The sequence below is a fragment of the Camelus ferus genome, chromosome X (assembly GCF_009834535.1).
Source record: "Camelus ferus isolate YT-003-E chromosome X, BCGSAC_Cfer_1.0, whole genome shotgun sequence".
Lineage (NCBI taxonomy): Eukaryota > Metazoa > Chordata > Mammalia > Artiodactyla > Camelidae > Camelus > Camelus ferus.
The window spans coordinates 87856257-88392409 of record NC_045732.1 but is presented as its reverse complement, the minus strand read 5'-3'; the positions used below and the strand labels follow the sequence as shown (position 1 = coordinate 88392409).

Genomic DNA, 536153 nt, shown 5'->3' with positions numbered 1-536153 from the left:
CCGCCCCCGCCGCCGCCGCCTGGCTGTGCTACTAGTCTGACCAAACCTTGAAGCGGGAGAAACAATTCCCCCCCTCCCGCCCTCCACCGCCAGGCGATGGTTCAAAGTCAGGGTTGACCTTGGAAACATTCTGGCTCAAGCCCTGCTGCACGGAAGGAAACTGAGGCCCAGAGAAGGGAAGTGACTTGCTAATAGCATGCAGTTTTGGGGGCGAGGGGTGGTTCCAGAACCCAGGACCTGACTCCCAGGTCGCAAGGAACAAAGGTAGCCCAGGACCCCTAGTTCCCCTCCCTCTTCAAGTCTCTTGAGAGACACACCTCTCTGGGACCCGGTCTCCCCTTAGCCCCCAAAAAACTGGGAATGGGTGAGTCTTCCCACCTTCTAAGCTTTGTCAGATTCCATTAATGAGTGTTTTTGAAGCTCCCTGGGCTCCTTTAATGAAGGGAACTGTGCAGATTGGGAACTTGTCATTACCGTTGTTATTGTTACAATCTGCTGTAACAGGTTAGGGTGAGAAGTGCCTCAGACACCTCGGGAGTGTGCTGGGAACTAGGCAGATAAAAAGGGCTGGAACTTATTATTTGGCTAGACTCTCAATTCCCATAAAATTACATAGGGTGAAGATATGAACCATCATTACAATTATCGCCCTCATAGGGTTTGCTGAGACTTCCTCCACTGTTGTTTGTAAACCCCGTTGACTTGGTTGGCTGTGAGGAGCTGTAGAAACTAGCTAACTGTTGTTTTGAAAGCCCACTGCAGACTCTTCTACATTTTATTAACTCTTGGAGATCATCAGTATAAACAGACAGATTGTGACCTGTCTCTAAGTGGGACTTACAGTTTCCCATTTCTGTGGCTTGGCAGAACATTTAACTCTGCAACTAGGAGAGGAGTCTTTCTAAATATGCAAACTCAACTGCAAATGAATTTCCTGCCATTTCGAGGGACTTTCAAATAGTCCAGGTTTTCCTCAAACTGATAACCATCAGATCCTCAAGGCATTGCTAGGGCTTAGTCCAGCACTTTTAACTTTAATGGACCGATGCATTTTACTTGAAGATGTTCTTTACCAAAGAGAATAGATGCAACTGACATTAATAACAAAATGAAACCCAGCCACCATAAGTGAGAAAAAGGTACTTCCAAACTCTGAAGCCCAAAATCAGGGAAAGCTTCCTTTCACACCAAGTTCAGGGGGGACTCATTCTTGGCCCCCCAGTTAACTCCGGCTCTTCCTGTTCATGGATGATTAACCAAAACTTGAGCCTTTTCCACCAGAAACAGTAACCTCTGGCTAGAAACAGATCAGGACAAGTCTGAACTTTACCACACAAGGCAGGAACCCCAAGCCCTGCTTTGAGGCGGCTCTCACTTCAAAGCCTCCTTTCATTTAAATACAAACAGGGTGAACAACTGGCAATCGACAAAACAAAAACCATCCAGCTTCCCTTTTCAGATGGCCCGAAGCTCCTCCTTCCCTCCCTCTGCGCTGGAAACACACCTACTCTGTAAGTTCTCTGAATGCCAAAAAATGGAGTGAGGGACCACGTGTAGAATGCAAGACTCAACAACTTCTCAGGATGATTAACCCTTATCTGGCCCTTTGGGGGGGACTTTTTTAACATTGTGATAAAATACATACATGGAAGTTTCCATTTAAACCATTTTAAAGTGTACAATTAAGTGGCATTTGGTACATTCACCATGGTGTACAACCACCGTCACTATCTAGTTCCAAAATATTTTCATCATCTCAAAAGGAAACGCATTAAGCAATCAAAGTCCATCGCCTTTTCCCCCAGCCCCTAGCAGCAGCCAATCGCCTTTCTGTCTCTACAGATTTGCCAATTCTAGCCATTTCATATAAAAAGAATCATGTCATATGTGGCCTTTTGCGTCTGGCTTCTTTCACTTAGCATCATGTTCTTAAGATCCCTCCAGGTGGTAGCACGTATCAGCACTTCCTTCCTTTCTGTGGCTAAATAGTATTCATTTTACCCATGGACTGCTTTTGGGCATATAGTACTTTAAGCGTTTGCAAAGGGCTTCCAGGTCCACTCTCATACTTTTAGAAAATTTTAGTGATTTTTAAAATAGATAAGCAAACTGAGGCTCACCGAAGTTATATGGCTGGGCTACAGCCACGGAGCTCTTGAAGTGGCTGAACCAAGACTGAAAAATATCAGGCCTCAGACTAAATCCCACGTGAGTGTCCCTATTTCAGATTGATAAATGTTCATCAAACACCTACTAGGTGTCAGATACTGCTCAGCCCTAGAGGAAGGGGGGATAGACAAGCCAGAAAGAGTTTAGGGTTTAGCGTACTGGGTAAGGCCCATGTGCAAAGGCTTGCTGAGATAGAATGTATTCACGGTATGCTTGGTTTTCCCAGGGGAAGCATTTCTCTTGATCCGGCCCTGGGGTACATTCGCTGGTGGGCAGAGGGAACAGAGGATGTACTTAGTGTCTTCCAAGCCAAGAACTAGTCGAGTCAGGTTCACTCTCTCAGCTTTGAGGGCCCTTCTCTCGGCCTCATGGGGAGCTACCTTGGTTGCCAAATGTGCCAATGAGGCTTCCTCCCTTAGCGTGGGTGGTTGTCTTGCAGCCCTCTAGTCTCTCCCCCTACCCAGCCCAGCCCTCCCGCAGCCATCAGAGTGAGCCTTTGACATCACCTGAACAATGTCCCTCCTCTGCTTGCTTAACCCTGCCCCTCTCCCCCTTGGTACCCCATTGCTTTCCAGATCAATTCCCAAGTCATCCCCCAGATCTGAATCTTGGCTCTTGGGCCAGAGTCTACATTACCAGCTTTCTTCCTGGCCCTTTCCAGCCCTGTATCTTGTGCTCTGCCCCACAAGAACATGTCATCATTCTCCATCATGCCCACACCCTTACCCTGCCCCTGCTAGGAACACCTTTTCAGTCCCCTCCATTCTTTGGACAGATCCTTCATACTCATCCATCAAGACTCAGCTGAGATATCACCTCTTCTGGAAAACCTTCATAGATTCCCCCAAGCAGAGCTAATGGCTCCTGCTTCTAGGCCTCCAGGGCAATATCTACGAAAGTGACTACTACACTTTCCCTTCAGCAGAAGTCATGCTTTCTCTGAGGAGTCATTGACCCCCAGCCTCCAAAAGGTCTTTTAGGCTTTACCTTTGTTTGAATGCTTATTGCCTGCAAGACTACAGATTCACCTGATGGGCAGTCTCCCAGGGGGGGAAAAAAGGCCTAGAATTATATCTGAAATCTCCTGATTTTTAAATGTTAGTGACTGCTTCCAAACTCTTAAAAGTTTGCTGGACAAACTCAGCCTGTCTTTCAGCCTAGACCTCACCGAGTAACTTTCCTTTCTTGCCCCGAGCCTCTCCTTTTAGAGCAATGGAGCAAGCAGTATCTTCTGACCACTTGCTAGGTGCAGAGATTGGTTCTGAGAAGACTCTAGAAACTTGTAAGACCAGACGCCTTTGAGGGGCTGGCACCCTGCTTGGGCAGGCAGGATCCATATCTACATGGAGAAAGACACTGGTGAAGATAACACCAAGTTGTGCACGTCCCTCCAGGCCCTCATCCCAATTTGCTCTTTGTTTCATGGTTGCCACTCTCCTCTTGGTCCCTCTGGAAATTTACAGAAGTACCAGTAATTGAAGGATCAGCCACTTTGAAGAAGTTGTATGTAGTCTGTTCCTGTCTCCTTATTCCATACCTCCCTTCAGTATTCTTTCTAGAATGCCTAAAGTTAGCCTTATTGTTCCTTCTCTCTCAAAGAGTTCATCTGTGTTTACAGCTTTCATCACCAGCTCCAGGTACCTAGCCACCATACTTTCCTGTTTGTGCCAGTGTTGTCCACTGTTTTCCCAGGACCATTGTCATCATACTCCCTCTCTCTTCATTAATAACCTGGACTGGGTTTTCCTTTCCACTTGACAGCCCTCAACCCTCGTCCAAGTTCCATTACCTCTTGTCTGGACTATAGAGCCAACGACTTTAAATCTTCTGGCCTCCAACCTCTCTCCATCCATCCACCCATGGACTGTCAAAAAATCAATCTTCCTATGGCATGGTGTCCAAGTGTCACACTCTTTGGTAAAAAAATCTGCCATGGGAAGACAGTCTCACAATAATAACATATTTGTTTAGTGCTGCTGAGTTTAGGAATTGCTTCCACATGTATTATCTGTGAAGTATGTATTATTTTTCATAATTTATGGGTGAGGAAACTGGTTCAGAGCCTTAAATTGAGGCCCTCTGAGTCCAAGTTCAATGACACAGTCACTTCTCACTATGCCCCAAGCCCTAAGTATGCCCAGGAAGACTTCGGAGACAGTGCAAGTTTGATGAGTAAAGGCGTGGAGAAGGTAGGACTGCCTGTGGGCCATGAAGGATGGAGAAGACTCACTAGGCAGAGAGGACTGGGGATGTATAAGGCCAGCAGAGGCCAGTGAAGACACACTTGACCAAGTACAGGTTCATCTGGGAGACTATCATGAAAAAAGGTGCAGGATAATGGGGGCACGTTACAGGGGAGGGCAGTGCCATCTTGATCCTATCAACACTGAAGATTTATAAGCAGAGAGTGAAAAGATGAAAGTAGCGCGTTAGAATGATGTGAGGAAGTGAGGAGGCATAACATGGACTGAAAAGAGGCAAAGTAGGCCACTGCAGTCTTCTCAACCAAGTGATGAAGTCCCAACATTTCTGCATCCACGGATTCTCTATGGAGAGCAGAAAAGAAATAAAAGACAGACAGACAGAAGAAAGGCAGTGTTTCCCAGTAAAAGACACGAGGCTCTAGGGAGTTGACTCCTGGTTCTGCTGTTTACAGTCTGTGTGCCCCTAGACAAATAACTTACCCTCTCTGAGCCTCATTTTTCTCATGCGTTATGTCTACACTGTGAAAATGTCCAGAGAAAATACATGACAAGCATTCCTCTTGGTCTGGAGCATGTCCAATTCCTTTTTTGTGCCCTCAGCACCAGGCATGGAGGAGAAAACACATATACATCGAAATAATCGGAAAGCACTTACCATACTGCCTGGTACAAATTTATTTATCCATCCACTCATTTCTTCATTCAATGAGTATTTTTTAAAGATCAACACTCTTTTAGGTTTAGGGAATAGATTTAGGAATAAAACAATGTCCCTTTCTTCATGGAGCCTAAAAGTTCGGTCTCAACATATATTAGCTAATACTTGTGTTATTATGGTTATTATAAATTCCATCTACTTCACAATTTGCTCAGACCCAGCCCTGCCAGCACTGCATGCTATTTAGCGTGATGGTAAATTGGTCTAATTATTGTGTATTGGGATACATGAATCACATTTGCATTGGTCCAGAATTAGCGTGGAATTAAACAAGTTGTAGAACAGAGAGGAATCTGTTACTTTCATACAGTATTGGCTCTCTCACTACAGAGACGGTGTTTGTGATTATCCCCACTTTCCTGATGTGATAACTGAGGCCCAAAGAGGAACATGGACATTTTTATGCAATAATTACATAGCTACTGGTGTTGATATTTTCTCATACTTTACAACATCAAAACTTTCATGAAGTCTGTAGCTTTTATGGGGGAGGGTATGGTTCATTGGTAGAGCATGTGCTTAGCATGCATGAGGTCCTGGGTTCAATCCCCAGTATCTCCAGTAAACAAATAAATAAATGTCTGTAGCTTTTGTAAAAATTACAACTCATGTCTCATGCTTTTAGGAGAACAAAAACCGAAGGTGGTATGGGAAGAGGGCTGGTTAGTCTTCTGTACACCTAAGCTCTTATTTATAGTCTGACTTAAAAGGGCATCTCTAATTACTGAAAAAAAAAAAAAACTTGACTTTTCAGCGAATACATTTCCATGTAATGGCAAAACGGTTGCCATAGATATTCATTACTCCAGCTTGTTGCACATGATTTGACCTACAGCTTTAGATATAAGATGTGTATTTCAATATAATTGGGAGAGAATTCCTTCTCTAATTTACTTACTGGACACGCATGGTTCATTCATGGAAAGAAAAGTGTTTCTTTATATCCTTTTGATTCAATAAAAACACTAATACTTTGTGTTGGGCACTTAGATTGCGAAGGCACTCCCGGAACGTACATTTTTCAAAATTGTTTATATGACTGTTCCATATCTTGCCTAGCTGATGAGAAAATCGCAGAGGCAAAGAGGCAGCATGGAGGCAGGAAACCCAGCATTGTCAGAGCAGAGGCTACTAGAATGTGAGATCTGGAAGGGACCTTGGCATTTGTCTAGTCAATCCACCTCAAACTTGACCTTTCGTTTTTTTGTTTGAAATTTCAAGCCGGTGAAAGACTGTCAGAGGCAAAACATAGGTTCCGACTGGAATAGTAGCCGTAGTGATGGCTGTTTTTCCAACCTTCCTGCTTATACTCAGGATTTCACCTGAGAACACAGGCTCCTGGTGTCAGGCATACTGTGACTCAAGATGGTGAAGGACACCTAGGGACATGGGGTACTGCCTAGTGCATTTCATATCCATTCTCTACCTTGTTTGGAAAAACAGACAAGCTATCTGGTGGCAGTTTCACTTTCGCAGGGCTCCAAGGAGCTGAAGGGCATCCTCCCCACTGCTGGCCCTGAGCATTATGAAACCTGCCCCTCCTCTATGAGGATCAGGGAAACTAAGCTACAAAACCAGGGCCCAGTTAGAAAGAGATAGAACCTTTCAAAGGGACATAAGGAAATTCTTTATGAAGTGCCAATTGAGCCCAACAGGTTTTTGGACTTGCACTTCAAACCTGAGAAGTCCGAATGAATTCCTTTTCTTCCTTTCTTCCTTTTTTTTTTTCTTTTTCCTGTCTCCTCTTCTTTTTCTTCTTTTTTTTCCCTAGCACCATCCTCCCTGCTTTCATGTGAAGAAACAATGTGCATTTTTAAGGAGACTCAGCAGGGAGTAGGCATTTTTATTCCGAAGAGATACCACAGATAAAAAGAGCTGAAGAGAGTCAGGGTCAGACATAGTTTGACATTTGTCACTTTCTAACCAGTGATGGGTAATGTCTACAGAACGGCTGCTGTTACTGCTGCTGCAACAATAACGCATTCAAATGAGCCAAGAAACGATTAAACCTGCACAGAGTCAGAGTATGCAGCTGAATTCAGGCTGCACACACAACACGTCCCTCACTGAAGTATACTTGCTTTCCTTACCCAGATTTTTGAGAATTCTAACGCCGTTTTCTTTCTTTTTTTCTTTCTTTTTTTTTTAAGTTCGTTTTTTTTTTTGAGGGGTGGGGAAGGAAGATAATTAAGTTTAATTTTTTTTTAATTTATTTTAAATGGAGGTACAGGGGATTGAACCCAGGACCTCGTGCATGCTGAGCATGCGCTCAACCGCTGAGTTCTACCCTCCCCTCTTAACCACCGTTTTCTTAATTCTCCGACCACGCAGTGCGGTATTCCGGCAGGCACGTGGTTTGCCGGGAAGGAGGACTATGCAGACACATTGGCAGGAATGAGAAAGGGGCTCTTCCCTGCTCCTCCATTTCCACCACCTCCAAGAACTTCTCAGGGTCAAGGTAAGGAGGCAGCTAAAAAAATGTATCAAAAAATACTTGTTTTCACAAGTCAAATCTCCGACTTTAAGTATTCTAGTTGGTGTGACTCCTCACTTTATTTCCTTTAAAGTATAGATTTGTGTCAGGTTGTCTGCCTTTAATAAATATGTACAAATAGTATGATTTCTTAAATTTGCTGGTGTTAGGCAATGGTTTAGTTTGTGTGAATAAAGGAATTTGAGAAAACCTTCTGGAGGTGCTAGAATGTTCTAGATCTGGATCCACATGGTGGTTCCATAAGTGTGTACATATGTAAAAATTCATCAAGCTATATATTTCAGATTTATGCACTTACTGTATGTATGTTATACAAAAAGGGGGATACAACAAACCTCAACTATAATTTTTTTCAGTGGAAGGGTTAGGGGTGTGTGTGTGTATATATATGTGTGTGTGTGTGTGTACACTTTGGAGATTTTTTTGTACTTTATGGTAAATACGTGTGGCTTTTACAGTCTCAAAAATAATAAACATATATTTTTAAAATGAGCATCACTGTCCTGGTGAAGAGAAGCTCTCATTTTTCTTTCTTGCTTTGTTATTTCCTCCCTAATGTTTCCTGCCTGTTACTTACATTATATCTCACCCCACTTAAACTAACATCTTCTTTCTTCTTGCATTATTCGCAAGCATTTACAAAGCAGCTACTTCTGAAATCTAGCACCTCAGGGCTCTCAGCTGGGTATGGCTGTGGGTGATGATTAGAACTCGGTGCTGAGTTATCCAGGCAAGGCCTGCCCAGGATGCTCAGAAGCTGGACAAGCTGGAAGAGTGAATGAACCAAGTCCTGGAGGGAGATGCGAGGATGAAGGATGAGAAATGACTGTATAGACACAAGCATCCCAGGGCCAAACTGGTGGCATTAACAACTACAGAGCTGGAAGTGGAAAACCAGGAAGAAACTACATAAGCTCAGAGCTTGGTTGTAAACTTTGGAGGAAAGTCAAGAATACAAGCTACAAATTCTGTTGAGGGGCTTGGCTCTGCTTTAACAGTCAGGAGAACCTGGATGCCTGACTGCCAAACTGCTTAAAGGTGATAGGATGTGACGGTCACCTCCTTTAAGTCAAGTACTGTAAGATGTTGCACTTTTAAGACTCAATATTCATTTGGCTCCTTTGTTGTTTCTTTCAGGCTGGTGGAAGAGGTTGTTACCTATCTCTAGATAACAGCTATTATCTATTGAGTTATTCTCATCTATACACCTTCCCTGAAAATATTATTTCCCACCTTTTGCGCACTCGCTATGTGTTACTTAATCTTTGTGGCAACCCCCAGGAGGTAGGTTCTGAATCCCCATTTCACAGATGAGGAAACTGAGGCCCAGGGTAATTAAATCACTTGCCCGATTTTTTATTTTTTATTTTTTACTGCAACAGCTGCTGCCGCTGCCAGTAATTTAGATATTTTGGGCACTGCTTGCTAAGTTGGGATATTACCCATAGGGACCAAGGGCGGCTGTGGAAACAGAAATGTTATAAAGGTTGAAGTGCTGAGCTGTCAGCTATGCCCAATTCTGGCTTCACGAAGCTAGTCCTTTACTAGAAATGAGGAGGACCAGCTGGTCACAGTCCTCCCCCAACCTGGGGAAGGCTGCTTCCCTGATCGGAAGGAAAAGCAGCAAAAACTCCAACTCTACCCCCGACCCCCGAGGAAACACTGCATTGCAGCCTCTCCACCCATTCCATGAAGGAACACAGCTCCAGCCTGCACCACGGCCTCTCCATTCATCGCTGTGTCCCTTCTTTGAATTCCGTTTTAAATGTTACTTGACAATTGGATAAAATCATATTTCAAAGAATGCACTGGACAACGTGTAGCAGGGACCCATTAAAACACCGCTTTGGTATATACAAAAATATACTCCTTTTCACAGATTTAAATACTTCTCAGCTCTCTCCAAAGGACTGCGTGACAGATGGTTTCAAAGAGAGTCACATTTACAAACAGCAGACAAAAATATTATTTAGCAGATTCTCCAAGAGTTCTGAGCCTTCCAGAACCAACCTTTTCCCATGGGTGCTTTTATTTCTAATTTGTGGAGGCGCAAGGAAAGAATCTCTCCACTTCCTAGCAACCTCCGTGTGTGTATTTCCTGGGCTTGCAGAATATAAGAGCTGAAAGAAATTCTAGAGCTCTGAAGCTGACTCTTGTGTTATTTTCAAAAATACTACCTCGGCCTGAAAAATATGAATTCTTTGCCCATGGCAAACATTAAGCCAAAAGCCAGGGTTGGGGGATGGGAGGGTCTACGTGAATAAGAGCAGAATGAACTGATAAAAGGAATTGTCACCAGAGTTATGAATCATATACACAGCCATTTGGTAAAGTAAATTATGCTTCGATTAAAGCCATCAAACAGGGACCACCTCCTGGACAACTGCTCTGCTTCTCAAGTTGTGAAAAAAGTCACGTATCAAGCACATATTATGGGATGGGGGGAATAGCTCAGCGGTAGCGTGCATTCTTAGCATGCACAAAGTCCTGGGTTCAATTTCCCAGTACCTCTTAAAATATAGATAGTTTTTTCAAAAGCACAAATTATGAAAAGGAAATAAGCCACAGCCCTGACCTGTCCCCCAGGAGCATCTACCCTTGGTGGGGACCGAAAAGTTAAGTCACAAAGTAGGCAGCCGGTATTAAATGTGTGTTATAGCCAGTGGTCCTCATCAGGGGAGGGGGGATGTGGCTTGGCTTTCTGGGGGTGGGTCCAGGCAAGGGGAGATATCCACACCAAAGAGACCTCAAAGGGATAGGGGGAGGGTGGAGGGCATGTCAGATAAGCAGAATGCCTTGAATAAATGGCTTAGAGGATGAGCATCTGGGGATGCCCAAACTGGCTGGGAGGAAAGGCTGCTTGGCCATGTCAGTGTGACCCATTAGAGTCTGTTCTCTTCCTGTACCAGTGAAGACTGCCGTCTTTCTCTCACTGTCAGCTTTGCCCTGAAAACCAACAGTATTTACACCATCTTTAACGGGTACCCACCAGAAGAAGAAGAAAAAATCTGAGCAAGGCAACAATATAGACCTCGCTTGCTTTCTGATGAACAGCACAATTGTGGGCTGTGGGAGCAAAGCCATCCTACAGAGAGTTGGTGCATTTTCATCTCTTACAGTGAAATTTTCGTGTTTATTCCTCCCACTCATGTTCTAGAATTTTATTTATAACACTTTCTGGCCTGCTCTTTAAAGTGTGCGTGCGTGCCTCTGTGTGTGAGAGACTGACTGGGAAGCTAAAGTACTCTATTGGGCTTTGAGCATCTGGAAAGCAGGCCCCACATCCATTCCAAGTATAATTATGATCCATTATGCAGGAGGAGCAGCGGTATAGACGGTGCCCCTCTGTTCTGGCTGCACCATCTTGCATAGCTGCCTCCTGGGCTCATAGCCATCCATTCCATCCCAGGAAGGCTGCCTTATTCCCCAGGGCCTGCTGCCAGGCAGGTTCTGGACCAGACCACCCAGACAGGTGGCTACAGGTGTCAAGAGAGAGGCCACCAGCCCAGCTGGGCACCTGGCATGGAGCTGACTCAGCCTGACAGGCAGGAAGTGCTTCCCAGATCCAATGGGGAGGAGTGGGCCTCCTTGCCCTGGTGTGTGGCTTAGAGGTAGTGGCTGCAGGCTGCAGAGGGACTGGATGGGGGCGGGGGGAGGGGGTGGTGCCTGGCCCACACTGAGGCCACAGTGAGCCCTGGTATCTTTCCTGGGACAGGGCTGCCTTTTCAGCCCCACCCAAGGCTGGACAACCAGTCACTTGCCTTTCACTGAGGTGAGGCTCAGAGATGGGCAATCCCTCCTGCTGCAGGTCAGGGCTGGGGGCTCCTCCTCAGGACGGACCCACAGGGAGAGAGAGCAGCTCGGCACTGCTGGGGGCTGAATTGATTCAACAGAGTTTTTCCTCTGCTGTCTTATGTCTGTGTTAACTCATTCATTGATTGGGGGCAACATAATGTAGAGTGGAGAATCCTAGATTTGGAATTAGATCAACTTGTGTTCGAATCCTTGCTCTGCCATTTCATTCCTATGCGATCTCAGGAAAGTTATTTAATCTTTCCAGGCTTCAGTTTCCTCATCTGGAAAATGGGAATAAAAATAGGGCATTCCGTGAAGGGTGGTTGTGAAGCTGGAAAGTATCTTGAACATAATATACAGATACCAAATATTAGCTTTGTTTTTTGCCTCAATGTGCCATACTGATTTTTAAAAAATCCATTTCAAAAACCATGAAGAGGGGGGAGGGTATAGCTGAGTGGTAGAGCGCGTGCTAGCATGCACAAGGTTCTGGGTTCAATACTCAGTACCTTAAAAAGAAAAAAAAACCAGATAAATAAATAAAAACCTAATTACCCCCCCCCAAAAAGAAAACCCATGAAGAATCTATGTCAATTTCTGTTGATCTAAATATTGCTTTAAATACATGGATCACTGCCTAGAATTTTAGCCAGCATCTTGCTATGGAGAGATGTGGCTGTGATGGTTTGTTTTATAGCAGGGTTTCATCTGGATATTCAAAACTTTTTATTCTTTGGTGTTTATTCTTGCTGTGTTGTCTTCAGATTTATTTTTCACCCTCCTGCAGAAGCCCTCCAGGTTGGACCCAGGTCTTCTTGTTTTTGCAGATTAATGTTTCTGAACAAATAAATACATTACATCAAAGGCCTATTCAGCCATCTCAGCAAGATATTGAAACACCCCCATCTGAAGTCAAGGAAGTCCCCAGAGTTGTCAGCTTGATCACTGAGCCTGAGACCAGAGAGAAAGGGGAAGCTGGCCAGCCTCAAGGTCTTTTTAATTGCTCCAAACAAAAGGTTAATGAGGAAGTGGAGAGGCCCTTCCTGGGGGGACACAAAGGCAGAGCCCTTCCCTCAAGGAACTTAGAATCTCCCCTTGGCTCACTGCCTTCCCGATTATACCCTCTTGACTGTTGTTTTGTAAGTGTCCTTAAGTCTTTTCTCAAGAGAGTCCCTTGAAGATGGCTAATTAGGCCTGTAAACCCATCGGAGACAAGGGCCTTGGCTTTTCTTTCTTTTGTTTCCCTCTCCCTCTCAAGGCGACTGGAACAGTCCTCGGCACATGGCCGAGCCTCAATAGAAGCTGCTGACTGTCTGACCTTGGGGACTTGGTCAACAGGCTAGTTAGAAGCCCCAGCTTAAGTTGTGTGAAGTGGCGTTCACGAGTGACTGTGGCTTGCAGGCTGGCTGGCTGGCTTGCTGGTTCAGACGGTGCAAAAGCCATCACAAAGTGCAGGCCTGCCAAGGGCAGTTCAGTCCGGAAAGCCAGCCTGGGAGCAGATGGGGGTGGGCGAGGTGGCAAAGGGGGGTGGCTCAGTCGTCTCCTTCAGTAGCTTGGATGTAATTACCTCTACAACGTGTGCCCAGGTTACCTACTATGGAATTGAGTCTTTGACAGCAAACTGTCTATTAAAAGTGATAAAAGCCAAAGGGAGTAGGGAAGGGGAAGTGGTGCGGGGGGTAGGGTTGGGGAGGCAGGACGGGAGTGTCTGTTTTGAAAAGCTTGACCTTTTAAGATATGTTTAATACTGTCAACATCGAGTATCTTTTAGTTGCTCCTATTACCCCCACAGTAAAGGGTTTTGTGTGATATTTGCTTCTGTTAGCTAAGGAGTCATTGAGCATATTAGCCAAAGCACAACATTCTGGGTGATAATGGAAATTCAGGGAAGCCTTTTTGTCCTGGGGGTGGGGGGTAGAGAAGAGCATACCTGGAGCCAGGAAGGATTCCTAGTGAAACCATTGAGAATTAGGGACTGTCATGTCTCCTATTAGGATCAATTTCCTTCCCTTGTAGAAGCATAATGATGGAAAGGCATCCATCTAACCAACTGAATATCACTATAGCCAATGACCAGTCAAATCTGAGAGTCAAGGAACAATGTTCCTAAGGCCTCTTGGGGGAAGAGAGCAGATTTAATCCATGTGGTTTCTGAAGGAGAAACTGGGAACAAAGGGTGGAAGTTACAAGGATGCAGATTTCAAAGCTATATAAGGAAGAGCTTTCTAAACCACTAGAGCTGTTAAAATCTAAATGGGTTGCCTGCTAAGGTAATGAGTTCTCCATGTGGGTAAGTGTTTAAGTTTCTGATTTAGTCCTCCTAACCACATATCCTGCTTCTCTGCCCAAATTTGCAAAACCAAAGGCCTAACCGCCCATGATTCAAAGTGACTAAATGTGAGATCCTGGCATCCTAGTCTCGGGGGCTGTTGGGTCCAGGGGCTGTTGGGTCCAGGGCCAGTTCCAGCTGGTATAATGGGGATTTCTTCCTGTAGAAATCAAAGTAGGGTCCTCCAGGCCTGGCTCCCTGGGGGGGGGGGGGGGCGTGGCTCCAGACCAAGTACTTCCTGGAGTGAGTTGAGATGCTCCTGCTTTGCCCCTCGGGGAGTTGGACACTCCAGGTGTTGGACCTTCCTTCTGTTATTGGGCTTTCTGGGTTCCAGGCGGGCCATCCGGCTGTAGCATCCCACCTATTCAGTCACTCTCTAAGGCAGGTCCATTCTTCTGCCCCAAGGAAGAGCTGCCACCAAGCAAGCTTGGCAAGTAAATACAAGACGTTTACAAACTCCAAACCATTTTTCACTAGTTTGCCAGTCCCCTAAAGGTACTCTAAAAGACATGAAATTAGCATTCTTGACCTTTGACCCTACACAAATCATCATTCTCTGAAAGAGTGGCTATTTGCAAAGCAGAATTCAGCCATTCAGGTCTGATAGACTCCACCTGGAGATGTGCACTTGGAGAGGCAGGTTTAGAGCCTCTACCTTCAGTTTCATCTCAGTTTTAAGTGTATTCAGCCCTTAAATGAATATTCATTTTAAAGAAAGCATTCAAGACTTTTGAGTGCTACTTTCAATGATAATATTTAACATGGGGTTGGGGAAATTTATCCATTTATAATTTATAAAGTGTTTTCAAGAACCTGGACTTAAAGGAGCAAAGACTCAGCACCCCTTCCCCGGAACATATATACTCAATAAATATTAAGATCTCAAATGAAAACTCGGATGCCACTGTCCCATTGGGGTGAAGGCAGATTTGGTATTGTCACCCACTCTCAGTTTACAGATGAGGAAATTGAGGCTTATAGATGTTCAGTGACTTGTCCCTCACCTCATCTGCCAATCTGGAGCTAAACAGGGAAAGCAGAAGCCATGAAAATGGATGGGCCCCTGTGCTGTTCTGGGGCAGGAAAATCTGCTGCAGGGCAAGTGAGTCTTTGCTGCAATCTCTTTGTATTGCTTTGTGCCCTGCCTCCTATCTAAGCTGCAGAGTTGTGGCTGTCCAGCAGGTTTGGGGTCTGAAATGTCTTCTACCACCTTCAAATCTCACCGGAGAGAAAAAAGAAAAGCTTTTCATTATTCTAGTAATTCAACCACCCAGCTATTTTCCTGAGTTTCTTTGCTGTTTTTGTTAGATTTGAGGAAGACTTTATTATTGTCAGATTCTCTTTGATTTTTAAAAGTTTTTAAGGTTAAAAAAATTTTTTCCCTTTTTTTTTTTTTTTTTAAGAGGGAAGAGTCTAAAACTGGTAATGTCCCAGCTTCTCTCACTCTCTTTTAAATAACTTGTAAAAAAATAAATAAACTTAAAAAAATTAGGCACCTTGATTGTTAACATCCTCTCTTGATGGCTCAGAGCCCACTTCAGTGCACTTTCATGAGTGGGTACAAAGACCCTGTGGGTCCCCTTTCCATCCACCATCACCTCCCTTATGGCCCTTGAGGACATCAGGAGCTTGCTTTCCATGAGCTCCTGTGAAGAGTAGTAAGGCTGAGCTGATCAGCAACTTGTACCATACTTGGGCCTGGAACTTGAGCTTCTGGAACATACCAAGACTGTGCCCTTTGGAGGAGAGCTGGGGGAGATGGAGCCAGGAAGGATTGTTACAACCACCTCTGCTCCGCCCCCACATTCTAATGGGCAAGGAGAGGGGAGGGTAGTGGGACAGAGGTCTCTGGGCATAGCTGGAAACAAAGACAAGAATCAGTGGGGAACCTGCTGAGGAAATTCTTGACAACGTGGGTGGCAGAGGCTGTCTGAGAGGAAGGCCTTACTATGTGTCAAGGGCCTGCTAGGTATTACTTATTCATTTCTAGGTGCTTTCTTATGTTATCTCATTTAATCTTCCTAACAACCTCAAGAAATGAATGCTAAGATCCCAGATTGTACGGATGAAGATACAGAGAGGCGCTGGCACCTGCCCAGGGTCACACCGCTGGCTGTCCTGTGAGGCTGGCTTCAGTGCTCCTGTTTCCTGCTTGGCTGCAGCAGGCCAGCAGCCCCAACACCATCTGACCGGGAAGAAGAAAGAGGAGATGGCAGGAGATGCTTTGCCTTCCTGGGTTTCTGCAGTTTCCAGGCCCGACACTGAACGGGGAGGGTCTGGAGCTGCTCTGCTCCTCTGCTTGGTGCCCACCGGCCTCCTCCTGTGTCGACCCCCCAGGTACCCCGGGAACACACAGTCTTTAGTGTGCTGCCCTCCCCCCTCCCTTCCCTCCACACCCCCTACAAACTGGAGCTCTTATCCTCAAATTCAACCCTCCCCGGAAGCAGGAATCTATGTGCTAATGTGTTAATCCTCCTATTCAAAAGGTCGCTACTTCCCTACTGTGGGGACCAGCCACAGCCTATAACCTGCCCCATACAGTATTTCTGTCCTGGGGTGAGCCTTGTTCCAGCCTAATTATAGCACAAAGGGGAGTTTAGACCCACTCAGGCAGTTGCTTAAATTTACTGGGAGCAAATGGGGCTAGGGGATTTGGAAGGTAGCAATAGGGTCCCGACTTCCAAGTTACTGGAGATCACGTGATGGCCAGGGCTCTGAGAGGAACTGAGAGGGCTAGAGAGGAGAGTCCTGAGTGTGTACCTGAGCTAGAGGGATTCCCCTCAAGAGGCAGGAGACTGACCTCTTGGAGGAATGCAGCCCTCCCTCCGGGGGCCATCAGGAGCCTGTAAAAAGGTGGCCTCCCCTGTAGGAACCTTTCCTTCCTGTGTGGGAGAGAACTGGGCTCAGGTTGCAACCAGACCATTCTGAGAAGGTCTGGAGAGAAGGGAATGGTGGGAACAGGCCCCCGGAGCCTTTCATAATGGTGGCAGGGAAGAGAGGCAATGGTGGCCTCACTGTCTGGCTGGGGCTTCCCAAAGGACAGAGGCCTGGGGGAGTTATGGGCACCTGCTCCTACTTTGCTGAGCAAATGAAACAGCAGGGAAGATATTCTGCCCCTCTCCTGCCTCTCCTTGGCCACTGTGGTATGGCAGTACCTGGAGGAGGAGGAGGAAGAGAATGAGGAAGATGAGGGCCTGGTCACTGGACATAGGAAGCTGCTGAAAGGACTGGTGTTTAAAGGGAAGGAGCACTGGACTGGGATTCAAGAGTCAGGGATCCAATCTTTTTCAGTCTCTGACCCTGTATCTTTCTTCATCTTCTCGCTAAGTAGGTTGGGCTAGCTCACTGATAGGGACCTTTCCAACTCCAGTATTCCAGAACTGACCTCCTGAGGAGAGTTTCTGGAAGTTAAAAGGTGGGACAGAACATGAGGCTGGAAGACACAGAAGACCTTTCCCCCTGGTGAGTCAAAACTGGGATGCCATGATGGGTGCCACTGCCACAGTCAACAGCCTCGGCCCCACCGCTCGCCCCTCCTGAAGCCCTCATGTGAGGCTACAGATAACCAGCCATGGCCGCCCCCTCTGGTCCCTGGGATTCACTGAAGAGCACAAGTCTGTATTTGCCCTGTAAAGACCTGACTGACAGAAGGCCCAAGATCCCAATGGGCAAACAGGGCAAAGTGTGAAAAAACATATTACAATCTCTTCTAACAATCTTGTGATTAGGGATAATGAATTTTCTCCCTTTTGCATGTTTTCCAACTTTTCGGGAAGGTGTTTATATTAATTTTTCTAAAATTCGTTTTCCTAAAAGGAAGTTTGCCAGGGACAAACTGATTTTGATGGCAAGGTCAGATTGATCAGCCCTTCACTGGGCTGAGATTTAATTTGGAATTATACTGTCTAATATGCTAACCACTAGCTATGCATAGCTATTCAAATATAAATTAATTAGGATTAAGAACAATTTTAAATTCACTTCATCCATTGCACTGGACACATTTCAAGTGCCTAGCCGCCACGTGTGCTAACGGCTACCATATTGGACAGTGCACATATAGAATATTTCCATCATCTCAGAAAGTTCTACTGGATAGTGCTGCTTTGGAACACATATGCAAATAGGTCTGAAAGTCAAAGTCATATCAAATGTGTGCTAATGGTACATTGGCCCTACTAAAGAGACCAAATATCTTTAAAGCACCTACTTGGAATCCTTTGCCCATAGTAATGTGATTGTTCCACTTTATTTCCTTACAGTCATTCAAAGAGGTGAACCCAACCTCCTTGGGCAACACTCTGTTACAGTTATTACATGATTGAAAGTAATAAAACCTTATTTCCTGAAAGTATGATCTTACCACTTTTAAAGTAGTAACTGACCTTTGGCTCATCTTTCTGGATCCCAGCTTCCTGCATCATTCTAGAAGACAGCCAGTCCATCTGAGAGGCTGCTGTTTTGCAAGATGGGTGAGGTCTGCCGGTAGATCCTGAGATGTCTGATAGAATTTTAAAGCCAGTTGTTACCCTGACACCTTATTCACAGAAGATCAGGCCTTATAGTGGGGAGTGGGGGTGTGGGGTAAAGTGGCAATAGAGTCGAGGGGTGGGGGGTGGGGCGAAGTCCAAGCAACAGGGACATTTGACTGTTACCCTGACGCTTCCTTCCAGGAAATGGGAAAAAAATCCTCCTTATAAGGAGGTTGTGAGACCCCAGAAATGCTAGTCTTTCCCTCTGATCCCTCCCCCAACTAAGAGAGCATACCCTTACCACACTTTTGCTGTGGTCCCACCCATTAACACTCCTCAGGGCAGTTTAGACATCGTTAAATGGGCCAATCTGCTCTGACCAGGCCCTATACTAGGCATCGTGAACTCAGAAACGAGCAAGATCCCATCCCTGCCCTCGAAAAGGATTATACTTTTGCAGGGGACACAGGCATCTAAGCAATGTATTTCAACTCAGTGTGGTAGGTGCTACGTACAGACGTGTGCTGTGCTGTGAGGGCACAGCAAAGGGAAAATGCTGTACTCTGAATGCAGACATAAGGGGAGATTCCTGGAGGAAATGACAGGAGAACTAAATAAAGGGTAAGTAGAAGTTCACTCACCAAGACTAGGTGAGAATTGGGTGTTCAAGGAAGAAGCATGGAGGCATCTAACAGCCTGGCCTTGGCTGGTGGGCGGTGGAGGAGCAAAGACTAAAAACAGTTTGCTGTGGCACCAGCACAGGGCAGAGGTGTGTAGGAGTTGGGGACACCTGGGTAATGGAGTTGGCATGGTAGGCCACACAGGACCCTATGAAGAGTTTGGACTTGATCTTGATGACAATGAGGACACCCTGGAAGGCATGCTGGTGAGAATGGACTATAGGGGAATTTGTCTGCATGGAAAAAATCAGCAGAGCATCAGAGATCCTGCTCCTATTCCCAACATATGTACTGGAATCACTCAATCAAGGTCACTGAGCTTCCAACCAAGTTCTATGTCTATAGTACATTCCATTGTCTCTGAGAATGCACCACAGGAAGAGCCTAGGAATGGGCCAATAGGCGCATTTCCATTCATTGAAACTGGTCGATATGAATGACGCAAGGTACAGTGCTAAGCACTCTGGGAAATGAAAAGAAAATTAAGGCATGGCCACTGCCCTCAACCCTCCTGCTTTTTGAAAAATCTAAAAATATATCAGAGGCTTGGCTGTAATTTAAATGGTAGCACATGTAATACTACTCTGGGACGTGTAACGATGTTTAGAATGATAACGACTTCTAATAATAACTTTGGTGATATAAAAGTTTTTTCTCAGGAAATGACAGGCGTTTAGGCAGAAATTTTTGCTACCAAGACTAAAATATGATATTGAGCTTTTCTGATTGACCCAGAGAAGTGAAAATGTGACCAGAATTCAAAGTTAGCTATTTCTTTCTATGGCTTTGGGTATATTCCTCCTCTGGACATCAGTTTGTTCTTCTAGAAAATGGACTATCCAGTCCCAAGAACTAATTCAATATATGCTTATATATGTGAGACATTTCCTTTTATGCTCTTTTGCTTTCTTTTTAAATTCCCGTTACTCTATTTCTCAGGAGGATTTGGTTCTCTTTCCCCCTATGATTTCCACGACGTTTCAAAGCTCTTCAAATGAAAATATGCGAGTCATGACTTGTGGGTAGCAAGTTAGGACTTGTGGGGACAGTTCGGGGGAGGGCAGACTCTGAGATCTTGCCAGCAACTGTTTTCCCCCTTGATTCGAACGAAGGAAAAGATCATGTTATTTATACAGCATAAGGTTCCAGATTTTCAGGAATGAAATCTGAGCCCAGCATGTCAACATATTGGTCTGGTCTGTCTTGGAATCTACAGTAGATGGATTTCTTTGTGCTGGGAAACATTAGGAAGGTCAATATTCTTTTCTGATTTTTTTTTCTTTTAAGAAAAGGGTTCATTCTCACACTCTAAAGTGGTGGTATTAGATATCATCCAGATAATACACTCAATGGTCCTGCTGACTTCGGTTTCAAACATAAAGCCCCAGGGCAAACAGCTTTTATGTATTCAGTTACATGTTCTTTCCTTCACAGATAATGTTTTTCCACACATACTCCCAGCCCTGGAGGAAATAAAGAAGTGAACAATCAAATGAAATAAAAATAATGGTGATACTAATGAAAGTAAGCCCCAAATTGCAAGGAACCCAGAGAGACATCAGCCTGGGCTTCTCAATCCATCAGGAGTTGCTCCAGAAAGGGGAACTTGATAGAAGCAGCAGGTTGGGCAGAAGCCTCCTGGCAGAGGTGAGCGGCAGCCCTGGTGGGTAGTGGAAAGAGTTCCGGGCTGGGGATCAGAGTCCTGCCCTCTTTTTGATGAGCTCTGCAGCAAGGTGGACTCACTTCCCCTCACTGGCTTTCAGGTTCCTCATCTTCAAAAGAAAGGGGTTGGCTTAGACCTACAGGAAAGGACACAGCGCTGGAGTCAGGCAGCTGGAGGTCTGCCTCCTGGCTCTGCCGCTGGCCGGTGTGTAACCTTGGACAGTTATTCTCTGAGCCTCAGTTCCCTCCCCTGTAAAATCAAGGACAATAATACCTTCCTGACCGAGCTATCCTGAGGATTAAAGGGATAATGTTTTTTAAAGTGTCAGGCACATCGGAGCCAGCACTCAGGAAACTTGAGTTCCTTTTCGACTTCCTCTTTAAGTCTCTCCCAGCCCTAAAACACTCTGTCTCCAATCCAGTTCCTTTGTCTCCACAATCCAGTCCGGGGCTTGGAAAAGTCCCTCGTTCCCAATCACTGCGGGAGCACACACACCTGAATTGTTTCTTTCAGTTTTCCAAATGGCCACTCAAACTTTCTTCCTGGGAAGTTTTGGCCCCAATTCACGGTCTCTTAAGAGTGTATAGTCCCAGTTTTTTCTTCCCTGACTCTACTTGGAATTCCCTTCCCCCAGGCGGTGGCGGGGAGGGTGGGGGGACGGGACGGCCCGAGGGCCCAGCTCCCCTCCTCCTCGCATTCCCATCCTCCAGGTGTTTCGTACAAGCCCAAGATTTAGCAAGTGTTCCCATGCGGGAAGGGCCCAGACCCGGCTCATCTTCCAGGCTCTGGCTTTGGGATTAGTGGATCCCAAAATAGGGTCCCTTAGGGGGTTGGTTTCTTGGTGGTTGAACTAACATGGCTGTGTGTGGTGGTCATTCTTTGGGGAGGGAACTTCTTGTTCTGATCTCCTTAATTCCAGGGAGGCTGCAGATATATATTTATAAAAGTAACATATATAATTTATATATATTTATAACAGTAAAAGAACCACATTACAGAACCTTTGAAAAGTAGAGAAAAAGAAAACTCCCTCCCTATTCATAATTACAACTCCTCAGCGCAGACACTGGTAGTATTTTAATTTTAAGTCTTTCCTTATTTATTCCTATATACAAACACACACTTTGTTTTACCTTGCTTTCTACACAGTCAACTCTTTTAGGTAGATACTTCATAGTTACTATTTTATAAGTAACTAATAAGTTACTAATAACTTCGGACTACACCTAGGGGGTTCGGTGTCACTCATTTTACAATTTTCTTGTTGGCTCTTTAGGTGGTTTCCAATATTTATTGTAACTAACATTACAATGAATATATATTAGCATAATGCTTTTCACCCAAATTTCTTACTATTTCCTTAAAGTCAGCTCCTAGAAATTGAAATATGGGGTTAATGAGCAGGAACATGTTTATGGCTCCATAAATCTTGCCCAAATGCTTTCCAAAGGGTTGAACCAATGTAGACGCTGACCTAAAGCAGGTGAGAGTGTTCCTTCATCAAACCCTTCCCAGCACAGGTTCTCATCTTTCCTTTTTTTTTAAAATGGAGGTACAGGGGATTGAACCCAGGACCTCGTGCATGCTACACGTGGGCTCTACCATTGAGCAATACCCTCCTCACAATCATCTTTCTTAGAAAGTTGATTGTGTTTTTCAGGGTAACTATGCTTTGATTTCCAGTGAGAGGAACAAACACTCCCCTCTACCCCCTTGAGTTTGATTACTTGTCTTTTCTGGGTTTGTTTTTTAAGCAAGCCTTTTGAAGTGAGTGTGATTCGAATGAAGAAAGATGACTTAGTGAATCAAAACTGGAAGGTTGGCCCAATAATGCTGTCAAAGGAGACAAGTGAAATGGAAGAAGTGAATGAATGTTCTCCAAGGAAAGGAAAGGCCAGGGGCAGTGGGGGATGAGCTGGGGAGGGGCTAAAAGGTGGAGCCAAGCCCCTTGCTGGGGTCCTAGTCACAGGTATGAGAAAGATGTACAATATTTTGAAGAAGCAGCGGTTTGGACCAATTGAAAGCAAAAGAGGCTGGACTCCAGACAGGAAATCAGCATCAAGGATTTGGCGAAGAGATGAAAGAGAAGTGAATTTTGGATTAAAGAAATGACAGTCTATCAGGTACGGGGCGGCGGAGGAGGGAACCCCCTACTCTGACTCTCATTGACTGAACATGTTCCCTGAGCCCAGACACTTTTTGGAGGCCATCTCGATGAGCCCTCACAATAACCCAAGGAGAGAAGTAACATCACTAGCCTTATTTGACACATCTTGAAACTGAGGACCCAAGGAGCTCAGTGCAGCAGCCAAAGCCTCATTCACATATGACAGAAATGAGAACTTGAGTCCATGACTTTCTATTTCAAAACTAACACCTTCAGGATCAAGAATAAGATGTAGACAAGGGAGGCTAGAGAAACAGCATTACTCCAGCATATGAAAGCCAGGGTGTCAGGCCCAGGCAGAAAAAGACCCCAGAGACCAGTGGCCCACAGCCCCAAATTCTTTTGGGAGTAGGGGCTCAGGCCTGCCAGCATCCCAGCCTGAATCTGAATAGGCTGTCCCTGGAGGCTGCTGAGCAGGGTCCAACAAGGATTCTGATTTCTAAATCCTCATCTATTTGGATGCCAGGTGCCTTAGAGCTTCGCCACTCGTTCAGGATGCCAGCGCCTCTTAGGACCAGCACAGTGAATGTGAGAACGCAAGGCTTTTTGTTTGCCTAACAGGCTTTCCTCTCCCCTAGATCAATGAAGGAATGTGTCTCCTGCTCAATTTCAAGTACCTCCTCTCTCTCTCCCAATTAAAGTGGAAACTCTGCTGGGCTTAGCGGGTTTGTGGTAGACAAAGCCAGAGCTAAATTTTCAAAGGCACTTGTCTCCTAGCCCCTTATTTCAACTCCTCGTTATTTCACTAAAAAAAATGGCTTTGGGTTTGAAACACAGATTGTTTGACTGGTCACCAATACAAATGCATTCTCATTTCATGACTTTCTATTCTGCACAGAGTCTTGGGAAGTATGGCTGGGCAGCGCACATCATTTGGAGATCTGAGTAACAGGGAAGCCATGGTTCTAGGGAACTGTCTTAGTTGGGCTGGTTTCAAGGTCTGGGTTTCCAGAATCCCCACACTCAGCGCTCAGCAAGGAAGGAAATCCCGCTGGCTCATTGTCTTCAGAGACCAACAAACCTTTGTGTGAAACAACAGTAATAACAGATCATTATCATGACCTTCGTATTCATTCTATCTCTATCTCTGTATCCGAAAGGAAATACTCCAAAATGTTAGCACCAACATGTTATGTTGCTGGGTGGTCTTATTATAGCAAAATTTTCAGTTTTTTGTTTTTTTTGTTTTTTTTTTTTTTTTTTTAGAAACAGAGGCGGGAGGGTATAGCTCAGTGGTAGAGCTTGTGCTTAGCATGTACAAGGTCCTGGGTTCAATCCCCAGTACTTCCGTTAAATAAATAAATAAACCTAATCCTCCCCCCTCCCCCCAAAAAGACACAGAAGCCAAGTGTTTTATTTGTTTCTTGACTTTGAAGCACTCCCCCTCGACGACATCCTTGGCCTGAGACCCTTTACCGTAGTCCTAAACTACCACACAACTGCAACCAACCGCTTCAGGGGGCTTGCCTCTCTGTCAGTTTGACAGAGGCCGATGCATTCCCCTAGTTTCTTGTGGTCACCAACCTTAATTAGGTTGCTTTGGGTTTCAGCACAAAGGGCCTCCACCAACTCCACAGACACAAGCTCATCCCTGTTGGATGCAAGCTCACAAAGACAGGCTTTGGCAGTTTCAGGAATTCCACATGCTAGGCCCTCCCGAATGGGATGGTCCTCAGCACCTCTTGTATCGCAATATTAACGTCCCCTACACCCCCAGTAGCAATGCCGTCCTGGGCCATGGCGGTGGGTTACCAGTGGAGCCAAATCTTGAACTCACCTGATCCCCAGCTTCCACGAGATTGGGGGCGGCAAGGAAGGAGCTAGACTTTTCATTAAGACTTTCCTGTGTTTTTCCCAGATTTCCATAACAAGGATGGCTTGCTTTGATATTTGGCAAAACAGTTAAGAAAACAGCAAGAGTTATTTAAAATGCATTTTATTCAGGACCATCCAGGTGATGCATCGCCTAGCATATTTTTATTTAGCATTTAAAACCTGCTGGCACTGGTGAGATTCAAAGCGAAAGGTGTGACTGTTTCAGGGAGGTTATTTATCAGGTACATTTTTGATGTTTACTCATTTCATTCTCCGGGTAGTTTTTCCACTAGTATTCATAGTGCAGGTGAGGAAACTGCGTCACGGAAAGTCACTGAAAGCCTCCGAAAGACCTCCAGCCCTGAACTGCAGGAAAGGGATTGCGCCCTGGCTAAAACCACACTGTAAATTAGTGGAGATTCTCAGCCCACAAGGCAGGTTTGCCTACTTTAGAGCTTGTGGTCATTAATTATATACCATTTTCTTCTATAATATATACACTCATACATATATGATTCTTGACATTTTAAACCTCGTAGTCTAGTTGAGAAAATATGATAAATACAAATAAATACAAAAACAGGCAGTCCCTAGTTTGTGGACCCTCCTCACAGACGAAGTCCCTGATGTATCTCAGCTGGAAACTCCCTCTCTGGCGCTTCGGAAGCCTGGGCTGGGCTACAGGGAATTGGACTCTTATCCACACCGGCCTTGTTGCAGAAGTTTTTCTGCTTTGGCCGTGGCTGGGATCCACCATTGCAGTCCCAAATCATCAAATTGCAAATCTTAGGTTTCATTCCATTCTGCCTTTAACAATTAAGGCAGTGCTTCTCAAACTTTCATGCGCATACGAATCACCAGGGGATCTTATTAAAATGCAGATTTTGAATGAGTACATGTAGGGGTGGGGGCTGAGAGTCTGCATTTCTAATAAGCTACCAGGTGATGTTGATAATGCTAGTTTCAGGACTGGGTAGAAGGCAGTAAGGAGTTAAATGAGCTAACCCAGACCCAAACGTTAGTCTCGCCCATCCGGCCCCCAGCAGGGTGCCGAGCTGCGCTCTCGGCCTCTCTGTGGGTCCGTTCAGAGGAGGAGCCCCCAGCCCTGACCTGCAGCAGGAGGGATTGCCCATCTCTGAGCCTCACCTCAGTGAAAGGCAAGTGACTGGTTGTCCAGCCTTGGGTGGGGCTGAAAAGGCAGCCCTGTCCCAGGAAAGATACCAGAGCTCACTGTGGCCTCAGTGTGGGCCAGGCACCACCCCCTCCCCCCGCCCCCATCCAGTCCCTCTGCAGCCTGCAGCCACTACCTCTAAGCCACACACCAGGGCAAGGAGGCCCACTCCTCCCCATTGGATCTGGGAAGCACTTCCTGCCTGTCAGGCTGAGTCAGCTCCATGCCAGGTGCCCAGCTGGGCTGGTGGCCTCTCTCTTGACACCTGTAGCCACCTGTCTGGGTGGTCTGGTCCAGGACCTGCCTGACAGCAGGCCCTGGGGAATAAGGCAGCCTTCCTGGGATGGAATGGATGGCTATGAGCCCAGGAGGCAGCTATGCAAGATGGTGCAGCCAGAACAGAGGGGCACCGTCTATACCGCTGCTCCTCCTGCATAATGGATCATAATTATACTTGGAATGGATGTGGGGCCTGCTTTCCAGATGCTCAAAGCCCAATAGAGTATAGAGCAAACTTTTTGCTAGTCTGACTACTATCCATAACGGTGTTTCTATGGGAAATGTTTTCCAGTTCCCAAACAGTGCCTGATGGCAGGCTGGGACTGGCTGCTCCGAGAGGAAGGGGAGCCGAGTAAGGTCCTCACTAAGAGTCAGAGGATCTGTTCCGAAAACGCATGTTGTAGGAGTTCTGAGGATGGAGGGAGGACCATGGGCTCCGTATTGACGGAGAAAACTTGCTGGTGGAGGGGAGCATCTGTGCCTTTCAGGAGGAAGAGGACTTTGGTAGGTGGGGCAAAAGGGTGCAAAGAACTGAGGCAGGAACGGGTTGCTCACTACACGTGCTGGGAAAATTGGATTAAGGCTTTCTGGTTGGAGTCGAGGGATGTCAGGCTGGCTGGAATTGGAAGAAGCATTGTCTGCAGATCTTTCATACTAGAGGAGAAGGAGGGAAGCGGGTGGGGAGGAAAAGAAAAACAATGTATTATTACTACTGTGGACCAGGCCCTTTACCTATGTTACCTTTATTCTTCATCGGACCCCAGAAAGATAGGAAGTATCCTCATTGCCTAGATGAGCAAATAGCTTCATAAAAATTGAGGTTCTTGAGTCCATTCAGGTGGTAAGTGCTAGAACCCTAGAACCAGGACTTGAATCACCGTCTACGTGGCTGTTTCTATGACACTGTGCTTTCTTCTGCATATGCCCCTGACTCGTACATGCTGGGCTTAAAAATACCCGGGGAAGTGAGGGGAGGGCATAGCTCAGCGGTAAAGTGCATGCCTAGCAGGCACGAGGTCCTGGGTTCATTCCCCAGTACCTCCATTAAAAAACAAACAAACCCATCTCCCCCCTCCCCCCATAAAAATAAAAAAATAAAAATCCTCAGGGAAGTCCATGTTTCTCAAAATGTTCCATAGGTCACCTGGCCCAGGTCCTCAAAAAGTCAGGGGCCATGGTGTCTGTCTTAGTTTCCTAGGGCTGCCATAAAAAATTCCCACAAGCACGATGGCTTAAAACACTGGAAATGTATTTTCTCACAGTTCCAGAGGCCAGAAGCCTGAAATCAAGGTGCCATCAAGGCCGTGCTCCTTCTGAAGCCTCTAGGGGAAGATCCGTATGTTTTAGTCAGGGTTCTCCAGAGAAACAGAACCAATAGGATCTATCAATCAATCAATCTATTGATCAATTAATTATAAGGAATATGGAGGCTGGCACGTTCAAAATCTGCAGCGTGGGCCAGCAAGCTGAAGCTGCATGAGAGCAAATGTTCCAGTCTGAGTCCTAAGACAATCTGCTATAGAGACAGGAAGAGCCAGGGTCTCAGATGAAGTCTGAAGGCCATCTTCTAGAGAATTCTCTCTTGCTCAGGAAAACCTGTTGTTTTTTTTTTTGTCGTTGTTGTTGTTCTGTATTCAGGCCTTCAATTGATTGGATGAAGCCCACCTAGATTATGGAGGGCAATCTGCTTTACTTGAAGTCCACTGATATAAATGTTAATCTCATCCAAAACACCCTCACAGAAACACCCAGAATGGTATTTGACCAAATATCTGAGTATCCTGTGGCCCAGCTAGGTTGACACAGGAAATTAACTATCACAACTTCCTTGCCTCTTCCAGCTTCTGGTGGCTTCAGGCATTCCTTATCTTGAGGCTGCATGGTTTCAATCTCTGCTTCCATCTTCACATGGCTATTTCCCTTAAGTGTCCCAAATCTCCCTCTGTCTTTCTCTTACAAGGCCACCTGTCATTGGCTTTAGGGCTTATCCTAAATATAGGATGAACTCATCTCAAGATCCTTAGCATCTTACTAAGCATCTTACATCTGCAAAGACCCTTTTTCCAAATAAAGTCACAGTCACAGTTTCTGGACGGTAGGGCATGGACATATATTTTGTGGGGGTGGCGGGCACCAGTCAGCCCACTAGCATGGAATTTGGCCATGGGGATTTGAGGAGTTCTAGTATGGCCACTTCCCAACTTCAGGTTAAAAAAAACAACAAACAAAATACCCTATAAAGACTTCAGACTATTAATAATAATCTCAGTGCAAAGAGGTAAGTCAGCGACCATCTGGGGTGGATATTTTAAGTGTGCTGTCATGGCAGCCAGGAGATGCTGTAGCCCACTCAGGAGAGCTGCCTGGCCCGTCCCTAAGGGAAGTAAGAAGGCGGTGGGGAGGGGGAGAGAATGTCCTGAGAGCCTTTTTTTATTTCCTTTAAAAATGTATTTTCTTTATTTTTACAACATATTTGTAGTTTGTTTCACATAAACCTTTCCCACAGTGGCTGAATATAGAAAATTGCATTTTCACATCTTCAGTTTTTTAAATTATAAAAACGTTTAAACATTTAACATTATAAGAAATTTGGAAGTACAAAGTTTGATGACCGCCAATCTCTCTGCCCTAATACAACAGATTTCTTTTTTTCATATTCCTCTCCGTTATTGTCTACATATGTCTTAGCCCCTTTGTGAAGTATTGCCTTACTTCTTCAGCAGGCTTACCGTTCCTTCCCCCTCCCAAAAGCGTTTTGTGAATTACAACATCTTTCAGTTTGTTTGTAAAATTTCCACTTAGACTGAACCTTAGGACTGAAAGCAGGGGACCGTGTCTTCTCACCTTCGTGTTTCCTAGACACAGCACTATACCTGGTACATAGTATGTGTTCAGTAAATTTTCTCAAATGGATTAATATGTGTACGTGCCTAGTTATGATCATGACAAATCCGTTATTTTATAATTTGCTTTTCTTACTGAGCATCAGAATGCACATTTTTACTTTATTATTCATTTTTCACCTAATATACTTCAATAGATTCCTAATATTCTATGCCATTAATGGATAGTCATTTGCTAATCATTCCCCTCTTAATGGGCATGATTGCTTTCAGCCTCACACTATTCACAATTAGACTGAATTGAATCCCTTCATACACAGGGCTTCTTGTTAGTTTTTGCAATGAATGAAATTTCTAAAAATGAGATGAACATAAATGGCCCTGAACAGAGAAGTTACCATCCCAGTACAGATCAGACATCACAGGAAGTGATCCATTCTGGACCAGCTCTGAGATAAAATCATCTTCACTGGTTAAACCTCCACTTATTTACAGTGAGGAAGAAGGGAGACTAACCATGTCTTCAACAGTAGGAAACTTCTTATGGCCTTACTGATATTCTGTGAGCCTCATATTTTCAATACATTCTTTTGATACCCTTTTTAAGCCCTTAAACCACTTTCAGTATTTTATATCTAGATATTTGAATAAATAAATACTTTTTGACTAGTGAGCTTATATTTGGATGCTATTGCTAATGTTCTTCACTCTTTCCTGAGTATCTGAGTTTCCCTCTGATGTTATTTCCTTTCTGTCTAAAGAACTTCTTTCTTAAGAGTACAGGTCTACTGACAATGAGTTCTCTTAGTTTTCTTTTATCTGCAAATGTCTTTGTTTCATCTTCACTCTTGAAGGATCCTTTCACTGGTTATAGAATTCTGGGTTGACAGTGTTTCTTTTAGCACTAAATTTAAGGATGTTGTTCCACTGTCTCCTGGCCATTGTGGTTTCTGACGAGTAGACCGTGGTTATTTGAATCATCATTCCCCCATGTATAATATTTTGTTTCTCTCTGGCTACAGGCAAGATTTACTTTTTATCCTTGGCTTTCATCCACTTGATTATGCTGTATTAGGCATGCTTTTCTTCATGCTTATCCTGTTTTGGGTTCACCAAACTTTGGAAGCTTTTGGCTGTTATCAAAAAATGTTGTTTCTTTTCTCTTCTCTCCTGGGACAATTATCTGTATGTTAGATCTTTTCATATTTTCCCCACAGCTCCCTGAGGCTCTGCTCATTCTGATCTTTGTTCTTTCTCTCCTTTAGATTGGAGAATTTGTACTGATTTATCTTCCCATTCACTGACCCTTCTCTGTTTTTTCCATTCTGCTGTTGAGTCCACTGAGGGTTTTTCTAGTTACTGTATCTTTCAATTTTAGAATTTCATTGATTTAAAAGAATAGTTTCTATTTCCTTTCTTGATTTCCTTCTTTTTCCCATTCATTACAAGCATATTTTCTTTAATGTCATTGACTATAGTTGTAATAGCTCCTTTAAAGTCCTTGGCTAATAATTTAAACATCTGGGTCATTTCTGTGTTGGACTCCACTGATTGCCTTTTCTCTTGAGAATGAGTGGGTCAGTTTCCTGGGTTTTTTTGTTTGTTTTTGTTTTTGTTTTTGTCTCTGTGTGTGTGTGTGTGTGTTGGATAATTTCAGATTAAATGCTGAACATTGTAATTAGGAGGTTGTGGAGACTCTGGATTGTAGTATATTCCCCCAAAAAGTGTTGATGATTTTTGTTTTAGTGAGCAGTTAACTTGGTTAGCCTCAAACTGCAAACTCTGTCTCACCTTAGAAGACGTCAGTTCAATTTTCAGTTCAAATCTTTTAGCCTCGCTGTAGTATGATTTGAGTCTGTCCCAGGCATGCATGCTTCAAGGGCCCAGGGGTCAGCCAGAGACCTTGGCTGAGTTTTGGCAGAGAATATGGGGCTTTCCTGTTCTCCTTCTCTCATTTCCAGGATTCTTCTGGCATTTGCAAGTGAACATAGTTACCCTGGGTTCTGACATCTGGTTCTTCAGGCCAGAGAGATAGCAGGTCTTCTGTTGGGGTTTCAGCTGTCTGGTGCCATGCCGTGGCAGTGCTCTGTGTTCAGGTCAAGTTCTAAAAATGGAGACATCCCATGCTCTACTCCTTTCTTCCCAGCTTCAGTTCCTATCCCAAATATGCTTTTTTTCCCCTCTCCAGAATCTCTAAACTTGTCTTTTTTTCTTTATAGTTGCTAACTTCAGGGAGGTTGTTCTCTGAACAACTTACTCCACCATAGTGGAAGTGGAAATTCTTTTCAATTTTTGAATAAAAAAGGACATTAGTTGGGCGGGAGGATATAGCTCAATGGTAGAGTGCATGCTTAGTATGCACAAGGTCCTGGGTTCGATCCTCAGTACCTCCATTAAAATAAATAAACCTAATTACCTCCCCCTCCAAAAAAAGTTTTTTTTTAAAAGGAACATTGGAGGATTTACCCCTAGTTAAAAAATTAATATATATATGCATTTTAAAATGATGTGACATAGAAAAACACAAGAAAATAAAAGTACACATAATCTCATTTCTAAAATATACTTACTGTTCACATTTTGGTCTATTTCCTTCCAGTTTTTTTCATGTGTATATACATCCAAATGTGCTTATATAAGCATAGAAATTTCTTATAACTAAAACAGGAACATACTATAGATATATTATAACCTACTTCTCCCCCCAACCCAATTTAGCAATATATAATAAACACTGAAAAAGAAGTATTCTGGGTCTAAGAATAAAGGGTTGGCAAGCTTACTGAAGACAGATTGAAAAATGAGAACTTTGATCTAAAAGGGAATGGTGCAGAGAGGTGGGACCTTGGAGGGTGAGGTCCGGGGAAGGGCCTCAAGACCCTGCCCTTGTTGGCATAATAGAGTAGAGGAAACAGTGTCTTTTTCTCAGCCCTAAATACCTGGGGAGGAGCTGAGGATTTGGGATTGGGCTGTGGTTTCTTCTGCTGACTCCTGGCTGTTAGAGACTCTGATGGGAGGAAGTCCCAGCCCTGGAGTTTGCGGTGGATTAGGAAGGCCACACAGATAGATCTACAGGACATTGGGAGTCACCACAGCTCCTGGGTGGCCCCTCCAGCTGCAGGTCCTGACCAGTGCTAGCTGCCCATGGAGGAGGTGAGGAGTGGGGCACTGACTTAGTGGAGCATAGCTAATATTTGCTGCATTGATTTGAGTTTTCAGGTGTTATCAACTATAGCTGTGGCTAACTTCCTTCAGGGTCAAATTATCTGATAAGAATTTATTCTTTGTTCTTGAAAATCAGTCCCCTTTTGTATAGGTTTGACCTGAGCTATTCACTATTCTTCACTACTTATCTATTCCCTCCCCAACTCCCCCCACTACTATGTTTAATCTTTGATTAGATCATTACAGCTCCGATCCATTTTGTTAGCCACTGACTTCAAACTCAGGTGAGAAGCTTGGGGGCCATCTTGGATGGTAGGTTCTAAACTGAGCTCATCATCCCCTTCCAGGGGTCACTCATCTTCTTGCCTTTCATATTTTTTTTTGTCCTGGACACCGCCCCTAGGTCACCTAGTTGCAAAGAATCTTCGCTGACAACTCTTTCTCTCAGACCTCCATCTTCCAATCAATTGCTACATCTTAAATGACTTTTCTTCCACCAAGTGGAGCCACTGAAGGATTTTGAGTAGAGAAGAGGATGAGATCAACTGTGGGCTTTAGAGAATGAACTGCATGTGGAGGGAAAGAAACAAGAGGAGGGGCAGAGAGTTCAGTTTGGAGAATAGCAATAGTCCTTGCAAGAGATGAGGACAGAAACTGTGAAATGGAGGAGAGAATTTCAAGAGGGAACTCAAAAATAGAATACAGAAAAATTTTCAAAAACAGAGGAACTCTTAAGTGTTGAAAAGATGGTTAATGTTCCTTGAGATATACTTTTTTTTTTCCTTTTTGTAGAGGGAGGTAATTAGGTTTACTTATTTGTTTATTTTTTGATGGAGGTACTGGGGATTGAACCCAGGACCTCGTGCATGCTAGGCATGCACTCTACCACTGAGCTATACCCTCCCCCTGAGATATACTTTTTTTAAGTAAACTTTTGAAGGAATTATACATAAAAAGTGCACTAATCACAAATGTCAGCTTGATGAACTTTCCCAATATGAACACTCAGATCAAGAAACAGGGCATTACCAGTATCCTAGAAGCCCCCTTAATGTCCCCTCCCAGTCCTTTATTCCCCTCCAAGATTAGTTATAAACCTGGTAACTAATGCCATAGATTAATTTTGCCTGTCTTTTAACTTAATATGAATGGAATTCTATAGTCAATATTCTTTTGTCTGGCTTCTTTCACTCAGCATTATTTTTTTGAGATTTATCTATTTTTTTTTAAATAGAAATAGTTTCCTTCTCAGTGCTGTATAGTATCCATTTTATTGTTTATAGTTATTTGTGTTGTTTCCAGTTGGAACTATTATGAATAGTGCCGTATAAATGTTTTTGTGTATGTCTTTTTGGTACACATGTGTATACATTTATTTTGGGAGTGTATCTAGGAGGAAATTCTGCTGTTTTCATAGGACATCTATCTACTGCCATATAGTTACCCAATGTGTTTGTATCAGTTTATACCCTGCCTAGCAATGTAAGAGAATTCCAGTTGTTCCAACGCTTGGTATTAATCTGCCTTTTTAAATTTGAGCCATTCTGGTAGTTACAGCCACAGTGTCTTTTGCTGTCCTATTAGGTACAACCCAACAGTATCACATGCATTCATTTACTCTGAATTAAAGGTGAATCAAATTAAAGAGTCTGCCTTCAAGCAGCTGTAAATCCAGTGGGAGACTCACTGACATGTAAACAGATGATTATGACATATAATATGTGCTATTATAAGTATTGGCTTATATCCATCCACGGATGACTAGACAAAGAAGATGTTGTGTATATATATGTACACACACAATGGAATATTACTCAGCCATAAAAAGAAATAATGCCATTTGTAGCAACATGGATGGACCTAGAGATGATCATACTAAGTGAAATATGTCAGACAGAGAAAGACAAATATCATATGATATGTGTTATATGTGGAATCTAAAAAAAATGATACAAAGGAACTTATTTACAAAACAGAAACAGACTCACAGTCATAGAAAACAAACTTATGGTTGCCAAAGGGGAAATGGGGAGAGGGATAAATTAGGAGTTTGGGATTAGCAGATACAAACTACTATATATAAAATAGATGAACAACAAGGTCCTACTGTACAGCACAGGGAACTATATTCAATACCTTGTAATAACCTATAATGAAAAAAATTTGAAAAAAAGAATAGATTTATATATATGTATGTATAATTGAATCACTTTGCTGTACACCTAAAACATTGTAAATCAACTATACTTCAATTAAAAAAAAGTATTGACTTCTAGTAGAGGGAAGATAATGTTCTTGGTTAGTCTAGAAGAAGGAGCAGTCGGCTCTGTTCACAGTATGGGGCACAGGCTGGAGGGGCCTAGAGGAAGTGAGGAGACCAGTCAGGTGACTATTAAAATAGCACAATTGGGAAGTGAATAAATAACAAAGCCACTAGAATTGTTAAGCAGGTAGGACTTCATGACATGACTAAATGATTACTGAAATGTCGAGAGAGGGAATGCAGTTAGCAGACAGTGATATTAAGGAAGTAGGATGGACAGGGAGACATCCACGTAAAGTAGAAAATCAGAGTTATCAGTGGTGACTCCTAGGTGTTGGATTCGGGTATCTGGGTGGATGCTGTTGTTATCCATTAAGAGAGGGAAAGCAGGTGAAGTGGGAGGTGGGAAAGATGTCTTCAATTTGGACATACCAACATTGAAAGGCCTGTGAGCTGTCTAGGTGGAACAATCATCAGTAGACACTTGGAAATATGAGCCTGGAACTCATAAGAAAATGAGGGCAGAGAGCTGTGGATTTTATTTGAGGGGTATTTGGTGTTTTGGAGGGATCTGGACATTGGGAGTATATGAAGTCAATAGGGAGATTGTGATCAAGTTTAGGACAGAACCTGGTGGACTCCCACATGTAAAGGACAAGCAGAAGGAGTTGACCTGCAAACTGAGACTTAAACATTCTTATAGGTTGGGGGGTGGGAAGCGTGCAGAGAGGGAAAGGCTGATGACATAGGAGGTAGACATGATGAGCCAGGTAGCAAGGACTCAGAAGTGGGGAGGGACTGAAATCCAGACACTGGCGATGAGGAGGGACACCACTTGCTGACACAGGGTGGAAATGAAGAAAGGATGAAATACCTATACATAGATGAGTTTGAAGACAGGGGAAGGAATAAAAAGTTCATACTTGATGGCACGGATCTCTGTGAGGACATCGGCAGGGCTTCCTGCTAAGAGTGAAGGGGGCAGAGCTGGGGCTGGGGCTGTGAAGGTGGTGAGGCTTGGGTTAGTCATTGTGGTGAGTGGGAGGCAACAGTAAGGTTGCTGAGTAGCCTTGAAGGTTTTACAAGATCAGCTCCCAAGGAAGTCAAGATTCCCCAAGGGAGGGAGAGCGATGGTAAAAACAAACCAGCAAATCCAGCAAGTCCCCTGGGGCTAACACCCTAGGAATCCACTTCCTGCTGAGCCTGGCCTTTTTGCTGAAGGGATGTCAGGGAGTGCGGCTTTAGGTGGGGGGTAAGGCGGACCGGGGGAATTCTCAATGTGTTATTGAGTGATGGAAGAGGAAATGAGGCCATGTCAGATGTGATGGCCTTCAGCTAGGTTTCTTATCTGTCCCCGCTCTGGTCAATTCTTTCTTCTTAAACCTGTGGCTGGTTCCCCTTACTTGGCTTTAGGTCTTGGGCTCTTGCTGTGTCTGATTTTGCCCAGGCTGCTGGCAGCAGGGGTGTAGTAGAACTCGCAATTTTCTTAGTTGACATCTGGGGAATTTTTGGCAGTCAAGTCCGAATGAATTCAGTCAGCCTTTCCCTCCACCTTCTGTTTGCTTTCTGTGCTGGCTGGAATCCTCATCCAGCCATGGGCACATTCTGTTCTTGCATTTTCAACCAGCTAGTGCAGAAGTGAAGGCAACTTACAGACCATAGATTACGCTTAAGAAACAGGCCTAAAAGCATCATCTTTCCAATTAGATGGGGGGAAAAAAAGGCAGGTCTTGATCCAATGGGACCTCCAATGAAAATCTCATTACTGTGTTCACTCCGTTTTGGATGTTAACCAAAAACTGTCCATCAACGTGCAACTCCAGCAATTATGACTTCCGCATGGGACTTTTTCTCTAGATGGGACTGCGTTTCACCCAGGGAGGGCTATCTGGGTGGCTCTTATTCAGGATGCAGGTGTGCTGGGTGACTTAAATAGTTAACAGTTGTGAAACACTTTGCGCTCTCTCAATGAAAGGTGTTTTGGGAAGAGTCTGTTATTGTTAACATCTCCTTTTTGAGACACTCCAGAAGTCAAAGTGCCAGTTTTCACACTGGTTTCAGGAAAGAGAGATATGGACTGTACCAAGCTCATCCATTTCTACAAAATGCCCAAGGAGCCAGCGTGCATTGGGAAGTGAGTGACGAAAGGAACCATGTGAAGATTCAAAGACCTCTCAGCACCAATTATGCCAAGAAATGCTAAGCAAATTAGCACTTGGCTAATTAAAAAATAAATACTCAAAGTAGTCAGTGAAAATGGCCCATCACCTTGATAAATAGTCAATCTGTTTGAGTGGCATTTCCAATGTTAATTGAGGTCTGTGTGACTCAGTGCCCTGATGGCCAAAAATCAGTCCTGAAAAAAAAAAAAAATAAAGAGAAAGTACGCAGAGGCCAGGCCACAGGGCCAATGGTTTCTCACATCTGCATGTAGCCCCCAGGCCAGCCCTTTAGAACGCCAGATGTGAGTGCTCCATCCACTTCCTGACCTCCCTTCCAAATGGCAGTTCTTGGAGTCCCACTGAAGGGCTTTGCAGGCTGTTTGTTATTTGTGTGGAGTGCTGTGGATTTGATTTTTGCCCGGAATGACTTCCTGACAGACTTGTTTCCCAAAATGACAATATTTCACCAGGAAACGTTTTGAAAACAAGGGCCACGATGTAGACGTGGACTCCAGTGTTCTCCGCAGGCCTGAGTGGCCTGGGGTAGGGAGAGAGGTTTCAATGAATCAAAGAAGAGCTTGAGTTTAAGGCGAGGTATTTTTTTACGAGTCCCAAGGGAGATGTGAGCCTGGGAGAACTCTGCCTTCCCCAGTGTGGAAACCATGCCAGGGGTTACAAGAGAAGTAAACAAAAATGTTGAGCCTGGCAGCATGAAAGACTGAGTAAACCCATAATTCAGTCATTTGCAAAGTGGCTGGAGAAATCACCCTCATGTTGGCAGAGCAGTCCCCATGTAGGCGATGACATGTCAGTAATAAAGTGCCTGTCACTCCCATTTGCATCAGCCCTTTGGTTCTGGATGCCACAGGGAAGAAGAGACTGCTTAGCTTAAGGACACAAACAGACCAAATCATTGAGGGAAAGGCCTGATCCAATGCTTTCAGCTCTCTGAATAGCCAGCTCTGAACTATTGTTGAGATGCCGGCATTGCTGTGGACAAAGTAGGGTTGGTTTCATGTTAGTCACATCCCTTCCTTTAAGCCCTCCTTGTTGGGGGAAACCTCATCAGCATGATACTTAACAGACTCAAGTCAAAACAGGCCAGAAACTACTGGCCACTTACTCTGGACCCTATATGGTGCCAGGCACCAGGGGAGAGGGGTACATTAGTTTGTGGTGGAGGGAAGAGAGACACACAGCACAACCAGAAAATGTTATGACAGGTGTGGACTCAAGCAATGGATTTTATGGTGGAAGAGGGTTCACATCTTTGTGGAGTTATCAGTGAAGGTTTGGGAAGGAGACGAAGAGGGTGGAAGGTGGTCCAGGTGGTGCAGGCGGAGGATTACAGCGTGAACAAAGGTGCTGAGGCAGGAATGAGCATGGCCAGTGACGGGTCGATGAGGATGAAGTGAGGGAAGGTAACAGTTGGAGAAAAGTTGGAGATAAAGTTGGGCACAGGGAGAGTTCAATGCCACCATGAGGACTTTGGAATGTGATTCCCAGGCAGTACAGGGGCCCTAGAAAGACACGGGCTTTCTAAAGAGAGAAGCGTGTGTGGAGATGCCTGTGGCTCTGTGTGCAGGAGTTGGAGTTATAGGGCAGAGGGTGGTAGAGCAATGCAGACGTACAGTGGTTGACGCTTGGGCTGGGGGCTGGGAAGATGGAGAGACAGCTGATGGCACAGGCAAGGGCTTTGGAGCCACACACCTGGGTTCAAATCCCCCTACTCACCACTCACAAACTGTGTAATCTTGAGCAAGAAACCTCGCCTCTTTGAGCCTCAGTTTTCTTCTCTGGGGCGAACCCTCTTCCTTGCCTCATAGAGAGGTGGTATAGACGCCAGGAAATGTGTCTAGCACATGGGCGGCCCCACTAAGCAGTGGCTTCTCATGTTCATACTCACTGAGAGAGACTTTGAGAAAGAATCGACAGCATTTGGTGACAGGTAGGACTAGACTTGCAGGAGATGGCGGGTCACCGGTGATTTCCACAGTTCAGGTTGGGAAGACCAGTGAACCTGAGGCCTGAGCCTGGGGAATGAGCTGGTCCTGGGTTGGGGGCTGCGACAAGCCAGGCTCTATTTTGGACAGTGATTGTGAGGGCCAGCAGAGCTGCCTCCTAGTCGTTTGTTTCACGTGTATATTCGTCTTCCTCTGTGCTCCAGGCTCCAAGAGGGGCCTTGTTTAGAGAAACACTGCAGCAGAGCAGGAGAAGGTATATTTTAAAGTGACAGGTCTAAAAATACTGCTGTCTCCTTGCCCTTTCACAGCTGCAGATTCCCAATCCTGATCCTCACTGGGAGAAATAATAAAATGCATATGTTTATAATAAAAATCATATTTCCCTCTTCCTGTGATGTCTCCCAGTTGTAGGTTCCCATCCGTTCGCTGTTTTACCTATCATTTAACAAATGTATTTTAAGAAAAGTAATCTTTTCCACTGACATGTCCTATAAACGTCATATCCTCAGCTTTGGGTCTCATTGAGGAACAGAGATGCATGTTTTGAATATTTCCAAAAATGCTTTTCACTCCATTCCCAGGCAAGGGATTTTTGAATCTTTGGTTGGAGACCAAATATATGGAGAATGCACTCCACAGTGATGTGGGTCCCTGGGGCTGGATTGTCAGAGGGCAAAATGAGAGTTTGGGTTCTGGGAAAATTAGCTACAATTGGTGGCTGAAGTCCAGGTCTCAAGTTCTTCTGTGGGTCCCCCCTGAGGGGTCCTCAGTGCAAGTCATCCTGGGAAATCGGAACCGGGGCCTTCCAATCAGTGGAGGGAGTTGGAAGCCGGGAGGTTCCTCATGAAGGCACTCGTGTGGGACTGGGGAAGGCAAGGCCAAGGTAGGACGGGGGCCAGCTCAACATTCAGTGTGCAAAGGGCAGAAAAACACCCCTTCCCTCGGTCTGAGGGAGGAGGCTCGAATTGAGGGCAGGAGGACGGTAGCTGGTTGGTTTGGAGACAGCTATCCATGTGTTGTCCTAGGGACTGAGTAGAGTGTGTATAATGCACTTCATATGGTGCACACGTATAATGCATGTAGTAGGCACTCAGGCAAGCAGGATATGAGGGCTGTTGTCAAGGCCCCTGCCAACTGTGCTGGAAGGCCAGGCAGGACTTGGATTGGGGACTGGGAATGGGGAGGAGATGTGGAAGAGTTGTGGCATGAGGCAGAACATAGACAGAAGGGCCTTGAGGGAGCCAAGCTAGGGACAACCAACAGGATGGGGGAGAAAAGTGTAGAAAGGGTTGTGATTAGGCAGGCAGGCAGGAAGCAAGTTCCTCCTGGTGTACTTGGTCATTTCACTGGTCCATTCATTCATTTTTTCATTTAGCTAACAAATATTTATTGAGCATCTACTATGTACTAAGCACTGATCTAGGTGCTACTGATGTAGCAGCAAACAAAACAGAAAGACCCTACGGCAATAGGCAACAAGGGGAATTCGGAGGTGGGCTGAGAGCTGGCCTCCACAAACTGTGGAAACCTCCCAGATGGAAGCCCAGAAGTTGTTCAGCTCAGTCCTCCCCAGCTGTGGTTTGCCCTGAATAGTGGGGCCAACCCCCATTCCGCCTCAAACTCCTTGACAGGGCTAGCTTTGCAAGGAGGCAGTCAGCACCTGACACTGAGGGCTATTTCTAGGGGGGAAAGGCAGTTTTCCCCATCCCTAGTTCCTATTTACTGTGAACAGAAATGCCTTCAGTAGAGAAGGAAGCCTACATTTTCCCATCTCAAGGGCCAAATACACTAGAGGAAATAAAAGTTCAACTAACTTGATGGTAAGTGATAATCACCATAGAGAAAAATCAAGCAGGGAAAAGGGAAAGGGAGTGTTGGGGAAAAGGCCCTAAATTTACATCAGGGAGTCAGGGAGTCACTTCAGTAGGTACCGTTCTGGTGGAGAACTGAAGGAGGAGAGGGGGCAAGCCATGTGGAGCTGGGGTCGGGGAGAGAACTCCAGAAAGAGGGAACATTCTGAGCGAAGGCTCTAAAGTAAGAGCATGCCTGGCATTTTCAAGGAACAATATTTTGTGGCTAGAGGAGAATGTATGAGGGGGAAGCAGTATACGGTGGCCTGCTGGGAGGCCAGATCACATGGGGCTTCGTGGACCATGGTCAGGACTTCGGCTTTGGCTCAGAATGAAATGGAGCCATGGCCATGGCAGGGCGCTGAGCAGGAGTGACACGATCTGAGCTGCAACTGAAATGGATCAGTCTGGCTGCTGTGTTTCTTTTCTTTTTTAATTGAAGTATAGTGGATTTATAACATTGTTAGTTTCAGGTGAACAGCAAACTGATTCAATTTTATATATATATACACACACACATATATATATTTCAAAATATTTTCCATTATAGGTTATTACAAGATATTGAATATAGCTCCCTGTGCTATAGGTAGATCCTTGTTGTTTATCTATTTTATGTATAGTAGTTTGTATCTTTTAATCCCAAACTCCTAATTTATCCTTCCCCCATCCCCTTTCCCCTTTGGTAACCATAAGTTTATTTTCTATGTGAGTCCATTTCTGTTTTGTAAATAAGTTCATTTGTATCATATTTTAGATTCCACATATAAGTGATATCATATGTGTTTGCCTTTCTCTGTCTGACTTACTTTGCTAAGAATGATAATCTCTAGGTCCATCCATGTTGCTGCAAATGGCAATACTTCATTCTTTTTAATGGCTGAGCAATATTCCACTCTGTGTGTGTGTGTGTGTGTGTGTGTGTGTGTGTGTGTGTGTGTATCTCACATCTTCTTAAACCAATCATCTGTTGATGGGCACTTAGGTTGCTTGCATGTTTAGCTATTGTAAATAGTGCTGCTATGAACACTGGGGTGCATGTATCTCTTCATATTACAGTTTCCATCTTCTCTAAATATATGCCTAGGAGTAGGGTGGCTGGATAATACGATAGCTCTATTTTCAGTTTTTAAAGAGACTCCATACTATTCTCCACAGTGGCTGCACTAATTTATATCCCCAGCAACAGTATGGGACGGTTCCCTTTTCTCCACAACCTCTCCAGCATTTATTATTTGTAGACTTGATGATTGGCTGCTGTGTTTAGAACAGAGTATGGGAGAATAAAGGTAGAAGTATGGAGGGGGCTATTGACATAATCCTAATTAGAGATGACAGTGGCTCAGGCCAGGATAGTAGAGGTGGAGGAGATGAGAAGTGGTCAGATTCTGGACACAGTCTGAAGGTGGAGCCAACAGAATTTGCTGATGGGTTGGATTTGGGATTGAAGAGGAAATGAGGAGTCAAAAATGAGGCCCCCGTCTTTGATCTATGCAACTGGAGGAATAGAGTTGCATTAAGAGAGATTGAGAAGGTTGTGGGTGGGTTTGGGGAAGGAGGTAGACAAAGATCAAGAATTGGGGGTTGGGCATATTAAATTTGAGGAACTTATCTGACATTGAGGTGGAAAAATAAAGTAGACAGTTGGATATATGAACTTAGAATTTATAGGAGAGGCCTGAGTTGACCTTTGATTGACCAGGGTAGGGGCCCAGGCAGCTCTCTGGAGGCAGGGCCCCAGCTTGGATCTCTCCTCCTTCACTCTGTTCTCAGGGCTGGAGCTGGCCCTGGGTACAGGATCCATCTTTAGTGGATGAAGCTGAGATTCCTCCTTCCTTTTGCTGTCCCCTTGGCCTGTCTTGGTCTGTCTGTCTTCCTTGGGTCCCAGGCTCCCTGTGCTACTTTGGCTGCTCAGGTTTCCCACCTCTAGGCCCCTCTCATGTGTTCTTTTCCTTTAGGAAGCCCTGGAAGGGAAGGAGCAGGCTAGACTCCAAAGCTGGGTGGAGGGTGGCTGGCTGCAGTCAGCCTAGAGCTCCCTCAGGGTCACTGGCTATTGGCTCCACTTTCAGAAACAACTTGTAAGAAGAAAGTGCTGGGAATACTGCAATTAGTATGTTCTTTGAACCTGTATATACAATTAACATCTTCTTAGGAGGTCACATTTCTCATATTTGCAGAAGGGATTTTTTTTCCTGTGATGCTGTAGCAACATGTAGAAATTAAGTAAAATAGTGTGTAAATACTGGAGTCTTTCTTGGACACTTGCCTGAGTCTTCCTTTCTGATTCTCCATTTTCTATCAGGGTTCTGTGAGGTCCCCAGAGGGTACTACCTGTTCTCATCTATTCCTGATGCAGAGGGTCACTTGGGTTTTCCACACCCAGAAACCTCCGGATGGCTTACCTCCATAACTGCTTAGCAGCCCAACTTGGTACCTATGGGTAGGAGAATGAGCTGCTGTTTCCCAGCCGTGTGGCGATACCACAAATGCTCTTGCCATGTGGCAAGCAGCAAATCACAAAGTCAAGTTTGTGTGCCCTGGTGCACATGGAGATGCTCTAGTTATTAACCAGAATGAATCCCCCTCTTTCCTTGATAACTAACACTATGCCTTAACCCTGCTCTTACGGAGTGCACATTGTGTACATGGATACATTTGCAGGAAGCATGGAATTATTTATTTTCTCATCAAGTTCTTCTGACATAATTGCATAGAAACCTTATGGAGCTTTAGAGATCTTCTGTTTATGAGTCACAAAAATTAACTTTCTTTTCATAAGAGCTTTTTATAAAAAGAAAAAAATAAAGCCAAATGCCTGTTCTTTGAACTTGAGTTGCCTTTCTGTGACTCGCTGAAACCTGAATCTGGATGTCTGTTAGTCTTAGCCTTGCTTTAGCTTTGAATTCCAATTATTCAGCTTCTGCACCCAGGAGAAGGCCTGAAACAAATGTCCTGACCTGGACCTCATCCATTTCTGAATGCAATTGTTTTTTCTCCCTCGTCCCCATTGCCTAGGTAGCCCCCAGAGGAACTATGGGGAATCCACAGGACTCTGTAAAAGTTTTATTAAAACCTCTGGAGACCCTAGGTATGGAGGAGATGATGAGGTCTCCTGATACGCAAATCAACTAAAAACAGTATTAAACTGAACATAAGTGTAAGGAAGCCCAACAAAGTTCTGGTTTTTCCATAATGACTATGTAATTCAATTCTATTGTTGAAATACCAAATCTCAAATGCTTTCAACTACTTTCTTGGAGTGCCTAGCTTCATAGGGGCCCTAAGCATGGGTTAGATTTGTCTACTGGGTAAACCATTGCTATGGCCAAGTCACAATATTTTGTGACCATGTTTAGCTCCAAAAGTAACTGGGGGTAAAATGTGTTCTTGGGATGTTTGTCATCACTGTGTAATTTTGGGCTTGCTGGAACAACCTGTAAGAGAACTATTTTCTATTTAAAAGGACTGACCTTACAGCTTGGTTTCGTTGCCATTAGGCATAAGAAGGTACATCCTTTCAGAGCTAGGACCATAAGCAACTGCTGATCATTGAAGCTGGGAGTCGAATTGGAGCTGGGGTTCTGAAGCAGGTGGGTGGACTAGAGCCAAGATGCCCAGGTAGTGTGCACACACAGGGCAGTGGGGCAAAGCAGAGAGCCCAGGTCAGGGTCTGCACAAGTCTGGTGGTGAGGGTAAGCAGTGAGACAGAGAAAGGGGGCATACATGAGTCCTTCCTGGAGCTGAAAAGGAAAAGGACGTGGGAAATGGTTCCACGGGGACCACAAGGTAGGACAAGGGAGAAAGTCAGGAACCCAGGAAAGCATTCAACACAGCAAATCTAAGACTCAAATTAGGAGGCCACCTCCCTACCAAAAAAAAGGAAGACCTAGAGAATGGAGACCAAATATTGCTTTTGTCCAAAAGTGCTTTATATTCCCTGGTATTATTGAAACTAGTCCCAGGATATGGACAGCTCCAAACAGGCATGTGTGAGTTGCTGAGTGGTGGAGGGTGGCCGTTAGTGAATCTGAGAGGGGCTGGGAAAGGAGCAGATACAGACTCTGATTCACTTGGTCTCATGAGGCCAATGGAAAGGTACATGTTTCATCTGAGATAGAGATGACAGTGAATACAGGAACTCTTGTTTGCCCGGGTCACCTTAGACCACGGGACAGTCCAGGGCCCGAGTGGTAACCAGGTGCCAACCACGTTTACAAAACCCCCACTGGCCATGGTGCCGGCAAATCCAGTACACAGAGCCCGTGCGTCGTTAGGGCCCATGGCATGTGGCTCCGAGTCCCAGCCAGTCTCACACTTGGATCTCTAACCTCTGGGCTTCTCATTGGTCTGTGGTCCTGAGTGGTTCGGATTCCTCTTTTGTGACTATGGAATTTGGTGTCCTCTGGAGTTCTGTTGTCTCACTATATTTCCTGCCATTGCTTTCTTATGCAGGTCCTGAGATCAGGGAAGAGTGGGGCCCCCAGATGATTACTGGTAGCTCTTGCCAGCGTTCACTGGTCTGGTCTGACCACCTGGTCTTGTCTGGGCTTCCTGGTAGCTTTAATTTTTAAGCTTTGCAGCGCCCCTCTGTCAAAAGAACTGAGGGCAAGGTCCCTGGAGACTGCACTGGGCGCACTTGAGGGACCCCATGCTGTGTTTGGTGTACTTGAAGTATTTCCTCCAGCCTGATGGTCAGCGGGGGTCCCAGACAAGCCATGAGGCTTCTGTTTTCTCCTTCTGCAGAATTCTTGTTTTCCTGATGTATACTCCTCATAATTAGGGTCACCTTCCTCTCCTTTCTTTGTTCGGAAATTCTTAATCCAATTGATCCAGAGACTTGCTTGTTAACTGCCTCCCCCATCCTCTTCACCATTATATTCAGTACACATGGGTTAAACATATTACTTCTTCTTTTTACTATTTTTTATTGTGATCAGAATAACATCACTTGTTGCTGTTTTAGCCATTTTAAGTGTACAATTCAGTAGCATTAATGAAATTCACAATATTGTACAGCTATCACCACTATCATTTCCAAAATATTTCCTCACTGCAAACAAAAACTCTGTACCCATTAAGCAATAACTCCCCATCCCTCACTCCCTCCAGTCCCTGGTAATCTCTAATCTACTCTCTGTTTTTATGAATTTATCTCTTCTAGATATTTTACATAAGGGGAATCATACAAATCTTTTACATCCGGCTTATATAATTTAGCATATGTTTTCAAAGTTCACCCAAAGTTGCAGCATGTATTAGGACTTCATTTCTTTTTAAGGCTGAACAATGTTCCATTGTATGGATTTTGTTTATTCATTCACCTTTTGATGGACACTTGGGTTGTTTCCACCTTTGGGCTATTGTGAATAATGCTGCTATGAATGTGGGTGTACATGTATCTGTTTGAGTCCCTGTTTTCAATTCTTTGGGATATATACCTGGCAGTAGAATTGTTGCATCATATGGTAATTCTATGTTTAATACTTGAGGAACAACCAAACTGTTTTCTGCAGAGGCTGCACCATTTTACATTCCCACCAGCAATGTGTGAGGATCCTAATTTCTCTGCATCCATGCCAACACTTATCATTTTCCCTTTTTTTTTTTTTTTATTGTAGCCATCCTACTGGGTATGATGTGGTATCTCCTGTGGTTTTGAATTGCATTTCCATGATGACTCAGGATGAGCATGTTTTCAGGTACTTACAAGCCATTTGTATATCTTCTTTGGAGAGATGTCTATTCCAGTCCTTTGTCCATTTTAGTAGGAATGTTTGTCTTTTCACTATTGAGTTATTTATTTATTTATTTTATGTATGTTATTGGATGGTATGTAGGAGATAATTAGGTTTATTTATTTATTTTTAATTTTTTTAAATGAAGGTACTGGGAATGGAACCCAGGGCGTTGTGCGTGCTAAGCACACACTCTACCACTGAGCTATACCCTCCCCCTTGTTACTGAGTTATAGAAGTTCCTTATGTCCTTCTGGATATCAAACCCTTATCAAATATATGATTTACAAATATTTCCTCCCATATGTGGGCTATTTTTTCAGTCTTTTGATAATATCCGTTGAGGCGCAAAAGTTTTAAATTTTGATCAAGTTAAATTTATCAATATTTTCTTTTGTTGCCTGTGATTTTGGTGACATTGTAAAGAATCCATGGCCAGATCCACGATAACGCAAATTTTTCTGTTTTCTTCTAACAGTTTTGTAGTTTAGCTCTTAAATTTTGGTATTTGATCTAAGTTAATTTTTTGTATATAATATAAGGTAAGGGTCCATTTCATTATTTTGCATGTAGATACCCAGTTTTCCCAGCATCATTTTTTTTTGAGGGGGGAGGTAGTTATTTTTTTAATTTACTTTTTATTTTAATGGCGGTACTGGGGATTGAACCCAGGACCTCATGCATGCTGCGCATGTGCTGTACCACTGAGCTATACCCTCCCCCCCAGCGCCATTTGTTGAATAGACTATTCTTTCTCCATTGAATGGTCTTGGCACCTTCATCAAAAATCACTTGCCTATAGATGTGAGGATTTATTTCTGGGCAAAGATGATACTTCTATAGAACAATCAGTAGAGAGAGAGCTAAACTAGAGGTATAGTTTAGTATTTTTTTCCCCATTAACAAAGACTTCTTCAGATGGCTTATCCTTTCTTTATTCCTCTCTAAACAGAAACCCTTTAACTCATACTCTTACCTATTTACTTTTGGATTAAAATCTCTAACTTGTTTGTAGTTTCCTCCTTCAGCAGCTTCATTTGGTTTGGAAGCCCTCTGAACCCTGCCTGTCTCTTTCTGCATCATTGATTTTGTACTCTCTTACAAGATCCCTTGGTACAACTAGTCCTAACTAACCCGAAGACTTATTTTGCACTCCAATTTATCATCTTACCCACATCTTAGGATCATCAAGTCTTAATGTACCAGAGTTGGGAAACCTTAGTGGCATCTAATCCAGAGGTTTTCAAACTGTTCCACAGTAACATGGAGATGCCTCAGGGGCTACAATGGGAGGGGCTTAGCAGGAAGGGAGTTGGGCTCTCACCCTTGTTCAACCAAAGCTACCCAGCTTTCATCTGTTTTACATTGGGGCTCAGCATCTGATCTTGCTTGGAGAAGGGGTTGATTACTTGTATCATTTAGGTACAAGCAATAGAGACTGTGGATAACAAGCAAAAGGAATGGGGGACAGAGTTTTTTAGAAGGAAAGAGGACTAGTTGAAGTCAAAGCTAAACTACCAGGTCTCAGAAAGAAAAGGAATGGGGCAGCTGTGGTGCTCGTAGTTGTGGGAACTCAGGGACAGCTTCATCAGGCTGCTTCTGCTGGGGTGCATCGGCTCCCACTTGTCTTCTCCCCTTTGTTACTTTACTTTGCTCAAAATCTCTAGTCTCTGGAGAGAGGCTGGCTTTAGCTTGGTTCATCTATCCACTCCTTAACCAGAGGAAGGCAAGGAATCTTCATTGACATTCCCACCCAGACAGAATGAAATGGAGGAGAGGGAGCTCCCGCAAAGAAAATCCAGATTTCCTTACCAGAGAAAGGGGTTCCTAGGAAAGACGTTCTCTACAATCAGCAAAAAATGTTTAAAAACTGTCTAGACTAGGACTCAGCAAACTACAGCCTGTGGGTCAGATCCTACAAGTAGCCTGTTTGTGTAAGGCCTGTGAGCTAAGAGTGGTTTTTACATTTTTAAAGATTTAAAAAAAAAAAGACAACTCAAAGAATAGGATAAAGTACTTCCAAGTCACTGTCTGAGAAAGGCTTTGTATCCAGATTATATAAAGGACACTTACAATTTAACAATAAAGACAGATAACCCAATTTAAAAATGGGCATAGGATGTGAATAGACACTTCTCCCGAGAAGGTATCTGAATGGCCAATAAGCACATGAAAAGATCTCTACATCGTGAGTCATTAGGAAAATACACATCAAAACCACAGTGAGATAGTACTTCACACCCACTAGGATGGCTATAATCAAAAAGACAATAACAAGTGTTGGTGAGAACATGGAGAAATTAGAATTCTCATACATTGCTAGCGGGATGCAAAAATGGTGCTGTCAGTTTGTTTTTTGTTATTTTTTATAGGCTTTTTAAAAATTAAAGTACAGTCTGTTTACAATGTTGTGTTAATTTCTGGTGTACAGCACAGTGATTCAGTTATATATATATATATTCCTTTTCATATTATTTTTCATTATAGGCTATTACAAGGTACTGAATATGGCTTGTACTATATATAGCTGTGCTATACAGTAAGACCTTGTTGTTTCTCTATTTTATATATAGTAGTTAATATCTGCAAATCCTGAATGATAGAGGGATACAGCACCGCCAATTTGTAAAACAGTCGGAAAGTTCCTCAAAAGATTAAACATGAGTGGGATTGCTGGATCATATGGTATCCCACTTGTGGGCATATATTCGGAGAAAACTCTAACTTTAAAGGATACATGCACCCAGTGTTCATAGCAGCACTATTTACGATAGCCAAGACATGGAAGCAACCTAAATGTCCATTGACAATATATATACAATGGAATACTACTCAGCATAAAAAGAATGAAATAATGCCATTTGCAGCAACATGGATGGACCTAGAGATTATTATACTAAGTGAAGTAAGTCAGAGAAAGACAAATATCATATGATATCACTTATATTTGGAATCCAAAAAATGACACAAATGAACTTATTTATAAAACAGAAATGGACTCACAGACATAGAAAACAAACTCATGGTTACCAAAGGGGACAGGTAGGGGGAGGGATAAATTAAGAGTTTGAGATTAACAGGTACACACTACTGTATATAAAATAGATAGACAACAAGGTCCTACTGTATAGCACAGGGAACTATATTTAATTTCTTATAGTAACATAATGAAAAAGGATCTGAAAAGAAAATATATATATGTATACATATAACTGAATCGCTTTGCTGTACACCTGAAACTAACATTGTAAATCAACTACATTTCAATAAAAAATAAAATTTAGAAAAGTGATTAAACATAAAGTTACCATATGGCCTAGGGATTTCACTCCTCAGTATATACTCAGAAGAATTGAACACAGAGGTCCACATAAAACTTGTAGAAGAATGTTCATTGTAGTATTATTCATAATAGCCCAAAGGTGGAAACAACCCAAATGTCCATCCATTGATGAAAGGAATTCAAGGTATGGAATAGCCATACAATAGAGTATTATTTGACCATAAAAAGAAATGAAGTACCAAGACATGCTCTCTGTGCGTGAACCTTGAAACACTATGTTAAGTGAAAGAAGCTATTTATGAAATATCACTTATTTCAGGATTTCATTTATGTGCAATGAACAGTATAGGCAAACATAGAGATAGAAAGTGGATTAGTGGTTGCCTAGAGCTGGGGACGATGTGGGGAATGGGAATGATTGCTAATGGGTACAGGTTTGTTTTATTTTGTAGTGATAAATTTTAAAAAATTGATCATGGCGATGGTTGTACAACACAGTGAATGCACAGAGAAACCACTAAATTATATAGTTTAAATGAGTGAATTGTATGATTTGCAAATGTTATCTCAAGAAAGCTGTTTAAAAAAATGAAAAGAAAGAAGCATATGCTAGGGACCACATGTGGTCCACAGCTCCTAAGTTACTTACTCTCTGGTCCCTCCCAGCTCTCTCAGCTCACATCTAAGGAGGCTGGGACCCAGAGAGTGCAGCATGCTGACTGTTCCTGCTTTCACTCTGCTTTATGAGTCCGCCGCTCACGCTCTAACCCATCCCTTGTGAACACACAGCAGAACCCCAAAGTGAGCCCAGTTGCTCAAGGTCTCCCAATCTGACGTCATAAACTCTTGGGGAGACTCGAAGGAAGTGGGAAGCGTTCCCTTCCCATCAGATGTGGCCAGCGATACCCACTTGCCCCATGCTACTTGGGATTTCCAAATGCCATTCATTTTCTTCGCTAAAGGCTATACTTCTGACACCCAGCGACATTTACAAATTGCTCCAGTAGAAGAAATCCTTTGAAAGTGCGCTAAGTAAGACTTTGTATCCCTTATCATAAAGCATTTAAAGTAAAATTTAAGCACGGATTTGGAGCAGAGATCGAAGGGCCGTTCATCTTGCTCCTTCAGGATTAAAGGTATGTGTGAGCCGCTTGCAATGAAAATGGCCCTGCGGTAACGCTGTGCTTTGCTGTGGGGAATGCTGGTGAGCGAGCCTTTGTGCCTGCCCTTCCATTTCCAGTCTGGTGTTGGATGCTTTGGGGGTTGTGCTCCCTCAAATGAAACTGTGATCTCTTTTTGGGGCCGGGAGTATAGACTTCAGTCCATAGAACATGTAATAACGTGTTGGTGATGTTATTGTCCCAAACAGGAACGCACCCCTCACGGCATCCTTTATCCACAGAGAGGGCTGGGGGCCTCGGCAGCAGAGCCTTGCCTTGAGGGGCCGATGTCTGTGGAGTCTCTCCAGCTTGGCTTCTCACACACCTCCTGGCCTTGACTCTGGCTTGCGCTGGGCGTCCAGCTCTACCCTCAATCCTGAGCCCACTGCTCTGTTTCCCATTCCATGTAGCCTACTCTGCGCTGGCCCGCAGGACCGGATCCTGGGTCAGCGCCTGGGTCCCTGATTCCTGGAGGACAGCTCCCACCGCTGTCTTCACTTCTTTCCCCTGCTGGCTCTAGGTTTCCTGTAATGAAACCAGAAAGCAGCCCAAGCTCTCCAAAGTAGGAAGTTTGCTCTTGCCACTTTTTATAACATTGGGGTCAAATCAATCTAACGGAGCACTGACTGTACTAGTCCCTCTCCTCTCCCTTCCCCTCTTTTCCTTGTGATGTTTCTGTTGAAAAATCGGTCCACCCCTAGTTGGAGTATTTGGGGTAGGTTTGGTGTTTGCTTGTGTCATTGCCATGGCAATGGAGATGACTGACTCCAGTGCATTCCTACACAACAATGGAGGCTGAGAGAGGAGGCGGGTCCTAGGTCCAGTTAGGGTGTCCTGGGACACCTGCCTGGCACTCATTTCACCTTGAAGGTCAGGGCAAGCTGTGTGTGACAAACAGTAGAAGGCTCAGATCCCGGATTTGAAATATTCATTTCCCAACCTTTCAGTCAGGTTTCCCGGTTCATTTCTGAGGCTGGAAACACAGAGACAGTTGAGCTATTTGTTTGGAGATTCTTCAGTGAGGTCGATGAGCCGCCCTCTTTCCAGGAGTGCTGGAAAATGCCAAGAAACTTCACGGATCGTTTCCCTGCTCTTGATTCCCTCCTGGGTCACGGTTGGCCTTCATCCCAGGCCTCTTCTGGTAGCCAACTCCCTCATTCCAGCAATCATTTCTTTGCAGGAGTTTGCTTCTAACCTTTCAGCGTGTGTCCCAAATATTTAGTGGTGGACTCAATCCAGTAGAATGATTGCTTTTCTTTAACTCATTTCAATTACTCAGGAAAAAGGAAAGCTGTGAGCTGAATAAACATTGCCGTGGTCTCAGCCCAGTCACTGCTGGCTGGAGCCTCCTTCCGTTCTGCCTCCCACCTTCCTGTCGATCCAAGGGCACTTGGGGTTTAAGGATCCAGTCCCAGGGCAGGGCTCCTTGGTCACGTGCCAACCACCACTGCTCCCTGCACAATCGAAGCCTGAGTTTTCTGTCTGCGGCTCTTTGATTCCTTCAGGTTTATTATGGGGCGTGACACCTGCTGCCGGTGACCTGACCCTGGAGCCGGGCTTGGCTGTCCGAGGAGGGAAAGAGTTGGCTTCCCTCTGGAGGGAGCAGTGCCGAGGGCTGGCATCGGGCAGGGCTACATCGGGCTCCCTGGCTCTGTTCACTCCTTGCTATTTTGAGACTTTCTTCCCATGGCTGCAATGCTAGAAAGACGTGTGAGGTGAGAGCCAGGTGAGGGGAACATTTCGGATGTGTTGACACATTATATTTACCTCCCAAGACTGTCTTCGGTGGTGTCTGCCCAGGCAAGCTGAAGAGACATGGGGGTCTGTGGAGATTAGAGTACCTGACTCCTTCAAGGCAAAAAAAAAAAAAAAAAAAAAAAAAAAAGGAAAGGGAAAGAAAAAGAAAAAGAAAGGAAAGAAAGGAAAGAAAACGAAAGAAGGAAAGACAGAATAAAGAGGAAAAAACCCCGCTCCGTCCCATTTCCCCCCAGCCCACAGGAACATGCATTTCACCTAAACTGGGTCTCCAGCCGCTTCCGCTCTCCTCAGCACTTGATCTGTGGGTGTGCGAACAGCCCCCATGAAGCCCTTTCTGCTTGGTGGTTCTTGCAGCCGAGGCTCTGGGAAAGCCGAGAACAGAGGCTCTTCTTGCCTCTAGGATCATAGTATGGTTTCCAAGAGGTCCATTCTCTTCCCAGAGCCCTGCCTGCTTGTAAAAGGGGAAACACACACCCGGGATTTGCAGACAAAAAAATCTATGCCAGCACTGGAGGAAGGCCAGGGAGTCACGGGCAAGAAGCAGCTCACCCCGAGTGCCCACGCCTGCCTCCAGGACCACGGGAAAGCACACTAAGGACAGGGAGAAGCCATTCAGGCCAGCTTTCCCATCTCTGGAGGATTTTCTTTAATCGCCCCTTTCAGCCCTCACCATCCGCAACACTCCCTGACCTCTCTCCTTGCACAGATCTAGGTGCCTCTGTCTGGAACCTGGGCCGTTCTCACGCGGGCTCCGTGGTCCTGCCTCTGATAAGCTATTCCATATGCTTGGGCCCTTTGTTCTCGCAGTGCTAGGTTTTACAACTTCCCAGTGACTTGGAGTTTCTTATTTTTGCAATGGGCTCTTCGGGGATTTGCACCCCTTCTAATACACGAATTATTTTCTCTGTTACATCATGTCCGCTCCTAATTTTGCAAACATTGTGTAAGGAGCTCTCCCATGTAAGCACCAGCCGGAGGAACACAGGAAGGAACCCACACAGAGTCTCCATTTTCCAGGCAAACCTCTTAGGCACCATCTTATCCAACCTACTCAGAAGGGTAAAACAAAACAAAACGCCAAGATTTTCATCCTGATGAGTCAAAGAAACACAGAAATGCCTAGGACCCACCTGTAGTCTGTAGATAGTCCAGGCCTGTCTTCTCGAACTAACTGTAGTCAGGGGGAAAAGACAAGGTTCAGAGAAATGAACTGCGGGAGCTTCAAGGGGTCAAGGTTAGAAGGGAGTTCAGGTGACTGCCCTCCCCTCCCCGATCAGAGAAGGGAGCTGTGGATTTAGTCGCTCCAGCACCATTCCTTTGATGTTAATGCCTTAAATAACTTCTGTCTTGCCTTTTGAAGCAACCAGTGCTAAAAATATACAGAGAGCCTAATAGTTGCATTCACCTCTACACCAGCCTAATATACCTAGGAAACAGCCTGGCATAATGCAGTGGTTTGACTGCTATATATTAGGATCACCTGGGGAGCCTTTAAAACCTACTCGTGCCCAGACCCCACCTCCAGGGACTCTGCTTTAATTGGCCTGGGGTGGGGCCTGGGTGTCGGGAGGGTTTAGAGCTCCCCAGCTGATTCTAATGTGCAGCCAAGGTTAAGAACCACGAGCAGAAATGAAAGGACATGGCCTTTGGAATGAGTCCAGAACTAGGTTCAAATCCTGCCTCTTCCCCTTAATAACAGGAGAATTTCTTGAACCTCAGTCTCCTTGTCGATAAACTTGGGGTAGCAATCCTATCTCGATTGAAGGGAACGAGCTCGTGTTTATAAAGCCCTTAACGATGCTTTGGCGCACAGTCGTCCCTGAATAAATGCCTCTCTCCCCAGCACACATATGCTATCTTTTAAACTATTAAGCTCCAGCAGTTGGTAGAAATGATCGCTATTTAAGTTTTGTATAGATCAAAATATGTTAGGTAGAAAAAAGCTAATGTTGGGGAAAAATGCTTAGCTTAGGGATCAACATTTAGACCGAGATTTTCTGGCCTAGAATTTGATGGCCTCTTCCTTCAGGGATCAGAACTTGAAAAGTGGGACACACACAAACTGCTGTGCCGAGTTACCCTTATACAAAGACAAGGCGAGGGAGACAAGGTTTAATAAGAGTTCATATAAAATAGACCTTGGGGGTCTGAATTACCACAAATTAACTGAGGGCAAACAGGGCCATATGATGGCCAAAAGGAACAACACAGTCTAAGAACATCCAGAGGAAGGAGCAAAGTAGGCCATTGTGCCCCTGCACTGGCCCAGGCAGTCCTCCTCACAGGGGGACAGCCATTTCTGGGTATCACTGTCAGAGGGACTCTGGATCCACAGGAGGGTGATGGAGATGGTGAGTGGAAGGGGTGTCACATGGAGAATGGTAGAAGGAACCAGGGATCTGCAGAGGCTACATTGACTGTCATCAAATCCTTAGCAAGTGGGAGGATTTGGTTTCTTTGTTGTTGTTGTTGAAGTCTAGCTGATTTACAATGTTGTGTTGATTTCTGGTGTACAGCATAGTGATTCAGTTATATGTATATATATTCCTTTTCATCTTCTTTTTCGTGATAGGTCATTATAAGGTATTGAATATAGTTCCCTGTGGATTTGGCTACTTCCGTGTTGTATCAGAGGGCAGGACTGAAACCAGTGGATGGTAATTCTCAGCACTTTCAGCGTATCATTGGGTGCTGAGGCCAAGGAGATCATGTTGGCAATTTTAAGAGACTCTGATTCTAGATGGGTCCTTTTTTAAAAAATTTTGTTATTTTTTGGTAGGGGAAGGTAATTAGATTTATTTATTTATTATGGAGGTACTGGGGATTGAATACATGCTAAGCATGTGTTCTACTGCTAGAGCTGTACCCTCCCCCAAGAAGAATCCTATTTTTAAAAAATTCCTCTTCCACATGCATCACCCACAACCTGTTGGAGGCTCTGTCAGTGAGCAGCTGTAGGATCCTGCATAAGTCACTTCATCTCTCTGAACTTTAGCAAAATGACATTGGGCTGATAGCAAAGAACACTGGCAGCAATATTTATGGAGCACCTACTATGTGTTAGTCGCTATTCTCAGCGATTGCTGCCACCTGGGACATTTGGGCACTGATTCACACCGTTTTCTCTTTGTCACATTCACCACAGCCTCCCCAGATCATCCCACTCAAAGGCCAGGTGCTGGGAGTGAACTAAAGGAGGACCCATAGGGTTTTTAGACCAGAACACTAGAAAACTGAGGCAACTCGCCTCTATGGTTTGATGAGGTTGAATGGGAATTAGATCCAGATTTATCCCTGAAGAAGATGAATGCTTTGTAGATGAGGGCTTTTAAAGAAATTTCACTGTAAGCAGCTTTTCTATATAAGATTTGTGGATCAAAAGCATTTTCTACACATGCGTATGGGTATATATGTAGCTGTATGGCAGACTTTGGGAACCTCTGGTTCCATGCTTAATTATATCCAGCCCTGGCAAAGTTCAGTCAAAAGTTTGGGAATCTGCAGGAGGCAGACAGGTTAGATTGGATTTGCTAGTGAAATGCTGAGTCCTCTGGGGCAACTAGGAAGTGCTTGCTGGAGCCATCAGGCTTGAGTGGCCCTAACAGAAAGATGAACCTGGAGTTGGCCTGGATCTCTCTCTCAGCCTGGAGTTGGCAGAGTGGACTGAGCCAGCCTGGCCCGGAGTGAGCCAAGGGCCAACTTGCGGTAGGAGAGACTTAACCCATCTTGCCTCCGATTTCCCAGGAGCCTCTGGCGTTTTCTGATTTCTCCCTCTGTGCTCGGAACTGGTGGTGGACATGTAGATGTGCTCTGAGGAGGAACAGCTCTCCAGCCCGTGGTCTGGTTCCCCCATGTAGCTAAGGGAATCCATCCATGGGCCACTTCAGTGGGCTGTGTCCACTTGCCTCAGTCAGCCTGGTGACTCCGGGAAGCCCGTTCTAGGCACCCCATCACTCCTCAGTACCTTGTGGACCCGAGACTTCCAGTTCTGCTAGTGCGGTGTCTCTCAGTTGCCTGGACTTGATCTGGTGAGATCTGAGGCTTTCTGCTTTCCTCCCTCGATTCCGATTCATCATGTAACTTCTTGCCTGAATAAATGATGTCTGGGCTCTCCCAGAAAGTCTGGTGTGCAGGCTCCTGACCTGGGAGTCTAGTGGCCAGAGTTCTAGCCTCAGTTCATGAATCAATCAGGAGCAAAACTTTGGCCAAATCGCTTCCCCTCTCTGCGTTCAGTTTTCCCCTCGATAAAATTAAGAAGCTGGCCTGGCTGATACTTTGCTTTTCTCCATTTCATTTTCTCTCCTTCTTTGTATCTTTCCATCCCTTGTCTGGACTATGCCCACTTACCTTTCTATCTGCCATTTTTTTTCTTTGTCTCAGTACCCTCCCACCCCTGCTGCCAACCCCTCTCTCTTCCTCTTTCATCTTTTTTTCAGTCACCATCTATCTCCCATTTCCCTCCCGACCATCTTCCTTCTGTCCTCCTATTACCATTCTCTCCCTCCTTTTCTTAAACAGCCACCAGAAGGGATGAAGCATGTTTGTGAATTAGAATGCATTGTCCAAACAAGTGTTCTGGTCCACGCTTATCATTATCTCGAGTGGGTTGCTTGAAGGTGAAAACAGAGCCCTAACTCCTTACCCTTCCTTCAGAAGCAGTCACCACAAACAGAAGTTGCTTTTGATAAATGTGTGTGACCTACCATCAACGTTTGTTTTGTGGGTCAGTAGCCACCGTGGAGGAAAGGTTTCCTGCCCTTGGCTGTGGTATCTGACCCGCTTGGTTAGCTCAGGCCACCAGTCAGGCATTGCTAAAGATAGTTGGCCTGGGTGGGGGCATCTTATGTATAGCTTGGGACTTGATGAGCCTGTGAGAAGAGAAGGGAGTGCCTTGCTGGCTATATAAAGCACTGACCTTAAACACGTCTCAGCATTCGGTTTTCTCTAAGACAGAACTCCTTCTGTAATGCCCAGCATCAGACTTTCCCCAATCACTGAAACCAGGAGTGAAGGGTACCTGGACTTTGTGGAAAATCTAAATTTCAGATATTTTTAAAAAGATGCTCATCAGCAAGAGCGTTATGTAAATAAGTGGTTAGATTTAGAGCAAGGAGCACATCCTGGTTAGGCAGCAGTGGGTAGCAAGGACTTCACAAAGTCCCCGGTGTCCCCAGGCTGGCGACCTGCCTTCTGGGGACCCTCCACACGTCTAGCCATTCTCTTCTGGCCCATCCCCGCTTTTCCCCTAGAGAGTCCAAAGGTCAGCCTTCACGCAGCCGATTGAAACAATTGCCATTCTAGATTTAGTGGGGTGGGAATGAAGCTTGACTCCGCACACTTAAATTTCAACCTGATTATTCCCAGACCCTCTTCTCAGCTCCCATTCCCCAGCCTCCGAGGTTTCCTGCAGCTGCGCATTCCTTTTTTTTTTTTACCCTAAAGGAAATTGTGCACTCGTTAGCATTTAGAATTCTGTTGTACTTAATAAAGCTCCCGAGTTCTTTCCACGCCAGTGTCTACATTTACCAATGTCACCTTAGCATCCACCAAAAATGTATTAGCTCCTCAGTCAGCTGACCTGAGAATACAGTCAACAGAGGAGTCTGCGAAGGGAAGCAGAAATAACTCCCGTTTTCCGTTACGGCAGGAGCTTGTGATATACAGGTGTATACTCATCAAAATAAAGCCCATCAAATGGCACGTTTAAGATCTGTGCATTTCCTGTGTGGAAATTCTATCTCAAAGAAAGAATAATGAGCACATTTTACACTCAAGTTAATGATATGAGTGCTAGGAATTTACGAGTCAAGTGTACTCGTGCCTGCAGCTTATTTCGAAATGAATCCAAAAAATAAGATGGATTGATGGCTGAATTGAGGGAGGGGTAAACGGGTAAAATGCGATATAAAACGAATATAGCAAAATGCTAACTGGAAACAAAGCTGTTGCCTGGGTGGGTTTAAGGCTCACATCCAAGGCACTGAGTTTTCTTCTCCTCATTGCTATTCCACTCAGGCACTGAGAGATGAGTTCCCCAAACCAAGTGGGAAGACATTGGTCCTCATACGCCCTTACCCAGCTGGCAGAGCATCTCTTTGCTTCCCAGAGTCTGCATCTGTCAAAGCCAGTGGTCCAGTGCGTTCGATATAATTTGAGAGACTCTTGGGCAAGATCAGGTGCATTTTCTCCTGGCCCAAAGCCGCATGTCAACCGCAGAAGCACTGGAGACCTGGCTCCCCTGGTCTGTCTCCCTGCCACCTGCCTGACCTCAGCACACTAATGGCTAGGAGTGAAATACACATGCTATTTCCCAAATCCTATTTCGTCACACTTTTCCAGAAATGTGCTCCACTCTAGCCTTGATCTGATTGTACCAGAACTGATTCCAACATGAGGCTGGTGAGAAAGTGACAGTGTTGACGTTCACTGAAAGTTTTTTGAGGGGACCTTCTACATCCGTTTCTTGATGCCTTCTTCTCTCTGCTGCCCTTTCCCTCAAACCTATTCTGTGTCCCATCCCAAAGGCTCTGAGATCCTTAATAGCGTCACTGAAGACCACCACTGACGTCATTGTCCCGTTAGTGCTTTGTTAGTCCTCTCTCATGGCTGTGGTCGCTTAACACCCATCCTCATTTCAGTGACTATGGTTCAAGTACTCAACAAACAGGTACTGGGCACCTTCTCTACACCAGGCAGTAAATAAGGTGTAGGGGGAGATGGAGAAACGCTGACTGAGCGAGCATCAATATCTGCCCTTGAGCTGCACTCAGCCTCACAGCTGAGCTACACCCAGACTGGGTGAGGGGTAAGACAGTGACAGCCCGCGGGGCCATCTATGCAATCAGCCTCCTTCCCAGCCTTACCTCCCACTGCTCCCAAGCCTTCTGCTACCGTTAAGTGTTGACATCTCCTGAACCCACATCACCACCTCACAACGTTTTTCGGAGCTCCAGACCCTTAGTGTTTCCAGCTGCCTACTCCATATCTCCTCCTGGATGCTCCACAGGTCCCTCAAATGTAACCTGTCCTAAGTCACACTCAGAATTTATCTCACTCCTTCTCCTTCTCACACTGAAGTCTCTTTTGAGACGCATCTCACATTTCGTCTCCTCCTGACCTCTCCAGGCAGGTGTACTGACTGCCTCCTAGGTGTTTCTGTTGCCCTTTATACAAACCCCTACCCACAGCATCTACCACCCTATCTTGTAATTTTTTTCTCTTTTTTTTCTTTTTTGAACACTGTAAAAAGTTAAACATTTTATCTTGCGATAGAGATACACATGCAATTGTAAGAAATAATACAGAGAGGTCCTGTGTACCCATTACCAGTTTCCCCCAAAAGGTGATGTTTTGCAAAACTACAGTACAGTGTCACAGGAAACTGGCATTGCTATGGTGAAGATACAGAGCATTTTCATCACTACCAGGATCCCTGATGCTGCCATTTTAGCTATACCCAAGTCGCTTCCACCTGCTGTCTCCTTAACCCCTGGCAACGATTAATCTGTCCTCAATTGTAAATTTTTTCTCTTTTGGGGGGAATGGGAGAGGGGAGGTAATTCGATTTATGTATGTATGTATGTATGTATGTATGTATGTATGTATGTATGTATGTATTTATTTAATGGAGGTACTGGGGATTGAACCCAGGACCTTGTGCATGCTAAGCACACGCTCCACCATTGAGCTATACCCTCCCCTCCGTAATTTTTTTCTTAACATGGCCCCCCCAACCATACTGTGAGCCCCTTTAGGGCAGGACTTGTCTACTGTATCATTTTTGTGTGCTGGGGCCTAACGTTGCATGGCAAGGGACAGGAGCTGAGTGTGCTGGCTGAACGAAATGTCCAGAATAGGCAAATCTGTAGACAGATAGCAGATTAATGTTTGCCAAGTGAGGGAAGTAGGGGCCACTGCAGTGGGACTACTACCAGGTACATACTTTCTTTTTGAATTAATGAAAATGTTCTGGAATTACATAATAATAACTATCACACAACTTGAGTGACATAGTAAAAACCACTGAACTGTATACTTTAAAAGGGTTAATTATATAGCAAATGAGTTCAATAAAGGTCTTTCTAAAGAAAGAATGATGCTTTGATTGGCTTGTGTGAGTTAAGTGGATAGGGTCCCATTTACTGGGCCAGAACAGATGATGGGGAAAGTAGAAAAAAAATATCCATTCAATGGGTCAAGTTTCAGGTGCCTGTTAGACCTAAGTGAAGATGTCCATGTGGGAAAAAGAGAAAAAAGTTTTTTTTTTTTTTTTTCTGAGGTGCTACAGAGGACATGGCTGGTTGGCACAGAACTGGGAGAAGAGCTGATTAGGCTGGTGTTAATTTGGAGCAGTTGGAATCAGAAACAGTTAGGAGGGGCATGGGGTTCTGTAGTAGGGGCTACCTTGTGATGGCACAGGGGCCGTGGGATGGGTCCTGTACTGGGTGTCTTGGACCAGAGTTCAGTGTCACATGGGTCCACATATGGGTTTGGTTCTCTGGTCACTCCACAGGCATTCAAAACGGTCTCTGGCTCTTTGCAGAGCACAGGCTAGGTCAGATGAAGAGGGCTGCAACTAGGATTTGTTGGTTTCCTCATTATCCATCTCCGGTAAGCCATGGCTTGCTCAGTAATGGATGTAGGGCCTTCCTTAACACAAGCACTATCACTCTTTGTAAATGGCCATCTTTCAGTTGATATCTGTAGACAGTATGTCTTCACCACAGCAGCCATCTCTCTTCCTTCTATGCAGCCTGGACTAGAGTCTATGACTCTGATGGCCAGATGCATAGCACTGAGAGGCAGTCAAGGCATTGAATAGTGTTCCCCCTAGCCTTTTCTGGGAGGACAGCAGCTGTGGCCCATGTCAGCAGGGCCTGTGACCTTAGGAAGAGCACTCCTCTGTGGGATGCATGTCTAGTTCCTTCGTGCAGGGCTGGGGCAAATAGAAAAAGAGCATTAAGCATATCAGTTGGTGTTAGAACCCAGTTTGGATGGGCCCAATGAGGTATCTGGTGTAACAGGAAACAGGGCTCACTCAAGGGAATTCAGGGGCCAGTACCAGAACAACAACATCTGCCTTGAATTCTACAGGGTGAGTGTGAGGTCTGAGTCAGGATAAGAGACAAGAGTTCCCGTTCATCAACAGATGACTGGATAAAGAATTCGTGGCATATATGTGCAACGGAATACTAATCAACCATAAAAAAGAATGAAATAATGCCATCTGCAGCAACACGGATGGACCTGGGGATCACCATAGTAAGTGAAGTAAGCCAGAAAGAGAAAAAAAAAAAGACACAAATAAACTTACTTACAAAACAGAGACAGACTAACAGACAGAAAACAAACTTACGCTTACCAGTGGGGTAGAAAGTGGGGGTGGGGGGATAAATTGGGAGTTCGGGGTTTGTAGATGCTAACTAGTATGTATAAAATAGATAAACAACAACAAGATCCTACTGTACAGCACAGGGAACCATATTCAATACCTTGTAATAGCCTATAATGAAAACAAATATGAAGAGGAAAATATATGTATAAATGAATCACTATGCTGTACACTAGAAATTAACACTGTAAATCGACAATACAATTGTAAAAGGTGGAGGCCGTTTGGGAATTGGAGCAGTGACAGGGTGAAGTGGTAGAGATCTAGGTGCAGGCCGAAGGCAGGGGCGGAGGGCCCAGGGCTCTCGCACCGGACACAGCTGTGTGGAGAAAGATCCGGTTGGCAGGCTGAAAAGTTCATGGCCAGGTGAGGCACGGAGCACCTTAGGGGCCTGAAAAGCATGAGGACACGTTAAGCCCATGTGCCTCTGGACATCCGGTGGGTGGTGCGGCCAAATGACGCTGTGAGAGAAAGTGTGAGGCCTAAGGAAGAGGCCAGAACCGGAGGTAGAGCGGGCAAGCACTGGCGTAGAGATGGGAACTGGAAACGGAAGCTGGAAGCCCTGGGCGTGGGTGAACTCACCTGGGAGAGAGGACAGAGGAGGTAAGCGTCCTGGTCCAAACCCTGGGAAGCGCTGGTGTTGAAGGGGCCGGCCATGAAGAGGGAGCATGACGGAGCATGCGCTGCAGGAGGAACAAGGTGGGAGTAGGCAGCAGTCCCTGTTTCAGGGTGAAACAGGAAGTCATCTGTGTTCTTAAGTCAGAGGGCAGAGAGGAATCAGCAGTGGGAACCTGCTTCCTCTCCTTGTTCAAGGCGAGTTGAAGATGCTGTAGCTCAGGGAACTCAGGGCACGTTCTTGCCAGGGCTTTGCTCACCTGGTGTGTCCTTCCTGTGATCCACTCTCATCCTCACAGTTGGCTTTAGGCACCGCTTCCCTGCCATCTTGGCCTTCAGCCCCTCCGCTTCATGGGGGTCTCTGTGTGATACTGGCTCCCAGACAGCCGGGTGCCACCTTTCTGCACAGCTAGCTGGACCAATCTGCAAATGGCTGCCTGCCTGGGTCTGCGCCTCCCTTTGACCTCAGGGCACTAGGTGTGGTGAGACTCCTTTCCGTTATTGGATTTTTTCCTCCCCTCATCCCCACCTCCCCAGGTCTGTCCCCTGCTGGTTTTCTTTCTTCCTTTCTCTCTCCCTCCCTTCCTTGCTAGAACAAATATGTATTCCTCTTTATTTATTGTCATCTTTTTATTATAAAATAAAACTCAGATACAGAAAATCACAGAAAACAAGTATATGGCTCAGTGAGTTACTACAATATTAGTAGCCTTGTAACCGCTGCCTAGGACATGAAATAGAACTGTGCCAGCCACCCCAGAAGTCCTTCCACAAGCCCCATGCCAATCACAGCCCCTCACTTGCCCAGATTGCAACCCCTGGAATCTTCCCTTGTCCACGGAGACAAAGTTCCCATTTATTGAGCACGTCCTTCCTGCTAGGGCTGTACTAAGCATGCTTCATGCAAGTTATCTCATTTCATGTGTATAACAACCCTATGAATCAGGGACTAGGATCTTCACTTTAGAGATGCAGAAGTTGAACCTCAGAAAGGTGTGGAAATGTATCCAAGGTCACATGATGCTGGGGCCAGGACTGTCACCCCAGTGTATCTAACTTCCAATCCTGCGCTTTCTTCCTCCTCCCTCCCCTGGGCTGTACCTCCCAGCTGAGCTCTGAACGGTGCCCTGTGCAGGAGGCTGCCTGCCGTGGTGAGCTTAGCAGTTGTCGCAGGACTAGTGAGGCTGGAGCAGCCAAGCCTCACTGGCAAAGAGGCTCTATGACGTTGATTCTTGCCCTGGGCCTGGGGCAAGCATTTCCTGGATCCCTTAGAGAGAAGGAAAGCCACAGCGCAGAGAGAGAGGAAGAGGGAGAGGGAGAGATCATCAACACATTTGCAACCGCTTGTATTCTCTCCTTGTCATCTGATGCTAACATCCTTCCATTACCCAATGGGAAAATAAACAGTGAATGGCCACACCAGTTAAACTGTTTAATTACGTAGGTTAGGAAGAATGACATTTGTGTACATTCCCCAAAGACATGGATTAAAGCAATGACCTTTCCCTTGGTGTGAAACTAATTTGTTGTGTTTTGAAACTCTGATCGCTTCAGTCAGGCCAGGCATTTTGTTGCCCTGATGTTTATGTCTAAGATTGGAGACGAGGCTGAATGGAGCTTCATGTTAGGCTGGACGGATTTGTATATTAGCATTTTCTAAAACATCCCCATCTGAGATGTATTTCCCGGGAAGTGTGTCTTCCTGTAGCCATCCTTGGTATTTTGTGGATTTGTTTGAATGTAAATGTATCTGAAAACATCAAAGGAATAAGAAAAATGACATTTACTATGAGTCACAGAGTGGGGGAAAATGCCCATGGATCAGCCATGACTATTAAAAAGACAGAAGAGCATCATTTATGAGGCCGGTGCTCTTTTTATAATTAAAAAACATCTGGAACCAGAAAAAAGAAATCATGGAACTAAATGTCAGGTGTCACATTGTGAGAGCTTTATTAATTGCTAATTAGTAAACTTCATTAATTTTTAATTAACGTCATTATAATGTTCCTCTCAGGTGGTGTTAGGACTCTATTAACACACAAACACATTCGGATTATACCCTTCCCCTTCAGGGTTATTTTGAAATGTATTTGTGATATTTCCATAGTTGTTGAAATGTTTGAAACATTTAAGAAATGTCTGGACCAACTCAACTTCTATTTATTTAGGCTCTGGGAACTTTGGGCTGATTTTTCTTTCATGGGTATGGAAAAATCAGTTAAAATTGGTTATGTCCATGAGGAAAGATTTACTGTTATGTGGACACCTTGGAATTTCAGAGGAAACATGTGGTGTGACAAGCTCCCCAAATCTCAAGTTTCAGGAGGAGAAATAATGGCGCTCAAGCATAATGTGTCTCTGAAACTCCAATGAGCCCCACCAGCCACCATGTGAAGGCTGTGACGTTCATTCAACGTGATGGGTTTGGGGCTGCAGTTTGGATTTTTTTAATGAAGTGCTTTTTTTTGGGTGGGGAAGGGATCAAAATCACCAAATAAAATTTGTTTGATGTGGCATTTAAAGAGAGTAAAACTCCAACAGATTCCCCATAGACAGCAAGAGGGGATTTCTCATGAAATAAGATCAGATGTTTATTTTCAAAAGGATCCAGCTCTGCACAGAATATCCTCTATTGGATGAAGAGAAGCTTTCTTGGACAACAAAATCACTAGCTGTATAAACATGCCAGGAGCTGTTCATCTCCTTCTAACAGGAGCCCCCTTACCTCAGCTGAGGGGAATGCCATTAAGTTGTAACCAAAAGATCTGACTGCTTCTCAGGCTCTGCCTGCTGCCATCCCCCCCGCCCCCATGCAGCTTCCCCCTGCCCCAAACCCCTGCAAGATCCCTTTCCCCATTCATCTCTCCCGGGACTCAGTGGTGGACCATGGCGGCTCCACTTGCTGTGTCTAGTCAGGAGCTGGACGGAGCCAGGCCAGGTCCTATTGCTTCTCTCCATCTTCGAAACCCTGATGCTCCCTCTTGGACAATGACTTCAGAGCAGATCCCTTGGCTTGCAACAAGCTCCCTGGGAGCGTCTGGAAACTCATCTTTCCTGATCTCTCTCTTCTCTCAAGTTGGGCTGGAGGGACACAGGGTCGTTTCATTTTCCCACGCATTCCTGGCTGAGCCCCCTTTCTCTCCGAGGACTGCTTCAGCTCCATTATTCTTGGCTGGATACAGAAAACTCAAATCCACCTTTTCATTATATTGGCTCCCAGCGGCTCTCCTGCATTTCTACTTTCCACAATAAAGCCAGCACCATTGGTACTGGGAACTAGGTAGCTATAAAAACATAAGGAAGGTGCAAATTTGGGCATGTTTTATTCAGATAGGTCTGCTGGAAGGCTCATTTTCCTCACCTCTGAAGCCTGATTGGTGTTTTTCAAGGTTACAGATTTCTCAGACACAGAACTCGGCTTTGAGTGTCAGTTACCTAATGGACAACATCCATGACTCAAGAAAGCCAAGAGCCAGGAAGAACTTTCCCTTCTAATATTTGAAGATTGTGGACCAATGACACTACTATGAGAGTGAACAGCGATTGAAGACTGCTGAGCAGAGTTTAGTGTTGATCCATCCTCACAACCCAAGCAAACTCCTGTGCCAGTTTTTGCATTTGGTTCCTTAGGGCATGATAAGCAAGCATAAAAGATAGTAAGCTCATGAAAATGGCAGTGACTAGACATATTTCTACACAGTCAACAGAGTTATTCTAGGAAGAAAACCCTAGAAGTAGAGGAGGAAGGAGAGTTTGTTGTCCTCAGTCTTTTTCTGCTGGAGGAGGTCAGTCATGGCTCTGACAACACCCTACACCAGCTTTGTATCAGGATAACTGAGTCCAGGGATGCCCTTGTCTGGTCTAGGGCTTGGACCATCTCAAACCAAGCAATTGGAAGTGTAGGGACACTTCCAATCCAAGGGGTCCAGAAGCTTTTCGATAGGTGCTTCTGGAATGCCCTTCAGAGAGAGAGGCTGTCCAGTCTGCAGGTCTTCTGGGCTATTCACGTAGACGTCATCAGAGGAGCCTCAGAAGAGATTTTTGTTCTCTTTAATTTTTGCCTCTCTTCCTGTCTAGGTTGGAGGTGAGATGTTGAAAGAGCCTTTTCCTTTGTCTTCCTCCATCCTGACCTCCCAGGGTGGCATCGTACAAAGAGGTGGCATCGGCAGAGGGTTATGATTCATGCAGCAGTCCTCAACCTTGGCTGCACATTGGTACCATCTGGAGAGTTTAAACAATATCAATACGTGGGTCCCATCCCTAGGTATTCTGATCTAACTGGTCTAGGTTATGGCTAGTGTGCTGGGATTTTTAAAAGCTCCCCAGGTGATACTAGGATGCAACTAAGGCCAAGAGGGAGAGTTTGTATTTAATTAATACATTTATGCACGAGTTTCAGGTTAACATTTTCTTAGCCATCTGTCAGGAAGATTTTGGAAGCATCAGAACCAAGTTCCGTGTGGTTCAAGCTTGCCTAGGAGTCTGCTTGGAGATCTCAGTCCTGTCACAAAACATTTCTCCACTCTCAAGTTCTCCGTACATTCTAAATTTGTGTGACTTGAGGTAAAGTAATCTACTTTCTTCCCTGGGCTTCCCCAGGATTCCTGGGCTGCAAAGTCTCACCCTAAGGAACCAAGGCTTGTGTAGGCCCTGTTGGTGGTCTCCCCTCTGGTTTGTCACAAAGGGAATAGGCTTCACCTTGGGGGCCAAGGGAAGTCCTCAACCAGGAAGGCGTCTTGCCTGAAGTTGAGCATCCTTCCTGTATTCGTTTCCTGTGTCTGCTGCAACAAACTAATATAAACTTGGTGGCTTAAAAACCACAGAAATTTCTCCTATCAAAGTTATGGAGGCCAGAAGTCCAAAATCAGTGTTATTTGTCTAAAATCAGGTATCAGCAGGGCTGCACTACCTCTGGAGGCTCTCAGGAAGAGTCCCTTCCTAGCCTCTTCTTGCTTCTGGTGGCTGCCAGCATTCTTTGGCTTGTGGCTGCATCACTCCAATCTCTTCCTCTGTGGTCAGTAACATTGCCTTCTCTTCTGTCTGTCAATCTCATTTATCTCCCTCTTTTAAGGACACTTGTAATTGCATTTAGAGTCCTCTCAGATAATCCAGGGTAATTTCCCTATTTTAAAACCCTAACTTTATTATTATTGTATTTTATTTTTATTGAAGTATAATTGATTTACAATACTGTGTTAGTTTCAGGTTTACAGCAAAGTGATTCAGATATATATATATATATATATTTCAGATTCTTTTCTATTATAGGTTATTATAAGATACGAAATATAGTTCCCTTTGCTATACAGTAAATCCTTGTCGCTTATCTGTAAAACCCTTAACCATACCTGCAAAATCCTCTTTCCTTATAAGGTAATATTCACAGGTTATGGAGACTAGGATGTGGATATCTTTCAAGGGGCCATATTTCATCCTACCATACCTCCTAAAGGCAAGAAAGGGTGGCATTGAGAGGGTGACCCGGTGCTGTCAGAGGGGCAGTTCCCAAAGAGGCTGTCAAAGCCTGGGTGAGGAGCGAGGGTACAGAGTTAATGGAGGTCCAAGGGGCAGAAGGTCAGGAGTGAGGACCAAGTTTGGTCCAGATAATTCTGTAAACAGTTGGAGATGCTATGTGAGGGGATAGCGGAAGAGGCAATGCCCACTGCAAAGTTGGTGTCTATTTCTAGTACATGCTTCCATAGGCTTCGGAGGAGGGACCCAAGAAGAATTACCCTCTCAGAAGCAGGCTTGATGCATCTATGTGAGTGTACAGAACCAGCAGGGAGAAACCCATGTCTCCCCTGTGTAGGTGGAAGGGCTCACTGCACATCTCTGTCTTGCCTTTGATCTTAGGAGGGGTTGACCATTCCTGACACTGAAAGGCCTGCTCAAGTGTTCTTTTCTGCCCCATGAGTGTTCCACTGCCCATTCTGCCTAATGCTACCATGGCCCCTGTCCCCACGCATGCCCAGTTCCTGGACTCAGCCTCTCCAAGGTCAGCCAATTGCAAAGAGGAAGGACAAACTTTGGGGATGAAAATTCAGAGCTCTCTTGGACTCCAACCCTTTAGTTTTTACTGGAAGGTCCCTTTCTTTGTAGCAAAGAAGATAGAATCAGTATCAAACATTCTGTGGAAACATTTTACATTTTTTGACTTTATAATTTCACTGACTGCTATAATGCACTGGGGAAATTGTTGGCCAAAATGATTTTTTTCTTTCATTTTGGCTTTCTTGTAGCCATGAATGTATGTTTTTAAAAGCCAAACATTAGCATCACATTTAAAATATTATCATTTCAAAACCACCAGAAGGACAAGATAGCACCTATTCCTTGGCTAAATCACATACCTCATGGTATCATCCAAGACATAAACCTAATAATTCAAAGAGCTACTTTTTTTTTTTCCCAAAGAGCTACTTTTACACATTCCTGGCTTTAGCCTACTCTCTGGAGAAAACCAAGAGTGTGTATTTCAGAATGCCACCATCTTTTAATTTTTTTTTTAAATTGAAGTATAGTTGATTTAAAATACTGTATTCGTTTCAGGTGTACAGCATATTGATTCAGTATTTTCCCAGATTATACACCACTTAAAACATTACAAAACAATAGCTATATTTCCCTGTGCTGTACAACGTATCCCTGTTGCTTATTTTTTAGGCATTTTATTATTTTTTTTAATGGAGGTACTGGGGATTAAACCAATGACCTCACGCATGCTAAGCATGTGCTCTACCACTGAGCTATACCCTCCCCCTTATTTATTTTATACCTAGTAGCTTATATCTCTTAATCCCATACCCCTATCTTGTTCCTTCCCCTTCTTTCTCCCCTCTGGTAACCACTAGTTTGTTTTCTATATCTGTGAGTCTGCTTATGTTTTGCTATATACATTCATTTGTTTAAGTTTTTAAGTTCCACAAATAAGTGATATCATACAGTATTTGTCTGACATATTTCATGAAGCGTAATATTCTCTACATCCATCCACGTTGTTGCAAATAAATTTCACTTTTTGTGGCTGAGTGATGTTTCATGGTGTGTGTATGTGTATACCACTTCTTTATCCATTTGTCTGTTGAGAAACACTTGTGTTGCTTTCATATCTTGCCTATTGTATATAATGCTTGCTATAAACATTGGGGTGCCTGTATCTTTTCAAATTAGTGTTTTCAGTTTTTTCAGATATATACCCAGGAGTGGAATTGCTGGATCATATGGTAGTTCTATTTTTAGTTTTTTAAGGAATCTCCATAGTGTTTTTCATAGTGGCTGCACCAATTTACATTCCCACCAGCAGTGTAGGAGGGTTCCCTTTTCTCCACACCCTCTCCAGCATTTATCACTTGTGGACATTTGAATGATGGCCATTCTGACTGGTGTGAGGTGAAACCTTATTGTGGATTTGATTTGCATTTCTCTAATAGTTAGCTGTGTTGAGCCTGTTGGCTGTCTGTATATCTTCTTGGAAAAAAATCTCTATTCAAGTCTTCTGCCCATTTTTTAATTGCGTTACTTTTTTAAAATATTGAATTGTATGAGGTATTTACATATTTTGAATGTTAACCCCTTATTGGTCATATTTGCAAATATCTTCTCCCATTCTATAGGTTGTCTTCCCATTTTTGTCAATGGTTTATTTTGCTGTGCAAAAGCTTTTAAGTTTAATTAGGTCCCATTTGTTTATTTTGCTTTTCTTGTTTTTGGCTTAGGAGACAGATCCAAAAATATATTGCTGTGATTTATGTCAGAGTGTTCGGCCTATGTTCTCTTCTAGGAGTTTTATGGTTTCAGGTCTTAGAGTTAGGTCTTTAATCCACTTCGAGTTTATTTTTGTGTATGATGTTAGAGAATGTTCTAATCGCATTCTTTTACATGGAGCTGTCCAGTTTTCCCACCATCTTACTGCACTGGCTGGGCCTTTGTAAAAGGCATTCAACCAAGGCCTCTTATTTTAAAAACCTGGGGTCACAGACACCACTGGCCGTACGTGGACTCACAGCTGACCCACATATTTACCCGACTGCCCAATCTGCTGAGGAAGAGCAGGAGGAAAAGCAATGCCTATCTTAGGAAGGAAAAGTCTGTTCCATATTCGGAAATTGCCTTTGCAGGCTAAGGGCAAGGGCCCACAGAGGCTGCTTTCCACGGTCTGATTTCCCACAGAGGTAGCACCAAGGGCAGCTAGAAAACCAGTGTTTGAACCCTGCACTCACTGAGGCAGACAGGACCTGGTCTGTGGCGGAGAGATTCAGAGAATATGAACACCAGAATGAACATCAGACAAGATCCAGTTCAGATTTGCAAACTGGTGGCCCCTCAGGTAGAATCACCATGCAAATGTTTTGTTTGCCCCAAATCAATTAAAAAAAAAACCACTTTGAATTATTTGCCAACATTTAAAATCCATATGTTTGGCTTCTTGTGAAAAATCAGGATCTGGCCACCACAGGCCCTTGTTACCTTGTGACAACAATGACCTGGAGCCAGTACCCACGTCTCCCTTTCAACGGGCCACCTATTCTCCCATTCACCACAGCTGGCCTCCTTCATGCATTGATGTTGTCTGCTGAGCCCCAGAGGGCATTTGAGTTTGCAACCATCACCATAGTTCAAACTGCCCACCTAGCAGAGCATGGGATGGAGACTCACACAGCACAGGGGATACTGACAAAGGCAACCTGTCTTTATTGGTGATGCTGGTTTCCTGGAGTAACATGGTAGGGTGGAACCACTATGAACCTGGAAATGGACGCCTTCTGTTAAAATCCTGTCTCTAACACTTCCCTAGTGGTGTGCCTTAGACCAACTTTACTCCCTCATATGTAGAATGGGTAGAACCAGAGTGCAGCTTAAATGAGACAAGTATGTGACAGTACTGGGCACAGGCACATAGCAGGTCCTTGGTACCTCTAATTGCCTTCATCCCTCCCTCTTTGTACTGCACCACGCAGCCTCTCCAGATGTCCCTGAGAAAGAGTGGAGGCAGTGTAGTATCACTGAGGTTATCCTAAACAGCCACTAGAGCTTATTTTTTTTATAGCTTTATTGAGATATATTTCACATACCATAAATTTTACCCATTTAAGGTATACAGTTCAGTAGTTTCTAGTATGTTTAGAGTTGTGCAACCATCACCACCATCTAATTTTATAAAATGTTCAACAACACTCCCAAAGAGAAATCTGTACACAGTAGCTGTCGCTCTCCATTCTCTGCACAGTCCTAGGTAAATACTAATTTACTTTCAGTCTCATCCAGATGGCCAACAGGCACATGAAAAGATGTTCCACATCACTAATTATCAGAGAAATGCAAATCAAAACTACAATGAGCTATCACCTCACACCTGTCAGAATGGCCATCATCAAAAAGTCTACAGGTAATAAGTGCTGGAGAGCATGTGGAGAAAAAGGAACCCTCCTGCACTGTCGGTGGGAATGTAATTTGGTGCAGCCACTATGGAAAACAGTATGGAGATTGCTTAAAGAACTAAAAATAGACTTACCATATGATCCAGCAATCCTACTCCTGGGCATATATCCAGAGAAAACTCTACTTTGAAAAGAACTATGTGCCCCAATGTCCATAGCAGCACTATTTGCAATAGCTAAGACATGGAAGCAACCTAAATGCCCATTGACAGATGAATGGATAAAGAAGATGTGGAATATATATATGTAATGGAATACTACTCATCCATGAAAAAGGATGAAATAATGCCATTTGCAGCAACATGGATGGACTTAGAGATTATCATACTAAGTAAAGGAAGTCAAAGAAAGACAAATATTATATATCACTTACATGTGAAACCTAAAAAAAAGATACAAATGAACTTATTTACAAAACAGAAAGAGACTCACAGACATAGAAAACAAACTTATGGTTACCAAAGGGGAAAGAGGACGGGGAAGGATAAGTTAGGAGTATGGGATTAATAGATACACACTGCTATATATAAAATAGATAAACAACAAGGATTTACTATGTAGCACATGGAACAATATTCAATATCTTATAATAACCTATAATGGAAGAGAATCTGAAGCTGTATACCTGAAACTAAGACAATATTGTAACTCAACTATAGTTTAATAAATAAAATTAAAATAAAAATGTAACAATTTACTTTCAGTTTCTATTGATTTCCCTTGGTCTGGGCATTTTATTAAAATGGAATCATATAATACATGACATTTGTGACTGGCTGCTGCTTTTACTCACCATAATGTTCTCAAAGTTCATCCAAGTTATAGCATGTCAGTGCTTCATTCCTTTTCATGAGTGAATAATATTCCATGTATGGTTATACCACATTTGTTTATCCATTTATCCATTGATGGGCATTTGGGTAATTTCCACCTTTTGACTATTATGAATAATGTTGCAATGAACATTTATGTCAAGTACCTGGTTGTGTCCTTACTTTTCATTCTTTTGAATATATATCTAGGAGTGGAATTGTTGGGTTGTATGGTACTTCTATGCTTGGCTTTTGAGAAACTGCCAAACCATGTACTAGTTATTATGTGGACATGTATTTTCAATTCTCTTAGGTATATACCTCATAGTCAAATTGTTCGATCACATGATAACTCTATGTTTAACATTTTGAGATTATTTTCCAAAATAGTTGCACAAGTTTACATTTCCATCAGCAATGTAGGGGAGTTCCAATTTCTCTGCATCCTTGCCATCACTTGTTCTTTTCCTTTTTGAAAAAACAAAAACAAAAAAACTGTAGTCATCCTTGTGGGTGTGAAGTGGTGTCTCATTGTGGTTTTGATTTGCATTTCCCTAATGACTAATGGTGGTGTTGGGCATCTTTTCAAGCATTTATTTACATCTTTGAAGAAATGTCTATTCTGATCCTTTGCCCATTAAAAAATGAATTATTTGCCTTTTTATTATTGGGTTATAAGAATTCTTTATATATTTTAGGTCCATGTCCCTTATGAGACATGTAATTTAAAAATATATTTTCCCATTCTGTGAGTTGTCTTTTCATTTTCTTGATGGTTTCCTTTGAAGCACAAACTTACATTTTGATGATGTCCAGTGTATTTTTGTTGTTACTTGTACTTCTGGTGTTATATCTAAGAATTGCCAAATCAAATGTCATAAAGATTTGTCCTTATGTTTTCTTCTAAGAAGTTTATAGTTTTAGGTCTCATGTTTAAATCTTTGATCCATTTTGAGTTAATTTTTTTATATGTGGTATGAGTTAGATGTCCAACTTCATTCTTGTGCATGTAGATATCTGGTTGTCCCAGCACCATTTGTTGAAAGAGACTATTTTTCCCCATTGAATGATCTTGGCACCCTTGTCAAAAATCAATGTATAGCTTTACTTCTGGACTCTCAATTCTGTTCCATCAATCTATATGGCAATCCAATTCCAGTACCTCACTGTCTTGATTTCTGTTGCCTTGTAGTAAGTTTTGAAGTGGGAAAGTGTGATTCATCCAACTTTATATTATTTTAGCTATTATGTGTCCTCTGCATTTCGATATGAATTTTAGCTTCAGCTTGTTAATTTCTGCCCCACCATCAAAAAAAAAAAAAAAAAACCACTAGCTGGGATTTTGATAAGAATTGTGTTAGATCTATAGATCAATTTAAAGAGTATTAGCATCTTTACCCCCTTGGGCTTTTTCAGTAGCAATGAGACCTGCTAGTTTCCCCATCAATGCCAGGCATTTAGGGTTGCAGGTGCTGAAATAGCCAGAGAAGCCAATATTTGTTCATTATTTGAATTTCATATTAGTCCTGGGTTGTGCTGTCCATTTATAGAAGCCACTGGCCACCTGTGGCTGTTGAGCCCTTGAAATGTTGCTAGTCCAGATGAGATGTGCTGTGCATTGAAAGATACACCTGATTTCAAAGATTTGTAACAGAAAAGAAAATATTTCATAAATAATGTTGATTACATGTTGAACTGATGATATTTTAGATATATTAGTTTAAATAAAATATGCTATTGAGATTATTTTCACCTTTTTTTTTTTTTTTACTTTTTTAATGTGGCTACTAAAAAATTTAAAATATCTGTGTGGCTTGTATTATAATTTCTGTTGGTCATCACTCGTCTAGGGGTTTTTTAACATGGAGTTAACTTAGAAGGGCCATGGTGTGAGATTTAGGATGTTCTGGAATCCCCTGAACATCTGTGCAAAATCTTGTGTGCATAGGTGGTTGTTAGTTATTTATTGCTGCATAAAAAATATCCCCCAAATTTAGCAGCTTAAAAAAACCAAGAATTTATTATCACATAGGTCTGTGTGTCAGGAACCAGGTGTGGCTTAGCTGGTGCCTCAGGCTTAGAGTCGTTTATAGGCTGCAGCCAAGTATTGTCCAGTGCTGCATTCTTCTCAGGGCTTGTCTGAGAGTGGATCTGCTTCTACACTTATATGGCTCTTGGCAAGTCTCAGTTCCTTGCTAGCTATTGTCCAGACACATTATTTTTTTTGCCATGTGAATCTCTCCACAGTGTACCTTACAATATGGCAGCTGACTTCTTCAGTGAGTGAGCAAGAGAGGTAGCAAGCAAGATGGAAGCCAGTCTTTTATTAGTATTATTAAGGGAAAACATACATAAGGAAGCCACAGTCTCTTTGTAACCTAATCCCATCACTTTGATCACATCCTATTCATTAGAAACAAGTCCCTAAATCCAGCCTCCACTCAAGGGGAAGGAATTACTCAAGAGTGTGAATACTGAGGGAATATTGGGAGCCATCAGAGAAGTTGCCCATCATTGTGTTTGTGCTATCTTTTTTCTAGAGAGACCTAAGTTTTATATGGTTCTCAAAGAAGTCTTGTACCATCCTCAGTGCCCCCCCCCCCCTTATCCCCAACAAGTTTAAGAACTAGTTTGGAAGGAACTAAAATAGAGGTTTTGACTGAGGAAGAGATTTTCTTCCACAATTTCAAGGCTAAATATTAGATCTAACCTCTTTGTCATGTTTAAAAAAATGTGAGGAAAGGGACCCATATAGGATAAAAACTCAAAATATACCTAAGGGAAATGATCACAAGGTCTGTTTTCTCACAATTTATATAGTTTTCCCGCAGGCCCGCTAGATTTTCTGAGCTGCTAGTATTCTGTGTTCCTACCATAGGGATTCACCGCTCAGAACGGCTTGGTAGGTAGTCCCATGGTTTTCTGTGACAATAGATTTGAGACGCAAATAGAGATCACTCTAGTCCAGATGGTTTTAGTGTCTGGAGCCTTCTCTGGAGGAGCTCAGTTTCTCCCTGCAGTCTCTCAGGCAGAGTCCTCTGCACTCCAGAGGCCACCAGACCTTCTGGAGGTCTACTGAGGCCCGAGTTGAGCTAAATCCTTGTGGCCCCATCACTTAGTGTTGCCAGAGTTTTTTTCCAATCGAATTAGTTCCTACTGTAGGGAGGGTATTGGTTTCTCCTTGTGTCTTTTAGGACTCGTGAGAAATGCCTATGCAAACAAGCCTCTGTCAGCCTCTCCCCTTGGTTCTAAGAACAAGTGTGTGAACCCCTCCTAGAGCTGAGATATCCAAAGGGCCTTGGCCAAGCCTCAGTGATGGGGGTAGATAAAAGGGAATGCCCAGCCTTCTTATCCTGCCAGCAAGTGGAAGTGAAAGCATTATGTTGGGCCAGATATGCTGTTATTCTTGGAAAATGGTTTCTGGAATCAGTGGTGAAATTCTCCCTCCCTATGATGAAGGGCTGAGCAGACGTAAAAGAGGCACGGCTCCAGGGGAAGAGGCGGGAGCCTGTGCTTGAGTCATGGCAGGAGAAAAAGACCATGCCATTTGAGCAAATGTGTTTTTTCTTCTGCACGGCCCTTGAAATGAATCTCCATCTGTTTCTCTAAGGAAAATTCATGTCTTTTAGGACTCGTGAGAAATGCCTATGCAAACAAGCCCTCTATCGACTGCTCTAGTACCTGTCTTCCAGTTTCTAGGCGATTTAAGGCTTCTACAAAGTATTTGTTGGTCTGATTTTTATCACAAGCACTGGTGACAGGAGGGGTTAGTGAGAAGAAGCCAAGAACGCTAAGATGGAGAAAGCTCTAGGTTCTAGCTTGGCAGATGCTGTTTGTTTTTTTTTAATTGAAGTATAGTCAGTTCCAATGTGTCAATTTCTGGTGTACAGCATAACATCCCAGTCGTACATATACACACGTATATTTATTTTCATATTCTTTTTCATGATAGGTTACTACAAGATATTGAATATAGTTCCCTCTGCTATACAGAAGAAATTTGTTTTCTAATCTATTTTACATATAGCAGTTAATATCTGCAAACCTCAAACTCCCAATTTATCCCTTCCCACCCCCTTCCCCCTGGTCCGACTCATGGGCTGGGACCAAGAGTAGGGAGCCAGGAGGCCCTTGGCTGTAGGACCATCCCAGTGTCCCTCAGTTACCCTGGGGCCTTACCTTCCCCCTCTGAGGGGACTGGGCTAGTTCATGTCAAAGGCCTGCTGACTCTGCTCCTGAATAGTTTATTTTCATCTCTTCCTGGAAGCAGCACACAGAGTGGGACCTGCTGAGAATGAGGAAACCCAACCTCTGGGCCTTGGGCCCTTGTTTGCAAAGCATAAGCTCAGCTACTCCCAGACCCTGGCCAGACTCTCACCAGATCATAGCCCTGGCAACCGCAGATCCCATACCTCCACCATCCAAAGCAGCTACCCCGATCAACAACTGAGAAGGCCGGTGGGGTCCCAGGTGGGAGATCAGCACTCCCTGAGAGCCCGAGCAGGGCCGGCCCATTCATTTCCCTTTGAAAGTCAGCACCTAAGCGTGAGTAGGCCCCTCAGCATCTCACTGCTCCTTTCCCCCACTCTTTCTCCCAAATCTCAGTTGTTACAAGAATGTTCAGTGGGTTTGGAATTATTACAAATAAAAATGCCAGAAGATTTTTGGATAAGAAATACTAAGCTGAGCAGCTTCCGGAGAAGTCTTAGGGAGGAAGAATGTGGAAGGCGCATGAAGCCAGTCCTGGCTGGCTGCCGGCTCTGAGGCCTCCGGTTTTGTCTGGACTCACAGGAATGGCACGGACGGCAGCGCTGAGGTGCTCAGCGACTCGGGACGGTGGGTTCAGCTGCTCTGCCGTGCCTTTTAAAGCTTAAGGCCAAAAAGCAAAAGGGGACCCTCAGAGGACCTTTGGCCCTGCCTACTGGCTCCATCCCACCTGGGAATGCAACTTCTGGAAAGACCTGGGCCAGACCGTGTGAGAAGGCCTGTGAGTCACTCCTTCAGAGCACATACCAGGTGGAAAGGTGTTTTCTGAAGCAACAGAAGCAGGGCCTGTGGTTTGCAGACCAGGAAAGGGAGCCGTGCATCAACACGGCAAGCCTGAAGGCAGGGAGAAGGGAATCAACTCAGAGCTTCGCTACGCAAGCTGCAGGCTCCTATGGGGGGTGTGTGTGTGTGAGAGAGAGAGATGTGGGTACATGAGCTGGTGAACTTCCCGCCTCATTGCTGGGAAAAGTCACTCTGTAGCCGAAGCTCTCATTAGGATTAACTGGGTGGACAGGCCTGGCAGGCTCTCGGAGAACACGAGAACCTTTCTCCTCGGGTCTGTGGCTGGCTCAGAGCACAGGCGTCAGCTGTTCTGGTCAACCCCTGGGCAGCCTGAGCATCTCTCACAGTTTGGTTCTATACACCTGATCCTTAGTGACCCCTCCTTCTGCTCCCCAAGTCCTGCTGGCTGTAACCTATGCATATCATTCAGTCAATGGCTTTATAATGAACACAAGCATTCTGGAAAGCCTAGATTATGACTAAGAGTTGCTTGGTGACTTCAGTTGGTTTGACTGTCTCCTGGAGGGTAACTGTAATGGGTGGGAACCGCACTGGGCCTTACCTCCTGCCCTAGCTAAGGGATAAAGCAAAAGGGACCCATAAGAGAGAGGTTGGAAGACCACTGAAAAGGAATCTTGAGCCCCTAAATGCAAACAGTGGGGGAGACTGGATTTCTACTGCATTGTCAGGCAGAATCAGAACACTGGTGAGGCTTTACAAATGCTATTTTGGGAGAAATAAAATAAGAGATGAGGCAAGGTAGATTAAGAACAGGTTTTTTTTTGCAGCGGTCAGGTGGGCTCGTAGCCTTGGCCATTTGTGAGTTTTCAATAATGTTCCCTTCCAAAGAAACATTGATTCTTGGCATCAGATGAAGCCAGAGTGTTCAATTCTTCGTGTCCATCTTATTCTCTTCTTTCTGAAGTTGACCTCCCAACTTCAAGTGGGAAATTCTTGGAAGAGGCTGAGGAGGGCGGAGGTTTGGAAGCTGTAAGTCTTTTCCCATGATGTCTCTACGAGATTCTTTTGATACGAGGACCACTGCCCGTTTGAGGCTGAGGAGAACCCTCCTCCTGACAGGCAGGGTCTGAGTAAGTCAGGTTGTGCCAGGCAGTTACAGAAGCTCCAGAGGGCTGAGGGCTTCTCACTCCCGTGGGGCAAACCATGGCGCTCTTCTCATGTTGAAAAATTTTTTTTTCTGGGTGGGGAGGAGGTAATTAGGTTTATTTATTTATTTTTAATGGTGATACTGGGGATTGAACCCAGGACCTCATGTGTGCTAAGTGCGCACTCTACCACTGAGCTATACCTTTCCCCGACGTTGAAAATTTGGTACTTGTTTTTTTGGAAATCTTTGATGGATATATCAAGCCATTCAAAACTCTTTCCTGTGATGAATATATATATGTGTGTGTGTGTGTGTGTGTGTGTGTGTGTGTAAACATACTCACATGTTACAAAAATTTTTTTTCCCTTATGATGAGAACTTTTAAAATCTACCAGAATGTTCTTATTGATACTTTGGCTGACCTGATGATAGACAGTGAGAGACTGCTGACTAAAACTTGTCCAGTTTTCTAAGATTTTCTCAAAACTCATGTGAAGGACCCATGCTGGGGAATCATAGATTTTTATATGATCAGGTGCCGTAGGACTAAGTGAGTGTCTGAAATCACAGGAAATTAGACCATCGACACTAGAAATAACCATTTTGATGGCAGAGAAAATACCAAAGTTTATCAGCAACTTAAAGAACTAAGGAGATGAAAACCTACCCCTGGAAAGGAGAGTTTATGGCCATCTATTTGGGACAGATTCTAATTCTTTGGGAGTCAAAACTGTGTTTTGAATATTCATGATAATAGACAACCTTTGACTAGGAGCTTCTGGATGGAAAAAAATTTGTATTGCGGCAAGCTCTTTATAATTCGGTAGATTTGGCAAAAAGAAATATGCCGATTTCCTTTTGTATATGTATATGCATAGCTTACTGATATTCCCAGAATTAAAATACAGCAAAATATACTGCACAAAAACGTATTGGGAAAGCATTGAACCTTTGATGACTGAGGACTCTGATTGCTCTCAATAAGGAGGACATTCATTTAGAAGTTTAGACAGTCTTGTGGCCATTGGGAAACAGCCCTATTTTTTTTTTAATTGAAGTATAATCAATTTACAGTGTTGTGCTAGTTTCTCAGGTACAGCATAGTGATTCAGTTATACATACATACATATATTCCTTTTCATATTCTTTGTCAATGTAGGTTGTTATAAGACATTGAATACAGTTCCCTGTTCTATACAGTAGGACTTTGTTGTTTATTTATATATAGTAGTTAGTATCTGTGAATCCCAAATTCCCAATTTATCGTTCCCCACCGCCTTTCCCTTTTGGTAACCATAAGTTTGTTTTCTATGTCTGTGAGTCTGTTTCTGTTTGGTAAATAAAAGTTCGTTTGTGTCATTTTTTTTTTTCAGATTCCACATATAAGTGGTATCATATGGTATTTTTTCTTTCTTTCTCTTTCTGGCTTATTTCACTTGGTATAATAATTTCTAGATCCACTCTTGTTGCTGCAAATGACAAAATTTCATTCTTTTTATGACTGAGTAGTATTCCATTGTATAAATACCCCACATCTTCTTTAGCCAGTCATCTGTCGATGGACATTTAGGTTGCTTCCATGTCTTGGCTACTGTAAATAGTGCTGCTATGAACACTGGGGTGCATGGATTTTTTTGATTTAGAGGAAATAGCCCATTTTTGCTTCTGCCCTGTTGTAGTTTTGCAACCGCAGCCATAAACAAGTTCTAGAAAATTGCGAGAGAACACAAGATGGTGTTATTCTAAGTTAAGCAGGCGCTAGGTTACTGACGAGCACTGCATCAGTAGTAGGTCAGACTCGAGGCTTACAGTCAGATTTCACATTTGGCTGGTGCTCGGTGGCTTTGCTGTATAGATGTGGGAATCTATGGTACTGGTTGTCTGAGGGAAAGTGAGAAGTTTCCACCCTATCTGCCAGAGCTCTGGCCACTCAAACTGACATTCATTCCACAAACGTCTTCTGTGGCGCCGCCGTGTGTAAGAGGTGGAGCTCAGTGCTGTGGGAGATCCCTGGCTGAATGGTTTCATTGACTGCAGGCCTAAGACACACTCTTATTTGGAATTCCCTATGCTCCAGAAGCTTCTCCCGTTGCCAGTGTGGTGTCGGGGGAGGAGATGGGGAAAGGATACACATTTTTAGAATTTCCAGAAGGGTAAAACATCTTTACTCTCTATTGACAATGTATCATAATGGCAAAAGCAATCAGTCATGTAAATTGTGAAACATATGTCACGCTTCTATTTGTTCTGTGATAGTACAAAATTTCAAAACAGTGTGCATCGAGAGAGCAGATAAAGCCACCTCTATTAAATCCGAGTCATCTGTGCCCTGCCCGCCCCCCACGTGGTTGTCTTGCTATGTATACCTTTGCTTGTTTACGGTAAAGGATAAACGACACATCGTCAATTGTGGAAGCGGGTAAGTAAGCCATCTGTCCGATCCATGCAAAACAAGACTTTTCATTTCCAGTGAGATAGCATTTAGTGCTCGGACTAAGACAAAAACATGGGCAGCAAATTCATCACAAGTCCAAAATGAGGGTTACTATGGGACGAGGAGTATTTTCAGAGACAGAACACTTGCTACCTCCTCCATCAGTGCATTCAGTCCATCCTGCGGTCGTCCACATGAACATTTTGGCCTGGGCGCTGCCTGAAGGGAGGCCGCCTCCCTTCCTTCCCTGAGAGAGCAGCACAAAGGGGGTGCCCAGTTGCGCTGTGGGAGTTCTATCTGCCTGCTGGATGGTTCGGTGTAGGCCCATGTCTAGACTGATTACAAAAGCACCAACCAAACAAAATAAATACCTAACATCTTACGGAAAAGGCACGTAACCAAACAGTAGGAGCGAGAACAATGCTGCTGTTGTGACAGGGAGGCTCCCCGAGGAAGGTGGAATTCCCGCACCCCGGGTTCCAATTTGTAAGGGCAACATTAAACGTCTCAAAGCAGGCCCCGGCTTGAACGCAGTAATTTGGAAAGGCAATGTGTTCAGTTAGATAAGGGATTTTTTTTTTTTAAACTGCCACTAGGATCAAAATGAAGATCAGTGTAAGTAATTCTGTCTGTATGCACACAGATTTCCAAAAACAGCCTGGACTCTAGCTCACCAATGTGACCATTTGTTAATTCTGCTCTTCCAAGGCGACAAGGTGTGTATAATGTGATGGAGGAGGCTCGGATCGAGTCAGTCCTGACTTTGCACTTATTTTGCTGTGTGACCTTCTGCGTGTCTCTTAGCCTCTCTAGGCTTCAGTTTCCACATCTGTAAAATGAGGGACTTGAAATTAATCATCTATCTGTATGAGTTCAAGACTCTAACCAAGAGGAATAAATATTACAGTTCCATTGCCTGAGGGTACTGGAAACTGGGGATTTTCACCCCAAAAGAAAGCCATCATTATCATTGGTCTGAAGGAGCTCTGAAATATGTGGTCTCAAACTGAGGCTTTGGCAAAGTGATGGGTCACTTGAGAATCACGTCCACAACTCTTGAGCTGATGTATAACTGGGTGGCAAATATGCCCCCTCATAGAAGGCACATTTGTTTAGCCAACAGTTTCAAGTGCCCTGAGGCAGAACAGGCTGACGGCTCATTTGCTCATCCTCGCAATATGTATTTATTGAGAACCTATGATACGCCGGGCCCTGGAGAGATGTTTCTCCTGAAATCGTAAGCCCTCCTCTTTTCTCCCTCTTCCCCTTCCTCTCTTCCTTCTTTGCGTTCGGCTTTGTTTGTGACCTCAGGTGTAAAGGGTTGAGTGGAAGATACTGCTCAGTTCGCTGTAGATGATCAGAGTTGATCCAGACAGGGCTCCTCTCTTGCTTTGTTTGCCTTACTCATTTATTCCTTTTTATCCCCAAAGGCCACTCCCATTCCCCTCCGTGCAAAGGCAACCATTGTAAGGTGCTCGATGTCCATCTTTCAGTGTGTGTGTTCTTTTGGTAAAAATGTGTACTGTCTTCTGTGAATATATCTTCATTCATTTCAAAGGTAAGATGCGATATAGCCCATTTGGTTTCTTGCCTTTTTGCCCCCACTATGATTTTAAGATATATCCATACTGCTGGGTGTAAACATTGTTCATTGCTCCTAACCACTACGTAATACTCCGTGCTGTCTCTGCATAACTCTCCGCTGTCCCGTGGATCGGCACCCTGATGTCCTGCAATGCCCCATGATGACAAATAATGCAACAGCCTTGTGCATGGTCCCCTAGGGACCTGTGTCATACTGTTCTGCCTAAGACACTCTTCCCTCTTTGTAATCTGGAGAATTTCTACACTTTCTTCAAAAACTGGACAATCTCCATCTTTTCTTTTATACTTTCTTCAAGAATTAGATCCCTGACCCATTGACCATAATATGTACCCCATTCTATGCTCTCCCTTGCACCCCAAGTACACTCCTATTAAGTGTTTACATTGTTTTGTAACTTCTTGTCTGTCTCCCCTAAGGGATGTGAAACCCCAGGAGAGCAGGAACTGTGTCTGTCTGATATACTGTATCTCTAGTACATGACACTGAGTCTGACAGAAAGCGTTGCTCAACAAATACTTGACTTGTGTAATAAATACTGGCTTCATCAAACACTGACTGCATGCCAGCCTTGTATTGTACTTTCATTTTTTTAATTGAAGTATAGTTGATTTACAGTATTATATTAGTCTCATGTGTACAATAGAGTGATTCAATTTTTTTATAGATTATACTCAATTTAAAATCATTATAAAATAATAGCTATATTTCCCTGTGCAGTACTGTATTTCCTTGTTGCTTATTTTATACCTAGTAGTTTGAATCTCTTAGTCCCCAACTCCTATCTTGCCCCTCCCCTCTCTCCACTGATAACCACTAGTTTGTTCTCTGTATCTGTGAGTCTATTTTGTTATATTCATTTATCTGTTTTATTTTCTAGATTCCACTTATAAGTGATAACATACAGTATTTGTCTTTCCCTGTCTGACTTATTTCTCTAAGGATAAACCCTCTAGGTCAATTTATGTTGCTGCAAGTGGCAGAATTTCATTATTTTTTATGGCTGAGTAGTATTCCATTATATATAATATACACACAACATCTTCTTCATCCATTCACCTGTTGATAGACACTTAGGTTGCATCCATATCTTGTCTATTTTCAATAATGCTGCTGTGAACATTGGGGTGCGTGTATTTTTTTGAATTAGTGTTTTTGTTTTCTTTGGGTATATATTCCCAGGAGTGGAATTGCTTGGTTATATGGTAATTCTATTTTTAAGGTTTTAAGGACCCTCCATACTATTTTCCATAGTGGCTACACCAATTTACATTCCCACCAACAGTGTAGGAGGGTTCCCTTTTTTCTGCATCAGCTCCAACATTCAGTATTTGTACACTTTTTGATGATAGCCATTTTGACAGGTGTGAGGTTATACCTCATTGTGGTTTTGATTTGCATTTCTCTAATAATTAGCAATATTGAGCATCTTCTCACATGCCTCTTAGCCATCTGTATGTTTTCTTTGGGAAAATGTCTATTCGGGTCTTCTGCTCATCTTTTCATTGGGTTGTTTGTTTGTTTGTTTTTCATGTTGAGTTGTATGAGCTGTTTGTATATTTTGGACATTAACCTCTTGTTGTTTACATCATTTGCAAATATTTTTTCCCATTCCATAGGTTGACTTTTCATGTTTGTCAATGGTTTCCTCTGCTGTACAAAACCTTTTATGTTTAATTAGGTCTCATTATATATTTTTGCTTTTATTTCTTTTGCCTTAGGAAACTGATCCAAGAAAATATTGCTGTGATTTATGTCAAAGAGAATTATGCCTATGTTCTCTTCTAGTTTTATGGTTTCCCTTCTTTAAACCATTTTGAGTTTATTTTTGTATATAGTGTGAGGAAATGTTCTAATCTCATTGTTTTACATGTGACTGTCCAGTTTTCCCAGTACCACTTGTTGAACAAAGTGTCTTTTCCCCATTGTATGTTCTTGCCTCCTTTGTCGTAGATTAATTGACTATAGGTGAGTGGATTTATTTTTGGGCTCTCCATTCTGTTTCATTGTGCCAACACCATGCTGTTTTGATTAATGTAGATTTGTCGTATAGTCTGAAGTCAGGGAACATGGTACCTCAGTTTTGTTTATTTTTTTCTAGATTGCTTTGGAAATTTGGAATATTTTGTAATTTCATATTTTTTTAGTTATTTTTTGTAATTCTGAAAAATGTCATGTGTTTTTTGAAAGGGATTGCATTAAATCTGTAGATTGCTTAGGATATTAGGGACATTTTAACAGTATTAATTCTTCCAGTCCAAGAACATGGGATATCTTTCCATTTCTTTGTATTGTCCTCAATTTCCTTCATTAGTATTTTATAGTTTCAGAGTATAGGTCTTCACCTCCTTGGTTAAGTTTATTCCTAGGATTTTTGTCCTTTCTCTTCCTGGTAGAGACTTTAAAGTTTCCTATATATAATATCACAAGTTTCCTATATATAATATCACATCATCTGCAAATAGTGAGTTTTATTTCTTCCCTTCCAGTTTAGATGCCCTTTATTTCCTTCTCTTGTCTGATTGCTGTGGCTAGGACTTGCAGTACTATGTTAAACACAAGTGATGAGAACATGCATCCTTGTCTTGTTCTTGATTTTAAAGGAAAAGTTTTTCAGCATCAGGTATGATGTTAGCTGTGAGTTTGTCATAAATGAACTTTATTACTTTATTGAGTTGAGCTATGTCCCCTCTATACTAACACTTTGATGAGAGTTTTTATCATGAATGGATGTTGAATTTTGTCAAGTGCTTTTCTGTGCCTGTTGAGATGATCATGTGATATTTATATTTCCTTTTGTTAATGTGGTGTATCACATTGCTTGATTTGTGGATATTGAATCATCCTTCCATCCTTGGAATAAATCCCAGTTAATCATAGTGTATGATCCTTTTTATATATTGTTTAAATTTGGTTTGCTAATATTTTGTTGAGGATTTTTGCCTCTATATTCATGAGAGACATTGGACTGTAATTTTCTTTTTGTGTGATATCTTTTTCTGGTTTTGGTATCAGGGTAATGGTGGCCTCACAGAATGAATATGGAAGTATTCCCTTCTCATCAATTTTTTGGAATAGTTTGAGAAGGACTGGTATTAGCTCTTCTTTGTTTGATATAATTCCCCTGTGAAGCTGTCTGAGCCTGGACTTTTGTTTGTTGGGAGGTTTTTTTTTCACAAATTCAATTTCACTACCAGTGGTCTGTCTGTTCACTTTGTCTGTTTATTCTTTATCAGTCTTGGGAGCGTGTATTTTTCTAGGACTTTGTCCATTTCTTCTAGGTTGTCCAGGTTGTTGGCTTATAACTGTAGTGTTCTCTTTTTCTGTATCTTTGTGATATCAGTTGTTGTTTCTCCTCTTTCATATCTCATTTTGTTCATTTGCATCCTACCTTTTTTTCTTGATGAGCTTGACTGAAGGTTTATCTGTTTTGTTTGTCTTTTCAAAAACCAGCTCTTGGTTTTGATGATCTTTTCTATTTTTTTTGGTCTCTATTTTATTAATTTCCTCTCTGATCGTTATTATTTCTTTCCTTCTGCTGACTTTGGGCTTTGTTTATTCCTTTTCTAATTCCTTTAGTTGGTAGGTTAGGTTGTTTATCTGAGATTCCTTGGTGTTTTTGATGTTATACTTCGCATTTTTGTGTTTATCACTTCACTGTTTACTGTAGTTAGAGTTTATTTTACAATTTTTTTTTTGTCTTTTAATCTTTGAACTAGCTTACTTAAGTGGTTGATCCTCTGCCTTTACTATCTATTTGCCTTTACTAGTTGAATTTTTTCTTTCCTGTAGATACTTCTTGATGTCACCTTTTCTTTTCCACTTAGAGAAAACCCTTTAATATTTCTTTTAGGGTAGGTTTAGTATTGATGAACTCTTTTAGTTTTTGCTTGTCTGAGAAGTTCTTTATTTGTCCTTCAGTTCTGAATGATAATCTTGTTGGGTAGAGAATCTTAGGTTGCAGGTTTTTCCCTGTCAGCACTTTAAATGTATTATTCATTTCAGTGCTGACTTGTTCTTTTTTATATTTTTTATAATATAAAGTTTTTTCTAGTCCCTCATTAAAATGCTCACTGTGTTCATCTATTCTTTTCTCTAATTCAGTTAGCATACTTATTACTAATGCTTTGAACTCTTTATTTTATTTATTTGGAAATAACTTATTTATTTTTGTTTCATTAGTTCTTTTTTCAGGGGTTTTCTCTTGTTCTTTGAATTGGAACAAATTTCTCTGCTTCTCATTTTGCTTAACTTTCTCTGTCTATGAAATTAGGTGAAACAGTTACCTGTTGTAGTCTTGAAGGTGTGTCCTTGTGTGTGAGCATCCCTATGTAGTCTATGTGTGCCCAGTGGCTTTGGTGGGAGAGCTGGATCTGACATGAGCACGAGTCATGCCTTTACCCGGGGTGTGCTCGCAACTATTACCTTGGTGGGAGGTAGGGCTGGAGATGGAGAGGCTAGAGCCACTGCCAGGTGTGATCTGGGACTTCTCTGCTCAGTGGCCGATACCACACTATGGGGGGTTGGGGTCCGAAGTTGCTGGAGCAGAAGCTCTGAAGTTTGGGTTCCAGCTGGCTCCATTCCCTCTAAGTGTTTGCTCTCCCCACTCCCAGCACCAGAACCCTCATCCCAGAGGGGAGCAGTGCTGGAGGAAGAGGGGCAGGTGTGGGTGCTTGTTGTGGGTCTTGGCGTGGGCATGGGCTGTGACTACGTGGCCAGAGTCTGGGACCGCTTCTGATGTGCTGCTTCTGTAAGCACCAGTAACCTCTGCCCCGCCCTGTTCAGATGCTGTTCCAGGTCCGGGATGGTACAGTCCCTCAGAGTCGCACACTCCCCTCAGCTGCCGCAGCCCCTGCCCTAGTGTAGAGCTGCACCGTGAAGCAGGTGGCCATAGCAGGCGCTCGCCGGAGTGGTCCAGGGAACCCAGCCAGAATCCCGTGCAGTTTCACTCTTTTTTTTTTGCCTTGTTTCGGGACTAAGCAAGTGTGTGCAACCTCTTCACTAGCAGAGTCTAGGTTTCTTACAGCCCTCCTGTTAGTCCCACTGCTTTTCTAACCAGCTGTGGGGACTCGTCTTCCTGGTGTCAGACCCCAGGGCTGGGGCACCTAATATGTGGTTTGAAGCTCTCACTCCCCAAGGAGGATCTCCGCCCTTGTAAACCTCCCTCTTTCTGTGTCCCCTCCCAGGGCACAGGTCCTGACTTATTGCTTCTCTTCCCTTCCTTCCCAATTCCGTGTGGATATTTCTTACAGCCTTGGTTGTGCAGGAGTCTTCCTGCCGGTCTCCAGTTAGTGTTCACTGAGAATTGCTCCACATGTAGATGTATTTTTGATGTGTTTGTAGGGGGGAGGTGAGTTCCGCATCCTCCTACTCCACCATCCTGCTCTCTTCCCTCTATTTTTAATGTGAAACTTTCAAAGTCAATATATTTATTTCTAAATATATAAAAGTGAATGAAAATCCAGGAGCTTATTTTGCTGGTTCCTTGGCAAACCTAGCAGACCTTCTATATCTAGACTAATGCTGTGTCCTTCCAAGATGTACAGTGTCCTCAAATATTGTAGAGCTTTTCTTTGGGGTAAAAAACCCTCCAAAGCCCATAGCACATTCTTTGGAATCTTCTCAGGGAGGCTTTTGTTTCTTGAAGGCAAATTTGATTTTTGGAAACAGCTAAAAGCTACTTGGCAGCAAATCTAGTGAATGAGATGGGTGATCAAGCTGAAGAACATTATTTTTGGTTCCAAGCAAGGTGTGACTATAAAGAAATGAGACCGATTTTCTTGTGTGGTACATAAACCGGCTCAACAGCAATTCCAAAAGAGGACTTCCAAAAATGTGTGGCCTTGGCAAGAAAAAAATTTCTTCATCCCAATTTCTCTCTCTCTTACACACACACACACAAACACACACACACACACACACACACATGCACACACACACACACACACACACAAACACACACACACGGAGTGTATAGTATTTGGTCCAGTATATAGACAAGTAAAATCAAAAGCCCTTGGAATTTAGTTTCAAAAAATCAATTACACAAGTATGAGATAGAGAAGACCTGGCTTGGCAGCCTTTCTTGCAAAAAACATCTGGGGGTTTCGGTTGGACACAAGCTCATCATTCTTGAAGAATGTGACGTGGCCTCTAACTGAGTGTCTGCGTTCTAGGAAGGCTCTCTGGTGGAGGTCTTGGGCGCAATGGGAACATAGAAACCCATGCTCCCTTCTGCTCGGGCTCCAGCCGCACCGTGGGCTCAGCTGCGGGCATGACTGATCCACTGGAGTGTGGAACAGCACTGAAGGAGCTGCAAAAAAGCAACTCAGAAGAGGCAAGGGTCAGGGATTGAAAATTATTGTTGAAGGACAGCTGTATGAAAAATGGTGTCACCTTAATCTCATGTTGGTCTTTATGGAAGAGCCGGGACCAATGGGTGGAAATTATAGGAAGGCAGATTAAGGATCAACCTAAGAAAGATTGAGTCATACTATAGAATTACACATTCAGTATAATATCACATGTGTGAATATACATACACACAGAAAAAAGACTGGAAGGGTATAAAAATCAAATATTTAATAGTGAATATCCATGGGGCATAGAACTATGAGATAAATGTCATTGAAACTTTATATAATGATGTATTGCTAGACTTTATTACTTGTATGTATTTCTTAAATTTTTTTTCCTAAAAATTAGAGGTGTTCAGCAACCAAATAGGCTGCTTTGTGACCTAGTGAGAGCCCTGCTTAGGGTGTGAATCAGATACCGATTGTGCAATGAGCTAGTGGGTCATTTTCAGCCTAGGGATTCGATATGTTGTTCTATGATTTAACTTTGTTCAAATACCAGCGTTAAGATGGTAGTTCACACATGTATCCAATGAGACAGAGGCCTGAAAACCCCCAACAAGATGGAGCAACTTTCTGGCTGCCAGGCCTGTTCCAAGGACAAAATAATCATCTTCATAAAATTCATGCAGGAAGTTTAAATCAAAGGGTAGAAAAAACTTCAAAGATGAAAAGCCACCAACTAGCTGTGAAACTGGAGTCTGAACCAGAAGAACTAAAAAATATAGAGGGATAGGAAAAGGCTAAAAGAGACAGGATATTGCGTAAAAGTCAGTGGCAACAGGAGACGGTGGATTTCCCATGTGTTGTACATGTGATTGGTTATCCATTTGAATCCCAGCCATTTAGCTGGAGCCAGCAGGCCTTGGATATTATAGAGTCTTTGCCCCTCGTCACTCAGCCTGGGTGGACCACAGCTGGCAAACAGTGTACTGAGATAGCGGAAATGCTGCTGGCTTGGGTCATGTTCGGGGTGCTGAAGTGTCTCAGGTATGACCTTAAGCTGGCAAAGCCCTGAGAGGCATGTGGGAACAGCGCAGGCATAACACCCGCGTTGTGCAGAGGGACTGGCACTTACTGCCTTTCGGGGCCACTGGTGCCACAGAATCAGAACAACAGAGAAGCTAGACATTTTGTCCTGATTCGCCGCTGTTTACAAGAGGGACACTGAGGTCTGGAGAGGGGACGTGAGTGAGAGGAGTGTGTAACAACTGACAATCCCCTCCATCTCCCGGAGAGGAGCCATGGACCCCTTCTGCTTGTGCGCATCAAACCTGATCTCAGAGTCGCCCATTATTTTTGCCACATTAAATAAAAACTTCCTGCAGAATGACAGCACAGTTATTAGGCACTAACTGGGCTCTAAAGCCTTCCTTTGGTCTGGTGGCAGTACCGTGTCACACTCCGAGTCCCAGGAACAAACCCCTGCGGGATGTAGATTTCATGACTCAAAGAACAAAGATTCTCACAAATCCCATTCAAATACAGAAATAATGATGGTTTAAAAGATAAAGGTAAGGCCCTCTCAAGTCTTACCAACCACCACAAATCATTGAAACATTAACAAATAAAACTGATTATAGTCTTGACTTTAACAAGACCAACCGAAGGATACGCTAAACCAAACATTTCCAGCTTGAGTTTGCAAAAATTTCTGCAAAAGATGGAGATGGCTTTTGGAAAACTGTGCTCTGTAGGAGACCCTGACGGAAGTGTATGGGTGACAGCGGGGAGGCAGGCGGGGGGTGGGGGGTGGCGTGGGGTGACAAGTTGTGAGAAATTCTACCTCCTGCTCCCTGCATGCTGACCTCCTGCCATTGGGCAGAAATCAGAGCTCCTAGCTGGGACCACCTCCTAGAATCAAAGGGGGCTCCCCAGTTCCTCCTTGACCTTTGCTCACACTCCCTCCCTGTGTTCTCTCCCCAACTCTTTTAGCTTCTCCTCTCCTTGTCCTCAAGTGGGAGTCGAGTTCTCACTCATTGGAAAGAATCAACAAGTTTTCTTTTGACTTGACCTGGCGAATGGGCAATAAGCCAGGCATCAGAAACAATGGCGAGTTGGTCATTTCCAAGGTTCTTTAGCAGCAGAACGTTCAAGTATCATCAGCATTAGCACCATTATTGTTCAGGATGTTGTATATGGAAGAAGCAGATTTAAGTAATAATACCGGGCCTGCAACTGACGAGCGCTGTGTTGGTATTAGGATTGGCGCAGACCTTCAGCTCCGTGAGAGCAGGGAGCAAATCTGGTCTCTTTTCTGTTGTCTCCAGCGGCTGGTGCAGTACCTGACACCCAGCAGGTCCGCAAATCCTACCTGTGGAATAAACGACCATTGAAGGACGCCACCGGAGGCCAAGGGCCAGCGCTGCTTCCTGCACATCCTGGGGTTCCCGGTGACCACCTCTGCAAACTGCCCCAGGTACCTGCTGGCCCCGCCGTGTGGCAGCCCCTGGAGAAGGGGGACAGAGAGCAAAGAAGCTTGGGGACTGACTTCTTTGCACTGTTTGGGCCCCCCTCTCCGGGCTGGGGGAAGGAAGACTATTGTGTACACAATCCACACAGAGGATTTCTGTTTGGGCAAAACCTGGTCAGCAAAGTGAAATGTGTAAAGAGAGGGCACTTTTCTCAGATGCCTTTAGCGTCACAGGAGAGACACTCTAACCCGAGGTTTGTCAATGGAGATGATGGTTGGGTGTGTGTTGGGAGGGAGTGGCTTTGACTCAGGATTTGAGGCCAAGATTGCTACCCACCCAAAGGTGGGCAGGGAAGGAGGGGGGTTAGCTTATGCTAAATATAAAGCAAGGTGAGAAAGAGGAAAAGCACTGCGTGGTCACCACACGCCGGGGCTTACAAAAAAGACCTGACACATTTTTATTTGAGCGTTTATTTATTTTTTTTTCCAAAGAAATCCATGCAAAGAGAAAGAGACAGAGAGAAAAACATGGCAACCATGTTCTAGCAGCCAAACATAGGAAAATAATTTGGCACAGTTTGATTTTTTTCTTTGCAAAAGGACAATCTATATACTACCACTAAAATTTACCTTCCTCCTAAAGATACCATTTGATTTTCGAAAACATAACGCATGGTTAGTCTTCTACTTCATGGCTGGAGGAGGTGTAGAAGATAAAAAAATAGAAAAAAAGAAGAAGGTGGTTCCCTTTATAGAGGGAGCCCAGAGGTGCTGGCGGGCGGCACGTGTGCGGGGCACGCGGCCGTCAGTGCACCAGGAAGAAGAAGCACGCCACGGAGACCGCCAAGCTGGTGAGGACCTTCAGGGGGGCAGGGCCGTTCCCGAGGTTGTGAGAGGCAGTGATCTCACTGTCCTTCTGATGATTCCCATGTTGCTTGCTTCCAGGAGCATCGTCCACGTCCAGATCATAAGCCAGTTCTGCCGAAAAGAAAAGAAGGACTTGAAATGCAGGCTCACGGACAGCGTCAGGCGTGCGCACTTCACGGCTCCAGCGCTAGTCTGGACGGCTGGGATGCCCCAGCTCGGATGCCTTCCTTTTGTCGAAAGGAAGGCCCCCAGGAGAGGGGAAGAAGACAGGTGTGTACATAGGGGGCCTGCCTGAGGAGGATGCCTAGCATCGCCCCATCCAGAGATGAGGCCAGCAGGGGGCGAGCTGACTGCTCCCCTCCTGCTTTCGGCTCCACCCACACCCCAAGGTGCATGCTGGCCTTTCCACATCTCCTGCCCAGCAAGGCTGTGCCTGAAGGTCACTGTCACCACATCTCACAGGTATCAAAACCTCAGGTGCCGTGCGGGTGACTCCATGTGGGTCCTTGTGTGTGTGTGTATGTGTGCATGTGTGGTTTAGCAGGGGAGGGCACATGGTGGACGCCAGTGTACTTTTCCTGGGCCCTGCACCCCAAACAGATTTCCCCTGGGAACTTGGCTTTAGAGTTGAGGATACAGTAGTTTGCTATTGGAGGTTGTTTTATTTTTCCCAACTATTTCTTCTTTTTTTAAAAATTTTATTTTATTTTTTGGGGCGGTAATTAGGTTTAGTTTGTTTGTTTGTTTGTTTTGAGTGGAGGTACTGGGGATTGAACCCGGGACCTTGTGCATGCCAAGCACACACAATACCACTGAGCTATACGCTCCCCCCCTCAACTATTTCTTCTTTTATCTATTTGGTCTTTCAGCCCCCCACCCCAACGCACACAGACACACACACAAAATTGATATAACACATAGGATTTAAACTGATATCAAGCAAATTAAGAGTAAGGAGAGGCTAATGGGTAAGGGTCTTCCTTCTTTGACCATATGAGCTATAGTCATGATTTTGAAAAGAAATTGGGGCATTGGGGTTGGCCCAATGAGAAAGTCTCCCAGAAGGCGAATCTAAGCAGACAGTGGTTTGTCAGAAATTCAAGATGGCTGGCCCAGACCCAGGGCTCAACTTCTTTTAGAGTTGCTTTTCCAGATTTAGAATTCAAATCTACTCCCTTGGCTTTTCTAGACTCAGTCACCAATGTTTCTATTTCAATAGCATGTGAAGGTGATGTGACACAAGCGACCTCAGCAGCCAACTGTCTTGTGGCCAACAGAGCTGGAAAGATCACTTGGGAACACTGAGATGCATAGCAACAGTCACAGAGGAAGTGACTGGGATTCTGCAGAAGGAAGGAAGGAAGGGGAAGGAAGAGCTCCTCTTACAGGGGATGAAACATGCAGTAAGTCACAGGAAGACGGTGTGAGGATTCAGCTGGTCCGGGACGGGTACAGAGCAGGTTCTGGACCGGGGCTGCCGTGAGGCTGGCATTGCTGAGAGCAGGCAGCAAGGTCAAGGTGAGCAAAGCCAGAGGGTCTGCTTACACAGACCACAATACTACTTTCCAAAGGGCTGCTGCAGCTTATAATACCACCAGCAGTGATGCGGGACCCAAAATTCCTGTGCCTCAATCCAAGGAGGATAGTGTAGTGAGTATAAGATGGTATTTCGAGGTTTCTTTAGTTTGTATGAATCTGATTATTAGTATAGATGAAGCTTTTCTATGCTTTAGTTTACTAATTATAGTTCTTAATGAATAAAAGTTCATATCCTGTGCCTTCTTCTCTAATGGGTATTGCTGTTTTGCCTATTTGAGAATATGTAGTTTATCAAATCCTTTGCCTGTCACATGCAATACAAATAATTATGTTTTCTATAATTTTCATTGTTGTACAAAGAAATGATGATGTCCTAGTTTTAATATGTATGAATCTGAACACACTTTGCCCTTCTAAAGCTGGGAAAGTTTTTCTTCTTGATATGCTGATAATAATGCATATCAAAATTTCCAGGGAACCCTCTTACTGGGGGGAAAAGTGATTCAGAGCACTGATCTCCATTCCCTCTTCCCCCTAAAAGAAATAGATACAAAGAAAATAAAAAGAGAAAAAGAACAAAGAGCAGTGCTCTACTTGGAAATCAGACCTCTTTCTCTGAAAGGTGAACTATGCCGAGCGCTCAGGGAAGGCCAAGGTCAGCTGTCAGTCGGCAAGGATAGCACAGGCTTAGCTCAGGATCAGGTTGCACCAAGGCTGAGAGCACACGTGGCTCTAGCTGTTGAAAGCCCAGCCTTGAGTCTCACGGCAATTTCTCAGCTTAAATGAAGAGGAGTATTTTTAGGGCTGATCTGAATGACAGCACTCTCAGCAGCGCTTCCACATTCCTTTCCCGGATGTCCCTGCCCAGCATCGGATGAAACAGCATCTATTAACGTGACCACTCAGCTCCCACCACTCCGCTCTTGATCTTGCTCTTCAAATAATCTGCGAGCACGACTCCATTTTGTGTACGGTCGCAGTTATGGTAAACCCAGTGGTTACGTTAAATCCGGTAGTTTCTGATCTTTTTGCCACCAAACGCCTCTTGCGTTATGTCCATCTCTTGGGCCCTATGTTTTGAAATTACAAAAGTGTCTACCAATTATGGAGTCCTCTCTGTGGGCCAGGCACTGTGCTAAGCTCTTTATATCCATTACCTCATTTCATTGAACTTTCTCAGCAACGTGATGAAGCAGGTATTGTAAGTCCCATTTTCCTGATGAGGAAGCTCAAGCTCAGGCTACTTTTTTTGCCAATATTTTCACAGCTGGGAAGCGGCAGAGGAACTATTCAGACGCAGAACTGACTCAAACCTTGTACAAAGCGCGATCATAAACAACCTGAAAAACAATCTATCCACCAAATAGACTGCGGTGATTAAGTAGTAGTGGATTCCTTCTTGGAAAATAGAACTCAGTCAGAGATACCCTGCCAGAGAGAACTAAGACGCATGCGAGCAGTCAGTGTTTCCACACACAGCTGATCACATACTTGGTTAGGTAGCTTATTAAGCTCTGCAAAATACTGAAAAGAGCTCTAGGTTTGGGGACCCAGAATGGAGTTATATCAGTTCTAGTTCCCTGAAGAAATCAGCAACAATCGCCAAGGCCATTAGACACCCCCCTGGCACAAAGTCATCTGCCTCCAAAGGGTCCCAAGGGAGTATTCAGAATAATCCCTTCCTGAGCCTCCTAAACTGGGGCTACAGGCTTCCGGACGGTTTCCACTCGGCAGCAGCAGAGCGCTCTCAGCCAAGCCTGTAGCTGGGCCCTTGTGGTTGATACTGATGGGAGGTCCAGCAAAGACACACACTCCAGACCTGCACCACCATCACAGAGATTAGAGCTGGAGGGGACAGCTTAGCCAGACCAGGGCACACCATGGGAGACAGAGGAAAGAAGGTTTTGAGTCCAGAGAAATATGGGCATTCCTGGACAGGGGAGAGCTAATCCAACTTAATTCAACAAACTCAATGGTAGCCTACTATGTTCCAAGTATTGAGCTAGAAGATCGGAGAAAGGCTGCCTTCAGGAATCCCACACTCTAGCAAGGAAAACAGCCCGACAGACAAAGCAACGGGACCCTTGGCAGAAAGTAGAAAGGGTTCAGATACGGGCACAAGCAAAACATCAGGGGGACAGGAGGGACAGAGGAAAATTCCAAAAAAGAGCTCCTGGGAAGACTTCTTGGACAATGGGGATATAATCTACACCATGAAGAATGGATGGAACTAGGGCAGGGCTAAATGAAATGGTTATTCACTTCAGGCAGGGGGCTCAGCTTGAGCAAATTCATCGGTATCAGACAGCGAAGATACAAGTAAGGCACCTCTGTGGAGGGTGGGAAGGTGTGTGTTGCGTGGTGGGAGATAAAACGTAAGGGAGGAAGGACAAGTAAGGGCTGAATCATGGGGGATTAGGAATGCTAAGACTTGGTTCTGTGGGCAATGGGAAGCCACTGAAGGTTGTTAAGTAAGGAATTCACACAATCTGATTTGTGTCTTTCAGAAAGATCGCTGTGGACAGTTTGGCGGCCAGCCCTAAGTGGGTGGGAGGAACTCATCAGATATCTTGTCTTGGAAAAAACAAGAAGCCTGTGGGAACAGTATCTGGGGATCAGCCAGTAGCAGATAATAAAAGAATTCTTTTAACCTACAAAGAAGCTAAATCTACACCAAACCAAAACCTCATTTTGCTATAAACCAGATGCATTATGGGAATCACCACAAAGCATACTTTTTAAAATCATATTTTTAGGTTTATCAGTGATTTTCCAGAATCTATCTTTGTTGTATTAGGTACATACTGTAAAATGCATATAAATTGTTTCTAGTCTTGCAGTTGAATGTCAGCGCAGAGACATTCTGCAGTGAGAACCTTTTGGGCCAGCAAGGAGATTTTCATGCTAAATCCAAAAATCTGTTTCTATTTGTGATCAGTTTAACTACATTCGGAGGGTAGACCCAACAGTCTGTACTAATTACACACTCAGCCCTGACTCTCATTTTGCTCTTGTGTCCTTTGTGTTGCAGATTAGATAATCCCTTTAAATGATCATTAGTCATTACGGTCTGTATTTGGTGTTGAAGAGTTTTCTGCATTGGGTGGAGCCCCCCACCCTCAGTGACGCAGAGCCTCCTAGTGGAATTCCTAAGGAAGCCAGTACCATCCTTGGAGTCTGGAGCCCTGGGTTCCAGGCCTGGCTCAGTCCATGATTTACTATTTCACCTTTGGCAAGTCATTTCCCTCTCCTCAGGGACTCAGTCACCGCATTTTGCTACGTCAGGGTGTTGGACTAGATGAAGTCTAAATTTCCTTCTAGTTTTATTTCTCTCTGATTCCGGCTCTTGAGGCCCAGTGAGGGACACAGCCTCCTGCAGGCGCCATCACTCCCCTATCCATAGCAGCCAAGGTGGCTCCCCTGACTCGAGCATCTATGGGCAAGCAGACGCAATCAATTCCTTCTCTTGGGATGTGAGTCTTTCTGGTGATGTTTACCAGCTACAAAATTCTGAATCCTCTCTCTACTTGAGCTGGTCTGATCTTGGATAAGAAACCCTGGCAATAAAATAAATCCACACTACAATGTTTTTGTTTTCTTTCAACTCAGGCATAATAACTTCTTCTAAAGCCAGTACACAAAGCTTTGGGGGAGAAGTTGCTGGGCCTGGGGTGCATCAAGCAGGCGTGCACAGGCAGCCAAGGAAGATCTGTCAGCCAGTGAGACAAATCTGTGGGCCCTCACAAGCCACTGGGGTCTTGAGCATATAATAGGATGCAAATGCTCACCCTCTGATGGCATGGCCATCAATGGGGGCAATGCGCTGCTCCAGGGGCCTCGCCCACACCAGCAGGCAGACTTTACAGGGCAGTTATCAAAACACCAGGGGAGTACACTCCACTATGGAAAACAGGGTGGTGATTCCTTAAAAAACTAAAAATAGGGTTACCATATGATCCAGCCATCCCACTCCTGGGCATATATCCAGAGGAAACTCTAATTTGAAAAGATACATGCACCCCAATGTTCATAGCAGCCCTATTTACAAGATATGGAAACAACCTAAATGTCCATCAACAGGTGACTGGATAAAGAAGATATAGTATATTTATACAATAGAATACTACTCAGTTATAAACAAAGAATGAAATGTTGCCATTTGCAGCAACATGGATGGGCCAGGAGATCATTATACTAAGTGAAGTAAGTCAGACAGAGAAGGACAAACATCATATCATACCACTTGTATGTGGAATCTAAAAAATAATACAAATGAACTTATTGATAAAACAGAAACAGACTCACAGACAGAAAATAAGCTTATGGTTACCAAAGGGGAAAGGTGGGGGCAGAATAAATTGGGAGTTTGGGATTAGCAGATACAAAGTACTAAATATGAAATAGATAAACAACAAGGTCCTACTCTATAGCACAGGGAACTATATTCAATAGCTTGTAATAACCTATAATGGAAAAAAATTTGAAAAAGAATATGTATGTGTGTGACTGAATCACTTTGCTGTACATCCGAAAGTAACATTGTCAATCAACTATACTTCAATAAAAGTTTAAAAAATATTTTAAAAACCCCACAAATGTATACAAACAAAACCCCACCCTGAAACTGCCACATACCAGGGGAGTGAATGCCGCTGCTGAGCTGAGCACGGGGGTGTCTACCTCGCTAAGCCTGCACCGGCTGGTGGCTTCAACCCGGCCCCAATACAGCAACAGAGCAATACCCCTCTCCCTGCGTTGTGTGTTTGCCGTGTGTGTATTTGCTGTGTGCCGTTGGCCTCCAGGACGTGAATATGCAAAACCTTCAGTACCTGCCTGGCAGGCCCCAGAGGCTGAAATTGGGGAAATCACTCCACACGGTGTTCATGGCACCACTGCTCGCTCTGCTGCCCCTTCGCACAGAAGCCTTTGAGCCCCGTCACTCGCTCCGGAATCCCCAATAGACCTTGGTTTCCTTGTCCACCCCTCAACACACCCTTCCTTCCTGCCACGTCAACTCCCCCTCCTCAACCTTGTGAACTTTCAGGTGTGAAATGACTGCTTAAGACTTGAAAGCAGAGGAAAGTGACTTTGCTAATGACCCAAAGGTCTCCAGGAGTCTAGATTTTCTTCTTCATAGATCAGACGAGGGGGAAATGGCACACTTGAGGCCTCTGGTGTTAGTTGGCCTAATGGGACTCCTTTTAGGGCCCATTTCACAATGTGCCCTAAATGTGTGTCACTTCTTGACAAGTAAGTGAGCTGCCACTTTTGCCAATTAAATGACTATAAATTCTGGGAACATTCCAATGGCCTCTCCTGGAAGAGGGCTGGGGCCATGAGATGCCCACTTCATTTCTTACAGCTAATTCCAGCCTCCAAACATCCTCAGTTGCAATGCAAGGCCGTTGAAGGGACACGTGGACTTTGGCATTAGTAAGGGCACGGCCTCTCGCTGCAGGCCCTTCGGTCTGGGGTTTGTGTGTCTTCAGGCTACGCTGCAGCGGCTGGGGGGTACGTGAAGCCATGGCAGGCTTCTTCCCAGGGGCTTTGCAGGAGAAGTACACTATTTTATACTGAAACATGCACGGCTGTATGATGGAGTAGAAATGCGCTATTTGCAAACTCATTTAAGACTTCATAACATATTTCATATTTACTAGGACCTTCAGGTTACATCCCAGAGCCTCAGGAAGAGGTGTTCCCTCTCACTCTTCACTGATGTATGGAATCCTTGGGTCGAAAGGTCTTAAAAGCACTGTTAGGACACCTGAGTTACCTGGACTCTGTAAACTCCCAAAGCTGGGCATTCTGACTCCCATATTCCTGGTCAATGATTTAAGGTAGCTTTTTCTATAACAACTTCCTTGTCAAGAGGGGAATGCCACAGTAATTGCCCTTAACTGGGGCTCGGACCACTTCGTGTCTAATACACAATGGTTTCCTGGGGATTCGGCCACTAACTATGCTCCCCTGTTGCCTTGAGCCATTGAGAAAGGAACAAACACAAATATCACTTAATCCCTTTGGAAGTCAGATCTTTTCACTGCAGCATCTTGTTATGACATGGGTACATCATGAGTCAGGTCACAGTCCCAGAAACAGAACAACTCCATCCTGGAAATTCTGACCGTGTGAAGGGGTGGTGTGGGCGCTGGCCCTCCTCCCCCAGCCCTGGAATTCCCGCCGCCTTCCACAGTGGTGTCACGACTATTATTCTCCTGTCTACAGAGCGTTGTCGCCTGAGGCTGCCTAACAGCTCCACAGGAATCGCAGCTCATCAAAGCCTTTCCTTCCCACAGGAGAGGTTATCTCGTTCCCATGGGAAGTCATGGGCCCAAGAGGCAGTGGAATATGAGAAGCCAGTGACAGAGACACTGTTCAGCTAGGGCCAGGGGAGAAGACGAAGAGAACGGGCCTCCAGAAGGCAAGGGAGGAGGAGGGTAGAGCTCAGGGGTAGAGTGTGCGCTTAGCATACACTGGGTCTGGGGTTCAGTCCCCAGTACCGCCGTTAAAATCAGTAAATAAGTAAATAAACCTAATTACCTGTCCCCAAAACAAAACAAAACAAAAAACACTAAAATGAAAGAAAAAAAAAAAGAAGGCAAGGGAAGAGAATGCTTTAAAGAGGGGAGGATTAGCATGGTGGCATGTTAGAGGTCAAGAAAAGTCAGGACTGACAAGATGCTACCGAATGTGTCCACTCGAAATGACGGGAGGTTTTTGAGAGAAGTTTCCGCAGGGTGGGTGGGTCAAAACCCAGGTGGCACTGAGTTGAGAAGAGTAGGGGCTGATGTGGGGTCACCAAGTACTGATGAGCCTTTGGAGGGTGTTGAGAGGGAGTGAAACGAAGCACTGTCATCCTGACTGTGCCTGAGGGATGTGGCGGTGCTATCAGTGTCACAACACCTGCACAACCAGCAGGAGGTGCCTGCAGATGGCCTTTGGAAATGATATATTCTCGTTATCTCTGATGCATGAACAAACAGTACTAGACACTCAGATACCCGTCTAACAATGGTGATAGCAGATTGTTCACAACACCCAAAAGGTGGAAGTGACTCGAGTGTCTGTCAATGGATGAATGGATAAACCAAAACGTGGTCCATCCATACATTGGAATATTTTTCAGCCATGAAAAGGAGTAAACTGACACATGCTACAAGGTGCATGAACCTCAAAAACATGATGCAAAGTGAAATAAGCCAGTCACCAAATACCACATAATGTATGATTCTATTTATATAAAATATAAATAGGCAGAAGAGGCAAATTTTGGCAATAGTGGTAATGGTTGCATAACATTGTGAATGTAATTAATGCCACTGAGTTGATATATAAGGGTTAAAATGAAAAATTTTTTGTTATATATATTTTACCAGGATTAAGAAAACTATAGAAACCAAAAGATAATGGCATCTGGGTGGCGTCCTAGTTCCTAAGGGGAGTGCGAGTGCACTATCCCTCTGGCATTTCACTCTGTAGACAGGTGAGTGTGTGTGAATGTACCTGAGCATCCACCCCAAATGGTACCCCTTCAGTGCTTTGAAAAGCAAGTCAAGTTGTCCAAAAGAGTTGAAATGAATAGATACTTAAGCACTGCTTTTGAATGGCAAATATGGCTTCTCAACTGGGAATGAAGGAAGAGGGCAATTTTTGTCAAGGATTTTAATCCGAGGTGAACTATTTTAAGAGAAACTTATATACCACCTCAGGAAACTTACATTTACTTTTGTGAGTCACGCAAAGGATGCTAAGCTGAAACTGCGCTTAAAAAAAAAAACAACTCAATGAAGGAATGAATACACTCTGTTCTCATTACTTTAAAAAAATTTTAATGGTTTAGACTCACAGAGCTCTGTTTATAATAGAAATTTCAGGCATGATGCAGCTACAAAGGTATGCATCTTGGGGCTTTGAGGATGTAGAAGGAAAACACAAAATGTCACTTTTTGTAGCCAAATCAAATTGCTAGCGGGGAGGGGATGTGTCAGGAAAGCGAGAGAGTGGCCTTTCAGTCCCTTGGAGCCCAGGCTGCAAGTTGCTCAGTGAAAAGCTCTTTGATAGTATTTGGAGCAGGGCTTTAGATATGCCTGAATAGGAAAGCCCAGTCTGGTAATCTTCCATTTTTAATCAGTCATGCTAGATCTTACCCCCAAAAAGTCCCTGAGAGCTAAAATGCTGGCAATGTCCTGGCAATGCCCAATGGCAAAGGAAAATTACTAGTACAATAGCCAACGGGTCAAAATGGCTCAAGTCCCCGCAAACACTCAGCCTGGGCATGGGAATGTCACAGGCCAGAAATCAGCAGCAGGCAGGTGTCCTCAGAAACGAAAGATGACTCAAGCCTCCCTAAGATGTTGCATCTGAATCTGTGCCCTAAAAACTCTCCAGTCATGAAATGCCTCCCTCATCATCAGTGAGGTTTGAGGAACTGAGGCTATTTTCCCCTCAATTTACTTGGAAGAGCACATTGTCATCCAGGCTCCAACCTCCTGCCTCTTCCCATCTTCGGATCTAGACTGTCAGTAAGTCGCCATTCTAACATTCACACAGGTACCATCTTCTCCATCTCTTTCCTTCAGCCTCTTTCTCCCCACACACTCCCCACCCCCATGGTCCTCAATGTCCCAGCTAGAGAAGAAACTCGGTCCTCTCCAATGGCCCCCTGCTGTCCAGGAAGAAAGAATGTTCTATTCTGTGACAGCAGGAATAAAATAATGCTCTTTTTCTTAATCACATGTTGAATCACACTTCTCCCTTCCTCAGAGTTCTATGATGACTCCCTACTGCCTGTGGGATAAAGTCCTCCTTCCTCAACATGGCATTCATATATTGGGAGGGAACTTTAATTCAAAAAGATACGTGTACCCCAATGTTCATAGCAGCACTATATAAAACGGCCAAGACATGGAAACAACCTTAATGTCCATCAATAGACGACTGGATAAAGAAGATGTGGTATATATTTATGCAATGGAATATTATTCAGCCATAAAAAAAGAATAAAATAATGCCATTTGCACAACATGGATGGCCCTGGAGATTGTCATTCTAAGTGAAGAAAGCCAGAAAGAGAAAGAAAAATACCATATGATATCACTTATGTGTGGAATCTAAAAAAAATAGACAAACGAACTTATTTACAAAATAGAAACAGACTCACAGACATAGAAAACAAACTTATGGTTACTAGGTGGGGGTGGGGAAGGGGCTTGGAAGGGATAAATTGGGAGTTCGAGATTTGTAGATACTGACTACTATATATAAAATAGACAAACAACAAGTTTCTACTGTATAGCACAGGGAACTATATTCAATATCTTGTAGTAAATTATGGTGAAAAAGAATAAGAAAACAAATATATGTATGTTCATGTATGACTGAAGCACTGTGCTGTACACCAGAAATTGACACAACATTGTAAATGGACTACACTTCAATAAAAAAAAAACCCAAAAGAACCCCCAATACATGGCATTCATGAGCTTCTCCATATCCTCTTGGGTTGCTTTCCAGTTTCAACTGCCCATATATTTCCTCCCAGTACCATGTAGTGTGGTCATACTACCCCATTTATCATTTGCCAAAAATGGCAAGTACTTTGAGGTTCCCATGTCTTTCTTCCTGCTGTTCCCTTAGCTGGGGATGGTATCTCTCTTTTCTTCTCTCTCTCAGTCTTCAATTCACACGATACTTCTTCCAGGAAGCCTTCCCTTCTCACCCCAGCCCACATGAATCACTTCCCTCTCTGATTATTAACTGGATGGTACTTCTATCATAGTACTAATTTCAACCTGCGGCACCATAGCATTAGTCACTCACGTAGACTAGGAGCCCCATCAAAGTAAGAAATGAGTCTTTCCCCTCTCTGTAGCTCCCACACGGTTCTTGGCTAGCACAGACACAGACAAAAAATGGAACGAATGCATGCATGCACGAATCACATATCCCCAGTCTGCTGAGAGCATGAAGAAGAGTGCCCTCCTTAGCAGAGACCCTTCCCAAGGAGTATCCCCTCATCAACTGATGGTTTCCTCAGGGGAAGAAGTCCCGCTGAGCGATACTGAAGACAAGACAAAGGCCGGGCCAGTGGTGGGCGTGGTTCAGGAAGCCAATGGCAGGGCTCAGACCCTGACCTCTAGACGCCAAAGCCCTTCTGACAATAGCCAGTTCTCCTTACCCACAGCGTCAGGTCACTGCACTCAGCGTGGATGGAGTCTACGAGATTATTTCCTTACACCTTTTTACTGCCTGGAACTCGATGCCGTACTGTGTTAGCAGGGGACACATGCCAGCATTCTGTGTGCCATGCTGGGCAGGAAACAGGCTTTCTGGTGAGCAGATTCCACTTATTTCTCACCTCGAACCGTCATGATTGGGTTCCTGTAACTTTGATCCATGCCTTTGCCTCACAGTCTACCCACCCTGGGCCACACCCTGCCCTTTCCATCACCACCCACCCCCAGTGCCTGGGCTGCCGGTGATGGGCGTTTCAGCCCCTGTCTCTGCAACAGCAAAGCATAGCTTCATTACTGAAGTCCCTTGCTTGGCTGTAATAGTACAGAGCGGTAAGGCTTCAAGTCCCACATGCCAGCACCCCTGCCCCTCGCAAAGGGCTGTGGGATGACTGCCAGGAAAATACAATTACATGCTGGCGCGGGAATAAATGCAATTCCTTAACCTAAAAGTTCTGTGTTTTCATTTCCCCTCCTTTCCATTTCTCTATTCACTTCTTTTTCTCTTTCCATTGCTCTTTAAACTCATTTCCATTGTCCGATTATTCCCTTCTCTTCTGTCTCGTTGTTGGGTTACCAAGCATTCTCTCCTGTCTCCACAGTGATCTTCTCCATATCCTTAGGCAAAGGGCAAGCTTGGAATCCTCTGATGCATTTTGAATGTTAAAGACGCTTTTCTGTTCCTCTGCACTTTGACTGAAACCCCTAACCTGGGTCCCATTTGTTCTAGAAGAGGTTCTAGTATCTCCTTCCTTAATCTTCCATCAGTGTTTCCATGGCCTTCCTGTTCGCCCCTCAGCACCATTCCTGCTTCTCAGCTCAGATTCCCCCATCTGCCCCCCAGCTCCCCTGACCCACTCCGGGGGCACTGCCTGCTCCCCTGGCCCCGCGCACACGCCCTTTGTTATGTCCCTTCTCTCGTCTTCATCTCAGATTCTCCTTGCTCTACAGCCATGCCACTTTAGTACTGCTGTTTCATAGCCTTGTCTTTCTCCTAAAAGGAAAATGATTTGGACCTAAAAGACATAAAGAACTCTCTAGTAATAAGTGGAATCTGACGATTGTGTAGGCTGCCCCTAGGCAGTGGGATCTATCTGTCTCTGGAGGTGGTCCACAAGAGTCTGGACAGCTGCTTGGTAGAGAAATTGGTGAATGGACTCAAACACAGAATGAGGAGGCGAAGGTAAATAACCCCTGATGACCCTTCCAACCCTGAGATTCTAGGATTTCGTTCAGGTCTTTAGAGGTCTCATGGCAGGATGAAGGGTGAAGGGACAGAGTTCAAGTGATCTTTGCATTCCTCCCTTTAACACAGACACTGTCTGGAGAGGAATCTAAAGAGACTGCTTTGGATTCTCTTGCAAAGAAAGGGATCGCTGTCTCTTGGAGACCATGACTAGCTTAGAGATGAGGGCTTTAAGTTTGCCAAAGAGTTATAAACCAAGACATAATTTTAAGGGAGTAACTACCGACTTGTCTAGGGTGGGGAGAAAGAACCACAAAATCTGTCCCACTTACTAAGGTAGGGGCTGAGTCTCAGAAATAATGTGACTTTATCAGGCAATATGAAATGTGCAGATATGGTATGGGACGGTAATAGGAGGACACTGACTGTAGACAAGACAGAACACCCAACTCAGGAAATGTTTCCATTGAATTTTTTTTCCTGCCAGTAGGAAACAGTAGCAGTAATTTGCAGGTGATAGACATCTTGCTCAGTGCAGCCACATAATGGTATCACTCAGGATCCAGAGGAAGAAAAGAAGACGCATCAGACAGAGAAAATTCATCTGGGAAACATGATTAAGACGTAAGCTGGAAGGACTCAAGGGGGAGGCAACTGAGAAGAAGCGGGATGATCCTCACACCACTAGCTCTGCAGCATTAGAACAAGAGCAGGCAAGCCCAGAGGGACGCTGGCAAAGGCGAAAAGATGCCAAGTGGCCCAAACCCACAGCTATAAAGATGTAAAGAGGGAAAAGGGGAATTTTACTACAAAGAGTGGCAACCAGATAACTAAGAAGGAGCATAAAAAGCAGCAGAAAGATATTGAGCCAAAATAAAAAGAAGATGAAGTTGGTAAGAAATAAATACTTTAATTAAATAGGAAGGGCAGCCTCAGTTCCTCAGAACTAGGAAGGGGCAGAAGTTTTCCATATTGTATTTACCTGTCTACAGAATATGGCAAATGTGCCTGTTAACTAAGACAATTACATCTCATTGGCCAAGTCAAATTAAGAAAGGAAATGGCTGAGAAGAACAAGGCATAAGGCCATTAGCATAATAGAGGTATCAGAAGATGAGTGATGAGACTTCAGAGTGACAAGGCCTTGCAGGGACAATAAAGAAGCCATGTTGAAACACACTAAACTGCAATCAACAACAATAACAGGTCAGAACTGGGGCCTTCTAGTCTGGCACCCTAAGCTTCGGGAAATATATGCTAAAAGTAATAAATACAGCAACTGTACTGCGATTATCCAAAGGAAGATGGGGAATAGGGTGGTAACATCTGTTGCTTGGTGAAAAGCGAATCAAACACATACAGTAGTTTTTGATATTGCAAGAGAGTGGGAGAGGATCAGGATGTGGCATCAGGAATGCACGCTTCCTTATTTCATGGGGCTTTCCCCAACTAATTAGGAAGAAGAGGATAGACTGGAAAGTTCTGCTTGGAATCAGAGCTTGCCCCAAACTAAATGCCAATAGATTCTTTTTTTTTTTTTTTTCATTTTTATTTTAAACAACTTTATGGAGTACCTACTACATCACCCATTTCAACTAAGTTGCAAGCGTACAAGTCAATGATTTTTAGTAAAGTTCTCGAGGTGTGCAGCCATCATAATTCAATATTAGAACATTTTTATCATGCTAGTTTACAGTTAATTCCTCAATGGCTTCGTTTTACTTTTTCATCTTGAGCTCTGTGCAGCATCCAACACTGTTGGCCACTCTGTCTTGAAAGTTAGTGTCCCCCCTACCTTCCGACACCACATCCTCCCGGGTCCCTCCTCTAATCGTTCGACTGCTCTGCCGGCTGGTTTTCTTAAGGATGTGTGCTCTGTCATTCCCCTGTGGCCCTCCACTCTTCTCACTTAACGAGTCTTCTTGAATGCTCTCATCTGTGGCCCTGGTTTTATCTCTCACCGAGGAGTCCCAAATCTCTCTCTTGCTCAGACATCTCTGGAGGTCTAACTGCTCCAGGCCCTTTCTACCTGGATGTCCCCTCAGATAACTCAGACTCAACACGCCACAAACAACATGCATTTCTATTCCCTGAGCTGCTCCCCTTCCTGTGGGTCGCTGCCGCCCCATCCCTACCCCGTTCAGTGAATGCCTCAACCAGGCATCCAGTCGCCCAGGCCAGAAACCTGCAAGTCACCCTAGATTCCTCCTCCTTTTTCATCCTCCAGGTCTAATTAATTATCACATCCTGTAAATTCTATTTCCTTAACATTCTGTGAATTCTTCCTCTTCCCGGTGTCATTGCTTACATGATGCTCTCAGGACCTCTCACCTGGACCACTGCAACAGCCTTCCTGTCATCCCTGACCTCATGCAAACCATCCTCCACACAGTTGATAGAGTCCTTTTATTTTGTTAATTTTAAACTACTCAACACATGAATACATTCTTGAAGCTAAAGATTCAAACAATATCTGAGTATACAGAGTGAAAAAGAGAAAGTCCCCTTCAACATGCCCACTTCCACAACTCCCCAGGGGTCGTTACTGGTAAATGTATTTTCTATGCATATGCATATGTTGAGGTCTTGGAAATCTTTGCATGCTAATACATGTGGACCACCTCATTCCTTTTAATCACTGCAAGAAATTCCACAGTCTGAATGGATATAATGACACTATTAGCCATTTTTCACACTGATAGGTATTTAGTTTGTTTCTAATTTCTCCCTGGTATAAACAATGCTGCATTGTACATCCTCAGACAGACACCTTTGAATTCATGGGGTATTTCTTTCAGGTATATTCCTCGAATAGCTCTGGCATGTCGGAATAGAGGCTGCATGGGAGATAAGTTGCAGGACAGAAGGTGGGAAAGCTTGGTTCGAGAAGATTTTGAGAACAAGGAGATTAATGGATTTTTTCTTAAAAAGATGATGTGGAGACTATCAAAGATATAGGATGCTATTAAGGCATTTTGGGCAAAAAAATCACCAACCTATTGCAACAGCTATCTTTTCTGAAAAACCAAACATTCATTTAAAACAAACTACACACTTCCAAGCTCTGACAAATACGGCTAGGCACAACTGCCATAGAAGACGATCTGGGAATCCCAGTCGCCCACTGCTGAATATGATTTGGCAATGAGTTTTTTCATCAATAAAACTAATATTACGCTAAACTACATAAACAGGATTGTGGAGCAAATCCCAGTACAGAAGCTGTCAGTATGGGCCTTGGCTGTAACTATTTTACTATTGTATTCCATTTTTATTTTCATAATGTTGGTGGGATAGAGAATACTTCTCAGAGAAGAAAATCCAGATCATTAAGGGGGTGGAAAATAGATCTTTTGAAGAAGTGCCAAAGGAAATCTAATTGTCTCATGACCTCTGATTCACTTCCAAAAGTGGTGACATTTTGGTCCTGAGACCCACTTGGCCAAGTTTTTAACGCCAGTAATAAGTTCATTGCTCAGCCTGCAAATCCACAATGGCTCTTAGCAGCGAGCAACACTGTAAAGGGAAAATCCAAATGAGCAAACTGTAATTAGGTATGCAGTGTCACCAGAGAAAGCAATTTACTAAACGGATTACCACGATTAAAGATGCATTCTCCTGAAATAGAGATTGTTTGCTTCCATTGATTTGTCCCCAGCAATTTTCCCCTGTGTCACGCAGAATTCTAGTCGAATAGCAATTTCTGTTGTCTTTTTAATTTCTCTGTCAAGAGATTAGAGGCGGTAAGTCGAGCTTCTCCAGTCACTATAATTTCCTCAGTCATGGAAGAAGTATTAACAGAGGGCCAGAGAGACAGATTACAGCTTAGGTCACCCAGGGGAGAAATCTGAAGCCCCCTTTAGACTAACAACAAGGTAAGTAATCCTCAAATCTTTTTTCCCTTAGTATTAAGCCTAAAACCAAGTTTAGGAGGCCTCCTTGTCAATTCGATTTTTTTTTTTTTTTTTTGGTGTCACCTTTCTCATGCCCTAGGGCAGGCAGGCAGGCAGCACTAGAGGGTGTGGGCCCTGAATACAGACATAGGCAGCATTCTCCACCCACCAGTCTCTCCAGCCTGTTTGGTTTACCTCACTACTTTTTTTCTCTTCCTCTAAAACCTCTTCTAACCCTTGCCATTTCCAGAGTACTGCTTTAAGGGGAAAATAGGGTGTCAAATGTATCAAATCCTGGGTCCTCTGTTCCCAGTACCTGAGTCCTTCTAAGACATTTCAGTTCCAATTCGGTATCACAAATAACCCCTTGAAGCAGATGAGTGATGGCTGTGCAGCCACAGGTGAACGGCAGGGCTTGTGTGACATGTGGTTGGTACCATGGAATTGATTAATTATATACTTGCTGAGTGCTAGGAACATTTATTGAGGGACTGAGAGCCAGGCAGGCCAGGCACTGCGGAGACAGGATGGGCGCTCTCCAGCTGGTGGGAGATGGACACATGGTCTAGGTACCTGGAGGGGCAGCAGTGAATATGAATTGGGCGCCTATCGTTTGCTAGATGCCATGCCAGATGCCGTGGTGGGTACAGAGATCAGGAAAACTCAGTTGTTGGCCTCAAGGAGCTGTCTCTCCTGTCAGGAAGACCATGAATACAAAAATAACTGTATCCACGTTAGAATGTGGTCAGTGCCACAAGAGAGGCAGGAACCAAGTGGTACAGGGATTCTGAGCAAGGGCAGAGCCAATCCACAGACCTCCACTGCTGCCTGGAAGGAGAGACTACTTTGTTAATTAGTCCCAGAGTCCTCCTACTTCTCAAGCGAGAGGGCAGATATAAACATGATTGCCCTACAAGCACGCTATTTTTTGTTATTTGAGAAAACTGTAAATATTAGACCTTTCTCTAGAGAAGCATTGCTCTGATACCTAAGTAAATTTCTCGTGCTTTCACATCACCCCCACCCATTCTATCTGTCTCCCTCCCTCCCCCTTGCTCTCTCTCTCTCTTATCCTGATTGTGTGATGATGCAGTGTTCAGGGAAGGTTCTTGTTCTGTGTTTTGATCTGAGTCACTGACGGACAGGCACCCCAGATCACTAACTCTGGGCCGGATGTGCAGAAGGCGTGGATGGTGGCCCTGCCCCTCACTCGCGGGCTCCCTGTCACTGCGCTCCACTCGGGGCGATTTCCAACGTGCCGCCCAGCTGGCATTCGGTGTGTCTGAGCACAGGCATGGTGGGGTGCAGCTGCTCTTCAAATGAAACACTAAACCCTTTCAAACACTCAGCAATCTTTCTACTTTCTCAGCTTGCAAGGCTCTGAAGATTTCCCTCTGTACATTTTTCCGGCGTGATGTGAGATGCCTGTTAGTCCAAAGAGATTCAGGAGAATGTCTTTTAAATGTAGTCACCTTTAAAAAGGAATTCCCTTTCCCCTGGAGTTCTGGCCATTAACTGTCAGTTTATTTGCACATTGCATGAACTGAAGAGCAATTGTATTCCCACTTCAAAACAAACACACACAACTTGGGTGGGTTACTTTGCCAGTCCTGATTATCAAAATGAAGACAATTAAAAGCCAGACAGAGATAATCAAAGAGGTGGGACACAATGAGATAAGGAAGGGACAAATCTTATATCTCATATTCTCAACTCCCGCTTAAAGAAAGAAAAGGAAATTTACTTCTACCGTGCAGGACAGGTCTTACTGAGGAATTAAAGACATGAACCACTTTCCAAAGGGTCTCTGGCTGAGAGGCACTACTGCGCTAGCCACGATCACCCCCCAACTTCCCTCATGGCCTTCCCCCATCGCCTATCTAAAAATACCAACTCACCTTGGGTGAGAGGCTGTAATTATGGGAAGGTTTCACAGAGTAGATTGGTAAACAGAGACTATCAGCTTGAATTACTGAAATTAGCAAGGCTAATGCAATGTGACTATTCAAAACAGTGCCAATTTGGAATTTCTTAATGGCCTCAGGAGAGGGAGTCTTTATACGTCCTACAATCTCTCTTCATTCTTACCTAAATTCCTTCTCATATATGTTATGAATGGCCTGTTTTGTAGCCAACACAAACTTTGTCCAGTAAAATAACGTAAGGAACTCAGAATGAAAAGAGATTAGCTGTTCCTGGCTCCTGTTATTTTAAAGCAGAAATAACTTTGGCTTCTCCTGATTCATAGACAAAGCTTGAAATGCAAAGCATGCTCAACTCTGGATTCAGCATGAAAAGGATCTTAAAATATGCCCAAGTGCAAGTAATGGACTTATTAAAGGGAAGAAAAGAGGCACTTTTCACACACTCCCAAGCTCTTTAGTCCTGTCATATCAGTAATCTTGCTTAAGAACTTCATTCTATTTACATTTCTTCTCCCTTTAAATATCCTCAGGACTCATATGGCATCAAGTATTGAAGCTTGTAAGACATTAATTTCTTTATGTTAATTACGGGGAAGGCATGTAAAGTGCACAAGTTATAGAACTTGGAGCACCTGCCACGATTTCAATAGGAATGAAAAATCAGTTCTGTAGTTTTAATTGAACACCTGATCATTTATCAACAGATATTTTGGGAAGCAAACGTCAAGTATCTTCTTTGGACCGTTTTTGGCATTGTTCCAGTCCAAGTGCATTTTCCATTAGGAAATTTAGTTTATATTTGATGACAAAAGCATGAACTGCAGCATTTGAGTGATTATGAAAACATTTATAAAATCATAATAACATGGGAGGCTTTCAAGTCACAGTACATAAAGCTCATAGTTCTAAAATACACACATGCACATACATTTAAGAGAACTCAAAAGAATGAAAATAGTGCCTGAGAAACTTCTGGGCATCCTAAAATATTTGTGTGAAATCGAAAAGGCGAAGGAGTCACGAGAACCTTTCCAAGCAGCATTAAAGTAAGGAGGCAGCCTGGTTCAGTAACCCCCAGACGTATTAGGTTCTAGTCTTGATTTTCCCCAAGATTAAGAATAAAGTAATTAACGTCTGTGGCTTAGTCTCCATCAGCAGTATTAGGTGACGTGGTAAAGCAGGACTCAGGAGGAATTTACACGGGCAGGTCCACTGTGAATAGATGTTGGTCTGCGTCCGCAGGATTAGTTAGAAGTGAGGGTCACTACCATGGAACCATCCCGAGAATGTTAGGATCTGGAAGGGCAGACTGAGTGATTGCGTAGCCCAGATTTCTAATCCTCTTTCTCCCAGGTCCCTCACCTCCTAACTATGTGACCACAGTCCTTTAGATCTGAGCCTTTGATGCTTAATCTGCAAAACGGACGTCATACTACTGCCTTCACAGGATTGTTGAGGGAATTAACTGAGATAATACATATGCCCCAGTTCGTGGACCAAAGAGAGGGGAATGGTCACGAACAGGGAGAAAGAAAAAGGATGACTGATGCTTCTGTCCCTGAACGGGATTAGGGGAGAATTATGCACAGCTGAGTTTGGGTGTATTTCAACTTTGCTTTGGAACCAACAAGTGAAGCTGGGCTGCAAGATTCCAAAACACCTGGGGGCAATAAAGGCAAGCTGGTTATCAAATGCTAAGGACACAAAGCAAAAGAGCTGTTTTGTTGAATTCAACTTTCTTTTTTAGAAAGTCAATCCAACTGACTGGTGTCTAGATAGTAGATTGAATTTGAATATGCAGTTAGTGGGACTTAGTGCTAAAAATATTAGAAATAACCTGATTTACAAATTCTGCTCAAATGAGAAAATAAAGAGATGGTCACAGATATTGATTAAAAACTAAAGCTATGAAGTGTTTTCTTACACAAAGTTCCAGCAACTATTTTGAAATGCCAGACCCTAGATTTTCAGATATAAATCAAGATGTCACTCCTCATAGCTTTATGACTCGTGAAAAACAACAAGCTAGCACGTCAAGCAGTTTTGAAATAACAAAGTTCAAATACTTGCTTTTTCTTTTCTAGATAGTTCAGTCTACTTGGCCTTTCATTTGCTGAGAAGGTTTCCCTAAATTTTATTCCTCCACACCCAGGATCCTGGGCCCAGGCCTCAGTGAGGAGTTTACTTAGTCAGGCTCAACCCTATTCCCCATGTCCAAGACCATTTCTAAAGATGGGGTGTTCCTCTGCCCTGGCCCTCTGAAAGGCAGGGGTGGGGCTCTGGCCAACCATTTCACCAAGCTACATTTCCCACTCCAAGGCTGCTTCTAGAAGTACTTTGGAGAAGAGTGTGCTGGAGAGGTTAGGACAACCCCAAAGTATGAATTCATAACCTAGTAGAGGAGTTAAGGAGCTTAATGGGATCCCAGAATCAAGTCTGGGATTCTGGCCCACCCTAGAGCATCCTGCCACTGTTAGTTTGGCTTGGGGCCATTTATCAACCTTTAACTCTGCTACCAGTCCACCAGCTTCTTAGAAGAGATGGAGCCACAGGGATCTGCACCCACCAAGAAATCTGATAGCCCAATCGTTGTTATGCTTCTACTTGTGACAAAATTGAGAAGAAAAGTGTGTAGTCGTGCAAAATAGATCAGGGAGGGAGGGAGGTAGGGTAGCATAGTGGTAGAAGTCCTGGGCTGGGAGCCAGACATAGCTGTCAATATTGGCTCTACAATATACCAACTCTGATTTTGGACAAGTTACATAATTTCTCTGAGCCACAGTTTCCTCACTGTAACACAGGGTTGCTGCGAGGTTATGTGAGAGCCTTGAGCGTGGTGCTGGCACATATGAGGTGCCCCCCAAATGGAAACATTCTATGAAAAGGTGAACGGGGATGGGAGATTCCTGACATCCTTCCACCCTGAAGATGTAAAAAGCCATTCAAAATCTTCAACCGTGCATGCCAATGGATCAAAGCTACAGGGAACTTGAATTCTTGAATACACTGAAATCTCTCTCAAGTAACAATTTACAAATTCTTTTTTCTCTCAAGGATTCTTTTGGCAGGACCAAGACAAATCTGCTAGTAACACAAACCACAAGAAGAATGGAAGATGAACAATCAATAGAACCACTACTAAAATATCAGGCAGCTGCTCTTCTTTTCAACTGGTTCAAAGTTGCTAAGTCTTCATGCTGGTGTCTCCTTTTTAAACAAATATGTTGCTGCAGATGGTTTGTATCCTTTCCATTCAGCTGCGGGATTCACATGTAGGGGAGGTGCTAGGCAAAGATGCAGAAACTGTCACATCTTTAATACCCCGGTAGAGTACAGTCAGGCTTTTCCAACGCCCACCGCCCCATGCTCCACTCCTGAGCTCCACTGTGGCCTTGCAGGAATGAATAGAAGCGTCCCTTGGGAGCAGGTGTCACATCTCTGCTCAAAAGTCACCAGTGCCTCATCACTGTTCACAGGATTCAATGAAAAGCCTTTGGTTCTTTTGTAAATTCCTTGCTCCTGGAGAGCAGGCATTACCATAGACAGCCTCTTCGTGCCTCCTCCTTGTGCCTAACACTGTGCTAGGCACAAACGGGTGTTCAGTAAAAATGCGCGAGTTGAGCTGAGCTAACGGGCTGAATTGAATTCTCTCTCTCTGAGCACCTTTTCTTCAGCCCTCGCACCATCCCAAGTTAATGGGGACACAACTTCCCAAGTTCCTATGCTGCCAGGAACCTTACACTACCTGCATACAACTAGCCAGAGATGAACTTGGGAAACTTTGAAGGTCGCCACTAAAAATCCTTCAATGGCCCATCCTCAAGAGACTTTTGTAACTATGGAGCCTTCAGCAGATTTACGCTTTTGGGTAGAACTGAGCTATGAAACAATTTGAAATAAAAAGGAGAAAGAATTCCTGGGATGCTGTGGAGCAGAATTGGGAGAGTCTGAGGAAGAGACAGGCCTGAGTGCAAATCCAGGCTCCACCCTCTGCCAGCAGTTAAGACTTTGAGCAAGTCACTTCCTTTCTTTTAGCCTGTTTGGTCATCTCTAAAGTGAGTGTAATATCGCCCCCACACAAGGCTGCTGAAAGCACTAAGTGAGAGCATTTATGTAAGTTTCCTCACAGAAGGCTTGGTGTTTAGTGGGATCTCAATAAATATTTGTTTATCAAAAGTGGAAGAATGACTAATTTTTCCAAACATGGCAGTCAGGTTCAGAACAGGACTGGCCACAATGCTTCCTTTTAAGTACAACTAACCTTCCCAGGTAGAGCTGGCCAGGATTCATCATGATACCCACCCCCAGCACGTACTGCTGGCTCACTGGATTCTGCTGAAGATTGCCATCTGTTTGGATGACGTGTCTTCTAGTACAATGGGTGGACCATTTGTCTAACATGCAGGCGCTTGGGGAGAGGGGGAGGGATTCAGATGTGTAGCTCGAGAACTATCATCCACCTCCAGACTCCAACAGGGTGGCCCTCCTCTGGAGAGGACATATGAGGCCTGACCTATATGCAGGCATTTCTGTTCATAACACTGGGCACAAAGGCTTATTTTGGCTTTTTGATTTTTAATTAAAAAAAAAAAAAAAACCTCTATCCAGATGGCAATGATATGGAAGTCAAAAATGCACTGGCACCACCACTACTTGTCTCTCATTCTTCCAAAATCTTTAGCTGTACTGCAGCTAAACCTGGGAAACCTATTAAGGCCACGTGGAGCATGAAATTGATTATAACATACAGTACAGCTGCTGGTGTCCTATGCAAATAAAATACCCAGCAACTGGTTTGTGCTGGGGCAGACGAGCAGACTCTAGGCTAAAACCTGGCCCCAGGCCTCTTCCTCCTACGGAGACGGCCTCATCCCCTCAGCTTCACCTCACCTCTCAGCAGCAGATATACAGAGCCCGAGGAGGCAATACCGCTGTGCCCTGTGCCCTAGCTCCAGCCTGACTTCTAGACCAGAGAAAGAGATTTGTTCAAAGTGATGAACAATTAACAAAACCAAAAACCTTAAATCTATTCAGATGAAAACAGCTCGCAAGCAGAGACAGGGAAGAGAGGATGAAGTTAAAAAGGGAATCTTCCCCTTTCCTTCTACCTTCTTCCGAACTTCAGTGACGCCTAAGCAGGAATTGTCTCAAGAGTCAGAAGGGCAGAGGAGACATCAGTATTTGCCCAACATTTCTCCTGCACTGAGGCCAGCAAGAGGCTTTAAGGAAGGCATTCTTGTCAGGCAAATATTTTTCATTTGTTCAAATACTGTTGAGTGCCTACTGTGTAGCAGGCCAGGAATTGAATACAGTTTCCCTTGGTAGATCCTGTCTCTTCCGCTTCCTAGGATGCTCAGAAGTGAGGAGGATGAGTATGTAACTGTGGCACAGTATTACATGTCCAGTGTGTCTCGCCACTAGACCCTTACCGTGGCACAAGAAAAGAGAAACAACACAGACTAAATGCCATGCTTTTCTTAAGGAAATATAGAAATACAGTTTAACTGAAAGTCAACTTGGACTTCAGCATACTCCATGTATCTGCCACAAAGGGACAGCAGAGAGGCTCAAATCCAACGAATGAAAACTAGAGCCCATTTACAACACACGTTTCTTTCTTTACCAGAGGGGTACTTTAAGAGAAACTAAAGCATTTCTCATTTATTTACACATAAAACATGATCTTTTGAATGTACCAAAAACTTTATGGAACCATTCAAAGAGATTTTGAGAGAAAAGGAAGTCATACTGGCCAACAGTAAACAAACTACAAAACCAGCTGAAATTGGTTTAAAACCTAACAATGCAAAATTCTGAATGAATTCAATCCTTAGCAAAGGTTAAGCCCCAGGCCCTATGTAGTAGAGAAAATCCTCAGGGAATAACCGGGGAGGCTAAAACAAAGCACCAAACACCCAATTTGCATTGCTCAACCCAGTCACCAGCTTAAGAAAAGAGAAAGCCACTGTAATTCACAAAGAGCAACTCCCTTTCACAGGCCAATGAGGAAGCCATTGGAGGGCAAGTGACAGGCACAGTAGATCACCTCCCAGATAAGGGGTGCCTTGTCACTCCACAGACATTCACATAGTTCCCACTCTGGGCTAGGCACAATGTTAAGTGTTAAGACTTCAGAGTTGAATAAGACATGGTCCCTGTCCTCAAGGCCAGCTACAATCGATAGAGCATCTAGTGTGTGGGTTCTTAGCATACATAATTTCATTTAATCCTTATAGGAACCCTATGAGGTAGGTATTACTACCTCCATTTTACAAATTTAGGGCCTGAGATTCAGAGAAGTATCTTGTCCAAAGTCACAAAACTTTTAAGTGGCTATGCTCTTATCTACTGTGTTAGACTGTCTCAACCAGGTGTTGAGAAACAGAAAAAGTTTAGAGGAGGGATTGATCACTTCCAGATTGGGTATGAGTATTTTAAGATCAGGGAAGAGTTTATGGAGGAAGAAGCATTTAAATGGGACCTGGATTCTAGCGGATGAAAGAAAATTGTTTTAGTTTTCTGTAAGTGCACGATTTATATTAAAGCTTATTTTTCTTTAAACCAATTAAAAAAATAAATGGAGGCTGGGAAGCATGGGTAAGTTTGGTTATGTGGAGACTAAGGGGAAGGAGGAAGTGGAAGGACAGATGTAAGTATTTCAGATGGAAGAAGAATGGTACATAGAGAGGCACAGAGGCATGGAAAAATGGAGACCACTCAGGAAATGTTTTGACTGTACTGTGTGAGAAGAAGCAAGGAATTAGAAAAGGCTGAGTAGGATGAAATTGTAGTGGGCCATGAAGAAAATGAGTAACAAATGAAGAAATGAATGAACAAATCTAAAGCAGTTTCCCAGTGCAGATGAGCTTTTAACCTTGGAGCTACAATCCTTTAAAAGCTGCTACAGCCAAACACTACAGCCAAACACTAGGAAGATTTTCAGACCAACCGTGGGTTGCTAGTGCGTGAGTGTGAGATTCAGAAACCATGATCCCAGTTCCTAGAATCTGGGGACAGAAGCTGCCTTTCCTCATAGGAGAGTACACTGCCGTGAACCTGGTTCCTTGTCATCACTGTTGACGGGAACTTTAATTGAAATAAAGACACGACTTCAATTCTAATAGCTTTGAAGCATAATTCCATATATTCTTCTCCAACCAGAAAGGTTTAATATTTTTCTGAGCAAAACTAACATTTTGGAATTAAATGTTGTATTTCAAATCTCTCTGTGCTGAATGGATGTTGGTATCCATTTTACGGTTAAATATGAGACACATGTGGCCATAAACACTTATCCATGTAGTGTCCCTATAGATACAGACAGTAAACTCCAAAGAGCCATCTCCAGATTGCATAATGAGTATTAGCAGATGGAAGTTATCTCTAGATTACATGAATTTTGGTTATGCTAGAACACCAGCTTTAACACATTTATATCAAAAAAGAACATTTTAAAGCAGAGGTATTAACGAATGTAATATGAAATGGGCACATCTGTGGATGACTCATTCTAAGTTGAACACAAGAATTCTCTTAGAGGCATCCATTCTCCAAGCTCCCTGTAGAATTAGGCCCTGTTGAGTGTGGACTTCCGTCTTTTCTCAGCGTGAGATTCACTGCCTTTACTAGATTGATTTACTGAAAGAGAATTAGATACACAGTCTAGGTCTGAGAATCTGGTCTTTGGCCCCATGACCAAATGCCTAAAGTAATTGACCATTCCAAGTTGGTATTTGGCCATCTTTCTATTGCTGCAGCTAGTGTGTACCCAATTTTATTACTTAGAGACAGGATATTTTGTGGTTGATTTTAAGAGCATTCATGTAAGAACTCAAAAAATCTCATAAGAAATGGTTCTCCGGTGTTTCAAACTTAAACTTACCTACTGTGAAAGTCTGTGATTTTATTATTGCATAACTATAAACTTATACATATGTGTATGGCATAAGTATCATGAGAAATTAGAATCATGAAAAGAGATCAGATTTTTTCTTTTTCTCTTGAAACCCACATCTTGGTTGATCATAATATTTTTATTTCTTTGATGTTTATTTGCATTACCTTATAAATCTACAAGTGAGAATGTTTCCCTGACAAAAGGCAATATTGAATATCACTTAAAATAGGAAATTAGTTCCAGAACTTATTTTTTGAGGTATAGCCAGCTTTAAAAAAATGGCACAAATGATACCAATAGACAATTTAACCATCACATTTGCCCTCATCCAGCCACTCATACTCAGCCATTGTGCTCTATGCATTTAGGTTGGCTATTTTTTTCAGGTGTCATGATAGCCATTTTCTATAGCTGATCAGATGTGGTCACCAAGGAGGCTGAGAATACTGGTCAAAAGGAGACTTCTTACTTGCTAGGTCCTTACGGCTTTAGCGACAGGTTCACAAACCACCATATTCAGATACTAAAAATCTCCTCTCTTCTGTCCTGGGAGGAGAGGCAAAAGGACTAAAAGTCTCAGATAAGCTATGAAATGGGAAATCTCCTTGTGGATAATTAAGTGCTGCCTCTATGGTTCTAAAGGGCAGAATTGAAATGGAAAAGAAAAGAATTCCTGTAGGTCGATTTTTAATCCTAAAATCAAATGGTAATTGTGAATCACATGCTCTCTTCTGAGGGACATGGAGGAAGGACTATTATTTTTTTAATATATATTTTTGTTGAAGTATAATCAGTTTACAATGTTGTGTTAATTTCTGGTGTACAGCATAATGCTTCAGTCATACATGAACATACCTGTATTCATTTTCACCATAAGTTACTATAAGATATTGAATATAGTTCCCTGTGCTATATAGTATGAACTTGTTGTTTATCTGTTTTATATATATTAGTTAGTATCTGCAAATCTCAAACTCCCAATTTATCCCTTCCCACCCCAGAGAAAGGAATATTGATTAACTCTTGTTTTGAAATATGAAGTTGAAGCTGAGAAAGTACTTCACATCTTCATTTCAACCTTGTAGATAACATGGACCAGTTCATAGTAGAATATACATTCTTTTCAAGTGTACATGGAACATTCTCCAGTATAGACTACAAACTAGGCCATAAAATAAGGCTTAGCAAATTTAAAAAGATGGAACTCATGCAAGAGATGTTCTCCAATCACAATGGAGTAAACTTAGAAATCAATAGCAGAAAGTCATTTGGGAAATTCACCAATCTGTAGAAATTACACAACACAACCCTAAATAAACTGGATCAAAGAAGAAATTACAAGGGAAATTAGAAAATACTTTGAGATAAATAAATGAAGATACAACATACCAAAACTTATGGGATTCAGGAAAAGCAGTGCTTAAGAGAAAAATTTACAGCCATGGCTTAGAGGGAAACTTATAGCTATAATCAAGAAAAAAATTTTCAAGTCAATAACCTAATCTTCCCCCTTAAGACATGGGAAAAAGAAGAGCAAATTAAACCCAAAGCGACTATGAGGAAGGAAATAATGACTATTAGAAGCAAAATTCATGAAATAGAGAATAGAAAAACAATAGCTAAAATCAACAAAGCCAAAAGTTGGTTCCTTGAAAGATCAAAAAAATTAACCAACGTTTAGCTAAACTGAATGACGAAAAGAGAGAGAAGAGCCAAACTACTAAAATCAGGAATGAAAAAGGGACATTACACCTGCCCTTACAGAAAAAAAATTATAAGGAAGTATTATGAACAACTGTAAACCAAAAAATTAGATACTCTAGATGAAATGGACAAATTCATAGAAATATATAAACTACCAAAACTGACTTAGGAAGAAATAGAAAATCTGAATAGACAAAGCCCAGGCCCAGATGGCTTCATTCTATCAAATGCTGAAGGAAGAATTAACAACAATCCTCCATAACATTTCCAAAAACCAGAAAAGGAAACACTTCTAACTTATTCTATGAGGCTGTGATACCAAAGCTTTGTAAAGATAACATGGAAAAAAAAACCAAAATGACAGACCAATATCCATGATAACTATAGCACAAAACTTATCAACAAAATATAAGCAAAGCAGATCCAGCAACATGTAAAAAGAACTAATATGCTATGACCAAGTGGGACTTATCCCAGGAATGGTTTAATATACAAAATGTAAATAATACACTATACCATAATACTAGAATAAAGAAAAAAGCCCATATGATTATTTCAATAAATGCAGAAAAAGCATTTGACAAAATTCAATATTCTTTCATGAGGAAAACACTTAATCTAAGAATAGAAGGGAACTTCCTCAAACTGATAAAGGGCATTCACAAAAAACCCACAGCTAACATCATCGTTAGGAGTGAATGTGTAAAAACTTTCTCCATGGGGTCAGGAACAAGAAGGATGTCAGTTCTTGCCTCTTCTATTCAATACTGTACTAGAAGTTATAATCAGCACAGTTGGGCCAGAAAAAGAAGTAAAAGAGGGGGGAGGGTATAGCTCAAGTGGTAGAGCACATGCTTAGCATCCACAAGGTCCTGGGTTTGATCCCCAGGACTTCCTCTAAAAATAATTAGGTAAACCTAATTACCTCCCCACTAAAAAATAAAAAAATTTTAAAAATATTAAAAAAAAAAGAAGTAAAAGATATCCAGACTGGAAAGGAAACAATGAAATTATCTTTATTTGCAGACACCATGATTCTGCATGTATAAAATTCTGAATCACTAAAAATATTAGAATAAATGAGTTCAGCAAGGTAGCAGAATACAAGATAAATATACAGAAATCAATTATATTTCTATACATGAGCAATGAGCCACCTGAAAGTTAAATTAGGAAGACAATTCCAGTTGCAATAATATCAAAATCAATAAAATATGTAGAAATACATTTAATAAGAGAAGTGTAAAACATATATTCTGAATACTACAAAATATTGTTGAAAACATTAAAGACCTAGATTAATGAAAACCCACTCCATGCTCATAGAGTGGAAGACTTAATATTGTTAAGATGTCAGCACCCTGAAACTGATATACAACTTGTGGAAATTGACAAGCTGATCCTAAAATTCATAAGGAAACTCAAAAGACCCTCAGTAGCCAAAACAATCTTGAAAAAGGAGAATAAAGTTGGAGGCTTCACATTCCCTGTTTAAAAACTTACTACACATATAATAATCAAGACAGTGTGGAACTGGCATAAGTATATATTAATAGAACAGAATTGAGAGTCTACACATGAGCTCTTACATTTGCAATAAATTGATTTTTGACAAGGGTATGAAGATCATTCAGTGGAGAAAGAATAGTCTTTTCAACACACGGTGCTGGGATAACTAGATATCCACATGAAGAGGAATGAATTTGGATCCCTACCTCACACCATATGCAAAAATTAAAATAGATCAAAGACCTAAATATAAGAACTAAAACTATGAAATTCCTAGAAGAAGTGTATATCTTTCTGACCTTGGGTTAGGCAATCATTTCTTAGACATGAAAAAGCACAAGTGACAAAAGAAAGAAATAGATAAATTGGACACTATCAAAATTAAAAAATTTTATCCTGCTTCAAAGGATCCCATCAAGAAAGTGAAAAAACAACTCAAGAATGGGAGAATACACTTGCAAGTCATATATTTGATAGGGGGATAGTGGCCTTGTATCTAGAATATATAAAAAACACTTTCAACTCAACAGTAAAAAGAAAATAATGAATAATAGACAAAAGATCTGAATAGATCCTTTCTCCAAAGAAGATATACAAATGGCTAATAAGCACGTGAAAAGATGCTCGACATCATTAGTTACCAGGGAAACGCAAATCCAAACCGCAAAGAGACACCACTTCACACCCACTAGGATACGATCTAAAAAGACAGGTAATAACAAATGTTGGAGAGGATGTGGAGAAATTGGAACACTCACATACAGCTGGTAATAATGTAAAATAATGTAGCCACTTTGATAAACAGACAGGCAGTTCTCTAAATAGTAAACACATAGTTACCAGGAGAACCTGCAATTCCACTCCTAGTTATATATCCAAGAACAACAAAAACATGTCCACACAAAATTTTCATCGCAGCATTATTGACAGTAGCCCAAAACTGGGAACAACCAAAACTTCCATCAGGTGATGAGTGGTTAGGCAAACTGATCTATTCATACAAAGAAATATTATTTGGCAATAAAAAGACATGAAGTACTGATACATGCTTCAACATGAATAAATCTTGAAAATATTATGCTGAATGAAAGAAGCCAGTCACAAAGGAACACATATAGTATGATTCCATTTATATGAAATTTCAAGAATAGACAAATCCATAGAGACAAAAAGTAGACTAGGACTTACCTAGGGTTGGGGGGATTGAGAAAGATGGGGAGTGATAACTAAGGGATATAGGCTTTCTTTGTTGGGTGATGAACATGTTCTAAAATTGTGGTGATGGTTGCACAACTCTGTCAATACACAAATAACCCACTGAATTCTATACCTAAAACAGCTGAATTGTATAAGTGTGTGAATTATATCTTAAAAAGGCTGTTACTAAAAAAAAAATGACCAGCTCATCTGCCCATATTTAAAATGAGATTCCACAGAGACCCATATTAATAAATGCAACATTCTTTATAAAGTGGAGATCATCAATTCTCATTGGCTACATCATATGAACCAAAGATAACTGCTGGTTCAAGTTATTTTAGACTTGCTGGTCATTTCTTACTTGACTTTTTTATGAACAAATGTATACTTTCCAGCTAAGGTTGTAGATTTTTTAACTCATCTCTTCGTCATGGAGCATCTTCAGTCTTTGACTTGCCAGAAGAGCTGACCATGATTTTGTGAGTATGTCTGGGCCCAAGGAAAAGAGGAGTTTTAGACTAGATTAGATTTGTTTATGTTTTTACAAAAGTCCAAGATGATCAAATTAATTTAGTCACATCACCCCATGCACTCCTTTTTTGTTGGGAGAACCAAGAGTGATGAGGCTCCAGGGTTGGCCAGTGGAGCACAGCATAGTGAACACGACCACTTCCAGGCCCTTAGTGCTGAATCTTGGTCATGACCTTTTTGTCAACCTCAACACTGGCTGAAGCAGTGCCTGTGGGTCTCACGGGCTGCCACCTGAAGGTTTATAAGGCGTGGACAAGTGTCCTATATAGCAGAAAGGGAGATGGCAGAGCAGAAGTTGGTATTAATAGTTTCATGGACTTTGGAGTCAAAAAGGCATGGGTTTGAATCTTGGTTCAACCATTTATTAGTTCTATGACCTTAATACATTTGCTTAGTCTCTCTGAGCTTCATTTTCCTCCTCTGTAAAATGGGGGTTATAATATTACCAAGCTTTCATAGGCTGTTGTAGAGATTAAATGTCATAATACTCAGACCAAAGGCAGCACAGAGAGACTAATCAGCGTTAAGTGTTGTTATGTTTCTATTATTATTGTTGTCATCGCTAGAACGAGATTCACTGCCACAATTCGTCATGAATCTCTATAGCGTGCAATTCTCTAATGTACAAAAGACCTACAAAAAGCCAGGCTCACTTATGAGTATGCAATTTAAAATTTAGAGTTGCACTGCAGGGATGGATAATGAATAATTCTAAATGTATTATTTTAGCTGGGGCACTGGGCCCAAGAATAGCACATGGGGCCTTTAGCCTGGCTGCCGTCTCAGTCTCCCAGAACCAAGATTATGCAGGTTTCCAAAGCTACCTTCAGGATAAGCTGTCTAAACCAACTGCTGCCCCAGCAAATGATAGCCTAGGATGTACTTAGGCCAGATGGCCACGGAGTACAAGAATGCGCTGTGGATCAATAATTATAGCTCTCAAGTGGAGCGGAGAGGAGCGAACCCAGATTTCCCCAGCACGCACAGTGAGTTACTTGAACACCATGTGCTCTTTTGTCCCTCCTTTTTGGGGCCAGGCTCAGGCACCAGAGGAACTGTGATTCATGGGAAAGATACTGGGACATAAAGAGAGAGAGAAAGGAGAAAATTCTTCTGGAATCCAGACTGGCCCAACACAGCTGGTCTGAGCACTGTGCTTTCTGTTCCTGCCTATACCACCCAGCCCCTAAAGGCTGAAGAGGTCCTGAACCACTCCTGCTGAGGCTGTTCTGATTCTGAGCATCAACTCCATGGAAAAAGTCAAGGACTATTTACTGGCACAAGAGGATTGCTGTCATCATCATCAACAACAAATATTTATCAGCTACATGTGCTTGGCCATGCAGTAAGGCAGTGATGGAGATGCGTTATGTCATCGAAAAGAGCTGGGCTCCAATTCTAGTTCTTACTATCCATTGACCTCGGGCAAGGAATCTCGCTCTCTGAGCCTCGGTTCTCTTCTGTACAAGGGCTAATAATAAAGCCTATCTTACAGGATTGTAAGGAGGATTTAATCAGATGATGAATTTGGAAGTTAGTTGTAAATCACAATCTGCTAGTGGATTGTTACATGCAGAATGGTGGATATAAGGGTTTTTTGGGGAAAAAAAAGAGATGTCATGGAAGGCAGAGGCCATGAAGAATGAGTTGTGTGGAGAAGGAGGGTCTGGAAGTACTGGGAAGTGTTAAGATGGGAGAACAGAGGGCATCACAAGCAGATGTGATGAATGGTCTGAGCAAAGGTAAATGGGTGGTAATGAGATGGGCATGTTCAGGCAAAAGGTGCACATTTATAGCTATAAACAGTTCTAGAGGACACTGGACTCATTAGCAAACCCATGGTCTCACGGTCTGAGCTCAGGGTTAACAGGCAACCTGGTCTGGGGATTAGGAGAACCAGGCAGCACAGTCCTCCTTGTGCCTTGACTCCTATGCTGAGCTGCATGCTTGGGTCCCCAGGCAGGGACAACCATTCCCTCCTGGCCAAGGTGCCTGTCTCCTGGGAGTGCTTGCAACTGTGCCACTGACACAGCCCAGATAGCCAGACATGAAGCTGAGATGAAAATAACCACACGTCTATTAGCCATTGAAATAGCCTGCTTCTTAAAGCAACTGGACTCCTGATTGGAACACTTAAACGGGGAATGAAAAGTGGTTTGGAAAGCAGGAAGTTACCAAACAAATGGGTCAAATATATACGTTTACATACACACAAATGCACATTGTATCATTATGGGAATAAGAAAAGGTTAATCATTGGAAAAAAGCAGCACAATTTAATGTGATGTATTCTCTTAAAATCCAATACCCTTCTAACCTCGCTCTTTTAATTTTACGAATGCTAGAGGTGTTTTGTGTTTGAAGGTTCATTTGGAAATCATTTAGGTTGTCATTTGGATAGGCTTGTTTTAATTCACTTTCCTACTGACGTCTGCCCCTGTGAGTAGAGCAGATGTGGTGAAGGCAGGATGGATTTATACACATGGCCATGGTCCTCTTCTAAGAATGTAAATGCTCTGGTTTCCAAAACATGAAAGATGAACTGATAAACCCCAGCACGGGTGCCTGGTGACCTCGCTAGCTCTATCCAGATTCATCCAAATGACTCAGGGGTATGTTTTCAGCTTTTCTTGCCCTAATGTTCTCCCTCAGTGCCACTGATTTGGTTAGCTTTTCAATATTTTACACCTTTCTGTGCAGTTTTTTCATCTGCAAAATGGAAATAATAATGGTATCCACCCCACAGGGTGTTGGGAGGAGAAAATGAATTGCTTCACTTAAAATGCTTAAAACAGTGCTCGGCATATAGTAAGTGCTCCAAAAAAAGTGAGCGATTAGTCTCATGCCAAATCTTTCACTGTCTCCTTCATGCTCTCTCTCTGCATGGTGCCGGCATCTGCCCGTTTGCCCAAGGTGGGAACAGTGGTCTGGTCCTTGACTACTCTTTCTTTCTCACCCCGCCACATCTAAACAATCAGTTTGTTGATTCTTCTTTTTAAATGTGCATGAAGATTTCCAAAATGCAAGTCTGACCATGTCAGAATCCTCCCATAACTTGCACTCTCTCACACTCCCAACCTCTACATCCATGCACATGCACAATCGTATACCAGCAAATCAGAGAGCCACCTCCAATCTCTTGGTGGTGTTCCCTGCAGCACTATGTTGAGAGGGATTATGAGGTCACATCTTGGCCCAGAGGAACGGGGTGCTGTGATTGATTATCAGTGTCTGCCAGGAGAGGGGCAGGAGGTTGGGGAGGCTGATGACCCGTATGTTGTGAATTTCTCGACCCTGCTACGGGATCAAGGCCGAGCTCCTTAACAAGGCACAGAAGGCTTTCATGCTCTGACCCCTAACTAATCTTTGAGCCTCACCTCTCACCTCTCTCTGCTGTAGCCACCCCAAGCTGCGTATTGTTCCCAGAACCACCATGCTCTTTCTCACCTCCATGTCTTTTCTCCTACGATCCTCCCAGCGTGCAACGCTCTCCCCTTTTCACCCAACTCCTACACACTGTTTTAAGACTCAGCTCAGTTTCTGACCACCCCAGTCTGGGTTTGAAGCTTTTCCTTTGTGTTTCCACAACCCCATGGGCATATTGCAATCAGCACTTTAACTACATTACGTTATAATTATCTAGTTATGTGTCTGTTCCCCCCTCCCCAACCTTCCTCCCACGGCTCCCAACTAGACTAGGAGCTTAGATGGGCAAGTCCTGTGCTTACTTATTGTTGTGTGGCCAGGGCCATGCAACAAAAGCTTATAAGCACCAGTTACGTGTCAGCCACCGCAAATTACCTGACCTCAAATTGATAAATGCTAGAATGGGTATTAACAAAGCACTCTGCCTAGGACAAGGATTCCCTGAGGAGGAAGGGACATCTGAGCTGAGTCTTAAAGGTAGAGAAGGGGAAACCTTTACGGGCTAAGGAACTAGCATGGGCAGAGGATTGACAGCCACTATTTATTACAACCTGCCAAGGGCGGGTTCTGCCGGCACAGAGTTAAGTGCTTTATGTAGATTGCAAATACAGGAATTTATAAAGGCCCAGACAGGCCTTAAAGAGCAGAACAGCAAGTTCAGGAACAGTGAGATTGAAGGCAGCTGGAGTATAGGGCGGGGTAGGGGTTAGGGGGCAGGCGATTAGAGAAGTAGGCTGGGGCCCGACTGAGAAAGGCGGGGCTGAGGGATTTGGCTTCATTCCTCCTCACTCCTGCCTGGAATCCAGGGACAGCAAGGAGAAGGCCCCTCTGACTCCCAGGTTGGCAAAGCTGGAAGACTACAACCTCTCCTTGAAGGAAGGCAGACTCATTTCCGTTCCTTAAGCTGAATCTGATTCTAAATTCCCTTGAGATGCTAAAATTCCTGTTTTAGGTGAAAGTATGACTTGTGTATTCAGGTTTACAAAGCCCCAGAACGGAAAATCCACAGATACTGCCCAAATCATTACCACTGCCAAGACCAAATCCATCTTCCCTGTTCCAACTACCATTCCATATGAAGTGGTGTGCAGGGAGAGGGAAAGCTAGAACAGGAAAAAAGACAAAAGAAAACAAAACCTAAACCTAAATGGAGACAGAAATTCATGGCTCGATGCTCCAACAAGCCTGACTCAGAAAGATATTAGTGCAGAAAAGTGCATCTCTGGATGGCGACTAAAGATGGTAAAGAACTTATGAACCCATAGGCATGAGATCCCTTGGTTCCTTTCCATCACTGACTGAGTCTTCTAGTGCTGTGTGCCCCAGACAGGTTCAGAAATCCGCAGAAGCAGAGTGCAGACGTTCTTACCGCACACACTGCTAAGTACTTGTACAGAAAACATCGTTCCCTGATCTGACCGCATTTTGGGAGAATCTCCTTCCTCAGTCCTCTAGCAATTGGTGCTGTTATGTGAATATGAGTAAAATGTTGCCTCCCTGCACAAACAAGAAAGAAATGTTAAAAAGGAGAGTGGGGGTGTGTTCCAAATTTAGCTTTCCTTCCAACCTCTGCCCATATGGTTGGTGGTTCAAAAAATTATTACCAAGCCAACAAGATGTAACCTGATATTAGGAGTTCCATTCTAACCCTGTAAAACCAGGGCTCATACCAGCACACGGTATTCATTTGTCCTAATGCCGTCTGATATAGGGAGACTGAACTCTAAAAGCAGTCCTGGCTCCGGTGCCCCGTGAGCTGGTCTATGAGACTCCCATCCAGGCCCGTGACAGGGCTGAAGGGATTTACACTGGTTAGCAGGGAGATTTCAGTGGGAGCCCATCAGCCTCAACAGGGAATAAGGGGTTCTGAGAAAAAAAAAGTTTATGGATCTGGTTAATGGTTTCCAAGTTAAGTTTCCAATTGGAATCCTAGATTTCAGAGTAACTGAAAATGAGGGGCAGCTCTTTCATTGGCCAGCCTAACTTTGGAAGACAGAAATTTTCTCCCACTTGTGATGGAAAGAGCTATTGATTTAAGCCTAGAAACTTTAAGCATGAAGGAAGGAAAATAAGTCTTTCAAAGTACCCCCTCGCCCCATGATGTGCTGGTAAATGTTTAACAACTGACTCTCAAAAAAAGCATGCATGTCGGCTTATTTTAAATTTTGCTGGAATAAAGGATGTGGAACATATAATTTACAAATAATAAAAACTATACATTCAATATCTTGTAGTAACTTCTGGTGAAAAAATATAAAAACAAATATATGTATGTTCATGTATGACTGAAGCATTATGCTGTACACCAGAAACTGACACAACATTGTAAACTTACTATTCTTCAATAAAAAATATATATACAAAAATAATAAAACTATACAACATTCTTTATTGTAAATTCCATATAGCCAATTGATTCTCATAGAATGTTTTCACTGATTTTTTTTGCAGACTCTTGCATATGTAGCCAAATCAGGGTTGCAACTGACAAGCAAGTGCAGTTCCTATAAGAATACTGCTTGATATATTAGTTTACATTAAGGCCCAAGACAAAAATGAAATAACAAAGATGTATGTGGGAGCGTCACTCCTTCATCCATGATGGGAATGACTCTCTTGCTAAACTGGATAATAGTTTTCAAATACTAGAAGAATACTTTCCCAGTGTTTTGCACTGTTCCCAATGTAAAGGCTACAGATTTTGAGTTTTATCTGCACTATTAACGTTTTTTTCACCACTTTCTTAAATCTGGATTCTAGACAATCAGCAAAAGAATAAGACCAGCCCAATGTATGGTTTTTGGTGATTTCTGTGGTGGAAATATTTCCATCGTGCTCAGTTTCAAAGCTCCCAAGGTGAAGACACCACATACAGAGTTGGGAAGGGTATACAGTACTCCCACCACAAAGGCACAGTTAGACAATTAGACAAATAACCTTAACCTCCAGAGCACAGATAATAGTGCATGTAATAAAATAATTAGGATGTGATGAATTTTCAGTACATTATCTTTGTTTTTTTGGGAGGGGGGAGGTAATGAGGTTTATTTATATATTTATTATTTTTTATTTAACAGAGGTACTGGGGATCAAACCCATGACCTCGTGCTTGCTAAGCATGCACTCTACCACTGAGCTATATCCTCCTTCCTTATCTTTGTTTCTAATAGAATATACTTAATTATAAATCTATAGGATTTAATTTTTAATAATGGCTATGTTTAACAACTGGCTCGTGAAAATTCTGAAATTAATGATTGGCTTTTGTGAGCTGGTGCAGGCCAGCGCCAGCACGCCACTGCCCACTGGGACCGCTGCTACTGAGTGTATGTCACCACTGGGTCCAAGGACATGGAGAGATAAGAGGCAGAGACACAGGGGGCAGCCAACTCTTCCCTACTCAGAGTGGTGTCTACTGCTCTATTTATTGCCAATCTGCCAGGAGATCAGCACAAAAGTTGAGAGAAAGTATTTAGAAATTTTTATAGCAATCTGACAGAGAGATTTCAAGTCTGTTGAGTTTCAGAATTAAAAATCGTGGCTTGTATTTTGTAGGCCCTTTAGTCATTTCCTTTTTGTCATAATTCATTTTTATTATATTTTACAGAAGTATTGGTTCATGACAGATTTGGGAGGAATAACAAAACAAACAAACCAAAAAAACAACAGCAAAAAAACCAGTCCTTCACCAGATAATTTGAGATGCACTGGTCGATTCTGTGAGGCCAGAGTCAGAAGGGAGAGAGTGGTGGAGGAGGTAAGGAAGGGACAACCTTGATACTGACCATCCAGCCGTTAGGGATAACCACACGGAGCTGGAAGAGGGGCTGTATCCCACTTTGCTTTTCTAACACAGGGGCAGGAAGGCCACAAGCCTGGAAATAATTGGGGAGAAATGAGAACTGGATTCTCATAGTAGTAAAACAAATCTAGAGGCTGTGAGTGACAGACAGGATGCTGAAAAGAACTGCTCGTTGAAAAAGTCTGCCATTCCTAAGGAAAATAATTGCAGAAAATCGTAACTGGTGACATGTGCTCAAATACAATCAGAGAATCTCTTCTCCACTCCTCTCTCCTCCCCAGAGCCCGACAAATTGCCTCATTGGTTTGCTCCACCATCTTGGTTCTCTTTTGCTCTACTTATGGGTTTGCATCATAAAACCACAGCATCTCAGAGCTATTCAGGACCATAGAAGTCAAGAGCCCATGATGTAGGTACCTCTCTACTTTCTGACACCCGACTCCACCAGCCCCCAACCAATCTTTCTGATATATGGTTACTTAATCTCTCGTCAAATACCTCCAAGAGTCAGGAAGCTGCTTGTTTCCTAGAGCAATCCATTCCACTGAGGAACAGCCTAAAGTGCTGGAAGGTTCATCCTTTTGTCAGCCAAGATATATCTCCTTGTAAGTTCCATGTATTGGCTCCAGATCTACCTTCATCTTCCATATGCAAGACCTCTAAATATCAGAAGACAACATTCACATCTCCCTAATTCTTCTAACAGACTGAGCATCGCTACTTTTCCCCAGTGTCCTTCCACTGACCCTGTTTGTAGAGTCTTCAGCATCCTGCTCACTCTCCTGAAGACGCGCATCTAGGCTACAGACACACAGAGTCTCGCACAGCGTGTCCTCCTCCACACAGGAGCCCCTACCCCTGTGTTGACTGCGATAGGGATCGCCTATCTCTGCGCACAATTTCAGCTGCTAGAGGGTGAAGGATACTTTGAGGAAGCTAATTAAAGAAGCAGTGAGGGTGAAACCTACCAAATAGGAGACACAGGGAAGCAAATGGTGACAAGTAAACACTGCACATGGATAGTGGAAGTATTTATCAAACATCTTCTAAGTGACAGTTGTGGGGCCGGGCAGGAGAAGGCAGCAGAGGTTGGTGACTGAGAGTTGCTAAGTGTACATATAAGATGACAAAGACTTGCTGTCTACCCTCTGAGGAGCTCATCATTAATCAAGGAAACTACTTTACTCTGAAAGCCATCCTGAAGGTGCTAATGAGACTGGCCCTGCTCTGACAGACTGCTCTCTCAGACACCAGAATTTGTAGAGGGGCCTCTAGTCCATTTTTATTTACTTGGTAATTATATTACTGCTGAAGTCCACCAACGAGCCACCAATTAAGAGACTCTGCACTGGCGCTCCTGTTCTCACCTTTAAAGGTTTATTTACCATCACCCATACCCATTAGGGTTGAAAAAAACAAAAATCAAAAGGCAGTTTTTAAGAATCAGTAAGTATATTTAGAAATGTTAAGAACCCTAAGCGCTAGGGATCATTTGCCTGGATCATTAACCATTTCTTAGCCAGGTGTGTACATAGGCAGGCTTTATAACAAGGTTTCCTTTCAAAAAGACTAACAAAACAAAAGCTTGCCAGTAACTTCATGCCTACCAAAGCAAATCGGAAATCCTGTGCTGGCCCAGGAAAATGAGGGGGAGAAAGAGGCAATGGCTGTCCCGCTATGCTTTTGCCATATTAACAAAGTTAAGGGGCAGCATTGTCTGAATTCGAATGAGAGACTTAATAACTTGAATGCACACGTGTGCGCGTGCGTGTTGTAGTTTCAGGGACCTTCTGGAAGGTCAGCGATTGCAAGGCATCCATCGGCTCCGAGTTCCACTTCCTCTCCGAGCAGGACCTCCGCCGGGCTTCATGTCTGAGCTCCACCTGCAGCCACGAGGACTGCGCATGCGTACCACACACTTTCAGCATCTCTCACTCGGCGGGCTCATGATTCCTTGTTACACTGGGCTCCTCTGATTTGGCTCCCTCGAGAGACCCTCGTTCATCAGGGGAACTTAGGGCCACCACAGAGGCTTAATTAGACGCTGCATCTTTCTCTCTTTCTGATACAACATTCTTGCGGGGAGCAACTCCCATTGGAGGGCACATGAGCTGGCTCTCCCAGATCCCAAGGAGACGTTATCCTGCAGAGACAGCTTCATTTCTGTCTGGCAGCCCAGCTAGTGGCTTTGGGCTTGCCACCTTCCTGCCGGTTACACCTCTCCTTCTCCATCCATGAGTGCTGAACCTCTCGTTCCCATTCCTTCCTATCCATGCTAGATTACCACGGTAACTGGCCGACGTGGCTTCATCCAGAGAAAAGTCCATTTAGCCACACTCGTACCGTCAACAGTTTCCTTTTAATTTGAAAACTGATTATAAACTATAATACAGTGGTCACAAGTCTCTCACACAGTCCTGAACACTCCCGCAATTCTTGGAGTTATGTGGAAGGCCCACCAACGAGTATAAAAGCCTCATAGCCTAATGGCTCAGAAGGGAAGTGTCACAGGGCCGTAGACAGAGAAAAGTGAACCCCAGAATATGTCCTCCCCAATAATACGAAACAAACTCCCTAAAGCATCTCAAGTGATGGTAACTTCAGAGAAAGTTTTTACCTTTCTTTCTTCTCATCCATCACCAACTTACCTGGAGTAATTCCCTAGCTGACACTAGGGCGCGGGGAAGGCCCTTTCTGGGTACCCTTCCTCCATCGGCAGGTCATAGCACTGTGAAAGCTTGCATATAAATCCCTCTTTGTGAGCCACGGGAGCTGCCCAAAGCTCTGGGGTGACGTGGGATTGGCTGTCTTGTCAATCTATTAGCAAGAACCACCTGGTCTGTATCTGGGAGAAAAGCGCTATTCTGGGGAGCTTTGCTTCCTTCAGCTTCCCTGTGGCATCTGATCTTTAAAAGAAAAGATCAAGACGTGAAAGCAGATTGCTCGGAGCTCAGAGTGAGACAGAATGGAAAGAATCAGGGGCCCTTTCTTGACCCTCCCCAATTCGTTGTCCACCCCTGCCCTCGCTGCCCCAATAAGACCAAAGAAAACAAAAGCTAACCAGCTAAGATGCTTTCAAGATGTACGTGACTGCGACTGTTGTGACTGGTTATTTGCACAACGCAGCAGACATATTTGTCATTGTTTAAATACCTTCTCACTGGACTGAAAACAAGTTAATGAATAACTGAAAATGCCACCTTGGGGATGAAAAAGTGGGAGCACATTATAATGAAATTTGTTTGTCCAGACCATTGAGGATTTAATTGCTAATTTTAGCTGCAGGCTTTTGGCGACTAAAATTAACTTATAACCCAATGGTACTAAACAATATTAATAATATTATTCTAAGTGGATAATTCCATTACAGTTTATAAAGTACTTTTATATCCACTAACACATGTGTTTCATTCAATAACATGTGAAGTGGGCAGGTCAGGAAATAGTTTATCATTATTTTTGCATATGAGAAATAAGGCTCAGAGGAGCTGAGTGACTTTGTTCACGGCCAACCCTGGAAATGGCAGACACAGAACTGAGGCTAATTTGCTTGACTATGTGGATGAAATGCCCTCCTTTACATCTCAGGCCTCAGCAGCCTAAGGGCAGGAAGGTACCCTATTCATCCATCAGATGGGATCTGCCTCCCAGTGTGAATGACATGGGGTCCCCTTACACTGAGGTCACATGTCTGAGGGACTGATAGCCCAAGAAAGAAGGTTGGAGAGAGTCAGTACAGGATCCTGCCAGAGAATCCCAGAGCTGGGTTACTTAGTAGTAACTAAGTGGCACGTAAGTGCCAAAGATCTGACTGGTGGGCTTCCAAAGAGTGCGAAGGAAGCAGGCTCGGGTTGTTCGACCTATGGAATACACTTTGGGAAAACTGCCCTAATCTCTTCCTGGGCTTGTTACCAGCAGGGCAGGCAGTATAAAGAGATATATTACTGTATCCACATGTATTTTGAGCTCTGAACAGGACTCCACAACTTTCCCATTAAAAAAAACCCAGGGCATTTCATTCCCCTACGAACTTTTTACTCATTCTTCAACAGGCAATAGGATTTGTTCTAAACATGAAAAATTTGCAGATATCACCCATGATAAAAGGCCCATCATAAAGTTCCTCCATTGGTTTTATCCTTTTCACCAAACCAACTGTTAATGAATTTATCAATGCATGCGACCATCAGCCCACGCTTGTGAAGGTTTGATTTGACAATTTACAAGAAAAGTTAAGCCACTAAAGCATCCTTCCCCTCTTCTATGGGCACAAATGTGTTAGGAGAAGGAATATAAGATTACATTTGATCTGCTAAAAAAGAAATAATTGGCTTAAAAATATTTCCTACTTTCTGGTTTTGGGAAGTCATTGTTCTTTTGCTTCCAGATTGTAAAGTAACTGGAGGGAGGGAATACTGGGTACAGCCTCATGGGGCCCACAGCTGTGAGGTCGTAATGGCTTCACTCCAGTATTGCTGGAAAGGGGTGATGGGCAGGGGAGACGCAGAGAGCTGCTTGCTCTCACAACACCTGGAGATGACAGAGAATGGCCAAAGGGACCTGCCTAGGCCTGGAATTCAACTTCACCCTCACTCCCAGACAGGGAACAGGTGACAAGTTTTCTCTTTTTAGTCCTCACACTGACATGGAGAGACTGAAAGGTTCTTGAGGGCAAACATTTCCACAAGACATATTTCTTTACTATGGCAAGAAATAACTATTTGGTTTTTGTTTGTTTGTTTGTTTGCTTTTTTGATTTCTTTTGGGGGGATAATTTGATTTATTTATTTATTCTTTCTTTCTTATTTATTTATTTATTTAATAGAGGTACCGGGGATTGAACCGAGGACCTCATGCATGCTAAGCACATTCTCTACCACTGAGCTATACCCTCCTTTCCCAAATTTTTTTGGGTCTAGATCTACTTTTATTTATTTATTTTTAATTGAAGTATGGTTGGTTTACATGTTGTGTCAATTTCTGGTGTACAGCATCATAGTTCAGTTATACATATACATACATATAGTTGTTTTCATATTCTTTCTCATTACAGGTTACTACAAGGTATTGAATATAGTTCCCTGTGCTCTACAGTAGGACCTTGTTGTTTATTTTATATACAGTAGTTGGGATCTGCAAATCCCAATTTATCCCTCCTCACCACTCTTTCCCCACCTGGTAACCATAAGTTTGTTTTCTGTCTGTGAGTCTGCTTCTGTTTTGTGAATAAGTTCATTTGTGTCTTCATTAATATTGGTTCAAGTCCTAAGCCCAAGACGTATTTCATGAACTGTCTTCCTCACCCTACTGCCAACCCAACCGCCGAAGCCCCTCTTACTCCCACGTACAACAAATGATGTAGCTGTCTTCTAGAGTTTGTTTCCGCTTTCCTCATCCAAAGAAATAGGTTTTCACAGTATCCATTGTTTGACCCAACTTGAGACAAGATTATCTTCGTTTTCTGACTCGCTGTTAAAAAGACATGAGGCTCACCAGCCTACTCTGCCTGTGCCCACAGAACAGCGCATGCTGGCACAGAAGCAGGTCCAAGGATGATAGAGGTGAGGGAGTGGTAACGCAGGTGTCTCTGAGATAGGTATTTCTTGCTGGGAGTTGTCCTGTGAGCGTATATTTCAATTGTTTCCGACAGCAGGTATGCACGTGTGCATGCGTGCATGTGTGTGCATGGGCGTGTGGGTGTGTTTCTGTTTGGATGAGACTTGGCAGAGAAGGGGCAGATGCTTCAGATGCTTAGTTATCACGCCTTGGCAGGGACACATGGGCAGAGCCCTCAAAGCTTCTCAGGGATCAACCCCAGTCAAATCACTGGAAGTAGCCAGCTTCCCAAACAGCTTACAATAAGAGCTTTGACCGGGCCAAAAACTAGGAACAATACTGATGGCAGCTTGACAAAAAGACAGTCATCTTATTGCACCAAGTCCCTCATGGATGATCTGTCTTTGAAAGGGAGTCTGAACATGGGTGTTCAGGGCAAGTGTTTTATAACTCATGGGTTAAATGCAACCTTCGCAGACCTACAGCTGCGGAGAAAGCCAAAGAGCTTCCAGAGATTTTGGAATAATAACAATAATCTTCTGGTTGTCATCAATATTTGCAGAGCTTCACAGGTTACAAAGCACTTTCTCGCTCATTACCGATCGCGTCTGACTTTCACAATAACTCCTTGAGGTATAGGCAAGGATGACTGGCCCCATTGTACACCTGGAGAAACAGGCTCAGAGCAGCTACATAACTTGCTCACAGTCTCAGTGTTAGTAAATATGCTAGGACTGGAACCCAAGTGCCCTAATTGATCACTGGGATGGCCGGGCCTTGGACCTCTTCTACACTTCCCAGAATACTTAGCTCACTGGGGGGGCAGTTTAGTGGCTTCTTCGATGCTTCAAGTATTAAGCCTCAGTGCCACGAGTGCTCAGTTAGAAGGTGCTAACGGCTGTCAGCAAATTAGCTAGGGGTCTTGTTACCGTGACCTTATGCTTCAGTAGGTCTCCAGGTGGGGCCGGAGAGTCTGCATCCCTAAGCAGCTAGCAGATGAAACAGACGCTGTTCCACTGACCCCACTTAGAGTGACAAGGGTTAAGGGGGTATTGCTGAATGTTGGTTGCTGGCTTTTAATTGTCTTTTCTAGATCTTAAACAAACAAGCAAGAAAACAAGGCAACTGATCCTAATCTGCGTCGGCAGGCTCTTTGAGTGCCCGCAGGTTGGCAGTGACAGCAACAGACCAGTTGCTTTAATGGTACATAACAATTGTGGAGTGCTTACGAGGTGCCAGGCACAAGGCCAACTGGTTTGCATGGATTATTTTGTTTAATTGCCACAACCCCACGAAACAGGCTGGAAGAAATGCAGTAACCCACCAAAAGGGACACACAATAGCCTTCTTCTGAGAAGTGAAAGGAACAGGTCAACCTGTGACTATGGGTAAGAAGACATCATGTAATAATCATCTCAGCAGCAATTAAATCCAACGATCAGAAAGAAGGGTCAGACCCTGTGAATTCTGTGTTAAATTTAGAAATAAGAATTATAGAAATATAGAGCACTTGGGGAATTTTGGAATGAAGACTTTGAAGAGTGAATATAGCCCAGAAGGCCTGGAAACTACCTAACACTTATTAGCATCCTGGTATACCAGCATGCCGAGGGCCAGGTGTGGGCAGCCCTTGGTAAGAAGTCTGGCTTGCCAGACTGGAGAAGTCAAAGGAGCTACAGTAGGGAAAGTGAGACCTTTTTAAAAGTGGAAACAGCTCAGCAGAAGAAAACAGAGAACCTGCAAGGTCAGAAGAAGATCTCCCCAAAAGACTCCAGTAAGCAACTTGCCAGGGGCTAAAGCCAAATAAATGAAAAATAATTACAGATTGCTGGCACTGGAATGGCCTGCGAGAATTGTCTGGCCATTCTCTTCATTTTACAAATGGAGAAAATGACTTCTAAAAAGAGAAAGGGGCTGGCCCTGGGACACATGGGAGTTAGAAGCAAAGCCAAGAATAGAAGCTAGGTTGTCCTGTACTTCATCAAAAGAAGGGAAGAAGTGAGCCGGGAAACCAGCCAGTAGGACCACTTGCTGGTTATGGTGCAAAACAACTGTTCACGGACAAAAGGGAGATAGAAGAGTCTGAACATACTCTGAGCTTTGTTTTTCATTTCCAAGTTGTCTTTCAGAGGGAGGAACCTGGAAGTACTAAACGAGATGGCGGTAAATGCACACAGTGTTCCAAGTCTAGTTGACTAAGTGGATGCTGATGAATCACCAGGACCAGATGGCATCCACCCAGATTTGGGGTAAAATTGTGTAACAGCTGACCAAAGTGTATAGCTTGTTATTCCAAATAGCTATTGTGCCACGAGCCTGGCAGGTTGCCAGCGAGTCTCCTCGCCACGAGAAGCATTTCAAAGGGGACCCAAGGAACTCCAGGCCGGTAGGATCACTGAACGTGTGAGGCAAGTGTAACCTATTGGGAGTAGGGCATCATTTTTCCTGTAATTTAAATTAACCACCGTTTGTGTAGTGTTTTACACTTTACAAAGCACTTAGGGTTAATCATGCCTAACTAATTGACTAGAATTCTTTAAGAGAATAAATGTGCATGTGGACAAAGGGAAACCAGTGGATGTAATCTATTTTGATTTTGAAAAGGCCCTTGACAAGGTCCCACAACAAACACTGTTTAAGAAAAAGTTAAGTCACCATGGAATTGTTGGATCATGTTTTGAAATGGAAAAGATGGACAGGCAAGTAGCTTATAGGCAGGAAGCGAGAGGAGAGACAGGCAGGACTTTGGGAGAAACCTGACCGGTGGTGTGTGCTAGGGATCAGTGCGGGGCCCGGTTACTAGTTTGGTGAATCATCTGAGCCAGCTTCAGATGACTCAAAGCTTTTTTGGGTAGCGAAATGCGAAGCAGATTTGTCCAAAGAGTGGCCTCGGATATCTAACTGCCTGGCTCCGAATTCTGACTCTGACCTTAGCGATGGCATGACCTGAGGCAAATTACTCCACCTCTTCCAGCATCAGTTTTCTCATCTGTAAAGTGGGAATAATAATAGTGGTGTTTTGAAAATGAAACGAGGCAATGTGTGCAAAGGTCTGGTCCAGTGCTTGGAGGTGTCCAATAAACATGAGCTTCTATTGTTTTTACTTATTATGTTTATCCCACATTCTTTTTATAGGATGCCAGGCTCTGAGTGATCATGTTATGCCAGGAATGGAACTTGGGAGCCACTGCAGACTATTTCCTGAAAGCATTGGCAGAACTTGTTTTAGTGATTCAGCGGTCGGAGATAACTGTAGACTGAGATGGTTGTGAAGGATTTCATTGAAGGAAACTAATAATTATGAAGCACCTAGGATATTCTAGATACTGGGCTAGACGCTTTACAAATTTCTCCCTTGATTTGATCCTGAAATAGTCCTATGAAGTTGGGGTAATGACTTAGATAGGAGGCTAAGAACTGACCAAGGTCATGCTAACTCATAAGGAATAGAGCCAGGATTCAAATACAAGTTTGCTTTATCCCTAAAACTATTTTTTTTTTCACTGCATGATACCTGAAATTCACTTAGAGGGATAAGTGTAATTTAAGAAAAAATAAAAGGGTGTATTTACACAGAAATAAGTGGCGGCAATGGTATAAAGACAGGGGCATGAGTATGGTTGTTCTTGCCAAAGTGGAGGGTCCTACGGGGCTAGTGGGGGGAAATGAAGCCAGAAGGGTACTTTAGGCCAGACCAGAAGGCCCTCAGAACTCTGCCGAAGAGTCTGAACACTAGCCTCCAGGCAGTGGGGACAGGATGAAGGCAGCCAAGCGAGGTAGGAGATGTTTTAGAAAGATTAACCTTGCAGCTATACAAGATGGTGGAATCTTCTGCCCGGTTCTCTGATTCTTTGTTCTCTAATCTGCTAGCCTAAGGCTCTCAATACTCTCATCTTAGCCTAGAAGCCTGGAGACCACTTAAGATGTGATTGAAATAATGTATGCAGGAGGGTGAAAGGGAGATAGAAAAAAAACAGGAAGAGAGGCAGAAAAAAATTGCAAATAATCTACAGTGATTTGGTGCCCAATTACATGAAGGGCAAGGGAGAAGAGTCAAAGATGACTTTAGTTTTAAGCCTCAGTGACGGGGAGAACGGTAGTCACATCAGGAAAAGAGAATTATTAAGGGAGGGCCAGTTTGGGATGGTCTGTTGGTAAGTTTGATTCATGACACATAGAGTTCAGGGTAACGGCGAGAAAGCCAAGTAGAAATGACTAGTAAGCAGCTGGAGATGGGGGATGATAGCTCAGGAGAGCAGTTTAGATTGGAGGTAATGATTTTATGAATTATCCCCATAGTGGTATAATAGTTAAAGAAGTTCACTGTAGCATTATCCACAACTGCCAAGAGGTAGAAACAACCTAAATGTCCATTGACAGATATATGGATAAAGAAATGGTGCTATATACACACAGTGGAACATTATTCAGCCTTGAAAAAGAAGGAAATCCTGTAGCCGTATGCTACAGCATGGATAAACCTTGAGGACATTATGCTAAGTGAAATAAGCCAGTCACAGAAGGGCAAATACCACATGATTCCATTATATGAGGTAGCTAAAGGGGCCAAACTCATGGAAGCAGAAAGTAAAACGGTGGTGCCAGGGGTTGAGGGAGAAAAAAGGGGACTTAGTGTTTAATGGGGACAGAGTTAAAGTCATATACGGTGAAAAAATTCTAGAGGTCTGCTGTACATTCCACATATAACTAACAGTATTGTACAATTAAAACTTTGTTAAGAGGGGCAGATTTTGTGTTAGATTTTTTATTCTTGCTAGAATAAAAAAAAAAAAGAACTTACCAAAATCATTAAAAAAAAAATGGAAAGAGCAAAAGTGGATAAGATCTGTGCTTTCTCTGAAGAGAGAAAAGATAGAGGCTTAAGAAGAGACCCAGTTTCAGGGGAGGATGAGAAAGAACTAGTGAAGGAAAGAGGCTGAAGGAGAAGGAGGAGCTTGTAGGGTCTCAGACGCCTTGGGCGATAGGATTTCAAGGACAAGGCTGGAGCCAAGTTCGAGTTCCAGCTCTTCCATTTAGATGAATCTCAGTTCTTCTCTGAGCCCCAGTTTGCTTATGTGTAAAATGGAAAGAAGGACACCTACCCATACAAAAGTATGTTGTAAATTGGGATAATCAAGACAAATGTGAATGTAAAGGAATATTTTTTGTGGTGGTTATTTTGCCTTCTTGACACCAGCGTCTGTTTGTTTGTTTTTTTCTGTGTTTTCATGTAGCTATGCAGTTCTGTGTCATAATCTGTTTGAGACTACTTGTGAAAAAAAACAAATATGACATTCTCAGAAGAGAGGGTCAGCTAATGCCTCTACCTTTGAAAGTTATCCCACCATTGGTTTTTACTAGACTCTCCAGATGCCATTTTTTTTTCCATCAAAAGAGATGAATGAACCCAGGAATTCTCCAGTAGGAAACAGAGCCAACTGATCAGACCAGTTCATTTTAGACAATGAAAAACAGGAAGCTACCTTTTTAATCTACCCAGGTCCAGAGATTTTTTTTAAAAGGCTACCTACCTGAAAACTTCATTTTTCTAGATTGTAGTCTTTCCTTAAAGAATTGATGGCATTGTGGCTTGCAGGGATTTTAGGGGAATTATAGAGAGCAGAGTCAATTGGTCTTTAATTCCCAAGCATCACCATTTTAGCTCAGATTTGCACCCGCGCTAATCAGTTACCTGCAAGGAAGCGGAGCTGATTCTTCACTTTCATCGTTCCGTCACCAGAGCCTCCAATACACTCATCTTCATCATCGCCGCAGTCTCCACTTTCAAGCCCTTCCTCATCAAGGTTTTTATCCAGAACTCGACCTTTGGGCACTGACATGGTTCTCAGGAGCTGAAAGAAAACAACCATGTAGGTCTGAAACAGTGTGTGATGAACAGGAGGCATTATAAAATGTTAAAAGAGTTACCAAGAAGCTTCAAAAAATCATTTTCAAATTTAAATAGATGTACACTGCTTGTACTCTTTAGAGTTTCCAACTTCTGGACCTTTCCATAGAATCCGACACGATTCTCTACAACTCGGGAGCCAGAGTGTATATTACATCAGATCTTTCCCAGGTCGTCAGTTCCTGACAGCCTCCATGGGACAACTCACTGCCAAGGAACTTACGACATGATAGGCAAAGCATATGTTTGACCCCCTTAATTTTTAATTTATTTTTTAAATTGAGGTATAGTCAGTTTACAATGTTGCATCAATTTTTGTGGTACAGCATGTTTCGTACATGTACATAGATACACTCCAGACACAAGTGAACTCATTTACAAAAAACCTACCAGACTCACAGATACAGAAAACAAACTCATGGTTACCAGAGGGGGGAAGGGGGTGGGAAGGGATAAATTGGGATTTCGAGATCTCCAGATACTAATTACTATATATAAAATAGATAAACAAAGCATATTTATAGGCTGAGAGAACACCAAGATCAGAAAAGATGCCTCTGGAAGCCCTCTATAACTATATTTACATTCACTAAATTAAAACAACAGATGCGTCCCACCAAATGAAGAGAAGAGCAGTGACATTTTATATACAGTTAAAGGAATACTTATAATTAATTGCCACATACTGTGCCCTGACCTCTAGAAAAACTTTTAAAATATCTCCCTCTTCCACAATCTCAATATGATGCTTTGAAATTCATTTTGCTTTACTGTAGATAATATGCCTAATACGAGGCATGTCTGTTTTGCTCTTCAGTGTCTCTGGCTGTTTGGTCGCACAGCCAACGCCTTTCTAATGTTATAGTGACTTCCACCTCCCAAAGTCTCTCCACTGATCCAGAAGCCCAGCTCACAACATGAGTGGTCTCTGCGGGCAATTCTCCAACTCCATTTTACTTTTCCTCACCATCTCTCTCCAAGGCTGTATTCCAGCGTCCTCTATCCCTGCTCTGTTCGGCCCCATCACCCACTTTTAGTCCTAAATCTCAGTCCTACCTCCTATTTTTAAATAAAGGACAACAAAAGATGCAGAGTATGCAGATGTGGCATACATGTACAGGGACATCTTGGTTTCTGTGGTTTCCATTGTCTGTGTTCATTGTCACTGCAAAATATACTTTTATATTCCCCACCTGTGATTTAGCTGCTACACCAAGATCTACTTGGAACAATCAACAAACCATACAGAAATGTTTCTCCTTTTAAGCAAAGAAAGAAAAGTCCACAACAAAAAGTTGGTTCTTTCCTAGCCAACAATCTCTAATGGTGTGGGACAAACGAACCCACTTACCATCTCCCAGTCCAGGACCACCTCTACCCTGCCGCTCTACCACTCCACCCACCCACCATTCTTCCTACACATCTGAATGTACAGTAGAGACATATAGGCTAGGATAAACTAGACCAGCGGTTCTCTAACTTTAAGATTTCAGGACTCCTTTATACTCTTATCAGGCAACCCAGGGAAACTTTGGATTATATAGTTATATCTATTGACAGTTACCATCTCAGAAATTGTAACTGAGAAATTAAAAAAATTAGTTAATAACTAATTTAAACATAACAAGAATAAGCCCATGATATATTAACATAAATAGCATTTTTAATGAAAAATAAATATATTTTCCCCTGACATAAAACAGTTATAAGGAAGGGTGGTGGTGGTCTACGTTTTTGCAAATCTCTTTAATGTTTAGCTTCATATGATAGCTGGGTTATCATATCTGCTTGTCCCTTCAATCTGTTGATATATATTGTTCTGGTTGAAACATGTGCAGAAAATGCAGCCTCTCACAGATATGTAATGGGAAAAGATGGAAGTATTTTAGTAGGCTTTTCAGATAATTGTGGGTAGTTTTCATCGATACGACGTAAAAATTCAACAAATAGGAAAGGTTAGTTGCAATGCTGAATATGAAATCATATAAATAAACTTTTCATGTTCTGATACATTAAAATCCATTGAAATGTTCTGGATTTTGAATGGGAGTTTTACCCATTTCATCTCACGCATGCGTCATCCGAAAAATCCTGTTTCACCGAGCTGTGCAGGTCTTCCAAATAGTGACACCTTTCATTATATGATACAAAAAAAAAAATCACATTCATTAATATCACCTCCAATCTCATTAGAAAAGTCTTCAGAAGCTCTCAAGGTCATGGTGGCAGATACAAGTTTTCCAAAATTTTAATTTTCTCTTGAAAGTTTGAATTTTATCCTTGGCAACAAACAGTCAGTGTTTCCTTTAACTGTCAGGCTCTCTTTGTGCCTTTTGAAGACAACATCTAGCAAATACTCAAGTCTGTATAACCATTGTTTGCTGGTCATTATCTCAGAGAAAAATGGTATTGCATGAAAATGGAGGCTAGTTTAGCTCCGAGCTTAAATAATCTCACAGGTGCTTTTCCTGGAGACCCATATCAACATGATTTGCAGCAGAAGTACCTTAAACAAACGTCAAATTTCCTAACATAGAATATTCTTTAAAAGTATACTCAAGGGTTAAGGTTTAATAAATTAATCATGTTTACTGCTTCAGCAATGACGTAATAAGTGAAAGTGCCTTTTATTTTCCTGCAAGTGCAGACCAGTGAAGAATACAGTGATCACCAGCACAGTTTGGCGCCACTGCCTTGATCCATACTGTGGTGCCAGCAGCTGTAGTCACCATTGCTTTTGCACCATCAATGCAAATATCGGCTCAGTGAAAAAGGCAATTAACCTTTTAGAATTATTGTGCAAGGAATTTTGACCTCGTGGATCCCTGGGTATCATGGACTTACCAGGGTCCATCAACTTGTCTTTGAGTACTGCTAACCTAGACTATAACAACATTTCAGTTTGACCAAAACACCTGAATTTCCTCCTTTACCATCACTTCTTATGGGAAAATTGCTTTTGACATATACATTTTGAGGGTAATTTTGAAAAAATATATCCTTCATCTATGTCATGGATTCCCTGAATTAGAATTGTTCACGTAAGGGGAATCTGGGGTTAGGCAGAGCTTTGTAAACTTGCTCTTCTCCAGCCTTTCATGACTCCCTTTGGCAAACATTCACTGAGGACCTTAATGTGAGTTGTTTTCCTTTCTGTCTATTGAAAGCACTCCATCCTTTAAAGCCAAGTTCAAATGTCACTTCCTTAATAAAGCCTTCCCGGTTACCACAGATGGTCATTAGAGTTCTGCCTTTCGCTCTTCAACCACTGTTCCCTTTATCTGTACCTCCTAAATAGCACTGTATGTATGCAACCTGGTATTATTTATCTGTACGTGTGGCTTTGCTCCACCACCAGACTGAGCTGCCCAGGGGCTGTGTATTATTTATCTTATTTATCTACGATCTTATTTATCATAGCATTTAAGGCAGAGTCTGGCACATGGTAGGACCTCAATAAATGTGCTATTGAACTGAAGCACAATGAAGTGGCATGACATTTTTTAATTCCTTAAAAGCTACTTTCACAACCTCATGAAAAAGGAGAAAGCCAAAGCACAGATTAACCGGAGAAGAACTTGTGAATGAATAGCTACACCCCTTTGGACGACCCAGGCGAAGATCTGTAGCTAATCTTTGAGAGGCCGTCTTCCAACTTTGTGTACCATGCCCCCAGGATTCTCTGGTATTTCAGGTTTTTTTAAAAAGTGCAATTAAAACAAACAAAAAAAAACTTTAAAACTTTGCCAGTGAAATGACTTCTTTACTTCCTAAATTACTCCCATTCTGGAGACAACTTCAGCATTGAAGAAGGATTAGAGCATCCTTTCAAACCACATTACACAGACATCTGCTGATGAGCCTAACCCTCACACTTTAACAAAACAGATCCAAACCTAGGAAGCTATTGTGAATGCAAAAGTCTTACAGAAAGGGTCTGAAGCTCCAGTGTTGAAAGAAAGAACGGTAATGTGTCAGAGAGGAGGAATTGCCAGCAAGGACAGCCTGGAATTTGGCACAGAAATCAAATCAGCTAATTACAATGCACAATATTGACCTTTTGGTTCCCTCTCTCACTCTTTACAATGTTATCAAGACTGAACACTTGCTTTATAAAAGGAAACTTATGAGGGCCTTGCACACGAATCAGTTAACTTTAGGTGCCTAATGCTTTTTGGTGAACTGTTTGCCATTTTCAAAGGACACTATCCTATTAGCTCTTTGAAAGCCAGGGCTCAGAATAATGGTTATCAACGTAAACTCTCTTATGAAAACACCAGTCTGATTTCACTCCATGACCCCCAGAACCACTCTCTAAATCTGACATTTCTGCTGGGCCCGGTTTGGGCCGCCTTAGCGGGAAGGACACGAGGCTCTCCGCTGCCAGCTTTTCCCCACTGCCACCCTCCTGGCTACCCTCTTTGACTCACATGAGGCTCTCATAGTTGCTTAAAGATACAACCAGTTTTTATTTTATAATATAATATTTTTATTCTGTAAATATCTATATAGAAAGGTGAGAGAAAAGAGAAATAAGGGGAAAAAATCCCATTTCCCAAACTTTAATGACCAATATTTGTGTGTTCAGGGGTAGGGTTTATTTTTACTGTCTATATTTTTACATGGTAGAACTTGCAGTTTAGAGTCAGACTGACTTGGGTTAGAATCCTGGCTTTCCCCCATTAACTTCTGTCTTTCCAATTATTAACTTTGCTGTTTCACCTCCCTAAACCTCAATGTCCTCGTCTGTAATATGAGGAAAATAATGCCTGCCTCCTAGAATCATTGTTATGAATAAACGTGAGAAACGCGATGCTTTAAATGTGATGAAAACACTTCCCAGTGCCCTTCAGGGATCCACCAAAGTTCATTTATCCGTTCTCCTAATGTTGACCATTTCCACTGCTTGTAGATCTTCTGCTATTATAAATAAGGATGGAGTATCAGGAGCATTCAACAACGCTTTTCATATTTTGGATCATATTTGGATTATTTCCTTAGTTTCCCATTAGCAGGATTACTGGGTCAAAGGGCATGTATATTTTTATACACCATGGGAATGAGTCTTCAATTTCCATAAGAAATCACCTAGGATGTTTGTATAAAACTCAGGCTCCCAGGCCCCACCCACAGTGCTTCTAATTTCGCAGGTCTGGGGTGGAGCAGAGATCTGTACTGTTAACTAGATCTTCCCCCCCGCCCTGTCCCCATCTTACTGTGAGTGAACCACAGACCACACTTTAAGAAAGGCTGTATCACTGTCACTGCACTTCCCAGTAACCCACTGAAACCATCTTTGGACAAGAGTCATCTCAGCCCCACATGCATTTGAATCCTTAATGCATGCTCTTCAAACCACTTTATGAAAAAGCAAAGGCCATCTGAACAATTTCCTTTTCACTTAGGTATGGACATCATGACCTTCTGTCTTTGTAGTTAATAAAAATATCCTTGTGTAAATTGAGTGACTTCATTTGATTAGAAAGGGAAATATTTAAAGTTAGCCTTGGAACAGGTACTCAGAGTTGTGTGATAAAAGGAAACAAAAAGCCTGGAATAATTACTTAAGAAAATTAGAACCACAGTGTAAGAGGGGGAAAAAGGCTTTCTAGAATAAAGCAATTTCATGTTCTTAAAACCATAAACCAAGATAACAAAAGAGCACGGCAGCGTGGGACAACATGATTTGGCTCTTTTTATGCTTGGTTGACTGGAGAACAAAGATCAAACGACATACTTGTAGCTCTTAGGGGATCAAATACACTGAAATTAGACCAGTGAGAGCAGCAACTCTCGATCTGTCTATAGGGTATAAATAACGTGCCTCTTGGAATTACCTTGATTGCAAAGATATGAACCTTATCAACCACACACCGTGCTAGGGCTTAACATATGTTCTCTCCTCTAATCCTTGAATCTGCACTGTCCATTCGTGTAACAGGGAAGATGGCCCTCCCCATTTCCCACATCAAGGGAGGCTCGGGGAGGGGGGTAAAACTTGACCGAGTCACTACGTAAGTGATAGAGACCTCATTAAAAACAAAGTCTTCTGCTCCCAAGTCCAGAGCATGTCAAGAAAAACACGGTCTCTTAGGTAAAGATATCAACTAATGGAGCCTTCATTCATGTTTTTTGCCATCTTGACATCTTTACCTCAGATAATTTCCAGTTCAACCTCATGTTCTCAGATACTGTCCACAAACTACACCTTGATGGGAAAGCCTTTTGTTACTGGGTGGGAGAGCTGGGAGGCTGAGATAGTGACATTGGATGCTTCTGGCTTGTTTTTCCCAGACTTGCCATCTACTGTGTCTTAAATAACCAAACCATGTCATCAAAAACAGGTTTGTTTTGAAAACCTTCAGACAGCTGGTTAGAATAGAATGAAAAATTCCATTACTGCTGCTACATGGCTAAGAGTTTTCTTGACTTTAAGCTCTTTAGCATTTTAAAAATAAAGGAGAAGTAACAAAGGAGATACTACAAATATGGGGGTTGGTGCATATTTTGAAGATTTAGCTGGTTTTGTCTCCTTTCGCTACTCACATACCTCTCTCTAGGCATTTTTAAAAAAGTATCTGGAATCTAGGTTACATTTTAAAGCTATTAAGCTGGGCTTACAAAACTGATTTTGAACTATTTGGATGCTCAGCTTTATACAACCTGCGAGGAATGCTTTGGGGGCCTGACTTTCCGTGTCCACAGCAATGTAAATACATGCTTTAGTGTTTGTATTTGAGTAGCGTAAGCTAATGGGAAACAAATGTGGTGACTCCAATGAATCCCAGCTTTTGGGGAATGCCATTATTATTTATACTTCGTGCACATCCACAAGACCCAGGGCACATGACCTCTGCTTTGCGTGCACACTTTCTTTGAAGGCACGCACCAAAACCACAGCCACAACTAATTGGAAACAATTGCGACTACACACACTTGAGATGAAGCCAGCACCCAAGTGTACAGGGCATTAACGGCTACATATGCGCTTCACACATTGGAGAGGCAATAAAGTAAAGTTGTTAAGAGTGTGAGCTTTGGAATCTGACCAACATGGATTTGAATCTCTACTCAGCCTACTGACCAGCTGCGTTACTTTGAGCAAGTCACTTAACCTCTCTGAGCGTCAGTTTCCTTGCCTGTAAAATCGAGGATAATGCTATTCATTAACTTTGCAGGGTTGTTGAAGAATTAAATTCAAGAGCACCTTTCACCTTTCATAGTCCCATGTCTCCTTTTTTCACAGGCCTTTCCACAGTTGGTAATTATATATTCCCCTTTTGCACCCCTACTAGACCAACAGAAGAAATAATGCTCTGTTTCGATTACCCGTGTGTAGCACACGGTTTGCTACAAAGTAAATGTTCAATAAATATTAATTAAATGAATGAATAAACAAATAAATAGAATCATGTGTGTTAAAGTGCTCAGCACATTGCTTGGCAACATAATTTAGTTCTTGAACATGTTAACTCTGCTGCTGAGGATAACGATGATGATCTGGAAGAGGAAGAAAGGGAGGAAGAGGAGGAGGAGTCGCAGCCATAGCAGCAGATACAGAAGAGCAAGTAACCTTCCACAGCCAAACACCAAGGCAGCAGAAAAAAAGGTTGGGTGAAATTTTTGTAAGACAGTCTGAGGAAATCCTGGATGCTCCCAGTAAAATAACGGTTTGTGCACTAAGGATCACGCAGAGATGTGTAGTAATAAAGAGGGACCTGCTAGGGGATGTGCTTCCACATGGTCTGTCGGTACGAAGGCCACCCACACCCAGATGCACTCTTGTCTGGACCTGGCTTCTCCATCCGCCTCTTACACCGCAGCACATGCTTTTTCTACCCCTGCCACCTCCCCCTGTTCGTACTTTATGTTTCTTAATGCAGCGCTGAAACTTGTGAAAATAAGTCCTCCCGATTAAATAAATACCTGAAGAGTAAAACAAACCAGGAGGTGAAAGAAGTAAACTTAGGATGAAATTAGAACTATTTTGGTGGGGCTCCCTCCCAGTGGTAGAAATGGTTCTCTACAGTTTTAGGAATCTGTCCACTGCCTTAAAAAAAAAATCAGAATATTATTACCATAGCTCAGTACTGGATAGAGTTGTATGGTTTTCTAAGAGGAGGCTAAGTGTGGTGGTTAAAAGTCTGGGTTCCATCCCCATTCCCTCCATTAAAATAAATATACATTTATTTTATATTTATATAAATATAGCAGGTCCTATATTTATATAAATATATAAATAAATAAGAACCTAATTACCTCCCCCCCAAAAATGTTAAAAAAAGGATTTACTTCCCAAAAAAAAAAAAAGCTCACACTCTAGACACAGAATACTTGTGTTCAAATCTAGACTTCATCATTTACTAGCTTTGTTATTATAAACAAGTTATTCTTTAACCTCTCTGAGCCTTATTTTTCTTATCTATAAAATAGATACAGGAATACCTAGACGTATTTGCCAGACTGCATCATCGTGGGCATTAAATGAGGTAATCCATGGAAAGCACTAAGCTTAGTATCTGGCACATAGTAAGTCCTCACACAATAATATACTTATATTATATATTAAAATCTCTATTTACTAAGTATGAATCTTTGAGGGGGATGAATGATGAATTTTGGGTTCCAGAGAGCAGTTATGGCCTAGGTAGGGCTCATTCTGTGGAACGTTATAGGCTCTCGGTAAGTCTTAGTTATTGTATCACGACTATCAGCATTTCATTATTTTTTATAGTTAAAAGTACTCCCATACATGGTTTTCTCGGTCGATCCATCCTGGATCCCTGTGAAGCAGCAGGGTGAGTATTATTAGCTTCATTTTACAAACAAGAACATTTGAGCTGAGAGAGATGTGAGGCCACGTGCCCATTTTTAGCTTGAAAAGAGTTGAAGGGTAGCTCCTGTAAGGGGGTTAGAATTTGGAACGGGGCCGGGGAGGAGGGCTTCGGTACTCCAGCAGTAAATTAAAAAGGGCAGGGCCCTGGGACCAGCACAGTGCCTGACATATGGGACGTGCTTAGGAAATGCTTGGAAACTGAAAGAATGGATGAACCAATGGGCTAACAAAATAAATACGCAATTTATGCACTGAATTTTGATTTCTCCCAATGTCTATCTCTTCAGCCCTGGTTGGATATGCCACTGCTATTGCTCTGTGGTGGTAATAGCTGATTCCTGCCAGGTAGCCCTGAGGCTAGACAGCTAGATGGAGGTACAGACAGACTGAGTACTGACCGCCAGCAGGTCCAATATTCCCCTCCAGTTAAGGGAGCCTCCTCCTCTGGTAAACTGGGGTAAAGTCAAAGAGGAAGGCAGAAAATTGATCTTTTTAAGCAAATGAACCAACTAATTTAAAGAGATGTGGCCAATCAAAGCACTAAGTGGCTGAATGAGGTTCTCAAGGCCACCTGGTGAGCCACTTCCACTCCCCAGATGAGGTCTCTATCTGCTAGATTAGTTGGCCTAATTGGTGTTAATTCTGTGCTCTGTAATGACCTTCCTTAGGGTCTCCAGCATTACTAGAATAAATCCCAGTTTAAAGGTCTGAAAGCCTCACAAAGTATAGTCCTGGTTATGAGGCTGGAGTCAAGGCTGGCCAAGCCTCCAGAAGCTGGCTAGATCAGGCCTATCGGCCAGGTAGCATAGCCTTGCAGGCCACCAACTCCAACTTCCCTCTGAAGGCATCTGACCCTGGCTACCATCATTGTTGAAGATGAGTGGCTTTTTGCCCCTATGTCAGTTTTTTGCCGTGGTTGTTGTTTCATGATTTTATTAACAGAGATACAATGTGCACACAGGCTGCTATTCATTTGTTTTTTTTCACTGTGCAGCCTGGTGTTGGGATTGGTGACTCTGGTGGCCAGCTGGGCTGCTTTCTCCACAGTGGCTTTGCAGTTCTTGGAGGAGACACTGAGCAATCTAGCACAGTAAGATTTGTTGCACATCAGCAGCACTTCAAGCTCCTTGACGCTGTGGACCAGGAACTTGCGAAAGCCGCTGGGCAGCATGTGCTTTGTTTTCTTGTTGCTCCCATAACTGATACTGGGCACCAAGATCTGGCCCTTGAATCTCCTGTGCACCCTGTTGTCAATGCCTCTGGGTTCAACCAGTACCGCTTAATTTGACATATCGGTCTGACTGGTGCCGGATGAACTTCTTGGTCCTCTTTTTGACGATCTTGGGCTTCACGAGGGGTCTGAGGGTGGCCATGATGCCGACTAGGAGACAGCTGCTGCTGCCTCTGTAGGTAGTACCGAGGAAGAGAGGGGCCCTTTGTCAGTTTTAAATCATGAAAAGCCTCAAGGATGAAATATAACTTTTCGCGGAAGGAAAACTTATTTCGAAGACATTTGTGAAATCCCACAGAACTGCCCGGTTTCCAAAAATATTGCCTCAGTTAGATGAGGGCCACTGACAGAGGGTCAGGGTCCCAGGGCTAGAGGATGCCAAGATACTGCATGTTCCCTCAGGGAACTGAGGTTGCCCAGACATAATGTGAGCACTGACTACTGTCCTAGTGTATAAATCTGATTCATTCCAAATAGATATTTTGTGGTTATACTTTTGGGAAATGAGAATTCTTGCCTCTAAAAATACCCTCTGTGTAGCAACCACAGCAGCTATGTCATCAAGCACAGGGCTTTAAGCGTCAGCCTCAGTGGCTGGAGGAGATGGTGAGGTATCTTCCAGAAGGCATCTGGTCCATCAAGGGTTAATGAGATGTCTCTAGTTTTCCTGTCAAAGCTTCCTTCCTTTAAAGACTAGGTCTAGATCAGGATTTAGAAAGAGGTTTTCAGTGAAGACTGTTTTCCTTCTCTAATGTACTATTTGGAAAATATGAATGAATTTTCAAATATGTTTCAGATAATTAAGGTGGCATTGTATTATTCTGAAGTGTAATAAATGGCCTGGTGAATCTGGTACAAATTAATTAGCTGAGACTTGATGAAAAACTAGATTCTGAGTTTCTAATTATTATTTCCTTGGAGGTCAGAGAGCTTCAAACCTTTCCGTTTCCAAGTTTTAGGTTATAGACTTCTAAGGGGGAAAATGGGCTGCTACAGGAAACAGGAAGCATGAATGATATTCGTTTAATATTCTTATCTAATCACATACTTTCAAAAGGTTGAAATAGAAGAAACAAAAGAATGATACCCTTGTATACTTTTTAGCCTTACTCCTTAAGTGAAGATTAACTAAAAAATACTTGGGTAATTCTTCTAAATATGGAAAACTGAGATGTGTCCTAAAACAGTGCTTTATGTGATGAATACAGCACTGAGGATGCTAGGACAACTGGCTCTTTCTAAATCCACCATGTATAGGTTTTGTAACGCTTGGGTCACAGAAGACAATTAGAGCATTGGAATTTTTTGACAGCCATTGACAACCCTAGCTGCATACTACAACTACTAAATGATTAAGTCCTTCCTTATCGAGGTGTAGTTTTCCTTTCCGTACCTGAGCGGCTTGAATGGAGTGGTCAAACAGTGGATGAAGGAATGTGAAATGGAACTGCTGCTATTCTCCAATAGTGAAGGAATTCGAGCCCTACTTTTTTGGCAACTGCTTAGAACAAGTGTTTTAAAGGAAATCACTGAACACTGCAGTGTAACTCAAGCTTGGCCATTAATACTTTGAATATATTCACGACCTTGTTGGAATCGCATGCTCAGTCAGTTGGTCTTTTAAGAAAATCACAGCCATGTTACATCTACTTCTTAGTGATAGTGATGATCATTCTCCCAATTTTGGCTTAGTCAATTCTACTTTCAGAAATTCCAGTTGCAGAATTTTCTGCTGGGTTGATTGTCTATACTTACAAATAATTTCTATTTGAAGTTTGGCTAAACTTCACTTTCACCTTTCATCCTCTAAATAAAACACTCACTAATTTAGTATATCTAAATGCTTGCCATCTGGGAGCATATCTTAGATTAATTTCACTTCCCCGAAGTTAAGCGTAGAGTTGGAGTCTACTACAGATACAATCATTTTCATTCCCATCTGGGTCTCTCTCATCATTGCTTCTTATTCTTAAGTTCCAAACCTCATCAAGCATTTCTCCTATTGGCTCTGCCTAGGAATCCATTCCTTAGATGGGTCCCTTGTTTTTCCTAGGAAGCTTATTAGAATTTAACCACAAGGTGTGGGAAGAGCAGCATGTAACCAAGTCCAACTAACTTGTGCTCAGTGTTGGGCAGAGCTTGATTCTGTGCTCTTTTGTCGACGTGTATGTCCTAGAGATTATGGTGAAATTTTTTTTTCCGCTGGCCTTCTTTGGTGGATGGGGTGTGCGTATTTTGCTTACTCCTAGGACTGGAGGGCTTGGTTGGCTGTCTTACCTGGACTCCTGCCCTATCCCACAAAACTATTTGGTGATGATGGTAGTGATAGAGTGGCAGGCATAGGACAATATGAGTGTGGGAGGCGAAAAGCATAGCTTATAACAGGCTGCAGCCAACACACATTTATAGTTTCATTTTTCTTTGTTTCTCTTCACTGAGCTCAGTAGGTAAGAATGTCTTTACCAGTTCTAACATGGGCTTCTTCACCATCATCTGAGACTCCTTTTAGTCATATTCAATTAACATTTTGTTAAATAAATACCTGTTTCCCTCCCCCACAATGTTTAAACTCTTTTGATATACCAGGTAATATGCACACATTCTGAACACCATGTTTGTTCAAGATACTTCTGGATACAGCCATGGTAATTTTAATCTTTGAAGAAATTAACTTGCATGCCCTTCCTAGATGCAACAGGTAAGGAGATATTTGGAAAGCAGAGAACCTACTTCCCAGAGAATGATGGCCAATATGAGAAATGGAGATATTGGATGTATTAAGCATCTAGAAGTTTCCAGCACCATATTCAACATGTTACTAAAGGAATTGGGTCATAGACTTAAAATGGTAAGTGAGTTAGAAAGGACTTGAGAGAATATATGGTCCAATCCCATTTTACAGATGAGCACAGCAAGCCCACCCAGACAATCGTTGGCAGAGCTTTTCAACACACCAGTGCTACAAGTGATGCTAGCTTTCTGCCGAATCCTTGGGGATATCACCAGAGAATCAGTTGAGGGCAGGTCTGATAAGAGAGAGGCAAAGGGACTTGAGAGTTGCAAAATGTCTTTAGGTCCAGGAAGCAGGGGGCAATAAGCTTCTTCCTGGATCCTTAGCCAAACCTGGTCAAATCACAGCCTAGGAAGAGGACAGCATGGCCCCTGAGAACAGGTGGCAACCAATTGCCAGGTTGGCATGAGTAAGAGTTGGCAATAGAACATGGAGCCTGCCCTCAAGAAATATATAGTCCACAAGGAGCTCTTCTCTAGAAGATTTGAAAAGTAGTGGAATAAAACCTTACAAAGGCCTCATCCTGTCCACTCCTGATTAGGTGGATAAATCCACCTGCCAAAGTATAGGTACTTCCTTATTTTGTCCCATTTATCTCTTCCTGTCTATTCCCAAGAAATTCTAGTTGGAAACATCTTAAGAGAGGCTTAATCATACTGAAATCCTTGCATTCAATTAAACATAATTCTGTTTTGTTTCCTACTCTCTTTACTTATACACATTTAAGCATTTGATCCATTTTGTTAAAACAAATGGTGAATTCCTAAGTTACGGTGGCTTTCAACTAAACTGAAGTTTCCAATACGTTGCTGTCCCAAAAATTAAATTTGGTGGGGTGGTTATAATTTATACATCTTTAAATAGCAACTATATTTAAGGACTACCCTGACATTTCATTTGGTCCACATCTTGTGTTTTCATGTTTCCAGAAAGAAACAGGAACACATACAGTGTAACCATCAGAGAAGTTGTATGTAACGATTCCACAAGTTTGAACTGAAATCCAACATCATCATCTGTGAGTTAACAGTGCAGAGACCTTCTACTATAAATGTACCACCACAACATCAGGGACAAAGTGCCCAACAAATTCACACTTAGGTACTCACACTTCTCCAGATACCTTAAGTAATGGAAAATAAATTTATAAACTGCCTCAGTTAGTAATATAAACCGAGGGGGCCACAGGGGTTTTCAGGAGGCTGTTGTTGCTACTAATCAAGTTTTTCTTCTTCCCAAAGCATGTCCCTACTCTACCTCACCCCAGCTTGACTTCTGTGTCTTATTCTAGTTACAACAGCCAGAAATAGTCATAAGTAAATAAGATTTATTTTCCGTCAACTCAACTGGGAAAATGGTTCCTTCACTTTTGTCATTAAGACAATACAGGCCAAGCATTCACACTTAGAAATACTGCCTTGCTTTTAGAGGAGGACACTCATTCACTGTATTGATTTGTGAAATTCCACTTTCTAGCTCTATGCTAAATAATTATCCAAACCTATTATTTCTCACAGCTCTGTGTTTAAACTCAAAGACAAAGAGAATCATGAAAGCAGTGAAAGAAGCAATTCATCACATGTAAGTAATACTCAACAGGATCAACAGCCCATTTCTCATCAAAAACCAAGAAGCCCAGAGGCAGTGGGGTAACATATTCAAAACATTGAAAGAAAAAGAAAATCAACCAAGAATTCCATACTGGGCAAAACTGTCCTTCAAAAAATGAAGCAGAAATTAAGACATTCCCAGACACACCAAAGCTAAAGGAATTTGTCACTGTTAGACATGCGTTGTGAGAAATGCTAAAGGGAACCCTTTCAGCCAAAATGAAAGGATGCCAGACAGTAACCCAAAAGCTACAGAAAGAAATGAGAAAAACTAGTAAAGGTAACTCCATAGGTAATTATTATTACTTTTGTATTTTTGCTTAATAAATATTTTTTCCTATTGCTTTTAAAGGACAATTACATAAAGCAATAATTATAAATATATGTGGATGGGCTTATAAAGATATATATAAACTGTATAACAACAACAGCACAAAGAAGGGGAGGGGGAACAAAGCCATACAGTAGCCATGTTAAATTGGTATTAATCCAAACTAGATTGTTATAAATCAAGATGTTAATTGTAATCCACAGGGCAACCACTAATAAAATAATTTTTAAAACATAATAAAATAAATGGCAAAAGAATTAAACGATAAACCAGAAAACATTTTATGCAAAAGAAGCCAGTAATGGAGGAATAGAGGGAAAAAAGATACATAAGATATATAGAAAAGAAATAGCAAAATGACCAATGTAAATCCTATTACATCAGTAATTACATCAGCTGTAAATGGATTAAGCTGTCCTAAGGGCAGATCTTAATTATATGCTGCCTATAGGAAATATACTTCACATTCAACAACAAGAATAGTTTGAAAGTAAAAAGATGGAAAAATATACCATGCAAACAGTAACTAAAACAGAACTAGAGTGGCCATACTAATATCAGACAAGATATATTTTCAGACAAAAGTTGGTACTATAGACAAAGAATGGCACTTTTCAAAAGATTGAGGGTCAATACCAATCATTTACAATGATAAATGTATATGCACCTAACAACAGAGCTTGAAAAGACATGAAGCAGAAACTGACAGAATTGAAAGGAAAATAGGCAATTTAAAAATAACAACTTTATATATATCAATACCCCATTTTTAATCATGGATAGCGCAACTAGACAGAATATTAATAGGAAATAAAAGACTTAAACAACACTGTAAACTATTTAGTGCTGAGGAAACTGAATATCTACATACAAAAGAATAATTTTTGACCCCTATCTCATACCACACACAAAAATTAACTCAAAGTGGACTGAAGGCCAAAATGAAGAGTTAAAACTATAAAGCTCTTAGGAAAAGACACAGGGGTAAATCTTTGTGAACTTGGCTGATGCAAAAGCATGAGTGACAAAGGAAAAAGATAGATAAGCTGAACTTCATCAAAATGAAAATTACGTGCATCAAAATATGCCATTAAAAAAGTGAAAAGACAACTCATAGACTTCAAACATTTTTTTGTCACATATCTGATAGAGGTCTTGTATCCAGAATATGGAAAGAACTCTTGTAAGTCAAAAATGAAAGGACAACCCAATTTTAAAAATGCAAAGAGAATCTGAATAAACATCTAAAGAAGATATAGAAGTGGCCGATGAAAAGATATTCAACATCATGAGTCATTAGTGAAATGAAAATCAAAACCACAGTGAGATATCGCTTCACAACCACTAAGATGGCAATAATAATAATAATCACAAAATAACAAGTGTTAGGCTATGGAAAATGGGGGATCCTCATACAATGTTGGTGGGAATGTAAAATGGTACAGCTATTGTCAAAACAGTTTGGTATTTCTTCAATAAGTTAAATTATTACATATAGCTTAATGAAATTATATATATAATATATATAATTATATATGATAAATATAAAATTATCATATGATCCAGCAATTCCACTCCTAGGTATATACACAAAAGAATTGAAGTCAAGGACTCCAACAGATACCTGTACACAAATGTTTATAGCAGTATTCATAATAGTCAAAAGGTAGGAACAACCCAAATGCCCATCAATGGATCAATGGATACACAAAATGTGGTATATCTGCACAATGGAATATTATTCAGCCATAAAAAAGAATGAAGTATTGCTGCACACTGCAACATGGATGAACCTTGAAAACATTATGCTGAGTGAAAGAAGCTAGTCAAAAGGACCACAGAGTATATGATGCTATTTATATAAAAAATTCAGAATAGGTGAATTCATAGAAATGGAACACAGTTTAGTGGTTGCCAGGGGCTAGGGGAGGGGAGAATGGGAAGTGACTGCTAATAGGTATGGGGTTTCTTTTTTGGGGTGATGAAAATGTTCTGGAACCAGATAGTGGTGATGGTTGCAAAACTTGGTCAATTTACTAATAACTAGTAGATCATATATTTTAATATGGTAAATTTTATCATATGTGTATTTTATCTCAATAAAAAGCGAAAAAAGGGAACCAACCACTGGAAGATTTTACCACCCCAAGATATAATTCCTATTGTTGGCATTAAAGAGGTTATTGAAAAATTCTACTCTTTAAAGATATGAGTTGGTGTCTCCTCCTGTGAAAAGGTATTTTCTTGGAATAATTTTAAGGAAAAATCTTTATTTTATTTTTCTATTTCAACATGCCTAAAAACTAAAATAACAGCATGTCAATTATCTTATTACATCAAAGTCTCAGGATACAGACTGGCTTTCAGTTCTCGTTCAGACTGTGCAAAGTGAGTCATGCAAGAAGGGCCATCAAGGTGCAGTGTAGCTTGTTCTGATACAGCAGGGGCCTGCACATGAAGAAACACTGGAAAAAAGCATTTAGTAAATACTTGTCATTTGGCTGAATTCTTGAGGTAGAAAATCAAAATGATTCCTAAACCATGAATACTATATTGGAAGGTTATGGTTTCCTGGGGGAGGTAAATTCACTCCTACTGTTAACAGTAGTAGGGCTGTGTGAATGACTCCCTGGATACCAAGTGGGAAACTTGGCATATGTGGTTGTTATATTTCTGAAATTTCCATCACATTTCCGGCTTCATCTTACAAGAGAAATATTGCCATCTGATGTTTTTGAACATGGCTACCCTCTTTCCTTTATGGTGCTGGCTTTCTGTCTGATAAGCCCAAATTCAACAAAGGCCTACTTCTAAACCTGACTGGATTATTCAAAGGCTTATCGGTTCTAATCCACAGGTACCTTAGGACACCACATGTAATATTTTGGAGCCTATTTTCACAAAAGCAGAAAAATGGCAAATTTGAAATACATTCCAAGTATGTAAAGAGAAGCAAATGATTCTGTGGGCAATCTCTCTATGGGGAAATGGAGGCTGCCTCCCTGGGCTCTGAGTTAACATAGTGCCTTGTGGGCAACGGCTGTAGTAGTACAATGCTTACCAAGCCATTCATTCTCTTAATGAAAGAGCTGCCTAGGCTTCCTGCTTGCACCACTGCACCTTTTGGGGGGGGGTAATTAGGTTTGTTTATTGTTTGTTTGTTTTTTTAACAGAGGTACTGGGGATTGAACCCAGGACCTCGTGCATGCTAAGCATGTGCTCTACCACTGAGCTATACCCTCCCGCCAACTGCACCTTTTTGACATCAGTCCAATCACACCAGGAGCCTGGAGTCTAGGACAGAGGGAGAATATGGCTTAAGTTTATCTTCCATTAAGTTTGACTTTGAGGGTTGATGGTTTAGGCATTTTAACAATCCTTAACTCCATCCTTACGGCCACTGTTGTTACTGTTGTTTATAACTTTTCCATTTGAAGTTGTTGTATAGCTAAAGTTTAGGTATCTTAAAATAACTAGACTGTACCTATTTCAACATTTGCATTCATAAACCAATGGGGGTGTTAATGTAGTCGATGGCTTCTCCCAAGAAACTATTGAAACCGGCATGTCTCAATTCTGACTATTCTAATGTACTAAGAATCACTGAAGAGAACAATGAAATAAACCACTGGTTGACATCAGAACTGTCATCCTAATAATTAGTTGATTGCTGACAGCTTTTCAACTGGTGAATAGCATATGGCCTTAAATACAAACACACCAATATGTTAATTAGCAAGTGAATATGATCATTATCAAAAAGTATCCCCCTTATTTTTTTTAGCAACACACATTTTATCTCTTTTATATTTCAACCAAACTTTCCCAAGTCAACTATTTCCTGGTTTTTATTTAGCTACATAGTCTGTGTATCATTTACAAACAGGGTGTGTCATAGAGAGTTCCTATAAAACTTAGTAATTCACAATAACAATTCCCTTCAGAATCTGAATAAATCTGCTATGGGCATCTGCGCAAATCAAAGCCACCAAGTAATTCCGGTGGATATATCTGACCTAATTGCTATATGTTTACACATAAAACAAAATGTCACATTATAGTTGACTGTACATTCTTACATGCTGTGAACACTGATTTATTTCAGGTTTTAAGTTTCACGCTCAGCCTACAAATTGTATTCCCTAAGAGAAATTGCATTCTGGCGTTCAAATAAAAACCCCTGTTATTTGCTTGTCTAATAAATTATAAACAAGTGTGACTTGGAGTCATAGCTATATTGGGCCCTTACAGATAATCTTCTAATGGGGTAGCCTAGTATATTGCAAGGAACAGTCAGGTGTTCTCAGCTCTACCACTCTCTGGGCCTTGGTTTCCCCATATATACAAGGAGGGAGTTAAACTGCATAAGTTCTAAGTCTTGCCTAGCTCTGACAGTCTATGATTTTTTGAGATCACTAAGGAGAGGAAAAGGGGAAATTACTTTGGAATGATTCTTTGTGAAAGAGAGTTGAGTGTTGAGGGCTCAGGATTTGGATTTTTTTTTTTTTTTTTTTTGGTGGCGATGCACGGAAATCTGATCTAACTCCAACTTCAACACAGTAAGAAATAATTGCTAATCAAATGTTAATAAAATGCTTACAGGCTTTAGGTCTGGAAAAATCATTTTAAACACTTAGAAAAACAATCAGGAATGTCAGCTGTTTTTTCACCTGCTCCTAGAGGAAATTCTTGGCTTTTAACCATGACATCCTCCTTTAACTCAACTATAGTACATTTAAACCTACTAGCAACCTCTCGTTTTGAATTACATATGAAGATATTTAACCCGGAGAATTATCTTTCCCTTGACCGGAATCCTGTCATCCAAAGTTTCCAGCACTGCATTAAAGTTCTTACTTGGAAGCGCCTGCTCTCTATACTGGAATGACTGGATGCCTTAATGAAGTCATGAAACTTTACAATTAGATAGCAAAGATTGTTCCCCCTTAAAAATCACTTTCTAAATTTCATGGCCTCGTCTCTCAATTGCCAAAATGCAAGGCTGACCTTGCAGGCAGGCAGAAGAGTTGGCTGTTGACAAGCAGAGATCTGAGAGGTGCTATGGGGCTCTGTGCCCCCAAATCTTTTCCTTCTTGAGCACTTGGGGGGCTTGACATTCTATCTCTAGACATATTTCTTTGGGATAAACATTGATCATCCCATGTGTCTTCTTGAAATAAAATGTCTGTTGGAGAGGTAAGAGGTTAAATCACCAACATTTTATAATAACATTTCCTAAGGTGAATTCCTGAATATACTTTCCCTAGTTCCACAATACTTTGGAAAAAGAGATCCATGGTCAGTTAAGTTGGGAAAACTCTCTATGTTACATCTCTTCTTGGAGAGGATAATGCACATTAGCATAGCAGAGGTTCTACGTCTTGCTGTAAACAAACTAAATTAATTTTGTTCAATCTACTGTTTCCTTATTTGAGCATATGGAATGCTTTTGAAAAAATTTTAAATTGTGGTAAAATACACATAACATAAAATTAACCACCTTAACCATTTTTCAATGTATAAGTTCAGTTGTGTTAATGTATGCTCACATGGCTGTGCAACCAATCTCCAGATCATTTTCGTCTTGCAAAACTGAAACTCTGTATCCATTAAATAATAACTTCCCACCACCCCCCCAGCCCCTGGCAACCACCATTCTACTTTCTGTCTCTAATTCATGTAAGTATAATCATACAGAATCTGTCCTTTTGTGGCTTATTTCACCCAGCATAATGTCTTCAAGGTTCATCCATGTTGTAGCAAGGGAGAGGATTTCCTTCTAGCTTGAATAGTATTTCACTGCATGTACACACCACATTTGGTTTATCTGTTCATCCACTGGTGGACACTTGGGGTGTCCACCTCTTGGCTATTGTAATAATGGTGCTATAAACATAGGTGTACCGATATCTTTTTGAGATTTTGCTTTCAATTCTTTGGGGTATATACCCAGAAATGGAATTGCTGTATCATATGGTAATTTTGCTTTTAACTTTTTGAGGAATCACTGTATTGTTTTCCACAGTGGTTGCACCATTCTACATTCCCACCAACAGTGCACAAGGGTCCCAATTTCTCCACGTTCTTGCCAACATTTGTTATTTTCTGTTTTTATTGATAGTAAGCATCCCAAAAGATGGTATCTCATTGCGGTTTTGATTTGCATTTCCCTAATGATTAATGATTTTGAGCATCTTTTCATATGCCTGCTGGAGGGCTGCTTTAAAAAAATCATATCAATTAAAGTCTGGGGAACACACTTCGGGACATACTGCTAGAGCGAATGAATGATAACGATTGCTTTTCAGGATAGAGGAGTTTTTGTCTGTTTATTTTAAAAGAAGTTAACATTTACTAGTTTGAAAGCAACACAATATACAGTATATGTCCAAACAGTGGTTATCTCTGGATAATAGGATTAGGAGTAGATTAATTTATTTTTCATTTATCTGTAATTTCTAAATTTCTACAATGAACCTGTATTATGTAATTTTTTAAGTTTCATATAGTTGATGATAAATAAATCGGGTGCCAGTATTGTGCTAGTTGCTTTGGCCATAGCATTTAGCTTCTAGTGATCCTTCCCTTCTTACAACTCTTATGTTTTTGTGCTCGATTTAGCAGTTTCTTAAGTTCTAATTTGTATATTTTCTAGTTGTTCCCTATGTGTGAATACTGACTGCTTCACAACTTACAAGCTCTTTAGGGGAAGAGACAGCGTTTTCTATTTCTTTTGCATACTCCAGTAACAATAGCCATATTTTCCAACCCAACGAAGGCATATCATCTAGCAAAGGATGGGGGTGTGTGTGTGTGTGTGTGTACACGTGTGTGAATGCTATATCTGAGTATGTGAGGCAGTTTGGGAGTCTTCATATGGATACAAAAATACTGAAATTCTGGTGCATTTTCAGTGATTTATGAGTCAAGACAGACAAAATGTTTAAAAATGTTCCTTGAATGACGCAGAACTGTTACCCAAACTCCTATAATAAAACATTCTTAAAACCTTAGGGGCCACTGAATATTATAAAAGTTAAAAAATTATTTTCCCAGTAATATAGACATTAGTATTCTCATTTCTTCATTTAATTTTTTGACAATACTTTGACCCTACAACTTAGGATTTTGTTAATTAAACATTGTTTAGTTGGTTTTATGTAAACTGATTTGTTCCCAAAATAATCTCCAATCAGAATATGCCATTTCATCTATTAGATTTCCTCTTCTCAACAGATGTTCTGAGTCCTCATTGTTTCCAGATTACAATCAGGTTGTCCATAATACAGAGACCCAGACATCTGGGCTGAGGGAAAATGGGCAAAACCATTCAATCAGGTAAAGGAGGAAATCCTTCCTGAAAGTTTGTCCAGCAGCCATTCCCACAAGTGATATCCTGAAGGTGTTGGTCTGGGCTTTGCCACAATTCTGATACACAAAACCAGAGTGGACCTTAAAGCTTGGCTGCCTGATGTAGTGGAAAGAGTAGAGGATTAGGAGCCAGACCTGGGGTCAAAACTCAGCTCTACCAGCTTACTAACTGATTATACTTGTACAAGCCACTTCCTTAATCAGAGTCACATCTGTAAAAAGCAGATAATAAAAGTGCAGTCATCTTTCTGGATCCACGGAGTATTGGCTCTAGGATCCCATGTGGATGCCAAGATCCTTGGGTGCTCAAGTCCCTTATATAAAATTGTGTAGTATTTGCATACAACTTATGCACATCTTCCTATATACTTTAAATCATCTATAGATTACTTAGAATACTGAATACAATGTAAATAGTTGTAAATATAAAATAAATGCTTTATAAATAGTTGCCCATGCACAGCAAATTCAAGCTTTGCTTTTTGGCACTTCCTGGAATTTTTTTTCTGAGTACTTTCGATTTAAGGTTGGTTGTATCCACGGATGCAGAACCTGAAGATACAGAAGGCTGACTGTAGCACCTCATAGAGCAACTGTGAGGGATCAATGAGATCAGACAAGTGAAAGCATTCCGTAACATGTCACACAATGTAACTTAAGATAACTTTATCTCTGCTCTGGAGCAGAGAAACTCTAGTCTCACCAAACTTAGAGGATTATCAATGTCTTCAGAAATTCTGTTTAAACCAGTGAATTACTTATAGACCATTTCCATCCTCTATTTATTCAAAACAAAACAAATATAAACAACCCCCCCAAAACAACTACAAAGGAAAACATAGGCTAATTAATAGTAGTAGGGAGGAGTACAAAACTTTCCCACCATAGTCACATTCTTTCCACTTCTCCCCCTTTATTTAAACTATATAATATCCATGCAAAATGATAATCCACTTCATCAAAGAAGATATACAAGTGGCCAAAAAACACAGAAAAAGATGTTTACTATCATGATTTGGTAGGGAAATGCAAATTAAAACCACAATGAGATACTATTACCTATCCACCGGAAAGTCTGTACTCAAAGAATGACAATACCAAGTGTTGCATCTGATGTGGACAAATTAGAACCCTTATACATTGCTTGAGGGAATAGAAAATGGTACGACGACTTTAGGAAACAGTTTATCAGTTTCTTAAAAAGTTAAATGTATATTTATCATATGACCCTCCTTGGTACTTACCCAAAAGAAATTAAAACATATGTCCACACAAAGACTTTTTAAGTGAATGTTCATAGCAGCATTATTTATAGTAGTCCAAATCTGGAAATGATCCAAATGCCCATCAACTGGTGAATGGATAAGCACAATGTGGTATATATCCAGACACGGAAATACTACTCAGCAATAAAATGTTGATACATGCTACAACATATATGAACCTCAAAACGTTATGCTAAGTGAAAAAAGGTAGACACGGAAGACCAGATCTTGTATAATTCAAAGTCACCACAAACAGGAATGGAGGAACTCGTTGGGCTGATGGAAATGTTCCGAATTGGATTGGGGTGATGGTCGCACGATTGTATACATTTACTAAAATTCTTCAGACTGTATGTACATTTCTAATGGGTGAATTTTATGAAATGTAAATTATATCTCAATAAAGTGATTAAAAATATCTTCGCAAAGATGGGAGAAATACTAGTCAATGCAACAAGGGAGGAACTCAACCTTGGATGAAAATGCCTGCCGTTAGAGTCAAAACCCAATAGGAAGCCTGCAATGTCTTACCAGACTCCTTCCTTATCCTAGCTGGGAAACACATTAACCACACGAAGTGCAAGTTGACACTTTGTAAAACTCTCAATTACTACTCCTCTGAAATCTCTTTTCCGTGCTCATGCCTTTCACTTTTATCAGTATTTGTTTTACATTATGTTGTCCTCGAGGAAATGTGTTTCTTTGCTCAGTTCCTACATACTTCTTTCCTCTATAGCACGTGTGAGCGCTCTTCTCTACCTCTCACCTATGCCACACTCATCCCTCTTACAGCCAATATTTCACAGCAATGAATTTATATTGGAACAGACAGATCCCATCAAATAAACGAACTACTTACTTGTAGAATTAGTCACTTCCAACATATACTCACCCTTTTATGGATGCAAAATACCATTATTTATCTAATAATGCAGGAGTGATCAGAAAATGAATATGGGCCAGCCAGACAGTCCTTATTTGAGTTATTCTGTGAGGACTGGAGGCCTCCGGGATAGAGCCGAAGGCAGAAGTACCCAAAAGGAGTCTTTGACACCAAAGTGACCACTGAAAGCATCTCCATTTGTGGTACAATGCCATCAGATAAGATAAGGAAGTCTATTTTAGAAAGCTTTCTATTTTTTAAAACAATTAACATTTTGAAATTGTGGTCCTAACCTTCAGGTGTCAAAAATACCTGGGATTTCCAGAATCCTCAAAAATTCTAGTAACTCAATGTTTAAAATGTAACCTAAGAAGGTATGTCACATCCATGACTCATTCATCACACCACAACCAAGATGCTCAGTAAGCTATGGGATGCTGCAAAGAGGAAAGAATTTGGAGTCAGAAGACCTGGATTCTTATCTCCTCTGCTTCCTCCACTTGCTAGAAGTGAAACTTCAGGCAGATCCCTGAACCTCATTAATCCCTCATTCCTAGCCTATAAAATTAGGATAACAGTAGTATCTACCCCACAGGCTTATGGGAATTAAACATGTTTGTATATATAAAAACCACTTTGTAAACTGCAGAGACCCGTGCCAATAGAAGCTATCTATTTTTCAGAAAAGTCCAAAATTCTTTATATATTATTCTGAACTTAGACAGGGCACCCCCCCAAGATTACTTTTGAAAAACACTGTTTTCATTTCCCTATCTCGAAGGGGTCTTGTTGACCCTTAGCATATCTGGCCTTGCATATGGCCGTTTCTTTCTCTGCTGTACACATTAACGGTGAGTCTGCACAGTGTTTGGATCTGTTTCTTGCACTTACACTTCCTGGCTCACAAAAGAAAAAAAACGCTGTCGATCCCACATTTCTCTTGCACCACTTCTCCCAAGGGATTTCCATGTGCATTCCCCGCTGGGTGAAATGCAATTGCTGTTTAATAGCACATAGCACATAGCAACACTACATAAGAGTCTAAGACAGGATGCGAGAGAGGCAGTATTGTATGCAGCTGAAAGAACAAGGGAAGCCCATGTCAACAGATGCAATTACCAGATGTGAACTTTGGCCAAACAGGTCAGGGCAAACACTCCTTTAAGAAGTGCCACGGGATCTTTGATGCCCCCACTGCAACCTTGGCATCACATCTTATGCAAAATGGAATCTTCTGGAGCCCTGACCCTTTGCTGTTACATCAAATTCAGTTTTGAGTGGGGGTTGAGGGTGACTTACATGGTCTCACTAGCAGATCTCCCCTTGCTATTCACAAGGTAGGCTCTCTGGAAAATTCACTTCTAAATAAGAACGTGGTATTATTTGGAGTGATTTAAAGGGATGACAGCTGGAGTGGATCTGGACACAAGCCACAATTTAACACTCCTTCCCCAAGTGGCTGCCTCTCCCCCAACCCAGTGGGAAGAGCAATTGTACTCCAGTCCCACACAAACTTGGAATGAGCCAATTGTCCTTATTTTGTTTTCACTTTGACATTTACTTCCTTTCCAATACAAGGCAGGTGCACTGGTCCTTGTAGTATAGGGCAGTGGAAATGTACTGGGAAGAATGAGGCTCTAAAAGGCAGCAGATGCCTTAGCCAACCAGATCCAAAGGAGAGCAAGGAAGTTGAGCCTTAGTAAATTACACTCTCCCCAGGGCTTCCTCTCTAAGGCCATCCAGGAGGACTTGCATAATGGTGTCCAGAAAGGAACTCTACTGGGGGCCACATTAATTCATCTAAGGATTATCTTTCAAGTCTATGAAATTCTTAGAGGCAAAATAATAAGGATGTATAAGCACCTGGTTCTGAAAATGAGTCATTACTAAATAGTTTAATTGCATCTATTTTCAATATAGCAGGAAGTTGTCAAATACATATGTGCTCATACATGATGAGAAGGGTTTTTGTCCCCTAGGGAGTCTCTATGTGGGTCAGACAACTTCCTATTCCCACACCTTTCCAGAAGCAAAGAAGGAATCTGGCCTGCTTGCTTATTCCATTCCGTACTATGAGGTGCTACTTTAAAAATGTGAACAGGTCCTTTATTCCTGATAAAACAGGAGAAAAACCAATCATTTGGAATTTATGATCAGTTAATTTTCTCATTCTCCAACCTCAAAATGAATTGCTTGTTCTTTCACTTGCCAATCTTTTCTCCTCTGTCCCCTTTATTCCCAACCACCAGTGTTGATGAATGAAATTTGTTCGTAGTTTGTGGCAGTGTTTGTGTAGGAAGGAGGTGATATTTGAAGTGGAGGTGGGGGATACACCAAGGCTCCAAGTTGGCCTCAGAAACAATAAATCATCAATAATATATCTTGTGCTTTCCCGCTTTCACTCCTCAGCATGGTGCCCAGGCATATTGTACCATACGATGTGTGCTGTTTTCTACCATAGGTCTATATGAATGCCTGGCCTCTTCATTGGATTGTGGACCCTCAAAGAGTAGAGGCTGCGTTCTAATATTGTCCCCAAGGGACCTGGCTCCATAGGGATGGTACTGTTTGGAATTTTTTTTTCTTTCCTTTTCTTTTCTTTTCTCTTCTTTTCTTTGCTTTTCTGGCTCTTAACTCAGGTTTATAACCACCCAAGGCAAACTTCCACTGAGTTCCCCAACTCTCACCATTCTCTCCAGGTACCTTCACTAATCCCCTTTCTCCAGATACGCCATCCAGTTTCACAGCTCCGTGCTTTACCCGTACTATCTCTTAGCCTTGAGTCATCACCTCTTAAAATTCTATTTATCCTCCAGGAATCATCTTATGTCATTTCCTTCAGAGATTCTCCTCCAGTTCCCACAGTCGAATCTATTTGTTTTATCTGTGCTCCCACAACACTTTGTTTGGACCCGTCTTCAAATCTCAATCACGTTCTGCCTTGTATTGTAATTATTTGCGTCTCTGTCTGTCTCCTCTATGAGATCAACGGCTTTTTGAGGGTGGAGCTGTGTCTGATTCATATTTGTGCCTCTCCAGATTCCCAGGGCCTAGCTGAGTGCCTGGCACTCAGGGGCTGAATAAACAATAAACATTTAGAATAGGAGCCCAAGTACTCTGTGTTGATTTATTGAACTGTCTGTATGTCTTCTAGCTGGTAATCAAGGAGCCTGGCACAGACCATAAACCCAATACAGAACACAGAACATCTGTGTTGGAATAACTCCCCAAATTTTTAAATGCCAATCTTTTGGAAATTTGTTTAAATTCTTTTGCTTGCACGAAACCTTTGTAGGCTTGGCAGTTAATAGAAAAAAAAAATCACTGACTTACCTCCAAGAGTTTTAGCCACAGAACATTTTGCAGACAGACCATTAAGAATGAGAGCTTCTGTTCAGGCAGTACTGGTTCATTTCTGACACAGAAAGTTATTTCTGGTCATAGTGTTAGCGCACAGATTATTTTTCGCTTTTCTCAACACAGTCACACCCTGCACAAATACCCCTTTTTGGAGAGTCTGCCTTTCTGAGGGTCCCAAATAAGAGGAACCTCTGCTGGAGTGCAATCTGGTGATGCCCTCTCCCCATCGGCCTATCAGAAGCTGGGTTGGGGGTCTCCCTGCAGGCTGATCTTGCCTTGGCCACCAGAAGCTCCAAATAAATGACCTAACATCCTTCTCTAGAAAACACTGGGGGGAAAGTGCCTTGGAACGTGCTCCACTGATACTAACTAAGCATGTTTGCCTACGTTTCCAGCGTCAGGCTCAATAAGTCAGTGCGATGCTAGGTATCGATTTGTGGTGGGTTTTTTTTTTCCCCCTCTTTGTGGATTCTAGACATCTTGGAATCGACGCCATTGATATTCCAACATGCAAGTTATTATTGCGACTAACACAGCCAGAATGACCTGCTGCTCCACTCCAGGTACGTTTAGGTCCTGCCCTGTCTACCCTGCTCCCCTCTCCAGCTGTCTCGGTGCGGAGGAAACGGGGATTTTCTCCCTCCCCTGCATCTTCTCCAACAACTGTGATGTCAAATGCAATTATTTGCGGAGGAATCTGCTGTATGCATGGATGAAAGGGACACATGCAAATCCTCAACAAGAAAGGGAAATACCAGCTATGGGGAAATGTGTCCCGAAAGCATGCCGCTCTGGCGAGCCTGCCCAAGGCCCCCTGTGCAGATATTAACAAGCTGAACACAATATGACTTTAGGAATGCGGAGAAAAAAACTGTTTAACAGTTGAAAAATCTCCTCCTCAATCTGAGGTCAACCCAGCTAATAAAAAAACTTCAAAAACTTCTGCAAAACCATGAATAAGCCCCAGATGTTCCTGTTCTCCGCTGAACTTTCCACCGAGTTATTTCATCCCCTCTGTTTTTCACAAGTAAACCTACTGCAACCTCTTGCGCTTACCTATCTCTTTCCAAAGAAAATTGCCTCCAGTCAAATTCCTTCTCCCACTCACAGTAACTAATTGTCCATACTGTTATTCATCTCCTTTTCTGAAGAAGAATTAAAGTGGCGATACCCCTTGGTGCAAGGCTGGGGACCTTTTTTCTATCAGGGGCTGCTGACCCATAGGGGGGAGAAAAATCAGTGGGGGCCACAAGCAAGTAAGAAGCCACTTGATTTAGTTTAGCTTTTGTTGGTGTTTGTGGACTAAATATAAAATAAAATATTCATCTCACCTCCTTAAAAAAAATAAGAACAGGAAATGGGGGGAGGATACTCCATTCATAAGATATAATAAATAGCTAAAAAATACTCCAAGTCTATGCTATAGCAAGTTCGGGCAATGAGGTGTTTAAAAAAAAAAAAATAGATGTGGAGGGGGAGATAAGAGAGATTGGAAAAAGAAAAAAAAAATAAAAGTGAGGAAAAGAAAGAAAGAAGCCAGGGGATGGTGAGAAGGGAAGGAGGGCAGCAGACACCCAGAGAAAGGGAGGTAGGGAAAACACAGATGAAGGCTTGGCAAGCTCCCTAGTGAATGTGTTAGTTGCGGTAAACAGCTTGTCCCACCCCTGGTGCTCCCTGGACTACGGGCATTAGAGTAAGTTATCACTGCCCTTTGAAATCCTTATTAGCGTTTTAGCAGTTTAGGAAAAGTCCTCTCTATGCTGAGAAACAGCTGGTCTGCATTGATTTTCAAACTTCAAAGCTATTTTTTGAAATAAAGGTTATTTTCTCAAGAAAGTCTGAAGGTTTTACATGTGTGTAAAGGAATGACTGAAAGTCTCTGACGTTGCAAAGCTGTCAGATGGCCTTATCTTTGGTCTTTGAGAGATTAGAGCTGTCTTATTTCATAGAGTCTGAATGTTATATTTGGAATCAGCATTTATTTCATTGATTTGAAAGGTTTTCCCCCCTAAACTAGATCCTGGTGTAGCAGACAATATCAGGTGGGGACCACATACACATCTCTAAGACACAACAGACCAGTATTCACAGCTCATTAATTACTACTCCTCTCCCACTGAAAGCTGAACTTCTGAATGTCTGCACCTAGCAATCCACTAAGAGAGAAGTTGCTTTTGAGCTGCAGTACTGATTTTAGAGCTACTATATATGTGCTACTGTGCCATATTCTGAGAATGTTTGGGATTACCTTCTGCTGATGGTGTATTCAAGACGACAACAGGAAAACATCCAGACAAGGGGAAATAAAATAATGAAAGATGGGGAAAAGGCACCAAAGGCAAAGCCATATGATGACAGGCTAAAATCAATAGCCTCCAGAGTCTGAAAAGACAAAGGCTACTGGGGAAAATAAGAAAAATGCACACAACTGTGATGGGTAGGGTAACCACAATCTTATGTCTCAGAATGCTGGAATTAAAGGGAGGTACCCCCTTGAACTTGAATGAGATGATTTTAGGCTGATGAAAGGAAGCTCTGCTTTGAATCTGATACTAAACTTAAGGAATTAATTTCCCTAAGGGGTAAGGCAGACAAAAATAGAAATAGGTTCTAAAATGTTTGGGCCAATTTGTGAATGATGGGCTAATGTCGGGTTATTCTGGGAGGCTGAGAAGCTTTGGGGGCCACCTCTAACTGGGTACACATTTCTTCATGTGCCTGTTTGCAAGGGGTCCTGGGTTATGTGGACCATTTCTCTAAAGGTCCTCAGGGCTGCCTTCAGAATTCAGGTGGTGACGCTAGGCTATGAGGCTGAAACACGGGGTCAGTAGGCACTGGTCAGGAGGCCACCAAACCAGACAGTACTCTTGCTGTCTCCTCTCAGGGCCCAGGTTAGGTCTGAGACAGCCAACAGAGACAGATACAGCTCAGGTAGGGATGGAGGGGGTGGAAGAAATCTGGCTTGGACTTGGGTAGTTTCTATCTTACATCCCTCCTCATCTATTTCAAATTTTGTGTTTGTTTGGAATGGAAACAGGAGTATTGCTTTTTCTGATTTAATGATTTTTTAAAAGTATTTGAGCAGAGGACAGAGAGGTAAAAAAGAAAATGAAAATTACCCTGATATTGCTAATGTTTTGATATGTATTTTGACAGAAACTGTTTCCCCATACATAAGTCTATACATGTGCTAATTTCTGTTTAAATCAGATTGTACTTCCCTACTGTCTCATCACCTGCTTTCTTACTTAAATATATCATGAATATCTTTCTATCCACGACAGTATTTTTAAAATATTTTTTAATGGCTGCAGATCATTCCATTGTATAGAAACAACATAATTCACATAATAAGTCTCCTATTGAGAGATATGTGGGTTGCTTTTCATTTTTTTTCTATGCAAACACCACCACTGAAATAGCCTTATACATACATCTTTGTGGACTACCACATTCCTGCCTCGGGAGAAATTGCTAGAGGGAGAGCTGTTAGTTCCAGGGACCTCCTAGATCATGAGACTACCTGAATGGTTCCTCTTCCCTCCACAGAGGAGAAGAAAGTCAGGGAATTTAGAGTACATTCAACCTTTTAGTCTAACTTACAGTCTGAGTGTCAGTTTCTCCATCTGTAAAAGAGAATATTAATGATGGCTAGCTCACAGAATATTAGTGAGAAATAAATGTGGTAATGTAAATCAAAGGGCCTCATAAACTTGAAAACACTTAAATGCAGAGATTCTCATTTTCTCATTAACATCTTCATGTTAAGAATTTGGAGGCACTTTTAGTGAGGACAGGCTCCTCGATGTCCCCACCTGCCACGAAGAGGGCTCCAAGAAATCCCTGAGGGCTTGGCATCACCCTGAAAACACTTCTGAGTCTCCAGACCTGAACTGGCTGCCTTTAGGGCCAGGGGGCCCCTTCAACCTAGTCGATGTCTAGCTGCCACGTACGGAGATGGCATTTGACTCCCCCAGTTTTGTGCTCCGTGGCCTTCACCTGGTGACTGTTTGCCACAGTCTGCTGTACCGGGGAGGAAAGTTTATCACGTTCTCTTCCTCGCTGGGCCCTCTATATATATACCCAGTTTGCGTGGGCCTGAGCTGAACGCTCTGGCAATAAACCAACTTTCTCAGGAAGAAAGAGATCAGTTGCATTACAACACAATTTGCAAATTCCTTTCCAAACTTCTGGTGTTTTCGCTTTGCAAAAAAAAAAAAAAAAAAAAAAAAAGTGCTGGTGTTCTTCATCGCTAGCCAAAAGCACTTATAGATTACGGATTTTTTTTTTTTAATCCAGAAGGGAGCACATAGCAGGCACGGTGCTTTTCATTAGATGTTTTGAAACACCCAGTAGTACCAGCATTCAGCAAGTGCTCGATAAATGCTGTTTTGTCATGATCACTGTCTTTCTTCAGGAATCATTTTTTTAAATTACTTTCCTTTAAAGACAGAATCACTAAGGGAAGGGTAGAGAAAAAATATCTACCTATCAGAGAAATTCTTAAACTATATGGAAGATGAGAGAGGGTGGACAGGAAGAAAAGGATCGAGGAGCTGTGGAGAAAGCAGTACTTCTCTCTCAGGGAAGGCAGCACACCATGAATAGGAGTCAAGTCCCATATTTGGGGGACTTTCAAAAGGAAGATGACAAGTATTTTTGTGGTAGAGCTAGAATTTATACAAATAGATCAATAAGAAAAATATAAAGCAAAATATAAATATAAGTCATGTTAGAGACTACAGTGTTATAAGAAAACAAAAACATAAAAATGATGGCAGGTCCCTAGAAGCCAAGGGCAGTGAGTATCTCATTGATTTTTCTAGTCCCTGTGCGCATCAGGGAATCGATGAAGTCAGGCAGGCCTGGACGAGGGTGATGGCACAGGGATGGAAAAGGATCTCAGAGAAGGAATGTTGCAAAGAATGACCTGGAAGCATTGGTGACTGACCGGCTATAGGGAAGAGAGTTCAGGACTAGTGATGCCAGCAGAGAAGGGATAACTTCAAGTGAGTGGCATATAGTTGGTCCAAAGAATGTGCTGAAAAGCAGACGAGATCAGAGACCCGTTTGTCCTCCCGCACAGAAACTATTCCTAGGGGAAAGAACCAGAAATCTGTGTAAATAGGATAGGTGGTGATAAAGATTTTGATCACTTTATTCACTTTCATAACCTGCAAATAAGAAAGTTCCCCAATATCTAGCTACCTGAGGCATGAATCACCACAGTCTTCAAGATCTGGGAAGACGAGTCTAGAAATAAAACAGGCACATGAATTACTATTTCATCTCAGCTCTTCAAGACTCAACAAGCTGAGCTTGGAGTTGAAAGGAGACAGCCAGAAAATGAAAGTTCCTATTACACTCAGGCTCTGACAGATGAACTAGGTTTCCATCTTGGCTCAATACCGTATTTTACAGCGACAGAGTAGGCATAGGAGGGAGTAGCCCATAGCCTGGAGTCTCTGCCAGAAATCATTCCACTGGATGGGAGCCATGGCATAGCCAAGTAGAGGTCAGAAAAGGGAGACAGAACAGTGAGTTCATGGATTTTCAGGCTCTGTCAGGTTAAGGAACTTCTGAATGAATGGAATGAGGACTCACGGGGAAGACACAATACTTTCATCATGTTTCTCAAGAAAGCGGAGAAACTCAATCTTAAACGTTCTCACAGTAAAACAGAAATGGTAATTATGTGACGTGATGGAGGTGTTAGCTAATGCTAACAATGCCATGGTGGTCATTGTTTTACAATATATAGGTGCATCGAATCAATACACTGGACATCTTAAACTTTCATGATGTAGTTTGTCGATTATATCTCAATGAAGCTGGAAAAAATAAAATAAATTTTTAAAGTGAAGGAAGGACTATTCTAGATGACTTTTGGAAGATTTAGAATATTATGTACATACTTGGAAGGTAAAACCCCAGTGTCACATTTAATAATTGCTTTAATGGTGGAAAGAATCCCTTTACTCTCTGTACGTGCACATACATTTTCTCCCCATTCACATCTGTCTTGTGTACAAAATGCATTCATTCTACCCCAACGTCCCTCAAAGTCTCAACTCATTACAGTATCAACTCTAAGTCCCAAATCTCATTAAATCTTCTTAGCACAAAAGTCCCAAATCTCATCATCTCAATCAAGAACTGGTGAGATGCTGATCCATTCTGAGTCAAAATTCCCCTCCATCTGTGCGCCAGTGAAACTAGAAAACAAGTTATCTGCTTCCAAAATACAATGGGGAGACAGGCATAGGATAAAGTTACATTCTCCCCAAACTGGAATTAAACAGCCAATTCAAAAGTTGGAACAGAGTTGGCGGGAGGGTACAGCTCAGTGGTAGAGCGCATGCTTAGCATGCATGAGGTCCTGGGTTCAATCCCCAGCACCTCCACTAAAAAAAAATTAAAAGAAATAAGTAAACCTAGTTACTCCCCCCAACACACACACACAATAGAAGTTGGAAGAGAATTCTTCACTTATTCATGCAATAAATAGGTACTGGTCACATCCTATGTGCCAGGCACTGTTCTGGAAGCAGAGGATACAGTGGTGAGTGGGGCAGACAAGACCCTATCCTTCTGGAAGTGCTGTAAACAAGCTTCACCGCCTAAATGAAACACCTTATCTGCTGCCTTCTTAGCATCTGCTCTGACGGCAAGGGTGCAGGAGTGCGGAGGTGGAGACAAAGTGGTACCGAGTGCCTGCCAGCCCGCCAGCCCGCCAGCCCGCCCGCCCCAGTGAAAGGTCAGGGCCGCTCATTGTTAGCACATGCTTGAGTCAAATGAACCGGCGGGGCCCTCTATATAAAGTGTATAAAGTTCTTGGAGACTATTCTAGGGAGATAGTACAAACTGTTCAGTGGCTGGCATAATTAGAAAAAAACACAGGAGTTGATAACAACAAATGGGAAAATGTGTTTTAAGATGGTTGGAGAGGGCGAACAGTCACGGCTTCACTTGGGTCCCCCCACTCTTCTTTGTGAGGCTGTCACGAAACACAGTCATCTCTCCAGCACATCTAAGCACCCACGGTGGCAGCTGAAGAAAAACCACTATAATCTCTCTCAATCTTTCTCACAGTTTTGGTCATTTTTGAGACTTTGGTGAATGGATGGCACTCAACCTTCAACAGCCAAGGAGCCCCTTTTAATTGGAATCCTGACTGAAAAAAGTGTGTAACAAATTGATTTAAAAAGTAATAGTTAACACATTCTTCAGGGACTCTAAATACTCCATTATGAGAACTTCTGCTGAAGGTTCAACGAGGTACTGGAATTAAAAAAAAAAAATTTCTATTGTGAGACCTGGATAGGGTACTGGTCTGCTGTGAGGTGACACCATGGAACCTTCTCTCCTGAGACCCAAACCACTGCACGCAGCCAAAAATGACTGGCCCAATTTTAGGGACCGAGTACTTCCCTTCCCCTAAACTGTTCCATCAGGAAGTGGAAAGGAAGGTTCATGAATTTTAATCACAAGCTTCACTTCTTTGCCTTGAAAACCTGATCAAGCTTAACTGGACTCCTTGCCTCTTTTTTTTTTTTTTTTTTTTGGTGCTTTTTTTTTTTTGGTGCAGGGGGAGACGTAATTAGGTTTATTTATTTTTTTTAATGGAGATACTGGGGAATTGAACCCAGGACCTCGAGCATGCTAAGCATGTGCTCTACCACTGAGCTATACCCTCCCCCTACATTTAATTTTAATATTGCTTCAAGTCCTAAGCCCAAGACGTGTTTCATTTCTGATCTCCAAGCCACCCTTCATGCTCCTGGTAGCATTAAAATCATAAAACACTGACCTGACCATGTCGCTCTTGTTCCAATCCCTTCACTGGCTCCTCACTGCTAACAGAGGAAAGTTCAGATTCTTTATAGTATGCGTGGCCCTCCCAAACCTTGTACTACCTTTTCAGCCTCATCCTTCCCTGCCTACATCCTCCTCCACTCCGGCCAGTGGCCTCCGCTCTCCGGCTACTGATGTACCTCCACGTCTTTGTGCCACTGTTCACACCACATTCCTCTGCCAGGAAGATCCTTCCCTCCAATCTTGATTTGTCAAAATTTTCATCTTTCAAAGCCTTAAAGGCTTAAAGGCTACCTATTTTTGAAGTCTTGTCTAATTCTTCTGGTAGAAATTAATCCTTCCCTTCTCTGGGCTAGTATAGTCCTTGGTTCATGTTTCTCTTGTGACACTTACACTGTGCCTTGGATTATAGTCATGTAGGTATGTTTTCATCACCCTCCTTGAAAGCAGGAACTGTGCTTAAGCTACCTTTGTATCTGCAGCTCCTACCCCCAGTACATAGAGCTGCTCAATATTAAACAAATGAATTCAAAAGGTAATGCCACATGTATACGTGATAAGTGTGTATAGGGAGGGGGGACTCTTTATGTCTTTATCAACAGAGCCCACCAAACTCAGTGCTACACACACCTTGGACATTCAATAAATATCTGCTAAATAAATTGTGAGAGGAAAAAATATACATAATATAGGCATTATATATTGTATAAATTATATATACTTACATATATAACTTTTATTTTACTTTATTTTCTGTCTGATGAGCTTCATTTTGAAAAGTAGTCATGGCTTAAGTGGTTTCCAAGAACCACAGATAAGAACAAAGGCCGTTCAACCAAGTAGAAGCCCAGAGCTGAGCTCCATCTCAGGATCTTATAATGAAAGCCGTAGCTCTAACAATAATTTGTACCATGGCTTATCAGATTGCAATTATCGATCAGCCAATTTGCCACACAATAGCTCAGGGAATGGCAGTCTCTAAAAAAGAAATCAGCAATAAGAAAAGTGCTCCCCACAGGGATACCCTCATCCTATACTTGGGCCTGGAGAACAAAGGCAACAGTGCCACTGGATTCTGGTCTGGAGAGCCTACAGCTCTCAACTGTCTTCAAGAATCCATGTGCAGCTATAACGAAGCGCCCCTAACTTGGCTTAATCTTTTGTATTAGCTCATTAATGAGTCTGGATTCCTTCCCCATTTTCCATGGTATCCCAGGCAGGGACAAAGGCTAAGGCAGCAGGGGGCAGCTCTCCTTTTGCCTGACAACAAGTGGTGGCTGGTCCCAGCCTATAGCTAACAAATTCCATAGTTCTTTGATGGTAGAGCTCATGGAATGGGTCTTGTCTGCCTTCGGCTCTGCAATGCAAAATAGAGCTTTGGTAATTTGGGCCCAGGTAGTGTTCCTGACATCTGTGACATCATCCTAACAGCTGAAAGTGATGGTGTCTCAAGAAAGCTCAGTAGCCCCAAGCCCTGTGAATTCTTTCTGTTCTGTCGGCATATGAAATACACACACGCATGAACATATTACAGGCCGTGCAAAATCATTCTAAATACCTCCTATGAGACATCTGCCAATAAGGATATCATGTCAGCCGGGTTTTAAATATAGGAACCTCTCACCATCTTCAACCAGAGAGCAAAATGCAAAAGGAATGCAGATTAACTTGCCCTGAACTTTATAGCTCTGAAGTCTCTTCACTTGATGCCATCCTTCCATGAAAGGTCCTGATGGGGCTGAAGAGTGAAATGGGACTTCTGGATCATGTGCTAAGATCTCTAAGCTGTACTCTAAGCGCAGCCTGACTATTTATAGATCCTCCACTTTAGGGCAGAGTTCAAACTTGGGAAAATCTGAGGAACTTGATTTAAGTACACACTCCTTCATATATATGTACATTATATATGTATATATTACATATGATACATGTGATTTTTAAAAAAATTTATCATCTTCATTTTCCATTCAGTTACTTTGATCCAAACTAAACTTTAAATAGTTCAAAAAATCTGTCGAAGGTTGGCTAGATATATTTTTCCAAGAATCATTATGGTTTAGATAATTATATGTAGACTTTTAAGTCATTTAAACAACAATCCAAACGAGAAAAGCTGTAGTCCCTACATTCTAGACATTGATAAACTGAGGCAGAGTGAGTCAAGCTACTTAAAAGGTTACTTCTGACTTTCTGTTATTTTATGCTAACTCTTCATAATAGCATAATATGAAGAAAAAGAGTAGTTATCATTTATTGTGTTACACACGCATTACCTCTAATACTTCTACTAACCCTTCAGAATAGATTACAGTATACCCATTTCACAGGTTAGGAGACTCGAGTACAGGAAGGTTAAATAATTTGGCCATTAGCCAGGCAACTACAAAGTGACATGTCTGGGACTTAAACACAGATTTCTGTTTGGCTCTAAAGCCCTTGTACTTTCCCCCAAACTAGATTACATAGTGTCGTGGCTCTCAAATTTCTCATGACTCTAAATCACATACCAGTAAGACTTTACAACTGAAACAGGTAGTGTTGATTTAATAAAAACTCATGTGGAACAGTGAACTTTACTATCCCAAAATAGACCTTTTGAACTGTTAAAGAGGAGAGATAATATTTCTCTAGTTACTCACTTCCATGCCTCTCCCTCCTCCACCTCAACATATAAAGCCCTCCTTGAACCCCTCCAATAAGGGGCACGACATCAAAAGAGCTGCTACGTCATGTTTGTGAATCTACATGTACTACTTTCCATTTATCCCTGTAACATTTCACTTTGCTCATTTGCTCTGCCCTTTCATCCTACTGAGTGGTTGTTAGATCCTGATTGTGGCATCTGTGTTAGCTAACCCCATCTAGCTTTATGCCATCGCTAAATATTAGAAATATGACTTCTCTGTCTTCAGTTAAGTCACTGGTTAAAAACTTGAGGCAGTAAGGGTCAAAGCAAACAACTAAAAGCCTCTCTCCAGGCTGACATTGATACGTTAAGAAAATACTCCTTAGGAGTGATGGTTAATGAGCTACACATTTACCAAACTACATGATTACTTAGCCAACATTTTGTGTCACTTATTAAAAAACGTCTATAGGAATCTCTGTCAAACGCCTTTTGCTGAAATGTAGATATACCACGTCTGCGCCATGCGTACACACACAGAAGGGGAAATGGCCTGGTTTGTTCTGAGTGAGCCCATGGTGGCTCCTAGTATCATCACGATGGCATCTGAAAGCTCATGCTCTCCAAGATTCTAGCCTAGAATTTTGCTGAGATGTGATACCAGGCTCCCTGATTTGTGGTTTCCACAATCCAATTTCCACTCCTTATTAAAGGTGAGCATAAAATTTTGTGCCTGTTTCCAGTCTTTTGGCTCTTGTTCTACTTGTTGTGATGACTCAAAATTTGCCAATAGTGATAACATGATAATAACCAGAGGGCTTTTCAGTGCCTTGGGATATAACTGACCTGAACTTAGGCCTCATTGTCTATGACATATCACAGTGTAATTCTCTTGGCTTCTTTGGTCTTCTCAACTGCTTGCCCATAGTACTGAATAGATACTACCTTGAAAAGTGATGACCTAGCAAAACATATACTGTGAAGAAAATAATATCTAAATCAACTAATTAAACAATAAGATCATACTTTAACCATATTAGGAAATTACCCAATAAAATGAAGTACATATGAATAATAATGCAATTTTCACTTTGGACATCAATTAGAACTCGGCTGGAAATAGTCCACTTAATAGTTGCTATGCAAAATCACCTTGGTTGTTATCTAAGGAAAGCATATAGTTACGCATACAGAATAGACCCCATTCTTATTATTTTACATTCACTAAGTACTAACACTCAGCCTACAGAGAATATGGAAACATCCCTAGTCATATGTCAAGTAAGCTTACAGTTGAAGGTTAGGTCTCAAATAATCATGGGCAGAAAGAAGTGAGGCCAAGCATTTGGTTGAGCCAATTAACATGGGGCTGCCACTCAGGGGCAAAAGTATCTATAGAAAAGCTGGTTTTATTCCCATTGAATTTTATCAGAATCCTAATGCCATAGACAAGGAAAATCTAGTTGTGTTGGTCTTCAGCTTCAAAGAAGACACTTTTGGCTCAAGAGTAATGAACCATCCAATAGGAACATCATTTCCAGTAGGAATAATGTCTCCACCAAGCCATTCATACTCTCCATTTTAACTGTGAGTTAAAATATTGTCTCCATTTTAACTAACAGTTCCTTTTAGGAGGTGGCTGATGGGGATTGGAAGGCATTCTGTGGCTGCTTTGTGTATTATAGATACTTAGAATATTCATTGAACCAATGTTCAAGTGAAGAAATGGCTCAGATGGGATTAAATCTTTAATATTAGCTTCAAGGGCACTGTGAGATATCTTTAAATTGTTTTAGCAGTTGAAACCCTTTGTTTAAGTGACATCTTACTTAAAAGATCCATATGTAAAGCAGATTTTAGAAATGCTCTGGTTAAAATAGGAATGGGGGGCTCAGAATAACCCCCACAGCACCTCTCCCACAACTCTACTCCCTGTGGAACACAATCTGAATACACTGCCAAAACAATTGAGCTGATGGGCACAGAAGCCCACTTACTAATATGATGCTAATTCTGCCATTCTGGAAGGAGGGAGAAGGCACTGGTTAAATTATTATAGGGAGCCCAGGAAGGTGGAGGACTTGTGATTCAGAGCATGAGAGTAAAAGGATGATTAATCCTCAATGGGGACAGGAGCCCAAGTCAGACTTTGTGAGTGGGTATAAGGCCACAAGCAACAGGTCCTCCTGATTCTGTCTGCTTTTAGTTCAGTGATCCCAGCAGAGACACCCCCCCCGCACCAGCCTTAGCCCATGTGCAACAAGTGCTCACTGGGTTTAATGAAGCAGTGGGCACTGAGGTGTACTTGTCAATGACCAAACAGTAGTTAATAGATGTGACAAGAGATAAATAATTAGCAAGGTCATGCCTCATGCTATACCACTTTTTGTTCCAAAGATGCACTGCTAAAGGACAGGCTTCTGCTATGATTGGGAGTACTGTATAAGACAATGTGCTTGCTATTTACTGTAGCTAAGACATGAAAGCAACCAAAATGTTCACTGACAGATGACTGGATAAAGATGTGGTTTATATACACACACGTGTGCACAATGGAGTACTACTCAGCCATAAAAAAGAATGAAATAATGCCATTTGCAGCAACATGGATGGACCTAGAGATGATCATATTAAGTAAAGTAAGGCAGAAAAGACAAGTATCACATGATATCACTTATAGGTAGAATCTAAAATATACAAATGAACTTATTTACAAAACAGAAACAGACTCACAGACATAGAAAACAAACTTATGGTTACTGAAGTGGAAAGGGGGGAGGGATAAATTAGGAGTTTGGGATTAGCAGATACAAACTACTATATATAAAATAAACAAACAACAAGGTCCTACTGTATAGCACAGGAAACTATATTCAATGTCTTGTAGTAAGATATAATGGAAAAGACTATGAAAAAAAATGTATGTATGTATGACTGAATCAGTTCGCTATACACCAGAAGCTAATACAGCTTATAAACCAACTATACTTAAGTAAAAAAAAAAAATGTGCTTTCATGTTTGCAAACATGCTTTGCACTGCATCATGTAGGAGCCTTTGGAAGCACAGCAAAGGCTCTAGAATATTAAGCTGCTCGTTTTTGAGTCCAAGCTTTGTCATTCACTCATAGTATGACTTTGGACAAGTCATTTCCCTCTCTTGGCTTTAATTTCCTCATCTGTAAAATCAGAGGGTTGAATCCTATGACCTAAAGGCTCCTGCAAACTATAATCCTGCACTTATGTAACCCTACCCTTTAGCACAGAAACTGGTTAACATTGGATGTGAAAAGTACCTTAAATGGAATCTAAATTTAGAAATAAATTGAGGGCAGCAAAGGTTGAGTTCTCTGAATGAATTGATCAATAAAATATTGTGTATGAGTGTCTATTCTGTATATGATACTATGTTGGGTGTTAGAGGAAACAGTTGTGTGCATGATCCTGAACTTTAGGAGCTGACAGTCCAGAGGCAGGATATATATTCATAAATATACCTGGGTAAAAGTTGTCTCTGAATTTCCAGATAGTATTTGAACATACATATACTGATAAACTGCTTATAATCAAGGTTTGTGGGGTAGAGAGCAATCATTTGTAACCATTTATTTTAAAAAGGTTGTGTTGCCTTTGGCCAGTAGGTAAATGTAAATAGAATATGAGACCCTATGGATTTCAGAGATATTTTGGAGATATATTTCTAACTTTGTAAACCTGGTAGCTTTATAATTTGATAGAATTCCCTTTTCGTGTAGACTTTGTCTTCCCATAGCTAACACTTCCAATAGTTCTAACTAAAAAAAGAAAAAAAGCATATGACAGAGTATAATACTGCAATGAAAAAAGATCAGCTATTTCCCTTCATTGCTAAGTCAAAATCACAACACTGCAATCAACAATATGTTGGCTTACCACTCTTGACTAATTTTCCATTTTTGAGTAATTTAATTCAATATGCAAGGATGAAAATACATGACCCAATTTAAGTCCCTTTAATCCTGTATATTCTAAATAAAGCAAATAGTTCATTTTCAAGAAATTTAATATGAAATCCTTGGGAATTCATTTGGTGTAGTGTTATTAAACTGTACATGGTAATTAAGATATTAAAAACACATGCTCCCCAAAGGCACCAGACACTGTAATTATTTTTCAGGCTATTAAGGAAAATGACAGAAGATTTTTTTAATGATAAATGTGTTCTGGAATGCAGCAGCTAACTCCCTTTTACTTCATGAAATCGTGTTTTAGCTCCACAGAGTCTAGGTCTGGTATTTAAAGACAATCTCACGTTGTCCTTTTGTAACTCAAAAGTCATTCATCTTCTCTCGTTAACATGCTGTTGTAGATACTCTGTCTTTCACACACACGTGCGTGTGCGTGCACACACATGCACACACACAAGCATACACACACTCTAGCTCCATAAGGAAATGGCAGTTTCTAGAGTTCTGCCACACTACTTGTATGTGAAGAAGTGTGACAGACAGTGGGACATAATTCCATTTGGAAAGGCCTTTTATTTAAATTTGACTCTCAAAAGGTTTCTCCTTTATTTAGAATTTTAGATCAGTGTTAGCTCTTTCAGCAACCATTAGAGTAGGCCCACATTTTGTAACTCTCAGTGGTTTTATTGTAAGAAGACTCTGAAAAAAGTGACTCCAAGTGTTTTCGATCATGCCTGAGATTCGTCTGAAGATTTTTTAAATCACATGCTAAGAAAAGTCCTGGGTAATTTTCTGACACATAACAACTTTACTAATTAACTTATTAAAATGTTAACTTTCTATTTCAAAAGTTAGTGTCTTTTCATGATACCAGAGCAATCTGTCAGGTATCTAAAAAAATACTTTTCAGGTGTTTATGAAGGGGGATTGAAGTGGAGACATTCCACTGTCTGCTGCACATTTAAAATTTTCTTTGACCACTTAAAATCATTTAATGAATTACAGATAGCTAATAGAAAGTTTGTCTGTTGTCTATAACTCAAACCCAGGTCACAAAGTGCCTCAGTTTCCACATCATACAGTGTGATGCTTAGTTGTCTAAGAATCTTGCCAATTGAGATTTGGTAAACATGTGCTTATTCTTTCTTTGCTGCTGATTTTAGAGCTTCAGACCATAGACATTAGGATGTGAGGGACTTGGAAATCGTTAGACAAATTAAGGAGTTTCTGCTATCTGTGCTTCTGCACATCTTTTATATATGGGTCACGTTAACCATAGCAAGGTGTGCCGTGTCTTTAAAGATGAAGAAGGAAAGAGCACAGAGACTGGCATCAGTGGCCCTGGATTCTAGGTCCAGTTCTACCACTTAATATACATAGGTCAATGAGTCTGCTAGTACCCACCGTTTCTTCATCTAGTAAATCTAGATAATAATGTCTGCTTCTCAGAGCCATGGTGAAGACCAATTTATACAATGTACACGAAAGAGCTTTACAAACTGGACTGTGCTATGCAAACTTATGGCAGAATTATTATCATTCATATGGCGTCCCAGGGCTAACATGATCTGAAGACAGGTCACCTATCTGGTTCTGGAGGAAGGAAACTTAGGAGTGATAAATGCAAAAGTGTTTTTTTTTTTTTATATAGTTTAATGTCTTCACAGCCTAATGAGAACAAGGCAAGAGAACAGAAGAATTGGGTGGGGGGAAGGGCAAGTTTAAGTTCCATCTGCCCAGGCTGGAAGACTGGTGGGAAGGGAAGAATCTCTGAAAAGATGAGAGGTTACAAAGTAGAAAGGGATGACCTGGGAACAGGGTGTTTTAAAAAGAGTAGTGGAGCAGAGAATAAAGTCACAAGTCTTGTTCACAAGAGGGTGCTGGGTTAAAGCCTGACCTTGAGCCACAAATCACGGAATCACACGGCTGGAAGGAATCTTAAGAGGCCACCTCGTCCACTCCCCCACCATTCAGCAGGACATTTCAACCATCCCAAACAGATGAGACTTTATCCAATTTTGAATGAATAGCTCTGACATCACATGGGCAGGTACTGACTGCTCTGGCTTCAACTGTTTACAACGGGCTGGAAAACAATTTCTGGAATTTCATTTGAACCTCAACTGAAACTGGGGAAAAACAATAAACAGATAGATTTTCCTTGGGTACAATAATTTCTGTAGTAGTTTAGGGACTGCTAAATGAGCATTAACTACACAGCTACTCTTAGAGAGAATGTTACTGACAAAACTGGATTAGAGGACAAACGGCCTGCAGTATCATAGGGATAAGAATGTATTGTGATCATTTTTGGTATCTGTGGGGTCTTCTCTCCATGCAGGAGCCTTGGAGCAGGATACTAAGAAAAATAAAAATTTTTAAAGCAATATGGCCCAGCAAATTCTAGGACTGACACTGAGGACGTAAAAGAATTCAATTCCTCTCCTAACACAAGACAATAAATCCTCACACAAATTAGAAACTGAAAAGGAAATAAAAAGGTCCTCATTTCCAATCGTGGGAATGTTACACATGAACTGGGGCTTGGAAGTAGGAGGGGAGAACATTCCACACCTGCAGGCCTTCCCAGGAAAGAGGCCCAGGCCTGACCCTGAACCCATCCCCTCCAGGTTACACCATGGGACTATCAATATGGAAATAATGTTACTTTATTCCCTTAGTGAGTATATTATTTCCAGTGCTATCAACAGCAACCACAACCTGAAAGGAGGCAGCTGAGAATTTCCATGGAAGAAAGTGAAGAGTTATTCTGGGATGTGCTCATAAATGGCCTCGCTGCAGTCCATCTGGATGGATACACAGGAGCAGACGTGCATCCTGAGAAGGTCTGTGTTCATTGTGGTGTGTGCTGGAGCATCTTACTGTAGTTTAATACATCCAGCACCAAGGAAGGGGCTTAGGAAGATGACATTACACTCCTGGATTCACCGCTCACTTACACATGAACTTGGGCAAGTTCACTTGATTCTACCTTCTCATCACTAAAACTTTAGGGCAATTCTGTCAGGCCTTCAGTGAATCCAGATGTTTGGCAGTGTAGGGGAAATAACATCTGGATGATTGAATTTTCAACTGAACTTACTGGATGTTTTGGCCGCATGCCCACACAGCCTTCCATGGTTTTCTGCCTCAGTTTCCCTACCTATAAAAAAGGGGGAAACATTATCACTTACCTCCCAGGAGGCAGTGAGGATGAAATAATATCCGAGGGTAACAATGGGTTCCTGAAGAGAATGATTCTGTGATGGTACTCTATCTTACACAATTCCAGCTTGGATGTTTTTTCCAATATAAGCAGTTAGACTTTTAGGACATGTAATCACTTTGAAAGGTGGTTAAATGCCATACAAATAAAACACATTACCATCATCAGCATCATAACCTTCTTCCTTATGACTTCCCTAAAGTGGCTCACTTTCAGATTCAATCACAGCTAAATAGGAATTTTATTGAAAATCTGAAGGAAGATGTGTTTTGGCCATGTAAAACCACAGATGAGGAAAAAAAAAAATCAATGTTTGTGTTTGGAGCCCAACCAATTTCAAGAGCTTAACTTAAACAGGTAAAACTGGTCTATCAATGAGAATTAATTGGTTGCTCAATGGTATTTGTAAGGGAACCAAAAATGTTCACACATACATCCACAGCAGAGGTAGGAGAAAGGAGTTGTAATGGTGACCTTTTCGACGCTGACAATACACACCTCCCTACCTATGAGGTGGCTTCAGCTTTGGTGGCTGGAAGTGAGCATAAAGAAAAAGAAGGAAACAATATGGAAGAGAAAAGAAGAGATGCATTAAAGGGATGTCTTTGATCCACCCAAACAGAATTAGAGCAGCAAAAAGTGCTGGAATTCTGCTCCCTTTCAAACCCACTCAAGTCCTGCATATAGAGAAAATCCTGAATATAAGAATCATCTTAACTCTGTCACACACATGCAATTATCTATATTTGTGTGTATGTAAACTACATGATTATGTATACATTTTATAGAATGATATTTTAATTTCTAATCCTCACAACAATCTCATAAGAAGAGGTTTTGATGACTCTATACACTATGTACGGGGGAGAAAACTAAGGCTCAGAGACTTGAATGACTTGCCCAAGGTTATATATCTCATAAGATCCACAGCTGGATTCAGGTCCATCTGGATCCAAAGCCCATATTCTTTTTTTTTTTTTTTTAAGTAAAGTGAGAATTTAATAAAGGATGAATAGTACACTGGCAAGGGGAGAGCGGGCAGGTTCAGGTGAGCGGCTGCCAAAGCCGTATTCTTTTCACTCTACTGCATGGTCTCCCGTAGTATTGATAACAAACACCTAAAAGTCTTCACTACAGGGGCATGCTATAAATAGCTTTAGTGGCTGTTAGGTTATATAGAAGCCCATGTTTGATGCAGCTTTCCCTTTTTCCAGGATCTCTGTCTGGCCTGCCTTGTGAAATCCTTCTCCCAATAGCCTAGCCCACCACAGGCCTAAGCAAACCACTCAAAACTGAGGAGTAGCTTCTCTCTCCTGGCTCTTCATGAGAGGCTGCCTTTGATTTGTACTTAAACATTTTCCACACGTGTGCTTCCCCTCTCAGGAAGTGGTAAAAACAGAGTTCTTTTGAATTCTCAGACTCCCTGGCACCTGGATGAGCACACAGTTGGTATTCCTTAATGGCTGTTGACCAAAGAGATCTGTTGACAATATTGTTCATTTAGAATCAGGGGCACAGTGATGGACCCTGAGATTTTGGCCTCACCAGTCCTTGGGTCTAACCAGTTGAGATGAGTCACCTAGACACATTTAGTTTGAGATAATTTGGAAAAAATTCAGAGGACAATGCAGAGGATACTGTCACTGTCCCCAGGTAAAGCGTACCCGTTCCGCAGTTAGTGCTTTACGTTGTACTCTGAACTCTTCAGAGATGTGTTTTGAAATAATCATACTATAACTAACCAGACTTTATAGAACTTCACGAGGTTGTGAGTTCACCCAAAGAAGGGTCTGTTGTGCAAATCCTGCCGCTGTCATGTGCTCAGCAGCAGTAACAGCTATTTAGTAAGTGCTCAGGGAGTACAGACTGCTTTATTAGGCACTGGAAGAGTCACCCTCAGATGTGTAGTAAATATTTTCACAATGCCATTTGCAGTGAAATGTATTGCTATTAGAAAGCCCTTCCAAACATTTCCTAAGAATCACAAAAATTTCACTGCTAAACTTTATATTAAAAAACAAAATCATGTCAATGTCTTCATCCACAAACCTCTGTCTTTGTATAAGGATTTTAGTTTCGATAAGTTCTTCCTGGTTGGGGGTGGGAAGGGTACAGCTCAGTGGTAGAGTGCATGCTCAGCATGCCCGAGGTCCTGGGTTCAGTCCCCAGTACCTCCATTAAAAGAAATGAATAGATAAACCTAATTACCTCTCTCCCCAAAACAAACAAACAAACAAACCAAAACCAAATCAAAAAAAGTTCTTCCTAGGCTACAAACAGAAGTCAGTGGTGCCAGGGCCCTTCCACCCATGGATCATGGGGTAGGAACGCTGTTACTCTGGTTATATGGTGGCACTTTTGATGGCTTTTATTTTTTTTTTTACTCTAGTCACAAAGCAATCACAAGCAGATGGTACGACTAATTTCTATTTGTGTCTTAGTTACTAAACTCCCTCTGAAAGGAAAAACTGTATAGGTCAAGGGTATCTGTGGGTGTTTCTGTGCGTGGCAGTGAGTCAGAAGTTGGCAATGGTGCAGCAGAGCTGGTCCTCTCATATCTTGCTCGGGGCAGTGAAAGCTCGTACACCTCCACTGGAAAGGAGTTTGGAAACATGCATCAAAATGCTCATATCCTTTGACTCAATAACTCCAGGATTTTAAGGAACTGATCTAAGATCAGGAGACAGCACTATGCATAAAGAGGTAGTTTCATTTATAATGGTAAAAATTTGAAGCAATCTGAATGCACAGCAAAAGCAGGCTGATTAATTATAATTAATACTAAAAGGAATCTTATGTGGCCACAAAAATGATTAATATGAAGCTCTGTGGCTACATGAAAAAATATTTCCAATATACTGTTAATTTTAAGAACTAGACATCACTTGTATACTTCCAGCTATGGAAAAAGTCTTTGTAAGTGTGATTTTCTCAACAAATATTTAAAAAGAACATGTGAAAAAATGAAAACAGTATAGACTAGTGGGATTGTGAGAAATACTTTTCCCTCTGTTTTCCAAGCTTTCTCTTCTATTACAATATTTTCTTTATAATTTAAAAGAGGGGTGAAAAACAAGGATCAGAAGTCCTTTTTAGCAGAGAGAATTTTTGAAGACAGTGAACAATGGAACAATGGCTGCCTCTCCAAAAGCCCAAGAATACAGTTTGAACCCTGGACACCATCCATCCTTCATTTTTGGCCATTTCCATTTTTCTTGGATAGACACATACCTGGTTAATGTGCTTCAGTTTGTCAATAATTTGACTGACCACTGGCTCAGGGCCCTTCATTTTCAGCTCATGGAGGTTGAATTGATTTTTCATTCCATTCCTCGCTGCCTTTTGGCTGTATCTGGAAACATGAAGGTAAAGAAAAGCTGCGTTACAAGAGAGTGTCAAACAAAGTGCAAGCTGATTGTATTCGGCACCAGTGGTCAAGCTGACCAGAAGCTCTCTTTGGCCTTCCAACCCAGGGAATGATTGAATGGTTCAAGGGTAGACCACTCCAGACAGAGTCCATTTATAGTGGAGAATGTTCATTCAACAGTCAACAAGTATTAATTCACCACCCTTTTATTCCAGGTGTTGGGGATACAACAATGAACGAGACAGACAAGGTCTCTGCCCTTCTTGGGCTCTCAGTCTGGTGTGGAGTGCAGAGGAGCATGCAGGGTGAGGAGGGCTCCTAAGGGAGGTCCTGGGTCCTGGCCAGGGAAGACACAGAAAGGACCTTAATTCTGAGTGTGCTGTCTACTCATTTGAAGGAGAAAGACTCTTGCATGTTCTTTACCTCTTCTTTCTTCTCCACTTCCTCCTCCCATCATTTCCTGCAGGCCTGGGAGCTGGGCTGCTTCTCAGGAGGCTTTCCCAAGCCATTTGGCAGCCTCCGTCCATGTTCTCCCCAGGAAAACAGACCACCAGTTCAAGGGAAGGTTTTAATGTGCTTCCCCAGGATCAGCCTAGCCTTTCACTTCAGGACTGAAGAGTCAAAGTATCTATGGACATCCTCACCATATGACAATGGGCAATATTTACAAGCCGGGCGATTCTGCCCTTCAGTGTGGGACTTTGCCAACTTTGACTGGGACAGTAATTCACTACTGAGGTGGTCTCTTTGCTGCCCCTTATGGTTCCAGGGCTGTACACAGAGTTAGTCCTCATCTTGCAAAACAAAGCAAACAAACGCCAAACAAAACCAAGAAACAGATTTCATTTCTTCCTTTATCTTTCATCATGGAGAAAGACCAGAACACTGTTCCCAAAGGGGAAAAAAGTTTTTGATCTCTGTTTTGCTTTTTCTTCATCCTGATAATGGTATATTTTCTTAAAGGAATGGAAAAATTCGCAGGTCTTCTGCTCTCACTTCATACACTTTCAAAAATGTAATTTTTTAACAATAGGGCAGCTGAATTAAGGACAAATTCATGTTTCTTTTACTTATATTTTTAATTACAAAAGTAACAGTGCTCATTGTAAACAATTCACACAGTATAGAAATAAACAAAGCATGAAAGAAAAGAGCTTGCATTGTCGTACCCTTCCAAGAGAGAACAAGGTTAACAGTTCGATATGTATTCTTCTCGGGTTTTCCCATGCATATACCAAGATGTAATTTTAAGCAAAGTTGGAATCATACTAGTCATACTGATTTGCAACTTCTTATCACTTAATATATATCTTGGATATATTTCCATGTCACAACATAAAAAACTGCCTTGTTCTTATTCCTCTGAATGGCCATATGACAATTTATCTAATTCCTTCTGATACACAATTGAGGTACTTCTAATATCTTCCTAATATAAACAGTGCTGCAAAGAACATCCTTGTGTTCCAATCTTGGTACATTTGCATGAATATCTATAAAGGATAAGTTCCTAAAATGTAATCAATTTATATTTCTAATCCCAAATTACGACATACAAGGAATAATTAATACTACTGTATTTTTGCACAGCATTCTACAAAGCAGTTTCATATCTCTCAGCTCCTTTGAGCTTCTCAAGCCCACTGTGAGGTGATAGGGCAGACTTCATTATCTCTTTATTACTGAAAACTTCACAACTTCAGAGGATACTGATCTGATTGTGCTCCCCTCCATGATATAATGCATCTGGTGATATTAAGGATGTGCTTTCATGCTACCGTGCACGGTAGCAGAGAGGTCAGGAAATCCAGGTCTGACTTTCATAATTAAGAGTCATCTTCTGAGAAGGAAAATATTTTGTACGAAAGTTGAAGAGAACATCTGATTGCATTTCTTCTAAAATGGTAGCCTAACAATATTTAGTTTATTTAACTTTCATATTCAGTTTACCTAACTTTAAAAGCCAGTGAATATACAGGTCACCACACCAACCAATACATACCAGTTGCTTTTGGGGGCTGTACTAAGGTAATGTAAAGCAACAGGCTTTGTTTATATGTGTGGTGGGAATCAGCTCCCTGCTAGCCTCCTTTTTTTATGTTCATATATAATGTTGTCTGTTTAAATATCATCTCCCTCTTGATGATATCAAACTCCATCTTTTACTGAGTCCTGAAGCAGAGACCCTCTTCACAGGTAAAGAGGTAAGGCTCATTGTAAATCTTCTGAAATGAACTTCAGGAATGTGTCCCTAGAGACATGACCTTGGACTTGCTCATATCAAAGCTTGCCGGCCGCTTTCCTGACCACTCCTACAAGACAAACATCTTCCTGAAGTTTATTATCCTCGCTGGAAGAGTGTAAAGATATCTGCCAACTTAATGATTCTGCCCGGTGCTCCCTCTTCTCAATCATTTATAACTATTGAATCAAATTAGTCCCATAGATGATGCCTTGTGGCCCTATTGTCTTATTTTCTGCCATTTCAAAGAGTGCCCCTTTAGCTTTATTGTTTGTTGTTGTTGTTTCTTATCTCCTAGACATGGATAAGGAGCTACAACTAAACAGTGCTCCCCAATCACATAGTGACTCAAGTTTTTAAAAACAGCTTTGAGTTTAAAAGCTTGCCAAACTTTTTGGAAGTCAAAATAGCACCCACTGTTTGGCTCTATCCATGTGCTATTTCAATCCTCAAAAAACTCAAGAAAATTAAGCAAGGATTTTAGTTACAGAAGAGTTGGGAAAAGCTGGTCTATGGCTTAGACCTACAACTTTCTTTATTTTATTTACTCCACAAAGCAGTAACCAAAAGTACTGGTTCGACTGATGCTAAAATACAGTGGCACTATTTTCAAACTCTGTGTTCTTGCCCTATCCCTTCAGGCATCTCAGTACATCTCCTCCAAGCCCCAACAGCATGTCTTTTTCTCACCTCTCTATCCTTTTCTCCTCACCCAGACAAAATGTAGAACAGCATCTTAAAAGCCATGAATGTTAATGTGGAATACTATGCAGACATTAAAAGAACAAAGTAGATCTATATGTGTTGATATGGAGCCAAATCCAAGATATATTGCAACAGATACAAGTAGTGGCTACAACATACAGTGTGATTCCATTTGCAGTAAGGGAAAAAAAAATGGTCTGCATATGCATTAGTCTCATACACTTCATGTGTGTTCAGATATACACAGAAAATTTTTAGATGGATTCACCAAAACAATGCTAAAAGCATTTACTTCCAGTGAGTAAGATATTGGGGAAGTTTTACTTTTTTCTTTTATGTCCTTCTATATCTCTTACATTTTAAAACCTTTCAAATAATTTAATTTTTAATGAGTGAAATTTTAGCTAGTAGTTACGTTTTAAGGCAAAAGAGAAAACCAAATGAAACCAAGAAAGCAAAAGGAAAATAAAAAAGTGGGGCTAATTCCTATGCATAGCTCAGGGCCTATGGGAAATCCTTCTTGTTAATAAGACTTATGCTGGCCCTGGCTAGAGCCCAGGCTTAAAGGTGATTTCTTATGAGGGCACAGATTTGGGCCAATGTATGCAGTGCCATCCTGGGATTCCTTCAAACCTCAGATGGTATCACCAGGTCACAAACTCGACTCTGTTAGATTAAACACATCCTATATGTTTACTACTTGTCAGTGAGGTAACTGCCTATTTCAAAAGGACAGTCAGTATATTTGTGAGAATGTGACTATGAATGTGTATTACCAGGGCCCTCTCTCCAAACAGAGGCCAAAAAGCCATTCAAGTTCCTGCCCTGTAGATGCCTTAAGTCCTCTCCTGATGGGAACTGAGGGCCCCCCTGAACCACTGCTTCATCCTGACCTGCTGCCCTTGCATCTAAAGGTACTGTGGTACCAGCCTGAGTTGCTTGTGTTCCTTTCTTGTTCATTCCATCTGCCAGCTCGTATAGTCTGCGAGCTCTTTGAAGGCGGAGGCTTGGTCAGTTCCCTTTTGTACTACCTAAAGATCCTCACGGTGCTTACAATCACACTCGCTGTCAGCACGGAGCGATTCCCCCGTGCGAGAGACCGCTCCAAGCACAGGGGAAAACCAAAACCGGCATCACCGCACGTAGTCCACCTAACAGCCCTATGGGATAGACAGTATTATTAGCCTCTTTCTGCTGAAGAGAAAACTGAGGCCCAGAGAAGTGAAGCCAATGGCCCAAGGTCACATAGCTAGTCAACAGCAAAGCTGGAGCTTGAACCTTTCGAGTCCATGTCTAGCTGCCTCTGTTCTTAACCGCTCTGCTACTATTGCATCCTTAGAAATACTGTATGCTGACTAAGTATTTGACGTTTCCATACCACGCTGCCCCATTGTATGAGACAATTAGCACGCTACTTGTAATGGTCTACAAGGCCGCCTGCAACAACGGGCTCTCAGCTCTTGGCTCTCGGCACCTATTCAGCAGATTCCTGGGTTTGCCCTTTAAAAGTCCTTGGGGAGAGCCCTGTGTATGGAGCTTCTTCTCCCTAACAGAGGTCTGACGGCATCACTATTCAGTGAAATATTTCCATTCTTGGGAGATAAGGTGCTGAAGTTAGAAAAATAAATAATCCTCCATCACACCTCACTCCCCCACTGCCACCACCACAGCACTAGACAAACCAAAGGTGACTTGAAATCTCCAAGGACAACAGGAAAACGAATGCAGGAGAATTTTGTGTTCAATGCCTCCCTGTGTTAGAGCAATGCGACATGTGCGATGCACCCCCAGGGAATTTTATGTAACATGCATGCTTCGAACTTCAAGCCCAAAGGGACTCAGTTACAGGTGTCTCTGTAGCATTACATTAGGGAATTAATGAATTCAGCATTTCATTTCCACTCCCTCCCTCTGTCCACTGGTGTACAATGGGTCATGACAGGCTTGGAGTGAAGATGAACCATTGCAGCCACAGTTCTCCTCATCCAGACTGCCCCGCATGTCAGGAACAGGGACACCACTGGCCATGGGGGAATTTAAGGATGGGTTGGTTACCTACTTAGTAACACTCATCTCTAATTAGATTAATTGTCTTCTCACTGTTTCCTTCCTAAAGCTTTGATATGGTTCTGGCAATGAACACTGGCCAGTAGAGCAGGAAAAATAGAGAGAAGCTCCTACCTCCTAAATCTAAACTCTTCTTAGCTGGACATGTTCTATGCGATGTCACCAGTGTCATCTTTAAGGATTACACGTGGTGTCTCCTTCCCCCATACAGTTTGGTATCTGCTGAGCAGGAAAATGCCCGCCCCAGAACCAAGCAAACTCTATTTGTGAAGTGAAAGGGGGACATGCTTCTGTTCAGGCAGACCGGTCGGGGATGGGGGAGGAGAAGGTGGGGGAAAGAAAACCTGTGCAAAAGCCGTAAAGAGAAAACAAACCTAATTAAAACAGGGTATCTAGGCATGCTGGTCTTGGGACAGTTGGAGCGAAGAGAGCACTTGTAGAAGAGGAATAGAGTCAAACAAGCGTAAAATGGGCGATCTTTTCTTCCTGTGCTACGCTGGCTGAGGCAGCTCGGGTGTACGGAAGGGAAGCAGTACATTCAAAGGCAGAACGTTCGAAATGCAAACACCCTTAAGAGATCATCTGACCCAAACCACTATCGTGTAGATGAAGAAACTGAGACCCAGGGAGGGGCTCTTCCAACAGCACAAGTAGTTAGCACACCCACCTTTAGAAGAAATTCCTTCTTTAAAATGTTCCTTAAATGCACATTGCTGGTACTGATTTAGGAGAGAGAAGTTGCTAGAAATTCACTTTCCTTCTCCTAGGCATTTGAATGGTGGCAAGTGTTTGAAAGTAAGTCTTAGAAGGACTAACTCGCTCCTCCTTCAACCACCAAATATTTGATTTCACAATAGTTTGCTGCTGAGGTTATAGCTTGTCTACAAGTAAGTTACAGATCTCACATTCTCAGAGCGCCATCTTATGGAAAGACTGCAGTATTGCAAGTAGCCCTTAACCCCAAACTGAGTGATTTATCAGATTGTTTCCTTGGAAAGTACTCCGGCCACAAGAATCACTATGGAAAAATGGGATAATTTAAAGAGTATAAATAGCTTTAAAAACAAACTAGAACACAGGGTAGAAAAAAACATCTTATTAAGAGGACTAAGAAAATTGTTTTTTCCCTATCCAAGATGTGGTCAATTTACATAAATGAACAGAAAAATAAAGCAAAGGTGGAAATAGCTGAGTTTTGTAAATATGCTTAAGAAAGATAGCAACAATTTGCTTTCTCTTTCTTTATGCTCATATTTAAAGAAAAATGTTTTTCATAATTGTGGGCAGAGCAGCACCACTTGAGAGCAAACTTTAGCTGGGAGAGTGCTAGAAACAGACAGACCACTGTACTCCCAGAAGTACCTCGGTTCTCAGACAATAGCCTTTCAGAGATTACAAACAGATTTCAACCAAAAGGAAGGAAAAGCTAGAGAAGAAACCAGGGAGGTGTACAGCCATTTATCTTTCATTTAGTGCACATTAGCTATCTAAGGGAAGAACTGTATTAGAATCTGTTTTTAGCCTAGTGTCAAACCTCACTGCGAGGAGAGACTAAAAGATTGGTCTTGGAATATAATCAAGAAGTCATTTAAACCTAGAGAAGCAAAGAATATTTTCCATATGGTGAGGGAAGCATGAGAAGTTGCTATCACCCGCTGGAGTGAGAAGTCTATGCTTGAGATGGGATCCCCTGAATGTTTGTCCGAAGAGGCCACTCTGCAAAGAAGCCAGGAGGTAAGGAAGGAGAAAAGTAAATAAGGAAGCAAAAGTGATTCTTGTGAGAACGTCAGGACAGGCAGAGCCTGATGTGTGGGAACGCCGGTGAGAGCCGCCTCCTGGGCTTTGAGCCCTGACCACGGGCAGCCTGGGTACAAGCCAGGGCGCACGGGCGGGGCTGGGGGAGGGTTCTCTGAGTGGTGTCCTTGAGGGGAACATACCGAGGACAAGAGGAATCTGACCCAGTTTAATCCTTACAAAAACAGGGGAAAAAATGCAATTCAAAGCTCAATAACTGGGGGTGGAGAGGTAACAGAGCATGGTGCGTGATGGCGATTTATTATTAAGTCACCCCAAACTCATTACCCAAGTCCTTCTAGCCCAGAGAACTAGCCTGGAAAACCAAATGTTTTCTTGTCCCACTGGAGTTAAACCAAAAGGAAATGATCTTTACATGTTAGTTTTTTTTTTTTTTTTTTCAGTTAGATTTCAACTCAGGAAAATATCAGAGTTGGAAAGGACCCCTGAAATCATGGAGGCCAATGTTCTCCTCTTACAGATGGGCAAACTGAGCCCCTGAGAGACCAAGCAGGAGGCATCTAAATTATTACTGGCATCACTGCTGGTGGAATGTGACTGGAGCTGTAACTTCCTCCCAAATCGAAGGGCTGAGAAGAAGGGGTCAAAGAACAGGTCACACACCTTAACGCATGAAAACATTGCGTGAAAGTAACTGATGTTCAAAAGAATGATCAATAATGATTCTGAAGAGGTAAAATTCAATCTGGTCTACAGTTTAGTAGCAAAGACATAATACATTTTGGAAAAGCTGAGTCGAGCAGTGGAAAGAGCACTGGTCTTGCAGTCAAGACAGAGGTTCGAAAGCTGACACTGTGTGACTCCATTTGCTCTGAGGATGAGTGGATACAGTGACTGGTAGTGAACTGAGATGACACAGGCGATACGTTTAGAAGCAGGCCCAGCATGTGCATGTGAGGGCTGCTGTTATCATGATGTGAAAGAACCGAACACATATTAGGTGTTCAATAAATGTTATCTGAAAAAGGATTTCCTGTGGGAGGATGAATAAACCTGGCACTGATAGTTAAGGGAAACTTCAGATCTGCTCATCCCTGCACTGACAGAATCGAAGAAATGGGAGAGTCTCAGCTGTCTAAGTATGTTCCAGCCAAAGCACACACTGGAGCAGGGGTAGGAATGGTTGAGGATGATGGAGAAGAACCAGGCCAAAAGCTCCAGAGCTTCCTTTGGTCTATGACTGAGCAATGATGTGTGAGGAGCTAGCACTGGGCGTGTAGGCCTGATGGAAAGATCTTCAGCAGAGGTGTCCTCACAAAGCTTCCAGGGGACAGGGCATCTGAGGGGGGAAGTTTAGATTTCAAATGGTTCAAAATTAATTTTAGTCCACTGAAGAACGGATCATTTACCTGTGGCCCGGGCCGGACAGCCAAGTTTCCCAAGCGACCGACTCTGGGCGTCAGAAGCCTGTTTCACTGTCCCCACCCCCCCAACATTTCATAGGCGGCCTCTCTGTGACAGGAAAGATTCTGCTTCCACTTTGCATAACTGTCACAAGTAATGAATTAGACAGCTCTTGAAAACACCCACGCGCTGTTTCAAATCTTCCTCTTGGGAATGCTGCTTTGTTTGTCCCGGGTCCCTGCAGGGTCCACAACAAACATCAATTCTTTAATGCTCGGATGTTCAAAGTCCGCCTACAATCACACGTCACTGCCTCAGGACCGGATTGCGAGAGAGGCAAATCTGAGCTGGGGAAGAGTGTGACCTGTGAATTTTCTTCTCGCAGAGGACAGCCTCCCAAATGTGGCTTTGGATGTCCTTCTGAACCTTATTTCATGAACCACCACAGATCACAAGCAAAGGACAAATTACTGTCACAGGCCTGGGCATTGCCGACATACTTTAAAAGAACGCTCAACATCCTTGCCCGTTTGGCTGTCAGCTCCTCGTATCTTTGCCACGGTCACTTGCAGGGCCCCAAACCTTCAATGTGCAGGATTAGGCCTACCTAGACCCTGAGCCAGTGGTGACAAAGGCAGGAAAGTGATGGCTTAGCTGCCTGGCCTATTAGGCCTCAGGCTCTGGAATTAGTCTTGCTCCTCAAGCCAGCATTAGATGCTGGTGGGGCGAACCCCAGATGTTGACTTGACTTCCTCTTGTTAGCTATACTTTCCTGAATTCTGTCCTGCTTTCCTGGTTTGTATTCACCCCTAGGTCAGTCCTCTGCTTTAACCAGTGCCTGGCACACAGTGGGCAGACAGTAAATGTCTGTTGAACTGAACTGAGACTGAAGGCGTCAGCCAAAGCTCAGCTTCAATGGTGGAGACTCTGACCTACTCTGCCCAGCTCTTGTCAGCCTGTTCTCCTGGGGTCTTGCCCCCAAATCTGCAGCCAGTGACAGGACCTGTTACACTAGACTTTTGTCTGGGCCCTGCCAGGAAAACCTGCCACTGTGTCCCACCCGCTAGACTGCACCACTCTGGAAACTGATGCCTACCTCGGGAATTGCAGAGTTCCTGCCCTATGCCCCAGTCAGCATCGTTATTCAGGTGCTGGGCCACTTTCCCTTTGGGCCAGCCAGAAGAGAGAATTCCCCCAGCCCAAGCACCACTCCTTCCAGCCCCTGTCCTGTTCCTACGGGCCAATCACTGGGCTCCCACACTGAGCCCACCCAACATACACACCTGCTAGTAATATCAATTTGCATCACAAACCCTTTTCTACTAGTGTAAACCTCAGCCCACTTCTGGGTCTGATTTAATGAGATTTTACTGCTGTGAAAACAAATCTTCTAACCTACCTGTTATATTTACTAGGGTCAGGGCAATAACTTGGAGAGGGTTTCTAATCTGATGGTGAAGTTTCTAGGTTCTGAGTTTTTTGGGTCGGAGAAAGAATTTTGCTGTCTTCCATCAGTAATAGACTGCAAGTACCCTCTACTCAACACTTACCTATTAAGCATCTACATAGCCCTGTGCTCAGCCACAGAACCCTGGTAGTGGGAGGTACTGAATTTTCCAAGGTTCTAGCACACTCTTTCCAGTTTGGACTTCATGGACCAGATCCTGGTTTTGGCTCTGGCTCATCTGGTCCTCAGAAAATGAAATCGGCAACTAGTGACCATGCTGGATCCCCCCCCAAACTCCACGTCCCGACACCCGGAGCGCTGGCCTAGAGTGCCGCCGTGGCTGCTGGGAGAGAGACGGAACTAGCAAGAATCCGGTGGCTCAGTGATGACTGGCCCAGGAAGACTGAAAGGCCTGGTCTAAAGAAAGTGGAACCGCTACTTCTGCTGCCTTCTCTGAAAATCACGCCCAGAGCCCCAGAGTCCAGGCTGCAGTCAGAGCCCTGAGGTGGCAGAAGGAAACACGCGCAGCAAGTGCTTGCCCGGTGGCCATGGTGGGCGTGGCCAGGGGAGCCAGAACACAGTCACTGGCCCAGGGGCAAGAGCCTACCGCGGCCAGGGTCTGACCATCAGAATAGCTCTGCCCTTGGCAGGCCCAGGCCTGGCACCCCCATTCTCTGGCTGCCAGCTATAAAATAAAAGTAAAGAATAACAGAGGGCAGGAAGGGTGAACTGAAGTGGAAACCACCCCCCTCCAACCGCCCCAGCGGCTGCAGGTGCCTTCCACTCCTCGCCTCTTTGCACCTGCTCTCCGGCCGGAACAAGTGGCCTATTGTGCGAGGCTGGATGTGTGGAGGTGCTAAGCAAACAGCAAGGGACTCTCCTCATCATAAAGTTGATGGGATTCCAGGAAAACTTTACTAAGCCAAATAAAAGGGATTGTAAAGCACTTGGTGAAATAGAAACTGCCACATAAATACTTAATAAAAGCTCACAGCAACGTGCACAAGGACAACTAGGTCAAAAATTACCCCAGCTCTCTACCCACAGGGTCCCGGGAACGAGTGCAAATGGCCTCCGCGCTCGGGTTTTCTCTTTGCTGCCCCTCAGCTCTCGGCGCTTCTCTAGATGTGTCGCTGCCCTCACTGATAGATCTCTGTGGTTAGAGGGCTTCTAATTTTCATTCCGGGTGGTGCTGTCCAATATTATTTGGAGCAACAGACATTGAATTACATTTCTTTTGTGCTCAGAAGCCCCACTGGGGTTGTGTGGTGCTCTGGCAGGGGAGGGGCGGAGACATTTCCTTTAAGGTTTAATTAAGTGAATTTCACCCCAGACTCTCCAATATCAGAAACTGAGAAATCTGACATCTCAGACAGCCAACCTCCCTGCTCCCTGTAGCCCCCGAAGATACCTGGAGGACCTGTCCTAATGAGAATGGCTGTACCCTGGGGCTCCTTTTGAATCGCTTTTACTTTGGTCTGTTTGGGAAGCCATCAGGGAAAGAGCTGGAAATTCAGTCATCAAGGCGGCTTTATGATTCCTCCTCCTTTCAGACTCCCCCCTCCGTCCAATATCCTTGCCACAGGATCTCATGGCCTGCTAGAGCTGGAAAGAGTTTTCGAGGTCATCTTGTTTAACTCCTTCATTGTTTCATTTCTCTTTCTTTTTGGGGGAGAGGGGAGGTAATTAGGCTTATTTATTTAAATATTTATTTTTAGAGGAGGTACTGGGGATTGAACCCAGGACCTTGTGCATGCTAAGCATGCGCTCTACCACTGAGCTATACCCTCCCTGCAACTCCTTCATTTTATAAATAAAAGGCTGAAGGGCAGTGACTTGCCCAAGGTCACGCAAAACCAGCTCGTGGTGGAGCTACGACCCAGGCTGCACCCTCAGTCTAGGGCTGAAGGGGTCTCCTCCTGCATGGGTTCCACAGCTCTGTATGGGACACATGGCAATGGCTTTATTACAGGAGCCATTGTGCAGAGGAGATGGAGTGGAGGGCTAGCCTCAGACAGAGGGGAAGGACATCCGCTCTCTCCCCCAGGGGATGCCGCCTTACGGCCTTGGGGCAATCTGAGAGCAGAGAAGCATGGTGCAAGAGGCGGGAAAGGTACTGCCACTTCAGTGGGTCTGGACCGGGGCGAGACCAGGGGAAGGACAGGATTTAGCCGTGCAGACCAGAGAAAAGCCGGACAGGACCCTCGTCCCAGGACTGCTGGATAGAGAGGAGAGCAAGCTGAGGTCAGGGTTTCCATCAAGAACAGGAAGCAGGTAGGAGAGTTCTGAACCCATGAAGGAGAGAGGCCGAGCATGAGACAGGCAGGGCAGCGTAGTGGGTAAGAGAACACAGGCTGCCCGAGTTTGGGTCCTATCTCTCTTCCCAGTGCTGTGGCTTTTGTTAAGTTACTTAACCTCATCAGTAAAATGGCGGTAACAATCATGTCCGGATCGGAATGAACTGACTGAGTGCTCGCATGGTGTCTGGCACACGGTAAGCACCATCGAAATGTTAGCTGTTATGGTCACTAACCACCTTTCCTCTTTCAGTCCCACTTTCTGAAGTTTCACTGCACCCTTAGACAGGATTTGGGATCGAAGGGAAGAGAGAAGTTATCAGAACGTCTCAGGGAGGAAAAGGTAAGAGAAGTTAAAAAGTGAAGGCAGAAAAAGCAAGAAAGCGGCAGTCCCCCAGCTCGCCTTCATCCCTCTGATGTAAACCTCCTACAGCGACACCTTTCTTTCCTCGTCTTTAGTCGTTCCCAGAGGCACAGGTGCCAGGAGGTGACTAACCATCCCTCTTTGCCTGGGACTGCGGGGTTTCCTGGGACTTGGGACTTTCTGTGCCCCAGATTGAAAGTCTCAAGCAAACTGGAACAAGTTGATCACTGTAGGGGCCCGAGGGTTTTTGCTGTTCAGGATTACTATTTGCTATAACCAGAGGGTAGGGCACTATTTCTAAATGCCATAAATTGGGGTTTGGAAAACCTGGGTTATCCAGAAGCCATGTGTACAGGGTTTTAATAGGACTCCCTTCATGTCTATGAAGGGGAGAAAAAAAGTTTCTTCAATAAATGGATTTCACCAGGGGAATGGTAGCCAATTTGAGTATGATGATGGTCTTTAGCAGGACATTCACACAGCAAGAGCCTCATTCTCAATGATTCTGATTGGTTTGCTTCGATTCTCTGATGCAGCTGTCTTTCTCCAAGTTCTGTTCCCAACACTGTTCTTATACGTGTTTGAAAGTAACAAAGCTGCATTTATTTTAAAATTGTCTGTCACTTAGACTTTTCTTTAATTTAAACTGATGCTACCAATCCCTGAAAGTATTTCCTTAGGCAGGGCCAGTTGGTTTATTCAACACCATGGGCCGACTTGTTTAAAAACAGAATTTGTGGGGATAGCTGTATTTTCTTAAGGAAAAAAAATTGTAAGTAGTATTTCTGGAGAAATGCACAGAGAGGTACCCAGGAAGCTGCCAAAAGCTCTGTGTTTGTGGCGGGGTTGGGGGGGAAGTTCGAAAAAAAAAAAATCTGTAAAGAAAGCCCAGTAATGCTATATTAATTAGCCAACATATAGTTACATTTATTCAGGGTAGAACTTCCCTCTGGATCTCATCTACTTTTCTACATCAACACCTAGTAAATAGAGAGCACTTTACAATTTTCAAAGGTATTTCATATATCTTTGCTTATAGGATGATCACAACAGCCATAGGAGGTAGGCAGGGGAGGCATTAAATTCACCATTTCATAGAATGAGAAAACAAAACACAGAGTTTATGTAAACCTGTCCAAAGGCACACAGATATACGATGGGGAAGCTCGACCCAGTACTCAAGCTTGTTACCAACAAGTATGTTTGTTGGTTCATTTACTGAATTCAATAAACACATGTAGAGAGCCTACTCTACGGCAGCTGCAGGTAAGCAATGAGGACATATAGCCAGAAGACACGGTACCTGTCTTCTAGTGGAAGATTAGAGAAGATACATGAAAGCTCCCAGTAGAGGGTAAGTGGAGATATGGCAGAGGGACACCTACATGCTGAGCATCTTAACCCAGACTGGGGCATGGGGCAGGAGGACTCAGGCTCCTCAGAGGAGATGCCACTGAGTCAAGGATAAGTAGGGGTAAGCCAGCCCAACAGCTCTTTTTCTGGCCCCTTCTAGGACAGTTCTGGTCATTAGCTTTTCAGCCTGAGTGCTCATGATCATCACCCCCTACACATCCCTCCAACTCAAAGCTCACTCTGGCTCCTCTTAAACAGAGACTCATCCCAGCTCTGCACCCAAAGTCATGACTAGGAGAGAGAGGGGGGACAAAATGGGCAAACAAGTGGCTCACATCAGGGTGGTTTAAGGTCCACCTGACACGTGGATCAGTAAAATACAAGGGGGCAAAAGCAGGAAGCTCACGTGACACTGGACCTACAAATGGAAGTCAATTTTCTTCACGGGGAAATGAAACTTCATTACAGAGGTGACAAACCCAAGGATCAAAGCCAGACTCACATAAAAGAGTAAAATTCATTGGCTTGAGAAATTGGAAAATCATGATTGATTTTAATGACCCCTTTCCTTTTCCACAAAAGTTAACCCAAGGGTGACAGAAAGGACTTTAGAACATTAGACAACTAGATGTGACCTGCAGCTAGATCCATCCTGGTTTCTAATGTAAGTAAAATAGGCAGATGATCTGGGTCAATTACTATTAAGAAGTCCTAGGAGGAATTGTTGAAATTGTGTTTGCTATAAAACAAGACACTGAAGGTAGAAGGCCAGTCCAGTACATACCCATAGATGCAAATAACCCACTTGACTGCCAGTGGACCCACGTGCCCACCATTTGTGCCAAGCAGGACCGGGGAGGAAGATTTTGATGTTTTTGCAGAAGGGAGAGGAAAGATAAAAATGAGAGGGAGTGGGTGAAGCTGTCTTCCTGAAGAATTAAGAAATGCATCACTGAAGGGAGCTGAAGTCCAGCCTAGCCCTATTTTTCTTCCAGTAAAGAAGTGTAAGGACCATCTTTACAGGCCTGCTTTATTGAATAACAGCAATAATAGCTACCATTTCTTGGGAGCCCACTGTGTTCCAGGCACTGCCATCTGCCTTCCACAATCTCTCTGAATCCTCTCAGCAATCCGTTAAGGTAGAAATGATTAACTCCATTGTGTAGAGGTGGGAACGGGCTCAGAGGAAAGAGCTAACACAGACTGGAGCAGAAATCCAAACCCAGGCTTGCTGACCCCAAAGTTGTGCCCTGAAATGCTCTACTCCATGGCTTTTTATGATTGCTGTGTAAGTCTGACATTTGCTTCTGTGTGCTTTTTGTTAACTCCCAACTGTTTGGCTTTCTATCGATCAGTAAAAATCATCAGAGAAACTCAAGCAATATTTTGTATTTGCTTAAATATAAGAAGAGAGGGCAAAAAACCAGAGAGCTAAATTTCTTTCAAGGGAACCTACAAAAGCTTGCACCCTGTAGGAAGAACAGGGGACAGTGGCAGGAAAGAAGTGGTACCTGCTGACCACTTCCTGCAGCAGAGAAAAATCATCCCCCCCCCCAACCATGACAGTCTCAACAACAAGGGAGCCAGAGGGGCTTTAAGAGCAGGACCACCAGAAGGGGGCCTCCCTAACAGGCCTCTCCCTGTCCTTCAAACACCAAGTCTCAAGAGTCTATTTTCTTTGACGCTCAGTGACCGACTACCAGAAACAACTCTTCTGGGTCAGAATACCTCGATGGAAATGTTTCAGATGCATTCTGTTTGTGGTGGTCAGAGGTGTTCTGATAAAGTGACCCTGACATCGCTAAAGGACTGACCATCCACCTCATCAGGAAGAGATCCAGGGCACTTGTCCCACCCAGCAGCCTGGAGCCTCAATTCTCCATCTACTTTACATGCTCTTCAAGGGGGGAATAGAAAGTAATGGCAGGTTTCAAATTGAGAAATAAATATCAGCCGGGAGGTATACGGCCAGAACCATGTTGGATCCCATCAATGACTCTGACATGACTTAAGACATGTGTGGCATGCTCTGTAGAAACCCCATTTAAAACCAGTTTAAGTGTCACAAGAAATACATGGCCCCCTTAATTCATCTTCTCACCCCAAGTAGACCCCGAATGGTATGACCCTGCTTGAGCGGCCTCCCCATTCAACAGTTTGGTTCCAAAAGACTTAGAGATACTTCCCCCAAATCCAGTTTACCTTCACAGGAAGAATGGCCTACATCTCTTCCCTCTTGCTCGGGACCTCGACCCGTCCTGCTCAACCACACAATCATGATGTGATATCGTCAACATCAGCGACCTTATTCAGCGCCGATGTGCCAGCACACACCTTCGCAGCAACCCTGCAGACAGGTACCATCATCCCCATCTTACAGAGAAGGTAAAAGAACATGATGTTAAATGGCCTGCCGGAAGCACACAATGTCTAAATCAGGATTAAAATCTCCACCCGTATCACTCTAGAGACTGCACTCACTCTTTCCGATACGCGCTGATTGCCGGGCCCCTGTTTCCTAACCTCTCACGGGTTTCTCACTCTCGTCCTCAGTCTGTGAGCAATGAGCTGAGCATCACCAGCTTGCAGACTGTGGGCGTGGCCATGTGCCCGCAGGGCGTTTTCTGAAGGAGATGTAGAAAAATGTTTTGAGAACTGGCAGCCTTCGGGAAATCAGTCTATGACCTACACAAGTGCCTACTCTGAAGGAGTCAGTAATCCTTAAAGGGCGTAGAAGCTCCGGTGTGTTACACGAATAATTTCTTAAGAGCAGTTCTCATCCTTCATGGACCCATCTCCTAAGCCTTCCCAGCAAAAACAGAAGAGCGCTGGTGCACGGAGCACTGAGAATAAGAATCACATTTCAAAGAGGAAATTGTCCGGTGGTATTAATTTGTTGAGGGTACGGATGGCTGGGACCAGCCTTGGAGGCCCTAAATGCTCTCCGTATAATGAAATGATCCAGTTGAGCACAGGTGGGGCTGGCCTAAGTGCTAATAGGACGCAATCTGTTTCAAGAATAAGCCGTCCGGCCTTCAGCAGGTGGTTACAGGCATCAATGTTGAGCCATGAGGATGTTTCCTTCTGCTGCTTCAGACATGACAGCTGACAAGTAACAGCCCATCCCGAGTGTCGCAGGCCACATTAAACTGTCAGTCAGTAGGATAAGCTGGGTTTTTCTCACTCAATTCCGCAGGTAGAGTTACGTATGTGACACTAAAATCTTAAGGGATAAATGTCACTGTTTTGCCATAGAGTAGGTCCTAAAAAACAGCTGTCACTAAAGATGACTTTTGAGATAAATCTGTGGTGGAAAAGATGCCAATTGAAGGCCTTAGATGAATTATAACATGGAGGCACACTCCAAATTTCTCTGTCTTACCTTACCAGGATCGTATAAAAATCTTTAGCTGACACAAATATTTCCTGCTATACCAAATTAGGTCATTTCTAGGTAATCTATTTTTCCTTCAAAATCTTTCCACAAACAATCTTGATTTTCCTAAAGCAAGTCAGACTGTGTTAAGCTGCTAAGTGAGCCAGTACTTTCCTTCAGTACTTTCATTCGAGGACATACACTCAGGCTAACGTAGCAGTTTCTCAAATCAGAAAGAACGAAGGGTCAGGTTTCTGCTTGCAGGAAACCAAATGAAATGAACCCCAAAAATGTCTGAGGGCGACCAAGAGCTGTGGAGATAGTCAGTGATGAGAACAAATACCAAAGTCCTACTTGGCGCTCTCTCCCTCCCACCAGCCTTACATCAGCAGAGCTTCCCGCAGGCTGGCAGCAAAGATCTAGCGACGAGAAGAAAGAGCCGGGTTAGTGTAGACTGCGCCCCAGTGTCTACCCCTCCCACCATCACGACAGGGGCCCAGAAGAGCCATGAGCCTTGACTTCAGCGTCAGTTCAGTCTGACTTGTGTCTAAACAAGCTCAGAATGAAATGACATTAGGACCTGACTCAATACCATTGAATATTATTTCCATTATCCATTGTTGACTTCCTTTCCTGTGCCCCCTTCCTCTTGGCTCTGTTTTTTATCTTGAATATCTGCTTCCCTGTTGGTGCTTTCACTGGCGATCCCAGATTTAAAGTTGTACGTATACTGCCTTGAGTCCTTTGGGGAACAGTTACCATGTAAACCTAAACAAACACACAAAACCCAACAATAAATAAAAATCCATTTTAGCACAAGAGCACGGGAGCCATACATCGCTGGCCTGTTCTGATGGGACTGGAATGAGCCATATGCGCATATATGTGTCTGAATACGTACACACTCCGCACGTAGGACTCTTCTTCAGTTAACTCCTTCGCTACCAGATTGAAGACCCTGAAGGTCTTTCCATTTTGCTCTATAAACCAGTGAAAACCTTGTTAGTGCTAGAAATTAGTCCTGCCCCCCACTGCTTGTCCTCAAAACCGTGTTCTTAAAATAATTGCATTATAAAAACAGAATCAACTCTTCTCCCTCACCTTTCCTAGATTACAGGGCAAAACCCATTCATTTTGTTCATCTCATTAAAAAAATTTATTTTGTACATGTCAGGGATTGGGTGTTTGGGGTTCTCTTGTTCACTGCCACTTGTTAATATGCCACAGTCTATCTCTCCAAACTCAGCGGAAGAGAGACAAAACTAGTCTCCTTACCCTACTTTTCTGGCAACATCCAGAAGGTTTTGAGACAAGAGCAAAACTCCTTGAGAACTAAAATAATTGCTTTGTATATTCCTGCTTCTGCCTTTCCAACGAAGCAGAGGAATCCTGGAGAGGCATTATACACATTGGAAGACTTGTCTGGTCAGCGAAAATAAGGAAGAATTCACAGTGAGTGTGTGTTTATATCACTTCTCAGGTGAAAGGGAAGGTAAGATTTGCCCCTGTGGATCTCATGGAGGTTATTCTGTAATGCCAGGTGCCCCGTGCACTCCACTGAGAGTCCCAGAGTCATGCTGAGAAAATACAAAATGGATACTGATCCATAATGATCAGAAGTGGCTATGAGAACTATCAGCCAGAAGACAACAGCAACATTCTGGAGCTGACATCTGGATCCAGGCCCATCCAGCCCAGCAACATGGCAGAAGAGCAGCAAGACCAGCTAGGACTGGATCCCAAAGGGAACTGAGGCATCGTGCTCTGACAAGCAGTTGTACATGTGGAACTGATTAACCTCAAAGTCACTAGGGAAGTACAAAGCCCTGTAGGAGGTGTGCTGACTGGAGGAGAGGCCGGCTGACTCCACACATAGGGCTGAGAAAAAAGACTCGGAGGAATAAATGCAAAGGCACGCAGAGATGAGGCCAGGTGGTGGAGAGGCTAGCGTGGTGGTGGTCAAGTATGATGGGGATGGGAGATCTGAAGGTTTGGCTGTTGTGTCCTCAAGGTTCAGGGTGAGCCAAGGTGAATTCAGAGGTGGTGGGAAAAGTCTGATTAGAGCCGTAGTTGTTCAAGGTTAATATAAAAACGCGTGGGAAACTGATGACTGGATAAATAAAATGTGCTATATCCATACAATGACATTATTTGGCACAAAAAAGAGTACTGATAAATGCTACGACTTGGATGAACTTTAAAACCATTATGCCAAGTGAATGATTCCATTTATCTGAAACATCCAGAATTAGGTAAATCCATAGAGAAAGAAAGCAGATTATTAGAGGCCAGGGGCTGAAGGAAGGGGAGAAGGTTAAGTGACCACTGATGGGTACAAGGTTTCTTTCTGGGGTGACGATAAAGTCTCTGAATAAGACAGAGGTAATGATTGTACAATATTGTGAATGTACTAAATGCCACTGAGTTGGATACCTTACAGTGGTTCATTTTATATTATATGAATTTTACCTCAATAAAACACACACGCATGCATGTGCGTGTGCACGTGCGCACGCACACACACACACACACACACACATACTAGCATGAGTGCTCTATACAAATCCCACACCTCTGCCGGGACATCTCTGAGTGGAGCTCTTCTTGGACCAAGAGCTCTTCTTGGCTGATTTCTTCCCCTCATTCTTCTCATTAAGGTGTAAACCACTCAGCAGGGGCAGGCACTGGATTCTACCTCTCACTGGATGCCCCACAGGGCCTAGTATATAGTAGGTGCTCAATCTTTGTCTGATGAACTTAAATTATTAAATGTTAAATGTAAAGATGTTTAAAAAACCTCGGCATTTTCTCTAACTAAGGTTTTTGGACATGTATAGGTTTAAATAGCTTCTCTCTGACACTAATTTAAAATAAACTTGATTAAACAATAAAAGAGAGCTTCCATAGTATGCAACCATTCAGAAGAACAATGAAAATTTCGATCAATGATTCAGATATTAGGCCTAACAGTTCTAAAAATGTCTTTGAGAATGTATTTACTAAATTGTTCACTCTTCATACAGGCATTTTCAGTGCCATTTAGCTGTGGTTAAGCCCAGTATTAAGCTTACTTCCATGGGCTCCTTCATTTTTCTCTTGGTCTCAGGGATTCTTTGACTGAAATTCCCTGTAGTTCTACAAAAGAAAAAGATGGAGGATTTTCTGCCTTTGGCAATTGTAGGAAATCTTTGCCTGTGGGTTACATAGTGGCTCACATGCAGGAGGGTACCTCACACGAGCCAAGCTTGCTAGTCTGAAGATTTCTCCATGAAATCCTAGAAGCCAGTGTTATCTCAAGCCAAGACAGGGTGGTGGTGGAGGGCAGGTGAGGACAAATGATGCTTACGTGGTACTCCCTGAGACTAGATCTGTGAAAACATTCGTTTCCTGCAAAGTTCAATTAGTTTTATTCACAAGAGAAAAAAAATTGAAAGGATGTGAAATATGACCTTATTTAGGGAGACAATGACTTCTTTGATGCTTTAAAAGAATCTGCAAGAATATGAAAATATATGTATCTATATGTAGGTATATGTATAACTGAATCGCTTTGCTGTACACCTGAAACTGACATTATAAGTCAACTACACTTCAATAAAAACAAAATTATAAAACCAAAAAAAAGTTGAGAGATCTGTACATCTGTACATAGCAGGAGGGAAGAAACAGCTATGATATCCCAGCTGACGTGGATAATGATCAGTATTTTCTTCAACGTCAGTATGGTCCTTTTAATGAGATGTCTCCACTGACAAGTCTTGTTCTCTTTCAGCATCTTTGATTTTCATAAATTTTCTTAACTGAAACATTTTCAAAGGAACACAAACCCAATCTATAAAGATAACAAAGTCACAACCCATTTGACAATATGAAGTGGCAACTGATACATACGACAAAATTAAATGAGAAATTCAATGAAAAGCTCTGGAAAGAGGATTTAACTATAGATGAGACACACAGCACAAAGCTAATCTTTATAAATGGTGCAAATAGAGGGCACACGTGTCCTCCAGCTACAGAAGTTCATATAATTAAATGTATATTCCTGAGTAATTTTTACAAAATCTAGTTTGACACTATTCCCTAGTCCCATCGTTGCATTAGGTCAGGAATTAAAGTACAGGTTGATTATAGCCCAAGGTTACAAACCAAGGAAGAGTCACTGCCTGGATTACATGACCCTTATTCTGTGTACAAATATGTTTGGTTTCCTTCCTCCTTCCCTCCTCCTTGCTCTTCCTTCCTTCATCTCCTGGATGGTATATATCACCAGTAAAAGTTGTTTTGAAAAAATGGATTTTTCCAAACTACAAATAGGAGTTTGGAACATTGGATTTTCTCCATATTACAATTATTTTATTCAAGACTCAAAGATATTAAAAGCTAGCAAATTAAACAAAAAAACATTAAGTTTAACAGAGTTATTTTAATGGTGCAAAACTGTGTTTGGTTAACTTTTGGACTCATTCAATCAGGCTTTGGATTCCACCATTTGATAGAAGAGGACTTTCTTGGTTTCAGGACAACATCTTTCATGAAAGTACACTGAACATGAAGTAGTTTATATGAGTAAAATTCAATTTTAAAAATCCCATCAATTCAAAAAACATAGGCCTGAGAAGAAATCATTTTGGATTAACTAGAACTAGATCATCTGGTCTATCAGAAGATACATCCAGTGGGGTTACAACATTTGCTCTAACCAATCACAACAAAGAAGAAACCGATTTTAGTGCTTGATACATAGTAGGTGCTCAAATATTTGTTAAATGTTTAAATAAATGAATGAATGATTACATTAGTAAATACATTGTAAATTAAATTTTCCTTTTTCATCAAACATTAGAAGATATGTTGCTTAAAAGAAATGAGTCTTCAGGAATTGCTCATTTTTCACCATATTAACATACCAGTGGGTAAGTGACTGGGATGGTTTCTCATTAGGTTTATGCAAGAACCACATACATCACCTGTAGGCATTCTCTTTTTAAAATGTTGTATCGTTTATGCCTGTTTTAAAGCATCTGCTTTTTATAAAGCCAAATACCAATGGGCTTTTCTTTGATAATTTAAACAAATATGTCATAACAGGTACATTTTGATGATTCTACTTAGTACCTGATAGAGCTTTTAGGTTAATAAACATTAATCTATTTCTCCAGAGTAGAGTGGCCTGCCTGGGGCCATTAATCCCCCAGGCCTGATTCACATTTCCTAGAGGGAAGTCTCTTTCCATGCAAGTTCAGTGCCTCAGCAAGCAACCTCGGTGTCATTAGCACCTGATTCTCATTGTCCCAGGTCAGTAAAAAGCTTAGTTGAGAAACAAGCATGTGCTTTACCTTGCGTTGGGAAGATGAGGGGGTGGGTGGGGGAGAGAGAAAGAGGAGATGTAACATGATTGAGCTCCCAGTACGTGCCAGTCTGCTGGGGGCTTCACATTTCTGGCCTCACCTCACCTACTAGTTACAACAATGCTGTGAGGTGCCCTTTCCTTAGAGAGGAGGACCTGAAGACTTTCTAGGTGAAGTGACTCACCCAAGGCCACACGCAGTCAGTAGCAGAACGGAGATGCACACCCAAGTTCATCTGGCTCGAAAGCTTTCCTCTGTCCGTGACCTTACACTGCTAATTGATTCCATTTAGCATCATGATTAACTATCCTACATCCAGATATTGGGTTTCACTAGAATGTAAGCTCCTCCAAGCAAGTAACCTGCCTATCATGTTCATCCTCGTAACCCTAGCACCTAGCTTGGTGCCTAACACGTAGTATCTCAAAACAGAAGTGTTAAAGGTGTGGATGAATGAATAAATCAATAAGGAAACAAAACACACAGCCTGTCAGAGCTAGAGGTGCCCTAATCCAACCATCTCATTTTTCAAATGGGAAACCAAGGTCCAGAGGGATTAAGTCACTTGCCCTATGTTAAACAACTAATCGGTGAAAGATTCAGAACTGGCATCCAGGTCTCTTCTGTATTCCCCTCTACAACATGCTACCCCTTGCACAAACATTTCTGAAAGCATGTTCTTCAGCTTGATGTGTTTTACTAAGCATCCTGCCCTCCTGATTGAATTCCTTAGTTGCAAGCTCTTCCTGACACGTGCAAAGCGATGGAGGTTAGGGGTACCATTAGCCCACTAGAAATGAAAGCTCCCTGAGGACAGGAAAATGTGCTCATTATGTTCACTTCAACATGGCTGGCACTTAGAAAACACTCAGTAAATATTTGCTGAATAAATGAATATATATTATTTCCTTTCCAGCGATAAGTAAATTTTTCAGAGATGACGAATGTTAGCACAGATTATACTAAGGAACACAAATGGGCCAATGTTTCAGTCAAATTGCTGTGAAATGGTACTTCTCTTTCCCTCCCCTTTTTTTCTTTCCATCCTCATCTGTAAAATGGGAGGAAATAATGCTATTTCATAGGATTGGTGTAGGGATAAAAAGAGTTAATACGTACAAGCCCTTAGCATGTGCTTAATATTTAGTGAACAGTCAATAAATGATAGCTGTTAGTATAAATATGATTTCTCCAAATCAATCAATCAGTAAGGACCCACATAATGAGGAGACAGAAGCCAAAGACCAAAAAAAAAAAAAAAAGAGTTGTTTGTTTTATCCTTTGTAAAATACTCCTGAACACACAGTTCTCTATGTGCTTCAAAGTTTGCAAATTCTCTGAGGGCTATAAGTTATAGGCGTCATCTGCCATGTCATGGATGTTCCTGTGTAAGTCTTTTCTGGAATTTTTCTCATGAAATTAATGGAGAGAAGACATAACTAACTCTGAGGTGAACACATGATGATTATTTCTCAAATATTGCTCTAGTTAACATTCAAAAAAGATTACCTCTCCACGAGTTCTTGTCCATTCCAGCAAAGAGTGTCGTTTTCGGCCACAGGGCTGTGGCTGCAGATGTAGCCAGGCAGAGCACTGTAGAAGCTGATGAAAGATTTCAACTTCTGAATTAGTTCCCTGGAAGAAAAACAAAACATCTGTGCATAAGATGCAAGTAAACCCAGTATGAGGAAAGTTTAATTTCCTTATCAGCATGACAGAAAGGCTCTGCCAGGCTTATTAGAGCAATAAATGATTTTTAAAGACATTCTTGGCTACAAGGCCACAATTTAGGGTTTTTTTTAATCAATAAAATGATATTAGAAAAAAACAAGTTGCCTGTCATATAAGGTGCTGTTCCTATCAGAAGGATGATTTAATTCCAGCATCCATTTTCTAACACGTTCAGCTTCCAATTTTTGTTCCGATGTTGTTACCTACATTCTCTAAGGTGCTGATTACAAGGCACGCTGGAGCAGTACCTATCTTTTGGTTTCTGAGTGTAATTGAGTGCATTGATTGTGATTTACAGTGCTATTACCCTAGAGATGGCCCCTTTCCATAGACGCTCTGGCTAATAGTTGCAGATCAGAATCACAGGGTGCTCAGAGCAGTATGAGCTCTTTGAAATTCTCCTGACAATATAGTCAGAGAAACTCACATCTGCTAGAGGATGAAGAGTTTATTTTTTGTTTGTATATTGTGGTTCCTATGGGGGAGTGGGAGGGGTCCTAGCATATTTTATTATTTATTTGCTTTGGCTTTTATGCTATATGTGTGTGTGTGTGTGTGTGAGAGAGAGGGGGGGGGGGGGAGAGAGAGTGAGAGCATATTATGTATTCAAATATGTATAAACACACACAAAAACACAATACCCAGCAGAATTTCTGGTCTATTGTCTTATTTTAGATGTATGTGGACACATAAAATAAGACGCTATTGACTGGAGACAAGTGGATGTGATTATAAAGAAATATTAAAATATCTATGCAATAGCTATCCAGTGGTAAACAAACGAAAATGAAATACATTATTTTCTAAAGCAATATTCTTGGTAGAAAGGAAATTAAAGAGTACCTCATACAGATCCAAGTCCATCTTAAGTCTCTATGAAGTTTTTGCAGACTCTGGCCAGGGAATTTGCTGGCCATGATTCAATATTGTCTCCAGGTTAAGAATGGGCTAACCTGATATATAGGCCTCTGGAGGAGCTAGAGGTCTGAATCTCATTTGGACACTGGTGGGAGTCCAGAGCTCAGAAATACCTTCTGGGGGTTGTTCTCAGGTCTGGCCAAAAGAGGAAGACTGGTAGAAATTCTTTCTTGCATTTAATGCCATTTTCCACTTTATGACCATAAAACAATTCATTTCAACTAATGATTAAGAGAGAGAGAGACCTTACAATACTCAGCACACCTTCACAAAGGTCGGATCACAGTAAAGCCAGGGTGACGGACAGAACAACTCAAGAAAAGTTAGGGAGACACAGACAACTCGTGATGCCCCAGCAGTGGCTTCCTGCTATGCTCAGACCCTCTAACAGCCTACTGCTAGGGGCTGAGCGCCGTCAATCTCCAAAGTGAAAAGGCTCAATACAGGGTTCTGAAAATAAAAGTCAACATTATAGTTTCTCACAGAGGAAAAAGATGGGTTCAATTAACACTAATAGGGGAAATGCTCTGTTTTACAAGGTAATAATACAGTTCCCAAGAGTGGAAACTGAAAGACTAAAGGCTGAGGCTGAGTAATTCCCCCATTCCACGATGAAATGGAATATGGCCATTCATCTAGGGGAAGGGGTGGCCCTCCCTTTAGTGAAAGAGTCCCCCTTAGGCCTCCTCCTACCTACAAACCCTCTCTCACTAACATAGCAAGAAAAATTGAACTCATAGATAAGCCTTCCAGTTTGACTTCCCTAGAAGGTAAAAACAAACAAACGTTAGCACTCTGAACTTCTTCCAGCCTCTCAGCTCTTGCAGCTGTTTTCTTGTCTGATCAGAAAGATCACTGACAATCTGGAGAAGATTCAGAGAGGGTCTATCTGAACATCAAAGGGAGGAAGGGCTGGGCGACACATAAGACCTCCCACCCCAGTACGAAAGGATACGACTTGGTGGGGTCAAGATAAAAGTCTAAGAAAACCACAAAGAATGTGAATAATGTGAACACAGTCTGGGTCATCACATTCTAGAACTCAGGGGGCTCTCATTGAAACCTGAACAAGTTAAGCTGGGAAAACGAAAACACCATCCTACTTTACTGAGTACCCATTACCTACAGAGGACATGCAGGGTGGACCTAGGAAGAGACTGAGTTTTAAAAATTTGTTTCTGAATTAGTTATTATGAGTTTAGAAGACAGTTTCATTCAGTCACTATGCTATAATGGATGGCTAGATTCTCACAACAGCCCCTTAAGACGTGTTTGGAGTAGTAGCTAAGAGCACTGATTTTGGAGTCTGACCCACAGGAGTTTCAAATGCCAGTTACTCCCTCACTTACACAGCAGTAAAACCTTATGCAGACTCTAAATTTCTCTAAGCTTTAGTTTCTTTATCTGTAAAATGAAGCAAATGATAGGTTGCTGTGATAATTAAATGAGATAATGTATGTGAAGTACTTAGCATAGTACCTGGCACAGAGTAATCCCTCCACACAATGTTTGGCAATTTATTTCCATTATTATGAGCCTATAGAATGTAGACAAACATATTATATATATGAAATATATTATATTCCAGATAAATGTATGAATGCAAGATAATGAAATATTTTTCAAGTTCCAGATAATTTTATATGCACAGGATAAATAATCCTTCATCTTATAAGATGGGTATTAAAAAGTACAGCCATGTTCTCTCCCCAGATATTTTTCCTATTATTCTTTTTCAAAGACTAGCGAGGTATGGGCCGAGTAAATCACAGACTAATCTGGTACAGCAGTTTGGATGGTGTCTTTGCTTGGTAGGAAAGTGGCAGTGGCCTTCACAGGGATTTGTGTCGAAGAATCCAACATGGAGCATCAGACACGGAAGGCCAGGCCAAGGTGAAGAAGAGTTTAAAAAGGTAGGTTAATCATCAGGGGAATGCAAATCAAAACATCAGTTTGCTGTACACCTGAAACTAGCATTGTTAATCAACTACACTTCAATAAAATTTTTTTTTAAAACATAGTAAGATACTACTTCACTGAGGTGACTATAATAAAAAAGACAAGGGCTAGTAAGGATGTGGAGAAATTGGAACCCTCCCCTCTACTGTTGGTGGGAATGGAAAATCGTGCAACCACTGTGGGAAATGGTTCGGTGATTCTTCACAAAGTTAAGCATAGAGTTACCACATGACCCAGCAATTCCACTATTAGGTTATACACCCCAAATAATTAAAAACAAGTACTCAAATAAGTACATGTACTTATACATGTACTACTAATAGCCAAAAGGTGGAACAAGACAGATTTTCATCAACTGATGAGTGGACAAATACATATTCTATACAATGGAATATTATTCAGTCTTAAAAAGAAAAAAGTATTCCTGCATGCCACAACATAGGTTAACCTTGAAAACATTATTCTAAGTAAAAGCAATCAATCACAAAAGACCCCACGCTATATGATTGCATTTATGTGAAATGTCCAGTAGAGGTAAATTGTATTACAGAGACATAAAGTAGATTGGTGGTTGCTTAGGGCTGGGGCGATGAACTGGGGAATGATAGCCAAAGGGAATAGGATTTTTTTCTTGAAGTGATGATAATGTTCTCAAATTGATTGTGGTGATGTTGCGCTACTCTGTGAATACACTAGAAAGAGCTGAATTATACACTTTAAATGAATGAATTGTATGGTGTGTGGATTATAACTCGATAAAGTGGTTATTGACATATAACTCCAAAAAAGGGTAGAGAAGAGGTGAAATATGTCTCACAGAAAGAGAGGCTTTGTCCTCGAGAGAGAGAGAGAGAGAGAGAGAGAGAGAGAGAGAGAGAGAGAGAGAGTCGGTCCTTGGAACAGTGGAAGGAGACACAAGAGTTGGGGAATAAGGTAGGGGTGAGGAGTGAGAAAAAAAACATTTGTATGAGCTGCAACTTCAGTGCTACAAGAGCTATAAACAGTGGTTAAAATCAATTTCTTCCTTCATCTTGTAAAATGAAGTCTGTTTTTTTCCCTCATTGTAAAAGAAATATATGCTCACTCTGGAGAATTTATAAAATACAGAAATGTAGAAAGGAAAAAAAAAACCCTAGTTATAGTCCTACCAGCCAGAGATAGTCACTGTTAATATTTGGATCTATTTCCTTTCTAGACTTGCCTCTCCAATAAAGTTATTATGTTTATTTCTTTAAAACTTATTCTTCTTGATAGGTTTCTTCACTTAATTCTTTTTGGTTCTCAGTGTGTATTATTCCCATGAGAAGCCACCTAAAATCCAAGGTGGATTTGATTCAAAAAGAACTGCAGAATAAGGGAAATGCTGGTTCTCAAATTATTCCCAGGACATGTGGGGGGGAGGCAGCAGCCACCTTCTGGAGAACAAGGAGCCGAGCTCCAGCACGTCTAGCAAACGGGCTGATACTTTTACGTCCCCGAATACAGTGTTGCATACAGTGCAAGCCATTCCTTCGCACAAAACCTTCTAAATACTGAGAGAAAAGAAATCTTGGTTTCCAAAGAAACTTTAAAGAAATCCAGATCTATTTTTCAGGGTAGAAGACTTTCTAAACTGTTGGAGAGTTAATGAACTTTTCAAAAGAGAGCGGAGAAAGGTAATAGTGTCCTCTGACACCACAGCCCTGAAAGCGGTGGGTATGACAAGGAGTTTACCGGGCCTCTCTGATTTCTCCTCTTCTTTGTCACTCCTTCCTAAACTTGTTCTGGCATGGGAATTACGTGTATTTTATCTTTTCTTAAACAGAGCTTCCTATCCCCCTGCTTATAATTTTAAAAGGAGGTGAGTTGACTATTTCTATTATTCTCTTTAAAGAAAGATACCTGAAACTAAATTAAGGGGCATGTTAATTACCCATGTACCACTCAGTCCAGAGTTCTTTTGTGTTAGCAGCCCATGACAGACAACAAAAGAATCTCCACCCATGAACTAAATAAGGCAGTCTGCTCAACTGAATTGTCTTGGGAGGCGGGGGGGGGGGGGGGGGGGGGGAGGATAGAAAGTTTGGACAATTAGTTGCCCCTGATGGGAAAAACAATCTGATTGAAGAGAATGTCCTTTGATTCCAATTCCACTTTACTCTCATGCACACATGCCAAACATACCATCTGACATATAAATAGGGGAGCCACTCTTAAGACAAGCCCAATGCTTGCTTACAGCAGTCTACTCAGGAAAAAGTCTCTTAGAAGTTTCCATTCAATGTGCTAAATGTGGAACTAAAGAACAGGACCCCTTTGCATGCACGAGCCATTTTGAAATACTGCGGCTGGTGCACGTGATCTTTCCTGGAGGGCTCCCACCATCCTCAGGAGGAATGTCCCCTTCTTGGGTTTTGGGGGAGGGGATTCCTTTTGCTTTCTTGAAATGATTTGCTTGGGCAGGCATCAAAGCAGCACTAATTGGAAACCACTGCAAGTAAAACCAGCCTTTCATCCCCGGCTACAGATCCTGAACTGTTCTGCTTTATCATTAAGGATCTTTTTTTTCTTCTTAATATAAAATAATGTGAGCTCATTATTTTTTAAAAAACTGAAAACATGGAAAAGTACATAAACTAAAATAATTATAACTGGAATGATGCAGCATCAGGCTGAATTCTGCTGCAGAGAACCTTTCACAGTCTGACCCCAAACTATAATCTTCTCCCATTCCAGAGATTCGCCCATACGTTTCCTCGTACTGTCCCCTTTGCGTGGAACACCCTCTTTTCCCTCCTCCATCTGCTGAACTTCAACTCTTCCTTCAAAGCCCAGCTCAGGAGTTACCTTTTTCCAAGGAGTCTTCCTTGACTCCCACAGGAGACATGCTGACTTTCCCATCTATGATGCTGCCACTCTTTTGTACGTAGCTGTTTGGGCCCTCACACCCCAACGTATAAAAATGATTTGTGTGTCTGTCTCCCTAACTAGGCTAGCAGCTCCTCCTATTCATCAGAGCCTAATCCTTACACAATGCTTAGCATATAGATGGTGTTGACAAATGTTGAAAGAAGTAGAGTCCTATTTAGGGCAGAATGACTTGTACCAGACCCAAAATTCGTTGATTCACTCAGTACACACTTTGTTGTTTTGTTCAGAGGGTGGAAGGCACCACTGAACTCACAAAGCCGCCCAGGCAAAGCAGAGCAGCAGTCTGAGAGGGATTTGGGACCAGAGAGCTGAGATCAGCTTTTGTTCTTTTCTTTCTAGGTCATTTACTAGTGTCACCTAATACATTGCCCCTTTAGACCAAGTCAGAGGGGGAAGGGGAGGAGGGGGAGAGGACGGTGAAGGCTGGAATACATAGATGTAATTTCACCAGGGTGGAGGGGCTATGTGACTTTCTCACAGGTTAGCAGTTGGGCCAGAAGCTTGGTATACAGATGCTGAATGGACTAGATTCAACTACAGATTTTGTGTTTGGAAAAGGGAAAGATATTGTTCATGTCGTAAAATACCAAACTATAATTATGGGGGATACACAAATGACAGGGTAAACAGCATCATAGGGGAAGTAGTGAAAGAGACATTCAATAGGGCAAAGGAGGGAAAGGCTGCCATCGGAGATGTGCTGAAAATACTAGAGTTGGGAAGGACTGTGAAAGTATCATTTCTTCTATTCTGCTTGTAGTACTTGCACATCTTGTCCTCCCCTCACTGTTTTAAATCTGATGACAGATATTTTCAATATTTATATCTTAAAGGAATGTTGAGACCCACCAGTTGACTATCAAATCGCCTTTAAATTGAACTAAGCTACTCCTAAGATGAGTTGTGTGTTGCAAACTACCCAGTTGGGGGCAGACAAAACAAACAGATGACTTCTGAATGCTACCCAAAGAATCCTGCATTTCTTTGTGTGTTGTTATTTTAATAAGGCAACGGGCTTTTCAACTCATAATCAGATTCAGACAGCTTGCTCACAACCTCCACAGACTGAATGCTACAATAGGGTTCCTTTCCAATTATCATATTTTTAACCACAGAGGTTGGAGCTTGGGCACGAGTGTGAGCGGTGCTGGCGGCACATATATTTTTCTGGACGGTGTGAAATGCCGTGCAGAACATACTGAGAAATTTATAGAGGTACTAACACTGCCAAAACAAGCCCTTTTAGTAACATCAGATTGTGGGGGTGGGGAGTGGATTTAGCAAAAGATCATCTTAATTTCCAATTCACCACTCTCCCTTAAGAGGGTTTACAATGCCTACTGGAGGGAGTTAAATGAAATCAGATGCTCCTGTTGTCCTGTTTTCTTGTTCTGCCATAGAATTCAGAGAGAAGGGCTCCATCTCAGACTCTCATGCTTCAGTTTGCAAAAAGGATGAGAAACATCATGGGGTGACCTCATGTTCCCAACACTCAGAGGAGCCCTGCCTGACCACCACTTACTCATCTGCAGGCTTTGCAATTTTTCTTACTATCCTTTCTTTTCTTTGGGGGTTAGCAACAAATTCAAAAATGAATCTGAACAAAGCGTCAAATCTGGGTGCTCAGCCAAGAACTCATTTATCAGTTTCTTCTTTGCCTGGAGGAATCCACACTCATACAGCCCTCCCTGGTAAGGCAAAGGGAATAGGTCCCAAAGAGCCCGAGAGAGAAGTCATGGCAGAAGGCCTTAATAAAACTCCTATTTACTTACAAATATGTCTCGGTTGACAGGATGACCTCAAAACGGGACTGGAATAGTGTTTTTACTTTGAAAAAACTTTGCATGTGATTCTGTTACAAATTCATATACCACATCCTCCACGAAGCCTTCACTGTAGCTCCCTGGGCAAAGGTTCTCTCTTTCCCCGTAAGCTGCATTTATAGACTCTGGAAATTCTTTTGCACTTATAAAACTGGTTTGAAATTATTTGTATTTTAGTCTATTTCCACATTAGACTGATTTGGAGAGCAGAGTCTGTGTCTTGATTTTCAGTGCCCAGGATACATTCTGGCACATGTGTTTTCCAAATTTCTACTGAGTTGAACAAAGCAATAAATACAATATCTTGTTAATAATACTATACAAATATAAATAGATAATACTCTATATTATATTATTAGTGTAATATACTATAAATATAATCAATCAACATATTACTTATAATTTCAATTTTATTTTATATATTGTTTATATAAATAACTTCAGTGCAGTATGCAAGGGGTTTCTACTAAAGATCAATAAGTGTAATAAAAAATAAAAATAAAAAATAATAAGACCAATAAGCGAGGTTAATTCCTCAGGTGGTTTGGGCAAGAGTGAAAGGAATGGACAACAATGGACAAAGGACAGTCAAGGGCTAAAGAGGGCCGGGAGCCTAATTTTGTCTTCCCAGAAATACAAAAATTTCCCAAACAACCCCTATGCTATATGGAAACGGTTCTCAAGTATTTTGGTGCCAGCACTCTTGTGGTGGTTTTTAAATATGTCCACAAAATCTTTGATATTCCTCCCTTCAGGATATGGAGCTTAATTTCCTTCCCCTTGTACGTGGACTTGAACTGCTGATTCACTTCTAACAATTGAATGTATCAGAATTGACAACAGGTCACTTCCAAGACTAGATCGTAAAAGACACCGCAGCTGCTCTCTTCCAGGGATGACTCATTCTGGGGAAGCCAGTGGCCATGTTGTGAGTGAGTGAGGAACCAAGAAACTGAGGCACATGGTGAGGAACCGAGGCCGCCTTCCAACAACCAGCAGTAACTTGCTAACCATGTAAGTGAGCCACCTTGGAAGTGGGTCCTCCAGCCTCAGGCAACACTTCAGAGGACTGCAGCTCCAGGTAGCAACTTGACTGAAATTTCTGTGTGACTGAGGACCACCCAGCTAAGCTGCTCCCAAATTCCTGAAAGCAACTGGGAGATAATACCTGTTTGTTGTTTTAAATAACTACGTTTTGGAGTAACTTGTTATATAGCACCAGATAACTAATATAACTCCTTCGCAGTCTTAAAAATTATTGAGGACCCAAAGAGCTTTTGTTTACATGATCTATATCTATTGACCTTTACTGTTTTAAACATTGAAACTCAGGGAAAAAAATCTTAAAATTTATTTATTATTAATTTCAAACTAACGAGTCTCTACATGTTAACACAAATAACATTTTTATGAAAAAAGTGAGAAAAGTGGTATTGTTCTTGCATTTTTGCAAAATATCTTTACTTCCTGGCTTAATAAGAGATAGCTAAATTCTCCCATTAGCTTCTACATTTAATGTTTTTCCATATATTATCTTGAAGTGTGTGAAGAAAGCCCATCTTCACACAGTTATGTAGTTAGTAAAAGGAGGATCTCACACACCTTCTGAAAGGGTCTCTGAAACTCCCTGAGTTCCCAAATCACACTCCGAAACTGCTGCTATAGGGAAACTAGAAATTTCTTACGAAGTCAGCAAAAGAGAAGAAAATGGGATTTCTTGAGATGCTTCTTTGTAAGGACTATCTCTCAAGTGGCCTAACCGCTCTCTCTCACTCCAAACTGAATCATATATGACTAAGAATTACCACTTCAAAATCTCCTGTAGTAAATGGATATGAATGGAATAATTTGGCCAAAATCTGAGATGCTACTTATTTCATCTCTTCGTTCTCCATCATAGGCCAATCGCTCCCAATCCCCTCAAAGTCATCATGAGGCAGAACTCACGTCTAGCTCTTCTTGGCTACCTGAGCAGTCCTTTTGGGGAAGGCAATTCCCCTAGATTTGTGCTGGGCTTACCATCCAATTTCCACCCCTTATCTGTAACCATGAAATTAGAATAGGGAAGGAGGGAATCTGGATGGGGGAGGAGGAATGAAGAGAATAAGAAACAAACTTGAATTTGGTCCCTACACGGCTGTCTTAAGGAATAGGAACAAAATCCTTTATTTTATCATCCTTATAGTGTAGTGTATGCAGTGTGTGTGTATACACATGAGTGTGTCTTACCAGTTTCTCTTTGGTGAACTCACCCCTGACTCACTGTTAATAATGAGAGAAGCCACAAACCAAGCCATGGAATTGTGAGACCAGATCACAAGCAGAAAAGATTTCGTTTAATCAATAAAGATCTTGACTAGAGAAGTCTATTCCACTTTGTGTTGCTGTACTGGATATTTACACACAGTAAATTTACATTGAAATATGGCCTGGATAGAATACAATATCTTTTTTCTTTAACGTTGACAGACGATAGAATTTAATTAATCAAACACTCTACTCAGAACTAAATAACATGTATTTAAGAAGCTTCACGCCAATGGTTTTTGACCTTAAAACACAATTGCTAATTGTGTGCTGAAATAGAGGGGAAAAAAAATCCTCTCACCTTCTTCGGCTGGATAAGGTTTCTTCATGTTCTACATGAGCAACTTTTAATACCTTCTTGTCAATAAACAGATCTTCAGGATAATAAGCAGATCTATACTGACGTTGTTGAGAATGGGCACATAACTTGCCAATCTGAAAAAAGAAATACAATATAATTATATGATACTTTCACAGATATGATAGTAGAAACAAATTCTGAAACGCACTTCAATTTCTTCCCCAATTTCTTTTTAAAGAGCAGAACGAAGCTACTACTGGAGTCAAAAAAGGTGATATGCTTTTAAGGCAAAGAACCATCTGTGGAAAAGGCTAAAGACTGGCGGGGGCACTTAGAGCGCTCTATTCAGAGATTTCCTCCAAGGAAATGCTTCTCTTCTATAGTGAAGTACACATTTGAGAGGCCCCTCTACACAGGACTTAAGGCACTGATACCTTCCAGGGGCACTTGCTGTAATATGTATAAACTTCACAAATGGGAACTGCCAAGTTTAGGAAGAAACGGAGCAGGAAGTGAGGCTGTGCGTGAGAGATGTGTAGAGTCATCTGTTAATAGAAGAATGACCTCCTAGGCACAAAGTGCTTCTGATTCCTCTGAACATTTTGTTAGCTTTTTAAAAAAATTATATACATTTTCAGGTATATTATAATTTAAAGCTTAGCTCTTTTGCACTCATCTAGCAATGATAAAAATGGTATCAGCTTTCTCATCTCAATTCTAAATGATTCCTTTGGTTAAATTATTTGTAGTTCTGCTATTTTTTTCACTTTCAGACAAAAGCCTGAATGAACTTCTATAAAAAGAAGTGTGAACATTAACACGTCTCCCTTATGCCAGACGCTATGCTGTGTTTCTTTGTGCGTTATTTTAATAAGGAAAAGGGCTTTTCAATTCATAATCAGATTCAGACAGTCTCACTTTAGAGCTGAGGAAACTGAGGCTCAGAGAGGTTAAGTGACTTGCCTAAGGCAACCAGGCAGGGGATCCACTGTCTGACTTTGAATCTGTTTGTCTGACTTCAAAGCTTATGCAATATCACCTCCCTGGAAGACGAGGCTTGATTTCCAGCTGCTTACATTCTATGTTGTGAAAAACAAAAAAGAATTCCCAGTTCTCAAAAATGTAGCCAAAGGGAATATAATATACAGATTGTACCCTTCAGGAGAAACCATCAGAAGTATCTTGTGAAGACTGGGGTTATATCTTTGTCACTTCTGTACCTCCATGGAATTTAGACTGAATTTTGTACACTGTTAGGCACTCAGTAAAGGCAAGTCAGTTGAGGTGAACTTAAGGAAAATCCTAGTGTCCGATCTGGCACGCCCCTCCGCTGACAGGCCGTGGGCTCTGTGTGGTAATCGCAGCTTCCAGACTTCAGAAAATGGTCCCGATAACATTCACTAAGTTTTTAATCTCTTTATAAAGGTGTAAGTGGCATCTAGTTTGCATAGCTTTGGGAAGTTTTCCACACATACAGAAATTCTTGAATTAGAAAAAAAATCTAGAATCAGCAGTAGCATCACCTCCATTTATGAAAGACTGTACCTATTAGGATATTCAGACCACCTCTTCTCAACAGTTTATCTATTAAGATAAACGGAATGAAACAAAAGTTGCAGGCACTTTAAAATATTCCATTTGGCTTTGGAATGATGATACTGAATTTTTCGGATGTGTTTATATAATGCTATTTGACTTGGGTTAATATTAACTTCAAATGAAGAATCTGCATTCTCTGAACTTGCCCTTCTTGGCAGCAGTCTGGTAGGGTGCTTTCACTAGGGGCTGCCTGGCTGGACTGGGAAGTTCTAATCACTTCCAAAGCACATAACGCAGCGACAAATAGCTAAGGGCAGACTGTGCATCATAAAATTATGTCCATAGACATACACATGTTTTTTCTTTGTGAAACTGCAGGTGAACGTTCATGGGAAAAAACCTTGATTTTCCCTCCGTAAATATCTATTTATGACTCTGGGAACATACGTCAATGTGAGGGTCTATAGCCTTAGCACATTCAGGAGCACAGGACACATTCTCTTGACCGACACCTGTTCCGAATCCAGCACCGAACTCACAATCTCTCACACCTCTTTCACAGTAACTTGCCTACTCACAACCCACAGCTGTGAAATCTCCCTCCCCATTGAAAGTCTACCCTTTGTATCAGTGAATACTAATCGGGCCCCAGCAAGACTTTAAAGTTTTGAGCCCCTCCCGATGTACTGGAAAGGGGTGCAGCTGAGGCAAAAGTAGGAAGGTTAAGAACAAATGAGAATGTCGCCAGCCTGCAGTCTGACCTTTCTTCCCAAGCCACCCAATGTGGCATTATCAAGCCGACTTCCCAAGGCTCTGTGTGGGGTAAGGGGCAAACAATGGTACCCTGCCAACACCCCACTCCCCCAGCTGAAATCTGCCACATCTTATCAGACAGGTGCATTTTCTTCCACAAATCTACCATGAAGCAAATTCTTCTCATATACAAAGCGTTTGTCAAATGTAGACCCCCCTTTGGGCCCCTTCCCCCCACATCTTTCACCTCCACACTGTGTGAGCTGTAGGTGAATATTATGAGCTTATTTTGAGAAATGGACACAAAAAGAAAACATAATTTACAAAGAGATGCAGTATTCACATTAAAGAGGTCCTTTGAGCTTCACACTTGGGAAATATCAGGCTATGCTCCGAGACCTGGGTCTTATTCTCCAGCTGCACTTGCTAAAGAAGCCAACCTCCCAAGTGGCATTTTAGAAATCAGTGTCCTGTCCAGGAGTTTAAGCTCTTAAATAAGAAGTGCAATCCAATTTCCTTTCACTGACTAATGTACCTAGTCAAGGATGCTGCTACTTTTAAATTCAGTTAGTGGGAGTGAATTTATTGGATAGGTGAGTGTCTCTATCAACAGACCCGGAACAGAAAACCTTTTTGTTTTCCATGAACTGTGATTCCTAATGATGCCTTTCTTTATTCACGTGCCAGAATCTGTGGCAGGGGAGGAGTAGTGCTCTGAGGTGTTCTAAGACTTAAAACATAAGAAGGCAGGGCCTCTGACTGTATCCAGGCCAGCAGGTCACTCTAGTAACCTTAGCACCATTCTTCTCTAACCGGGGGCCTGAAGCACTGGCTTTGTACATCCGTGAGAATACACTGCTGGGCCCAGCAAGCTATCATAAGAGACCCTGCTATCATGGACACCAGGAAGTGTCCCCCACACCTTTCTCCTCTTTGACCTGGTCCCACAGCTTCACTTCACCTGTAACTCTAGTCTCAAACAAAAGAGGAAGATGTGGTATCTGAAGTGCCATATTCTATTCTGGGCTCCTATGGAAAAAAGGTGGAAATTACTTTCCAATTAGAGTATGTTACCAAAGATTTGGAAACCATGCAAAGCATTTTGGGTTTGATGCAGCTCACACATGCACCCTGTAATTGACATGTCAACAAATGAAGATACTCCACTGGTTAAAATCCAACGGTATTCATTCTCAGGCCCCCATTCATTGCTGGTTCTAGGAACTCTCAAGTGACAAAAAACTCAGACTTGATCTTTCCCTCCAGATGAATGAGCAGAGAAAGAGAGTATATTGTAAGCTTCTCATCAATACTGATATGGCACATCTGTAACATACTGCCTTACCCTGGCCTAGTGCTTCATCGATTACTTCAACATCCACCCTCCATTCTCTCCAGTGAGTCCTACAACAACCCTCTGAGGCATACAGCACAGGTATTATTGACCCCATTTTAGAGATAAGGAAACTGAAGCAAAGTCATAATGCTAGTAAATTGCACAGCTGGGACTGGAACCCAGACCTGTCGGACTTTAAAACCTATGCTTTTGTTTTTGATTTTTCCCCCTATGCCTTGGATTTCTGTCAAGAATATAGACTCTGGGGCTTCGCAGTATTGGGTGTGGCCTCATTCCATGGTCCATAAGCAGAGAAAGGTAATGATTTAAGAAGAATTTAAAAATGTACCTCCAGGAAGGGCTCGTTATTAATGGTAAACAGAAAACTGACATCCAATTTTAACCTAAGTTTCAGGCAGTATGGCTAGTGGAATGATTTAAACTTTTTACTAGACAGGAGTCATTTCGTAACCATACTAAAGCACTGGATGTCAGGTTCTGTGGGATGTGGGAAAGGTGGTTCTCAGGTAGGTCCAGCCTGCTGCTGGCTGCCTGCAGGATGTCCTGGGCCCTGGCCCCTGAAGTCAGATTCTTGGATTGGCTACAAAATCTGTAATTCCTACAATTTAACCCAGGTCTATTCTGATGTCTGGCCCAAGTATATTCTTTATCGTTTTCCTTCAAATGGAGATTCCAGGTTGAGCCACGGCTACAAAAATATAACAGGTTTAAGTTTTTTAGTTATAATAGCCTAGAAGATTAGAAAATGGGGGGGGGCGGACAAGTACATTAAAGAGTATCTCTGACTCTCCTACTTTCAATTAGTCCTAACAGATCTATTTTGCTCTCAATTTAAAAATCAGATGAATGAAAGACATTACATTTTCTTTCTCAAAAAACAGTTGTGTGTGTGTGTGTGTGTGTGTGTTGAGTCTGTGTGTTTTAACTTATATGGTCCATAATAAACGGAAGGGTGGGGAAGGGGAGGAAGGAGAGGCAGAAGCCAAAGCAGAAAGAGAAAAGTTCCCATCAGTGAGTCTGTGACCAGAGAAGAGCCAGGGCCGCATCAAAATGCCCTAGGAAATCTGACAGCTTTGGAGGGGGAAGATGGCTGTCCCGCTCAGCGAGCAGTACAACTCCTTCCTTCTCAAGAGCGGTACCTTAGGCCGCCAAGACTTGGGGATCTCTAGAGGACCTTTTCAGTTTTATTTAATTATAGAAAAACTTTTCTGCTAGAATCCAGCTGATGACTGTGGTCCCAAGGAGTGCTTTCCTGAGAACCGTTGTTGAAGAACTAGTATAAATTTAGTCTTTGATCGTCAATGGGTTCATTAGAACCCTGAAGAATTAAAAATAAAACTTCCTCTATGGTTATGCAATTTAAATATCAATTCTGATCCCGCAGTCCACTCTGGAGGAATATTACCTATGGCATTTGTTTTAGGGTACCTTCGGGCTGGGAGTAGGGTGGGGTGGGAATTCCATACATTTCCAGTTAAAATCAAATAATGAACTTCAGTTCATTCTGTTGAATTGTCTATTGTACCACTGTTCAATTTCATTTAATTAAATCTTAAAAGTTTTAAAACAAAACATACATTTAAATTATGTGATATACAACATAAACTTTTAAATAGTAGCAACCATGCCCATTTAACAATTCTACAGGTATAATAAAAATGCTAATATATGTTAATGTTTAGTCTGTGGTTAATGTTTTGTCTTGTTAATTTCCCCAGGGCTTTTATTACTGATTTAAATCTGCCACACTACTCAACTGATTGCACTGTTTCCACAAACTGCATGGAAGTAGCTCAAATGAATACTGATTAACAGAAATGAACAAACATTTGGCTGGGCAAACCATTCTTATTATATGCTTGTAATCATTACATACATTTTCTTACAATGAGATGGGCATAGCAGGCATTCTCCCCTCATTTTTCCTACAGAAAATATGCATATGAGCATTAAATTAATTTATAACTGTACTTAAGGAAGCACATCATTATTAATTAACTATTGATTGATCTGGATATAGAGCACAGAGGATAATGAACAGAGCTGGTGACAATGTAAGCATTTTTTTTCCCTCACAGATTTGCTGTGACTCATCATTAGTTGCTTGACCATTAAAATAAAAGTTCAGTAATAATCTGTAATGCATTCTGAATCAAGCTATTTTAAGAAGTCAGGTGCCATTGTTCGAACATCCCATTCAAGTCGGCTCTTTAAATAAACTGGAATCAAAAAAAGAAAAAAGAAAAGAAAAGGAACTAACGTCCTGCACATGAGTCTGCTGTGAAGTTGAACTATAGTACTATATTATCGTGAAAAGAGCACACAATTTGGAGTCAGGAGACCTGGGGTTCCAGTCCCAGCTCATCCTCTTTCCATTTCAATAACTCTATATGAGTCTTTTAATTTCCTTCAAAGTCACCTTCCTCATCTGAAAAACGGAGATAATAATGCCGGCCATACCTAGCAGGAGCGTGAGAATCAAGTAAAATAATGGAAGAAACTACAGTGTCTCCCACCTCCAGACAGAAATCTGACTCATTCATTCCAGAAAGGGAACTGCTTGCCGTCTGCAGCCCGCTTCATGTGTTAGAATCCTGGCTCAGCTGGTCAGGTACATAGCTAGCTGTAAGTAACACTTGGAGGGGTTCTTTAAAAGGGGAACTGCAGGAAGACGGTGAAAGGGTTTGGTGAGACTGGGTCCCCACTCTGAAAGGGAACCATGTTGAATTGGCCCACGTTGTTCATGCATCAACAGTCTGAGCTGCTTTGTTCCGGGATACCTAGAGTATCCCCTTCTGTTCTTCAGGGCCTCAGTGGGTTGTACGATCCTTGCTGGTTACCGTCTCTAACCTGTTTGTTTGTGTCCATGGCAATGAATGCTGAGGGGATGGGAGACAGGTTTTAAAAATCCTTTTGTGGAAGAGGCTTGCATTTTACTAATTTCTAACTGCCACAAATGGATTCGGAGTTGAAAATAGAACCCTGCATGTGTGCCTAACACTTTTTATGCAACATCAATCCCTTCTCAGCACCAGGGGCCCAGAATATTATTGATTAATCACACATGACCAATATCTGTAGGGGCTAAAAACCTGACAAACTAACGTTAATCAAACTTAAGTATTAGGCAGGCATTTTCTTAGAAAGGAACAAAGTACGCCTGTTACTTTAAGAAAAATAATGGATGGTGTTTGCAACCAATGATAAAATTTGCACTGTCAGGCTTTTCAGTTCTACATGTAACGAGCTTGGAAGTTACCACTCCACCCTAAAAGCAAGTAAGAAGCTAAACAGACTGAAAAATCAACTCTTCTTGGATCTGTAAGAGAACAGGAGACAGAGAAACCACTGCTACCAAGATTAGAGACAGACAAAAAAATACACGGAGTCAGGGCTTACCGAGCAGAGACTCAGGAGCAGAAACTGCCTTGGGACCCAGCGCTGGGGTGGAAAAATCGGAACTGTTACTGACAAATTGCTAGAGGCTCAATGAAGATAGATTTGAAAGTTAAAATCTCCAGGGGAACGTAGTCATAGGGGAACCCGCACAGAACTGTGAAATTTACTTTCAGGAGCTTGACCAGATTCCCATAGTAAACATATGAGAAAAACTCCCTCATGCCTCCAGCATGGGGAAGGTAGAAGAAACCATATTGAAAGATACCAGAGCACTCTGTTTGTCTTAATAAGGCCTGCCCTCAGGAGAAACTAGTTAACCAAAGCCTAATCTGCCAGGATATTTTCAGAGCCTAACTCACCTGGGGAAGGGACGTACCCAACTCCAGCGCACTCTAACCATCCTGTTCCACCAAATGGGAGGGGGTGAGTAAAAAAATCTGAGAAAAGTTGGGAGGTTCACAGTTGAGACGCATAGGCTCATTTAAAGACTGAGACCTAATCATAGGACCATAGAATGCCTCCCCTCCCCCTACAACTTACCACCATATCATTACAGGCCTATTTACAGCAGTTCCCTTTAACCAGTACATCATTTCCAGCTATGAAGAAAAAAATGATAAGGCATAAAAGGCAAAAAGGACAATTTGAAGAGATAGCAAGCATCAAAAACCAGACATTGCCAGGATGTTGGAATTATCAGACTGGGAATTTAAAACAACTATGATTTATTAATAATGGATACAGTAAACAGCATGCAAGGATAGACTGGCAATGTAAGCAGAGAGATAGAACTCTTAAGAAAGAACCAAAAAGAAATGCTAAAGAGAAAAAACTACCAAAAATGAATAACTTTGATGGGCTTATTAGTAGACTGGACACAGCTGAAGATAAGATATATCAATAGAAAGCTCAAAAACTTAAAAGCAGAGAGAACAAAGACAGAAAAAGCAGAATAGAATGTCCAAGAACTGTGGGACAACTTGTAGTGTAACATGTGCATAGTTGGAATATCAAAAGGAGAAGAAAGAGAAAAAAGAACAGAAGAAATATTTAAAATAATAATGACTGGGAATTTCTCAAAATTAGTGTCAGACACCAAACCACAGATCCAGGAAGCTTGGAGAACACCAAGCAGGAGCAATGCTCCCCACCACAAAAAAAAACCCTCCTCGTAGGCATACAATTTTCAAATAATAGAAAGTCAAAGATAAAGAGAACTTCCTTAAAGAAGCAAGGGCGGGGGGAGGGGAACCTTACCTACAGAGGAACAAAGATAAGACACATCTGACTTCTCTTTAGGAACCATGCAAGCAAGAATAGAGTGCAAGGAAATATTTAGAGTGTTAACAGAAAAAAATCACCAACCTAGAATTCTGAGGGTAATCTGAAAAACCATCCTTCAAAATGAAGGAGAAATAAAGACTTTCTCAGACAAACAACAATTAATAGAATTTGTTGCCAGTAGAACCATCTTGCAAGAAATGTTAAAAGAAGTTCTTTAGAGAGATGAAAAATAATATAGGTGAGAAACTCTGATCTACATGAAGAAAGGAAGAGCACTGAAGAAAGAATAAGTGAAGGTAAAATAAAAATGAAAACTTTTTCCTTACACTTAATTGATCTAATAGATAACAGTTTTTTTAAAATACTACTAGTAACTGTGTTTGATTATGTATGCTTATGTATCTTATGTATATATCATTATACATGCTCATATATAAATGAAATAAATGACAAGAATGATGCAAGAAATGGGAGGAAGGAATTGGGATTATTTTGTTATTATAAGGTATTCACCCTATCTGTGAAATGATATAGTGTTATTTGAAAGTGAACTTGGATTAGTTGTAAATGTATATTGCAAACTCCAGGGCAACCAATAAAAAAAGTTTGAAAAAGAACTATAACCAATATGCTAAGAAAGGAGAAAAAAAATGGAATTGCATAAAAAGCTCAATTAAAACCACAAAAGGCAGAAGAGTGGAAGACAAAAACAGGAACAAAGAACAAGGGCAACACATAGAAAACACACTAATTAATATGGCAAATATTAATCCAACTACATAAATAATGACTTTGAATGTCAGTGGTCTGAATGCTTCAATTAAAAGACAGATTGTTAGAGTGGATCAAAAAACATGACCTAACTATATACTGTCTACAAGAAAGCCACTTTAAATATAAAGGCACATATAGATTAAAAAGTAAATGGGTGGAGAAAAAGATACCATGCTAACAATAATCAAAAGATAGCAAAAATAGCTATATTAATTTCATACAGAGCAGACTTCAAAGCAAGGAAAGTTATCAGGGATAAAGAGCGCATTAGATAACAATAAAGGGGTCAATTCTCTAAGAAGACATAACAGTTCTTAATGTGTATGTGCCTAAAAACAGAGCATTAAACTACATAAGGCAAAAACTGATAGAACTGTCAGGAAAAAATGGATGAATCCACTATCATAGTTGGAGACCTCAACACCCTTCTCTCAGAAATAAACAGATTCCAACAGGCAGAAAATCAGTAAAAACATAGTGGAGCTTAACAACACCATCAATCAACTGGATATAATTGACATCTATAGACTACTTCATCCAACAACAGCAGAATACACATTCTTTTCAAGTGCACATGGAACATTCACCAGGATGGACCACATTCTGGGCCATAAACACACTTTAACATGTTTAAAGGCAGTGAAATCATATTATGTCTGCTCTCTGACTACAATGGAATGAAACTGGAAATCAATAACAGAAAAATAACTGGAAAACTCCAAAATACATGGAGATCAAACAACATGTTTCTAAATAACACATGGGTCAAAGAAGAGTAGAAGAAAATGAAAGTACAACTTACCAAATTTGTGGGCTGCAGTGAAAGTAATGCTTAGAGGGAAATTTATAGCATTAAATGCATACATTAAAAACAAGGAAGTTCTAACATCAGTAATCTTTCTACCTTAGGAAACTAGACAAAGAAGAGCAAATGAAATCCCAAGTAAGCAGAAGAAAATAATACGAATTAGGGCAGAAATTAATAAAATTGAAAACAGGAAATCAATAGAGAAAATCAGTGAAATAAAAAGCCAAGCTAAGGGGAAAAAAAAGATATGACATAAATTACTAATATCAGAAATGAAAAGAAATTAAAACGATAATAAAGGAATACTATGAACAACTCTATGCCCACAAATCTGATAACCTAGATGAAATGGACCAATTCCTTGAAAGACATGGTCTTGCCAAAGCTTACACAAGAAGAAATAGATGATCTGAATAGGCCTATATCTAGTAAAGAAATTGAATAAATAATAAATATCCTTCCAAAGCAGAAAGCACCAAGCCCAGATGGGTTCACTGCTGAATTCTATCAAACATTTAAGGAAGAAATTATACCAACTCTCTACAATCTCATTCACATGATAGAAGGAGAGGGAATACATTCTAACTCACTCTATGAAGCCACCCTAATACCAAAGACATTTTTGAAAAGATCCTTTACATTATATGTCATCAGGGAAATGCAAATTAAAATGAGATACCACTACACACCTATTAGAATGGCCATAGAATTCTTTGGGTATTATAATGCTCAAAATCTGGAACACTGACAACACCAAATTCTGACGAGGATGTAGAGCAAAAGGAACTCTCATATATCGCTGGTGAGAATGCAGAATGGCACAGCCACTTGGGAAGGCAGTTTGGTGGTTTCTTACAAAACTAAACATATTCTTACCACTTGATCCAGCAACTTGCACCTTGGTATTTTCCTAAAGGAGTCGAAAACTTATATCCACACTAAAACCTACACATGGATATGTATAGAAGCTTTATTTATAATTGCCAAAACTTGGAAGTAATTAAGATGTCCCTTAGTAGGTAAAAGGATAAATAAACTCTGGTGCATCCAGATAGTGGAATATTATTCAATACTTAAAATAAATGAGCTGTCCAGCCATAAAAGACATGGAGGAACCGTAAATACATATTACTAAGTGAAAGAAGCCAATACAGAAAAGGCTACATACTACATGACTCTAATGATATGATATTCTGGAAAAGGAAAAACTATGGAGACAACGAAAAGACCAGTGGTTGCCACGGTGAGGGGTAGGAATAGACATGAATAGGCAGAGTATAGGGGATTTTTAGATCAGTGAAAATACTCTGTATGACATTACATTGATGGATGTATGTCATTATACTTTTGTCCAAACCCTTGGAATATACAACACCAAGAGTGGGCCCCAAGATAAACTATGGCTTTGGGTGATTATGATGTGTCAATGTAGATGCATACTTGGTAAAACAAAAACAAAAACAAAAACAAAAACAAAAACAAAAACAAAAACAAAAAACAAATTCCGGTGAGGGATATCGATAATGGGGAAGGCTATGCGTGTGTGGGGACAGAGGGTGTATGGGACATATCTGTACCTTCCTCTCAATTTTGTTGTAAACCTAAAATGGCTCTGAAAAATAAAGTCTATAAAAATAAATTAAAAAGTTTTTCACTATCAAGCAAAAATTAGAATTTGGGAAAAATTGTACCTTCCACTATGAGATTGACAGCTTGACGATACTTAAAGTCTTTTGATGAAAATGTGGTAATATTAATATATGATATTTTGATGTTATACAATGAAGTATGTTAACCTTTGGCAGATATGCATAACTCAGTGAGCCAATATTTTTCAAATGACCAATGCAGTATTATACAAAATCACACAATGGCTAAAGATCCACTCAAACTGCAAGAAAGATTTTATTGTAATAGAAAATAAAAAGTTAATTGATATGGTTTCAGATTCCATATTGCAGCTAACCTTTAAGAAACTATCACTTGTCAAATTTTTGTGTAATATCAGAGAAATATAGCCTTAATTATCTGAAAAGCGTATTAAAACACTGTTCTTTTCCAACTATATATCTGTGTGGGGTCGAATTTTCATCAGTCTAGCCAGATTGAGTGCAGAAGCAGATATGAGAATCCAGCTGTCTACTATTAAGTCAGGAGAAATTAAAGAGATTTACAAAAATGTAAAACAATGCCACTCATCCTGCTCAAGTGTTTTGTTTTGGAAAGCATATGTATTTTCTTAGAAAAAAATAAATGTGAACATGTGATGATTTTGTTATTAATTTAAAATTAAATAGTAAATAAATCTTTTCTTAGATATGACACTAAAAACACAAGTAACAAAAGAAAAAATAGATGAACTGAACTTCATAAAAATTAATCACTTTCATGCTTCAAAGGACACTATTAAGAAAATGAAGACAATCTACAGAATGGGATTTTGTTTTCAAAGCATACCTCTGATAAGGTTCTAGTATTCTGAATAGCTAAAGAACTCTTATAACTGAATAATAAAATAATAATAATATTATATAGGTGGATACAGTCTGATTCGCCCCTTTATAGTTTGTCACTTATTTGACACTTACCAATATGCACTGTACTTCATTTCTCATAGCGTGTTGCTCTTCATGTGTCTGTTCCTATTCACTATGCACAATTAAAACCTGAGTCTGATTTAACATGTAGTTTCTGGGAATGCATGCTATATAAAACTGGGGCTGACTACCATGCACCCTATCACAGAATCCTAAACCACATACAACAATGTCCCTGCCATCCCAGTTTACAAGAAGACCCAGGGTTCAGGCTACCACCACATAGTATAGGATGTCAGGAGAGCCTAATTTTGGATCTGACTTTATTCTCTATCATGATCACTGTTAAGTTGTGACAGGCTGAAGGGGTACTAGATGAGTTAAAAGGAAAAAATATTAGAGTGTAACATACACAATTTTCATACTCCACTTCTCGTGCAAACATTTAAAAACACTGTATATAGCCAGGCATCATTCCCAAAATTGTATGGGAAGCTGTGTACCTGCTAGGCAGCAGCACTGTTCCGAGATTGTTCCTACTGTAACTTCAGTCAAATCTACTAGCCACAGTCCATGGACATAAAGACATAGTCTCAGATACCTTGGGTGTCTGCTGATTGCCCTGCACTGTAGACAGACCTCTACTGATTGGTTTTAGCAAAAGGTATAATCAGAATGGCTCAGAAACGCTTCTGAGATGAATTTTGAAAGGGACATGATTGAAAGGAGAGAAAAAAATTAGGTGAGTTGAGAAGAGTTGTGACCCCTGAACAGAAATAGCATAAAGAGACGCGGCTTGCACATTTCCTCTGTGACAGCAGCACTGAACGCTGCTGTTGTTCTGACCCGTCCGTCTACCGATGTTATTTGCACGTTGTCCTCCAATCTCTTTTTTCAGTCAGTTCCTTAAACGTCAGTCATGGTTTCTTACACCCTGGATTGGCTTCTTTCTTTCTTTCTTTGCTCTTCTATTAACGAGGTGATACTATTTTGGCAGCTTGTGATTTTCTTTCTAGTATTTGCACAGCTCCAGCCACCTTGCAAAAGTTTTGGGCATCATCTAAAACTAGCTTTCGCCTGCTGCCTTCCATAGGTTTGGACCCACAGACACATGGATGGCAGAGCTGGCAGGGACCATGTGATCAGTTAGGGCAATTCCCCCTTTTACAGGGAGGGAACTGAGGCCTAGAGAAGGGCAGGGACTTGCACATGGGCTGCTTCTGGAAGTTTCGGGTATGCTCAGGAAATTCCACCTCAGTTGAATTTCACTCTTTGCAAACAAATTTCAAAAGTTTTCCCAAATACAATAAACTCAAACAGTAATGGTATCTAGATGCATTGCTGTTTTGTATTTTCTGTGTTCCTCCACCCCACCATTAGTGGGAACAACTAAGAGATAGCTGTTCTATTGCTTAATAGATCATTCAGGAACTGAGGATATTCCAGACTAGTCTCAAGAAATATGTATGGTAGGCATTCTCATAACTAACACTTAGGTTACTTACAGCCCTTTGCTCTTTACAGAGCACTTCTCCACATTACATTATCACATAGGAACTTTGCAACCAGTTCTGTGAAATAAGATATTATGTCTATTTTTATCAGGAGAGGTTCCAAGAGGCGAAGTGATTGTTCAAGGCCACACAGCTAATAGAGGACAAAATAGAGTCTTGAAACCAGGACCTAGAACTCCAAATTCCAACATGTTTGTTTATAGTCCCTACTTGAGGAAATCCTTTGGGAGTAACTAAGGATCAAAGATTCATCTGGTATTTCTTCCTCAACAATGAATGGGCTCAAGTAATATCCACATCACATGAATCTCCAGTTGGACAAGGGGGTGGAAAAGTGGGACCTATTTTTATTTATGCTGAAGAGTAATGAGGACTTTACTTGAAATGTGTCTTAGGAGCCCCAGATCTGAACTTAAAAGCCATCTCTTATTATTTCTTGAGTCACTGAATTTGGGGTGTGAATATCCAAGGCTACAGTCCTAGCCCTGCTACTGGGATTTTTGTCCCCTTTGCAAGGTCTCTTCTCTTCTCTGGGCCGCAGTTTTCTCACCTCTAAAATGAAGGGGATTGGATTAAATAACTACTCCCAACTCCGGCATCTTAAAATTCTATGGCTCTGAGAGCAGGACTGGTGCAAGAAATGAGAAGCAATTTCCCCTTGAAAGTAGAGGCTATCTCCTCCCATAGTCTGCCATTTTCCCTTGGGAGATTTGCAGCAGCCATAATAAAGGTAAGTAAGGCTTGGACCAGAACTTTGATCCTTGTACCATGCTCTTTTAACAGGTTTCATAATTTAGCATAATGATGCGACAAATACTAAGGAAAAATAAAGAAATCGCAGTTTTAGGGCTATACCTGGGGCTCCTGATAGGCACCATTGGATCAGACAGACTGCAACCAAGAAAGCACGTTACCCTGGGCAGCTGGGGCTCCAGGCAGATTTGAGGATCAGCCAAAGAGAGTCTCCCACTGATTTCAAATACCCTTTATGGTGCCCAGAATATTGTAAATAGAACTAATCTCAGCTCTGCTACTGACTCACCTTAGATAAATCATTTAGCCTTTACACCACACAGGAGAATTGCAAAACAAGTTTGTTCCAAGGAGGACAGGTGCTTCTGGCAAAAATCCCTGTTGTAACATCGGATTCTTCCCATGTGGGGATTGTTTGCCCAAAATTAGTGACTTCCATTACGAAATACTGGTAAATGCAATGATGCTGGTTCCATGGCTTGCATGGCAGCTGCACAAATGCATTTGGATTGGGACACCTGAAACGGATTGTTCCACTTGAAGAAAAATCAAATGACTTCATTTTGGAGCGGATTTACAGCTTTGGGGGCGAGGGTGGTGCTTCTAAGACATAAGTTCAGAGGAGGGCAAGTGTGATCAAGAAATGAGTTACTCTCAATATGACCGAAGAAGAAAGGGAGGAAAAGCAACACTTGGCTACACATAGTTGGTAATAATAATTCTCCCAGATCTTCCAAGGAGTCAGCTCCTAGTCTTTTATCAAGAGGAAGAGAAACAAAATGAGATTCTCATCCTTTACAACAAGGCCACAGGTACTAGTGCTAGGAACACTGTCGTGGAAACCGGGCAGCTCAGACACTGGAAGTCCAATAGAGTTACAGGGCAAAGACAGGATGATGATTAGCTTCTTTTGTATTGACTTTCCTTTAGCAACTTCTGATGAACTGACAAATCAGCAGGCCTCTTGCTAGTGTCATGACATCATACATATCTGGAGCCAAAGATGGGGAGCAGGGCTGGCCATATAAGCGCTCTATCTGCTCAGTTTTATTAAAAACTCATTGCTTGGCGCTAAGATATATCACAAAAGATTGCTTTTCTAATAAAGGCAATCTCTTCATTCTCGGTTTGCTTATCTAGGTTTCTCTAATATACAAAACAGTATCTGCCTCACGTCTTGCTACCCTGCCAAAGCTAATAACATACATGAATCAGAAATGGATTGTTTTGATCCAAACATTGGCAGCTCAGCAACCAAAGAACACACAGGCATTCAGCTTCCAATTCCTCGCTGGGTAGGTCTCCCTTAGGACACTGCCTCAAATACCAATGTGGAGACAGGGAATCTGGATTAACGAGTCAACATAAACATTTAAAAAGCAAATATTTCAATAATCATCATAAACCTTATGAAATAGAATGACTACATGAAGGTAGTATGCCATTTTATGGATCACTCCATAAAAATGTTCCCTACACAAAGAGCAGCCCAAGCTCTGAGGAATGTCCTGGAGTCTTTATGCCGTCACCTACTCACTCACTTTCTTAGTCACTCATCTATCTGATGTATCAACTCTCCCAGCCTCTTCTCACAGGCAGACAGTCACTCTCCTGGCTAGCTCCCTACTCTTGCTCTTAGGCGTTCAAATACTCCTTTCTCCTTTCTCCCCACCCCCTCCATGCTCACAAATCTTTCTGTTTACTCCGTAAGGAGGATTTTACTTGAAATGTATTCTCCAAAGAAGTCATTCCCTACCTGGGTTGCCTTCAACGTTGTCCACTGAAAATGCTGGGCACCCGCCTGCTCTTCCCATCAAGAACTCCCTCCAGATCCAACTTTCCAACCTCTGATTTGCCCCCTCTCTTTACTAACTTCATGACTGACATGTCAGTCTTTGTATTCGCTCCCAGGTTACAGACTTGGCAACATGAGCTAGGAGGCAAGGTGCTTGACTTGAGCACCCAAGACACGGACATCTGGTCCCAGGTCTCCTGCTTCTTCTCAAAGAGAAAGAAAATACATGCGATTTCACTCCTCTAAGCCTCAGCTTCCTCCTCTGTAGAATGGGGACAATAATAAGTTCCACTTTATGCAGTTGTGGTGTAGGTTAAGTGGAAGAATCTATATAAAATGCCTAGCACAGAGCTTGTATATAAAAGGTGCTCAATAAACAGCAATTTCCTTTCTCCCAATCCTCACTGCATGCCCACCCTCTCACTCTATCCCTTAATCTTACCTGAAATTTTAAAAAGTGACACAGGGTACTTCTTCATATACTTTATGTTCTTTTTCTTGACTCCGTCTTACCACAAGTTATCTCCAACTTCCTGTTCTCCTCTGTATGCAGCTCTCCTCCCTGACCTGGTTTTTCCGTTCTTCACTGGTACAAGAATACGATTGGACTAAACAAGCTCTAAGAGTTGCAAGCAACATCACTGTAGCCACAGTCCGGGTTCCAATGCTTCTTGGGTGAAGCAAATGTTGTGGCTACTCCCTCATAAACAGGTTAGATGATGAGAGCACATCATACAGAAAATTGTCTTATGGGAAATTCTTAAGGGCCTTTTATTTTGCACTGGATTTTTCTCTGATCAGGGAAAAGTGCAAGATAAATAGTTAAAGACATTTGTCACTTCAATGAAAATCTCTGGAAAGCAAATATTTATTACTACAATTTCGATGAAGCCTTGGCTTTTTGATTAAAAACATGAAACTGGCATATGGTGCCTCCCCATCCTCAAGGAAACAAGCCTTCTAGGTTCTATTTATTTGCTTCTGAAAGTTTTATTGAGTTTTCACTTTGAGTCCTGCAAATTGTCCTAAAGGCAATGGAAAGGTGCAAGGCTAGCTCTGGGTCTCCCCACAAGCAAACAGCTACACTCCCGTGCCAGTGGCCCGTGTGGCCATGCCCTTCACTTCTTCAGTTAAAGATCTGCCTCTGGAGATGAAACACCCTGTAACGGGCCTTCCCTTAAAAGGAAATCACAATCTGTTCTCACTAGTAAGTTTTTCTTAAAGAAGAAGAATGGAGAAGGAAGAGGAGGGAGGAGGAAGAGGCGAGGCAAGAAGTAAAAGGAAGGAGGAGAAGACGAAGGAAAATTTAGACAGGAGACATAGTTACCTTTTAGGATATAGTACACTCAAGTGAGAACCAAGAAGCATTCTATGAATCTCTGCTATTGCAAAGTTTATTTCAAATCATCTTGCACTCAGTGATCTTACCTAATTCTATTCTCACTAAAAGTACACCAATCCCGCCTGGTGGCCTCAGCATCCTATCACCGGGCCATTTGGCTTGGTATCTCCTTTCACAATGTTCTCTAAAAACAAAGATTGGCTATAGCTTGATTTTTAAAGCTATGTATCCAATTTGAGCCAATAACTACATTTTACTCTGGAAGCTAGCAATTAGCTATTTGTAGGCCATTTATGATTGAATAAAACCTGAGTCTTGAAGGGCAATATGCTGGAAAGCTGTGCTTTAGCTTTGCTACCAGTAACTCCGTGAAGCCTTTTTTTAAATTACAACTCATAAAATTCAAGTAGAAAAATTATTGATGATGTTCAGGTCTCTTAATTAGTTCTACATTCTCCTAATAGGAGGCTAAAAGGAAGGATATAATTTTATAGAAAGCAGTTTCTTTAGAAACAGGACTAGTTTCCCTCTCTGCCAATCCCTTTTTTTTTCCTTTTCTGGAAACAATCCAGGCCCTCCTAGACTTACAAGCTTCTCTTTCCAAACCTCTCATATACACAGGTGGCTAGTCCAGTGTGGGAGGCCTGACCTCTCCAGCCACCATGTTGCCCTCTTGCTGCTGGAGCCAGGTATGGTGGGGCTTGGGGGAAGGCAATATAACAGACTCCTTTCTTCCAGGGTTGATATAAAGCATCAGGATCTGGGTGGCCTAGTACTGCTCGGGATAGGTGTCTGGGCCGTAGGATGAGTTCTTCCCTCTGTTATTCCTCAGTCTCTACCTGAGCTCCATGCTTCTGTGGTTCCTTGCCAACAGCGATCTATTCCCCACAAACCCTGCCTTTCCCTCTTCACTGATTGGAAGAGCCTTCATTCAGGTGGAAGTCCTCTAGGACACTTCCCTGACCCCCTAGACTAGGTTAGATACCCCCTTAACCTGTGTCCTTAGCTCAGGCATAGGTCAATTTCAGTTTCTGTGACTGTATCCCTTACTAGACTGTAAACTCTTTTGAGGGAAGGTGCTGGCTTTTAAAAAAAAATCTTTTTATTCATATCACATAATCCAGTATAAAACATATCTAAAGTACTTAACAAATACTCATTGAATATATAGATGAAGCCGTGACCTCGGTAATATTGGCTATTATCACTGATTCAGGCAAGCATTTGCTACTGGAGAGAAACCTTATCAAATGAAGTCAGTTCTCTGAAATTAAGCAGGTAACAAAAGAAGCGTCATACACATTGTCAAACATTTAAGATATAATAGTCAAATGTTCTTTTCTACCCATATTTTTAAGCATTAGTTTAATTAACACTGACACTTTGAAAGTCTTAGAAATAATCAGGATCATTAGTGTCACCGTGACAAAGGTATGAAGAAAGTTTGTGTAATATAGCCCAAACTGCTTTCACAAGATTGTCTGGAAATAAATAGCTCACTGTGAAATTTATGACTTGCTTTCTATATTAATCAATGGTACAGTGGTGCTTTAACAAGGTTAAAAGTGTTGTCTGATTTCCATTATAAAGATAATTTCAATCAAGCAGCCTAACAGTGTAACGGTGTAGGTCATTCTATAATTCAATTGTACTAATGACTATGGCATGCATGCAAACAAGAGAATAAAACAGGATGAAAGATCAAACCTAGAAAAAATGTTTTATATTAAAAAAACAATGATTTGCATCTTGTGTTTTCAATGACCTTTGTAGCACTCATCTGCAAATGAAATAGAATCATTCCTCACGGCCCAACAGATACCTTTTGTTCCTGCCCAACCATTTCGTGTAAATTATATATGCTGACCTTTAATTGGTTATAACTGGAGCACATTCTGAGCAACACTTTCTTATTGATTTGCTCAGACTTGTGCAAGGGTCTAAGCAGGGAGAAACAAGACTGAGAGTTTCTATTCACTGTATCTACATGGAGCCATACTTCAGAGGTTCTCCAAGCCTCAACTGCACATTTATATTTGATTCCTTCTGCATAAAGAATGTCTCAGGTAACTTGTTAAAACACAGATCCAAAAATATCTTGGCAAGAAATTTAATCCTCTGCCTATTTTATTTCTCTTCTTCACATAAAAACGCTCATAATAGTCTGTGCATTGAAATCCATATTAATGACGCACCTATTGTGATTTCTAGGAAACCTACAATCAAAAAGCAAAGAAAATCAAGAAGCATCTTAGTGCTAGTTTGAGTATTTTTAGGTAGAAAAAGAATAATTCTAAAAGCAAACCTTAGAAGCATACTCACTATGTCATATCCAAGAAATGGACAGTATAGCAGAAAAAACTACTTGCCTACTTGTCAGAAGCTGTACGTTTTACCCTGGTTTGACACTAACTGGCTCATCTTTGGCAAATCTTTGGCCTCAAATCATATGCCTCAGTATTCTCATCTGCGAAGTGAGGAGACTAGACTAGACCTTTGAGGGTCATTTCAAATGTAGCATTCTCTGACTGTAAATCTAAAGTGAAAATTGATTTTTAAAAAATGCAGCTTTATACCACCTGCAGGACAAAGGTAATAAGGGGGAGAGACCAAGAAAAGTGAGAACATTTTCCAGGATCAGAGATGGAGAGGTTTCAATAATAGAAATAAAAGTCGTAAGCCAAGGTCAGTGTTTCCCTCAGATGTTTTCAAGAACAGATTATTAAGGGAAGCTTGTGATTTAGGAGGATACGTCCTGTGGCATCCCTGACAGAGCAGAACCCCAGCTTTCAAAAATGCCATGAAGCCAGTCCCAAGAACGAGGCCCCACGTTCTTATGGTCTTCTTTTATGTACACGTGTGCATGTGCTAACCTGGGCTGTTTGTACTTCTACACGTAAGTGTTTCACTCTCTCCTCTAAGTTGATATTTCATTTGGCCAATTAGCCAAATACTACAAAGCAAACATCTTGAAGTATTTATAGATTTTTCCTTTGATCCCAGAATTTACAGATGCTACTAAAATACCCACTTAGTATTTGTTTTTCCTGAATTTACAACAGTCAGCCATAGTGCATTTGCTTATTTTGCTATGCTTCTAACCCTCACTTTTCTGTCTTGCTCGCTTGTCTGCCACATTCTACCAACTGAATTTCCCCATTCTGGTTTGAAAAATAAAACACAAGGAAAAGCCTGCCTTATGTTAAGTCCTTCTAGCTGCTGGGCTGATAGATTTGTTTCCTTTTTGATCTGATAGTCTCTTTTATTCTGCAGAGTAAAGCTCCCCATATAGCTATCTTCATGTGCTACTTCTCAAAAGCTGTATATTGCCTTGATAGTTGCATTCCGTGTTTCTTTCTTTCTTCCTCTTCTGCTGTCACTTTGAAATTCAAGGCCAGGCCCAGGAGAGTTGGCTGGGGTGGGTGTGGGGTGGGGTTTCTGGCTAATCTAAACAAGGAAATCTAGATGCTGGATTAAGAAAAGGGAAGGAAGGAAGGGAAGGAGGAATAGGCAGGTAATTTGGATCCAGACAACCCTGATGGCCCATAGCATCAGGTCACACGTTTCAGGGATCCAGCTAAGGATCTAGAAAGCATGAGTCCACGGACCTAATCATAGCATCTGGGCAAGAAGAAAGCAGTATCTGTGCAAAGAGTCTGAATGGCAGGCTGATGGAATTAGCAAAAAGGGCAAAAAGGGAACTTGAATCGTCAGCCATTACTGACAAAACCAGAGAGTAACAGGTAGAAACCAAAAATAAGGGCATAGATGAGAAAGCGGAGAACATGCATAACCTTACAAAAAGTCAGACGTTGAGATGAGTTCACCTGGACTGTTCTAAAATCTTAAGCAAACAGGGTGGGCACAGAATTAAGTGACTAAGAAAATTTAAGAATTAGATGGAAGAGCAAGTGGTAACTTTTCCTTAAAAACCCAAGGTAAGTTGAGAATAAGCAATTTTCAAGCGATGAGAAACCTTTAATCATCCTTATGATGAGTCTAATCAGACAAAATGATAGGGGGAGAGATTGGGGCAGAGGTGCAGATGGTTCCACTCATCTCACCACCTCCTAATCTCCAGCCAAAAAAAGAAAAATATATATACTGTTTGGGAGGGAGAGGCCTAGATCACCCAAAATGACACCTGAAATGGCTCAGATTCATCCAGTCCCTGTGCAGCTTTGCCCTTGCTTGGGCCTGGTTCAGTCCTTAGGAGGTGCTCCACCCCCAAGTGTTGGTATCAAGAGTTCACGTTGCAAATCTGATTTTTAAAATTTCTATCCTTTACTTTCTATAGACATCATACACTGAAATGTTAACTAGTTCGCACAAGTTAAATTTTGATTGCCTGAAAGCGTGCTCGGGATGAGTAGTTGTGTGTTAGAGAGACCACACACTTAGTTCTGAGTTACTTCCTTTTGCTTGTGGGCACTTCTCAGCAGGGCAGCTAGAAGGGCAGTTAGTTGTATTTGTAGAAAGTGGCCTTCCTGGGGTGGGACTGGCGTGGTCACTACATTCCTTCCCAGAGGGGAGGTTGCAACTACATTGTCCAATCCATATTGTGTGACCATTGAGCACATGAAATGTGACTAGTCCAAGTTGAGATGAAAAGTGAATGGAAAATATTGAATTGACAATTAAAAATGCTGATTACATGCCAAAATGCCAATTTGGAGACATAATTAGGCTAAACAAGAATATTAATCTCACCTACTCTTACTTTTTGTTGTGGCTTTTAGAAAAATTAAAATTACATATGTGGTTTGCATTATATTTCTATTGAGCAGTACAAACCTGGACATCACAATGAGATACAATGTGGCCAAAGAAAAGTGCAAGGTATATTGAATTGTAGGGAGAGAAGAAAATTAGAATTCCATGGAGATTGAGCACAAAAGAAGTAGATGGCTGCAGAACAAGACTCAGAATTAGTTGGCAGAACTGATAGTAAAAAAGAACTACCCAGGGACTTTTCCAGCATAACAGATCGTTTTCAAACTCTAAGAAAACAAGTAGACAGTTATTTGGCTACCACAGTGAACAGGACGTTGAGGAAAGCCAAAGGAGCAGTATATCTATACCTCACTGGAATTAAGTTAGTATAAATCTGAAGCAGATTCGGACAAGTTATGTTGTGTACTATAAGTCATAGAACAACTACTAATAAAATAACCAAAAGATAGTAAAAAAAAAAAACCATAAACAAAAACAAAACAAACCTTAAAGGAATTAAAATGTTATACTAGAAAATATTCACTTAATAGAAAAGAAAGTAGCAAAGGTAGAATAGAGGCACAAAAAAAACCCATGAAATATATAGAAAACAGAGTAAAATGGCAGATGTAAACCCACCAAGTCAGTAACTACATTAAATATAAATGTATTAGACACTCTAGTCAAAAGATAGATTGATTGCCAGACTAGACTAAAAAATATATACAACTGTATCCTATCTATAGGAGACACATTTTAGATTTAAGGATACAAACAGACTAAAAGTACAAGAATGGAAAGATATATCATGCACACAGTAATGATAAGAAAGCTGGAATGGCTATATCAGAAAAATAGATACATTATTGGGGATAAAGAGGAACATTTTATGCTGCTAAAAGGATAAATCGATCAGAAAGATACAACACTTATAGACATATGTATCTAACAAGAGAGCCCCAAAATACATGAAGCAAAAACTGAGAAAATTGCAGGGAGGAATAAACAATTCAGAAAGAATAGTTGGAGATTTCAATACCCCACTTTCAATGATGGATAGAAAAACTAGGCAGAACATCAACAAGGAAATAGAAAACTTGAACAACAGTGTAAACCAGGTAGACCTAACAGACATTTATAGAACACTGCACCCAATGACAGCAGAACACACATTCTTCTCAACTTCACATAGAACATTCTCTAGGATAGAGACTATATGCTAGGCCATAAAACAAGCCTCAATAAGAGAATAAGGATTGAACTCATACCAAGTATGTTTTCCAACCACTATGGAATGAAACAAGAAACCACTAATAGAAAGAAATTTAGGAAATGAACACATATATGGGAACCACATCACACATTTCTAAGTAACCATATATGTGGACATTACACAATAAGTATTTATCTGTAAGACCCTAGGCATGAAAGGGTCAAATAAGAAGTCATAAGAAATGTAATAAAATACTTTAGATTAATGAAAACATTATACCAACACATGGGATGCAGTTAAAGCAGTACCTAGAGGGAAATTTACAGTTGTAAACAACTATTAAAAAAAAAAAAAGAAACATCCCAAATCAATAACCTAAACTGTCACCTTATAACACTAGGAAAAGAAAAGCACATTAAAACTAAATCAAGAATAAGGAAGGAAACAGTAAATTAGAGCAGAAATTAATAAAATCAAAAATAGAAAACAATAGAGAAAATCAATAAAATCAAAAGTCGCTTCTGTGAAAAAATCAACAAGATTGATAAACATTTAGTTAGGCTGACCAAGAGAAAGAAAAAAAAAAGAAAAGACTCAAATGACTATAATCGGGAATGAAAGAGGGGATATTACTACCAGTCTTACATAAATAAAATGGGTTTTAAGGGATTACTAAGAAAAATTTTATGTCAACAAATTACATAACAGATGAAATGGACAAATTCCTAAAATGAAACAAGTACCAAACTTGACTCAGGAAGAAATAGAACATCTGAATAAACTTGTAACAAATAAAAAGACTGAACTAGCAATTTGAATCTTCCCACAAAGAAAATTCCAGGACCAGTTTGCCTTACTGGCAAATTCTACTGAACTTATTTAAAGAAGAATTCGTGCCAATCCTTATCAAACTCTTCCAGAAAACAGAAAGGAACACATCTTGACTCATTCTATGAGGCTAGTATTACCGTGATACCAAAACTAGACAAAGACTACAAGAAAACCACATATCAATGTCTATTATGAAGATAAATACCAAAATCCTCAAAATAATATTAGCAAACAGAATCCAGGAACATATAAAAAGGATCATATATCATTATGATCTTTTATGAAAAACTCATTGCTAACACTATACTTAATGGACAAAGACTGAAAACTTTTTCTCTAAGATTAAGGAAAAAAACAGAGATGCCCATTCTTGCCATCTCTGTTCAACATTGCGCTGGAGGGTCAACCCATACATGTATGGTCAACTGACTTCTGTCAAAGATGACAAGACCACTCAATAGGGAGAGAAGAGTGTGAAATGCAGCTGGGACACTGGATATCTATATGCTAAAGAATGAATCTGTATCCCTACCTCACACCAAATACAGGAACTAACTCAAAATGGATTATAGACCCATATGAAAGAGCAAAATCTATAAAATTCTTAGAAGAAACCACAGATATAAATCTTCATGACTTTGGATTGGGCAATGGTTTCTTAGATATGACATACACACAAAAACAGATAAATTGGACTTCATCAAAATCACAAACTTTTATATTGTAAAGGATATTATTGGGAAAGTAAAAAGACAAGCCACAGTACACAGTATGGGAGAAAATACTTGCAAATCATACATCTGATATGGGTCTTATATTAAGAATATATAAATAATTCTTACAATTCACCAATGAGATGACAAATAACCCAATTTAAAAATTGGGAAAGGATCTCAATAGACCTTTCATCAAAGAAAATACACATCTGGCTAATAAGCACATGAAAATTACTTAACATCAATAGTCATTAGAGAAACACAAATTAAAACTACAATGAGCTACCACTTCAAACTCACTAGGATGGCTATAATAAAAAATACAGCTAATAACAATTGTTGGTGAGGATGTGGAGAAATTAGAAGCCTCATATATTGCTGGTAGGAAAGTAAAATAGCTCAATTGCTTTGGAAAACAGTTTGGCAATTCCTCAAAAAGTTAAACGTATAGTTACCATGTGACTCACAATTCTACTCCAAGGAATATTCCCAAGAGAAATGAAAAAATATATCCACACAAAGATTTGTGCATAATAATTGGTTATTATGCATAATAACCAAAAAGTGGAAACAACTCAAATGTCCATCAACTGATAATAAAATATAGTTTATTTATACAATGGAATACTATTCAGGCATAAAAAGGGAAGAAGTAATGAAACATGCTATAATATGAATGAACCCTGAAAACACTAAGGTTAAGTGAAAGAAGCCAGGCATTTTTAAAAGGCCATGTATTATATGATTCCACTTACTTGAAATGTCCAGAACAAGCAAATCTATAGAGAAAGAAAGCAGATTAGTGGTTTCCAGTAGGGGCAGGGAGAGAGAATGGGGAGTGACAGCTAATTGGTACAGTTTCTTTTGGAATGATAAAACTATTTTAATATTGATTTTGGTAATGGTTACACAACTCTACGAATATACTAAGAACCACTGAATTGTACACTTTAAATGGGTAAATTGGTAAATGCATTCTTTATGGATTATATCCAACAAAGCTTTTTTAAAAAAGAAGCAATGACATGGAATTTACCACTAACCTCATGGGAACAAGGATTTGGTCTTGAAATTAAAATGATTAAAAAATAAAAGACGATATATGTATAACTAAACCACTATGCTATATACCGGAAACTAACACAACATTGTAAATCAACTATAATTTAATATAAATACATAAGTAAATAAATAATTTTCCAGGCAATGAGATATTATTTAACACTAAAAAGTAATGAGCTATTGAGCCATGAAAAGACATGGAGGAAGCTTAAATGCATATCACTAAGTGAAAGAAGCCAATCTAAAAAGGCTGTCTGATTCCAACTATATGACATTCTAGAAAAGGCAAAACCATGGAGACAGTAAAACTATCAGTGATTGCTAGAAGTTGTAGCGGGGTGAGGGGAAGAGGGGGATAAGTAGACATGAACAGAGGATTTGGGGGACAGTGAAACTATTATGTATGATGTTGTAATGGTGGATACATGCCATTATACATTATCAAAACCAACAGAATGTACAATACCAAGGGTGAACCCTAATGAAAAGGACGGACTTAGGGTAATAATAATACATAGGCTCATCGATTATAACAAATGTACCACTCTGGTGTAGGATGCTGATAGTGGGGAAAGGTGTGGGCATGGCAGGGGGCAGGAGATACATGGGAAAACTCAGTACTTTCTGCTCAATTTTGCTGTGAACCTAAAACTGCTCTAAAAGTCTATTTTTTTAAATAGCAAAAAATTAAAATGTGCTCTTTTTTGTACTTTTGATTTTGTGGGTGAGGATTTATGTTCTTTATACATTTGATGGCTCCTCACTATTCCAAGGATGAACTCCACTCCCCTTTAGCTTGATTTAAGAGGAAATTCAAACATCTACTCTATGTAAGATATTCTATCCTAGGGGATGAGGAACAGAGAATGGTAATATCACACCCTAAAACTGATGCTTTATTTAAGAAAATGGCAAGTAAGTCATAGCTGATACATATTGTATGTTTTTAAATCTAGAATCTGTGACTTACTTGTATTGTGGTAACATGAGTGGGGCATGATTATATTAAGTAAATACTGCAGAGGACACGTGCCTAGAAAAAATATCATTTTCAAATGGTATGATTCACATCACATGTTCCTTCTACTCTCCTAAAACTCGTTTCACTCTCCCCATTGTTTTTTTCCTTTCCCTACATCAAAAGAAATAGAATGATAACCCAAATCCCCGAAATCAGAAAGGTAGCTGCCATTCATTATAAAGGAGGGGAAGAGACTCTGAGTAGGAAGGATAGATGAGAACAGACAAGAGAATTTAGGGATTTAATAAAAAGATAGTATCTAAAATAAGGGGATATCATTAAATTATCCCAAAGATATGTAATAGATATCTATTCATTTTTATACTGACCTAAATTGAATAATCATTTAACAGTGGTACCCAGCAAAAGCAATTTAGCATTATGTTGCACAATACACATTCCAAAACAAAGGAGCCATAAACACAGCTTGAATCCCCTTCCACAGCCAAGGATTTCAGCACTAAACCGAACAAAAGAAGATAAATGCTAAAACTCCCCATTGGGAATCTAGATATATCCCACTGCCCTTTATTCCTGTGTCTTCTGTGAGCAGCTAGAAAACCTGTGTGTTCATCTTGGTCTGCCTAGCTGGGAATCAAGTCACCTGAACATCTGGGGAAACATGATTGATCCTCCTGGTTATTAGCAGCAGAGTGGGGCAAATGGAAAAAGAGGCCGCACAGGTTGGATAAACTTGCTTGAAGACACGCCAAGCTCTGAATGGGAAGTCTAGAAGGAACTTCAAGTCCATAGAGGAAATGAGTACCTGGACAAGTAGCTTCATCTGAAAGAGCTCTCCTAATGTTAGGGGGAAATCCCCCAATTCTCCTGCAACCCAACCAGTTTAGTTTCTTGAAACAGCTTCCTGATATTTGTGTTGCCACCCTCTGTCATGGGGTTTTTGTCTCAGGAGCTTCATCAGTATTTACCAATGATGATGCTGCTGACGAGAGAACCCCAAAGATGAACGCCCTCATGGGAGGGAAAACCTAAGAAGAAAGGTCACCTTGTCCCACAGCATGTAAATCGATCCTGTCACATGTCAGATTTTATAGTGTTACTGTGCACCAGGCATTATTGCTAATTTTCATAGTAGTTCTAAAAGGTTGACATTTTTATCCCCGTTTATAGATGACACAACCAAGGCTCAGGGAGGTGACGCACTCTTGCCAAGGGTCAGTAAAATAAGGGATGGCTGAGTAGAGATTCACATCGTAACTCCTGAAGCCTGTATTTCTTCTACTGCATCACACAACCTTTTCTTACTCTGCTCCTTGTAACATCAAGCTGACCCATTCCTGTGCAGGGTATCGACTCCGTTTCCGTCTCAAAAGCTTTGCTTGTAAAAATCTCTATGGTGCTATTAAAAACGAATGTTTGTTGCAATTTATTATTCCTGGTATCTTGAAGGGTCTTTGGTCAATGATAACCAGAGCTGAGACAATTCTGAATGGGGCTTTTCACAGCAGAGCAGTTAGAGTCATGCATTAATTTTTTTTAAATCAATGGATTACAGATTTAGAAGAAATGGTGGGGGAGGAAACAGACTTTAAAACTTGATAAACACAGATGTGTGAGGGAAGTGTTTCCACCAGTGTGTACTCTTTCACCTTCTGTGTTCTGGGGCTTGTTAGCATCTTTTTCATACTGGAAGGAAATATAACACGTAATCTATAGCTTCTATCTGTCAAGTTAGATTATGCCAGTTTATCACAATTACTGCTCTATTTTTAATCAGAGTAAGGACACTAATTTAGTTTCCTGTTCTTTTGTCCAGAGTACTTCATGTCTAGAAAACTTGTGAAGAGGCTGTTCAAGGGTGATTTAAAGTGTTCACATTAAAAAAAAATCTGCTAGAAGGTTGCTACAGTCAAGAAAGCCATTCATTTTACATTAAAAATTTGTTAGGGAGAATGGAACAGTTGAGTAAATTGGAAACTCAGTTACCATGGAACTCCTTCCACATTTGGAAAGAGATTATTACAGGGTTTAATGCATAGTAAGAAAGCCACAGATCTTGGTATTTCAGCATTCTTTGGATTTCTCAGCTGAAAGGGGGAAATTTAGGTGCCATATATCTTTTAAAGTATCTTTGAAACCTAAGCTTATCAAAAATGGATTCTTTTGAAAAAAGGGTAAGTGGAATAGACCCTGATCCTAGGGGGATGTCTGAGCCCTAAAGAGACTTAGAAAAATCTAATTAGGATTAATATCAGCATTAGAAAAAGCAGAGAATAAAAGCTAAGCCCACTGGAAGTTTCCATCCTGTTCTCAAGTCCACATGTAGGAAACAGGATGAATGGTATCAGAGAGGGCAGGCAGGAATGACAGAGCCTTAGCAACTCCCTGGCTCTGCATTCTGCCTCACTTCTACCAGCTAAGCCTGGGTCCACCTGCAGAGGGAGCCAAGCTCCACCCACACATTCTAAGACTGGGTGTGACCCTGGGCAAGAGTGACCCTCAGAAGCTCCTGCAGTGGAGAGCGGTTGAAGTGGCCTTGGAGCTGGCACCTGCTTCCAAGTCTCTCGGCCTTGGTTCTTTAACCTGGAAAATGGTCCTAGTGCTAACTCTTCCTCCCTCATCAGAATTGTCATAAACATTAAATGACTTAATCCATGTAAAGAGCTTAGAAGTGTGGGCGGCATAGTAAGTGCTTAATAATCACTTTTATCGTCATTCTCTTCTTCACTGTGTAGACTAAATTGCTTTTCCATGGCCACTATCCTGTGGTTGCACAAGGTGGAGACTCTATCAATATTCGTTTTCCTGGACTGATACTATTTCCACTGTATGATGCACAGCAGGTGATTTCAGAAGCACCAAAAGGTCCCTCATACACTTAGCTATTTCCCTATACAACAGTCTCACAGTGACTGAGATCTCCATCCTTGACAACCCTTCTGAAGTGTTTTCTTGTGATTGTAAAATTTTTCTAAGTGAAGTGAGTTTGTAGCTCAGGAGAGGGAACACATTACAGAACTAGCAGAAGCAGAAATGACTTCTTGTGATGAGTGAACTATGATCAAACATCATCATTTTAGCAGATACTGACTGGTATATATAAAATAGATAAATAAGTTTATACTCTATAGCACAGGGAAATATATTCAATATCTTGTAGTAGCTTGTGGTGAAAAAGAATATATGTATGACTGAAGCATTGTGCTGTACACCAGAAATTGACACAACATTGTAAACTAACTATCCCTCAATAAAAAAAACCCATCATTTTAAACCAAATGCAGGGCTTGAATGAACAAGACACTGAGCAAGGTATAATTTTGAAGGCGAGGGAGAAGGAATAGGCTTGGAGTAGAGGTTGGTCAGAGGTGGAGACCCCAGGGAGCTGGAAAAAAAAGGGCAAAAGCCTTTTGAGAGACTCTAGAGGAATTCCTTCACAAACACTGTGCTCTTAGGTTTCAGCCCATGAACCTGAGCCTTGAACTTAGATCTGATTATTCATAATTTTCTAAAAGTATAAGCAAAACCTCCCCCTAGAACTCAGAGATACATGTATGTTGACAAGTTGATTTCTGTGCCAAATCTGAGTCTCCTTTAGCTCTACTTCATGAGGTTTAGTGATAAAAATAACTCACAGCGTAGGCTTGAGTTAGAAAAAGAGAGGCTCATCTATTAACTGTACAAGAATACCAAGAATGACTTTAACAAAATCACACATACTATTTTTTTCTTTGGAAGAAAAAGAGAGCACATTAACTTCAAGCAGCGCCTGGGCGGCATATTTTATGAGGTTTATTTGTACTGCATGTCTTTGATGGGCTCTATTTGTGGCTCAAAGTACAAACATACTGATTACAATCACTCTTTCCTCCATTTAGGAACAAAATTAATTATCTGCAAAAAGCAGAAAGGCTTAGATAGACTCTCAGTCAGTAAATGATAATAGACAGCACCCAAATATAATGACTCCGTTTCCTACTTTATCTATTTTAGGCATTCTGAGTGGAATGAAAAAAGGAAAAATTAATTCACTTTTTGAATATTCTTCAAAAAGGATCTGAATTGGGTAATAAGAAGGCAGTATCAACCCTTCGCCACGTCCCACCCCCCATGTAAAATCTGAAAGCAGCCTTGCTGGGCTATGCACTTCCCCGAAGGACACCGTCTTCTAGCTTCCAGCATTGCTTCTATTTGCTTTTTGTTTTACTTTAGATAGTAATTTATTGGAATGATATAGTTAATATTTATACATGTGTCATTTCACTAGCTGTTTTATAGTATGCTTATACCTTGTTGTATTTGAAATGCTTTATATATTAATTCCACAGTTTTTTTTTATTTTATGAAGACTTTTTTCAGTGTCATTGGGTATATTTTTGGATGTATACAATTCATTCATTTCAAGTGTATAGTTTAATGATTCTTACTAAATGTACCAAGTTGTGTCACCATCATGACAACTGGTCTTGCAACATTTTCATCTCCCCAAGAAGACCCCTCATGCCCCTTCCAGTATTGCTTCTGAGAAGTCTGATGCATTCTGAACCCTGATCCCCAAAAGGAGATTTTAAAAGGACATTAAGAAGACTGTACCTTCACCAAAACAAAGGTTATTTGTCTTACCCTGTTAACATTCCCCTCAACAAGGAAAGAAATGGCAAAACAGTGAGACTTAAGAACAGTGCCCAGTGCCCAGTGCCAGGACTCAGAAAGTTGTGGCTGCTGGTGATGATGAAAGTTTCTATTTTATCTTGCAAAGGCTGCAACACACTGGAAGAAATCTGCCCTAAACTGAAATCTGCCTCATCTTAGCCTTTTGTTAATCTTTTTTTTAATTGTAGTCTAGTCAGTTTACCATGTTCTGTCAATTTCTGGTGTACAGCATAATGTTTCAATCATACATATACACATATATATTCCTTTTCATATTCTTTTTAAAAATGAAATTATTATAGTAAATATTATAACTACTCCTTCCCTGGAGGAAATTACTGTACTACAGTATAACTTCATTTAAAAATGCTTCTGTGATGCCCAAAATATGTGTTCAATTTTTAAGGTGAGGCTGGGGAAACTGTCTTTAAAGAAACAGTCCAAGTAGGGGGGGAAGGAATAGCTGAAATGGTACAGCATATGCTTAGCATGCAGGAGGTCGTGGGTTCAATTCCCAGTACCTCCTCTAAAAATAAATAAACCTAATTACCCCCCTCACCAAAATAAAATAATTAAAATAATACAGGGGGAGGGTATAGCTCAGTGGTAGAGTGCGTGCTTAGCATGCGCAAGGTCCTGGGTTCAATCCCCACGACCTCTGTTTAAAAAAAAAAAGTAAATAAATGAAAGTAAACCTAATTGCCTTCCCTTCCCCCCACCCCCAAAAGACAATTGTAGAATGAATAAATATTGAAAAAAATAAAGTATTAAAATAATACAATAATAAATAAGTTTTTAAAAACTTAAAAAAAAGAAACACTCCAAGTAGAAAACATTTTCTGCCAGAGACCTGGGCACAGGCGTAAGAGGTTAGCAGCCAAGGCTACCCGTGGCACTGCTGTGAGTGGATGATGCAGCGCTGCAGTTGCCAAGAGGAACCTTATTCCGAGTGGGGAAAAGGAATCAGAGGAATCACACTGTATGCAAGACTCCGTGTTTCCTGAGGCATTTCAGGTCTTGCAACTAAAAAAAAAAAAAAGCACGTATCCGGGGGCTTTTCTGCCCTTACCGGGTGGAAGGCTGCTTTCCCTGTGCTCTGACTCCCTGGTCATTCAACGTAAAAAAGGCATCTTGGACTTCCTAACTCTCATTCTGGGAGCACACAGATTCTCAGAAAACCAGGTCATGGGGAAGCCTGCCTGGACTTCTGCCCAGTTGGACAAATATTCCTGACTTTCTAACTTTTCTAAATATACTCAGAGCATAAATCAGTCCTTGTCACTCCCAACAGACATGGATAAGCAACTGTGTACTACTCTGTGTTTATCACATGCTTTATCCGAGAAGTGCAGTAAAAGAGAAAACTTCTCTCAGCCAAGCTACTTAGCAATACAAAACTCCCAACTCCAGAGCCTGAACAAGCAAGAAAGGGAACAATAGCTTGGGGACCAAAAGAGAAGGCAATAGAGTGGTAGCCGGAGGCCCAAAGAAGGAGAGTTTACTCCTCATCAGAGACAACAGTCAGGTGCCCCTTCATACTTCTTAAAGTATTCTCTGAAGAGCCAAGAAAACTGCCACTGTTCTGTCTGTGGACGTGCCTCCTGCTGACCTCCAACAGGAGGCCCACATACCAGCCTCTTGACCAAGCAGGCAGGGCTGAGCTAAGTGTCTTCCACTAACTTCTGATTTCCTTGCCTGATCCTCCAAAAGCATCGTGAACTTGAGAGGTTTCTGCAGCCGTCCAAGGTTGGGGGATCATGTGTTGCAAGATAATTTTTGATGAGTCTCTTGTGTTCCTGCATGTCTTATAAACAGAGGCACTTTCCCCCCAGACTATCACAAATCATTGTATAGGGAAGACAGTGATAGTGTCTCCCACCAGTGAAAAGAGCAGGCAGGCTTACCATCTATTATAAAAAATTTGAGTTTCCTAAGCTCAAAGCTCCTCTCCTGTAACTCAACTCACTGTGTGTGCAGGAGTCATCTGGTCGCCCTTGCCTCTACCTGTGGGAACTGGGGCTCGGGGAACTGGTGCAAATGCTGATACTCTGGCTACCGCTGCTGTTACTGTGAGAAATAAACCGTCCTTCATTTCTGAGCCAGGAGTCTCATGTCTTAAACCAGGGTCCGTGAAACTGTGACCAAGTAACTTGTTAGTTTGCAATTAGGGTAAAAATCTCAGATCTTTCACACTTCTTGAAGACATAGTCCTACTACATCAGTCCACAGACCATAGAAAGGAGGAAAAACATCTTTCTCAAGATTCAGAATATATACTCACACTGCACTCTTGCCAAGGCAAAAGCAAGTAATTCTAGACTCGTGAGGGGCCCATTTAATTTCCTAATATGACCCATAGTATATATAATCTCAGGATGAAGCATTATAAAAAGCTTCCCTTGTGTGTGTGTGACCACTGTTTGAAACTGGCCCTGAAATTCACATTTAGAGCCTAAAAGTGATGCCAATTTTTTCATTTGTATTCTTTTCTTCAATAAATAGGTAATCTATGTTTTAAAAGAATGTATTTTCCCCATGGGAACAACTAGAGCTATTTTTATTATGAATGAAAAAAAGATGGCAGCCTGTAAACATTTTTGTCTCTCCAGAAATGGACCTCATGCAGATAAAGTTGCTTACTGCAGTTCTCGAGGCTGACCTGCAGACACTAATTAGGTAGTGAGCCATTTACTTGTTTTTATCATTTCAAAATCACTTGGTACTGAAAACAGCTTGTATGAATTCAGACAAAGTATCTCTATCTGAGACTAAAAAATTAAAGTCCAAAGTGATAGCATGAGGAGAAAATGACATTCTGACATCTGAGAAATCATCTCAGCCTTCCAAAGCAGAGGGGAAGGTAGGGCTAATCTTGGAAATTCTGATGAGTTACAGTCACTCACACAGACAGCAAAATATAAGAATTTGATAGAGTGAATTATTATTGAGGATCAACAGAGAATCTTCCCCAAAGCTTCCTAGCATACATAAATAAATACTAACTTCACTGAAGATAGCTTCAGAAATTCTAGCAAAGGAAATGGATGTACGTGGATACCAGAATATGTTAGGTTCTCAGCAGGCAATGTTACTACTAAGGAAACTCCATAATGGAAGCCTGGAGTACTGTTAAGGTCCAGAATCAGAGGCAAATGCATCAAAAACTATCTGTTGTTCCAACGGGCAGATTCCAAACATTGTAAGTGGAAGAAACCCATATCTACCACTGGCACTGTGCATATAGGTTCCAGGCAGTCCTTTCACTGTGTGGCTGGATCTTCCATCACCTACATAAATATACCTTCTTCACCTAGAAACTACGCTGTGCCTTTAAGTGTTATGAAGACTAAAACTCTCAAGCCTTTTAGTACTTCATGGGGAAATACTAGAGCAAAAGTCTCCAAGGAGAGAGAATGAATTCAAAAACTGATTGTGCAATTGGAAAAACAGTGGACAGTAATACAGGATATTAAATAAGATGATAAAGACCCACTTAGCCTGTGTTCAAGGAAAGAAGATTCTGGTGAAGACAGAGTAGAACTATTTGAAAGAGCAATATAGAGTAATTGTGAAAAGCATGAGCTTTGGAGCCAGACAGATCCGGCTCTGAATCTTATCTCCGCTACCTGCTGGCCGAGTGACCCCTGAGGACAGCAACAGTCCTGGTCATCTTTCCAGCCACTTCTTGTGCCCCTCGCCATGTCCATCACAGTGCTGCCACAATTAGATGCTGACTAAATGTTCCCTGAAGTGGATCCTCTTTCAGATAGTGCTAAAATGAGTATCACAATGAGGAAGGAAAGAGAGAAACAGTGAAGGTAGAAAAGGTTGCAATTTTGTATAACATTCAATGAAGCCTATAACAAATTAAGGTAATGAAATTGTGGGAGAGGAAGCTCTAATGCTGAGAAGTTCTGAGATGAATCAATAAAGAAAGTACATGAGTACAAACGGAAAAATAGAAGTGCAAACAGCCATGTGAGGATATGTGAGCAATTACATTGTCGGGGGGTGGTAAAGAAAGTAAATGAAATCATAGAAAGTTTTGGGAAACTTTCTAGAAGAGCAATAAACATCCAACATGCTGATTATTACCCATTTAATCAATGGATCTGAAACGTGCAATGGCTATGTACATAATCTATACATAGGTATATGGTAATGACAATCAAAATTGTTTCAGAATAAAAACAACTGCATTTAAAAATAAAGAAGGTTGTGGATTCAACCATTTGCATGCAGTGTAACAAGGGTGAAAGTATATGTATTGAACACTGTGCATATCTGTATTTGCCTCAAGGTATAAGAACTGGAATTCAATAATGTACTGATACATTTAACAAAGATATTCTCACCCAAATACTATTAAAGACCTATGCAGTACTCGCTTGGGGCTATGATAACTTAACCTAGTTCACAAATGTAGATGAAGAGTCAAGATCAATCTATTTACAGTCCCATCATTAATACTTCCTTGAACTTTGCAGTAAACATTTTCTCTTTCTTTCCATTCCTCTCTTCTCCTCTCCTCTCCTCTCTCTCTCTCACACAGACATACATTTTCACACACTTGCTATTTTTTTTTAATTTGGGGGGGTAATTAGGTTTAATTATTTATTTTTCGGCGGATGTACTGGGGATCGAACCCAGGACCTTGTGCATGCCAAGCATGTGCTCTACCACTTGAACTATACTCTCCCCCGACACACTTATTATTTTTATTCACTTCTTTGGACTAAGATAATATTAAGCGTCCTGGCACTTAAAAATAAGTTTAAGAAAAACTCATTATCCATTTGGCACACTTAGAAAAATGTTGTAGAAAGAATACTGCACTGGGGCTTAGCAAGTACCTGCCATGTGTCCTGACCCCTACCAGGTAGTTTGAACCTATCATTTCAATGACTCCCCATATATCAACTCTATTTGATAGATGAGGAACCCAAGGTCCTAGCTTTGCCATTAGCGGTCATTCACTTCCACCCTCTGGGCCTTGCCTTACCTTCTAAACAAGGGGGCTGGATTTGCTCCCAAGGAAGTATCAGAATCAAATGGAGCACTTTTCAAATGACAAATTCTATAACAAATTCTCTGGCCTCTCCACTGAACTATGGTATCAGAATCCTCGGGGCGGGGTAGGGAGGCAATGGGACTTCAGGAACCTGTTTAACAAGTTCCCTAGACGATTGTGCTGATGAGCCAAGTTTGGGAGCCACATGCTGGCTACCTCTGGGAGTGCTGCCAGCAACGACACCCCAACATGTGCTCACATGTCTTCACTTGGTGGTCTGAAGAGCTGAAAACTATCTTAGGGAAAACTAAAGCGCTAACAGGCAATACGTATAAAGAATTACCAGTGCCCCATTAACTTAGATAAGACCAAAACGTCCTTCATAATCCGGGGTAGCTGGTAGCCACCACCACAGCTGAGCAAAGTCCCTGTGTGGCCAGATCTCATGACATGGCTTACCGCCAGCTCAAAAGGCAGTCCCAACAGAGCCTATTGTCAAAGAGGTCTCTCACCACAACTTCACCTCAAGCAGGATGGACCGGCAGGGTCTTAGATTTTATCACAACAGGAAGGTGAAGGCCCTACAGCAGAATCTCATTAATGCTTTAGTTTTCAACCAGCGTTGGCTTTGGGGCATTCTGTGGGTTTGCTAACAGAAATAGAGTCCTGCAGTCTACCCAGCCGGCACTTCCCCTCACCCCCATAAATGGTCCAGACCCCTTCTGGCCCAGACAGAGTATAGCTGGATCACACCTGGCCAATGATTCCCGGACCCCCACCATTTGGTATATATTACTTAGAGTTGATGATCATAAAACAGTAACAAGGCAGAGTTTACGTATGCTTTCTGTTCTAGTTCAGGACTTCCCTGGGGAAGGCAGACTCCATGCTCTCATAACCAGCTGGGAGCTGGGAGCTGGGAGCAATCAGGCCCTTAATGGCCAAGGGACTGCATCACTGACCACCTCTTGACAGCCAAGGCCTTTCCTCCTCAATGACAATGACATGAAATGTAGTTTCTCTATGTGTATGTGTGTGTGCACATGTGTACACCTAAAATACAGCAGGTCTGGCACCCTGAAATAGCTACTCAATTTAAGTTCATGATGTCTTTGCAAAATCCTAATGGAGCTTTTAGAGTGAACGTCTGGAAGGGTCTATGTAATGGGAGACTGATCGGCATGGTGGAAAGAGCGCTTGATTGTAACAGCAGAAGACCTTGGATTCTACCCTGGCTCTTCCATTGATTACATAACTTTGGGCAAGCCTCCCTGAATTTCATTTCTTCATTTGTAAATCAACGGGACTGGACTAGCTAATCTCTCACAGCTTTTCCAACATTGACACTATAGTGAGAAGTTCACTATGGTGAAATTTATTCAGTTACATGTCCGTCTGTCAACTAGGCTGAACTTTTCAAGACTTAAGAACTATATCTTGGGTAACTAAGTCCTCAGAACCTGGGAAAGTGCCATGAACAAAGCAGATGCTTAATAAATGTTTACTAAATAAACCTTCATGTTTAGAGCCTGATCAAAACAGTACAATTCATCCCTTACCAGCTCCGCATCCTATTTTTTGTGTGTTTAAAAGCACTAGAGGAGAATACACGTTTTCAAGATATTGCTGTCAAATGACCAATGTCAGACACAAACTTTAAACACTCCCAGACCCTGTCTTTAATGTTGTCTCCTTACTTTTCCTCTTATTTAAGACACTTCCACACCCCTGGCACTCTTGCTTTGTATCTGACACATAGTGGGTCCTCAATCAATATCAGGTGAATAAACACATAAATGCACTGACTTTTCATTTTTCTAGTTCTGTGAGATTTACTTTTGTACAAGGCCCTAGAATCTGGCCTCAAATTATAAAACAATCAAGGGAATAATTAGCCACTGAAGAACATTGTTGTTAGATAGGACATTTCTGTTCATTTTACTATAAAATATTTTCTCAGCAAATGTGTTTTAAATGGCTAACATTGTGAATGGGGCAATTAGAGCAGCTCCATAAGTAGCCATCCTGTGGGTTGCATCATTTTTGTCCTCCTTTCTAGTTTAATTCACCAAAGAAACCAATTACCCCTATCACTTTGTACTTCCAGAGTTTACAGACAGGGCTAAATGGCCCAGTCGGCCCTCCCCATTGTGGGTAAGCAGTGGTTTGGAGAACACAGCAGATGCACTGTATAGAAGATAAGAACATGAATCAAGCAAGGCATCCAAGCCTGGGTTTGAATCCCAGTTCCTCCCACCTCCACTTAACTAGCTTTGACATTGGGCAAGGTACTTAAGCCCTCTAAGCTTCATTTCCTCCTGTGTCAAATGGGGATAACATTAGGACCTGGCCCATTTGATTACTGTGAAATAATATTATGTAAACCGGCCAGCAGAGTGCCTGAAATGCAGTAGAAGCTCAACAAGGGTAGGCTATTATACAATTCTGCTACCTCCTTCTACAAAGCTGGCAGCATTCAGGAAATGGTCGCCAGCACCTTAGTGAGATCTGGCTGGTAGCTCTTGGCTGTATGTTGTGCTCTGCATTGAGAAGTGGGTGCCTCCTGTGGTTCTGAATGTGTGCACTCTAGCTTGGCAGGTACAATGTCACTAACAATGTCCAATGGAAATCAAGTAGACTATTGCCTCACAGAACTGTTCCCCCACCACCCCAATCACAAATCCCATCAGGCTTACACCGGTCAAGGATGCAAAAGCAACTGTTGGAAAACATGAACGTTTTGCCTCGCTTATGTTCTTACATAGGTTTAGTTAGTGGGTTCTAGCTGGGTCTCCTGTGTTTAAAGTCACTACTTGAAATGGTAGCATGGTATACATGTTGAAGAGCACAAGCATGAAATCAGAATCAGAAAAGCTGGTGATAACCTAATGAAAGGGAGACCTGATCCACTTGTGAATCACGGTTCTTCCACTAACTATAGCCGGGTGCCCTTGGTCAAGTTAGTTTCATTGAGCTTCAGTTTCCTCATTTACCAAATGGAGATAATAGCTCCTACCTCACAGGGTTGCCATGGAGCTTATGATAACTTGAAAACAGTGGTAGGAAAAGCTAATACTTACTGAAGAATTACCATGTACCAGACAGACAAGTGCTAAGTGCTTTAACACATGTTATTCCCTATGAAGATGATACTCTTTTTATCCCTATTGTATAAATTAGAAACATGAGGTTCATACAGATAAAACGATTCACCCAAGATCTCAGAGCAAGCAAGTGGGTGGAGTTAAAATTCAAAGCCAGGCGTGATGACTCCCTAGCCTGTGGTCTTAATGCACTGCCTGGCTCTGCGAGGTCACTCAGTCCGTCTGTCATCCCTGCCTACCCTCTGATCTTTTTCTCACTTCTCTCCATCAGCACCTGCTGCTGGCCAGGCTGCCCCACCCGCAGTAGAATCCAATTCCTCTGAAAACTGTAGAATGGTACTCACAGTGGTGGTCAGCTTTCCTCCATTCTTCTGGACGTATTGGATGGAATCATGGATCGTCGAAAAGAGACCAAGCAGTACATTCTCCATGTCATAGATTCTGTACATGCCAGTCACCAATTCTTCGAGAGACAGAATGTATTCTCTCCAGTACTTGTCAATCTCCACCACGCCTGCCATACAGCCTTGCATGACCACATTGCAGTAGCCACCACACGGCTTAACCATCATCAGTCCTTGGCAGTAAGAGCAGTACCACATTCTGGTGAGCATTCGGCCACAGTCCTTACTGAACTTCAGGTGATCAGTTGTGTTGATCACTTCAATTCCGAGATTCAGGGCCTGGAGGAAGATCCTAGTGACTTGCAGTGACTTGGAAACCTGGGTCATAATAAGCTTGGGGAAATTCCCAAACACTTTCAGGTCACGCCTTGCTCCTCGGAGGCACTCATTGATGTCTAAAGCTGACTCCGGCAGGCCTGGGTTCATTAGCTGGGTATAGATGACTGGAAACAGGCTGTCAAACAATTCATTGACCATGTCATCCACGTTGATGTCAGAACCCAGGATGTAGAGAGATACATCGGTGAAAAATTCGCCCACAAACTCAAAAGCTTGTGGGGTCAGGCTGGGATAGTTGTTCTTGAACATGGCATTGGTGTAGTTCTTGGCATGGCGAACAACAATTTCAAAGGCCTCTGAAAAATAAGAGATATAGAGACACACATAAATTAACACATGCAAATCCAGTGTGTAACTGAATTTGAGACTGCTCTATTGCTGTGGTGATTAAGGTCCCATTTGCCTTAAATAATTGACTCACATTTACTTCTGGCTTTGCCTCTACTCCTGCAGCTATTTGTTCCTATAAATCAATTTTCTTTTCTGAACATGAAGTCCAAACCCTGATGTACACATAAATTCTTAAACACACAAATTATATTTCAAATGACAAAAGCAAGGATTCAGTTAACATTCTGGCCTTTCATGAAAATATTGATTAAAAATTGGCTAAATGAGAAGTAATTTCTCTTTCTCTCGTTGATTTATTCAGTTAAAAAGAAATTCTATTTCAAGACATTTCATTTTCAGACAGAGATAAATACTTGACAACAAACCGTATACTATATAAACTCACAGAACAATTTAAGCTGGTTCAGCCCTGGAGGAGAAGCAAGTTCTTAGCCAAGAATAAAAGCTATCATGAATTTAATCATTTTGGTAGATTTTTCTCTAGATAACTTTAAAGGGAGCTATCTGACAGATTGCCAGCTCTGGAAATGGAATTTACCTCCTAAATGGATATCTGGATGGAAAAAAACAACCATGCATTTATCTATACATTTGATATTGAAAATAACACCTCTGGTATTTGCAAGCTGAACATCTGAAAGGATAACTGCTAAGCTTCCTTGGTAAGTTCAGCTCCCACACGGCTTGGAAGCCTTATCTCCTCTGCAGAGTCCATGGATTCCGGATTACATCTGCTGTCTATACCCCTTGGCATAAGGCCCAATTAGTGTCACTGGTTTGAGACAGAAAGTACTGATGTCACCATCTCATTTTCTCCAAACTGAAGCACACTAGACACAAATTATCCCAAATAATCAGAGTTCCACGTTCAGATAAGAGAAGGGAAAACAACCACAATAATAGATTTTTCAAGAAATAAGACAGAGTTTAAAAACAATAAAAAATAACCACATTTCCCAAGACATTTAAAATTAACTTAGTACTTTCATTTCCTTCCAAAGTGCAAAGATCCATGACAGATGTACCCCAAATGATGCCACTTCATGAGCCTTGAAAAATCAAATGATTAACACTTTCAGACTACTGGAGAGACTGCATTCCAACAGCTCCTTGGGATCACTTAGCCAAACATCTCAGTCATCTGTGGCAGAAGTGAGCTCTAGGTTGTGCCACCACCATCTGCCCCAGATTCCGCACAAGGTAGAACACGCTTGCTAGATTCTTCCCTTGGGCTTGCGACATGCCCAGCAATGTTGAGCAGATGCCAGAGCAATTCTACTGGGTTTCCAAGCCTACTTGAGAAAGTTCATCTTCATTTTCTTCCAATGATATATGTTCATTTGTTACTTTCGTTTTGTTTAAAACATTAAGCAATTCTTGGAAAGCGTATCTACCTTGTAACAATCTCTTCCTAACCCGACATGCTACTTATTCTTAATCCATGAATCTAAAGATTGAATGAGGCCAAGAGACTGTCTAGCCCAATATAAAGGACCAGTCAATGAAGTCTTTAAAATCACCAGAAATTTGGAGATTTAAAACTATTCTTTCATTTTAATTTCAGCTAGTAATGATTTATTATATACTAGGCTCTGTTCTAGGTACTAGGGGTATATATGTGTTATGTAGATGGAGATAAATAATACACCATCCTTGTCTTATGGTTTAGCATTTACAAAGCATTTCCAAATATATATGATATCTACTTTTCACAACAATCTTCTGAACTTGGTATTGCAATCCCCCATTTTATAGATGATAAAATTGAGGCCCAGCAGAGTTTAAGCACTTTCCCAGGGTCACGTAACTGCAAGTAGAAGCAGTCAACTCAGATAGTGTCTCCCAACAACAATTTCACTCTAGCTGCCCTCAGCCCTACAGCCAACCCATGTATTCTCAAAAACTTTTGTAGAAAATTAAGTTCATTTTTAAGCTCATGATTTTCCCATTGGCTTCTCCTCTCCGAATGCAAATGTATAGGAAGAAGTTGCAGGCCAACAACCAACAAAGTAGAGTTGTACTTTCACCTTTGCACTGGGGCAGCATGAGGTCAGCGAAGGAAGACTGCTGCTGAGATACTACCCTATAGATCACAGTCATCTAAGCTATCCCAAAAGATCTTCTCTACAAGGCAGAGTTCATCTCTAGCACAGCACATTTGCTCTCTAATGTACTAGATATATGATGGTGAAATTCCATAGACTGTCCTGCCATAACTCTTTTTTTAAGTTTCTGTTACTGGCACTGGTGGATCAATAGAAAAAGAAAATTACAAAAGATCATGAACTCTTCCACAGGAAGAATAACAACACATATTGCAGGGGAAAGGGCTAGGGGAGCTCATATCTAACCTCCAGCTCACATGTCTCCCTGCTCCAAATTTCACAGCTCAGAATCCACTTAGCACATCTCTGGGCTTTGCTCAACCTCCTTACTTCTATATCACATGACAACAGACCAAACCATAACTGCTCAAGCAAAGGCTCCTTGGGGACTTATAGGAACGAACACTAGGTGAAAAGTGATGCTCAGCTTGAGGCTGGCAACCTGAGGTTTCATGAAATGAAGTCAAGGGCTAGAATTACTGCAAGAAACTTTAGCCCATTGATTTTTTTGGTCAGATAATAATGTATACTTAAGCTAGGGGAGGTTTTCCTCTATCTCTTTCTTGGGAAGAAGTCAAGCATTCCATCCAGAAAAAAATGGAAAAACGTAAAATCAGAGCTATCATGAAAACTTTGGAACCAAACAAAAATTACTCAATTTTTAATCAATATATAGAAAGATAAATGATACAGATAAATAGATCTAATAAATTAAGTTAATATACATCCCAATATCACAAAGTTTCTAGATTTGCCCTCCAAATCACCATCTTGGTCACTACTATTTGGACACACTCCAGTGTTGTCAAGGTCCTTCTTAAATTATGGTGCTCAAGAGGGGGCACAATTTTCCAGATATGGTTTGATACATAAAGTGTGCGATCAGGCTATTATCTGTCTTTAAGTGGTTCAATAACTTATCCTCCTACCCCAACCCAGGACATATAGTCTATTACTGTAGCAAAATGACTATCCTTATTACTTGGTGATGATGTTTCTGTATTCAGACCTAGACTACAACTTAGAATTCTGTTTCCAATAAAATTATCATTGAAAAGGGAAAGAGAAATAAAGACTTTCTCAGAGAAACAAAATGGAAGAAATTTGCCACCAGTAGACCTGGCTTGCAAAAAAATGTTAAAATATGTTTTTCAGGAAGAGTATATAGGCCAGAAAATCAAATCTACCTAAAGAAAGGAAGAGTAGCAGAGAAAGAATAAATAAAAATAAAATACAATCTTTTCTTTTTAAAAATTTGATTTAATATATAAATGTTTGTTTAAAGTAATAACAGCTATAATGTACTGGTGATTGTAGCATATGGATAAGTGAAATGAATGTTATAAGGTACCTGAACTACCAGTGAAGCAACATAGTTTTATTTGAAAGTGGACTTAGAATAGTTAAAAGGGGAAGGGTATAGCTCAGTGGCAGAGTACGTACCTAGCATGCATGAGGTCCTGGGTTCAATCCTTTGTATCTTCACCAAAAGTAATAAATAAATAGATAAACCTAATTACCTACCTCCCCCTAAAATTAAAATTGGAATAGTTTAAAATGTATATTGCAAATTTTAGGGGAACCACCTAAAATTTTCAAAAAGAAGCATAATTGATATGCTAAAATTGGAGAAAAGTAAAATCATACATTAATGGTCAGTTAAAACCAGAGAAGGTAGAAAAAGAGAGAAAGATTAAAAATAACAAAAACAAACAACAAGTACAATATACAGAAAGCAGTTATAAACATGGTGAACATTAATTCAATTGCATTACCAATCACTTTAAATGTGAATGGTTTAAACACACAAAGTAAAAGATAAATATTATAAGAAAAAATATAAAAACAAGACCCTACTTTAGATATTCCACAGGAAACACATCTTAAATATAAAGATACAGATAAAAGGGTGGAGAAAGACATACCATGCTAATGCTAACCAGAAAAAAATGGAGAAGCCAAATTAATTTCAGACTAAGCAGACTTTGGAAAAAGGAAAATTATCACAGGCATAAAAGGATGTTAAATAATGATAAAGGGGTCAATTCTCCAAGAAGACATGATCCTTATATATACAAATGCACAGTTATAGTTGGAGACATCAACACTCCTCTGTCAGTAACTAACAAATCCATCAGACAGAAAATAAGTAAGGATACAGTTAAACCAAATAGCATCATCAATCAACTAGATCTAATTGACGTTTATCGGATACTTCATCCGTCAACAGAATATACATTCTTCTCAAACCCACATGGAACATTCATTAACACAGAACATATTTTTGGCCATAAAATGCACCTAAACAAATTTAAAAGCATAGAAATCATATAGTCAGTGTTCTCAGACCACATTAAATTTAAATCACAAATCAGTAACAGAAAGATAACAAGACAATATCCAATCGTTTGCAAATTAAACAACATATTTCTGCATAATATATGGGACAAAAAAGGCTTAAGAGAAATTTGAAAATATTTTAACCTAAATAAAAATGACCACACAACTTATTGAAATTGGTGGGATGCAGCAAAAGCAGTGCATAGAGGGAAATTTATAGCAATGAATGCATATATTAGAAAAGGAAAAAATATTTCAACTCAGTAATTTAAGATTCCACCAAAGGAAACTAGATAAATAAGAGCAATGTAAATCTAAAGCAAGCAGAATAAAAGAAATAATAAAAATTAGAGCCGAGTTCAGTGAAATTGAAAACAGAAAATCAATAGAGAAATCCAATGAAACAAAAAGCTAGTTCTTTGAAAAGATCAATAAAATGCAAAAATATTTAGCCAGGTTAATCAAGAAAAGACACAATTTACTAATATGAGAAGTGAAAGAGGGGTCATTATTACTGATTGTGTGGATAGTAAAAGAATAATATATGAATATTATAAACAACTCTATGCCCAAAAACTTGATTAAATTGATGAAATGCATTATCAATTCCTTGAAAGACAAAAACTACCAAAATTTACACAAGGACAAAAGATAATCTGAATTGACCTATATTCATTAAAGAAACTGAATGGTTAATTAATAACCTTTGAAAAGGAAAGCACCAGGTCCAGATGATTTCACAGTGAATTCTATCAAATATTTAAGGAAGAAAGAATACCAATTCTCTATAATCTCTTTCAGAGAATAGAAGCAGAGAGAACATTTCCTACTCATTCTATGATGTCATCATTACCCTAATACCAAAACCAGATAAAGACATTACAAGAAAGGAAAGCTACAGATCAATGTTTCTCATGAACATAAATGCAAAAATCCACAATGAAATATTAATGAATCAAATCCAACAATGTATAAAAAGAATCATGACTCAGTGGGATTTATTCCAGATATGCAAGTCTGCTTCAATTGTCAAAAATCAGTTAATGTAATCCATAAAATTAACAGGCTATGAAGAAGAAAAATCACATGATCATATCAATAGGTACAGAAAAAGCATTTGTCAAAACCCAACACCACTCATGATAAAAACTCTCAGCAAATTAGGAATAGAGGGTATCATTTTCCACTTGATAAGTATACCCACAAAAAATTTACAGCTAATAAACTTAATGGTGAAAAACTAGAGGCTTTGTCCCTAAGATTGGGAACAAGGCAAGGATGTCATTCTCAGCACTTCTATTCAATATTGTACTTAAAGTCCTACCTAATGCAGTAAGATAAGTTAAGGAAATGAAAGGTACATAGATTGGGAAGGAAGAAATAAACTGTCTTTGTTCACATATAACATGATTGTCTATATAGAAAATTCTAAAAAAACTGATAAAAAAAATTCTCCTTGAAACTAATAGGCAACTATAGCAAGGTTGCAGGATACAAAGTTAACATAGAAAAGTCAATTGCTTTTCTATATACCAACAATGATTAACTGCTACTTCAAATTGAAAACACAATACTATTTACATTAGCACCCCCAAAATGGAATGCTTAGGTATAATTCTAATGAAACATATATAAGAATAGATGGAGAGATATTCCATATTCATGAATAGAAAGACTCAATGTTGTTAAGAAGTAAATTCTTCCCAACATGATCTATACATTCTATGGAATCCCAATAAAAATTCCTGCAAGTTATCTTACAGATATCAATATTAAAGTTTATATGGAAAGGCAAAAGACCCAGGATAGATGTCACAACACTGAAGAATAACCAAATCAGAGGATTGGGACTAGCCAACTTCAAGAATTCCTATAGAATATTACAAGCTAATGCCTGTAATTCCCTGTGCTATACAGTACATTTTTATATTCAGCATGGTATTAGTGAAAGAATAAAGAAATAGATCAGTAGAACAGAATAGAGCTTAGAAATAGACTCACAGGAAGGACAAAGGCAATTCAGTGGGAAAGGATAGTCTTCTCAACAAATAGTTCTGAAACAATTGGACACACATATGCAAAGAAATAAATCTACATATAGTCCTTACACGCTTTCATAAAAATTAACTCAAAATGGATTGCAGAACTAAATATAAAATGTGAAATTATAAAACTTCTAGATTATAACATGGGAGAAGATCTTGATTACTCTGAGTTTGGCAATAAAGTTTTAGAAACAACATCAAAAGTACAATCCATAAAATAAACGATTGATAAATTGGACTTTATTAAAATTAGAAACATCTGTTCAGTTATGTTAAGAGAATGAAGAGACAAACATCTGTTAGGAGAATGAAAAAACAAGCCATAGACTGTGAGAAAAAATTTGCAAAAATATCTGATAAAGGACTTGTATCCAAAATACACAAAGAACTCTTAAAATTCAACAATAAGAAAACAAACAATCCATTAAAAATGGACAAAAGATATGAATAGATATCTCATCATAGAAGATGTGCAGATGGCAAATAAGTATAAGAAAATATGTTCAATATGTTATGTCAATAGGTAATTGCAAATTAAAATGAGATGCCACTATACAGCTATTAGAATGGTTAAAATTCATAACACTGACAATACCAAATGCTGACAAGGATGCAGCGCAACATTGCTGGTGGGATGCAAAGCAGTGCAGTCATTTTGGAAGACAGTTTGGCAGTTTCTTACAAATATAATTGTGATCCAGCAACTGTGCTCCTAGGTATTTACCCAACTGAGTTGGAAAATTATGTTCACACAAAAAGCTACGAATGAACATTTTCAGCATCTTTATTTATAATCATGAAAAACTAGAAGCAAGCAAGATGTCCTTCAAAGGATAAACAGTGGCATATCCAAACAATGGAATATTATTTAGCAATAAAAAGAAATGAGCTATCAAGCTGCAGAGAGACATGGAGGAATCTTAGCTGTTTATTGCTAAGTAAAAGAAGCCAGTCTTAAAAGGCTATATATGGTATGATTCCAACTATTTGACATTCTGGAAAAGGCAAAACTATGGAGACACTAAGAAGATAAGCAGTGACCAGGGATTGAAGGGGGGGCAGCAAGGGAAAAGGGTGAATATGTGAAGTACGGATACTTCTTGGGCGGTGCAAGAGTTCTGTATGATATTCTAATGGAGGATAACAAGTCATTATGCATTTGTTAAACCCCACAGAACTGTGCAACACAGAGTGAATCTTAATGTAAACTACAGAGTTCACTTAATAATCATGCAACAATACTGGTTCATTAGTTGTAAGAAATGTGCCACATTAGTGCTAATAAAGTTAATAATAAAGGAAAGGGTATACAGGGGAGAAGGAGCAAACAGGACCTCTGTACTATCTGCTTGATTTTTGTTTAAATGTAAAACTGTTCTAAAAAATAAAGTCTATTAATGTTTTTTAAATGAGAAAAACTGGACCTCGGAAATTAGTCCTTGATAGAGCTAGTGACTAGAACTACTGAAAACTGTTAACTTGCTCCCTCTGTTCAATCTGCTTTGACATGTCTTTCATGAGTTAGGGAGTTTTAGCATACAAATAGATGCCATATGGTATCAATGTAATTTTAATTGGAAAAACCACTGGAAAAAGTTAATGGACCAAAACACCCAAATAGGTAACACATTTCAATGTTATTTTTGAATACTGGATGATTTTTTTTAAAAATCAGCCACATAAAAATGCAAGTTTAGGTGGTAAGAAAAGTGCCCACATTTTCTACAATAGTTCATAGAAAAGACACTAGAAGTGTTGCTCCAATATCTATTGGGTTTTTCTGGAATTTTATGTTCCACATTAATTTAGCTAAAATTGACCAAGCTTAGAAATAAGTTGCTATTAAATAGAAACCACTGATTTATGCAGGCCTATGACCAGACTGTAAACGTCTGTATTCTTGCTTTTTAAGTTTCACATGCTAGACTTCTAAGTACAACGTACAACAATTGGAAATAAAGAAATGAGTGAAAGAGAAAATGAAGGAAACATATTTTGCAAGGGCTGTTACATACAGCATTGTATAGCTAGATAGATAGGGTAGATTTTCCCCCAAAGCTATTACAGACCAGAGAAGACAGTTAAAACAATTCACTCAAAGGATCCTCAGAAACAGAAATGTACACCCATAACTACTAGAAAATTTATGACTCTGCAACTATTGACCACCCAATTAGTTCTTATCCTTTACCCTCCATTAGCTTTTCTGAAAAACTAGTTTGTTTTAACCTTCTGGACATTCTGATTCATGTATCCAACCATTCTTCCTCTTCATATTTGTCACTAGAAAGCATAGACCAAATTTATGGTCTACCTCTATCAAGCATAATAAACTTCATGTCATGTATTTTGCATCATAACCCTAGTCATGGCTCCATCTTCGTTTCCTACCTGTATTTTCCCCTTTGTCTGATTGTCCCTCTGTATTTTAGTCACACTATATCTTGCTTTTATCATGTGCACTTTTGAAGAGCACTTTAAATTCTTTTCAGGACAAGGTAGGATATAAATAAATAGGTAGGTAGATAAATAAGGAGAAGGAGAAAAAGAGGAGCTAGACCTACCACTTGAAGACAAAATATAAGTTCAAAAATGTATTCTCACGAGTTTGAGTAGCAACAGTAGAAGTGTTTATATTCTTTAATGGCCAGACCCTTGTCATTAGCAGCCCAATACTGTCTTCCCTAGCAGTTCTCAGGGCCTGAGAGCGAATCTGCTCATATGATCCTTCCAAAATCTTTTATGTTTTTGCCCAGTTATCATATCTTAAAATTTTGGTCAAGTATATATTACAACTTTAAAATGAGGTAGGCATTAATAAGGCTGGGTTCATCATGGCTTAGCAGCATCTGTCTGTTGCCACATTGGATTCAGGAATAAGCTACTCTTGAGAAATCAGCAAAGTGGCTAAACAGAAGAATGTAAGGGAACTCCAGATGACAATTTGCTTCTAAAATTGATAAAACTTTAAGAACAATTTCTCTTGGAATTCATTTTACTGTGGACACACCAAGAACAATTCTGGTTCTTACAAGATAATCTTGTGGACAGCATTTTCCATGCTGGATCACACCTTGCCCTATCATCTTGATGAGTTAGTTCTGTTATAAAACTTGATTTTTAGTCTTGTTTTTCATTCTTTTGTCTCCCAGGCTTTCATTTGAACAAGCTAATTCTTAGTTGGTCAGGAAATATTCTTATATATTCAAGGTTCTCAAGGCTAAGAAATGACACCTACCAAAAGAAGCATCAGGGTCACATTCTTAGATCTGGTAGTTCACTCTTTACAAAAGAAATCGCGACAGTATGCAAGAAAGTAGCGTTCTATAGTCCCCCCCAGCATACACAATTAAATTGTTTAAAAATGCTCCCAGAGCTCGCCAAATCATTTCACTTAATTAAAATATTTTTTTAAAAAAGTTCCTCTCCAAAGAGTTTACGGGAAGGGGACATGGATTGCTCCAAAAAGTCACAAGGAGAATGCCTTGTGTCTTAGCTAGACCGAAAAAAAAACAAAAACAAAAACAAAAAAAACCCACCACTGAGACATTCTAGATCTGGTTATTGTCTTCTCAACTTGTGAAATTTTCTTTTTGTGTATGATCATAATTCCATGAATCAGAGCTAAAGAGGTTCTTCTCTTAACTCCCCACTATTACTAACCATAGCTTAGGAAAATAAAAATAGACTTTGAGGACATAGTGAATGAAAGATTCTGCTCCGTAAAGAGGCAATGGCTTCATTTAAAGGTTTAAATGGAAACATTCTGGTAGTGCCTTTATCTAGTAAAAACCTGTATTTCTTTTCAATATACCTTTCAATATTGAAATGAAAGAGCACAACTAGGGGAGTTTTGTGTTGTTGTTAGGACAATTAATGTGTGCATCTGATACAGTCTTGCTCTTATCTGCCCTTCTTTCCTCCTTTAACCACTTAGACGCTAAATAAGTACCCTAAGAAAAGTCGATTGTCAGTAGGTTATGCAACCATTGTTATTGGAGAGAATTGTGGCTATAACCTGTTATGAGAGATTTCCATAGCACCTTACATTTCTGCAAGTGTTTCACAGCCAAAGCTTTAGTGATCAGAAAAGCAACAGACTCCTCTTCCCCATGGTTACTGGAAGATGCAATCCCATCCTTCTTCCTCTCACTGATGAGAAGAACCAGATCTGAGTTGGCTTAAACTTTATACACACATCCTCCCGAAGCCTTATTCATTCATACATTCAACGGGTACTCACTAATCACTCTTTATAACAATTTTCTTTTGACTTTTTACACACAGAAAGCCATGAGACTCCTGTCTACTCTCTCATGAAAGGTCTGAGTAGATCTGGGATAAGAGATCACAAGCCCCAAAGGTTTGGGCTCTTGCTTCTCCTTCTGAGCCCTAACATAGTCTCTCGAGATATGAGTTCAAACCAAATTTTAACTTGTTTGGGGCCTAGATTGTCACAGGACCCTGACATTAGATGAAGTCATCATTAACTTTTAATAGACCAGTTTTGAGGCATCTTAGCTGTCTCATTAGATCGATTGCACTTGTCTAAAACTACATTTTTTTTCATTTAACATTTACTGAATGCACACTATCTGCTAGGCTGTGAATAAAACATGCAAATAACATGGTCCTTACGCCCTAGAGGCTTGCAATAGCCAGCTATGCTAAAATACTGGATGGCCTATTTTCTTTGAAATGCATAAAATACCTTCTAGATATGAAAGTACATTTTGTTCTGAGAATGTTAAAGCTTAAATATACATAGTGCACATGGCAACATGATCACCATAACTGAAGTGTTTCATGTCCTTTCAGAGTTCTAACATTTGTGTCCTCATTTAATTCTCTTCCTTCTCTATCATGGAAAGTGAACATGCACGCATGTGTGTGTGCGTGTGTGTGCACACACACATATGTGCAGACAGTAGGTAAGGGAAATATTACTATTCCGATTTCACAGAAGAGGTAACTGAAATAAGACTGGCTCTAAGTCATATAGCTGTGTGGCAGTTGGTGGCAGCAACGAAACATAGGACTCCTGACTATGTGTGCAATGTTTTGTCCATTATGTCCATCTCTTGCTAAGGAAAACACTACATAGCACTTAAAGATTAGCTTTAAGTACAGTAAGAACTAGCATCTAGCATTTACCCCTGCCAGGCAGTGTTTCAACTGCTTTATGTGAATTAATTCATGTTTTATTGGAATCCCCTCCCATGAAGTGGGAATACTATTGCCCCCATTTTACAGATAAGAAAACTGAGGCACAGAGTGCTTAAGTAACTTGCCAAAGGCTACATAGTCAGTAAGTAGAAGAGTCAAGATTTGAATTCAAGCACTCTGATTCCAGAATTCACTCACTAAAACACAGTGCGATAATGCCGTAAGACACAAGTAGCTTGTTTTTCCTTTTTTTTTCTCTCTTGGCTCAACTCTAAAAGAAAGAGTATTTCAGCTGTTTGGTTATAGTGGGTTTACAGGACGTCTCAGGAAAACAACTTCATGACTCGGGTAGGATGTGAGGAACAAGGCAAAAGCCTGAATGTTTCCAACTACTAGGGGACCAATAATTCCCCAGAAATACATTGCCCGCAGTGCCTTTATAGTCATGATGAAATGGAAATTATAAGAAAATAAGAGAAAAAGGTCAATGCTGTGCATTTCCTGGGGATTACTGATATGGGTACGAAATCTTAGAGCTCTCAGCTCTAACAATAAACTATGGTATTTAATTGAAAAGCTAGCCTTTCCAAAAAGGCCAGGCCCTCCCTTGAGCCACAGTTCCTTCAACGTGCTTCCGGCAGAGGCAGGACTCAAGAGCCAGGATCTTGACAGTTTCTTGGGACTCAGTCTCCTGCAGGGTGCTCGAGCTCGGGAAACACAGGGAAGGTGAAGACTGGGGGACTCGGGAAGGCAGGCTTAATTAACCCAGGGGGAGAGAGCTGCTCCGTTGCACTCAGTGGGCTCTGGCAGGGAGCAAAGACTTGGAAGGAAGGTCAGTATCACCATAGTGACTCCAGCCAAATTCAATGGCAGGTAGGAAGGCATGGAACTCTAGAAACGTCAACCACGTGGCTTTCCCCTGAGCTTGTCTAAAGGAGGGAATGTTCTACTTCTAGCAAACGGCTGTTAAATTCTGTAAACTGTATAAAGTGATCTTTGCCTCCACATTAGAACTGAATCATATTGTGTGTGCATCTGGTGTGGGTCTATGTGAGAGAATGGGGTGGGATGAGGGGTGAATCTCTAGGAGTAAGGTTAGGACGCCATCAAGGCACTGAAGCAACCACTATGATTTGCAATTATGACTTGAGTGCCGGAGGGTTTGATAAATGCTGGATGCTTCTCAAAAAGTCAAAAAATATTTACATGTAAAAAGGAAGTATTTCCACAATTTACTGAGCATCAAGTACCTAAAGTAAAGAATCCTTCCTCCAGGAGGAACTTGAGAGTAAGTAATGGTGACTTCATGGACCTTCTCACGAAGCAGTCTTTTCTTCCTTCTAACAACAGATGTTTGACAATCTCTTTTTGACATTGTCTTTCTTTTGTTTAATAAGAAAATTACTATTAAGTATCCAGAAATACAGTGTGTACATACCTGAGAACTGCCTATTATGATTTCTTTCCTCCTTCATACCCCATATCACCTCCTTCCTCTCCACCTTAACTTTTGGACAAAGAACCAATTCTACTGACGTCTAGAATGATGAGATGCAGTAGAAAAACTACTGTAGTACCAGTGTGATCTATGAGGCAGGTCATCTAATCTCTCTAGGTCTGAATAAGTGATTGATTGGTACCTATCTTACCAAACCAGCTACGTTCTAAGGCTCAACTGCTACCTGAATTCTGGTCTGTAGCAATTACTGAGGGCTTTAGCAACTATCTGAAGAGCCTAAAACCCCTAGTGCAAATTCAAAGAAATAACTTAGAGAAACATCTCTTTTATTAAAAACTCAATTGTATTTGTATTTTAAAGGGACAAAATTTCTTAAGACGTAACTATATGAAGGGTATGCAACAGTTTTTTGCAGCAAATGTTGAATGCCTTGCATGCAAGAGAACACCACCCTCCCTCTACAAGTGATGGAGTGACATTGCCAGCCACAAGGGCTGTCTGCCTTGTACTGCTAAACAATCATATGTGATGTCAGTGACTAAGGACCAGGTGACCTTATGGAATTTGACCTCCTGAACAGTCTTGAACAGATGATTATTTTAACAAAATGTAGAAATGAGTTTAACAGGAAGTTATAAATATGGAGAGCCAGCTATTGAAACAATCCTAGAATTACAGCCTGGACAAAGAGAGGGTGTGTTTAGCAAGAAAAGCAGCCACTCCCACAAACATAAATGCTTGATTCAACATCCCATCTTGTATTGTCTGACTATGTCCGGCAACCATCATATGCAGTATTACAATCAATGCGAGAGCCCCAGGTCCTGAGCTAGAAAATAGGAAGCAAGCCACTCAGTGTTACCTTGGTTACTTGTAGCATCAGAGACATGGACAATTTTTGGCTGTCATTTGTCCCCGAGCTTCTAACAAATGCAAGTCATTATTTGCAGAAGACCCAAGCTCATGATTTTAGAAGTCTCGTTGGAAAACCTCTGGTAGCCTTCGCGACCACGTACTATTCCAGATAAGGGGGTTGGGGTTGGGGGGTAGGAAACTGAGCACAGAACCTCCTCATAACAGGATGCTTTTCCTTCATCTTCTAGGAGTTTTACCCTCAATAGGTCAAAATGACTTTTCTTCCTTTTAACTCATCCATCTCTCACCTCTACAAACTCAACCTCATATTTAAATCTGCGAAAAGCGGGGAAGAGGTCCATCAACAGAAGACAGTTCCATGGGGTAGATGGACAAGAGACAATGAAACAACTTGCAAGGCCCAGTCCCTACGAAGAGAACATCTGTGAGAAAGGAAATCCAGCTGTTGGCTGGGCAGCCCCATTTACGTGTGCTTCTGGTATACTGACATTTTCTGGGTTCAAATGAAACAGTGCCTAAGTTACTAAAAAGGCCTGGGCACTATTTTAAAATAATGCTTGGAGTCATCTGATGTCTAAAGTGGCTTCCTGCCAGAAGGACCTTTGCCACAGTGCTACATTCAAGAGAGGTTATTTTAAATGGGCATTTAAAAACTGGTCCATTGCTGTAATTTGGCAACGTGCCTGGAAAAAGCTGATTTTGAAATTGGGCATTTTAAAGAGAGTCTCTAAAATATAAGCTACAGTCGCTTTCCCTAATGAGGCCTTCTGATCCTGTTGCTTAGCACCTTCCTTAAACATAACTGGGGGCCCTCCGTGCAGGCTTGGGGCAGCCCCAGTCCAGGGCAAAGGAAGACGCAGCATAATTGCACTGTGTCCTCCTCTGCTGACCTCACTGGCTTCGATGACAGTGGAGCTGAGGGCACTGAAAATTCTATCTGTTTAAAGAAAGAAAGACAAAGGGGAAACCCCTTAAAATGTTATTGTTCCAGTTTGAGACATGTGACACAAAAAGAGGAATTAAAATTCAATTTCGTCATTTTCCAAAATCTGCCTGTGAAAGTCAGTAAGTAAGGTCAATGTCTCTGGCCCAGAATGACTGGAACCAAAGGAGAGAAGTGAATTACTGTCTATTCTGTCTTAAGCTCTAAATTCGTTGGGCTGGGAGGGGGAAGGAAATATTGGTCTGGTCCTGGTACCATGACACCAACAGTTCATTGCAATATTAACGTGAATGATGTTCAAATTGCCCCTGTGATACACCCATAATTAGGCTGCCCCATCCCTGCGCTAGATCTTTGAGCTTTGCAGAACTGTTTGGATCTGAGTGTTTACTACAGAACAAGTTACCAGTACTCATATGCTGACAAATTATAACAGGCCTCTTTTTCCTGTGCCCCTTTACTCCTCCTCTATTGCATTTTCAGTCTTCTTTCTATGTGCCTCTCAAAATGCCCAGTGGAGGTCAACGAATATGGCCACAAAAGTAGAAAACAAAAGAAAAGTTTATCTGCCACTTCTCAAGGCTTCTTAGAGTACAAATACAATGATATACAGCGCATTTTTTTCCTTTTAGCTGAGGGGCTGTGTGGGTCAGCTCATACACTGGCTTGCCAACTTGTTTCCACAAAATGAGTCAGGCCAGATGAGAAGGGTAATTTCTCGGAGTGGACATTTGTCAGTTATCGATCATTTAAAAAAAGGGGCTGGTGCATTCCACCAGCACACACCAACATGGAGGAAGGTCGGCTGCTGACAGCAAGCTGGTGAAAAGATTCGCCATGATTGGTCCCAGCCTAGCCGTGATTGTGCCTCTTCCATCAGCTCCTTTAAGTTGAGGTTGTCATCATACCCCACCCCCCTTAAATGCCATGTGTTCTCTTTTCTTTAAATTAAAATGAAAGTTCATTGTTTTAAGAATGCCATGACCTCCCTGGAGCCAGTGCTGGTATCGACCATCCAGGCTGAGTGCCACTGGGTAACACGATGTCAGTCAGCAGACTGGTTCATGATGATGACTAAATGACAATCACAACAACAATAAATATGACAACAGTGACAACAACGAATATCTGCATAGCACATTCATTTGGACCAGGCACTATTCTAAACCTTTTCCACTTATTAATTGCTTTAATCCTCACAATCACCTTATGAGATAGGTATTATTATTATTCCCATTTTATAAGATGAGAAAACTGAGGCTCAGAGACCAGACTTAACTTGCCCAAGGCCACACAGCTAGTAAGTGGTGCAGAGCTGGAATTTAAAGCCAGATCTGTCCGGTTCTAATGCTCAACATGGGAGACTAGAGTCTCCCTGGGGAAGGGGAGGGGAAGGTAGTTTGAAATGGCATATTCGCTATTACTGAAATTTCAAACAACATAAAAAGAGGGCATGAGATTTTTATTTTTATTCTGTGGAACTTTTGATAGAAACAGAGGGAGTTAATTGGCTGGAAGATGCTGGAAGATTGGCTTCTAGGAAACTTCATTAGGTTCAGACTTGAGCACATCTCTCAGGGGTGGATTCACATCAACCAAGCTCACAAGGGCTATGTTTAAAATTTTTAAATGGCCCAGGGTTTGGAGACTCAAAACTCAATTTTGTCAACATCCCAGATTAATTGAACCTAAAATATCAAACCCTCCAAAGGCTGTCGAATGAGACCTGAATGCCAACATACCAACTTATAATGATAAATATAATTCACAAAGTGACAGATCCTCACATAATCTCCCTACTGGTAAATAACATAGGAAGCCAAATTATAATTTAAGACCTGCTTAATTAACATGGAATCAGTATCAACTCGAGTTATAAGATTTGAATATTTAATAATGGCATCATGGTAAGCTGCATTTTTATAAATATGCTTTTATAATGACACGTTACAACAACAGCTAACATTTATCCAGGGATTACTAAGTGCCAGGCACTGTGCTAAATATATAAATTATCTTTCTTTACTCTCACAAAGGCCCCACGTGGTAAGTAACATTATTAAAACTACCGGGTTAAAGGCAGAAATGGAAGCTTTGAAAGATACAGCCACTTGCCCAAGGTCATACAGCTGGGGAGTGGTAGGCGTGAGATGGGAACTGTAATCAGCCTGGTTATGGGATCTCACTCATAACCACGTTGCTTCAGTGCCTCTGTGCTTGTCCGGAGCTGTACAAGGCAGACTCTCTCTTGGGTAGAGTGGGCTGATCAGTGCTGCGATCTTTCTCTGTGACTTTCTCCTTTTTATCTGCTTTCATGACCGACAGCCCCTGACCCCCACTCCCTGATTGACACATTCTTTCTTCAGCTGTGTTAACACTGTCAATCAGGCTACTGTCTGGTCTTTTTTCCCTAGGAGCCGTTAAATCTGCCTCTCTTTTTTGCTCTCTCTCTTTTTGAAATCTAAAAAAGAAAGTTCAGAGAAGTAAAATAATAATCACCCATATTCCTGCCAACTATTACCGACAATAGTTAACTTTTAGCAATTGGCTTTCAGTCTTTGTTCTACATTTATGCTTTATGCAATTATACAACTAATACGTGACGACATTGTTCTTTTGTAATTCAGTCTCTTCAAAGGGAATTTGAATGGCTCTGTTCTCATTCATAACTTGTTGATTTCCTAGCTTAACTCTTGGGGCGGAACTTCATTTTCTATATTTTCAGGTCCTTAAGGCGACCCCTCCACGCTGTGGCCATATGCCACAACTACACATGACCAGATATGGTGAGATTGCTGTTTAAAAACTGACATCTTATTAACAGTAGCATTCAAGATTGTACACTTTGTCTAGCTTGCCTAACTTTCTTAATTGTCTAAAAAAATCCCTTATCAGCAAAAAAGATTGTAAAAATTGGTATTGTGCAGGGGTCAATGACTATGAAAACTTTCCCCAACAAAGCAAAAGGATTTGTATATTGACAAGGAAATTACAGGATTGCATATAAACAATTAACTACATGGGTGACTTTGCCAAAATTGAGAGCATCACTTTAAAAAAGAGATACCTTGGAAACAGAAAAGCAAGCTGTTAAGAAGGCACCTCTGAACATTTCTGAAACTCATAGACATAATTCATGATCTCTGATAACCATGACCTTTAGTATATATTTATTTCAAAACAAAAAAGTAAAAGGGGTGTTGGTTTATGAGTTTAAAGAAAGTTGCACACCCAGAACTATTTTTAAAGGTTATCTGTGGAAAGGATAAGACCACAAAATGAATGGAAACTAAAAAGCCTCCCAAAGGGGAAAAATGTGGTGTGCGTGGCAAATATCAACCAGTGAGCACGGTGAACAATGATCAAAGACATCTTTTCTATCAAATCAAAGGAGCCTTTTTCGGTCTGTGATACATTAAACTTCTAGGGTTGTCATTATGGAGTTACTTTTATAGTTTATCTACTCTAAATATATCCATCTAATAATATATATAGCAGAAAACTGAGGAGAAATTATTAACTAAAATTCATTGCTATTTTCTGATCAAAACACTCTCGAAGAATCAGATTATAAGAATCAACCAAATGACTGGCTCCCCCTCCTGGCCTTCCCAGGGAGGACACAAAATATTCCTCGTGCCTCAGCCCTTCAGGGAACCTTTCTCAGGCACCATTTGGCCGACCCCGACTACACATAGACCCACAGAGCATCCAACTGCTAACATTAGGATAATCAACTGTGCAATGCCCTTATTCTTCTGGGCTTTTACCTGGAGTAGCAAAATGTACCTATTCAGATCATTGCTTTATGTGGAAAACCATCAAGTGAAGAGCCTCTCCTTTAAATTTAGCTATTGATGCCAAGAAGCCCTCACTATTGTTCATTAGTCTGTGTTATCAAGTCTCTCTGGGTCATTTGAGCTGGACATCCCAGGCTCCTCCACATCCACCTCCATCTTCCTATCTCCCTGCTCACACTGTCTGGCTATTATCCCTTTCCAGTCAGAATCATTTTCCCTCAGCCCTTTCAGTGATAGCCCAAAGGTCAGAAGACTACTGAGCCAGTCTCTTACGACCTAAGAGACATTTCTGTCCCAATCACAGTCCACACACTGGCTTGCTCTATTCTCTTCCAGCATTACAGCAACGAGTGTCCTCCAAAATTAGTGCAGAAAGTAGACAGTCACATCCTCTCTTTACTAATGCATGGACCATCAGCCATTCTGAGAGCTGAGCTCTGATTCTTAGTCTCCTGGTCTCAACTCCTTTTTCTCCACTTCTCTCTTGGTCTCTCCCCCTCTTTATTCACTTCTTCCTTGTGTTTCAAATCTCAACCAACTCCCATAAAAGATAGGCTTCTGCTCCCCTCTATGCCTTCCTGCCTGCCCCAGACCTTTGGACACCAATTTCTCGAGCAGAAATTGTGGCCTCACAGTGCTCACTGCCCTCTCCAGGTTAGAACTCTGAACCCTGACTCCAGCACCCTTGCTGGACCCACAACCTCACCAACATCTTCTAGTTGGGCCTAACACTGAGAACTCTAATTCCAGAACACGAAAGCCTTAATATAAGCTTCCTCTTACCAATTCTGCTTATCTGCATCTATCATTTAGGTTGGAAATCTTCAATATTAGATTATACATATTTAAACCTGAAAGAGACCTTAGAAATCATTGAATTCAGTGACTCCTAGACATTACTGGTCTGCAATCCTATGGTAGAATCTCCTGGTGGTGCTTATTAGACATACAGGTTCCTAAGCCCTACTACAAATCTATAAATTCTGAGTTTCTAGGCCTTGGTCCCAAGAACCTACATTTCCACAAGTTCCCAAGACAAGTCTGGTGCAGAGGTAGCTCTGGGCACACTGATTAGCAAAGCCTGTCATTTCACAGAGGAGGAAGCTGAAAGAGAAGGAACCAAAGTCGAGTCTCAGGAGTCCCAGTCATCTGTTCTTTCCATTACACCACTTCCTCTTCTGCTGGGAGAACTGTCTGGAACTATCTTGCATAAGAGCCAGTTAGAAAGTCCATTAGCATAAAAAGCTTGTTTGTAAAGAACACAGTGGCTTATCTGTTAAACTCTCTCAAAACCCTCCTTTTTAAAAGGGTCGCACACTACCGAAGGCAGCCATCTCGTGGTGACACATATTAACTGCTGTATATTTATGATTTCTCCCCCCACCCCAAACTCACATGGGCCAAAAACAGGAGAGTTAAGCCTGAGCACTGCGCTGGAGCAGGAGAGAATTCTATGAGGATGATGACTTGAGCTGCCTGAACTGCTTGTTATCCCTTCTTCATAAAGACTCTAGGATGAGACCAAAGGGCCAAAAGCAAAATGGGAAAGAGGCACTAACAAAGCATCAGTAGATCCTAGCCCCTCAGACAGCCCCCCTCTTTAGTTGCTTATAGTTTAGCTACAACTTACATGCGACCATCAGAAGAGATTAACACAAAGAATTTTTTCCATTACAGATAAATATTTTGGAAATGAAATCAGTAATAGATCCTTAGTAAGTGACATTAATTGAAACAGCAGTGCAATTATTAGGTAATATAAACAATTGAGAATTTAAGATAGCAATCAAGTACTTTTTGGCCTGGGTGCGATGAACATAAATTCTATTACGGCATTATCATGATCTCCCACTTGGTAAAAATGTAAAAGGTCATTTCAAACTTAGTTAAACATAGTAGCCAAAGACATGCAAGACACACTCAACTGGAAATACCAGGTTATCTTCTTGACCTGGGACTGCCTGGATGCCTCTGAGAGCTTGGTTTGAATATAATAACAGAATAGGGCCCCGGGTTGATTCAAGAAATAGCAAGTGGGACTCTGAAGAGTTATATAAAGATGTGACAGAGACACTGGGCTTATGTATGTGATCAGAGAGGACATCAAAAGTATTTGGAATGAAAGAGAATATGAAAAAGAATATATATACACACACATATATAAAACTGAATCACTATGCTGTATACCAGAATCTAACACAGCATTGTAAATCAACTATACTTCAATTAAAAAATAAATCATAAACAAACAAATAAATAAATAACACCTCCCAGAAAAGTATTTGCCTATGACTTTAGCTAGATTCAAATGTTACGCAGCTTGGGAAACACTTGTATGCCAGTGGCTTATAAAGGTATGGGCTTGAAAGCCTAGAAGTCTGTGCTGTGTGTGTAGTTGCTAGGATTAAGAAATGTTAGTTGTCTTTTCTGCTTCTCAAACAATTCATATTTTGGTCACCTGGAAAGAGAGGAAAATTATACAAACTTCCCATTTAATGGAAAAGAATCCACAGGTTGCCTATCTTGGTCTCTCTCACTTCGGTGCTCCCACACTACACTGTGTGTGCGCCTTATACTAAATGTACTCACTGAAGTGTAATGACAGTCTATACAAACCCATCTCCCCAGCACGAGTACTCCGAGGGCAAGGACTATGTGTCTCACTCCTCTTAGCACCAGCACCTAGATAGGTTCTCTTGATGTATATTTGCTAAATGATGGATGAATGAGTGAACAAATGAATGAGAAATCAAAGGATGCTGAGCAGACGTCACAGATGACTCACACTGTGCCACAGTACATGTCAAAAAATTAAAAATTAGTCAGTCCATCAATTGGCTGTGTACACTATACCAAACCAGCAATCTGTTTTTTTCTCCTTCCAAATATCAAGACATTTCAGGTTACGTTGCCACTCAGTGAGAATTGAAGGACATAAAACACCTTAGACTACTGCATAAGACATTGAAAATGCACACATTTTTTTGCCCTTAGTTTTACCCCTTGGGAAAAGGAAACCACAAGGACTTTATTAACATTATCTCATTAATCTCCAAAACATGGCTGTAGGCAACAGCAAATTTCACTGATGAGGAAACAATTACAAAGGAGGCTAAGTGACCTGCTTAAAGTTATTAAGTTAATTACTGACTCAGTTGACATTTGACACTAGTGATATCTTTCCTTCCTAAATTGCTTTCCCTTGACCTCTCTGACACTGAACTGTTTTCACACTTTTCCTTTTCTTATGAATTTGAGTTTCTTTACCAAAAATGAATCTAATATTAAATCCATTCATCTGTATTACTGCAAAATTATCTTTATCCATGTATCTGTATGTACATAGCTATGTTTACATACTTTCTGATGTTCTTTTTCATGTACAGAGACAGCGGTAGTATAGTAGTGAAAAGCATGAACCCTGGAGCCTGAATACATACTTTCAAATCCTGGCTTGGTTGCATGCTAGACATGTGACCTTGGGTCGGTCACTTAAACCTTCGGTACCTTGGATTCTCCACTTGTAAAATTGGGAAAATAATAGTGCCTATCCTTAGAAGGTCGTTGTGAGGGTTAAATGATAAAATATTTATGAGATGCTTAGAACAGTGCCTGGCATATAATAAGCACTCAATCAATATTAATTATTATTAATAACATTATTTCACATATACATTTTTATATACTTGTGCAATGTTCCATTGTGTTACTATATCACAGCTTGCTTAGCCAATTTCATCTTGTATAATTTTAGGTGAGTTCATAGGAGTTTGGAAAATTACTGAAAATCAAAAACAGGGGGCAGATCATATCCATCATTTTTGCTATCTAGTGGTGTTCCTTCAAACTCTTTCACTGGTTCAACTCCTCTCTCTCCCACCACATCCTAGTCCTTTTTTTATCCCCCCCAGGCTACTGGCATAACCCCAACCCAGGCACTCAGCACCTAACAATTTTTTAATGAAGCCCATGTAGGATGCATGGTGAACTAATAAGCCCCCCCCCAAAAGTGAAATGATGTGGCATTAGACCACAATACACCTAGCAATGTTTTGCACATGGCGCCTTTCTATAAATGCCATATGGATAGATGAAATGAGATGGTTATGGGGACCATATGGAAGAGGAGGCTGGAAGCAGGTTAGGGCCAGGCTGGGAAGGGAATCTAGACGCCATGCTAGAAAGTTTAGGTTTGATTTTGTAAGCTATGGAGAGCCACTAAATTTTTCTGAGTTACAAAAGTCGGAAAGAAACGCAAAAGGGAAAGTTATTTGGAGGCTAGAAGAGCAGTTTGTAGCTTTCTAACTATTCGATAGTAAAGTTCATTTCTCTTTAACCCTGACACAACTGTTTCAGAGCATCCCTTTATTTACTTATCCCTCCATAAAGAGGCTTTTTAAAAGATACTTGCTGTGTTTTAATTACAGGTTCTTTTTTAATTACAGGTTCTTTTTTTTCTAGAGGGTTCATCCATACCTCATTTTAAATGCCTTTCTGTCTTATAATATTTAAGAGAAATAATTTGTATTCAAGATTACCCTGCCTGAAAGACAGGTAGTTGCTGGTGGCTTGGGAAGTCTAGACCTGAGCTAAGTGTGAGTTCTAGCTGGTCAGTTTCACAATAATTACCCAGGTCGGAAAGTAATCTACGTAGGAATGTATAATTACCCACCAACTTGCTTCTGCAGCGCTGGAACTGCAGTCTCAGTGACAGCCACCCTTCAGAAATGTGGTCCTTAGCCTAGGAACGAAGCAGGTTCTACTGCTGCCAGTCTAGGAAAAGCTTGACGGGCAGCATCACCATGTCGATCAAACCCCTTGCAGTCTATTTGGGCTGTTGTTACCCCAAAGGGAAAGAGAACAATGAACTTGAGTACCTCAATAAAAACTTCCAAAAACGAGGCTCCAAAGGATTTCTGTTTTAGCATCATAGTAGTATAGTCATAGTGAATAGCAAGTCATCAGGGACCTTTCTCCATAATGGCTTATTCCAAATATTTACTTTATTTTTCTCATATCTCAAAGCCCTGTGGAATTACAATGTTCTCACTTACTTATTGAAAATTATTGCAGAAATGATGTTCTCGGTACGAAACATACTGTATTTCTTCCTCCAATAACAGCCTTACATTTTGTTTCTTTTTAATTCTGTTCTTTTTTATTATTATTTTTCTCTTTGAATTGATCCTCTGCATCTACAAAGGTAGCTCTGAATTTTCTTTCCCAACTGCCTTGCTGATGTTCTCTGGCAATATAGGATAGAAGGAAATCTCTCTTAGTCTCATTTCCTTCACTTCAAAAGTAAATCCGCGGGTCTGCCTCATCCACAAAAAGGTAATGGGAATGTTTTCCTGCCATGAGTCAATCCTGAGGCAGGAAGAGTGAAAGGTCAGGCCAGATGGCAACTGTCACAGCTGGCTAGCTACACTGCCAGGATCACAGAGGCCAGAGCTTGGACAGGTGTCACAGCTCAAAATGAGGTAACTTGGGACTCCATGCAACGACTTTAAGGCCAGGATGACAGGAGACCAATAAAGCAATTTTTCAACAAACTGAGAAAATAACTTGCACCCCTATCTTTATTAGTGGACTTTTATTTGCAAATGTGAACTCGATGGTTTGGCAGAAGTGATACACTGGGGCAGACTTCTCTTCTGAAACCCTTGGACAAGGCTGATAAAGTAGAAACTAGGTGTGAGCGTGCCATGGACAGTGGGGAAGACGCCAGTTGCAAGTGAGGGAGCTGGACAAGGTCGGGGAAACGCAACAGCTGAAAGCTGTCCCTGCCTGTTTAACCTCCACTCCTGAATTCAGTGAGTGCCTGCACTCGACTAGGGGGCCAAGAGCCCAAAACAGAATCAGGCACAACACTTGTCCTGAAGAAGCTTCTGGCCTGGTGTGAAACCCAACCTCTACTATGCCCTCAACAGCTTATTTAGGGTTCCTGGGGGCTTTAATCTTCCCAGCACTTCCGAGGACAGAAACTCATGATTCCTTTTGGGTCAGAAGCACTGTCATTTGCAAAGACCTCCATGAATCATGTAAACTAGTGATCTATCAGAGCTCATTCCCAAAATAGCAATTGCCCTGAGAACAGACAGCCCTAAATGCTACCAGGGGGATCCTACTTACTGAAAACCCCAGACCTTCCCTTCCATCTTCTCCGTGGGAGACAGAGACATTAGCCCAAAGGCCTCGGCCCAGCACCAAAGTAACATCACGGCTAATCACAGACCCTGCAAGCTCACATTCTCTGAAAGGGCCTGGGAACCTTCACTGTGATTACCACCGCTTGCTGAATTTCATTGCTACGGAAAGTATAATAAGAAGGTGGCTATCTATCTGAGGAGCACTTGTTAGAGTAATCAAGCTTGAAACTACGATAGAAATGCAAACCTGACATTACTGGTTAGTGGACAGAAGGAAAAGAAGAGCCCAGCAGAGCAAACACTCAGAGCTCCGCCTGTTTTAATTCCCAGAAACACGCTCCCTCTTTGTGTGTCTCTTCACATTTCCGATTCCATCATCTGCCCTCTTCTCCACCCTCTCTCCCTCCTTCTTATTCGTTCCTTTTCCCCCATGTCCTCTTCTCTATCGTCTCCTAACACCTTACTATAAAACGAAGTCCCAACCAGACTCAGAGCAGCCTCTGCTTATATGGCTGCCTGATGGCCTGTGCACGTCCATTCAACCTCAAACACAAATGAACTGGGATCATCCACTCGATCTATGCCCCTGCTTCCCTCCATTAGCACTAACAACCAAAAAATGACCATAGAGATTTGGACTGGATGCCTATCAAGTGGACTTCCTGTGCCTGGTTCCCATGGTAACAGATAGAGATCTGTCACAAGAATAGGTGTTACATCTGTGCAAACGGGCTGCCAGAGCTTTCAACTCAGTCAGCAAGGAGACAGGTTAGCAGAGGCCAGCGCTGAGAGTTCGTTAGGCCTGCAGGGTCTGGTAGATGTCAAGGAGTCAGTAGACAACGGGTGGACAGAGAGCCCTGTGCAACCACAGCACACATCTGGACAAAAAAGATGTCCAAGGTACTCAGCTTGGTCAGGAGAGCCCCAGTGGATAGGGGCCAAACAGAGCCAGGGATCATAGGCCTGGAGGTGCTGGGACCACAGGAAGCCAAGGCATAACCACCCCTTCCTGATCTGAGGTTCTGGGTAGCATTTCTAGGAGTTACTTCATAGCTGCTATTATTCACAACAACGTAGGCTGCGCTTCAGGGCGTGTGAAGCAACTCTAGACCACAGCATAGATTTGCAAAGCTTTTGGGGGTCCTTTAAGATGAGATGGAAAGCTGTGTTTTATAGGGCCTAGAAAGACAAGCTAGCAAATCTCAGGTATCCTAGAGTGGGTTACATTGCTTTTACATTGTTATCAACAAAGTTAAGCAAAGCAGGTGACAAATGTCTGATGTTGCCTTGCTTTTCTTTGCACTGCTCTCTGCTGGCCTGCAACTGAGCAGGAAGCCTTTGAAACATGCAAACACTTCATTGTTTTCATCTAGCTAGCAGAAGGCCCCTCTGGGCTGAGAGGTGATGCTCTGATTCTCCAGCAGAGCCTAGAGTGGGACAGATGTCTGAAGAGGGCTTTGAAGAGAGATGTCGACCAGCAGGACTTCTTTATTTTCCTCCCTCTTTCATTCTGATGCAACTCCCAGAGTCAAATGGGTACCAATACATATCCCAAAGGCAAAGAGAGATTTTCAGAAGAGCCACACCACTGCTTTCCCCAATTAGCCAGGATAATCAAGAGCTGACTGTACACATTTGGATCCTTGGGAAACAGAATGAAACTTTATAAACACCTTCTAGGTCCTGTTTAAGGGAAAAAACCCTGATATTGGTTTGTATGACACTTATCAACATTAGGGTTTGTAGGACACATTAAACAGTATCACAAGTCAGAGCAGACTGGATTCATTAATGGAATTGGACAGCCTCTCTAAACATCAGAGCAACTTTTTAGTAATAAGAAACCTGACTTCCTCCACTTAGTTGAGCTGGAAAATTAATGTAGTGTGCTTCTCAAGAAACACCTAATGAACATGATGAATTTTCATCATCTTGCTGGAAAGTGATTCTTTATGTTCTTATTCCAAATTTACAGCGAGTAAATTTAACGTTCCAAAGCTGCTGAGCCTTTTTAAGACCTCACTATCAATTTGTGGGGCGCTTTAACTGATTCTGCCCTGGAATTGATTAGTGCCTTCTGAAAAACGCACGTGTAGCAAATTGCTGCACTTCAAGATAAATCAAGTTATTTGGGGGAAGTTACACTTTAACTATTCACATTTCTTCTAAGGAAGAAAAAAAAAAAAAACAGCCTTTACCTGGATATCCTGCCAAACGTCAGGGACTCAAACTGGCTCTCTGACTTCCATAGGAAATTTGTGATCAGGGAGTTAAAAACGTCCGCTGGTAACCAGTAGTGCATGCTGACCAGCTCCTGGGCATAGCAGATTTTAAAGTCACCCACTGTTCCTTGGTCAAAAGTCATAGGCCACAAATGGCATCCCAGAGCACTGTGAACCCCTAAGTACATGGATGCTCTCAGCAGATGTGCCATTTCCTTCTTTAAAAAAAAATACTGAGATATAATTCACATACCATAAAATTTACCCCCTTAAAGTGTACAATTCAGTGGGTTTTGGTATACTCACAAAGATGTGCAACCATCAGCACTGTCTGATTCCAGAACATTTTCACCACCCCCTCAAAAACCCTGTACACATTAGCAGTCACTCCTCATTGTCCCCTCCCCTCTCCCAGCCCCGCAAGCACTACTCTGCTTTCTGTCTGTGCGGATTTGCCTCTTCTGGACAATCATGCCTTTTTGCATAAAGGTTTTGATTTTTATTTTGTTTTTCTTAAATAACTGCTGGGTTTTTCCCTTCAAGAAACAATAAACCAGTAGGAAATATTGAGGTGATCCCATTTAAAATTCAGGTCTTTGAATAAACCAGTATGGGAACTTCCTTGGGAGAAACTTCCCTTAGGGGGCTTTATTGTGGATGTGGACAGCTGCTGACAGATAGCACTGCTTGAGCACAGACGTTCTCACCAGGTATAATTCTCTCTTCCTCCTTTGGTTGGGGAAGTGGGGGGTCTTATATTGCTACTTGTCAGAGGCAGGGTAGATCTGAATATGTCAAAGCCAGTCCCAGCCTGTTTGTGAGAGGCAGTATAGCCAAGTAGACTCCAAATCAGGCAAACTAGGTCCAAACCATAGCTCTTCCACTTTTTATGTATTCCAGGCTGTGTGACTATGGGCACGCTATGTGACCTCTCTGAGCCTTAGTTTCTCACTTGTAAAAGGGAAAGGGTAGAATCTACCTCACAGGATTTATTTTGAGGACTAAATGAGATAGAGATAGATAGATAGACAGACAGACAGACAGAGGATAGATAGACAGAAAGAAAGAGATTGCTTGGCAGGCATTAGTAATATCTCAAAAAATGATATCTAAAATTGAATGCCTATGATGTGCCAGGTACTGGTTTTTGCATTGACTGGTTGCTTACTTGTGCTAAGTGCACACCATTAAAAGGAAAGATGGGATTCTGAATACAAGAATTGGCAATGCCTATGAAAGATATTGATGTAATAAGGTGACATGATGTCTGATCAAGTATGAGACTACCATCACACCAGTGAACACTAGCCCCGGATTAATTTCTTGACAGGCAAGGCAAGTTGACATTCTCAGGAAATTAAAATTCAACATGTTCTTTCTGCAAAGAATACTGTAGTCCATGAAAATCAATATGTTTCACCCAGACTATACAGCGGTCAGCTTCTCCAGGAATACAGCGATAGCTATCCACACACAGTATAATATCAAATCTATAGATCAATAAGCCCTTTGATTTATAAAAAGTTACAGCAAATCACCAGGGACAAAAGATCCAGAAAAGATAAATGTCTTTCATCAAAAGGCTACTTAAAACATAATCTTGTCAAAATAAAGAATACATATTTTATCAAGTATGTGTGAAAACCTGATAGGATTTTTTAAACACAATCAAGCATCTACCTTCCCTAACAAAAAGTTCTAAGTCAAATATTTTAAAACTGCAAACACAGTCCATCTGGTAGGTGGGTAAAAATAAGGAAATTACCATAGGTCTTTACTTAGAGTGGTTATTTTAACTCCTTTCTCAGGTTTGATGGCCAATAACTTGACGCTTAATACTGCTTACAGCAATAGAAAATAATCACAAAGTAGTGGGTCCCCAAGAGAATTCCGTTTCTATAGGATTTGCTATAGTCTTAAAGAACTAGGGCCATTTGAATTCCTGGTCCATGACACTACCTGAGTCTCATAAAGTTACATCCAGGAAGAACAGATTGGAGCCACTAACATTTATCAATGTCAAGGGAATGAGGAGTCTGATACAATTGTGTATCATTAACCTGATATTGGAATGAATATACATTTCTCTCACTCAGCAAAAGTCATCTAAAGGAAACACTCCTGGATTCTAGTTAGGTTCTGAGGGTCCTGCGCCAAAGCCCATGACTGTATGAAACAATGAACTAACTTTCAGGACTTTTCCCCACCATGTTGTAGATGGTCTCTATTTCTTCCAGCAATCAGGCTTTGATTCTAGACAGGAGGGACACTGGACAAGTGAAAAAGAACCCCTAAGAAATCCAACCAACTATTTCCCTCCAGCACAAAGAAGTTTTGAATAAAGTAGACTAAACAGAGAGCAGTAGGTACCTAAAGGGCCCCAGGCTATTGCCAAGTAGAGGTGAGGTCAGTCCTCTCTCAGCTGATCTGTCATGAACTGTAGGACCTCAGGAAGTGTCTTCAGTCTTCTGGAATTCTGTGTCCAGGTCTGTAAACTGTGTAGGGGAAATCAGACGATATATCTTTCTTTGCATCTGTGATTCAACTCCAATAACCTTGGCCACTCTCTATTTTACTTTTATCATCATCAAGACTTGGAATGCAAAAGAAAGGACAGACCTGCTCACAAAGAAACCTTCAAAAAGTCAGTGATTTAGGCTTTTATTAACATTTTGCCAAGCACTGTGTTAGCCCTGAGGACTAAAGAGGAGTATGTCTCTGCCCTCAAAGATTTTTTTTATGAGACATATATGTAAGGTGCAGGAGTATCTGCAGTGGTCCAAGGCAAATGCCATTAGCTTCCCAGGAAAAGCAATCTAGCAACCAGACAGAGGGTGTGATGGAAATTTATGGGGAAAGCTCTGCTCCTGGGATTTAGGCCAAGACCGAGAAGGTGGGCAGAAGCAAAACTTGAGTTTAGGGGGTTGTTCAGATCCTTGGAGAGGGCACCAAGGGATTCAGCAGTAAGACTAGGCACTTTCTCACTAATATGAATTCTCCAAAGCTCTGTGACCAATCCCCACCTCCCAGGTGGAACTCAGCCTCACTCTTTAACCTCTGATACAAGAGCCACATCCCCTTCACCTACTCAAGAGTCTTCTCTGTTTTTGCCTTCTTATCCCCACGTCATGCCATGGCCACCTCTCTTCCCTGTGTGTTTCCACTGGTGGCAAAGAATACAGCGAGGGTCCTATCTACTTTTGGCTGCCGTCAGCTAGACATGTGATGTTAGGCAAATTACTCTGGATGCCAAACCTCAAACCTGTTTTTTTCTTCCTCCTCATCATATTACTACTACCTTACATTTGTCCATTTTCCAAAGCGCTCTAAAGATGCAGGCACTGAGGCTCAGAGAGGAGAAATGACTTGCCCAAGTTTGCACAGCCTATAAATACAGAAATCCTTAGATGTTCAAAAGAACATGTGCATGCACAATATTGTAAAGCGACTATAACTCAACAAAAAAAGTGTTGTTTAAAAAAAAAAAGAACATGTGCATGATGATAACGAAGGACGTCACCAGGGAAAGCCAGTTGATCGGGCAGCCACTCAGCTTGATCCTCAGCTGTGCCCATCCAGGAATGTGATTCTGCCAATGTCCCAGTGTTCATCTGACTCACGCTTAGAAAGCTCCCAAGAAGCTAGCATACGCAACCAGAATACCTAAGCATTCGTTTACAATAAGAATTATTAGTACTAGGGGGACTAGAGTCTCATATTCTCGGGCCACACTCTCCATAGACAAGCTACGTGCAAAGATGAATTATAATCAGAAGGTTCATTGGTGAGCCCAGAATCATTACCAGGTGAGTTAGTGAAGTCATGTAAATGTTCAGTGGTATCAGGGTTTTGTAATCTAATGAGCCATCTCCACAACGAAGATAAACCTGCCATGGGAACTGGCCCTTAGACAGAACTAGACAGGCTTTGCAGAATGTCCTCAGTTACTCTCTCCAGCCTCTGTTCTCCTTGACATATCCCTTCTTTAACGATATTAATACCTTCCCGTGACACCTCTCCTTTGATCTATTGCATCTTGTTTAAAGTTTAATTATCAGAGAACAACCTACTTCCAGAGTCTTCAGGGGACACCTGTCAACTCCATGAACTGTCAACCGAGACCAGGTCCTCTGATTCCGAGTCTGCAATGCTTTCAACTACATCTTGCTGCCTCACCATCAAACAGGATGATCCCATATCCTTCCCAGAACTGTTACAGGAGAAAAATGAAACAAATACAAAAATGCTTTTAAAGTACCAGGCAACTATAAGCTATTATCATTTGAAAAATCACAAGTGGATCATTTGGCTGTCCTTCCACTTTACCAAATAAAGTGGTAAATGAGAGTAGAGCGCACTTAGTGGAAGAATTTCCAAAAGGGAAACATTCTCAGTCAGCTAAAAACTTGGGGGAACTCCTGCTTAACTACTGTTTTTATTCAAGTTCCCCAAGGCTATCACTTATTTCCAAAACAGTGCTGATGCAAGAGATACAATGAAATGAGGTCAGTGAGGGCAGGTTCCTCCCTGGCCAGGGCTGGGAGAAGGCGAAGGTAATCAGTGCACAATTAGTCATTAACTGATAAATAAGGAGTCAATTGGCTGGATGACACCGAAGAAGTGGAGATCAGCCAAAAAATATAGCATATACTGGCTGATTTACGAGAGAGAAAGAGAAAGAGAGAGGAAGAAGAAGAGGGGGAGAGAGATGGAGAATGAATTATAAAGCCCCAAGAAAGTAGTACTCGTAGCAAAGAGATCCTGGACATCAGCAAGCACCAGAGGCAAGGTATCGCCTCCCACCAGCCACGAGGAACATTTCTCTGTCCGGGAAGAGGAGGCAATCATTTCCTCAGAAGATTGATTATACTCACACAGGCCACTCTAAGAGCTGACCTCAAATTATATTCATCAGATTTCATTTCAAACTCTCATTTTTTGATTGTCGTATGTGTCATTCTCTGAATTGAGGGGGGAACAGAAAAGGGTATGTTATTGTAGGAGATGAAACATCCTCATCTTTCAAAAGGACATGTTTCCTGCTAGAAATTTATTTATTCCAAAAATTCTCATTTAAAAAAAGCTCCCTCTGGTATCCCTCCCTAAAGAAAAACCAGAAGTAAACAAAGACTAAAGCAGTCACCTACTACACCCTTACTACATGCCCACTGGTGTGTTCAAAGGCATGTCCACAATTAGGCTGTCAGATATGACACCGTATCTACATATGACAATAGATTTTAAAGAGATGAAAATCAGGCCTTAAAGGTCAACTAGAGAAATCCTCCCTTCCAATATTTGAACTATTATGTAAAAAGAAATGTGAACAGGATGCTATTTCTTCTAAAGAAAGATCCTAAGCCAAAACACACGGCACAGATAACTCCATGAAAGGAATGGGAGTTGGTCAATAAAAAAAAGTTAAAAAAAAAAAAGAAAGAAATGGGAGTTGGGAAGTAGAAGCAGGGAGTCCCAAGGGCATGACAGAAAGTGCACGTGGGGCGGGCTCTCAACAAAGGCCGTGTCTCCTCCGTCCATCCTAAGTGACTGGACAGCCATGTGGGTGAGGGTTCCAGTTCATTAGTGCTCTGACCCTGTCTCTGAATCTGATGACCTTTGAGCATCACCCCCACCACTTTGTGAATAATAGAGACCTTCTCTCTACAGAGTCCTCCTGACTTGGCTCCTTTCAAAGCAAGCCAAGGCAGCCCCTCCCTGCCGACAAGGAGTCCAGGAGAACACCAGGAGCAGCCATTCTGCCAGGCTGAGGGGAGAAACAGCAAGTGACCCAGTGTGGCAGCTGCCCTGGAACCCCATCCTCTCAGGAAGCACTAGCCTGGGTAGTCCCAGATGCTACAGAATTACAGGGTCCTATTTGAGCAATAAGACTGCCATCAAGGCAGGTGACTGCTGACTTTTCCAGGCAAAAGATACCTGTCAGACATAACCATTTAAGACATTAAGCTTCTGTCTTAACTTTAACTCACGTTTGTGTGTCTCCTCGTAACCCAGGGTCCAGCTGTCCACCTGACACATGGAAGAAGTTCAATAATGATAGTTTTTCTGTTATTTTACCAGGATGCAGCTCAGAGAGAAGAACATTGGCTTAGAATCAGGGAACACATGTATTCTGGTCCTACTTCTGCCATGAAAACACTGTGAGTCTTTAGGCCAGTGTCTCCCCTTCTCTGGCCTCAGTTTCCTGAGCGCCTTCCCGATGGTGTGTTCCCTCACTTCATCCAGCTCTCCTTTCAAACACTCCCTCCTTGCGCCCAATCTGAAATGTCATCACTACTCACGTGCCTCTTTCACTCTAGCCCGCTGTACTTTTACTCCCTAGCACTTACCGCAAATTCTTAACTGCCTGTTCGTGCCTTCCTTGTTTGCTGTCTCCTTGCCCTCCACGCCCAGCCTCACCAATACAATTTAAGTTCTCTGAAGACGGAGTTTTTTGGGTCACTGCACCCTTTTCACTGCTGGACTCCAAGCCTCAGAGCACAGGGCCTCCCACACAGTAGGTGCTAAGTATCTGCTGAATTAAAAATGAAAGGCATAGTAGATGCTCAATAAATGTGTATAGAATGAGACGATGAAAGTGGTGAAACTAGGTGACCTCAAGGTTCTTCCCAGAGTTGAAAGTCTCCGGACAATGGCATTCATACGTTCTGGTAGGAATCCGAGCGGCTCCCAGGGACCAGTGAGGAACCTCAGGTGTCGGTCTCCCCCAGGTTCCTAGAGTTCAGAGCTCAGCTTCTCGGCACCTCTCTGAGCTGGACACCGGAGGGCAGTATACCCACACTTACTGCTTCCATCCAGCAGAGGGCCAGCGGTCGAGGGAATCCGAGTTCTGGATAAATGGCAGTCCTCCGGTGTCAAATTGGCATGTCAGGAACGGCGCCTAACTGCCCCCTGATGTGAGGGGCTGCAGACTGCAGGACAAAGGGCCCAGTAAAGACTTCATTCAAAATTTGTAACATGGAAATCAAATGTGAACAACAGACCCCCAAACCATCTGTTCTTGCCAAAGCCAGGACGGACTCCATGGCCAGCTGCCAGAAGTGTCCTGGGTTGTTCTATACACACTAGGGGAGGGAGCCACGTTTCCTTATAACAAAAGGCCATTATGTAAAGGGCTGCCAAATGCAGTCTTCCTTTTGATGTATTCTCTTTAACTAGAGTAATGTAATAAAACGATAATGATAATCTTTTGGCTTATGATTATCCCAAGTTAGCACACCACACCCCCCCAAGCCAACTCCTGGCATCAAAGTAGGCTGATGTTACAAGCTGATTATTTGCCTCTCCAAGAAATTTATCATTGTGACTTGCTGAAAATGCATTTTAATTAAAACACTCTACCCATTATAAATTGGGGAATTTTTTTAAAGAGTATAATTAAATCCAAAAATTGAACACCCAGCTGTAATATTAAAGGTGTGTATGAAAATATATATAAAGAAAACCTCATTACAGTTAACATGTATGGGCATATGCACAGAACTTCTATTAAGAAATTTAAAGGCTTAATGAAAATCCAAAACCAGTCAAGAAGTGAATGTCTATTGTGATAGCATACTCTATTGGTTTTGAAATCTTAGCTACTATGATGTCAATATTGAACTTTAACCATAGCTTCTTGTAAAATGAAAGGTTTGAGGCTCTAGTAATGATACCTAAACCGATTTTCCTCATATTTTATCCTAAGTCACCAAACCCAGACTATCCTGATTCTGCTCTCTCTGGGTACATCCATTTAGGGACTCCAGTCTTATGCACAACCCCTCAGGCTGCAAACTGCAGTCTGCTCAAAATACTACCAGCCTACATATATTCGAGTGGCAAACCAACGTCTCTAGCTTCAGAACGAGATCACTGCCTTGGACCTCTGAGAGGCTTCTGTATGGTGTTTCTTCTATGAAGCTGCAGAGGCTCCCTGTAAGCTTTTGATGATTTACTTAAAGTATTCGTTTGAAACTAGATAAGCTTAGCAGGCTTGTCCCTACAAGTTTCTGTTAATAAAGTTGAGAGTGTTTCAACCCTCAGGAGGTAAAAAGAAAGAGCTGGTCCATCTCGTGCTGTCAGAGGTGGTAATTTTCAGTCGACCCCCTGATAGCGCCAGCAAATGTATCCCTTTTAGCATCACTTAAACCAAGCTAATATAGGAGGCTTCTCTTCCATCTGCACACAGACAGAAAGAAAAAATAAACAGCTCCAAACTTATGTAAATAACTCCACAGAAATTTTGAAAAAGCAAAGCCTTTCCTAAAGCACTGCTTTTCCCTTTGAATGAGACGTGCAGAAAGCCAGTTCCATTTAGTGTCTTTATCCCAGCTGCCCTAGATCCACTTCACCTGGGCCAGGTGTGGACACCAGTAAGCGATGCTTGGTGTCCACTCCATTTTTAACTTCTTATCATTTCTACAGAGGCTTTAGTTTTTAATCAAGAGAACAGGAAGTAAGCTGAAAGCAATAAAACACAGAACAGAGCAGGGCCTGTGAATTCCAGGGAAGAAACGTAAGTGCTTGAGAATGTCCCTAAGCACAAAGGAGGCCTCGTTTGTGTGAAAGTTGCTAAGAAGGAACTGAAGGGGTAGACAGCTAAATACAGCTTATTGAAAATACATGAAGTCTACACCAGGGTCAGTCACCTTCTTAGCCTTGAAGGCACGTAGATGGGAGGCAGGCGGCGGGGGGCAGGGGGGATGCACCATATGTGCCTCAGTTTTCTCTACTCCTTCCTCCCAGTTCTTCTCTAGCTTTCTCCCATCCTTTTTACTCCTCCTGCTTCCACCTATTGTCTGCTCCTTCTCCACCCTGTGGAAGAGAAAGACCAAAAGTACCTACCTTGATTTGGGGTTGTAAACCTGCCTCCACAATGGCCTCAGACATCCAAGAGCCTAAACGCATCCAATCGCAACAGTATCCCCCCCTCAGTACCCTTCCCTAGGATAGAAGGTTGGCTACTAAGTAGCTGAAGAGGCTAATAGCTTTCCAGTCCAGTTTAAGGAAGATTTACAAATCTACTTGGCAAGTAGCAAGTAGGAGAAAAGTTTCCAAGAGGCAGAAACAATGTCTCTGTATTGGCTCCAACAGCACACTTTGTATCCCTCCATCTGAGTCTATCAGAATCCACCGAAAATATCTATTTTTCCATTTGTCTTCCCCGCTGGGCTGTGAACCCCTAGAGGGTAGGGACTTTGCCTCCCTCAACTTTGGGTCTCAGTATTTACGCCAGAGCCTGACACAGAGGGGGCATTTGGTAAGTAGTTGTTTAACTGAACCAAGGTCTGTATTAACAGTGAACAAAACAGTGGTTTCAGCCTAAAATATGCCAACTGAAAAGAATCTGATGTGTGGATCAAAGAATGTTTTCAAGAAGTTAGTAGTTACAACACACATGGCTATTCCAAGCAGAAAACAACTGATACAATCAAAAGAAGCAAGGAACATTTTGAAAGCTGTTATGTTCCTCAGGAACAATGTCCTTTGGAAAAACTATCCTTTATCCCCTGTCAGGGACCATGTCCTCCCTTGTGGTAATTCACATAAAGTGGTCATAGCCATGAAAAACTACAAAGACGGAGAGTCTGCTTATGCTTTTCTGGGATTAGATATTAGACAAATGGATAAGGGTCACACATGGTCCCAATTCCAAATTCATGTTGCAATGCCTGGTCAAGGTGGGGTGAGACAAGAGAAAATTTTCAGCTTCTATTCTGAACAACCTGGCTTAGGTCCGATAAGATAGATTGTCAAGAAAACTATCCAGTGAAGTGTAATTTTTCATTCAAATCTTCAGGGAAAAAAAACCCCACTAAAACAAGTTTACTATTTTGTGTATGTATCTAAATACTTGTGGACTTAAAATCTGTTTTTAAAAGGTTATATTACAAGTAATATAAATTATCGGAAGCTTTTGAAAAGCATACTATGTGCTCGAATAAGCTTCTACCTCCCTGAACTGCGATGATATGAGAAATGGTGGGACAACCTTTTCGTAAGCATCTCAAACAATCATCATCTATATAGCGCATGGAGTCAAGTACATTACGTGGAGCAGAAGTCCTCATGGGCAGAGACTAGAGCCATTTTTCATAGTTTAATATTTCATTAACTTAGATTTTCTCCTTTAAATTTCAAAGGCAATAAGAGCCACTTGCAACACCATCAACAAAATTTCATTTCTGTATGCTGAAGCAGAAGTACAAAATCAACCCTAAGCTGATACAGTTTTTCAAAGTACCACGGTTTAAAAATAGGGCTTTCTACCATGTATGATGAATTCTTAAATGTGCCTGAAGACAAATGTACTGACAAGTTAGACACTGGCCACAGTAATATCACAAAAGGGGTGCACTGGAAGAAGATGCATGGTTTGAAGTTAAAGCATGGTAACTAGGAACTGGTATACCTTATCTGAGACTCAAAACTGAAACTACTTAAAAGGCAGCCTTCTCAAAATCTGGAACATTCTCTCTTCCTAGAGGTCAGTTCAGTGTTTATTTAGATGAGGATTTCTGGGGACACCTTTTTTCAAACTGACCAACAGCTTAAGTGGTACAATTTATAAACTGTCAAAGATAACTTTTTCTTTTTTCAGTCTTCAAGAAATCATAACGCTTTTTGCTTTGCCTTCACAGTTAACCTAACTCGATTTCATCACCACTATTCATCACCACTATTTTCTGAGTGACCACAGACAAGGTTTCCTTATAGTAGCGCAGCCCAACCTCAGCTCAGGATCATCTCCAAAGCCAGGGACACTCCTAGGAAGCCTGGCACTCAGCATCAAGTCTCCCTGGGCTTCTAGTCCTGCTCCAGCATTTCACCCTGGTTGCAATAACTGAGTCTTTGGTAACTCCTTGAGATTTATGTGCCTTGGTCAGTTCCAGCAATCCTGTGCCTGTCCTTGACACAGCCTTGCCTGAGTTCTGTCTTGGTTTCCTGGCCAGAATTCTAGCTCTTCTGAATTACCTTGCTGCTACTCCTTAGGGTCCTGCCCCTAGAGCCGTGGACTAGAAATCCAAGTTCTTAACTACAGTCAGATGGGCTCAGCTGCAATCAGATGTCCCAACTGGGCACATGTCTCTTTCCCCTCCTAGACTCTGAGCTCAAGAACAAAGACCTTACTTACTATATTCATTTTTATTCCATAGGACAGAGGACAATGCCCAGCATATAGAAAGCCTAGAAAGGACTGAATGAGTAGACCTCTACCACATTTATCACCTGCTGCCATGCTTACTTGAACCCGATGTTGTACCCATAAAGCTAAACTTCTTCCTATTACTTGCCCCTGGAATTTTCTCTGATCACCAGCCCCATTTCCCTGAGTCTCTTTAAAGACTAAGGGACCAGCTTCTTAATTTTTGTATCTAAAGTACATAAATGATTGTTAAATCTAAGTTCTTCTATTCTTCTTAAGTCTTCTCTCAATCCTCCCAATGCTATTAAGGGGAAAAAACTATAGTAAGTTTCCTGATATCTCAAGTTTACAGATCTTTTCTCAATAGAGTAAGTTTGTCAAAACGTCAAGAAATCCTTTTTTTATGCTTCTTTAGCACCAGTGAAGAAAGGTCAATTTCAAGTTCAACTGGCGCTCAGTAACACATTAAGATTGTATCCTTCATGTTATGTTTATCTAGCTAAAATAAGAGAGCAAACCAGCTTTCCTTCTCTAAAAGATCAGACTGTAAACAATTAAAAGAGATGCTGGTCAGGTAGATAGTAGAATGATGGTGTTCACGAGAGAGGAGAGCCTGGTCTATGTATCTTGGGGTCAACTGGCCTAGATGGCCCAGGTGCGAGGTGCCCACAAGTTGAAACGGCCCCTCAGCCCGACACTACCTCCCCCTTCTGCATGCTTTGGTCCTCAAAACTTCCACCTTAATTGATGCTGCCAAGGGAGGAAGGGGGAGGGCTCAGTCCTCCCACAGCCACCACCAAGACTGTTAGACACTGGGTGCAGGCATCTGACTCCCAGGGGAGACAGGATGAGCACACTTGTTTTAAGGAGCTTAGCTGACCCACCCATCTAGCTTACTTACCTTTCGTGACGAGAACACAGACAGCACCAGACTGCCTGTGCCTTGTGTCTAGAACAATATGCAAGCATGCGTCTTGTGACCAGCACAGTACAAATGTTGCTGTTGTTGCCAGTTCTGCTATAACTATGACAAACACCTTATTTTCCCTTTTTTTAAAAAAAAGCAAAAACAAAAAATCCACCTAAAAATGCATTCCTTTGAAGACTACCCTTTGTCTGCTACCCTCTTTTAGAAGGCAAATAGTCCTTGGAAGTGAAAGCCACTCAGTCCTCGAAACGTGGGTAGAAATGAGTTTAATCTGCTGCCGCCTTCACGGGGCCGGACGCAGGGTAGCATCTAGAAGACGAACCTGCGCAAAACGAGGGTGGTGGGTATTTCTGCTTCCCTCAGGCCAACACTTGTTAAAGTGGCACGCGGGACAAGCAGGACGGGGGGCTCGTGCAAAATGCAAATGTGGGATATCCTGTTGTTTAAAAAATGGAGAATTGCAAGCAGGCAACAGCAGAGCATTAAACCAAGTGCCAGGCCCTTCTGAGTGCAGAGCCCTGCGTGACGGTACAGGTAGCACGCTCCTGGGGACTACCAGTTCCAAAGTCTGAGAGTAAGAAAGGCAGAGTCTTCCACTGGCGACTTATCTAGCTTCTTGTCTAGAAGGACAGGCTCTGCTGTTCCCAAGGTGCCCTGGGAAGTCAGTGTGCCAACTCAAAGGGACACAGAAGCCTCCGCTTTCTTACTGGTGTGGTAGGAGCCACCGAGAATGGCAGCATTCTTCTGAACAGTGATGGCTGATTGAACTTGCACTTTCTTTGACCTCTGATACCTCCAGTCCTTTCTTTCTTTCTTTTTTCTGGGGTTGGGGGGAGGAGGCAGGTAATTAGGTTTATATATTTAAGCCCCTTTCTAAAAAATGGAGGTACCGGGGATTGAACCTAGGATCTTGTGCATGCTAAACACTCACTCTACCACTGAGCTATACCCACCTCACCCCAATCCCTTCTTTCTTTGGCCTCCCAAAGATTGAGTGCCTTGGGGAAACTGAAGTAGTGCAAAAAAAAAAAAAAAAAAAAAAAAAAGCAGACAAGGCAAAACAAAACAAAACAAAAAACCAGAGTAAAATGCAGTATTTGCAACAGATAAAAACAATTATGTTATCATGGGATTAGAGGGTGATTTTGGCTTCACCTGACCTCCACCACCTGAGCATCCCCCAGAGCCAAAGAACTTTACTGAATGTGCCACAGAAATGTTCACCTTCTTGACACAAAAAACAGGCAATATTTTATAAACACCAAACTGGCCCAGATATTAGAGATTATAAATCAGGGCATTCAGATTTCTGTGGACTTGAGCATACAAGTCCAAGTCCCACTCTCAATCTGATTTCATCAACTGCATTCTAAAAATCAAGCATGCACAACTCTGACATATGCTTGTTATGGTGTCTGGAGACAGGCAGTAAGTTGATAAGCACTATCTGTCGATCTAGCCTTTTGGGGTTCATTTTGTTCTGAAATCTCTTTTGGTGGTCATTTATTTTAAAAAAGAAACTGAAGAAAAAAGCTCATGGTAATGGTTTTGTAAATAACAGAGTGGGCTGCATATTCAAAAAGCAAAAGCAAAAGCCAAAAATATCCTAAGTGCATTCTGGAAAGACTGTGTAGAGAGAGCATTAGAGCTGTGTATAGTAGGAAGGTCCAGTTGGATAACAAAACAGGCCAGCAGTCTGCTTGGAATTTAGCGAAATTAAAAAGCATCATTGAAAAAGACCACCAATGTCTGAGATGAGAACTCCCAAATCGAAGTGAAGTCCACCTGTGTCCCTAGGCAAAGTATTAAATGGCCGTCTAATGAGAAGGGAAGCCTTTGGTTTAAGCACATCTATGTGTCTATTTCAAATAGCCTAAGCTGCAATGATGCCATCACTGCTTTCATTTGAAGTCTACTCATGTTTGACATCTTCCCTTACAAGCAACTAGCTGAATAAACAAGAATCTCCCCAATAAATGAACTAGGAGATCTGAGCACTAGTAATCACGGTTAGTAGGCAGAATTGATCAATAACTTCTGAAACTTTCTTGTAAGGAATATCTCACTAGAAAAAAAAAATGTGGCAACAGAGTTCACCAAGGGGTTCCTTTCTATTCAAAGAGAAATGTCTACCACCAAGAGCTTTTCATCTGAAGCAGCTATAGAAATTAGATAAATAGGTGGTCCCAGTCTTTAACTAGCCCATGCAGAGATGCTCTTTGAAATACATTTTCTACTTTTTGTTAAGTTCAATTGAAAGTATTCTAAGCAATGGAGCTGCAACTTGAATCCATTCCTACTTTGGAAAATGGAGGTTCACAGGTTTAATTTTTTTAAATCAAAATAATACTTGCTAACGTGTGTTTACACCCGCATCTTTCGGCTTCGGAATCCAGTAAGTCTATATAAAGTCTAGTGCAATTTTATAAATTTATGCAGGAAAAAAAATACTTATTTTCTTCCTTCTAGGAAAAGAAATAGCAAGTGTGTTTTTAAAAACACTGACAGCAAAGCTGGAATTATCTTAACAAATACTAATCTTTGGTAGCTTCAACTAAACCTAAGTCATCTCTTTAAGCCTTCATTTCAAGGGATTTTAATTAAAAGGTCAAGAACACTAAAATACAACACAACATGTATTAGCACATCGTGGTTAAACAAAGAACACTTAGAGATACATTTTGTCAAGGCTGTAAAGATTCTTTATACCTCAGGCACTCAGATGAACTTCACTAATAGGTCTCTTAAGCTTTGGTTTTTATGTGTTGTCTCCATGAAGTCTGCATTCTAAGTTTAATTGCACATGAATGAATTAACCATCTAGAGGGGTGTATATGTGTGTGTCTGTGTGTGTCTGTGTGTGTGTTTAAAGATAGTGAGAGAATGCAACTAAGAAACAGAAAATGAGCCTAGAGAAAAAAAAAAAAAAAGCCCTTGTTGACATCTCCATTTCCGCTGACCATTCCCAACACACTTAATTATAAACTCTAACATTCTTAATCATAAATCCCAAGCTGTAGAACCCCTTCTCCAATGTGAGAGTCAATACAAATAGAACATGCAGATGAATAATTAACTTGCTGAAGGCCTGGACACAAGCAGCATTTCACAGGATCATGTATTTTCGATCTGAAGTGTAGTATATAAAATGAGCACATTGCTAGGTACAAAAGCCCTTCATCATCGAGGGAGAAGTCAAAGAACTCTGGTTTGTATACACACTCACACACACACCCTTATCAGTTCATGAAAAGTTAACAGCATTTTAGAAGGAAGTGTTATGTTCAAAACAACATAACAAATTAATTAAGAGCTAAATCTGTGACTCAGTCCTGCCTGGAAACAGTCTTGTACGAACTGTGTCTTTCTTAAGACTGTTCTTAATAATTTTCCTCCTATGGGCAAACTAATAATGATGCTGGTCCTCTACTAGCGTATTTGCAAAGCTAATTCAAAGCCCATGCACGTATAGTCTCTCATCCATCATTCCCCCTCTTCCTGATTCTATAGGAAGGCTGAATGGTAAGGACCCTGGGCTGAGATCATTCTAAAGCCTTGGTTTCTGGTCTGGAAAAATGGTGATATTAAACCTACCCTACCCTCTTTATCTCACAGGACTGTTGTGAGAAGCAGATGACATATATCAAACTGTTCTGAAAACTTCTTCCCAAATATGCAACAATAATACTTTATCAATATAAATAATCTATACATGACACACTAGTGATTGATCAAGCATTCAGAAATCTTTCCAAGTTTCCTATCTAACAAAAAATCCTGCCAGAGATGAGGACCGTGTCCAGCCCCACTGACAAACATCTGCCTACATTAGCAGAGGGAGAGAATGAACAGGGGACAACAGAAGAAATTCGCAAAGTAAAATATGATTCTAGCAGGGCTCAGTCAAAACAAAATCCAGGACAAAGTTGACAACCAAAGTGGATATAATTTGTTTTAAATTCATAACCAAGAATTTAGACCAATTGAAATTTCTAAGATCCCTACCGTGGTCCAAAATATCCCATTCTAGGCTTCTAGGTCATCTGAAAAGGCAAGTCTGATTCCCAGACCCTTTCTAATCCTTCTGGGGCCTCTAAGAGCCACTGTGTTCTCCATCCTTCAATTTGACTGGACTGGCCTTAAATGTACCCAAAAGAAATAGCATCCTCTTCTTCCAAAGCATAGTCAAGTGGGAAAAATCCTTGATGGTTCCAGATGTCTCAAATGAGAAACAGATCTGATTCAGGGAGCCTGGAGCACCCTGGTCTTACACTTAGAACTGGAGATAACTCTTAGAGGAGAATATCCAAAATTCAGCCTCAAATACAGCCTGGCATCTACCCCTCATTCAGGTTACTCTGTGCCAGAACTATCATTTATCCTACATTACTATCCAAAGACAAATTTTTCCCAAAGTCCAGGCATGATTTTCATAGCTACAGGGCTGTATTTTTTTGAAATAAAACAGTATTTTTAGTGTGGAAGCCACTAATAGCTGCTAAGTATATTCTATTTATTTAACATAATAAAATTAGCCCAGTATCCTGTTTTTTTTCCTAAATCATTACTCTTTATGTGACTTTGGAAAATATGCAAAAATTACCCATTCAATATCAGAGTTAAGTCCACAAAAATGATTTTCTTTCCTTTAAACAGATAAACAAGTTAAACCCAGGATTGTGATGGAAATGGCTCCACCGTCTCTGGGGTTTTCATAAATATTTCCTTAAAATATATCTCTAAAACTTGCTTTGTTTTGGAAACTACCCTCTCTTGAAAGGACGGGAGAAGAATCTTTCACATTTTATGATCCCCTTTGGAGGCAACAAAGCAACAGCCAAGTCTTGAGTTGCTGGACGAGCCAATGAACTAACCTGGCTGCAAATCAGAATGGCCTGGAGAGCTTGTTAAACAAAAGGAGGAAAAAAATAACAACAAAAAACAGGCCCCATCCAAGAACCTCCAAGGGCAAGACCAAAGAATCTGTATTTTTTAACTAGCTCCAAAATACCTGTGCAGTTCAGCCCATCCTTGGTTATCAACTCTGCTCTCTTCTGAGGATTCTCCTAGCTCTCTCCAGCCCTGACCTTTCTCTTGAGCTCCAGGTACGCCCTCTGGGTATCTCAGGAGCAACTCAGATGCACTAAGGCTAAAACACTGAATCCATTTCTTTTACACTCCAACTTGTTCCTTCTTTAAGTCTGATTTCAGGTTGTTTCTTTAAACATGAAAAACAGACATATGCCAAGATCCCTTGCATTCCTATGAACTAGAATTCTAACTAGCTCCCAGACTTATACCTTAATCTTCCTTTAAAATTATTTTTTTTAGAACTGACAATTAGAGAAACCTGTTATAAACTTTTACCACCTTGCACTTACCATTTTTCTTCAGACCACATACATTTTTTTTTAAAGGAATGGACTCTAGGAAACATTCTGCTTCATTTATAAAAATCAAATAGGCTTATTATATTATCTATATACAGAGATGGAATATTACCATAAGATATCAAATGTTGTCCATTTAAGATAGGTCTTGATTAAAGTATCAGGAGGGGCAAGTTCCATCATCAGTTTTTCAGAGATTGTTTATTCATCAGATTACACAGAAGCCAGCACATCTGGGTCAAAATTGGCGCTGGAGTTGTGCTGAGTATATGAGGATAGAATTTAAGCTGTAGCCTTTGTTTGTATTATCTGATCTATTATTTAGTCTTGCAAATCAAAAGGAAATATAAAGAGGACAAATACCAGACACAGAAAGTTGTGGTAGTGTCACAAACTGGGCCACCTACAGAGCTTCACCTTTGCCTCTCCCCACCTCTCCAACTATCCCTCACCCCCATGTAACACTGCAAAGAAAATAAAAGTGGGTGGCCTGCCCTGGAACTCCCTCTCCCAGAATGCCTCCGGAAAGGACTCGAACCAGTGAAAGGGAACACAGGCAGTCTAGGACTTGGAGATAGTGAGATATAAGGTTAAGTTCTAGGCCAAAGTTAGAGCTGGATGCAAAGCAGCTTATCTCTGAATGTGGTCAGCAGTGAACTCTGTCACTCCTCTGCCCTACCATGCACAATTCCTTATAATCAATTACAACATAAGAATGATGGTACACTGGAAAAGCTCCAAGCTTTGGAGTCAGCCAGACCTAGGTTGGGATCACAGCTTTGTTAACTAATGTGCATAACTTTGAGCAAATTCTTTAACCTCTCTGAGACTCGTTTTCTTCCTTTATAAAGAAAGGATACCAACAGTATGAATAATATCTTCTAAGTTTGTTGAGAGGAGTTAATGAGAAATCATATGAAAAGTCTAGGGCATATAGCAGGCCTTATATAAATGCTCGTTTTTATCTTTTTTACCACCATCATCATCATTATTATGTGCCTTGAGGAATCACTTTGTATATCTATTTTTAAACTGTATTATCTGAAAAATACTTAGGTTGAAACATACCAAATTACCATTTTTCTCAGATTAAAAAAGTCAAGTATCAGCAATTTTATGTGGTGCAACTTAGAATTTTAAGACGTGTATCCCGAGAAAAGGGTCCATTATGTTTAAGACTTGGTTATATGAAGTTATATGAAGTAAATGCACAATCTGATCCTTCGGAATTACGGAAAGTGAATGACTGCACAGCTGAAGGATGAATACCTAGTGCTTTAGTGCAGAACAGATAGAAAGCAACTCTGCTAACAATACTGGCCAAATGCTGAAGGCCAAAGCACTACAATGCCATTGGCATGACTTGGCTACACTACTACCAAGCAATCATGAAAGGACCCTGAGAATAGGGAGGAGACCATGTCCGCATAGAACAAAATTAAACATAAGCCCAGGCTCAAAGGGTTGTTCCCTACAAGAAAGGCAGAGAGCTTAATGAAAAACATGCCCTGAAGACAAGGAGAAATTTAACACACTCTGCCTTTCCTTCTTAGTCTCAAATGACAGTTTGATTTTTCAAAATAATCCATATGCGTTGGGGAAAGAAAATGGGGGAAGGGCCGTCCAATCCCAAAATAGAAATCAAAGCTTAGAATGCTTTGTAAATAGAAAAATTACTCTACAGACTTTGGGATACAAAGAAATGGAATACAAGAACACTGAGGCCAGTGGGGAAATATGCCTGGTCTTTACATGCTATAATGGCAGGAAGCAGAAAAACCCAGAATCATTTATGTTTGGAAGCGGCATAATATAATAGAAAGAGACCAGGGCCTTGGAGCCAGATAAATCTGCATTCCAATCCAGTTCCATCACTTACTAGCTGTGAAGCTATAGGCAAGCCTTCACACTTTAAGAGAATTGTTGTGCAAATTAAATGAGATGATATATTTAAAGTACCTGGCACACAATAAGTATTATAAAACCAGAAAGCAACCAAATATCTGTTCTAACTTTGCAGATTTATAATACCTCACCTACAATTTTGATTGTATTCCTACATATCCTCCCCCAACACAAAGATGTGTAACGCAAAATGAAATTTCATACACGATAAAAAAAGACAGCTCTTGGCTTCAGGTATTCCCAAATACAAATAAAGAGGATGTATTTAGATGGAGATATGTTCTGAATGCATTAGAGGAGTTCAATTTTAACTATTTTTTAGGTGATTTTCTTTTTCCCACTCAAATCCTTGTTCCCTTAATTTGAACAAGGTCAGTGATGTGGAGAAAAGACAAAAGGTGAAGAAAAATGCAAGCATGTAAGAGTAAGGTTAGAAAGTACATCAAAATTAGGGTCAAGAAGAGAAATGTCAATTATAGAAAGCATGTGAGAGGAATATGGGGAGACGTAAGGTGGTGGGAAAGGCCAACAAGTGCATAAATGATTAACTCGAGGAAATAAGTGACCGACCCATCGCTATACTTACTGCATACAGTTTTATACAGCTCAGCCAACAAACTTTCTAGAAGTTCACTTACAATGAAGTTAGTTATGTTGGAGCTCCTTCTTATTCATTTGTTACACTTTGTAACTTGTGAAGCCAAATGGCTAGCTTGCCCTGGGTAGCCAGTGGTTTACTTAGATGAGAGAGAAGGTTCCAATGTGATCAATTCACTAGTCTGAAAGTGCCCACCAGGAGGGAAAAAGAGAGGGAAGACAGAGAGAAGGAGCTAGAGACCCTCATATTCCAGCCCAGGCCAGTCCAGGTGTGGTGAGTCGCAGCTTCTCAGCTTCCTAGCCTTAGTTGATCCTTGTGATCAAAAGCCTGGTAAAACAAATGCCAATATTGCTACTCCTAGCCATAGAACATCTTCCTCCTCAGAGTCATCAGACGAATGAAAGGAAGAATTCAAACTGGCTTGGAGAATCAGTGGTGGCATCCAGCAACGCCATTCAGTCAACAGATGATTATTGAGCTATACATAAAAGTGGAGGGAGATACTGACATCAACACTGAGTGCCTTGTATCAGTCACATCCATATTTCCATTAAATCTGATAATATTTTTATTCTATAAGTCTTTTTTTATGTATCCTTAAACTCATCTGTACATTTTGTCACCTCTACCATTGGTAGTGAAAGTTGTGACAACAAAGTGTATGGTTGGAGCCCATTCTCTTCATTAATGAAGTTATCACTCCATTGACACACAGGTTATCCTTTCTATTACCAGGGGAAATGAATCTAGTGTGTGAATAGGGATGAAAGGATACACACAGGATAACAGCAAGAGGAGACAATGAGTATTACATTTATAACCTTAATCCCAGTTTTTGGCCCATTTCTTTCAGTTAATTTCGTTCAGTTTCAAACATATCTGCCACCGCTAAGATCCTTACTCACTCTCACCTTTCACCCAGATGCAAAAGTTCAAGTTCATTATCTCAGGAAAAGCTGTACTACACTGGCTAACCTTGGCTAGTCTGAAAAGTATGCCTCGAAATCAATTAAGGATTTACTTGGCTCCATTTTTCAAAGAAAAATATTTTTAATTTAAACTACCTGAATGTTTCTATGGTATCTAATTGGCTTGGGTTTTGTGAACTTATCATCCTAACTAAACTACAAGAAAGGGAGAGAAAGACCACAATGAATTTGCAGTGGAGGTTCAACCAGAATCAGTGGACTTGATTAGTTGTGAAGCACTGATTTGGAGGGAAGAGGGGCTGGTGATTCTCATGTCTGAAAAGGTTCACATCTAAAAACCACACCTGGACTGGCCTGGGCTGGAATATGAGGGTCTCTAGCTCCTTCTCTCTGTCTTCCCTCTCTTTTTCCCTCCTGGTGGGCACTTTCAGACTAGTGAATTGATCACATTGGAACCTTCTCTCTCATCTAAGTAAACCACTGGCTACCCAGGGAAAAAAAAAAAAACAGAGTGAGATGGCTCTATGCTGTCTGTCCTTCCATCTTACTAGAGTGGTGAGGCAGGTGGAGTAACTGAAAGAAGCCTGGGCTGGGAGTTAGAAGACATGGATTAGAACCTGTCATTGTGGGTTCAGAGTCTCGGTTCCCTCTTCTGAAAGGTGTAGACTAGATGTTTTCTAAAGCCTCTTACACCTTAATATCCCAGTCTTCTCTGTGAATAAGGTGACCATAATCCTGATTAACCTACTACAGTCTCAGTTTATACCTTTTAGATCAACAAATCTGTTGATTATTTTTAGCACTTCTTTCACTCTCAAAAGTGCCCCTTTTTGGACAATAATTTACATTGTCTCTCTATCTCTGAGTCATTTTAAAATGTAAGCATTGTACTTTAGTACACAGCTCTAGCTAATGACATATCTCTAGCTAACATATTTAAAATTACAGAGCTTCATTCTTGAAGGAAGGAAGGAAGGAAGGAAGGGAAGGAGGGAGGGAGGGAGAGAGGGAAAATAAAACCAGTGACATAAAAAGAAGTTGGAGTAAGGGGTGTATAAAATTGAGTTTCACCTATTTGGCTAAAGAGATATAAGGACTATCCTAACTGAAATTAGAGAGGGTTTTTTGTCATTTGTTTCAGAATAATTACACAGGAAATTCTCCTATATAATTCAGCCCCCATGGGACCATTTTAAATCTCTATTGCGTATCTAGAAATGGTTATTTATATTCTGCTTAATGGGCACTGATGTTGCTGCTTAAGTGTGACTCACTCCCTTTTATCATCAAACATCATTTATATATAGTGGTGGTCAAGGCATATAAGTTAAATGGAGAGAAAAGGGTCTAATTCTAAAAACTAGCCATTCTGAAGTCACAAAAATCAACATAGATGCTCATGTAAGCCCAGATCTGCCCTTAGGTATCCACAAACAATTCTCACCCAACTAATCACAGAGTTTAGGGTGCTAGTTTAAACTTGTCATGAGAATTTCAGGCTTAAATCACTTCTTTCATATTGAGGCTACTTAAAAGGAATCCTTCAACAAGTACCTAGACCTAGTTAAAAATGCATGTCTTACATAAAAGTTTTAGTTTAACAACCAAATAAGGAAAAGAAATTTTGCTGGAAATAGTGATGAAAGATCCCAAATCATCCTTTTGGGGGATTAAAAAAGGCTACAGCAAGCTACTGTAAAAACCAAAAGCCATATCAAAACTAATGAAATAGTCCAAAATTTCAACAAATATTCATGTTGTTTGGATAAAATCTTACTGAACTTTCATTGGAATATAAATGTTTCAATTGTTCTTTTAAGCTAGAAACAGATACATATGAATGTCTAATGGACTTCATCATATAAAAAATATTTAGATACTTTTTCTGAAGAGGTACCTGGCAGACAGGTCTAATCTCAAAAACTATTTACCATTCTAGCCAGAAGGACTGACTTTTTTTTTTGTAATTACAAAGGTATCTGAGAAACAAAATGCTGCTACTATTTAAACTCAAATGAATTTTGATCTCGATATAGTTGACTCAAGCTTTGTATATAGATATACAGATGTATGTGGAAAGCAGTGGTCATAATCACTCTCCAGCTCAGTGGGCTCATATTCTTCGACTCTAGGAATTACACACCAGACAATCCAGGAAACAACCTTGCCCAGTGCCCAGACTCTCTGGATCTCTGGGTAGATGTTTATCTACCTCTCTAAGTTCCAATACCATTGTCAAAGCCACCTGTTTAAGACTTATCTCTAGCCATGAGCTAAGCCATTACCTGCCCCACTTGGAAGTTCAGTGAAATGAAAAACGTCTCCCGACAAGGACATTTTACCTGCGAAACTCTCTTTCACAGAATTTACTTGTCAACTTAAATGGCAGGGGTAGGAGCTCATTAACAGAGTTTTTGACTTTATGAAACTTGCCCCATGGGCCAAATCTATTTAAGTTTACCGTTTTCCCATCCTCGGCTCAGCCACCGTCTACTCATTCTGACCACTAATTCCAACCCTATAAAAGAGAGATTTCAGTTCTGTAGGATCTCCTGATAGCTGCTTAGCAATGCCTCTGTTAGGGTAAAGAATGCTCAAGAAACAAGAGCTGTCGTAGCTCCTTAACTAAAATGAATATCCACATCTTACTTATAAAGTTGATCGCCATTCCGATAATACTGGCTGTAGCAAAAATCAATACACCTAATTACCCTGTCCTATGTACTCTGAAGACTAACCTCTAGGGAAAGTATTATTGGTGGAAACACGATATGGCGCATTAAGTATTAACGACACTCGCAGGTTTTCTGAAAGGATAGGTAAAGTCAGGGAAAAAAAAAAAAACCTTGATTCTCTGACCAGCGTTAGAAAAGCAGCCTGCCCGTGAATGTCAATATCACGTCAATAATTGTGATGCAGAATGAAAGAAGTATGGTGCACAACCACCTATTAAATGGAAGAACACCAGGTGACATTCCTGATGAGTTTGTATTATTAGTGAGAGTTTGGAGCTAGTGGTGCAGGGAGCACCCATCAGCAAACAGCCCTCTGGTTAGTTAAAATTCAGGAGGACATGCCAGTGTTTCTTCTTTCCACTCTGCTCACTAGAACATCCTGAGAAGGCAACTTGAAGCTTAACGTTGACCCAGATCTGGGCACTGGGTAGAAATGTGGATGAGCAGCAGGAAGACACTGCTCCATCACGCCCAGGCTTCCCAAGCACAGAGGGCCTGCGTCATAGAAAAGCCACTCCCGATCTCCAGGAGGGGATTCAGTTGTACAAATGTCAGCAATGTAAAGGAGCCGAGTATGTCCCTGTGTCAAGGAATGCTGCAGAAACATCTGCAGAATGGCATCTTGCAGGCTGTTAGGGCAAGCGGTGAGGCTTGGAGCACAGAGTACAGACAGCTGTGCTTTTAGGGGACATTTTTGGATGCAGAGGTCACTGGAGAAATATGTCAGTTGGCGTGGTGAGTTACCCCATGCTAAGAGAAACCAGATCAAATTTTTGGCTGGTTACCCAGGACACTCCGGGATACCTCCTCTATAATATGATTTTCAACCCACATCCTCCTTCAGCAAAGGGAGTATTTGTTTACTCAGTTTTCTCTCTTCTCTGAAGCGCACATACTTTGTGGGGCTCCTTGTCAGAAACAGTTCCCCGCCCTGGAATGAAATCTGCTGATGTGGTTTCCTCAACTGAGGCTTGTCTGCTCACTAGGAGAGACAAACAGTTTCAATTAAGGACAGCTCGTAAGCCTTGTTTGAGATGCTACACTGTCAAAACCAGAGCAAGCCAGGGCAAAGGCTGAGAGTAAAGCCAACTAAGGTCTTTGGAGCAGATTCTTAGTTTTTATCAGAATCCCAGAGTCCTGGGAGATCAGAGGACTTGGCTTATCAGCCTAATGGTCTTGCTTAACCAAATATTTCTAGAAATGACGAAAAGAAGGCACCCAGGCTTTCCCTAAGCCACCCACCTTGGCTTTAGATTCCAAATCTCCAAATGCCTGAGTTCGCAAAGAATAAGTTATGGCAGCAAGTCTTTAACAACACATCTTCTGCCTCCAAACTTTGATAGTTTGATAAAAACAGTCAAATAAATCAACAAAAATAACAAGTAATTATATAGAAACTGTTACAAGTCATGGAACAGAGAATAATGGCAAGACCTGATCCCTGTCCACAAGGTGCTTTGATTGAATTTTAAAAACATAAAAACATGAAATGAGCACTGAATAAGCAGTAAACAAGTGAACAGCTTCATATTTTGCAACACTATAAACCCATAAGTAAAGCACAAACTGGGCAGAACACTACATTAATAGGTAATGGTTGGGTGTAGAGACAATTTGAAAGTACAAGAGAAATTAGAAAATGTTGAGAACTGTGGGGACTGTGACCATCGGGGAAAGTTCAGGAGCTGGGGCTGGAAGGAGGGCTGAATGAAAGGGGTCCGACATTCTAGGATGAGGAAAGAGGATGAGTAAAAATTATGAGGTGGGAATGAGGTATGTATTGTGGGTTCACATTTAAGAGAGAGAGCCTTGATGTACATGCCTTCTGGGAGTAAGGTAAGGTTGGAGAGGTAACAATGGGGACGAGTTTCTAGGAGGCCTGAAAAAATCAGATAGAAGGTTTTATGTACTGTGAGGTAAGCATTAGGGAGACATTTTATGTTCTTCAGTAGGAAATAATAGCTCTCTCCTGAAAGCTTACAATGTGCTAGTACTCTGCTCAGCTCTTGACATGGATTATCTAATTGGGTCTTCACAAGAAGCCTAGGAGGTGGTACTGGCATTACCCCTAATTTCTAAAGGGGAAAATGCGTATTTGAAATACTAAGCAACTTGACTCGGGTTACACAACAAATAAAAGGAAAAATCAGAATTATAACCCAGATATGTCTGATTCCACTGCCCATAAACACTATGTTCTTAAATATCACATTCTATGTGATGAGGGCAATTTTCAAAATATAAATCTAGCATCGTTATAAAACAGAGAGGGTTAGGAAGCAACGACACTGGTTAAGAGTAACCTCAATAATCTAGTCACTAGGAGAAAAGGTCCCAAGAGAAGATAGAGAAAGTGAGAGCAGAGAAAGGATAAATTCTAGAGGCAGTGGTGATGGATGTGTAGGGAAAAGCAGAAGATGTGCTGGAGATGAGTGATGGCACTAGCAAAAGGTGGGGGGTGGGTAAGAAGAGTAACTAGTTTGCAGGGTGGTGGTACAAAGGTTAAATTTTAGACATGTTGACTTTAAGGGGAGAATGGAAAATGTCCAGTGGAAAGTTGATGGTATGAGCTTGGAGATACACCTTTGTTTTGTTTATGGGTCCCTAAAGAAATCTGTGAATCCATTACCCAGATAATGTACCCATGTGCATACTTAAAATTTTGCTTCACATTTCAGAGGGCCAGTGACACTTCAAAACCCACCCACAGTACCTCTGGTACAAACCATGAGCAATAAATTGAGGATGGAGATATACAGATAGGGGAGTCTTATTCACAGTGGGTATCACATGAACTTCTCTTAACTTCCAGGGTCTAGCCCTTCCTGGTTCACACCTTCCTTTCTGATCACTGCTTTTCCATTTCTTTGTTTGGCTCCTACTCTTTTCTCTGTCCAGTAAAATTGGGTGTTAACCAAGAATCTCGAATATTCTTGGCCCTCTTTTGTCCTCTATACAGGCTCAGTTGGTTGACTTTTAGACTTTGTGAATATTAAATAACACATGTAATTTGAACAGCACAGTCCCTGGCTTGTAAAACGCTCTTAGCAAATGGTAGCCATGATAGTAACCTGAGGGCAACAGAAGAAAGAAGGTCGTTGAATGAGACAATGAACAAGCCACCAAAGTGGTTTTGAGAAGCTTCAAAAAAGAGCAATATTAGAGAGGGCCAAGAAGAGCATGTCACAGGAGGAGGGGAAGATGGTGAGTGGTGTGATGAGCCCACCAAGAGGAAGAGAATAATGTTAAACTTTATTTGAATTGTCTCACGTTAAAATCAAGAAAGGAGACTCTTCGTACTCCAGCTCAAAACAATAATTTCCAAGATGTGCAGTGGTGATTAATCTCCTCTCCAGTAAGATGCCTCGTGCTGACACAAGGACACCAGTTTATTGCAGTGGTAGTGGCAGTTGCTTTGGTTTATAAGGTAATTTAACCCTGTCATCATTAGAAAATTTGGGAAATAAGCCCTCCAAAAATATTCCAACAAACCCAGAATGCAGTTTTCAAGCTGAAAGTTCAGAAGCCAAGCATCTCTCAGAAGCCAATTCTATCCTAATCAGGTCCCCTGCATTTAGAACAACTACCGAGGCAAGAATGTCATGCAAACATGCCTCTGGCAGCATTTAAATGAAACAGCATCCTCTTATCAGTTCCCAGCCTGGTCTCTCCCAATGGGACTGTATATGCTTCTCAACATACAAATAAGTGCCATGCTCTTACATTTGCAAATAGATTACGTAGGTCCCTTGGAAAACTGGAAGAAGTTCTTCAAATTTCAAGGAGTAAGATCTTAGTTTCCTAAAATAAGTTTGATGGACCACATACTAACAGAGGTGTAGCTCTCTGAAAAAGTTCTACAGCTTCTTATTTATAGTTTTTCCTTTAAAAAAATAAATCTGACTACTTCTAGGGATCTATTAAGTGAAACTAGAGCTCTACTGGCCGACTTGAAGAATGCAGGGTTAAGTTCTACCAGATCTGCTCCTGAATCATATATTAGAAGTCAGCAGGACTCCTGGGGAAGGAAATGGTTATTTTTCCCCAGCAACTATGTATTATCACTACAAAATATGTGCGTGGAGGAGGGAAGAGGTGGAGAGTATTTGAACCATTTCTGTAAATAAACAAGTCAGTGAGTATGATGCATAAATTCTAAAATTTGCATCTGCAAATTTGCATTTCAGATTTCTCAAAAATTATAATGCAAGTTAGCTAGCTTTTCATTCCTGCTTTCCCCTCCCGTGATCTTCCCCAATTTCAGCCGTGATTCACTAAATATTTTTTTCCCATTGGAAATTATAAAAGGATATCCTAGCTCATTGTTTCATTTTATATTGAGCTTCATTGGGTTTTCAGACATTTACACTGTCAGCTCTCCTTCCCTTACTGTAAAATCTTTTTTATTGACAATTCAATCATGTCAAGTTTGGAACAGGAGAGGCACTGATTTGATCAGCTATCATTGGATTTACAATATATAAATGACAGCACCATATCTGGCTCCCGTCTAAAGCAGCTGCCTTTTATCGATTTATATTCCACTAGCAAGGAAGAAAAATTGCAGCACAATGCAGTGGTATGGTCCAAGATCAATACCAATTTTTTTCTTAATGACACAAAGGCCAAGATAAGGACAGCATAAGTCAAGGCTAGACACATCAAATTTGTCCGATATCCCTTTCAATTACTGAAGAACATGCACAGGGATGTATAACATTAAAGCAAAGGAGAATATTATTCCAAGTGGTTTAAAATTACAACATCAAACAAGATTGAGTAGCATCCGCCCCAAGATACAGAATTGAAATAAGCTGAGAATGGAGGACCACCCTCCCCACCTTGATCTAAAAGCAGCTGGGCATCCCCAGAGATAGCCTAACTACTAGAACTTAGAGCTCTGATTCACCTGCGTAATCCAAACAATGAGGATTTAAACCAGGACTCCAGAACCAAACGTCCTGATTTCCTTAGATATTGGTCTTGAACAACAGGTAATGAAGAGTGAAATAGAATGGTTGCTCCCCAGAATACAATATATGTTACAGGAAGCTGAAGAGCAAATTACCCAAACAACAAGCTCAACAGAGTGGTTAGGCCACATCTCCTCTGCGTAAGTTGTAAAGTTATAGCTATCTCCACTATGGCAACCAAAGGCTGCTCAGTCCCCATGGGAATCCGGGAAGATTCCTTACTTCAGCAAAAATGGAGCTGGGTCCAGGTCAGAGCAGTGCTTTCTAAAACTGCTGTGCCACAAGCCCAACCCTACATCATGGCACATTATGATGAAATTGGTTCACAGAAATGCTGGAATGAAGACTGCCTTGGTGATTTTCTCTACTGATGGATTTTTAAAATCTTGCTACCAGTGTAGGAGGAGGCAGGGACTTCTTCTTAAACAATGTCCCTGTTTTGCTTGCACCTCTTTCTGATAGCCCCTTCTCCTCCACTGTGTCCTCTCCAATATAACACAGACATGGTTAGGCATGTTAAATGACAACAGTTTTTTTTTTTTTTTTTTTGGCCATGGAGTAGTAGCTCAACACAGGTTAGGTAAATTACAGATACACTAGAGGTGTTCAAAAGAAGCATGATGAAATCTTGGGAGGGCTTCTGTGAAACATGTTGTGAAAGGAATTCAAATATCTGATCAGTGGTGTAATAGGTGACATTTTAATTCCTTCTAGTCTTGGGCATCTGTTTCTAAGTAATAACAACTCAAATACTCTATTACTAGTGGGAAAAAACAATGAAAAAGAGCATGGATCTTTGGAATCAAAGTGACTTGGGTCTAGACTAGACTCTGAAACTTACTAGCAGTATGATCTTGGGCAAGTTACTTAGCGTCTCTGTACATCAGTAGCAGGCACAGTGACAAGTGTGCTATACACAGTATCTCACTTGATCCTCATAACAATTCTTTTAGACAGTTATCTCCATTTTAAATATGAAAAAGCTGGTTCAGTGAGCTTAAGTAAACTTGTTCAAGGTCTCACAGAGTTGCAGAGTCTGGATTCAAATCATGATCAATATGGTTCCAAAATCTGCTCTTACCATCAGTCCCATCAGGCTGCAGTTTTTCCAGTTCAATCTAAGCCTGAACTATTTTCGTCACTGTCTCTCTGGTCACTGAGAAATCAAGTTTGGGCCACACAGCTAACCACAACAGAACTGTATAATCCCATCTACAATGTGAGCAGCCAATGATAACTTAGATGGCTGCTCAGGAAATGCTTAGAAGTGAAACATGGAAACCTCACTTCTTCAAGCCATGTTTGTTACCATTGTCACCATAATAATATCTAACTGAAGAGAAATAAGTGTCCCAACTCTAAGGACAAAAAAGGAAGTTGTAACAAGAATGCAAAGGGCAGCATAAGACATATGTCTTACATAGTCAGTTTTGACTTGATTTTCCAGTAGTGCTGCTAATGCATTCTTTCTTGCAAATTAGTGCAACATTTACTGATCTTGACATCAGATGGTGCAGTTTAGCTGAGGGTAAAAGAAGCAGGCTGTTCAACCTGATGTAACGTAATCATAAATAGGATACATTGTTTTCCATAAAATGTCATGCTGGGACTTTGAGTGAAGTAAAACTGGGATCACTTGATGAGTCATGGGACTGGGAAATTTGCTAAGGCCATACTAGTAGTTAGCACAATTAAAAGGTCAGGAAGCCAAAGAGGTAAGACAGCGATAAAGAAATATACAGACATCAGAAGTCAGAGCAGGGGTGGGGTCATGTATTTGGATGGAGCCAATAGGAGAAGTCCATACAAAAAAATCATTAATTAAGACACCTAGCTTGAACTAGATACTCTTACATACTTTCTCTCACAGAAAGAATATACCAGCTGTCCCCAGCTAGCAGCAAAGAGGGTAATTATATCTGGCTGAGGAAAAAAGGCAGAGGAACAACTAGCTGGTAGGTGGGAGACAGTACAGGAATGTGATTAGACACTCTGGCAATAGCGTCTCAAACTGTGATCAAAATTATAACTGAGAAAATACACCAGGAAGTCAGTCTAATAGCCAGCACACAGTAAAATCTCAACACATTTTTTAAGTCCTGAAAAAGGGATTATGCCTAAAAACCATGGGATGAAAAGTTTCCAAGTGTATACAAAGTGCTCTTTCTAGCCACACACCTGTGTAGGGACATTCTTGATAAAATCATATGTTTCAACAAATAATAAATGAAAAATGAGAGTAAGTTACTGACCAAGGATAACTTCAAAATAGCTTATTTTGGAAATATAAATGTATACTAATTATTGCCAAGTAGCAATGTGTGTACTCCAATGGCTAATAAGCTTTCTGACATCATAAGAAGGAAAAAAGAATTTTCATAAAATCTATAGCCAGTTATTCATATTTTGAATTTCTGTATAATCCTGGCATGTTCTTAAGTGGCCCAAATAAGTGAAGAGCAACAATGTTACAATCTTTACATAGTCAATTGTATCTATCATTTGGTAATATTAGCACATGGATGGTTCTGTTCAAATTGTAGGGAAATAGGTTTATTATCTCTTATATTATAACCTTATATTGCTGTTGAAGCATTTCCTTCCTTTTGTCTCAGAGAATGTACTTAATAGAGGCAACCTGGGGCTCAGAGATACAAATAATTTGGAGTCAGAAGACCTAAGACCAAGGTCTAGGTCTACCACTTACTGGATGAGCAAACTCTCTGTGCCTCAGATCCTCCACCTACATAACAAAGGCAATAATATCTACCCCTCTCAATATAGGTATGATTCATTTTTATATCCATCATAGACTGGAAAATTGTGCCAGGCAAACAGTGAGCAGATGCCCAAGAAACATTTGTTGCTTGGTGATGAAAATTTCAAGAAAATATAGTATTTTTTGACCCTGGAGTTTTATGTTTGCCAGAAAGACACTCATATTAAAAAAAAACACAAATATTATAATAGCTCTACAATTATCACTCCACTCAAAATCATTTTGTTGAAATAGATTTTGGCCTGATTTAAGCCTCATCTTTGAATTGACATCAGTTGACCCAGTAAATAGGTACCATATACTGCAGAGACTGTATTTTTACCTTTCCAAAGGACATGAATAAGTAACACATTCCAAACATTCAAATATATTTAGAAGACAAAATTAATCTAATTACCATAGGATATAAACAAGATCCAGAGTCTCATAGTATAATATACAAAATGCCCAGGATATGATCCAAAATTACTTATCATACAAAGAACTAAAATAAAATAAAAAACAAACCTCAACTCACATGGGCAAAGATAATCAATAGTTGCCAACAATGAGATGACACAGATGATAGAGTTATCAGACAAAGATGCTAAAGCAACTTTATAAAAATGCTACAACAAATAAGGGCAAACACTCTTGAAAGGAATGGAAAGATAGTATGTTTCTGCAAAAAATAGAAGATGCAAATAAGACCAAATGGAAATTTTAGGTTTGAACAACACAAAACCAAAATAAAAAACTCACTAGATGTATTCAATGATAGAAAAGAGATGACAGAGGAGAGGTCAGTAAACTTAAAGCAATAGAAATTTTCCAATCTGAATAACAGACAGGAGAAAGATTGAAAAAAGAAAATGAACAGAGCCTTCAAGATCTGAGAGATAACAACAAAAAGTCTAATATTTGTGCCATCAGAGTCCCCAAAAGAGAAGGAAAAATATGGTATAGAAAAATATATTTAAAGAAATAGAGACTGAAATTTTCCCAAATTTGGCAAAATATATAAATCTATAGATTCAAGAAGTTCAGCAAACTTCAAACTGGATAAACCCAAAGAAATCTACACCCAGACACATAATAATGAAACTGCTGTTGACTAAAGAAAAACAAATCTTGAAAGTGGCCAGAGAAAAACAATATATTACTTACAATGGAATAACAATTTGAATGGCCATGGATTTTTTAATGATAAACCATGGAGTTAAAAAAGAAAAGCAGCAAATTTTTAAACTGGTGAAAAGAAAAGAACTATCAACCCAGAATACTGTATCCAGTGAAAATCTGTTTTAGAAATGAAGATAAAATAAAAACATTCTCAGGTGACAGAAAACTATGAGAATTCATAGCTGCTGAACTGCATTGAAGGAAGTTCTTTGTACAGAAGGGAAATGAGACCAGAAGGGAAATTGGAAAATTGGGGCTGAAGGAAGAGAAATAGAAATAGTAAACATCCAGATAAATAAAATAGATTATTCTTCTCCTCTTGAGTTCTTAGATGTGTACTTCACAGTTAAAAACAACCATTATAACAATGTCTGGCAGGATTTTCAATGTATTTGGATAAGACAATATAATACATAAGGGGTAAGAAAAAGAGATCTACAATGTAAGATTTCTGCATTCAGCTTAGGATAGAAGACTCTGAAAAGCAAAGTATGCATATTGTAATCCCTAGAGCAACCACTAAAAAAAAAAAAACTATACAAATTGATATAGTAAAAAATAAATAAACTAAAATGGAATAATGAAAAATGTTCAAATAACCCAAAGGAAAACAGAAAAGGAGAAAAACAAAATGAGAAACAGAAGGGAAAAAACAAAACAATAAAATGATAGACTTAGATCCAAATATATCAATAAGACATTAAATGTAAATGGTCTAACAACCCAATTAAAAGATAGAGATTGTAAACTGTCTACAAGAGATCCATTTCAGATATGACGATATAGCTACATCAAAAAATAAAAGATTGGAGAGTGATGTTAGCAAAAATGACAGAGTAAAGACATCTAAAAATTTGCTTCTCCATGAAAGCAGTGAAAACAACTGGCAAAAATGTGAGAATCAAAATTGTGGAAAGTAACTAGTCTTGGAGCAATCCAGGAAGCATTAATTTTTTTTAAATAGCTGAATCTTGGTGAGAACAGTGAATTTTGTGAAAATTTTAATGGTCGAGATCTATCTGCTCATCTCTAACTCTACAGAGTAGCCTTGAAAAATAACAGCTTGACTAGCTTTCTGAAGGAGCAAGATGGAACTTAAGATCTCTAAAAGCCTCATTCCTGAAGAACTGTAATGCTTTGGCCTGTCTGGAGATTCCCTGGAAGATCCAAATTAAAATCTCTCTGTATTTGACCTGATTTGGAGTATAACCAGTCTGGAAAGCATTTTCCCTGGGTGGGGTAGGGCGACGCGTTTTTCAAAGAAAACTACTGACAAGTGTTTGTGACTGCCTGAGGTAGTAGTAGATAACAGCTGCAGCAAAGAATAGACTAAATGAAAAGCTCACCAGGAAAAACTGGGAAAAACATATCCATAGAGGCTTTGAAAATACTGGACATATTCCTGGGAATATAGATGGTTATGCAGATATGTAAGGCTGTGCTCATGCTCCAGAAAGACCTGAGAAGGCACTAAGATCTACTTGCAGTTGACTCTGAGGCTCTGTGGAGGTAAGAAGTGATGGCTAAGGCAGCACTGTTAACTGCCTGACTGAGTGTTGAAGGCATGGCCCAACACACACACAGAGCCACAGCAAACACTAGAAAACTTGTTTGCTCCAGGCATTTAAGGAATCTCTGTCCAATCATTAGCTGATAACTAAGCTAACCAGAGACTTCAGAAGCCACATACAGCAAAGAATACAGATTCTACAGAATTAATTCAGAAAACTCACTTAACAAGCAAATATAAATAAAACAAGGAGCAAAAATAGCAAACATTAGGAAGGGGGAAGAATCTGACTTTCAGAGTTCCCATGTTATATTATTCAAAATGTCCAGTTTTTAACAAAAAAAAAATCACAAGACATGCAAAGAAATAAGAAATTGCAGCCCATACACAGGGGAAAGAAAACAATCAATAGAAACATTCTGAGGAAGCAGAGTCATTGGATTTAGTAAACAAAGACTTTGAATCAGTTATTTTAAATATATTCAAAGAGCTAAAAGAAACTATGTCTAAAGAACTAAAGGAAAACATGAGAACACTGTTTCATCATGAAGTGAATATTAATAAAGAGATAGAAAGTATTTTAAAAAACTAAATAGAAATTCTGGAGTTAAAAAGTAAAATAACTATAATGAAAAATTCACTAGAAGGGTTTAAGAGCAGACTTGAACAGGAAGAATCAGTGAACTTGAAGATGCATCAATTGAGATTATTCATTTGGATAACAAAAAGAAAAAAGAATGAAAAAATGAAGAGTCTTAGTGTCCTGTGGGACATTATCAAATATAATAATATGTACACAATGGGTGTCCCACAAGGAAAGAAGAGAGAAAAAGGGGTAGAAGGAATATTTGAATAAATAATGGCCAAAATTTTCCAAAAATTGATGAAAAACATTAATCTACACTTTCAAGAAACTCAACAAACTCTAATTAGAAAAATCAACAAGAGTCACACTTAGACACATCATAATCAAGCTTTTAAAAGATAAATACAAAGAGAAAACCTTAAAAACAGCAGGAAAGAATTGATTAATTTATAAGGAATCAAGCAAGATTAGCAGCTGCTTTCTAACCAGAAACCATGGAGGCTAGAATGCAGTGGATTAACATGTTCAAAACACTGAAAGAAAAAAATCTGTCAACCAAAAATTCTATACCCAGCAAAATTATGCTTCAAATGAAGGAGAAATGGGAAGTAACTGCTTAATGGCTATAGGGCTTCTTTTCAGGGTGATGAAAATGTTTTGGAAGTAGATAGAGATAGTAGTTGTACAATGTTGTGAATGTACTAATTGTCACTAAATTGTTCACTTTAAAATGGTTACTTTTATGGTATATAAATTTCAACTCACTATTTAAATGAAGAAGAAATTAAATACATTCCTGGATAAACAAAAACTAAGAGAATTTGCCACTACCAGACCTGCACTACAAGAAATACTAAAGGAAATCCTTCAGGCTAAAATAAAAGGACACTAGACAGTGGTTCCAATCCACATGAAGAAACAAAGAACACCATTAAATGTAAATATGAGAGTATAACTGTTTTCTGTTTATAGTTCTTTTTTCTCCTACTTGATTTAAAAGATAATAACATAAAGCAAAAATTGTAAATGTGTTTATGGAAACACAATGCATAAACATATAACTTATGAAAATCACAGCATAAAGAAGAGGGAGGAACAGACCAAGTTTTTGCATATTATTTTAAGTTGGTATTAACCTGAACTACACTGCCATAAATTAAGAAGGTAGTAGTAATCCCAAGGACAAGCACCAAGAAAATAACTAAAAAATACAGCAAAAGAGGTGACAAGGGAATTAAAATGGCAAAGTATATACTGAGAACAAAAGAAGTCAGAAAGGGAAGAATAGTGGAACAAGAAAAGATTTAAGACATAGAAAACAAATAGCAAAATGGCAGTTGTAAATCCTACCTTAATAGTAATCACATTAAATGGAAATTTATTGTACTATGTAATTAAACATCTGAGATTGGCAGAATAGATATAAAAACATAATCCAACTGTATGTTGTCTACAAGAGACACACTTTATATTCAAAAATACAAATATTTTGGAAGTAAATGGATGGGAAAAGATATAGATATACCATGAAAACAGTAATCAAAAGAGAGCTGGAGTGGCTCTACTAATAATAGTAATATACTAATATCAATATGAAAATTATTCCTAGACACAAAGGACATTTCATAAAGCTAAAGGGTTAATCCATTAAGAAGGTATAACAATTACAAACATATCTGAATCTAATAACAAAGCCCCAAAATACAAAAATTAACAGAACAAAAGAAAGAAATAGACAATTGAACAATAATTGTTGAAGACTTCAATACCCCCCATCAATATTCTATAGCACAACTAGACAGAAGATCAGCAGAGAAACAAAAGAAATGAACAACCCTATAAACCAACTAGACCTAACAAACATTTATAGAAGCCTCCCTCCAAAAACAGCAGAATATACATTCTTCTCAAGTGCCCACTGAACATTTTCCAGGATAGATCAAAAATCTCAAACAATTTAAAATAAATTTTGAAAGATTGAAATGATACAGAGAATGCTCTGACCATAATGGAATGAAATTAGAAACCATAACAAAAGGAAATTTGGAGAATCCACAAATATATGGAAATTAAAAGTAAAAAGACAGGAAATAACATACCATGCAAACACTAATCAAGAGAGAATTGGAGTGGCTATATTAAAATCAGAAAATGTAGACTATGGAAAAAGAATTATCAGGGGTATCATATTACATAATGATAAAAGGGTTAATCCACCAAGAAAGCATACCAATTGTAAATGCACATGCACTTAACAACCAAAATACATGAAGACTCAATACAGTAAAGATGTCAGTTCTTCCCAAATTCATCTATACATTTAACTTGATTCCAGACAAAAATCCCTGCAAGATTTTCTTTGTACATACAGATAAGCTGATCCTAAAATTCCTGTGGAAATCCAAAAGATCCAGAGTAACCAAAACAATTTTGAAAAAGAAAAATAAAATTGAAGAAATCACAGCACCCAATTTTAAGTCTTACTATAAAGCTTCAATACTGTAGACAGTAGACAGTATAGTACTGATACAGATCTATGGACTAGAACTGGAGAGTCCAGAAATAGATCCACACAAATATGACTGACTGAGTTTTGACAAAGCTTCAAAGGCAATTCAATGGAGCAAAGATAGTTCTTTCCACAATGGTGTTGGAATAATTAGACACATGTATGGGAAAACAATGAACTTCTCCCTAAAATCATGCCTTATACAGAAATTAACTTAAAATTGATAATAGATCTAAATGTAAGTTGTAAAACTATAAAATTTTTGGAGGAAAACATAGGACAAAATTTTCTGACCTGGGGTTAAGCAAAGAGTTCTTTTACATAACACCAAAAGCACAATCTATTACAGACAAAAAAATGATAACTTAGAGTAATTATTCACAATTAAAACTTTTGCTCTGAGGAAGACACTTTTAAAGTGAACAAAAAGACAAGCTACAGACTGGAGGAAAATATTTCCACATCGCATATTCCACAAAGGACTTGTATTTACAATACAAGTATGTAATAGATCTCCAAAGGCATTATCCTGAGAGAGAAAATAATCCTAAAAGGTTACTGTCCGATTCCATTCATATGATGTTTTTGAGGTGACAAAATTAACGTGATAGAAACCAGGTCAGTGGTTACTACAGGTGAGAGTTGAGGGAAGAGTGTGACTCTTAAAGGGTAACACAAGGGAGTTTACTTATGGTGATGGAACAGTTCTGTATGCTGATTTTCATGATGTATATTCAAATCTACACATATAATAAAATTTCATAAAAGGTTCTTTTGCTTAACTTAAATGGGTATAATATGATCTACAAAATATAGTCAGATTTTCTAGTTGAATATTTATTCTTTCCTGGGTTATCTTTAAAACAATCTGAAAAATAAATGTTTCATATCATTTAATATACATTTTTGGAAATGAAATATAAACAGTTGCTTTGTGAGATCACTGACTGACATGGTTATATCCAGGAGTGCCTTAAGTTTTTTTGCAAAATCCCTTTTCTTTAATTATAATACCTTACCTATTTTATACATGTAAAAATTAGTGAAATCCTAATTAAGTCTATACCTGAGTTAACAGTATTATTCCAATGTCAATTTCCTGGTTTTGACAGTATACTATGGTTATGTAAGATATTATCATCAGAACAATCTAGGTGAAGGGTCCATGAGAATTCTCTGCACTATTTTGGCAGTTTCTTGTAATTCTTAAACTATTTCAAAATTGAAAGTTGTATTGAAAGAACTCAACAATATGAAAACAAACAATCCAATTTAAAAATGAGCAAAAGACTTGAAGAGCACTTTGCTGAAGTGGATACATACATGGCCAGTAAACACATGAAAAGATTCTCCACATCATTAGCCACCGGGGGAATGCAAATTAAAGCCACTGCTAAGATACCATTACACACCAAAATCTTAAAATGGCTAAAATAAATATTGCCGACAATACCAAGTGCTGACCAGGATCTGAAGCAACAGTAACTCTCATCCATTGTTGGTGGGAATACAAAATGGCACAGCCTCTCTGGCAGTTTCTAATAGTTAAATATACACTTATAATGTGACCCAGAAATCCTATATCTAGGCATTCATCCCAGAGAAATGAAAACTTATGGAACTTACATTAACACAAAAACCTGTACACAATTGTGTATAGCATCCTCATTTGTAATTTCCCCGAACTGGGAACAATCCAAATATTCTTCAACTTGAGAATGGAAGAACTAATAGTAGTACATCCAAATGATGGAATACTACTCAGCAATAAAAAGGAACACACTATTCTTACACAAAACAACTCGGATGAATCTCAAAGGCATTATGCTGAGTGAGAAAACCCAGTCTTCAAACTGCAACAATGTAAGATCCCATTTATGTGACGCTCTATAAAAGGCAAAACAACAGTGGTAGGGAACAGATCAGCATTGCCAGGAGTTAGGACAGGGATGCTACAAAGGAGCAGCAAGAGGAAGTTTTTTGGAGCAACGTCTGTTCTGTATCTCCATTTTGGTGCTGGTCGCATGAATTTATGCACGTGTTAATAATCAAAAAACTACAATGAAAGAGTCAACTTTGCTGTATGCTAATTTACAAAATATTGTATAAAATTAACCTAATTATTCCAGTAATACTACCATTTCACAAACTAGAGATTTTAAAATAAGGGCACATATGTACACAGTGCTTACAAAGTACAGGCATTTTCTAAGTGTTTTACAAATATTAACTCATTTAATTTTCACTATAATCCTATGAGGTAAGCACTAGAATTTCCCCCATTTTACGCACAAGGAAAGTAGTATACACTGAGGTCAAACAATTTGTCTGAAATGACAGAGCTATGAAGCGGTGGGGCTGGGATTAAAGCCAAGCTTCAGTCTGAGTCCAGAGTCTCCATCAGTAACCGTGAAGCTTTACCGTGTTCTATGCTATCTGCTACAAGCTCTTCAGAAGATATTCTCTCCTCATTAATAAATCTATTTGAGGTGCTTATTAACTGATACTTCTGAGGTAAGTCCTTAAGATTTAGAAAGATAAATTCATACAACCAATTAGACAGAAAGAGCCAAAAAGAGGAAGCAAAAGATCTACCTGTCATAATTTACACCTCACTTCCCCACATACTGTACTGATTAACACAGGTGGTGGGTTTCCTGCCATGAATTTTTTGGTTGTCCTTGCATAAATCCAACTGACACTTGCCATTGAAATACAGACACAAATGAACCTTTATCATGCACAAAATTGCCAAAGGAAGTTTGGGTTTCTTACAATAGCTGGAGAAGTGAAGAAGGAGGAGTTTTTGAACTTGTTTGCTGGTATTAAAATTAATTTCTAAAGGCATGCAGGACAACAGTACTAAAAAGATTATTAGTTTATGTGGTCTTGATCTGTGTTTGTTCCCACCACATTGCCTTTGCCTACATTCAGAATCGTTAATGAAAACTTACATATGCCAAAGTGCTGAGCAAAGACAAAAAAGAAGGAATACAAAATCTCTCCTTGGGGGAAAGAAAGAATAGAAGTTATAGAGGACCATGCTTAATTACTGTTTTTGAAATAAAATTGACCAGAAAAATTAATTGGGTGGTGCTGCTTAAATCGTACTGTCTCTGCAAGGTCTGATTTTATTTTGAGGGGAAAACAGAACCAGATATGTCGTTTAGGGAGGGAAATGGACCCTGTAGGTTTTTATAGTTAGGATGCCTTTGGATCATTTCCTTCTTTTATGTGTTCAAAATCAGTCCTAAAGTGAAGGGATAATTTCATGAAGTAGACGGGAGAAGCCTGATTAGAGGTTAGGCAATATAGAAGAGCAACAATGTATATAAGTTCATTGCTAAACCTGGGACACCTTCAGTGACTACCCCCAAATCTACATTAACATTAACAGCTGTATGCTGGAAGGTCCACCATTTGAGAATCAAACTGCCTATTTATATCTCAAATGCATGGCTCTGCCAGTGACTGGAAAGTGTGCGGACAGAAGTGCACCAGAGGCCAAGGAGGAGGAAGGAGGTTCTGATTAAAATTAGGAGAAGAGCGTGATACATTTGCTATTCATTCAACAGACAGGCACTGAGCACCTGCTAAGTGCTGGGCACTGCACTAAAGGCAGGAGATACAGACATGGCTAAGACCCAGCCACCACCTGTTACCAGGAGCTCACAATCTGGTTTGGGAGATCCCAGAGCATTTGGGAAAATTCTAGTGGGGCTGTGACTGGAGTTTACAGGGCATACAACATAGGATGGGCGATCATCAAGACAGAAGTTGAAAAAATATGCAGTGAACACATACTGAAAGGCTCTGTTTTTATGCCAAGGAGTTATACATTTTATGTATTTTGTTTAAACACAAACAATCTATGTTTACTATACAATATTTTAACACAGAAAAGCAAGATATAAAAAAAACCCACCTGTTATTCCAGCACCCAAAGCTGCATGTTCTCTCTTTGTGTCTGTGTCTGTCTTTCCCTCTTTCTAGATAGACAGATATGTCTCTATCTCTCCATCTATCAAGAGGAATACACATATACTGGCGTGTGCACATACACACACAGTTTTCCCCACTTAAAATTATAGAATGGTTGTTTATTCGTGTCATTAAATCTTCAACAACACCTTTTTAATTGCTGCATGGGATTCCATCATATTGCTATTTCATAATTTAATCAGTCCTTTATCATTGGTTGTTTCCTATTTTTTTCAATTATAGTAGGAGCTATTTTTGAAATGCAATTGTGTTTGCAACAGCTGTTGTCCAAAAACACGGTACTTTCAGGCTGCCCCAGGGTAGAACTGGTAAAGAGAAAAAGAAGAGGAGCTCACTGAGTGATAAATAAGGAAAGAAGTTGGGCAGTTTGTGGAAAAAAAAAAATGGAGTCATGTAAGGTGGCTCCTAGTAGAAAAAGAATACTGAGGGGAAAGAATCTGTCCAGGCTGAGGGCCTTGGTAAGTTATTCATTCAAAAAAAAAAAAACTTTACTGAACACCTACTGAAAACATATGAATCAACCCAGACCCTGGGTCCTAGAGTTACCTGACCGAGGTTTCCAATATGATTTCCTAGGCAAGCTGTCATTAGTCAATGGCTCACTTGAGGCATCTGACCCTTGAGAAAGGACTTACTGGGCATGGTCACTAGATGATCACCTACGTTTCCCAAGTCCTATGTCCATATTAAATGAAATCATCAGAAAGCCAAGTACCTGGACCATATTATCTCAGCCTCCAAAGAAATGTCTAAACTGAATTACGATTTAATATTACACTCCCATCCTTTGTATAGAAGGTCAATATGGAAATCATCCATTTCAACAGGGTTGTTGCTCCTTTGCAAAACTGTAGTTAAAGATGTCTACTATAATCTATTACCTCTCACAGAAGGGTCCATATAATAAAACTCAGGATAAAATTTGTCTGGGGAAAAGAAGTATACATATTTTTCTGTAGCAACAATAAAAACTATACAAGCCAATGTATTTTCCTGTTTACTTTTTGCTGCTAGGATACAGGCTATTGGATTGGCTTGTCCAAACACCTCATGGCATCCACCCTTTCTGGTTCCTTTAGTTTGTCTCCTTGGTTTATACATTTTAAAATATCCTATATTTTTATTGTTTAATTTTGTACACTACCTCAGATCCTTCTGAATGTATATGGAATAAACGGAAGCTTTAATACATTTGGTCACAAGCCTTTTTTGTAACAATTGGGTCACATGCTACTAAAGACGGGCTCAATGGTTATCAATATTTGATTTGGCGGTTGCGAGACTTGATAGTTTTGATGGTGGTGTAATTAAACAGTCTCCATGTGATTGAAATGCATCATTCTAGTTTCCAAAACATATAAATGTATACATGTAAGTGTTAATAATATAGCATCTCAAGATGACTAAACTTCTAGAATAATCTCTAACTCCCATCTTTAATAAATATAACCATGAACCATTCTTTTTCTGTGCAGAAAGTAATAAAGAATGGAATGAATCCAACTCAAAATAGTATGAATGTGCTCTTCTCTCTTCTCTACCTCTGATATGGAGATGATTCATAGTGAAACCTACTTAAAACTCTTCAATGGCTCTCCACTGCCTTCAGGATAAAATCCGACTGCTATGGTAAGATGTCCATGCTACTTTAAGTAAAAAGGCAAATTACAGAAAAATATGATCTCAATTTTATCACACATACATAAAATACACCAAAAACGTGCACTGAAATTGATAATAGGGTTAAAAATTATTTTCTTAAATCCATATATTCTTGTTTTTCTAAAATAAGCATATGTTAGCTCTGTCATTAGGAAAAACGAATCATCCTTTTGAAAAGTTCAAATATTCACATATTTCAGTAACTAGAGACCCACTGGAGGCATGCTGGAGCTGGTAGAATACTATAAGCCTCTCTTTCTTTAGATTGAGTATACCTGGGCTGCGAGAAGACACGTGACATCCACAACATGTCACAGCCAATCAATGGCAGAGCCTAGAATAGATCTAAGGCTCCATCTAGTCCAGGGCTATGATGCCCCAGCTGCCTGTTTCAGTGGAAGGCGAATGACTCTCCGGCAAGAAGCTATAGCAAGGACTTAGCCTAAGGGCTGAGCTACAGGAAGGACTCAAAGATTCCTTCCAACTTAAAGAGTATGAGATATAATCTGGCAATACAGCCTTCTCTCAAGTTGGAAGTCCTAGAATCAGACAAAAGAAGCAAATAAAAAGTATTCTTAAGGCAAAACAATTATTAAAGACACAGAATCATTTCTGCACTTCCATGACTGACACAGCTTTAGAATTCATTTTTGGGGTTAATTTCAGATTGTACAGCTTGCTTTTTAAAAATAACATTTCTACCCAAATGAAGGAAATATGGCCGATAAAGAGAGATCTTTTGGCTGGCCTCCTGACCCCTTGGTTCAGAGCCTTATTAAAGGATATGTTGTGAGACTGACTTTTATCCAGGGACTGGAAGTTGGCCTGAGCTCCCAAATTCCACCCCTTTCTTTCCAATAGAATGGTCTTTCTTTTTAAAAGCTCTGAGTTAGGGCTACATAAAGCCTCACTCTAAAACACTACATAAAGTGCTGTTTTTTGTTAAGTGAGGGACGATGGTAAATCAAAGTAGCATGGTAACTTTTTGGACCATTGACTCCCAATATCTGGTCACAAGCCAAATTACAGTGACCAAGAAACATCCTCCCTAATCTCCTAGCTAAACATGGCGTCAGGTATGGAGTACAGACTTTTGGTTCTGGGGAGATAAAGTAAATTCAGGACCATACTCCTCCAGACCATAGAAATAGCAACTCTGGTGATGAGTGTAGTGCTTTGTCCTCTCAGCAGCAATTCCCAAAGATGGACCAGGCCAACAGTTCTTCAGAGGCCATCTTGGCCTTAGTCTACGTTGGGAGACCATTCTCCATGGAGCTCCTGTGTTTCTGCACATCTTGTGAACAGAAGCACTGAGTGCCTCTGTTCTGGAATATCTTTTCAAGGATGTTCGTGTAGCAAACAATCTCCGAAGACAGAGATAGCGTCTTAATCTAAAGGAAAGAACAAGTTTGCTTGGAAGATACAGATGACTATGGTCCAGTATTATAAAGATAATTTCTCTCCTCTCTGGAGTAAAGGACTGGTATGTTTACTGCCCATTATAAAAGATTTGAGCTCCCTAAGCTCAGGGTTCCTCTCTTCTAATTCAACCCACTAGGTGTGCAGATATCGCCTGACTATCTTCACATCATCCTGTGGATCCTAGGGCTCAGACAGCCAGGGCAAAAATGCTGATACTCTGGCTACGGCTGTGAGAAATGTTCTTCATCTCTTACCCAGGAATCTTGTGCCTTCTGCCAACATCTATAAAACTGTTTCCGGCTAACTCTCTGACTTGCAAGTCGGGTAAAAATTCCAGACTCTTCACACTTCTTAACAGTCTGTACTTCCTGATTGGACTCCTATACAATCCACTGAAGGAATTAGGAAGAAAGTAAGGAACTTACGGCCTACATGTTAAAGGATTGCTTGTGAAAGTCACTGTCACATAACAACTGCATGTGTTTTGACATTATTATTAACTAGTTGCAACTGGAGCCACAGGGTCACAAAACCTCATCAGTGTTTGATTTGAGGCTATCGTGATAAAAGAATAGGTTTAGACCTAACCCAACACGTCTTCAAGGGCAGCTTTAGACAGAAACTTAACTGCCTGATGAAGGACCTCCTTTGAAGAATCCAAAAGTCCAGTCACTAATCAGTTCTGTACCTGGGAGAGCTTTGATTTAACTCTCCAACTAAATACCAAGAAGCCTTTTTTGACATTTTATTCAATTTACATAGTATCACTGCTGGAAAAATAAAATATTCAGGATAACTAATTCATTGCTAGGGGTTTCTGGGGTTTTTTTTTCCATTTTATTTCCAGCTCATTATGAACTATACAATATGCCAATGCATTCTTTCAGTGCAATTATACAGAAGAAATATAATGCACAACTGGAAGCCTTTTTTCAGCAGTGGCCATGTTCCAAAAAACTAACTGAGAAAGATGTTACTTCCACTCCAAAAAACAAACAGTAATTCTTAAATGCCTACAGACAGCCGAACGGCTTTCCAGAATTACTAGATTATTGCTTTACTATTAAAAAAATTCAGTAATTACATCTTAGCTGGGGGGTTACCTTATTCAAAATATATCATCGTAATAGCCTGTTTCTCTCCATCTTAAAAAATAACCCCAGTTTTCATTTATGAATATTGTTATCTGTGCAACTAAAATGACTCATAATTTGTTTTTTCCTGAAATAATAGATTATACTCAGAAATCTTCATCTGTGTTTTCAAAAATGAAGGGAGACGGGAAGGATGCTCTGATCTTTACCTCCATGACTAGCAAATAAGTCAATGTTCCCCACTGTCTTTGCCTCAAAGGGTCCCCAAAGTACTTGTGGAAGCAGATGTTATGTGAGACTCACACTGAGTACTTGAGTCTTTTTGCTCCCTGAACACATTAACATGACACTTGGAAATATTGTATTTGAAACTTATTGCCGCATGTAAATTTCTTAAATATTTCTGATAGAAAAGAGATCCGCATGGTATCAATGAAAACCATAGTTTAATTAATTTTTACATACAGGAAAAGCTTTCATTTCCCCACCCCCTATACATACTCTTGGTCGTTGTCCAAATTGACTCTTCAATGTGGATTCAGAGGTTTGCTGTATCTGTGAAGGCCACAACAACTGTTCTTGCTCTTGGCCTCACTGAGGTACTAAAGCCGTGCTAAAGGGCATAAACCTGCGGAGTCTGCTCCCCCACATCCACCTACCTTCTGCAAGGAAAGATGTAGGAGCCTTTTTACCAGGTCCTCTTTCACTCCCTTAGTGGGAGGCGGCAGAAGCAGCTCCAGCAGGATGACAGGGCACGGTGATTGATTCAGGGCTAAGGAAGCTGGCTTCAGCAGGCAGTTATCAGATTCACACTTACAGTGGCCAAAGAGCAGCTCTGCAGGACAAAGTTCTAGCAGGAGATACCGGTAAGGAGAGCCTAGTGCTGACTGGTTACTCAGAATGGCTTTATTTCTCAAAGCTGAGTTTCTTAGATAAAAGTCCCCCACCCTTAACCCATGTCCACATACAAACACACCACCATCAGTACCAGCACCATCTGGTCTTCCTTTCTGGAGATGGTGCTGGGAGGTCCCTACTGGGAAAACAAACGAGCAGAAGCAGGATTTTCAGAACCTGGTATGGGAGTGTGTTCATCACTTAGCACCCGAAGCATTTTTGGCTCCCCCTTGTGGAGAGATGTTGTATTAAAGCAAGCCTTGTGCAAGGACCTAGGAGCTAACCTTTATCAGGAGGGTCAGAATCCTGGGACAATATACTTATTTTAATTAAGTTAAAGGAATCAAGAGGGTACTTGGGTGAAGGCAAATGAGTCATCAAAACCTTTGGAGTGATTCTCAAGCTCACAACAAATATTGGTCCTTTTCCCCCCAATTTAAGAAATATACATCATTTGAGATATCTCAGAACACAAAACAGTCATATGTATCTACTGGCTAATAATGGTTAGAAATGTGGCTACAAACATTAAAATAGAAGAAAAAAATGATCTAGGTTTTAGGAGACCTAGATTCTAGTCCTAAGCTTACTAGATGACTTCTGACAAGCCACTTAGGTGCTTCAGTCCCTACTTTGCCATAAATGGTGATAATAGCTTTAATAGATATTTCATTGAACTAATGAGAGTTTCAAATTAGAGAGAATGCCAAAGGATTAACAGAAGCTATAGTGTCTTGTATCCAGCACATGTATATTTACAGGCAACATATATGACCTATAGAGTTCCCTCTAACTCAATGATTCTAGGCAAAATTTTCTTGTCTATGAAGGCATGCAGCTAGCAACCATTAAGGTGAGGCTCAAGGGTGGGGAAGGGGCCACAGAGAGGTCTTGAGTAAGACAGACTTCAACCAATCTGAATCTATCTCTCTTTCACTGTGTGATGGGAACCTCAGTTTCCCCATTCTAAAATGGGATTAAAGACAGTAGCATCTATGCCACTGACCTGTTGTGAGGGCTCAATGAGATAATGCAGACAGACACTCAGCACAATCCCTGGAATATTAGAAAACATTCTGAATGTGGGAACTATTATCATTATCATCAATGTTGTCATCACCACTCTCCTTTTCCTTTGACAGAGGTTTCAGTCTAAGTGTCTCAGAACCAGTGCATTACACGCACAGCAGATAGGTCAAAGGAGAAGGCTGGGGTTGGAGCAAGGAAGGAGTGGTTGCAAAGGGCCACACTGTGAAATACTCAGCAAAGGAATTTTGTAAAAGGCAAAGCTGTGTTCTCATCCTGATGAGGCCTGTGATTGTGGGCCCCCTTTTGGTAGAACTGGATATTGAGGCCTTAGGGAACAGTTGAGAATGACTCTCAGCTATCTCTTCTGGTTCATAAATAAGCACTTGATACAACCCATAAATGTTATAAATATATAACTACATAAATACATAGAGAGAGAGCGCGTGCGAGAAAGCGAGCGCCCATTTTACCCTAATGCATTACCTATACTTTAAAAATTTGTTTATCAAAGTCTTCTTATATTTTTACCAGTGTGGCATTCCACTACTCTTAAAAGCAAAAAGATACCTACAGATAGAGATTTCATAATGCATACATTCATTTGGCAAACACTCCAATGCCTACTTCATGCCAGACATCAGGTTAGGCATGGGGTTAAAAAGATAAGAAGAAGCTGGCCCTACTCTCAAGGAGTTCACAGTCCAGTGATGAGGTAGGTCATTCATCCAGAAATAGGGTACAGGGAGGGTAAGCTTAGATAGGAAGGTGGTCAGTTATATTTTGGACATGCTCAGTTTGCAGTGCCTTTAGAGACACTCTCCTTTTCTGTGTTCTTGTTGAGTCCCCTTCCAAAATGAATCAGGCCTGGCCCCACTTGACGAATAGAATACAGCAGAAGTGATGATGTGTGATTTCCAAGTCTAAATCAAAAAAGGCATGTGGCTTCCACTTTGGTCTCTTGGATCACTTGCTCTATGAAAAACCAGCTACCATGCTACGAGGACATTCAAGCTAACCTATGGAGAAGCCAATGTAGAGAGGAACTGTGACTCCCCACATACAGTCAGGTCCAATTTGCTGGCCATGTGAGTGAGCCACCTGGAAATACATCCTCTAGACCCAGTCAAGCCTTCAGATGAATGTAGCCCCAGCCAACATCTGACTGCAATCCCATTAGAGACTCATACTCAGAACCATTCAACCAAGCCATTCCCCAATTCCTTATCCACTGAAACCATGAGAGAGAAGTTATCATTGCTATTTTAAGCAAAGTAAGTTTGGGGGTGATTTGTTATGCAGAAATATATAACTATACAAATATTTCACTCTCCTAAATCTAGACAACAATAAAAAAAAATCCAGAACACGTTTGTGGGAACTGTCTATTTCCTGGTATGAAAAGTTTCTTCCACACAGTCATTTTGGGTACACTTCATTACCCCTTTCTCACCTGTCCTTTATATCAGTTAATATCTTAACCGTCCATGAACTACATCACTGTTGCTAGGAATCATTCCTTGGTTTATACATCCTTTTAGTGAGAGATGAAGCCCTAGATAATAGATATCACAGAAGATAATCATCATAAGAAAGCTAAAAGAGTAATCCAGGTATCTCCCATAAGGGGGAATATGACTGGCAAGAAAAAAAAAAAAGACAAGTTAACTGTAATATCTAAGTCATCGGAAGACTGAGTAGAGCTATTTGTGAACCCTTATTTGGTGAATACATTTTGCTTCAAAAAAGAAAGAAAGAAAAAAATCAGAACTTATTTTTCACACTCAAAGGGGGCGTAAGTCTTGTTTCACAAAACTCTTTCACTCTTCCTGCTTCTGAAGGGTGAAGGAAAGAGATGGTTGATTTACAAGAACAGCACCATATAAGGAACAGTTCTGATTTTTAGATACTTGGTCCCATTTTAGACCACACGCCCCTACCATGTTCAGTGCAGAAAGTTAATAGTCACTGTGGATAAAGAGCAAGTAAGCTAGCGAGACTACAGCTGGAAGAAGCTATAGAAAAATCCACGGCCAAACCCCGAAGGTCCTGGCTCAGAAGGCAGGGAAGTTGTAGGCAACAGTCGAAGGAGCAGAGGCATGAAGTCCCTTTTTTGCACCCTTCGCACATTCCTCTTTGGTGGAGCCGGGATGCAACCTTCCAAGCTTAGACAAGTGACTCCACTTGTACATGCTAATTTGAAATAGATAAGGTGTGGATCAGGAGAAACACAGCTGAGACTTATTAATAGATCAGATAAGGTGAAAGGGGAAGTCAGGCCTGGAAGGAGCTGAAAACTGTGAGAAAAAGGACAAAAGTCCCAAATAAGGATGGGGAATGCATAGCTAGAAACTAGTGAAGTCCTGCTGACTTAAAATGATGAGAATTAGGCCTGAGGTACCAGTGTTCCTAGCTGAGGACAGAAGGGAGGGGTTTGTATGAAAGCTTTTCTTTTTTCAAAGATGAGAGGAGCCTAGGAGAAATTCAGCCTTTGCCAAGAATAATAGAATAAAACTAGAGTGAGAAAGCCCAGTTCTCAGACACTCAGGAAAAGAAGGCGCAAGTCTGAGATGAGTGTGGGTCCCAGTAGCTAAACATAAACACCTAGGCCCTTGGGCTCCCTCACAAGTCTCTCTGTAGTTGAATGTCACACGGTCCCCAGGGTTCAGGAGACTGGTTAGAAGTGACCAGGAGAATTCTTATTGTAAATATCTGTCAATGTTCATTAAAATAAGACAAGAAAAACAGCACATTAAGTAAAAATAATATCAGTGGTATTTGGTAAATAAGCACTAAAGGATGCTGTACAATTAACTTTTATCTGCTGACTACAAACTTTCCAGAAACTTCTGTCCTCATAGTTTGAGTGAAATCCTTGTAAATTCACTTTTTCTGTGTTACAAAGAAAATATTGAGACATTTTTTCCTTCCTCCAGCCAAATGTTTTGATTTTGAGTCCCTAGATAACATTCCCTAATTCACAACTGAGAGTAAGTGGAGATTTCTATAATCTTGATCCAAAATTCTGGAGATGGTGGGGAAAATACAGAGGTGGAAGTCTGCATAGGCTGTAATTTTGATGAAGGGAATTCAGACTTAGGGAGGGATGACTGCATATACCATAGCTAGAGTGAAGTGAACAAAGTGTTGCCTAGCAAGAATTTTTGCCTCACATGCAAATAACCATTGAAATTAGTATACCAGGCGCTACTTCTAAAGTATTTGAAAAGTTTACTCTCTTAAGCAGTTTAAAAGCTCCCTCAGGCAATCCTGTTTACAAATTAACAGAATTCTAAATTAATGAGGTCCAACTGCTTTCTTTTTAAAAAACTTCAAATACAAGCTAACTATAACACATATGGAAATAATTCTCCTCCCACCCCAATGATACACTGGACCTCAAAGACATAACTTTTCTTTTGGGAGCTACTGAAGAATTCTTGCCAGAAATTTACTTTCCAATGGCACCATTCTGAAGTGAATGACAAATACTCTAATATTTACCTCCTTTATCCATGACATGGCTAACGAAAATACATATTTGTTTTCTCCACTACTCTTTCCATTTTTCTCTCCAAAGACCTGAAGGGATGGTTTGGTTTTGCAGTCATCATAAATTTATTATACTGAACTTGTGACCCAGTCTGGATGAGAACCAGAACGATATCCAACATGAAAAGGCAGAATTCACTCAGTTCTGCAAAACTGCCTTCCTTCAGAAACCCTGAAAAATGGCCTCTTTTATTTTCTTTACATTTTTCTCCTCTTTAATAAATAAAACACCAAAATGTTTTATTTTTATAGTTTAACCAGCCCTAATAAATACATGCTATATTGTTTTTTTGTGCCTATGAGTTACAGATGAATAATTCTAAGATTTGAGATCACAAGATTCAATATCATTTCATCAAACAAAACTTCATCACCTAAACTAGTTTTGCCTACAGAACTCATTCTGGAGCTTCCATTACTCAAACTGCTCCTTATGAGAACTAATAGATAACAGATATTTTTTGAGGCTGACACCTTAAATGTTCTCATTTTGAAATCTCTGGTATGTGACCCTTCCAGTCACAGAGCAAAGAAAAGGCCAAGAGTAACTGATTTAAATTGACTTATACAATCAAATTATATATATATACATACATATACACTGAATATATGCATATGAGACTAAGACAAAGACAACAGACATCCGGCAAGGCAAAACCCATCAAGTGTTTCAAGATAAAACAATATAATTACACATGATACCACATCCAGGGCACTTCTCTACTGTTTACCATCTGTAGTAAGGAGTATTTTTATTTCTCTCAGCAAAGCAGTTATTTTATAACCAACTTCATAGTGGGCATTGATACATTCAAAAAACCCTTTAAAAGCTAATTTCTGCTTGAAGATTTATTCCCCTACCATAATTTTCATTATTCAGGAAGGATATCTTATATGAATTGTGGATTTCATATGCTCTCAATTTCAGGTACCACTATATATGCACTCACTGTAAGTAGAAATCCAACTGCCTATATCATGGTTTTATAAATGGAACAAGTTGGCTTAAACTGAAACAATTTTGGGAGACTTTTCCATTGCCTATTTTCCGTGACAGTTCTCCAGCTCAGGGCTTTCAAATCAGAAAGATCTTTTACAACAACAGTTAGCACAGGCACATATGTCCAAGCAGGAAATTTTTCATGCCCCCAAATAAGAATGAACTATTTTCCAAACTCGAATGAGTTAATACTCAGGGTTCTGCCCACTTAAAGAAAAGCACCACGCAGAGTACCTGACCTGTCAGCTGGGAGTCAGAATCAGGATGAACATTTTGTGCTTATTTCTCTTATGGCTGTTTCTATTAATGTATAAAAGCTGACCATAAGAAAGGAAATACCAGTCAGAAGAGACAAAAGAAATAGCTACCCACGGAGACAATGTGTGTCTGATTGTTTTTTCTGACAATGGAAGCATAGATTAACAAAAGAAAATCAATGCTGCCACTTCAATGAAGGAAGAGAGAGGGGTGTCATTTCAAATACATGAAATGATAGAAAAAGGAGAAGGAAAAAGTTTCTGTGTTTCTCATACAATGTCAGTCAGTATTAATAAAAACAAAGGTGGAAAGAGATGCTGCCAATAATGATTACAGAAACATTTATGATAACCAAGAATTCAAAATTAGTTCAGGCTAACCTAAATCAGAGTCCAATGACAGCTCATGGCCATAGATTCTATGCTTGTTTTGGGTGGAAAAGAAATATTGGATGGGGGTGAGAGAAGAGGTTGAAGCCAAGGGAGGTCAAGGAACAAACAGAAGGAAGAATTTGTTACCTTAAAAAAATCCATCATAGTCCTGCTTCCTAAAAGATACTATGATATTCCTCCCATAGACTCACAGATGAAGAAGGGTAATGGACTGGAAGATGAACTAGGAGATACACAATCTTCACAGAAACCAACTGAAGTGGCCACGCCAAACAAAAAGCAGCGCCGAAGCATGCATGCTGACAGACTACAAGCATAGCAGTGCTGACCACATTCCCAGAGGAAACTGAAATCAATTGGAAACAGATAAGAAATCCAGCATTTCCAGTGACACTGATGAATTTTTTCAGGGAAGTCGTTAAAAGGCACACCCTTCCTTTATGGTATACAGTCCCTATAAGGGCCATGCAGTCCCATAACCAGCAAGGTACACATCAGTGTTGTGGGGGAAGGAGGTCTGATATGTTGCAGCACTTAGCACAATGACTGACAAACTCTCTAAATATCTGTGGGAGGGAGAAAAGATGTACAGAATAAAGAGCTTTAGAGAAAAAGAAGATCATCAAAAAGTTGTGGAGTAAAGTTTTGAGTAAAGGTAATGACAGCGGAATTACTGAAGCCTAGAGAAAATGGGGGAAACATGCAATAAGTCTTCCAGGATGTTACACACATGGCTGATCGCCATCTCTGTTGAAGAGAGAACAAGATGAAATACTGTTTAAATGAGTTAGGTTAAATATAGAAGACTTCTTGTCAAATACTTGAACAGATTACTAAGGGAAACTGAAGATATTTTAAAATAAAATGTATTCTCACCTAACCAAGATAAACTAGGCTGGACAACAGACTAAATGAGTTCACTGACATTCCATAGGGCTATAACAACCTTCTGATCAATTCTAGTAGGAACTCTAAAATTCAAATACAAATTTTATAGAGACCATGGAGGTACATGTTTTTTCCAACCACTATACTTAACATCCATCCTGATCTGTCAACATATAACAATAATATGCCCATAATTCACCATAACTTTCTAATAAAGTTTAATACCAGCATTCAGCTCAAGAGGTAACCATTTCTATTTCATCGGCCTCTTTTTTTTTTTTTTGTAAGCTCCCCTTAACCACTTTCAAATCTTTTCCATCTGGCAAAAAAAGTAACAGAAAAATCTCATTTCCTGTGCCCAGCCTGCCTGATCCTTGCTGGAGACAGGACCCACTTAACTGTCACCTGATCCTTCGGTCCAGTCTTCACCTGATCTCCCTACCCCCACTCGACTGTAATCTCATCCACTCCTAAACTTGAAGAGCTCTGTGTTTACCTCTCTTACCACATTCAACAAATTCTAGCTTGGGTTGTTACTGGGCTGTATCTTCTCTTTCTTACCAGACTAGAAATCCCTTGAGGGCAGAGATTATGGCTGAGTCATCTCAGGAGGCCTATGACTCCAAGGAAACTGCCTGGGAACTGAAATTTAATGAGTTGAACTACAGCCATCTCCTGGGTTTAAAGACATGGTTATCTAATCAATAGTTCAGTGACAGGAATTTACTTAATTCTCTATTTCTTTCATTTCAAGTCTGGATTATTGTGCAAAATATTATAATGGATAAAATCAACAACCTTCACTTTGGGTCCTGAGATTTAAACTCTAAGAACATAAAATTCCACTCACTGGATATACTCTTCTTTATAGTCTGACTTATGTGGGTTTTTTTTTTTTAATAAAGCTAGCTGTGCTCTCTCTTACAGCTTAAGATGAAAAAAAAAAGTTCAAACTATACTGTTCAAACCCAGCAAATTAACAAGATTCTCATTAGCTTCTCCACAGTCGCTTGTAAAATGGTTTGAAAAGTGAAGGTTAAGAACTTCACACAATTATCAGAATCTCCAAAGCTTGGGAAGTACCCTGAAGAATGAGAAAAGATCACTAGTGTCCGATTTCCGAGGGGGGTGGAGATCAATAGCTAATATCACTCCACCAAAAAGAGACGTGATATTTACTGTAATCCTTACAATAGCTGCCAACCTCAAAAACTTCCAATTTTAAGTGCAAAAGAAATGCTGGCTGAGCTGAGCAGAATCACGTAAGCTCCACTGAATTACTAGCACAATGATCGTGCAATTTTAAGTATGTATAAGACATATGTATTTGGTGAGTTCATCCCTCCTCACCAATGGCAACTTCTCAGCTTCGGGGCCCAAGAATGCACTTTCTGTTTTGTTTTGTTTTCACTGAAACATAGTTGTTTTACAATGTTTTATTAGTTTCTGGTGTACAGCATAGTGATTCAGTTATACATATATATATTCTTTTTCAAATGCTTTTACATTATAGGTTATTACTAGATATTAAATATAGTTCCCTGTGCTATACAGTAGGACCTTGTTGTTTATCTATTTTAGATGTAGTAGTTTATGTCTGCTGATCCCAAACTCCTAATTTATCCTTCCCCGTTTCCCCTTTGGTAACCATAAGTTTGTTTTCTATGTCCGTGAGTCTCTCTGTTTTGTAAATAAGTTCATTTGTATCATTTTAAAAGATTCCACATATAACTCAATAAAAAATGTTTAAAAAAATAAAAAATGAAAAAATGAAAGATTCCACATATAAGTGATATCATATGATATTTGTCTTTCCAAGAATGTGCTTTGGTTGAGAATAGTGTTCACCTAGTCTAATTCTTCCTTCCCTAGGCAGAATGTCCAATTAGGAGTGAAACAGTGATAACATTCAGGATTAAAAGTGAACTTTCATTTGTCTAAATGAGCTATTCCAAAATTTAGCCCGCAAGAGCCTAGTCCTCATTTATATTCAGCTACCCTCCAGAAAAACCTTCACCCTGGCCCACGTGAATGCCTGCTCAAAATGGATACTTCTGAAATGTGGCTTCTAATTTTGCCAAGGCCTTACATGAATCCTTGCTAAACAAAGTCCCAAAATGAACATCACTCCAATTACAGCACTAAGGAGTTTTTCTTCACTTGTGCTTCAAAATCAGTGGATTACTTAGCTCTTTATATATTGCACCGCTACCCATCCTCCAGGTAAACCAGTTAATATTTTTGTCTATCTACTTTCCTTCCCACTTCTCAGTACATCAGTTATAGTGGAGATTGCATGAATTTTGTAAAATCGACTTTGTTTTCTCCATTGAAAAGCTATCCCCTCAAATCTTGCTACTCTCTCTGAAGTGGGCTTTATCTCTTCCAATTAATTCACACTATTACTCTAAAATCTTTTTCCTCTACAGATTCATGTCCAATGACATTAGTATCAGTTCTACTTTCCTGTCCTGTTGTTTTTCCTCCTCCTATCCACTGCTTCATCCTTATTTGCATGCAAATCCACGATAAAATCAGCTATACATTTTCCTTTTCTGCTTATATCCCTGCAGATTGGCACAATTCTTCATTGTTTCTTCTGTAATCCATCTCTGAGTACTTTTCAGCAAATTTCAATGTCATGCATCTCCCTAAGATTTCTAAATTGTTTGTATCATTTGGGCTTAAAGCATAGCTAGAAGAGAATTCAAACATTAGGGATAACTTCTTGACCATGAAAGAAACTTAGACTTAAACACCGCAAGAGACCACGAGAAAAAAAAAGATAAAAAAAATCTAACTTTAGAAATCTTTTCAAATAGGATGAAAAACCATCACTCATATATGATTTAGATGTTGTGATACCTAAGCAGAGGGATGAACTGAATGGCTTATTTATGTCCTTTCGAGGTCTAAGATCCAACAATATACTCTTCTAACTACATGTCTCAAATATTGCTAAGAAAGCTTTAGATTCTTGTAGAATGATGATAAAATTCATGAAGACAAAGCCAAGCCAAGATATTATACCAAGTGACCCAATATTTCATTCAGTTTGAGTTCCTCTTGGGAGCAGATGCAATTTGTAATTTAATAAGGCCTTTGAGTCGGGGAGGGGTGAGACGGACCCGTCTTCCTGCCTTCCCTTAAAGCTGGTGCCAGGCTGCCTCTAGAAAGGAGGAGGGGGCTAATTAGGAAATTTATTGAGTCTGGAGCATTGTTCAGCCAACTAGGTGCAATCAGCTGCTATGGATATTAACTTTACTTTTGATAACACATAGTGAAAATAGAAGTCTTTGAAGATTCAGGCAAGATTTCCTCATTGTTGGGGAACTAAATACATCCTAAACTTTCAAAATCCTGGCAGGCAACTAATCACTTCTAATTAACTGCCAATTGGTTGTGAGAGACTGACAAATAGGAATGTTGCCAGCCAAGAGACAAACAGCAAGATGAGATGGGATGATGGATGATGAGCTGGTAGGAAGTTTGGTGGAGCCAAGAGAGGCAAAAGTGTGGGCAGTGGGCTCAAGGCAGCCAGGTTTCCAATAATAGCACACAAGCTGGTATTTTGTCCCTTCAATGATGAGGCAAGATAACATATGTTTTTTAAATCCTGCGGTTGCCTTTCATTAGTACCACTGTCATCTATAATTTGCTTGTAGAGCACATCACAGGGAACATGACAGAAATAAGCAAATCCAAAGGGCTATGAATTATCAGGGAAATTTAGGGTAAAGTCTCAAAAGAAGAAGGTATGGTCTATCATTAATATTTGGTGAATGTCACACATAATTTTTTTAATTCTAAAAAAAGTATTATTATGTTTTATTGCTTTTAAAGCTAGTGACCTCCTGCTGTGGAGTCAGAGGCAGCATGGAGCTTGAGAAAGACCCAAGGAAAAATAGACGCTTTGAAATCAGAGAGGCAAGAATTTGGATTCTAGCTCTCACTTCATTACTGTGTGACCCTGGGCAAGTCAGTTAACATCTCTCCCTTCTCTCATCTGTAAAATGGGTGTGATAGTAAAGGAAGAATTACAGTGAAGAATGGGTGCTTGTACAAACACGTGGCACAGGAACCTATGGTTAACAGTAACTGTTCACTTCCCTTAAGATCTTCTACCCACTGACTCTTCCTCTAGCCTCCTTCATTTTCCCTGGTCTCCTGTTTCTCTCATATTCTCCTTCTTCAGCCAGTTTTCATTTCTCTACAATAGTTATTCTTCTCCTTTCCAATTGAAGCCTTACTTGTGGCAAAATCTCAGCAATTAGCAGAAATTATTGGGAGTGATTGGATACCTGGCAAATTTATAGGACTGGAAAGATTTCTAGACACTTAGGGTTTGAAAGCCAAAAACCTAACGAACGTGATATCCTTCACGAAAAAACACTGAGTATCTAGATACATCAAGCGTTATACGAGATACTGAGGTTGCAGAGATGAGAACTCAGACCCTGACCTCAAAGAGCTCAGCGTCTACTGAGGGAGACAGACATAGAAACAAATAATTGCAGTCGAGTGTAAGTACAAGAAGAGAGATATGCGGGAACCCTCATGTACTGTTGGTGGGAATGTAAACTGGTGAAGCCACTAAGGAAAACAGTATAGAAGTTTCCCAAAAAATTAAAATAGAACTACCATATGATCCAGCAATTCCACTCCTGGGTATATATCCAGAGAAAACAAAAACACTAATTCAAAAAGATACATACACCCCAATGTTCACTGCAGCACTATTTACAATAGGGAAGACATGGAAGCAACTTAAATGTCCATCAACAGATTAATGGATTAAGAAGATGTGGTGTGTGTATATATATATTCATATTCTACCCAACCATAAAAATAATAAAATTCTGCCATTTGCAGCAATGTGGATGGACCTAGCGAATATCATGCTAAGTGAAATAACTCAGACAGAGAAAGACAAATACTGTATGATAGCACTTATATGTGCAATCTGAAAAAAAAAAGAACAAGCTCATAGATACAGAGAATATATTGGTAGTTGCCAGAGGCAAGGGATGGGAGTTAAGTGAAATGGGTGAAAGGAGTCAAAAGGTTCAAGCTTTCAGTTATAAAATAAGTTAACTCATGGGAATGTAATTTACAGCATGGACACTATGGTTAATAATACTGTGTTGCATGTTTAAAGGTGCTAAGAGAGTAGATCTTAAAAGTTCTCATCACAGGAAAAAAATTCTGTAACTGTGTATAGTGACAGATGTTAACTAGACATATTGCGCTGATCATTTCACAATATACATGAGTAATGAACATTATGTTGTACACCTGAAACTACTATAATGTTGTATGCCAATTATACCTCAATGAGAGAGAGAGGGGGGGGGATGTATAAAGTACAAAGCTGGCCAGGAGGATGTATTGTAATAATGTAAGGGCTGGAGATTGGAGCAGGATGGCAGTCAAGGAAGCTGTCATCGAAAAAGATGCTTGTTTCAGTCCTAGCTGTGCTCTTATACAAGCTGCGTCACCTTGGCCAAGTCAGTTCACCCCTTTGAGCCCCATTTTCCTTATTAGAGAAATGAAGGGATAAGACTCAACAATCTCTACTAGTCCTTGTGGCTTTAATGTCCTGTCACTCTTTACCAAGCAGGAAAGTGAAGGGAAGATAACTCCTGATACTGTATTTCTTCTTTACCCATATTTCTTCTTATTCATTTTCCCTTAAAACCCAAGCATTTCTAGTAGCTTTGCTTTTAACTCTCTTCTATCATGATGGTGCTGTGTTTATGGTTTTGGTATCATGGCTGCAAAAGGGCTCTTTTTGGCAAAAAGAAGTTCCCTTGTATGAAAGGATCAGTTTCTTCCTGGTTCCTTATAAAATAAGATGATAGGTTGAGTCCTGAGCAATGGTTTTAAATTTTAACTCCAGGGACTCTTTTTTCACATGTCAAGACTTCAAAAACTATTTTAGTAACTTAACATTGACCCTCACAAAAGCTCCACCTCCATATCCATTTAACAAACATTTATTAAGACTTTCTCTGTGTCAGGCATTCGGCTGGGGGCTATGAGAGATGCAGAAATGATTAAGATATAGGACCGGTTGTCAGGGAACTTATGATTTATTTAGCGGCTATGGCACTGAGCCCAGTGCTATATAAAACATACTAGCAAGGCAATCTTTGTTCTGTCACAACTGGAGCCACGAGTCCTCAACATGTATATGTGGTTTTGACTAGAAGTTTGTGCATTCAGTAGATGTTGAAAACCACATGTCAAAAATTGAGCTGCTTAAAAAAAAAGTTCAACCCCATTAGTAATCAAAGAAATGAAAGTTAAAACAAAGAGACTCCATCATTCTTCTAGCAAATTGGCAAAGATGTCAGAAGACAAAATGCAATGACAATGACAGTGTGGTGAGATGGGTACTCCCACACACTGTTAGTGGAAATGGTAAATAAACTACAGTGCATCCATAATAAATCATGGTACATTCACACAAGTGCATTCCATACAACCATTAAAAATAACGTTTTTAAGCATATGTAATGATATGGGGAAATACACGTAATGTAATATTAAGTGAAAATAGCAAGTATCAAACTGTAGATAAGCATAATCACATTTTAACAATATATTTTCTTTTTGAATGCACAGAGAAAAAAGACGGAAAGAAAATACACCAGAATGTTAATGGTAATTATTACTGGACAGTACGGTCACAGGTGATTTTACTGGTTCATGTTTCTGTGAATTTTCCAAACTTTCTGCAATAGTACTGTTGCTTTCCAGTAATAAAAAGGTATTATAACACATAGAAAAAGGAAGAACATACACTAAAATGTTAAGAGCAGGATGATGGTATGAGTTTTACGTTCTTCATGTAGTCTGTATCTTAAAGAATTTTCTAGAGTGAACAGGTACTAACTTTATAGGGCTAAAACTCAATTAGGAAAAACTAGATTGTCAGATGAATTAACAAAGACACACATGAATAAACATATATATTATTTAAATAAGTCCGTTCTACTGCCTCAGAGCTTTGCAATACTTTTATGCTCTGTCTCCACTGATTATGGTTTGGGGTAGGTCACTTAACGTGTATATGTTTTAGGGAGTCAATAATTACTGCAGGCTTCAAAGGGGTACTGTGATGGTGAGTGAGATAGCACTGGAGAAATGTTTTGAACTCAGAAAAGACAGATATACAGCAAGTAGTAATGGATATTTTAATTCTCTACTGTGTAATGTTTGTGTTTAGATCGCCCTCAGCAATTTCACCGTGTCATTTCCTCAACTGTCATCTTTGTGCAGATGACTCCCAGGTTTCTGTCTATCACTCTCCACCCGCTACACAACACTTCTTTTCCCCAAGTGCCCCTTATTCTGTCCCATTCTTGTTGTCTGGCTCACTTCTCCTCAGTCTCTTGCTCACACCACAAATATTTTCATATCAAGTTAAATTGATTATGAATGAATCATGAATTTGATTAACTGGTTTCTTTTAAATCAATACAAGTTTGTTTAATTAACTTGGATATGAAGTTTATAGAACTATGTTTAATTATCGTTCTTTGGCTCCTGCTAGGCATAGCTATCTACAGAAATTTTTTATGTTAGAAAACATTTAAATATGAATGTAATTCCCCCTTTCACCCTATGAGTTCAGCCTCAAAAGCTAGGCATTCAAGAGTCCTTGCCTCAGAGTCTGGGGAGCTGGGTTCTATTTGGCCTCACCACCAACCCACAGTGTGGTCTTGGGTAAGTAAGTCACACCTCCTTTCTGGGCCTAGTTCCTCCCCTTCATGATAACAGGAGCAGCCTGGATTATCTAGAAGGCCCAGATGATAGATAGGAAACAAGGAAGTACCACCATACAAATGAGCTGCTTCCACTGTTCACTATGCCCCCACCTAGAACAGCACCGGGCACAAACCGGAAGTTCAACACACAACAATGTAATTGTAATGACACACTACAGCACAGGAGCTGTATCCCAAGCTAGCAAATAACCTTTTACTGGCAAGTGCAGTCCACTAAGCCTTTTGGCAATTATTCCTGAACAATAAAGCTGTCAGCCCTTGTTTTAAAAACTACTTATAGATAAAGGGATAAAAGGGGCGGGGGGAGAGAGCTAGTCTTGTTGTAAGAGTGGGTGAGCAGAGTGAGGAAATATTTTAGTCTGCCAGACAGTATTTTGAGATCTTATGGTAGATGGGAGATCAGATTGTTATCAAGATGAATGGATATCTGGGTCCAGAGAGCACGCCATATGCATAGAGGCTAATAAGTGAAACAGTGGACAATTCAGGTAAGTGGGCTGCTAATGGATGGCCCTGCCATTATCCAGAGAAAATTCCCAACAATCACTTCTCTTCCCTCCATCCATCCCATCTAATACCAAAGAGACATCCTTGCCTTCACACCATCTCTTGTAATGACCCTATGGGCTGCTGCTAGCACATTGTGTGCCTTTGTGCAAAGTAGGAAAAGGCTCCCCTCTCATACTAAAAGGTGCCCCCCACTGGGCCATCCAGTTGGAAAAAGGATGGAGGAATTGCAAATGGTGCCCTTTAGGGGCAGACCCATTAGAAAAAAAAGCATTGGTTGACAAGCAGTACCCTGGCTGGATCTCAGCTCCCATGTGTATCCCCTCAGCCTGGCATTTATCATACGCTGGGACTCCGATGGCGCATGCTCCCACTCCCCATCCCAATTCCCCACCCCCACTCCAGCACTAGTCCAGGGCCAGGATAATGTCTGACTAATTGCTGCCCACTCTTGCATTCGCCTGCCCAATCTCCAGCACTGCTCCAATGATACTGCATACTACTGCCATTTCTCATTGTGCTTTGGATTGAGACCGGATTCATCCTTGAGTGAATGAAAACTAAAGATTTCAGTCAGTATCTTAATGAAGAGGATATCATTTTGAAAGATGAAAACCAGAATGAGTCTCATTGATTGGGCAGGCCGCATTGGGGGGTATATTTCCAAAAGCGAGTTCCAGGTAACATTTTTTCCCACAAACTACACCTCGGAAAATAAGCCTTTTGGTCTAATAACTTAAGGAAATCCTATATACTATATCTCTTGGAGATTAAAATCACACATTAGTGTATAAACTCTGTTTCACTCACCATTTCCCAAACCTATTAACCATGGAAACTTACTCAGAAGCCCCTCGTCCTCCTTCCACTCAAGGCTTCCCTCTCAGGATATTTTGCAACAACACAGGCCTTCTGCTCTCCCTGGCCAGCCCTCCTGGAGAGGAGAGGACTTCTGAGGGCAGAGCTACTGGGATCTAAGGGAGAGGTTCCTGGAGAGCCACAATCCTAGACTGAAATTCCCAGGCTCAGTGTGTCCCTAGGAGTTCCCTCGGGACTCCCAGGTGTGTACCTAGGTGAAAGAAAGCTACTGTTGAGGAATTTTGCTCTCCCAGGGGCCCCAGGACCCAGTGTGGGTGTGTGTAGGTAGAGCTGAGGGGGAAAGTTCCAGCTGCTTCAGAAGGCAATGAATGATTTTCGCAAAAAAGTTTTCGAACTTGGGAAAGAGACAGTGCATGTCTGTGCAAGTGTCAGGTTTTTCATAAAACGAAAATTTCAAGAGAGATTTACAGACATCTTCCCCACCCATCATACATATCTATGTTAAGATTCTGAGTTTGCAAAGTGCTATTGGCATGTTCTCATTGGACCCTTGGCAATCCTGTGAATTAAGAAAGGGAAGTATGTCCCTAATATATATGTGAATCATTGATGTTTTCATCCATATGTTATCCTAGTGAATAGTTTAAATAACAGTCCTGTGAAGCTCAGTGCCCATATCATCCCCCTTTTTTCCTGACTTTCAAACTGAGGCTCAGGGTGCTTCCTTACCTCAATCACTGGGCTAGATATTGGAACTACAAAGGAAAATCAGGCTGACATAGTCCTTTCCGGAAAGCCTTCACAGCCTAATGAGGGAAACAGGTAAATTATTCCCACTCCAAAATATGAGGACACTAGGCCTGAGAAAGATGAACTGACTATTCCAGAGCTGATCAGCTAGGAAAGAGTAAGTCCACAATTCTAACTCAGATTGGCTTGACAACAGGTTTGCTGTTAACTACAAAGTTAATTATAGAGGGTCCTATTGACTCAACATTGAGAGCATCTAAAGCTTCATATTCCAGCACACATAGTAAATCTTCTTTTTAAAAAGTTAATTGGATATTTCTATACATTTCAAAATGATCACCATTATTAGTCTGGTTATAATTTGTCCCCATATAAAGATATTACTTAATTATTAACCATATTCCTCACACTATACATTTCATACCCATGACTCATTTAATTTGCAACTCGAAGTTTAGACCTCTTAATCTACCTCACCTATTTCTTTACCCTCTCCACCTCCTTCTCCTCCGGCAACCTGTTCTCTGTATCTATGACTTTGTTTCTGTTTTGTTATGTTTGTTAGGTTCCACATATAAGTGAAATCATATGGTATTTGTCTTTCTCTGTCTGATTTACTTCACTTAGCATAGTACCCTTCAGGTTCATCCAGGTTGTCACAAATAGCAAGATTTCATTCTTTTTTATGGCTGAGTAATATTGCATTGTATGTGTACCACATCTTCTTTATTCATCTAGTGATGGGCACTTAGGTTGCTTCCATATCTTGGCTATTGTAAACAATGCTGCAATGAACATAGAATCAATATGTTGTATAACAAGAACTAATATAGCGCTCGATTATACTTCAAAAACAAACAAACAAACTCATCAAAAAAGAGATCAGGTTTGTGGTGACCAGAGAGACAGGGGGTGGGGGAAGGCAGAAATGGATGAAGGCAGTCAAAAGGCAAAACTTCCAGTTAGAAGATAAGCAAGTACTAGGGGTGATACATATAATTAACACAGCTGGATGTTACGTATGAAAGTTGTTAAGACAGTAAATCCTAACAATTCACAATAAAAAAAATCAATAGTTACTGAAAGCAACAAATATTATTGGCAATTAATAACCAAAAGAGGGAGAGAATGGCTTAGCAGAGATGGGATGCTTCCAAAAACTAAATTCTGACAGCATGCTCGTATGTGTATTATATCAACAGGAAAGAAAAGAGAGGGGCCTTGTTTGTCACATGACTCTATATTTTATTACCACAGGAAATACATCACAAGGAAACAATGTTTTCTATTTCATCACAAGAAAAAAATGTTTCTCTATTATTCCAATTTTGTATCTATATGAGATGATGGGTGTCTACTAAGGTTATCATGGGGGGTGATTTTGTGATGTATGTAAGTCAAATTATTATGTTGTACACCTTAAATTATATAGTATGGTATGTCAATTATAGCTCAAAACTGGAAGAAAAAGGTTGATTGAAGTATTCTTTTTAACCCAGTTGGGAGGAGCCTTTATTTATATCGGCACAAAACTGCAGGGGCTTAAAACTGTATTTAAGATAATCTCATCATAGTAAATGACTAATGTGAATCTTAGTCTGGTTACCCTTAACTTGAGGCTGCTGGGCTCTCAAAAACAGAGATCTATGACCAGGATCTTTTCATTTAAATCATAAGAGAAACCTACTGAGGCACAGTTGAAATCTGGATCCTAAGAGCTTGAATCTGGCCAGTTACTATGTAAAGTTTAACTCTGAGCTTCTTGTTTCTATAATATTAACTACCTCAAAGTTGAATCCACTGAAGTTTGGTCATGTCTTCTGTACTAGTTCAAATGGGGACTGAATCACGGATGATACTAAACATATTTGGAGATGCTTAAAGAAAGTGGAGGGGAAAGCCCTAATTTATGTAAAAATAGTTTTCAGCTCCTTAAAACAAACTCATAAATTACTCTTGCATGTGAATACAAGTTTGCATTTCCTCTTTATTGGCTACTATCTTAGTATTTCAGGAAAAGGTGGAATTTTTTGCCACTCAGTAACTGAGAGGTTTTACTTTCCACTCTACCTTTGAAGAAAGGAACACTTATTTAATAAGTCATACTTATATTCCTGTGTAAACAACGTATGCCCCCCAAAATAATTTACCAGGCTCCTCTCACTGTAGAAATACAATCATCCCTAGATGACAGCACAAAGATGTATCAACATGTAGCTAATGTTCAACCAACAGACCATATAACAAAAGTAAAAAAGGAAACTCTCGCTTTTATAAGGTGCCAAGTCATAAATTACAGCTGCCTCACTCCCAGACTATATTAATCACAGAAGAGGCAGAAGCTACCCTACTGCCTCCCAGGCTTCCACATATGGTTGTGCCTTGCACAACTCTAGGGGGTGCCTTTCACATGAACTGTGAGGTAAATGTGCAGAGCATAACTGCACACAGCAACCTACTACCTTTCCCTGTCCCCACCCCCAATTAGCCCAAAACGTGGCTCGGGCAGTTTTGATTTCTGCATGCTGGAGATGCTTTTGTACACACAACCTCTCAGCACTGAACATTAGCTCTGCTTAGCAGCACTAGGAAAGCACAAGGGATACCCACTCACTTCTTAGCACTGCTCTTCTCTTGTCGATTCTAAGAACATTCTGCAACATTTTCATTCTTTATTAGACATTAATGAAAACAATAAGCAAAGCTGGGTCAATAGTAATTGGTCTCATGTAGAAAATGACAGCCAGTCAATTATTTTTGATAAGCCCCTAGAAACAGCAAATAAAACATCTGTGCAATAACCCCTTGTCAATAGAATAGCCATAAATCTGATTCTCAATACTCTGACCAACACTCTAAGGAAAAAAAAAATATTTTCTTTAAGCATAGTAAGAGAATTTTGAAGAATGATGTCATCTCTCTCTCTCTCTAAGTAAGAATGAACATTTTGATAATCTTGAAAGTTTCTCCTTGGTTCCACTGGGCAACAGGAGCAATTTGAAATTGTATTTCTGGCAGGCAAGAAATAAATCTCCTATTCAGGGACAGCATTAGGAGGCAGAAAAGGGGGTCAACCCAAGTGATGGGGTCTGAAGAGTGCTGAGAAAGCCACACAATGAATAAATACTATCATTTATATTTTGTCCTTTTGTATTAAGGGCAGTGTGCAGTGACCACTGGTATAACACACACACACACACACACACACACACACGTCCCTCGTTGACGTGAAGACATTCCTGAGAGAGATAACACATTAAGCCTCTGTGATTCCTGGCACATTTCCCTTCCCACGGTGTCTGGAAGAGTGGGAATACCCAGCTAACTTTAGGTAGTGGCAGAAGAGCACAGGGCCATGGATTCAAAACCATGATCACAGGGTATTTTGTAGAAAGAGTTGGGGTAGTGTTTTAAAGGCATCAGATGGATACGGGGCACCTTCAGAGGGGAAAGGAGAAGGGATGAAAGTTGAAGAAAAGGTTAAAGGGCATGAAACCCAAATTGCACTCACTTCACGGTTTTGACTAAAACCATTCCTGATCCCATTTCACAGGGATTGACTCTGAAGAAATTTCCCATAATAGAATTAGGAAAGTAGGCTATTATTTGGTATGTGTTCCTGGAAGGCTCGCATTAACCGACAGTAGCTCCTGGGAATTTATACCAAATTTGTTCTCCAGCTGTTGGCATATCATGATGGCGGGTAGATACAAACAGCTGCAACTCCCATTGCCTCCCATTTCCACCTGGCCCTGATCACTGTTCCGCCCCATCCCTAATCTCTGTGAACAGGCCACGCTCACATCTCCGGCAGCCTCATCCCTCCTGAATCCAAGTGTAACTAACAGACCGGCTACATTGCCCAATTTAAAAATATTTTTTTCTGGGAGTAAAATTCTAAAGTTTCGGTGAAAATTTATGGGGGAATGTGTTACGATGTCCCAACATTTGATTTGATTTTTTTTTTGTTGAACATTTTTATTCATGAAGCCAGGAAGTTTCTTATTTAAACATGAGTGTGAAACACAACTCTCAAACTGTGAATGGAATGAAACTAAAATAACTCGTGTTGATTGGGGTCCTCTTTCATTCTGAATGTTCCTGCATTTAAATAGCCTCTGGAAACATACCTGGTGTTTTACACAGATTACAACTTGCCAATGGCAAAAACGATGTCCTTGATCTTCCTGAATTGAAAATGTGATGTGGGCACAATACACTTCCTTAGGCACAAGTATTTTAAATGTGGTATTGTTTTCTGTTTTTTAATTTAACATGCCCAGCTGTTGCCCTATTTAATAAAATTCAATTACAGTTATCTGTGGGATGTCTTTTTATTTATATCCCCCACAAAATAAAAAGGTATTTTAATATTAATGTTTTCTCCCACTATAAGTTAAAAATTCAAATGTATCATGGAAACCATAAATTCTAAAAGGGATAACATTACACCATGTGATTTTGGTATCGAGAAGCAATAAGAGCCATTCTAATTTTTTTACACATAAGCCAACGAAACAATGTGATTAAGGTTACACTATTACAGATGGTATTTTGCAAAATAAATAACTTTTACAATTTTTCACAAAGTAGATGCATATAAATATTGTCATTTCATGCTGGAAAGTCACAAGCAATCCTCTCTATGGAGCGCCTACTCTATAATGAGCTGTGTCTGTTACTGAATCAAGCAAGAGGGAAGAAAGGACAAGAAACATTTCACACAGGAAAAATGCACTAATAGAAGGGGAAATCATTTTGGGTTTTGGTTGCTGCAACAAAAGCCTATATAAAGTTTGCTTACTTTAAAATGTATAGGCTGATGTAAATCAGTTGATTCTGTTGTCTCCGTAAAATGGAGCGCCTTTTTCATCTTTTCTTACATGTGGTAATTGGTAAGCAACCAAGATAATAGTTACAAAAACATGAAGCTCACATCTAATTAAGCCCTGGCACCATTTTGACATTAAATCTTCAGCACAATTAGGAGGGCCAGGCAATTCACTGAATTGTACACCCACAGGCACAACCAAGCCACTTCACATGGGCCGGGGACTCTGGGCCTCACCGGTTTTAGCAGACAATGCTATGGGGATGTCTGAGAGCATTTTTAGATCCACTTGTAGCTCTGTAAAGTAACTATTACTTGTCATGCTAGTTTCTAGTTTTAAGAAGTAGCCAGCTAACTGAGATTACTAAAATATATAGACAATTTAAATACAAAAAATTGAAATAAAAATTAGACCAATATATGCAGTATTTCCAGACACAATCATCTGAAGCTATTTTCCTGTCATCCCCTGTGTGAGGAATAAGGAAAGAAAATGATACTTAAATTGAAAGAAACTAAAGAGAAATTACCTCATGTTCCATTAACCAAAATCAATACCTTATATATGCAAATGCAAGTTTCAACAGAGTATCCATATGCAAATTGTAAATATGAAGCAGCATTCCTTTGAGTGCATAACTGAGCATTAAGTCGCTATTTATTTAGGAGATTTTCAGTAAGTTGCATGCTTTAATCTCTGTGTTATGGGAAACGGTCCCTCCACCTCCTTCAGAAGTTACCTATGGCAGCTATTAATGCTCACAAGCAATGCAGTGACCCCGGCAGTGCATAATTCCACAGTGTGTGTGTAATTTTGACGGTGAAAAACGAGACATACTCCCCTCATAACACTTATTTTTATGACTCTCCTAATTCTTTGAAATTTATTATTTTCACTAAAAGCACCCAGAAGGTAATTGAAATAGATTTTCCAGATACATTTCTAGATTATCTTAACCTATGGTAACATGTTAAACTCATTCATAATATTCTCAGCAAATACAGGAAATGGAATTTCCCTGATTAAACAAGAATCTCAACTAACCTGCTACTTCACTGTTCTTCAAAAAAACTAAAGTCATTTTTCAAAGAACTTCTATGTTTTTTTTGGAGATCAAGCTATGGCCCCCAAACCTCTCGAGTCAATCATCAGAACTAGAAAAGGGAATAGGTAAATAGGAGGTGGAAGGGGCCCTCTGGGGTTGAACCCACTCAGGAAAGAACCAATCATTCTCTCAGGCTCCTAGCTAGGCATTTAGTGCCTGAATAAGATCATTTACTCTAAGATTCTCTTGTGGCTCGAAATGGCTGAGTAACTCCCAGGAAGAGGTTTGTTACTGTCACTGTCAGGTCTGGCAATGAGTCTTCACTGAATCAGATACTGAATTATTGGGTTCCTGGGCCCAGAAAAGAAATGGTTGAAGGAAAACTGATCATCGTTTTCAGAGCAAAGAGAATATTAGCAAAAAGTGCAACTGAGGAAATGAGAAAAACACATGAACAAGTTAACACAAGCACAGAGCTGAATGAAGCCTGTGGAATCTCAGGTATAATAGTCTTTGGTGTCCGGTCTTCCCACATCAATAGGCAGCTCCTGGAGGCCAGGCCCCCAACTCAAAAATCCACTCTATCCTCATAGCGGTAGAGCTCAAAAAATACTTGCAAAATCAATGGGAGAAATGGCATACGGTCACCTACATCCACTCGTTCAATTAGTCAAAACTGAACAAGCAGTCACTATGGCCAAGACACTGGAGCAGATGCCGTGGGAGAGACAAAGAGAAAGTTATCATATCTCCCCTCAAGGAGCTCAGAGTCTAATTGGGGAGACAAGATATGTTTATAATTAGCTGCTAAAATACAAAATAAGAACAACAACAACAAATGCAAGATACTAAATAATAGGTCCCTTCAAAGGGATACCGGTAAAGTCTAGAGCAAGGAATGATGAGTTCCAGCTGGAGGAAAAGGAGAAGGAGACCTCATAAGAAGGTTCCATTTGACGAGGGCACCCTCTCCTGGGCCCTTTCTGGAGTCCATCTAATCGACTTCACTTTCTTTCCCATAGGCCCTAGGTGCTGGCCCCTTCCCTCCCCTCCTCTGCTGCCAACACTTACTCTTTGACTCAGGTTTTCTCTTGGGCCCACTGCCAAGCAGAACACAGCTATATAGTTTCCCCATCTGTGTCTACTTAAGCCCAGAAACCCTTTTGAGGTTTTGTAAAGGGTTTTACAGCTAATAACTATAGGGGAACAGACAAGGTTTAATAACACACACGGAGAAGTTCTAAGAAACCGAAAAAGCCTCCAGAAACAACTATCACAGATCCTAAGTGGAATGGAGATGGGATTAGGCCCGATTTCCCCGATTCCTTTCACTGAGCTCAAGGCTTCTTCCGGTATTCAGCACTACCCACCTTTCTTCGCCCTGTTCCCATCCTGTTCTTTCACACACTTAAAACTGGAAGAGGAAATGTAATGATAGGAAACTGGATGTCTCTAGAGGTAAACATGACAGTCCTCTACATCTCAGAAAATACAGGCTAGATTTAATAGCTTCTTGTGCTGCTCGCAAGAATAGTCATCTTAGATTAGATGCGCGGTGCTGAGGAAGGACTAATGAGTTTTGGAAAGAATGTCTTGCAAAATCAACCCTCAGTAAGTAATAGTAAATGTCACAATTATAACTTCATTTGAAGTGCGCACAGAATCTAGCGCTAACAGATGTTTTCATGCATCTTTCTTTAGGTTCTACATTAAGTCACACCTGTTGGGGTTCAGTGAACACAAGCAACTCTAAGCACGATGGGAAAGAATACTGACACAAACCATGGCAACAAAAACACATTTTAAGCTTGAATGGCCCAGCCTGCTTTAATAAAGAGCTCAGAATAGTAACGTGAACTTTCCAAGAGGTGGGGAAGGAGAGCAACTTTTTTCTTTTTGGTTCTAAGAGTCCTGGGCAATTAAAGAAATCACCACTTTGTTTCCCATGGCTTCAATAAATTCTCACACGTCGGAATTCAACTTTGATTTCTTTTTAGTGATGACATACCACGTACCAATCATCAAACAGCAATAAGTTAGTGGGTGGAGGGACCCCTCTTTGTTTTCCAAGCCACATTTGTAAGGACAATTAATTTCATTTGTTTCAAAGGGAATGCATGGTCACAAAATATATGATTTAAGTAATCACTTCTCTTTGTCCAAATATCCAATGCTCTTGGTAGTCCCCTAAAAGTCCTCACTGGGTGACTACTGTCTATCCTCAGTTTACCAAATCTCAAATCATTTACTTTCTCTGCTGCCATTCCTACTTTCATGACTTTCTCCAGTAACACTTGAAATTTTGCCATTTTGAGGATATAAATTCACAAGATACCTTAACCTTAGCTGAGGCCTGGTTGCTGTTAAGCAAGTCTTTTATTTATATCTTGCTGACTATCTGTCATTTTCCAGGACAGTCAATCTGAACCTTTCCCATTTTCCACTCATCCCAAATTTCCCAAGTCCCAAACCCAATCCTGTCCTCTTCACTTACAGCAAATGACACTCCTCTTTACTTGATCAAATTGAAGATAGTAGACAGGACTTCCTATGATGCCCGGCCCCTCTGTCTTAACACTTCTGTTTCTTCACCCAGTGTCTTCTCCTTACCCCCTGTCCCAAGCTACCACACTTTCCTCCCCTCCACTCCCAAATATATTAAAAGAGGAATCAACACTGACTTCCTCAACTTCAATTAATGTGGCTTTCATGCCAAACATCCTAATGACATTTGGTTCTCAAATGTCACCTGTGACTTCAGAGTTCCTAAACAACAATGGCCATTTCTGGCCTCCATCATTTCCTACCTCTCCGTAGTATGTGACGCTGCTCCTTCTGCCGCCTCTCTGCCTTCCATGGTAACATACTCTCCAGCTTTTCATTCTGATTCTTTAACTATTCCTTTGCTGGACCTTTTTCTAAAAACTCTTCTTTGGCAAACTTTCCAATTTTCATGATTTCAATCATGATGCCTTGTGTAACTCCTGGATTTCTCTGTAAGTCTCAACTTCTCTCCAGAGCTTTAGGTCTGTATTTCTGACTCTCTCTTGGACATCTCCCCATGGAAGGGATGGGTCATCCATACAGAAAACTCTACATGACCAAACTCATCATCTTCTCTCTTGTAATGACTGCTCCACAATCCTTATTGCTTCAACTGACCTCCCTGTTTCTCCTTATGGCATCACCATGCTCGTTCCCAGTTATTAATAGCCCTGAAAGTAAAAAATCCTTCATTCCTTCCTCTCATTCATCCTCATCCAACCAGTCATCAAGTCGTATCAATTCTCTTTTCCTCAGTGTTTCTCACAGTCATCTCCAGCTTTTCTCTGTCTCCACTGCTACTGCCCAAGTTAAGATCTTCATCATCTCTTACCTCCTAGGCAAGGGGCACTGTGCTCAGTGCTTCACGTAACATAGCTCACTTTGCAGGTGCACAATAAGTCTTTGATATAACATCCTTTTCCTACAGGCAATGCTAAACAAATATTAACAATCATCACCACAAACTGGCACTCCCCAAAAAATTTTCTTTTAAACACATAAAAGTCTTGAATAAAAAATTCCAGGTGAGAGATCATGCAGTGTCTACCACATATAAAGTAGGATGAGTGAAGTGATTCAGTGAGATAAAGTGGCAGTTCACCATCATCAAGTTGTGCACCTGTATAGTATACATTAAGTAGAATCGTGTCACCTCACATTAAGAAAGACAACCATACAATAGTGAAAATGGTACCGATACACTTAGTCCCTTCCAAAGGGAACATCACAGATGACAAACAGGACAGAGGTATGTCCCTCAAACTAGTTTCAACCGTCTTTAATACTCAAAGAACTTGAAGATGATAACAGGTTATCTTTTATATTAAATGTGTGCAGGGATGTCATACAACATTTTCCTCAAAAACTTGTAAGGAACATGGCAGGAATAAAAAGTTCAATTTTCTGTTTCAAATACTCATAAACCCCACGTACTTTTTTTCTGGGTTTCAGGTGTTCTCCTTTGGTATATAAATGGCGAGTGGATGTTAAAGGATGCAAATGTAGCTTCTTGCAGAACAAAGCTAGTTGTATATGGCTACCCAACTGCCTCTGTGGCCATCTTGATGTCACTACAACATTTAATATCAGTTAAAGACACTTTCCTGGTTTTTGTTGGTATAATTCATGGTCCTTTGGAGCTCAAAACTATTTATGCAACAAATAGTACTGGAGTAGAGGTGGAGAGAAAGCAACTAAAATACTAGAATGATTTCTCCTTCCACCCAACTGTCTTTTCCTTGTTCTTGTATTGCTTTGGGCGTTTGATGGGACCTTGTGAGGGATGAGGATAGATGGAAATAGAGATTAGAGAAGAGAAAGAAAGGAAAATACAAGAAGTGTTTCTAAGTTTTCAAAACTTAAGTGAGACTGACTACTTCAACTGATCATTTGCTGGCTTTGAAGTCTGCCTCTTTCTCCCTTTCAGTTCTATATTGCTGTGTGGGTTTAACCATTGTTGCTTTAAGAGGCTCCTGGTGCCACTGAATTCTGCAGTCTCAGGTAGGAACAGCATCAGCGCTGGAAGGAGCTTGCCTGACCTGAGCACCCTGGGGCTAGGGCATTTACGACTCTGCCCAACTTTGTGTCCCAAAATCACAGATGTGAAAGTCATCCCTTCTGAATGACAAGTGCCTCCCCCACCTAGTGCCAACTGCCAAGATGGCTAACATGGTTAAAAGGCACCCACAGAGAGAACTTAAAAGCCTTTCCTTTCCCTTATATTTCCTGGTACACACTGTCTTCCTGAAATAGGAACTGTGCAGTACCTAATAAAAAGCTGAATTTGCTAAGGAGTTTTTATACCCTCATAAAGTAGCCCTAGTGAAAGTCATCTAACTGGCAGGAATTGCACAGGTAACAGACGGCTGGAACCTCAACCACACAGTCTTCTAAACTCTAGTTAATGGGCTCTTGGCAGGCTGCCATCCCAGAAGTTTACTAGAAAAGTAATATGCAAGACTAATGAATTTTAAAATGTTGCCAGGCATAAACACTACCCATTGGGATTTTTTTTTTGGCCAATGAACAAATATCATAGCAGACGACTTGGCAGGTTCCCAGGTACACCAGCTAACTCAAAGTACAGACAATATCATGCCAGTCCCAATATCCCCCCCCCCTAAAAAAAATCCAATGACTGTTGCTGAGATGTAAATCATCCACAAAGTATTAAAATGAATAAAATGGTGCCAGAGGTATAAGCAAGATGCTCTTTCACCTGGATCATAACATACCATTCTGGGCTCCCTGGGTGACAAGGCAGAATAATGCTTGAGAAAGCTAGCCGATATCTTCAGAGGGTACTATATGAAGGCAGATTACAGACCTTGTGCACTCCAGTCTGAATAGATGAAGGCTGAGAAGGGATAGAATCAGTCTGTCAAATAGTAATAGATGTTGACAAAGTGAAGTAAACTCATTCACCAAATCCTAATACAGTAGAGCTAAAGAAGACTTTTGAAACTAAACAAAGATAAACTTAAAACAGATTAAAATGGATGATGGAGAAGGAAGCAGCTGGTTTAAATATATGGCAAGCATTACATTATTCAAAGCAAGAGGTGCTAATGGCTGAAAATACATAGTTTTCTCAAAATGGAGTTACACATTCATAAGATTTAAATCCATAATGGCTTTTGAATGAGCATAATTGCAAAATAGACTGTGATCTTCAGAAGCAGGCTCTTGGAAAGCACAGAAATGATCCAGTTCTAATTATGATACCTAAGGCGGGTTCCCCGAGTTTACCTGGGATTCAATTTGTACCCCTAGAAAATCACTAAATCACAATGACATATTTATGGACATATCCTTCTTGTTAAGGAACGAGATTATCCTCATTCGTTTTTTCTAGAATAATTTTACAATCCTCCCATTCCAGTCCTGTAGCCATCTGCTCCCACCCCCTAATCTTTTGCAATTGCATTTTGGGAGTGCATAAACTATTTTTTCTTATCTCAGAGAAACCTTTTTTTTCTGTTTGGTTTGACCAATAACACCTTGAGTATTAAATGTCATGTCATCTTAGGTTTGCTTCAACTCCTTTATCTCATACAGTCTTTTAAAGATTTGTTTATGTCACTGAAACCTAATCCTTCTACTTTATGCTTATACTTCTCTCCCTACAGTTTTCTATACACAACTATCCCACTTTCCCTTTTTAAGCCCTCTGCTTGTGATCCCTTCTGTATTTATTGAGGACAAACTAAGAGGAAATAGCCGTAAGTTACAGAATAAAATAGTTCAGTTAGATATATCAGTTAGACTTAGAATGATGCTATGTAAGTAATCTGTTGGACAACAGGCAATGTTTTTGCTCTCTCCCCAGCATGGAGCAGGTTGCAGGAAATTAGGGCAGCCTCTCAGCAGCTCAAGTCAGACCTTTCCAGTAAGACTTCATTATTTAGTTTGAAAGTGAATTTCAAAAACAGACTCACCCATAGTCAAATGTAAGTATAAACAGACTTTCCAAGTCACATATAAATGAGTTATTCATCATCTGCCATTTGCAATTGCCCATACCTCTGGTTCCCTGCCACTAATTCAATGCATCACAAAATTTACCTTAGAATGTTGATTTGAAAGGTAAAATTCTAGGGTCTTACTTTTAAAAGAACATGACAGATGAAGGCAGTGGCCAAGACAGAACAAGAAAGAAAAAACAGATAATGCGTCAAGGACAGATTCTGGGCCATCTCCTGGTTAGTGGAGTGTCTCATATAAAGGGCTCATATATGAGATCATTTCATCAATGACTTTTACTTCCAAACATCCAGAAACACATACTACATCATTTAACTATAAAGTAGTGAGTTTGAAATCACACAGCTGCTCAGTTTGATCCAGTGAGATGTTAACCACTCTGGCAAATTTTCTAATCCAAGTCTCTTATTTCCAACGGTCTCATTGGGTGGCCCATATGATATATGCGGAGACTAAAAAGGGGGCTGTTTAAAGTAGGACACCCTGAAGGGTTATTTTACAATGCCACATGTTGTACAGATTAACTCAAGATACTGTTCTTTGGATGTTGCTTTATACTAGACAAGTTTTTTTTTAATTTATTCATATTTGTTGAGTTCTAGGCATATAGCCCTAGAAAACAGCTGGGAAATGGAAATGAGGGTATTCTGTCCCCTGCCTGCCTTTTCAACTTTCTCTTCCACTACACTGTTCCTTTTAAGGAACCTTTTATTCCAGCCCAAATAGTTACTTTGGCACCCACCAAGCTCATTTTTCCTGGCTCAAACATTTTGCTCAGGCCATTATATATACAATAGATGTCACTCTCTCCCATATCCTTCCATCAATAGCCTCTCCATCATTTGAGCTTAGCTCAAAAAAGGATAGCGTGTGCGTAGCGCCTTTGTCAACTAGATGATAGACCCCTTGAGAGTAGAAACTGCATGTTACATACCACCCCCACAGTAACTATCACAGTGCTTGGCATTTTGTAGATGCTCAATATGTATTTGTGGATTGAACGAACGCATCAAACAATATCTGTCTCAAGATGCTTACCATAACATGGACATTCATGAGATTCTAACTTCAGCAGATGTACATATTCAAAATACAGTTCTTGCTGTCTGAAAACAGTTAAGTAACAGGGACCTACACAATTATCACTATCTGAGTTTGGTGTAAACACCTTGATAAAAAACTGTCATTTCCTTGGGTGTAGGTAGTCAAAGGGTAAAAAGATAAATGAGTTCTGAGGATATAATGTACAGCATGGTGGCCATAGTTAACAATGCTGTGTTGTGTATTTGAAAGCTGCTAAGAGAGTAAGTCTTAAAAGTTCTCACCACATACATGCACACACACACGCACATACATGCACACACACACACACACACATACAATGTAACAATGTGAGGTGATAGATGTGTTAACTAACCTTATTGGGGTAGTCATTTCACAATATATCCATATATCAAATCACCACATCGTACACCTTAAACTCACACAATATGTTAATTATATCTCAATAAAGCTGGAAAAAATAGTCATTTCCTGAAACACTGAAGAACTGCTACATTTAGAAACATTATCAGGCTATTTAGATGTTTATTACTAAAACCATTGAGATTTGCAATCTACCCCAAAGTTGCTCAATCAACACAAAACAAATGAAGTAAGGAACATTAACACCTCATTTTAGGCAATTAGTGTAACATGATCACAATTCCCAGGCATCTTTAATTTTTTGTCAAACATAACAAAGTTCACATTACATCAACTCCTATTTCATTAAGATAATATGATTTGAAATAATAATGACAAGGGCCTAAAAGAGAATACAGACCCTGTTAACACTTGGAAAGCTTTTTCCCCCCAAAGGTATATCAGGATACAAAAAGAAGACTTCCAGCAAAGCACTCCTAACTCAGAAGCAATGGTACCTATTAAACACTTAGTGGGAGCTCCCAGGGTAAAGTGATGCTAAAGAAAACACAGCCTCAAATAAGATAAAGCCTTATCCCGGCTTTCAGAATCTGAACATTCCAGTTTATGTCCTACCTACCTGGGAATCCAGAAGGAAAACAATGTTATCGCATTGATTCTCTAAGGCAAAGAGCAAGAGGCCTTCAGCAGAGTCCACATATGGCTCCGTGGTGACCCAGAAGTTGTGAATGGGCCATCCTCAGACAAAGGCCGTGATGCCTAGCTGTTCTAAGAATTGAGTGTGTGTTGTGGGAAAGAAATGAAGACTACTGATGTGGTTTGTCCTTTTGGCAGTAATGTTTTGTTTTTGTTTTGGTGGTAGTAGGGAAGATGTTTGTTTTACTTCCCACATTTGGTTTGGTTATGTTCCAACTAAGGAAACCATTTTTAATTGCTACATCCCATCTCATTCTGAAGTCTTGACATAAAAATTATGTGTTTTTCTTCTTCTTCCAAAAACGAGAGTCAACAGAAGTTTCAGTTCATTTTGTAGATGTTATGGGTTACTTATTATGGTTTGAGAGAAGATTTAATCCTGACAGAAGTAATCTTTTCAATGTCTTGATGCTGAACTGGAAACACTATTACTTAATAAAGAATAATACTGTAAACCACCTTTTGGTGACCAAAAAAAGAACAACAAAATCACTTTAGGCTATTATTTCTCAGTTAAGCATAACCTCTGTAGCAGATATTTTAGGTGCAAGTCAGAAAACATATTGAAAATATAAAAGAATGCCTTTGGGAAGTGAGCCATGCATTCATGTTTAGTCTTCACTATATATCAAATTCCAAACACATTAGAGTTTGTAAATAATAATAGAACTAAATTTATTTTAAGGCCACGGCTGCATGAGTTTTCCTTCATGAACTGCACAGCTAAATTGCTACAGACCTGTCACTAAGTTTACCACAACAGTGGTGGAGTGGAAAGAATATAGAACTGTCAGAAAACCAAAGGACAGGTGATATTAGTCTTATGACCCTGGGCAAGTCTCTCTAGCCACGAGCTTTTGCACCTGTAAAGCAGAGATGATATTAACTGTTCTCTACTCATACGCTGCTGGTGGGACTAAACAGAAACAACTTTTCAAAGTGCAATTTGGAAAACACACCAAATAATTTTACATCTTTGTACATGTTTTTGACCCAGTAATTCTGAAATTTCAAGAATTTATCCTGATAAAAGAATCAGAAATGCACCCAAATATTTGTGTACCAGAATGTTAATCACAGCATGCGCTCTAATTGGAAAAGTCAGAAACAATCTGAATAGATGATCTAATCCAAATAAATTATGCTATATCCATACAATGGAAACTATGTAGTATTTAGAAAAATAATAAACTAGAAGGTTCATGATAAATAAATAGTGGGAAAAGTAGGTTTCAAAGCAGCATATATAATATAATGCAAAGTGTAATACAAACACACATTTGCAAAGAAAAAAAAGACTGGGGGGAGATAAACCAAGATATCAACCACTGAACCATTGTTGTCTTTGGATGGAATTATGAGTGATTTCTATTGTCTTTTTATACTCAGCATTTTCAAATTTTCTTTTAAAAGCATGCCTTACATTTATAATCAGAAAAAAAATAATTTTAAGTAATATTGCCTCTCTAGCTCCATTTTGGAAATTATGTGAGATGTTTGTGAAAGTATATTGAATAAACTCTAAGATAATATTACAAGAGTAAGATCTTACTATTATTATCAGAGAGGTTCAAGTCCTCACTGTCAACAGACAAAAATTAAATAATTCAACTCTGGAGCAAATACCAAAAAAAAAAAAAAAAAAAAAAAGATGTTTCTGAAAAGAACTGGGCCAAGAAAGTTCCTTCTGTTGACCTTAATTGACTTTTTCACACCCTAAATGTGCTTCTTGTGTTTTCTTCTCTGTTTACACAAAATACCTGATAATATGGATCAGAATCTTTGGAAAACTCCTTAGAGTTATTTTAGATGCATAACAGTTTGGTTTTCTAAGGTGAGAAAGGATGTGCCACTACTCTGTCCAGTTAGGTACACAGCTAAAATGTCCACATGGCTGCAGGAGTCCAGAAATGTTCTGTTGAGTAAGTATGACAAATGAGAATGCATTTCTCATCTCTCATCACTGGCAACGCCCCCAGTCCACAAGATAAACGTAGAACTTATAAACTGCTAGAGGAGAGAGCAATGCTAGATAACTATATAGGTCAAAAGTCTACTTGGGGACATATAGGAAAACTGGAGTATACAAGACAAATATAGAAAATAGAGGTATAAATGATGGAATTTTAAGATGTGTTCATTGGATTACTCTGGTTTTGTTGGACCGAATAAGCCTCAAAGAGAAAGGGCCAGAATATATCCAGGGAGACATTTTAAAACTGAGATATCAGTAAATTATTTGCATAGGATTAAGTGTTGTCTCCCCATCCACTCCCCCATTCTGAGTAACAAGAAATTACCCAAATTTCCATCTATGGCTTCTTAAGGTTCAATCTATTTATGTATACAGAATCCAAGCTTCTACAGAGCACTGTTAGGTTGTTTGATAATGCCTAGCACACTCCAAATGCAAAATCAAACAAGTCAGTGATTATCTTTGTAACATCTTAATGAAAATCCAAAAGTTAGTGATATTGAGGTCAATCAGTCAAATGATCAACTGAGAAAGTTGATGAATGGAAACAATAAGAACAATCCAATGAATAGATCTACATATATTTTTTTAAAAGAACACAATCCTTATTAGAATCATTATTTTTTGAATCAACTATACTACCTTGCTTCACTCAAAGACTCTTCCTTTTTTCATAGTTTATTTAAAAAGATAAATGTCCTCAACCATTTCCTTTTATGAAGATTTTTCTATACAATTCCATAAAACTGAATAATATAAGGGTAAAGGAGGAAACAGGACAAGTCCACTAAGAGAAAGCACCATAAAAGGAGGACAAAAATCCAACAATGCTTTTAACCCAATGTTTATGGCCACATATCTGAGAGAGAGAAAATAAACACAACTTTTACAAACACAGTAGCTGACTTTGAGGTAAATGGTAATCTGACCCTCATATGATAGAAAATCGGGTCAAGTCCTCAAGGAGAAATTAGATATCCTGATGGAAACTAGCAGTGAATAATCTCCTCTTATACTTAACAGATGCTATTAAATAATTTTTCACTCACTCAACCTCAACAACGTTCACTTGAACTTCCAACAACCTACTAACATGAGTTGAAAGCAAAATACTGATGCTAATTGTACAACCACAGCTAGTTTCTCAGAAATGTGAACCTACACTGGCAAGTCACCAACCACATTGGGCCACTGTTCTCTCCACTGTTCCATAGTAAAGATCAAAGGCCTACAGACAGCATCTTATTGCTTTCAGCTACACACTAAATAGATTACAACAATAACAACCTTTCCCATTTGAATACCGAATTTTAAAAATGAAAAGACCAATCGATATTGACTGTCACCTTTGCTAATTAGATCTTCTATTTGATAACAAGGAAAAAGTACAAAATGTGATCCCCTGTGGAAAAAGACTGGTTGTTTCTCCAGGAAATTGTAAATGACATCTACCTCCCAATCAGTAAAAAATCAGGAAGACAAAGAAAGCAACCAACTTTTATAATCACAAATATTAATGCTGAAATAGTTATTTAAAATAAATTGAGGTATTAGTCTTCAGAGTATCACCCTGAACTGTAGAGCTTTTTCTGAGACTTACCAAAAAAAAAAAAAAAAAAGTAACATAACCTTTCTAGTTTAGTGTATCTTGACTTGATCTATATTGCTACCTTCTAAACATACCCAATTGTTTAGGAGAACCCAGGAAAGTTACTTGTTTACAGCAAGGAACATGCTTTTCAAGTCATTAACCAATTTGCAACCATTTGAGACTCTCTCTGCCCTGAGATATTTCAAGAAAGACAAGTTTGTTAATCATTTGGTCATGCTGCAATTCAATATCAGCAGCGGAATCAAGCCCTAAGCCCCTTCAAATTCTAAAATACCTTCCTGAATCCCTCACAGTATTGCAAAGAGCTTTTCCTGCTCTCACTGTGCACCAACAATCCCCATCAGTATTGCGTGCCCATGCACCATTTGTCGCTGACACTCAATCCAGAGACACAGACAGACATGCTCCACTGGAGGACCGATTTCCAGAGCGAAGAGATACTTTAAATGAGAAAAACAATCTACCCTGAGTACTCTAATTGCCTGTGTACTGTGTATGATTTGAAAGAGTGAGGGAGGAAGGGGGTGGGGGGAGGCAGCAAATGGATTTTAATCTATAAAGTGAAAATGAATATGTTGCAGCATTTTATTTCCAAATTTAAATCATTTCCATTAAATTTAATTTACTTAATTGTTAATGAATTAGCAAACGCATTTAGCAACCAAATCACCTACTAATTGGATACTAATGAAAACTACTCAGCTGCTTGTATTCATGTTGATCATCATGTAGGATTCACCGGGGTGAACGACACCCAAGGCCCCCGGCTCATGAAACTGTACTTTTGATTTTTCACTCTAGTTACCTGGGTCCTCAAAGGGTAAAGTGAAGAATTAAGTTCTTTTTTCCCTCCCTCTAGGGTCAGGGACAGTGTTTGCTGCAAACTATGAAGCAGTACAAAACATTTACTGTGAAGGGCAAGGAGATGGACCACGTCCAAAAAACCCCGACTGTACAAGCTCCATATGCCACTGCTTACTGATGCGACAGTGAAAGAAACTCTCCCCCAAGTTGTTCGCTGAGGCTCCTAAAGATCTGCCAGTTTTCAGTATAAACCCTGAAACTAGGCTGGGGAATCTGGAGATGCTTTAGAAACGTCTTCACAGGATGCCAGAGGGCCCTCCCCCCACTCCTCCCCTCCTTTTCCATTTCTTCAAGGCAGTGGGATGTAGCCAGAGGCAGGGCTTCTTCCTATGGAATGTATGGCCAATTATGCGTGCGTCCTTAAAGCACTCTGGGCTCCTTTAGTCTGGGGGCCAAGGTTTCAAATGAGGGTCCCCCCTTCCCCCACCATGATTCCAGTGATAACAATCTTACAACCCATTCTCTTCCCTCTGTAAACACAACCCAATGGCCTGCTTCCTTTTGTAACTGGTGCCAGACCCTGAGTTGATTTCATCTGCCACCTTTCCTAATCTTTAGCTTGACCTGGGTAACAACCATTTAAATCTGGATCTTGACTAAAATTGTTTCTAGGTGCTGCTGAGGAAAACGGCCCTTAAATCCTGCTTGGATTCACTTATTTTTGCTCCTGAAAGACACTGGATCTTGGATCTGCTCTTTAGAAACACAATTTTTACACTTTTGGACGTGTTTAGATGCATTATTTTTTTTTCTCCTAGAATGAAAGACAAATAATTTTGCTTGATTTCCATTTAAATGGCCACCAGATATTTGAAATAACTCTGTGGCTTAGCTGCCAATTTAATTAACAAGGAGTTGCCCTTGGGGTGCCAGTCAGCAAGTCTTTACCAAGAACCTGAATTGTGCCTGCCAACTTTGCTCCTAAACATGAGCAAAGTTACAGACCAAGTCTTTGCCTACAAAGAATTTACTGTCTAGCTCTGCCATTAACTCATCGTGTGACCTTGGGCAAGTTGTGCAAACAGGAAGAGAGCAATGCAGAGGACAGGGTCAAATGGGAAGATGTCCTGCTTGGAGGCAGGAAGCATGGTGTAGGAAGGCCTATCCAATCCCTTGAGAGCCTCATTTCCAATCTGATTCCCAGTAGGTAAGAGAACACCAAATAGATTTTCCCACAGCTGCTCCCACTTTCCCTTCTCCAGATGGCCTAAGACGGCACCCATCTTCTGCTAAAAATAAGTCCCTAGGTCCAGCAAAATGTCTCAGACTGAGGCATCATTTACTTAAAGCTAGTTTCTCAACTTTGCTCTAAATACCTTCATAGTCTGCTAATCTAAATTTAGAAAAATGTGTGTGTGTGTACAGACATATGTGTGTGTACATACCCAAATATATGAATCTATGTATCTAAAGCCCTTCCATAATCACCTTTTAAACACATTTTAAAACCTGAAAAAGGTTAACAATACCTTTATTCTGACTATGCCTTTACTCTGGGCCTTTCAATACTTACAGATCCCACTTGTATTGCTTTTCAATACAATTAGAGCAGAAGGTTATAGAGGTATTTACTGAGAAACACCACTGACCTAGAATCAGCAAAATAGCTTCTTTTGCGCAATCTTCCCTATCCCTTCATTTGTATGAGCAATTACAGTACCCAGCTTAGCATGACCAAATCAAAACTCCGTCGGTTTCATGGTAGGCCTCTTTTCAAATGAGGTTCTAATACAATGTGGTCATTATTGCCATCCTGCCCTTGGATAGAATTTTACATGCAATATATACTGAATGCACATGTACAGAAAGGACACAGAATAAGATAGGGGAATTTAAAGCCAGATTTTATAGAATATAAGGAATTTAAGTAGAAGGACAAGAGCATGAAAGAGAAGGCAATTGAGTCGAAGAAATCTTTTCAGCAACGATATTGGAGTAGAAATTAAAAGCAGATTGGGATGTTCTAGAATCTAGGCACTCAAACTCTAAACACTGTCAAGCCTACTTGTAAGGTCCTCATTACCGACATTCTTCCCCCAACCCCCCGCCCCACACCCTACCCCGCCCTTATTTGTATTCAACTTTAGCTTTCATTACTGAATTCTGAATTCCGCTATGTCCCGAGGAAATGTTGTTCTTCAACACTTGCAACCACAATATACTAACTGCTTCAGATATGTACTGCGTGAGTTGTTAAATTCCTGCTAAATGGTTGTCTTCTACTTTCTGGCTCTGTGTCAAAGATATGTTAAATGGTCTTTTAATTCTTTTTTAATTATTTAGTTCCTGAAACTACATTATACAACCCTCATGCAATAATTAACCTGTGGCTTTCAACAGTGATTAGTGAGCCTTTATTATGGTAATGATGGCTCATTCACAGATGAAGCTTATTAAGCCTCTCGTCCAGAGCTCTTGGAGAGTCCAGAGTTGTGACAAGTTTCTGTGGGTGCTCATCTAAAGGACTACATCCTGAGAAAGAGAGAGACTTGAGGCATTGAAAAGCTAGGTTTCACTAGCACAAGAATTATACAGTTCTAACTACATTTACTGATCGCCTTAAGTTTTCATTTTGGTGAGTCAAGAATATTCCATTATGGTTGCCTATCATTTCCTGTGAGCAGGCTGTCTTCACTTCCCACAGAGTCTCATTTTTCCAGACTGCAACAAGCCCCTGGGCCTTCAAGAAATTTAACAAATCGCAAGAAAAAGACAAAGCTAGCTCACTTGCTGGATGTCTCCTTAGCCAGTCATCAAAGTCAAGCCCAGCTTTAGGTGGTCGCAGTAACTTATGGATTTCAATGATGTACAGCACTGCACGAGGTGCTTGGCACACACTCTCCTATTTAATCCTTCTAGCAGCTCTTTGAAATGGTTGTTACCTGTTCCATTATACTTACTAGGAAACTGGGACAGTGAGTTTAAGCAACTTGCCCAAATTACACAGCCAAGAGATGCTGACTGCAAGGCCCCAGCTACAATGTCATAATTGTGTTTCTGTAGAGAGAACCTCAGGCACATTAAGAGATTCCCAAATGAAAATTAGAAGTCATTTGTATGTAAATATACAAATGTCAAAGCTAGCATCTGCCGTTCACCTGAAAGCCAATATTCAACATAAACCATAATCCAAGAAAATTCACCTGAAAGTATACCAGAGATGAACTGTTCATTGATCATGTCAAATTAGGAAAGGCACAAATCACAAAGTCAAAATTGTATCACACCTAAATTAGGCGTTTTCTCGTATTTTTGTTTACTCTCAAAACTGTAGCCTGCCACTCTAACTACCGTACACTCTATTTTACTGTCAAATATTAACCAGATATTTTGGATGGAAATATCTCCCTTTTATCTATCAACATGACAGTACCACAGCACTGAATATTTTACTCTTACAAACATGTCATTTGATTTAATTTCAAAGATTCCCCCTCCCCAAGATACTGACTCCACATGACCTATCACTTTTAGAAAGCTTATTTCTGCTGATTCTGGCAACACCTGACCCAATGTAACAGTTCCCTGCAGCATAGGGTTATTTGTCATAGTCATTACATGTGGTTTCCTGAATAGTTCCTTTCAGTGAGTAAAAGGACAATCCTCTCATATGTTAACAAGGTCACACATTTTACTGAGTAATATTATTTGGATTTCCCTTATAGACTGTCCTTAGTGGCCAGAGATAGAGAAGAATCAGAATACAATCAAAGAAAAGTTATCTCAGCAACAAAAATGTAGATCCCTCTCCCTCCAAACCGAGACCTCATTCAGAGCTGAACACTCTTGATTTACCTGGAGTCCTGGTAAGTTTTGTAACCTTAGTTTTTGAGCCCCAAACAGATTAAAAGCAGCAAGTCAGAGGGGAAAGGAATGGTGTTCTGGTGAGAATTATAGAAAACCCCACAAAAGCCTTATATTTTAAGAAGCCAAGTCTGTTAAGATCTAGATATATGTTTATCATTATGAAAAGCCAAAGGCTGAAAAGAAAAGTAAAAATTAGATGTTTATGAGTAGCTGTGATTTCATGATTGCTGTGCACAAGCTTTGAAGGGTATGTGTTGTATGTCTTTGTGCATTTTGTTTTGTTACACACCAATGTCAGTATTTCATCATTGTGCTATAAAATACCCGTAAAGCCTACATTCAAAATTTGGAGTTTTGGAAATTTCAACAACCCATTTTAGGCAAAAAATAAGGAACAGGAAATTTGAAAATGTACTGAAGAGGGAAAAAAGGAAAATAACAGGAATTGTCTCAATTTTTGTCTTTAAATTCCATTGTACACTCATTAAAATTAGAAAAGTTCACTGAGCTATTATGATGTCCCAGGCAACATGCTGAGCGCACTGTAAGAAATACTTCATTTAATCTGTGCAACAACCCTATGAGATAGATATTATCATCCCCATTCTATGGATGAGAAAATTGAGGCTCAATCTAATCAGATATAAGAGCTCAGGTTGGTATGACCGCAGACTCAGAAATCTTAACCTCCACCCTACACTATATCTTGCCTACAAAACTAACTCAAGTATACATATTCCTGTTGGACCACATTGTCTTCATCCCCAAACAAGCAGTCAGAATGGTTGTATGTCAACACACAAAGGAGTTTGACTCTTTGTGACTGAATTTTAGTGACTGGCTTAATGTGACAAGCCAGTCAGAGCAACTGAACAAGTTTGTGTGTACTGATGCAGCTGAAGGTAAGACTAGCCTATTATTAGAATACACAAATCTCATTTATGATGTAAATGGAACACAGATTAAAATTTCCTCCACACAACAGTGGCATGGAATGTAGTAACACTCTCTGAACGAGTTTACACCATGCTGATGATCAATGCTTAATGAGGTGTTTTTCTCCAGACTCAGGACCTTTATGTTACTGTCATCCTGTTAACCATCTCATTTTTCCCCACTTGAATAGCCTTGTCCTCTTACAAAGGCCCATCACTATGCGAAAGTGGCAGTATAATTAATTTTTTCAGTAAAAGCCAAATTGTTTGTGCTCAAACATCCTGCAGTTCAGGAAATGTCAAAATGTCAGACCACGTAGGTGGAAATAAACTCAGCGTTCCACTTCCAATCACTTCCTGTAGGGAAAGAATAGCTAGGCATTCTGTTGAGAAAGCAGAAATGCAAAGAACCACTTCAAAAAAGTGGCCCAATGTCTTTCCTATCTGATAAATATGTCATTATCAGTACATCTTAATCTGTTTGGAGTTAAAATATAACACCCTAGTGCTGCTTGTAAAATCCTATCACATCTCCAGAAGTTGTTGTATGTGTATGTGTGCGAACACAACATACCCACACTCCCTTTTGGGTTGTTTTTAATAATAACATGAATTTTTAATTTCTTCATCACAAATGCACGTACACCATAATGCCTAGCACATACCAGGTACTCAATAAATAATTATGAGATAATTTTAGAAAAATTAGACAATACAGGTGAAAACAGAAGAAAATAAAAACCTCATGACCCCATCATCTAGAGAAAACCACACAGTTTTCCATTATCTATGATCGCAGCCTTACTTCTAACCTATTAAGTACATTTTTATAAAAATGGGATCACGCTTTATGTACTACTTTGTCACTTAACAAGTTGTCACCATTTTCTTATGTCATTATAAATTCTTTTATAACGCCATTTTAAGAGCTGTATGGTATTCCATCATATATAGATGTCACATAATTGAATCCCTTAATGTTGAAGATTCAGGTTATTTCCAGTTTTTCACTTTTGTAGTGTCACAATGAATATCCTTATAACTAATTCTTTATGCACCCATTTGGTTGCTTCCTCAGGATAAATTCCTGGGCATGCAAAAAAGGGAAACAACCCTGGTAAATGGATAAATATGCATAGCCATACAGGAATAATATTCAGCCATTAAAAGGAAGGAAGTTCCAATACATACTACAACATGAATGAACCTTGAAAACACTATGCTAAGTGAAAGAAATCAGCTAGGAAAGGACAAATCTTGTATGATTCCACTTACACAAAATGTCCAGAACAGGCAACTCCATAAAGACAGAAAGTAGAATAATGGTTGCCAAGGGACGAGGGAGCTAGGGGATGGAGAGTGCCTGCTAATGGGTGTAGGGCTTCTTTTGGGGATAATGAAAATATTCTGAAATTAGACAGTACTGATGGCTGCCTAACTATGTGAATACACTAAAAACCACTAAATCATAAAGCCATTATTTTTAAAAATTCTGAGGCATGTTACAGTTTGGCCAAGGGTTATGCAAAAATTTTAAGCTTTTGATGTAAAAATATTTCATAAAACAAACTACAATTAATTTTGTTTTGAGTATTCTGAACGTTATGCAACAACCAATGAGATTACCTAGTTTTAGCTGGGAATTACCTAGCATGAGGCTTCTTAACTTTGGCATAAAAATGTTAATATTGTGAATGCCTATGGCTTTATTATTTATGTATTACAAAATCCAGAAAGGACAGAGTGCTTTTTTGGAGAATACACACAAACATGCACACACACACACATTTTTTAACATGAAAGTGCACAACAGTTTTCAATAGTCAATAAGATTACCTGTAGTGTTATCACTTGAAATGCCAGATTCTGGGTCAAGACAGAAATGACAGCAGGGGACAGCAGTCCCTGCCTCTAAGGGTCTTCTCACCTAACACAAATTACATTGTTTTTTCAGTGTCCCTCTACTGTCTCTGAGCAAAACACCATAAAACACCATTTGACTTCCTGAGCAGAACTTTTTTAAAAAGACTACAGGCAAAGCCTGCAGTATACATTTTGTTTTCCTCTGGGTGCCCTCTTCACTTCGAACACTGTAATGACCTCAGTTTTGCTCCTTCACTTCTGCTCTCTGGTATGCTGCTCCCATGGGCACCTCCTAAGTGGTTCAAGCAAAAAGACCCACCATTGCTCAGCAGCAAGGGCAAATTTGAGCCACAAGTCAAATACCTTCCTGAGACCTTTAACCTTGTTGAATGGGGTGGGAGAGTGATGAAAGCCATTCTGCATACCAGGGAGGTCTAATGTCACAGCTCACAATCTGTCCAAACAGGATGCTTGGATTTTTTTTTCTAAATGGTGACCAGAGTGGCTCAAAAGCAGTATTCCTATGATGACACCCTCAAGTTCCCCCTAAACCAAAAAAAGAGGGAAGGTTATGCTGGAAAGAGGGAAATAGCTGGTCTGATAAACTACCCGTAGAGGTTGTCTATATGAATACTTGGGGAGAAATGCTTCGGAAGTCCCTGTGAAGAACTTTACATACCCCAGAGAGGAATAAAAGAACGTGAATAACAGTGTCCACACAAGGGCTAGTAGGAAAATCATTGCCAGCAGGGTGCAGCTTAGGCTAAGTAGAAGCCACAGTCATAAGACATCAGCCAAAAGCAACCAAAGATTTATATGCATCTTTAATTGCTTTATTAGGTATGAGCCCAAATGTTTTTCAGGGCCCCAGTCTGTTAGAGAGCCATCAGTATCTTCTTAAGCTTCTAATCAAATTAAATTTTTGAAGTGTCTGTCATTTCTCAATGGTTTCTAAAGCCATTGTGACATATTTGGGGAATAAGTTTGCATTTTCCCACTTGTTTTAGCCTATTTAGTTTTTTAATATCATCTTCAATCTTTTTTATAAGGCCTCGCTCAAAGGGCTTTATTTTAAAAAGCAGTAATTATAGAATCACCTAATAAAGTAACGAGAGGCAGGTTTCTAGCTCCAATGCAATGGCATCTTGTAGGGAAAACATTTTACCCTACAACTGAGTTGACCCTCAGGAAGCTTGACAATACCAAGCACACCCACTATCCAATCATGCCAGGTGATGTAACGGTACGATGATGAAATTTTTGTATTCAGTATCTTGTAGTAACCTATAATGAAAAAGAATCTGAAAAGGAATATAAGTATGTATATGTATGACTGAACTATGATGCCGTACACCAGAAATTGACACAACATTGTAAACCCACTGTATGTCAATAATAAATAAATAAATAAATAAATAAATAAATAAATAAATAAATAAATTGTTCTTTCTTATATTTTTCTTTTGATTTAATTTTTTGGTGAGGGGAGGTAATTAGGTTTGTTTATTTATTTGTTTGTTTGTTTATTTATTTAATGGAGGTACTGGGGATTGAGCCCAGGACCTCATGCATGCTAACCGTACACTCTACTACTTGAGCTACAGCCTCCCCGCTTCTTACACTTTTCTGTATAACCATTTTCTCCATCAAAATAAGTGAAATTCTTTCCAGACTTTGTGGTCAATTTTGTGCTACCTTACATGCATGTAACTCAGATAATGCTTACCCAATATTAAAATTCTGTTTCTTCTCTCTCCTATATCAGTATGGAAGAGACTTTTGTTGATGGAACTATATTAGCTATCTAACAATAAGTTGTTAATGGGTAGGTTGCTGTGAGTGAAATGCATAGAAAAACCTGAAGAAAAGGGGGGACACTGTAGTTACATGGAAACCAATTTAACACACTTCATCTAGGGAACAAAAGCTTCTATTGGTTACTTGTAAGTACAATTTCAATCAATCAGTCAATCAGCAAACATTTCCTGAGCTCCTTCTATGACCAAGCCCAGTGGTAGGTGCTGAGGATACAAATGAGACATAGTCTGGGCCCTGGAAGTGTTCACAGTGTAGTGGAGACATCACTAGACCACTGGATCCCTACAGATCTATTCCAGAAAACAGTCCAACTTCCATTCGAAGAGACTATTTTTTCACTCCTACTAGGACTATAAATTGGGAACTGGTGGTAGGAATTTTGCTACCTCCTTGAGGAAGCCTATTCCCTCTTTGGGCAGCTTAGATTGCTGGAAAGTTATTGCCTGGCTCGAGAAAGTTATATCTCCCTATTGCTCTCCTCCATTGATCCTACTTTGCCTCCTTCCACACCAAAACCACACAAAAAACTAGTTGCATTCTACTCTGACTTGAGAAACCTTCATGCTTTTTGTAACAGCCAGCATGGCCCCCTGAAACTCTAATTCCCCAAGCTAGAAAGTTAGAGTTCTCTCAAATTTTTCTCATATAATGTGATTCTGGGTTTCTCTGCAATTCCTTATTAAAGCAATCTCAGGTAGCAGCAAATTGAGGTGTTATTTAGAGGGTTGGTGGCTGGGGCCTGATGACAATTTACAAACCTATTTTGATGGAGAAAAAGGGATGTATTAGGCCCTCAAATAATTAGGGCCCTACTTTTACGGTCTTCATGTTCAAGTATAAGTAGACTTAATAATTCATATCTGGCTAATGCACAACAAATCACATAAGAGCTTCAGCTTTAGAAAAGTCTTGAAACTGAACACACAGTCACACACAACTCAAAAGCATGAATGCAAGCAATCTGTACATCCATCTCGATCAATCAGGCCTCCTGATTACTGCTCACTTGTACGAGAAGTTTCTGTCCTTGCTAAGCTTCTGCACCCTTGGGCTCAGCAGTCTCTCCCACAACTCTTCACCCTACATAAAAATTTCCAGTTCCAATTAATAAAGGCGCAAAAGCCAGTTGTCCCCGTGAATTTAGGGTGTGAACAAAGAATCAGTGCTTCTCTAGTCCAGTATAATTTTAGATAGAAGACAGTAAATCCTAGAGAGGGAAAGTGACTTGTAAGTGGCAGGGCCCTGACTAGAACACAAGTTTCATTACTTTTCTCTGTTTTCTATCAAAATGCCTCTAAGTGAAAAAAAAATGTCTGCAAAAAACATCAAGAGAAATATAATTCACTAGTAGTGGTATCTTGGGTAAAAGGTTCCTGGTGATCAAAGTTGTATTCAGTGAGTTTGGGTCTCCCCCACGTTACCACCACCAAATTTTTCCTCTTTTCAGCTCCTTGTAAATGTGCACTTTCAGTATCCATCTAAGGCAACAGAGGATATTAAGTCTAGAAACAAAATCAGGCTCAAATAATACTGACTGGACATCCACTAAGTGCCAGGCATTTTCACACACAGGATCTCATGTATTCTTCATAATAGCTCCGTGAAGTAGGTACTATTATGCCCATTTTCCAGATTTGCCTCTGGGGCTCAACCCAGAGAGATGGCATAATACAGTCAGGACTCAAACCCACAACTTTCAACTCCAAGTCCAATACTCTCTCTGCTAGTTTCTTTGTGCCCCTTTTAATGACTTTGATGATTAGGATGGTATTGATAGTCTACTCCATCCAAGTTTTTGCTTGCTTGACAAACTGATTTTTTTTTAAGTTTTATCAGGTTGAAATTAAGATCTAACTTCTAGCACTCTCTCTGCATATCAGGCTACAGTGGTATCCTGCCTAGAGCAGTAGTCAGGACAGGAAGGTTTTCCACCAGGTTTTGGCAGACTATAAGAAAACTCATAGCCTGAACAAAGGAGAGATGAGGTAGACTATCTAAACATGCTCTTCTGGATGATGCCAGGAAGCCCTGAGGCAAGTAAAATAACTGTGCTGGTCTTTAAAAGGCTCACATCACTTAGCCTCAAATAAACCTTGACACCCAAGTAGGAGTATCAGACAACCACATAGGCCATTTATATCTCCGGGTTACTGTGAAAAGGAAGGAGCCAGTTTCCTAGTCCGGACATTGAAACGCTAAGTGGTAGCCTCCCGTTTGTAACCAGTGAGTATTCACAAGGACAGGTGGGTAATGGAGGATGAACATTCCCTCCCAGCATTTTTAATTAACTGGTTGTTGGATTTATTGGTCAGCTCAGTGGGAAATCAGAATCTACTACTTGGGGGCTATTTTTATAGCCTTCTGGAGTTGGGTTGCCTTAGTACAGACACCTGGCACCAATCCTAGACGGGGTTAGATCTGTATTTTTCCCTTTTAAACAGCAACCAGTGAGTAGGTTTGAGCATTCCAGGCATCTGGCTAGTAATCCAATTTAAAAAAGGTACCCCTTTCCTTTCCCACTTTGGTAATATAGCATATGCACCACCAGTTTATCCCCTCACATTCAGCAGCAGGTCAGAGGCAAAGACACTGTGGGTAAAACACAAAATAAGCTCTGTAAAACCTGGAAAGAAAGGGGCTGTAACCTCACCAATGCGTTTATAAGCTATAAAACCAGAATAAGTAGTCTCTGAATAAACAACCGTTGATCTTATCAACTCAATTCCTCAGATCAGAGTTTCAGCTCATTTCCTCTGTCTTCCTTCAGACTGTTTAGGGAAAAAGAGAGCCTTTTGCCATCGGAGATCTTTTTACAGCACACATTAACAATCTCTGTGCAGATATTTGGGTGGCAAATTGTAACTCAATACCTATTTTGCAATAAAACTATCACAGCATTAAATTGACATAATAGAGACAGAAATTCTATTCAGTCAAGTTTTGGTCATGCAGGCACTCACTTTAATGTGGGAGATGAATTAAGCTCATCCTTGGGAAATCCAAGGGTAATGACCGAAACACAATGTGATTGAGCTAATTATCAACCAGGTGTGCTTTAAGGAGTTGATGGTTCAATCTATTACTGCTAAGTGAACAAGCCTGTTTTGGGGAGGAGTTTATGAGAGCAGGTCAGACACTGCAACTTCTCAAAGGGCAAAAGACAATGTTTCTGCAGAGCTTGCATTATGTTGGGCCAACCTAAGTCCTGCCCAACCACCAAGGCCAGCTGAAGAACCTGGAAATTTTCCTGACTGTCCAAGGCCCAAGGGAGCTGGCCATCCCCTGGAGTCCACTGGCAGTTGCTGTCTATAAGCAATTGGTCTAATCTATGTTGTAACCAGAGTCAACTTTTCATTTGTATATGTCTGGTCTTCTCAGCTAAATAAATTGCTCAAAGGCACACACATGGTTTTTTGTATCCCCTGCTACGTCTGACCTTGTTAAGTATTTGCAGATTGAGGTCTTCTGGATAAAAAGTAACTTTTTAAATACTTACACATTGCTGTATGGGTATTTCTTACATTTGTTTGTCTCTGTAAATGGAGTTCTGTATATGAAACATAAACTGTTTCATGGCTCTGGTTCATTATAATGAACATCAGTCTCATACAGTGTGGGACACGGAGCTGGATGTGCGTTGACCTCATGATATACCCAGCCAACTTCAGCACGTGTTACTGAACAGAGCCCTACTTCTCTGAGGCGACGTCTACCTTCTTATAGCCATCCCTTGTTCCTTCTTCCATTGTTTCTTGCTACTCCCTCCAGTCACACATCTCCTTTTTCTCCTCCTTGTTTCAGCACCTCAAGGAGCCTGGCATTCCAGCCACTACCAACCAACTCCAGTACCCATTTCTTCTGGAAGTCAAGGTGTGTCTTCCTCAAACTGTACGTTATCAGTCTTCCTCAATGAATCCCAGTACACAGGGACTAAGTCTGATCCATTATCATATGTAAAAGCTACCTCCCACTCTCCCATCACCCAGCCCAGAAGCCTAGTTCAAGGAAAGTTCAATAAACAGTTTAAGTGAATTTCAGGAGTGTAGGTTTCCCACCAGCTATTGGAAGATCCTGATCCTGTAGGTGGCTGTTAAACACGTGATTTGACTAATAGTCTAGTGGTTATTAAATTCCTCTTAAACAAAAGCATAGAAGCAGAACACACACTGCCAATTGACCTATGGGGAGCTAGTTCCAAGTATTCAAGCAGGCATTCTCCTAGCAGAGACTTCTTCGCTTTTTGGCACAGGGAAGCTTCAATATTTGAATGTTAAATGTTGAATTTGCATTTAGAAGATAACAATCAATCAAATATTTATTGATTGCCTGGCACATACAGGACCCTGTGCAAAAAGCCTGTGAGAAAAAAAATGGATGTGTTTTCAATACACTAGTGCAATCAAGTGGTGGTAGCAAAAACAAAGCATCAACTCCACACACTTTTTCATAAGAGTCACAAGCCATCCAGACAGAGTAGCTGTGGCGCCTGAGAAAATACCAGATGTATATACCTCATTCCATGTTGAAGGTCGGGGTATTAAACAAAATAGAGGTAAAAGGCTTCATCTTCTTTAAACCTTTTCCCCATCTACACTGAAAAGCAATTTCCTTCTTGAATGGTCTTCCAACAGAATGACAAGGAGTGGGAGGGAAACTAAAGTCCAATTATGAAATCTTGCTGGGATCATTTTAAAGGTTCACTAAGTAAGGGTACCTCATTTGCCGAAACCTTCTGTCATGGAGATCCTTCCACTCAGTCACTGTCCATTTTCTCTTGGCTACTTGGTGGTGGCAGAGTCACCACCCCTGAGCAAAGCAGGCATCCAAACAAGCTCCACCTGGGCCAGAGCTGTCAAAGAACAATACCAAAAGGCCCACCAAGCACCACCCAGAAGGAATCTGGGAACTTTTTCACAAAGTAGGATTCATTTTTTTAAGGTAAATTATGTTTTTTATTGTCCATCTCTCTCTTTCCTTGGGAGAATATATTGTCAAGTTGCTCATAAAGACAATCACATGGGTTTTCCAGGAATTTCTGTTTGAATCAAACCAACTCCTTCTGTTTCTAAAGCAGATTGAATAAAAGAATGATTGTACTTCTGGTTAATCCAATAACATACCACAATAAAAATCCACTGAAAGAACCATTCCTATGATACATACATTTAAAAGCATGTGAAATGCTACCTTTTATTCAAAAATTAACTATAAGTCAAATAATTCTAATTTTTTAAGAGGATATAGCAAAAAGGCTTAGAATACATTAACCTGAGTGAATTTTTACACCAAGTATTTACTTAATATTAATTTTGCTTAATTTTTAAACATTTTCAAGTATAAGCACTAATTCTTTTTATTTCACCAAAGCAAAAAATTTGTTCATTAATATACATATATACATATATGTATATATACACATATATATTTTTAATTTATCTCTAGATATTTTTGAGTTAAGATTTTATATCTGAGAGGAAAACAAAAGGTAATTCCTTTTTCAGAAAAGAAATTTGAGGTATACGTTTTTAAGGAAGCCACTACCCCTAGAGTGTCAACAATGTCTTTCCCCATTGGAAATATAACTGATAGAGCAAAGGACTGGGTATCTCGGGGTTTCTAGAGCTAGCTGTGTGACCAGAAGGAAGTCACTTAGAGTCTCTGAGTCTCAGGTATGTTAGAACTGTGTCTAGCAAAGAATACTGTCAAAATCTACTACTGAACTTTAATCAGAGTTGGGCCAGAAGATATATAAGGTCCTTTCCATTTCTAAAAATCATGCATGAAGAAGCCGTCTAAATATGAGGACCCATTTGAAAATATCTTGTATTTGAGCTCTCATTATTTTATTAAGTAAGACTTTCTGTAAAGAAAAAGAGTTTTCTTTAAAGAAGGACATTTTAAGATACTTCATTGCTATTAATTTTCCTTATTTTTTCTATATTTGAAAAAATTTCCATAATGCCAATATATTACTTTTTTATTTTCAGAAAAACATAATTGTCTTCATCTTGGTATGTGGATTAGGAGGTTGAAGATAGCAGTAAGAAATATTTTCTTTTTCTTTTTGTGATTATAAAAAATTATAAATCTGCATTGTAGAAATTTTAGAATATGCAATACAAAGAAGAAATGATCCATGATTCCACAAAACATAATCTCCATTAATAGTGTATTTCCTTACAGTATTTTCTCTATGTGTATTATACACAGTCCACTGGGATCAGATATACTGTTTGATGTTTTGCTTTTTCACATGTATTATTTTGTGAGCATTTTTCATGGTCATTAAAAATCTTTGAAAACACCATTTTAATGGCTTTATCATAGTGTGCTCTATACAACCATTCCCAATTGTTTACTATCATAAACAATGCTGCAATGAACTCCCACATAGATAGGTTTTTGTGCACATCTCAGATACATCTGAACTTGTATCTCCTTTGCAGCAACTCATTGGCCAAAAAGGAAAGAACAACACTGTAGGGAGCCAACAGGGGGCTAACTCGCACCATTCCCACCCCTCCCTTTTTCTACTTGCCTTTCTAGCACTCAGTCATCCTCTCCTTCGCCGTCTTAGATCTGGCCCTGGATTCTGATTGACCCTGATGCACTGAGCAGAATTGGCTGAGGAGACAGGCAGACACACACAAGGTTGCAGCTGGAAGAGAAGGGAAGGCACCAGTGACCTGGCCCACAGGGCTACCTGCTCTCTGGCTGGTGGTCTGAATGGCACTGAGCACCAGACAAGCAGCGACCGATTTCCCTAGCCTGGCTGAGGGTGGCAGAGGGATGGCAAGATCTCCATCCTCGTAACCCCTGAGCTGGCAGTAAGTGCTCTGAGAGACATGGGAAAGCAGAGGTAAGTCTTTGCCATGAAGATGGATACTCTTTGGCTACCCAGAGAGAGACAGGGAAGATGTTCCCAAGATTAACAAAGCCACTGAGGAGGGGATGTGCCCCCCACCAATAATCAATCTAGCATATCTACCCCCACGGACTCAAATGTTGCCGAGAAGGCAGGAGGCAGTGAGGCAAAATATGCTGGCTAGGTTACTGACTCAAGTCTAGTTTATCACTAGAGGCTTTAAGAGACTGCATTATAGACGCAGGACCCAGATACTTCAAAGAGAAACCTAAGCCCTTGATGAAGCAGCACTAAATAAGCAGCAATAAAAAAGAGAAACTTAACAACCAACACTGGGGCCTAGATCTGTATAAAAACAAAAATAAAGAAAAATAGCCTTTCCTAAAAGAAAGTTGACATCCAAGTGCAAACAGCCTCTAGTGTACCTTTCATTTGCTTTCTTGCCATTTGTATATGACCTTATGCACACGGTTAAAAAAAAAAAAAAAAAAGCAAATTTACCACATCATCTTCACCCCATGGGGTACCATCTGCTCCTTTCAAAATAATTTTTCCCCTGTCCTCAACAAGCACCAATATTTCACATGTTTAACTATCAGCAGACACTTACTTATTCTTAAAGCCATTTTTTTTTTAAAAAACAGGGGTTGAAAAGTCTTGTAATCAAGAAGCCCATTTCATAGGAAAGTTAGAGCAATGGAAATAGTGCATCTTCTACTTAGATTTGCCAACATATTTTGGACATACTGGGGGAAAACATTCATAAAATTGTGCTGTCTGCCATAAATCACTCCAATAGAATTCTTTCTGAATTATTCTCTCTCTATCTATATGGAGATCAAAGACCCACTGGCCATTCCCCACTGAAATAATCTATAGTTCCAATGGAGTTATCTGCAGGCAAGTGATCAAGCTATTAACACTTGCCAGACCAGTAAGACTATAAAGTTAACTGCGGTTGAGGTGAAATGAGCTTTGAAGTACACAGCTTTCTTTCAAGTTATCCAGATCCCCATTTAAGAATACCCATCCCAGGGATCATACCGTCAGGTTATCAGATGGAAAATCTCTTGTCAGCATCAACCAACCTAGGACATCTTAAGAGGAAATGCATATGAAATCCATTCTCAAAGACTTTCTGTTCTTTGGCTCTGTAGAAATGGCAATCCAATGCTGCATGAAATTTTTCATTTAGCAGAGATTTGGGGTAAAAACAAGGGAATTGTCCAGTTCTAAAGAACAGTTTGCTTCCCACTGGGACAGTAAAGGTGATACACAAAAGGATGAAGGATTTTTTTTTTTAATGAAAGTGGGGAAACATGAGAGGGGGAGAAAAAAGGACAAAAAGATAGGTAAGAAACAGAAAATAGTTGTTATTAAACTCATCTGCTTAACAATATCTCATTATCCTTAACATGCAATATACAAGAAAACAGAGAAGAAAATTAATTCCACGGAAATAGATATACATGCTAAGCAGAACTATAAGTCACAAAGAGCAGGATTATCAAATGTGAACATGTATAAAAACTCCACTTTCTTCAAACCTAGATTGTCTTCAAATGCTCTGAACATTCTCAAGGAAACTAGATCTGTTATTTCCCTCTGGTAGAATGCCAATCCCCGCCACTCCCAGCCCCCAACATCACAGGCAAAACTTAGAACCATTTAGTTTTGAGAGGTCTGCGGGGTCCTTTTTTAAAGCGGGAACAAAGAAAAAGAATGATGATGCAAGTGACTCAGGGGCCAAGAATCTCATTAGAGAAAGAGGAGGGGACAAGCTGCATTAATATGTAGCCCACAATGAAGTTTGCATCAAATGTGCCTGAGAACCTGTCTTCTTTGTAGAAGGTAAACCGTGTGTTAAATTAAACAATGGATATTGGGAAAGCTTCTCGTAATTTTGATAGAAAAAGAAAATTGGACTGAATTGAATGTCTAGAGTCACGGGTTAGTGCAAATTACTTGTAATGGACGCAATTTTACATTATACAGAGGTCTGACAGCTTGAACTTTGATACATCTGTGCAATATCTAAATATCCATTAGAACAGATTTTGATTTAACAAGATAATACCTGATATCCAGGTTCTTCCAGTACACATCAAGCCATTCAATCTTATCCATTTGCAATCAATTGCTCATTCTTCCGTCCTCACCCCTAGGACGCAGTCATTCAAGACTTTATTAAGTGCCTGTTACCCACAAGGCACTTTTTCATCTCCATTTGCAAAAGGTACCTGGCTCTCAAGAATCTGGGATGCTGAGCTTTTTTCTTTGTAAGAGTTGTATCCTCTTATTTGTAAGCTCACTCACATACCCTTGATCTAAGTGTTCATGATGCATATTTACACATATGTGTTTTGAATTAAAGTAATTTAAAATTAATGTTCATTAAATTGAGAATTAAAATCAGTTTTGCTCTGAAGATGTTTGGATTTGTTTTTTCCTCACAAATTCTGAATGCCTCTGGTATAACTGGTGATATACAGTGGTATTAAAGGCCTGGATTCTATGGGTCTGACCCTAGACATAATAGGGCACACTATAAATGATCTTCAATACAAAAAAGCTTTTTAAAGAAAAATCTAGAAAATGCAAAAAAGAAGACCAATGCAAAATTAATTTCGGTGTGATGATCTCACACTGAAAAACAGCCACTGTTGACATTTTACTGTAAGACTTTTCCAGGATTTTTCTACATACAGGTTTAGGTTTATTTATTTTCATGCAGTTGTGTATTGTACTATAGTATCCTGTGTAGTATCCTGTGGAAACTATAAACTTTAATGGCTTTATAATATTCTATCAAATGGACATGTCACAGTTTATATAACCATTCACTCCTCTATTATTAAATATTTTGTTGTTTCCAATTTTTGTTATCAGAAAACACCTCTGTTCATAAGGCTTTTTTCCCTATATTCAGATGGCTTTCATAGGAGAAAGTCCCAGAAGCAGAATTATTGGATCAAACCATGAATATTTTCAGGCCCTAGATAATACATATTGCCAAATTGCTGTTCCAAAAAGGTTGTACCAGAAATGTATGAGCGTGTCCATTTGACTAAATCCTCACTGGCAGTGGATATTATTTTTTTATATACTCTTTTCCTGATCTGCAAGTAAAAAAAAAAAACACGTTATCTCATTGTTTTCATTTGCCTCTCCTTGATACTACCGACTGAACTTCAACTCAGTTTTTTTAATGCTCCTCTTGGAGAGAACGCTTTTTAAGGTTTCTGTTAAAGCAGACACGCAAATCTAGTATCAGGTCCTAGCAGAGGCCAAAAGAAAATAAGAAGAACCATTCAAAAACTTCAGGAACTTTTAGGTTCCTTTTCCATTCATTTAACGACTACAGATGCCAGGCACTGTAGTTCTTTATCAGTTTCCCCCAGCTGTATGTAAAGCCCTCTCACTTGGAAATTTCACTCCATCATTCCCTAAGCATTGCTGGGGATGCACGCTGTATCAAGCACATTGCTGGGCCCCATGGATGTCACAGTGAACAGAGCCCCAAGCCTGCTTTAACAGAACCCTAGTCTAGTGTGGAAGGCTTGAGGACGAGTGTGAGAGTACACAGTCAGGGAACCTAACCAAGACTTGAAGGATCTAAGCTGAGGCCTAAAGCAAAAGCTGAATCCCTCCAGTTCTTTCTTTCAACCATTTCTCATGTGACATGATTTTCAGATCCATCCTGGTCACTATCTTCTGGATATACTCAACTTTGTCAATGTTCGTGAAATGTGGTGACTTTACTTGAACATAATACTCCAGATGTGGTCTGATCAGCACACATGCTTCTAATATAGCCTAAAATTGTTTGGCTTTAAAAAAAATAAGCTACACCACATTGTTGGCTCATATTAAACTTGTGATCAACTAAATCCCCAAGAACTTTTTACATAAACTGCTGCCAAGTCACATCTCTCATATCCTGTACATATGCATTTTTTTAAACCTAAATTCAAGACTTTACATCTATCACTGTTCAATTTCATCTTGTAGGTTTTGACCTAGAGTTCCTACAAGTTGAGGTCATTCTAAATCTGGATTCTGTCATCCAATATATTAAACGATGCCACCCAGCTCTACGTTATCTGCAAAGTGAAAAGCCTATCTTTGTGATCAATTATGATCAAGAATCTGCTCCTTTAAGGCAGGGGCCATGGTACGGACACCTCTGTATCCCTCACAATCCTAAGTAGGGTGCCTTTTACACAGTAGGTGCTCAGTATTTGCTGCATGAATGAGTGCCCAGGTAGAGCCAAAACAGTCCTGTGGCCCTTCACTAAAATATCTTCCTCTAGGTTGACGCTGAATCAGTTGCTCAACCAGCTGTGAATTTGCCTAATTACTAGTTATGCAGTCAAATTTCACAATCTTATGCACAAGGATATTACAGAAGACTCTCAAATGTTTTGCTAAAAACCAGACTCCCTATATTTATACTTGACATTCTGGCATGGTTGTTCGGATGCGGACAGCATGATGCAGCCATGAAAAAAACAGACTACTAGGGGCTGTTTATCATTTACCTCCCTGATACCTTCCCCTCAGTCCTTATCCAGATTATGGGGAACATTCATTTTCTGCTTTCTTCAACATGAATATTTTTGAATATTTAGTCCTTTTATGCCTTTAGATTCTTTGCATTAGAGAGGCAAATTTTTAAAATAATTTTACATTAAAAACCACATTGAGAAAGTGAAAAATGCATACATTTATCATCAGAAAAAAAGATGTATTTTTAAGTTTGTTAGCTTTTGAAAGAGAATAAACCTTGAAAGAGCTTACCAGTCCTATTCCTTCAAAACATCATATGAAAGTTTTATAATTTTTAAATAGCGGAAGCATGTTACTTTTTCATAGTATTTTACATGGCATATTAATGACAGAACTGACAGACATTGACTCAAGGATTCCCAGTGAAGCCTGGGTCTGAGACTATAGGACCACATTGTCACGCAAAAATCCTTCCCCGCTCCATTCCTGTCCCTTGAAAGTTCGAAATCAGAGATTTTAAGAAATAGACTATTCAAGAAATAAAAGAATTCTCAGTAAATGAGCAGATAATGTGCCCGGAATGATTAATGGCCTTTCAAAGATGAGCAAGTGTGGGAAACACATGACTCCTGGCAATGTGTGCTTTGCCTGCCAGATGGTGCCTGACCCTCCACCCCATCCTTCATCCTTTCTCTGAGTTTTACCCAATCCATGACGCCCATTCCATCCTTGACCTCCTCTCCCACCTCATCCCTGATCTCCACCCTCAAGGCTGAGGGATGAGGTGAAGCTGAGGGATGGAGTGAGGCTGCCTGTTTTGCACATTACTTGGTAATTTTTTAAAAAGTAGCTGAACATTTTATTAGTTTGTTTTGCAGAAGTCCTCCCATGTTAAAACATTCTTGTCCGAAAGTTCCCAGCATCAAAATAGCAAGTATGTCAAAATGCCATATAACTACTTATATGATAGAATGAAAAAAGTATCTAGGAATTGGAAGACTTGAGTTCTAGTTCCAACTTCTACCAATCATCTGGTAGACCTTGGGAAATTATATTCCCAATCTGAATCTGTCTTCCTTGCAAATGGAAAGTCTGGACTAAATGATCTTCATAGTTCCTTCTCAAACTATGATTCTCAGACTGCATAGTACTGTTATTTAACTATTTCATTTGTAATTACTTTGCCTTTAAGCATCTCTGGGTCAAAGACCATGTCTCATACTTCCACAGAAGGCATCACACAATCTGAGCCCATAGTAGGCACTTCCCATTTTTCAGCTGAACTGATTTCCCATTTGTGAGCTAAACTGGCTATAATTAAGCTTCTAGTCAATAATTTTACTCTCAAGAGCATAGGACATCACAGGTAATTGGCTGATGGTCAGACTCTAACCATCATCTGGCCAACTCTTTGCTTGTAGAACATAAAAATTACAGGGACTGCCTGAGAAAATATTGAGCTCCCCTCCAGACTAATCTGATGCAGGGTCTTCCATGACACACTGTGGCCAGATGGATTGATGCTTTCAAGTGATGGTCTTTTCAACTTCACCTCCTCTCCATTGCCCTTGGCCCAATTGGGTGTGTTAAGTCAAAGGTGAAAAATACTCTATATTCCAAGGAGGGAAAAAGTGGCCTGCTGAGATACTACTGGTACTTTACATTTTAGAGTAAAGCTTTTCTTAAAACACAAGCATTTTAGTGATTTTTTTCAAATTAGGTTTTTACCCCATCAACCTTTATTTATGCTAATCATCATAATGAATATGTCTTAATAATTCAGAACTTTTAAATCATCATTTTGCTAAAGTAACAAATTCATTCTACAAATGTTCATTGGATCCCAAGTGCATGTGAGGCACTGTGCTAGTTGTAGAGAAACTATATATGTATACAGTACACATAGGATAAATTTACACATTTGTTCAACTAGATGTAGGTTAAAATCCTGGAAAACACATCAGCTTTTTACCTTCTTTTCATGACAGTGATTAAACACCCAACACCTCAGATTAAAAAAAAAGTATGTTCTAATTTCCTTATTTAGGAAGAAAATTCACCAAAGGCTAATCTGAGTATGTTTCTGTTTTGACACTACCATTCTGGTCAAGTCTGATTGAAGAGTGGTGTCACTGTAATTCCAGGCTCCCGTACCTTACTAACAGAAGAAATTGAAGTACTGAACAGATAACCAAAATTTCTCAACGGGTCTATGCGTTCCTTTAGCCTGACTTCACAAGAACAAAGTACAATTGAACTTTTGACCTTCTGTTATACTCCCATAAAAAATGATGGTAGCTATGGTAGATTTCTGCTTTTAAATGAAATGGTCATAGAGATGCTAGTCGTACTAGTAAAAACAGCCCAAGTAAATTATTTGGTTTGGCACATAAAGAATCCACAATGAGATGCTGTCGTCTGGTGATCCTGTTATTGGACTTCAAAAAGATGTGGAGTTTCTCATTTTTCTGATTCTTAAGTAGTACCAAGTTTAAAATTTTGCAGTACCGGGCAAATATGCCACACAGAGAAGAAAGCTGACCCTCACCAATGGGCATTTGCGCTTTCCCTGATAATCTGTGGAAGTGGTTTTCAGCCTCATTGTCTCAACACATTGGTATGTCCAGATCAGCTGTGAATATGTTTTGCATCAGCTGTTACTAATACTGAACTACCAACATTTGTAAGTAATTTTCTTTTTAAAAAATAGTGAATTGAAAGTTGCTCCGACACTATAGAAATACCATCGTTAAATCACTCACATTCCAATGGGCTTTCTAGTCCAAGAGAGAAGAAAGGGGCGGGCTTACCGCTGTTGCACTGGGAACTGCGCAGAACCTAGGATAGTCCCGCCTATGGGAGGGACCCGCTTGGGAAGTGTATCTCCAGGACTGAAGAAAGAACAGTGAGAGCTGAGAATTATGCTTAACTCTGAGCAGTCCAGAACATGCAGTATTTGAAAGTTATCAGACTTAGCTCTCCTAATGGCTGAGAGCTGCTCATCTATATGAGAGCTTGAGCTTTAATTTTCAAGATATGAGGTTGTAATGAGTTGGGCTTGGGGGATTTTGAGGGGGTTGGTTTTATTGGAGAGGGAGGGCATTATTCCAAAGCAAATACCTGTCTGATTTCTGATTTTCAACTCTCTCAGCCTGCAAGTGATATAACAGAAATAGTAGAAAGTGGGAGAGTGACACTGCTTAAAAAATGAGAGGGAGTCTGGAGTTTGGAGCCAGAGAAGAAGGAATACTCTTTTGGACCTGCCGAGTTTCAGGTGATGGTAGGAGATCTGAATGGAAAAATATGAACATACATAACTTATTTGAGCTAGATTCCTCTTATGTAAAATGGACTTAAGACTGTCTGCCTTGAAGAGTGTTGTGAGAATTAGAGATGATGTATATAAAGCACAGAGCACAACGCTGGACTCTGAAAGACCATTTTAATTATTATAAGTCCTTAAGATACATACAACTGGGCATGGATAAAAAGTCAGAACTGGAGAGTTAATGACATTGAGATAGCAGTTAAAGCCATGAAAATGAGTGAAGAGTACAGAGGGAAGAGAGCACTAAAGACATCCATTTTGAGAAAAGTCACATTTGGATGGAAGAGGAAGGTTTGTCATCAACGAGGAGAGAATGGATGCTCAGAGAGGTTGGAGGGAAACAGATGTATGTAGCGTCATAAGAAACATTCAAAAGGAAGAAAGAAAAATAAGCCCCAATGAATTCAGCAAAATGTCAGTTGCTGGTAACCTGCAGGGGAGCAATCTTAGTAAAGAGGCAGTGGCAGAAGCCAGATTACAAGGTGTTTCAGAATAAGTGGTAAAGAAATGGAGCCAGCAGATGTAAACCACTCACTTGAGAAGAGAAAGTCAATAATATCTCAGTCTGACAGCTGGACTTGGTCCAGACACGTAAGAACAGACTTTAGCCATAAAGACTTAAATGTGGGATTTTAATATGGAATTTCTGATGGCTGCAGGTACGGAGGGGCCTCCCAAGGGAAAAACACATTCCTCCGAAAACTAAATATGGCTTTCATAAGTTCAACAAAGAGAGGCCAACCTTGGTTGTTTCTTAAATCTCCATGGCTTCAAGATAATGCCACTCAATTCTAGGGACTGAAGAGAGGAGAAAAACAGAATGAAAAATTTAAGAATGTACAAAGATTGGTGAAGAGCCATCTCTCTTAGGTGGCCTCCCTGTAAGAGCTTTTGTTCGCAAAATTCCCAGACTCTCCAAGAGTCTTAAAGGAGCATAACCTAATCAAGCCTCCTCAGGGTAAAGGAGAAAAAAAAAAAAGCTTGCCTGTTAAATCCAAACCAATCACCTCCAGCTTCCCTTGTATTACACAAAGTCCCTATTTTCAGTGAGTAAATAAATAGCCCCCCACCACCAAAGCAGAGTAGTTTTCTGGAAAAGCTGGTAGGGTCCACAAAGCTGATTAGGGCTTGTTTATTTGAAAGGTTCAAATAAAAGGCATTTCAACTGGTCAGGAATGTTTGAGGACTATTAAGATGTGACAGGATTCACTAGGTAAACATGTCCTGCCTCGGGCTTCTCAGAGCCTCTAATCCCTATAACAAGCAAGGTCCTAAATAAGAGAAATAATAATACTAGCTTTGAGCAAGCATGTACCATGTGCCCTTTACACGCATTGTCTCATTTAATCCTCACAATAGCTCTACGAGGTTAGATATTATTAACCCCAGGGAGGCAGGGCCCCTAGGCTAACCCCTGGCGCCAAAGGACCTCCCAGGTTTCACCAGCATAAATGCCCTATACCTACACCCTGGCCATCTACTTGCATTTGCTTGTCCCGGTGTTGCTTTGACTGCTTGGTTTTCAACCAGATAAGAAAAAATTAAAAATATATCTTGTTGCCACTCTATTTTATGCCATATGGGCTTTGGAAATAAATAGACCCAAGTTCAAATCCTGGTTCTGCCCCCTCAAATCTGTTTAGTCTTAGGCAAATGACTTCCTCAAATAGACAATCATAGTAACTTCCAGTGCTGTTGTAAAGACTGAGATACTAGTACATTGCTTAGTGCATAGTGAATAATAAAAAATGTTACTTTTAAAAAAATTTAGCATCAACTAATAGTTTGATATTTCCCTCACTCAAGTAAGATTATTTTTTACAGTACTATATGTATATTTATATAGCTGTAAAATTTTTGAAAATTTCAGAAAAATATAAAGAGAAATAAAAATGAACTATCATTCCCACCATCCAAAAAAAGGTCCCCAGATATTTCAGCATAGATGTATATGTGTTTTTTTTCTCACCAAACTGTAATTATATATATATATGTATATGTATATATATATAGCCAATTCATTATGACGTTTTAACATATATTATGAAATAGTCTTTGAAAATATCATTGTTAACAGCTTCATAATATTCCAATGTACCTCAGACATTGTACCATAATTAACAGACACAACACTGATTAAACAGAAACAGTTGACTTTAAACCTAAGTCTTCAGTAGCTCAACCCAGATGATTCTTCCAATGAGAGCTCCAGGGAAAAGAGTTTCTGCTTCCCTTAAATTACACCCCGTGTTCAGCTATCATGTTTCTAGCTGCCTCTGTCATGGGTTACTGGCTTTAGTGTTGCCTGTAGATGTCTAAGCAGCTTTAAAAGTTAGACTTTTGGGCCATATCCAAGGCGACCACTTGCTTGAAAAACAAGTATGTAACATCATGTACATTCAGCCATAGCTACCTAATACTGAAATACATATTCTGAACATTTTAACAAGCCACCTTACCAGGCATTTGAGATATCAGAGGAGCATTATCAAACCACAGGACTGGTTCTCATTAAGATATCCAAGATGAATTAGTTAATATATTATGGTACACCCAGACAATAGAATATTGCATAGCCACTAAAATATTGACGTCTATGTAACAACATGGGAAATGTTCAGAAAATACTGTTAGGAAGTTTAAAAAGCAGTGTATAAAATGGTATGTATATTATGAGCCTTGTAATATATATATATATATATATATACATAATTTAAAAGTCTATTAACCAAGCTGTTAAGAGTGGTTATCTCTGGGTCTTAGTATCATGAGTGAATTATTTTCTTCACTATCTTATCTGCATTTTTTAATTTTCTAAAACTAACAGGTATCATACCAATAAATGATTCTTAATTTTAAACAACAATCAAAATGTCTGTTCACCCACATTCTAAACCTCTCCTATGGTGTGTGCTACCATTCCCTATGTATTCTGGCTTATCAAAATTTAATTATATCAACAATAATAAATAACCCTGATGGAACCAACAGAATACTGGAATTAGAGTCCAAGTCCTGAATTGGAAACGAAACTCTACCACTTCCTAACATTACTCCCCTGGCAAATTACTTAATCTCCTTGAGGCACAGCCCTCATCTCTAATGCAGGGAATATATTACCTACCTCACAGGGTTGTTGTGAGTTTAAATGAGACAGTGCAGGTGCAAGCGTCTGTTCCTAGATCCGGTGCACAGAAAGTCAGTTAAACCTAGTAATACCTTTCTCAGCAAGATAGAAAATTCAAAGTGATTCTCATTCTAATGATTCAATTCCTATTCTGTGTTTCTCTTTTCATTCAATGTGTCCTCCTGTGTTCAGACTGGAGTCTGAGAAAGAAGACACAAAGAGGAGCGATGCCAATGAGAGTGGAAATACTTGAGACAATGAGGGTAGGCAAATATCTGAGAAGCACATAGTCTTTGTATCATATGCAAACCAGAGATGCTTGATCACAAGCTGAATAAAAATTAATACAGTTGATTGCCCCTACCTACCCTGTAGCCATGACTTCAACTGAAAAGAAGAGAACCTCAGGTTTAAATCTCATATTTAAATGGTCCCATGTTATTGCAACCATAGTTGCCAGAGGCACACATCTGATTTAAGCTTGAGGAGATGGGGAGATGTATTTACAAGTGTGGTTAATAGTCATAAGGGAAGGTTAAAGGAAACCCTTGTTGAGTTCATAACAGAAGAAAAGGGCTATACAGTCAATGTTAATTATGCTCTTGTTTGCCATATGATCTTATGAGAACAGTTCTGCCTACTCCTGCACTAATGAGCACCTAAAACTAAGGATCTGTCATGACCATTTTATTACTGCCATTGATTTTTCCAAAAGCGATGTCATATTTGTCCTAGAAAGAAAAAAGGAAGGTATTTCCAAATGAAAGTCATAATGATAATAATAATAATATAGTAATAATAAGCCTCCAACCCTTCCTCTTCCTTTTTCCCCACCTTCCTCTCAAATAAGCTAATTTATCATTCTATCACTCGCAATTTCCAAAAAATCAACTGAAAAATGTGATGTTATTAAATATGAATAACCATCTGCTCTGTCTCTTTGAGGAAACCTGGAGCTCCAAACTCCAAATACAAGACACCAAAAAAGCCCACCCTCTGGCACACATAAGTGAAAGTTTCTTTCAGCCCACACACTCAAAGATTTTAAAAAGGCAGGTGAAAAAGTGAGCTCTTCAGTCAAAATTCTCCTCTTTTAATGTCTGCAATTTTATCTAACGTTCAGAATTGCATCCAGGCACATCTTCTTTAAAAATCATATAAATCAAACACTACTAGAAGTCTCAAAACATCAGATAATATGATTGATTTTATTCTTTTATGACTCCACCTGAACAGGAGAGGAGTGAATGGGCTTCAGAAACATCTTATTTTTCTAGCAGCTTTCTTACGGAATAATATACTTTCATAATGAAATGTAAGATTATAAATTGCCAAATTGATTTTGCATCAGTGGTAAAAAGTCATAAGTGACTAAGTGTCCTAAGGTGACCTAGTATGTTATAGAAAATGTGAAACCATAGTATACTGACAGTTTAATTGGTTTAGCAAGAGTTCATATCACTTGGCTGAAATGCATCATTGGCCTTTTTATCGTTACATCTTATTGCAGCTTTAAAAATAAAGTAGATGACAATCTTGTGAAATGTTTCCTTTACTGAATCAGGTTCCTGTCCTTGACTTTATTGCTATGCCTAGCTTTCCAAAGCAATGTTTACAAACTGCCTCTGCCTTTTAATATATTTTGAATAGTGAAATTTATCTCCCATCTTGATCCTTTCGAGCCTGGAGATGGGAAAACCCTGGTGTATAGTCCGTATGAGGGGCACCAAAACAGATGGCATCAAGGAGTTAAATACCAGAGTGGATGGCACCTTGACATTTATTGCTGTCTAGTGCAAACCAGAATATATAATTTGACTCTTTTACAGCATTAGGAGGGCAATTTAAATGCGTTAGGACTTGAACTATCAAAAGATGCTGTCTCCTGTCTCCAGAAGTAATTACAAGACAAGACTATTAAAGCAGTCTTTATAAATACGAGAGGAGCTAAGACTGTGAAGGGCGACAGAGGCGGAAAGAACTCCTGCCCCAGCGGTGGCAGCTTGTTTTCTGACGGAGCAGTCCCTGTGGCGGCGGAACAGGCGGTCAGCTCGCCGGCTAGAGTGCACTCCTCCAGAACCACTGGTCTCCAGTGAAGTCCCTAAGTTCAACCGCGACCCAACACAGTGAGATAGCAGAAATGACTCTGCCACCACCAAGAACACTCTAGGCCTTTTGCCTCCATTGCACTGCTGCAGGTTAAACAGGTAGATTTCAGTCATTAGTCCTGCTTATTGAGAAGCTATTTACTATATGTGAGCGGCATACAGTGCTAGGCAATGGTGCATGGCAGTAAACCCAGGCCTGCCAGGTTGGTATTCTCCAAACCTCAGTAGGTAGTGACTTCCTCAGTGGCAACTGTCACCTTTTTTCCCAAGCCCCTCCCTTCAGTGGGATTAAAGTGTGTGTGTAGGCATGTAAATATCAAAGATAATCAAGATGTTTGTGAATTTCACAGTATTCCTGGGAATAAAGTTAAAGAGAAAGAGAATCTCCAGTTGCTTATCAATACGGCATTTTCTTTTAAAAAGGTCATTTCACAGTTAGCTACCATGTTAAGGAACTATATACAAAAATGGTAAAACGATGAGGGAGGAGGGGGCTAAGCTGGCCATTATAAAACCACAGGATGAAACTGAAATTCTCAGCAGAGCCAAGTTAAGGCAAGTGCATGCAGAAGAAAGATACGTGTTCTTGATAGTAAGACTCGGTGGTGATTAGGATGTAGTGAGACAGGCACTTGCACATTGCTCCTGGGTGTACAAGTTGGTGAAACTCTTCTGGAAGACGATATGGTATTAAGTATCAAGATCTTTTTAAAAGTTTATATTCTTTGATGAAGTAATTTTACTTTTAGGTCTCTACGCCCAAGGAAACATCAGAAATGAGCACAAAAGTATATGTACACAAATGTTTGTTGCAACATTGTTTATACTAGCATAAAATTCGAAACAACCTAAATGTACATGAATAAGGGGTTGGTTACATACATTATGCATGTTAACAATCACACATAAACTTTTACCCCTAATATTAACATCTTACATAACCATGGACCATTCGTCAAAATTAAAATATCAACATTGGTACAATGCTCTGAACCAAACTACAGCCTTTATTCAGATTTCCCTAGGTTTTCCACTAATGTCTTTTATCTGTTCCAGTCTCTAAGTCAAGATATCACATTTATTTGGTCACTTAATTTTAACATGATCATTCAAACTTTTGCCTTACCCAAGACTCATAAAATATCTATTCATTTAATCAGGTTTTCTTTTAGCTTAAGCCGTTTCTATTCAAAAAGCCATGAAAGTATAAAGAAGATATCATTTTAGAATAAGCCAAAATACTCTGTTTTCCTGATTTTCACATGAATTTACTTATCTCAGAATTCTTCCCAGAGAACTTTGTATTTTCCCTCTCCTATGGTCCCTGGGTCCCTGTTAGCTGGTTCCACATTCCCCTTACAATCGGGCCCCTGGTGGCTGGGCACCAGGGCAGCACCATCTCAGACATGGAACAAGAACAAATACTAAACTGAAAAAGAAACTGAAAAAATATATATGTATGTATGTATATGTATAACTGAATCGCCTTGTTGTACACCTGAAACTAACATTGTAAATCAACTGTACTTCAATTAAAAAAAAAGTACAAGTATTAAACTGAATGGAATGGAACTTTAAGGTGGGGAGCTACTATCAGTCACCCTTATCTTGCTAGAAACAACCTCTGGATAAAGTGATTCACTTAACAAACATTTCTTTAGCATCTATGCATAAAAAACAATTTTTGTATCATGTGCGTGATTTCAGAGTAGTGCAGAGAGGCTGAGTAACTCGACCAAAAAAATCACTTAGCTAATAGGTGGCAGAACAGTGAGTCAAACCCCAGTTCCTATGTGCCTCTAAATTCATAATTTTAATGATTCTATTACATGTGCCTCCTTGAGAGACATTCAATAAATGATGGAGCTCAATCATTCCAATTCTAACTCTTGAACCCTGACTATCCCAACCTTGAATTGAACTCCAACCCAGCACTGGGTCTGATTTGATCTTTGTGGCTTTGTGCCTGCCTTTCCCTTTTACTAAACCTCAGCCTTATCTACTCTGATGTGCTGTATACACACCAACCCAACTGACCCCTCGTCATGTGTCTCAATTGTGTTCTGTTAAAACTTCCTGGATGTGCCGCCTCTCCTGGGTGGGGACCATCCTGCCTCTCCCCTGACAGTGAGAGGCCTCCTGTGTCCCTTGCTCTGTCAGCCAGTCTGGTTGCCATCTGGCCATTAAGCACTTGGAGACCTGCTCCTGGCCCTCTGCTGCCCTCTAGCAGTCACTGGCCACTCTGCCCCATAACACAGGACTAACTTTATCTTTGGGCCCTGTACACTACCAGTTGGCTTGGTAACCTTAGAGCTAGGAAAAGGGAAGTCTAACTGAGACAGCCTGGATCCCCTGGGAGAGTGACACTTGGCAGCAAGCAGCTCAAGGGAAATGACTTTCTCGCTTTCCTTTTTTTTAAAAAAAGAAGGCTGGAAGGAAAGGAGGAAGAAAGCTTAGTCCTGCTCCTTTCCTTCACACTGAAAATCACTCAAGGGATGCTGTTCCCAAAATGGCCCTAGGGAAGACCTAGGGCATCTCAGACTAGTGTGTCCCAGCTTACAGAGGAGCTTCCTCACTCTGGTAATGAAGGACTGAGGAGGCAGCAAGTCTTTGAGCCTTAGAGAAATGGACAGATCAGTGACTTGGCCCAGTGGATACTTTCTAAACTCTAGTCACTACAGGAGTGACCTCAGGAACTACCAGCTGTGCACAGGTGGCAGAAGCCTTTGATGCCTGGCTTCCTCTTCCCTAGAGTCATTTAGCAGCAGGAGGGGGTGCGGGGTGGAGGGAGCAGCTGTTTATTCTCATGACACTTCCCACTGCCCAAGACAGCTCTTTGATTGATTCCCCCTCAGAAGATCTAGCTTGTTCTCTGGGGACAGAAACCATTTGGGGATAGATGGGTTGTGCAATTTCCTCTGGGTTAAATGCTGGATCCTCAGGAGGAAACAACAACTTTTCCCGGTGCTGTCTATTGCTGGGAGTGAAAGGGGGTGGCTACAAAGGTACCACCACCACCGCCTTCCCACTTTTTCCTCTGACTCTTTTAGAAACCATCAATATAAGCTCACATGAGTTTATTCACTTGGTCCACACTACAACTGACTAAGATATTCTTTTACCATCTATTTTAAAGATGGGGAAACTGAAGCTCTAATAACACAGATCTCTTGTCCAAGATCCCATCAAGACAGAACTAGGATTTGAACTCAAACAATCTTAGAACTAAGAGAGCCATTGGGATTAAAAATAGACTTTAGAAAAGAAGCCTTCCACTCCCCACCCAAGCACCTTTTGCCAACACACACACACACACACACACACACACACACACAACTATGCCAGTGATTGTTTGTCTTTTCCAGCAAAGAGCAATTTAATCTGCTTTTAGGAAACAAAATCTGACCCATTTCGACCGGGAGAGGAGACAGGCTGAAAATAGACAAGCAAGTGAAAGTAAAAATCAAACTTGCTGAAAACAGGAAGTAGCGAAAGCAGGCTGGAAGCTCTGATCGGAGAGACAGGACACAGCAGATGTCAGGCACTGCTTCCCCATTTGTGAGATGCTCTAAGGCAAGAATTTACAAGAGAATCATCTAAATCATGTCCTCTCTAGAACCTCACCCTGAAATCGAGGGCAGGGCTTCTTTGATCACTGGGAGGACAGAGGAAAGGAATTATTGCCTTTCCCCGCTAGCCTTCCCTGAATTCCAGCATTAGTCAAGGCTGGGAATGTAAGACAGATAGAGAGAAAACTGGAAGAATCCCTAAGAGGAGGGTTGTACACTGCGGCCAGCAGGTCAAAGGACGGGGGACCACCCTGAACAGCATGGGAACAACTGGAACACAACAGCTGGTTGGGCCAAAGCTTCCCAGCCCTAGGCTCGGCAGTGGCCCAAACCCACTGTTTATTCGCATTGCAAAAGCATATCACCCTCAAGCTGGATCTTCCAAGGATGACAACATCAGTTCCCGTTTAATTATGAAAAAGGAACAATCAAAATATGCAGATGACTCTGGGCTTTCTCTGCTGCCACAGGTAGAATTTCAGTGCTGATTGACACTGACAAATGCCAGGTTTGGAGGGGAAATGGCAGAATCCTGAGATGCTCTGCTTGGTCACTCTCTGTCCTTATAAACTGCCCAGGAACATTGTTTTTAAAAGAGAGAAATCAATCACCTTGAAGTTCTGACGATTCTAAATTTGGTGATCGCTGTCAGATTCCAGTGGTTTTTACATGACATTTACATATGAAGACATTTTTAATGAAAAATGTATTCTATACTGTTTAGCATAACACTGGCTGAAAAATATTCCACTGTGAGTGCTGGTACAGGGCTGCAATTGAAATTCCAGTCGCTTTTAGAAAATGCTCAACATTTTTGAAACTATTTCCTACCAATGAGTTTATCGCACAATATATAGAACACAACTGGCCACTTTAAATGACTCTAGAAGGCAATTGTACATCAAACTCCTCCATAATGGATTTTTAAAAATTGTTAAAGAAACTCAGCAATCATTTTAAAGTAAAAATGATTCACTCATAACTAAGCTAGTGCAGCCCCGGCTCCCACTCCAGAAGCCATGACCATGAATAACTCCAATTCACCCCCAATTCTAGAAGTGCTAATTACCTCGAAGGATGCTACATAGGCAGCTGAAAAGCCGGATGACCACAAGCAATTAGCCAATCAATTTGGCTTGAAATCGCCCCCAACACAATTGGCAGAAAGCCATACATGGAGTCTAAATGGCAGCCACCTATTTGAGAGGAAACAAAGGTTTCAGCCTCCCACACTGCATTAATAACTGCCATGATGCCCAAAATTACCACCATCCTAATCACATGTTGGGATTTAGGCCCTGCTCAAAAAGCAAATAGATTGCTCATTGTCAAAAACACGTTAGCCCATTAGCACCCATTAGCATACTAAGTAGGTCTCACCTAGGAAAACTGAGGGCAGTGTTCTGAGGGAACAGGAAGGAGGGAAGCCAGCCCAGCATGGGGAAAGGTGACAAAGAAAGGAGTATTTGGGAAACACAGGTGCGGGGGAGATGATGAGAGTGAGTGAGAACAAAGCCCCTCTGGTTCCCATATTCCTTAAAGCAGAAAAGAAGGTGGCAGTCACCAGTAATTATCTCACCAGTCTAACAGCCATCCCAAGCAAGATTTTTCAGAACACAGCATCAGGCGGAAGATTTGTGAGCATTTCCAAAGGGAAGAAGCAATCATAAGAAGCTGGCATAGTTTTATAAGAACAAGTCATGCCAGATTAATCTCATTTCATTTTATGACGGGAGTCTTGGGCTGAAAACTAAAGGAAAACAGTGAACAGACTGCTCCTGGATTTCAAGAGGGTCTAAGACAAAGAGAACAGTCATGTCCAAGATAGACTGCTATACACTGAAAAGAATACCTCTGGCTGGTTCCTTCACTGCTTTACTGGCTGTACCCAAATGTGCTAATTAATAGATCAATGTTAATCTAAAAGGACGTTTCTGATGGGGACCTACGTGATCTGCTCTGCTCAGCATTTTTATCAATGACTAGTACAATGGCATGAACGGTACACTGGTCAAATTTACAAATTACATGAAGCTTGAGGGCACAGTTAACTCATTTTGAAACCCTAGTGATCACAACAGGCTACAATTTTGGCTCAAATTTAATAAGATGTTATTATCAATATAAAACCAACACCCCAAACATGGGATGAAGGCTGGTGACAACAATTTGGAGAATTTTGTTTGACTTTATTGACTCAATGGTGTCTCAGGCTGGCTGCCTCAATGAAAGTATACTATGTAGACTATAGAAGGTGACTGCTACTCTGTGCTCTGTGCTGAGCAATTCTGGGCACCACAATTTAGGGGGACAACCATCAAGTAGAAGCCTATCTACCCGAGAGTGACCAGTATGATGAAAGAGTTACAAGGAGATTGATTCTGGCCCAACAAATAATAAAAACTAGCAATTAAAGCTGACCGAAAATGAAATGGGCTGCCTCTTAAGGGGGTGAATTCTTCTTCAGAAGAGGTTTTCACTCCAAGACGAAATGATTACTTGCTCAGAATGTGTTGTAATGAGGAGTCACACACAGGCAGGAGAGTTGATTCCATGACTTCTAAAGCTCCCTGTCAACTCTGAGATTCTGTGACATTATGGAATCACTTTCCTTAATTTATAGAACCGAAAAAGGACACTGAACTAAAAGCAAACCTCTGGGTAGTGAATTGGTACATGAAAGGAAATATTCTGAACCCAGGAGACTGGGGAAGTAGCAGACAATTCTAGTCCTTTCTTCCTCCAAACTCCTTAGCTGTAGGGGTCTTGTCTGCATGAATAGCTTGGGAGTTTAAATAAACTTCACTTGGGTGGCTGAGATGTTTGTAATGAGGATGGGGTGAAGGGAGTCAAATGGTGATGTGTAAACAACTTATTTCCCTGCCTTCTGTGAAAACAGAATTTGATGTTTTCCTATATAAAGAGTGATTTATATGGATAGGGCCAAAAAAAAAAAAAAAAAAAAAACAAACTAACTCACTTTAAGAGGATTACTCGTGAAATACAATTGAAACTCCATCTAAAGCAAAGCATTTCTTCTATTAGCCCTTAATTAAGACATAAAAATAAGAGCATGCCCACTGGCAGGCCAACCTACATTTTCGAGGAATACAGCAGCCTATTACCCTGTGCGTGCCTGCAAGGGCCCCACGCTGCCTGGCATACAGTAGGTGCTCACTGAATAGCTACTGACTGGCTGACAGAAACAGGGAAATCAAGCCTTTATGATATCTAACAAAAAATGCCCTCCAGTTCCAGCCTGTATTATGATAGCAGGATTTACAGCTTCTGCTCAAGGCAACTTAGCAGGGCTGAGTGAGCCAGGAGCCTGGTGTTCCTTGGCTTGTGGGACACTGAAGAAAGAGCACAATTTCCTAGGCAGACTGCTCAGGGTCAGGCCTCTGGAGCAATCAATTAGGTGCTTCCCCAGTGAGCTATGGAACAGGCTGGCTCTCTCTGCACGTTGGGAGGCGGCAGAGAGTGCAATGCTGGCCTGTTGCCCCTGGAAACCTTGCCCCGGACCCAACATTCCTCCTTCTAGGGGGTTCTGCTCCAAGGATAGCCTTTCAAGTGCATGAAAAGGTATGAATAAAGATATCCCCTTCAGCACTGCATGTCAGAGAGAAGGGAAAAATAAAGAACACACATAAATGGTTGCCAATAGAGGAGTGGATGTATGGGAATATTATGCAACTGTTTTTAGAAAGGACAAAGTCTTTAAGTTCTTGTTTTGTAAGATGCCCAAGATACATGAAGTGCAAAGGTATGCTGCAGAACAGTCCGTGTGGTACGGTCCCATTTATGCAGGAAGACAACTGTGAGTGGAGAGTGAGGGTGCATGTGCATGCACCAACGCATGGGGAAAGGTTTGCAAGGACACACACATCACGCCTTACGGTGCGTACAGTCAGCAAGGCCAGCAGGACAGAGGGGGAGGGGTCAAAGGAGGACTTGTCCTTTTCACTTTCACTTTTTACTCTAGATATTTCTGTATTGCTTCTTTTTTTTTTACATTACATTAAGCCCATATAAATACTGTATGCATTTTTCCATCTCAGAAAATTACCTTTATAATTTGAAAAAATATGAAAAGTGAAAAAGGAAGAAATCCCCACTCTCTCACCCAGCCTCCTGGGATTCCAGGAGTCTAGCCGGGCCTGCTTCGCCACCCTGCTCCACCCAAGTCATTCCCACTTTCTCTCTTGGCGGTGGGGACAGGGGGTGCCTGGGGGTGGGGCACGGTTCTCAGGGTGGTACGTGGCCCTAAGTGGAGAGACAGCTTATGAATAAGTGATTTTCTCAGAAGGTCAAAACCCTGGGAGAAGCAGCAACCCTTTCTCACAACAACCCTTTCGCAAAAGCCTTCTTACAAGAAGCGGCAGCAGTGCCCACTAGTAAAATGACGTAATGCACCTACCAAAATACTTGACATTGTCAAAGAAATACTTCCAATGGAGAAAATCTGGCACTTGAGGCAAAAAGAAACTCAGTCAAAGGAAGGTGCTGATTCACATAAGCCTCCAGGCAAGCAAACCTTGATATGCATGTCCTTTTTTATCAAATCCTAACGCACACAAGTTGTTTAGGAAAAGAAAAAGAGGCAGCATCGAATAACTAGATTCAACCAACAAAGCCACGCCCTCCCCACACCTCCCACCCCCAACCCCCAACCCCGCCCCGTTCCTTGTAAAGCCCTTGTGAGTGCCTCTCTGGTTAGTCACCAATTTCTATGCTTCATGAAAGAAAGGTTAACATGCAAAAAGCACCTCGTGGACCAAGGCCTTCCTCATGAGAATGTGAATGGGAGGCAACTCTAACCCTAGTTTTGTTACCTGGAAAATAGGAACCATGTGTCTTATGGAAGTAAAAATGTTTTAACGTATTTAGCTTTATAAAAATATAGAATTCTCTGGTCCTGGGGTCATTTAGGTGCTTAAAGTCTATCAAAAATGCCTGAGAATTGTTCATTTTCAGATTCAAACTTCATATTGGACTCTCAGAAATCCAAAATATTTTTTAAAGTAACTTAAGAAAGAGCCATAGAAGGCTTACTGGCAAGGGCAGTACATTGAGGCAAAAGATGGTACAAAGCAGAAGCCGAAAGACCAAGCAGTCAAGTGTGTCTAGGGTTGAAATTCCAGCTCTGGCATGTAATGGCTTTGTGATCATGGGCAAATTACTGAGCGTCTGTAAAACATCGTATTAACTTCACCTCCGTATCTACTTCACATGGTTGTGGCGAGGATTCAATGACTTAATGCATGTAATAAGCTCAGAAAAGTACTTGGTAGGGAGTAGACATCTATTAAATATTGGCCACTATTATATTGTTAATGAAACAGACCAGAGACAAAAAGGCATTATGGGACACAAAGGTGGGTAACCTAATACAGTGAAGAGGGTGGTCAGGAAAGCTTTCTTAAAAGAACTAGTACCTGAGTTACATCTTAAAAACTGATGGACACCAGAGGAAGGGTATAAAAATGGAGGCAGGAGTGGGGAGTGTATAGCTCAGTGGGAGAGTGCATGCTAGGTTCAATCCCCAGTACTGCCACTAAAAATAGGTAAAGAAACCTGATTACCTCTCCCCACCAAAAAAAGCCCAAAACACACACACACACACACACACACACACACACACACACTGGAGGCAGGGAGATTAGTTAGGAAGTGGTTTAAAAGCTCTGGCTACTGCTGAGGGTTGAAACCAGAGCAGTTATAGGGCTAGAGAAGAGTTATAACCAGCAGGGCTCGGCGGTGACTGGCTGTGGGAGAGGAGAAATCAGGAAGGACTGGGCAGATGCGAGTACTTGAACAAGCTGCCTACCCTCTCTGAACTTCAGTTTTCCTCATCTATAAAATGGAGGTAGTACCACCTACCTGGCAGGACTACTGTAAGGAGTAAATCAGTTTTATTTTAAAACCCATAACATAGTAGCACACAGTAGACAATAAATGGAAATTCTCACTATTATAATTATTATTAAAAATAATGACAGCAGCCTTGGAACAGGCCACTAGGTGACAATTAGGCCAAGAGGCTCAGCTCCAGGAAAAGACTTGCCCAATGATACACTATCTGTTCAGTGGTAAAGCCATTAATAACAACTCTATTTTCTGCTTCCTACTCTGTGGGTTTTTTTCCCTCACTATATTATCCTAAGTGATTGGCTGAAGGATGCTCTCTTCCCAAAGACGATGGTGAGGTCCCCCATATTGCCAGCAATCTTGTCCTTCCAGTATCAGCAATGAATAGGATTCTAAAACAGACTGGAAGACCACTTCCTTCTGCTCACTGTAAAAATTGTCTGTACTTCTTAAACTGAAAGGTTTTCTTCCACCTCTCTTTTTTAAATAGAAAGCTCAGTGTACATAACAAAGTGTATCCACCTTGCTATTTCTACAGATGTTGGGGTTTTAACTGTATCACTTCCCAAGAGAACGAAATGGTATACAGTAGCTTCATTACAAATCAGAACAAACACAGCTGGGCTCCTCAATGGTACAATTCCTCTAATGCCTCTGCTGGGCTATAGCTTTGCTCTTGCTCTTTGATTTCTTTAAGGGATATTTACTGCATTCAGTTGAAAAACCCCCAAGTAAATTTTCTAATTCTACAGACCAAAATCCAGCCCCTCTTAAAAGCAACATAGGTGAGGACAAAATAACTCCATCTGAGAAAGGAGGTAGAAGGCAATGTTCGAAATAATAGTCCTTCCCTCAGGCCAAGCTGGCATCTGAGTGGTAGTGGAATACCACAACTATCAGTACCCAAATGGATATTATTAAATCTGGGGATCCTGACTTTAATGCCATTAAAATAACTTGAGACTACTTATTTGAGTCCATTAAATAATCATAAATTTCAATCTATTTGTTCAGACTAGGATTCTTCATAGAATCAGATTAGAGCTGAATGGAACCTTAGAGATTAGCTAGCCTCATGGTTCTTAACTGTTTGGGGGTCCAGAGACCTCTTTACAAATCTGATTTAAGATATGTACTCTCTCTCCAGAAAAAAGCCACATACACAAAACATTTTATATACAACTTCAGGGGCTTTGAGGACCCACTGCAACCCATCCAGTTAGGGACCAATGTGCTAGTCTACTTACCTCTTTGGACAGACAAACTGCACTTCAGAAACATTAATTTGCCCAAGTTCCATTAAGAAGACAGCCCTATATTTTAAAATGTGAATTATACATAACAGCCCTAATTTGTAATAGCCCCTTACATGAGTAAGTGTATGGTGCTGTTTGGTTTAATATGCAATTTCAGTTCAGATTCTCATAACTAATATAGACTGGACATCTAGTAGCTCCATTTTCTAGATGAGAAACCTAAGGTTTAGAGAAATTAAATAAAGTCCCACAAACACGTGCTGAAAATCTACTACATATATCTACCAACCAACAGTCAGTTAGGAAGTAGAGATAGAGATGAGCTCAAAGCAGGCTCGAGGAGCTTCAGTTCAGTGAAGGGAACAGACATCCTCCCCCCATCCAAAGCACATCATTTCTAGCTTGGTAAGTGCTAGGATAAAGGAAGGGAGAGTGGAGTAGGCAGGACTGAGCAAGATGGCAGAGACATAGCCTAACCTGCAGCTTTGGGAAAGGATCTCTGCTTGTCGCATGTCCCAGAGCTAGAAAAACGACCATGCTGAAACTGGAACCTATGTGTTCTGATTCCAAGGCCAGTGCTTCCCAAGGGCCTTGCAACCAGAAGGCGGTGAAAAATCATTCCTAGGAGCACAGCTTCAGTCACATCAAGACTAAAACCGCCTAGCTCTTCAACTTTCAATAAATGTCACTCCACTTAGTACGTGCTCAATACATGCAAATTTGCGTGAGCACATGAAAATTAATGAGCCATGACTCAACTTAAACATGAGATAATTCAGTAGGTAAACCTGAAACAGTTCCTTCCGACTAGTGACCATATTACTATACTCAAATGTTCTCCCTCCAAACTTCTCAATTTTCTAATCTTGCTTCCTTTGTGTTTTGCTCTGGCCCTAACTATTTATCTCTTTTCTTTCCTGCTATGCTGGTAATCAGGGCTTCTGAATGGCTGGGTAGAGAAAAAGAAAACAAAAGCGATTCTTCGAGAGCCTATACAACTTTATTTTAAGTACAAAGGCACATTTCTACTAGCTTCACCGTCTTATTAAAGACGTCTGGAAAAAGAATAAGAAGTGTGTAGTGGAGGTTGCTAAATAGCTACATGGGTTGACACAGAGAGGATTGTTCAGGACAGCTATATTTTAAATGTTTTTCTTCTTGTCTTCTCTCCCTGACCTCCCACTGCCAGCTGCCCACTCCCCCACCCCCCTCCCTTCCCATCCCCTAAAAGGTCTTGGGCATTTTTGAATGAAGATAAATTATTTCCCTTTTCAGGGTCTCTGGAGCTCTATTTGTAGCACTGTATTTAATATGATTTGCAGTGTGCATGTTTTATTTGAATATTGCTCATTTTTCAGTACTGAGTATGTTTTAAGGTTGTTGAATCCTTTAATTTTTTCAGGACCTCTTGAGGACAAAATTTTCCGTGGTAATATATCAGGATATAATGTAAGGCACAGAGGATTTTTGATTTATAAAACTGACTTTCACATAATTTTTCAGGCTAGTATCTCTTATATCAAGTCAGACCTACCAACTGAGGGCTTAAATAATAGCGCTAAGCTTAATGATAATAATAAAACCTTACATTTGTATGACAACTATCTTATTTGGGTCTCATAACAATTTGAGGTTCAGGGAAGACTAAGATTATCCCCATTTCACAGATGAAGAAAATGAGGCTCACACAGGTTAAGTGGTTAGTCCAAGGTCAGACAGCTTCCACACGACAGAAGCAGGACAAGAAATCAAAGGTAAAAGTTTTTTACACATTCTTAAACCCATAGGATAAAAAATATCACAGCTCTTTCACCTTGACTTAAAAGTGCTAACAACAGCTTGTGAAAAATGAAAAGCCTTGAAGGAAGGCAGAATAAAAATCTGAGAGACAATCACTGATCTTTTATCTTCTAGACTTCAAGCCGAATCACGTTCTTTAAAAAAAAAAAAAACCCAATAAAGCCCAGACATTTTCATCATAACAAAATAAATAATTCAGTCAGGCTTTAGAGGACTCCTGCATTATGATTGGCTATTTGATACATTTGTGACTTAGCTGCCACTAACCTGATTAAAGCTAACTTCATTGATGCAGTTACGTCGACAGAGACTTTGACATTGACAGTTATGAATGGAAAGTGTAAATAACAATAAATAACCTGGAGCTTCCACATTTATTCCTAATGGAGAATTTAGCACTTTCCAAAGTCAAACGCCTGATAGGCTAAAAATTACAGCCTTTGGTCTATCCGGCGCCAAAGAAACTGTTGAGATTCATCACCGTCCTCTCTTTAGGAAGATATCCACAGACCCTTGGGTTCTCCCAGGCAGACAGGCAACTCTGATTTAAAAAAAAACGCAGACTCTTTGAGCTGCAAGTGGCTGTAGAAATTATCTGTTCTAACCCTACATTTTATATATGAGAAAACAAAAGCCCAGCGAAATGAAATTAATTGCCTAAGGTCACCCACTGAGTCATGATGGAGTCAGAGCTATAAGCCATATCTTCTTACTCCCAGTTCAATATTCTTGTCACTAGACCACACAACAGGGAAACATCTCCACCCAACATACACAAGCCTTCTCTGTCTCTCATTTCTCTGTCTCCCTCTCTCCGTCTCTCTCTCTTCCTCACACACACACACACACACACACACATACACACACTATAATTCAAGTTTGAATTATAATGGACCTATAACGATAATGGAAGCTATATGCTCTGTGCTGAATTTTTATTGGTCTCAACAGAAACAGATCTGAGGAGGACCCTCAGATGTAAAATTATAAACAACTTTTCAAGTTCAAGTCCATCTCGTGATTACAAATTAATGCCCTATTTTAAGGCTCACCTGAAAATAACATGTACACTCTCTGGTTTATCACAAGCACTCTTTTTAATATGTGCAGTATGATTCCATTTTTGTAAGGAAATATACATATGAGTATTTGAATGTATGCAGAGAGAAAGTCAGAAAGCCAATGGTCATCTCTGGGCATTAGGATTCTGTTTTATATTTAACAGTATTCACTAATTTCCTTTTCAAAATTAACACCTATTATTTATGTAGTAAAGTGTCAACAGGATAGTAGAAAAGGAATAATATTTTAAATGTTATAATATAATATTCAGACATATTAAAGTCTTGGTATTTTGCAGGCTGCAAAATAACTTCACAGTCCCAACTCAGGGTCAGCTAAGCTTATAACATAAAATCTGCTCCATTAGAATTTCCCTCCTGGGAAACTGAAAAGACTTTCAACCTGATAATCATTCCTTTCTATATGTATATTTGGTCTCTAGAATAGGTGGGCCAATTTATTAAGTTACTATCCCCAGATGGCCTCTCATTCAAATTCAGGAATAGCTAGCTCAACAAACAGGATGTTTTCCTGGAACATCTTCACTAATCTGATTTGATGAAGGAAAGGATAGTGGGAATTAGCAAGGTTAAGTGGGCTCCCCCAGGTAACAAGATTCAAGATCAAGTCAATTTATTCCAGGATCTATTCTCTTAAACACTGCACTACCTTTTATTATTTTTCCATACCTAGAGTAACTCCAACTCACTGCTAATAAAGTGTTTCCAAGTAGAGGTTCTATCAGGTTTGTTTTAACAAGCAAAGCTCATTGTAATTAGCAGCCCCAATTAACGGGCTTGCTCAAGTCCTTCAAGCAAGTTAAACATGCCTTCTTGCAAATCTTGTATATACTATTAATTTGTTTAGCAGATTCTTTCTTCATAAATGGGATGAAAGTAAACTTCAGTCTAAGTCAAATTATCACAATATTCAAATTAACAGAGCCAGAGTTAGAGAGTTCACTCTAGATCATTAATTTTTACAAAATATTTACTTCCTGCCTTGCCTTCATTTCTGCCATTTCAGCATTTATTGCCTGTATATTTAATGTACAAACATATGTTTGCATTATTACCATTTTCATATAAACGGCTTCTGCCTGCCTTCAAAATAAGAAGAAAAAAACCCAACTTTTTGTGGTCCTGCTTTATCGTGAGACATTTCTAACGTAGTCGCTAAAGAACTGGGCTTTAATAATTTGTTAAAAACCTGGTCTAATGTCAAGTAAATATACAATAGAAGAAAATGTTCAAGTTGGCATATGTAATGAACACTTCCATTCAATGTTCTTAAACAGTCCTCTCTCTTTCTTATGCCAAGTGTGATGTTCCAAAATTTGGGTGCCCGAATTAGTACCACTCCACACACTCCCCAAAACAAATAAGCATAATTAGACGGCTTCTGTCTAGCTTCTCTCTCCCAAGTACATCATACAGCTAAAGTTCCAGATCAGTTACTAACTAGCTCCTTATTTTGACTAATTCAGGTCAATGTCTCAACCCTCCCATGTCTACATTCACACAAAAGAGAAAATAACAAGAGTGCCACCAACTTTCAACTTGGAAATGCTTGAAAATATAATCACATGGAAAGCGCATTGAAATCCCTTGAGGAAAACTACAGTGTGTATAAACCATAACTTATTATACTTCGAAACTACTGAATTTTTCTATTCCTGTCTTCATACGCCTAGTAGAGTAGATATGAGCAAAGAATTAGAATTTAAGGAGTCCAGTTCAGTGTTTCCTTTGCATAGATTTCATGAACAAGGAAATGACAGACCCACATGTTCCTCTAACACTGTAATGCCCAGATTTTAACTAGGCCAAGAAAGAGAGGCCCTGTGTGGTATGGCTAACTACTTATGGGAGCAATTTCACCATACAACTATAGCAAATTTATTTCAGTTCCAGATATCACTTTCCCCATTAACTCAGGAGACCAAAGGAGCATAACCGCCTTCCTTTCATCCCTGTCAAACTCAGCAAGTTTCTCAGGAAGCAAATACTATTTAAATCATTTTCATAATTCTAAAATGCCTGTAAGACAAGTCCAGGGTCTAATTATGCCACTTAAATTTGTTGAAGATGTTTGGCTTTTTCGTTTTTTTAATTTCAATAACGAAAGAGCCCTAGGGTTTAAAGCCCTAATAATCTAATAAACTTTGCTAAGTGAACATTGTAACAGATACGCCTGGATGGGATTTTGTAAATACCAGACAATTTCCCCTGATCTTTATCAGGGAAAAGAAGTCTAAATCTTTGGCAGGAAGAAATTAAATGTAGCGCAAAATAATAACATCTGGCCAGATTGTGTTTGTCAGAGTAGCAGCCCCTTTAGATGTCAGGCTGAAAAGTACTAAAATGAACTCTGAGGGGTGTGTGTGCGATTCTTTATGAGGCAATAGGAAAGACTGCCGCGCTGCCACAGAATACTCAGGGTACAATTAACTCGCCCTAGTATGTCCCTACAGAGAATCGTTTCACATCAATGGAATTTGAAGCCTTCTGCCAAATAAAATTTGGGGGCCATTCTTGGGGCATTTTGTTTATTTCTTCATCACTGTACAGATTCCTAACAGCACTTTCTAAGTCTCAAAACTCTCTATGATCATTTTTATCACTTGATAAAGCTTATTTTTTAATCTTCTGCCTTCAAGGGAGACAGTGTGGCTCAATGAAAAGAGCAATGACCTTGAAGTTAGAAACTTAATGCTGCCATTTACTGGTTATGGGGCCTGGGGCAAATTTCATAATGGCCCCTAACTCCAGCTTCCATATCTGTAAAATGGGGCTAATAATACCTAGTAGTATCACTACCTTATGAAGATTAATCAAATCTAGCACATAGTAGACTTCTAATAAACTTAGTTAACCTTGTTTCTCCTACATGTAAGTGACCCAGATGAGTTCAAATGTCTAACTTCTGACCTTCAAGGAGGCTGAAGTTATGCAAGCATACACTATCTTCCCCTCCCATCAAAATGAAAACAAAACCCATCAAGGTTATATTTCAAATAATATGTGCATCAGTTAAGCCTCTTCTTCCACTATCAGCCATCTCAACCATCTGGCAGAGATTGCCAGAAAGAACATACTTTGTTTTTCCACTAATGATTACTTTGATGCATGAGATACTTTAATTGTTTTTCCTGCCTCTGATTTTTTTTTTAAATCTGGCATTTAGAGAGGGAGACTTTTGGTCATCTTACAATTAAAAAAAAGTTTTTCCCAATAAACAACTCTTTCCAGAATGTGTGCCAGAAAACAATGCTAAACCACTGATTTATCTGATAGGCCAGTGTATCTGTTTCAAATGTTAATTTCTAGAAAGAGTACTGTTTTTCTAGTCCCCCAGGAATCGGAGTGTGAACAGAAGGCTTTTGGGTTTTCCCCCACCTACTATTCTTTTGAACAAGAACAGGCATTTTGGCCTCACTGGATAGGTTTCTTTAGCTACCCTTCAAGGGCTGGGGCATGTGGGAGTGAAGACACACACTACATCAAAGAATAATCCCAGGGCCCATTTTCCCAGCTGGGAAGGTGGGAAGGATGCCCAGAATCCATGATTCAGGCAAAGAGATTGGTGGTAGGCAACATTTCACCACCCTCCCAGCACCTTTCCAGCCACCAGAGCACAGACTCCAGTGCAACTCTGGACCAAGATTACATCCTGGTAAATGGTCAGAAAGATCTCAGATGCAGAGGGAAAAAAGGCAATGCTGATATCAGTACAGTAAACAGGAACTCATTTGGATTAATGGTCAGTGTCTGTCGGAAGACAACTGAGTAATAACAATAATCCTTTAAACTTTTCAAAGCATTTTTATATACATTACCTCTTTTGATCCTCAAAAGCTCTAGCGGGTCGGCAGATCAGCTGTTATCTTACACATAAGAAAACAAACTCACACACTTTAAATTACTTACCAATTTTCACACAGCTAGTGTCAGAACAGGAAATAGAATACATCTTTGATTCATCTAAGGTTAACATCAATTAATAAAGAGTCAAAGAATATACTGGAAGCCAAAGAAAGATACTGATACATTTGACTGAAGGTAGTTTTAAACCCCCATAAAAATGAAAAATTGAATTAACAAATCAGTAAAGTCAATTTAGAACATATAAAATGGGTTAGCATCATGAATATAAAAAGAGCTCTTAGAAATCAACAAGAAAGGGTCATCACAATAAGAAAAAATGAATAGCTAATTTTTTTAAATAATGAAAGAGTATTAATGAGAAAAATCACAAAATAAAAAGTACAAATGACCAATGAACATGCCTAGTAATAAAAGGGTACCATTTCTTCACCTACCCTGGGGTATTGTAAAAGGGCAAATGAAAAATGGTCAGGAAAATGGACATTCATACATTGCTACCAAACGTGAAAACAGATACAACTTTACGGAATTTTAAAAAGCAGTAAATGTGAGAAACTTTAAAAACTGCATAGCCTCTGACCCAGCAATTCAAGATCCAGGAATTTATACTGAGGAAATAAATATATGCATGAATATTTACTTACATGGATGTTATTTATCTCACTATTATCTACTGAAAGTAATGTAAATTTCTAACAACGGAGAGGATTGGATTAATAACACATGAGACAACATGATTAAGTACTAGGTGGTTTCTAAATACTATACTGGTGTTGTATTATAGAAATATTTACATGGAAAGATGGCTCTAATATATTACATCAAAGAGTAATATAATCTATTTTTAAAATATACACACACACACATATATATACAATACTGAACAAAAGTATGTAGGGTTATATAATATACTATAATGTTAAAAGTAGTTATCCTCTGGGGGATAGAATGTGGGTCATTTTATTTTCCACTTTTTCATTTCTTTCTGTTTTTTCATTTTCTCTAATAAACATGAGTACTCATTTCTATAGTAAAAACTTACTTTTTCAAAAAAAGAATATCCTGAAACAAAGTTTGTGCTATTACTTTAAAATGTGCACAGTAATCAGGAATGACACATAAGAGTGTATTTGGAGAAGCTGATGGATGCCACCATCATGCGATTTGTGGTCACAAGGTGTACATCTGTGGCACTGAACTTTGTTCACAGTGCTCTGTGAAGAGCCTAGGTCTAGCAGGAAGAAAAGACCAGCCAGGGAATGGTGAGGCCAGAAACAGAGGCAGGGGCTTGGGTAAACATAAGACATGCCATATCAGTTGGCAAGGATTGCCCTGTTATCTGGACTTTTAAGATATTACATCTGAGTAGATTTCAAAACCTAGAAACAAATGCTGCAGGCAACAGCTTATAGCTTTTCTGTCTGTCTGGCCTTAGTGGTATTTGTTACAGAGGAAGTGGAAGAGATAGTAATCTGCTTCTATTAATGCTACTTATTTTCCTCGTGTGTGTGTATGTATGTGTGTTCACTCAGACATTTACTGAGTATCTGCTATCTCACCCGGGGACACAGGGCTGAGGTTGAATCCACATAAGCCCTACTGTCAGAGGGATCATTCTCTAGTAATGGAGGTCCATGTTAATCAAATAACCATCATATATCACTACCAACTTGATAAGCACTAGAAAGAAAAAACACAGGATCCCAGAAGAGGGAATACAGCAGAACCCGGTCTAATTTGATGATTGCATTGCAGTGAATCCAGTCCAGTACTAATGCTGAATAACTTCAACCAAAGGAGGGAAGCATGATAAACATCCTGATTTTATCATTTTTGTTCTCCTTCCTCTTCTAACGCAACCCCATAAAATCAGAGTCTGCCATTGCTAGTTAGGTCTAGAGGCTACGTTAACTCATTCAGACCACTAGGGGACCATTTAGAAACCATATACTATTTAATCTTAAATATACACATACATACAGAGAGAGAAAAGATGAAAGCACACAAAAATGTTATTAGTAGATTTCTCTGAATAATAGGATTATGAGTGCGTATATTAGAGCATTTTACTATTCATTATAATTATATCAAAGCATAAAAAGCATTTTTTAAATGTATATTGCTAGATATGTGGCACTCAATACTGCAAAGCAGATATATTTTATACACAATCAGGCTTATAAATGTACAAGAGGGAATAATGAAAACAGTAGCCACAGTGCACTTGGTCCCTACAGACAGCGTACAGTTGAGTTCTTCATGGTCCTCACCAGATTGAATCCTCTGTAATTAATGGCTCAGAGAGAAGTGACTTGCCCTTGGCACAAAGAAAGGAGGTAGTAGACTGGGAGGTAGACTCCAGTCTGCCTGAAGCCAGAGCACATGCCCACCTCATTATAGCCCTCTGCTTCTCTCCTGGGTGTTTGGCCCTTTCAAAAGGGATGACTCACTCTAAGGCTAGCTAGGGAGTCCCGAAGGAGTGGTACTAGTAGGCAATTGATGATGTTTACATTTTAATTGGATTTAGAAAAAGATGTACACTGATCTACCTAACTCCCTTACCTGCCCTTCTCTTTGATCAAGAGCCATGTCTGTCTGGAGAATTCCAGGTAAGCTCCTCCAAGAAGCTCTACCCTCTAACTAGAATTAATCCTTTCCAACCCCACAGTCCCATACAGAGGGGGAGTCCCTGTGAAGCTGATGAAGCTTAAGCTACAGGGACTGGCACTTGCACGCTTCCTCCCAGAAGAGCCACAGGCATTTTGCATTTTCAATTTTGTCTCCTTGTCCAATTTTGCCCAAATTTTCAATTTGGAGGGCCTCCAAATTGTATAAGCTTTGAGTCCTACAAAACCTGGATTCACCCCTACTGCCCAGAGAAAACTGCTAAAATTTTTCCTACAGCATTTCTCTTAGGATGCCTTGTACACAAATTATTCACGTACAAAAGTGTTGGTTTCTGAAATTTCAGCTACTTGAAGGTAGGCATGAAATAGCTTTTATCTTTGAATCCCCTACAATACCTGCCTTCAGACATGCTAGATACTTGCTCAGCAAATGTTTTTTAGTTAAATATAAGAGAATTCCACTGCAGGAAATAAAGCTAGAATTGGGGAGATTGCCCGTAACCAGTGAAACAAAATACAGAGAGGCTATAAAACACATGGCGATTAAGGGCACAGGCTCTGGAGATGTACATCGTGGGTTCAATTCCTATCTCTGCCATTTGTTGGCTGTGTGACTTTAGACAAGTTACTCAATCTGTCTAAGCCACCACTTCCTCAGCAGTAAAATGAGGGTAATAATAGTACCAACCTCGTAGGGCTGTTGTGAGGTTTAAATGAGATAATACAAGCAAAAGCCTTCAGAACAGGACATTCATTCGTCTCTCATTGACTTAAGTACATGTTCAGAGAGCAGGTTTTTGAGTCTCACCCCAAGCCCTCAACTTTCTCTTCTCCACACCAGCCGCACATCTCCTGCCTGTCCCCACCTAGATTCATTCTAACCCAGCCCAGATGACCCCAAGCCTGCCTTCCTAAACATGACCCTCCACTGCTGATCTGGAAGCAAAGAAGGTGACTCCAGGTGTGAAACCCAGTTCGGCCTCTGCAGGTAGTCGAGATGTGAGCTGATGGAGCCTGGAAAATCAGAGAGACGGAGCTACAAGGCAACAGCATGTGATAAAGGACACGACTGAGACCCAGAGAGGGCAGAGGGGAATGGAATGCAGAAAAAAGATGTGAGGCAGTATGAAACAGGGAAAAGGAGGAGTACGGGGGGTGGGGGGAGGTGCCTCAGCCCCCGGAAGCCTCTCGCAGTCAGTAGAAGGAAAGGTGTTTTTAATTTCTATGTTACCACTTCCAGCTTACAGGAAAATTGTTTCTCCCTCCACTCGGCTGACAGGAGAATTCAAATCTCTCAAACATATGCTTCATTACTCCGATATCAGGTACTGCAACTCAGTGAGACAGAAAGAGGAGGAGGGACATATGTTTTCAGAAAGTAAACAAATCCCAGTGGGGAGGGGTGGAAGTAGCCACTCTAAGCAAAAGCGGTATTTTTCCTGGAAGTTTCTAGAGGGCAAGGACAATGGCCTTGCATTTGCTCTGTTGGGCCCACTGAGAAGGTGGGCAGTGATGATGGCAGCTGGAGGGGGTGAGTTCAGAGCCCTTTTGAATCAAGGGGCATAGGCTGGGGTAAAGAGTTAATCTGCATGATCTCTTCACCTCACTGTGGGCTCCAGAACATTCCCCACCTGCACACTGAGTCATTTCTCTAAGCTCTTTTTATTAAACAGTTTCAGTCTAATGACTGACTTCTAAATCAATAGAGGGCACAGGAAAGGTTTACAACTCCTCTCAGCCTCTGGCTTGGCTAAAGCCACAGCATTTTGAAACTGAATTAAATGCAAAAGTTCTCAGTTTAAAACCAAAATAACTTTAAACACCCAGTTTCCAATAGCACTAGTAATTAAAGAATCACATTTTTTTAAAACTTTGTCACCATACTATCTCTTTGAGTCAGCGCCATAAAAGTACACTAATTAAAGCCAGCATCTTCTGGGCTCTGATGAGAAATTCACCCTTTTATAATGGGATTACTAGAGCTTTGCCGTACAGATGAGTGGTTCGACTAATAATTTACATTTTTGAGGATATATAACCTCACGCATGGTCATGGTTTGCGTTCCTAAAATCCTCCTATTCAGTTTCATGTTATTATATTTATCCCTGGCAAATGAATTAAGTTCTGATTAGACATCAATGTAATTATTCTCCCCGTATGTTATTTTTTTTTTTTAAAAAAAAGGTTGTGACAGGATGGTCAGCAGTTTGATGCAGGGACTCAGCAGGGCTCAGCATGGGCAGGACTGTTAGACTAGTCAAGGGGAAAAAAGTGTGAAATGGAGAAAAATTGCTCACTACTCACTTAAAACCCCCACTACATTATAAAAACTAAATTAACAAATGATTGAATCTCAAAAACATGTTTATCAACATTCAAGCAATTATTTAGTCACATATTAATGGTGAAGGAAAAAAGCTTTGCTTGAATAATGTCCCTAAACGGTTATTTCAAGCAGAAATGACTGAAGAAATTGCTCTGAGCTGATGGAAAAGGGTGTTCTAACCAAGGACAATTTTATTTAGGGGGAGTGGGAGAGACAGGAATCTGACAGAAAAAAAGTAGAACTGCCAAGAGCAGATGGAAACGGAAAAGGAGGGAGCAGAGAAACAGAAGAAGCCCAGAAAGCCTGCCCCCTCCCCACTTCTCCGCAGAGAGCAGGGCGGAGAGACGCTTCCGGCCCCAGCTGAGGAGAACTCTTCCTTCTCTCTGCCAGGAGCACGTGGACCAGAAAATGCAATGAATATATGGCCTGAACAACAAGACCTTCCTGGTCTAGCCTCTGGTTCGTGTGTAAAATATACCAGATAGGGGCCAAAAGAGAAGCTTCGGGAAGCTGGGAAAAGGATTGCTCCTGGCTGTATTGACAGTTCAAATGACAGCTTCACATCTAAGAATGCATAAAATTAACCCCTTTTTCAAAGGGTCCCTTGCCTAAGTGCTCTCTCACCTGCGCACTGGAGCTGTTTCAACATCGTCTCTATGTGGCAAAAATCGCTGAATGACGTCATGAACTCCGGCCTTGTCTAGGTTAATGTCCATAATGCTAATGCATCATTTATCTGGCCCCACCTCCATGCAAATGAGCTGTCTAGATAATAGTGCATGCATATAGTGCTCCACAATTTTCAAGACACTTTCACACACATTATCTCTATGAGGTAAGCAGGACTGTAATGATTATCCCCATTTTGCAGATAAGAAAACTGAGGCTATTAGTCTCAGTAACCACCCAAAACCCATAAACACAGAAGTAGAATTAGAACTTAGATTTTTCTGACTCCAAATTCAGTGTTTCTTCCATTGCCTTTAAGCACCAAAAATAGTTTTAGCCATTTAAAATGGAAATATTAAGGGAAAAACAATGAACATAACTTGATCTCTCCTCATCAATTCACGACCATCACCATGAACACTAGTTGTTGGATCTACTATAACACAGGGGTTACTGGGACACATAGGGAACAGCCCTGCACACAATGCCCCCAGCTGCCACATCCAGTGAGTTCTTGAGTCACTTTTCTGTCCTGCACTCTTACTGTCACTCGTTAACTTCTTGTTGCTCACGTGTACCTCCCTCTGGCAGTCTTTCAAAACCCTCCTACTTAACTGCTTATCTCCTATTGGATAGAAAACTAGAAAATCAAGCTTATAAAGACTGTGCATACATTTGGAACAGTAGTAAGCTCTGAAAAAGGACCCAAAGGGCTCTCAGATGAGTCAACTACACAAGCAGGAGCTCCATGTCATTTTAGGTGCACAGAGATGTTTTCAGCTCAACCACCATTTCTCCTCTCTGATAAAGAGAGTTCAAGTTGTGAGACAGGCAACTTCCAGAAAAGCCAAGCGTTGCTGCGTTCTAAAGAGTCTGTTCTCACTCAAAGTCAGCAGTACCTTGGGGAAGATTGGAATCATCCAACATAACAGAAAACACCTGGACATACCCCAAGTATTTCCTGATGGTACAAGGTTGAAAATCATAGTGAAATTCTATAAGGAAAACAGAACTCAAGACTTGATGGTGTGGAGGTGGTGGAGATATGATGAAAAATTCAGAATTCTACCCCACTTTTCTTCTCAAGGACCACAAATCCTGCCATTCCTTCATTGTGTTTTACCTCCAGCAAGCTAAGAACAAGGGAAACTATGCCACATGATGGCTTGGAAGAAGCTGTGGCATCAATGCATTTCCTCATAGGGCTGCTGGGAAAATGAAATGAGATAATTATGTAAAAGTAAGCATCATATCGCAAGCACTTAATAAATTGTCACTATTATGATCATCATCATCATTATTATTAGGTAGGGGAGAAGAAAAAGAGAAAAAATCTACTTTTAGTGGAGTTTTTCAAAAAGAATTAATTAAGCAGAAACAAAAAGCGATTGTGCCGCCCCATTTTACTAAGCACATCTAAGTAAATTAAATTTAGGAAACGAGGCAATGTAAAGATTGAAAATAAAGAACAACTTTTTTTTTAATGCTTCAATCATTATCAAAACACCATTAGCAATAGAGCACTCCAACCACTGTAGCAAAGGGCCCCAGGCTCATTTATGGGGGCAAAGGCTTCCTGCAAACGAAGGCATAAACTTCAAATCGAGGCAGTTAAGGATTACTCGTGGAACTGTGCACATATTTGCAGAAAGCACTCACTGCTTAAACACCCCCAGTGTGGACTAGTGAGGGAATCCTAAAGAGATTGTAGATCAAGGCCAAGATCAAGATGAGCTTTCTTCAACTTCATGTGGTGAAAATAGCTCACATAAAATTTCATAGGGGTGAAATATTGGAGCAATTTTCTCAATAATTTGGCCTAGTAGAACTTGGGGGAGGGCATGTACATTAGAGGAAAAGCAACTGTGCCCCCTCAATTTAGATTCATTGGAATAATAAGTAGTTATAAGAAAAAAAGTGGATACCCTCTTTCTCTTAGCAATTAATAATACATCATCTGATAGCGGTCCCTGATTTGAGTCTTGTCTCTCCAAATGTTTGTTACAGAAAGGAAGGGGCAATGTCTCTACAAACATGGCATAATCGCCTTGAGGTCTAGGATCATGTTTTACTTTTTCTCGTGGGGTTTATTTTTCTAAGAGCAAGGCAGGTAAAGAATAAGAAGAGAGAATGAAACAAGAGAAAGAAAGAGTACATGTGGTGACAAGTAGAAGGCACTGGCAATTAGTTCCGACATCATCTAGTTGTTCCTTGCCTAGGGTTGTCCTCCTGCCTGTCCCCACAATTTGAGGAACAATGTGTGTGTGTGTGTTTGTGTGTGTGTGTGAGAGAGAGACAGAGACAGAGAAGATACAACTAGTAGGTACCACCCCCACTCTCCACCATCTGTTCACATGACAAGTGTTCTATAAGGAGCCATATCTGGAAGATAATCCAATCCAAATCCTGTCAGAGCTTCCTTTCTCTCCTGGTCTTGTGCTGTTCCAGAACTACAAAACACAACATGCAAAATGCAGAACTGGCCAGACATGAAGGCGGACACCCAAGGCCCTCAGATGAACAGACGCGTCAGCTACTCTGCATGCTAGAACACCAGTGTGATCGCTCCACCCATTCCAGCCAAGCAGTGGGAGTAAGACAGCATCTGTGGGCCCAGTCATTCCAGGAATGGATCAAATCACAAATACTCCACCCTAGAAAAGCACCTTGACACCCCATAGAGTGAGATCCAGCTCTCCGCTCCAACCCAATTCTTCTGTCCCATCTCTTCTTATCACCCCATTTCCAGCCAGCAGAGCAGCTCCAAAACCAATCTAAGGAGTACATGAATGGTACATGTATTTTTAAAATCAGCTTAAATTATTCATTCTATAGCCAAATTGTTAGTCTCAACAAACTCTTCACAAGAGTCTGAGTGCATAAATAGGTTAACAAATACTTCAGGCTTAGGTATTGAACTTTATATAATCGATCCAACATCCCCTGAGGCTTTGACCCAAGAAACTGTTGTGGATGGATGCTTTATTAGCTAATTTGAATAATTTTCTTAACTAATTCTAAGTATTTCATTATAATACACAAATAAGCTATAATCAGCCCAGCTTACAATTCAAAGAGGTTAATTCTTATAAAGGTGCCACAGATCTAAAAATTTAGAATGTCAAGTAGTCAGAAGTGTTATTTTTCTATCTTACCCCAATTCTCTCCTTGTGGGGCAAGAAAAAGGCAGCTGATTCCATCTGCTTAAGGAAGGACAGAAGAAAGCTACAATATCCATCATTAACTTTCCTTCACAGGAAGGGGCATACTGAGGTCATTAAAAGCATACACTCTGAGAGCCAGGGCGGCTCTGTTCAAATCCTTCATTTTCCATTGATTACTTGTGTGACCTTGGGCAAGTTACTTAACCATTCTCTGCCTTGAGTTTTCATCCATAAAATGGGGAAACTAGTACTACTACTTACTTCATAGGATTTGTTGTGATGATTAAATGAATTAATATATGTCAAACACTTAAAGGCGAGCCTAACCTAGCACATACTGCTTTGTAAGTGTTTGCTGTTACCCCTACTACCATCCTCCTGGCTGGGTCTTTGACTCAAGGGCGATACTCCCCACCCTGCTATGACAGTTCGACCAGGCAAGAGTTAGGCCAAATGTAATGTCCTACCCATTCTGGCAACGCCACAGCAGCTTCTTTTATAGTCACACACAGATGTAGTTAGAACTGAGACTCACAAAGAAAGAAACGATAACCACTCACACAAATGAGAAAATGTAGGGCCATCAAGCCACTTTCTCCCTCTTAAACGGAAATGGTCCCAGTGGTCGGAAAGAGTTCGTGCATGTTCCACAAATATCCAACTCCTCCTGGAGAAAACTGGTATTTCATTAAACTTTTTTTGTTTTTTAAACAAGTCATGCCCTAGTAGAGAAGAAGTACCATTTAGTCTTTCTGCCAAAGACTTACAACCTTTACATACGGGTAGGCATAATGTCCTTGGGCAATGATTTTTGACAATACCCACCTTTCCAAAGATTGAAATAGGGCTTCTCTAAAAACTGTGTTTTTCCTTAACCAGAATCTCTCTCTGGGAGATTTTTATATCAAGCATTAATGCTGGAATGGTGATTTACAAATTATACTTAGCACTTGAAAGCCCAGTGCCCAAATAATGCCACTGAGCAGCACATCTCAAGTGATCCCTAGAACTCACCTTGGAAAACCGCAGCATTCTGAATAATTAAGAACTTGAGCTCCATACTCGCAGACTGAAGCAGTTGTTCCATGTTCAATCGTGCTGTTAGTTGGTATTTTTCTTCCATCTTTCGTGAGCAGCACGTTGGGCCTTTCGGGAGACATACTTGCAAATCTGATCCTGAAACAAACAAGTTTTTCATGTTTCAGTAAGCAGAATGTCACACACACACCCACACACCCACACCCACATAAAAGTGGCAAACAAGGCAAAACAATGCATTTCTTTTAAAATACAGTACAATCTTGATTATTCAAAATTAGTGTTTATCTTTGCTAATCCCTGCTCTCTCCCAATTATTCTTATGACTGATTCTTTTTGAATAACCATAAGAATTAATTGCCTAGGTTTGACTCATAAATTCTGCATAAACTAATTTATAGCACAAAGTGTACGTCATTGAGCACCAATATTTAATTTGTCTGTTAAAAGATCAATCTTCACTCCTACAACTTCTTTTTCTTGATCATAATTTATGAATGAGAACATAACCAAGAAGCAATTTTCAAACTTCCAGTTATGATTTCCTAATGAAATGTATGTCTGGCCAACCCAATGTGGCTTTTGGGGAAAAAAGATCAAAGCATCAGTATCACATCAAATTTCATTGTTGTTGTTGTTGTTGTTGTTGTTGTTGTTGTTGCTGTTGCTTTAACTAATGGTCTGGGGCAAGATGCATGAAGGAAACATCCAGAGGATAATATTAACATTCACACAATCACCAAAATCTCTTCCAACTCCAACAGTTCTAGCTCTATCACAAATGCCGACCTCTTGTTCCTCTGAATTCCTGAGCTACCTCGTCACTACCTCCCTTACAATGCAGAATGCTTTATTTTTATATCTCCATAAAGATTTGCCAAATGAATAATCTTCTCAATTAGAGAATCAGAACCTCTTCTTAGTCCTCATCCAGTGTGACCCTTTGCATCCCTCACAGTTGACCAATCCCTCCTTCTTAAAACACTCTCCTCTCCTGTTTCAGCAAACCTACCCACCCCATCCACGCCCCATACACCTCGCATTCCCCACCTACAGCAGGGGCCCATTCTTACCTGTCTTTCCTTGCTTTCTCTTCTTCTCCCTATCACAGAAATGTTGTTGACTCTCTTTCTCATTCCACATCTCCTCCTACCCCCGATGGTCTTGTCTAAACCCATGTGATTGCTGAACTCTCTAATTCTGCTCTCACTTCTCTCCTGAGCTCCCAAATCGCACATTTTCAACGACTCTATATAAATCTCGAATTCAGCAGATCCCAAACTGAACTCAATATATCCCATACACACACACAAGGTTCTGTCTCCTGTGTTCTGTATCTCAGTTAATGAGTATCATTTACCAAGTTTCCCAATGATAGAAAACTTTGTTCTTTTCAGCTCTTCACTGGTGACTCAACACACCTCTTCGTCCGTGGAAGTGCATCAGCATATGAATGAAAATTGAAGCCATGGGAGAGTTATTCAACAAATATTTCATTGGGTACCCACCACATGCCAAGCTCTGTGGATATAGCAGTATATAAAGTCCCTGCTCTCATGGAGCTTATATTCTGGGAAACAATGAACTACATATATATAGTCAAGTAGTGATGCCCTACAGACAAAATAAAAGTAAGTAAGGAGGGGAAAACAACCTGCGGTATATACATGCAATGAAATATGACTCAACCATAAAAAGAAATAAATTATTGATACATGCCACCACATGGATGAACCCCAAAAATATTATGCTAAGTGAAAGAACCCAGATTTTTAAAATTACATACTGTATGGTTCCATCTAGAAAGTGAAAATGAATCTATACTGACAGAAACCAGTCTAGTGGTTGTTGGGGGAGATGGAGGGCAGTGAGGCGGTGAGATTGAGGAAATTGGGGGAGGGGATAGACATGTTCATTATTTTGAGTGCAGTGATTGTCTCATGGCTGTAAACAAATAATAAAATTCTCAGTTTGTACCTTTAAAATATGTGTAGTTTATGGTATATCAATTATACCTCAATAAAGCTGTCACTTTTTTAATGTTTTAGAAAAGAAAGTAAGGGAGATAGGAAATGTGGTGGTTGCCCGGACGATTCTACTTATAATGGGTCATCAGGGATGGCTTCTTTTATGAGGTGACACTTGAGGAGAGATGAGAGAAACAAGAGAAAGTCGCATGATTTTACATCCTCCACCAATACTAGCACATATTAAGGCTCAATGACTATTTAAGTAGTCTCCTTCCTCTTCTGCAACTCCTGTTTCACTCAAACTTTCCCTTCAGTAAGCATTTGTTGAGCTCCTTCTGTGGTGGCCATGAAAATGTGCATCTCTGACCTCCCACTGTGGAGGCTGTAACTGACTAACGGTCCAAGCTGCTGCGCTCTGAATTCGCCACCATGCTGTGCCCAGGCCACAGTCCCCAGGGGCTGCTCCCAGCCAATAACTGAGCGCGGCAAAGATGCTAAGTCCTGGGAAACACAGGACTTTGTTGACAGGGATTTTTGGCTTGAGGACTCCCCATTGACCTTGACAAAACTTTCTTAAAACTACACTGCAGTCTAAATTCTTCCTACTCAACCTTCCTTCCTTCCCTCTCTCCTCCACATGGGTCAGCCCTGCACCATAGTGGCATGGCTCTTTCAGGACCCTTCAGCTCCCCAATCGTTTCTTTCCCAAATGTTTTCCCCAATATATTTCTTGCACATCTAGTGCCATATTGGCATCTGCTTCTCAGAGGACCCAGTTTAACATATCTTCTACGTGCCAAGCACTGTGCTACCTGGTGGAGATACAGCTTTGAACAAGAGAGATGTAGTTTTTAGCCCACGGAGCTTACTGTCTAAAGGGGTTAACAGAGATGAATACCGGGTGCATATAAACGAGTGCAATAAAGCTTCATTGTTAGCTAGGATGACAAAACATGTCCATGGCATGTAGCAGGGACTCTCCCAAAGTCCCATAAAGTCCTTGGCAAAGTAATATTTCATGATAAACATCAAATCTTACTGAAGTGAGGCTAGAAAGTTTATTCAGACATTTTAGACAGCCACTTTCAATGACTGAGGTTTTTCTTTTTTTTTTTTTTATGGATGGGGCACTAGTTAGTCCTAAATTACCAGAAAATTTCTTTTTATTACAATGTCTTATTTCTCTAGGAATTCTGGTTACTCGTGGCTTTAATGCATGTGTCCAAGTTTTCTTAATTGAGGGATGAAATTTGTCAAGTCTTACCTCACATGACATCACTGTTGGAGTCCACAGTATTGACTCCAGCCTCTCCTCTCCCCTCCTCAGGGGAGCTGCTCACAGAGGTAGTAAAGGAGAGCACAGATAATACATATCACCAAACCTAATCCAGCACTGCAATTTATAGTACTGGATGGAAAGATGATATTTAATGTGTCAAAATACAATTTGGGGTCTGGAGACACAGAGTTCAGATTTATCTCCTATAAATGTCAATCTCATATACAAGCCTTAAACCAATTTTAAATACGGTGTAAGCTTAAAGGCTTTATGATTATCTTTAGAAAAAGAGGAAAGCAGAGCTAGTTCTAGCTCACCGTGTTCTTTCTACATGAAGTTACAAAATGTAATGCTACCCTAGAAGTAGAGACTGATACAGAGTTCCCTTGGGGATAAGTGGCTAATCTAGACTTAAACAAGGTTGGTTGGGACACATGTATAGATATGAAAAATCCAATATAGCAGGTACTCTCCATATACCAAGTTCCTGTCCATTTAGCAAGGTTTTATTTATTTTCTTGGTAAACTGATGCCTAAGTAGTGTGTGTTTAAAATAGCTGTATTTGCATACATTCACAAAATGGAATGTTATAGATAAAATTCTTTGTGTTTCTAAATTTCCAGTGGTGATGATTTCCAGTTTTCAAGACTGGTAGGGTTTATTTGACAGGGTGGCTGTTAGCACTGTTCTTACTCCTACCAGCTGTAGCTAGTGGGAGTTATAAAATAATAGGGCTCAGATCTTTTCTCTGTGAAGTGCTATGAGTAGCTTACGTCTTAGAAGGTAACAAGCTGCCACTCAGTGTACCAAAAGAAGTCCAGAAATAACTTTTTAAATTACCATGACACCAGTTTGTTTTGTCTTAATATGACAGTTCACAAAGTAACTTAGAGCATGCATAGGGGTACCCCCTTCCCTGAGTTGGTCAAGTCTCATCATTGTATAAATTGCCCCTACCTCAAGAATTTGTTTAGCCAAAATCTTGAAAGGACTAAAACCTCAGATGAGAACTTATGGGAAAACATGTCAGATGTCATGAAGAAAGCTACATGTTATATCCAAATATAAGAAATGTATATATAGCAATATTCATCCTCCCTCCCACTTATCACTGCCTGGTTAATCAATAAACCAGTACAATTGATCTGGGGGCTAAGAGTTAGCTATAGATTTGAAGAAATAAAACATCTATAGGCTGATAAGAAGTCAGGATTTCTAAACCAGGAAAGAGAGAAGTACTTGCCAAAGGAAAAAATATTTTGTTTTAAGTAAATTTCATATAACTCACAGGCCAGCTGAAAATAAGCCCCGGGACGTGATAGCAAAAGGAACAAAAGTGGGCCAGGAGAGCCAGACATGCCTAAATGAAATGACAACAATGAAATATAACCATTTCAATGCATGAACATGCACATGAAAGAAACAAAACAAAACGAGCACACAAAACAGAAAGAAACAGAGAAAGAATTTAGAGGGGAATCCTCATCAACAAAACAAAGAAATTACTCTGGGAACCAAATCCCAAGTGGGATGAATAAAAAGTAAAACCCAGGGCAAATGACTAAGGAGGTACTGAGAACTGGTACATACTTGTGTGAATAAAAGCAGAAAGGCCAATTCAAGAAATAAGATGCAACCTACAAAAGACATAGTAAATAGCAAAGCATTCTTTAAGCATGTCAGGAACAAAAGAAGGTCAAGGGAAAATAGCTCCTTTATTAGATGGGACAGAAAAGTAATCGTGGACCACACTCGTCAATGAGGTGTTCACATTTTTTTTTTTTTTTGTAAAAATGGAATTCAGCTGGGAAATGGGAACAGAGACAAGCAGTATAGCCTGGGCTGGAGATAAGGAGAAGACTTAGCAACTGACTATTCAAATGAGTCAGAAAGGTTCAACTCTTTCAGACTTAATAACTTGCATTCCTAGATGCTAAGAAAAAAAAAATTAACTGAAGTCATTACAGGGCTGCTAGTTCCCATTTATTTTGGAGGATTAAAAAGTACCTTCATATTATAATCTCTTCTCCTAGATTTTTAGTTCCTGAAGAGCAGAGAATGACTCCCATCTCCTTTGGGATGCCCCATCTTTCTCAGTAAGCCCTATGCATATAGTGCTGAATTAATGAGGGCTGCAGACTGAGAACACTAGTAAAGAACTTTCTGTCTGATCTAAAAAAGAGGAAGTGGAGACAGAAGACCCTGAAAATGTTACATCTGTATGCTTAACTTTGATCTTGGAAAAATACCTTAAAATACCACAAAAATCAATTTCCAAACATTTTGAAGATTCACAATTAGATGTGTCTCTTGAAGGAACCATGAAGTAATTTATTTCTAGTTATTTTGAGACAATGTCTTGCTTGCACATTGGGTCCAGTTCTGGGTTCTGCAACTGAAAAGGGATTTTTGAGTTATGGAAGCTTTTCTCTGGGGGATTATTCCCATGTGTCTCCAAGCTGGGGACCCTTACCAGTTGCCTCCCCTTCCAGAGGCCAAACCACAAGGGGTCCACAGAGGGCTCCCCCCCTGATGTGTACTCTTGTGTAAGGGCATCTCTCAGGCGTGGCTACCTGTGGCCTTGCCTTCATGACTTCTATCAGAGACTCTTTACTTTGGGCTTCGTTCTTCCTCTTTTTTGGCTCCACTCAAGGATTTGACATTTTAGACTGCTTCTGGTTTCCCTTAGCCACCTCTGCCAGGACTGGGACTTCAGTTCCACTTGGCCGTGCAGTCACAGGCACAGCACACTGACTTGGAGACCCTATCCCAGGCCCGAGCCCTGTCTCTAATTGGAAGAGGAGAGTGAACAATTTGTGTGAGGCTGTTTAAATGTGTCGATTTTATGGGATTTTATTCCAAGTCGGTAAGCATTCATGGCCAGGAGGTCAGCATCATGGTAGGCATTCGTGGGCAGGAAAGAGCAAAAGCACTTATGGCCCTTCTCGTCGAGTACCTTATAATTTCATCCTAGACCCATCAATTGCGAGCTGTGCAAGCAAGGGTAGGTTATTTACCCTCTACATGCCTTTTTGTCCTTATTATCAAGACCACTTACCTTGCAGAGTTATTACAAGGACTGAGTGAGATTATGCATGTGAAGCTTTTAGCCTACTTGGTACAAGGTAAATATTCAATACATGTTGAGTAAAATTAAAATAAACAAAAAATAAATTTGCACTAAGATAAGATTTTCACGCACAAAACTAGCTAGAGAATAGTAAAAGTTGATATATGGTTAGGTGACAAAATAAGCAGTATATTTTCTGAGGTGATGGATATTGTCTATATTTCAATTGGGGTAGTAGTTACATGGGTATATAAATTTGTCAAAACTCAGGAAATTCTTCATTCAAAATGAGTGCACTTTATTGTTTGCTAATCATATCTCAATAAAGTTGATTTCAAAAATATGTAGTGTAGACATTTGTTAGATAAGTGAGTGCTCACCAGAGAGTCTGGGAGTCAAAGAAGGCTTCTGGAAGGAGGTGGGGCTTGAGTAAGAGATGAGAAGGCCAATGGGTGAAATGTGTTTGGCACCACTGGAGGAGTGGGGCAATACCAACCTGCCTGGGGACAGCTGGAATCTGGGGCATGGCTAGCTTATCAGGCAAAATGGGTCAGAGTTTGAAGGGCCTTGAGTGCAGACAGAAGACTGTGGGCTTGATCCCATGGGCAATAAAGGACCACTGCTGGTTCTCAAGCAGAGGCATAATACGATAAAGAGCGCTGTTTAAGAAGATTAGTCTTACAGCTTGAAATTGGGAAATGGGCTAAATAACCCCTCAAGGTCATTCCCAGCCCTCTGATTCTCTAATTATCTTTATTATATTCTATATGTTGCTTATTTTACTAGACTGCAATTTTAGCTAATGACTATAAATTGTCAAAATCACATTAAAAACACATTAAAGAACAGAGGAAATATTCATGTAGACCTTGATCCTTACACTTTTCTAAAGGCAGATAAAACATATTCAAACAGCAACAGAAGAGAAAGAGAATGGATCGTCAGGGCTCAGTAACAATGAAAATCGAAATCTTTCCATATATATATATATATATATATATATATATATATATATATATGATGATTTGACACATTTCATTGCCAAGGTCTGCTTTATGAATGGCAGATTATTATATTTTTTTTGCTAACAAAGGTATGCTGTGGTAAAAATAATAATGTAATATTATCATTAATGTAATACTAAGCAAAGGAATGAATGATACCCAAAACTGGTTGCTTCATGACTTGTAGGGAAAATAATAGATGCCTATAAAATTATCCAAAGGATTAAGTGCACGTTGCTCTACTAATGAACCAAAAAAAACATATCAAGCATTTTTAAAAGGTTTTTTTTTTAACAGAGGACAAGTCAATTTGCCATCCAAAAATATTAACTAATTTCCTTAGCATATAATAGTGACTTGACTTGCTATTAGAACGGTGCTTTTTCCCCTAATTAATCATTATCTAAATCAAATCTTACACGCTCATTAATTTCTTACTAATCAAGATAGGAATACAGATGAAAGAAATGGCTGCATTTGAAACCAATGGGAAAAGTGATGATTGCTGGTGGAAGAAATCATCTTAGGGAACCCAGATGAAGGTTACCCTTCTGTTATTTAGCCTGAAAGAACGTGACCTTGCAGAGGGCACACCTGGGTATTGCAAGCTCAGACTTTAAATCAAACATCATGCCTAGGGCCGCCACAGACTCTGTCTCTGTAAAAGGCAGGCCAAAATGTCGCTCCCACACTGGAGTACTGGGAGTTTAAAGCAACCCTGGAGATAAGCCATTCTCTAAGCCTGAGAACTAGAGTGAATTACCTTTATCTCTACTGCCAACTGTCAATTAACTGCATATCATTTCATGCCCAGTAAAGGTTGAATCCCTAGATTGCTATACTCTCCCACAAAGAGGTTCTTTCTGGACCACATTCCCAATCAGCAGTCAACATGTGCTCTGGGAATATAAATTCACTGATTACATTCAGCTTGCCAACATGGTGAACGATTCATTCATCCAACATTTACTGAATGCCTACTTTGTGCCAGGGGCTCTGCCCAACCTAAGGAATACAATAATGAACAGGACGTAGTCCTTGCCCTGGAGTTCACAGATAGGTCCAGGAAATGGACTCCCAAACTAACTAGAAACCTCTAGGTCATTCTGGACACCTCATTTGCCCTCATCCCCTATAATCAAATGTCACTAAGTCCCACTAGTTCCGCTTTTTAAATGCCCCTCATCTTTCCCCTCGTTTCCATCTTTGCCTCATCATCTCACCTCTTTTCCCTTGGACTACTGCAGCCTCTAAACTGTCCTTCCCACCTCTACCCTCTCCTCCACCCAAGCCCCAGAGAGATATTGCTAAAGTACATATCTGATCACATCTTTCTCCTTCTTAAAAGCGGAGCCAGGGCACAGGGGTGCGAAAGTGGGTGGTATGTTCAGGCACTGCCAAGGAACCTGGGAAGGCTAGAGAACAAGTGAGCTGGTAGAATGTGGCTAGAGCCAGATGAGGAGAGGCTCCGTGAGCCCTGCCACAAGAAGATTCTTCATTATCTTTGGCTAGTTTTTTGTTTGTTTGTTGTCTTTTAAAATTTTTTTCCAGCTTTACTGAGGTATAATTGACCCTTAGTTATCTTTGGACTGGATTCTCACAGGAGAGAGTATTCGTGGGAGCAGAGATATACTGCGCAAGCTTTCTGTCCTTTGAATTCCCATAGCACTCTGAATCCTTCACAAAGACACCTCTCACACTGTCTTGCATCATAGTTATATTTGCATGCCTTATCTTCACGAGATTTAAGTTCCTTGAGGGAAAGACCCTTGACTGACTCATCTTTGTATCTCAAGGGGCCCACTGAGGTTTGGGCTTGATGCCCTCCCCTTTGACTTGGAACCAATGCCAGAACTTCAAGAGAGTTCAGTTTTAAAGGAACTAGGTCAGATTAATTGATGCTACTAGAGCAGTACTTAGAAGAAGCAGAACTGCAGGGAAAATGAAGGACTCCTGAGCCCAAGATGAAGGTCTCTCTCTTTCTCCTCTTCTCTTCTCTGCCCACCCACCACCCCTCACACACACCCACTTTATTTAGATCGGGGGAAGCCCTAATAAAAACAAAATCAGATTGGAGAATATGCTAGCTGGGCTAAAGACCCTTTGAGAATTCTGCCAGAGGGACTAAACCAAGGCAGTTTTCCTGTCTCCTCTAGTCACTTTTGCACTAATTGTTATTCTACTCAGATAAGTAGCTGAGATACCATCTTTTAGGAGATCTATAACCTTTATTTTTCATGAACAATTTTCAAATATGCAGACATGAAGCAGAGCTGAGAATTTCAACACATCAGGCTCAATCTAAGCGCTAGGCCATCTCTCCTGTGTACAAAATCACATCTGGGGGAAAGAGCCCTTCCCTACCAAGACTAAAGTGTTATTATCTCCTCTGCTACCAAATTAGCTGTGTGACTCAACCAAATACCTTTTCAAATCTAGGCCTGACTAGATGAGCCTGTGGATAATTTTAGGTCTGAGAGTCTTAAGTTTCCCAACTATAGGTCAATCGATAGTCACTGAGCCCTTTCTAGTCTGGGCATTGGAAGGAGACAAAAGAAGCAAAGGGCTTCCTTCTGCCCTTCTAAGAAGGCTTTGTTAATAGCACTTGACAATAGCTATACGTGAACATGGACACGGGCCAAGGCAAAGACCAACAACCCAGCCAGTATAGTGCTTCACCCCAGACAATAACCACACTCCCTTTTACATACCCCTTTGTCTCCAGAGGCCAGCTACTGTCAGATAGTTTCCTGATGGATGGCATGCAGCAAGCAAAGGGAAGGACTTTGGAATTAGACATACCTGGGTGTGAACCCCAACTCTGCCACCTAATAGCTGTCTGATATTAGGCAAGTTAATCTCTGGGCCTTGCCTTCCTTATCTATAAAATGGGAACAATAACATCTACCTCTCAAGGTGGTTGGGAGAATTCAATGCCTATTTAATGCTTCCCTAACACATGCCTTTATTTCCTGCTTCCCTATTTTGTTCATGTTATTTCTGTCCCTGGAGTGCTCTTCCCCTAGCTTCAGCTATTAAAACCTTCTCATCCATAAGGTCTCTGTCAAATGTCTCTTTCATAATTGTTTGTCTCCCTCCCCCGGCTACCCTCTCCACCAAATAAGCCCCATGAGCTGTCAACTCTAAGAATTTCCAGCACACTTTGTACCTCTAATACTGCATTTTGCTATCTCCGTTTTAAACCTGTAGGTATACTTTTCTTATACCTACCATTAAGTTGTAAGTTTCTGCACAGGAACTACATCTTGGCCATCTTTGTATTCCCTGACATGATATAGTGCCCGGTATACAGTAGACAATCAATAAATGCCTGTTGAATGGATGAACAAATTCTCAACAATGAGACCCTGCTTCCTATACTATAGTAAGCTCCCTATGTCTTGAAGCATCCAAGCATAATTTGGGTAGCAATATCAGAGATGACCACAAAAGGGACCCCTGCACTAGGTAGGAGGATGGAACTGGTGACCTCCAAGGTTCCTTTCTCTCTGCGTTTCCATGAAGATCGTACTCTAACTCCCTACTCTTTATACATGCCAAGGTTGTCACTTCCATAAATGTTACAACGGGTCTTTTCGTCATAAGCATTCCTTCAGAGAACGTCTCATCTGTGACAACCATTCTGCATGCAAGTTGTACCTAAAACTCAGTATACCTGAGCGTAAAAAGGCAGTCTTCTGCTTACATGTCTCTGGCTTCTAAAACTCCCTGCAGCTCATGTTTCAGCAAACCACGAAGACTAGGTGGACAGCTACAGTAGATTGAAAGCACACCATCACCTTGATGCTACAGATCCTGTGAAAAGATTTTTTAGGTGGCTAATAGGCAACAATTGCCTTCCCATGGCTAAAGTATTTAGGAAAAAAATATTTTTTAAGAAAAAAAATCCAATAGGAGCCATGAGTTAAGACACAAAGTCCATGTTGAATAATACAGTAGCCTATTCTGTTTCAGAACTCTTCTGATCCAGAGTGACTTGGGTAAGTCATTTCACTCCCCAGGTCCTTGATGTAACCATGCGGAAAGTGGGTTAACAGCAGTTGCCAACCACATCCCACTCAGGAAACACACTGAAATTTTACAACTGACTTTAAGCTTCCTTAGAATAAGTTCCCCTTAGAGTAAAGAACTCTGGTAAATTGGTTTGATTTATGAGGCTCAGAAAGTTCTCTTCTGGAGTGGATTGAATGGTGCCCCCCAAAAAAGATTATGTCCATGTCCTATCACCTGGAACCAAGAAATGTGATCTTATTGGGGGAAAAAAAAGGTCTTGCAGATGTAATTAAATTAAAGATCTCAAGATGAGGTCATCCTGGATTATCCAGGTGGGCCCTAAAAATAACGACAGGTGTCCTTATGAAACACACACAGAGGAGAGACACAGGAAGGATACAGAAGGCCATGTGAAGACAGAGGCAGGATTAGAATGACACAGTCACAAACCAAGGAAGGCCTGGAGCCAACAGAAGCCAGAAGAAGCAAGGAAGGATTCTCTTCTAGAGCCCTTGGAGGGAATGTGGCCCTGCGGACACCTTGATTTTGTACTTCTGGCTTTCAGAACAGTGAGATAATAAATTCAGTTGTTTTAAGCTACCAAATTTGAGCTAATTTGTTACGGCAGCCCTAGGAAACTAGCACACCCTCTCGCCCTCACCTAGTAATGTCTAAATGTTTCATCACGGGTGAGTTACCACTTTGGTTGAGCAATTTCATCAGGTGTTATGTTAAAGTGCAACATTCCTTGAGTAATTCTCTCGTATCTCAAGGTTAAAGAGTTTCCTTGGGATCTTCCTCCAGCCCAGGAAAGAGGAGGTAGGGGTTCGAGAATTAATCCAGAACACCAGGATAGGGACAAGGAGCAATGTCAAAGGGATTTAAAAAGATTAAAGGGACCAGAGCCAAATTGTATCCATGCTCAGCCCTGAGAAAGTCGTATTGACAAAGCCCAAATGTTACTTTAACAGCAATAATCCCATACTAGAAGACAGAAGAAGCTTTGCAGAAGCGAAAAAGGATAATACTGCCTCAGTCCTTGGCTCATATTCCAGAAAGTCTGCAGGAGGGTGCTCAGACTAATCCAAATGTCTCATTCTCACTGCTCAATGCGTTTGTTTTCCTATGCCTAACAAATTAGGTATATTTTGTATACATGAAAAAAAATGTTTCAAGCTACTAGCAATTAATAATCACAAAGAGAGCTGGGCAACAATGGAAGATGCTTATCAGTCTGGGTCTCCAGCCCAACCCTGAATTTGGTAGGAGTCTCTTCACATGACATCTGCCCTAGTCTTCAGCACTTCTGGAGATGCTGTTTAACCAGCTCCCAGGCAAATCTTTCCAATGCCCAATTGCCCTTACTGTTAAGATGCTTCTCCCAGCTCTAATGGCTAACCTAAATTTCAGTTTCAAGCCACTGCACCTTGTAATTACTTTCTCAGCCACTGTAAATAATCTGTGCCCTCTATTTTATCTTTCCCCTTTCCCTATGATAGGAACCTGTGGAAAAGGGAGTCGGTTGCCTTGTTAGTACAACATACACACTGCACCTGAGCAAAATGCAACCAAAAGAAAAATCACTCACTCTTGATCCCCGAGTGAGAAGCAATGTTATTGATCTTTTGCTTTTTCCTATCCTTCAGCTGATCTGAGTGTCTACACTGACATGCTCCAGTGCTGTGGCATTTATGCCATCTTGGGGAATAGCTGTGTAAATGCTCCAGTAATTTTATACATCTTCACCATACTGTTGTGTTAGAACTTGAGTGTCTGAAGGACTGGGAAGGACAGATTTTTCCTCCTCCTCCCACTCTCATGTAATATGAATCAAAATCCTCACTAATTGGCCTTCCTCCTGCATGTTACTGAAATCTAGACTTGGTGGCAACCCCTTCTGTGAAAGAGATTTAATGAAGGAGAAAGTGCATGGGAGGTGACTTGGCAGGCAAACCATTGCAAAGCAACTATGAGAACCTTGGAGACACAAGGACTTTCAAACACACATACACACACACACACATTGGTGAGTCCACTTTACCCTGAACCAAATGCTCCCCCAAATTGAAGAAATTTTAAGTTATTCATGCAATACATAAAAGAGTTTTCAGTGATGCTCAGTAGTGACTTTTTTTCCTCCTTGCTTTCTTCGGGAGCTATGAAAAACAAAAATAAATTACCCAAACAGGTGATTTGGGGATTTGCCTTCCATTCCCATGATTTCACTGAAAAACTCAGAAATTGCTAATAGTAACTTCATTCCCCTGTCAAGCTGGGGGTGAGTCAGATACAGAGCTCTCCAGAGCCCAGTGTGGGCTCTACGAGGCAGCGCCAGGAGGGCTCCAGATCAAGCTGCACGAACCAAGCCTGGATCCAGGGTCTCCCGTGGGCTGCTAGTCTTATATGACCTGCCTTCAGAAAGCCTTGAGCTCTTGAGACCACAGCAGTTTGGTTCAGGAATATCTGCCTCATTTACTTTTTACTTTTTTTTCCAAGGATGAACTGAAATAAAGTAGAAATGGTGACATGCGACCTATGGAGCCAGTTCTCCCAAACCGGGCTGACCATGCATATCTAAGGAGTGTGGGGTTCGAGGTAGCTGATGCTCCAGTCAGCTTGGGCAGTGATGGAAACAGCTTGATGCAATCACTGAGGCAGCTCAACTCAGAGATGATATCCTTCACTGAACAGGAAAATCAAATGCCCATGACCCCAGGCTGCTGGGCCACGTTCCCACAGGTTCAAGCTCTTCCCATGCCCTCCTCCTTCCCCTCAACAGATAAGAGACCCCTCCATGCACGGTCCTCATCTCTCCACCTCCCCCATCAAGAGCAGAGAGAGTTGGGTATTTGAGTTTGAATCCCCAGCATCTCACGTATAGTGGGTTCTCAAAACTGGTTGCAGGAGTAATTCTCAGCAATGCCGAGCCCACCACAAGAGTAGCGAGTAGGAACACGGCTCTTAAACCAGACTAAGTGAGTTTAATTCATTTTGTAGCTCTTTGACCGCAGATAAGTCACTTAACCTCTGTAAAGCCTCAGTTTCTTCATCTGTAAAATGGGGGAAATAATAATACCCACCTGGTAGTTCTATTGTGAGGATTAAATGGGATGTTGCCCATAAAGGGCTTAGCACAGCGCCTGGCTCAATAAATGTTAACGATTATTAGCACTGCCCCCACCACAGGTGCTCAATAAAAACTTGCTGAATTGAAGTCACACCAGTGGGAATGACTAGCAGATGTGAAGGCGGCCTGAGCTTTTTTTTTTTAGGGTTTTTCCCACCTCACTCTCTCACTCTGCACCAGATGACCTCTGAGAATTTTTCTTTTCTTTTTCTTTCTTTTTTTTTAAATTTTTTTGAGAAAAAGGATAGAATAGGGGATAGTTAGGCTCTGCTTTTGCTGATCTTCAGTTTTTCATTCAGGGCAGAAAACCAAGTCTGGCAAAGTCAGGAAGATGATTTTCTGAGAAATATGACAAGGCTATTAAAAACCCTAAATGAAAGTTGTGTAATGAGCATGAATCTGAATACATTTAAATTTCGTCTAGATCCAGTCATTCCAACAACATCCTTATATATTTTTAAAGTGTGCTTTTGTAAATGTGAGGAGACCAAAGCCCTAAAAGATGGCAGAATTTCTTCAAGGGTTGGGATGGGGAGGGGACGCACAATTGTCATGAAAATTAACCCCTGAAAATGCACAGGATTTTATTACCAAACGGATGCCTGAGGAGATTACTAGATTTTGAGGGTCTTTACTATCAAGAGAGAAACCTGCATGCCTGAAATAATTAAGAAGAAGAAACTCAATTATCTAGTAAACTGAAATTTCAAACCACCCTGCTTACCTAAATGAGAAAAGCTGCTCAGACTAAAGCGTCATTACTTCTATTTAGACAAGCCTTAGCAAAGATATACAAGGAGTAAAGAATGGGACCCCACATTCTTCCCTAAGCCACAACAATGCCTGTTTATGTAAATAGGATTTTCAATAACAGAACTGAATCCGAAAAAAATGTTTTCATTATTGTCTCTGAAAAAATGCAAATGCAGAAGATGAAAGTCAAGGGGCTTTCACTATGATGGGCACTGAATACCCTAAACTATTTATTCTATGCGAATCTGAGCCTGGACTCCAAATGGGTCTAAGAAACAAGAAATGACTCTTTTCTCCTTAAAAAGGTCTGAGTACGATATGAAGAATTACAAAGGTTTCTCTGGCTCGGTGGCAAATTGAGTGCATATTTATTCAAAAACTCGGTTTACAAAGAAAAGTAGTAGTAGTAGATATCTATTTACCTTTATTTGGCAGCCCCCTCCAAAATCTGGGCCAAAATATAAATATCCTTGCCTCCCTCATCATCGCCAGCTGACAAACACTGCCGCGTGACCATAATAACCTCCAGGCGCAAACGAAAAGCTCATTAAAGACTATATGAAGGCTATTTATAGGAGAACTAAACAAAGAAGGAAAGAACTATTAGCAAAATTAATTAGACTGTTCATACTTTTCACAACTACTACTATTTGTTTGAACTCAAGTGTCCAGCTCCTTTACTGACAGGTATTGATGTCTACAGAGATACCACATATCCAGTTTTAAACTGACCCTGTAGGTTTTTGGTTCAAGAACTCAGGTTTTGACCTATACTCTGTATATCAGCCTTCCTGTTGCTGTTTAGGCAGCTGATAAGAGGCAGAAATCCTTCTTGCTCATTAGGCCATTAGCTGCTGTTAAGCAAAGGGCTCAGGGAGGGGGTGTTCAGTGGCCCAGAGGAATGTGCCGAACTCCACATATAAAGCCAGCCCCGATTTGGGGTTAAGAATTTAACCTTAAAAGGCTGACAAGTCATAAATTTGCCTGAGGTTCATATATATGTGTGACTTTCACAGTTTATATTTCCTAGCCAGGACTCAAAGTCAAAACATGCCCCCTGATTAATGAATGGTACTAATTGTTATTCCTGACTCGAGAACATTAGTCTTTACCCAAAATATTTTCTTAAAAAACACACAATCTCATACTTAAAACTCTCTGGCTTTGGGGAGTTTGGATAACTGGTTAGAAAAAAAATAGGAAGAAGAGCCTAATGTTATCTGTTTCTTGGTGCTACCATTTTGGTAGTCAAGATTGACTGAAAAGCTTCCATTTCATTGTGTCTGTCAAGCAAAGTGCAAAGGAATGTCCTCAAAATCTAAACATCTGAGATAAAGCAACCATCTGTGAGTCCACACAAGAACTGAGCTGGGGTGGGAGCGGTAGGGACAGAGGGGGGAGGGCTGAAGTATCTTCAAGCACATTTTGTCTAACTTAACTTGTTAAATATTTATACATAACTGCATAACCTAAGAACCTTGGCCAAGCTTGGAAGAGATAATACATATAGGACAAACCAAAGATCGCCATAAGTGTAAGGACAAAGAAAAAATACCAAGAAACAGTCCAGTTGGAATACACTCTCTAACCTGTAGTCAAACTTGAAATGAGGACAATAAAATCCTACAAATGCAACAATGTCCTGAAATGTGATAACTGCATCAGGGAAAAGCAATTTGGTTAGCCTACAAGGTAGATGTCAGCCCTACCCCACTCTAGCAGTGTTTCAAAGGGGCACCTTTATCTTTAGAAAAAGGAAAGGCATTCAGTATAAGAAAATAGATTTCTAAGAACAAAGATGCAATTTGCATTCATTGAGAATTATGACAAAGTGCGAGAGAATGTAAACTACATTGCAATGATCTGAGGTACTTGAGTCAGATATATTTAGCCTCGTCCTATCTGTACAAAAAGCCTTTTAAATACTCAGAGTTCTTAGAAAGTGGAATGTAAATTTATCATCGGTGCACATTTTAGACCTCTTCATTTCCAAACTAAGGAACTGAATTTTGCAATATACCAAGAGAAGTGACCGGGTACCCCAACCAAATATGTGGGCAGAAATGCAAAGCCTGTTTTCTCTCCAGAATCAGTGAGGGCAAGAGGATGTGGCAGAGGCAGAGGCAGAGGAAGATGGGGGAAGAGAGGGGAGAAAAGGAAATCAGGAGCTATAGGAAAAGGAAACACAACTTACAACTAAAACAGAGAGGAAAATATAAAACATCCCACGCATCTTTTTTTTTTTTACAGAACAAGAAACACAAAACCACTCAATAAATATAGCAAACCATAAAACACCTTCTGTTCTAAATTATAACCAGTTGAGAGAGAGTGTGAGGGTGAAAAAGAGGAAGGTGAAAAGGGAAGATATGGGGAGCTGTCCGACAGATGATGAAGGGAGGACCCTCAGGCGCTCTGGAAGTACCCCGATCCCCCCAAAGGGCTGTGATGAGTGTGTACAGAACATCCACTCTTCCCCTACAATAACCTGGCCTACTTCTCATCACTACTCTATGAAATGTTGATGAGCTTTTGGGGAATTTTACCCAGAATTGTTAGTTGATAATACATCTCATAGCCACCAGGATCTAACCTGAAAATAAAATTGAATATTGTTGAAGGGTGGGGGAAGACTCTGAATGATTGAATAAATGTTGGTTCCAACATCACCTTCAGGCTTTGTGAATGAGGCAACCTTACTCTCTCAAAGAACAAAAAGGCAATCTGACAGCTTTTGAAGGCCAAAAGAACCTTCAGGCAACGTTACTAAATTGACCCACAGCACTGAACTTTCAAAGGCAAGAAATGACTCGGGTTTTAGAAATTAACACTTGTATAAAACCTTCAGAATTCCGTGGGGGAAAATAAACCTTTATTTCAGAAATAAACTTTGAAGTTTGAAAACAAAGCAGAAAATCTGTTTCTGAAAATAGAAGGGACTATTTGAAACACTGAGCAGTTCTTCCATGGCTCTTTGAAACTCCTAAAAAGTTCCACTCTGACTTCTGGGGATGGCCAGAGAAGACATCCCTCAGAATTCCAGCCAATGACAACGTGGGAAACCATTAGTTCCGGAGGTTAAGAGCAATGATCTCAAGGGATATTTGCCTCTGGCCACATTAAATTAAGGCAAGGCCTAGACTAGAGGGTCTACTCATCTGGGGGAGGAAAGACTGTTTTCCAAACTGGTCACAAAGTTAGCAACCAAGCAAAGATCCCGTAGGCTCTCTCTAGCCCACTCATTCTCACATTCATTCTCTCCCTCTCCTCCCCCACACTCTCTGAATCTCTCTCTCCTGCCCTCTCCTCCCACCCTCCCTTTCTCCCCCACTCCACCCATCTGCATCAATGAATAAATAGCTGAAGCAGAGCAAAAACAAGAGAAATCAAAAGAACAATGATGTATTATAGGCAAGACCCTCTCTTTTTTAATTGAAGTGTAGTTGATTTACAATGTTGTGTTAGTTTCTGGTGTACAGCATAGTGATTCAGTTACATATATATATATATATTCAGTTATATATATTATCATATTCTTTTCATATTCTTTTTCATTATAGGCTATTAAAGGATACTGAGTATAGTTCCCTGCAAGACCCTCTCTTAAGTGCTGCAAGGTTCTTACCCTCAAGGAGTTTACACTTGGAAGCAGCCCTTCTGAAACTCTAACCTGCAAACAAATCACCTGGGGAATCTTGTTTAAAAATATAAATTCGGGTTCAGTAGGTCTGGGATGGGGCTTGAGATTCTGCATTTCTTACAGGCTCCCAGGTGATGCTGATGCTGCTGGTCCATGGACCACACTTTCAGGAGCAAGGCTCTAGTAAGAAGAAAAAAGTCAAGTACATAAATAATTACAAGAGCAAAGGAGAAACAAGGCCATAGGAGAAGTACAGTGATATCAGGCTTCAAAAGGAGAAACGATCACATCTAGTCATCAGGAATCACAAAGTGATTCATGAAGAAGATGGCATTGCACTGACACCTTGAAAGATGGGTAGGACTGCAGCAGGCACTGATAAAAGAAAGAGAGTCAGGTGGTCTACAAGCAAAGATGTGGAGGCACACAACTACAGGGTCCTTTCAGTAATGCGTTAGCAGCCTGTTATGCTTGAGTAGAGGGCACACATGTCAACAGGGTAAGAGTGAGAGGCACAATGGAGGCAGACTTGCAGGACGTAGCCATTTAATTTGGACGTGAGATGTAAAGAGAGAAGTCAAAGATGATTTCAAGACTTCAAGATGGGTACCAGACAAAGATGCTATCACCAGAAACATAGAATGTTGGAGAGAGGCAGGTTTGTGCAGATGGGAAAAGAAAATCATGGACTAATTTTTGATTTTGTTGAAAGTGAAGAACTGGCAGGACTTCTGGATGGAGATCTCCAGCAGGCAATTGGGAAATACTGAACTGGACAGCAAGGAAGAGGTCAGGTTGGAAAGAGATGAGGGAGCCATTCAAACAGCAAAGATAATAAAGTCATGGGAATGAACAAAGAGAGAACCAAAAGGGAAATGAACAAATACGACTGGAACACTTGCATTTAATAAAGGGTGGGAGGAAGAGTCAGCTTTACAAGTAGGAGGGGAGCCCAGAGTGTACAATATCACAAAAGTCAAAGGTGTGTGGGAATTGAAGTCAAATAGTTCATATCCAGACCATAGTCCTTTCTCTCATAATCTAATGGATATATTGCAGAGAGCATGAGCTATGGAGTGAGACAAATCTGGATGCAAATCCTGGCTCCACCACTTACAGCACCTGAGGGGAAGTAAAACTTTCTGGGCCTCAGTTTCTTCATCTGTAAAATGGAGATAACACACCACCTACCTCTCAGCTTTGCTGTGTAGATTAAATAAGAGATTAAATATAAAGCAACTGACACACAGTAGGCACTCAGTAAGTGGTAGTTTCTGTGATCTTCTCTTGTGGCCCTTCCAAATTATTCCAGCAACCTTAAAGTAGCCTCAAAAAAAAAAAAAAAAACCACTGGAGAACAGGTAGTTTTAAGCTTCTGTTGAACAAAAGTAGAAACCCTGATGAAGGCACCTTCTTGAACAACAGAGAAAGTAAAGAAACCATTTATGCCAGATAAAACAGAAAATTATACAACCCTCTCCCTCCACCAACCAAAAAAAAATCACATCTCCATAGACAGACCCTTAAGAAAAGATCAGCCCAATCACACAAGTATTCCTAGTATGTGCATGGAATCACACGTTTCAAAGACTAGCCAGTAGGACTCAGGGTGAAATAGAATAGAGACCAGAACTCCAAAGTTACACGCTAGGATAGCTTTCATTCTCTAGAGGGGGAGAGCCAGAGGGACCTCCATGTTGGAACCAGACAGGTCAGTGGAACTCAGAACCTGCAGACACATTACAAGTGGTTGGATTGTTTGTCCATAAGCTATATAAAAGCAAGGCTTTCCCGACACAAATGTAAGATATGATGATGAAAGACCACCCACTGCTAAGGGTAACAAGAACTTTCAGTTTAAATAACACACATAATTATTAATTATTACTATCAAAAATAACAAAAATCTGATCCCTTGATTCCAATGTATTTTTCTAAACAGAAGTCTCTGTGTGTGTGTGTGTGTGTGTGTGTGTGTGTGTGTGTGTGTGTGTGTGTTTTGGAGTAATCTTATTTGCAAAGTCTTGGACAATGACAACATACACTCATACTTTTAATCAAGAGAGTTCTTAAAGTCTTTGGCAGTTTTTAAAAAAAATCCCCAGATGCTGGCAAAACACATTTTAAGACATGTCACATACAAAAGCCTGGAAAATATCATCCACACCCAGGACCTCCAGCTTGAGCCGATATGCTGATGAGCCCTGACTATGCTTCTCCTGAACTCAAGAAGAATATATACACTCTTTCCCAGTGATCTCGTCTATTCCCAGTTTTCAATTACCATCTATATGCTTCTAATGTCCATGCATGTATCTCCAGCCCTGATTGCTCTGTCTTCTATGATCCAAAACACAACCTCAACTGCTTACCAGACATTTCTGCCTCAATGATTAAAGGACACCTCAAACTCAACCTGTTCAAAAATCAAACTCATTGTTCACCCCTCAAAAATGTTTCTCCTATGTTTCACTCATTTATTCAACATTTACTAATAACCTATTATCTGCCATGCCCCACCACCCAGCAAAACTAGAAGTTCTAGACTCTCCCTTCTGTCCTCATATCCAGTCACCAACTCATGTCTACTCTATTTCCTATATTCTCTCAACTTTACCTTTTATTCTCCTATTTACTGCCTGCCTTTTCACCTGCCTTATTAAAATTCCCTGCTACCACTCACTCTCCAGTCATCCTCCATCCTGAATAATATTTCCTCTTCTTCAAATGTTTTCATGGTTCTTCATCATCCTTGGATACAGTCCAACAAAACTCCTCAGCATTTCCTATCTACTTTTCTAGTTTATCTTTCCTCCACTTTCCCTACATCTGTACTTCAAACAGTCCGAAGTATTCCAGTCCAACAAATGTGTCATTTTGTCTCATACCCCTGTACCTTTGCACAGACCTTACGTGACAGCCCACTTTCGGCAACTAGGCACCCCTTCTCCATAGCTCAGCAGCACCCAGATCCCCGTATAGCACCCAGCTCTACGGCAGCTCTCATTATGCTGTCTTGACATCCACAGTTTTCCTTACTGGCTTCCTTCCTAAGCAGTGATTTTATCTTATTTATCAGCTCCTGGTACAGAATCTGTGGTCAATAAATGCTGGTTGAAGTAAAGACTAGATGAAAAACTTTTAAATTTTTATGCAGAGATACCATGTAAAGTTCTTTATCAGTAGGTTCCTTTTCTGAGAATTTCCATCTGTTTTCCAAAACATTTAAGTGTGGCTCCCAATACAGTCACTCCATGAAACCTAACTTGAAAAGTACCTCTTGGGTCACAGGCTCACTTCCATGGAGCTCAACACACAATGCAGCCAGTGCTAGAAGCAGTTCTCCAAAATGAGCCAAATTCACAGTATGCGTTAACCACCACTAATTGAACAAGGGTCACATCTCTGTGCTTAGGGAAGTGATGGGACTTGAGAAATGAGCAGTAGCTCTGTGAAATCAATGACAACTAGCTCTGTGACAATTTGGGGCCAATCCAACTCAGAATGGTTTACTCAAGCTCTGAAAAGCTGTGCCCCCTTGTTCTTCCCAGTGTAGGTTACGCTTATCCTCTAGATGATGAAGGGTGTACCCCTTGAGGAGTTGTAGGAATATTATATGTGTGCATGTATGTGTGTACAAATGTGTGTGTGTGTGTGTTGCAACCAAGCAGATCTGTGGAATTCAGAACCTGAACCTGCAGACACACTACGAGTGGCTGCATTGTTTGTCCATAAGCTATATAAAAGCAAGGCTTTCACGACACAAATGTAAGGGATGATTGTGAAAGACCGCCCACTGCTAAGAGTAACAATTAGCGACTTTCAAACAGTTTAAATAGCACATAATTATTAACTGTTGCTATCAAAATAATATAAATATATATTTATACATATATAATCTATGAATATCTATATATAAATCATATGCAAACACCACATTTAGATAAGGCTGCAGCTAAAAATCTCTCTCGACTTGTCACTTTCTCCTCAAACTTCAGTTTTGAAAGAGGGGCAACAAGGCTCCCAGGGCCACAGAGAATAGAAAAATATGCTTCAGCTTCACCAACCCCCTTCCTCAGTCTCTGTGCTGATCAACTTAGACAATGATGCACTCAGAGAATCTGTCGTTCCCTAGGTGGATACCATCCTAGGATCTCATTTGACAGTGATCAAGCCCTCTAGACTATATCTTTACTTACTTATTCTTACATTCACTCCAACCTTTATTATTTACTCTGTACAAGGCACTCTAGTCACCACTCTAGAGGAGACCATGACAGTCAAACATGGCTCCTCCATTCAACAAGCAAAGGGTCTGGCAGAGGCTATGAATAAACTATGTACTTCAAAACATGGATACTAACTGAGAAGTACAGATAAGGTATTTCTGGGAACCAAATGCAATTGGGGCATATCTCTGCGGCATCTCTGCACGCATGAAAATTTCCATATCCAAACGTTTTCCAATCCTTTCAGCCTGTTACAGGCCAGTTAACTTTCTGATCTATACCAGAGTGTGGGCTTTTAATTTCCTCCCTGTATCTCTTCCTCTCTTCACTATGTTTCCCTCAGCTTCAGTCATCCAAATCAAAATTTGACAGAAAGCAATGGAGAAAAAGAAATTTTAAATTTTAAAATTTTTTTAAAATTAAAAAAAAAAGCAACGGAGAATCCCAGGACACCACGATACATACTGTACGTACCAGAATGCAGAGTTTTGGAGAGAGGGAGCAGAACCATTATTAAGGAGGAAACTATGCAAATAGAATTTTAACATTATTTTCAAATGAACGTATCCCTTTCCTTTTTCCCCTTTCCTACTTGGGCCTCTATCTGAAAGAAATCCCGACGGATCATCCTTAGCCAACTAATGGAGTTTTCTCGGCTGACTTTAAAAGTATGCCCTAATGCATACAGAAATTAAGAGGACTCTCTTAAGGCCCTTTATACTAATCCAATAAAATTTCCATGGTTGAAAATCCACTTTGGATTATGTCCTTTTAAATGTACATTTATGAAGCTTGATGTTATAGGTAAGAAACACCAAACACTGAGGAAAAACTTACATATACTTAATGTATGTTTCTGTAACTGACACCAGTTGCATTATTTTCACACTAAATACCACAGATCTGTAAAGTGAAGATAAATATATGCATTTATGTATATGTGGACATATTTAATTTATTTTTAAACTATTTAGAATAGCCCTGTAAACAAGCACAAACTACTTACTTACCTCTTGTAGGATCTGGGTAATCTACCTCTTCCAAGGAGTTACAGTACAGCCAAATGAATTAAACGAGTGTCCATTATCACTTACCTATAGGCAACAAGTAGGTTTTTGACCTGAAAAGGTAGTTACTTTTTTAGAAACCCTAGTATATCAGTAAAAATGAATCAACTACTTAAATATTGGTTTTATGGAAATTTTATGTTTACAGTACATTTGTAATTCCATTCATTCATTTAGCCTACAAATATTTATTGAGTACCTATTATTTGTGCTATGCACTGTGCTAGACACTGGGGATACAAAGATAAATAAGATACAGCCCCTATAACCTTGAGGAGATCACAGTCTAGTAGAGAGACACAGATAATTATGAACATGTACCTTAAAGATACTATAATCGGGATTTCTAATTTTCCAATAATAAAGTTCTTCTCAAAAGGCAGACTCAAAAAGGCCAATTAAAATTCTACTCTAAAGTTTTGCTGGATTTACAAGGACTAAATACATGCTTCATTGTGGAAATTTTTAAAAATACAGAATACTTTCAAAATCATCACTTCTGATCAACTTTCAGGTGGATGGATTGGAATACAGTGGGTGGAGGTTTCATTTATAATGGCTTTGACTTCCCTGTCCCTTTTTACTGCCACTTTCACTTGTATTTTATCTCTCTTCCTATCAATTATTTATCAATATAAGCCTATTAAGTATACTTCAAAGAGCTTAGTAGATTTACTAACCTAGCATATAAATACAATTTCAGCTACTAGGCGTAATTAACTGTTCGGAACATTAGCAATGCATTTTGGTCTTAACATTGACTCCTTTTTACTCACGAGGAAAAATACAAACTCTCAAATAAGGCTTTATCCAGCTACACACAAAGAGAGGCAAAAGTGAAAATGCCTTCCTAGATAATCAATCTGGATTCATTTTTGTTTAAAAATGGCAAACAAGTATTTCTAATACTTAGCACTTGTATAATTGATATTTAATTGGCCCAATGTGAAGAACAGAACTAAATCTTTACTTTGTATATTCAACAAGGTATCGGAGTGAGACTAGAACATTCCAGAGGGTGCTTTCCCCTCACACACAGCATTTCCAAATGCACCTTTTCTCTGCTGATGTGCCCACCTTCACGCTGCTTTCTGAATCACACTCTTCCGGTCATTACATCTCAGAAGGTAAATTCCCATTACCTTACGCTGGCTCTAAAGCCAGTCTGAGGCCCATGACACGGATTCTATTTTCTGATGCTCATTTCTTAATGGAGCACTAGGGATCCTGTTTCAAGCCTGACAATTTGCTAAATATGGGCAGATGAGTGGGGGATTTTTCTGCCCACACTTCCCATTAGACCCTAGATTACCAAAAATATCGAACCCACTTACATGCTCAGCCAGGGCCGAATACATGTAGGCTCCCTGGTGTGGTCTCTGGAATTGAGCCTGTGCACAAATTCTGATCCCAGTTTACAGAAACCTGTGAGGTACTTCAACAGGTCCATGCAAGTGTTATAGCTCAACTCCCAAATACAGTAATGTCAACATTAGTGAGAAAGGTCTAGCTGACATTAAATCAAAGAGCGTTTGATTTAAGAGATGTCTTACAATTTACGTGCTATAATAATTGTTGATCTTTAATGATACTAAGCCAGTCATAACAATGTTGCTAATTTCAACTTGTTCTCTGGGTACTCAACGTTAATAAGCCCTGCCTGATGGTAAGAGTCGCCAGCTAACTGAGGTAAGCCTGAAGCAGTCTCCAGTCAAAATACACGTAGCCTGAAAAGTTTGTCCACATGCCCCAATGATGTGCCATAAAAATTTGGACTTAGGCTTTTAAAATAACTAAGATGACATACAGCTTAAGAAAGTATTCGGAAGTTTCGTAGAGAATGTATCATGATCTAGAAATTCTATTCTCATCAATTATTTACTAAATGTTCTATGGTACTCTCAGCATTGTGCTCAACACTGCATCAAATGCAGAGCTTTCCCTTTAAGGAGCTTATAATCTAAAACATACAAATAACCATATGCAGAAAAAAGCTAGAGATCAGAGTAAAAAGAAGCATTCACAAAAATGTACAAATTCAGCATGCCAGAACTTTTCAGTTGAGCAATATGATCCCCAGTGAAATTCTTTCCAAATGATGTATCGTGTGCACAAGTTATAAGTGATTATCTTCAATTTTCTTAGAAATGAGTAATAAGATACCTCTTAAGACCCAAGCTTTTGTGTATGCATCAAACACTAAAGTTGGCGGGGTCCTATTGATAGCTGCCATTTAAGGAGAAAACATATTTTCTGTCTCGTCTCATAGCAGACAAATCCAGACCTCTTTTCTCCCAGGTTGGTAATAAGCAGCCTTTTTCTAGGCTACAGTGAACAGCAAACATTGCAACTCCAAAGATGGAAGCAGCAGAATGCTCAAAAATATTGCATCAAAATATTGGATACAACCTACCAGCCCATAAGAAAAAACCACATTGCAAAACTGACACCATCTGTGTCATCTAGCATCCATCAAAATCTTCTTATGCCTGTATTTCCTAATGCTTACAAACAATTTGCTCCAAGAATTAAGAAAACTCTTTTTAAGATGGCGGCCTTATTAAGCGACTTCTCCCTATCTCCCACTTCATCTCTTCAGTTTTTTTCCCTTGCCCAGGCTGGCTATTGTGACCATTTCAGCCAATTTCCTGGAGGTATTTTCTAGCCCTTTTCACCCTATTTAATCCTACAAGTTTCCTGAGAAGCCTGTTTACTTGTATGCTCCCCCACTAGGCTGTGAGTGCCTTGACAAAAGGAAAGACGTCTGTCTCCTCTTGGCATCCCCTGCACCTAGCACAGAGCTGCCAAGGAGCAGGCTGTCTGAGGTTCCTTTCAGGCCAAGGTGCTCCACCGACCATCAGCCATCTCCTCAACCAGACTGATGCTTCCCACTAGGGACATCTCAGTACCAATCATCAGAATTAACGTAAGAAATATATTCAGACCACATTTGAGAGTTCTCCGAACCATTCCAAGTTAGCACGTGATAATACAACTTTTTCAAAGTTTTAACCAATCACCTGCCCACCCAAATGTCCAATGCAATCTCCAAGGAGAGAAAACCCTCCTACACCTCACTTTCTCTTCTCTGTCCCAACTTTCGGACTGCTAACTGCTTCACACTAATTGGGGAACCATAGCTGGCAACCCAGATGAGATTGCTAATTCTCATACTTAAAAAAACGACAACAACAAATGCCCAAATACCAAACTCTCTCTCTTTTTTAGAGAACGTTGATTTTTATTTGCATGTTGTTTCATCTATTTTGAGAAACTCAAAGCCGATTTTGGCTCTTCAAGGCTGCCTTTTACCCATACGGGCATTTGGCCTTCTGGATTGGTTCTCGCACTTTCCAAGGCCCTCTAAGGCAAGATTCCTCAATCTTTGGGGAGTTGCAACACTACCACGGTTTGTTTGATTTTTCTCATTCCCATCCGTCCCCTTCACCACCACCCCCCCCCACAAATGTGGTGTATGGCATTCATAAAGTGAATTACACTTGATTTTTGTTTAGAGGAATTTTTTTTCAGACTTCTGTAACATTCCCTTGAGACAATTGGAAACATCATTGTCTGATTACTAGCTCACTTTCCTTGCCTAAAATTGTATCCATTCTTGATTGCGCCTGTGGGTAGGTTAAGCAAAACAAAATAAACATCTAGACTTATGAGCTCATTGGCTTTTTTTCTGAATTTTTCTAAATTAAATAAGGGCAAAAGAGCTACACTGAAAGTCAGTTATATGGATTTTTCTGCCAAATGCTAACTCTGTGTGCCTGGTTTCCATCTGTGGTGCTTTCCAAGTTACAAATCCTTAAAAAAAAAAAAAAGAGTGGGGTATGAAAAGATCTATGGATTTGTGGGACATGCTATTTAGAATTGCTATCCTGTGCCTTTGAACACTAAAAGAAACGGGAACATGAGATTGTAAGGCTTTAGATCAGCTTTGTGGAAGTCTAGTGTAGTCCTTCAGCACCAGTGATTTATTTTTTAGGCTGGCTGATTTCAAATGCCATTTAGTCTCATCCATATTAGCATAAGAAATGTACCTTATCCACTCTAACCCAATTCTGCTAATGGCCGAAGTTAGCAGTCAATCCCAAATGCTCCCCCTAAGTGAGACAGGACATTCTTGAGGATTTCTCCTTGTTGTGACCAAATCTCATTTTATCTGGGACAAAGAAAGCTTTAATGCAGTTAAATACAGTGGAGTGGGTGAACCGAACATGGCTTAAAATATAGATGGGAGGAAAAAAAGTCAAGCGGTCATCATGATGGTTTAGAACTATCAAATCATTTGCAGCTCTCTTTCAATTTCCAACTACTGAATGACAGCAGCAAATTATACATTTATTCATTTTGAAATTATGCACTTGCCATTGTATTTAGTCGGCCATTATCGTCTCTTCTCTGAAATACTGATGAGCTCTTTCCACACATGGACATTAGGATTTTCACCATAGTTTCCATATCTACAGTAACCATATTTGCTCAGCTAAAATTCAGGACACATGGTTTCATGCCAGGACTGAGTACTGGAAATCTGCCCTGCCGCAGAAAATCCAGGATATATGGTAGCTGTATGGGTATCACCATATTTGAAGTTTGGCTTTGCTCCAGGGCGAGTCAGAACAGTGCCTGCCATGTAGAAGGTGCTCAACACGGCATATGTTTGTTAAATAGAAGTCAAGTAAGGCATGTTGGGTTTATATGGTAAAGACTCTTGGAACGTGATTTTTTCCTATAGAGTTTGGGAAATATTTGAGGAAAATGAAAAATCTCCATTATGAGTCCCTGTTCTCTATATGTAGTATGGCTGTCCTTAGGCCAGGAGTAAGGGAGCTTGGAAGGAGGGAGCCCAGGCCAACTCTCATACACACAGTGTGTGGGCCCTCCCAATACTTTTATACAGATGCTGCAAAGAGGCAGGCAGCCAGAGAGCTGGGGGAGGGCGAGGGAGGGTGAGCGTCTGCATGAGTCTGCGTAGAGGGGGGTTGCTAAATGAATATCCGCACACTCCCTCTGGTCTTTTTTTCTTCTAAGCACAGTCTTTACTCCTTGGCTTCAACTCCGCCAAATGTGGCCCCAGCCCTAACCCTGGACCCATTCATCTTGTGGGGGCTCATCCTGTGAGGACCAATTTTTACATTATCAACAAAAGCATGTTCCCTGGCCTTAGAAATCTAATTACCGTGGCACTTAGAGGGGAGAGAGATCCGCCTGTTGTTTCAGCTCTGTGGAACTGATTCATAGGTTGCCCCTTACAGCTCCTGCACACTCCCACGTGGTACGTTATTAACACTTAACAGTGGAAGAGGTAGTTCTACCCTCCCTTAGAGCGAAACCCTGCCAAGCAATATTTAACATATGCGCAACTGCATTTCAGTCACCAAAAAGGGTGACCAATTACCTTTGCAACTAAACAGCAGGCTCGCTCGGCTCTTTTCATCCACCTAAAGAAAAGGCTGAGGGCGCGCTGGCTGCCTAGGTAACCTCCCTAGGTGAACGCTGGCTGGCAGCGCCCATAGGGCGCGCATCGCATTCACAACTTGGTCCAACCATCAGGCCCGCCTCCCTGACTTGTTGAGAGCCACGAGCCAAGTTTTGGCGAGGGCTGCTCCCCGATCCCTCGGAAGCGCTGGACGCGCCCGGCGCTGCATGCCTGGGTCGCGAAGAGACCCTGGAGGCCACAAACGTCTTACGTTTTGTGAGTACAACCAGCCGTTTCTCAGAGCGCACCTCTGATAAATTAACCTGTTTGAAGCCGACTCTTCTTGCCTGCATTGTCAGTGTAGCAACTTGTCCTAATTGGATTCTAAGGCAGGCTTTCAGGAGTCCAACCGCGGGACAGTCAATCACACAAGGCCATTAATATTCATCTGTTGACAGCGGCAGCCCTCAGCGAAGGTTAAAATATGCCCTTACAACACGATCTGATTGTGCAGAACAAAAGGCAAGCGTTCAGAAACTTTCCTCCACCTAAAATCATCTCCCCTTCAGGGTCCAGCCTGTCAAGAAGGCAGATGAATTTGAGAAGGGGAGGAGTTAAATCATCTTTGGGCTCCTGTTCCCCGGGCCAGCGGCACGCTTTTGGAAGCGATTTTGCCCGCCTAGAGGAGGGACGCTGTTTTGAAGGAAAAGGCTCAGTCGTCCTCATTTGGGGGACCCTCCTACTCAAAAGTTTCCCTCCGCGTGTCTTTACCTGCCACTGCGGGATTCGGAGGTCTGTCCTCAACTTTGCCTGCACTTGGGCCGCGAGCCTCGGGAACCCAGGCTGCGGAAAGGAGGGCGGGCGTGAGGGTAGGTTGGGGAAAGAATGGCCCGAGTCGCGGTCCAGCTGAGGCTGAGATTCTGACACGTAGGTGCAAGTGAGGGTGGCAAATTCCAGAGGCACCAGCTCGGATGTGGGGCGCCAGGTCGCCGAGGACGGCAGAACCAGCTCCAACCTTCCCGCCCTCCCCCCAAAAATGGGCGCTCGAGAGAAGGCCATGCCGGCCGTTCCTCCCACTTGCACCTTCGCTGACAGCCTAGCGAGCCCGGGGGATGCGGACGCGGTCCACACACACCCTCCTTCCCTCCCTCGGGAGACCTGGCAGGGCCCGGGCCCGGCGACCACTCACAGGTGCCCAGCGGCAGGGCGCACGACCGCCGCCCCGCGGGGCTAGGGCGCCCGGAGGACGGCCACCATGCGCCCCTTGGCTCTCCGCCGGGCGCGGGGAACGCACGAGGGACGACTCCTCACCTGGCACAGGGGTTTCAGGCACCCACTTTAGTCCGGGCTGCAGTCTCTGGAAGAAGGAGCGGACCTGGTGACAGGTGGCGTCCGGCGGCGGCGGCGGGGGCTGCGCCCGTCCAGGGCAGTCCAAGCTGAGCAGCATCGCCACCACCAAGCACGCGGTGAGCACGGTCCCTGCCATCCTGCTTCGCGGGGAGCGAGGAGAGCGCGGGAGAGTGGCAGCGGGGGCGAGAGCGGTCCCAGGACTCGGCAAGCCTGGCAGTGGCCCTGAGGAGCAGGAGACGTGCCGCTACCCAGCCGCTGCAAAAGTTTCCTCGCAGCTACCTGGGCGCTGGGCGAGGGCGGGAACGGCTCGGCGGCTCGGGCGGGGCGGGGCTGACCGGGGCGGGGCGGGGCGAGGAGGGACCGGGGCGGGGCGGGGCGAGGCGAGGCGATCGGCGCTGCCGGGGGGCGGCGGCGACCCCGCGGCGAGCCTGCGGGCGCGGGGCTGCGGGGACTGCTGGGGCACCGCGGCGCCGGGACCCGGCGTGGGCGGCGCGAGAGAAGGACGCGGAGCGCGTGCGGTGGCTCCTGGCGGCCCAGCCCAGCTGCCCGCTCGCCGCCGCTCTACACTGGGCGCTCTGGCATAACTACTGCAGAGGGGCTGCAGGCTCGGGCGCGCTGATTGGCTTCCCAGCAGCCGTCCCCTCTGACTGGCTCTGGGAGAAGTTCCCCAGCCTCACTCCTCCTTCCCGCCGCTCATTGGCCTACAGCCGGGAGGGCTTTTCCCTTGAGGATTTTTGCAACCTCTCCATCCTTCCTTGGGGTACGTGGGGTTCCCTGACTTAGATACCCCTCTCTGCTTCGCCACAGTCTTCCTCCCAGCCGAGTCCAGCTTGTCTCTGGCCACCAGTGCCACACAGTCTTCCTCCTCCGTGCAAAATCCACCCCTTCTTACTGCTCTCCAGGGGGTTCCCTCGAACTGTTTTCCCTATGCAGCTCTGGCCTGGTTCAAAAACCCAACCCACAAATAGTCACATTCACGGGCAGCTGCTGACCGCTGTGGTGGTGGTGGTGGTGGGGAGCTTCACAGCCTGTCTCATCTTTGAATACCGTACCTAAAAAGTCTGACAGCCCGTGGGGCTTACTAGGTTTAATTTACTAGAACCTCACAAAGTCAGAGAAGGCACCCGATCCCAGGATGTTAAAAGAATCTGCCTCGTGTAAGATGGCCCTTGGTGACCCTTCATGAAGCAAAGCATAACCGGTGACAAGATAACCTGGGGCTTAAAGCCAGCCTAACTCGTTAGAAAATCATTTCACACAGCAAATTCATTGAGCCAGAGCTAACCTGTTTGCGAGATCTCCTAGACCCAAATCCCCACCTCTCCTGCTTAAATTTCACCATTTGAAATCCGGTTCTTTGAAAATCAAATACCTCTCAGAGGAGGAATGCACTTAGTCATTACCCATATGCTCTAAGTAGAGATCTTTAATACCCATATTCTTTTTGGTGACTCCCACACACACCTCAGCATAATGTCTGGCACATAGTAGTAACTCAATGAGTATTTGTATCATGAAATGATTTAACATCTCAGTGTGAATTAGTTTATCATCTGATGGTGTTTTCTCTGATCCACGTAAAAGTAGGTATAGATAAAGAAAGGAAAGGGAGAGCCTCCACCCCAGGAATTCTCCAGTGAGTGCCAGGCCAGGGGAGAGGAGGTGGTGTGCCAAACGTGTGGGCTGAGAAGAGAGGCAAAGGAAGGGTAGGTTGCTGAGGAGGTCGTGCATTCATTCAATAACAAATATTTGAACTGCTGCTACGTGCCAGACACTGAGATACAAACACACAATGGGGACACAAAGATTAACCTGTGGTACCTGACCTCAAAGCGCAACAGGTCTTGTGGGGAAGACAACCAAACAGAAAATGTTAACATAGCATGTGGTAAGCGCCAAGATAAAGGCAAATGCAAAGTTCTAAGGGGTGAGAAGGTAAGTCACTGAAAGCCTCCCAGAGGAGGTGATGCTCTAAACTCAGCCTTGAAAAACCAGTAGGAGTGAAGGTGAGGAAAGAAGATATGGGGAAGGGTGCCAAGGGAAAAGCAGCAGCATGAACAAAGACTGCGACGAGAGAGCCTGGCATTGCCCAGCTGAAGGGCGGGAGGTGCAAGGGATGGTTTCAGGGAGTTAGAGGAGCTAAAGCAGCAGAGGGTCAGATTATGCAGAGTCCCAAAACCATGCAAAAGAACCTGGGGAACGACTTAAGGAAACTTTAAGCAGAGGGGTGACATAATTCTATTTGCCTTATGAAAAGATCTCTCCAGCAACATCGTGCAGAATGGCTTGGAGAAGGAACAGGATTGGAAGCAAGTTAAGAGACTGTGAAAATGATCGAGACAAGAAATGATAAACTCCTGTGGCACAAGAGGTTTGGAAAGGGAAAAAAACTACTGGGATATTTAGGAGATAGAACTGAAAAGTCACCTAGTGGATGTGGGGGTTGGGAGAGAAGGAGTCAAGGACGGAGGGCTCATTCATTCTTTTTTCAACAAACACTTGAGTGCCGCCTATGTATCTGGCATTCTTCTCCTACTTCATAATTTTGCCTGGGGCTAGGCCTGCGCCTGCATTGAACATTTGACAAATGACATATCCACTTTAAAAGAAACACCAATTAAGAGTCATAATTTGGCTGGTGAGTTTGATATGTTCCACCTGTGGAGCCCTGTGACCAAAGGGCAGATTGGAAGGCAAGCATTGATTGAATTTCATGACCTCACAGAGGAAGACATGACCTCCCATAAATTCATGATCTTCCAGAGCTCATGCAACTAACTACAAAGGCAACAGTTGTTTTCAACTACTGGGTATTGAGTACCTTGAAAAGAGGAACTGCGACCTATTTTTAATATATTCTTTTATATCTAATACACTTTGTATGAGGCAGGGCAGTGCTCCCCAAAGTGAAATGGGTGAATCCCTGGTGGTATGTGGGCCAGCGAAGTTTTTGGTTTTTATTTTAATAAATATTTGTTTTAATGTGGATCAGAAATATGTGCATATAGTAGTACATCCAACCCATGATTTCATTAGGACAAAGCTAAGTAGCGAGTGCTGTGATAAATTTATTTCACTAAAAGAAATAAATTTAAAGAAAACTATTAACTAGTATTGGGAATATGAGGATGTTAGCAAAATGTGTGGGGCGGTATGGGCATGACTAGGATTTGGATGAGGTCATAAGCAAACCGACCCTGAAGTTTTGGCAAATATTTCTTTGGCCTTAAAGCTTCTGCTCCTCCTCTGAACAGCTACTTGAAGGCTTTAAGGTGACCTAAGGTAGGAGTTAACAAAACTCACTAGGCTTAAGGAGTGGTTGCATTTTTAGAAGTGACTCTCAAAGACTTTTCAGCCTTCTAGCCCGCTAGCTATGACTCTAATAGTGGAATTTCAGGCACCAGAATAGGCACCGAGGAATAGGCTTTTGGTCAGGAAAGCAGGCAGGAACACTATAGACAGCTGTCCATCCTGCCTAGCCAGTGACGTGCAATTTTACTGATGAAATCCAGCTCCTTTACCAAAGTGTCAAATCTGTTACTTTATATGCTATAGACTGCCTTGGTGGCTGACTGTGAATTAAAGTTGGGTTGTCTTTTTCTCTTTTACATAAACAACCGTCTTACTTTTCAAGGCTCCCTTCCTCATGTTAGAAGTCAGGCCAATGACTCATCCTTACTCTTCAGCTAGAAGAGACAAAGAGAAACAATCAGTCTAGAGACACAAAAGGATGTGCTGATTGAGCCGGAGTTCACTTTCTACAATTCATTGCTCTGTGCTTTCAGGCCCGGTTGGAAGCATTTAGATAACACCGTTGGGCCCCATTTTCCTCTTCAGGCCTCAGAGGAAGGCTACCTAGCACAGCAGGCCCAGAAGAACTTTTCTTCACCTTTCGTTCCTAGTCTCCAGCTTGAAAGAATTCGAGAATTCCCAGCTGTAGCCAGCAGCTATTATCTTGCTGTAGCTGGGAGGAGAGTCTGGTTCCATGGCTCCAAAAGCAGCATAAATCAAGGTTTCTGGGAGAGGGTTAAGAAAGGGTGTTCAACAGCTGCCGCCATGGGAGGGGCTCCTACACAGCCATGCACAGGGCCACACACGCACATATGGTTTGTCTTGGGCCCGGTTGCCTTTGCTCCCCAGGTAAGGCTCTCCCCTCCCCCTCCCCCTCAGGTACACAGTATCGTCTCCCCCTCACGCCACCCTCAAAATCTGCTTTCAGAGAAGAAACTTTAAAACTCATCCGCTTACAGCGTACATGCTTGATAGGACATAATGGGGCTGCCCACCCAGGGGTATGAGTATTTTAACAGGGATAAAAGCTTTAAACCCAAGGAACAGGGCTCTAAAAACTATGGAATTCCAGGCATTTGCCAGTGGGAAAGGAGTGTTTAAACTGAGGGGCAATGAGGCCTTTTTTGGTACACCTGAAATCACATCATGTAGACAGTTGCTTATATGTGAGACCGGTACTGCTCCCAGTCAACACCTCCCTGGCCACACCTCTGCCCTCTATGGCACACAGCCACTTTGTCTCCCTTCTCTTGCAGTGTATGACTCCTTTGTGGGGCGGAGGGGAGGGGAGGCGCCAGGCACACTGATCCCAATTCTCCCAAATGTATAAGCTATGATCAGAGAATGAATTATGGTCCTTTGGGAAAGAGTGTTCATTCATTCATCCCAGCCAGCAGGCCAGTGCAATGTAAATGGTAACTTTGTAAGTTGAAAGACTTAAAGCCATTTTGAAAATTGCATAATAATCCCAGGCAGAATTTGGCTCCGTGTGTATGGAAAATTAATAGGCCCGGCTGAGATGCTCGCATTATGAGTTGTGGATGGATAGCCCCTCCTCAGACCAGGGCTATGCTTTGCCCTCACTAAATCCACAAAATATACTGAGGTTCTTGTAAGTTACAGTTCAAGACTTTGAAAAAAACTATTGAGATTTTTTTATTTGTGGCATCACGTTGATTACTACAAATAAAAAATTATTATTCTATTCTACCTTCGTTTGTATAAGGGATATTGATCTAGATTCCTAGCATATTTCTTCATACCCATAGGCCATTGATTTTCTTTTTTTGGATTGGGAAGATATACTGTATGTATATCTAACATTTTGTCTCTCTTGAATAGGATATTTGGTTTTCTATTAAAATTTAAGGGGCTTGTAGTTTGGTGATTGAGAGGATGGTAGCTTTAAATCTAAAGGCTGGTGATGCCTGAGGCATGGCTTTATGTGCCACATGGCAATTCACACATACTCTGTTTTGCTTTGAATTATTGTGGCCCCTAAAACACAGTGGTTCAGGTAATGTAATATATTTATTTTGATGTATAGTGTATAGAATCTAAAAGTAATTTTACTAAGTTTTTTTCTGAGTCCTTTTGCTCTGGAGCCTGGGTCCCCCATAGGTCAACAGTTGATCTCTAACAGTTGACCTCTCATGTGTTTGCTTCCCTCAAGGTCTTTCCCCAGCCCCAGAGCTCCCTGAATTCCCAGCAACACATGGAAGGAAGTCAACAGCCACCACCACAGAGAGCAACTCATACGTTCAACAGCCTCTCGCATCTCACTTCCCAAGCCTCATCCGCAGTCCTGAGTCTTGGAGAATTTCAAAAGTAGCATCTCATAAGATAAGGCCATCCCCACCCCTAGCCTAATGCTATAGTTATCATAAAGGCTATCCATTAGGAACTCTGTTCTTCAGAGGCAGCATGGTTGGGACGTGCAGCCAAAGGAAGGGAAGAGCAGTCCCAGACCATTCCATACCTTACCAACCACACCCAGGATCTGCTATACTTGCTGCACCAGCATCTGGGGTGACCACTGCACTGGCCACACTGGGTAGCAAATGTATGTCTACCTTTTTGTCTCTACCATGACTTGTGAGCTTTCGATGAACAGAGGTTTGTATTAATGTCAGAAAATAAAAATAATATGAAGTAAACTGATCCTTCACTACAGACTGAGAAGCATTACCCTAAGTACGTGCACACTGCCTTGGCCCACAGTATTCACTTAGTAAATGTTTTGAAATAAAGCCCTGAAGTGCTCTTCTTTACAAAAATTAATTCCCCCATTCCCTAATTACAGAGAGTTCCTATTAAAATCACAACACATTAAAACTTTCCAATAATAGGTAGCCCATTTGAGGGTAAATTTCTAACTAAAAGATTTCTCCTAGAAAAATTATCCCATAGGAGCACTCTTCTTCTTTGGTTCACTCTTATTCAAGCAACACTCAGAAGACAGTAAATACGGTTTGCATGAGATTTTGCATCTCAGTAGATCTTGGTGTAAATTAAAGAATGAAGGTTGAACTCCTCAGCCTTAGTATTTTATTTTATCAGTTATCCCCAGCCCCCAATTTATGTCATGTTTTCTGTTGTAAATGAAAGAGATGCTAGCCTGTGTACCAAAACATAGCAAACATACCAAAACAAAACAGGATGATAAGATCCAGAGGGAAGTACTGCTTCCTTGGAATGCCTTCATCTCATCCATTTTTATAACATGTCAGGAGTATAGCAAGTCTCCTCTGCCATAAATAAATTGCATGTCATTACTCAGAAGATTTAAGCTCTGGTGGATGGCTCCAGTCCTTCTCTAGCTCCTCTTAAACTTATGGTTAATACCCTATGGTTTGTTAGCAGCTTTTTGTCTGGTGTTGTTCTGAAGTTGTTGCATGTGGGAGTACCCTGTCTTCCCAAATCAACTGGAATAATTGAAAGAGCAGAGGATCAGCAGTCAAAAGAGCTGGTTTCTAGTTCTTGTTCTGCCGCTCTGAGCACTGTGACTCTGGATCAGTAACTTAACATCTCTGAACCACAGCCTCCTTACCTGTAAATTGAGACAGCAGACTGCATGCTCTCTAAGGTTCCTCCTGTCTCTGATGGATTGTGAATTCTTTGCAGGAAGGATTCTTATACTTCTGTACCCAGAATGTAGAGCAGTGCCTAGAACGTAGTAGGCCCCCAATACATATTTATTGCATGAATGGCTGAATGCCTCCCTTACAACACAGACCCCAGAAATGGCTCCATAGAACATTCTCAAGAAGTATTTGTTGATTCAGCAGTGTGCTTCTTAATCAAAGTACTGTGTACAACATTTAAAATCTAATTTTTCTTCTAATGAGTAGCACAATAATGCTTGTTGTAAGCAATATTGCAAGAGTGAAGATATAAACGGACATATTTCTTTTGTATTTTCTTTATCTCCAGAAATCTAAATCAGAGATTTTTATAATTAAGTCATTAAATGTTTAAATAACTGAGGCTTTGATGTTGACTCTTTAAGACTGTAAAGTACTAAAGGTAAGAGACTGTTTATCTAAATCTCACTGTATGTAGGTCTAACAGATGATTATATTGTTTGGAAATTATGGTAATAAACTTTATGAGGGTTTATTATTAATTTTTCCCTGTTGAAAACCTGTGTCAATCTTTTCCATGGAAATCTTTCTGAAATGTATTACATATTTTCCTGCCTTAGTAAATAAAATATATGAAATCTAATCTAATCTATTCTTGATGCTCTGTTATATTCAATTTTTGTACTGTGTTATGAATATACAGAAATGGTGAGACATTGAGCTGAGTCTGTACCAGGCCTATTACAAGTCATGAAACTTGCTTTCTTAAAAACAACAATAAGAATCCCCTGTAATGATTCATCGTCCCTTCTTCTTTAACATATGATATAGAATATATAGGCCCACGCATTCTTGCATTCGTCTGCTCTTTACAAATTGTAATTCTGGAATCAAAGGCTACAGCAGCCCTCCCCAGGATGTTCCGTTGGCTTTAGGACTAGTAACTTCAACCTCTCAATCGATTTCAACCCAGGTTACTTGCTTTGACTTATGTTGCAACACAGTGATCACAGGAGTCCGCATGGCGTGGTGGAATGGGCATAGATTGCGGAGTTAGATAGTCCTGAGTCCAAATTCCAGCTCTATTACTTACTAGCTTGGTGACCTTGGACACACTGCCTTATGTGGCTGAGCCTTCACTTACAAAATGAGGATTAAAATCTTAAGCTTGGTTGATGAGTAGCTGGATAGATAGATCCATGTGATAATACAAATCTAGTACGATGCTAATTGTAAAATACATGTCGTCAGAATACTAGTGTCCACTGTAATATTCTTTCAAACTCTCTGTATGCTAGGAAAAATATAACCACGCAAGATCTTTGAGAGGACTAGAGATAAAATAGGTAAAGCTTCTCGCACATTATAGGTATTCACATTATCCTATGAAACTCAAGGCTATTTCTTTTAAAGGCCATCAAAGCCAGGTTTGTTTATTTATCTGTAATAAACATTAATTAATTTTTTTATTACCAACATTTATAGAACAGTCACTATGTTCTAAGCACTGGTAACATAGCGATGAGGGCAAAATTCTTGCCCTAGTGGCCCTTATCCGGGTTTGCTTTTAACCACCAGAGTGATCAGGCGTTTTCATTTGTGAGTTCATTGCCAGGTTTACCACAATGCCAGCTTGGGGAATGCCAGATTATCAAGTTTTTACAGTACTCTTAAGTTTCAAAGGGGGCATATGCTCTCAGAGGGTCTCTTGTAACTTCACAGTCTTGGCTCCAGCTCAGTCCTCCTTCAGCCTCCCTTAACACAGGTCCAAATGGAGGGTATAAGAGCTAAGCAGTGTTCAGTGATGGCCAGGGTCCAGCAAGAGACCTGCCACAGGCCCAGGAATTCTCAGACACCGATTTGCCTTTCCATTTCCCAGGGCTTAACCTCTGTCGTTTGGCCTCCCCCAATTACAATTACATTTCCAGACCTTTTTTTTGGCCTTACCCTCAATTCCCAGCCTTAGTAATAGCTCGTATTTCCTGGATGTAACTACAGGAGCTCAAATTCACTTCTGAAAAAAAAAGTTTTCAAACTTGAGCTTGCAGCCAGGTCTACCCTAGTTTTAGACTTCACAGTCACTCTCACATACACGCGGAGCATTTCTCATTTACTGCTGTACCGAAATACCGTGCTAGATTTACGTTCCTTTTCTTCTGCTCGATACTAAGCAATGAACTGACCCTTCTTCAGAGGAAAAAGGCCAGTGATATCCTGACACCTGGAAACAATGCTAGCCTCTCGGCTTGACAGTTTCTGTGTGGAGGGACAACATTTATCCCACACATGGAAGGGAGGGTTCATCTTCTTCGGCATAACTGCTCCTATGGCAAAAGGGTCATTTCATCACATGCAAACAGCTAGCCAAGATGGTAACATAAAGCAGGATTCTGCATGCTTCTAAACCATCAGGGGTTTATCAGATGCCCCTATACCACTCAAGGATGGGAGACCCTGAGACAGGTAAAGAGAAAGATCAAAGAATGAAGGATAGATTTGCCTACTGTCCTTTTCTATATTTTCACAGATACGGTTCTGTTGTTGACTCTAAAATGAGAAAATCAGCAGATTCTCCTTCTCTGAGCAGTTGTGTTCACAACTGAAGCAGCCATGATTCTGAAATCCAGGGAGAGGTTTTCTCTCACTTTAGTTTTGCTGCAAACAGAACTTATAATATTACTGATGTACTTTATCACAGTGTGACTGATATTAAAAAAAATTTAAGCCTGCCAGGTTTCCTTATCCCTACGCTAATATTATTATGGATTCTCAAAACTGAAGCAATATATCCATTTATACCATTTTTATCTTAGAGTTTGATCTTTGGGGATGTTTGTTTAAATCCAATAGACAGGGATTAAAGTAATGGTAACACAGTACAATTTTGTGACCTGACAACAAACCTCTTGATCTGAGAAGGAAGGGCCAAGTTTCCAGGACAACTTAATAATCCCAGTTAAACTGTCTCCTTTTAGAATCTCTTACATTTGTTTAAGACTTCATTCTTCTTACAAAGGGCTTCCCCAAACCTCATCTGGATTGTTCTTCCCAACAGCCCTATGACATAGACCAGGCATGCAGATGTTATTACCCCCATATTGATGAGAAAACCTCTGAGCTTCAGGAAATAAAGTGATGTTCCCAAGGTCATATAGCAGGTCAGCAATGAAGACAGGACCATAATCCGAGTCATATACCTCCAATACCTCCAAAAAAAAAAAAAATCCCAACAAGCCATGTGGCAATGGTTTAAAACCTAAATGTCATCGGCAAAAACTTTTGAATGTTATCCAGATGTCTTTGAAAGGCTCAGGGGAATCAATACTCACCTTAAAGAGCTAGGCATGAAAAATGACATGTTATGAAAAACATGCCAATTTGGGATTTACTAGATGAGAGAGAAAAGTTGGGGACAACATAGACAGGGCCAGGTTTTAGAATATTTCTTGTGCTCTTTGATTCACTGCAAACAATGACCTTTGCACAAGATAGAAAAGGTACAATGTCGGCAGTAGAAAAGTGAGTTTGTATCATATAATTCACTTGAAATTTGTGGGGGGAAAATGGAAGACATTTTGGTAATCACTCCTGCAGTTTTATTTTAAATGTTTAGAGAACCTTTTCTTCTGTGTAAGTGAAAAACCTAAGGTGGCTCAGGGAAGTCTGTCTCAGTTCTACCTTCATCCTGGTATCAGTAAGGTAAATGAAGAAATTGAAATGATATGTCTGAATGAAGTAGCCTTTGAAAGCAACTGAATTGCACGTCCTCATGCCAGCAGAATTTACAGCTAGTTGTGGAGACTATAGACAAAACAAAACTCAGAATTTCTCAGAATGTAGTAGTAATGCCTGAATAGGGAGAACTGGTGACATTCATTATGGGAAATTCACATCATCCCTCAGGAAAAGTGGTTCCATGGGTCAAAGTCAGACTCATGTTTGGAATTAGGGGGTTCAGGTCTGACCGAAGCCCTCTTCTTCCAGCCTTGCCTTCACAGACTGAGAGGAGCACGAAGTCCCTCAAACGAGAGCTCCCCACAGGAAGGAAAAGTTAGCCTCAGAGGGAGCTAAACCGAGGAAGCTGAGTTGCCAGAATCCCTCCACAGGCCACCCAAGCAGTGAAGAAATTCATGGAGAGAAAGAAAGAAAGAAAAGACCCACAGCCGTGAGCAGAGCCAGCTGGGAGGGATGTTATTACTTTATTTCTGTTTTCTTTACTGTGTGTGTGTGTGTATGTGTGTGTGTGCGCACGCGCGCACCCGCGAGAGTATGTGTGTGCGTGTGCATGTGTGTTGAGGGGGAGGGAGGATTGATTGCAGAAAATGTCTGGATCCACAGCACTCAAGATGGAAACTTTTGTTGATATAATTTCTCCCATCTTTCCTACACCTTCCTTCCCTTCTACTCCATTTCCCCAGTGGCTATCAAGAGCTGTATATATCTGACCGCAAAACATCCAGTCAATTCAAGTCAAAAATGCAGCCAGCCATCTGGATTGACTCAAACTCTGTCTACACACACCAATTGGCTTGGGGGTAAAAAAATGTAATTCAGTGGAACAACTGGTTATTTTTAAAACAACGAGTTGAATTCAGACAACCATCCAATTAGTTGATTTCAAAATGCCTGTTTGGCGACATGAAAAGGGTTATTTTCAAAGGGTCTTGTGTGTGCATAAACAACCTGAATGCTATTAAATTGACGAGCTATTTTGGAATCAAGTAGATAAGGCCAAAGCGACTGGACTCTGTTTATAAAGGGGAAACCTGTTAGGGTGGCAGTCCATCAAGCGCTCCAGAGGGTGACACCTTCCATTGGAAGTATGAAGTCTTTCACTTGACAGTGGCATAGCCATAGCCCTCTTTGCCGAGGCAAGCACCTCATTCTTTTTTAGAGGACCTCCTGTGTGTCTCCTTCCTGGACGAGCCACCCTAGCCAGAAGGCCAAAGATTCAGATAGACCCTCAAAGGCGAATGCGCCTGGGTTAGCTATTGCCACATAACACGTTTCCTAATGCACACAGTGATGTTAACCTGATCCTCTCCCCCTTTATGGGTTTCAGTCTCACTTCATACAGCAAGGAAGCATCCTCTGGGCCATTTGACCCAATTTGTGATGAGTTGGGTCAGTTTAAACAGCACAGCTCTATCTCCCTGAGCTTTTCTCCCCCTGAAATGTTGGAAGTTCTTTCCCTGTGTTACATTGCTAAGAAATGATTTAAGAAAAAAGGGGGGGGATGAAGGTCTCCTCCTGAAGAGAATTTTATTTGCACTCCCCATGCTTTGTCATAAAGGGCATTCAACCGTGTTAATCATATAAGAAGTTTTAGAGAAGCTCTATTTTTCACATTAGGCTTAAAACATCACCCCTGAGGTGGTGCTGATGGCTCCCTTAGAAAAGATTTCTTTGACATCTAAGACACAAAGGACCTCAGCAAATGCTCGGAGTTAAATGAGTGGTGCTTAAGTGCTGACTCTCCATCCCCAGTGACAAGCATTTACTAAGTGAAACTTTTGTTACTGCAAATGTCTTACTTGGGTGTGTCTTAATCCCGAATGTTGTGGAGGTTTTGTTTTATTGTGTGTATGTGTATGTGTGTGTGTGTGTGTGTGTGTGTGTGTACGTGTGGTTTTTTTAAAAAAACATTTATTTTATCAGAAAGGATTCTCACAATGGAAGCATTCATTGCCATGGCTGTGGCTGAGTCTTTAGGTTTAAGACTGGTTAAGCTGCCCCAGGTAGAAGTGTTTGCACAGCTACAGAAGTATAGAATCACAGCCCCCCGAGCTGGAAGGGGCCCCATTAAACCCAGTCCTTGCCTTCAGGCATCTAAGTCCGAGGAATAGCCACCCTTTTCTTTAAGATCTCCAAAGACCAAAGCTCCACATGTAGTTCTTTTATTATAAAAAGTGTGAACTATAAAACATATTTACAAGGGAATAATATTATAATCCATCTTTAAATTATTTCCTTTTTTAAACATTTGCTTTCCCCAAGCTTTAAAAAATTAATACAGTAAAGTTTCCTTTTCCTTTGGAAAAAAAAATCCTCTCAATAGAAACATTTCTCCTCTTTTTCAGGACCCACATGGGACATTTCTCTCAGGAAATTCTACCAGAAACCGTAATGTTTCTCCTCAAAGGCAGGTTTGCTTTTATCTTATGGATGCTCTGAATCAAGAGGTTTCCTTTTTCCCTTTGAATGTTGGAAAGCTCAGTGTCAAATGTGTAATCAGTGAACAGACCCCTATCCCACTTTTCCCGTTTTCTTCCCCTTTTTTTCTTCATCCAAATTGCTTCCTTTAGTTTTGTTTTTTGTTGTTTATGGGCTTTTAGGGGCTGGTCTGTTTTGATGTTTTGTAAGCAGTTCAGTGAAATCATCAAGACCAGCAGAGGCTCTTTGAATTTCAGTTTCCTCATCTGTAAAATGGAAATAACAATAGTAGTAGTAACAGCAACTCTTGGAGTTGTCGTGGACATTAAATGAGAAAATACATGTAAAGTGCCAACCTTATAGTAAGCACTTTCATTATTAATATAACTTTGCTACCTTAAATCATTTTGGGAGCAAGCAGGGCAAAAAATAATTATTTATTCCCCAAATCAAATTTCCATCTTTTATCCCGTTTCTCCTTCTGTCTTTTCTATGAATTGTCTTTCAAGTGAAATCATTTGATATTTCACACCTTGATGAAACTTCCTTCTACCACTTTATAGGATAGTGCTTCCTGATTTTGCTTGATCTCAAGAATCAGCAGAAGCACTTATTAAAAACAAACATTCCTACTCTTCGACACCTAAAATTATTGTATAAATGAGCAGTCCGAGGTCTGATGTTTCTGGGATGGAAGTATTCTATATTGGGTTTGATCATCAGCTTTTTGTGCAATCTCTGCCACACTGTCTACACTATTCTCCAAGAATCTAATCACAAATTTCCGAACTTGTTTTCTAGGTGGTGAGTGTACCACGAACAGTTTAATTTTTGTTTTCTTATTATACCTTCAGTGACTTTTGGTACCACTTCTTTTTATTCTTCTACTTCCTGTCCTGCCACTTGTGTGGGCCTATCTTTTTCCAACTCCTGATGCCCCTTCGTTGTAATAATAGCAGGTCCTTCCCTGCCCCTCACTCCCCCCAACCACCACCAACACTCTTTTTGGTGAAGTATATCAGAGCTAAAGCTGCCAGCCTGTTTGTATCTTTTTGTGACTGAAGGTATACCAACATTAACAGAAACACAGTTACTCAGTAACCATTCCAACTCCTTTGGGGAGAAAAACATCTGCAGCCTTTTTTATTTTATTGGACTGCTTGATGGCTCTACAACACAGTGAAGAAGGGGCCCCACCCACCACAAGGCTCTTCATCCTGCTGGGGAAACCATACATAGTTGAGAGACCAAAAAGTGCAAAAAAAGAAAAAAAAAAGATTGCATCCGCCTTCCTCTGTTTTCCATGGATAAATGCCAAATCCCTCATACTTAAACTTTTCCCCCTTCCTTTACTTTGCCTCCCAGTTTCCCCTTGAATGAATGAATAAATTGTCCACTCCTCCAAATTTTCTCAATATTCTACCTCTATAGCTCTTTTCAGCGTTTAATCACCTTGACAATAGAGAAAGAAAGAAAGAAAGAAAGAAAGAAAGAAAGAAAGAAAGAAAGAAAGAAAGAAAGAAAGAAAGAAAGAAAGAAGAAAGAAAGAAAGAAAGAAAGGAAGAAACAAAGAAAAAGCCTTGCCTGCTAAAATCCTAAGATCTCTCCCACTTTATCTTAAGACTGTTTGGGCTGCTTCATCTTGTTACATGTGTGTTGCTAGGATAGTACAAGTATTCTCAAGATGAATTCTCTGCCAAAAGATCTTGCCACTGAGTCATCACCATCTTCATCTTTTAAAAAACATGAGCAAGTCTCAGCAGCACTTCATTCACATTAGTAAACATTACCTAGGGAAAGAAAGAACAGGCTTCGAGAATGTGACATCATCATTAAAAATAAATGTTTACTGAGAACCTACTCAGTGCGTGGGGCTGTTAGCCTGAGAGATACAATAAGTGCCTGCTTTTAGACACACTTGCACACACATGTACTCTCGTGTGCTAAATCCAGAGAAGTGGTTCACACTGGAAGGATTACTGGAATTCCAAGGAGGGAGCCATTCTGCCCGCAGGGTCCGAGTGGTCACAAAAGGTAAGTCTCCAAGCCCTGAAGAAAGGGTAGCAGAGAGCCTGAGAGAATTAATGTGAACAAAGACCAGGAAACGGGAATGAAAATAGTTTGGGGGTGGGGGAAACAATTAGGAGACCATTTGACGGGAGCAGACAGTTTGTGTAGACTGGAAGACAAGTGGGAGATAATAATGGAGCAGTAGACCTTAGTCTGCTTACAGAGGGTCTTGAATGCTAGGCTAATTAGTGTAGTCTTATCCTATAAGCAATAAGAAGCGCCACCGTCGCAGATAAAAGAAAGCAGGAGACCACTGCGGCTTCCGGGTACCTTCAAGTAAAAGAAGCAGGGACATCAATTACAAGAACTTTGTGAAATGGCTTGAGTTTGTGTAACCGTTCTCTGTATTTGTGACTTTGTTATTCCCTTGAGGTATCCATGCTGTTTGGGAGGGGAGCAGGAAGAGGGTAGTGGGACAGATTACATTTTACCCTCAAGGAAGTGAAAGGGACCTTAAGAGACAGAATAAGCAGTGGTGGTGGTTTTAAAAGTAGAAAAATAGACAAGGCAAATCTCTGGGGCTCACAGAAGGGAGAAGAAACGCTGCGTATTTGGAGCCAGCGTGGGACTGCAAAATGCCTTTGAGGGTTTAACTATAAGGAACCCTAGATATTTCCCTACCTGCTGAACTTTGCCAGCAGCATATGTCATGCTAGTTTGGAGAAGTGGACTTAAACGGGCATTGTTAAGTGAATGCACCATTTTGTGAACCCTAGAGAACTCTGAGAATATTCTGTAAATACTACCTCGTTGAACTAAGTGGGATTGACTAGGTACCAAGTAACATCTCAAGTCCCCTAATTTGAAAGCATTGCTTGGGCCATAGTGGCTCCCCATCTCCTCACTTAGATAGGATGCAAAAGCGAAAAAAAAAATCTTGTCAGTCAAGAGTTGAGTGTGCTAAAATAAGCAGTTGATTTGGATAATCGAGCACTGCTCTCTCTCTAATTCAGTACGGTGTCGGTATTGTGAATGGGCAGTTGGCTGTCCAGGACCACTTGGAAAAGCCTTCTGTCTCCACTGATCTTCATTTCTAGCTCAGCTGCTCTCCTAAGTCCTAGGTCCTAAATTCATCCCTCTCCCCTTTTGCAATGAGGAGATCACCAATATTTAGCCGATATGGCACAAAGTGATTGGGAAAGATCCTGTTACCTCCTTTCATCCACTCTACGCATTAGCCAAGAGGACAGAAAACATTGCTTTCCTCGCTGACTTTCATGATCACATTCATGATCATTCTGTATCTGATACAGACAAGATATTCAACAGTATTTGCTGAACAAATGAATGAATGATTGCCAGGCACTCTCCTAGGGCATTCAGCAGTAAAGAAGAGGAAAATAGACAAAAATCTCCACTTTTATGGAGATAACATTGCAGTGAAAGAAAAGAAGGAATCAGAAGGTCCCAAGTTATATTAGACACAGCACTGAGCACATGGTTGGTACTCAATACATATGTGGTGAAATGTGAGACTCTAATATAATAATGCACCTAGTTTATGTTTCTCTTCTTCCTCAGTCTCATTAAAAAACTTATTATCCTCAAAAAATTAAAAATAGAATTAGCATATGATCCAGCAATTCCACCCCTAGGTATATGCCCAAGAGAATTGAAAGCAGACATTTTAACAGATATTTGTATACCAATGTTCGCAGCAACATTTTTCACAATAGCCCAAAGTTGGAAACAATCCAGGTGTTCATCGACAAAGAATGGATAAACAAAATGTGGTATATGCATACAAATGGAATATTATTCAGGCTTTAAAAGGAAGGAAATTTTGGGGTGGGGAGGATATAGGTAAGTGGTAGAGCACGTGCTTAGCATGCACGAGGTCCTGGGTTCAATCCCGTGTACCTCCATTAAATTAAATAAATAAACCTAATTACCTTCCCCCTCCAAATTTTTTTAAATTTAAAAATAAATAAATAAATAAAAGGAAGGCAATTCTGCCACATGCTACAACATGGATAGACCTTGAGGACATTATGCTAAGTGAATTAAGCCAGTCACAGAGAGACAAGTACTGTATGATCTCACTTAAATAAGGTGTCTAGAGTAGTGAAATTCGTAGAGACAGAAGGTAAAATGGTTGGTTGCCAGGGGCTGGGAAGAAGGAGGAACGGAGAGTTTACTGCATAATAGGTATAGGGTTTCAGTTTTGCGAGATGAGAAAGTTTTTGAGTTCTGCTGCACGACAGCGGGAATATACTTAACACCACAGAAAAATGATTATGATTGCAAATTTTATGTTAAGTGTATTTTACCACAATTTAAAAAATTTTAAAATACTTAGTAAACACTCCTCCTGTGAGAATTGTTCAAAGATTAACAAACACAAACCCTTTACTGGAGTTTACATTGTAACACAGACCCTCCATGATGTGGTCAGGCGTGTCAAGGCCATACAGACAAGAGAACACAAACATTCAGCCTAGATATGGAGAGGCAACTGGCTATTTACATTACCTAACAGAGCAAAGGTGAGTGCATTTTGGGATGGAAAGAGGGCAGGTTGTCCACACAGCGTGATTTCACTAGCTGCTGCCCCCCCCCCGATCCATTTCTTAAAAACATATCAACACCACTGCTTGTTACACATTCCAAAATTATGGTTCTTTTGTGTGAACCTTGAAGGATTAGGATCTTCCACTCTTCCTAATGAGGAGGCAAATAACCCGAGAAGGGATGAGGCTGGTTTTGGGCTAACAGTTTGCTTCCTGTTTTTTACGATGGGGCTCCAGGATGAGAGAGGAAGCAGCGGGGGAGGAAAGGAGATGGATGGGCAACCGAGATCAGCTTCCCACTTTCACACCCCAGTGGAGGAGGCGGGGAGGCAAAAGATACTGATGTGGCAAGTCCATGCTCACACAGGCTTAAAGAGGCTGTCCTCCCCTCAGATAACGGAGAGTAAAGGAAAACCATTTCCAAACCCGAGCACTGATCATTCCTGCCATGAGAACTACTCCGGCAGAGGCCGCGGTGGGGAAGGGGTATTTCTTCCAACTCTGCATGCTATGCTTCTCTTCACAGGGACAGCTGGCTGAACCTCCTTTCCCTCACCCCACTGGCACAGTCACATCTCAGTCCCTCAGGGGACATCAACTGTGTGTATGAGAGTCTAGAGAGAGACCTTGCATTTTCCATGAAGGAAGAGTTTGCTGGTCAGGATTTTGAAAACCACATCGGGAATGCATTTTTATCTCCTTAAAGGAACAAACTGTTTTTAAGGACTTTAGCACATTGTTTATGAGTCAATGGAAACTGCTAATAACAAATGGGTCTTATCTATTCACGAAAGCAAGTCTCTGAGGATCTCTCCTGGGAACCACTGTGAGCAGTTAGTTTGAGTTATTGTACACATAGACTTCAACTAATAAAAGGGCATGTTTTAAAACATTCCAGAATTCCAAACTGTCACTACTTCAGACTGGTCTGCCTGCCCCTACCCCCATTCATCCAAATAGATGAGATTTTGCTAAAACAGATTTTCAAGTAGTTTGCAAATGATAAAGAAAAAGAAGGGATTTCTCTCACTCCCTCTGTTAATTTGAGTACATTGTTTGACATCTCACTATTAGGATCAATAGGTGACAATTTCTCCCAACTTGTTATTTACCTTGGTTCTCACTAGAAAGTTGCATGACCACGAGAATGGGCACTGACTTTCTTGCCTAGTGCAGAAAAAGCTTTGTTTTTCTCCCACTGGAGTCTCTCTTTTCGTTTCATGAAAGTCATTATTAAGCTAATGTCAAATTAAATTAGCTTTCATTCATTTGTAAACATGAAGCACAAATGCTCATCAATGGGATAACTTAGCCATATGCTAGAAGATGTTCTGGCCAGTCACCTTCTTTGAAATATCTCTTTGCGTTGCAATGATACCTGTGATGTGCTATTTTTGAATAACGTTTTCTAAGATCATCAAGCTATAAAATGTATGTTCAAAAAAAGTTTGCCATAAGCTATTTAAGGGACTTGTGGAAAGAGAATATTTAAGTAAGAATTTCATTTTTTAATCAGATAAAGAGCACTTCATCCCTAAATCCTGTGGGAGTCCATCATGCCAAGGGTTCTAGTCTGTATGCAGTAGCTGGAGTCTCCCAGGAAGACACTGAGCCAGGTTCAGAAGCTTTAAATAGGTCTTTGGTTTCATACATACATGTATGTATTTACTTCCTATATCACAGGAATTGTGACTTGCTGTTGAAAAGACACTTTGAGAGTCACATAAACAAAAGAGAAACAAAGATGCTGTTCTGGTTCTGATTCTCATTAATAGAAAGAGAGAGTCCAGGTTGAGTGATAGGAGCTTACCTGGCTAGCAGCAGGTGGGAAATGTGATTGAGGGTCTGAGGCATTTTAGTGCTAAGAGGAAAGTATTCCGAACTGGGCTTTGTAGCCCAAATACTTTATCATCCCTCACCTCCCAGCATGCACCTCATGAAATAAGCTTTAAAAGCTTACAAGGCAGGCAGCTTATAACAACAAAGGGATTCCCCTTCAAGAAGTTTCCAGTCTGAGATGACACACATAGCACAGAAATGTTCCATTGTTAAGCAACCTAATATATGCATTAACTGAGGGATAGAAGAGCATAAGCGTTTAAGCTTCAAAGGCAAAGTCAACGAATTTGAGGTACACAATCTTACAATTAAGACTTCAAAACCGATTTTCAAAGTACAAGTAGATACAAGCCAATAGAAGAGGGCTAAAGTAAATGCAGGACCAATGATGTTGTGGCCAAGGCAGGTGGGAGTGAATCTTACGGAGGCGCTTTTCTTACTTAAAAGGATGCTTTTTGTTCATGCAATTGAAATACGTTACCTCTTGTAGGACGTCTTTCCTGTCCCTCACTCTTTCCGTGGCTACAGTGGACCACTCTTTCCTTTCCGTCTCACCGTGCCCTGGTACACACTCCATCACATCACCTGTAACAACTTACTGCACTTCTGTTTTCATGTCTGTGTCCCCACTAGGCTTTAGGTACTTTAAGGATGAAGTCTTATTCTTTCGTATGTCTCTGTCGCTCTAGCTCGGGACCTAGTACATAGTAGGTGCTCAATACATTTTTTGAATGGATGCTATCCCATAATTCCCTGTGATGAAAGAGCCCCAGCTAAACAAACATTCCTGTTAAACTTATGTCAAGCCAATTTAGGGCCCTGCGGAAGAAAGAGAACTGTAAATTCCCAGCTCCTAAATCAAAGGTTGAAAGCTTGCTCCTCCCTAGCCATAGCTCCTTGATATGGCTCCTGATTAATAATCTGTTACATCCTCAGAAGGGGTCATTTTAAGGTAACCCAGAGGAGCTCCCGTGACCTATTGACCTTTTATATCACCAAAAAGGAGCTAACTTTGGGTCAAAGGATGGCAGAATACTTTGCTGTGATTCACATATTACCCAGAAACCTTTGGCTTCCTGGAATTCATAATAAAAATTCCAAATCCCCAGCAATAACTTTCAAACCCCACAATTCTTGCTAACACAGCAGAGTAGCACTTGGATTCTATGCCAGGCCTCCTGACCTTTTGTTAATTGCAAAATAAACAGATCTCCAGTTTAGAGGGGCCTTCTCCTTTTATGGGCTCCCTGCAGTGTAGGCACCGCTTGAATGGTATTTATTTCGGCCATATTTGCTTTCCAACACTTGTTCAGAGCAAGAGGCAGGTGTCTGAGAGTGGAAGGGCTGGGGATTAGGACAAGAGGAGAGAAGCAGGTGCCCTAATGTGCTGAATGAAGTGCCCAACTGATTCTTCCAAAGAGGCTGAGGTCCTAGAAGGAGGTATGCAAATAAAATTTTATTTTTAAAATTTTCAACAAGTATTTCTGAGCCCCTAGCACTGTGCCTAGCCCTGCCCTCACCATAGCTCACTACGATAGAAGCACAAACCAAAAGGGGGAGCCCAGAGGAGAGGGAGAGGTAACTGTTCTCCTCCGGCCAGGGCTAGCGATTAGCATAGAAATGTGCTCAGGGCGGCCATGGTGGCATCATGAAGATGTGGTCACAGGTCACGGATCTCCTCAGCTTTGCAGATTCACAAACTTGATACTATGTGTTGCTTTAGGGCTAATCAAACTCCAAGGGACTGATCCATGATAAACCAGAAAGACAAAAACTAATATAAATGAGAAACTAAAATTGACTTACTATGTATTTATCACATGCCAGGAAATGTTCCAGGTGCTTTCTATGAATTATCTCATCTAACACTCATAGCAACACTATGAGAAAAGTACTACCACCACCTTCATTTTTAAAATAAATAAATGGAGACTCAGAAAGGTTAAGACTTGCCCAAGCTGGTCAAGTTAGGATTATTATAAAAGTCTATCTGATTCTAATGCCCATGTTCTTAACACTTACACACACAGTTGCTCATTATTTTATGCTGACAAGTAGTATTTGTTGGTTACTTTCTGCATTCTCTCTCTAAGAAGGAAGATAATGAAAACTGAGTTAAATTGTGAAGATTGGTAAGTGTCAAACAATTAGATCAGTAATCTGGGGAGAATTTCATAAAGGGGATATTTGCAATCTTTGTTACCTGTCTAGCACTTGGCAAGCACTGTGCTAGGAGTTTAAGGGACCAAAGGGAGGGATATCTTTTTTTTTTTTTAACATTTTTTATTGATTTATAATCATTTTACAATGTGTCAAATTCCAGTGTTCAGCACAATTTTTCAGTCATTCATGGACATATACACACTCATTGTCACATTTTTTTCTCTGTGAGTTATCATAACATTTTGTGTATATTTCCCTGTGCTATACAGTGTAATCTTGTTTATCTATTCTACAATTTTGAAATCCCAGGCTATCCCTTCCCACCCTCCACCCCCCCAGTAACCACAAGTCTGTATTCTCTGTCTGTCAGTCTATTTCTGTCCTGTATTTACGCTTTGTTTTTGTTTGTTTGTTTTCGTTTTTGTTTTTTAGATTCCACATATGAGCGATCTCATATGGTATTTTTCTTTCTTTTTCTGGCTTACTTCACTTAGAATGACATTCTCCAGGAGCATCCATGTTGCTGCAAATGGCATAATGTTGTCGGTTTTTATGGCTGAGTAGTATTCCATTGTATAAATATACCACATCTTCTTTATTAAGGAGGGATATCTTATGCCACCATGATGCTGATGTCACTCTGGGCTTGGGAAATAGCACAAGAATCACCTAGGTTTATCAGTTAAGGTCTGGGCAGGAAACAGATGGCACACTCAGATTGAGTAATCTGGGAAGAATTTTATAAAAGGGGTATTTGTAGAGCTGTGAGGAGAGTGTAGGAGATGAAGAGATGAGGGAGAACTCAGGAGATAGTAATAGCAGGAAGCTGTGACCCACCTGAAGGGCCAATGAGAGGGAACAGTGTGAAGAGTGTGGCTCTATAGGAACTGTGGCCTTCAGCAGAGAGAAGCAGCTGCTGCCAGTACTTGGCCCATCAAGAGAGAGCCTGGGGAATAAATACTCCAACTTCACTCTCCTCCCACCCTCCAATCTCCAATTGGTGCCAAACACAACCAGAAGTCAGGAGGCAAGGGAGCCCATTAATGCAATCCAGATGGGTCAGCCTCCCGTGGCACAGAGCAGGATGAAGGGCAGATCTGGATATCTAGTAACACTATGCAACTTGATTATTTCCTCCCTAGCCCCAATCTGCTCCACTTCCGATTCCTTCCACTTCCTCTGTCCTCCTTACTCCGTTCGGCCAGGCTGCACATCCTAGTCTTTACATTAAGTGAGCGTCCCAGAGACCCCATGACTATTTAGTGACAAAATCAGACCACAGAACTGGACTTCTCTCAATCCAATGTGTTTCCTTCTATAGTACCTCATTCTCTGCTAACATGATGATCATGATCATGATCATGATGATAATAGCTGTCATTTTTTGAACACCTATGATGTGCCAGGGAATTTGGTGTTTTACTCTGAAACTCTGCTGTCTTGCTCTGAAAATAGTGTGGCTTCCATAGGTGTCTGATCTCGGGCAGGAAAAAAAAAAGACCTGACTTGCACTGGATGGGTGAGAATAAAGACCAACTTCTTACCTTTACAGGTAGTGGAACATTTTTATGGGTACCATTTCCATTCTGCCTCTGTCACCCTTCAATTGCTGTGTACCAGATGCAAAGAGGATGTAGTTAACACATTCTAATTATAGGCTCTAGGAAGAGAGCTGCTTTTATGGAATGCACTCCCGCTGCCACTTTGGCTTCTGTTGCAGAGGCTGCTGAGTGTGCTAAATGCTCTCCAAATGCCCAAGGGGCACCCTCAAGATTTGAACATGCAAACAGAGGTGCTTAATTATGGATACTGAGAACCAAAATGATTCCATTTATAGCCTTAAAGTCCTGAAAGGAAAGGTAAGTGTTTAGGGGAAAATTCCAATAGCGCCTAAGGGTCAAGACAGTTTTCATCAATGATTCGATATATCCATCTAATTCAGTTTCCCAAAAGTTACGGAATCTCTAAAGGAACCCCCGATCTCTATTTACTAGACCTTCCTGGGGGAGGACGTGCAGGGGTGAGGAGGGAGGCTGAACATAAACCCAGCAGGTATTGCACCCCCTCCACACACAGCAGCTTATCTTTGTTCACCAAATGTTTACCCAATAGTATGTAAACTCCACCAGGTCAGGGATTTTTGGGGGCCACCCCCTCCGCTGCGGTATCTCTAGCACGCAGCATGGTGCCTGATATGTAGTAGGTGCTCAATAAATATTTGTTAAATGAATGAAATTGGGGGTTTCCTCTGCTGCCCAAAGATTCCATAGTAACTCCCAAGGTTATCTCAATTGGAAATTGCACTGGGAATCTGGAGGGTACAGTCCCTCCCATTCACTCATATGCTGGACTTTAACACTTTACCTTTCCCATAGCAGTTTTCAATCGTGGTCAGTGTGAGTCTTTTCATAGCATTACTTCTGCCCAAAGCTACTCAAATAAGTTGAATAAGCATCATCAGACTCACTTGAAAAAAATGTAGAGATTTACTCCTTTGCTTTTGAATATCTTAGTGTTGTAACTGAGTTTGAGAGACTCTCAGGAAAGAGATAACAGGCCCAAACCTCACTTGACATGCAGTACCATAGTTAATGTTAACTGTTTCTGCACTGGTGAGCTTTTCATTATCCAATTGCTGCCCCAGCTCCAGAGATGTGGGACAACTGACAAGATGGGTAATGAGCTTTCATTTTCTTTATACAAAGTCAATTAAGGAAGTGGGTGGTCTCCACTTATTTTGCAGCTTATTCAGATCAGTAACCCTCTTTCTTCCTTTCAGATAGAGTCTTTCCTATGGATGGAGACTTGGGGCCAGAAATAGAGTGAGTTTAGCTGCATTTATACTCTGTGTATTGCTCAGGCGAAGGACATGCCTGTTACACCAAGGATTTGCAAGATGGTCAATTTACTACAAGCAAATCAAACCAGACTGGAAAGTACTCTAACTTTCTAATAGATTTTATTTTCAGACCCTTAACTGAGATCCCCAAGGTGGTCTACTTAGCCTAACTAGATTTCAGTCAAACATGTATATCCTGATAGATTTGTAAGTTCCTTGAGGCAACTTACAAATGTTTGTCTTACTCAGTGCTGGGCCCTCGGGTATCTAGCCCAGTGTTGGGCACATAGTAGGGAACCAATGAAATATTGATGAATAAATGAAGGAATCCTTTCTAGATCAACTTCTAATCAGTTTGCTAGCTGAACATCACAGTAAATATTTTAGGCTTCTCCCAAAGACAGGCCAGTGGTGAGGATGATGAAAAGCAACAATTTGTATTCTCTTTTGGATCTAACCAGTCATGTGTTTGGATCATGTGGTCATTCCTACGTGGAATAAACATTTATTGAAACATGTACCATGTACCAAGTACAGGGAATATAAAGGTGAATAAACTGTGGTCTCGGCTACCGAGGAGTTCAGTCTGTCTAGGGGAATAGACAATAAAATAATTGCCATGCTATCCCATAAATGCTTAAGAGGAGAGGCACTGAGGGCAATGGGAGCATGAAGGCTGAGAGGTCAGGAAAGGCTTCCCAGAAGAGTTGAGAACTAAGTCGGAGTTTTGTAGGACAAGTGGAAGTTAGCCAAATGAAAAAGAGAGAGTAAGGCATTGTAGGTATGCTTTAGGAACAGGCAGGTGGAGCCACTTTATAGTCGTATAGTTGTATAGTCTGTGGTTGATACAGCTACTATTAACATCTGGGGCTGGATAATTCACTGCTGTGGGAGGCTGTCCTGTGTATTGTAGGATGTTTAGCAGCAGTAGTTCTAGATCCTACCCACTATATACCAGTAGCACTTCATGGCCCTGAGTTGCAGCAAACAAAAATGTCTCCAGTTACTGTCAGGTGTTCTCCAGGGGGCAAAATCTCCCCTGGTTGAGAAACACTTAGAGCCAAAGGTATGTGTGAGGAAGTGATGGGAAGTGAGATTGGAAAGCCAGGCAGGGGTCCAGGTCATGAAAGTCATGCACACTGTGATAAGAAGTTTGGACTTTATCCTGGAGATCACAGGAAGCCCTTGAAGTATTTCAAGCTAGAAGATAATACGCTCCCATGTGTGTTAAGACTATCACTCTGGCAGCAATGTCGAGTGTAAATTTGAAGGAGATATGTAGCAAGACTAGAAGCAGGGTGATGAGTTTGGAGACTCTTGCAATCATCCAGAAGAGAGGTGATGAGAGCCACTGTTAAGGCAGTGGCAATGGAGTAAAGGGGAAAGATTTGAGAAATCTTAAGAAAAGTAAAATTCTTAGGGTTTAGTGATTTAGGGATATTGGGGGGATGAGGAAATAGATGTGATTCCCAAGTTTCTAGTTTCAATAACTGGATAAATGATAGGGCCATTCACAGATAAAGGAACATAAGAAGAAAGTCAGGTTTGAGGAGGACCATATATTTTATTTCTGACATGCTGAGTTTGAGCTACCATGGGACATTCAAATGAAAATACTCAGAAGGGAATATGTTATACTGGTGGGCATTAAGCGTAGAGTTATGGGAGCCACTAGGGTAGATGGGTCCGGAAAAGGAACTATGTGACAGCCTGTCATATACTACTACATTTGCTGTTAAACAACTTAGAGACTTCTCTTGACTTCATGTATTTAATAAACATTTATTAGGTGGCAGACCCTAGGCTGGTGCAAAGGATATAAAGAAAAGCAAGACAGAGCTCCTGCCTTCAAGGTTCTCACAGTCCACAGAGGGAGACAGATAAGTAGCCACGCAGTACTAATGCACTTTGATAAGCACTATGATGGATGTGTGCAGAGTGCTGTGAGAATGGGAGAGGAAGGGCATCTAATGGAGTGAGCATAAGGGGGAAAGGCAGAGAAAGCTTACTGGTAGAAGTAATACGATGGAGAGGTGAAGAATTGCAGAGGCCATGAGAATGTACCTTGCAGGCCTCCAACAACAGCAGCATTTCTCAGTCTCAGCACTATTGGTACTTTGGACCAGAAGGTTCTTTGTTGTGTGGGCCGTGCTGTGCATTGTAGGATGCTGAGCAGCATCCCTGGTCTCTACTCACTAGATGTCAGCAGCACCCTCTTCCAATCACAAACATCTCCAGATGTTGCCAAACGTCCCTTGGGAGGACAAAATTAGCCTAGGTGATAACCACTGAACCACAAGGAGCGTGATTTGATCAAGGTCCCAAGGTGCTGTGTTGCGCATCGAGAGTGCACAAGGCTGCCCTTCCCATGAGGTGCTTCTAAACAAGGGACTAAGCACCTTGGGGACACTAATGTAGGCCTGTTGAGGGGAGACACAGGACTCCAGTGATGCCAGACTTTGGCTCAAGGACTCGGTGAAGGCCTTTCTGAACCTTTCTTTGACTGCCTGGCAATCGAGGATGTTTCTACCCAACCTTATTGCCCCTCCCTTTTAACCAGGGGTCAGATTTATATCTCAGTCTGATGACTTCTCCAGCAACCTCCCCAGGTGTCTCCCCTAATGAAAAATCCTTGCATGTTTAATCCCGTCTTGGCTCCTGCTTCTTAGGGGACCCAGAATAACATAAGCAGTCAGACTTTGGAATCAGAAATATCTAGGTTCAACCCCTGATTCCTCTTCCTGGCTGTGTGGCCTTGAGAAAGTTAGCATTCTCCTCTGAACCTCAGTTCACTTGTATGTAAAATGGAGGTAACAGTATCCAATTCAGGTTTCTATGAGGATGAAATGAACCACTGCATCTAAAATATTTAGTACAGTGCTAGATACCAAGCAAGAGCGCATTAGGTGCTCATGCTTAGTAGAGGATGGACATGTGGAGAAAGAGCAGATTGGACAGCATGATACACAGACATGGCAGCAAGAAATGCCATAGAAAGGTGGGCAGGGATGTGAAACAGTGTAAACATTTCAGTACCGTGGAAACATAAAATGCAAGCAGGAAGTGATGAGAGATGAGGTGAGAGGTGGGCAGGTCTCAAGCAGAACAATTCCAATCTTTTCAGCCTTTTAAATTCAAGTTATATTCTCCAGTCCTTTCATCAGCTCCTCTGAGCCTTCTTCAAGTTCACTACATCTGCCTTTAAGCTAAAAACCTAAACCTTCACACAAACTCCATCCAAATTCTCTCATTCAAAGGGTCTAACTAGTAGGGAGAGAGACTAAAGGGTTTGTGGCTTCGCAGTTCCTCCCCTCAGGATTCCAATTTATGCAGCCCTGAATGGGGATTACTTGGAGGGGAAAAGATCTAATCACTACTTGGCCCTTGCCCTGAAAACTCTTTCATTCAATCCAAAAACATTAACAGTGACCATTTTTCCCCTAAGGAGAGTTAATCATTACCCTAACCTCCTCCTCACTGCCCTCCCCTCCCCCTGCCACACACACACACACACACACACACACACATGAATAATCGAGACATGTCCATGAGCATTTTAAAACCTGAAATAATGTAACCAATATGTGGATGTTCTGCTAGCTAAAGACTTGAATTCAAGTCCCAACCTCAACAATGAACAGCTATATAATCTTCAGCAAGCCAGCCTATGAGCCTCAATTTCCTTTTCTATATAATGGGGGCAATAAATCGTACCCTGGATGAAAAAGCATTTTGAAAAATACAAGGCACAGGACAAGTTATTATTATTCAACTTGTGTCAAGTTAGGGGTCTAAAACTACCTTACTTGGTTTAGGAGTTCATCCCTTTATGCCTAAAATCACTCTACATTTTTGTCTACTTATTTACCATCTGCACCCTCTACTGTGAATGTAAGCTCCATGAGAGCAGTTTTGGGGGTTTTGTTGTTAAATTCACTGATATATCTCCAGGACCATGGACAGTATCTGGCACATAGTAGGTGCTCAATAAGTCTCTGAATGGATGGGTGGATGAATGAATAAATGAAGCTCTAGACATGTGCAATGGTGTCCTGGCTGGGCTTCCATTCTCCAATCTCTCCAATCCTGTATCACCTCCATATAAGGTCTACCTGAGTATGGGTAAGAGTAAGAGAATGTAGACTTTGAAGCAGTGGTGAAGGAGCATGAGCTCTACCTTAGGAGTGGAAAAGTAATAGTAAGAGGGCTTTAAAATTTCTAGAACCATCTGAAAAGTCTATTTGGAATTATAAGCATGGGTAGACTTGTCCGAAGTGTCTTCTGTGAAAAACTAATCTTACAATGCATCTCAGCAAAAGGGTTCCATGATCAAGTAAGTTTGAGAAATATGGCATCATTAATTCTATATTCTGTGTACTGACAGATTCACCAGGGGCATTAGCATATTAAAGGCTTTCAAATGTCAGGTAGTAAAGAAACGTGCTTAATTATAAAACCCTTTTTATCATACAATATCTGCAGAAAATATTTTAGAAAAAACTAGGTCTAGGAAATAACCATGATAAGAAAGTTATCAGATTTCTAGAAGCCTTTTTTGCCTGCTGCCTGTTTCCATTTAGTTATCATTAGCAAAATGGAGCTTTAAAGGGGCAGGTACCAGAGTGTCCAATAGGAACTACCAAAATTAGGTTGCAGTAAAGGGCTGGAGAGACTGGCCGAGGCAGAGAGGAACTCAAGTAGAAAAATCAGCTAGTGGGATCTGTGGAAAAAGGCAAAAAGCAAGCTTCTTATGAATCACTCTCTCAATGACTATAATCAGTCTTTCTCTCCCCACACTCCGCTGAAATTGCACTCACCAATGGACCGATTCCTTATTGCAAAACCCAATGGGCACTTTTCTGTCATTAGCTCTCAGATGTATCTGACACAGTCGACCCTCCCTCATTCTTGAAACATTCTGTTCATTTGGCTTCTACAAAACCAGATTCTTCTGATTTTGGTCCTACCTCTTTGGCTCCTTCAGCTCAGTCTCCTCCTATCTGTCAATTCTTAAACAGTGGTATACATTGAGGCTGTGTCCTAGACCCTCCTCTCTCCTCATCTGACACATCATCCCAAGGACTCTCACCTATTCCCATGGCTTCAAATACCATTTGAAGGCTGATAACTCCCCACATCTGTATTTCTGATGTGGTCTGTCCCCTTGGTTTTTGGACCTTAATATCCAACTTCCTACTCAACACTTGAACTTATACTCAACAAGTCCAAATCTGATTTCACTCTCTTTCCATGATCTCAGAAAACAGTATCCCCATCAACCTAGCTGCCCAAGTGAAAATCCTAGGAGTCGACCTTGACTCTTTCTCCCTTTCTACATTCAGTCAATCATCAGGTCCTGTCAATGAATTCTCCTAAATATTTCTGAAATACTTCCACTTCTCTTCATCCTCATTGCTACTGTCATTCTTATTTCAAGCCCCCAAGTTCAGACCAACTCCTTACAGAACTCATTCCTCTGATCTTACCATTTCCCCCACGCTCCCCTGCCCCCATCCATTTGGTCACATTGCAACAAGAATGCCATCTGTCTTTTCCAACACAGGTCTGATCTTATCACCTCTACTTAAAACACTTCAAAAGGACCTCAATAAAAAAATAAAACTCTTTAATGTGATTTCCACAGCCCTTCATGATCAGATCTTACTTTCACGGTAAAGTGTAATAGTTAGACTGGGGAGCAAGACTGGCTGGGTTCAAATCCCAGCTTTGCCATTTTTAGTAGCTGTGTAATGTAGTTTTTTCACCTGTAAAATGGGGTCATTACAGTACCTAAATTCTAGGGTTTTGAATATTTTGTTAATATATGCATAGTATTCGAACAGTGCTCTATAAATGTTAGCTTTCAGTAGTAATATTCTCGCCTCAACTTTACCTCTTGCCACTTCTTCCCCTCTCTCCTTGTCCTCTAGTCATATCATATGTCTTTTAATTTCTACAGCATAATACATCCTCTTTTTTTAAGTGCACAATTTAATGGCTTCTAGTATATTCACAGAATTGTGCATCCATCATCACACTCAATTTTAGATTTTCATCGCCCCCAAAATAAGCCCCACATCCCTTAGCCATCAGCCTCTGTCACCCTCCCCATCAGCTTCAGCTCTAGGCAACCACTAATCAGTCGACTTTCTGTCTCCATGAACTTACCTACTCTGGACTTTTCATATAAGTGGAATCAAGCAATATGTAGCCTTTCATGTCTGACTTCTTTCACTTAGCATCACGTCTTCAACGTTCCTCCATGTGGTTGCATGTATCAGTACTTCATTCCTTGTTATGGCCACACCGTGTTCTCTTTCATTGACTTTTGTACATAGTATCCCCTCTGGTAGTAACACATAGCTTCTCTCTACTCCTGACTCACACGGCTAACTCCCACTTAAACTTCAGTTCTCAATTTAGATGGAATGATAAGGGTTCCTCCTGGAAGCCTTTGATGACAGCCCTCTCCCATCTTCCCTCCCTCCCAGTCTGAGTTAGGTAAGCTTCCTAGGTGCTCCCCTAATATCTTGTTCCTCCCTCACTTGCCTTTTTGTCTGTCTTTTCCTAGATTGCCAGCTGAACAGGAACCGGGGCCACATGTGTACATTGCTCATACCCACCACCCACAGAGTATGTGGCACATAGTAGGCACTCAATTAAGTCGTTGAATTAATGAAACGGGAACATGAGGGGCTAGCCTAGAATAGAAAAGTGGAGGATCTGTTGGCAGCAGAACATTGGGAGGTTTCCTGCTGTGCTGCCAGACTAAACTTTCTAAAACCCTGCTTTTGTCAAGCCTAATATCCTCACGCAGGATGCTGGGTCTGGGTTCACCTGAATAATCCCTACAGTTCCCTGCAGCTCTGACACTGATTGCTTACAAGTATATATTTAATTAGTCTTATAATTATGAAGGAGAGCCAAAAAGGATGCCAAATACATTAAAAATACATTTCTCTCAAATTAATGCAAAATGGCACTGTACAAAACAGTGCTTAATTCCCTTAAAGCATTAGCAATGTGGCATTTACTGGGGTCAAATAAACAAAAAATTAAAATGATGTCTTACATTGGAATGGTTAAGGAATGCAGCCTCCATCAACTGGAAGCTTCTGAATCCTCTTTAATCAGTTCTATCTGGACACTTGATTGAAATATTAGCAGTAAGTGCCTCTGCATTTATCAGCATTTAAAGACCTGAATTAATTTCCCTCCACTGGCCTGGCTTTGTAAGATGGAATGGAAAGTATGAGGTGCCACTCCCTCTCAGAGATGCACTTCCCGGCTCCATCAGCTAGGCCTGAGCTATTCTGAGTGGGCTTGCTGTTAATGAACATCACTGTGGCTCCTCCTAGGTCTGGACTGCTCTCTCTATTACAGCAATCAGAGCTAAAGGTGGGCAAAAGCAACAATAAAAAAATTTAGAATCACAGCACACTATAAATACATGCCATTCTAAGGCTTCAATTTAATAACTCCCATTGATCAAACACTATACTGACCCTTTGTAATATAATATCATGTTCATAACAATCCCATGGAATAAGTATTATTATTACTTTATTATTATTGCCCTCATTTTACAAATGAGGAAACTGAGCCACAGAGAGGTTGAGCACCCACACAAAGTCATGCATCTAGTAAACAGCAGAGCCAAGATTTAAAACCAGGCCTTTCTGAGTAAGAGAGTAAATCCTGAGAGTTCTCACCACGAGAAAAAAAATTCTCTATTTCTTTAATTTTGTACCTATACAAAATGATGGATGTTCACTAAATGTATTGTGATAATCACTTCTTGATATATGTAAATTAAATCATTATGCTGTACACCTTGAACTTATGTAGTGCTGTCAATTATATCTCAATAAAACTGGAAGGAAAAAAACTCCAGGCCTTTCTGGACATAGAGGCATGGCCTATGATGGTACAGAACACATGCCTCTCATTAATTAGTGATTATTTACATAGCTTCCGCTCCCTCTGTACTACGAGCTCCCTCTGGGTTTGTGCTGCCAGAACCTAGCATATTGGTACATAGGTTCATTCATTCCTTCAAAACAGATCTACTGAATGTGTAGTATATGCTGAACACTGGTTATAGGACTGGACCACACAGCAGTGAACAAGGCAGTAAGATCCCTGGCCTGGTGGAGCTCACATTCGGATGAAGGAGATGGACAAGTAAACAAACAAGATTTTCTATGAAGAAAATAAAGCAAGAAGATGGAATTAAGAGTAGCTTGGGGTGGCAGTGGGCAGTACATTGTGAGACTAAGGTGGTCAGGAAAGGCTTCACTAAGTAGGTGATGATCCATTTGAGCTAAGACTTAAATGATGAGAAAGAGCCAACCATGAGAAAAGCCTGTTCCAGGCAGAGGGACCAGAATGTATAAAGGCCAGGAGCTGAGAAAGGGTTTGGCACATTGAAGGAGAGGAAAGAGGCCTAGCGTGGGTGGAGCACAAGGAGCAAAAGGGTGAGCGGTAGGTGTCAGATCTCGCAAGGTTCTGTAGGCATTGAGTGCCTCCTATTGTATCTGGTTTTAGGATTGGGACTGCTGCCCCCTACTGATTCATAACAAGAGCCAGGCTGTAAGAAACAAGTCTATGAAGGGGGATATTCAGAGGCAAGTTCCCTGGGCTCTGGGAAGGAAAGCCTGGGCCTTCCCTGCACCTGCTTCCTCCGTTCCCTGGGAATGCCTTTCTTTGTAGCCTACTCTCACTTTTTACCTCCTTCCTTCTCTTCCACTCCCCCACCCCCCCCCGCCACATGTCTAAGACAATTGAAGCATGCAAACCATATTCTGCAACTCCTCCTGGCACCATGAGACAGCAACCTGTGCCTTGAGCCTCTAATGCTAAAACCCTGGAGTCAGATAAGACGAGGGAATGGTGGTGACAGTGGCAGTGGCCACGTCCCAGCTTGAGCTCAAAGCTCCAAGGCTTCTTCTGCCTGACCCCTGGAGGGAGTCAGGCCATTTTAGCTTGGCTAAAACAGCAATCTGGAGGGCTGAGCTTCCTAACTACTATGGCGAGCAGGAAGGAAAGCAAGACTCAGAAAAAGCAAACACCAGGGAACAAAAATTACAAGCACGGCCTCTGCACCGGCAGCAGACAGGCTGGGAGGGGGGCTCCCAGCAGGGACACGCACAGGTTTAAGAGCACAGAGGAATACCTTTCCCGCTCCTGGAAGCCAGGTCCAACACTTCTTACTCCCTACTGCCCCACTGTGGAGAAAGGCTTTTGGGAAAACGTTGAAGTTCAGGGCTTATTGTGGAAAGAACATTCATCGCCATACTCTTCTTTCTGGCTTCGGGCTCCTGGTAGTCCCCATTTTCCATGTTCTCCGAAACCTATCTAGCTCAGGGAAAGGGGTTTTTGACAGATGTACAACGGCAATGCCTTCACCTCTCACTGTGAAAATTTAAGGCCAATAAAATAAACATTGAGCTTAACATTTTAGAAAAAGAGCAAAACATTGTACGAGAAAATAGGAGGAAGGAAATAATAAAGATAAAAGCAAAAATAAATAAATTAGAGGATGTAAAAACAGTGGAATTAATAAATAAATTCAAGGGCTGGTTGCTTGAAAGGGCTAATAAAGTAGATGAACCTCTGGCAAACCTATGTAAGAAAAACATACACATAAAATTGGGAATGAGAAGGGAAATGTAACAACCAGTATAAACAATATTTTTAATTGCCAGGGAATGCTGTACACAATTGTACGCTAATAAATTTTAAAAATATAATAGAATGGATGCTTTTTTCCTACAAAAATATTAAAATTCATACTACAAGTAGAAAATTTGAATAAATTAATAACTGAGGAATAAATTGAGAAACTGTCACACAAAGTCCTTAAATCTAACAATAGGTATTTTCAAATCTTCAAGGAAGAAAACATGGAAAAAGTTAGGATATACCTAATTTATTCATGAAACAAATATGGTCCTGATGCCAAAATCTGATAAAGAAAAAATAAAACACAAAAATCAGAGGCCAATATAAACTCTGAATATAGGAACAAAGACTTTAAGATACTAGCAATCCTAATTCAGCAAAGCTTGAAAGGAGCAAAACATCACAATCATAAGGGACTGATTCCAGGAAAGCAACAATGGTCCAAACTAAAGCAGGCTGTTAGTATAAGACTATTTATAGGTTAATCAATGCTTGCCAACTTTTTCATGGCATACATAGAAAATGAAAATATTTGTATGGGCCATTGGGTATGCAAATGAGGCTGCTTCTAGCTGGAGAAGGGGAGAAGGGGTTTATGGCTGTCCCAAGCCCACTGGCCACCCTGAGAGCTAAGGGAATGGCTATATTGGTACATCCACAACCAAGGATGCTATTCACAATGTTTATCAAGTGGTCAGGCACAGGAATCAATCAATCAGAATGTAGTTGGATGCTGGGCAGTAGCATTAGATCAGGGTCCTGGTGGTCTCATGCTGTACCAGGTGTTACCCCTTTAGTTGGGGGCTTCTCAGGAGGTCTGGGGGAAGTCCTCAGAAATAGCTGGGCCAGTGAGGGAGCTCTCAGGGTGCTCAGGGCAACAGTGATAATTATGGAAGTGTTTCAATATTTTAAATGGTCTAATTGTTTTGGTGTGGACCAGCTGAATATCAGCTCTGCCTGCAACCCAGACCCAATCTGTCAGGTGCATCACTTTGGAAGATCTGGGTTAAACTGCACTCTGAGTCTATTTTAAGACTTACTACCATGTATCGTAATGGTTGGCATCTTGTCCTTCTGACTAGTCTGTGACATTATTCATCTTTGTCCCTCCAGCACCGTCACACAGTACCTGACACACAGTAGAAACTTGCCAGATGGATTGAGACTCATTTCCAAGAGATACCCAAACAAGCACAAAATAACAATTAATAAGCATTCTGTAAAATTAGGAATGGAAGGATGACTATTCTAAGGATATATATGAAAATTATAAGGGTAACATGACAAAGAACATTTGTTTTAAACATGAAGCAAAATAGTATTTTCAAAGATTATTAACAGCATTTTTGTTGTAAAAAAAAGAAAATTAAAGATATCTTCTATCATTTTTAATATCGTTTTAGAACTTCTGATCAATAAGATATAAAAATGAAATGAAGTATAAGTATTAAATAAATTATGATAGAAAACAGAAAATATAAAGAACATAATAAACATGACAAACTATATAATCCAGATAAAGAAAACTATAAAACTATTGGAAGATATAACAAAAAGCCCCTACCCTCAACCAACCACATATGGTACGAATGAATGATACTATTATGTTATTTTCTAAAATCGTTGTCAAGTTATGGCTAAAGGGAAAGGCCACACTCCTGTGGGCAAAGAATGGATGGAGCCTCCCTGGAAAACAATGGTTATTCTAGATTATCAATCATCTGGTCAAAAAGACAAGAACGTAAACTAAGAAAGCAGTTCTTAGGTATGCAAGGAAATGAACTGCTTGTCTTTCTCTAAGTCTAGCGCTCTTCGATCCAGATATCAGAGGATTCAGAAGTTCTCTCCTTATGCTCCTGAGTGGTGAGTTGCTAAGATGGCACTTACCTTGTGGAAATAGTTGGGGATTGAGGATAAGATGGGGCTCTGAAAAGCAAGCCTTTTATTGTAAAGTACAATGATCTGGTTTTACATTATTCTTGGTGTTTATTTGCTGTTATTCCCTAGTCTCTAGAACAGTCTTGTTAAATGTTCCGGCCGTACCTCAGCTATGCTAGAAGGTACTCAGGAAAACTTAATGGGTCTACATTTAGACCAAAGTGCTGATGAGGGAGCAGAACCTCTTTTATAAGCAGGCAGTCATGGGCTTGTGAGTAATTATGAGTAATTAAGTGCTTGCGCTAGGCATTGCTTTACATACATTATCTCATTTTAACCTCTCAACAAATCAGTGAGGTATGTACTTTTATTAACCTCAATTTACAGGTGAGAAAACTGAAGCTCAGAGAAGTGTAGTGATGTACCCAAAATTATAAAACAAGGGAAATGGCAGAGGTAAAAGAGAAACACAGCACCACATTCTAGAGTAAAAATAACTTCAGAGATGCACAATCTAGATTGCTTATGAAAGGAGAGTCTTTGGGTATTTTTCATTAATGTATTTTACTTGACACCCTTAAGAGAGATACCTCAAAGTCCACCAGGGGTGTCTTCTCCGAACCCTGTCCAAAGTATAGAGTTCTATAGCTCTAGTTTCTCCCCTGATAACTTCATGCAGATCTCCTCAGAATGCAGGAAGACCTTTGTACTTGGCTCTTAAGGCCCTTGCCCACACTCAGCTCCTGCCTATCTAAGACACAGGAATATAATCCAAGGGCCCCTGTGTGTTTTGATTCTGCTTTCTCCATCTTTTCTCAAGATTTTCTCATCTCAAGAATCATTTTCCCCCTTTTTATAATCACTTCTGACATTCTCAGTTTTTTTCTTTAAAAGCCTTTTGCTTTTATACTGATTGACAGATGCTCACTAAATCATCCAAGACCTCCATTCCCCCTGCACACTCTGGACCCCTGCAAGGATGGAAGGGGTTCACACTTAGAGCATTAAAAGTATGGGCCTGCCCAGTGATCATGGATTTAATCTTGGAATTAGCTCAGGAATATACAGGTCCAAGCATTCTCCACTGGGCAGTCTGAGGACAAAAAAAAAAAAAAAAAAAAAAAAAAGCAAAAGTAGCCTTCACACAAGGAGGAACCCGAAGGGGCCCAAAGCATCCCATATCACAAAATAAATCCTCACACACTAAACACAGAGTAATAATAGCTACAACAAAAGAAAACCTTTGGCCTTGGGGTGATGTCAAAATCCCGTTCTAATTTTACATGATCTGAGAAAGATCATTTAGTGCAGCGGTGAAGAGCATAGAATCAAGACCAGAGACTAGAACCTGGCTCTGCCACTTACCACTTGGGTAACTCTGGCTAAGCTTCTTCACCATTCTGTATCTTTGCTTCCTTATTTGTAAATGGGGTAATAATGATAACTACCTCACAGAGCTGCTGTTAGAATGAAATGAGACAGTGTGTGTAAGGTAGCTGATACATTGTTGGCAATTATTATCTGTTAAACTCAGCCTCCTCTTTCATATTTTTCTGCACATATCCAATTGCTTATCCTCTTGTCACAGGCAGTTTTGCTGTTGATCCCCTCCTTTCTTTCCTTCTTCTCTGACTTTTCTTATTGCTTCTTCAAACATCCCCTCCCTGCCAAATGCCCTTTTGCAAGCTGCTGTTCAAGCCCCAGAGTGTCAAGGCTCAGTACTCTTCCCAATCCCAAGAGCCAAGATTGCTTTCTCTTCCAGGGGCTCCAGCTCTATTTGTGAAAAATAGCCAAATACAGGGCACAGGGTTTGTCCTGCGGAGATTCGCAGATATAAAATAACAGCTGTTCTAACACAACTGTTGTTTTTGAGAAATCCAAACTGCTCAGATCACATCCATGCCAAAAGAAAATTCTTTCAGACCACTGAGCATGCCCTAATTAATTTCTAGGCTGAGTCTAACTTCATCAGTGACCTGGAGATTTCTACAAACCTTCATTTACCTTACTTTTGACTTCTTTACCATCTTCTCTCAAACTTCCCATGTCCCCGTGCCAGCTACCACTACATACTGATGCCATCTGTTCTTCGAGTCCTTTCCATAAAGGCTTTTAATATTTGCCTTTGCACTTTATCCTTTGTTTTCGACTCCCCCCAAGTCCCTAAGCAGATAAAAATAGCCAATCAAGAATATCAGACTAAAGAACTAAATCAAATGTTAAAAACAGTTAGGGGAAATATACAAAACAATTCAAGCTAAACAAGTTCCATAAGCCCAATGCAACATTCACAACAGTGCCTGGGTCACTGAGCATGAGATCACAAAACTCATCTAAAGCCAAATAAGAAAACCAGTCCTCTCAGAATAAAGATTCATGGTTACAGCTGCAATCCAGGTGCAGGAGCAGCATATTTTGATGACGGTTCCATGTTCATATTACATTCTGGATATTGCCCAATATCATTACAAGTCATTCCCAGCCATCTTTGGCAAAACCTCAGAATCAGTTCCAAATAAAACAAGCAGAAAGCACACTAAATTATGCACAAGGAATCTTCCAGCATTTCTCAGTAAAATCCACTGCAGCCTGGGAGTAAGTATTTCAGTTGTTAACACTGATCATTAAACACTCTATGATTAGACTGTGAGGTCCGAGAGGGCAGGGATTTGGGTTTGTTTCATCCACACTGTGCTTCTAGAACCTAGCACACATAGGATGCATTCAACAAAAAAATTTTTAATGAATAAACAACTACATTCTCAATTTTTCATTGTGATGTGCCACACCCTCCCCTGCCATTAATTTCCACAGAAATTAGGATAAAATACTTATTACTTATTCAAAAATTTTAAATCATAAAATTTTAACCAAGTTAATTTATACTGACTTATTCCCACAAAAAGTGAAATCACCGTTTGAACAAATTCCCAGACCAAGTAAGAATTCAGTGAGTAGTATATGAATACAGCTAAAATTATATTCTCTATTATAATAGATCATTCCTCTATGATAATGTATCAAATTTGATAAATTCCTAATTTAAATCCCAAAACATTTGCTTCAGCATTCAACAAAATGATTCTAAAATTCATTTGGAAAAAATAAACAAGTCAATAATATCAAAAGAGTATCTTACAAAGGAAGAAAAAGAAGGTACCAACCTTGCCAAATATTGGAACGCATTATAAAATAATAATAATCAAAACAATAGGGTACTGTTGTAAAATAGGAAAACTAGAGGCAACAGCAGAAAAGGACAGCAATCCAGAAATAAATCATTTATATATAAGAATTTACTATGCAAATAAGGAAAGCACTATCAAATACGGGGAAAGAAATATTTATGTAATAGTGTTAGGATAACTATAGCCACTTTGGAGGAGGATTTGGTTTAATTACATAGTTTGCATTATGCAACATAAATTCTGAATGGATAACAATGTTAAGTATTAAAAATTGAGTTAATTAAAAACAAACAGAAACTAGAAAAGGACATGTATTATACATTTGGAAAGATTTTCAGGACAAGAAATTTAAAAGGAAATGATTACACTGTTTAAACAAGTAAACTTCTGTATAGTAAAATCTAAAATTCTTATGATAACCTGCAAAGATCTAGTTAATCTGGATTGCTAGTTTCTCTCTGACATCGTCTTCTCTACTCACTCTGCTCCTAACCATGCTGGCCTCCTTGAACATACCATGCATGATCCTGCTTCTGGGCCTTTGCACATGCTACTTTCCTCTGCCTGGAATGTTCTCCGCCCAGATGCATACTTGCTCAAATGTCCCTTAACACCTTATATGTACCAGCAACACCTCCACCCAGCACTCCTTATCCTCATTACTGACCATTATTTTTCTTGAACTATAGCATTTATCATTCTCTAATGTACCATACATTTACTTGTTTATTGATTTCTTATCTGTTGACCCTACTAGAATTTAAGGACTTAAAGGCAGGGAATTTTTTCTCTTCAAAGCCTGAAATCAGGGCCTGAAATCAAAACTGGCATATCATAGAGCTAAAAAAATATTTGCTGAGTGAATGAACTTAAAGACTAAAATAAGAGGAAATCTCTACCATAGAAAAAATTTCATCAAACATGATAGGCAAAGGTTTAATGGATATTCTACATAAAGAATTTGTCTGAATTTATAAAAATGACACTAAGACTAGGATTATAGTAGGCATTCAAGGAAAATGTGTTGAGTGAATGAATGAATGAATGAACAAATGAGTATATAAATAAGGGACATGGACAACCAATTCACATGAGAAAATAAAAATGGGAAGCAAACATGGGAAAATAGTCAAATAAAAAGGAATTAAGACAATAATATTTAAGTAGCAATTAAAATGCTTAATGAAGACGTTTCAGGTCAAATAGTAGCAATATAAACTGATAGACCTCTCTTTAAAAATTATGTCAGCATGCTTCTGTTTATAACAGGATGCCTAGTTCAAACAGGATGCCTAGTTCAAATTGACTTAAAGGGGATTTATTGAATCATATAACTAAGAGTTCAGGGGTAAAGAGGTTTCAAGGCATGGTTCTAGCTCTGTTTCTTTATAATTCCTTCACCTCTGCCTGCCTCTTTGTGTTGGCTTCCTCCTCAGGCTGCCACTCCTCATTGCTGCAGAAAGGCTGCCAAAGCAATGAGGCTATGTGCTTCCTCTCAAACATCTTGGGGAAAAGAGTCTGCTGCCTTTTATAAGCATGGAAATAAGTCCTGAACTTCATACTGACTGGGCCACCACTGAACCAATTTCTGTGGCCAAGGGAATAACATATGCTGAATAGTTTAGGTCTGCATTACCTCAACCAAATACTATGGCAAAGAGGTTGGATTACCCAGATCGGTTAAGACTAATGAGGGTTCACAGGTGGAGGTGGTGGTGAAATAAATTGCACACATATCAAGTGGCTGTTAGGAAAGGAACCACAATGTCCACTGCAGAAAGCAATTTGGACATACCTATCAAGAACTTTTAACCTAATAATTCCTGAGAATTTATCCTAAGGAACAAATTTAAATAAAGAAAAGCTATATGCATCAATATTTACTTTATCTCTGCATTATATAAATAATCGTATTAACAGTAGCAAACACTGTAGGAACTCAAATACATAACTACTGAGAAATATTTTTTAAAAGTATGCTGTACAAATCAATATTCAATGGACTATTATGCAACTATTAAGGGTAACTATATAAAGATTATATAATGACACTAAGGGATATATATATATAAACATTCTTACATTATATACATATGTACCATAGTATAAAAAACTGAGTACAAAATTCTGTATATACTAATATTGAAATGGAATATGAAAAGATGAAACAGTCATGTTTAGGTAGAAGAGTTAAGGATGATTTTTTTTTCCCTTCTAAAATTTCCTTTAATTTTGTCGTAACAATACATTTTAAAATCAAAGAGAGACAATCCAGTAACAACTGAGATAGTCCCGAGAAGCATGGGTTCTCTAACAATAAAATCAGATTCTAGGCTAAGCCAATGACTCCATCAAACCCTGGGCAAAGCTGGTCCTCAACATGCTTATCTGTCATCATCACCAAAGCATCCCTTTCCTTTTTGGTTTCCTTTTCCCATTTTTGCATCCCCTCCTCCACTGATATCTATATTTCCTGGAATCTCCAGTCATTGTCAAAAAGATCTTAGAAATTCATTTGCTGGTTCCCTGGTGGGAGGGCTTACAGAGTGGAGGTGGCAATGGTCAATCCAAAAAAATAAAGAGATGAGAACTGATGCTTCACTTCAGTTTGGTTTTGGAGATGGAAAAGGAGAGTCCACTTGAAAGATGGAAGAAAAGAGGCCTTCCAGTACCTATCAGCTATTATCTAAATATTTTTTTTATTATTAAAAGATTATTATTATCCAAATGTTTATTTAAATACTAAATTCAAGACATTGTGAGAGATATAAATATGAATAAAATTACAGACCAGACACAGGGATAAAGCCTGGACACGAATAACCATAATAAAATGATGAAAATAATCAGTACCACAAATGAGATTAAATGATATGCGAATTCAAAGGCAGAAGATTATTTCTAGCTGATGATATTAGAAGAGTCTTTATAGAGGAGGTGGTGGAGCTTCTGGGGCCTGAAAGCATAGAAAGGGGAAGAAGATTCCAGGGTGAGGTCACTGAATGGGAAAATACACTGAGGTGTCCACATAAGAATAGCAAGTACTAAATTTCAGTGCATCTAAGCCACCAGTGATTATAAGACACTTTGCTATTTTATGCAATACTAAGAAAAGATAAACACTGCCAATCAAACAATAACTTGATGCTTTCTTTTCGTTTGGAATTTTTATTCTCTGTTTACTGAAAGAGCTCTTTTAGACTTTAGACATAGATCAAGCAAAATAAAATAGTTATAATATTCCTAAAGCTTCTTCATGATGAGTGAGGAAGGGGCCAGATGATGCAGGGCTTTGTGGATCACATTAAGAATTCTGGCCATTGTAGAGCGCATGCTTAGCACGCACGAGATCCTAGGTTCAATCCCCAGTACCTCCTCCAAATGTAAATAAATGAGTAAACCTAATTACCTCCCTCTCATAAAAAGCAAATAAACAAAACAAGCAAAAAAAAAAAAGAATTTTGGCCTTTACAATACAGTTACTGCTGAAAAATGTTTTCAACAATAAAATACAAGTGAACAACTCTGATCTTGCTTCTGCTGGGATGACCATTCTCTTTCACACCTGAACTCTTCCCTCATAATCTCCATGGATAACCCCAACAGAATAATTCTTATAGAGTAAGCTGTCCCTTTTCTTCTGTAAAGTGATGAGTCAGAAGAGAGCAAAGGCAAGAAGAAATGGGCCATATATACTGTCAAATCATATTAATGAAGGATACCTAATAAACCACAAACTACATTCTATTTATGCCACAATGACTAAGGAAGAACATGAAACAGGTTCTGGCCGAGGTGATGATTAATAATGATCATACTTGAGAGATTTTGCAGTTGAATGGAAAATAAAATCCCCAGTAATACAGGAGGATCAAGAAAACCATTTTATCATCCAAATGGATATTTAAAAGGCACAATATTGTTATAGGAAGGCAAAAAAAGAATTATTTGGACTTTAAAAAATACATATATATGATTGATACCTCAAAAATGCTTTCAAAGTTTGTTATATGGTCCGTCCTCCAAAATATATGCAATATATAGTTACCAAATATTGCTCAAATTAATGTACCTAACAGTTTTATTTTATGAAACTGGTCTGTCGTTTTGTCTTAATTTCTACATGAATGAAAGAGCAGTCCCATAAAATTGAAAATGTAATTTAGCAATTTAACAAGGACACAACAATCTTCTGAAAATGAACAACTCTTGACTGAGTCGTATCACTTACCTACTTGGCATACTAAACAAATAATACACTAAATGCTGAACAGTTTTCCTTACTACTGAGTTTCACTTAAAAAGTGCAAATTATGTTTGTACCCATACTTTCAATTTAAAATTCCAAGAATTTTTTTCAAAGTACACTAAGTGGGTGTGTTTTCTTGAAATGTGCAAATATTAATCATAATGACAAATGACCACCAAAATGTTAGCATTGAAAAGAAATGTATCAATAGGCTCAAATTTACAAAGGGCTATGGAAAGTAATAGACTAAATTAAAATAAGGGCAGAAATCATACTAAAATGGATTCACCTTCAATTTTTCAGATTATGATTACATCTCTGATTAATCTATATAGAGAATATTCAACATAATACAATATTAAATATGCTACCACCATCTCACTTACAGACTGATTACAAGGCAAATTAAAGTGTCATGAAGTCACCCTGTTAACCTTCAGGCTGGTGTTCTCAGACTGTAATGTCCATGCCAAACACCTGCGGATCTTGTTAAAAGGCAGTTTCTGATTCAGTAAGTCTCTGTGGGACCCGTGATTCTGCATTTCTAACAAATTCCCAGGTGGTGCTCGTGCTGCTGGACCACAATTTGAGTAGCAAGGCTTTAGGCTACAAGAAACTTTATATTCTGAAAGAAACTTTGTAACAAATATGTTTTTAGACCCCACTTCTTTTATTTATACTTTCAACATTTTCAACAAAAATTTTAAATAGTTCCTCTGGATAGAAATGTTCTCGGTTCACATTGCTACATAGTAGATGCTGGCATTAGGGACATTAACCCCATATTAAACACAAAGAAAATAATAAATACTTGTTGGCTGCCTGACTTTTGTAAAGAACAGCTTTATTGAGACATAGTTCACATACCATAAAAATCACCCATTTATAGTGTATAACCCAGTGGTTTTTAGTGTATTCAGCATTGTGCAACCATCACCACTCTCTAATTTTAGAATATATTCATCACTTCAAAAAGAAAGCCGGTCCTCATTACCAATCACTCTCCATTTCACCCTACCCCCTCCAGCTCTAAGCAACTACCAGTTCACTTTCTGTCTCTATGGATTTGCCTGTTCTGGATATGTGATCTTTTAGGACTGGCTCCCTTCACTTAGCATAATGCTTTCAAGGTTCATTGATGTTGTAGTGTGTATCAGTACTTCATTCTTTTTCAAGGCTGATTATATTCCATTGTATGTATACACAACATTTTGTTTATCCACTCATCAGTTGATGGACATTTGAGTTGTTTCCATGTTTTGGCTACTATAAATAATCCTACTGTGAACATTTGTGTATAAATTTTTTGGTGGATGCATGTTTTCAATTTTCCACGGTATATACCTAGGAGTGGGTCATATGTTGACTCTATGTTTCACGTTTTGAGGAACCACTAAACTGTTTTCCAGAGTCTCTGCACCATTTTACATTCCAACCAGAAATATACAAGGGTTCCAATTTCTCCACATCCTGCCCAACACTTGTTATTATCTATCATTTTTAAAATTATAACCATCCTGGTAGGTGTGAAGTGGTTGTCTCCTTGTGGTTTTAATTTACATTTCCCTGATAGTTAATGATGTTTTAGCATCTTTTCATGTGCTTATTGGTCATTTGTATAACTGAATTTTTTTAACTTGAAAAAAATTTTTGAGGTAACATTGGTTTACAACATTATATAAGTTTCATGTGTACAATATTCTATTTCTATATACCCTACAGTGTGCTCACCACCAAAAGTTTAGTTTCATTCATCCCCTTTACCCATTTTGCCCTCCTGTCACCCTTCTCCCTCTTGGAACTACTACACTGTTCTCTGTATCTGATTTTTTTAACTTATAATTTATTAAGCATTTACCATGTGTCAGGCCATTTTCATTCATTGTCTCATTTCAACTTTTTACCAGCCATATGAAATAGTACTATTTTTAACAGCTCTTTAAAGGTATAATTGACATCACAATAAACTGCACCTATTTGGAAATATGATGAACTTGGACATGTGTATACACCTTGTGAAACAAACCATCACCAAAGCTAAGATAATTAACATATTCATCATCTCTAAACATTTTCTTGCTCCCCTTTGTAATCCTTCCTTCCTGACCCTTCCCATCCAGCCTGCCAAGCGACCACTGTTCTGCTTTCCATCATTACAGATTAGTAAGCATTTTTTAGAGTTTTACATAAATAGAATTATATGCTATATACTCTGTTTTGTCTGGCTTCTTTCACTCAGCATAATTATCTTGGGATTCATCCAAGTGCTTGCATGTGTCAATAGTCCATTCTTTTTTTGGAACAGCTTCATTGAATCATAATTCACATGCCATGCAATTTACCCATTTAAAGTGTACAATTCAGTGGTTTTGGTATATTATATTATTAATTTTTAAGTTGTGGTAAAATATAGATAACATAAAACTTGCATGTTAGCCCATTCCTTTTTATACTGCTGAATACTATTCCATTGTATGGATTTACCGTAACTTGTCTATCTATTCAGACAAATGATATATTCAGGGCCATTTTACAAATGTGGAAAAGTAAAGCATGGAGAGATATTAACTGTGATTGTCCTAAATCACGGGTGAGTATGTAATAGAGCTGGTGCTCAAACCCTGGTCTGTCCAATGCCAGAGTTGATTATCTTAACCACTATGCTACATTGTCTTTCCAAACAACTGAGACGATCTAGCTGTACTCTAAACCCAATATGTGCTGTCTTCACAGCCAACAATATATCAGTTCTTGTCATAGTCTAGCCCTGGAGGTTAGTCAAGGTCCTTCTCCCTTAATAAGCTGAAAGATCCTTTCACACACACAAAAAGGTAAAATAGAAGCCATTATCACCATAAGCCACAGACACTGAGGTGACCATACTGTAAACAGCATGCAGGAACAAATCAAGGATCAGACATGGGTTCAAAGAGCTGGATGTTAAGCAGGACCAGACAGGTTAGTGTCAGAACAATGCGCTTTGCCCAATCATCAGGAAAATAAACTGTCTGCCTTCCTCCGGCTTGTATGAAAGTGATAACTGAAAGTAAACTAGGAAAAGAAACAACTCTTTGTGTAATAACAGCCCAGTCGGTACAAGTATCCAAAAGAGTCATTTCAACTCTGATTCACTTACCTTTAGTAGTGCCTCAAATCGGGGGCAAAGATCTATTCCCCTACTCTTCCTAGAAAGAAATTTGAGGGCTAATGCACTAAACTACTTTCACAGGATCATAGGACATAGGACATAGGGGCTACTATGGGAGAAGGCAGTGGTGGCCTCATCTCTATTTTCACTAATTCCCAAAAAGAGGAAATGAGTTGTAGTAGAAATGGAGAGGCATTTCTTGACAGCATTATAAAGCACTATAATATAAGCTGTCAGAGGAGGCTGTGGAATCTTCTGTCCTGGAACTCATTAAAAGCAAGAGAGATACCCACTTGGAATAAATCCAGGAGTAGAGCCAGAGGAATGACAGACATAGAGATGAACTAAACATGGTCTGCAGCAAGGGCTGGCTACAGTCAAACAACTGGATCCCGGCCAGTTGCATGGGCTAGCCATTCCAATAGTCTGAAGGATCACTTAACTCCAGTGTGGTCAGAGAGTACCAAGAGGTGGTTTCTAGAGAACTGGAGTCTCCAATTTGGCTTAATTTCATCTGCTTCTTTCTTCTGTGAAAACATAGCCACAACAAGGCCACTAACATGACATTTGGAAACCAGAATATGATTTATTTTAAGCTTCCAGGATCTTTGGTTAAAATACATATATTAGACACAGAAACAGCAACTGGTGTTTAAAAAACGAAACCTGAAACACATGGATACCCGGCACTACAGGTTTTATCCACAAAAGTTGGGAAGGGGCTGATGGAATACGCACAGCTCAAGACAAATGAAACTTAATCCCTGATCCTGGCTCTAAGGTAATTTACAAGGGTCCAATTCCAGTCTCCAAGGCCTCCTCTACCCATAGCTGAGACATCAATTTGATCCCAGCTACAGGCTTAGTACTAGCCCCGGACACAGCTGTCTTAAGAAGCTCCACCCCAACACTCTAAGATTCAACATCAACTTGCTGCAAGTCCGTTCCTTGTGACTCAGTGTGTTAAAATGGAATTTCCTTCCCTTCTTTCCTATCTTCCTTTTCTCCTTCCCCTTCTTCCTTCCTCCCCATCGTACAGCAATTCCACTCTTAGGTTTTTACCCAAGAGAAATGAAAACATATGTCTACAAAAAGACTTGAATATCAAAATTCACAGCAGCTTTATTTTTAATAGCTGAAAAACTAGAGAAACAGCCCAAGTGTACATCAACAGAAAAATGGATGAATTGCAGTACATCCATACAATGGAATACTACTCAGCAATACATAGGAAATACAAAGTGATACGTACGACAAGATGGTGAATGACAAAAACATGCTGAATGAGAGAAGCTAGACACAAAATAAAATAAACTGCATGATTCCATTTTTATCTAGAACAGGCAAATTCAATGGTGGAAAAAAAATCAGAACAACAGTTGCATCTGGGATGTGTTATGGGTTGAATTATGTCCCCCGAAATGATGTATTGAAGTCCTAATCCTCAGTTTCTATGAATGTGATCTTATCTGGAAGTAGGGTCTTTGCAGATATAATCAAGTTTAAATGATGTCATTGGGGTGGGTGTCATCCAATATGACTGGCATCCTTACAAGAAGAGGAGAGACAAAGACAGAGACACGAAGGAGAATGCCATGTGATGACAGAGACAGAGATTGCAATGGTGCATCTACAAGCCAAGGAAGGCCAAGGATTGCCAGCAACACTAGTAGTGAAAAGAATTGAACAGATTCTTCCCTGGAGCCTTCAGAGACAGCATGGCTCTGCTGACTCCTGATTTGGGACTTCTACCCTCCAGACCTGTGATAGAGTAAGTTTCTGTTGTTTTAAGCCACTCGGTTTGTAAGCATTCATTGCAGTAGCCTTAGGAAACTCATACGGGTGGGTGGAGTGGAGACTGGCTGGAAAGAAGTATTAGGGAACTTTCTGGGACAAAGAAAGTGTTCTATATTTTGAGAGGGGTTTGGGTTACATGAATGTATGCATTTGTCACAACTCATAGGACACTTGAGAGTTGTGCATGTCACTGTCTCTGAGTTTTGCCTCAAAAAGAAAAAGTACCATAAATAAATACTGAATTCTAGTTAATGACATGCACGCTGAAGCATTTAGGGGTGAAGTGTACCAATGTCTGCAACTTACTTTGATGGATGGATGGAGGGATGGCTAGGTATGTGATAAAGCCAACAGAGCAGAATGTTAATCACTGTAGAATCAAGGTGGTGGGTGTCTGGTGTTTGCTCTATACTTCTTACAACTTTTTTACATGTTTGAAAGTTTTCATAATAAAAGGTTGGAGAAAAAACAAACTCTGCTTGCTGTGTGAAAGCATCTTCAAAACAAGTTCCTTAACCTACCACACCGCATTTGCTTCCAACCAGACTGAAAATTCAGGAGCTGCCAGAGCCTCCAAACATTTTACAGTTGAGAAAGTTGAGTCACAGTGTAGCTCAGTGACTTGCCTAAGGTCACGTAGCTAGTAGAAGAGCCGTTTTTATTCCCCAACTTTGCAAGGCTGGGATCATCCTGTCTTAGTCATGACTCTATACGCAGTACTTAGCCCACGGCCCACAGCCGGCACAGGCTAGAGGCTCAAGATGCATGAAAACCTGCAAAGGTATACCCTTTATCGCTCTGCACACACCTTGTCCTAAGGTCCAGGCCCTCCTTGTGCCCCAGTTCTGGACACTGGATCTATGCCTCCTCCCTGAGCCAAAACCCTCACTCTGGTGTCCTGCATAATACCCTGATCCACTAACACCAGCCTCACTGGCTCCCCTTCTAGGGACTGAAGTCTTACTCACCTCCAGACTTTGGTACATGTTCACAGTTTACTACTGTCTGCCTATGTTAATTTCTCACGTTACCTAAGCAGTCCTCATTGCAACAGTAGCCCACATGTCTGGTGCTGCTTCCCACTTCTTTGGGGATAGATGGTGACCACCACCCCTTGACCCAACACTGATTGCCACTGACTGCCTACTGTGGTCACACTTTGCCAGCTGGTCTGGCCTTTGCACCAGGTCTGTAGTAAAGAAAAACAGAAGCCTTTACATCGAACCCTTCCAAATACCTGCTTCCCGGTTGTCTCGGGTCCTGAGCATCCAGTGTGATTCCCTCATGCTGTTCCTCAGACCCTCACAGCCTAAATCTGGCCCCCAGCCTGTTGTTTGAGGGACTGAGCTAACCTCCCACGCCTGAAGAGGAGGGAAGGAAGGCAGGGAAGGAAGAAAAAGAGGGAAGACAACAAAAATGTTTCCCTTCTTTTCAAAACAGAGTGCAGCATGTGATTACTACAGGCTGGGGTTAGAAAATACGATCATTTTTGAGGGAACAAAACAGCAAACACAGCACTTGGCGGTGGGGGCAGAGGAAAGTGCAGTTTTAAAAGGGACATTAAATGGAGAGAGATTACAAGTGTTGTTGGTACAAAGCAGCTGAGGCCTGTGAAGCTGAAGCTCTTGTGAAGCATCCAGACTCCTATCTTTGCATCCACTCATTTGATCCCTCTAAGCTGGACCATGATACACTGTCTCTGAAAATCCCTCTGTAGTCTCCAGACGCCTTCAAGTGAATGCCTATGTTCACAGACATGCTCTAAACGATATAAACCATAGACACATCATTTGCATGTGGCCTGCATGTGACCAGCTTGACTGTGGAGGAGAGAGGGCCCAGGAAGGCAAGCCCTCCAGCTGGAACTGCTTCACCACCCAAAGGTAATTCCACAAAAGAATTCTTTTCATTCCAGTTCACTTCAAATGAACACAGCCTGTGACTAACACAGAACTGAGCATCATGCGCTTCTTTACCTTAGATATGCGTAAAGCAGAATAAACATTGTCTCCCTCACTCCACACCCCCAGCTCTGTCAAGGTTATAACTTAGTACAGGAAGAAAAACAGAGGGAACTGAGTCAGGGAGAGCAAACCATGCTACAGGCAGAGAGCAGATGTAAAGAGAGTAACCTAGCCCTGTCTGCGTGGCAGAGTAACACTGAGTTATTTTCCTGGTGGTTGCTCTGGTGATTACAATTAACATCTTAATTTATAACAATCTTGTTTGTGTTGATATCAACTTAATTTTAATAGTATATAAAAAGTTTGTTCTCCTCAAACTCCAATCCTTCTCCCTTCATTTTTGCTTTACATCTTTATACATCATATGCCCATGAACACAGCTTTATAATTATTGCTTTATATAATTGTCTTTTTCAATCAGATAGAAGAAAAAACAAGTTACAAACAAACAAACAAAAAATACATATCCAGTCTTTTATGTTTATCTATGTAGCTAACTTTACTGGTGATCTTTATTTCTTCATGTAGATTCAACTTACTATCGACTAGCCTTTCACTTCAGGCTGAAGAACCCCCTTTAGTATTTCTTGGAGTGCAGGTCCTTAAAGAAAAGCAAAGTATTCTTTGCTTTTATTCATTTGGGAATGTCTTAATTTCGTCTTCTTTTATGAAGTACAGTTTTGATGTATTTAAAATTCTTCGTTGACAGACTTTTCCTTTCAGCATTTTGAATGTCATGCCACTGCCTTCAGACAGGTAAAATGGTCTCCATGGTTTCTGGTAAGTTACTCGTTTTTTGTTTAATTGAAGTATAATTGATTTATGATGTTGTGTTAATTTCTGGTGTACAGCATAGTGATTCAGTTATACATATATACTCGTATTCATATTCTTTTTCATTATAAGCTATAGAATATAGTTCCCTGTGCTACACAGTAAGACCTTATTATTTATCTATTCTGTATATAGTAGTTTACATCTGCTATCTGATAAGTTAACTGTTCATCTCATCAGGGATCCCCTGTATGTTTTGGGTCCCTTTTATTTCCAAGATTCTCATTTTATCTTTCAACAGTCTGACTCTGATGTGTCTAGGTGTGGATCTCTTTGAGTTTAATCAAATTAGAATTGGTACAGCTCAGGTATGTGCATTAATGTTTTTCATCAAATTTTGCAATTTTTTAAAAACATTTTTTATTGAGTTATAATCATTTTACAATGTTTTGTTGGATTCCAGTGTACAGCACAATTTTTCAGTTATACATGAACATACATATATTCATTGTCACTTTTTTGCAACTTTTTGACCAATTGTCTCTTCTAATATCCTTTCTGCCTTCTGCTCTTTCCTCTTCTTCTGGGCCTCCCATTATGCATATGTTAGTACACTTGATAGTGTCCTCTAGGTCTCTGAAGCTCTGCTTATTTTTCATTCTTTTTCTTTCTGTTTCTCAGACTGGATAATTTCAATTGACCTATCTCCAAGTTCTCCGATCAAATATGCTTTGGAGCTCCTCCACTAAAATTTTCATTTCAGTTATTGTCTTCTTAAATTCTGGAATTTCTATTTGTCTCTTTTTATAATTTCTATCATATCATTAGTGGTCTCTACTTCATGAGACATCATTCTTACACTTTCTTTTAGCTCTTCTGACATACTTTAGTTCTTTGAACATAATTAAATGACTTATTTAAAGTCTTTGTCTAACAAGTCTAACGTCTGATCTTCCTTGGTGACAGTTTCTGTTTATCGCTTTTTATTCTGTGTATGGGCCATAGTTTCTTGTTTCTTTGCATATCTTGTAATATTTTGGTGAAAACTGGACTTTTGAGTAATATAATGTGAAAACTTTAGAAATCAAATTCCCTTCATGGTCCATTCACCTTAAAATGACCACCCCATTTTTTCCCTTTTGATATAGTAAAACTTTTGGGAAAATGTAAAATCTTATAGTAGTTCTGGTCCCCAATCTCTATAAGGACAGAAACACAGTTGCTCAGTCACAACCTATCAAAAGGTGCTATGGACTAAATTGTGTTCCCACAAATTCACAGTGAATCCCTAACTCCCAATGTTACTATATTTGGATATAGGGCCTTTAAATAGGTAATTAGGATTAAATGAGGTCATAAGGGTGGGGCCCTAATCCAATAGTGCTAGTGTCCCTATAAGAAGAGGAAGAGACACCAGGAGCACATGCATGCAGTGGAAAGGCCATGTGTGGACCCAGAAAGAAGACAGCCATCTGCAAGCTAAAGAGGGAGGCCTCAGGAGATACCAAACCTATCGACACTTTAATCTTAGACTTCCAGCCTGCAGAACTATGAGAAAATAAATTTCTGTTTTTTTAAGCCACCCTGCCTGTGGAATTTTGTTATGGCAGCCTAAGCAGACTAATACAGGTGGTATCCTGGATGGGATCCTGAACCAGAAACAATGTATTAGGCGAAAACCAATGAAATTTGAATAAAGTGTAGAGTTTAATTAATAGTAATGCACCAGTTTTGGTTCATTAGTTATGGCAAATGGACCATAATAATATGTTTATAATAGTGGAAACTGGGTGTGGGCTACACAGGAGTTCTCTGTACTATCTTTGCAACTTTCCTGTACATCTAAAACTATTCTAAAATTAAACATTTATTTTAATAAGAATAGAGAGAGGAGAGGTATCCAAAACCTACAGGTGCAGGGCAGCATGGGCCTGCAATCAAGATTCTAGACTTCCAGGGCAGCAACATTTCCTCCACCACTGCTTCCTCTCTGTGGACATATACCAGAGCTCCCCCTAATTCTCCTTTTGGGCTGCCTTCCAGCATATGAAGCAAAGTGTGAATCACCCCTGATCCAGCTCCCTTGCAATCACTGCACAGTTGTTTCTATTGGAAATAGATTATGCAGTAGGAAAATGGAAAATCTGACAGTATTTCCAGTCCCCAATCTCTGTAAAAGCACTAATGCAACTGCTCTTTTTTCAGTCTCTCAAAAGGAGAGGAAACAGGGTCTCCACAGCTCACAGACCCAGGGCAGTAGAAGCCAATGAAGGAGACGCTGGTCTTAACAGGGAGAACCTTACAGACCAGCTTCTATCCTGCTCCCAAATCAACATAGATTGTATCACTCTTTGGGTACCTGTCCCCCAAAATCTCCTTCTGTGAACCTTTTATTCTACCATTATAGCAAGATTCAGTCATCCTCAATTCTTCTTTTTACAGATTTTCCTTGGATGTAACAATAGGAAAATAAAGGAAACAGGAAGCCACCAGTAACTCCAGGCCCCCAGTTCTGTAACTGAGCGATAGGATGGGATCCACAGGACGAGAAGCCTCTGAAGACAGATCTGGTATGAATAGGGTAGCTCAGCCCTCTTCTGCCATGTCATGGACTAACAACAGAGGCCCCGATCAGGGCCTCCCACTCTTTCTCCGTTTGGACTAAGTTCCATCCCAACCAGCAAGTCTGGCATCTTTGTTGATCTTTTCCTTTTATGAACCACCACACACTTTCCCCACGAACAGCAAGATGGGGAGAAGACATTAGGCACCGTGAGCTCCTTGCCTCTACAGAGGCACTAACACAGTAGTACTGGAAAAATGAGAAAGGAAATCCACGTCAGCCTGAGGCACAGAGCAGCACTGACCTGTGAAGCAGAGGCTGCTGTGAACGGGTTGGGCTGGCAAAGTTACTTGCTCCTTTGTCCCTGCTGCTTTTACTGTGGAGAAAGCTGTTAACTTGTGTCTCAATTAGGTTCTACCAGACAACCCCCCTCTGATCCCCTTCTATTTCTCCAAGGGAAGCAAAGGTCACTCTTGACCCATTCCCCATATATTCTTTCCCTTGAGTGTAGATAAAGCTGGAAGAGGGAAAATATCAAGTAACTGTAGCTTTATAAAGCTCCACTAGCCCAACAGCGCAGAACAAATACGATTTTAGGCATGGCAGGAGAGAAACACATGAAACTTGGAGACTTTAGAGTCATTTTCTAAATAGTTACAAAGAAAAGACTAGTGGGAGTAAGGCTCAGACTGGCAGCTAAGTCCACACGACCATCCTGATAAGTGGTAGCCTGTAACACAGAACCTTCTCCCAGCCTCACACCGCCTGAAGGAGCAGCCCTGGCCAACGCCTCTGAGGGTCTGTCCAGTGTACTTGAATCCCAAATAGGAAGGAAAGATGAGAGCTTGGTTCATCTAACAAACGGCACTGGGAAGCCATCTCCCGGGTGAGGTTGGCTTTGGAGCGGAAAGGCCAGCTGTGCGGTGAGCTCCCGGCTGAGTCCTAACTGCCCCCTGCTGGTGCTGGGGCGACATGCTCTCCCCCCATGGAAAGGGCTGCCCCCTCGCTCTTACACATGCCAGGTGATGCGGGGACTCTGCTGGAAAGAGAGTGGGTAGTGTGAAACTGATGGAAGAGCATTTCAGAAGGAACAAAAGAAGGAAAATGTGAATTGAAGCACAATCATGTATTCACAATGCCACAGCAGTTTCTACATGCTATATTTAGCAGAGGCCCACAGTCCCCTCTTTGTAATTATTTGTATGCATCATCCAGACCTTCAAACTATCTGTATTATCCACAATTATTATCTCAGCTCATCTACATGCTCAGTTTCCCAGGAAGGAAAAAACCTCTCCTGATACTTAGTTTATGAATTCTAGGGAAACTGACTGGGCGAGATGTAGAAAAGCAAACAATTGGGAAGGCATATAATTATCTCTTTCAAAGGAAACATTCACCTCCAGCTGGCCTACTTGTGAAGGTTCTAATGCCTGAAAAGAGAATTAATTAACCCAGGCAGGTCTCTAGTGCTTGCATGTCCTCCTTCAAAACCTATTTACAAACCTGCTTAGAAATGCTGGGCTTTTGCAAGCAGGAGACTTCACTTATAAATACAGCTGCAGATGGAATTCTTTGAAAATGGAAATGGAAAATTCTGAACAGGAATAACTTGACATTTGATTCTGGAACAATGGTAAAATGTCAACATCTGCCATGAAAATATAGAACTATAAAATAATGATTAAGGGTCCTTTCAGTTTTTTAAGTATATAGCACTGTTTGGATTTGATTGTTTCACAAAGCTCTGTGCAGAATGGCTTGGTTTTAACAAACTTGGATTAAAGTAGTAGTATTTAAGCAATTGATTATTAACTGGGCACATTTAGAATTTAAAATTTTATTGGAACATAATGATTGTCTCTTTCTATCAGAGCTGCGGTCCATTCAGGCCAGAGTCTCTCTTTTCCGTGTATTAAAAGCTAGGTTGTTTCATAGCCTAATCATCCCCTACTAACTGATGCTTTTAAAGACCTGGGGTGTCACCAAAATATCCCAAATTCTGTTAAAAATCCATGTTAATGTTATCACTTATAATTGTACTCAAACCTTTCTTAAACTTACTTAAAATATGAACCTATATCAGCTCTTGGGTGGCTAATTAAGTCCTTGAGTTTGCTGCCTGTGGTGTAAAGTAGCACCTCCAACTTTTCTTCCTTTTTAAAAATGTTTAATTGTGGTTAAAAAAACCCACACTTAACATAAAATTTATCATCTTAACCCTTTCTAAGTGCACTGTGGAGTAGTGTTAAGTATATTCACATTGTTGTGCAATCAATCTCCAGAACTTTCTTGTCTTTCACAATTGAAACTCTGTACCCATTAAACAGCACCGCTCTACTTCCCCCTCCCCTCAGCCCCTGGCAATCACCTATTTTCTGTTTACATGAATTTGACCATTTGAGATACCTGATATAGATGGAATCATACCATATCTGTTTGTCTTTTTGTTACTGGCTTACTTCACCTAGAATGATGACTTCAAAGTTCATCCGTGTTGTATCATGTGACAGGATTTCCTTCCTTTTTAAGACTGAATAATATTTCACTGTATGCACATACCACATTTGTTTTATCAACTCATCCATCGATGGACATCAGGCTTGTTTCTGCCTCTTAGTGTTGTCAAAAATGCTGCTATGATGAACATGGGATCCTGATTTCACTTCTTCTGGATCTATATCCAGATGTGGGATTGCTGAATCATGTAGTAATTCTATTTTTAATTTTTTGAGCAACCACCCTACTGTTTTCCATAGCAGCTGTACCATTTTACATTTCTTCCAATAGTGCACAAAGGTTCCAATTTCTCCACATCCCATTGTTCAGTTGTAGGAGTTCTTTATATATTCTGGATATTCACCCTTTACCAGATTTATGATTTGCATATCTTTTCTACCATTCCATACGTTACTTTTTCACTCTGTTGATTGTGTCCTCTGATGCACAGAAGTTTTAAATTTTAATGTAGTTGGATTTCTCTATTTTTACTTTTGTTGCCTATACTTTAGTTATCACATCCAGGAAATCCTTGACAAATCCAATGTTATGAAGCTTTTCTCCTATGTTTCTCTAAAAGTTTTATAGTTTTAAGGTTTTACATGTAGGTCTTTGATTCACCTTGAGTTAATTTTATACATAGTATAAGGTAAGATAAGAGTCCAACTTGATTCATTTGCATGTGTGGATATTCAGTTGTTACAGCATCATTTGTTGAATAGACTTTTCTTTCCCCATTGAATGGTCTTGGCAACCTTATAAAAAATCATTTGACCATATATATATGGCAGTTTATTTCTGAGGTCTATCCTATTTCATTGATCTATAGGTCAGTCTGTCTGTATGCCAGTACCACACTGTTTTCATTACTGTAGGTCTGTAATGAATTTTGAAATCAGGAAGTGTGAGACCTCCAATTACATTCTTCTTTTCCAAGGTTGCCTTGGGCTATTCAGGGTCCCTGGAGAGTCCACATGAATTTTAGGATGGATCTTTCTATTTCTGCAAAAAAAAAAATGCCACTGGGATTTTGACAGAGATTGCATTAAATCTGTAGATTGCTTTCGGCACTATTGATATCTTAGCCACGTTAAGTTTTTCAATCCATGAACACAGGATGTTTTCCACTTATTCGTGTCTTCTGTGTTCTTTAAAAAAAAGAACTGTATTAAGATATAATTAAAATGATAAAATTATAAACTATAAAATTCAACCATTTAAGGAGTGAATTGTTTTAATATTTCAGTGTTTTAATAAATTCACAAGGTTGTTCAACCATTACTACAATGTAATTTTAGAACATTTTAATCCTTCTTAAAAACAAATCCCATACTTATTAGCAGTCATTTCCCATTCTTCTCTCCCTCTTCATATCTAGAAGCAACCATTAATCTACTTTCTGTCTTTATAAACTTGCTTATTCTGGACATTTGATATAAATGGAATAATACAGTACATGGTCTACCATGACTGGTTTCTTTCACTTGGAATAATACAAGGTTCACCATGTTGTACCATGTGTCAGTATTTTATTTCTTTTTAAAAATGACTTTATTAAAGTGTAATTGGCATACAAAAAGTTGTAAATATTTAATGTATACAATTTGATGAGATTGGAGATAAATATACACCCGTAAACAATCACCACAATCTATGCCATAAACATATCCATCACCTTCAAAAATTTTCTCCCACCCTCTTTATTATTATTATTTGTGATAAGAACACTTAACATCTACCCTCTCTGCAAGTTTTTCTAATTGAAATATAGTTGACTTATAATGTTATATTAGTTTTAAGTGTATAGTATAGTGATTCAGTATTTTATAGATGATACTCCATTAAAAGTTATTATAAAATAACAGCTATATTTCCCTGTTCTATACAATATATCCTTGTTGCTTATCTATTTTATACAAAGGAGTTTGTCTCTTAATCCTCTACTCCTATCTTGCCCCTCCTTACTTCCTTACCCCACTGGTAAACACTAGTTTGTTTTCTTCATCTGTGAATACAAATTTTTAACTATACAGTAGAATATTAACTATAGACACCATGCTATACATAGATCTGTAGGACTTACTCATCCTGCATAATGGAAATTTTGTACCCTTTGATTAATACCTCCCCATTTCATCCTCCTCCTAGCCCCTGCCTATCATCATTCTACTCTCTGCTTCTACAAGTTTGACAATTTTAGATTCTTCATATTAGTGATATCATGTAATATTTGTCCTTCTGTCCCTGGCTTATTTCACTTAGCATGTCTTTCAGGTTCATCCATATACTGCAAATGGCAGGATTTCCTTTTTTAAGCCTAAATAATATTCCATTATGTATGTATGTATGTATGTGTGTGTGTGTGTATGTATATAAATAATATAGTAAGATAAGGGTCCAATTTCATTCTTTTGTATGTGGCTATCCAGTTTTCCCAGCATCAGTTGTTGAAGAGGCTGTCCTTTCCCCATTGAAAGATCTTGGCAGCCTTGTTGAAAATCAGTTGACTGTCTATGTGTAGGTTTATTTCTGGACTCTCTATTCTGGGCCATTGGTCTATATGTCTGTTTTTAATGCCAACACCATACTGTTTTGATTACTTTAGCTTTGTAATATATTTTGAAATCACATGTAATGCCTCCAGTTTTGTTCTTTTTGCTCAAAATTGCTTTGGTTATTTGGGGTCTTTTGTGGTTCCATATGAATTTTAGGATAGTTTTTTTTTTTTTTTTGGTAAAAAATGCCATTGGTATTTTGATAGAGATTGCACTGAATCTGTAGATAGCTTTGGGTAGTATGGACATTTTAACAATACTAATACTTCTGATCCATGGACATGGGATAGCTTTCCATTCATTTATGTCTTCTTTAATTTCTTTCATCTAGAATTTAAGTTTTTTAATGAGTAATATTTCATTGTATGAATATACCACATTTTGTTTATCTATTCATTAATTCAATGGACATGTGAGTTGTTTCCACTTTTTGGCTATTATGAATAATGTTGCTATGAAAATCAGTGTACAAGTTTTTGTTTGCATATATGCTTTCAATTCAATTTTTTTAGTGTATTTACAAGGCTATGCAACAACCAACCACCATTCTCTAATTTCTGAACATTTTCAACTGCCTAAAAAAGAAACTCGATAGCCATATAATCACTCCCCATTCTCTACTCTCCCCTAGACTCTGGTAAACACTATTCTACTTTCCATCTCTATAGATTTGCCTGTTCTGGACATTTCACGTGAGTGGAATCATATGATATTTGTCCTTTTGTATCTGGCTTCTTTTACTTAGTGTAATGTTTTCAAGTGTCTTCCATTTTATAGCACAAATAAGAACTTCTTCCCTTTTGTGGCTGAATAATATTCCACTGTATGAATATACAATATTTTGTTTATACATTCATCAGCTGATAGGCATTTGGGTAGCTTCCATTTTTTAGCTTTTATGAATAATACTGCTGTTAACATTTTTATACAAGTTTTTCTGTGGACAGATGGCTTCAATTCACTTGGGTATTTTCAATAACTTTAGGAGTGATATTGCTGGCTCATATGGTTACTTTGTTTAATTTCTTTAGGAACTACCAAGCTGTTTTCCAATGAAGCTAAACTTTTTATATTTCAATCAACAATGTATGAGGGTCCCAATTTCTTCATGTCTTTGCCAACATTTTTATTATTTATCTTTTTTTTTACATTTTTATTGAGTTACAGTCATTTTACAATGTTGTGTCAAATTCTAGTGTAGAGCACAATTTTTCAGTTATACATGAGCATATATATATTCATTGTCACATTTTTTTTCACTGTGAGCTACCATAAGATCTTGTATATATTTCCCTGTGCTATACAGTATAATCTTGTTTATCTATTCTACATTTTGAAATCCCAGTCTATCCCTTCCCACCCCCTGCTCCCTTGGCAACCACAAGTTTGTATTCTATGCCTATGAGTCTATTTCTGTTTTGTATTTATGTTTTGGTTTTTTTATATTTTTTTAGATTCCGCATATGAGCGATCTCATATGGTATTTTTCTTTCTCTTTCTGGCTTACTTCACTTAGAATGATATTCACCAGGAACATCCATGTTGCTGCAAATGGCATCATGTTATCATTTTTTATAGCTGAATAGTATTCCATTGTATAAATACACAACTTCTTTATCCAGTCATCTGTTGATGGACATTTAGGCTGTTACCATGTCTTGGCTATTGTAAATAGTGCTGCTATGAATATTGGGGTGCAGGTGTCTTTTTGAAGTAGGGTTCCTTCTGGATATATGCCCAGGAGCAGGATTCCTAGGTCATATGGGACGTCTATTCCTAGTCTTTTGAGAAATCTCCACACTGTTTTCCACAGTGGCTGCACCAAAATACATTCCCACCAGCAGTGTAGGAGGATTCCCTTTTCTCCACAGCCTCTCCAGCATTTGTTATTTGTGGATTTTTGAATGATGGCCATTCTGACTGGTGTGAGGTGATACCTCATTGTAGTTTTGATTTGCATTTCTCTGATAATTAGTGATATTGAGCCTTTTTTCACGTGCCTATGGATCATTTGTATTTCTTCCTTAGAGATCGCTTGTTTAGGTTTTCTGCCCATTTTTGGATTATGTTGTTTTTTTCTTATTAAGTTGTATGAGCTGCTTATATATTCTGGATATCAAGCCTTTGTCGGTTTCATTTGCAAAAATTTTCTCCCATTCCATAGGTTGCCTTTTTGTTTTACTTATGGTTTCCTTTGCTGTGCAGAAGCTTGTAAGTTTCATTAGGTCCCATTTGTTTATTCTTGCTTTTATTTCTATTGCTTGGGTAGACTGCCCTAGGAGAACACTTTTGAGATGTATGTCAGATAACGTTTTGCCTATATTTTCTTCTAGGAGGTTTATTGTATCTTGTCTTATGTTTAAGTCTTTGATCCATTTTGAGTTGATTTTTGTGTGTGGTGTAAGGGAGTGTTCTAGCTTCAATGATTTACATGCTGCTGTCCAGTTTTCCCAACACCATTTGCTGAAGAGACTGTCTTTATTCCATTGTATATTCTTGCCTCCTTTGTCAAAGATTAGTTGACCAGAAGTTTGTGGGTTCATTTCTGGGCTCTCTATTCTGTTCTATTGGTCCATAAGTCTGTTTTTGTACCAATACCATGCTGTTTTGATTACTGTAGCTCTATAGTATTGTCTGAAGTCTGGGAGAGTTATTCCTCCAGCCTCTTTTTCTTTAGTAATGTTTTGGCAATTCTAGGTCTTTTGTAGTTCCATATAAATGTCTTTGTTTTATTATAGCCGTACTAGTCAGTTGAAATGGTATCTCATTGTTTTGATTTGCATTTCCCTACTGACTAATGATGTTAAGCATGTTTTCGTGTGCTTAATGGCCATTTGTATATCTTCTTTGAGGAAATTTCTATTCAAACATTTTGCCTATTTTTTAATTGGGTCATTTGTCTTTTTACTGGTGAGTTTTAATTGTTCTTTATATACTGTAGGAATTATGCCCTTATCAGATATATGATTTGCAAATATTTTCCCATTCAGTAGGTTGTCTTTTCAGTTTCTTAATGATATTGTTTGCAGCACAAATTTTTAAATGTTGACATAGTCCATTTACCTCCTTTTCTCTTAAATCTCATTCTTTCAAAATTGTGAAACTGGACCAAAAGTAAAATGAAAGACAAGGGCCATAAACTTGCTGTGTTTATACTTTCAGTTGACCTATGAATGCGAAGTAACAACTTAGCAGAAAGACCACAGGGAAAGAGAAATCTGTGAACAGTGGGGCTTAGGTTAGAGAAACTAAATTAGTTGCTGGATTCTCTCCTATAGGTGATAGCTAACAGTTTTAGTCAAAAAGGGCAAGGTGATCTGGGTCTCGATTAATACTAGCATCAGCATCTGAGAGGGTCAGTCTGGAGAGTGAAGGAGGAGTGCAGCAGGAGTCTCCCAACTGGAAAGAACAAACCTATTAATAAAGTCAGCTGAGTGGAGTTACAGTAGAACTCCAATCAGCAACTCAGAATATAAAGTAGAGGGGAAGGAGCTGGTGAGCAGGAGGGAAAGTCTAGGAAACCAAATCAGAATTCTAGATATGCAGACTAGCTAAAATGGTTAAGGGGGAAAAAAGAATGAGGAATTGAAGGAATGAAGTATTTAGGGTGATGGTTAATTTTATGTATCAACTTAATTGAGCCATGGGGTGGTGAGATATTTGGTCAAACATTATTCTGGATGTTTCCCTGAGGGTGTTTTTGAATGAGATAAATATTTATTTATTTTTAATTGAAGTATAGTTGATTTGCAATGTTTCAGATGTACAGGAAAGTGATACAGTTATATATATTATATATATATATTCTTTTTCATATTCTTTTCCATTATAGGTTATTATAAGATATTGAATATAGTTCCCTGTGCTATACAGTAGGACCTTGTTATTTATCTATTTATGTAATATAGTGTGTATTGCTAATCCCAAACTCCTAATTTGTCCCTCCCGTCTTTTCCCCTTTGGTAATCATAAGTTTGTTCTTTATGTCTGTGAGTCTGCTTCTTTTTTGTAAATAAGTTCATTTGTGTCCTTTGTTTTTAGATTCCACATATAAGTGATATTATACAGCATTTTTCTTTCTCTTTATGGCTTCCTTTGCTTAGTATGATGATCTCCAGTTCCATCCATGTTGCTGCAAATGGCATTATTTCATTCTTTTTTATGGCTGAGTAGTATTCCATTGTGTGTGTGTGTGTGTGTGTGTGTGTGTGTGTGTGTGTGTGTACACCACTTCTTTATCCAATCATCTGTTAATGGACTTTTAGGTTGCTTCCATGTCTTGGACATTGTAAATAGTGCTGCTATGAACATTGGGGTGCATGTATCTTCTTGAATTAGAGTTTGATGAGATTAATATTTAAATCAGTAGACCACATAAAGCAGATTGCCCTCCATGATGTGAGTTGTGGGGAGGGTATAGCTCAGTTGTAGAGTGCATGCTTAGCATGCATGAGGCCCTGGGATCAATCCCCAGTACCTCCATTAAAAATAAATAAACCTAATTACTTCCCCCCACCAAAAAAACACAAAACAAAACATAATGTGAGTGGGCCTTGTCCAATAAGTTGAAGGCCTGAATAGAATTAAAAAGTTGACCCTCCCCTAAGTAAGAGAGAATTCTTCCTGTGTGACTGCCTTTGAGCCAAGGCATGGGCTTTTTCCTGCCTTTGGTCAAAAAGGAAACATTAGCTCTTCCTGGATCTCAAGCCTGTTGGCCTTTGGACTGGAATTGCAACATCGGCTCTCCAGAGTCTCCAGCTTGCCAATTCATCCTGTAGATCCTGGGACTTGTCGGCCTCCATAATCATATGAAGCAATCCATATAATAAATCTCTTTACATATATATTATATATATGTATAGATATATATATAAATTTGTTCACATGACTTTGGAGACTGACAAGTCCATATATATTATATTCAAATACAGAAAGATAGAAATGTGGATGATATGGATATAGCTATAGATACTATTAGTTCTGTTTCTCTGGAGGATATCAGGTTTAGGAGAGCCAGACTCCACTGCTTATTGGGCACTCCTAAATATCCTGCCTGTTTTCAGACTAGCTCACATATTGGATAGGATAGAGCTTTCAAGTTTGGAAGCTAGAGAGGTAGGGAATGAAAATTTCTAACACTGGAAGATGACAAACAAGTCTATGGTCACCATACTGATTTCATAGTATATAATCAAATGACTTCTTGGCCTTCATTTTCTAGCCTGAAGAATACATGGTGTTATTTATTTAGCATGGCCTCACATAGCAATTCCTTTGTTTACTTGATTTTTAAAAATGCTCTTCTCTGGACTTTCTGTAGCCACCCAATCCTTTTTAAGGTGAAGAAATCAAAACTTGCAACAGTGTTCTAGTTCAGAAATATCTTGGTTTCATGTAAGAAGAGGAAAATATTTGGGTTTTCTTACCAATAGACTTCTGTTTTTCAGCACTTTGTTGGCCTTTCCTCACTATGGTTGTCTTAGATGGGGGTGTGCTCAAAGTCTTCCTGCTGAGCCTCTGTAGTGGGCTTAATTCAAACAATAGGCTAGAGCAAGATGATCTGATTAAGGTGTTTGATTTATGTTTCCTGCTTTCTCTGTGATGACTCATCATTTTAATGCTCCCATAAGGAGTGGTCTTCCAGAATCCTTTCATTACCACTTTACAATATCATAACACTTTAAAGGTGAAAGCACATTTTCCACCAGAGGGATGTTTGTATTTCTCCATAACTTCAGTCTGCATTCTACCTACTTCGTTGTCTACACTCACCAAAACTTGAAGGAAGAAAGATGGATAATGTATCATGCTGCCCTTCTTTCACCCCAAAAGCCTAAGATCCTGTAATGGCTTTTGTAAAATCATAATATGGTTACCTGGGTAACCATGACTCTATGTAGGAAGCTCCTGTTCTCTCTCCTTTCTATACTATTCACTCTTCTGTTTCCATTTTCTTTCAGATGAATCAACCTTTAACATGCAACAAAAATTCCCAAATATGTAGGCACTAACAGTTTTTAAGTAATTGCAGCTCTGTGTAAAGAGGCTTTTCCTTTTTTAAAATATATTATTTTAAACACATCTTAAACATACAAGAGAGTTTGAAGAGAGTTACACAGTTTTCTCACATAAGAAGAGGAATGACAAATTTGTAAACAACATTTAAGCATATTCTCAAAAACACCATCTACTATCCCATTTGAATTTCATTTGCAGGGAAGACTACACTTTTAAGACACAACAGGGCATAGCCTTTCTGCCTTATGCTGGGAATGCAAAGAAGTGAGGTGCTTTTAGATCTCAGCCTCTAACCTGATAAATGGTATTCTAGATCATTGTAACATCTGTTTATATTTGTTTACAAAGAAGTAGCAAGGAATTTTATAGGTCTGATATTTTGATTGAGATATAATTCACATACCAAAAAACTCACCATTTAAAAGTATACAATTCAGTGATTTTTAGTATATTTACAAGGTTGTGCAACAATTACCACTCCCTAATTCCGGAAACCTATGGTTGTTTTTGCGCTGCAAGAGTTGAGTTAAGCAGTTGCGACGGAGATCTACAGAGCTGAAAATACTTACTACCTGGTCCTTTAGAGAAAAAATTGCCAACCCCTGGTATAGATCCTGGCCTAAAAGTCAAGCAGGCAAAGTAGACCAGAAGTACTTCTTGAAGTTCTGCCCACTGGGAGGGTTTTACCTCTCCACTGTCCTTTGGGGATACCCCTCACGTCTGTAATGCTGGAAGAGTTCATTTCTGGCTGTTGCAGGCATATTATGCAGAGCCAGCCATAAACAAGCCTTGAACTTCCCATGAGGTTGAAGGTGTGAGTCTCTGCAAGAATAGCTATACGGTAGGAGTAAGTATGTTGAGATTTGTACCTTCAAGATCTACTTAGGCCACATTCCAAATATACATCTTCCATTGAAGATGAAATGCTTCAGGGTACACCTAAGTTTATAGCTAGGAAGCTAGATCTTAGCACTCAGTTTATGATAGACAGTTTGGGTTACATTATCACTTGAAGATCTATGTTAGAAATTCAATCTCAACCAGAAACTAGAGCCAGACAGGAATTGGTCTTAAGGGAGAAAAGTTACTTCCTTAAGGGAACATAGGTTTATTCCAGGACTCCAGGGGCTTCTTGCTGTGATTCTCTGGTATGGACTTTCCACAAGCTGTCATAACATCTCAATCTGCCACAAATGCTTTTGGTACCAAATTGGGTTTATTGGGTGATAACAGCCAGGTGGTAGAACCAATCCCACTACAACTTGGACCAGATGAAGCGCTATCTCTTGCTCTAGGTTCTCTCAAAGATGGAAGATTACAGCTTTTTAGGCCAGAAAATGGAAAGAAGCAACCAATCATATGTGATATATGTTATCTCCAACATCCATTGAAGCCCTTTAAATGGTAGGGATTCCAAGATGCAACAATTTTTCATTTACTTTGGAAGGGATATTCAGTAGGTCCCAGATCCTGGGCATACCTGCCCCCCTCCACCAAAATTTTACTGACATGTCAGCAGCACTCTGTATTTTCTGGAGGATTATTGCCTATTTTCTAGCATCTAGCATACTTCATTTTTGCTCTACATGTTCAGTCAACATGATGTCACCAATGGTAGTCTAGAAAAATGATGTCCCATAGGATGGTGAGATGATCAATGGTCCCTGAAAATTAGTGGCATACGCTGAGACAAATGTACATCTGCATGCAAAGGAATGAAGTTGAACCCTTACCTCACACCATATACCAAAAATTAATTTTAAATGGATCAAAGAGCTAACACTGTCAAACTCTTAGAAGGAAAATAGGTGTAAATCTTCATGACCTAGATTAAGATTTTTAGATGTGACACCCAAAGCACAAGCAACTGAAAGAAAAAAAATAATTTCATCAAAATTAAAACTTTTATACATCAAAGGGCACCATCAAGAAAGTGACAAGAGAACCCACAGAATGGGAGAAAATATTTGCAAATCACATATATGGTAAGTGTTTTGCATACAGAATATATAAAGAATGCTTACAACTCAGCAATAAAAGACACTCCAATTAGAAAATGGGCAATGGGTTTGAATATACATTCTCAGAAAATGATACACAAGTGGTTAATAAGTACATGAAAAGATGCTCAGAGTTGTTAATCATCAGGGAAATGCAAATCAAAACACAATGAGATAACCACTTTATACCTGCTGGGATGGCTATAACGGCTAGGATATATAATGCATACATATATGTATAATATATGAAAAGGTGGTCAATAATAAGAATTGGTGAAATAAGAAACTTTATCCATGCTAGTGGTAGTGTAAGATGGTGCAACTACTCTGGAATATAGTCTGGAAATTCCTGAAATGGTTAAATACAGAGTTACCACATATTCAAGGAATTCCAATCCTAGGTATACATCCAAGAGGAATGAAAACTAATATCCACACAAAAACTTTGTACACAAATGTTCATAGCAGCATTATTCGTAATAGCCCCAAAGTGGAAGAACTCAAATGTCCACCAACTGATGAATGAATAAATAAAATTTGGTACCTATAGACAATGGAATAGCATTTGGCAATAAAAAGTAATTAAGTGCTGATACCCACCCTCCTTAACATTTGATTAACTTGTCAGAGCAGCTTACAGAACTCAGGGAAACACTTGTATTTACCAGTTTATTATAAAAGGGTATGATAAAGGCTACAGATGAAGAGCCGAATGAAGAGACATATAAGGCAAAGCCTGGGAGGATCCTAAGCACAAGACCTTCTGATCCTGTGGAGTTGGGGGTGCATCACCCTCCTGGCACATGAATATGTTCAGCTACCTGGAAGCTCTCTGAACTGCATACTTTTGGAATTTTTATGGAGGCTTCATCATGTAGGCACAATCGACTATTAACTCCATTTCCAGCCCTTCTCCCTTCTCAAGAGAATGGGGGGCAGGGTTGAAAATTACAAGCTACTAATCATGGCTTGGCCTTACTGGTGACCAGCCTTCATCCAGGAGCCTGCCCCGAGTCCTCTCTTTAGAGCAAAAAACACCTATCACCCAGGAAATTACATGTGTTTTAGGAGCCCCGTGCCAGGAACCAGGGAAGAGAGCAATACATATATTTTCTATTATTTCACAGTGACTATGTCTCTTACATTACTCCAGCCTGCTGTGGTCTGGGGTAGCGTAGATTATAATACAATTTGGCAGTTTGCGCTGGAAAACCGAGTTGGAGCTAGTGCCTCCCCATATATATGTAAGTAGCGTAGTTCCCCTCACCCAGAAACTCAGTGTTCCCAACAAGGTAGGTGAAGGATGGCTTCCACACACATTCAGATCTGAGAATTGAACAATTGAAGAGGTGTTCCTTGAATGTGTACTTCATGGTGTTCACCCTAAGAAGACTCTTAGCTCCTTGAGGACAGGGTCTTGTCTTATATCAATGCTACTGAAGAGTGTAGTCTGTGGACTATTCGCTACCAGCCCATGACTAGACAAGTACAAGAATTCTGATAAAGCATTTTAAATTTCAATAGAAATTTGACAAGCTAATTTTCACGTTTATAGAATCTTTAAAAATTTTTGGATTTTTATTTTCTTTGTTGTTTTATTTATTTATTTATTTATTTTGGTGAGGGGAGGTTATTAGGTTTGTTTATTGATTTATTTTAATGGAGGTACTGAGGCTGGAATCCAGGATATTTTGCATGCTAAACACATGCTCTACCACTGAGCTATACCCTCCCCCTGGATTTTTATTTTCTATGATATACTGATTTTTAAAATTCTTCTAATAGTTCATTTTTATTATATTTTATAAAAACATTGGTCCACTACAGGTTGAAAATTTTTAGAAAAGTCCTTCACCACACATTTTAAGAAGCACTATTTTTTATACCATTTAGTTCTTCAATTTGAAGCTTTTGAGTTTTAGTTTGAGGCCAATTTTTATAGTTTAATTAGAAAGACTGAAATATAAGTGACAATATGTGCAAAATAGTTTCAGTGAAATAAGAGGAAGGGGGTAGGTTATAGCTCAGTGGTAGAGTGCATGCTCAGCATGCACAGCATGCACAAGGTCCCCAGTTCAATCCCCAGGACCTCCATTAAAATAAGTAAATAAATAAACCTAATTACCTCCCCCCCTAAAAAAATAAAAAAATTTAAAAATATATTTTTTTAAAAAAGAAATGAGGAAAGACAAGAAAGAAAAAATAAATCATTGGTGTAGCATTACAGACACCATCAGATATTTATTTTAGCTCATTTTATCTCAGATGATGGACAACATGATGGACTTGGGATGTCTCTTGGTTCTAATGTGAAGGTTTTTTTTTTTTTACAAAGGAGAAAAAGAGATTCTATGTTTGGATTTTGCCCACAGAATAAATTCATTTTTGTGAAACCATAGTTTTTGATACACACAAGTTTACTTTGAAAGACACTTCGTCAAATCCTTGTTTCACTTATGACTTTTAAAATGTGTTTTTAAATAGTGGATCTTATACTAGTTTTTCTGTTTTGCCCAATATGATGCTGGTACTTAAATGTGTGACTAATGTGCATTAAGATAGTCTTAATGCTGTATTTCATGCATGTAATCTAAAATAAAGAAAATTCTGAAAACTGAGTTGTCTCAAAGAATGAATAAAAATGATGTCTAATAACTAGACTAGTAATTCATTCACCATGTATTGGATACCTATGTGCCAGATACCCAAAGATAGGCCATGGTATGGAAATGTAATTTTAACTTTCTTGCAACCAGAAATCCTCTTATTTTTTGTATACCATTAATGGCCAGGTAGTATATCCTTGAAAAAGCTTTTAGTTGTCTAATACCAGAAGCTTAGTTCTGAATTCATAATTGTTGAAGAATGAGCTATTCTGGTACACCGAGGATTAACCCATTTCCATATTATAATACACTATAAGGTGAAAAAAGCAGGCGATGAGACTACATGTACACTACAATTGCAAGAGAGTAAAACATGCATATGAAAATAGCCTAGAAGGCAATAAAAATGATAATAGCTGTGTCAGAGTAGTGGCATTATGGGCGGTTTTTACTTTCTCTGGTTTTCATATCTTTTGTAATATATTATTTTCATAATTTAAAAAACAGAGGCAATAGAAGTTATTTCACAAAAGAAGAAATTCAACTTGTAAGCAAACATAGAAAAATGTTCACATTCACTAATATAAAAGAATATATATTAAAACACCACTATGGTGCAATTCTTCATCTAATTAGCGAAAGAATTTCTTTTAAAAATAAAACTTAATGTCATTGAGGATATAAGAGAACAGTACTCTTATACATCGTAGATGAAACTGTAGATTGGTTTGATCCTTCTTATGGGCTGAGTGCACCCCAAAAATTCAAAGGTTGAAGTCCCCACCCTTAGTATTTCAGAATGTAACCTTTTATGTGGAAATAAGATTGTTGCAGATGTAATTAGTTAAGTTAGGATGAGATCATGCTGGACAATGGTGGGCCCCTAATCCAATACAAGTGCCCTTATGAAAAAAGAAAATTAGCAAAAACCATATACAGATATATATATATGTTATACATTATATTATATATGTTATACATTATATAATATATATATATTTCTAAATATAAATGCAAGTTATATATGAAAAACTGCATAAAAATAATGTGGTGGAACTGATTTTTCTTTCTCTGTTACCATTTTATTTAATGTTTCTATTATTTTTATAACAAAAGGAAAATTAATAAAATGTAAAAATAAGAATAATTTATTTTTAAATTCTCTTATCGATTCATGGACCAGTAATTGAGAAATACATTTGTTTAGTCCCTGAAGGACATTTCAGTTCTGAAATTTTTTTTAATTGAAGTAGTCTCAGTTACAATGTGTCAATTTCTGGTGTACAGCACAATGTTCCAGTCATGAATATACATACATATATTTGTTTTCATATTCTTTTTCATTAAAGGTTATTACAAGATATTGAATATAGTTCCCTGTGCTATACAGAAGAAACTTTATTTTCAATTCTGAAATTTTTGATTCTGCAAAAGAGACAAGACAAAATAGTTTCCTTGTTGGTGTGTTAATATTCCTGGTAAGTTAAAAAAACTTCCAAGGATACATGGATGAAAATTCAATAAGAACCTTATTGCTGAAAGGGACTCAAGTCAAATATATAACTGCAGGAATTGCAAGACTCACTGAACTCCCTGTATCATCCCTGACAGATGCTCATCTGGCCTCTGCCCAAGTACTTATAATGATAGGGAGGTCACTGCTTTCCAATTAGGCCATGCAGTTGTTGCCTAGCAATTATAGCTAAAAGTCTTCAGTATATTAAGCTGAATTCTGCTTCTCCTTATTGTGCCTAGGGTTCCCTTTGGAACAACACAAAATAAATTTATTACCTGATTCATATGACTCCCTTTTAAATATATGAAGTCTTTTCAGGTCAAAAATTTAATTTCTGAAATTATTCCTTATATGATATTGTTTCCAGAGATTTCTCTTTTCATGCTTACCTGGTTGTTCCCTAGTCTCTCAGTGTGCTTCAAAATATGGTACAAAAATGAAGTTCTCCAGGTATAAACTGAACAAAGCAGATTATTGTGGGACAATTTCCACAGCTGATTTAAAATAAGGCTAAACACTAAAAATTATTATTGCTATTAAATACTTTTCCAGGCCCTTTGCATATATTATCTTATTTTGGTTCTCTTAATCACCATGCATCATTATTAGTCATATTTTACAAATAAGAAAACTGAGGCACCAAGAAGTAAAGTAACTTGCCTAAAATATCACAGTCCAAGCTGAGATCAGTTGAAGTTCAAAGCCCTTTCTCTTAACCAGCTCTTAATATGCATTTGTTGAATATGTGTTTAATAAATTCTTGCTGAATGAAGGAAGGATTTATATATTTACACCTTTAGTAAGTTTTTTGCCTTGTCCTAATCCTGGCACTTATGGAATTAACAGTAAATTGAAAGCCCCAGACATCTTTCATATAAGCAGCCTTTAAGTCTCACCCTAAACAGCCTAAGCCCTTGTTTCTTTACCCTAAATGCAAAAATGTACATTTCTCTCCATTACATTTCACCTTGTTGTTTTCAGCTCATCATTATAGCCTGCTGAAATATTTCTGAATCTTTACTGTCATATGTTGTCTCCTAACTTTGTGTCATCACAAATTTAATAAACTCACTTTCTCCAACAATTCTTCAGTTTTAAAAAGAAGATTTTTCCTGGTTTTCTATGACATCAACTATTGCGTTTATAGCTACACAGTTTTATTAACAAAATAAAAGCAATGCAATAGAAAAGCATTCTCTATAATTCAGTTTTAATTATTTCATGTTGATATTCATCCCTAATCGGGCTGAATCCATGAAATTTTAGTGTAGTCTTAGGAAACTAAGACTGTGACATCACCTAATGCAATATAGGAACAATCAGCTTTATGTAGGATGTCACTTAGGATGCCTGGATGTAAGTAATAGAAAACTCAACTCAAACTGGCTTCAACAACTGTCAGCATATTAAATCATATGACAAGGAGAATGGAGATAAGGCAGTTTCGGTAATTCACTGGCTCAACAATATTATCAAGGATTCACATTCTTTCCATTTTTCTACTCTAAGGTTCTGTTTGTCTGCTACTCTCCTCATAGTTGCAGAATGGTGACAACACCTCTAGGCATCATGTCCTCAAACAATAATTTCCAAAGGACAGAAGAGAGGTCATCCTTCTCTGGTTCCCCTTGCTAAGACTGAGAAAAGCTTCCCCAAAAGTCTCCAACAGACTTTTCCACATGTGTTGTTATCAGAATTGTACTAAATATCTGTACCTAAGCCTGTCATTAACAAGGATAATGAAATTCTTGTCACTGCAGACTGCTAGAAAATATTTGCAAAAGACACATAAAGGACTATTATCCAAAATATACAAAGAACACTCAAAACTCAATAAGAATACAAGCCACATGATTAAAAAATGGACCAAAGACCTTAACAGACACCTTACCAAAGACATACAGATGGCAAATAGGCATATGAAAAGATAATCCAAATCCTATGTCATCAGGGAGATGCAAATGAAAACAACAATGAGATAACACTACACACCTATTAGAATGGCCAAACTTCAGAACACTAACACACCAAATGCTGGTGAGGATGTGGAGCAACAGGAACTCTCATTCACTTCTGACGGGAATGCCAAATGGTACAGCCATCTGGTGGTTTCTTGCAAAATGAAAGCTACTCTTTCTTGCCATACAATCCGGTAATCACATTCCTTGGTATTTACCCAAAGGAGTTGAAAACTCATGTCCACACAAAAACCTGAACATGATGTTTATGGCAGCTTTACTCATAATTGCCAAAACTTGGATGCAGTCAGGATGTACTTCAGTAGGTAAATGAACAAACAAACTGTGGAACATCCAGCCAATGGACTGTTATGTGGTGCTAAAAAGAAATGAGTTATCAAGCCAGGAAAGGACATGGAGGAAACTCAAATGCATATTACTAAGTGAAAGAAGTCAATCTGAGAAAGCTACATACTGTATGATTCCATCTTTATGACATTCTGGAAAAGACAAAACTATGGAGACAGTTAAAAGATCAGCCAGTGGTTGCCAGGAGTTGAGGGGCAGGGAGGTATAAATAGGCAGAGCACAGAGGATTTTTAGGGCAGTGAAAATACTCTGTATGACACCACAATAATGGATACATGTCATTATACACTTGTCCAAATGCACAGAATGTCCAATATCAAGACTGAACCATAATGTACACTATG

At 40.6% G+C, this 536153-nt stretch overlaps 1 protein-coding gene, 2 long non-coding RNA genes and 1 pseudogene across 4 annotated transcripts; 1 reads left to right on the top strand and 3 right to left on the bottom strand.

Moving 5' to 3' along the window:
• Positions 1 to 24054: 24054 nt before the first annotated feature.
• LOC106730979 lies at positions 24055 to 24430 on the bottom strand (annotated as a pseudogene).
• Positions 24431 to 66415: 41985 nt separating this feature from the next.
• LOC116661838 lies at positions 66416 to 85389 on the bottom strand. Its single transcript, XR_004317823.1, has 3 exons — positions 85258 to 85389; positions 74426 to 74431; positions 66416 to 66426 (listed from the first exon to the last, which is right to left on the bottom strand). It is a non-coding gene; the product is annotated as an uncharacterized LOC116661838 (long non-coding RNA).
• Positions 85390 to 91815: 6426 nt separating this feature from the next.
• Positions 91816 to 463162, bottom strand: GPC3 (glypican 3). Of its 2 annotated transcripts, XM_032474511.1 has the most exons (9): positions 462556 to 463162; positions 462016 to 462087; positions 431636 to 431797; positions 265990 to 266684; positions 225506 to 225639; positions 215066 to 215191; positions 191060 to 191180; positions 142323 to 142482; positions 91816 to 92338 (listed from the first exon to the last, which is right to left on the bottom strand). In XM_032474511.1, exons 1-9 carry the CDS (start codon positions 462728 to 462730, stop codon positions 92166 to 92168), a joined length of 1818 nt encoding a protein of 605 aa, XP_032330402.1. In that variant the 5' UTR covers positions 462731 to 463162; the 3' UTR covers positions 91816 to 92165. The 2 variants fall into 2 exon arrangements, with proteins under 2 accessions (XP_032330402.1, XP_032330403.1); XM_032474512.1 differs by lacking the exon at positions 462016 to 462087 and having other exon boundaries at positions 462556 to 462902.
• On the top strand, positions 152450 to 168369 carry LOC116661836. The gene is made up of 3 exons (XR_004317821.1): positions 152450 to 152560; positions 161236 to 161238; positions 168336 to 168369. It is a non-coding gene; the product is annotated as an uncharacterized LOC116661836 (long non-coding RNA).
• Positions 463163 to 536153: the final 72991 nt, after the last annotated feature.

Coding starts and splice junctions, on each gene's coding strand:
- GPC3 (XM_032474511.1), bottom strand. CDS start 462,730: ATGGCAGGGACCGTGCTCACCGCGTGCTTGGTGGTGGCGATGCTGCTC. Junction 462,088..462,555: donor GCCTGAAACCCCTGTGCCAG/GTGAGGAGTCGT, acceptor TCCTTTCCGCAG/CCTGGGTTCCCGAGGCTCGC. Junction 215,192..225,505: donor ACCTTATCCAGCCGAAGAAG/GTGAGAGGATTT, acceptor TTTTTCTTCCAG/GGAACTAATTCAGAAGTTGA.